The sequence below is a fragment of the Cervus canadensis genome, chromosome 12 (genome assembly GCF_019320065.1).
Source record: "Cervus canadensis isolate Bull #8, Minnesota chromosome 12, ASM1932006v1, whole genome shotgun sequence".
Lineage (NCBI taxonomy): Eukaryota > Metazoa > Chordata > Mammalia > Artiodactyla > Cervidae > Cervus > Cervus canadensis.
Genome location: NC_057397.1, coordinates 46,282,677 through 46,859,392, shown reverse-complemented (window position 1 = coordinate 46,859,392; position 576,716 = coordinate 46,282,677). Strand labels below are relative to the sequence as shown.

The 576,716-nt window shown below is 37.3% G+C and overlaps 1 protein-coding gene and 1 pseudogene across 11 annotated transcripts; one reads left to right on the top strand and one right to left on the bottom strand.

Annotated features, from left to right (window-relative positions):
* Positions 1-109,693: 109,693 nt before the first annotated feature.
* On the top strand, positions 109,694-110,470 carry LOC122450904 (annotated as a pseudogene).
* Positions 110,471-269,383: 158,913 nt separating this feature from the next.
* Positions 269,384-540,933, bottom strand: TRPS1 (transcriptional repressor GATA binding 1). 11 transcript variants are annotated; one of them, XM_043483068.1, is made up of 8 exons: positions 539,698-539,807; positions 538,794-538,920; positions 490,228-490,386; positions 485,971-486,899; positions 471,405-472,531; positions 453,491-454,094; positions 280,105-280,227; positions 269,384-275,920 (listed from the first exon to the last, which is right to left on the bottom strand). In XM_043483068.1, exons 3-8 carry the CDS (start codon positions 490,262-490,264, stop codon positions 274,859-274,861), a joined length of 3,882 nt encoding a protein of 1,293 aa, XP_043339003.1. In that variant the 5' UTR covers positions 490,265-490,386; positions 538,794-538,920; positions 539,698-539,807; the 3' UTR covers positions 269,384-274,858. The 11 variants fall into 11 exon arrangements, with proteins under 11 accessions (XP_043339003.1, XP_043339009.1, XP_043339002.1 ...); XM_043483074.1 differs by lacking the exons at positions 538,794-538,920; positions 539,698-539,807 and adding an exon at positions 540,348-540,933 and having other exon boundaries at positions 490,242-490,386; XM_043483067.1 differs by lacking the exons at positions 538,794-538,920; positions 539,698-539,807 and adding an exon at positions 540,348-540,932.
* Positions 540,934-576,716: the final 35,783 nt, after the last annotated feature.

Genomic DNA, 576,716 nt, shown 5'->3' with positions numbered 1-576,716 from the left:
TATATGTATAGTATTCTTATTTGGCAGATTTTTTTTCTTTCAGCACTTCAAATACATCATTTACTCCCTCCTGGGCCACAAGGTTGCTGCTGAGAGATCTGCTGATAGCCTTACAGGGACGCCCTTGTATGTGATGAGTCTTCCTTCTTTTACTGTTTTCAAAATTTATTCTTAGAGTTTTACTTTTGTCAATTATTTTATAATGTTTCTTGGCATAGACTTACTTAGATTTATTCTCTTTGATGTAATTTATACTTCAGGAATCTGAATGTTTATTTCATTCCCCCAATTTGGAAAGTTGGTACCATTATTTCCTTAAATAAACTTTCAGGTAACAGTGTTATCCACAGTGGTATCAAACAGATTCCTATGAGATGCAAAACTGATCTCATCACCCCTGTAATTATAATTACACATGCCTTAAGAATGACCTATCATTCTTAAAGCTCTGGGTCCAGCCCACCTTTTCAACCTCCTCTCTTACCAACACTTCTGTTTCTACCTTTTGAAGCGTAAACACGGGTCATCCTGGAAAACATAAAAGATTTAAAATATTCTCAACTTCCTAAAAAATGCTTACAGTGGCTTTGCTCCACTGACCAACTGATACATTAACAGATGCCCTCTTCCCAAGGAATCTCTGTATGCTACTATGGCACCAGAATTTCTCTCTATCAATTATCACAGTTTATTCGCCTGGCAATATCGAATGCCTAGTATAAGCAAACATTATCCTAGTTGATATAGATATTATTCCTATCCTTTGAAACTTCAATATCTAATACAATGTCAGAAATGTCAGCCTATTTACTTCCCACCTCCCTGTCTTCTCTATGACTGGGATTCAGAAACAGCTTCTCATTATATAAGCACAATTTAAAAGAAATAAAGATTAAGAGTTTTATAATTCTTAATTGTACAAAGTGATCATTTTCTTAGTTTGCTTTAGAAAGCACTCAACTCCTCTCTAAGCATAGAGTTAACTAATAGAAATATGATTTCTGAATGAATAATGAAATTGATGGTCTCCAAACACCCCCTTGGACCTGAGTTGTCCTTTTTTAATTTTTCTCTTGTTTTGGTAGTCTATCCTTGTTAATAAAGAGGCATTTTCAAGGAGTCATTGCCTTTCTAAAATTTTAAAGCTTCAGGTGCAATTATGTAGTACAATAAGATATCTGTGTATCACACATTAAATTAACATACCAGAGACCTTCTTCTATCAGAGATACATATATATTCCTCAAAGACTCTGCTCTTCCAGGAAATAATGCTGGATCTGTTTTTCTTAAAGGCTACCTGCTTCTTAACAATTTTCTTTCTCTTGTTATCTTGTTTTTTGGCAGGAAAAAAAAAAAAACTATTGTGTACTTACAAAGTAAAATATCTAAAGATAATGACCAAAAAATCTCTTTAAAAAGCAATTCTGAGGATCATCAACAAAACCAGTCTTTCTATTAAATTGCTGATATCCCATAACAGATTCCTAGCAAGCATAATATTTTGGCCGCTTATGTACAAACAAATCTAGAAAAAGGGAAAATGCATAGAAAAATATTTCCTTTATCTTACCAGCTACAGTCTTTGAATGCATTGATTTGCAACATACTGATTTAACATTAACCTCACACTAGACTCTTTATGAAGCAGAAAACAAGACAAATTCTGCGATCTCACATGTGACATCCTCTAAAAATCCTAGAGCAATGGGAGAGATCTCAAAGTAGAAACCCAAAAAATGAAACCATATGCAAACTGCATCATCTCTATGCAGGTCATCTATCGTCCAGTGTTTTTTATGTCTTCTTTGTTACCAGTTTTATTTAGGTTGCAGAAGCCACTGGGCAGAGGCCACATCTATCTCTGTGTTGTGGAGAGTTCTTCACACCTTATAAATACTTGGGGAACATTTTCCAATGGTGATGATAACAAGAAGACAAATCATGATACAATTATTTATCAGTTCTTTCCAAAATATAAATTATTGTTTTGCAAACTACTTATTGACTGCATATTCCTAGCCAAGAAGCAATTTCACACCATTTTAAAATACTCTGTGCCACCTACTTCGGTACAATTAAGTGCCCCATGGGTTTTTACTTTAACTCTTGTTGATATTTTCTCAAAGTTTAATAAATGTCTGTCTCAGGTATGATCTTTCTTCTTGAGAGTCTTTTTTAGGTCCTCTTTGGGTTTTGCAGTTTGCATCAGAAATCATTTCTATTTAACATATGCTATATTCTGAAACTTGTGAATAACGCAATTTTATAGACTTTTTAAAGGAAGCTCAGGTTTCATTGCCTGCCTGACAAAGCTTTATGGAAATTGTGGCTTAGACGTCTGTAGTCACTTTTACCAGAAGCTTGATACTGATATCTTGGCTTGGCCTCTTCATACGGTTCATAAAACTTTAGTTCCTACATAATATTCTGACATTTCTGAGTCAGTTTGTGTCCCTTGGCATTCTTAAATCAATTAAATAGAATTTTTGAACAAAAGCATTATTATATTATTTAGAGTTGATGAATATAACGAAATTATGCAATCACTCAAGAAATAATTGAATTGATAAATAATGTACTTAGCTTTTTAAATGTTGTCCCTCTTTGTCAGATTCTAGAATATGTTAAGTAAATGGAATGGAAGACTCCATAAAGGGGGCAACTTTTAATATGATTTCTGAAAGTTATGTAGTACAAATGCGAAGTTGATGGAGGAGACAAGTATAAGTGTGTGAGTTTAGGGCTGACATAATAGGGTGGTAAGATATTTCAATATGAGCAAATTTTTCAAATAAAGATAGCACAGAAAATATTCAAATAAAAAAGGAAAGCACAGAATACATGGGGCAGACCACAGGAGACAGAAAGGTAGGTTTAGATCAAAACCTGACGGTACTTAAGAGGTTATGGAGAAAGACAAATAAATGTGTCCAGTGAATAAATCTTGAGGCTCAGACTATCTTGTAATGGACTGACAGAGACCAATCACTTCCCAATTTTGCTAGCAAGGAGTGCGCCCAACTCAACTTCCTATGAGCCCAAGTTCACTCCCTTCCCCAAGCAGCTAGCATTTTTCAGCCAGCTCTCTGAAGAGCTGGGATGGATATTCGCATTGAACATTTACGCTCACCTCTCCCAAAGGTATTCTCTCCCATGCATGGAAAAGAGGTAGTCTAGCAGAAGGACAATTACCCACACCTGGAACACAAACCCATGTTGTATCCAGAAGCATTCTGTCCTCAAAGAATCTCTCTAGGGGGTAATGAGACATCAATGGATGACTTTCTTCTCTTGCCTCACTTTTGCTATACCTTTCCCTATTAAAGTCTATTCTTTATACTAAGACCCTCATGGCATATGAAACTCTCTCTAATATACTTCCCTATGGTTGCTGTATATTTTATACATCTGTTCATTTGAGCAGTGAAATTTTATTACAGAGGCATCCACTATCCTGAAAAAGTATACATGAGAAAGAAGCAACTATACTAACAGAGATAAGTCAGACTGGATAAGATGAAAAGATCTTAGAAGCCCTAAAGTTTGAACATTTTATGGTATTACCTCCCTTAACTGTGGATCAAAATTAAATTGATGCTTAACTGTTAAGAACGAAATGTGTAGCAAAGCTTCAATATATTTTTCTAGGTTTTCTGATAGAAAAACTCTGGAAAAGTTCACCAAAACTGAACTTTATGATATGCTTCTTGTGTAATGCTCCAAGACTATGCTTGACTACCTATTGGGTAATCCACTCTAGGTTTGGGGCTGGTGCTTTCGAGATGAAAAGTAATAGAAATATTAAACATGTGAGTGGCAGAGAGAACTAAAGGGTGTGGGAATGAAATTGACCTTAGAAGGAAATTAATGGGAAAAGTAAAAAGGCAAGGAAGACAATGAATCATGACTCTGTTTTTGAATGTGGATGCCTGTGAATCAATAACAGAACTCTAATGGCATTATTAAGGGAGCAACGGATATAAGGAGGAAGAAGGAACAGAGGAGGAGGAAGAGGAGTAGAAACAGAAGGAAAAGAATAACAATAATATTATTACTGCAGTTAACATTTATTGAGCACTTACAAAGTGCCAAAAACACTTCTGAGCACTTTATTTGCATTTCTTCAAAGGTCTTGGCATGTGATTACTCACAGGAGGACTGGACTGCTTTACATGAACATATTTATGGCTGAACATATGTTCTTCACATCTCACTGGTACATATATGGAATTTTCACAGCAATGTACAGCTATATTTCTCTCCTCTACATAGTGACATTTAATCTCTTTAGGAGCCAGAGTCAATTGCTCTGGCCATGTGAAATATAATTCTTATCCCGGAAGAGTTTCTATTATATGAGCTAAAGTGGAAGATTCTGTAAACCACTGCTATGACCAGCAGAAATCTGTCCTCAATTTCTGGCTTCAAAGGAGTGAATATTAGGTAGTATCTGTGTAAAATAAGTGCATTCATCTATGAGCCTGGAGATAGACCTCCTGGGCCACTATATGTATATAATTCCTGCTCATGATTTTATCAGTTGACATGAACACAACTTATTCAACAACCACTGTAAAGGACGTCCAATGGTTTCTGATGGTTTTAATTTTTTTTGCTAAGAAATTGCCTACTTGGCTTCTCTACCTCTGTGTGAAAAAACCAGACAACTAACATATCCAAAACAAACTCAGTATCTTCCATCCACTTGCACACATTATTCTGTGGTCACCAACAGAGCAATTCCTTCTCTCTTGATTCTTCCACTATGGAAACTGGAAAACCTGAATACAAGCATTTCCCAGTTAATATCAGTAATTCATTTCTGAAAAATCTGATATTCTGAGTAAGAAATCCCAAGCAGGAGCTTATTTCCCATTATTTAAAAAGGGAAAATTATATTGCATGTGAACACTAAAGCTCTAATCAATTTCCTGAAAAGTATGTAAACATACATACATATAACACCCACCTATATACAACTATCATGTTATAAAATATTACTTACTAGTCTCTAAACAAATATGATGTTATTAAGAAACATGTGCAGAAATGTGACACTTATAATACAGCATGACAAACATAAAATAATAAATTGGTTGAAAAAATGTACCAACGTGTTCAGTAAAAAGCTTGCAACTTCTTATGCCATATTTCTCATCAAGTCAAGTGGAGACTTAAAGAAACTTGAGAAGATGGGAGGAGGGAGAAAGTGGAAACATCACTATTTTCCCTGAGTTGTGGAAGATGATGGTTCTAATAAATGAGTTAGAAGTTCCAGTAATTTTTGCTTTGTAACAAACTTAGTGGTTTAAACCCCCAATTCTCTCTACCTATATCTACCTGTCTAACAAGGAGAAATTCAGTCTGCAAGTTTTGAAGATTCTTTAATTTATATTGTAAAGATTATAGGAATGCAGTCTATTTTGACTACACTGGTCTACTGCCATACTCCTTGCTCATTCTCACAGGGCCTTTTAAGAAAGACAGTGGCACCACCTCACATGATAAGCTGATGTTCCCAAGGCTATTGCCTCACTGATCAGGAATAATCAAGGCAGACTGACACTCATGAGCCCTGACAGCAGAGATCCATGATCTCCCAGGAGGTTCTTTGCCAGGACCCACGCCAGTCTCAGGACTGGCAAACTCTCATCCCCTCACCACCACCATTGAGAACTCTCCAATCTTCTCCTGGGTATGACTCTGTCCACCTTCCATGAAGTTCATAGCCCCCTTTTCTTCCTTTTACCTAATACCATGCATGCCCTCATCTTTACATGACCCAAAAAATATAATAAGGTTTCTTTTACCTGCAGCTGACAGCAGAGTCAATAAGGGCTGTTTTCCCCTGGTTTGGTTCTTTCTAACTCATTTAGGGCCATGTGATCTCTTGTTTATATTATGGACACACACATTTTAAAATTGTACATAATGTCATCCTCTTAATCTTAAAAGTTTAGAGACTTTCCATTAGAATCAAGACCAAATTATTCACAGGCCTGGAGAATCTGCCCTCAAACTTCCCCTTCCCCTTTCTTTCTTAGCTCCAGCCACGCTGGCTGGCTTCCTGGTCTATGCAGCACCAAGGTTTGGCAGGTGATATGCTGTCCACCTCTCTCCACCCATCATTGCCTTCTCCCTGCCAATGTGGGGCCTACTTAATGCCTATGCATCCTTCAGATCTCAACTTAAATGGCACTTTTTTAGTAAAATTCACTATGCTCCCATCCTGCAGGCTTTATCTCATCAATTTGTAAAACTCTAATCATTCCCTCTCCCTTGTACTTTTTCTTCATAACAGTTAAGATACTTTGTGGTTATACATGAAGATTCCCTGTCATGGTAAAGTCTGACTTTGCCTTCCTGATCCTTCACTTTCCCCTCTGGTCTGAGTTCTTCATTTCTTGGTTCAGGGTCCATCGTACCAAGATATGGACTTTTCTTACATAAACCCCAGTGAAGGAATTTTGAAAACCAAACCTTTATTTGTTAGTCCCACAAATGTGCATGTAACTCATTGTTGCATTGTTATGAATTGAGTATTTTTGTGCCTATCATCTCTCTCCCTGTCTGCCTCTGGGGGAAAATGCCATTTTCTGCTCCAGTGATGTGCTGTCTCCACTTCTAAGTGTGAAAGGGATTCTAAAGGCTCTCTGGTGAGAACAGTCCATTCCTGCCTGGAGACTGAAGGAGGCACAGATTCTCCATTTGGGCAATAACCATGATACTTACTGCATAGCATCATTAAAACTTCCCAAGGCAACGGTAGCTGGGAGACTTTCTGTTTAATCACTTTATACCCAATAAAGTGTGGATTACATAATATTTTCATAATGCCATGGTAACCTAATGAGTCATCCTCCATTATAGGCAAGTGTACTTGTGTCTATGATCAGGGCAGAGTGTCACCAAAGCCAGGACGGAGGCATACTGACAGATTCTTAACAACTTTCCTTTTTTAAACATTGTGATAACCACCCAAAACCTCTGCCAGAGTCCCTGAAGCAGCAAGCTTAATCCTTGCAAAATACCTTCATTATGTATTTCATATTTTGAAATTCGTGTCTCTGATGATATTGTGAAAGTTCTTAATCTTATTGATAAAATATTTCCAATTTCTGCTGAAAAACAGTGACTTCTGGGTAATTTTCCTGCCCGTGGTGATTGGATTAGCTGAGATCCCAGCTAAGATGCCCTTTTCTGACATGATTTCCTATTGACTTCCTGATCTGTTTGTTGTCAGTCATTTCTTGTTCTGCAGTGTGGCATTTTCCACAAATTAATATTTTCATTCCCTACTTTACTGACAGAAGTAAAAAAGCAGGTTTTTTTTTCACCTTACTCAGCAGATCTGTTAGAATAGATTAATGTTTTTGATATTCTAATCCACTCAGTCTCTGGTTAATTTGTTCCCTACCATGCATTAACATCTTGATTTACTGTCTGTCTGTCTGACTGTTTGGTAGAAATGCTAAAGAAGATATAATAATTTACTTTAAGATGTCAAAATATAAGTGAGGATGAGCAAATAACACATGACAAGGTAATACATAATTTAGCACTCAATTTGGTAGAACAACAGAGAGTAGTGGAGAAAATCAGAGACAGGGAAGCTCAGTGAAATTTGAAGACAGAGAAGATTTGGGGGAGGAATAAATGAGTTTTCACTGAACTTAAAAGCGGATACAGAGTATAAGATTTACCTAAGGAGTGAAGGGAAGAGCAGTGAGCAATCCAGCTGAAATAAATCACATGACTACAAGAACACAGGCACAAAGAGAAAAGTGTGATCGTGGACAATGAATGGGTATAAGTGGAACCAGTGACAATTGCTTTAGGGATAGAATTTATAAATACAGAATTTGGCTGCATTTTACTAAAAGGCAGAACATTAAATGCCAATTCCATTAACATTTTCTGAGTGTTAGCCTGGGGAAAATGGAGTAAAGCAAGCCAGAAAAATCTGGTGTTAAGTCCCAGATCTGCTATATCCTAGCTGTGAAACGTTAGGTAATTATTTAACTACTCTCAACATCAGTTTTCTTATCTGTAAAATGGGAGGAGGAGGGTTGTCTCATGGGTTTATTGTAATTATTATACAAGAAAATGCATGTAAAGGATTCTTATTTGTCAGCTGCTCTTATTATATCCTACTGAAGAATTTCCAGCACCAAGAATAGTGGCTAGCATATTAATAAGTCCTCAATATATTTTCATTAATTGAGTGAATTATTATTTTTTAAAATATCCCAAATCTCTCATCTTAGACATTAAGACTCATGTAGTTGTCACTGTTGTTGTTTAAAAACAAGAGAAAGAGTCAAGATGGTTACAGTCTTAGCTAGTAACAGAGTAAATCAAACACAAATTCAAAGAATGTTAGTTAATAGTGTCACCTTCATGTATGAGCCACACATGTTGAACCAAGTAGTAATAATCTGAGTAAATAACAATCAGCTATGAAATAAGAATTTCTGATGATATATGTTATTAGAAGGCAATTGTACCTGCTGAGCTCTTTGTAATTTCCATAGAGCTGAGAACAAAAGAATATATCTCCATAATACACCCCCAGACACACAAATCAAGAGTTTCATAAATAGTTAAATATTAAGTATACATTTCCAAATGGTTCTTCAGTTCCTATGATTAGTGTATATTTTTAATAAGACTAAGTTAATTCTTGCTAAATAGTAAACTAAAACTATATTTTTGCAATATTTTGCAGTTAGGATTCAAAATATTCAAAGAAAGACAAAAATAAAATATAGAATGCATATTGCCCTGCTTTCACTTACATTACCTAGAAATGGTAAAAAATGTATTCTATAAATACATGACAAATTGATGAAGAAATCTGGTTACTAAATCAGCTTCCTGCATTTCAAATATCAGTGCAAAGAGGGCCAGATGGTGAATTTAAAATGTGCATGAGTATTGACTTCTAATGAAAACACTTACATGCTCTTCATGGCCACAATTAGTATAGCTTCTCTGCTCTCCTCCCTTGATGCTAGGACCTTGTTACACTGACCTCTTATGTCAATAAAACCAGCTTGAAGTTCCCATGCAAGCACATTCATAGTAAGTAACCTCCCCAGTTAGTTATGAAGGTTAATCACGGTAAAGCCCTTGGTAGAGGCAGGATATTTATTTCTAAATTGAAAAGTCCTCTTGATATTAAAGTTTGGAGGGGAAAAAATATTTGCTAACCCTATAAAATTGAATTACCATCAGGCAAGGAAAGTGGTTCTGCATATTTCATACATGAAAAGAAAATATTTGGTATCCCTTCAATTTTTTGCTCCTAAGTCCTGTCTTAGAGACTTTGCACTCATGAATGGAGAAAAAGCACAAAATGAGTGCCATACTGTTCCAGCAGTTTGCCTCACTTTCTTCCTGAAGCCCATTTTCTTTTACTGCTGTGAAAAAAAATAAGAATATACAGGACAGAGAATAGCAGTGCTCAGACTTTACGCTTCATGAAAACCTCATCTGAACAGCTGGTATTCAGAGCTGTTGGAGAAAGATGGACATCTGCTGTACAGATATCTTGCTTTAGCCAATATTAGTTTTTGAAAATGGTAAGTAATATGGATTGGGATTTCCATCTGTCCGTGTTCTTGTTGTGAATACGAGCATTGTAGATTTCAAACTTTTCTTCCTCAATATTACTTTCAAGAAAGCTAAAAAGAGAAAGAACTGAGAAGCCAGTAACAGTTCTAGTCACCAAGGAGAAGATCTGGGAAATCTACATTTAATGTGAAAGACAGTATTTCACTGGTGATGGTGCTGACATCCATCAGTTCTTCTCACATTTAGGGCATGAGGGATAATATGAATCTTAACTATCTATGGTATAGTCCTGTTCCTAGCAGGAATTTTCATAAGTATTGCATGTGTCTTTTGAAATCTGCCCTTTCTGGAAATTTACTTTCTTTTTAAAAAAAAATACTTTTATTTATTTATTTACTTTTGGCTATGCTGGGTCTTCATTGTTGACTGTGCTTTCTCTAGCTGTGGAAAGTGGGAACTACTCTCCTGTTGCAGTGGGTGGGCTTCTTATTGCGGTGGTTTCTCTTATTGTGGAGCATGGGCTCTAGGGCACGTGGGCTTCTGTAGTTGCTGCATATGGACTCAGTAGTTGTGGCTCCTGGTCTCTAGAGCACAGACTCAATCTCTGTGGTTCATGGGCTTAGTTGCTCCAGGGTATGTAGAATCTTCCCCGACCAGGGATCAAACCCACGCCTCTTGCATTGGCAGGTGAATTCTTCACCACTAAGCCACTAAGGAAACCCTGGAAATTTACTTTCTTGTACGCATTTTTTTTGTTCCAACATCTACATCACTGCAGTCAAAGCTCACAATCTTCTGAGTATTTGACATAGAGGGCTAAACAACCCTAACCAGTGCCACCTAAGAAGCTCAAAAATGAGTTCAAGAACGTGTGAATGAATGATAGTTACTGGAGTGGATGGCCATTCCCTTCTCCAGGGAATCCTCCTGACCCAAGGATGGAACTGGGATCTCCGGGTATTGCAGGCAGATTCTTTACCATCTGAGCCGCCAGAGAAGCCCTCATAGGAGCGATAAACAAATTCAGACTGAGTAGAGGAGGTAAGGGTTGTACTTGGGAGAATCCCTCAAAAACCTGGATGGTCTTGTTTCAGGTTCTTATGTTTCTATTTAGACTCTGTGAAACCAGAGAGGACTTAGGGTCAATCATGGGGTAGTTAAAAGTCCTCTCCACATGAACAGACCTGCATTTGCATTCTAGTTTCAGTCCTTACCTGTGCTTGATCTTAGAAATCTGTTCAAGTTTCAGCTTCTTCAATGGTCAAATCAAGAAAATATTAGAGTTGATCTAAAAGTTGTTGTTAGTCACTCAGTCATCTCTGACTCTTTGCAACCCCACAGATTGCAGCATGCCTAAAAGAGCTGTTGCAAGTGTTAAAGATAGTACAGGGATAGTTTTTTAACCACAATAACTGAAACATAGTATTTAGTAAATAATGATTTGATTCTTATCTTTTTATCATTCTTCCTTTTCTTCCTGAGAGGAGCATTTATAGTATAAATAAATACTTATTTGATGTGTATGTGGGGTTGCAGATGGGGTGGGATTTAGAATATTGGCCTCCAGGCAGAAAGCTTCATTTAACCAGACTTGAAATAATGAAGTTGAGAACACTGATGCAATCAGAGAAAAGAAAAGAACAGAAGAGATAAAAGATAAGTTCAAGGACGAATCAATTAATCACTTGAATCTGCCTGAATAACTACGGAGAGTAAAGACCAACAGGTCTGTGGATTCCAATTAGCAGCAAAATAAGACAGCGCTAACTCAATTACTAGTCAATAATGACTGCAAATATCTGGAAGATCTCTATACTAACTGGTAAAGAGTTTTCCCATACCCCACTTCAGCTGATTTTCATAGCACTTTTATAATAAGAATTTTATTATGTTCTTTTTCTTAATTTTATTGGAAAGGGTAACAAATATTCCCAGAAAGAAAGGAAATACTCCCAAGATACCATAACCAGTAAGTGGTAAACTCAAAACTCCCATGTTGGTTTCTACTTTGAAATTCCATGGTCTTTCCATTATATTATTGCCTTTCTGGAAATTAGGTTGTCTCTAAGGCCTTTTCTGTGTAAATCAATTATGATGAAACAGTTGATGGGTTTTCCAATATTGAAAATTGAATTTGACCAATTGACTTTTTTAGTCATTGCTGACTCTGATTCAGTAAGAGTGTAAATTCCTTGGAGTCAGTCTGGGTTTACTCAAGAAAAGCTGAACCCAGAAATTGTCTATAGGCGTTGTTTTGGAATCAAAGAGAGTGCAAGTTTGCTTGGTTGCTTATTTCTAACTGCCACAATTTGGCTGATCTTGATCTCGTCCTGAATTAGATGAGAAGTAGGCATGATGAGATTGTTGTCTAGCTGAGTGTTTCTAAAAGTATGGTCCCCAGACCAGCAGTAACGGCATCCCCTGCTAGTATGTTTCACGTGGAAATCTTCAAATCCTCCCAGACTGAATGAATCAAAAACACTTGGGGTAAGATCCCCAAGATGAAAACAAACAGGAGGGAAAATCCTTGGATTCTTTTTCTAGGGATGTAATACATACAAATGAAATGCCTCAGAGGTGTGGGGAAAAAAACACAGTCATCTGTGTTTTAATAAGTCTTCCAGTGATTCTGCTGCACATTAAAGTTAAGAACAACTGATATAGAAGAACACCTTACAAAAGCATTAATTTCATGGCAGAATCCATGTTGCATATAGTTTGAGATTCAGATTTTCCAGAATATTATAGATGTCTAATTAATGTTCAAAAAAGCAACAAAAGGGAATCAAGCAGTAGCATTATCTGCAGCTTTAAAATTCATATATGTCTTTATTTTCATGTCTGCAGATTATAGAATTTTCTTTCCATGTCTTAACAAAATTTTTGAACTGTTTATTACATGGTTTGTTGATGTATTGTCACTGGAAATCAATAACTGGCACATTTATGTACTGAGAGTGATCAAGGAGAGAAAAGGCTATCTTGACATGGTGCCTTGGAAATGATAAAAATTAATAAAATATCAAAATAAGATTTCACATGAAATATATAAGAAAAATAATAAGAAAATTATAAGGAAAAGAAATTTACAGTCTTCTGTATTTTTCCACTTGTATACTATTACTGACCTATAATGACTTAATACACTTCATGGAGGGCCCTGAAAGTGACTAACACAGCAAAAACAGGTTACCTAAACAAATTGAGAAATTTCCCCAATGAACCGCATTCCCTGCAATTTTGTCATTTTGTATATGCTTCGCATAGGGAATTTTGTCTGACCTTGAATAAATAATAGAATAGCTTGGCTTCTAAAGCTAGGTCACAAGCTTCTACCTTGGTTTCTTAAAACATTCTGGGGAGAATCAGCCACTACATATACAGTCCAGTTCCCTCCAGGCAGCCATTTTATGAGGAAGTCAAAGTAGCCATGTGGAGAGGTCATTCAGAGAGACTGTGCTGCCCAGGAACCTTTCGGGTGCTTGAACCAGCCTATCTGAGGCACCAGCCATGTGTATAAAACATCTGTCTTAGATATCCAGCTCAGCTGAGCCCTCAAATAACTCACCTCAGCCACCAGGTAACAGCAATTTCATGATAGACTCTTAGTGAGAAGAGTCTAGTTGACCCTGAACAGTACACAGAGCTATGAGAACAGTAAACTATTGTTATAGGAAGCTAAGTTTCGAGGTGGCCCTCTTTACATCAAAAGATAACAGAAATACCAATGTTCATTTCCAACAACCTCTTTTTAAAAGATTTTTTTTTTTTTGATGTGGACCATTTTTATAGTCTTTATTGAATTTGTTACAGTATTGCTTCTAGTTTATGTTTTGGTTTTTTGGCCATGAAGCAAGTGGGATCTTAGTTCCCCGACCAGGAATCAAACCCGACCCCTTGCACCAGAATGCAGAGTCTTAACCACTGGACCACCAGGGAAGTCCCTCAAACAATTTTTATGGTAACAATCACAGTGACAAAATATACATGCGTGATAGTAGTCTCATCTTGTTATTGTTATTATGTCTATCATTTCCTTTTAAAGCTATATGAATGTAGATTTAGTACTCAAATGTGCTAGAAATATCCACGAAATTCTTTCCATTTCTGCCTATGCATTTGATCAAACAAAATTTGGAGAAAGCTGAATTTCAAAGCAGAGAATTGGTGCAGCTTTGTGTACACAATATTACTCATCAAATTACTCTCCATTGAGCTCTGAGCCATAAGAGAAGGGTAAAAATAAGAACAGCACAGCAGGTAACAAAGCTTAGGCTATAAATGAAAATGGTTCAAAGACAACTCTAAGCAATATGCCTGAGGAAGTTAATATGCTTAATAAGATGTAAGCACATTTATATTTTTATTCATAATGCTTCTTTTCATGTTTTGAAAAATCATGGACAAAGAGAAGCTACTCCTCTTATCATCTGCTATAAAAGATATACAGCCACTGCGTTTGTTAACTTTACATTGTTGTTAGAGAGAAAATGTGCAGCCAAAAGGAGATAATGTATAATTAATGTATAGTCTTCCCAGTGGCACAGTGGTAAAGAATTGACCTACAATGCAGGAGACATGGGTTTGATCCCTGGTTTGGGAAAATCCCTTGGAGAAGGAAATGACAATCCACTTCTGTGTTCTTGCCTGGGAAATCTCATGGACAGTAGAGCCTGGCAGGCTACAGACCATAGCGTGACAGACCATGACTTAGCAACTAAACAACTGCAACAACAACTTGTTTTATACATTAGAATATAAATCACCGCCGGGAAACAGATTGCTGCTAAAATAGTATTAGCATGGTTCATCCAGTTCACATAAATTGATCTATCCACCATGTGCAGGTGAATTCCAAGAAACAAGCTTCATGTAGTAAGCTGTAAGTGTTAGCCACTCAGTCATGTCCGGTTCTTTGCAACCCCACAGACTATAGCCTGCCAGGCTCCTCTGTCCATGGAATTCTCCAGGCAAGAATACTGGAATCGGTTGCCACTCCCTTCTCCAGGGGATCTTCCTGATCCCTCACATAACAGTGTCCAACTGATAATTGACTGAAGTATGTGAAATTTGCTACTGAGAAACTGCTTGACTTACCATCTTCTAATATTTTAGTTAAGAGAAGACACTGATCCTGGCTCAAAGAAAACTTTTTTCTGGACCAGTGTGTATCTGTTTTACCTTTAAGTCATCCATCAGCTTCATTCCAGGGAGGCCATGTGGTATAATTGAATGAACTGTGAGCTAAGAGTTGAGAAGCTTTCATTCATTCAGTGTCATTCAACTGGACCTTGTAGAGTTCTCACAAATGGCAGGCACCCCATGTTAGATGTTGGGGAGTACAACTCCTGTCTCTGTGGGTTTCTTAATTTATGTATTTGTTTTTTGTTGCAGTGGATCTTTGTTGCTACATGTGGTCTTCCTCTGTGGTGAGTGGGGGCTACTCTAGTTTCGGTGCATGGGCTTCTCAGCTGTGATGGCTTCTTTTGTTGCAGAGCATGGGATCTACGTGCACAGGCTTCAGTGGCTCCAGTTCATGGGTTTAGGTGCCCCATTGTGAGATCTTCCCAGATCAGGGATCGAACCCATGTCCCCTGCATTGACAGGTAGATTCTTAACCACTGGACCACCAGAGAAGTCCTCCTTGTGAGTTTTAATACTTCCACATTTAGTTCTGATTCTGTCGTAAAATATCTATATGAACAAGAAATCTTAAACACATCAGTTAAAGGGGTTGTCACCTTTGAAATGAGATTGATTAAGTAACTACCAGTTTATCATGATTCTAATGCCTTGACGGAAACTTCTTCCTTAAGTTTTGAACATACCATATTTTCATCAGAATATGATGCTTCATGATTCAACACAAGAAAAATAACAATATTTCTCTTTTTATCTGAATGATGAAGTTTATTAAATTTTAAATCCTACTTCACTATTTACCACATTTGACATTTCTTATCCTTTTAAAATCAAATGGTAGTGCAAAAGCTTTTAAGTTTCATTAGGTCCCATTTGTTTAGTTTTGCTTTTATTTCCAATATTCTGGGAGGTGGGTCATAGAGGATCTTGCTGTGATTTATATCGGAGAGTGTTTTGCCTATGTTCTCCTCTAGGAGTTTTATAGTTTCTGGTCTTACATTTAGATCTTTAATCCATTTTGAGTTTATTTTTGTGTATGGTGTTAGAAAGTGTTCTAGTTTCATTCTTTTACAAGTGGTTGACCAGTTTTCCCAGCACCACTTGTTAAAGAGGTTGTCTTTTTTCCATTGTATATCCTTGCCTCCTTTGTCAAAGATAAGGTGTCCCCGGGCCTGGTGCACTGGGAAGACCCAGAGGAATCGGGTGGAGAGGGAGGTGGGAGGGGGGATCGGGATGGGGAATACGTGTAAATCTATGGCTGATTCATATCAATGTATGACAAAACCCACTGAAATGTTGTAAAGTAATTAGCCTCCAACTAATAAAAAAAAAAAATCAAATGGTCTAATTTAGCTTCCTGGATGCTCCACTAGTTTATTTCATTAAAAGTCTCTGTACTGGGGACTTCCCTGGTGGTCCAGTGGCTAAGGCCCCATGCTCCCAATGCAGGGGCCCCGGGGTTCGATCCCTGGTCAGGGAAGTAGATCCCACATGCTGCAACTAAGACCCAACACAGTCGAAGAAATAAAAAAAAAAAAGTCTCTGCACTGAGTTCCCACCTTGAAAAATGAACAAGAACAGCCATATGCTGCAAGGGCTCAGAACTATCTGTGGGAGACAGTCACAGAGTGACAATTTTTTACAAATATGGAATAGTATGATAAATATATGTAAAAGCTACTATGGAAACACTGAATAGGAACACTTAATGTGGCCTATGGGAATCAGAGAAGACTAGAGATTTCTCTCATATTAAGAATAAAGCTGGGACTTCCCTGGTGCTCCAGTGGTTAAGAATCTGCTTTGCAATGCAGGGTACACAGGCTTGATCCCTGGTCAGAGAACTAAGATCCCACATGCAGCAGAGTGACTAAGCTCACGTGCCACAACTACTGCGCCTCCGTGCCACAACTAGGGAGTCTCTGCTCTGTAGATTCTGCGTGTCACAAGTAAGAACTAATGCGGCCAAAGTAAATAAATACTTAAAAAAATAATAATAAGGCTAACTGGTCCTCTACAAAGCACTGTTGGTACCCTGGGTGAGAATGGTCTTCATTGTGTAGCACGATACCTGGGACAGCAGTCATTTAGTGCCCCCGGCCAATGCTCAATAAATGGCTGTGGAAATCCCCAGACGTGTGATAAAATCATTCTCAAATATTTCCCAATGTTCCCAGGGAGAGAGGCATTTACCACCAGTTTAAAAGATTCCATTATCTCCTGTCTGCTGAGACGATTTAGTCATGTTCAGAGAAGGAATCTGTTTACCTGAGAATAACAGGGGAGAACATGAAATGAACGGATTCAGGAGGCTTCATGTTGTTCATTTGCTCTGTGGGAATAAGATGAACTTTTGTCTTAAATTCCAGTTGTTGACAATATTTTTTAATCGTTTAAAAATGTAGCTAACTATTCCTAAAAGATGAGAAAACCTGTATTCTTTAAAATCCAAAAGGAGACACTGTGGCCAATGAAATCAGATAGGAGAAATACAGAATGCACTCTCCACGTTAACATTGTCTTCTGACTGAGAGAGAAAAAGAAAAATTTAAACTCATGTCATGGTTTATGATCCTTTTTATTGACTAGGAAAGTTCAAGTGAGGGAAGAAATAGAGGATATAATATCTTAGCTAGCAATATTATCTTTAAGACTTGTTTTCTTTAAGGTCTCTACCTAATAAATTTGAGAGCCCAGAGCATTTAATAATCTAATATAGTCCAACCCCCCCCCCAAAAAAAAGAAAAAACAGAATAACTATAACTCTTTTTAACAGGTTACTGTTGGTTATAATTTTCTTTGCACATAACATGCAATACTACTAATTATTCACCGACAGAGAGGCAATTAAAGTTTATCCCCACCATGAAACTACTTGTAGGCAATAAGGCTTTCCCTTACGCTGACCTGCTTAGAAAGATTTAAATTGTGTCTAGTTTAAATGTTAAGAAGTCAATGAAAATTATGTATGGGGGCAGCACTGCACTAGAGATTGCAAGTTATGCTGCGTTAAATTGCCATGAAATATCAATAAAGCCTCTTGTGCATACACATTCCAGCCTAAAAAGTGTTGGTTTTATCCCAGCAATGTAGGCTCAATTTCTCACACAGGGATTTTCATTAAGGGACATTAGGACATGTGTCCCTATATGGGACACATTTTCACCAGCTCCAAATAGTGCTTCACAGAAAATACTGAACCATATTTAGATACTGTCAGCTCCCTGTGTGCAAGCCAGCTCAGTATTCAGAATAATGGCATTGCTATATGAAAAATAGATTTTTTTCTTTTAAAAAAATTTTACTGGAGTACAGTTGATTTATAATGTTGTATTGGTTTTGGGTATACAGCAAAGTAAGTCAATTATACATATACATATATCCACTACTTTTTAGATTCTTTTCCTGTATAGGTCATTACAGTGTATTGAGTAGAGTTTTCTGTGTTATATGGTAGGTCCTTATTAGTTATCTAATCTGATTGCAATGCAGGAGATGCAGGGAATTTAGGTTTGATCCCTGGGTCAGGAAGATCCCCTTGGGAAGGAAATGGCAACCCATTCCATTATTCTTGCCTGGAGAATCCCATGGACAGAGGAGCCCAGTGGGCAACAATCCACAGGGTCGCAAAGAATCAGACATAACTAAGTGACTGAGCACACATGGTTTTATATATATATATACACACACACATATATATATATACATACACATATGGCAAATAGATGGGGAAACAAGGGAAAGAGTGAAAGACTTTACTTTTTTGGGCTCCAAAATCACTGCAGATGGTGACTGCAGCCATGAAATTAAAAGACGCTTACTCCTTGGAAGAAAAGTTATGACCAACCTAGTCAGCATATTAAAGAGCAGAGACATCACTTTGCCATAAAAGGTCCATCTCATCAAAGCTATGATTTTTTCAGTAGTCATGTATGGATGTGAGAGTTGGACTATAAAAAAAGCTAAATGCTGAAGAATTGATGCTTTTGAACTGTGGTGTTGGAGAAGACTCTTGAGAGTCCTTTGGACAGCAAGGAGATCCAACCAGTCCATCCTAAAGGAGATCAGTGCTGGGTGTTCATTGGAAGGACTGGATACTGAAGCTGAAACTCCAATACTTCGGCCACCTGATGTTAAGAACTGACTCATTTGAAAAGATCCTGATGCTGGGAAAGATTGAAGGCTGGAGGACGACAGAGGATGAGACGTTTGGATGGCATCACCGACTCAATGCACATGCATTTGAGTAAGCTCTGGGAGTTGGTGATGGACAGGAAAGCCTGGCGTGCTGCAGTCCATGTGGTCGCAAAGAGTCGGACATGACTGAGCAGCTGCACTGAAGTAATATATACATATATATATACATGTGCATACATGTGTGTGTATATATATATATAATATATAGAGTGTACATATATCAACCCCAATCTCCTTTTCCTTTACTATTACCCTATTATTTATTGCCTTCATTTTCCCTGAATTGCTTACAATTTCATTTCACAACCATAGGCTTATTTGCCAGTGAAAACACATACCGCCACACACACATTTTGTCTCATGAATTATGTGAAAAATACCAAGAATATCTAATCAAGGCATAAATTATTAAAGAAGATCTTAGAAATTTTTCCTCATTAAAATTTAATAGTGTTGATTTAATCACACACATTGAATTGCCATAATAATGATGTGTATGCACTTAAAGGAAATTGCAGGATAAGCACAAAAATGAAAGACTAGCCTCTGGTACTATCTTAGCAATTATACAATAAAAGCAGAGAAAAATAAAGCTGAATACAAAAATAATACGAAGCCTAAGGTAAATCCATAAAACTAAGGAAACGTTTAAGACAGGCCTGCATGGCTAGAGAAGTATTCCAATAGTATAGCCACTGATGTTTTCAGTAATCTAGTTTGCAATTGTCTTTAATGACAAAGTCTGTATTTCTGCCCCCAGGAGATTATATCAATCCAATCAGTAGTATCAAAAGATTTTCACTAAATATCCTATCTGACTTTCCTGGCATTGGGCAATAATGTTTTGCTTATTATTGCTTATAGCTCTCATATATTTGTGACTAATTAATTGCTATTCCTCTGATGTAATCCAGCCAAAGAAAAAAGTATACACACACATATATATATACATATATATATATGAACATATGCATATATTATATAATGCCTGTCAACACACACTCACACATACACACCTACACCTACTCACACATATATAGAAAACTTTATAGAAAACAAACCTAAAAGAAAGAAATCAGTTTTACTTAGTTGCCAACCAGAGCAAATTTTAATCAGTTAAGCTTGCAACATTATTCATGTGAGAATATGCAGGGGAATATACTTTTTTCTCTCAAGAATATTTCCAATTAAGATGCACACTTAAGATAATCATAGACTCCACCTGTGGAAAACAGAAAGCAAAGGAGGTGGCGCATTTTCACTTCTGTTTCCAGCGCCAGTATTCTTGCCTACTCAGGATGGAGGGGAAAAGATTTTAAACACCATAACTAAAACAAATTAAAACAATCTGTTTGCTGCAACTTCTATGTAACTACGTTTGTTGTTGCTTTTTAGTTGCTCATTTGTGTCTTACTCTCACAACTCTATGGACTACATTTACCCAAATCAAAATTACATTAAAAAGCAATTAGACTTCATAGATTTTGTTGGCTACACCAGGTTTGATCTAATTTTTAAGCACAAGTATGGGTTAATTTTTCTGGAAAGAAAAAAGGTTTTGGCAGGCATAATCAGCTTATTAAGCAGTGTTCTGAAAATAAGAGAGTTGAGCTTTGTGTTCATGTCACCTACTCACCAAGATAATCCTTTAACAAGGTACTTACAGCTCCCTTTCTGGTGACTTAACACCATGTTCTTTCCTCTTTCAATTGTTCCAGTGTTGCTGAGATTTAATTAATAAATAGATTTTCGAGACTCCCTCTGCTGAATGATCCAGGAAATATCCAGTAGGATACAAGAGACTCAGTACTTAGGACACATCTGAAGTATATACAAGGGTGCCCACTTCTGGGACAAGGGCAAATGCTGGGAAAACAAGATCAAACTAAATGTCTGGGAGTCACAAGTACCAAACTCACTCTTCTGGGAGACTTGTCCATTGAACAATTCAATAGAAATTGACTGAACACCTACTACGTGCTGAGTGCTAAGAACGTAGCAGTGGACAAACAGGACAGGCATCTGTCTTACAGAGCTAACATCCTCTACAAACCTGTCACCCCCACCCTTGTCGGCTTATTTCAAAATGCCAGGAAGCTGACTAGAGAACTCCAAATAGGATCCACTTTTTACCTGAGGGCATTTCTGTGGAATAACAACCACCTCAACCTGCTGTGGCAGCTCTGTTCATACGAATGCAGGAAGCTAGCCAGAGTAAAATGGGAGCGTGGGAGCATTTTGCAGTCCCTTCAATTCCCGAGTTCAGCTCTTAGACTTTCAAATACTCTGTGCCTTGAAAATGGTCATGGATTCCCTATTATTTCTTTCTCAAACAGGTCTCCTCTCTTCCAGCCTTGAACCTGCATCTCTGGTTACTTTGATTAATACACAGTTCCACTTTTTGGTTTCTGAATGACTCAAAGTCACAGGTGGTACCACTTGCTGGCCCCCCAATCTGTCACCCCCGCCCCGCAAAGCACACGTAGCACCAAAAATGACTCAATTAAAAAATCATTAAACAAGAGGGTGGGAAGTATTTATTTCCTTTTTCCTCTTGTCTTTCCTCTCTTTTTTTCCCGTTTCTGCTTCTCTTTTTCCTCTTCTTCTCTCCCCTTTCCTCCCCTGCCCCCTCCCTCTCCTCTCCTGCTGCTTCTTCCTCTTTTTCATCTTCTGTTGCTAATCTTTTTGTCTCCTTCATTCTTCTATCCTTTATCTTCTTTCTGCATTGCCTTCTATTTCTTTTTGTTTCCATATTTCTTCCCTTATTTGAAAGATGCTCCCCACCCCACCCCTTGCATCCTCTAATGAACGCTCTTTCCAGTCCTAGCACCACATTTCTACCTCATTATTTTATGTCAGTGCTTCTGTCTTATTTCAGAAACAAGACTAAGGACATCACATAAGGAGAAAATTGTTTCACTTTCTATCTACTTTCTTAAACTGTTTCAAGCAAAAGATTAATGGGCAAAAAAAAAAGAAGAAGAAGAACTGAATAAAAAAACTCCAGAGAAAGCCTAAGTCATGACTAGATGTCAACTCTGTTTAACCAAATGAGAGGAAGAAAGCTGCAGTATTAACATAATTTTTGTCTACCTGGGCAACCCAGAGGCTTGTTCACTATTTACAAGCTGGAACATCCAAGGAATAAACTGCAGGTATGTTCCAGTGCCAAAGTCCTCAGTGGAGCTGTGTTCTTTAAACCCTTTTTTGCTAAACTGAGAAAAACAGAAACATATCATAAGATCATATTTAATCCATGCAAGAATGTACCTATTACCAAGGCTTACTCAGCCACAGGGAGGAATTCTAATATTTCTTTTTTTTTTTTTTTTAATAGTACCAGGACCCTTTTCCGAATGCTCACCACTCTGAAACAAATCTGCAAAGTATTTTCAGTTGTGTAGCAAGGCAAAGTGATAGCATCTAAACCTCTGGGGTTTTCACATCCTGTCTCTCAGAAATTCTTGCTGCCATAGGAATACCTTTCGGTTTTTTCAATCTCATATCAGCAGTGACACCCAGCGGATGAAAGCATCTTGAACAAGCCGGCTCTCAGCTCGCTCACTGTCCCCCTCCCCCGCCTGCTCTCTCCGGGGAAAGAGTTTTCTAAGTGCTTTGTTTCTCTGACCTTCTTACAGCTCTCCACAGGAAAAGAATTTATCAGATTGCCTAATGCCAGCCAGCTTGTCTTTAAAATTTACTCAAATTAGAAAGCCTCAGACATTTCCTTTGCACTGAAGACATTTAAACCTATCAAAATATGTTCAACTAATCTGATATTCGGTTTCTAAAAATAAAACCAGATATACAACTGTAGGGATGAAAGAGGAGAGAGGTGATCAATTAATTTCCTACATTTTGCACTTAAAAACTTGTAATTGCCAGCAGAAATCACGGTTTATTATTTATTCATAGCAAGTCATTCAGATCTTATTAAACTAAATTGTGAGGAAAAAAATAATGTAAACTGTGGACAAAAATCAACTTCATTTCATATGATGGCTATCAGTAAAAATATGTCTACTCTTTCTAATGCAACTATATATTAAGAGTAACTAGGTCAGCTGGTCTGAATGAAATAAATGGCCTCTGATTTGACAGAAAGTAACAGGTGGCTCAGTGGTAAAGAATCTGGTTACAAACGCAGGAGACCCAGGAGATGCAGGTTCAATCCCTAGGTCAGGAAGATCTCCTGGAGGAGGAAATGGCAACCCACTCCAGTATTCTTGCCTGAAAAACTCAATGGACAAAGGAGCCTGGTGGGCTACAGTCCATGGGGTCACAAAGAATCAGGCATGACTGAGTGACTGAGCACATCAAGATATAATTCTGTAAAAAGTTTCTCATTATAGCTTCTTTATTCCAAATACTCATTTGTGCAATCTTTTTAAAATAAAATGCCTTTAAAAGCAAAGACAGAATTTTGTTTTATTTTCTTTAAAAAACTATTTTCCTCTGTATATTTAGGGCCAAAGGAGATATTGTGCACCTTTAAGTAGATCATTTTCCAGAATCAAACACTAACACCAGCTCTCAATTAGGAGTCTGGTGGGCTACAGACCATGGGATCTCAAAGAGTCAGATATAACTGAGGGACTGAGCACATCAAGTCAAGGAAGCACCTACTGGCAAAGATTGGTGATGGACGTGGGGCTAACAGAGTATTTTCTGACTTTATCAAAACCACTATGAGTTATCTGATTTTCCAGGTGGAATTTAGCATGGAAGTGGATCCAACTGCATAGAGAACTGAGGGAATTTGGCAAGCAAAAGAACTAATACTCAGCCTATTTATTAGTGATTATCACCAAAGTTAGGAAAAATCAACAAGTTCCTTGAAATAAAATTATCTTGAGGAGAGTGGAGGTTGTGCTGGTAACCTAGGCTAAGAAAAGTTGTATTTGGTGAGAGATGGTTGATTCGGTTTGGCATAGTTTACACACATTGTTGAAAGCTCATATACATTTCAGTTCAGTTCAGTTCAGTAGCTCAGTCGTGATCGACTCTTTGCGACCCCATGAATCGCAGCACGCCAGGCCTCCCTGCCCATCACATTTAGGTACCATGAGATTGACTGAGCATGAAAGAATGAACTAACATTCTCTCACATGTTGCCTGAAAAAAAATTGTAGCCTTTCAGTCATATCTAACTCTTTGCAACCCCATGGACTGTATCCCACCAGGCTCCTCTAACCATGGAGTTCTCCAGGCAAGAATACTGGAGTGGGTAGCCATTCCTTTCTCCAGGGGATCTTCTTGACCCAGGGATTGAACCCTGATCTTCTGCATTGCAGGCAGTTTCTTCACTGTCTGAGCCTCCAGGGAAGCCCTAGTATAATGTCATATTCCCAGCAGGAGTGGGTCCATTGGATGTGCAGGACAGTTACTCGATAGTGCCACCATATGGTAGAAAGGAGAAACAGAATTTATGAGCTGACTCCTTTTCTGGGGCATTCAAAAAATCTAGACACTTTCTATCTCTTGAGTGATGGAGTAAAATGCAGGCCTCCCAGCTGATGCTGGAGCAGGAGTGAGGCAACCCCAGAATAATACATCTGAATCCACATGGTCATGAACACTTATTTGGAGGAACACAATCTTGCACTTACTGGACAAGCTGTTCTTTGCCCTTGCTCTGTTTCAGCGTTGCCTGAGGTTACCTCTGTCACCTGTCTCAGCTTCTGCACATCCAATTCCACCTGCTCGCTGACTTCCATCCTGCTTTGATGTGACAGGATTCTTTACTTGAGGGGGCATATATGTGTGCACAGAGCCTGTGTGGCTCTAAAAAGCTCTCCTGATCCAGGCTTTTCAGATTGTGCAATAATACATTCAATACTTCAAACAAATTTCATTTTCACTTGAGGAAGGAATGCTTTGTCTAATGCTCACAAAAGGCATCACCGAGGTTAATTATAGTCTCAGTCAGTTCAGTCGCTCAGTCTTGTCTGACTCTTTGCGACCCCATGAATCGCAGCACGCCAGGCCTCCCTGTCCATCACCAATGCCCAGAGTTTACTCAAACTCATGTCCATCAAGTCGGTGATGCCATCCAGCCATCTCATCCTCTGTCGTCCCCTTCTCCTCCTGCCCCCAATCACTCCCAGCATCAGGGTCTTTTCCAATGAGTCAACTCTTCACATCAGGTGGTCAAAGTATTGGAGTTTCAGCTTCAGCATTAGTCCTTTCAGTGAACACCCAGGACTGATCTCCTTCAGGATGGACTGGTTGGATCTCCTTGCAGTCCAAGGGACTCTCAGGAGTCTTCTCCAACACCACAGTTCAAAAGCATCAATTCTTCAGCACTCAGCTTTCTTCACAGTCCAACTCTCACATCCATACATGACCACTGGAAAAACCATAGCCTTGACGAGATGGACCTTTGTTGACAAAGTAATGTCTCTGCTTCTTAATATGCTATGTAGGTTGGTCATAACTTTCCTTCCAAGGAGTAAGCGTCTTTTAATTTCATGGCTGCAATCACCATCTGCAGTGATTTTGGAGCCCCAAAAAATAAAGTCTGACACTGTTTCCACTGGTTCCCCACCTATTTCCCACAAAGTGAAGGGATCAGATTATAACGCTCTGGATTACGTCTTCTGCTATTTAGAGGTAAAGAAAGCTGAAGGCTAGAAGGAAAGGTCCACTAATGTAAGTACTAGGTATGTTTAGTATTTTTTAATACCTAGTTAAATATCTATTTTTTTAATTAAAAACTTGAGCAGATGATACAAAGATTTCCTCCCTACACCCTGCTCTCATGCATGCGTAGTCTCTCCTGTTACCAACATCCCCCAGCAGCGCAGTACATTTGTTACAACTGAGGAACTTACATGGACACATCATTATCATCCAAAGGCCATCGTTTCCATTAGGGTTCACTCTTGATGTTGTACATCTGTGGATTTGGGCAAGTATTCTTGCCTGGAGAATCCCCATGGACAGAGGAGACTGGCGGGCTACAGTCCATGGGGTCTCAAAGAGTCAGACACTTAGTCACTGAGTGACTAAGCACAGCATAGCACATAGGCACGTGTGGGTTTCCCGGGTGGCTTCGTGTGAAGAATCTGCCTGCAATGCACAAGACACAGGCTCCATCCCTGGGTCAGGAGCGTCCATTGGAGAAGGAAGTGGCAACCCACTCCTATGTTCTTGCTTGAGAAATCCCATGGACAGAGGAGTCTGGTGGGCTACAGTTCATGGGGTCTCAAAAGAGTCAGAAAAGACTTTGTGACTAAACAAAAACAACAACATAAGGACTTGTCTCTACCACTAGCAAAGCAGGTTTCCATCATAGAAAGAAGGTTTGTAGATCTTGACGTATAAGGGCATAATAGAGGCATCAAAAAGGCACTGAGAAATAAGTTGAGAAAAATGGCAAAGGGAATAGAGGAGGGAAGGAAACAAGAAAGGGAGAAGAAAAAAGAAAAAGTGACTACAAACTAACTTTGCCAGCTTTAATTACTGCCAAGAATGACCCAGATAATTTGATTAATCCTGGGAAAATGTGTTGTGGTTTTGACCCAGGAAGCTCTTTTACTGACCTGAATGGCAAGCATCACATGGAAACCACTGATGTAGGCAAACATTCTGTAGGCCTTGTGAAAAGAAACTAAAAGAAAAAAGAATTCATATGAAAATGGAACACAAGAAGGTGAACGTTATATTAGAACCAAAATAATGCAGAGATAGACTTAAATGGTTTTCTTGTTTTCAGTTTTTTGTTGTTTTGGTTTGGTTTGGTCTGCAGTCACAATACACTATATGCAGGATCTTAATTCCTTGACCAGGGATCAAACCCATGCCCCTGCAGTTAAATTTCGGAATCTGAACAACTGAACCACCAGGGAATTCCTTGATTTAGGTTTTTCAGTTTTGGTTTATTTTCTGAACTTCTTATTAAACTGTAAGATATTATTTACACACACATAAATAACAAGTGTACATGCATGCATGTGTGCTCAGTCACTTCAGTTGTGTCTGACTCTATTTTGCAAACCTATGGACCATAGCCCACCAGGCTCCTCTGTCCATGGGATTTTTCAGGCAAGAATACTGGAGTGGGTTGTCATGCCCTCCTCCAGGTGATCTTCCTGACCCAGGGATCGAGCCCATGTCTCTTATGTCTTCTGCACTGGCAGGTGGGTTATTTATTACTATTGCCAAGTGCATAGCTTGACGATTTATGTAAAGTGAACATACCCAGATCAAGAACAAGAACATTATCAGTCCCTAAAAGCCAATCCAAAGCCCCGTCTATGTTACTTTTCTACAAGAAAACATAACTTGCCTTCCAACATCATAGATTAGATTTAAACTGCATGTAAGTGACTTATTTTGCCAGTGTTGGTCTGGGAGATCCATCCATACCATTGCAGGGAGGAAAATTTTATTCATTCTCAGTATCATATAGTATTTCATTGAATAAACATACCATAGATACTCAAACATTCTGCTAATGATCAAAGCTTTTATTTTTAAAACATCTGCTATTACTTGTAGCAAAAAAAGAAATGTGCTTTTTATTTTTCCATCAGTTTATATTTAAAGTGGATTTATATGAGCAAGGAAGAGTCATATACATATTGGTTCTTAATTAGTTATTAAAAGGCAATTTACAGGATAGAAAGTTGAGAAAAAGTCTTCTTGTCCCACCACACACACACACACACAGAGGTTGAGTGAAAGAAAAGAAGGCAGATTGGATCTGTATATTGAATGAACAGTATGAGAAGAAAGGTATGGTTGCCAGATTATCCTTGAAACCAACTGAATTTAGCCCACATTGGAAAAAAGGTTTATGACTTACACCACTTTCCTCAAAACACAAATGTATACAGGTCGGTAATGACCCTTGTGAAACTCATGGGCTTATTATAAATAGAATAATTTTATTTATGAACAATAAGAATTCCTTATTCTCAGATCAGGTAAGCTGCTTAAACCTATAGACAAAAAAAATTTACAAAAGTTGACTGAGGTTGGTTTGTTTTATTAATATATTTATGCTCATTTTTATGCTTGCTTACAGACACATTAACACACGTGCTATACACAGGCTGTAAAATAAGTTGTTTATAAAATCTACCCATAGAAATTCCACTGAGGAATGAGTGAGTTAATGACTCCTTTTCTCTATTAAATAGATAAAAAAAAGGATTTTTTCACAAAATACCTGTAACATGCCAGTTAATCCATAAGAAGTATGAGTTTATATAGGTTGCCTATATAAAAGTGTGCATTGTACTAACCTAAAACAGAGCTCTGACCTGCCTCTTGAAAAACCTATATGCAGGTCAGGAAGTAACAGTTAGAACTGGACATGGACCAACAGACTGGTTCCAAATAGGAAAAGGAGTACGTCAAGGCTGTATATTGCCATCCTGTTTATTTAACTTATATGCAGAGTACACCATTAGAAATGCTGGGCTATAGGAAGCACAAGCTGGAATCAAGATTGTCGGGAGAAATATCAATAACTTCAAATATGCAGATGACACCATCCTTATGACAGAAAGTGAAGAACTAAAGGGCCTCTTGATGAAAGTGAAAGAGGAGAGTGAAAAAGTTATCTTAAAGCTCAACATTCAGAAAACTAAGATCATGGTATCCAGTCCCATCACTTCATGGCAAATAGATGGGGAAACAGTGGAAATGGTGGCTGACTTTATTTTTCTGGGCTCCAAAATCACTGCAGATGATGATTGCAGCCATGAAATTAGAAGACGCTTACTCCTTGAAAGGAAAATTATGACCAACCTAGATAGCATATTAAAAAGCAGAGACATTACTTTGTCAACAAAGGTCCATCTATTCAAGGCCATGGTTTTTGCAGTGGTCATGTATGGATGTGAGAGTTGAACTATAAAGAAAGTTGAGCACTGAGGAATTGACACTTTTGAACTGTGGTGTTGGAGAAGACTCTTGAGAGTCCCTTGGACTGCAAGGAGATCCAACCAGTCCATCCTAAAGGAGGTCAGTCCTGGGTGTTCATTGGAAGGACTGATGCTAAAGCTGAAACTCCAATACTTTGACCACCTGATGCAAAGAGCTGGCTTATTTGAAAAGACCCTGATGCTGGGAAAGACTGAGGGCAGGAGGAGAAGGGGATGACAGAGGATGAGATGGTTGGATGGCATCACTGATTCAATGGAAATGGGTTTGGGTGGACTCCGGGAGTGGTGATGGCCAGGGAGGCCTGGCGTGCTGCGGTTCATGGGGTCACAAAGAGTCGGACACGACTCAGTGACTGAACTGAACTGAAAACAGAGCTCTGATTTCAGTTTTAACCTGATGATGGGTTTTCTCCATCCCTCTACTATCAAAGCAATGAAGTCTTTGCTTGATGACTAAATACCTCAGTAGACTGGCCCTTTTCCATTCCACTACACTCTGCTGCTGCTTCTAAGTCACGTCAGTCATGTCCGACTCTGTGCAACCCCAGAGATAGCAGCCCACCAGGCTCCTGCCATCCCTGGGATTCTCCAGGCAAGAACAATGGAGTGGGTTGCCATTTCCTTTTCCAGTGCATGAAAGTGAAAAGTATAAGTGAAGTCACTGAGTCGTGTCTGACTCTTCATGACCCCACAGACTGCAGCCTACCATACTCCTCCATCCATGGGATTTTCCAGGCAAGAGTACAGGAGTGTGTTGCCATTGTCTTCTCCACCACTACACTCAGAAGCCACTAAAGTTCTAGGTGAACCTGGTACATATAATCTTCTAGTAAAGCTAAAGGGACTTAGCTGTCCAAAGTAAAGTTGAATAGTTGCTTACCGCCCACTTTGTTACAATGAATATAGGTTTAGTGTGATTCCTAGAGTTGTCAAATTTAGCTGTCTACACAGCCTGAGATGAACAAAGTTGACTAATTCTCCACCTCCTTTTTTGGCTTTGTGTATGTATATGTGTGCGTGTATGAGTGTGTGTGACTTAACACAAAAGTTATCATTATAGAAGCAGACGTTACTGAGTTTAAGAGTAAAATCAAGGGAATTCCCTGGCAGTCCATTCGTTAAAACTCTATGTTTTCACCAAGTATTGAACCCTTGCCTCCTGCATTGGCAGGCAGATTCTTTACCACTGAGCCATTGGGGAAGCCCCTTACTCTGCCTTACCAAAGATACATAGTTGGAATGAAAATGAGAAATATTTTATTGGAAGAGTGAATAAATTTTATACTTCGTGGAGGGAAGACACTGCCAATGTATATGCCTCCTGGCATGTTTTTACTAAACAATTTCTTCTGAATAAAAGGAAAAGGACTCTACTCTTTTTAAAATAATGTATGTACACTCTTAAGTTTCTTTGGGCCATAGTGATTTTTCTGTCCTCTGGGGGAGAAGTAAATTGGAAGTAAGTTTATGAATCAATTCACTTCTGAATGTTTACCCTTTTTTAGCCTAAGTGTTTCCTAAATTCTTTAATTACTTTGACATGTATTAATAGTGCTAAAGAAACTAGTGAGATGCTAGTTTCCAGGACTGAGTTGGTAAAGAAAGGAGCTGAATATGAACATAGATTTTTCTGCTCTCTTTAGATCATTAAGATGAGAGGAGAAACCACTATTCTTTCCAATAACACAAATTAAATGATGTCACTTCCAGCTGAGCTGGTCAACATCAGGGTATTGGTCACAGAGTCCGGAAGGCAAATTGATTATTGTGGAATGATCATGGAGTTAGTCTCTGGGGGCCACATGCTTTTATGCATTTTACTAATCCCTATGTCAAACCTCATATAAGAACTGACTAGTATTATTTGCTAACAAATGAGGACTTTGCCATTTCCTCTTTGCTAATTCAGACCTTTCTGTAGATGTCATATGATGATCAGATGATACATGCAAAATGAAGTAGCATTTAAACTGATATCAAGATAATCAAACTGTATAAAATCTTTGCCTGATACTTCTGGGTCATGGAAGCTACGCTTTATTTAAAATATTCCTTCAATCATGTGAATTGCTTCCTCTCGCCTCCATTTCACTTGTGCATTGTTGGTGTATCTGTGGGGAAGGCAGGATTAGCACCTCAGCTTCTGCAAACTCAGCTGGTGTTCTTTGCTAACATCATCCAAGAGGAAGCCTGCCAAAGAGTTGGGAAGTCTATTTGGGTTTATAAGTCTGAAGGCTGCGGTCACTGGAAAAATATTCCAGTCACCCATTGTTCCAGTTCCTATTGCTGCATCATGAAATTAACCCAAGGCTGAGTGGCTCAAATCAATCATTCCATTATTCACACAGAGTCTGTAGGACAAGAATTTAGACAGGAAACCGCAGAAATGGCTTGTCTCTGGTACACAGTATCCAGGGCCTCCCTGGAAAAACTTAGAGGTTGAGGATGACTTGCAGGCTGGAAGCCAGAGTCATGTGGAGATTTGTTCACTTGCATGTACGGCCCCTTGGCGGGAAGACTTATGCGGCTGCCTGGCGCACCTACAGGTATATATGGTTTCTCCATGTGATTTGGGGTCTTCACAGCATGGTGGCTTTCAGGGTAGTTGGAATTTTTGCATGGCAACTGAGGTTATCATTTGCAAGTATTTAAATGAATAAGGAAAAAACAGCATTATCTTTATGATTCTATCTCATAAGTCACATGGTGTCACTTCACCCATGCTCTATTGGCTGAGGTAGTCATAAGCTCAATCAGAATTCTTAAAAACTGCCAATCATGTAAAGATGGTAGCAGATATCAAAGGCATTTCTCCATGTATTTACACTAATATAACAAGCTGTCTGATAATATTTCCTGTAGAAATGGCTACACGTGTCTTTTCAAGGCAACAAGAGAAGCTAGACTAAATCTAGTTTTCAGGTTACATTAACTTATAGAAAAATGCTATTTGAACACTTAAAATTTTTACTCTGCGCCGAAAGAGAGTCTGGTCTACCTATTTGGACTGGACAGCAAGTGGTTGACTGAGTTATTACCCAAGGTCCACTGATTTATTTTCTACTTTGACAGCTGAGCAGAAGTTGGCTTTCTTTTTTCAATCTGTAGTTTTCATCTAGCTTGAAACTTATTTCTCTTCTGAAACCAAAGAGGATTATCTAGGTTTATAGTCTAACATTATTGAAAATCCCCAAGACTATGTAGTTATTACTCAACATATTTTTCTACTTGAACATTTCCAGCAAGATTAGTTAGCTACTCAAAAAAAAAGAGAGAGAGAGAGACAAAAATAAAAGCCTTCATATTAAAATATCTATTTATGTTAATACTTAGTTTATATACACATGATAATGAGAAAATTATATATATGAGAAAATCATAGTGAGCTTTTAGTTCCTGCTTTGCTGGATCTACTAGGAGATAACATTCCAATTTTAATGGCTATTTCTTAGGGGTCTGTGTAACCTCATGCCATAGAATGATTAGGTTTCAGAGACTTTTTTTCCCCCCCCAGAAATGCCAAGCTGATAACATCTGAAATTTCTACACAGCTGTTCTGAGTGATTTCCTCATGGCTATAATCACATCAAAAATCAAAATTGGAGTAGAATATTTGGAACACACTTTCTCTCCTATTTAATAGCCTGTTTGAGTGTTTGTGGTGAGGAGATGGATGCAAGGGAGGTGGGAAAAGAGTTGCCCTTTTCGTGATTGTCACTATGTGTTCAGTGTTTAAATGGGAGGTTTTCCGATATTTGCCTTGAATGTTCACTGGGTCTGATGGTTGATGTCTTTTCACAGAGCCTAGAAGAGAATTCATTTTGAAATTCAAACTAGCATTACCTAGTCAAGGAGAGCAGAGAGTGAAGAAACCATTCAGGTTATCCAGGCTCCAAATCACTTTCGCCTCCATTTTTACATGTTTTTGGCATTTACCAAATAATGGATGTGATCATTTCTGAAACTTTCTCTATCTGTAGAACAGCAATAAAACTAATGTCTCCTTCATACGAATTAAATGACAGATTCTTTAAGAACACACTTTGTAAATAGGAACAGGCTATGCAACGAAAATGAATTCAAGGTCCAAAGCCTAAAAATGGCCTCTATACATTAGATATGAGTTTGTCAATAAAGGGCAACTGTGGGTCATCTGCAAAAAGGAGACATGTGATAGCAATGAAGTATGTCCTTATGCATTTCATTAATTCATTCAGTACGCCAAGGGAATGAGTAAAAAGGATGGATTCAGATTGGATTGGGGAGTGAGCTAAGATTTGAAGAAGAAATGATTGTTAACACTCAAGAAATAGAGAAAAGCAGGTGAGAATATTCTGAGCCTCATTAGAGCTTGGTGTGTATTTAATGGACTCTAAGCAGCCGTGACTTCCTGCATACGCCTGTTTCTCCAATCTTGGGTCAGCAGTCTGACCTATGTCCCCTCTCCCTTCCAGATCCAAGAAGAGTTCCTGATTCTTCAATCTATTCCACTTTGTACTTGTCAGGATGGAGTGGCAGCTTTTAAGCTCCTCAAAATAAGGAAAGTTCCTTACTTTTCCATTTCTTCTCATTCTTCACCCCAAATCATTTCCACCAACAATATCCACTGTGGTCTGTACAGCCACATTGCTCCTCCCTTGTGCTTCTCTCAGATCCCAGAGTTCCAACCATTCTAATTTCCCTGATGATGCAGAAACAACTCAGAAGAACTGCTAACTGATCCAAGCCTATCTTCAGTTCATGGATTCATCCTCTACTATCACAGAGGTGTTTTCTGTTTGTTTGCTTTTACGATTCTTTCTAGAGTGCTTTATGAGATGATTAAAATTTCAGCCTCTCTTTTGTAACCTACTTTTGTTGCAAGTGAAATAAAATGGTCTGTCCATAGTCCAGAGACTTGACGGTCATGTGACATGCCAAAAGCAGAGCCAGAAACTCACTAGTTCAGATCCAGGCTTAAGTGCACTTTGAAATGGGTTGCTTCTGGGGACTTCTACAGTGTGGAGGAAAAGGGGGAATCAAGCATGAGGTTAGTTAACTCTCCACTGGTCCAAGAAATCCAAAACCTTTGACACTGATAGGTGTGAGTGGAGTGGGAAGCCAGAGATTACCAGAGAGAATGAGCACTTTGTTATAAAAGTAACTTCCTGAGCAGTGATCATAAGCATATTTGGGAAAAGCGCGTTTCCTCTACAGAGTGCTATAAAGGTGACCCGTACAACTATTGTGCCTACTGGTTGGTTAATGATAAATCCAAAGAAAGATATTACTGTAACTTTTACCAAACCATGAACTCCTTCAAGCAAAGAGGGTGAGTCTTCCTCATTACACTATTTCTTGCACCCAACATTGGGCAGTGCAAGGCAGGACATCTAGATAACTCTTAAATGTTTGTGGAATTAAGGAACCTTCCTTATTCTTGACAGTTAACAGTCAGGAATGTTAAAAGTCAGGAGAAACTTGACTTTACTGCTTTTTTATGTTAAATTGGATTGTATTGTGTTGTTTTGAGTTGTAGTGTGGTGTAGTGTGATATCCTTTTTTTCATAGCCTCATGGCTTTTGTTTTCTTTTTACGTCTTTATTGAATTTGTTACAGTATTTCTTCTGTTTTATGTTTTGGTTTTTTGGTGGTGAGACATACGTGATCTTTGCTCCCCGACCAGGGATCAAGCCCTCACCATCTACGCTGAAAGGCGAAGTCTTAACCACTGGGCTACCAAGAGAAGTCCCACCTCATAGTTTTTGAATATCCACTGTAATGTAGAAATCACAGAAGATAATTTGTGTGTGTGTGCACATGCACGCGCTTAAGGTTAATCTACAGAGCTGGAGAGCACGAGAGAGATTTTCCTTCAAATGAATACTAAGTGACGTTTTTCTGCAAATGAAAGTGAGAATCAGGGCTAAGAAGGGCTATCACAAGGACTGATCACAGGGTTTGTACAAAAGGAAGGTATTTTTCATCAGAATTCTAGGGCAGGTGGGTTAGTGAGTGAATGGGGGGATGATTGCTGGCTAAGAAAGACATTAAAGCTTTAATAAGGAAGGCTCCATGAAAATAGCTTCTGGAGCTGCTTCTGGCCTTTTTCCAGGTGGTTTTATGCTGCAGGTGGGATTTATATTGTCTCCAAAAAGTGGAAACAGAGATGAAGTCAAATAGAAAAGTAGTAGCTCCCATTTCTTTTGGACCTGCTGCACATAAACCCCTATATAGTCTCAGTGAAGTAACTCAAACAAACTTCTGCCTGTTGTGATTACACTTCTTTAAACGGCCATCAATTGGCAGTGTTTTGTACCCAAGAAGACAAATATAAAAGAAGTTGATCGAAAGGTTGTAACTTTGTAAGAATCACAGGAGGACATACATGTAATAAATTGAGAAACTGAGTTTAAACTAGGTTTGTCTGATCATGAAAAGCAGGAAAATCCTCCATAATATCTGGGTAACATATAGTCAACATCTCCCCTGTTTTAGCTATGTCATATTCAATCAATTTGACCCCAATATCCTAAATAATATTAAACAATGAATGTGATTTGCAGATTCATGATCAAGATAAGCTCTTAGGTGTATTTTTAAGTCCTTTGCTTATTAGAAATCCATATGCAGGCCCATAGTCTTATGATATAGAAAATTCTGAAAATATTTTTTATGGACAATCTGACATGGTCCCCATTCTTCTTTTATTCATGGACTTTAACCAGAATACCCACTCTTCTGATAAAAAAAAAATGTCTGGAGAAAAACATAATAAAGATACATGCACCCCAATGTTCATTGCAGCATTGTTTACAATTGCCAGGACATAGAAGCAACCTAAATATCCATCAACAGAGGAATGGATAAAGAAGATGTGATACATATAAACAATAGAATATTACTTAATCATTAAAAAGAACAAAATAATATCATTTGCAGCAACTTGGATGGACCTCAAGGTTGTCATACTGAGTGAAATAAGTCAGACAAAGACAAATTTTATAGCTATCACTTGTATGTGGAATCTTTAAAAAAAAAGATTGAAATAAACATCTACAAATAAGTAGATAAGTACTTATAAACTTATCTACAAATAAATTTATCTATAAAACACAAGTAGAGTTACAGATATAAAAAACAAACCAGGAGATGAGGGAGAGAAGGGATGAATTGAAAGATGAGTGCTTTCTAATTCATCACTGTTTGGAAGGCTTAATTTTAAGTATGATTGTTGGGAAATGCTTTAACAAGTGGACACCCTGAAAATACTTTACTCATCAAGTTAATAACTTTCACTTTGTTTTCTTACACAAATTATGGAACAGCATGAAGAGAAATAGGCATTAGAAAGAAACAAGATTTCAGTTTTAGCTCTTGAAAATAATTTCAAGAACACCCTACCCTGGATGCCAATTGTTGTTGTTTAGTTACTAAGTTGTGTCTGACTTTTTTGTGACTCCATAGACTGTAACTCACCACATTCCTCTATTCGTGGAATTTCCCAGGCAAAAATACTGGAGTTGGTTGCCATTTCTTTCTCCAGGGGATCTACCAGATCCAGGGATTGAGTCCATGTCTCCTGCATTGACAGGGGGATTCTTTACCACTGAGGCACTAGGGAAGCCCACCTGGATGACAATGGAATACAGTAGTAAAAGAAATATTACTTCTTTAACCCCCGATGGATATATAATTGTATCCTGATGGTTGTAGAAATTTACCTACAGTTTGAAAACGTCAGTACCCAGCACTGCATACTTGTTTTGTAGCCCTTAGACTTTGTCTTAGCTTTTTTGATGAAGTTTCAAAGATATATCTTTCTACTCATTAAAGTTTAAGGGGAACAGTTTGCTTCTTCATGAAGTAAGGTCTTTGGGAGAAGTTACAATAAAATGGAAAGAGCACTATACCAAGAATGAAAAAGTCCACATTGTCCTTGTTCTTCTAGTGGTATACTTAATGATCTTGGACAATATATTCTGCTTCTTTTCAATCTTTTTTTTTCTCTTTACTTTTTTATGCCTTCAGCTTTTATAGCATTATATTTGAACAAAATATTCTGGAGCTTGAAAGCAAAAACAAACTAGAAGGAGAAGGAGGATGGGGAAAATCATGGATTAGACAACTGCTAAATGTTTCTTCTATGTTATAGATGATAGCAAGCTATGGTATTAATAACAAGCAAAGTCGATAATGTGAAAAGTGATGTCATCTAAAGCACTTATGAAAGTAACATAAATAGTACTATTTTACAATGTAATAATACAAGCCACTATTTACATTGGAGATTTATTTCCTCCAATGTAACAGAAGATAAGAGAAGGCAGATGAAAATATAGGTGGATTTTTACATTTGGTGTTCAGAACATGTTGGTTCTTGTTAAGTTGCTCATTCCTGTCTGACTCTGCGACCCCATGGACTGCAGCATGTCAGGCTTCCCTGTCCTTTACCATCTCCTGCAGCTTGCTTAAACTCATGTCCATTGAGTCAGTTATGCCATCCAACCATCTCGTCCTCTGTCATCCACTTCTCCTCCTGCCTTCAATTGTTCCCAGCTTCAGGGTCTTTTCTAATGAGTCGGCTCTTTGAATCAGGTGGCCAAAATATTGGAGTTTCAGCTTCAGCCCTTCCAATGAATATTCAGAGTTTGATCTTCTTGAAGTCCAAGGGACTCTCAAGAGTCTTTTCCAACACCACAGTTCCAAAGCGTCAATTCTTCAACATTCAGCTTTCTTTATAGTCCAACTCTCACATCCATACATGACTACTAGAAAAACCATAGCTTTGATGAGATGGACCTTTTTTGGCAAAGTAATGTCTGGCTAATAGCTTCTATTTCCTTCCCTGGTTTCCAGGCAAATGATTGTGAACAACAGACTTCTCTGAGTTTCAGCTTCCCCTTGTATTGACAGGATAATATGAGAAAATGCATCTGAAAGAGGCTTATACTGGTTGCAAGTACTCAGTAACGCTGCGTTTCTCTGGGAGAAGAAAGGAAGAACCATGTTCAGTTGGGGCTGGCATGGCAGCAGAATAAAGAGTTGTCCTGAGACTTCTAGTAGCAGAGTCAAATATTTGAAGGTGAAGAGAGTTGTAAAAAAGATGAGGCAAGGATCTTCAGACACAGAAGCATGAGAACATCACAATACATATGGGTGTGGGAAAATGTTTGCTATGTCTGGATGGTGTGTTGGAAGGAGTGGCAGCAAGAGTCATGTTCCATAATCCATAGTACATAGAGTTTCAATTTTATCTTATTAACATGAACTTTCCAATATTGTGGCCCCAGAGCTTTTGAAAGGTGGCTAGGGCAACTGAGAAATTAAATTGTTGATATGCCACTTTAATTAATGGAGATGTCAGATTTGAAGCAATGCAAATGTTGTGTTGTTACTATTAAACATGATGATTTAGAAACAAGACTTCATTTCACTTTAAATGCTAAAAGTTTAGCATCCTACTTTAAATGTGAAAAGTGTGAAACACATACCAGATTTTGAAGACTTGATACCAAAAAGTGAAGTATTGAAAATTTCGAAAGTAAATGCATATTGACATATTAATACATTTAATAAGTTGGGTCAAATAAAATATATATTTGTATTAATTTCACCTTATCTTTGAAAATCTTTTTAATATACTAGATATATGAAAATGTGTCTCTCGTGAGTAAAATATCTTCCTATTATCTAAAGCAGTACTCTCCAAGAAAAATACAATGCAAGATACCTGTGCAATTTTAAATTTCAATAAAATGGAAACAACAGAGTCTATAGAAGGCAGCTCTAATTGCTCTGTTAGGTTTTCTTGTTATTTCTTTCCTAAACTATTGCAATCTTTCTTCATTACTTTCTCAGTCTTCAGTTTTCAACTCCTAAGAAATGCACAGATGGGTTTCAGTCAATTCATTCCTAAATTATCTGCAAAAAGTTTTGTGGATATGGATGTATGTGCAATTCAGTACATTTTTCTAGGAAAAAGTGCCATAGCTTTTACTATATTCTACATGGAGGTAATAATCACCAACTCCCCCAAAAAAAGACTAAATGTTACTGCTCTAAGATCCATGTTATTTAAGAAATGCTAGTTAAAGACAAATAAGAAATTATTACACAGTCTTCCACATTTATATGAAAGAGAAATAAAGTAGAACAAAACTCACTACCTGTGCTCTCCCAACCCCAGATGCACTGGAAAAACAGTTGGCAGTCTTTCATCAGTTTTAACATGCATTTGTAAAAACGTGAAATGAGTGTTTGCTGGCTGGAATACCTCATTGTTTGCGTGCATGGTTCTCATAAAAATATTTTTTAGATCATGCTCTTTCTTGAATGTCTAAGATGCAGTATCTTCTAAGGTATCTGTATCTGGAAGTAAAATCTCCATTTTTAAATACCATTTCCTGCCCCGAAGCTGGGAAGTGTCTGGCTGGAACATCTGTGAGATAATCAGCTGCTACTCGCCAGCTATCTTGATGGCCTGGCGTCCTGGAGCTGGTCATTTCAAAACAATGGGGAGACTTGAGTTGTACCCCCATGGGCAGCTGAGAATTTAAATGGATTTCAGGTGCAGAGGTAGTATCACTTACAACTGAAGACTTATAACTAGAACAAGCTTCAGACCTGGGAAAATTCAAAGTAAACATAACAGATGTAATCATGACAAGCCAAACCATTGCCTTGTAACAGCAGCCCCAGCAAGCTGCATACATCAGTTTGGATGGACAGAATGCACTCATCATAATATGCTCATTAATAATTAGTCTGGATCCCCAAAAAGGCAATACAGTTTTATCCAATACAACTTTTCCCAGCACGCTTGCTCAAGCTTATGAATCCATAGGGGCTGTCTGTCGTGTGGGCTTATAACAGATTTTTGCTGTGGTGTAGACTGTCTGGCAGTTTATGTTAGAAGGAGTACAGGTTTGTGAATGGGAAGAAGGGGTTGAAGTCAGGAGACTTTGGTCTGGGAGCCTGTTCTGTGATCATCAGGCATGAACTCCTCTCAGAACTTTACCCTCCATCTTTCCACTGAGGAAAGATCTACTGAAAGACACTGGTTTTCCTCTCTTTTCATGACTTCCAATGATTTGCTATCAGGGCACCCTTAATAACAGAAAAAAAACATGACATTGTGTGTGACTTCTATCCTCGCTTAGCTAGCTTAAAGGTGAGCACTATTTCTTAATATTAGTTCCAGTTCAGGGAATATAGATAATTAAATATTCTGTGTTTAATCATTAGCCCAATCCAGTTATTTTTACTCCAAATGGTGCCCAAAATTGATTTTCTCATCACTTAGGCTAATCATAGCAAGGGAAAAAAATAAACAAATGAATGCAGGTTTTCTTTAAATGCTTCAGTGTCAAGTAACCATAAAATTTTAGTAAAAAATTTTGTTTCCACATGTTTATATTTTACTTTCAACTAAATGTATAGATACATATTTTAATTTATATAATATATATGTAATTTACATAACTCCTATGCTTATAGAGTGACTTTATTCAAAATGCAAATTTTGAACAAATTAACTTGTTTAATCTAAGTTATAATATACAAAGTGCTGAGAGTAGTAACCACTTCTATGTCATTAGGACCCACAGATGTGAAAGTCGCTGTGCTAAGGACATTACAGATATTCTCTTTCATCCTCACAGCTAGTAGATTTCACTTCCCTGATCTAATGTGAGAACACTGAAAGATTAAAGAAGTAGTCTGGCATTAAGTAGCAGATAAATTGCATAACCTGGATTTGAACAAAAATCTGTCTGCCTCTCACCCCCACAACCCCCCCTTTTTTTTTTGCAACTCCTCCTCTGCTGCTTTATAGACAATATTTTTCCCTTTCATTTCTACAAGCAACTGAACATTGCGTATAACCTGAGCCTTGTCTCTAGAGGTAAGAGCTCTCTTCATGGTCTTTGAATAAAACCTTTACTGAATTACATAAGTATTGAGTTTTGTGGGGAAAAAAAGTTTATTTCTACCAGCATTTGAAATTTCCGTATTTTTACATACTTAAGAAAGAATTTGGAAAGAAAACTGGAGGATTTGAAGTGGCCAGTGATTTCATTTTTCTATAATGATGACAAAAAAACATTCAACTTCTGCTTGAATCCTTTCAATGACAAGAGATCAATATATTAAAGGCATTTCATTCCAGTAAAGTGAATTTCTAGAGTTTTATAAACTAATACCTAAGGAATAAATAATGTGTATACATTTATGACAAAGCCTGAATTTTAGTTTAGTGTTCTCACTTAATCTTCAGAACTATGTATCCAGGTATCAACTAATCCCTCTATATTTAGAAGCAATTAAAACTCAGTATGTTTCAAAGTAAACCTTCTCTCTCCTGCTCCGTTATCTGTTCTTCTTCCACTGTTTCTTACCTCTGTAAATAATACCTTCACCCACCCAGTTTCTCAAGACAGAAGTGCTGAAGTTATCTTTCACTTTTACCCAGTATTCACAAGAAAATGCCAAATTTTGTTGATTCTACCAATAAAAAAAGTCCTTGGTTCTGTTTTCCATTCTTACTCATATCATCATCTCATTGCTTCTTTTCTCAACTTTCTCTTGGTAAATTCCTTTCAGACTTTTGAAAAACTGATGAAGGTATAAATTTGAACCAAATAGATCGAAACTTGAAACCAGAGGTCACTGTGTCCAAGCCAGGACCTAGATCAACTATAGACTCATTCTGTGAGTATGCAAGCAACTTCCACAAGATTACCAGTTAACATGCTATGCAAAAAGAACAAATACTTAGAACTGATAAACTGATCAGATCTTCCAGAATTAAGACCAAGTCACTTGGTAGAGTGAGACCTAGAGACTTTGGGTCAATCAGGGAAGGAGCAGAAGTTCTCGAGAGAAGAAATTATTTTTTAAAAAGATAATGAAGTCTTGATTATGTAAATGATAACAATAATAGTAATAATAATAATAAATGTTATACAGCAATTGTTGTGTCCAGTGAATCAGGGCAAATCACTTAAACTTAAATTTGAATGATTTTCATTATGTTTGGGTAGCTAAATTCCCACATTTACCACAACAGCTCACTTTCAGGTTACTTATAGTGTGATCATTTCCAGCACTGATGGTGGGTTCTTTACCACTGAGCTACCTGGGAAGTCCAAACAATAAACCACTGTGTTTTAAAGCTTCATAGTAGAGTTATCTGTTCTTTGTAGGCAACCCAGCTGCTATCTGGCATACCTACATCGGTGCCTTTATTTTTCTCCAATGTGAAGTTCCTTTCCTCTTATCCAAGGTTATTTTATTTCACTAAATGTAAACTCACAACTGCCAATTTTCCAAAGCCTTACTATTATTTAGTTTACCATAATTTAAATATGACATCACAGCAATCATATCTTATTGCATTCTTAAAATGTTTAAATATTAACTTCTGAGCCTAAGAAAATAAAATAACCAGAAAAATATATAAATAAATCAAAACAATAAAGAGAGAGTATATGTAGTCAACTCCTTGGGAATTTTTCAAAATAAAATAAGTAATAAAGCAATCTACTTTGTATATGGTTATTAAATGAGAGAAATAAACAGTATTCCTAGTCTATATATGTTAAACTTCCTGTCCTATATTCACCCTGTATCAGGTGACCAATTAGTGAGTAATCTAATGATTAATTATTTTGAAGTTAGTATTTACTAAACACATTTAAGCAAATTCATATGAGAGACCCTTCCATTTGATCTGCAAAGAACAAAACATAAACAACAATCTAAGACAAAATTCTATCAAATACAATTATTGTTGAATTACACTTTTCCTCCCAAGGAAAGCATATTCTTCCATCCATCTTTTTTGTACTCTCTTTTGTTTTGTCTTTTTTTCCTTTGTTTTGTATGATTATAAATTAACTTTTTCTCTTTTGTTTGTTTGTTCTCATTTTGTTCTTTTGTTTTTTTGTACCTATCTCTTTTTAATGGGATTAATCACATATTGCTACAGGATTTTCACAGCTGTATTTTTTAAAAGCCTATTAATTTTAACTGAAATCACAATAACTACAAGTCAATCCATTTTCACCAGGTCCATTATCCTTATCCCCACTCCTCCCAGAATAAGTCTTTAAAAAGGGAGATGGTAGAAATAATTTTGCCTCAAATATTTATAAACTTATAATAAAGCTGTTGCTGAAAATTGATTATCTCCAAGCCCTCTGCATTACACAACCCCAGAGGGTACCCTTCTTAGAAAATAACCCAGCTTGGATTTTAAGCAACTACTTTTTCCTGTAATATCTTTTCTGCTAATCTGTTAGGGAGAATTCCACAACTGATGTTCTGAATCAATCATACATCAATGTCTTCAGTGGCAGAAGTCATGTGTTTATCTTTGTATCACTGTCTAGTACACTGGTTGGTACAGAGGCCATGAACAAAAATTGCTCCTTTGAACTGAATCAAACTGTCTGCTTTTCACAGTATCAATCAGGGATAGTTTGGAGATTCTACCTAACTTTAATATCCTTTGCCCCATAAACTTGACTGTGACTTAATGTATCACCTTAGCAGGTAAACACATGTGGTTTGGATAAAGAAAGGAAATAGTTGCCAAACCTGCTATGACATGAAATTAACCCTGGGAACTGATGAAATGCATGTAACTTGAGCTGAATCTCTTCTATGTCCATAACCAGTCACTTGCCATTCTAGTCAACCTTCTCTAAAACACCTAGCTCTCACCTCAAATTTGCACATAAATTTACCATATAGTTTTAATTTTTCAGTTTCAATTCTGTCATTTTTTTTTCAGACTTAGTTGCCAGTTCATCAGCCAAATTGCCCTTCATCCACTTAAGACAACCTGTCTATTCCTGCATCACTAAAACTCAATTGCCAGTGCTTGTCCAGCATCTTGTGGTGAAAAGCATTACTATACGCTCCATACAGTAATTTGGGGAAGGAAAATTGTCGCTCTAATTTTTGACTTATTTCTCAAAAGGCACTGGGGTTAAAATGGGGAGAATTGTTTTATTAAAACATTTACCTTTACTACCGTAAATAATTTCATAGATTAACTCTTTCCTTTCTCCCCATCACAACTGAAAAAAACACTCATCCTTTTTTTTCCCTCCAAATGTAGTTAGCAGAGACAACCAAAAAACACATTTGGATAGATGTTGTTTTTCATCTAGGCCTAAGGGGACAAGAAGGACTCCTCTTGAATTCACATCTAAGGACATACGTTTTGAGATTCTAACTATAGAACTAGGATGCTAAAACAGAGAGAGACTGAGATGTATTTGTGGCAGCTGAGTTTGGACTGCGAGAGAGAATGAATGGGAGTTTCTTGTCTTTAGGAACAGCGTCAACGCAGAATTTCTGTCATCAGGATCAGAAGGGATGTTCCTTTGAACTGGTCCAGAAGTAAGTCATGGAAGACTGAAGAGGACCCTGGAAAATCTGTACCGTGTGACAACGCCCAGGGTTCAAGTGATGTATGCGGGGGTTAGATTGCCAAATGATCTCTTTCCACATAGGAAGAACAGTTTGGGAGCAACTTCGCCAGCTGAGAAAATATTCCTTGGAGTTACAGGGGACAGTTGGTCATTGGCTATTCTCTTCACAGGTGGACATAATTATTCTCTGGTATTTGACAAGGCTGATGTCTATGGCTGCTTATTGGATTGTCAAGAGAAGTCAAACCATGGCCTTCATCAACGCTCCCAAGACTCTTTCAGCTGCCAGATAGAAGTGTAGAAAGGTAATATATTCATTCATTCTGAACTGGGTATATGTTGCACTAGTGAGATTGAAAAAGAATGAGGTGGGGATGTTTAGTTATGTAAACAATAGTGAACTAATGACCCATGCATTTAGACTGAAAAGGAGTCAAAGAAAGGACAGGGAGGCCGAACTTCAGTAGAAGAGCAAAAGCTACAATTCTTCATGAGAAAGGAAAACAGGAATAACAAAATAAAAGAAATGTTAGTGCACTTTGACCCTTACGTTCTTTGTAAATTTAAATTTAATATCAGAAAATAGACAATCTATTCTACCATAAATTCATTCCTAAATGCGTCATTACAGAATATCATCTTGATACAGTTTTTTAAAATAATTTTGTTTGCTTATTCATTTATTTATTTATTTGGCTGTGCTTGGTCTTCATCACTACGTGTGGGCTCTCTAGTTGCGGAGAGCCGGTTCTACTCTTCATTGTGATGCACGGCCTTCTCATCGCTGTGACTTCTCTTGTTGTGGAGGACAGGCTCCAGGCGCACAGGCTTCAGTAGTTGCAGCTTGCAGGCTCTAGAGTACGGGCTTAGTAGTTGAGGTGCATTGGCTTAGCAGAATCTTCCCAGACCAGGGATTGAAACTGTGTCCCCTGGCAGGCGGATTCTTATCCACTGCCCCACCAGAGAAGTCTCCATCTTCATTTTTACTTCTATATTGTAAATTCTGAAAGATTTTGGATTCAGCTTTATACCACAAAGAATAACAGATTATTTTAAAATGCATGACTGATGCACATGCAGAGTGGAAGAAAATATTTACCAGTCATCATTCACCTTGGGCACTATATTTCATGTATCTTCTAGGTCTAAAGTCACACTGACAGGTATGCATTGGCCCAGATTTCACCCAAGCCCAGTGAACATACATATTACACAGCTGAAAGCCTAACAAGGGCTAGTACTAGCACTGAGAAACACAAATTATCCAATTAACTTATTTGGCTCCTGTTTACACCTGTTATAGAGACATTATTTCATTTTACATTAGATATTTTCCTTTAAAATTTAATGATGCCAGTAAAATCATCACTGAAGATGAATTTATTTTGTAATCAAGAAATTTAGGGACTTCCTTGGTGGTCCATTGGTTGACTGTGCCCTTCCAACGCAGGAGGCACAGGTTCAGTCCCTGGTCGGCAAGCTAAGGTCCCATATGCTGTGTGGCCTGGCCAAAAAAGAATATTTTTTTTAATTTAAAAAAAATTAGAATTTTCCTGATAGCAGAGATTGAGTATAATTCAACCTATATCTTCAGTACCTATTGTATCTGATATTTTGTGGGTACATAATAAGTGCATAGTAAATGCTTGATGAATAAATAAATAAATGTCTGTTTGATTTAGAGTTACTGTATCTATCAAAACCGTCACCTATTGTCAAGGTAAATTATATTTCTGAATAGAATAGAGTAATATTTTGATGCCAATATTTCCTGACCTTTAGCCTATATAGCAAGACTTGAATTAACCAGGGTAGTTGCAATATTTGATATTTCTAATATTTGAAGATAATGCTACAGCTGAGAATCTTCTCACTTTCAGTAAAATAACAAAAACATTAAAATATTGAATAAATAAATACAATCAAAAGGAACTCAGTGGTACAAACTGAAACATAACAGTTAACTTCCTAATATTTTTTCCTTTATAATGAAGAGAAGCTTAATACCTGCCTTTTACTAATATACAGAAATGTTATTTAAATGCGAAAATAGGTGTGAAGCATTTTGAAAAAGGTGATATGTAACTACAAAGTGTCATTATAATGTTCAAGCTGGTTATTTTGATTTTTGTGTCTTTAGAAATTCTGTTTCTCTTGCAACAAATCCTTTAATATCTTTCAGAAGATTGCTGCACACGTCATTCTTATGTATCAGATCTAATAGCCCATATGCTACTTAGGAAGCATTAACACCTTCCTACAGAAATACTAACACATGATGCAAAGTTCTGTAGCATTAGTTTTGCAGGTGGAAAATATGTTATAATATAAAGACATCTGAGCTCCAGTTTTTAAAGCATTTTAAGTTGATTTTTTAAAATTTTAATCATTTCAAAAATTACTTTTTTCTTGTGGGAGGATAAAACCCCCTTGCATACTTTTGAGCAAACATTGCACAAAAATTTAATCTTACTTCCCCTTAGAACTCAAAAAGAACTTGAGAACATTAATTCCCAAACACAAGAAATAATTTTAGTTCCCCTATTACTATTCTCAGAATAATAGGCTGCATTTGTAACTTTCCCTGCAATCTTCTGGAAAATTAAACCCACTGGAAGTAGGACATTTAACTCAGGGACACTGAAACCAGCAAATGCCATGCTAACAATAATAATGGAAAGAGAAGCTGCAAGAACTTTCTCTGGAATTTTCCTAAGAACTTTTCATGCATAGCCTCATTTAATCCTCAAGGCAGCCCTATGGAGTGAATGCTTCTATTCTTTCCATGTTACAGCCAAGCAAACTAAACTGGAGAAAGGTAATTAGAACTCAACCAAATTCATATGACTAGTACTAGGAAGATCAAGCAGATCTTCCTAAACAGAAAGTACTAGTCCTAGGTGATTGAAAGCCACCAGGGTAGACAGACTCTGGACCCTGTCATGCTGGAGGTCTGCCTGCCAGCATTTAAAACAAAAACCGCTGATTTCTTCAACATGTAGGGTAAAAAGTATAAATAGGGGAGAAAATGTTTCTAAGTGATTATCAGTTCAGTTCAGTTCAGTCGCTCAGTCATGTCCGACTCTTTGCAACCCCATGAACCGCAGCACGCCAGGCCCGCCTGTCCATCACCAACTCCCAGAGTTTACTCAAACTCATGCCCATTGAGTTGGTGATGCCATCCAGCCATCTCATCCTCTGTCGTCCCCTTCTCCTCCTGCTGCCAGTCCCTCCCAGCATCAGGGTCTTTTCCAATGAGTCAACTCTTCGCATGAGGTGGCCAAAGTACTGGAGTTTCAGCTTCAGCATCAGTCTTTCCAATGAACACCCAGGACTGATCTCCTTTAGGATGGACTGGTTGGATCTCCTTGCAGTCCAAGGGACTCTCAAGAGTCTTCTCCAACACCACAGTTCAAAAGCATCAATTTTTTGGCGCTCAGCTTTCTTCACAGTCCAACTCTCACATCCATACATGACCACTGGAAAAATCATAGCCTTGACGAGATGGACCTTTGTTGGCAAAGTAATGTCTCTGCTTTTTAATATGCTATCTAGGTTGGTCATAACTTTCCTTCCAAGGAGTAAGCGTCTTTTAATTTCATGGCTTCAATCACCATCTGCAGTGATTTTGGAGCCCAAAAAAATGAAGTCTGACACTGTTTCCGCTGTCTCCCCATCTATTTCCCATGAGGTGATGGGACCAGATGCCATGATCTTAGTTTTCTGAATGTTGAGCTTTAAGCGAACTTTTTCACTCTCCTCTTTCAATGTCATCAAGAGGTTTTTAGTTCCTCTTCACTCTCTGCCATAAAGGTGGTGTCATCTGCATATCTGAGGTATTTGATATGTCTCCCGGCAATCTTGATTCCAGCTTGTGCTTCTTCCAGCCCAGCATTTCTCATGACGTACTCTGCATATAAGTTAAATAAGCAGGGTGACAATATACAGCCTTGACATACTCCTTTTCCTATTTGGAACCAGTCTGTTGTTCCATGTCCAGTTCTAACTGTTGCTTCCTGACCTGCATACAGGTTTCTCAAGAGGCAGGTCAGGTGGTCTGGTATTCCCATCTCTTTCAGAAATTTCCACAGTTTATTGTGATCCACACAGTCAAAGGCTTTGGCATAGTCAATAAAGCAGAAATAGATGTTTTTCTGGAACTCTCTTCCTTTTTCAATGATCCAGCTGATGTTGACAATTTGATCTCTGGTTCCTCTGCCTTTTCTAAAACCAGCTTGAACATCTGGAAGTTCACAGTTCACATATTGCTGAAGCTTGGCTTGGAGAATTTTGAGCATTACTTTACTAGCGTGTGAGGTGAGTGCAATTCTGCAGTAGTTTGAGCATTCTTTGGGATTGCCTTTCTTAGGGATTGGAATGAAAACGGACCTTTTCCAGTCCTGTGGCCACTGCTGAGTTTTCCAAATTTGTTGGCATATTGAGTGCAGCACTTTAACAGCATCATCTTTCAGGATTTGAAATAGCTCAACTGGAATTCCATCACATCCACTAGCTTTGTTCCTAGTGATGCTTCCTAAGGCCCACTTGACTTCACATTCCAGGATGTCTGGCTCTAGGTCAGTGATCACACCATTGTTGATTATCTGGGTCATGAAGATTTTTTTGTACAGTTCTTCTGTGTATTCTTGCCACCTCTTCTTAATATCTTCTGCTTCTGTTAGGTCCATACCATTTCTGTCCTTTATCGAACCCATCTTTGCCTGAAATGTTCCCTTGATATCTCTAATTTTCTTGAAGAGATCTCTAGTCTTTCCCATTCTGTTGTTTTCCTCTATTTCTTTGCATTGATCTCTGAGGAAGGCTTTCTTATCTCTCCTGGCTATTCTTTGGAACTGTGCATTTAAATGGGAATATCTTTCCTTTTCTCCTTTGCTTTTTGCTTCTTTTCTTTTCACAGCTATTTGTAAGGCCTCTTCAGACAACCATTTTGCTTTTTTGCATTTCTTTTCTTTGGGGATGGTCTTGATCCCTGTCTCCTGTACAATGTCACGAACCTCCGTCCATATTTCATCAGGCTCTCTGTCTATCAGATCTGGTCCCTTAAATCTATTTCTCACGTCCACTGTATAATCATAAGGGATTTGATTTAGGTCATACCTGAATGGTCTAGTGGTTTTCCCTACTTTCTTCAGTTTAAGTCTGAATTTGGCAATAAGGAATTCATGATCTGTGCCACAGTCAGCTCCTGGTCTTGTTTTTGCTGACTGTGTAGAGCTTCTCCATCGTTGGCTGCAAAGAATATAATATTTTTGTTATATTAAACAAATTTCACTCCTGGGAAGAAATTACTATAATTAACAGGACCTGAATCAGTGTTATAATCCACAATTTGCAAGATCAGTGCCTTTAATGTGATGTCAGCAATTATCATGACTTAGAACCCAGGTATCGAAGGGTTAAGTCAGTTTGTGTTTATGGTTCAACATCAAGATTTCTATGACTTAGAGTCTGCACTGAGAGTACATATGAGTCCTCTCTTCTCCAGCTGATCATCGTCTATGCAGAAATCAAGGCCAGATAGCTAAGAAGCTGATTTACAAAGGAAGCTATAGTAGGTAGATGTTGGAGAGTTTTGCTTTGGCTGATTGTTAATCAATGAAAAACCTGTGTTCAATTCAGGAAGTAAGAATACATATATAATTATCCATTTGTCAAGTATTTATTGAGAACTCCCCATGTATGAGACATTATCAGTGGTTATTGAGCAGATGAAGTTCCCACTTCCATGGAGCTAACTATTCTACTTGTCTAATTAGTAGCATGCAATTCTATAGAGACACAGAGGTAGAGAATGGACTTGTGGACCTGGGGGCCCAGGAGGGGGTGGGAGGAACTGGGAGCTTAGGACTGACGTATATACACTACCACGTGTAAAGTACAGAGATAACGAGAACCTGCTATGAAGCACAAGGAGCTTAGCTCAGAGCTCTGAGGTGATCTAGATGGGTGGGGTGGGGTAGGGGGTGGGAGGTCCAGAAGGGAGGGGATATATGTATACATATAGCTGATTCACTTCATTGTACAGCGGAAATGAACACAACATCGCAAAGCAATTATATTCTAATAAAAATGTATGCAATTCTAATTTTTAAATATGTAATTGTAAAGAGCAATAGGCAATAAACAAATCAGGAAATATTCTGTCAAATAGTGGTAAGTGCAAAAAGTAGATGCATGGTAATATAGATACTATTTATCACTGAGGGATAAGAAAGTTCTCTCAGATAAAGTGATGGGTACCTGGAAGAAGACAAGGAAGTGCCCAGGTTTTGTAGGGTAAAGACTATCCCAGGCAGGAGAAATAGCAAGTGCCCAAGCCCTGAAGTGTGAGCAGGAGTTTGGTGCGGCTGGACTGCAGCTAGTAGGCTTGAAGGAAATGGTGGGGGAAGAGAGAATTGATAGATTACATCGTGGGAATAGCGATGAGGGGGTGGGAGGTCAGACCTCAGGGCTGTGAGGATCACCACAGTGAACCAGAAAGCCATTGGCAAATTTTGAGTGGAGGACAGATTTGATCTAATGAACTTTAAAAGAATCACCCTGGAAGCTAGGTCACAAAGAGTCTGTAAAGCAACCAAGATGGATACAAGGGAAAGAGTTACAAAGGAATTGCAAGGATCCTGTCAAGAAATGTGGGACTTACCCTTCGCCATTCACCTGAAACTACCACTACATTGTTCATCAGCTATTGGGCTTCCCTGGGGACTCAAACACTAAACCCCAATACAAAATAGAAAGTTTAAAGCTTGAAAAAATATTTTAAAAAATAAAAGAAATGTGGGGCTTAGGTGAGGGAAACAGTGATGAAAGGTGAGAAGTGCCTTGATAGTGGATATAGCTGAAGACAGAAATGACATGAGATGATGACAGATTGGGTGTGAGGTGTGGCATAGAGAAAGCAATCTAAGGTTTTTGACATGAGGATTTGCCATATCCTGTAATGGGACAGATGAGGGGAAGAGCAAGTAGGGGCTAAAGGAATTCAGTTTGGTTGTGAACCTGTTAATTTGTGATGCTCATTAGATATTCAAGTGGGATAAATATACAAGTTCAAAGGTGAGCACTTGATTCTAGAGATTGAAAATGTAGAGCCATGAGCTTCATATAGTGAAAGGCCTTGGCTGTGAGCAAGACCACCTTCAAAATGAATATAGATAAATTTCAAAAACTGAGCCCTGAGGAATCCGATAACTAGAGATCATAGAGCTGAGAAACAGAACCTAGTGAGGTACAGGAGAGCCAAGAAAATGGAGACAATGTGAAGAAAGGATTTGAAGGACAAAGTGATAAACTACCAAATGCATCTGGTGGGTCTATTCTCATGTCTGAGAAATGGCCTTTGGATATGACATTATAGAGACAGTAGTGATCAATGCAGGGCAGTTTACTCCAGGGGTGGGGAAGAATTTGGATAAGAACAAACACAGGAGAGATTTGAAGAAGATAAGCTGGCAACAGCGTGTATAGTCACCAGCCTGGGGATTATATTTACCTAACAAAATTTCAAGATATATGGTTTCATATATCATGTGTTAGGAGTCAGGACATTCAAATTTAAAACTGTTCCAACAAGTCCAATATCTATGCTGTTACATTACAATGCAAGTACATTTACACAGATTGCCATTTATAGAACAAACCCAGTGGAACTTTATCTTCACAAATCCTTGCCTCCTAAAGACAGCTTGTCACAGCAGGCATCCTACCATAGATTGATAAATGTCTATCAAATGCTTTAGTCATCGTATGATTTAGTAGGATGTTTCCTGAAGCATAAGGTGAAATACTATTTCTAAATTTAAAATACCCTACATACGATGTTTATGCTAGTGTGCATACTACCACATTTTCTCCCCATGAATAATGCATGCCCTATGCAACTTGAATCCAAAATAAAAAATGCCAAGCATCTAATAATCTACATTAAATACAGGAATAAAACTGTTCTGCCTGATAACATAAGCCATGAAATAAAAGCAGTTACTGGGTTATTTCTATACAGAAAAAAAATGAGGTCAAATAATTGTCTCTATTTCTCTCGTTATATTTTTTCCTGCCATTCATTCACATTGTTGTTCAAATAAATGAATGTAGCTTTAAAACCATAAGGCAAAGTGTTTATTTTTTGAACACCAGCTAATGAAGGGTCATTACAGACTGATGTTAAAAAATGGCAGAGGCAGTTGGAAGTGTACACAGCTGGAATCGAGAGATGTAAATTCTGTTATTGCACATGTCACTAATACTTCTTTACTTCAAATAAGTCAAGCAACCTCAGTCTGGTCTAGGTTATAAGAAAATTATCTCCTTATCAATTTAGATTCTAAAGGAAACACAGTTTTGACTATGGAGCTTCAGGATTATTGTGGCTAATTATTTTAATAGATTTATTAATTTGTCAGCTAGAGGTCAATCATGTATGCTAGCTACTGATTAACAGTCCTGGTTCCCACTACCTCTAGGGGAATAAGCTCTGAATTCAACTGTCAGGAGACTAAGGATTGAGTTTTAGCTCTCAGACTTATCAGGTAAGGGCTTCCCAGGTGGCGCTAGTTGTAAAAATGAAAAAAAAAAAAAAACCCACCATCCAATGCAGGAGACTTTAGAAATGCAGGTTTGATCTCTGGTTTGGGAAGACCCCCTGGAGGAGGGCATGAAAAATCACTCCAGTACTTGTGCCTGGAGAATCCCACATACAGAGGAGCTTGGCGGACCACAGTCCATAGAGTCACAAAGAGTTGGACACAACCAAAGCAACTTAGCAGGCTCGCTCCTATATGAGGTAAGTGACATTTTGTGGGTAATGCAGCCTTACATCTTAGTATACTATCCACGAACTAATAACTTCATGGTGATTATTATCAAGTGTGTGTGTTATAGACAGAGAGACAAAGACTCCAGTGGCTCTCTGATCAGTTCCTTATTGTGTCCTCAGACTCTTCACTTCCCAATTATTTCCTTCCTTTGTCTTCAGTTTCTTTCTCCTGCTCAGATTACAGGTACATTAATTTCTCTTTTACCCACACATCCTCTTCCGTCTTTCATTTCTTTCTTCACGTTTAGAGCCAATTTTTAAAAGAACCATTCCCATACTCCTGTTCTCTTCCTCCTCCTCTCTCTGCCCTCATTTTTCACACAACCCTTTACTATAAATCTTACTTATCTGTGCAACAGCTACCTACAAACCAATCAATCTCCATCAACAGAAATGTATTATTATTAACACAACACTTATTTTTTCCTCTTATATTCCTATTTCCCAGGAAAGAGTTTGTACAACAGGAAACAAGCCTTGCTTGCTCAAGCCTTAAAATTGGAAAACAATCTCAACATCTCCCTTTCCCCAAGCCACTGAATTAACACATCACCAAATGTTACTGATTCTACCTCTGTGCAGCTGATTTACTCCCCTCTAGCATGGGGTCACAGAGTCGGACACAACTGAGCAACTGAACTGAACTGAGCATCGTAGTTATAATGAGCTACATCCTCAATCATCTATGGTCCACATTCTGCCAATAGCCTCATAACCGGGCTCCTTGCAAGCAGCTTTACCCCTGCCCATATGTTATATGTGGAAATATTTCTAAATGCAATCTGATCATGTTTTCCTTCTTCAGAGACTTTTCAGTGGATCCCCATGTCTTCCTTCTCTATTTCCTTGGGATACAATCGAAATTTCCTGAGATTAAGTTTGATTTTAAAAGCCAATTTTGATCTACATGGTAATTAATCTCTTTGCTCTCATCCCTTGCCAATTCCCTCCTATAAGCTCTATACCAGCGATTTGGGGTTATTTTCCCTCTCCTATCTTTTTTTGTGTGTACTTGGTTTCCCATCTCTAGATTTTTATACTTATCTTCCCAGGTAGAATTTTGTTACTCCAGATTTGGAACAAGTGCCCACATTGTAAAATCTTCTCACAGTCAGTTACGTCTCCCAGTGTGGCTCTTTTCACATTATATGATTTTGACCTTCACACTCTGAGATTCATATCAATATATCTGTTGGATTTAAGTTGGATACCTTAGAATCTTCAGAGTGATTCTCATTTAGCAACCAGTCAATGCAAGCATCTGGGAAAGAACTGTATAAATCCTTAAGTATTATATAGTTGAAAGTTACAGTATACCTGATTGAAATTTTTGTAAAAAAAAAAAAAAAGGTATAGAAAATTTAAATTTTATTGTACCTATTTCCCAGATGACAATTTACTATCTACCTTCACATTTGAAGAGGTGCAACTCTTTACTTAATTTACAAACAACTGTAACCCAAAGAACTTCTTTTCTGAATTTGTCTGTTGAAACAATAATTATACATATGTAACATAAATATATATGTTACAACTACTTATTCACATTTTGTAAGATATGTAGTTGTGTGCTCTTTTTAGATCAGTATGAAAATAGAGATATATATATTGTTTTTTTAAATGAATGATGTAATGGAGGAGAACTTCTATTAAGTTTAGTATCAGTTCAACAGAAGATCATATAAACAAATGAAGGAATTACAGTTTGAAGGAATCCTGAGGCAAATTCTTTTACAAAGGGAATAATATGTCAACAAATAATCAAGCTCAATTTCAGTTTATTGAAAAAAAATTTTCTAGTTTATTCTCCCAAAGAAATTCTTATCTATATCACCAAGAAAAGAAAGAAAATCATTAGTGACTTGATTCATGATAGAGATTAAGCACAAATATAATTAACTGTTACATAAGTTTAAAATATATGACAAAATGCATCATTTAATAAATTGCTGAAAGCTACTGAAAGCTCCCTTAGAAACCTTTAAATGTTAGAGTTCTTCATAAAATCCTTTCTTCTTAGGAAGCTATTTAGATGTGCTCATATAACTTCCATTAAAAACTACCCATTTGGATTTTGGAAGGCACTGTAACTCAACAGTAGATATTTAATTTAACCATTGCCACATTAAATATATTTTTCTTCTGAAGCTATTGAAAAAAATAGCTATAGATAGATATTATAAATAAATAAACGGTAGAATTTCTATTGTCTGTTATTGAATAACAAGTCATCTCAAAAGCTGTGGTTTCAAACAATAATAATTAATTATTTCTCATGTTTCTGAGAGTTAACTGGGATCAGCTGAATGGTTCTTTTGTAATTAAAGTCATTCAAAAGACTATAGTCAACTGGGAGCTCAGCTATGGCCAGAATATCCAAGATGACCTTATCCTCTATCATCTCTTTTTATGCAGTCCTCTCATCATTTGACAGACCAGTGCCAGCTTCTTTACAACACGGCACATGGTCCAAGAAACAAACACTTTATCACGTGCTCTGCTGTATCACGCTTGCCTATGTCCCATTGGCCAAAGCAAGCCATATGGCCACGCCCAAAGCTGATATGAGAAATAACTACTCAAAATCTTAAAACTATAAGGCATGGCCTTTAGGAGACACCAGTGGAAGTCTACCATAGACAGTTTAAGTTTGCATACTTATGCTGTTTGATCATTTATTAAAAGTCAAATCTAAACTCTCTATCAGCTTCTGTATCCACATAATTTAATCGACAATCTTAAAATACAACACTTTCTTCCTATAGTCTTATTCTACAACTTAAGTATTAAAAATTTTAAAGTCTACTTTTTATAAGTGATTGATTTGTATTCACTTACTTTTTTTATTGTAGTGTAAATGTAGCTTTACAATGTTCTGTTAGTTTCTGCTGTACAATGGAGTGAATCAGTTATATGTAAACATATATTCCCTTCCTCTTCAACCTCCCTCCGTCCCCACCCCCATCCCACCCCTCTAGGTCACTGCAGAACACGGAGCCGAGTTCCCTGTGCTTTATGGCACATTTCCACTCGCTACCTATTTCACACGTGGTAGTGTATGGACGGACCTAGAGCGTGTCATGCAGAGGAAGTGAGTCAGAAAGAGAAGAATACCATATGCTGTCCACTGTGCTGAGTTGCTTCAGCCGTGTCTGACTCTCTGTGACCCCATGCACTGTAGCCCACCAGGCTCCTCTGTCCACGGGGTTCCCCAGGCAAGAATATTGGGAGAGGGTTGCCACTTCCTTCTCCAGGGAATCTTTCCAACCCAGGGATTGAACCTGTGTCTCCTGCATTGGCAAGTGGATTCTTTACCACTAAGCCACCTGGGAAGGAACTTTCTATTTCCCGAGTCCTGCCCTTATGATGCAACATTTTCTTATCTTACTAGATTGAGGTTTTGTCAGAACACTTCCCATTCATTCAGCAGTCCTATCTTCAAGTTCAAAGTTGGAAGAAAAGAGAAAATACTGGCTGAGTTCATTGTCTTCTGTGATTTATAATAAACTGTATTGTGAAAGATACTAATTTATCCTTAGTTGTTGCAAAAAGAAGCTTGCAACAAAGAAATAGAAACAACACAGTTAGAATTGGTGATATTCCTCAGAGGACCTTCATAGTGTAGGAGAAAAATTAAGGGAGGCTAAAACAGACTCAAAGTTTGGTCCAGGAAATTGGCCAGAATAGGAGAAATCCAGACGTGTAATACTGCCTAGAAGTATGGTCTTGAATACTTAACCTGCCTGTTAAAAAGCAGATATCCTCCATCAATACCAGCGATTTTTCTGCTATTTTTCCACCTCTAATAAAATGTGAATGATATTTAAAATTCCCAATCTTTTCTTTGCTTAGACATCAAAAATAATATTGTATTTAACTCAGAACTATACGTCTGAATCTACAATAGAATATTTTAGTAGTAAAAGAGTGCATGGCAACCTACCCCAATATTCTTGCCTGGAGAATTCCATGGACAGAGGAGCCTGGTGGGCTATAGTCCATAGGGTTGCAAAGAGTCAGACTCGATTGAAGTGATTTAGCACACATGCATGTACTCTCTCATTTGAGCTTTGAATATATCCAACCCTGATAAACTTCATTGTGATTCAGCAGGGTTGCTGTGAGCCTCTTCTGGGACAGAAAATCACCTAAGGATCCCAACTTTATTTGCAGCCTTTTATCAAGCTACTCACTAGAGCCTGCTGTTTTGATTCTGACCTAGCAATGGGAGTACAATGGAGGCCTTTTCTCTGAATCTGTGAGGTGACCACATAAAACCAGGCTGCAGAAAATGTGGCCAGCATGTGAGACCTGATGAGGTGTGTCCACGGGTGGGCCTGCCAGGGCACGTCAGGTGGCATGAAGGCTCTCACTATATCTGTTCTCTACCACAAGGGCACAATTTGGCCCAGTACTGCTACATAAAGGCAGCCAAGGGAGGCATTTGAGAGTGATATATGAAAAGGGGAATTATAAGGTTTGTGTGTTGATATTTTCAGAGAAATTCTAAACTTCAGCAGGTGATGACACTCCATCAATATTGTTCAGTAAAAGACATATAGATACTAATGAATAAATATGCACTGGAGTAAAGGCTTTCAATATCCACCAGCTACAGTCATTAATTTAGGAAAAGCACGCCATCTGAAGGGAATGAAAAAACATATAATTTTTTCAGGAACAAATACAATTACAAACACTTTTTTTTTTTCTTCTTGCTTAGCTCTGAGAAAAATTCATTCTTTTAGGAAAGCATGGCTGACATAAACTCAGGTAGGCAGGCAATGTATTTTTTGAGGAAGAAAACCTAATGATGGGTGACTACTGAGGGTACTGACATATTTAAGTGAGCAAAGCACAGAGTTGACTGCTTGGCACCTCAAGGTTTTGTTGTTGCTGAATATAGTTTTAAGGATTTTTAAATGTAGGTGTGCTGCAATTGCTACCCTTGGTTTTCTCACATGTGTAAGTATAAGTCAAAATCTCCCTACTTTCTGTCTTCATTGTTTTCTTTCACTCCCTAAATCATGACAGAGATTGTTCCATGTGATCATTTGGAAGTAGAAATATTGGTAACTGGTAACTATATGCAGAAGTCCCACTTTTAGCCCTACCATGCTCCACCTTGACTGTCTTCCTTTCTTTAGAAAGAAAAAAAATAAAAAGTTTTAATGCTATTTCCTACTTAAACTGTCATATCTACCCAACTCATATTGTAAAAATCTCATTTCATGGGGATGTAGCTATGAAATGAGACAGTGTCTACAAAATGCTCATTTGCTAAAACTTTTAAAGAAATTTTCACTGAATCCAATTCATGGCATTAAGTTTTTAACTTATCAAGTCTTTTACATAGTTTTCAACCTCTGTGAGAAGCATGTTGAGTCACTCACTGTCATCAGCTCACTGAGAGGTGGCTTTAATATTCACACAAAAAGTGGGCAGGACTGCCTACTTGGAAGTGATTGGGCAATTTTCTCAATGCCAAGTTCTTGATTGGAGGCAGCATTCCTTCTAATGAATCTCCAAATAATCTAACAACCACCAAGTTGCCAAGAACAAACTTTCTAATTTAGAGTATTTTTATTTTTTAAAAATATCTCCAATCTGTAATGCATAGGCATATGTATAGCCCTCTGCTCACAACTCCATGACTGTCTTGCCGTCAGTTTAGAGATATTGGTCACAGAAACATTTAATCCAATGATGACGCCTACTAAGAACTTAAGTCTCAGGATCAGTTGGCAGCAACAATCACCAGGATGTGATTAGTTAGCTCACAAATCATACTCAGGTGAAAAATGCCACTGGTCATCAGAGTGAAATAGATGTCAGGCACAAGAAGCGTGAAGGATTTCAGATCAAAAATAGAATTTTAAACACTGCTAAGAGAATTAAAATATATAAATGGATACAGTAAAAGTAAGTTTTTAAATTGGCCATTTTAGAGGGAAACAAAAAAACTTTAAAGTCTTTAAGTAATTTGAGTAAGCCTGCACTGAAAAAAATTAGGGTATTCATTTAGGTGTGCAAAATTGTTGCTTTTTTTTTTAACAAAAGAAAGCTATTATTCATTTCAGTGTTATAGAAATGTATTTTTCTGATAACTGCATAGTTCATGTGTGAATATGGGAAAATTGCTTAATTTCTGGGCACCTCAGTTTCCTCATCTATGAATTAAAGTTATAATACTATCCACATCAGAAAATTGCTATAAAGACCTATGGAGTTAATATATGTAGAACAGCCTCCAGTACATAGTAAGCTTTAGAAGTATTTATTGATATTGATAATATTATTATTCAATACATTACAATGTAGTCAAGCATTCAATTAATGCTGAGAATTCAGTGGTTAGCAAGATAAAGTTCCTACTTTCATATAGCTAACGTTGTATGGTGAGGACAAGTTTCCATTCTGAATCTACATAGAAGCCATTCTACCTATGAATAGAGAGTCTGCTTTCTAACAAAGCAACTACTTAGAAAAAGCTTTATGTGTGCAATGAGTGAACACAGGGAATGTGTGCAGCAAGAAAATATTATAGGACTCTTCACATCGAAGTTTAAAATCCTGCTCTTCAAGGAGCAACAGCAACAAAAAAAGAGTCTGGTTTGTAGTATTGTCAATTTCCATGGTGTAAATACTCTCCCCCTGGCTGATTTCAAGTCATCAGTGTGATATGATTGACTGGTGAAGGTGGGAAGGAATACCCTATATGCATACCATTGCACCATCCAGATTTCCAGAACAGAGATATGATACATAAAAACACTCTAGAGAAATAGTACAATATAGTAAAATAGTTAGAAAGTGATATATTTTGAGTCTTTATGACTTTTGATTTTATTAACTATACACATATAACTTCATTTTTATTATGGCAATTCTTAACAACCAGCTTACAAAATTTCTGATTGTTTAACAATTAGCTCTCCTGAACCGGGATAGCCACTTCCAGCACATGACTGCTCCTAAGCTCGTGCGTGCTAAATCACTTCAGTGGTGTCCCCTCTCCACTAGTGCCACCTGGGAAGCCCCGCTACCCAGCACAATCCTACCTGAATGAGAGTTCCCCACTTCTGTTCTTATATTTTATCATGTAACCAAGCAAAGTAAAGTAGAAAGATCAACATTTAGAGAGTCTTCACTGTTGATGAATCTAAATTCTGAAAAAGTACAAAAACTGACTTAGAAATAGATCGCCTTAACATTGATTTCTACATTCAAACAGAAAGGTTTTACAAGTGTTTCCAGTTCACTGATTTCTCTCATGCTGTACTACGCATTGACAACTTGTCTTATTAAAAGAAATCAGGTAGCCACACCATCTAAGGACTTGAACAGATATCATTTGGGAGCACAATGAAGAAAGGTTCTTAGAAGAGGATGTGTTTTAGTCTAGGCATCGGTATGCATTCAGAGAGATAGCTTCCAGCCTAAAACCTTACCCCATGTGCCTACAGCAAGCAATCAAGGGAGCTCTAATAAAATGAGCGCACATTTTTTATGATCCAGCAGCCTTTAGCGTGGACCCTAAGGGAATGTCCTGTTAAAAGAGTTGGAAAGAATTAAATTTAGAATCTGGACAGGAGACACTGAATGAAATGAAGCAGCCTTTATGTTTTTAGAACTCCCACCTAAAGATAATAGATTAGATTTGTTGAACTTAATCAGGAGATTGCAAAGTCTTTAAATTTGAAAAACTCTCTCTTCTGGAATCTGAGGAATGTGCTCATAGTGGCTCACCACAAAGATTAAATTCTGCCTTTTGAAGAAAAAAAAAAAAGTTGCTGTTTTGATCACAGAACAAACAGATCCCCAGGAAAGAGGACCACCCGCTCAGAAAGACCCCTACAAGGAAGGCAGCTTGAGAAGTAAATCTGCCTGTAATTTTTGTTAATAAGACAAACCCAATGACATAAATTGACAGAAATCTAAAGCCACATGATAGTGTTTTTTCCTATATTAAAGTGATAAATTAGTTAAACAATGTGGGTTTTATTGCTTTTAAGTGTTAACTGCCTAGGGTTTGTATATTTCTGTACAGTTTAAAAGTATATTAACATTCACTATATCAAAATGATTCTCAGAAAAACTATGATAGTTTTCTTTTTTTTCTATAAACTCACAATTTATAGATAGGAAAACAGCTTCAGACCTTAAATGACTCACCCAAGATTTGGCATTTAGGAAGGCAGAAGAGCCAAAACTCACATACAGATTTTCTTGTACAAGCAGGGTTTAGAAAACTCTTTTGTGAATGACCAGACAGTAAGGATTCTCAGCATCGTAGGCTGTAGGTCTCTGTGACAACTGAACTCTGCAGTCAAAGTGAAGAAGTAGTCATGGACATGGCTGTGTTCCCGTAAAACTTTATTTTCAAAACCAAGAAGCGGGCCAGAGTGACCCTTGTGTCAGACCACAGTTCACTCACACTTGATTTAAAGGAAGGAGCTTAGATTGACACTGAACACTTGTGTGATAAAGTGCGTTTACTCAACCTCATTTTGTCTCCTCTTCCTCATCCATAAAATAAAGATAATTATACCTACTTCATCAAGATATTCTAAGACTTAAATCAGGTAACACATACTAAGCACTTAATGCCATGCCTGGCCCAATATGTAAGTACATATCAACAGTCCCCTCATTTTCTTCCCATCTCATATTTTATTTTTCTTGAAAAGTATCTAAGAAATATCCCCCATACTATAATTAACTGGAATATCCTTGATTCAGTTTCTCTTCTCAGTTTTTCTTTTCCTCTTTTCCTCTCTTATTTCATATTTTTCAAATGTTCATATTATATTCATTTTATGAGACTGCAGTAACAAATTACCACAGTCTAGGTAGCTGAAAACAAAAGAAATTTATTGTCTTACAGTTCCTGAGTCTAGAAGTCTGCAATCTGTGTCAACAGGCTCACACTGTCTCTGAGACCATGAGTATAATCCTTCCTTGCTGCTTCTAGCTTCTACCGGTCACCATAATCCTTGGCATTCCTTGGCTTCCAGTTGAATGGCTTGTCTCTTGTCCTGTCATCACACGACACTCTCCTCCTCTTGTAAGGACACCAGTTTTATTGGACTAGAGCTCACCCTAATGACCTCATCTGAACTTGATGACATCTGTAGAGACCCAGTGTCCAAAAAAGATCACATTCACAGGTAGAAAGAGTTAAAACTTCAACATAATTTTTTAGAGGGACACAATTTAACTCATAACACATTACCAGAGCCATCATCTTCCTTGTATAGACTCCCTTGATAAGCACAGAAAAAAGCAAGAGGAATAGATGTAATTCACATTGATCTTTACAGCAAAACATAAGGGCTCCATGTAATTTTCTAATTAACTGATTTCTCATACACAATATTCAAAATTATCAACAAATGATTATGTTTTCGTACTTAACTCTAAATCAAAAATTGTCTGCATGCCAAATAAAACAGCAGTCTGCCACTGTCTAACACACTATAGAAATCCTCAGATATTACTTTAAGCAGTGCCAAAATTAGATACTTATTTATTTTGAATCATTCATAAAAAGAATTATTTGCTAGTTTTATCAGTTAGGATATGTTTTATTCCTGGTAATAAAAACAGAATTTAAACTGCTTTAAACAATTAGCAAAATCTATCGTTTCTCTTAATGCCGACAGTATAAAATGTCAAGGCTGACTAGATTCTACAGCTTTAAAAAATAAAATAGTCTGACTCTCCACTCTGTTTTCCATGTGTCATGTTCATCCATAGATTGCCTTCTCCTTTATTTCCAACACCAATAATTTCTTAGGGCTCCATTTTCCCATGTTGACTTTAAAGCCAAGAAGAGAAAGTTGTTTCCTAAAATTTATCTCAGTGTTGACGGATATTATCTTTTTGAGAAACATGAATTAAATCTCTTTTATACTACAGTGGCTAAAATTAAGTCTTATGGTTGTTCTGGAATCAGTAACTGGCAGGAGGATGACATGTTGTACACTCAATTGCTAAAGTGAAAATAATAGTCTTAAAGCACATGGGCAGCTCCAGGTAAAGTAGATAGGGGGTTTCCTTGGTGACTCAGTGGTTAAGAATCCACCTTACACTGCAAGAGACATGGGTTCAATCCCTTGTCAGGGAACTAAGTTGCCACATGCTGCAGAGCAACTAAGCCCCCACCTCTGAGCCTGGGTGCTGCAACTAAAGAGTCTGTGCGCCTTAGGCAGAGGATCCCACATGACGCAATGAAGATCTCAAGTGCTGCAGTTAACACAAGATGCAACCAAATAAATAAACATATTTTTTTAAGTAGAGACTTCCCTGGTGGCTCAGAGAGTAAAGCGTCTGCCTACAATGTGGGAGACCCAGGTTCAATCCCTTAGCCGGGAAGATCTCCTGGGGAAGGAAATGGCAACCCATTCCAGTATTCTTGCCTGGAAAGATCCCATGGACAGAGGAGCCTGGTAGGCTACAGTACATGTGTTCACAAAGAGTCGGACACGACTGAGCGACTTCACTTCACTTCACTTTAAAGGAGATAGTTGAGAGAAAACTGAGGGAATTACTGAACTACTAGAATGGACATTGTGAAACATTGCTGTATATATTAGCATTCAATCAGTAGGAGGTGTGTGTGTGTGTGCGTAGAGAGAGAGATGTAAGAAAAGAGATATTGATGTATTACAAGGAATTGGCTTTTGTGTTTGTGGGCACCAACTTAGCAAGTTGAAAGTCTGCAGAAAAAGTCAGTAAAAGATTATGAGTCCTCTAGAACCACATAAACAAAAGTCATTAATAATCTTAAAACTCAGAGAAAGCTTAAATCCTCTTTTAAGGGTTCACCTGAATAGGTCAATCCTATTCAGGATAATGTTCTTTTTTTTAACCATAAAGTTCCTGATTAGGGACTGTAATTGTATCTGTGCAATTTCTTCATGGGAGCTCCTCTATTGGTATTTGATTGAAAGACTTATTGTAGTTCAGCCTAACCAAGTTCATACAATGAAAAGTCATCACAGTGGCTGAGACTTGGTTCTCTATTTCAATTTTAAAAATTGTTATTTTTAGCTGGACAAATTGCCACCTAGATAAAATAACACATTCCCAGTTTCCCTGGTACCTACGTGTAGCTCTTTAACTAGCTTCTGGCCAATATGATGTAAGTGGAAATGCTTTATGGGATTTTTGAATACCACTTTAAAGAAGCAAAGTAAACTTTTCTGATGACTTTTGTTTTTGCTGATGCCTGGAATTTTGATGTAATGGGCAGAATTCAAGCAGCCTCTTGGGCAATGTGTGTGTGTGTGCTTAGTCGCTCAGTCACATCCAACTCTTTGCTGCCCATGGACTGCAGCCCGCCTGGCTCCCCCATCCATGAAATTTTCCAGACAAGAATTCTGAGAGGACTGCCATTTCCTTCTCCAGGGGATCTTCCCAACCCAGGGATCAAACCTGCAACTCCTACGTCTCCGGCTTTGGCAGGCGGATTCTTTACCACTGAGCACCTTGGGCAATATAGTTAAACACTAAATCTTCTGTAATAACATCAAGATAGAAACCAGAATTCATGATACCAATGAACTACCAGCCCAATCATGGAGTGCTCTACTTTGGACATCTTTTGCATGAAATAGAAATAAACTTCTATATTGTTTAATCTCTCATTTGGGCATTTATATTACAACCAGCCAAACAAACCCCAACTAACACTGGGGAGAAACCACAATATCCACTAAACTATGATAAAATTGAAACAACTTTTCTATTATGATGCCAAAACAATATTACATTACCAATTGAGGAGAAAATTAATACCTCTAAATTTTTTTAAAAAGTTAAGCATTTTTGAATTTTATAGGTTGGACTAAAGTCTAAAAATGCAAGGAGAAAAGAACTCATGTTATTTGTAAAGCTGATATGCTAGACTGCATGTAAAGGCAGGAAGGGCACTAATAAGATTCCTCTAATTTAAAGGGTAGTTAACCCAATTGATGCAGGAAAGTTCAAATTATCCTGAGAGCCAATACCTCTATTGTACTAGAGTCTGTAATATTATTAAGACAAAACCCAGGTCTGTTAACAAAAATTAAGTTGGCTTATTTTACTTCAAACAAAGAAAATATACTTTTAAATTAACATAATTAAGCAAAGATATCAGTTCCTTTCTTAAAATATATACAAATTATTCTTTAAATTTTAAATCTGTGTTTCACTACACAGAAATTGAAAGCATTGAAGACAAGTTATATCACAGGCAAATGAAGAAATATATGTTGAAGAAATGAAGAAAAGGAAAGGAAAAAAGTTTTTTGTTTAGTCTGCTGTATCTCAAGTGTCACCAGCTTTTTCAGGTTTAGGGATAATTTTCTTGTATTCCTGTTTTGTTCTTCTTGAATTTTAAGAAAATTGTGTACGTTAGGTTTCATTAAAATTTAATCATAAGTATATGACTGATTATTTTTTTGAAGTATTGTTTTTGTGTGATTTACATGAAATAAAGTGGTTTACACATTTTTAAACACATTTCTGTGATTTACTGCACCTTTTGGATCATGGTTTAATTTGGTCAATATTCCTCTCCATGAAAAGGAAAATAAAATGACTCATTGTGAAACTGATGAATATTGGAGGTTTCCTGTGGTTTTATATGAAACACAGCATCAGACCAGGAAGAATCATGGGAAACCGTAAGTTTTTCAGGAAGATTTTAGAGTTGCTGGCTTCAATAAGTCAGAGCTCACAGGAGGTTACACCAGAACAAAAGCTGTGGCATTCTATTCCATCAGACTCCTTATACTGGCCAATTATTAACATTATTCAATTGAAAAATCTGTATCCTACTGATGTACAAAGAATCTCCTGCTGTCTACTTTGTTGTCTTAGTGGTTTTTTCCTTAACAAACTGTCTTATTTGAACCTAAAAAACCTTTGTAAGAAGATTGGTGTACAAATGCTTTCTGAAGCATGCTGTCATAGAAAAAATGTGTGCACATCTTTAAAAGGGTTTTTCTGGTCTTCTCTCTAGAGCACAAATTATAAACACACCTCCCACCTCCTCTTTTAAACCACAAGTTACTATTGGCAAAGTCTAGAAAGTATTATAATCACTCAGACTGAAGATGAATCAATCCACAACCTCCTAATATGAAAATATGCATTTTATACAAAATGTTTAGTAAATTGGTTGTTCTATATCCCAGATGGCTCTACAATTTTTGGCTCATAACAAGGTAGTGGTTTTTTAATTGGCCTTAAAGGGAAGCTGAGAGTTTCACTGCATGGGTTGGCCTTCTTAATAGCATCTGCGACTTTACATGGCTCAAAGTCTGAAGATAATTTTTGTTGTTGTTGTTAGAGCAGGCTAATTATTCCTTTCTATGGAAAAGTGAAAATGTGATTTGTCTGATTGGGTTATACTTAAACTGACAATGACTTTATTCTTATAAGACAGAGAGTTTTCCATCATTGTAGATTTCTGGCAGTGCAAAAAGGCTAACTAAAAAATGAACAAATAAATGTACATACACAAACTAACAAAATCAAAATGTCACTTACAGACTTTCAGTTTCAGCTATGATATATGAAGAACTTGGACGTGTTCAGTCTTGTCCTTATAAAAGGAAAAAATCATGACAAACTAAACATTAATAACTGTTCTTGGATTCAGTAGAAAATAGAGGATGCAGGGCATACTGCCATCCTGAAAGCTGCAAGGGTATTTGCATCCAGAGAGATACAAACCCAAGATCTCTTTACCTAGAACAGAAGTTCCTAGAGCCACAAACCAGTAGGAATACCTAAGAGGTAACTACGAGGAACTGCATGAGGCTGAGTGAATCCCAGAATGACAATAAGACATTACTGGGCCTGCAGTCTTACTGGGACCTCCACACATTTGTGGGTTTTCCCTACAGGAATACCAATAGGTCCATAGGGTAAAGATCTGAGAAAAGTGCCCTCAAGTCTCTGGAAGGGAAAAGGGAAGAGTAATCATTTAAAAATACCCAATATTTCTCTATAACATAGGTCTCTGTTCCCAAGGAAAAGATGACCAGGACCATATCCCTACTAGAGGAAGGCATTATACTCAAACTCAAGTCACCTGGGGTGGAGAGTGGAGGATGGGTAGATATAGTCAACAGGGTTCACACCTTCAAGGAAATAGATTAGAAACCCTGTTGTTGGGCTTCCCTGGTAGCTGCGTAGTGAAGAATATGACTGATGATGCAGAAGACACAGTTTGATCCCTGGTCTGGGAAGATCTCACATACCTCAGAGCCACAAGGCCCATGCACAAATGTTGACTCTGTGCTCTAGAGCCTGAGAGCCATAGCTGCTGAGCCCGTGTGCCATGACTGCTGAGGCCTGTGGGCCCTAGAGCCTGTGCCCTGTAAGGGGAGATGCCACCACGAGAAACCTGAACACCCTGACTGGAGAACAGCCCCCGCTCCATTCCCCACTTTGTGGGCCCCAACTAAAAGAAAAGCCCACAAAGCCAAAAACACCTAGCAGAGCCAAAAATAAAGAAATAAGTAAGTAAAAAGAAACCCTGTTGTCAGGAAAAGGAGTAGGCAACAAAGAGGCAGAAATCTATACTATGAGAGAAACATTTGTGGTGATCACAGCCCTGAAACAAGCCTACTAGAAAATGTAAATTTATTCAGAAGATTATAGAATTCTTCCTCTCCTTCACATTTGACCTTCACACCAATGAATTCTGAGATGATAACTGTGAAAGAACTGCAAGACAGGAACTCTCTCTAAGTTGAGAATTACCAAAGAAAGCCAAACACAAGAAGGAATACAAAACAAAAACACTTAGAGGAATTTGAAGCCAATGGTGCCTATAACAATTTAGTTGAAACTCCAAACAAAGCAGAACCCCCTAGCCAGATTAACTAATTCTCAAAATGAAGTCCTATTTGCTTCGTTTCTACTATCTGAAGCAATGTGTTTGATTTTCAACAACAAAAAAAAAATTGCAAGGCATACCAAATGGCAAGGAAAACCACAATCTGAAGAGACACAAAAATCATCAGAGTTAGACTCAGTTATGACAGGGGTGTTGGAATTATCAGAGAAATTAAAATAGTTATGATTAGTATGCTAAGGATTCTAATGGGAAAAGTAAATAATATGAAAGAACAGATGAGCAGTATAAGCAAAGAAATAAGAACTCTAAGGAATAAAATCAAAAGAAAATGTTGAGTAACAGAAAACAATGTAACAGAAATGAAAAATGCCTTCAGGTGGCTTATCAGTAGACTCAACATGACCAAGGAAAGAATTATGCTGGACTTCTAATCAGAAAACATGGAAGAAAGGAAATAGTGTAGTAAAATATTTGAATTATTGAAAGAAAAACCTACTAACCTAGAATTTTATATTCAGCAAAAATATCTTTTAAAAACGAAGGAGGTAAAAAGCCTTCTTAGATAAACTGAAAGAATTTATTTCTAACAAACATCCTCTGCAAAAATAATGTTTAAAATAGTTCTTCAAGCAGAAAGATAATTATAGGTCAGAAACTTTTATCTATGTAAAGAAAAGACCAGGGAAAAATAAATAAAAGTAAAATATAATATTTTATTTATCTTATTATTAGTCCATTAAAACTATAACTGTATATTTAAAACTAATAGTAATGATAAATCAGATGATTATAGCAAATATTATAAGTTAAATGAATCACAGAAATGTGACAAAGAACAGAAGGGAGAAATGCATATATTCTGTTATGAGTTACCTATACGACATGCACAATTATGTTATAATATAATTTGAAAATAAATTTAGATGTTAAAAATGTATATTGTAACTGCTTAAGAAATTTTAGAACATGCAGCAGAAGTTTTGTAAATATTTTAAACCAAAGGAAAATGACAGCACAATTTACTAGCAATTGTGTAATGCAGTATAAGGAGTGCTTAGAGAGAAATTTATAGTGTAGTAATGCATTTATGTTTTAGATGAAAGACATAAAATTAATAACCTAAACTTCCATTTTAGGAAACTAGAGGGTAAAGAGCAACTTAAGTCTAAATAAATAAAGAAAGAATATAATAAAATTTAAAATAGAAATTAATTAAATTGAGAATAGAAAATCAATAGTAAAAGAGTGAAGCAAAAACTAAAAGAATACTGTGAACAGTATGCCCAGAAATATAACTAGGTTAAATGGTTCAATTTCTTAAAAGACATAGACTACCAAAATTTATTCCAGGAGAGATAAATTATGTGAATAACCCCATATCTATTAGAGAAAGTGAATCAATGCTTAATAAATTCCTGAAAAGAAAATTCTAGACCTAGACTGTTTTATTTGTGAATTGTACTCAAAAAAGGAGTGAACACTTCCTAAGATATTTTAAGAAGCCATAATTTCTCTAATACAATTTTTCAAAAAGATGTTACAAGAAATGAAAAATATAAATCAGTATGTCTCACAAATGTAAATTCAAAAGTCCTCAACAAAATACTAGCAAATCAAATCCAAAAACAATGCATAAAGATATTATACATCACAACTAATTGAGATTTATTCCAAGTATGGTTCAATCTAAAGTCATCCATGTAAACCTTCATATTATTCAGCTAAAAAGAAAAGCCATCTGTGTAATGGAGACAATAAAACACTTGACAAAACCCAAAACTTTTCTAGAATGGAAGATAAAATTAAGGATAAATATTTGGGCTACATGTGCTTAAAAAAGAACTAAATCTAAGAGCAAGTTGCCCCATATCACTTAACACTTGGTCTCACTAGGAAGCAATTCTACACAGATATTTTTGGTCAATGATAACCATATAATCAATTAGCTGAGTCAAATTCACTTATTCGAAATATAAATGACAGTTCACATACTTCAAAAATTCCTTCCACTACAAATATCTAGAATTGTTAAATAAATCACAGCAAATGTTATTTTAAATGCATATTTAATAGCATCTCCTAGAATATCCAAGCGCAATGTGAGTGACGTGATCAGAGGAGAGTATAACAGAAAACCAGAGTGATAAGCTGTAAGTAGTTCTGGGGAATTGTCAATGCTAGTAACTTTAGTGCTTTAATGTTTACTTGCATACAAGTGAGAAGGCTCTGGGGTCATATGTATTGAGAAATTGGAATTGAAAATTTGAGATATGTAATGATCATATTCATATACATGCATACACACAGTCAAAGTCAAGACCCTGGAGAACAACTTCGAGAGAAAAAAAATTCTATCCCCTGCAGAGGAAATCAAAACAGCCTTTCTTTGCCTATGCTCTCAATAGAGAAACAAATGTACATTTCTAGGAAATTAAAAAACACATTCTCTTAATCCATATGGTTCTGTGTTTTAGTTAACAATTTTCCCATCATGTGGAAACACATGCCTGAATTTTAACAAGGACTTTTGTAACTAGCCAGTGAGAGCCTGAAGCTCCTGGCAGAAGGACAAAACAAACAAGCAAACAAAATTGGAAGAAAGTTTGTAAACCCAGAACCCAGAAAATACTTTTTCTCTCCTCTCTCTCTCTGTCCTCTCCATCTTTCCCTCTCTTTCTCTTTGTTTCTCTTTTAAAACATGCAATCCCATTCAAGATGAGTTCACAGTCAAAAATTGCAAAATACATAAAGAAACATCCACTAATAGTGAAAGTGAGCATAAAATAACAGCAGAATAATAGCTTCAATTTTGAAATCATAGAACAATCTGAAAAGGAAAACTCATTTATTTAAATTGTTAAAGAAAAAAAAAACTGTAGCAATACAATATTCAAATTTTAAAGAGATACACGAAGCAGAAGTTGAAGTGTATAAAATAGATATTAAAATGCAAAACGAATGGGTAAACAGCAAATTTGACTCATCTAAAATAGACTCAGCAAATTAAAAGATAAAAATGAGGAAACTACACATATGCAACAGGGAGAAGTAAGACACAGCATGTATAAAAAAGAAGTTAAAATATATACAGAATAAAATGAGAAGAGCTGACATACATTTTAAATAGAGAAGAAAAAAACAGAGTAGGACATTTAAATAAAAGATGATGGCTGAAGACTCTCCAGATATTATAAAAATCTTAGATCATCACCATCAAGAGTATCAAGTCTCAAAGATGTGAAATAAAAACAATTCTGTAATTAGACAGCATGATGAAACTACATTAAACTAAAAAAAAAAGAAAAATACTTAAAGGATGAGAAAATATCTTTATAAGCTACTATAAAAACAAAATTTGTCACACCAACAATACTTTCAATCTGTTAAGATAAAATAATTTTGAACTAAAACTTCTATTCCCGTTTAGGTGGTAATTTAAAATTGAGCATAAATAAAAGGCATATCCCAATAAAGATGAAAATTTTTTTATTCAAAAACTCTTTGAGTATTACTCTTTTTAATATTAACTCAATAATTAAAACATTGAAAGATTTACTTGAGGAAAAAGGTAGTCAAATAAAAAATTCAAATAAATAAAATTAAAGATGCAATGAATACTTTTTCAAAATATGCACATGTTAAGAATTACATGTGCATAAAAGAATTACAATAAAAAATAAGCAATTTTAATTTGTTAATAAAGCAAACCAATACAGGAAAGCAATAGCATGTAAAACAAATGCGAGAGTATTGGAGGTTAATGGTCAATTATGATTAGGAATTGGGAAATGAGAACCGATAGTGATGAACTACATAGATAAGAGACAGATTGATTTTAAGAAACTGGCTCAGAAATTTGGAGGCCTGGTGAATCCAAAATCTGCAGGGTAGGCTGGCAAACTAAATACTCAAGGCAGAGATACAGTCCAAGTAAAGGCATTCTGCTGGCTGAATTATGTCTTGCTTGGAAAGGTCAGTCTTTGTCTTATTAAGGCCTTCAAGTGATTGCTTGAGACCCACCCACATTCTGGAAGGTAACTTGCCAATTTAAATGTTATTCTCATTCGGACACACCCTTACGGACACACCTAGAATAATGTTTGACCAAATATGTGGGTGTTGTAGCCAAGTTGACATGTAAAATCAACCAACACAACACATAAATTTTTAGACAAAACAAGCGAGAAACAATATTAATGCAAGAAGAGACAGGAAATGAGAAGAAAACCACGAAATAAGGCAACAGCATTGTTTAAAAATGCACAAATATAAATCCAAAAATAATGTTAAAAATAATATCTATATATCAACTTCATAGTTAAAAACAAATTCAGAAGAATTTTACACCCAACAATACAGTAAAAAAAAATAATCTGAGAGGCACTCTTGCTGCAAACAACTAGATCCTGCAGAAAACAAATTTTTATTGTAACTCTGTGCTTTCAAGAAGAAAAGAAAATCTCTAAGGGCCACCCACACACACTCCTTAAAAAAAAATACAGAACAGAGTTCAAAATATTTAGCAGTAAACACACTCCACTCAAAAGAGAGTTCTCTTAAGGGCAAAAGGCTAAATAGTTACTAAAAGAAGAAGAAGGATCATGGGGTGAGTGGCACTCTAAAGGGGAAAAACATGAGACTTCCATGTTAGGCAAAGACCTTAGTGGGGAAACAAATTGATCACAGGCTGGTAGCATTCCTGTTTTATGTGATGAAGTTTGTCAAAGTGTGAAAGTGTTAGTTCCTCATTTGTGTCTGGCTCACTGTGACCCCATGGTCTATACAGCCCACCAGGCTCCTCTGCCCATGGAATTCTCCAGGCAAGAATACTGGAGAGTGGATAGCCATTCCCTTCTCCAGGAGATCTTCCTGATGGAAAGATTCATAAAATAGCAGTTTTCAAATACTGAACAATTTGTGGAACAAGCCTCAGAATCCTGAGGAGAAAAAACCATATGAGATGAAATTTACTATTGCCCTAATTTTGTCCAGGAGGAACTTTCAGGGTAGGAAATCCCAAATTGAACATGTAGTCTCACTAAATAAAGGATATTGGAATTGAGGATTGGAATTTGACATAGCTGAGAGGACTGGAATTTGTGTGGCAGAAAATCAGAAATGGAGGAGATAGACAAAGCATCAGCCCCAGAATTTGGCATTCCTGTGAATGTGTGCTGAGATCTAAACTGTGGATGCAAAGAATGCAATTTAAAATGTCCAGTAATCACAGATTATTGAGAAACTCCATTTCCGAACAGTGAGAATGAATAATCCTACTTGATATTCAGAGCTTTGAATAAACATTGTACATCTTAAGAGGAGAGCAAAACTAGTCTAGATTAAGACTATTCTAGATCCACTTTAACAGAACATAAACCAAACTCAAAAGGATTGTTAATCCATATTTAATTTAACTGACTGCCAGAATAAATTCAGAAGGAATCCATAAAATCCAGCATCAATGACAAAAAATTCAATGCATCCCTTATGTAATAAAAAAAATTATCTAAACATGTGAAGAAACAGGAAAATGGGAACTATCGCCATGAGGAAATTCAGTAAATTCAATAACTAGAAAGAGAAAAAAATGAGAGAGATGATGGAATTATCAGACAAGAAGTAAGCAAGAGTTCCTATAAATGTGTTCAAGAATATAAGAGAAATATGAATATTATGAGAATGGAACAGAATATTTTTTTAAAGAACCAAATGGAACTACTAGAAAGGAAAAAGAATCAATCTGAAATGAAAATTTCAGTTGATGAGTTTAGCAGCAGATCACACATTGTAGAAGAAAGGAAACAATAAATGTAGGGATACAGCAATGAAAAATTTCCAAACTGAAGCCCAGAGAGTAAAAAGACCAAAAAATAAAACAAACAAACAAAAAAACCTGACAGAAAAACAAGTTCAGGTCAGTTCAGTTCAGTCACTCAGTCGCGTCTGACTGTTTGTGATCCCATGGACTGCATTACTACATGCCTCCCTGTCCATCACCAACTCCTGGAGTTTACTCAAACTCATATTCATTGAGTTTGTGATGCCATCCAACCATCTCATCCTCTGTCATCCCCTTCTCCTCCCACCTTCAATCTTTCCCAGCATCAGGGTCTTTTCAAATGAGTCAGTTCTTCACATCAGGTGGACAAAATATTGGAATTTCAGCTTCAGCAGCAGTCCTTCCAATGAATATTCAGGACTGATTTCCTTTAGGATGGATGGTTGGATCTCCTTGCAGTCCAAGGGATTCTCAAGAGTCTTCTCCACCACCACAGTTCAAAAGCATCAATTCTTCAGAGCTCAGCTTTCTTTATAGTCCAACTCTCACATCCATACATGACTACTGGAAAAACCATAGTTTTGACAAGACGGACCTTTGTTGGCAAAGTAATGTCTCTGCTTTTTAATATGCTGTCTATGTTGGTCATCACTTTCCTTCCAAAGAGCAAGCATCTTTTAATTTCATGGCTGCGGTCACCATCTGCAGTGATTTTGGAGCCCAAAAAAATAAAGTCTGTCACTGGGACCAGATGCCATGATCTTAGTTTTCCGAATGTTGAGCTTTAAGCCAACTTTTTCACTCTCCTCTTTCACTTTCATCGAGAGGCTCTCTAGTTCTTCTTTGCTTTCTGCCATAAAGGTGGTGTCATCTGCATATCTGAGGTTATTGCTATTTCTCCCGGCAATCTTGATTCCAGCTTGTGCTTCATCCAGTCCAGGGTTTCTCATGATGTACTCTGCATATAAGTTAAATAAGTAGGGTGACAATATATAGCCTTGACATACTCCTCTCCCAATTTGGAACCAGTCTGTTGCTCCATGTCCAGTTCTAACTGTTGCTTCCTGACCTGCATACAGATATCTCAAGAGGCAGGTGATGTGATCTGATATTCCCATCTTTTTAAGAATTTTCCACAGTTTGTTGTGATCCACACAGTCAAAGGCTTTGTCACAGTCAATAAAGCAGAAATAGATGTTTTTCTGGAACTCTCTTGCTTTTTCGATGACCCAACAGATGTTGGCAATTTGATCTCTGGTTCCTCTGCCTTTTCTAAACCTAGCTTGAACATCTGGAAGTTCACAGTTCACATACTGATGAAGCCTGGCCTGGAGAATTTTGAGCATTACTTTCCTAGTGTGTGAGGTAAGTGCAATTATGTGGTAGTTTGAGCATTCTTTGGGATTGCCTCTCTTTGGGATTGGAATGAAAATGGACCTTTTCCAGTCCTGTGGCCACTGCTGAGTTTTCCAAATTTTTTGGCATATTGAGTGTAGCACTTTCACAGCATCATCTTTCAGGATTTGAAATAGCTCAACTGGAATTCCATCACCTCCACTAACTTTGTTCATAGTGATGCTTTCTAAGGCCCACCTGACTTCACATTCCAGGATGTCTGGCTCTAGGTGAGGGATCACAGCATCGTGATTATCTGGGTCGTGAAGATCTTTTTTGTACAGTTCTTCTGTGTGTTCTTGCCACCTCTTCTTAATATCTTCTGCTTCTATTATGTCCATACCATTTCTGTCCTTTATCGAGCCCATCTTTGCATGAAATGTTCCCTTGGTATCTCTAATTTTCTTGAAGAGATCTCTATTCTTTCCCATTCTATTGCTTTCCTCTATTTCTTTGCATTGATTGCTGAGGAAGGCTTTCTTATCTCTCCTTGCTATTCTTTGGAACTCTGCATTCAAATGGGAATATCTTTCCTTTTCTCCTTTGCTTTTCACTTCTTTTCTTTTCACAGCTATTTGTAAGGCCTCCTCAGACAGCCATTTTGGTTTTTTTGCATTTCTTTTCCATGAGGATGGTCTTGATCCCTGTCTGCTCTACAGTGTCATGAACCTCCGTCCATATTTCATCAGGCACTCTGTCTATCAGATCTAGTCCCTTAAATCTATTTCTCACGTCCACTGTAGAGTCATAAGGGATTTGATTTAGGTCATACCTGAATGGTCTAGTGGTTTTCCCTACTTTATTCAGTTTAAGTCTGAATTTGGCAATAAGGAGTTCATGATCTGAGCCACAGTCAGCTCCCGGTCTTGTTTTTGCTGACTGTATAGAACTTCTCCATCTTTGGCTGCAAAGAATATAATCAATCTGATTTCAGTGTTGACCATCTGGTGATGTCCATGTGTAGAGTCTTCTCTTGTGTTGTTCGAAGAGGGTGTTTGCTATGACCAGTGCGTTCTTTTGGCAAAACTCTATTAACCTTTGCCCTGCTTCATTCCATACGCCAAGGCCAAATTTGCCTGTTACTCCAGGTGTCTCTTGACTTCCTACTTTTGCATTCCAGTCCCCTATAATGAAAAATACATCTTTTGGGGGTGTTAGTTCTAAAAGGTCTTGTAGGTCTTCATAGAACCATTCAACTTCAGCTTCTTCAGTGTTACTGTTTGGGGCATAGGCTTGGATTACCATGATATTGAATGGTTTGCCTTGGAAATGAACAGAGATCATTCTATCATTTTTGAGATTGCAACCAAGTACTGCATTTCAGACTCTTTTATTTACCATAATGGTGACTCCATTTCTTCTAAGGGATTCCTGCCCACCTGTATCCAGCTAGGGCTGAGCAAATAATTAAATATATTGCAGACAATGCGAGCCAGTTCTCTCAGTCATCTATGTTGGAAAGTGAAAGTGAAAATCATTCAGTCCTGTCTGACTCTTTGCAAGCCCATGGACTATACAGTCCATGGAATTCTCTAGGCCATAATAGTGGGGTGGGTAGCCGTTCCCTTCTCCAAAGGATCCTCCCAACCCAGAAACTGAACCCAGGCCCCCTTCATTGCAGGCGGATTCTTTCTCAGCTGAGCCACAATGTTGGAAAAAGAAATTACAAATAAGAAAAGATATCAGAGGTATTACTATAAATGCATGGTTTTTAATACATATATACGGACAGAAATGGGTGCAAGGGTGTGCCTAAACTCAAGCCCATGTGTGTACATACATATATTTAGTAGCTTTGGTCTCTTAAGAGGCTCTAGAAGCAATGGCATCCCAAAAGCAATGAGCACATCTAACAACCAGATCTTGACTTCTTCATGCCATTCAATAGTAAAAGGAACATGGACTACACGGTATCATTCCAGCACTGGGGCAGAGAAAATATGAGATAATGTGGATTGAAAACCACAAAATATTACTTTTGTGGTATTCTTGCCAAAAATGCATAACCTCAATCTAACAGTGAAAAAACAACAGAAAAATCCAACAGAAAGACATTTTACAGAATAATTGGACAGAGTTCTTCAAAACTGTTAAGGTTATAAACCATGCTGCAGAATTGTCTTATATTGGAGGATAATAAAGCTAACTACAACACATAAGTATAATGTGGACTATTAGATTGCACTCTGAACAAGAAAAAAGGATGTTAGTGGGACAATTGATTATATATGAATAAGGTGTGTAACTAGTTAATATTGCATTAATGTTAGATTGCTGGCTTGAATAATTACACTACAGTTATGTGAGATTTATTTGGAGAAGCTGGGTGCAGGTATATGTAAAATATGCATACTAGTTTTGCAACATTTGTAAATCTAAAATTACTTCAAAATAAAAAGCTTTAAAAAAGATGGATAAATTAACTATAATAAATATAACCATATATTTAGCATAGAAATAATATATAAATATATAATTTTATACTATATATATTCTGATATATAACAAATTAATGAAAAATCTTTTCAGATTAAATTATAAAATCCAATTGCCCAGTATTTAAAAGAAATGGGCCTAAATTACATTGATAGGAGAACTGGAAATAAAGGTATAGAAACAATACACTTGACTATTACTATTAAAACAAAGTTATATATATTTACATGCACTTATAAAAATGAGTTAAATGCAAAAGAAATTATTAGGGATACAGAGGGCCACTACTTAACAGGAAACCTCCATCTGAAAGACATAAAACTTATGAATGTGTGGTGACCTAAGAATTAAGCACACATTTTGAAGGATTTACTCAGTAGAATATTAAGTACCCATTAAAATAACTTTTATAATCAGTATATTAAAATTTTTTAATGTTAACAATCTTACAGTCAAAGAGAAACTACTTCATATTGAATATAAACTGGGATTACATCCATGTAAAAGTAAAGCGTATACTAGAAAAATATTAGAAGGAAGGAGAATTCAACTATGAGTGACCTTTTTCCTTTCTTATTTTCTGTATTTTTCAAATTTCATTTGTCACAGAAAATGACACACAAAAGAGCAATTAGAAATACTGAAAACGCAATCTCTCGTTGAATTAGCATTTGACAAGAAGCATTCCAAAAATTCAAAAAGAGTGATTGGAATACAGTATATTGAAAAGGTGAGAACAGTGATTTGTGAGTCAAAAGGATAGTGACTCTCCAATCAAGTCTGTGTTAATGCATACTATTTGACCAATATTCTGACAAATTATGAGCCCTTGGGGAAAACAACCCTACTAAGGTCTGTGTCTATAGTTCTCATTTTCTCAGGTTAGAAGGGGCTTATTTTGATTCAGCTGAGGAATAAATACTTTTGTGGACTTTTGGGGGTAAATACATAGAATCTTGCAGCATTTTCAAATATTGCTTAACTAAGGCACAATCTGGAAAAGGAAATGACAGCTGACTCTAGTATTCATGCACAGAGGAGCCTGGGGGTTAGTCCACGGGGCCGCAAAGGGGCAGAGATGACGGAGAAATTGAGCATGCATGCACAAGGTACAACCAACCTCTGAGTACCTTCAAATAATAGTAGTGAACTTCCTGCCTGAGTGAAACCTCTGAGTCCAGTAGCTGTTCTGCCCAAAACCTGACAATTGGAAGGTACTTAATAAATATTCACTGAGTAAGTGAATAAACGGAGGCAAAAAAGATCAAATGCACAAAGTTTAGCTTACTATCTAGGGTACTATTAATAAAATCCACGAGAAAAAAAAGAACACAAGGGAAAATTTCTGATGAAAGAGCAAAATGCAAAACAAATGGTCATTTTAAAATAAAAAATTCTAATCTTGACTTTATTAAAATTTAACCCTTCCTTTAAATTTAACAGAAGTCAATATGTTAACTCACAGTTATTTGAAATCTACACTCTGTTAAAGAAATACTGTTTAAAAATTGGCATATAATTCTAAAATTTGAGAATTTAATTGCTATCATTCCAGAAAATGTGTTATAAAATATTTTTGTGATTTATTACTGAATGGAAAATTATTTTATTTCAATGGATTTATAAAAGTTATTTAACGAATGTAATAAATATTGATATCATCTAGTTCCATAGCCTACCATCAGCCATATCATTCTACATTCAGACAGATGAAAATTTTACCTAGTTTTAAGTAAATTCAGGAACAAAGATGTCTCACATTCTTTAAGAAATTACTTTAAGAGTCAATTTGGAGCTCTTAGATAGCTTTAGGACTTCTTTCAAATTCTCCTTTGCATTAATTTTTAAATGAATTCTATAAAGGTAAAAAACAAGTAGGCTTTATTCTCAATGATTCTACTTGTTGCTATTCTACATATTTGCTCACTTCCCCCTCAACCTATGCAAAACATTTTCAAAATTTAACTAGTGTTTTGCACCTGGAAAATACAGGCATGCATGGAGAGTGGGAGGAGGATTCAGCTGACAGGATTTAAAATAGAGTTCTCAGTTGTGGAAGATTTTGTTGATGGAGAAAGCTGGAATCTTCCTCTTCTGGTCAGCAAAGCAAATTAAAATGGTGTTGAAATTATATCTATCTTGTCATCTCCCTGGCAGGACATCTCTTGATAGGGCCTTCTGTTCCTCCCATTTCTTGGCAGCCTCTGCCTTTGGGATGTCTGGAAATAATGGAACTTTCAAGACTAAATAATGGAGCCTGGCAGAGCTTCTATAGTTCTTACTTAAAGATCTAAATCATATGTTTGCATCAGGTCATTTAAAGTAAACTTGAAGCACTTGAATTGAAGCTTGAAATATAACTGCTCAGCAATAGAATTCAGTTTTGTCAGCTCTCCCTGTGATGGCAATTTCATCTAGAAAACAGGGGATTGCAGGATTTCGTTAAATGTATCCTGTTGCTTTTAGGTATACGACATTTCACACTTTAGGTAAGAAAATATAAAATATCTAGACAGATGATTTGGTACCCATCATTGGAAGCAGATGCATGGTTTTTAAATGTGGCAAGCGATGAAGATCTGCCTGTATCTGGTTTTGCTCCATCCTTCACTGACTTGATCTGAGCAGGAGCTCTTGCTGACTTTAGAAAGAACACTACGTCTTTGACTCCAGAACAAACTCCTGTGTGCAATTCCACAGGGCACGGAGCAAAACAGGAATGTGTTTTGTACTTTTCAGTGTCAGTATGATTCATGTAATATTCCTAAATATGTGTTTTCTGAGTGCTCAGCCACTTGAAAATTTTTTATATATCCCTCGATGAGGTCTAGATTTTATTGCTGCTGTTTTTCAGAGGCAACAGATTTAAGTAATGCCATTTTTGTAAGCACTGGAGGACCTCATTCAAACTTTGCTTTTGTAAGTTCCATTTTAGTCTTGAAAAAATATGACTATATAAACTGAATTCTCAAAAATATGCTGAGTAAAAGAAGTCATACACAAAATAGTACATATGAGTGAGTCCATTTAGATGAAGTTCTAGAAGAAGTTAAACTAATCATTGGCAAAGTAGACAGATCCCTCAGTATCTGCAGGAGATGAGTTCCAGGACTTTTGCAGATACCAAAATCCAGGGATGATCAAATCCTTTATATAAAATGGTGTGGTATTTGCAGGTAACCCCTGCACATCCTCCCATAATCATATCTACTAATGCAATGTAAAATGCTAGGAAATAGTTACATGGACAATTTAATAGTTGCCAGCACATGGTAAACTCGAGTTTTGGGTTTTAGAACTTTCTGGAATTTTATATATATATATTTTTTCAATCCACAAGAAAAATGGTTGAATCTGTGGATTCAGAACCTATGAATATGAAGGGCCAACTGTATTCATAAAGCTTTATGACTGAGAATGAGATGCTTATTTTAATTTACTTCAGATGTCTTCATTTGCAAACTCACCTGAACTAATCACTGATACTCAAAAAGGATGCAGATAAAATTTCTCAGCTAAGAGATAATGAGCAAAGCAACTTTTAATTTAAAAATATTTTAACATTTTTATCGTAATAAAATACATATAACATAAAAGTTACCATTGTAATCATTTCAGTGTATATAATTTAAGAGCATTAAGTATCAAAACAATTATCACAGTGAATATCACAATGTTGAGCAAACATCACCAGCATCTAGTTGTAGAACTTTTTCAGTAGCCCAAAGGGAAATCTTGTACCCCATGAAGCAGTTACTCTCCATGTTAATACTTTTAAATGCATCTTTTTTCTTACTCATTTATTTATTAAATGACCATTTTCAAGTGCCTCCTATATCCTGGCACTCAGTCAGGTGGGCAGATACACCGTCCCAGAGGGGCCCACAGGTCCCTCCTTTGGAACAGCTCCCTCTCGACCCTGCCCCAAGCGTGCGTGCTCTGTACACGTCCGACTCTTGGACTGTAGCCTGCCAGGCTCCTCTGTCCATGAGATTCTCCAAGGGATACTGGAGTGGCTTGCCATTCCTTTCTCCAGGGGATCTTCCTGACTCAGGAATTGTACCCACGTCTTCTGCATCTGCTGCATTGGCAGACGGATTCTTTACCACTGTGGTATCATGGAAGCCCTGCCCCAAGGGAAGGCAGTAAACAAAAGGGATAGAAAAAGAGAGATAAGAAACTTGTATTTCCAAAGAGTGGCTTTGGAAAACATATAACTGCAATATTTGTTTTCTAGCAACCCTTTTTAAAATATTCTTCCTTTAGAAGGTGAATTTCAGAAACATAGACTTTCATGAAAAGTTTTCCGTTTACTTTGAAAGAAGGACCTTGAAGTGTTTTGACACATTATTTAGTGGCATCAGCAAAGGAAAGGGAATCAGAAACTTTTGATTCTATTCCTGTATACTGGTGGCTTCCTGTGTGGGTTTAGGCAAATCACTTACTGTTTGCTGTGTAACTTAATGGGGGTGTTCTTTCTCAGAATGAGTAAAACAGCTCAGTCTCCTGAATTGGAAGGGATGTACAGAATATACATGGCGGAATTTTATGCAACAAGGGTAATAACCTACTTTCTGAATGACGAAGAGGCTCGGTCTTTCTCAGCGTGACCTTTCTGCCTGGCCTCATCGGCATCCATGCAAATAATGTTAAAAGAGCAGTATTTGACAAGTAGTGATCATAATCACACACCAAAAAAGATTCTACACACATTTTTCACCAGCAAGAGAATGGTCACATTGTCAGGCACGTGCATTCACATGAAAAGGGTAAACATCTATACATGTGCACACACACACATTTTCCTCAGATTTCCCAGTTCAATCCCAACTTCAAATATCATGTCTCTTTGGCAAATTAAGCATCACAAGTGTTTCTTTCTCTGGGCTGTTCATTCTCATACCTTCTCCTTATGCTCTCATATACTCATATTTCTAAATCACCACAGTTTCTTTACCATAAAATTTGGCAACATACCAAGGAATTAAATTTTGAATTAAAATTTCATAGTATCTTCATTCTGAATATCTGATGTTAATATTTATCCTAAAGACAATATTTCATATTACTGCAATAATATACAGTAGAAAATAGATTAACATTTTTATTGCGGCATACTTTAATGGGAAAATAAAAAACAGAAATGGCTAATAACATAATAATCTGTATATATTCAAACAATCTATGATACATCCATATAACTAAAAACCAAACAGGGTAGAGCTTATACTTGCTGATAGAGAATGATCACCATACCATATGGTTTTGTTGCTGTTTTAGTTGCTAAGTCATGTCCACCTCTTCTGCAACCCCATGGATTGTAGCCTGCCAAGCGCCTCTGTCGATAGGATTTTCCAGGCAAGAATACTGGAGTGGTTGCCATTTGGTTCAACCAGGATTGCCAGAATACTGGTTCTCCAGTATTTCCTGGCAATACCGGTTGCCATTTCCTTCTCCAAGGGATCTGCCTGACCCAGGAGTAAACCCGTGTTTCCTGTACTGGTAGGCAGATTCTTTACCACTGAGCCACCAGGGAAGCCCATACCATATGGTTATGAAGGTCATTTATTAAATCATCAAACAATTATTGAGCACTTATGATACCCTAAGTATTTTTATAAGTATTGGGGCTTGGGTAAGCAAACTTCCTCTCCCTAGTCCATTCCAGAATGAAGAGGAAGATCCAAAATATGGGTAAGCAGTGTTAACATATACACAGGCTTAGGGTGCTATTAATAAAGTCCTCTCTGATAAGGTGCATCAGATAAGGGATGTGGAAGCAGTGAATTAGAATTAGCTCTGTGGACTTAAGAGGAAAGAGTATTCTGGGAAGATGAAATGCCAGCACGTAGATTTGAGGGAATTATACCTGGCACATTTCAGAATAGCAAGGAAGCTGGGCTGATTGAGTAAATGTGGGGCATAAATAATAGCAATGGTACTTACTCTAAGAATTTGTCTTTAATGCTGGGTGACATGGGCTAAAACCAAGAGGATGGCAAAATCCATTTTATGTTAAAAGACCATTCTGCCTGTTGTGAGGAGAATAAAGTAGAGTCAGGATGCAAAAGTAGAAGCAAGGAGACAAATTAGAAGGCAATTGCAATAATTCACAAGAGATGATGTGGCTTGGGAAAAAATGATGACACAAGAGGATTAGAAGGATTATAGGATTCTGCCTATATTTTAAAGTACCATACCCAGTGGGGGAAAAGTGAAAAAAAAAAAGATAATAAATATTATATGCAGTAAGATATAATTTGTGTAACAGAGGAGAAAATTTAAAAAAAACAAAACTCTTTTTGAAAAAATATATTTATTCATGTGGCTACACCAGGTCTTACTTTTGGCATGTGGGATCTTTAGTTATAACATGTGAGCTCTTCACTGTGGTATGTGGGATCTAGTTTCCTGAAAGTGAAAGTGAAAATCGCTCAGTCATGTCTGACTCTTTGCGACCCTGTGGAGTATACAGTCCATGGAATTCTCCAGGCCAGAATACTGGAGTGGGTAGCCTATCCCTTCTCCAGGGGATCTTCCTGACCCAGTTATTGAACCGGGGTCTCCCGTATTGCAGGCGGGTTCTTTACCAACTCAGCTATCAGGGAAGCCTCTAGTTCCCTGATCAGGAATCAAACCCAGTCCCCCTGCATTGAGAGCTTGGAGGTTTAGCCACTGGACCAGCAGAGAAGTCCCAGAATAGAAAACTCTTGACCGTCATTACTTCTGGGCTCTGGCTGGCTCTGGGGAAAAGGAGATATTTAATGTTACCTTATATTGTTATACAAAATTTTATTTCTTTGCCATTATCATTAATAACTTTTAATGACCAACAATAAACAAACTAGAAAATGTGGCTTTTGACTATACATACTGCAAAAACAAATGATTTCAAAACTATTTTAAACTATATGATAGAAAACTGAAGGAATATATTCAAATTAGAAGCACACAAATTTTTCAGTGCAAGAAAAGCATGCATTCAGGTGATGAAGAACTGTATCATAAATTATCTAATTTTAGAGCTTCCTTGTGATCCAGTGGTTAAGACACCCCACTTCCAATTCAGAGGGTGTGGGTTCCATCCCTGATCAAGGAGCTAAGATTCCACATGCTGTGAGGCAAGGGCCAAAAAGTTTTAAAAAAAGAAAATCTGAAAAATAACCCTCCCAACAACTCACAACTAGCTTTCCAAAATGTTGTCATTAGAACTTTAATTCATTCATTCGATTATTGGATATTTTATGAGATGCCAGGAATTAACACTGGGGGGAAAATAAGATGGAAGCACAAGACAAATGTAACAAACTCAATGTAAGCATGCATTGTCCAAGGTATCACTGCTTTTAATAAAACGAAAAACAAAAGTTAAATTGAATCACATGAACAGGAGTAAAATTAACAACTCAGAAACAACTGGTCTACTGTATACTGCATTTAAAATCCCTGCTAGACGATTGTGTCCAGTTTGGGGCTCTGAACTACAGACAGATATGAAATCTTGGAGACTTTTCACAGGAGAACCACAAAGACAATTAAAGGATTAGGAAGTAATACTTAAGAGAAAAGGCTACAGAAAATGGATTATTTAGCATGCAAGGAGGATGTGAATGGTGGTTTAATATTGACCTTTAGAGTAGCCAAGTATTTTAAAGATGCTGACTAACTATTCTCTACCTTAACTAGGAAGAGAAAATGAGAAAATGGTTTAAAGCTGCAAAGGCAAGTTTGACAGCAAAGTGAAGGTTGTTAGGTACTGGTATGAAGGCATGGCTTTTCTTCCTTGTGGGGGCTTGGTTTTTAAAATGAGGATCAATTTCCATCTGCCTAAATGACTTCCCAAATCCCCTTCATCCTTCTGATTCTCTCTCTGGAGAAAGAGATTCCTTGACCTGGCTTAACAATCCATTCCTATGCCAAATAGCCTTCAAGGTCAGGAAGCTCTCTAATATAATTCACCTAAATAGATCCGGCTTCAACTTGAATCCATTTCCTCTTGCTCTGGCCTCAGTGGAGAGAAAGAAACATTTGTCATGGAACTCCATTTCAGAACATTTCAAATAACTCAAGACAGCAATTTTGTGCTCTTGCCTTCCTTTCTCCATGCTAAATGATTTCAAACTCGCTTGATATTTCACAAATTTTGCCCACCTTTTAATCTAGTTCATTATGACATCAATCATAGCACCACAATTTACAGCAGTGAATTGAAGAGGAACTCTTCTGGAAACTCTCTGTTCTTCACATCATTTCTATGCAAAGGGACAAGCTTGGATTAAGGATCAGCACCTCTAGTCCCAAATGATATCAAGAGATGCATAAGAGCATCATGTTTTCATGCCTTGAAAGTGGAATGATCTATTCGGCTGAACATTCAACTTCAATAATCCACATCTGTGAGGTCAGATCCTGTATTGGATTGTCTCTTCCACTTCCTAAAACTTAAATGTTTGTGGCTCCTGGGTATATTAGTCAAAAATCTTTCTTGCTGAAGATGCCAAAAACCCAATTTGAACTAGCTTGGAACAAAAAGGGAATTGATGTAACCAAGCCACATAGGCAGGGGTACAGCTGAGCCTCAGCAATTAGGCTACAAAATCAAGCACGATCAAGACTTTTTCCTCTTGGTCTCTTGACTGTGCTTCTTTTTGCAATTCAACTTCAATCTTCCTCCCACTAACCCAATTTAGGAGATTTTAACTCTTTAAGTGTCTGTTAAATTTGCTCCCTCCTCTCTATTCTTAATTCAATAACTACCAATCTGTTTCTAATTATTTCTCACGAAGATTAATGCAGAGTCCTATTAAGAGATTCCCCTATCCTCACCCCCTTCCCTTGTAATCAATTTTAAGTTGCAGTGTGGCAGTTCTGTGGTCATAAAAAACCCCACAGCTCTTATCCTTTGCTTAGAGAATAAAAATCTGAATTTCTACAACTCAAAAGCTTTAATAATAGCCATATTTCTGATCTCTCTAGCTTGAATATATCCTTACAATTGAAGCATTCTGAACTACTTGCATTTTCCTTGCAGAAGCCACACTTCTCTTAAATACCCATACCTATTAGAGATAGCACTTCAGTCTGCATACTCCTCTCTGCTTTGTCTACCAGGTGATATTTTTTTTTCACGTTATCCTTTAAGAATGAACTCAAGTTGGATATCCTGTTTTAATGCCTCTAGTCAGAGTTAATCATTCTTGTGGAAGAGGTTGTGTTGCAGTGGAATAATAAACACTGTTACAGAGTTCACTTTCCAATTGTTTATTATTTAATCATCCCTGCTAAAGTATAAACTTTTTTTAATCCTCAAGCCCCACTTAGTTCTTCACTCTTAAAATGGGATGATAACAGAATCTACTCTATTGGTTTGTTGTGAGAACTACATAATCAACATTTTTATAAAACACGAAATATAAAGTCTGGCATGGGAAACACCTAATGAATGTCAGTTGTCATTGTTATTTGTTATGTTTATTCCATTGTTCCTGGTTCACTGTAATACTCAATAAATGTTGGATGAATAAAGAAATGATTCAATCATTGTAATATGAAACAAGGGAATGAATATATCTGGTGACATCTAAATCTCCAATAACACTACTTCTTAATCTTCATCATTTCCCTGAAGATTTTTAATGCCAGCTGGGACTTGGTCATAACCAGAATTTGTTATTAACAAAGAGATATTGTGCAACATGTGAAAATAGAGATGATGGTGCCACTTGGATGTGCCTTGGCCTGGCACAGAGCCCTTCAATACACCTGCACCAGAAGAGTCCAGATGGCTCATAGCAAGACCCTCCACAGGGTCTTATCTCCCTGAAAAGAATATCTTCTTCTGCTAATATCAGGATACACTGTAAAGGAAAACTGACATTCTTACTACACAGGCTAGGCAACCACACCTCCTCTCTCCCCAAGTTTTCCCCATTCCACATTTTATCAACACTATGGGAAGATTACACCCTGTGATGAAGCATATACCAGTCTCGTGGTATTAAAGCTTCAGGTGGGGCTACATAACTAATAATAATCCCAGGGGATGTCTTATCATTCTCAAATTACAAACCAAGAAACTAAAAAACCAAACTAAGTCCTTTCCACGTTATCATATTACTTCTCCAAAATCTACTTTTAAGAGAACAAAGCAACAAGATAGAAAATACAGATGGGATTCATCTTGTGTGTTTATCCTCTTTTGGAATCAGAGAGATGGACTAAGAAAACATTTAAAATGCCTTTGGAAAGAAGTAAATAAAAGAGAGAGAGAAAGACAGAGACAGAGAATGTAGTTAGTGCTTGCCAAGAAAGAGCAATAAAATGCAGACTTGAGAATAAAGGTGATGTGACTTGGGCTGTTACTGTTCCTACCTAGTTTCCAGACGTTTCTTTCCATCCTCCAGTATAAGCCATAGAATTTGGAGTCAGATAGCTTGGTCTTACCTGTTAATGGCTGTATCAATTTGGGAAATGCATGTGTGCGTGTGTGTGTGTGTGTGTGTGTGTGTGTGTGTAAATGAGAAAGAGAAAGAAATGTGTGTGTATATGTAGTTCCTCCCCATGCTCATAAATTTTCAAGATCTATCTATTTCATCACCAAGAAGAGAGGAAATAGCGATATATATACATTGTAAATCTTGTGGCTTGTGTACTGGAAAATATCTGAAAGATAATCTAGCCTCATGTCCTCATTTTACAGAGTCAAAGTATTTAGAAAACTAATCTTACCAGTAGAAATGTGTCTATGCCTTGTTTTTTTCCACTAAAAGAATTTCAGAAAACTCTGCTTCCCTCCCAAACATGATTAGGAATAAGAGAATTCAGCTGTACATAGCATAATTCTTTAATTTACATATATTCATAGACCTTATGTAAGAGCAAGATATCACAAGTCAAATGGCAAGTGAGACCAAGGTCCGTTCCCATTGCTTTCCTCACTAATAAGGAGAACTACCACAGCTTATAACAGAATCATAGTGGCAGATCAATTTCTGAAAGAATCAAATGCCCGAGGCACAAAATGAGTAACAAGATGAGGCTCTGCTCTCTCCTTTTTCTCCCTTATAATAGTTTTGAACTTAATGCACTATTGCTGGTGGTCTGCTACTTATTGGGCCACCATTTGTCACATGTTAATTACTACAAGGCTTCTAAAGTAGGAAGCTGAAACAAATACTTGCTATCTTTTTATCCTATGAGGCTTTTGCTTCTTTTTACTTTATGAAGTTGATTTCCATAGTTATTGAGGGAAAATAATAACCATGATATAATGGGTTTCTCAACAGAATGCTTAACTTGGTCACAGAAATATAACTTACTTATAGAAACGTCTCCTTGCTCTTAAAATTGCCAATCATTTCCAACAGCCAAACCTCTAAAAGGCTTTCAATAAGAGTGGAAAATTTTGGTGTTTACCCAACACAGCCCTCTAAAAATTCTTTTAAAAATTCAAGAAACTATTTACTTTAGTTCCAACCAAATTAGATAAATATATATGCGTGTATGTGTATCTTATTGTAAGTGGATTTCTTGACTTTTTTTTTTCCTTTCTTCTTTTTTAGTGTCTTGTTAGAAAAAGCACTGGTTTGGAAATGAGGTGATGTGGGTTTGAGTCACAACTGAACCCATAGCTAACTTTGTGCCTTAGGAAAAGCATTTAACCTTTTTGTCTACAAAATAAAGTGCAGTTCAACCAGGAGACGTGTAAAGTCCTTCATAACAGGTATTCCACTTTCAGATTGGAGTATCAATCTTTTCTGAAGACCACATTCTAATTTGATCTTGAGGAATCCTTCAGGACCTATAGTCACTCACCCCACCCCACCCCCAAAATGGTAACACACAAGAGTTGTTAATCATAATTATTCCCTGAACTTCTTTCAAAGTAGTTGCAATCAGTATAATAAAGGCACAGAAGTGAAGCAAAAGAGATTTTAGGTTAACTTCAGAAAAACAGGAGGTGTGATACTCTGTCCTTCATCAAAGGCAAGGATAACATTGTTCTACCGATGAGCCCTACTACGACCCTGTTCTGAGAGAACATGCTGGAAATGTGCCTCTGGCAGCCTCATGGGACACTAAACAATGGCACAACCTCATTAGGTTATATGTCATAATCTGTGCAGTGATATTAGAGAATGCAAAAATAAAATCTTCAGCCCAGGCAGCAGGGTAATACAGCAGCAGCTTCAGCCTTTCTTCCTCTGATGGCCTGCCCGTGTCCACCCATGACCCCCAAGGGGTGCTGCTGAGTCTAAGGCAGAGGCGGACAAGGCCACCTGAACAAAGAGGCCAGAGACAGGACCCAGCAGAGAGGCAGATCTACACCAGGCTGAGGCCTCTCCCAAGCCTGTTCTGTTCTTTGGCTTCATTTTATGTTGTGTTTTTCATTACTTACCACCACAGAAAAGATTTCAGATTTACTGACTTTGCTTCTGACCAATTTATTTTTGCTTTAGAAAATCCACTCTCTTTTCTAAACTTTTATTTTATGGCCCTCTCCTCAGATTCCCTTAATCCTTCAATAATGTCTCACTCTCAACCACATAAACAAAACAGCATTTTATTCTTCATTCTCCCCCTCGTAAACGAGCAGATTCCAACTTAACGTCTGAATAGTAAGTCTTAGCTCTTTACTCTCATGTGAACTGTCTGCTTTGCAAAAGTCTTTCCAAACTCTGATTTTGTTGCTGAAAGCTCAGCCTCTATGCTCCAGTGCTGAATCAAATCTCAAAGCAGAGTTTTTGGTGAAGTAGAAAAGAAGAGCTTTATTGCTTTGCCAGGCAAAGGAAGACACAGCAGGCTCCTGCCCTCAAAAACTATGTGTCCCAACGCAGGGGAGTTTAGTGAGGAGTTTTATGGCAGTGGTTCTAGGGTGGGGTTGCTGAAAAGATCAGGACTGTATAGGGCCTGCCCTCCTTTGATAGTGGCTTAGTCACTAAGTCATGTCTAACTCTTTCAACCCCGTGAACTATAACACAGCAGGCTCATCTGTCCATGAAATTTCCCAGGCAAGAATACTGGAGTGTGTTACCATTTCCATCTCAGGTAATCTTCTTGATGAGCTTTCCTTTAGTCTGGCCCCAGGTGGTATTGGAGAAGACTCTTGAGAGTCCCTTGGACAGGAAGGAGATCAAACCTGTCAATCCTAAAGGAAATAAATCCTAAATATTGATTGGAAGGACTGATGCTGAAACTGAAGCTCCAATACTTTGGCCACTAGATGTCAAGAGCTGACTCATTAGAAAAGACCCTAATGCTGGTAACGATTGAAGGCAGGAGGAGAAGGGGATGACAGAGGACAGAATGGTTGGATGGCATAACTGACTCAATGGACGTGAGTTTGAACAAGCTCCAGGAGATGGTAATGAACAAGGAAACCTGGCATGCAGCAGCCCATGGGGTTGCAAAGAGTCAGACACAACTGGGCAACTGAACAACAACAAGGTGGTCTTCTCCAGCAAGAAGAATACTTCTGTTTGCTGGGTTTTAATTCTATAAAGGGCTTAAAGAAATCACTGTGTATACTCCTTTAGATGGAACTAGGGCCCTGCCCCAGGGTTGTACTAGTGTTTCCTACCTGCCCCTCCCATGTCTTTGCATCTTTTCCCTTTCCCTAATTAGCAACTATTCAAATCTGCCCTTTGGAACTCAGGGAAGATCATGGAGGCTGGAAGGGGACAAAAAGACTTCTGTGCCCAGAAGGCCCACAGAGTCCTGATCTGTTTCTATTTCACAGAATGAGGAAATGCAATCTTGAAATACAGCTTTCACAGAAGATGGTGTTAAATCCATCTTCTGAACCCAACAGTCTTCAGGTCACAAGGAGGAAGTTCAGCCAACTGTCAATCTCTCTGAGTGAAAGACAAATCTCTATTTTAGAGGATTCAATGAGTATTCATTTGATTCAACACAGTTCTTGACACATAATCAAGATTTTTAAAATGGTATTTAGTTTTATGCTCTCACTACTGCTACAAAATGTGAAATTAAATAAACCAATAAATCAGAATTAAATGATGCAAATGATAAGAAGGCACAGTCATTGTCTTCAAAGAATTTGCAATTGTTAGGTAGTTAAAATAGGAAAAAGAAGCCCAGAACAGTGGTGGCTAAAAGAAAAAGAAGAGGAAAAGCCTGGTAAAATAGAACATAGGAAGGTCCGAGGACCTGAGTGAGAACCTCAGGTAAAACAAACAGCCCTCCTGGCTAGCCCAATTTACATAGGGCAGGCTCAGGGAGAGGAGAAAAATCACATAAAAAGAGGAGCTATAACTGGACCTCTGGTTTCTCTTCTCTTCGAGTCTTTTTGGTCGGCCCCCCCTCATACCGCAAGGATGTGTTTTTCTTTGCTTGCCAAATAAAACTGAGCTATAACACTGGTCCATACCTCACTTCAAATTTTTGCTGCAGCAAAGCAGAACCGAGGAAATTGCAAACTCCCCTAATACAATCAGGTAATGATAATATAAGAAAGGAAAAATATTTTTTTCTTGTCATCTGAAATAAAACACAACATGAGAGTTGTGAGTTTCAGTTTTATCTGGGGACTATGGCACTCATCTCACACGCTAGCAAAGTAATGCTCAAAATTCTCCAAGCCAGGCTTCAACAGTACATGAACCATGAACTTCCAGATGTTCAAGCTGGATTTAGAAAAAGCAGAGGAACCAGAGATCAAACTGGCAACATCCGTTGGATCATCGAAAAAGTAAGAGAGTTCCAGAAAAACATCTACTTCTGCTTTATTGACTGTGCCAAAGCCTTTGGCTGTGTGGATCACAACAAACTGGAAAATTCTTAAAGAGATGGGAATATCAGACCACCTGACCTGCCTCTTGAGAAATCTGTATGCAAGTCAAAAAGCAATAGTTAGAATTGAACATGGAACAACAGACTGGTTCCAAATCAGGAAAGGAGTATGTCAGGGTTGTATATTGTCACCCTGCTTATTTGACTTATATGCAGAGTACATGAGAAATGCTGGGCTGGAAGAAGCACAAGCTGGAATCAAGATTGCCAGGAGAAATATTAATAACCTCAGATATGCAGATGACACCACTCTTATGGCAGAAAGTGAAGAACTAAAGAGCCTCCTGATGAAAGTGAAGGAGGAGAGTGAAAAAGTTGGCTTAAAGCTCAACATTCAGAAAACGAAGATCATGGCATCAGGTCCCATCACTTCATGACAAATAGATGGGGAAACAGTGGAAACAGTGACAGACTTTATTTTTTGGGCTCTAAAATCACTGCAGATGGTGATTGCAGCCATGAAATTAAAAGACATTTGCTCCTTGGAAGAAAAGTTACGACCAACCTAGACAGCATATTGAAAAGCAGAGACATTACTTTGCCAACAAAGGTCTGTCTTGTCAAAGCTATGGTTTTTTCCAGTAGTCATGTATGGATGTGAGAGTTGAACTATAAAGAAAGCTGAACACCGAAGAATTGATGCTTTTGAACTGTGGTGTTGGAGAAGACTCTTGAGAGTCCCTTGGACTGCAAGGAGATCCAACCAGTCCATCCTAAAGGAGATCAGTCCTGGGTGTTCATTGGAAGGACTGATGCTGAAGCTGAAACTCCAATACTTTGGCCACCTGATATTAAGAACTGACTCATTTGAAAAGACCCTGTTTCTGGGAAAGATTGAAGGTGGGCGGAGAAGGGGACGACAGAGAACGAAGTGGTTGGATCACATCACCAACTTAATGAACTTGAGTTTGAGTAACCTCCAGGAGTTGGTGATGGACTGGGAAGCCTGGCATACTGAAGTCCTTGAGGTTGCAAAGAGTTGGACATGACTGAGTGACTGAACTGAACTAACTGAGAACTACAGTCCAGGAGACAGCATTTCAGTTATCTCTGAGGAACCTCTCTGAAGAAGTTAGAGGAGAGATCAGTATATATGTGATTTTGGAGAAAGGGGGCTTCCCTGGCGGCTCAGAAGGTAAAGAATCTGCCTGTAATGTGGGACACCCAGGCTCGATACTTGGGTAGGGAAGACTCTCCTGGAGTAGGAAATCACAACCCACTCCAGTATTCTCAGTATTCTCCAGAATCTCATGGACAGAGGAGCCTGGCAGGCTATAGTTCATGGTGTTACAAAGAGTCAGATATGTCTGAGTGCCTAACACACTTGGAGAAAGGGTACATGCAATCAAGCACACCTCTTGGTAAAATGTTGTTGCTAGTCATGAGGAACAGACATCTTAGTTAACAGATTTAGTGTTTTTCAAAGCATGGGAAGATGCAAGAATTGAGGTTCATAAAATTTGCTCCTGAAAAGAGTTACTTGAAAACCTGTTTTCTACTTATCCCACAGCACAGAGTGCTTCATTCCTGATCTCACCCTGAATTCCTTTCAGGGTGTGTTGATGGTCAGCAAGTACAGGGCTAATGGCTGTATCCTTCTAGAACCAGATGGTAAGTGACATTCTTAGTTGGCACTCTCCACCCTTCTAGGTTCTTCCTGAGACCTTTTGATAATAAAAGACAGAATAACAGAAGAAAAATAAACAGAAGTTTAATACCATGTATAGCTCCTGTATGCATGGAAGATACCCATGAAAACTCAGTACTTCTCCCAAATGGCCCAAGTTACCACCTGAAATACCATCTCCAGCTAAAGACAAAAAAAAAAAGTGTTGGGATGTTGGGAGAGAGGATCCAGGAGGGAAGCCAGTTGGGAAGATATCAAGCAAAGCTCAGTAAACAATTATAAATTTGTTAAGCAGATTTAAATCAGTTGTTTTCTCCACTGATAAGAGTTTCTAGAGATTTAGTCATCCTTGTCTTCCTGGTACAGAGAGGGAGACACACTTACAAATGGAGATTTTCCTTTTATAAAAGGAAATGTCTCTTACAAGAAGGTAATTTCTTCATTTTCATAGATTTTCCAATCCATACTGTTTCTTTAAAATAATCAGCCTAAAATAATCCTTGTACCAAAAAGACATATTCTAGGGGCTAAGTCTGCTCCTGTTCAATACAATTGTTAAAAATTAATATTTCTTTACTTGTTTATATTGCAAGAAGGAATTAATTTGAGAAAGATTGTACCATTTTCATAGATTCTAAATAATATCTATCACCAAGAAAAATGTTTACCAATATTAACTGCTCAATAAATATTTGAATAGATAAGTAAGTGTCTCAAGAAACTTCCTCTCTTATTAGAAGAGACTGGAAGATTTCTGCCTTTACTCTCTTTACTTTTGAGCCATCAACCTGGACCAAATCCCAGGAGCCTGACAAAGCTTTCTGATCAGCAGCTCCTTTTCCTACCCTCTATTTATTCCCATGTGCTCCCTGACTGCTGAAAGTGCAACCTTCAAGTAGGGCAACCAATTATCTCCCTGTCTGCTCACTCTGGTCTCTGTCAGGAGATTGGGGTGATTAGATGTCTTTAAAGTGCAGCATCCTGGTCATGAAAAAGGTAATGGTACCTCTATCCTCCAGACAAAATTGCCATATTAGCACTCTCAAGTCCAATCATAGGTTCCCATTTTAAAAGAAGCATTAAAAAAAAAAAAATTGGAGTACTAAGTGCAATGCAGTATTCTAGACTAGGGCCTGGAACAGAAAAGGGACTTGAGCAGAAAATCTGGTGAAATCCCAGGGAAGTCTGAAATTTAGTCAATGATATTGTATCCGTGTTAATTTCCTAGCTTTCTCAAATGGACAGCCATGATATAAGAGGCTAACCTTAGAGGAAGCTGGGTGAAGGGTATATAGTAACCCTCTGTGCAACTTTTCTGTGAGTTGAAAATTGTTGTTAGTTGCTGAGTTGTGTCCAACTCTTTGCAACTTCATGGACTGTAGCCTGCCAGGCTCCTCTGTCCATGGGATTCTCCAGGCAAGAATACTGGAATGGGTTTCCATTTCCTTCTCCAGAGAATCTTCCCAACCCAGGGGTCAAATATGAGTCTCTTTCTTGGCAGGTGGATTCTTTACTACTGAGCCACCTGGGAAGTTCCAAGTTTAAAACTACGCCAAAATAAAATTTTTACTTAAAAATATGAAATAGAGAATCCAAGATATTGGCCAATTGTTTGAGATATGGTGTCAGAGCTATAGTAGAGAGCCATAAAGTTTAGTGACAGGTGAAAAAAGCACAGAGTAGTGGGTGACTCTTATCATAATAACAAACATATGCAGTGCTTGCATATATAGTGATCAAAGTGTTTTAACTGTGTTAAATCTCTTACTCCTCACAATCATTTATGAAGTAGTTACAATTATTATACCCATTTCATAGATAAGAAAACTGAGGCCCGGAAAGCTTGAATTACTTTGCCAAGGTCAACAAACTACAATGACTCAAACCCAGTGTAATGAACATTGAAGGTTTGATTCCCAATCCTGTGCTGTTACCATGAACCATCTAGGAACTAAGGAAATAAGTAGCAAAAAGTAAAAAGAAGTTGAAGGTTCTTTTTATGAAAGATGAATTAAAAATAATAGTAGAAAGTAGAATAACACATATTTTTTTAAAAAGCAAAAATTTGGGAATCTGTTGTGTGTATGAGTGCTTTTTTCTTGTACTGAGTCTTCGTTAGAAAGCAAAGCTCTTAGTTGTGGCGCATGGGCTTTCTCTAGCCGCGGTGTGTGGCTTAGTTGCTCCATAGCATGTGGGATCCTAGTTCTTGGACCAGGGATCAAACCCGTGTTCCTTGCGCTAGCAGATGGATTCTTAACTCCTGGACCACTAGGGGAGTTCCATGACACGGGTTTTGATGTCACCAACCAGTTATGAAAATTCAGCAATTACATGCTTTGAGTTTCAATTTTCTTTCTTTAAAATGATAATAATGATTATAGTACAAGTGACAGATGACAAAACCAAAAGAAAAAAACTTAAAAAGTAGGAAAATACAAACCATCAGCCATTTATGCCAGGATTGATTTGGGAACATTAATATGGGCATTCATTAATTAATTTAGTAATAAAGCTGAGTAATTCAATATTTTAAAAATAGGCTTAACAAAGCCACCTCATATTTCATAGTTTATTAAATATAAAGCAATTGTTAAAATTAAATAGTTAATATAATTTAGTGCCACAATAACTGGCTGAAAAATTTCTTGAACATCTCCATGTGTGGAGCAGAGAGTCAAAGGTGGTGAAACAGAAGTGAATAATATGTATTTTCTGTCCTCAATATTTGGAAAATGTATAGGTAATACAGACTTAAGAGATAATTGCCATAAAAGTTTATACTATGATGTTGGAGAGGCCATCTAATCCTGATAAGAGAAGAAAATGAAGAATAAAAATTTTCTTTTGGTGACAACGAGAAGAAGAATATTAACAGAAAAGTCTGAAAAATGATAAATTCTGAAAAGTTTGTACATCAGTTGTTTGGAAGGAAATTGGGATGAGTGAGGGCAAGGCCATCAATATAAATTGAGTATGATTGGCAAATACCAAGAAAGGGAATAATCTGAGGTCTGTAAGCAGGAAGCCACTTTGATTAGATTTGATTTTGAAGAATGGCATTAACTATACTATTGTGCACTGACCTAATCAGGTCACATCTGGAACATTAGTTCAATTATGTGTCCCATTTCAAGATAAAAAAAAAGTATTAACAAATGGAAACATATGCAGAGAGGCTACTGAGATGGCAAATGAGCTGAAAAACTCTCTTTAATAATTATGAGGGAGCATATTTAACTAATTTCTACTAATGTAGTCGAGACCACCCCTAACCCCTGATGTCAAACCCATCCCCTACACACTTTCACCCAAGTCCAGTGGTAAACTATCTTCATTACTATGTGTGGATGCTTTATTTTATTTTATTGTAAGTGAGAATGCAGAAGGATAGGGTGGGAGCAAGTGTGTGAGAGAGGAAGAGTTAACTGAAGAATGGAGAAGGGGAGGATCTTTCTCCCACCAGTCCTTTGGGTTAGGAGTAAAACCAACTATAGAGAAATAGGAAGAAACTAATAGAACTTCTGAGGGGAGTTGATGACAGAGTGAAAAGCTGATTCTGGCATCTGAAGATAATTTAAGACACAAAGGGGAGGGAGATGCCCCTTCCCTCTTTTTGGCATGGTCCCCAGCACTGCTTTTTGTAAGGTTTGGAAATCTTGGGTTTTTCACTGCAGGCAGTGATAATATATATGGACAAGTGACAGTCAAAGCAAAGCTGAGGCACATGGCGACGTGGCTGAAAGGCTTGAAAACCCCTTTGGGGATCTCCAGACAGAGCCAAGGACAATCTGAGGATAAGAACCCAAGTGCTATGACATCACAGGCGGCAACTATCAACCAATGGACAACTGGCTACCAACCAAATATCATTCACCCTAAAAGAATGTAGACTCAAATAGATGATTAAATCCTATTAGGAGGAATAAAGTTCTAGAGGAATGGGCCAGGAATAACAGGTACAAATGATACAGGTTAGAAACTTTTAATTAGATTAAGTTACTGGGTATTTATAAGTAACATCTCAAGTAGTTTGAGATTTTCATGGGTTTTAAGCAACCTGAAACTAAGCACCAATGTCCCCTAAAAGATGAAAGAAAATGACGGACCTAAATGAGAAAAGTTCCAAGTTCCATTGTGTGTGATTTTTCAGTTAAACTCAGCTAAGGCTGAAAAATGAAGAACTGTCACGGAACAAAAATAGACCATGAGAGTTTAAACTAAAAGTTAATGTAGAAAAGTAACTTTAGGAAGCCACAATGTCTTCAGGTGGTATAGAGAGTTATAAGAGTTTGACAAGTAATCTGTCCTATGGCCAAGAAAATGGTAACTGCAGAAGTAGCAATATACCATTGAACTAATGCTCAATAAAAATAAATAAACACATACACATTTCTCTGGGCTCTAAACACATAGAGACCTTTCATTGCCTAATTTTCCTGATTCCTAGGGCTGCAAAGTGTTACTATCAAAATACATTTGTTCTTTGTAGGACTAAAATTAAGCATAACTCTTCACATGACCTGGCTAACTCAGCTACCAGAAACTCTGAATTTTAGTTTCAAGAGTTAGGCAAACTGATAAGAAGATAAATAGGGATGTGGGCAAAATAGAGTGAAGGGTGTTCCCACCTGGCAAGTAGCCCTGGCCATGGATCCGCAATAGTTTCCTCGAGTCTTAAAGTCGCAGGAGGAAGACACAGGTGCCACTAGCCCCTCAGAATGCTCAGGACTCAACCCCTCACAAAGCATCTAGATTTTTGTTTCTAAACTAATCCAGAGACTAGAGACGATAACTCGGGCTCTTTTGCATATATAGCATGTGAGTTCATCAGTGTCAATCTACACTTTGAATTTTAGTACAGCCTATTTCTCTTATTTCTAACTGAAAAAGTAAAAGCTCCATCCCTCTGGAGCAAAAACAGTCTTTTGAAAACTACTGCTCTCCAAACCTTTTTGATTTCCCACTACATCACTAAAATTAATGTACCAGCATCATTCATACGTTTATTGATTTATGCTTACAGACATGGCATATAAGATCATACCATTAAGTTGGCTATATTATAAAGTATTCACAAACATATTTATATCAAAGAAAAATGAAGTAAATATTAAGTGAATAATATCTGTAAAGATTTTCATTTTGCTTCATTTATCAACGTTACAAATTAATAATGCTCCAAATAATGCTAAAAATTAATAGTAAAATTAGTGCCCTAATAAATATAACTTAATAGTTTTTGATATCTAATTTAAGGTCCATTATAGCATAAAAGGAAATCTTATAAGAGTTTGTACATACCATTTGGAGAAGTACTTTGTTGACAGTTTTTCCTTCTCACCTACAGGTAACAAAAGTTTCAGGTTTTATTAGGGCTAGTCAAATTCCATCTTTTCACATAGTAATGAAAAAGTAGTTCATCTAAATCGTTCTAAAAAACATATTAAGGCAAATACATTACATTTTTCTACTTTTAATAAATTGATTATAAATGCATTGAAACAACTTTGGAAGACTTAAAAATTCTATTTACAAAATTTTAAGCATGCTGTATAAAATATAGGTGATTAACTTGAATACTATTTAGCAAAAAAAGTAATCCAATTTCAAGTATCTTTTTACAAAATGTTCCCTCCATAGCATGTGCATTTTTACAAAATCCTTTCTCATCATCACCTTAAAGAGAAATATTGCATACATATTGATTTTTGTGACTGTTAGTGGAGCTCCTTTCCTAAAGCTGTTAGTCATCACAGCAAACTTACTGTCATTCTCATCTTGTAAAAGAAAATGCATAACTGATCTTTAAGTCTAAACCCCCCTTTAATTATTATGGGATATCAGCTCGTTGTCACCAATTATATCCTCCTCTCTTCTTTACTAAAAGACAGGTACAAGCTGGTAGAGCTGGGGTTTATATTTCTCAGTTCCCCTTTGCAGCTGGGTATGGCCCTGGAAATAACCTCTGGCCAAGGGAAGGGGAAGGAAAACGTGGGACTTCCTGATTGTCCCCTCCTCTTTCTCAGGTCCTTCTCCTTTTATTGTTCACAATGGACATGAGTTTGAGCAATCTCCAGGAGTTGGTGATGGACAGGGAGGCCTGGCGTGTTGCAGTCCACGGGGTTGGAAAGAGTCAGACATGACTGAATGAACTGAACTGAACTGAAGGTGGCCCTGGCACTGAATTGTCTTTATGCAAATGAGAAATGCCTTAGAGGGGTGGAACGAGAAGACAGAATGAATCCAAGTCTTCAACCATCATGAAGCTGCCAATCTAACCCTGGATTGCATGACTTAGATTATTCTACAAGAAAGAGAACAAAACAGAAATGGAAGTTCTAGCATATTCTTTCTGTCCCACAATGGATGCTTTTGAGCAACTTAGAGCTCAACTTTGAACACTTAGAGAGGGACCAGGTGGCTCTGTGGTAAAGAATTCGCCTGCCAATGCAGGAGACGCAGGAGATGTGGGTTCAATTCCTCGGTTGAGAAGATCTTTGGAGGAGGAAATGGCAACTCACTCCAGTTTCTTGCTTGGAAAATTCCACGGACAGAGGAGTCTGGCTGGCTCATGGTATCAAAAAGAGTCAGACACGACTGAGACTGAATACACATGCATGCAGGCAGGCACTTTACAGAACACTGCTTCAGAGGAGAAGAAAAAAAAAAACAGTCCAGAAGGGCTCATTGAAAGGAGTCCTTCCTTATTCTCCTTATGTTCTACTCTTCCTTTTGCTTTTTCTGTTAATTTAACCTTGAAAGTTAATTCCAGACAATTTAACTTGTTCAAACTCGCTTTGCACAGTCATTTAAGAAAACATATACAGCTTCTACCAAAATGCTCCATTGGAAATAATCACATTTAATTATTATTTAAAAAATGATTTACTTAATAGTCTAAAGATTTGTTTAAATATACTCTGGTCATTCACTTTACCTCTCTTTTTCTATTTATCATTCCTTCCTTTGCTCAGTTTTCTCCATTCCTGAGATGGTACCATTTGCTGTCCTTCAATATGTTCACTTTTTCTTCCATTACTGATACTAAGAATGCTGCTGTCAGAATATTGTTCTCCCTAGTGTGTCTTCTTTATAAGCTTTGTGTGATTAGAGTGTCTGACTTTGAGAGAATTTTGAACATCTTATATGAATTTATTATCTAACTCTTGAGAAAGCATTATGAAACTGAATGTCGCTTAGTCGTGTCTGACTCTTTGCAACCCATGGACTATACAGTCCATGGAATTCTCCAGGCTAGAATACTGGAGTGGGTTGCCATTCCCTTCTCCAGGGGATCTTCCCAACCCAGGGATCAAACCCAGGTCTCCTGCATTGCATGCGGATTCCTTACCAGCTAAGCCACCAAGATAGCCCAAGAAGGCCTTATGCCCACCTTTAAATTTAAACTCATGGTGCTGCTCCCCACCATAATTAGTCCTCATATCCAGCTGACCTCCAAATGTGTGCCCATGTGCATAAGACCTTTAGATACCAAGCAGCAGAGCAATATAGATTACATTGCCTGGGTCCAAATCCTTGCTCTATCATTTACTAGCTGCATAAACTTGGGCAAATTACTTAATCTTCTCACGCATCCATTTCCTGGGAAATAAAATGAGAATAATAATACCTGTGCTTAATTATGGGGTTGCTGTGAGAATTAAATCATGTTAAGTGCTTAGAACAGTATCTGGCACATAGCAAGTGCTATCCTTGTTATTATTTCGACCAACCACCTCATTAGATTTATCCCAGCTAGTCAGATATCTTTGACAATCCAGCATTTGCCAGTTAGTACAAAGGTCTAAGTCGCACAGATGTTTTGGAGATTCTATCAAACAAGACATGTCAAAGTGAGAAAGCGAATTTTACCAGTAGACAAAGCCAATTTGTTTTATGCCTAGACTGAGGTTCCCAAATAATGGATTATTGGAACATAACCAATCCCATTCAATTACATATTGTTTATGGCTGTTTTTGCACTATAACAGAATTGTGTCGTCGCATCAGGATTGTATGGCGTGCAAAGCAAAAGAAAAAAGTACTGTCCAGCTCTTTACAGAAAAAGTTTGCCAACTCTGCTCTAAGCCGTTGTTCATAGTTCTTTCTACTCAAAGGCAACAAAGATGGCTGGGACCCTGGTGTGCCTGGAGAGAAGAGCTGTCTCTCAAGTTCACACACACTCAGAACACTTTCTGTTCTCCGGGCTGAAGTTTTCCATCATGGTCCACCTCTCAAGCTGGCTGCTGCTTTCCCGTGAGCTCCAAACTCTGTTGCAGTGGGCACACATGGTCAATGCCTTGGAATTCCTCGACTCCTGCTCACTTGGCCTGGTGGACTGGAAAATGATAAGGAAAGAAGAAGAATCAAGAGAGACAACGTGTGGAGATCAAACGTATGGATACCAAGGAACAAGGGGGTGGGATGAATTGGGAGACTGGGATTGACATATATACCCCCGCTATGTATAAAATAGATAACTAATGAGAGCCTACTCTATAGCACAGGGAACTCGACTCAATACCCTGATGTGACCTAAATGGGAAGGAAATCTGAAAAAGAGAGGATATATATACACACAGAGCTGATTCGCTTTGCTGTACAGTAGAAATGAAAACAACATTGTAAGACAACTATACTCAAATAAAAATTAGGGGGAAGAGAAGGGAGGGAAGGCAATGGGTGTGCAGGCACACTGGTGGGCAGTGGGAGGGTCCCCACTCTTTTTTTTTTTTAATTTTTTTTTTCATTTATTTTTATTAGTTGGAGGCTAATTACTTTACAATATTGTAGTGGGTTTTGTCATACATTGACATGAATCAGCCATGGATTTAAATGTGAGTTCCACTATTCGAAACCCATCCTCAACTGCCAAGGGGCCTCCTCCCTAACTAAGTCACACCACTCCAAAACAGACACATGAAAGAGGAGCTTAGACTAGTGAATTTTTATTTTATTTTATTTTTTTCTGGGATAGAAATGACTCTAGAAAGTCTCTGACACAGTGGTTTTCAAAGTATGATCTGAAGTCCGTGAGGTACCTCCTCAGTGGCTCAATGAGGTTGAAGCTATTTTTATAATAATATGAAGATAGTATTTGACTTAAGTTCTTTCTTTCATAACAAAACACTGAACTTATCCAATGCTGCATGACGTATATCACAGCCTACTGAATATAGAAGTTCATGTAATAATACAGTTGTCTTCTATAAAGTCAGACATCAAAAGTATTTGGAAAAGCTGCTCAATTTCTTTTTTCTGAAACTGTAACTAACTTTTATGAAAAGATTTAGAATAACATATATTGCACCTATTTTTATTTTCAATTTAACAAACATGTTTTAATTTCTCAATTTTAATTTCTTCCCTGATAATTCAGCAACATGCTAATAAATCAGTTCACTTAATTTAAAAAAACCCAATTTGAGAGCACTGGCCAATTTCCCTGATATAAATATCCCCTCCGTGGTTGATTTCAAGCTACTAATGATTTAACCACAAGATTGTAGAAATCTTGACTAGTTAACAATTGGCTTTCACAGCATGGACACTGGATTAACATTCCCCAGGGAAAAGAAACTCTATAAGACCTGAAGCTGTTTGTTGTTGTTTAGTTAGTCATGTCTGACTGTTTGTGGCCCCATGGACTATAGCCCACCAGGCTCCTCTGTCCATGGGATTTTCCAGTCAAAAATACTGGAGTGGGTTGCCATTTCCTTCTCCAAGGGAATCTTCCCAACGCAGGGGTTGAGCCCACATCTGCTTGGCAGGCAGATTGTTTACCACTGAACCACTTGGGAAGCCCAGGACGTGAAATGCTTTTGGAATATAAAGGGGTCCTGAATCTATAATGTTTAACAACTGCTTTTCTAATAAAATTCCTTCTTTCCACAAATAAAGCAGTGAGACTCAGATCCCCATATCTGAGGAAAGTGTCTGGCTCCAGTTTACCAAAGTAATCAAGTAAAAAGACTTTGCCAGAATCCAACCTCTTTGCTCCTATTTCTAGAAGTTGAACTAGAAAGAAAAGGACTATTTTCCAGGCACAGTTTAGGACCTAAACCTGATGGATATGAAAGGTAGGGAAGATACAGGGGTGGGTAAAGAAGATGAAAGGAAGAAAATGAAGAAAGATAATTTTTATTATAAGTCTCAAAGTAGATACATGCATATAAAGCATAAGGAATTTTTTTAAATAAAAGGATCCCAGAGGTAAGCAAAATTAACAGAAAAAGTAGCCTGCTAAGACTAAAGTCTCTTTATTCCTTAAATCTCCCATCCCCAGTGAAAAGAATGTTTTGACAAAGGACATAATCCCTTCAAAAGAAATAAATCATAAGTCAAATAAACACATGGTGTTATGCAGTTACCCTTTAGCTGAAGGATGAAGGCATGACAGTCCACTTTGAAGGAGAGCAATTACAGCTCGATGCCCTTAAGACACACTCCGTGTACCTCCTCGTAAATCAACGTCGATCTCCAAAGGAGAGATACTCAATTCTGTCCATAGAAAGAAGGCCTCCTGCTTGTTCATCACTCCCTAAGGAGAGGGACAGGGAAGCTTGGGTAAAATCTGCCTTATCTGAGCCTATACAGAGTGTTCTCCAAATATATTCAGACATGTGCTTATTATGCCACATTCCTGTAGAATTCTGTAAAGTACAGGACCAAGGTGACCTACTGATAGCATATGAGCAAATCAGTATAAAATTTATAGAAATCTGTGGAACACAATCCCAGGCATCATTGGTAAGTTAGAGTGACTCCCTTGAAATTCCATTTGTTCCTGATCTGACAGGTTTTGTGAACAGGGACAGTATGACAGATTTTCAGAAGCCAGACAAACAGCATCTCAAACCACAGATTAAGACAGCCTTCTGATCACAGCAGCTAGTGTCACTGGGTATTTACAGAAATCACTGTTAACTGCGCAAGTGCATGATATCCAACTCAATCGAAACTGAACAATTAAGAAATTCCAGAAAGGTTTCAAAAGATAAAATGTCCCTCAAGAAATCAACTTTAGACCATCTTTTAGAACTTAAGAATACTCCTAAACAAAAATTCAAGTATATCTACTTCCTTCTCTAAAATCTCCTGTCTATTGTATTTTTGTTCTGTTTTCATTATACTATTGATTATAGTCTGAAACATATCTTCATATTTTCTTGTTAGTTCACTTGTTGTTTTGTTTTTGTGAGTTTTTGTTTTTTTATTTTGATCTCTTCACTCACTCAGAAAAGATGAATTCTGTGAGACTAGGGGCTGTATTTTCAGAATGTCTGCCACATGTAGGATCTTAATAAATATTTTTTTGGATGCACAAATGTATGAACCAGGGTCATTCTCTCCTCTATTCAATCTTTCCTTCTCTTCTGTCTTCCAAATCTCACGTGAATGTCTTTCATTGGCAGACACTAAACTGGAACCATATGGAGAAGGGGAGCTTGGGGAATGCGATTCTGTATTTCTTCTCTGCCTAAGAATGTGTTGGTGGTGAACCTGAATTGAAAATACACCATCTGTCATGGGGGTTTGTACCCTGGGTTTCAACCCCGGCTCCTTTTGTGTTCCTTAACCAAGATAGTTGTAAAAGGTTTTTCTGATATTTCCAAAGCTCCATCAGACATAAATGCAAAAATGTTATTCTCCTACAAGGAAAGACACTGAAAGTTTTCAAGCAACAAAATGGAATAGTGAGAGAGAGCCCCTAGACAAGCATCATAGAGGTAGTGATACTGAATTCCGTATGAACAGAAACGAAGTAAAATACACCAGGACCGAAGAAAGAGGTTGCCGTTGTTGTTGTTGCATTTTAGTCTTTTTCTATTGCTTGATGAGCACTGCTCCTGATGTCAGAACAGGCAGAAAAGGAGGCTGGTGTGAGCTACATGCAGGTGTGTAAGCAGCTAATGGAAATGACAGCTAAGATGACATATAGCCAGGGTGTTGAAAAATGAATTATCCATGTGGTTTAAATGGGCCAAGTGATATATTGGAACACCATGTGGTTTAACACAAAGCGTGGCATTCAAGATGGAAGATCCAACTCCTAACCCTGGCTCTCACACAGGCCACTTTTACGAGACTGAATGAGTCACTTCAACCACACGGTGCTGTGGTTTCCCCCTCAGTCAAATCAGTGTAGCAAAACGTATTGGCCAGTCACAACATAGGATGTTGCGAGGAAACAAGAGAGGTAACAACAAAAGTAATCTATTCTGAACTCTGCAAGGTGCATGTGTTGTGCAAAATAATGACTCTTGCATGTGATTGTCAAGGCAAGACTCCCAAAATTGTTTTGCTTTGCAAACCGAAAAATTCCACTTTTCTAAACTGGTGCGATACATCAGAAATATTAAACTTCATTGCTTTCATTCTGTATTCCTTCCTTTCATATGAATTTACATTACATACCACAAGCATTTAGAATTAGAGAATTCATTTTCGTTATAGCAACTGTTGCCAATACTTTGCAGTGTTTTACCATAGCTAGCAAGATCCCCTTTGGCCAGAAATATGCATCCTTGTCCCTGGATTCACAATCTTATATTTAGTCCTTGCCAACAGGCCGTTTCGGTTGCTCCAAATCAAATAAACTCTGAAGCCCACACAGTAAGTATTAGATCATTACTGAGCAGGCGGTACGTAGGCTGGAGGTGCAAACAAAACTCAGGGCAAAAGGGAATCACCGTGCCTGAAATTAGACACAGAGGTGATTCAATTATGGCCAAGGGGGGAAAACACAAGACAAGGAGTAGAAGAAATAGCCGAAGTTAAACGCCATCTCTGTCACTTATGGTATGACCTTGGTCAATCTCGAGCAGGACTCCGGACCTCAGCTGTAAAAGTGGAATAATAGGTTATGCCAGGTGACAAGGCAAGAGGGCATACACTCCTCAATTCAGCACACGCAGTTTCTGTAAAAGGACAAGCTTTACAGTCCACTGCCTAGGGCTTAATTCTAACTCTTATTCTAACCATGTGACCTTGGGCAAGCTGCTTAACCTCTCCATGTCTTCAGTTTTCTTATGTCTAAAACCAGGACAGTAATAGAGGCTACCTCACACTGAGTTAGCTTCAACCCTATCTTTCTCATCTTGTCAAAAGCCACAATTTTCAAAGCAGTTATCTTCAATCGACCTTGCCATTTCTTCACTTCCCTTTTTCACATTAACTCATTCAAAGCAGCCTTCTCTTCTTCCAACAAGAAGAAGCTCTTCTTGTTGAGATATCCAATGATCTCTACCCATATCTCTAAATCCAACAGACTCCTTCTAATTTTTATTTTGCTTGACCTAGCCATGACATTTGACCTGTTAACCACTTCCTCCTTTAACCACACGCACTTACACACTTTTTAATTCAGTGTCAACACCATACACTTTTCCCACCCACTTTTTTAGCTGTCTTGTCCAGATCTCTTTGTGGTTTGTCATCTGCTACCCATTTTTTAAATGTTGAAATTTACCAGCACTATCACTAACTCCATGCTCATCTCTTTCTGCACCTTCCTAAGTGATCCTGCATATGTCTGTGGCTTCAGTAAATCTCACCTCTAGTCCAGATTGACCTTGTCTAATTTTCAAACCCAAATATGTGGCCCATTTATCTACTCAAGATGCCTCTAAGGCATCTCAAAATCAGTTTTCCAAGACTAGTGATAGCATTTCCATTATCAGCTGTCCAAGCCAGTAGTTGGAGAATAATCCTTTATTCCACCCTCATGGCTCAGAGGGTCAAGAGTCTGCCTGCAATGTGGGAGACCCAGGTTCGATCCCTGGGTTGGGAAGATCCCCTGGAGAAGGGAATGGCAATCCACTTCTGTTGGTCCTTTAATGGACCGGAACCTGGTGGTCCGGAGAGTAAGAGAGAGAAAGAGGCTGACATTCCCTGGTTTACGCGGAAAGCCAATCGAGTCCTGTTCTTCGGGCTCGCGCTGCTGCACGTAGGCACCGGGCGCCCTCTCGAGTGGGTGAAGGCACAGTGCGCCTTCTCGAGAGGGGCTTAGAAGCCCGGGCAAGAAAGTGAGCTCAGTGGGCCTCCGCGCTCCAAGGAATTAGCCAGAAATAGAGAGAGACAGAGAGAGAGAGAGAGAAGAAAGAGAGAAAGAAAGACACGGGAACCAAAGCTCTGATGGAGCAAAGGTGTTTTAATCAACATGGCGTGGGCATATATACTGTCTTACAAGGTGGTTACTCTCAGCAAAGACAAAGATTAAAATTCCAGACTTAAAAAAACATAAGATGATCCCTATCAAAGAGAGAGAGTTGCAAACAATCACCTTTTACCATTTGGCTCATAAAAAGGAAGAGGGTACTTATCACTGTAATGAGAAATGCCTGGATTCCTCAGCCCCGAGAAAGGCGTGCCTCTCCTCTTAATTCCTGAATATTCAGGAATCAATAAGGGCCAGAGGGTTCCTGACAGATCCAAAACAGCACACAGGAAGCCTCTTGTTAAATGCTTCCTGACACACTTCAGTATTCTTGCCTGGAGAATTCCATGGACAGAGGAGCCTGGCAGGCTACAGTCCATGAAGAGGCAGAAAAGATTGAGCAAGTAACACTTCCACCCTTTTATTTCACACATCCAACCCATTATTCAATAATCTCAAATTCATCATTTATCAGCTCAAACATCATTTCCTAAGAGTAGACTTTCTCATATCCAAAGATAAAATTAACTTCCTTCCCTTCCCCTACACTATATTGTCCCATACATGCTTTCTCTCTGTTTTTCAACACTATTACATATAAATCCGAATCACCATTTCCTTCTGATCATGTTTTACACTCCTCCTAGAAGGTATACAGTATCTGTCTTCTCCACTGAGCAGCTTGGGTTTCACAGATAGTTGGTCTCACAAACCTGCTCAGCCCATCTGGATTTCCTTCTGCTGATAATAATGCAGAGTATGAACTACCTATACCCAAAACAGCAGATGAGACACTGAGCGTCAACTAATAGTGCAGTTGTAGTGAACAAATAGGTCTTCGCAATCAATGCCTGTGCAATTTTGCTGTCACGTTGGTCCACTCTCCATCTGCTGCTTGGCAACCAGGTCACCTCCTCCAAAAAGCCACTTCTCATACCTGGGCCACTCGAGCAATTCATCCACTTCTTTGCTGCTCCCAAAGTTCCAACCATAGCTTCACACTTCCAACCAAAATTCAAATACAGCCTTGGGTCCCATTCTCTGATGCTAGGGCAACTTATTCTTACTATCTTTAATTTTTCTTTCATCTAGTAGAGAGATAGATATAAAAGCACTGAATTTACTTATGTGCTTACTAATTCAAACTGAAAAACTGGAAATGAGGCAAACCAGTCATTTGTCTAAAAACTAAAAATACAGGTTTTAGCCTTTTGCTCATGAAGTTGGTAGAAACTTTAAGAAAAAAATATTTTTAATCTCAATAAGAGACCATCATTGGACCCAGTACAATGTCATACATCCTCTGAGGGGGGGAAATAGATACATAATTATTTATTAGAAAATAGGGGAAAGTAATCATTAAAGATCCATGCTTGGGACTTCCCTGGCAGTCCAATGATTAAGAATCAGCACTTCCAGTTCAAGGGATGTGGTTTCCATCCCTGGTTGGGGAACTAAGATTCCCACAAGCCCTGCTCAGCCAATAAATCAATACATTAAATAATAGCTGTATACTTTAAAAAAAAAAAAAAAAAGATTCATACTTGACAGTGAAGATGGCCTCCGTGGTGGGAAGGTTACTGTGGGCATCGCTTGTCCGACATGTGAAAGCCATTCCTTGAGGCATTTCTGCCTATGCAGCCCTTATGTCTGCTGAAGAACGTGCTTGACAAATGCATTGTGGTCTGGTTCTGGTCCAACAAAATTGGCCTCTAGCATCAGTTCCTCACACCATATCCTTGCCATCACCCAGCAAGTGCCCTATATTAAGGGTATAGCCATTGACAATGGAGAGTTCAAAGACAATGACTGAGCGACTAAACTGATAACTTTAAGGGGAAATATTTGGTGCTCTTCTTCTATCCTTTGGATTTCACTTTTGTGAACAGAAATTTCACAATTGCTTTCAGTGACAAAGCCAATGAATCTCATGATGTGAACTGTGAACTTGCTGCAGTGTCAATGGGGTCCCACTTCAGCTCCCTGGCCTAGAGAAACACACAGAGGATGAAGGCTGGTTTGGGCCACATGAACATCAAGCGCTTGTCAGATCTGACTAAACAGCTCCCCCAACACTACAGTGTGCGGTGAGAAGGTTCTGATCCTTCACTGTGTGTTCTTTTCATAATTGACGCCAATGCAGCCAACAAGCATTTGAGGATCAATGACCTCCCAGTGGGCTGAAGCATGGAAGAAACCCTCTGCTTGGTGAAGGCATTTCAGTTTGTGTAAACCAATGGAAAAGTCTGCCCAGCCAATAGGACATCAGCTTCTCCTGCAATTAAGCCCCATCCAACTGCTTCCAAGAAAACTTCAAGGAGGTAAATCAGTAGACAATGTGTACCTACAACTTGCCACACCAGAAAAGAACTGCAGTTGGACCTCATTTTTAGCATTTCAAAGATTATTATTTATAGAAGGCAAAAAACTAATTATGTTTGTATTTGTAAATATTACTCTTAATATTTTGTTTTTGTAATATTTGCCAAGGCTTTTAAAATGTGGTCCATTACTAATGTAAGAAGTTCTTTATTGGCACTGTATGGTTGGATAGCTAATTTCTATAGAATATTTGGTTTACTTATTTCTTGGATCCTGTGTTCAGTGGGAAACGCAAACAACTCTTCTTTCTCAGGCTTTCTTGCACCTTTGTGTACACCTGAGTATTTTGACAGCCACCAAAATCTTCTGATCAAGTGTCCCAAAATTTTCTTCTTGAATTTCTTTGCATTAAACTGAAGTTTCTTTTAAGATCTTAGTTTTAAGATGCTAGCATCAGTGGTGTAAGTTAACACTTGCAATTAATGTGTTTGTGATTGAAGTAAATGTGAATCATGTTTAAAAAAAAAAAAAAAACAGTGGCAAAGTGACTTAACTGATCATGGATATTCCCCATTCCTGAGATTTATATTTCATATAGTTATTTTAATTATTTTGTTAGCTGACTTAGTGTCTATAGACATTTCTAATATTGACTGGGTATAATTATAAAAGATATTTATTGAACCCAGGGATTAATTATATTATGAATTCAAATCATTGCAATTATTTTCTTCCCTAAGGTACTCAATATAAAAATACATAATTAGAAAATAAACAGATTTTTAAAAAACATTTCATGATTACTAGTGTGAAAAAATAAAACTCTGATACTTATTGTTAATATTTTTTTAAATAAACAATATGCCAATTTCCTTAGGCTTTTTCCAAAAGCAAATAATGAGAAGCATTTGAAGACACACAAGAAAATTCAGGAAAAATTTTGTCTTGAAATATATAATATTCATGGCCTGATGATATTAAAAGTTATTTAGCACTGTCTCAACCTAGGAGAAGATCATGGAGTCTTATAGGAGTTGGGCCTAATGATGAGAAGTCACATAAGGAGCATTACCCTCTTCCCCTCTGCCAGCTGTTGGAGAATATTGCTAATTTTGTTGAAGAAACTCATGTTATATTATATTGCTTGAACCCCAAACATGTACAATATTCAGGTTATACTATAATATGTGTTAATACTGGAGAGAAAATTTTGACACAATCTCTTTCAAAAGTTTAAAGTAGAGAAATAAACTCAATATACTTGCTACTATTTGGAAAAAATAACAAGTCAGTGGAGAGAGGGTAATGCTTGGTAAGGATAAATGATTCAGGAGCACTTCATAAGAAAAGTGATGACCCTTGAACAAAGTACTGAGACTTGTTTAAATATTTTATTTGTTATCAAAGTAACACATTTTAACGGTTTAAAAAAATTGGAGAGTACAGACTAACACCTGTAATCTAATGCCACCACCTACAATAAATTTTTAGATGTTTTTTCATTATTTTCTATCCACTTTTGTTTATATCTTTGGGTTAACACTATATCTTATGATGTGTTTTCTGACAGCACATGTACCAAGCATTTAACAATGTACTGAACTTTAAATACTTTCAGTTAACTTTAAGTCTTTTTGTAAACATGACTTCTATACAAGCATCATTTTAAATTATTTGTTCTAATACATCCTCTAGTAGTGTGATTTTGTGTGTGTGTGTGTGATTTTGAGTATCCCTAATACAGTTATTAGAAACACAATTCTAATAAGTAGTTATGTATAAATCTTTCTCCTTTAAAATGAAAATTTGGTATAAAAATGGCAGAGGAATGAATCTGATTTTTTTTTTTAATGAACAAAGTTTTCAGTGAATAATCAGCATTCAAAACACGCCTGATGACATGATAGGCATTTTAGGCCTCTGAAAGAGAACGTACAAAAGCATACAATACTGACACATAGTAGGAGTTTAAAATTCACAAGTACATTGTCTTGTTACTCTGAAAAGATAAGTCAGGTGAGGAGCAATGGGAGATGAACCAGATCATGAATATACTTTTATGCCATGATCAATAACTTCCCTTTTATCCTGAAAGCCATGGAAATTCAATAAATGTTTGCTCAATGTAATTGATTTACTCACTGAGGAAGAGTTTGCTTCCTTATGTAAATAAGGCTAGTAATGGGATATCTAGCAAGGGCCCAGGAGAAAATTACCCTTTCTTCAGGAAACGTGCCTTATCTTCTTAGCCGAAATTAGAGGAAGCCATCTTCTTACTCATTCAGGACTTCCAACGAGTTAATTAATCCAAAAATATGATAGCCACAAATACTTTTTACATGGTACACACATACTGAATGTTAATAAATTTTGAAACATAGACAAATGCTTCGGTTGCAAACTTGTGATGGGGACAAGAGTCTTCTTTGATGAGTGATCCTCAGAGTTCTACCTTCTACTCTTTGCATAAAACACATTCACTATTCATCATATACGATGCCCACTTTTTATTTCTTGAAGATGAAGCAAGATTTTAGGATGTGCAAAGCACTCTAAATGTAGTGAAAACGTTTACACTGGAAAATTTTTATCAGTCTTGCATTTTATGAACTTTTCCTACTTTCAAAATTTCTACTTCTAACTCAACAGCAAACTTTTCTTAGCTCGTATGTCAATGATTTCTTTAAAAACACATTCCACTTAGAGTTCCTTGTAAAAATAAATTTCATTTAAAATTCATATTCATTCGTTTACTTAATATTGAATGCTTTGAGTCATCATATTAGTGGAACTGGCTTAATCAGATTTGGTTTACTTAACAGCGTAATCAGATTTACAATCGACCCTTAATAGGAATTTAACACAGATGGAGGGACCAGAAGGGGAAGAGTGTTAAGAGCAGAGTTGTTAGCTTGCTGTAGATTTCAGTCAGTTTTCCTTACAGTGGGAGTGAAGGGCACTTCGAAAGACCTCTTACTGGAGCTTTGTCAAGGGAATTAAACCACTATGATCTTTCTTTTTTCCAAACTTCTGAAGTCCTTTATCTGAAACTCTCATCACTATATACCCAAATACATAATTACTTAGGTATCTGATTTTTTCCCCTTTGAAAAATACGTTTCTGGTTTTTCTTTGTGTTCAGCCTGTGGGAGCTTTCATTAAATTTTTATCTTGTTGGTAAAGCTAAAAAGGTTGAAGTAATTCTACATGAACTTTAAAAAATATAAACATTGTTTAAATTGATAAAGACTTTATATGCATCCTATTACTATTGTGGGGGATTTTCCCACAAGCACTTTAATCATTTAAACTCATCAATGCAATAAATATTTGTAAACTACAGATTTCTTATGGTCGGGTGATGTAATATAATTTTTTTAATGTAATGATCATGAAAAAGATAAGAGTGAAAGTGTTCTACGACCTTTGAGACCAGACTGTCCTGTGGTAGCAGTTCTATTTTTGTATATCCCTCCCCTGTGTATCCTCCATACTTCCTGTTCTGATCCCTAAGAACTGCTTCAGCCAGTCTGTATGGCTTTGGAGGGGCTTAACCGATAGCAGACACCATCAAATGACCACAAGATCGAAGGAGACAGTGACCAGAAAATGCCGAGCCGCACTCCCACTGTATCTCAGTAGCAAATTTTAGCAGTGGCTGTGTCGCATGACAACTCCTATGAGGAAGTCCCGCTCCCAGGGGCTCCTGGAATACAATATCCTCTTGAAATACCATGTCCAAAAACCACTACAATATTGTAAAGAAATTAGCTTCCAACTAATAAAAATAAATGAAAAAAAAAAAAAGAAATACCATGTCTTCTTCCTTTCCCATCAGACTGAGGTTACAAACACCTTCTTGATCGAACTCCACATCCTTGATTGGTTCTCTTTATCCCACCTGTGCTCAACCATGTCCAACTCTTTGCCACTCGATGGACTATAGCCCTCCAGGCTCCCCTGTCCATGAAATTTTCCCTGGCAAGAATGCTGGGGTGGTTGCTATTTCCTCTTCCAAGGGATCTTCCTGACCTAGGGATGGAACCTGCGTCTCCTGCATTATACGTGAATTCTTTACTGCTGTGCCACTGGGGAAATCCCTGTAGCCACCCACCCTTCTGTAAATAGTCCCTCAACCCATTTTCCTCAAGACTTTGGCTGAGTATGCATTCTGTTTCTCGCCAGGACTCAGGATGATACAATCTCTAAATATTCCCCTAGAAATCCTTACATTGAGTTTTGCTACTCAAAGAAACTTAGACATTTTTGCTTTTTTTTTTTCCCTACTTGATTTATGTTGCATAAATGCTAGGTCTAGCCGAGAGCCTAGAAGTAAAAGCACTCTGGGTATTTAATAAAATGTGGTAAATAATTTGACAGTACTATCAAAAATTCAGCATGATTCTACCCTTTGACCCAGAAATTCACAACTTAGGCTTTATCATTTAGTAATACAACCTAAATGTTTAATGATACATCTCGGGTATCACAAACTTCAGGGCCCATGAGAATCAAGCAGGTACTATAAATGAGGAAAACCAGCCAAGTGCAAGGCAATGGAAAACGCAAGAACAGTAGCAGGAGGAATAGATATGAATTTATAATTACAGCCACCTCTACTTTGTCAAATCTTGTTATTGCAACTGAAGAAATGGACCCAGAAGTTATTGATCTTTAGATTTTTTTTAAGAGAAGAATCCAAAAATCTGGATTTTTCATCTAAATTCACTTGATTTATAAATGTTGACTCATTCTTTTTTTTAATGTTTAAAGCAATTTGAAGGGACTTCCCTAGTGATTCAGTGGCTAAGACTCCACGCTCCCAATGGAGGGGGCCCAGGTTTGATCCCTGGTCAGGAAACTAGACCCACATACCGCAACTAAGACCCAGTACAGCCAAATAAATAAATATTTAAAATAAATTAATTAAAAATAAAAATAAAACAATTTAAAGCCCAAACCAGATGAATCTTCACTTTTAATGTGGCCTTCAAGGGGGCCAGTTATTGAACTTTGTCAGATGTATAAGAATGCTATTGGTGGCATTATTTGAAATAACAAACACTTAGAGACAATTAAATGGCATTCATGAGATAGATTTCATTATACATACCTTTTAAGAACTAGTTTGCCACAATTAGAGCAGGGCAGATCTATACATATGAATCCAAAATGATTATGCCATGTATATTTGAGTTATTTTTCTAAAGCAATCTGGAGAATAATATGGAGGCAATGATCTAATATCTTCAAAGGATCTTTGTTGGGTAATTGTGTGCTCATGAATAACATAAAATGCAGAAAATACACATTGGGCTATTGACAGCTATTGATTTAGCTATGGTCAGTAGGAACTGAGGTGATGGAGGTGTTTTTATCTTTTTATTTTTATTTATACAAATTTTATAATGATATTGTAATATATTTGTATTAAAATTTAAACAAGATTTAGCTAAAAACTAAATGTTTCTGAAGCTTTATTATTTATCAAATAGCTTCAGAGCATTTTAGTCCCTCATGAACCATAGCAAAAAGAAATAGTTGATAATCAATAAATATTGGCTAAAGTTGTGCCAGGCATGTTTCTAATAGATATACATGTGTTAACTCAGTGAAACCTCATAACAATCTTATGAGGTAGGTACTGTTATTTTCCCGTTAACTGCTGGCATGAAAGAGTTTAAGTGACTTATCCAAAGTCACATAGCTAACAATTAGTAGAGCTGAAAATCAAACTATTAGCTTATCTCAAGAACCCACACCATTAACCCAAACAAAACAACAATAAATGCTGCCGTGTGTGCGTGTGTGTGTGTGCTCACTCAGTGGTGTCCGACTCTACGCAACCCCAAAGACTGTAGCCTGCCAAGCTCCTCTGTCTATGGGATTCTCCAGGCAAGAATACTGTAGTGGGTTGCCATTTCCTCCTCCTGGCGATCTTCCCAATACAGAGATTGAACCTGCGTCTCCTATGTCTCATGAATTGCAGGCAGGCTCTTTACCACTGAGCCACTGGGAAAGACCCTAAATGCTGTCCTGAAATGCCAGTAATTCAGGAATGGTTCAATATAAAGTAAGCTAAGGTTTTTCAAGTTGTTAGTCACAAATTATATAAATTGAATTATTTTAAATTCCAGTACCTAGATAGCATATTAAAAAGCAGAGACATTACTTTGCCAACAAAGGTCCGTCTCGTCAAGGCTATGGTTTTTCCAGTGGTCATGTATGGATGTGAGAGTTGGACTGTGAAGAAAACTGAGTGCCAAAAAATTGATGCTTTTGAACTGTGGTGTTGGAGAAGACTCTTGAGAGTCCCTTGGACTGAAGTCCATCCTGAAGGAGATAAGTCCTGGGTGTTCATTGGAAGGACTGATGCTGAAGCTCAAACTCCAATACTTTGGCCACCTCATGTGAAGAACTGACTCATTGGAAAAGACCCTGATGCTGGGAGGGATTGGGGGCAGGAGGAGAAGGGGACAACAGAGGATGAGATGGCTGGATGGCATCACCGACTCGATGGGCATGAGTTTGAGTAAACTGCGGGAGTTGGTGATGGACAGGGAGGCCTGGCGTGCTGCAGTTCATGGGGTCACAAAGAGTCGGACATGACTGAGTGACTGAACTGAAATGAACTGAATGTTTAATTCAAGATAAAATAGCTCTTTTTTATAGGAAGGCATAAAGAATTTTCTGTACCTTTTTTGAGTACATTTTTACTAAGGCTTAAAAATTTATAGATGATCTACCTTATCCAAACTAAAGTATCCAATAACTATCTTAAACATTCAGCCAAGGAAGCAGCACTTCAGTTTCCAAGATGTCTTGTGATAGATGTCAAAGCCACGATTTAAAAAGAATTCAGGGGTCATTCCACTGTGGAGGAGAGAAGAGTTAAGTTGAGCTTATAAACACAGAAAAGAAGGAGAGCAAAACATCTTGAAGATACACTTTGTATTATTAGATGCTTCTCTTCTTAGGGGTAAGCACAATAGGCATGTCTAAGAAGAGCCATTGCTTGAACGTATAGGCTTGATATGCAACCAGCAATATGTGAGAACATGCTAATGTGACATCAGAATTTCCCCTCCATGAGTTTCTGCACTCTGTGCCACTGCATCCGGCATTAGGCAAGGCAGGACTGAGTTTTGACCTGAAGATTTTCGTTGTGCCACTAGTACTTTCCAGGAAACGGCATTTTAAGGCAAAAATCTATCTCCTGCTCTTGGTAAGGTTATGTTAGTACTTAAATTTACTAAGGGATGAAATTTGACATCCCTTCCTTCTCTTCTCACCTGTGCTCAGTTGTTTCAGTCGTGTTAAGCCTTTGAAAGCCTATGGACTGTAGCCCACCAGGCTCTTCTGTCCCTAGGATTCTCCAGGCAAGAATACTGAAGTGGGTTGCATTTCTCTCCTCCAGGAGATCTTCCTGACCCAGGGATCAAACTTGCGTCTTCCTGCATCTCCTACATTGCAGGCGGATTCTTTACCCACTGAGTCACTTGGGAAACGCCTTCTCTTCTCCAGTACTGGTAATTCTTACTCTGATTCACTCAATTAAACATACAGAGCTTATCTGCAAGGTATTTTCAAGGCATTCAAACTAATATTCTCTTTTTTCCTTTACTTTTGCCTTTTTGCTAACTAGGATAACTAGATAGATTGCATAGTTCTTTCATCTGGAAAATTCGTAAAGTTGTAAAAGTTGATTCAAAAAATGCCTTATACATAAGAGCAAAAGAATGAGTAAAAATGTAACACATCACCAGATTATCAGTCTCTATGAGGATATGACAAATAAGGGAAGGAGAATGGTTCTGTGCCAAATTCTGCCAAATAACCTAAATTTACTAAAGAGATAAGATGGAGCAACAAAGTTATAACTCAGAGAGAGAGAGATAGCAACTTAGGAGACTAAGCAGCTTATTTATTTATTCTCCACTCTGCCTTCTCCAAGCCAGGCTTCAGCAATATGTGAACCATGACCTTCCAGATGTTCAAGCTGGTTTTAGAAAAGGCAGAGGAACCAGAGATCAAATTGCCAACATCCGCTGGATCATCGAACAAGCAAGAGAGTTCCAGAAAAGCATCTCTTTCTGCTTTATTGACTACGCCAAAGCCTTCAACTGTGTGGATCACAATAAGCTGTGGCAAATTCTGAAAGAGATGGGAATACCAGACCACCTGACCTGCCTCTTCAGAAACATGTATGCAGGTCAGGAAGCAACAGTTAGAACTGGACATGGAACAACAGACTGGTTCCAAATAGGAAAAGGAGTATGTCAAGGCTGTACATTGTCACCCTGTTTGTTTAACTTTTATGCAGAGTACACCATGAGAAATGCTGGGCTGGAGGAAGCACAAGCTGGAATCAAGATTGCCGGGAGAAATATCAATAACCTCAGATATGCAGATGACACCACCCTTATGGCAAAAAGTGAAGAAGAACTAAAGAGCCTTTTGATGAAAGTGAAAGAAGAGAGTGAAAAAGTTGTCTTACAGCTCAACATTCAGAAAACGAAGATCATGGCATCCGGTCCCATCAGTTCATGGGAAATAGATGGGAAAACAGTAGAAATAGTAGCTGACTTTATTTTTCTGGGCTCCAAAATCTCTGCAGATGGTGATTGCAGCCATGAAATTAAAAGGCGCTTACTCCTTGGAAGGAAAGTTATGATCAACCTAGACAGCATATTGAAAAGCAGAGACATTACTTTGCCAACAAAGGTCTGTCTGGTCAAGGCTATGGTTTTTCCAGTAGTCATGTATGGATGTGAGAGTTGGACTATAAAGAAAGCTGAGCTCTGAAGAATTGATGCTTTTGAACTGTGGTGTTGGAGAAAACTGACAATTCCTTGGACTGCAAGGAGATCCAACCAGTCCATCGTAAAGGAAATCAGTCCTGAATATTCATTGGAAGGACTGATGCTGAAGCTGAAACTCCAATACTTTGGCTACCTCATGCGAAGAGTTGACTCATTGGAAAAGACCCTGATGCTGGGAGGGACTGGGGGCAGGAGGAGAAGGGGATGACAGAGGATGAGATGGTTGGATGGCATCACTGACTCAATGGACATGGGGTTTAGGTGGACTCCAGGAGTTGGTGATGGACAGGGAGGCCTGGCGTGCTGCGGTTCATGGGGTCGCAAAGAGTCGGACATGACTGAGCGACTGAACTAACGGCCTTTTCTTGATGCCATCATCCACATTGGGCCATATACACAAGATCATTTCCCAAAGGTAAGAGTATGGGGCCTAGAAGATAGATATGTAAAATTATCAGTTCTAAGATCAAAACTTTACTTACACCAAGGACCAGAGTTGACAGATTTCCTGAATATATCTGAAGCGAAGGACCAGCTTAAGAAAGAAACAGACCAAGACCAATGAGATGACTTCCTCTCTAGTTAAACCATCTCACCCTTGCAAACCAAGATGAAAGCTACAGATATGCAAGAATGAAATACCTTAAGATATTCTATTCCAAGATTCTACATGCTACATTTCGTCCTTCAAACTCTTTATCCTAAGTTCCTTTATTATCACTTTGTTTAAAAATTCAATAAAGATTTGGGAGTCCCAGAGGTTTCTTCAAGATGAAGATTTCAAGGGATTATTATAATACTGATTTCTTCTCAACAAACACCAAAGGTTCTTAAAATGTTGATGGAGTGGATACCTCTTTAGAATGTTTCTTCTCTCAGGGAAATACAGACAACAGCGTTTAGCTATAATTTCAGGGTAATGGCTGAAGATCATTCATATTGGAAACTGCTGTCCTACGTAGGTGCAAAACAAAAACAAAATCTACATTTATAGTTTTAACTACAATCTAAAGGCAGATGAAACCTAAATTTATGACTGTAACACAGATATTATTCTTAAGGTCTAGAAGTATATTACCAGCTGCTTTTTAGACATTCCAACCAGAATACAGTGAAAGCTAAGTCCAAATTGTGTGAACTATTGAAGAATATGGACTTAACTTACCTGGACTTAAATCACAACTCTCTCATGACCTGATTCCTGCATGGATCTCATTAGACTGTGATGAGGACTAAATGTGTTTGTAAGTATCAAACACTTGTCTCAACATCTGACACAAAGTCAATAGCAAATAAATGTTGTCATCGCCAACATTATTAGCATGATCAGCACAATATACTAATATCCTAATGGTATTGATATCAATATTAATAATGTTAATTTGATGTTTATAACATGTAATTCTTCATCCATAAAACCTGCTTGCCCCCCTGCATTTCCTATCTTTTCCATCAAGTGTAACACAACATTCAATTTCTAAGTCAAAAACCTTTGAAACATCTTCTCAATCACTGCTTTCTGCCTGGTTGTTCCCTACCAACACCAACAGCTCTTTCTTTTATCAAGATCCCATTTACTATTTGTGTCTCATGTAACTACATTTTTTTTTTTTTTTTTTGGGCCACATTGCATAGCATGTGGGATCTTAGTTCCCCAACCAGGGACTGAACCCATGCCCTCTGCATTGGAAGCACAAGTCTTTATCACTGAATCACTAGAAAAGCCCCAAACTACATCTTACCAAAAATATGTCTCTGTTTTTGTAATCCTCTTTCCCACAAACTTTATCGGTTAGTCTTAGTTTCAAAAAAAATGAAAAAAAGTTTGTGTTAAATATCACTACCTTTAGAAATATTTCTGTAATACCCCACCAAATCAGGCAGAATTACTTATCCTCCTCTATGTTTGCTCCTGTGAATGCCCAGGACACACTTGACCTACATCCAATGCAGACATTGTCATAATACATGGTGGCTGTTAGGCTTCTTGTCAACATGAGCAAATCATTAGGGACTGGGTATTGTTTAACTCAGTGGACCCAGGACAAGCACCATGCCTAGTACATGCTAAGTACTTGCAAAGATTTATTAAATACATGTAGATAAAAGCAAGAACACAATTTTCAATAGTAAATAAAGTATAATTTAAAAATCATCCTCTCCACTCATGATAGTAGCTGAGTGGAAAAGTAATTTAAGGAAACTTGCTAGCCATTCCTGGTGATGGAAAAATTATAACTCCATCACCTATGTATTTATTTCAAAAGAAAGCAGTTATGTCCAAAAAAAGGTCAAAGTAACACTGTCCTTCATCCTCTGAGTTATATAGTTATGTAGTTTTGCTTCCAGTTACCAACTGCCTATAAAGCATGAACCACCAATGCCCAGACACTAGAGACTATGATTATAATCACCAGATCTCTTCAATTTCTTAACATCCCTGCTCATCTCAAGATGTGTTTTTACAAAAACAATTCTTACATCTTACTGGATTTTTATAATATAATATAGTATTTCTTTTATGCAAGCATGACTGTTACACTCTACAGAGTCTGAGACAACATACCTGAAAACATATATTTCATTGCCTTTGACTTATAGGCAAAAATGTGAAATATCAAAAAAGAAATGCTTCATAATAGATCTCTAACTTCCTGACATTTGACAAAATTAAGTTACAGAGTTTAACCAAAGGGGGAAATATTTCTAAATTGAATCTATTTGTGATATACTGGTTAAAAATTCAAAACTGCCAACATATTCTGTTTACTCCCTTGGCATCTGTTGCATCTGCCAACTGGTGGCCAAAAATTAGAACAGACTTAACTAATTAGAAGAGTCCCCATCTGGTAGCTGAACTTCTTGTTTATGCTTTCTTTACATTTTAAGTACAGAGATTCGAACCAGAATTTCTGTGGTTTGTAGCAGAAGAGACCCTGTGGCCAGCCTAGTTGCTATTGTCCTGCTGAGCTGAACTTGGCACAGAGGGAAACGTTCTCTCTGTCTTATGGTCTCTCCTCCTGTTTTCCCCTTGGGATGAATCATCTTTACCACAAGAGTTTCCATTGTCTCCCCAAATACTTTCTCATTCATTTTTATCTCTATATGCCTAGATCTAAACTAGGAGTGCTTTATGGACAAATACAATTTCCACATGGAATCCATGATTTGGTAAAGCCAATACTATCTTTCCTAGGGATAAAACTAAAGGAAAGGATTAAAGAAAAAAAATCATAGAGTGTTTATTTCTTTGTGGTTTTTATTTAAGTGTTGTGAATATAGTTCAAAAATAAAGCAAATGCCTGGCAGAATCAGCCAGCAGTTACAATCTCAGGCTTTAAATAAGGACGTCTATTGAAATTTTGGCCCTGCTTGCTATTAGGTTAAACTGATTGAACCTCATTAAACCTCAGTTTTCTCATATGCAAATTTAGAGTAATATTTTAAATACTGTTTCATAGTATAATGAGAATGTAGCAGTACATGGCATATAGAAAACTGGCAGAAGACTTATTAATATTGAAAACAGAGGCCTAAAATATTTTTTTACATAATAGCTAATAATCCTTTTTAATATAATACATGGTGCACCATTTGAGTGTTTTGAAGTTCAGTTATTTTGTGATATTTTTAAAGTTTCTCTTAAAGGCATTTCCCTGTGTATTTTTCAGCCAATATTAGAGGAATGTTAGAAACATGCTGGGTGGCAGAAGAAAGCAAGCACAAAACTAATGTATATGAAGAGAAATAGAATGACTCTATTCACTTTACTACATTTAGCCTATATTCCAATGTTACTTTTTTCCCAAATTGACAAGAAGTGACACAAATTTGAAAACAAACTTACTTGCAGAGATTGAGGAGTTATTCAACATCTGTTAAACACATACTATGTGCCAGCATTGTTCTAAACCCTGGGACTATGAAGATGCTTAAGATGTGTTCTTTGTCTTCAAAGACTTCACAGTGTTTTGAGGGAGCCAGGTATATGAGTAAAGTTTCTGTATAAATAACCCCAAGCTTGTGTTTTAGTGTCTGGGAACACGTTCTAGAAGTGACTTCTGAGATGAATTTTAAAAGATTCATAGAAGTTAGTGAAGCTCCCCTAAGTAGTGAAGATTGAAAAACATTTCAGTTAAAAAGGGCATTGTGAGCCTAATTATGGGAGTGGGTTTGATCAACAGTATGATTTCTTTGGGTAATAAAAAAATGTTTATAATTATGCAACTTTAATGCACATGACAGGGAGCACAGAGGAAGTGATGGGAGAGATGGCAGGGACTAATTGTAGAGGACCTCATGTAGGAATTATTCCTTCAATAGTAATGATAAGCTGTTGAAGGGTTTAATGCAATGAAGTGGCATAGAGAGATTTTCATTTTCAATGACTGTTTTAACAGCATTAAGGACAGGACTAAAGGACTAGTCAATAAATTTTGTGTAATTTGTGTGTGTGTGTGTGTGTGTAAAATTTTAATTCAAGCATTAGCTAAGAAAAGATAGCCTCAACTATGGTGGTAATAGTTTGACTAGAGTAACTAGGCTAGATCTCCAAAAATGATGCGAAATACCAAGGCCTCATTGATGAATAAGATCTGAGCATGTGCCAGCATGATAAGGTAGGAATAGTCTGAAGTTGAGACCACGGATTCACTACACTCAAGAACAGAAGAAGAGAAGCCAGGCTAAGCAGGAAGATGAAGTTGGGTTAAGTTTGGAGAGCCTATTGCACACGGGCCCATGGGGAGGAGCAAGTTCCTAGCAAATTAAAACAATGTGAATATGACATTATTTAGGTGTTTGGAATGAGAAGAGTAGTTCAAGAATGGAAATGAGAGGGAAATAATAAACTTTTAATTCAAAAGAGGAATTAGAGGAAGAAGAGCCCATAAAGACACCACAGAAGGAATGGCCAGAGACAAGAGCCAAGCTAGAAGAGGATCATGAAAGCCAAAACATAAAGCAATAGAGGGAGGTCAAGAGCAACAACTGCCTAATAGAGACCCCATAACATAATAAGAACTGAAATGCATAGCAAGTTAGCCTGGACTCTGAAGTCAGACTTATTGACTGGACTCTGGAGTCAGACTTACTGACAGGGATTTAAGACCCTCTTCCACAACTCACCATTTGTATGATTTTGGACAAGTTTCCCAAACTAGAAAATGATGCACTGTATCTCCCTCTGAGATTTGCTGGACAATGTAAAAATAAATAGAACAATGTAAGCAAAAAACCTAGCACAGAGCTGGGAAAAGATTAACATAATAATCCCTGTGTGCTAAATTGTTTCAATCGTGACTGAGTCTTTGCAACCCCATGGACTATAGCCCACCAGGCTCATCTGTCCATGTGATTCTTCAGGCAAGAATACTGGAGTGGGTTGCCATGCCCTCCTCCAGGGAATCTTCTCACCTTAGAGATCGAACCTGCATCTTTTAAGTCTCCTGCATTGGCAGGTGGGTTCTTTAACATTAACACCACCTGGGAACCCCAGTAATCCCTAGATAGGGCCAATTATTTTGATTATTTTTCCCCTAAAATGTAAATACTATAAAATGATCCCATAGTGCAAATTTTTATAGTTGACAAAATGACAATATGGTCTCTACCTGATTGTTGCACTATGAGAACTGTATGTTAATTGTTCCCCCAAACACCTAGTATATACCTGAGCATATGTATTAATAATGAAGCATAACTAAAATGGCAATTCATGGTCAGTTCTTATAATTACAGGTCTAACATTTCATCAACTTAGGTAATGTCTTTAAATATAGTGGAAATTGCCAAATTGCAGTCGAGCTTTGATTGAGGATTTATCACTTTATATGCAACAAATTGTAGACATTTAGGAGGGTTTGGCTGTAAAATAGAAATAGCTCCCTTGCTTGTCCAAATGGTCTATTCCAATACCCATAAATTTACATGCAAACTACCTGAGACAGTTGCTCTCAGAAAGAAATTAAGTAGAAAAATATGAAACACAATAACCAAAAGGAAGCAAGCATACAATAAAGGTACAAGCACGACTGGAGTGTTACCAAATCAAATGCATTATACAAGCTTCTGTAAGCTCCCCAAAACAGACTGCCTTCAAGAAACATGCCCTCTAGTAGCAGAGACAAGACACTTCAAAGGATAAAGAAATCACATCAGCAAGAGCCCTCAGAGAAAAGCTTCAAAAGGAAGATTTCATCAGAGATGAAATATTAAATAAAGAATGACCTTGAAATAAGTTGAATCATTCAGAAATATGTATCGTCTGTCTGTGTTGGGTACTCATTTCGAGGTTGAGGACTTAATGCCAAATAAGAGTTTATCAGATCCAATGACTTGTTTGTAAAGCATCATCTGAAAAAATTCTAGAGAGAGGCAGAACTTTCCTAGTGATATAATGGTTAAGAATCCATGCTTCCAATACACAAGTCACTGGTATGATCGTTGGTCAGGGAAGTTCCACACTCCCTGTGGAATGACCAAAATGATAATAATAGAGAGAGGGAGTCACCTATGCAAGGGGTCTAAGGCTTTCCACTGAGTTAATAAACAGCAAAGTGAAAGACAAAACTAAATATTTTACTAGGTGGCACTAGTGGTAAAGAATCTGCCTGACAATATAGGAGACATAAGAGATGCAGGTTCAATCCCTGGGTCAGGAAGATCCCCTGGAGGAGGAAATGTCATTCTACTCCAGTATTCTTGCCCTAGAAATCGCATGGACAGAGAAGCCTGGTGGGCTATAATTCATAGGGTTGTGAAGAATCAGACACGACTGAACATCTGAGAACACACACATGATATTTAAAACTATCTTGCAGTAAGAATAACTAAGACTTGACTATTTTGTCTGTAAAATTATTACTTACTTGATAGCGTTACAATTGACACAATTCACATCATTATTATCTCGTGTGGCACCCTTTATATAATTTGTCAAAATAAAATGAGTAGTGGTTAGAACCTAACCACTGTGTGGCTCTGTTATGTTCCTTACATAGTAGCCCAAACCATTCTTAAATCCTATGGGAAATAAACATTGTATAATAAGTTAAAAAATAACAAAGACCTTGACAAAGACAGGTTACTATAGATAGGCACCTCCTATGCTCACTGGAGGTCACGATATCTTAACAATGTGGAGACAACTCTGTGTTTACACCAATGAACTATGTCTAGAAAGACAGTCAATGGTGCTGCCTTTTTGACGTCTTCATGTGTTCTAGATTTTTGGATAGGAGTTTCTATGAATATTTAAAGAAGCAAACCCACAATTATTTAAATGTAGCATAGACATAATTGACTGATCATCAGTGGAGTTAACAAAATTAAGACATTCTGCAATAAGATTCAAAAAACTCTTGCAAAAATATTTCTAGGTGTAGGTGTGCTTTTCATATTTTTTATAATGTAATGTTTCAAAAATTCTAAATAATTACAAATGCATAATTAAATAGTAGGCTGAACAACACAGAACCAATATTTTTATAGATGAAAAGCAATTTCATCTAGTCCAAACTAATATTTAACCTGGAAAATAAAGTAGCTAATAGCAAATATAATATCAAATCCATGTAACCTGCTCCCAAACAAAGAAATAAAACCTTACCAGTTATGGTGGAGCTCCTCACCAAAACTGAATTCCTCCGCCAAATAGATGAACACCCTTACCTGCATGCCCCTTACTGATCTCAATCTCACCTCCCCATCTCCATGGTGATTATCTTAAATATGGTGATCATCCTTATACCTGGGCTTCCCTGGTGGCTCAGATGGTAAAGAAACTGACTATAACGCAGGAGACCTGGGTTCAATCCCTGGGTAGGGAAGTTCCCCTGGAAAAGGAAATGGCAATCCACTCCAGTATTCTTGCCTAGAGAATTCCATGGACAGAGGAACCTGGTGGGTAAAGTCCATGGGATCACAGAGAGTCAGACAGGACTGAGCGACTAACACACACATCCTTCCCTGATGGCTCAGACAGTAAAGAATCTGCCTGCAATGCTGGAGACCCAGGTTTGATCCCTTATAAGCATGCTTTACATTTGATTCAAAAAGTCCCCTCATGGCTGTTCTTACCCAAGTTTCCTGGAGCACATGCACAAGAGTTCCCTTAAGATAATACCAAGGAGGGAAGGTGTTGGTTCCCTGGAAAAGGCTGATGGTTCTACAATGTGGCTCTTATAACTTATATTCTGACCAGTGAGTTAAAAGTTCACATGGCTCCACATGAACCAGCACATCATTCAGTTCAGTTCAGTTCAGTCGCTCAGTCATGTCCAACTCTTTGAGACCCCATGAACCGCAGCACGCCAGGCCTCCCTGTCCATCACCAACTCCTGAAGTCCATCCAAACCCATGTCCATTGAGTCAATGAGGCCATCCAACCATCTCATCCTCTGTCGTCCCCTTCTCCTCCTGCCCTCAATCTTTCCCAGCATCAGGGTCTTTTACAATGAGTCAACTCTTTGCATCAAGTGGCCAAAGTATTGGAGTTTCAGCTTCAACATCAGTCCTTCCAATGAACACCCAGGACTGATCTCCTTTCAGACTTTTTTTTTTTTTAATTTATTTTTTAATTGAAGGGTAATTGCTTTACAGAATTGTGTTGGCTTCTGTTAAACATCAACATGAATCAGCCATAGGTGTACATATCTTATTAACTGCTTCCAGTGTGAAGGGTATAAAATGGTCTGTCACCATGGATTTAATTTGTGTCTTCATGTTCACTAGTAAAATAATTAATTTCTTAGGTACAAATATTGTAGATTCCAAATTTGAGCATAAACTATATATTCATTCCAAGTTTATGAACTATCTTGGCATATCTATGGGGCTAAAGAAGGAGAAGACTTGAAATCTACTTGGATGAGTCCTGGGCATCTCCTGGGAGACAGGGAATTTCTGTGCATGCACCTAGTACAAGGCCATGTGGGTACTGTCTATGGGGAGAAAGATATTGTTGGATCTTGTTTAGGATAGTCATTGGTGTTGCTTTTTTGACCTGTTAATGTTTTCTAATTTTGTGACTCCAGTGATTATCAGTCAATTATGCCTGTGCTATATTTAGGATACAAGCCAGTGGTCCTCACCATCCACTTCCTTGGATCAGCCTCACAGATTCATGAATGAGTCCTAGAAAGAGGGAAAAATAGGTATTAAAAACTCTGCTGTTCAAATCTAGAAGGAGATCAAGGTCACAATACTTTGAAGCTTCATAAGAGGGTGCATCGCAAGTTTCACACACACAGTGTCTGCCATTTTTCTCTGTGTTCCTACTCTGGTCCTGGCCGGGGCTCTGACTGTGACTCCAGTTCTCTATGGACCTGTCTGCAGTTGAACCCTCCAACATCCAGGTCCATACTAAGGCTTCAAATAATATTCTTCCCATAGATCTGCTCCAGATGTGAAACTAGTTCGGCTTCTTCTAGACTCCCCTGTTTTCTGCTTCAACTTCTGCCTTTCCATTGCCTTCCAGCTTTAACAAGAAAATAAACACTCCGCTTACACACATAGCAAAGAATATAAAAACAGAAGGAGAGGGCCCTGGGCATCATGTGCCCATGTGCTTTGTTGTCATTTTTTTTTCTTGGCTTTGGTTTGTTGTCATCTTGAATGAATGTACCCAAATAGGCAAAACAGTAATTATGCTGCCTTTATGATAGACTTCAAGAGATTAAGAGTATGAAAGAGAAAAGGAAAACAAACAAGAGAAAAAATAGTAAAGCTTAACATTTTGCTTCTGTTTGTGGTTATTCATCATACTTTACATCTTAGACACCCACCACCATATAGACTGCAAGCTCTTCCACTGCTGTTAGCACTTCCTGTGTTCTCTGTGTCTTGAGGTCTTACTCATGGCATCATACATCTCCTAGGAGTATTGTGAATACTGTTAATAATCAACACTTTGAAGTCCACATAACTAGGTGGATGCCTTGAAGAATTAACTCTTACCATTTTGGTTTTGCTTAAGATAAACTGATTGCTGTTAAACGAAGGGGTAAGTCAACATATTAAATTACTTTGAGGGGGAGGAGAAAGGATGGGAGAAGGGAAAAGAATGTGACTATTTTTTACTTGTAAAAATAATTGTGAAAACTTCAAACGTTTAAAAATGTTTTGGGGACTTCCCTGGTAGTCTAGTGGTTAAATTGCACTCCCAATGCAGGGGGCCTGGGTTCCATCTTTGGTCAGGGAACTAGATCCCGCTTACCACAACTAAGACCTGGTGTAGCCAAATTAAAAAAAAAAACAAAACTTTGAAATGACAATGATAACTGCCAGTCTGGGACATTATTATGAGCCAAGCACTACTATCTCTGTCTTTCTCTGTCTTGCGCACAAATACACACACACACACACACGCACACACAGAGCCCAGATATTCAGATCTCATCTGCCTGTGAATGCAAAAGCAAAGTCTTTAATTTCCCTTTAGTGATTCTGTCCCTACCTATTAAATCATCCAAGAGTGTAAGCAACTCCCAGGGTTTGCCTCCCAAATATTCTCTGTTTTTTTCACTTGTGGAGTTAGTTACTTAGAATTTCTCTCAGCTCTACACCCATCCTTTTCCTCTCTACTCTCTGACACTGGGACTAGGGTTTGGGAAACTCCATTTCTCAGGCTACCTTCGAACTGGCTTTTCCTGTTTTCATAGAAGGGCCTGGCAGGTTCATAGGCAAGAAGAATGGAGAGGCAGAATGCAGCAGTTTCCCAGAAACCAAGCCTTTACCTCAGTGCCCCTGCTCCACAATCAGCCTGGCAGATTGCCCCAGCCTTAGTTCAAGGTCACCTTTCTTGTTTCTTTCACTAGAGTGGTTGTTTCCTGCCATCATTTACCTCTGGATTACCTCACTTCCTCTTTTGACTTCCTCAGTCCTTTCAACACTGTGTAATCAATTCCCTACATTAAATTCCCTCTGTTTGAAACACTTAAAGTATTTTCTATTTTTTTGACTGGACTTTGGCAGATGCACTTGGCTATTGATCAGTCTCCTCAATATCCTGCGGGATTGCCAACAGTGTGGGGACTGAAAAACATCCCTCTGTATAAGAATCTGCAAATTTTTGGCCTATAAGTATGTATAGTACACACACACACACACACACACACAGGCACACACACACTTTAAGGAGTCTTCTCGGGGAGCGTATCTCAGTATAATTCCTTTTATGTAAAAATGCATTTGTATACACACACAGAGATGTCCATATGCATCGTCACACTAATGATAATCTCATGGTAGAGAATATTACGGATTTTTGCTCTCACCTTTTATATTAAAAACAGGTATCACTTGATAGTTATTTTCATTTTGAAAAAACTTCAAATATTTTAAGAGAACATGAATGTATTATAAAAATTTATATTCATTAATTTGATTATATTAATTGGACAGGATATGTAAGATGAATACTTAGAGGTGAAATATCAGATACAATGTAAAATAATGTGACCACAATGTATTTTTCTAATAGATTTAATAAATGTTTATTAAATTAATATTATTTGATTTTTAAATTTAACTTTATTATATCACTTGACAAACTGTCATGTCTTCTATGAGAGCCAAATTCTCTTAACTTTGATCAATTCTACTCTAAGACATCCTTGCATACATTAGTCTGGTACCAATTGGAGTACACAGTAAATGAACAAAAGGCTTTGAATCAAATGAAAAGAAAGCACCAAATGTAAGATTGGTAATTACCTCTCCTGGGCACCTGTTTTTACTATAACTGAACAGCAGGATACTGCATGATTCCAAACAATGTCTAAGAAGAGGAATAAAGCAATTTCCACAGAACAAGTTAAAGATTGAGGGACTCCATTTTGCTGGTTTGTGTTGCAAACTTAATGCTATTTAAATGCAGTTTTTATAGTGTGTTAATAACAGTAATAAAAGAGGAAAAAAATGACAACATACAGCTATGTTACAACAAGCAGATGGTGACTGGAGATGGGCTGTTCTCCAACTGTTACTATTCTTTTCCAATTCATGATCAGTAAAAGGAATAAATGGTAGCATTCCCCTGCTCTGCCATAATATTCCAATGACAAGACTCAGAACCTCAGTGTTTTACCAGATCAAAATTCTGTACAGTAATTATTTCCCATTCTAAATTCTGAATTGTTAAGTAAGTGATGATTTAGGAAGTTCAAAAGCATCATTCTTTAGGAATTACAGACAAAATTTGTCTTCTGCCTTCATTAGAAAAGCCTAACCAGGGGCAATAATTTACAGGAATAATTTATTAGCAAAGATATATTTTTATTCCCCTGAAAATTTATTTGGTGATAATGTATTTTAGTGAACATCATAATGGAGTAGATCAGTCATAAATATTAGTGTACATGTTTGCAATCTGGTTTATGATGTCTTTTTGCCAACATAAATTGGCACTGATCTTTAAAATCCATTTCGGGACTTATATACATTGGGGATGTATTCAGAAAAACATACACTGTACATCAAACAGATCCACCCAGTCATGGTGAATTTGTGATCTATGCTTAGCAGTTGGTTTTCTACCATGCAAATCAACATCTGCTCTAATTATCTTTACAGTATATTGATTTATTACATTTTTACATCCTATTATATTAAGCCATTGCAAGAGAAATGGTAGCATGGAAGAAGCTGGCCTTTTCCATCTTTATAGCATCATTTCCAGAAATTTACCAGAATTTTATGCACCAATATTTCTCAACTATAGGCTCCTAATGTCCTCACGCTCCTCTCCATTTTCTACACTGTGCATAGAGTGTGAAAAATTCACACTGAAGTGTAAAGGACTGCTATGTATATACACATTATTGTATATATGGATTATAACTGTGAGGCAATTTGTATTTTTGTTGTTGTTGTTTAATCACAAAGTCATATCCAACTTTTTATGGCTCCGTGGACTGTAGCCCACCAGGCTCCTCTGTCCATGGGATTTCCCAGGCAAGAATACTGAAGTGGGTTGTCATTTCTTTCTCTGGGGGAGCTTCCCAACCCAGCAATCAAGCCTGCGTCTCCTGCATTGGCAGGTGGATTCTTTATCTCTGAACCTGAAACTTTAACTCAGTCCTTCCCTCCAATGACTACTGCTACCTGAAGACTTCTCATCTGGTCCCTGATAACAGGCTCCAAACCATCTCCCTTTCTCCACAGCCTGGTGCCCCTACGATCCAAGTCAAACTACACCAGTGTAGTCTTTTTAAAAGGAAGCATTCATCTTGTAACACATCTCTGGCTTAAGATTCTCCACTCAGTATTTAATAAAACTAAATTTTATCTAATTCTGTGACCTTATCTCTTCATACACCACTCTTGCATCTTATTCAACTGCTACCAATTTTCAGAGTGTCATATAGTTAGCTCACACAAATTTCTAAGAAGCCCGGCTGGCTTCTTTCATTTATCAATACACATTCAAAATTTTCCATATCTTGTCATGGCTTAATAGCTCATTTCTTTCCATCACTGAATTCTATTCCATTGTTGTGACTTATCACAGTTGTTTTGTCCATTCACATTTGTTAATAAACATCTTAGTTGCTTCCAAGTTTGGGCAGTTATAAATAAGGTCACCATAAACCATCATGTGAAGGATTTTGTGTGGAATAATTTTTAGCTCAGTTGAATTGTGGATCATATAAGCTTATGTTTAGCCTAGTAAAAACTGTCAGATGTCTTCCAAAGTGGTTGTACATTTTTCATGTCTTAACCATGAGAATTCATGTTGTTTTGATTCTCACCAATATTTGTTTCCTTCAGTTTTTAAGCCAGCTTTAAAGTAATTGCTTCCCTGGTCACTCAGAAAGTAAAGAATCTGCCTGCAATGCAGGAGACCTAAGTTTGATCCCTTGATCTGGAAGACCCCCTGGAAGATTCCCTGGAGAAGGGAATGGCTACCCACTACAGTGTTCTTGCCTGGAGAATTCCATGGACAGAGGAGTCTTGTGGTCTACAGTCCATGCAGTTGCAAAGAGTCTGACACAACGGAACGACTAACGCTTTCACTTTCACAACTCTAACTAACAGAGAAAGCATAAGAACAAAAGTAGGAAAAAATGCATAGGCATAATATAAGGATCCAAGTCCATGGTACACAGATTGGGATTCTAGTTCTTTTATTATCAAATGTGAGATTTTTGACAGGTTAATTAACCTATCTGAACCTCAGGGTTTTTAATGGTATAGAAAACAGAGGAAAAGGTCTTCCCAAGATTGTCATAAACCCTGAACATGACTAACTACTTAACAATCAGGGTACATAAGAAGAGGATTAAGAGTTAGATTAGCACCCTGGAAATTAGAAAAATATAAGTGAAAAGAAATGGAAGTGTATGATTATATCTTCTTTTCTTACAAACTTCAGATCAGTTTATTTTCTTCTTTTTCGTGTTTTGCCTGTACAAAAAAAAAAATTTAGAAGAAAGCTAAGATATAAGTCTCAGAAATCTCTCTTTCAAAATGGCAGATCTGAGCTCTAGGACTTTTTACTTTGACTCTGCCTGATTTGCTTGCCTCTGCCTGATTTACCTCCATGCATTTAATGAACTAAATAATGAAATGCAAAATTACAAGTTAGCTTAGTGTTCCTACATATTGATTATATGAACGGTGGTTTCATCACTTTTTAGTGGAGAAAATATGAAAAAAAATAAGATGAATGCTGAAATTTTTACTAAATGGAGTTCCTTTGTTCAGTAGAGAAATTCACAAGGAGACATTTTACTCTTAACTCAGTATTTTCTGGTCATCTCTTCACATGCCTGTCTAAAAGTTTCCTTTCTCTTCAAAATCTTGTAGAATGTGACAGCATACAAACAACCACACCAATACCATATCAGTCAGTTCTACCCAGGAAACTAAAATTCACATTAAGTACAACAGAAGGAATTTAATGTGGGGAATCCTTAGAGGGGCAATAGGAGAGGTGAGACATGAAAAAAGAACAAGTAGGAAAATGAGAGATTAACAACAGGAAGTCACTCCATCACTGCAAAAACAAAATGGCCAGAATCAGCTAACAGAAATGAACAATGGCCACAGATCATCCAAGTGAGACAGCTGGAGCCATGGAGAAAACAGAGCTCCTATAGAGGAGCAATCTGAGGCAGAGAAAGAGGGAGCAATATCTTGAATTTCTCAATCCTCTCTATTGGGTTTTCAGCCAATGTATTCTATTGGCAAGTTGAGCAAATCTAACATGTATCCAGCTGACGTGACAGTTTGTGACATTTACCTGACAGCAGACAAACTTCCCAGAAGACAGAACAGAATAAGGGAGAGACACAAAATAGTTCAGAGGCCCATTGGGTCTAGAAATGGCACATATACTAGGGTATCAGCCCAAGCAGGGCAGAGAGGAAGCATACAAGAACTGTTCAGTTGTGGCGTGAAAGAGGGAAATGAGCAGTGAATGTCTCATACTAGTATCTCAGAATGGACAAAGCAAGAAGAGAAGAAAGGAAGGAAAAGCGGAAACAAGGAAGGAAAGAAAAAATGATGAAAGGAAGGAAGAGAAGACGGAAAGGAGGGAGGACCAAGGAAAGTAGGAAGGTGGGCTAGAAATAAGTCATTTAATCTTGGGTCTTTTTTTTTTTTTTTTTTTTTTTAAGTGGCATACACATTCTCTGTTTGTGAAGAAGAAATGTTAGCTATTAAGATGTAAATTGACCCCAGAGAGAACATTTATATGAGGATAAGAGTTCAGGGGATGTCACCACCAGAGAAATTGTTCTTTAATTCCTGCCCCAGTGGTCATGTGTGATGATAGAACAATAGAAGTCTAACTCATAAAAGGGAAACTTTAAGATTTACCCTTTAAGTTCCAGGGTACTCCAGGTATGGTGGTGGTGATTCAAGACCTACTAAGGAAACTTTCATTTGACATGTTCAATACAGCATGTAAGCTAAAGCCACAAAAATATCCAAGTGTCAGATCTTTTACAGATCATAATTTATTTCCTGTCCCAAGCCTGGCAAAGATTAAGAAAAGGAAGTATGGGGGGCATGAGTTTTAGGAAAAAAAAAAATAAGTGAAGCACAGCTCCCAAACTTCAGAACCCACATCGGAACAAGAGTGTGAGTCTATTCAGTACAAAGCACAAAAGGCCAGAAGAAAATAAACTGAGAATCAATAACCTCGAATTGTGAAGTCACCTGATAACTTTGAACAATGATATTTACCTTTCCTTTTTAAAGTGAGGCACAGTGGGGTCACAAAGCTGCATGGAAACCACAACCTGGGAAATTTTATCTCACCTGACAACCTCACAAATCTTATGTTGCCTCATGCCCCAGACATTACCAGAGCTGTATGCATCTCTTGATGTAAGAAACTTGCCCCCGGAAAGACTGGAACTAAAAGTTGTAGTGCTCTATAATTCTGTCTGTGTTTTTATTTCATTTATGTGTTTCAATAATTTTTTTTTGGAAAACGTGCCCATTAGAAGGGCAGTTAGAATCAGTACCTTCAACATTCCAAATTTACTGTTTTTCTCTCTTTTTGCCTTCTAGTAGAGAAAAACCTAAACTCTCAAAAGATTCATGTATTCACATCATCAGTAAGCTTACTTTAGGCCACCAGATCTTTAACTAAAAAGAGAAAAACATTCCATGATTTAGTCCCAAAATTTTGGACTTTATTACTCTTCCTTTTGTTCAGTTTGTCTCTCAAAATTAGCCAAAGCTCTAAAGGCTTTTTAATGGTTGGGTGGCGGGGGGGGGGTGGGGGGGGTCAGGATGGGGAATACATATAAATCCATGGCTGATTCATGTCAATGTATGACAAAAACCACTACAATATTGTAAAGTAATTAGCCTCCAACTAATAAAAATAAATGAAAAAAAAAAAGAAAAAAAAAGAAAGCATCTGACTTAGGAAATGGCATACAAATATTATAGCTGCAAATAAGATACTCTTGGACTATCTTTGGATGACTGCGAAAGGTGTCAGGTAGATTCCTGCTTTGAATAGACTCTCAATCTTATCCAGAATTTGTAGAAGAAAAGATCTTTAGGATATTTTAAAAGATGACTATAAACACCTAACTAAAATGGGTGAAACAAGTAAATGTAAGGGAAGCTTTCTCTAAGGATTCTGTTTCTCTGAAATGACTCAGAAGTGAGATTCACTATGGACAAGCTTTTTGCTTCAACAAGACAGCACAGTGTACTTAGCCTGGAGGTTGTCCAGCTGCTACGTTGACTTACCATTCTATCTAATTTACTCTAGTGTCATCCCCATGGTTCAAATTGTTTGCCAGAGTGTCGCTGGAGGCTTAAACAGTGCCAAGAGAAAAGGTTGACAAGCTTTCTCAGAATCCCTTCCTGCAAGGACTCTCATCATTCGAGCTTGTGTTCATTTTCACCCAAAAAACTGACCACTTTTAAAGAGACAGAAGTGGAGACGATGCAGAATTCATAAAGATCATCCAGTTCAGTCCTTCATATTAGTAAATGTCTGAATCATCCAGAACAAATACTTAGTTTCTTGAAGACCTGAGAGAGGGTAAGGATGGGGGGAGAAGAGAAAGATATATTAAGCACCTAACAAATGTCATCTCAACATCTGCAATATCCCTTGATACTGAATTCCATCACCTTCACATTAAAAATTTCTTCCTTCTGCCTAATTCCAATCTTTCTTCCCTTATTTTTACTGCAATTTATTATATTTTTGTTGTCCAGAATTATAGAGAACAACTGTTGAGCAAACCTCCTCAATTTAATGTATGTGTGGATGAAGATCACAAATCAAAACATCCTTTGTGCTCCCCTAAGCCCCCAAACCAACTCCATTAGCCATTCTCCATAATCATTTTCATTCTTTCAAATATCTTGTAATTTTCCATTTTTGTACATCTCTTTAAGTACAGAAAAATAAAATGAAAAGATTACAGCCATTGGTCTGTCATCTGCTTTTCTCTACACTAAATCAGGTAGGCTTATTTTCATAATGGCATCATATTGCTGACTCATTCAGAGTTTACTCAACTAAGCCCCAGGTCCTTTCCTTTTGATTCTCCTGCATAGATAGTTCTTCCTCAAGTTGTATTTATAATGTTTACACTTTTGTCCCTAAGTAACTGAGCAAACATATTGTGGTTATAGCCAGGAGATGTAAGGAATGAAAGACACAGATTTTAGAAAATCACACTGAGAATTACTAGTTCCTTCCAGCACCAAATACTAAGAACAAGTTTCAATAATTTAAGGAATCAATTAGGATGAATATGTCCCAGTTGTTTTTTTAAAGTCTCACTAATAAAAGATAAAATGTTAAGCTGGTTAACAAACTACCTCAGCTGTTCTTAGTTCCTTAGGCAAGAGATGACATATAAAGGGAATTATGCTTTAAGGTAGCAAGAATTTGCTAAAATAAGTGAACAAAGAAAAAGGGTTGATTTATCAGAATATTATGAATATAATCTGAAAATATATAGAAACAAGTATGAATTTAGATATCTGGATGCAAAACAAACAAACAAACAAAACAAAACCAAAAGCAAGAGACAGAAAGCTACTTCCTCTCAGCCTCTAGGTAGTTTCCAATGAAATGTTTCTATCAGTTCAGTTCAGTTAAGTTGCTCAGTCATGCCTGACTTTTTGCAACCCCAAGAACCGCGCATGCCAGGCCTCCCGGTCCATTACCAACTCCTGGAGTTTACTCAAACTCATGTCCATTGTGTCAGAGATGCCATCTAACCATCTTACCCTCTGTCATTCCCTTCTCCTTCCACCTTCAATCTTTCCCAGCATCAGGGTCTTTTCCAATGAGTCGGTTCTTCGCATCAGGTGGCCAAAGTATTGGAGTTTCAGCTTCAGCATCAGTCCTTCCAATGAATATTCAGGACTGATTTCCTTTAGGATGGACTGGTTGGATCTCTTTGAAGTCCAAGGGACTCTCAAGATCTTCTCTAACACTACAGTTCAAAAGCAAGAATTCTTTGGCACTCAGCTTTCTTTACAGTTCAACTCTCACATCCGTACATGACTACTGGAAAACCATAGCTTTGACTAAACAGACCAACTTTTGTTGGTAAAGTAATGTCTCAGCTTTTTAATATGCTATCTAGGTTGGTCATAGCTTTTCTTCAAAGGAGCAAGTGTTTTTTAATTTCATGGCTGCAGTCACCATCTGCAATGATTTTGGAGCCCAGAAAAATAAAGTCTGACACTGTTTCCACTGTTTCCCCATCTATTTGCCATAAAACGACCAGACCAGATGCCATGATCTTAGTTTTCTGAATGTTGAATTTTAAGCCAACTTTTTCACTCTCCTCTTTCACTTTCATCAAGAGGCTCTTTAGTTCTTCACTTTCTGTCATAAGGGTGGTGTCATCTGCGTATCTGAGGTTATTGATATTTCTCCCGGCAATCTTAATTCCAGCTTGTGCTTCTTCCAGCCTGGCATTTCGCATGATGTACTCTGCATATAAGTTAAATAAGCTGTTTCTGTGTCTAGGAACAAATGATAAAATACACAGCTTTAGAGCAAAGCTATAAGGATATTCCTTTGGAAACAGGGACATGTCTCAATAAAATTCACTCTTAACAGGATGTGCACCAATTTAGAAGTAAACCAGCCTTCAGAAAGCCATAATTATATTAGCTATAAGAAATAGATAAAATAATGGCTAAAACCTCAATTAAGAAGAGTTGGCACACTGGAAGGGGGAGCCCTTAGGCCCTGCGAGGATAATAGGGCCCAACAGGAAGGAGGCTATTCTAGCCTGGTAAGGACTCAGCCAATGAAAAACTGTGGATTCTTCCTTTGCTATAAGCTTTCCAACTTCCTTTTCTCTCTATTAAAGGGGGTCTCTCATTTCTTGGAGAGTGGGGACTTGCAGGTGGGTCACAGTAGTTGCAGAGCCCTGAATTGCAATCCTCTGCCAATCACAAATAAACCCATTTTTGCTAGAGAGATCTCTGGCATTCTATATGTTTTACATAACCAAGAGTTGTTCCAACATGCCTACTGAGATATCACTTAAGTTATTCTCATAAAACCTAAGTATATACACTTTTTTTCCAAATTGATTGGAATTGGTGGGTACCTTACTTAGCAAATACAGGAACTCAAATTTACTCTTTCTTGACACCACCACTTATGTGTTCTCCCAAGCTCAAAATTTCAAATATTCTTATCCTTCCTTTATTCCATATGGTTAGCTGTCACCACAAGCTGTCAAAGTTGAACGTGAGTTGGTTCTTTTCTCCCATGACCAATACATGTGCACCTTACTAATTTCAATATTCTGTTGATCAATGTAATAGTTCCCAGGTGATCTTTTGACATTTGTTGATCTTTTTGCTGTTAGAGTGGTTTTTTTTAAATATTCTTTTATAGTTTTAATTTTATTTTACCTCTTTTTGACTTCTATATTGCTTAGGACATTGGATCACAAGTTACAGAAAACTCATTTGTGTAAGAAAACTTAGTCACATGATTACATATAGCCACCTGGGGGACTAGGAGATGTAGTCTCCATTTGGGTAGCCATAGACAAACTAAAACCAGGGTTAAAATCTGTCCATCACTGAAAAGATAGAGAGACGGGTCCTAATATTATTAGTCTTTTTATAGTAACACAAAAAGACTTTGCAGTTGTTCTTTTTTTTTTTTGTAGGATAATTGCTTTACAATATTGTGTTGGCTTCTGCCTTACAGCAACTCAAATGAGCCATGATTATACAGCTATCCCCTCCCTCTTGAGTCTCCCTCCCCACTTCCATCCCACTTCCCCCACTCCAGGTCATCACAGAGCAACAAGCTGGGCTCCTCTGTTATATAACAGTTTCCCACTAGCTATCTATTTTACACATTTTACTGTATATGTTTCGCTTTTAAAGGACTCTTGTAATCATTTTTTTAGGTTGAAGTAGGTATTATGATTAGTCTAGCAATATTTTTTTTTAAAAAACTCTGTTCTGCTAAGGTTTAATATTCTGCCAAGATGCTCCTAGGCTGCCTCTGGAGCAAATAGATAATTGAGCAATAAGAGTTCCGGCCCCTCAATTCTTCAACAAGAATAGCACTATTTTTACCTGAGATATGTATATATATATATATATACACAGAGAGTGAGAGGCTCTATGCCACATGGATTAATCATAGACATTTTCTCATCCTGGGATAGATAAGTATTCTTCTTAACAAGCCCATCTCCATTACTTGAAAAATTATCTTTTTCAAAGTCCAATTGTATTGAAAGTAAAAGATTGAAATTTGTCTCAGATTTTACCATATAATAGAGAAGAAAACTGGAAGAAAATAGTCTGGTATGTATGTGAGAAAATTTTTCTACTTGGAATGTGAAAAGAGAATATTCCAATTTGGAATATAGAGAAAATGATTTATAGATAGGTACACTCAAAGGAAAGAATAACTTTGGTCTGAAATGAATGTTAGATTCCAGTATTTTTACCTTCCTGTTGGGTACTTACAACTTCCTATCAAGTCTTACAGTGACTGGTGTGGGTACAAGAAATGGTATTCTTTGAATTCCCCAAGTCTTTTCCACACCCATCCACTTAATTTTTTTTTCTGCTACATGTTTCTTGGTATTTCGAATCTTATAGCATTTTCAATAGGCAAAAAGCTGACCTTCGACGTCTAACACACAATTATAATTTCAATTCCAAGTGAACACCCACTCAATCCCTTTGACAATAATCTGCGCCAAAGCTTTAATACATAGGGTGAAAATTCTAAGCCTAGAACTTTTTCTTGGCAGAGGAACATCAAGGGGATGGAAAATGCTTTGAAAGAAGAAGGACCTAAGTTCTGTTTTGTTGTTTTAATTTTTATACATTAAAACTTAATCTTTGCCAAGTGCACTTCTTGAAGGTTTAGCCTGCAATGTCTTACAGATAGAAAGTATATATTCTTATGAGACTTTGCTACAATGGAATTTGTTAAAGGACTTCATGTGGTTTACATCTTCAGCGATAACTGAAAGGTCTTGGCACTCATATTCCCAACCTGGCTCCAGTGACCTTCATATTCTTTCACTTCCTTTCTCAGAATTTAAATGTGGAATTCACATCACTGTAATACTTTTACTCATTTTTTTCCTCTCAATTTTGCTTCCTCATTTCTGATTATGCTGTTTTTCCATTTTCAAAATTCCTATTATTTCTAATTTTATGTCCTTTGCATTTTATCAAAGTACCCATTACATTCTGGATACATGAAGAAAAATTGAAAATAAACCATCCATTTCTTTGACTTGTGTTGATCTACTCTATTAATCTTGTGTGAGGTCTTTCCTCTGGTCAAATCCAGGACTTACTTTTCTATTCTAACCTTCATTTTCTTTGTTCTCTTAATTCTCATTGGGGGCTTTTATGATAATAATTTATTATCCTTCTCCATGTAGTTTCCCAGCACTCATTCCTTAACCTTTTGTTCAAATATCTGTAACTGGGTAGTCTTTTTAATAAAAAATCTGAGTGAATGTATAATACGTGTTGTGACTGATGCAAGACATATACTCAATTTATTTGCCCCTCTCCATAGAGAAATATTTTATTTTAGTAAATTGTCTATATTTGTTAATGTTTCTACTCTCCTCAAGTAATACAGAGACAAAACAATAGCTCTTTAAGACAATAAGTCTCAGGAATCTGAAAAATTTTGTGAAGGGTAAGCACATCTAGGTGATCAGTGTCAAAGACAGAGGAATGTTGGTTTCAAAAATCTTAGTCTTCAGTAACCCTACATCTTCCTTTTCTGAAACCTAACCCCTCAACTCCCTCACATGGCTTGAGGACATAAGGATTTAAACTGTTCAAAACCACTTAATTTCTGAAAACTAATTAAATACCCAAATACCATTTCAAAGAGTAAAGATCAAAGATATGGAACTACAATCACTGGAAAATATTTTTCTTTTTAGAATAAGGCATGTGTATTATGTAAAGTAAAATTGAAGCATCTGCCACTGTTGTAAATAGAAATTGCCAAGCAAATTAAAATTTTTATTGTCAAGTTTGCCATGTGAAACAAAATGGAAAATACTGGACGCTTTGTTTAAGATGGTAACATTAGGGTGATTACGTTTATTGTTCAACTTAGGACGCTTATAAAAGTGAAGGCAAGCATGATTAATAATTAGGCTGGGACAGTTTCTAAACAAATTGAGACAAATGATCATTCTAAAAACAAGTCACTGATAACCTTTATACACTTAGATATAAAAACAGCCCATAATTTCATAACTTTTTTTTTAATAAAAATGTTGGAAGTTTCCCCAGATACACTAAACAAGTTAGAAAGAAAAAAATACAGATAAACTACACAGGGACAAGTTTCTATAAAAGAAAGATGGTTAAATAGCATCCCCAATTCAATGGACATGAATTTGAGCAAACTCTGGGAGGTGGTGGAGGACAGAGAAGCCTGGTGGGCTGCAGTCCATGGGGTAGCAAAGAGACAAGACTGAAGAACTGAACAACCAAGTTTCTATAGAAAGCATCAAAAAGCAGCCAGAAGAACTATCACTATGGATAAGCAATGAGGTCCTAATGTATACCACAGGGAGTTGTATTCAATATCCTGTGATAAACTATAATGAACAAGAATGTAAAAACAGAAAATAATGTGTATATATATATCTGAGTCACTGTGCTATACTGCAGATTGGCACAACGTTGTGCCATACTATGCCAACTATACTCAATTAAAAAAAAAAACAAGACTACCACTACTATAGTGTCCTAGAATAGAAAAGACAGATGGATACTTGGGATAAAAGAAGTGTCCTGATTTCTCCCTCAATTCAAAATAAAATTGAGTAATCAAGTGGAGATAACTTTAAAAAAAAAAAAACTCTAATCCAAGTCAATATGGTAAAATTAAGCAGAAGTATGAGTTGATCATCTAAAAGTGTTGGTTATGTATCTGATAATTTAGTCATTAGTAGTAATCAAAATTTCTATGGCATGATATACTCAGCTGTCTCTTTGTTAACAGTTTGTTCTGGGATATGAGCACAGGGATAATTTATCAATAGGATTAAAGAATTTTTCCTATTAACTAAAAGAGAGCTAAAATTGCATAAAGAAGGGAAAGTGCTTCTTATAAATATGCATTGTTGTTGTTCAGTCGCTAAGTCATGTCTGACAATTTGCAACCCCATAGACTGCAGCACACCAGGCTTCCCTGTCCTTCACTAGCTCCTGGAGTTTGCTCAGATTCATGTCCCTTGAGTCAGTGATGCCATCCAAGCATCTCTTCCTCTGTCACCCTTTCTCCTCCTGCCCCCAATCTTTGTCAGCATTAGGGTCTTTTCCAATGAGTTGGCTCTTCGCATCAGGTGTCCAAAGTACTGGAGCTTCAGCATCAGTCCTTCCAATGAATATTCAGGACTGATTTTCTTTAGTATTGACTGGTTTGACCTCTTTGCAGTCCAAGGGACTCTTAAGACTTTGCTCCAGCACCACAGTTCAAAAGCATCAATTCTTTGGCACTCAGTTCTCTTTATGGCCCAACTCTAACATCCATACATGACCACTGGAAAAACCATAGCTTTGACTATGCAGACCTTTGTTGGCAAAGCAATGTCTCTGCTGTGTAATATGCTGTCTAATTTTGTCATATCTTATCTTCCAAGGAGCAAGCATCTTTTAATTTCATGGTTGCAGTCACTGTCTGCAATAATTTTGAAGCCCAAGAAAGCAAAATCTGTCACTGATTCCACTTTTCCCCCATCTATTTGCCATGAAGTGATGGGACCAGATGCCATGATCTTAATTTTTTGAATGTTGAGTTTTAAACCAGCTTTTTCACCCTTCTCTTTCACTTTCATCGAGCAGCTCTTTAGTTCCTCTTCACTTTCTGCCATAAAGGTGGTGTCATCTGCATATCTGAAGTTATTGATATTTCTCCTGTCAATCTTGATTCCAGCTTGTGCCTCATCCAGCCCAGCATTTCACATTATGTAATCTCATATAAGTTAAATAAGAAGGGTGACAATATACAGCCTTGATGTACTCCTTTCCCAATTTTGAACCATTTTGTTGTTCTATGCCCAATTCTATTGCTTCTTGACCTGCATACAGGTTTCTCAGGAGACAGGAAAGTTGATCTGGTGTTCCCATCTCTTGAACAAATTTCCACAGTTTGTTGTGATCCACACAGTCAAAGACTTTAGCATATAATAAATCCATCATTAAGAAAACATTCAACTTAAGCAATATTGAAATGTATTTGGATCATTAATAATAACAAAACATTTTCTAATTTCATATGCTATCATAATATCAACTCTTTGCAACCCTGTGGACTGTAACCCTCCAGGCTACTCTATCCATAGAATTCTCAAGGCAGGAATACTGGAGTGAGTAGCCATTCTCTTCTCCAGGGGACCTTTCTGATCCAGGGATCAAATCTACATCTCCTGCACTGCAGGCAGATTCTTTATTGTCTGAAGCAGCAGGGAAACACCAGCTGTAGTGAGAAAACAAAGCTACAATATCCATTTTATTATCACTGGAACAGAAATCAAACTTTTAAAATGCCGCTCTCACAGGTTATTTCTGTTTGCAAGACTCTGTCCTTGTTTATATATCTCACCTATGTTTAGCAAACTGTAGCCCAATATTTCATTCTATAACAAATAAATTCAAATTTAAGAAAAAGATATTTAAAAACTTGCTCAGATTACCTGTATCTTCTAACTCAATTTTTAAAAGGAAGCAAAGCTAAAGTGTCTTTCTCTTTTTATTTTTTACTGCAAATGCTTTTCAGCAAATCTAATGTCAGAATTTCTCATATAAAATCACAAATTTTTTTTTTTCCGTACAGAAGCAAACAGAGCTTTCCATTTTTCATTGATATGAGGAAACAAAATATGTTCTATCTTATCTAGCATATCAATATCACTAAGTTATTACTTCCTTCACCAGGGGAAAAAAAAAAACTACAACCCAATTCTCACAGAAAGCAGTGTAGCAATAGTGAGCTGGGAGTTTTTCTTAAAGATCAGTTCACTTACTATAACATCTGAATGCAAATTTTTTTCATCTGAAACTCTATGGCTTTGCGATCAAATAGGTTTAATGTTAGTAAGCTTGCCAAGATATTTTTGTTTTTACACAAATAATTAGCTATAGGGTCTTATGAAATGAAAATCTTTTTCTTCTTTTAATATGATTTGCTTTGTTTCAACTTTCAAATTTACCTTTACTTTGTGTTTCCCTAGTACTGTGACTCCTGGAAATGATAAGCCACCCCCCTCACCCTTGTTTTTGGCCAGTTTGAAGCCTCGCTATGTCGGTACCACCAACAGGACTGTGGGAGAGCAGGCACGGTTTGGTGGGACCATTAATCCGTTTGAGGCTATAATTTTTGTTCCAGTAACTAACACTTCATTAAGTTGAAATAGTTTCATTATGAAAGGAAATATTCACAGAGAATTTAACCAAAAATGGAAAATTACTAAGTTTCCAACCAGTTTGATTCAGACTATATATAAAGCTTATTAATAAAATGGTTCACGTTTTGAATTTTTTAAAATTTTTAATCATAGGAGAATGAAGGCAGGAGGTATTTGTAAGCTTTCAAGTTTACCACAGTGAAGCAAAAATGGCATGTAAAAATACACAATTACTCTTTAAAAATGTGTCAGCCTATTTCATTGAAATTGAATGCAGGCATATGCTTTGTTTTCTTTAAAAATATATATTATTTGCTCAGATTCATGCTTTTATTTAAGCACAGAAATTTAGTCTTGTTTTATTTAATTCATCCATTCACCACTAACTGAGCACCCACTTTGGTCAAAGCATTGAACTAGAACACCAAGGCAAATAAAGCTGTCATCTGCCCTCCCTTGGGGAACCAACATTACAGGCAGTGATACTGAAATTACACAACCAAAGTCAAGATTATTTCATTACAACCATGATAAGCAATGTGAAGATGAAGTCCAAGTTACTAAGAATGTTTCTCTGAAGAAAGATCACTTAAATTAATATCTGAATGTGCAGATCAGTTTAGGAGAGGAAGGAAAATAGGAAAGATAATTAATTTAATAAGAATAGACATCCTGAGAGGGGAAAATAGCCTAGTTCATTTGAGGAAAAATAAAATAATAAAATAGGCTACTGAAACTGGAACACAAAGTACCAAGTAGAAGAGTGCTGACTCTGGGCTCAGATGCTTTGGATTCTGATCCTAGATCCACTGTGACTTCCATGCTATTCATCTTAGAGAAACTTCAGTTTCCTTATCTATATGATGAAGATAATAATAGTATCGACTATAGTTGTTATAAAGATTAAATAGCTAATTATTTCATCTTAACTGTTTATGGTGGTGCTGAAACCATGTAACTCAGATTTGGAATTGAACCCATGGGCTTTTAACTGAGATCACACACCTGGTTTCAGGACTTCATGAAGTTCAGTTTCTTGATGTCCCACTGCAGGGAGAATTCAGTGAGAGACAAAGAGGTGAATTTATTTACAGAGAAATGTACTCCACAGACAGAGTGTAGTCCATCTCAGAAGGTAAAAGTTAGTCCTGAAATATGGTGTGGTTATTTTTTATGAGCTGGGTAATTTCATAGGCTGATGAGTGGGAGGATTATTCCAACTATTTAGGGAAAGGGGCGGGGATTTCCAGGAACTGAGCTACCACCCACTTTTTGGCCTTTGATGGTTAACCTCAGAACTGTCATGGCAGTGGTGGGAGTGTCATTTAGCTTGCTAATGAATTACAATAAGCATATACTGAGGCTCAAGAGAGTCAGCTCGTCTGCCATCTTGAATATATTTGGTTCTAATCAGTTTATGTCATGTCCTTGTGCTCTGTCATTCTTTTAAGTTTTGTGTCCTTCCCCCGTGTTTCAGCGCCAGGCACACAGGAAATGCTGCAGAAATATTAGTTCTTTTCACTTTTTTGTCCCAATTAGACCCTAAATATGTATGATATTTCCTATAGTTTCCTTCACTGAACTATATCTTCAGTTATACAGTGGGATGAGAACGAGAATTCTTTGTATTCCCACAGTAGCAGTTGTACAATGTAAAGCAGATGGACATTATAGATGAAACACCAGAATTCTTTTCCAAAATACCATTTGCAAAGATCTCTTAAGCTCCAGTCACAGGAAATTCAGATTTTTCTTGTTGTAGTAGTCATTATTATCATTATTATTTGGTTTAGTTTTGCTTTAACTAAACCAAGTCTTTAACTAATTGAAGTCTTTAACACTTGGGAACGTTGTTTTCTCTATCTATTTCTTAAGTCTAGAATTAAGTTTCATTATTATGGCCAGCTTCTTATAGTAAAAATTAATTTAGGTCTTTTTCAATGCAATTGTGGTGCAAAAGTAGGATCCATAATAGAGAATAATGTAATATAAACATAAGTATGTGTCTTTGGACCAAATTATAAGCTTTAAGCTTTAGTGTTGATTTGTAGTTTTGCTCTTTTCCTTCCTTCTTTGCTATTTAATATCATACTATTTTTACATATTTTATATTATGTACTTAACACAAGCTATAATTTTTATTATGAGTCTTGACACCTCATTTAGGTACTACTTATTTTGTTGGTCAATTCTTTTCCCTTTACTGTATTTCTTCGAAGACTGTATATTTAGGGGCTTCCCACTGTAGAAGGAATAGCAAAGCCAGTTATTTTAATGGCATTCGTTACATAACCAGGAGATGATTCCAGCCCTGTTCTCTTATCTAAGGTCATAAAGTTCTCACAAATAGCTTATAAATGCAGAATTTACTATAGAGACCAACAAACCCACTGATACTAATGCTCTTAGTCCAAGTACTTATCTGACATTCCTAGGGCAACAGAAATTCAGACTCTGGATAAATCCCTCTGCTCTCTTGGAAAGGTTCCCAGTTTTACTGATGTTCACTCAGGAAGAGATTCAGGATTTTTCTAAATTTATCTGAAAATGAAACTACTCAGGGGAGTGACTACAATCCATTTATAGTCTGGCTCTGCATGAACATCTATCCTAAAATCTGCCTACAATTGTCAAAGACTAAAAGTATTCACTCCTGAAGACCAAATTAATACTTGCCTTATTTGGTTTCCAAATGCTGTGTTAGGGCTTTCAAATGTTCATTAAAAGATTCCAAGACCCATATGGTTTCCCAGTTATCCTAATTTTAAAACATGCAATGCTTTTTTTCATTATAGGCACTATTATGAGCTACCTCATTCTTAATTGTTTTCAGTTCTACATTTTTCCCAATTATAAATTAATAATTAAATCATTATAACAAATTAAGAAAGCAGCATCACAACTCACTTCCCCAAGAAGATTCCTTGTATTATATTTCAGCATATTTTCCTTCTAAATCTCTAATACTATTTAAACAAATGAGTTTTTTCTCATGTATTTAAACTCCAGAGAAAAATAGCATTTTCCTATTCAAATGAAATCCCTAAGGGTCTGTATCCACCTATCCTTCACCTAAAAGAACACATTAAGTTTTCTTGCATCTTTGTAGCATATTAAAATATAAACAGAAGCATATTTTACAATTGTCACCATTTCCAGGGTAATAGTTTTCCAGTTTAAAGAAGTGCAATGAGAAAGCTGTATATGAGAATCAATGACCTTCTTTAGATGGTAGGAGAGAAAGAAGTGCCTTAAGTTGAACAAAGATACAAGCTAATATTCTTTCTAGATGTTTGCATTTTGAGAAGAAAAATAAATAAATAAAATGAAAGGACTAAGCTCCCCTTTACTTCTTTCCTTGCCAAAAAAACTTGTCATCCTAGTTAAAGCATATTTCATGATTCTGGGTTTTTTAAAGTAAAATCACACACCAATTGTGGTTGGAGGTGGATCCATCCATTCAGGGCTTTATGTAAACACTATTCTAATATATAATATAAATATACACATCAAAATACTGACACACCATATTAAAATAATAAAAGTCCACTCCTGTATATTTAACAATGCAATGTCTGTTAAAAAAAAAAAGGCAGCGAAAGAGAACTGATGAGTAAGCTTAAGAAAGATGATTCAATCTTTATATGATCTCAGAAGAACAGAAGTCAGTGCTCAAAGTGCAACAATTTGTTCACTTTTCCAAATTTTGCCCAAGCTTCTATCTAATTACATTCTCCTTAATTCCAGCATATCACAGAAGCATTAATACTCCAGTCTACTCTATTTGTCAGCAAGAGTAACAAAACTTATTTCCTACTTCTCTGCGATATAAATTGTTCTTTTCTCATATTTTACTTTCCTTTTTTGGACTTTGAGAAAAACTACTTCATACAGCTATTTGATTCATTCAACCCATATTTCCATAGAACTTAAATATATTGCTTAATCTATTTTAATCTTATGCAATCTAAGAAAAGTTTCCAATTAGTTTTCCAAATATTTTTTTGATCTGCTGTCAGTAATCTAAATGATTCTTAAAGAAAGGGTGGTAGATCTTGCTTTTCTTTTGTTGTTCTTCAGACTGACTAATATTATGTTCTGTATATAGTAAGGACTTGATAAAGAAATTTGGTTATGTAATGACAAAACAGTAAACTTCAGTAAGGAATGCCATTAGTATCTAACATAACCAAATAAAGTTAATTAGCACAGATAAAATTATTCTATGGGTCAAATAATGAACACGCAGTATCAGTATCGTTGCTACCAGATTAAACTTTTATAATCAAAATTTTATAGATATAATATATAGCCACTTGCCCTTTTAATAAGAGATTCAATGATATAAGTTTGGCTTTGTGTAATACCACTAAAAATACTGAACGTCCAAATGACCAAGATGGTGAGGCATCTTACTTACATTTGAATTACTATTTCACATATCTATTTTCTAAGACCTGATAATTGACCTCTTTAGCATGCTCAAGAAGAGTATAGCTATGGAAATATTGATATCTGAAAGAAATTTTCCCTAGGGATCTGACAACATTTGAATGCAGTAAAAATCTCAAGATTATCTCTATAATAAATACAATAAAAGTTTTTACGCCATTTCCTATAAAGTCTTTCAACACAGATCAATAGTCTAAGTAAAAATAACTCTACAAACATGAAATGTACCCTAAGTACACAGTTCTCTGATAATCTGGTTTAATTTAAAGACCAATTTTGAGTTCTGGATAAAGAGAAAAATCCATCTGCTTTGCAATTTATTCCAAATAAATTTGAGGAAAGTATTGGCTGACTGAGAGATGACTGAAGATATAGTACTGTCTGACAGCTACATAAGAGGATAATAATCTTCTATGTCCAGTAGCCAAGTACAAAGTAGGTTTCCTTGGCTCTTGAGAAAGTTGACAAACTTTAAAAGATTCAATGCATATGCAAAAAACTACTTCATTTCGGCCCAGATTTGATCCAAAGGAAGATCCATGGATAAGGCAAAGAATACCAGACAATGATTGTGATCCAACTCCAATACAAATGGACTAGAAGTCTTGAAATTCTACATCTTGAAAAGACAGATTTTAACATAAAAGAAAAATTCAAACAACTATTACACAGTTTCAACTGACCATCAAAAAAAAAAAAAACAAAACAAAGTGTCCCATGTTAAAATATTTGCAAAATAAGCTTTTCTTTGAATTGCTTTGCCATTAAAATTATAAGATATAGAACAATTAAAAGATGGAGAATCTCTGTTAAATTGTACCAGATAGTTTGGGCAGAGTTAAACTGTTCTTTCTACCCATTACTTGTTACTAGAACTCTTTCTAAGAGCTCTCCTTGTTTGGGAAAAGAAAGCCACATCACCTGTATATGAACATATCAGCAAATATAAATGATGTAGTAAACAAGTAAATTGTTATTTATAGACTATTAAGTTCTTATCAAAATAAACAGGAAAGCACAAGTTTGACTTTACTATTTCACTTTGACTTAATAATAAAAGCTAAGTTAGCCTGTATAGACTGTCTACTAAATACCTGGCATTGTGCTAAATACTTTTCAAAAAAAAAACTCTTTTAAACTTTCTCGTTTTAATGAAAAGAACCCATTGAGAGGTGATGATACTGAGTCTCAGAGATTTAATATAAATTACACTAGGTTACAATTAATAAATGGAGAAGGCAGTACCTAAACTCATAATGACAGTCCCTAGTGCTGGGGCTTTTAAGCAAAGCACTGTGAAGTCTCCACTATGGAGTGACTATGAATGTCTTCATAGCTATTAAATAAAGCTAAGAAAGTGAGGTAAAAATCCAAAAGCTAGCTACATAAAACAGCAGTTCAAGGAATGAGAAAGTTATATGTCATAATCTAAACATAAAAGAAATCAAGATAAAAATTTAAGTCAGATTTAGAGGTAGTAATGATGGAATAATGCCACCAGAAGAGCCATGATTATGATGATTTTTTAGTTCTAACATTGTCATCTTGTCAGAGGGATGGACAAAAGAATCCATTTGGGGAACAAAGAAGAAAATAAGTAGAAAGAGGGCCAGAGACTTCTCAGAGGAATTGATCTTTGAAGTCAAGAGAAGGAACATACCAGGGAAAGAAAAAAACAAAGGCAAATTCAGGGCTTGATGGAGAAAATAACCCAGGAGCTTGAGGGAATGGGTACTGGGGAGGGCAAGAGAGGGAGGAATTTCTGGAGAAAAGAGTATCATACTGGAGGCTAGTTGAGCTGTTGAAAATAATGTTTCCACATTTGTAAATTAATCTCTAGATATCCATTTGTATACCTAACTCTAGAATTAGAGGAGAAAAAGTATAAAATGCATCTAAAATGGCCAGAGAACTCTAAGAACGTGCAAAACTTGTTAACTTTGGACTGGTTGTGGGAGAGCTTAAAATTGATTCATTTGATTGAAATGGCAGAGATAAAAGAAGACCAGAAAAGGCAGAATAGAAATTGGATAAGAGAAAAAAATAAGAAATGATATGAGAAGGCCTATCACTTTTTGGCCTAAAGGAGAACAGCATGATTAAAAGACCAGAGTTAAGAGTTAAGAAACATTTGTTTTCATTTTTTATTTTTACAGGATCTGGATAGAACTAGATGATTCCATCTGAAGACAGATTTTTTAAATCATGAATTGTGGTCAGTGTTTCCTAACCTGAAATCTCCAAGTCTTTTCAAATTCATCATTAATTGTTTACTATAATTCATCCAGTAGTTAATTAACTACGGCTTTGAAAATGTCATGACCTAGGGTACCCAACACACAAGAAACTGGAACTTCAATGTTGTGGTCTGATTGAGAAGAACAAATAACCAGGACTAGAAAAGTGCTTGCCAACACAGAAGAGTTTTGCTCATTGAAGGATAGCTTCATATGCTGAAATCTGGTTTCATTTGGGCTAACATTAATATTCAAAGCTTTCAATCTATTGCTGGGAGTATAGTAGGAAGACTTCCAGTTTATTCTACTAACCAAGAGCAGCTACATGGACTGAAGCATCTTGATTTGATTGGCAGAAGGGGAGAATTTGTCATCCTGGGAAGACTAGCAACTGTACCTATATTAGTGCTGACATTTCCAAGCATAGGGTTTCCCTGGTTGCTCAGTGGTAAAGAATCCGCCTGCCAATGCAGGAGACACAGGCTTGATCCCTGGTCTGGAAAGATCCCCTGGAAAAGGAAATGGCAACCTACTCCAGTATTCTTGCCTGGAGAACCCCATGGACAGAGGAGTCTGGTGTGCTACATTCCGTGGGGTCACAAAGAGTTGAATGTGACTTAGGGACTTAGGACCAAACAACAACAATTCCAATCATATCAACTGATATTCGTCCCCTATCTGAAGAGATAGGTGAGGCTGAGCATGCATGGGACTAAAGTGCTCTGAACACAGTGAAAGCAGTACCTATGAAGTTACTTCTTATTTTCCCCCTCTTGTTATTTTTTACTTCATTACTATCTATTTGAATGTCTCTTGCTAATTTCTGAAGCTAGATGGTAAATTTTTAAGAAAGAAGACCAGGACTCAAAGTTATCATATTCATTCCATCACAGCAAACCCTTGAATAATACTCAACATAAGTTGATCAACTGGTATAAACATAAAGCCTCTACAAAGATTAAAAAGCGATATCGCTATATAGCAGAAGAAGAAGTCCAAGACCCTCCTTTTCCACAGTTATTCAACAAAAATATGTAGAGTGATTCTCTTTATGAGAAATCTTAGGAAAGAGCTCAAAGGCCCCTGTACCCTAGATGAGCATAAAACCAACTTCATCAAAGCCAGTAGGAATATGGTTGGAGTCTTGTCATCATAAGCCCTCTCACATAATCAGAATAAAACTCCCAGCTTCTGGCCTCTTCACAGAGAGGCAAACAGAAGACTGAAGAGAGTACATTCAAGTTTCTGATCTTGGGAGGCAAGGGCTGCCCAAGGGATTGGTTTCCATCTTGCTTATCTCAGAGCACTGACAGGACTCAGCATAATCAACATGCCTAGGGGCCACTGAGAACAACAACAAGCATAAAAGCTGAGCGTCATTCTGCTTCTCCAGAGGACCCACAGTACAGCAGACTCAGACTGACATAGTTCATCATCTACATCTTCAAGGGGAAAGAGAACAGTGGAGCATGCCTTCAACATTCCAGGTTTCCAGGGGCTGCTTGAGGGTACAGTTCTGTCTGTTTCAACTTGGAGACGTGATATGACCTTACGTAATCTAAATGCCTACAGGATGTTGAGACCAAAAAATAGTTGGTACCATGTCTCTACTTTAAAGGACCTGTGGCATAGAAGACAGACACCAGAGGGGGCAAGAGATTACAAGTTCCTTTTTGAAAAAAGAAAGAATTTTTAAAAAGGAACAGTGTATCCCTTTAATTAGCAATCTACACAAAAGACTTGTTTGTGTAGATTTATAGCTAGAGACACATTCATAGGAAAAATTTGAAAGGCCCTTAGAATATCTATTAAGCCTGATGGGTAAAAGTCTTTCCCTATACTGATCTAGTCCATAAAGATTGGGAAAGGATACTGCTTTCTTATTAACACAGGTACCAACACAAAGTTACAAAGAACACGAAGAAAAAGAAGGAAATGGCGCAACCCAATGAAAAAGATAAATCTCCAGAAAGGAACATGAAAGAAATAAGGTATATGAATTACCTGACAAAAGTCCAAACTAACTCATAAGATGGTCAAGCTAAAGAAAATAACACATTAAAAAATATATAACAAATTCAAACATGAAAATAGAAGAAAACAGCAATTCAGCAAAGAGGAAATATAAACAAGAGCCAATGAAGTTTTGGAGCTAAAGGATTCAATAACTAAACTGAAAATTGTATTCAGTGGAATTAAATATATTCCAAGTGCTGAGTGAAAAAACTGCCAACCAAGAATACTATATCCAACATACCTGTCCTTCAAAAATAAAAGAGAGATAAAGACTTCCCCAGGTAAACAAAAGCTGATGGATTTTTTCACTAGACCACTAGACCTACCTTACAAGAAATGCTAAAGGGAGTCCTTTAAGATAAAATGAAAAGATGCTAAAAGGCAATACAAAAGCATATGGAGCATAAAGCTTGCTGTTAAAGATAAATATAGACAAATGCAGAATATTCTAATTCTGTAATAGTAGTTGATAAATCACTTTAACGCTGGTATAAAAGGCAAAGTATAAAAATATGATAGCTATAAAAATATACTAATGGATACACAATATATAAAAGATACAATTATTGAGTTGAATAACAAAGTTAAGGTTAGAGATGGTAAACTGTAGAATTTTTATATGTGATTGAAGTTAAGTTGTCAACATCAACAACAAAAAAACTGCTGTAACAAAAAGACATTTTTTGGTAAGCCTGATGGTAAACACAAAATATCCATAGAAATGAAACAAAAGAAAAAGAGAAAGAAAGCAAACCATGTCACTAAAGGAAAAAAAAAAAAAAGAAGAAAAAGTAAAACAGCAAGAGAGAAAAAAGTGGACAAAAGAACTACAAGACAGGGGGAAAAAATGGCAATAGTAAGTTGTAAGTCACTTCAGTCATGTCCAACTCTTTGCAACCCTCTGGGCTGTAGCCCAGCAGGTTCCTCTGTCCATGGGATTCTCCAGGCAAGAATTCTGGAGTGAGTTGCCATTTCCTTCTCTAGGGAATCTTCTGACCCAGGGATCCAATCTGCATCTCTTACCTCTCCTACAGGAAAGGAGACAGGGGCACTACATTGCAGGTGGATTCTTTACCACTGAGCCACCATTTTTCCTTTAAGTGTAAATAGATTGACTTCCCCAATCAAAAGACATAGAGTGGCTGAATATATTTAAAAAACAACAAAACAAAAAAGCAATAGAATGCACATTCTTCTCAAGTACACTTGGAACAGTTTCCAGGATAGAGTATATGTTAGGCCACAAAGTCTTCATAAATTTTACAGGATTGAAATCATATCAAGCATTTTATCCAAGTACAAAGATAGCAAGATTAAAATTATATGAAGAAACTTAGGAACTTTACGAATACGTGGAGTTTAAACAACTGACCAATCAATGGGCCAAAGAAAAAAACAAAAGAGAAGTTTTAAAACATCTTGAGACAAACAAAAATGGAAATATATCAAAATTCATGGAAAGTTTATAGTTATAAGAAACAAGAAAAGTCTTGTTTCTACCCCAAGAAACAAAGTCTCAAGTAAAAAGCCTAATTTACTTACATCTCAAAGAACTAGAAAAAGTACAAGAGAAGACCAAAGTTAGTAGAAAAGAGGAAAAAAAGATTGCAGAAGAAGTAAATGAAATAAAAAATAAAAAGACAGTAGAGACTATCAATGAAACCAAGAACTGATTCTTTGAAAAGATTTTTTTTTTTTTAATGACAAGACTTTAGCTAGATTCACCAAAATAGAAAAAGCAAAAAAGAGAGATGGGGGTACTCAAGTAAAATCAGAAATAAAGAGATGTTACAACTGATACCTCAGAAATATAAAGGATCATAAGAAAATACTATGAAAAATTATACTCCAACAAATTGGACAGCCTAAAAGAAATAGATACATTTCTAGAAACATACAACGTACCCAAACTAAATCGTGACAAAATAGAAAATCTGAACAGACTGATTACAAGTCAGGAGAATGAATCAGTAATCAAAAACCTCCCAACAAACAAATGTTCAGGAAGGACCAGATGGCCTCACTGGTAAGTTCTATCAAATATTCAAAGAAGAATTAATACCAACCCCTTCTCAAACTCTTCCAAAAAATAAAAGAGGAGAGAACTCTTCCAAATTCTTCCTTTTATTTAATGAAGCCAGCTTTATCCTGATTGTAAAACTAAACAAGGATGCCAAAGGAAAGAAAATTCCAGGCCAATATCGCTGATGAACATAAATACAAAAATCTTCAACAAAATATTGTAAATCAAATTCAAAAATACTTTAAAAGTATTATACACCACAATCAAGTGGAATTTATTCCAGGGATGCAGTGAATCAGTCACTGTGATATATCTCATTAATGAAATAAAGGGGGAAAATCATATAATTATCTCAATAGATAGAGCAAAAGCATATGACAGAACTCAACATCCATTTATGATAAAGACACAGCAAAGAAAATATAGACAAAGTATACCTCAACAAAATAAAAACATATGACAAACCTTCAGTTATCATACTCAACAGTGAAAAACTAAAAGCTTCTGCTTTTTTTTAACACAATTTAAAAAAAGGATTTAAAAACTCATAATGGAAATTAAGAAGATGAATATAAATTTACTGCCACCATTTTGGAACTGTAAAAAGAAGGGACTCTTCTAAAACTTTGAAACAACAAAATTAAAGTAAATAGTAAACTGTATAAACCATTGAATTATGCTCAGAAAGTGGTTATCTGAAAATGTAGTTCAGATGAAAAATATAAATAATTTCAAGAATTATTTGATAAAATTAGCAGAAAATAACCTCAAATGAAAGTTAGTTGAAATTATAAAATTTTCTCTATTTGAAGTTGAGATCACAGACAGTGATGTGATCTCTTAGAAAAATAAAATAAATTCCCTGATGAACTTGACCTCCACGTAGTTCAGTGATTTTTATCATAAGGTCACTTAGCCAAGCTAAAGAAAAAGGCTGGGAGAATGACACTGACACTAACAGAGACAAAGTAAGGAAGGAAACTTTCCAGCACTTGAAAATTTTATGCACAAAAATGCTGATGACACAGCAAGAATTAAGCCTTTATCCCTGAAGCTAGGTCTGGTTAATATTTCATGGAGTCACCTCTCTTCAGAAGTAACTGTATTAATTCAGTGGCTACATTGAGATCTGAGAGCACACGGCTTCCTCACATACACACTTTACAGAGGCCCCAGCCTCCTGTGAAAGCTACTGGAATTCTCTCAACATTAGGGAGTCACTCAGTGGAAGAGCCTGCAATACCATGCTGGCAGCAAACAGAAGGAGGGAACATACTTTGTAGAACAGCCCCAGCAAAGCGAACGCAACCAATACACTTCAGAAATCTGTCAATCATCAAATTTCCAGTTCATTTATTTACTTATTTCCAGAAGATCCCCCTTTCCAAATGAAGTTCTACTTGGAAATCCAATATATAAAACAGAAGAAAGTAAGTATAATCTGCTTGAAATGGGATGAGGAAAACAGAGGTCTGCTTATCCTCCTTGGTTCACCTGTCCCCATAGTGTCTCCCACATTTTGGGGGAACTCCAGGGCTTTTCAGAACATAGTTTGAAAAAGAACAGATATAAGCCATTTCTATAAAGAGGTCAATTTTCTTTTTTTTTACTTTAGAATAAAGATTGCTAAATATTTTCATATAAATGAAATTAGCATAATATTCACAAAAAAAATTTTAAGACATCATTCCTGGCTGTCAACAGATTTGTTAGGTAGCTGATCCAGGGAAACCCTGGAATATAATACATTAAAAAATTATTTAGCTATTTAAATTTATTCAGGAAATATTTAATGATATTCTTGATCTACCAGGCATGGACGGGTCCTGGATATGGAGAGAGAGCTTGTAAGGTTGAAAGTTTAAAAGCTTTTGTGTATAAAATTGGGTCACATTGATTTAATATCACTTCACAGATCTCAACATTTTGGAACCCATGATTGGGTGCCAAACACGATTGGCAGGAGCCAGCTCTTTTGGGGGGAACTTCTCCCAAATATTTCTGGAAATTCCTTGAGGTGCTTTGCTGTGTCTACAGAGCATACTGGTCATTTCTTCCTGCCAGTGGGGTGGGAATGCAAATATACTTCTTCAGGCTCTAAGTCATAAAAGGGCAACCTCAATGATCCTCTGAAAATGCTGCTCCTATTAACTTACCCCCTTCTCGCACATGCCTGTTTACCTCAAGCACAACCTCCAATGTGGCCAGGGGAAAGAAAAACCTTTGATTGTTGGATTCACCAAAGTATACTGAGCATCTATAGGCTTAATCCTCTACAGTTCATAGGGATGTGCCTTCTCTCACTGGCCTGGTACAACGCAGTCTCATTACAACAGATATAATGGATCCAGAGCATGAAAGGGGAACTACGCCCAGCCTTTGTTTTGCACTCAATCAGAGGATCCAGCCTGTAGGTTAGGTGAAATGGAGACACTCTCACTCTCTACCTCCTTCCGGGTTTAGGCTCCATCTGCGCCTGTGTTAAGCACATCAGAAGCTGTTTCACGTGAGAGGATGGTGAAGAAAGAGGAAGCAAGAGGAGATAAATGGAACAGGAATTACAAGGAAAAACTGAGAAAAGGAAAGCATTTAGTATATTTTATAGTAATTAAATTTAGTATATTTTACAGTAATTAAAATGAGAAATGATGAAGATCTAACTCATTCTTGTGGTAGAGGTATGAGGAAGAGGCTAAGAGCTGAGTAAAATCTTGAGATAATGCAGTTGAATTGACAAGAGTATAGTTCATAGTCAATACTTGTTAGTGTGATTATATATATTATGATAAATGATAATGACAGTTAAAGTGATTTTTTTTTTTCAGAGAGAAAAACAAAATTTCTTCCTGCTCACCAGGAAGAAGTCTCTTTCTGGAAAAGGATTATGTTTCTGGAAAAGGATTATTTACAGACCTACAATGGCTATAGGGCTATAAAACCAACTCTTGGTTTCCTTGAAAGTGAGTGTTCATCACTCAGTTATGTCCTACTCTTTGCGACTCTTTGCTAGTGAATGTAGCCCACCAGGCTCCTCTGCCCGAAGGATACTCCTGGCAAGATTACTGGAGTGGGTTGCCATTTCCTTCTCCAGGGTATATTTCTGACCCAGAGATTGAACCCAGCTGTCCCACATTGCAGGCAGATTCTTTACCATCTGAGCCACCATGGAAGCCCTTGGAGCTTAGCTACTTGAAGCTTGGTTTGTAAACAAGTAGCATTTGGGAACTTGTTATTAAATGCTGAATCCTTAGCCCCACCACACCCCTTCTGGACTGGGTAATTCATTTGCACCTTGTAGTTTGAGAAACACCACCACAGAGGAAGGCATGATTACTGTAAAACACAAGAGGTCCTTACAGAAATATGCAACAAATATCACAAAGAGGAAGCTTAGGTTAGTGTAACCCACAGGGAAACCTAGCTCAGAAAAACAATCATATCTGCAAAATGTAGCACATAAAATCTTCCTAACTGGACAGATTTCTATCATATTCAGCACTAAAATACAATTTAACAAAACTTTAAATGCAAAATGTGAGCAATTGATGTCCAATGAGATAAATGACAAAGTATATTAGCAAGGGCAGCATTAAGCTGGGCAAAATGATTTGAAGGAAACATTAGTAGCCATTATAGCCACAAAACTTACACAAGACAATATTTACTATCAAGGGGGAAAAAAAAAAAACCTCAAAAATATGGATAAAAGAACCAGGGTTAGGATGTTACCTTTGTCACTCATCATTGGGTTATTCATTCCTAATGAAAATAGCTCTTGATTCAAAATTAGCATGGCATCTGTGTAATAAATGATGTAATTAGGTATGTGCTCATTGTGCTTAGTCGTGTCCGACTCCTTGCAACTCCATGGACTATAGCCTACGAGGCTCTTCTGTCCATAGGATTCTCCAGGCAAGAATACCAGAATGGGTTGCCATTTCCTCCCCCAGGGGATCTTCCTGACTCAGTGATTGAACCTGCATCTTCTGAGTCTCCTGCATTGCAGGCAGATTCTTTACCTGTTAAGCCAGATACATGTAAATAAACTGCTAAATAAATCCATATTTCGTTTACCTTCTGGAGTTCCTTTAAGTTAATTTCTTTTCTTTCCAATGGTAAAACCCAATTCATGTGTAGAATTTTGCCAAGTCCCATATTTATTGCTCCTATAGCAGTGTTTCTTAACCCACGGTCCCTGGACAGATCACCTGCAGAATCACATGAGAGCGCTTTGTAAAAATCAGTCTCCTAGATTCAACTCCAGACAATGATTCATAATCTTTGGGGATGGAGTCTAATAATAGATATATTTAATAAAATGCTTAGGTGATCTTCCTTTATTCATTTAAATATTGTACAACGTCTGGCATTGTGCAATGAACAAGAAAAATACATAATAATTGCAATGTAGGAAACAAAAAAAACAGCCGTTCCTACATAGTGATCAGGAACACCACTTTCAGGAGATGACTTGGATGGTTGAGACACTTAGCACAGATTCAGAGGGAACCAAATTCTAGTAGTAGCATCAAGCCAGTCCTAAATGTACAGGTATTGTGTTTGTGGAGTGCAAGAAGCTGGACTGGTGTGTTCAGTGTTACAGGAGTTCAGTTCAGTCTCTCAGTCGTGTCCAACTCTTTGAGACCCCATGGACTGCAGCACGCCAGGCCTCCCTGTACATCCCAACTCCCGGAGTTTACTCAAACTCATGTCCATTGAGTCAGTGATGCTATCCAACCGTCTCATCCTCTGTTGTCCCCTTCTCCTCCCACCTTCAATCTTTCCCTGTATCAGGGTCTTTTCAAATGAGTCACTTCTTTGCATCAGGTGGTCAAATTATTGGAGTTTCAACTTCAAAATCAGTCCTTACAATGAACATTCAGGACTGATCTCCTTCAGGATGGACTGGTTGGATCTCCTTGCAGTCCAAGGGACTCTCAAGAGTCTTCTCCAACACCACAGTTCAAAAGCATCAATTTTTTGGCGCTCAGCTTTCTTTATAGTTCAACTCTCACATCCACACATGACTACTGGAAAAACCATAGCCTTAACTAAACAGGCCGTTGTTGGCAAAGTAATGTCTCTGCTTTTTAATATGCTATCTAGGTTAGTCATAACTTTTCTTCCAAGGAGTAAGCGTCTTTTAATTTCATGGCTGCAGTCACCATCTGCAGTGATTTTGGAGCCCAGAAAAATAGTCAGCCACTATTTCCACTGTTTCCCCATCTATTTGTCATGAAGCAATGGGACCAGATGCCGTGATCTTAGTTTTCTGAATGTTGAACTTTAAGAGAACTTTTTCACTCTCCTCTTTCACTTTCATCAAGAGGCTTTTTAGTTCTTCTTCACTTTCTGCCATACGGGTGATGTCATCTGCATATCTGAGGTTATTGATATTTCTCCCAGCAATCTTGATTCCAGCTTGTGCTTCCTCCAGCCCAGCATTTCTCATGATGGACTCTGCATATAAGTTAAATAAGCAGGGTGACAATATACAGCCTTGATGTACTCCTTCCTTGATTTGGAATGAGTCTATTGTTCCATGCCCAGTTCTAACCATTGCTTCCTGACCTGCATACAGATTTCTCAAGAGGCAGGTCAAGTGGTCTGGTATTCTCATCTCTTTAAGAATTTTCCACAGTTTATTGTGATCCACACAGTCAAAGTGTGATCCACACAGTCAAAGATTTGTCATAGTCAATAAAGCAGAAATAGATGAGGAGTTAGAGGAGTTAGTTCTGGACATTTTCAATGTTAAAAATCATCATCATAACCATCTGGAACAAGGAAGGATGAAAGAGCAGAAGTTAGAATGCATCCAAAATAGCCCTCCATCAAGCACATAGGATTCCCCATTAGGATCCTTAGAACTATTTCAGGGAAATGCACAACTGATGGATCTTTAGAGCAGGTAGGAAAAGAACAAGAGAAATGTGATTGGTGACTTTATTTGTTACTATTCTTCCCATCCATTCACTTTCCAAAATTGCCTCTCTGTCCCCTTTCTTCACCCAGTATATCCTCAGGATTATGAATTTAACTTGATTTACAAGGACCCTTGAAAATGTCTTCTTAAGGACCTTGTAATTTGAGAGTAGGAGCAAGTTTTCAGAACACCCCATCAAAATACCTGGCATCATGTTTATAGACTATACAGAAGCATATTAGTCATAGAATATTAGCCTTCCCTTACTAGCATATGGGAAGAAAACCATATGGAAGATTTTTCAGTGAAGTTTTATCTCCAGACTAACTAGAAAAGATACTCATGATGACACGTTGGGAATTTCCAATACTTCTTTCAGGGTAGGCAGATACTGTTTACAGATTCATACACAACCCTAGAACTACCTGAAAAGTGTCAAAATGTCTACCCCAGCCCTCCAAAATCACTTTATACTCAAAAAAGTGAAGGCTTATTCAATTCATACATTTATTTCAGTTTTCTTCCTTTCTATGAAAGGAGTCAATTGGTCAATGTATTCTTGAATGGAGCCATATATTCAGAATTGGAGCATAGGAAAACTATATGAGTCAAGCACCTAGCCCCCAAAGCTAGAGATTTCATGAAAGTGGAGAATATGAATTCTTCTATCCAGAGAGTAAAAGCAGAAGCAAACTTACATAGTCAATTAGTTATATCTCCTTGGTACTATAATTTGAATAAGGGTGAGTCAGGGTGAATGGCAGCTGCAGTTGTAGAGGTAGATTGAATTTGTCAGAAAAAAACCAAGAGGAAAGAAGAAGGAAAAAGAGTTCAGTGATGGCTTAAATGACTATAAAGTAGGATCAAGAGGCTTAGAATAGTGTTCTAAGTGGAAAGGGCCTGAAAAAGAGGAAGCATTGCATTATTACTAAATGTGTAAGAAACAAACAATAATTCTGTGTAGTAGGCTAAAGAACTATTTGAAATGATGTTCAACAGAAAAAGGAGAGGATTTAAGACTGCAGATAGTTTAATTGGATACTAATCTTATATTTGACTGTGAAGAGATTTAGAAAATAATCCCAAAAATGAGTGAGAAAGATTATTTCCACCTTACACTGACATAGAAGCAAAATTATATTGTGATATTCTACTAAATAAAAGGTAATTCTATTTGTCAACTTAGAAAGAAAACTATAAAAGAACTGAAACTTTAATAAAATTTAAAGATATTAAATTTAAGGCTGTTTTAAAAGTATGTTGGGCTTCAGAGAAATAATATGGAAAAGACTATAGTGGTAGAGATGTTCATTTTAATGACCAAAGGGGCCAGGAGTTAAATAAATAAATTTTAACATTATGAAACAAATGGCTGAAAAGTGAATAAAATCAGAGAATTTAACTTTTTTAATTATTTAATTTGAAAATAATTAAATTTCAACTATATAAGATTTAGGTCCTTAAAATGACCAAAAATAAATAAATAACATATGAACCTATTTAGCTGTTATTTAGAACCAAAGTCTAGATATTTTTTCTTTTACAGACTTGTAAATACAGAATTTTCTATACATAACTGATGTGTTTTAAAATATTTATCAAGTTGAATTCTTGACTAAATAGCAGTGAAATTTCATGAATTAATAAAATACAATGAGCAAAACATTCAAATACACAGAAGTGAGATTTTATTTCTACAAAGCCTCAGATTTGGTACAAACTAGAACTTTTTCCAAACGCATTTTTTTTTTAAGCATTCTAAGATCATTTAGGGTAAAGAAATAATACAGATACCATAATTAAATGAATTCAAAACACTCTTGGGGTACAGTTTATACAGTCATTCCTCAGCATCCATGGAAGATTGGTTCCATATTCTAAATATGTACCTTTTGTGCAAAAAGAAGTACCATTAGTCAAAAATCTCAGGAGTGAAAGAGCAGGAAGGATTATCAACAATATTATCAGTTTCCCCCATTCTTTAAAACCCTTGAAGTTGCCTTTAATTTCACCACTAAGTTCTTGGATACTACCACTTCACATTGGGTCACTAGGAATGTACCAACTCCCACTTTCATCTCCATCAACCGGAGCTAATTTTTCCCTGAGTAAATCTAGTATGCCCCTACCCAGTCCAGTTGAACAGTCTCTGGAGAAGACCCAGCATTTCATTTTTAAAATTTGCCCCACATATACACCGAGGAAACTAGATCTGAAAGAGACACGTGCACCCCAATGTTCATCGCAGCACTGTTTATAATAGCCAGGACATGGAAGCAACCTAGATGCCCATCAGCAGACGAATGGATAAGGAAGCTGTGGTACATATACACCATGGAATATTACTCAGACATTAAAAAGAATTCATTTGAATCAGTTCTAATGAGATGGATGAAACTGGAGCCCATTATACAGAATGAAGTAAGCCAGAGAGATAAAGACCAATACAGTATACTAACGCATATATATGGAATTTAAAAAGATGGTAACAATAACCCAATATGCAAAACAGAAAAAGAGACACAGATGTACAGAACAGACTTCGGGACTCTGTGAGAGAAGGCGAGGGTGGAATGTTCTGAGAGAATAGCACTGAAACAAGTATACTATCAAGGGTGAAACAGATCACCAGCCCAGGTTGGATGCATGAGACAAGTGCTCAGGGCTGCTGCGCTGGGAAGACCCAGAGGGATGGGATGGGGAGGGAGGCGGGAGGGGGGATCGGGATGGGGAACACATGTAAATCCATGGCTGATTCATTTCAATGTATGGCATAAACCACTACAATATTGTAAAGTAATTAGCCTCCAACGAATAAAAATAAATGAAAAAAATAAATAAATAAAATAAAATTTGCCCCAGTGATTACCTTGTGCATCCAGGGTTGGAAACTAATGCTTCATTTAATCAGGGCTTCTAAACTTGATTGTGCATGTGAATCACCAGGAATCTTGTTCAACTACAATTGCTGACCAGGTAGTTCTGAGTTAAGGACTTCCCCCTTACTGTGGTCTACAGAGGTTAAGTGACCAGTTTAGCAATCTTTTTTTTTTCTTTCTCTCTTTTTTATCTTATTATCCTCCCAAACCTTCTTCTTTTCTTTTGTGTATTGAGATCCTTTTGTCTGGTGATACTTTTTGTCTTGGAATCTGACTGTTGGAAAAATAGCTTTCACTTGTATGAGGGGAGGAAGTGGTTAATATTCAAACCTTCCTAAATATAAGAGGAAATATTTTATCTGCAGTAAATGTATGGAATGAAATGAAGACAGTTGTTTCCATTTTACAGCAATGGAAAAGCACCTAGTCAGCCACAGTTTGTTCATTTGCAGGTCTCATCCAACATCCTATGAGATATAATCATAAAAAGAACTTGCTGCTGGAGAAAGAGAGAGAGCAAGTTTATAATAGTGAATAAAGTATTTTTTAAAGAAAAATATACCCTCTTTCAGTAAAACATTCTTCTCCCTTGATCTCTCCATCTCTCTCGTATCACAATCATTTTTTAAAGTATCTTGATGATAGTGCTTCTCAACTCAGGGTAAAAACACCTAAGAAGCTTTTAAAAGTAGTAAAGCCAAGACCTCATCTGGAACAATTTATTCAGTCTCTTGAGACAGAGTCTGAGCATCTGTGATTCTTCCAATTCCCCACACAAACACACAGATTGAGTTACGAATCCCTGATAAAGATAGGAAGGATATGCCATGGGCTTTTGGGCCCCCTACACTTCCAGGCCTCCAAAAAGAATGGGCAATAGAAATTAATGGATTAAAAAACCTCAAGATATTTTTGAAACTGCATTTGATAAAATTCAATAGTAATCATGAATTTAAAAAAAAATAATAAGCAAAAAATGAAACACAGTATTTTTGTTCTGTTCTGAATATTTAATCTGATTGTTGTTGTTATTTAGTTGCTAAATTGTGCCCGACTCTTTTGTGGCCCTAGAGATGGTAGACCAGCAGGCTCCTCTGTCCATGCGATTTCCCAAGCAAGAATACTGGAGTGGGTTGCCATTTCTTTCTTCAGGGGTTCTTCTTGACCCAGGCATTGAACCCAAGTTTCCTGCATTTACAGATAGATTCCTTACCTCTGAGCCACCAGGGGCGCCTTAACCTGATTAAGTGTTCTATCAAAAACATCAAATTATTAAACTGGTGAAGTGTTACCTTCAAAATAAAGTATAATTTAAGGACAACTTTATTGCTGCTGTTATTTACCTTTGTGCTAAAGGTCTTAACTAAGGAGCAAAGCAAGAAATAAGGTATGATAATTATTAATAGAAAAAATACAAAATGCTATTATTAGGTGTAGGGGATATAAATATCCTCATGGAGAGTATAGAGAGAGATTTTTAGATCTAATAGACTTTCGAAGGCTTTCTGGATACAAGGAAAACTTTTTTTTAAATTAATAACGTTCCTATTCAACAGCACTAACAGTATTATAAACCTGCAAAAAATTTTTAAATTACTGTTAATAAAAATATGGATAAATTTTAGTACTATATAATGGAATAGAGTTCAGCACTATAAACAATAAATTAATACTTTTGTCATCAAGGATAAATCACAAAAAAATATGATTTTGAAAAGTTTCATAATAAAGCATTCCCAATGATACCATTTATTAATATTTATAAGTGAATAAATTTATAATATATGTTAAAAATTAAAAAATAATATATGTATATATAATTGGAGTTTCTTCAGTGGCCCTAGCAGTAAAGAACCCACCTGCCAATGCAGGAGACATAAGAGACCTGGGCTAGATCCCTGGGTTGGGAAGATTCCCCAGGAGGAGTGTATGGCAACCCATTCCAGTATTCTTGCCAGGAGAATCCCATGGACAGAGGAGTTTGGCGGGGTGCAGTCCATGGGATCGCAGAAAATTGGACCTGATTGAAGCAACTTAGCATACCCACATATATTTTTATATATATATTTATTAATATTCATGTAGTTAAAGTATGTGCAGGTGAATAAGAGCTGTGTTGAACTGAAACAGCAACTTTAAGATAACTATTGCCTCAAGTAAGAGAGAGCAATGAAATAGAATAAGGGTAAGAAAGAGTTTTAACTAGTGTTTGTAATATTTCGTTTCTTAAAAAAAAAAATTCAAAGCAAATAGGAAACCAAAATGTTGCCTTTATCATGAATATTTGTGATATGATTCCCTATGCTTTTTTATATGCATGAGACATATTACAATCAAGATTGTTTTTAAAACAGCAATGAGAGATGTATGAGGGTAACTATGGTCATGGGGAATCACAGAACGTGAAGAAGGAGGTGTTTTCAGCAAGAAGATATTTTATCCTTTTGAGCTGCTACAACAAAATACTATAGGCTTATAAACCACTGAAATTTCTTTCTCACTGTTTTGGAGGCTGGGAAGTCCAAGGTGAAAGCACTAGCTCATTTGGTGAATAGTGAGGACCATCTAGCTATAACATCACATGGTGGAAGGCACCAGGAGTCTCTAGGGCCTCTTTTATAAGGGCATTAATCCCATTCACAAGGTTCCACCCTCATGTCCTAGCCATCTCCCAAAGGCCCCACTTCCTAATGACATCACCTTGGGGATTAGGATTTTAGCATACATATTTGCAGGGTGGGAGGCGGGGTATAGGGGTGGACAATCATAAATATCCAGTCCATAGCAGAAGGGGCACACTTGATTGGGTTGTTAAAAGCTCAATGAATCATTCATTGACATATCAGTAGAGTGGACAAAACTTTGGAAACATGTATCAGATGGATATGCATTTGAATTTCTATTTGGTCACATATTAGCTGTATGGACATGGTCAGTCTTAACCTCATTAAGCTTCCATCTTTTAATTTGTAAATGTTCATAATCATCATTCCTACTCTGGGGATTATTTTGAAGATCACAAGATAATGTATAGAAAGAATTTATTATGCATGTTGGTGACCTAGTCATTTGCATTACCTCCCTCAAGCCTGAGAGAGTTGATTTAGTGAGATAACCTTCCAAGTGTAATAAATTCAATCCAATTGGGATCCATCTGTGCTTCCAAAGAATTTACAATATCATTAGGGATGTGGAGTGTGGGAGAAAGATTTGGAGTCAGATAAATGGGGCTTCATGTCCAGGCTCCTCCACCTAAGTGACTTAAATCTCTCTGTTTTCTTTCCAAGACTAAAACAATGGAGATAAAAAAACATTTTTCACAAATTTGTCCCAAGTACTGAATGAGATAAACTATGCAAGAATCCCTACCATAAACCATAAAAGACTTGTTTAATCAATGTTCATTGTCTTTGGAAAGACAAGAATAATAAGAAAAGTGAGGATAGATCACCAGAATGGGCAATCAAATGCCAAAGTGGGTGGTATAGATAAGTACTCCAGGAAGCATGAGGGTAATAAGCATGAAAATGTAAGATGCACTACAGTTTTATTCTGGTAGGATTATTCCAAAGGTGCACTCCTTCTCAAGTCTAGGCAAAGTTGCGTGTTTAAGGAAGAAACAAAATAAAACTCTTCCTTCATCTCTCAAAGAAGCTATTGAATTTTTGGCTCATTACCTTGAGAATTTTCTTCATCAATCTTCTGAAATAGGATCCCTTGAGGCTTCATTCTCATATCTTATCTAGTTCAACAAACCAGTTGTCTTATCTTTTCCTGTTTTAATCTGGAGGTTTCCAGGCATATTTGCCTAAATTTTCATGCCTCATTTGCAAGGCAGAAAATTGTCACTAAATAAGCCTTGGCAGCAGACTGCATGGGTGCACGATTAGCCTGGAATCCTCTGAAAGAGCCGAGATAACCCCTGCAAGAGAGGCTTATCTGGCTTGTTTTTACAAATCGAAAACAAGTTGCTGAACATGGGTTTATCTCAACCAGGAGAGCTACTTCAACAATTCAGATAACTTCCTCTTTGCCAACCAACTTTCTGTTATCAGGAAATACTACACCAAGAGGCTGACTGTGTAAAATATGTGGAAATTTTCATCACACATTTATATTCTGACTAGAAGATGATGTTGTTTAAAGAACAGGCAAGTGTTGAAATGCCACTGAACGTGTACAAAGTCCCTGATAGTCAAAAGAGCTGCCCCAGATAGGCTCGTATGTCAACAGCACTGTGACTTTTTGTTTTGCCTTTATCACGACTTGATGTACAATGAGCCATTTACCTGGCAGGGACCAGGGCAATTGTCATCTCACTCTTTCGTTTGTAAAGGTGTATTTCGGAGTCGTATGACTGATTGATGCTCTGTACTCAAGAGATTTTTATTTCTGGTGTTCTCAGAAATCTCCAAGAAATTCAGAAGATACATTTAGAACTTCTCAAAATCAAAAGCTTCCGTAAAAATTGAGGGGGGCTGAGAGAGACAGGAATTCCGAAGGCTTCAAAGGAAAGGAAAAAACATGCTAATTTTCAGCCATGGAATTGATTACCAAAAAAAATAAAAATAAAAATAAGTGGTTTATCCCGCCAACAAGGAAAGGTGAGTGGCAGATGCGGCGTCCACAGTTTGGCAAGCGGAATCCTGGGTTGCCAGGGAAATACCACAAAAGGGAGAGGAAAATATCATATGGGAAAACAGTAAGAAGGACAGAGTCTGAGAGTGGGAAGAAGCAGATGCACTCCAGTGACTGCTCTGCAGGAACTTTAATAAAGTTGACTCAGCCCTGGCAACTGCTAAATAGCCAGTCTAATCGAGCGTTTAATCAAGCCTTCTAACAGTCACAGGAACAAAAAATTGGAGGAAATGCTGAAAAGTAAAAATAAACAGTAATGATTCTTTTGTATGTGGCAAACTGCAGAGAGACCAACTAACTCTACTTCTTCTGGAGGATTTTCATTGTGTGAAGGGAATCAGTTCCACGTGAAACAAGACACTGTTTAAATCAGCTGCCAGTAATTGGGTAATAAAGAAGACAAGCCTCTCAACTGAAATACATTTATGAAATAAGAGTGACAAAAGGGAAAAACAGGTGTAAAGAATCAAAGTATAAAATAGCTAAACATTTACCAACAGAAAGCTTGGGAGAAAAAAAAATATGAAATTTTTAAAGAAATCCAAACTTATACTTAGGGATTGTAAAACTCAAAATATCTATGAAAGATTTTTTTTTTTTAATCTGTGAAAAATCATTCTAAGCCTCTTATGTGAAATACAAATTCTTAGCTGGAGTTCACTCTAGAATTCATGCGTGGCTTAAAAAACAAGAGTGCGAACTAGGAGGAGAGAAAGTGTAACATTAAACAGCTTACTTCACGATCTGAGATTCAGTTTTGCTCTCCCTGTAAAATGGAATGATATTGATCTCTTGACCTTAATGTGATAATTAAACAAGAACATTTATAAATACTTCCACACTTTCTTGGCATATAGTAGATGCTCAACCATTGAAGTCAGTCATTATTATCATCATCACAGACACTAGGGTCTCAACTTACTATGCCATAAAGACCTAAGACACAAGGAACTTTGCCTGAGTTCTAAGGGGAGGACCTGTAATTAAACAGAGATTAAAATCAACAAATAACAAATTTTCTAAGGAATTTTTTTCTAAAGAAAAACAGTTTAGGGAGAGCAAGCAGTGTTGAAGGTAGTAATACTTACATGCTAGTAGGGTTCACTGTTATAAAGTGGGAACCAAGTCAGGGTTAGGAGATCATGACATCATAGAGATTGCAGGAAGTATCCAAAAATGGCATTAAATATCTTTGACTTCCTTGCCGAAAGAGTTTTCTCTTTTTAAGTTCCGTTAGTTCCTAATTAACTCAAAGGGAAAGTACCAGTAGGTTCTAAACCCTCTGCCTTTTTAACATCTCTCTAACACTTAGCAATCCCCCTTTTAACAAAGAGAAGGAGCTTCCCTGGTGGCTTAGACAATAAAGAATATGCCTGCAATGCAGGAGACCTGGGTTTGATCCTTGGGTAGAGAAGATCCCCTGGAAAAGGGAGCAAACCTCAGATCCAGAGTTCTTACAGGTAAACATGTCTACCTAAAACTTATTAATGTGATTTATTTTCACAGTCTTTATTCTCTGACTGCCTTTTGTTGATAACAATATATTGCTTTTCCAATTAAAGTTAGTGATAAAGAACTTGCCTTCAAAATACACCTATCTGCATAGAAATGAGTAGGTACAAAGAAAAATATTAACCAAACCATTGCTCAGCTTGTCATTAGTTAAATGTCCTTGGTAAAATTGTTTCAACTTTCTATGCCCTAGTTTCTTACTTATAATATAGGGTAATAATTATACTTGCCTCATAGGGTTTTAAAAGGATTAATCAAATCATGTATATGATGTGTTTAACAGAATGCCTAGTGTATAGCAATAGGCTCAAAAAAAAACTTGCTATCATTTTAGAAATCAGTTCTTGAGTCCAAAGCATCATTCTATGTAATCAATCTTCTTATTTAACTGTCTGGTTATCCAAATTATCTCCTACCTAAAAGGGATACCCTGGAGGATCAGTGGGTAAAGAATTTGCCTGCAATGCAGGAGACACAGGAGATGCGGGTTCAATCCCTAGGTTGTGAGCATCTCCTGGAGAAGAACGCGGCAACCCACTCCAGTATTCTTGCCTGAAGAATTCCATAGACAGAGTAGCCTAGGTGGGCTATTGCCCATGGAGTCACAAAGAGTCAGACACGACTGATCGACTAACACTTTCACTTTCAATAGGAATAAGTTAATATTATTATTAAAAAAAAATAGTACAAAATATGTACTATAGCTATACACATAGCTATAAAAAGGTGCCAATTATTTCACTCCCAGTAGTTTTGTTCAGGAATAGTTTCCAACTTTGCAACCCCATGGACTCTAGCCTGCCAGGCTCCTCTGCCCATGGGATTTTTCAGGCAAGAATACTGGAACGGGTTGCCACTTCCTATTCCAGGGGATCTTCCCAACCCAGGGATCAAACTTGAGTCTCTTGCATGTCCTGTTTGATAGGTGGATACTTTACCTCTAGCACCACCTTGAATAGACTTTAAAAAATTAGGCAAGGTCATCCAGTATATCAGAAAAGAGGTTCACATAGCTATATGTGATTGAATGATAACCAAACTTACACCAAGTATCCCAAAAACCATACAATAAATGCTTCTGATGTTCTCAAAGGTTAAAGAAAGCAAGGAGAAAAATGTAAAAAAAAAAAATAAAGGAAAGTGAGGAATGAAGGGCCCTAGTAAAGACTGCCTTTTAGAGTATTTTAACCACAATTCAAATTCCCATCACTGCACAAATCTCTGTTGAATAGAAAGACCAACTCTTCTACTCCCTCAGATGACATGGAGTGGAGACAGAGAGCAAGTCATCCTACGTGTTTTCCATGACAGTAAAGGAAGAAGTACATGTATCTCTAGTGCTTGTAAAGGGGCCTACACACCTTAGGCTTAATTTTCTGAAGTTAAAAATAAAGCCAACAAGCTGATAAACAAAAAGTATTCAGTTTTACTAACTTCTTACCAACTCAAAGAACTGACTCAAATTTAGACTTGCTGGATTCTGTGAAGTTCCACCCCAAAACATGAAGGTGCTGATAGATTCAACTTCCCCCAATTTTTCCCCTATTTCCTATCACCTGTACTCCAACCCTAACTGTGAAAATTCTCACAGACACATGTGTTGTTAAGGACTAAATATTTGCACCCCTCCCTTTAACTTCATATGTTGAAACCCTAAACTCCCAGTGTGGATGGTAACGATAACCCTATATGCAAAACAGAAAAAGAGACACAGAAATACAGAACAGACTTTTGAACTCTGTGGGAGAAGGTGAGGGTGGGATGTTTCAAAAGAACAGCATGTATACTATCTATGGTGAAACAGATCACCAGCCCAGGTGGGATGCATGAGACAAGTGCTCCGGCCTGGTGCACTGGGAAGACCCAGAGGAATCGGGTGGAGAGGGAGGTGGGAGGGGGGATCGGGATGGGGAATAAGTGTAAATCTATGGCTGATTCATATCAATGTATGACAAAACCCACTGAAATGTTGTGAAGTAATTAGCCTCCAACTAATAAAAAAATTAAAAAAAAAAAAAAAAGTAAATGAAGTCGTAAGGTAGGGAGGGCCCTGATCCCATAGGATTAGTGTCCTTATAAGAAGAGCTATCTCTCTGCCTCTGTCTCTCTCCACCTCTCCCACATGCATGCATGTACACGCACACAGACACACACACGGACACACGCATTGAGGAAAGGCCATATGAAGACATAGGGAGAAACTAGCCATTTATAAGCCAGGAAGAGAGTTCTTTTATTTTTGGCCACACTGCACAGCATGTGGGATTTTGGTTCCCTGACCAGAGATCAAACCCATGCCCCCTGCTGTGGAAGCATGGAGTCTTAACCACTGGATCAGGGAAGTTTCAAATTGGTCGGAACTTAGTTCTTAGACTTCTAGCCTCTAGAACTGTAAGGAAATAAATTTCTTTTGGTTAAGCTACCAAATCTATGGTATTTGGCTTTGGCAGCCCAAGCTGACGAAGGCATGTATAAACAGCCTGCGCTGCACATCCAAGCCCTGCCCACATTCCCTGCAAATAGCAACCCTTTGGTCACCCTGTACCTGAGGATGTGTACAGTGATTACACAGGATGCTGTCAAGAGGAGAGCCCTGGGCAGAGGCCCATGCATGCCCTGGAAGCCCATTCAGAACTGTTTGTCAAGGGAATTTAGAAATTATGAGGACACAGAGTGTGATCTGAAAGAGGGGGCACCAGCTCTGGTGGAGTATGCATGTTTGACTCTAAGGAATTCTCACCCTACAGAGAGGAGTATGAATAAAGGAGGCTCAGATGGTCCTCTCAATGATGTGGGCCTAATGCTCAGGGTGCACATCTAAAGACTCATCTACAAGTCTGAGGTGTCTCAGAGAATTGGACCTTCTCTTTTCAGAATCTCTGATGATTCTGGTGAGCATGGCCCATTGGAAAACACTGTTCTAAAAAGGGAGTATTGTGTAGTGGCTAAATGCGTGGCTAAATGTGGTTAAAGACATTATTCAAAGTATCCAGTTTTGAATACTTCCCCTATCATACTATCCATGGAACACCGCACAAATTATTTATTTACACCTGATTTCCTCACTGTCAAATGGGATAAATATAGTATCTAATTGATATAGTTGATATGAGAATGAGATGAGTGAACATATATAAAACACTGATTCATGTGTCTGACTCACAGTTAAAAAAAAAAAAACCAAGAAAATAAGTAAACATTCACTCCTATTTGATATAGCCACAGGATCAATCTGCATGGGGAAAAAAGTATTTGTCAAGTTGATTAATAAGCCGCAAGCCCTGTACAGGTAAAGATATTTAAACCAATGTCTAATGTAAGGTTTTCAACAGATGAGAAATTTTAAATCTTCCATGTGTTCTTCCTATATTCATTATCTTTCTCTTTCATTAACTCTCATAATTGAAAGTTGGTTTGAAATATGAGACACAATTGGGCTGCCAAGGGGATAAAATTGTTGTCTCTGCATAGTGTGAAAGTCATTCTGTCTCTGGTACATAAATTCCCATTAGTAAAAGTGCAAAGTCCATGTCCACCTAGAAGTTCCCATTTCCAGGATTACCAAATCGTCTTATGATAGAATACTTCTCTGCTTGTTTGCAGCATACTGAATTCCTAATGACTTTCCCCCGTGGAAAAGACATGGTTAGACTTACAGACGAAGCAAATGCTTTTTCAGAACACAGATCTAAAAAAGCATGCAGGCTAATGAAATAATATTTCAGATCTCACATTTCCATGTGGCAGAACAGGAATAGAAAGAAATCCTACTAAAGCTGGTACTGACATTCCCAGATGTGCAGCCATTAACACATGCTAAAACTGGCTTTTTAAAGAGTCTATGCATTTTTCTCCAAAGGAATATAAAATATCGTTCTCCAAAGCAGCCCCATAATGCTCTGTCTTCCTTAACTTAGGAGTTATCAAAGCAGCAAGAGATGTCTGGAACATTGCCACTGTTGTGAATGCCATGAGTAGGGGAAAAGGAAGGTGATATAAATCAGTGTGGTATTTATATTCCTTTTTGGTTCTTTTGACTTCTTACAGAACCATACAATATTGATTTAGGGTGGGATTAGCCCAAAGTCATCTATGCATCACTGAAAGTTTTAGTTGAGGGCCTGTTTATCCTTTATTGTTTACTGCCGTCCAACATATCTTCTGGTGATAAAGATGGGGTTCTGTCAAAGTGCTCAGTGAGAGTAAGCAGTATAAATCCACTCTCCAGCAGTACTGGTAAACTATTAAACACAGCCTCTGCTTGGACCAGGGGTGCACGCTGTGTTGAAATGACTCCTTTGGGGAATATTGAAGAATTTTATGTCATCCAACCTTTCAAAATGTATTAAAACGCAGCCCAGACATTATCATAATAATTTATATGACCTACAGTCAGAAGCTATTGATTACTCACCAGAGAATGAAGCCACAAGAATCATCCCATAAAGCCTTAGGACCTTACTATATTTACCACGGTTCTCATAAATGCCAAGTCCAAACTTGGGTTGGGTTTTGATGCCAACTTTGTTTTATCAAAAATCACTGATGGTATTAAATATAGTTTTTAAAACTTCCTTGACAAGATTTCTGAGCTCAGTATCCTCTCTTCAGGACTGAATTGAGGACACATTTATTTATTTATTTACTTTAAATAGAACACAGCAACAACATATTAAAAAAAATCATACATCATGATCAAGTGGGCTTTATCCCAGGAATGCAAGGACTCTTTAATATCCACAAATCAATCAATGTAATACACCACATTAACAAATTGAAAGATAAAAACCATATGATTATCTCAATAGATGCAGAAAAAGCCTTTGACAAAATTCAACATCCATTTGATTTAAAACTCTCCAGAAAAGCAGGAATTAGAAGGAACATACCTCAACATAATAAAAAAGCTATACTATGACAAACAACAGCAAGCATACCCTCCAAATGGGTTGAAAAATTGAAAGCAATTTCCCCTTAAAATCAGGAACAAGACAAGGGTGCCCTTCACCACTACTATTCAACATAGTTTTGGGAAGTGTTGGCCACAGCAATCAGAGCAGAAAAAGAAGTAAAAGAAATCCAGATAGGAAAAGAAGAAGTGAAACTCTCGCTGTTTGCAGATGACATGATCCTCTACATAGAAAACCCTAAAGACTCTACCAGAAAATTATTAGAGCTAATCAATGAATATAGTAAAGTTGCAGGATATAAAATTAACACACAAAAATCCCTTGCATTCCTATATACTAACAATGGAAAAACAGAAAGAGAAATTAAGGAAACAATACCATTCACCATTGCAACAAAAAAGAATAAAATACTTAGGAGTATATCTACCTAAAGAAACAAAAGACCTATACATAGAAAACTATAAAACCCTGATGAAAGAAATCAAAGAGGACACAAATAGATGGAGAAATATACCTGTTCATGGATTGGAAGACATCCAATATTGTCAAAATGACTATATTACCCAAAGCAATCTATAGATTTCAATGCAATCCCTATTTCAAGCTACCAACAGTTATTTTCACAAAACTAGAACCAAATAATTTCACAATTTGTTTGTGAAATACCAAAAAACTCGAATAGCCAAAGTAATCTTGAGAAAGAAGAATGGAACTGGAGGAATCAAACTGCCTGACTTCAGGCTCTATTACAAAGCCACAGTCATCAAGACAGTATGGTACTGGCACAAAGACAGAAATATAGATCAATGGAACAGAATAGAAAGCCCAGAGATAAATCCACGAACCTATGGACACCTTATCTTTGAGAAAGGAGGCAAGAATATACAATGGAAAAAGGACAACCTCTTTAACAAGTGTGCTGGGAAAACTGGTCAACCACTTGTAAAAGAATGAAACTAGAACACTTTCTAACACCATACACAAAAATAAACTCAAAATGGATTAAAGATCTAAATGTAAGACCAGAAACTATAAAACTCCTAGAGGAGAACATAGGCAAAACACTCTCCTACATGAATCACAGCAGGATCCTCTATGACCCACCTCCCAGAATATTGGAAATAAAAACAAAAATAAACAAATGGTACCTAATTAAACTTAAAAGCTTTTGCACAACAATGGAAACTATAAGCAAGGTGAAAAGACAGCCCTCAAAATGGGAGAAAATAATAGCAAACAAAGCAAAAGACAAAGGATTAATCTCCAAAATATACAAGCAACTCCTGCCAGCTCAATTTCCAGAAAATAAATGACCCAATCAAAAATGGCAAAGAACTAAACAGGACATTTCTCCAAAGAAGACATACAGATGGCTAACAAACACATGAAAAGATGCTCAACATCACTCATTATTAGAGAAATGCAAATCAAAACCACAATGAGGTACCATTACACGCCAGTCAGGATGGCTGCTATCCAAAAGTCTACAAGCAATAAATGCTGGAGAGGGTGTGGAGAAAAGGGAACCCTCTTACACTGTTGGTGGGAATGCAAACTCGTACAGCCACTATGGAAAACAGTGTGGAGATTTCTTAAAAAACTGGAAATAGAACTGCCATATGACCCAGCAATACCACTTCTGGGCATACACACTGAGGAAACCAAATCTGAAAGAGACATGTGCACCCCAATGCTCATTGCAGCACTGTTTATAATAGCCAGGGTATGGAAGCAACCTAGATGCCCATCAGCAGACGAATGGATAAGAAAGCTGTGGTACATATACACCACGGAATATTACTCAGACATTAAAAAGAATTCATTTGAATCAGTTCTAATGAGATGGATGAAACTGGAGCCCGTTATACAGAGTGAAGTAAGCCAGAAAGATAAAGACCAATATAGTATACTAACAAATATATATGGAATTCAGAAAGATGGTAATGATAACCCTATATGCAAAACAGAAAAAGAGACACAGATGTACCGAACAGACTTTTGGACTCTGTGGGAGAAGGCGAGGGTGGGATGTTTCGAGAGAACAGCATCGAAACATGTATATTATCTAGGGTGAAACAGATCACCAGCCCACGTTGGATGCATGCGACAAGTGCTCGGGCCTGGTGCACTGGGAAGACCCAGAGGAATCGGGTGGAGAGGGAGGTGGGAGAGGGGAACGGGATGGGAACACATGTAAATCCATGGCTGATTCATGTCAATGTATGATAAAAACCCCTACAATATTGTAAAGTAATTAGCCTCCAACTAATAAAAATAAATGGAAAAAAAAAAGAAAGAAAGAAAGAAAGAATGCAAAATATCTCATAATATTTTTACATTGATTACTTGGTGAATGATAATATTTAGATATATTGGATTAAATAAAATGTAATATTAAAAATAATAATAAATAGAACACAGGTTTACCTTTTTAATATTTATTTTTATTTATTTATTTGGCTGTGCCAGGTCTTAGTTGCAGCAATGCAGTTCTTTGTTGCAGCAATGCAACTCTTAGTTGCAGCACATGGGACCTAACTTTCCTACCAGGAATCAAACCCAGTCCCCTGAACTGGGAGCATAGAATCTTAGCCATTGGAACACCAGGGAGGTCCTGAGTACACAGTTGTGTGTGAAAATGCTCATGTTGAAATTTGCCAACAAGTTTACACTAAGCATAAGAATATGTCTTAATTGTCACTGTATTCCAACTCCTTAATATCATAATTAACTCATAATGGGCTCTTAATTAAATATCAAAATAAAAACATAAGAATTTCTATTCAATAGTAAAAAGGCCATCATCTTTAGTGGTTCTTGCCACTAATTTTATTTTCATCAAAACACTTTTACTACCAGCCCTTTCAACAGATTCTTCAAATGGCAAGTTACAAGGAGGAGGGGTGTGGTAGAACAATTACATTAATGCCCCCATCCCCAACTCACCCCTTTCTGTGTCCCAGACTTTTGTCATATAAACTTATAATCTTCCCAGCTCTGACACAGGTCCTGATTATGTGACAGCGTTAGTCGCTCAGTCTTGTCTGACTCTTTGCGACCCCATGGACAGATTCCTCTTCCCAGGTAAGAATAATGGAGTGGGTTGTCATGGCCTTCTCCCGGGCATCTTCCCAACCCAAGGATTGAACCCAGGTTTCCTTCACTGTAGGCAGATTCTTTACTGTTTGACTTGATTATGTGACACACTTTAGATAAATAAATGTTTCATTTATTTAGCTCAAGAGTTGTGAGTGTTTGTTATGTAGCCTTAGCTAACTGATTCAGGGAGCTAACTTAGTGCTTCTGTATTTGATTTTTGTGCTAAGCCTTCTGGAAGAGAACATTCCTCTTTCTGCTCAAAGGTAAGAAAAGTAGAAATTTTCTCATCTCCTCCACCTATGTAATTTTTAGCATACACCTTTTTGATAAAGTTTTACATAATATGCATTATAATCAATCACTTTTCCACTTGCATACTTAGTGCAATATTACTTTTTTTTAAACTTTTCTGTTTGATTTGTTCTGCCAAACACAATGAAAACTTTAGTCTAACTGTATAGAAAATAGAATTTGAAAGCAGGGTATACCATTTTTTCCCCTCAAAATACCTACATTGCTGCTAAAGTAAAATACATATAAGCATGTAGGAAGACAATACGTATGAAGCAAGACATGTAGGCTTTCTTTTCAATTGTGGAACAGAATTTTTCTCTAAGAATAAGATGGAGCCAAGAGAGCCAATGCTTCCTTCTCACAATAAATACCATGCTTAGGGTTCAATTATGTGAAAACTCACAATGCAGCTTTGGTGGTCCCACCAGAGTAGGACATCACAATTCTCTTTAGGAGTTATACTGATCATGAACTTCTATAAGAAATTTTTTTCCGTACACCAAGCAAAGACTCTTTGGCATGTCACCAAATAGTACAGAAATGCCTTTTGCTTGGTGCTAATGATTCTAACAGACTCTGAGCTTCTTGAAAGTATAAGTTGGGTTTTATTTGTCTGCTTATCCCAAGTATTGAGAAGGTATGTGGTAGAAGCTACTTAATATTTGCCAAGTGGATGGCAGATGATTAAACACACATTCATCTCTGAAGGCACTTCTGAAATTGCCTGGTGAACTGTCATGGAAAAGGTAAAATTAAAAAGAGCAGAGAATTGAAACTAGACCCATCTATGAAGATCAGGCATTTTGCCAAAGTATGTTGCTCCAGGCCCTTGAATTTCAACAAGAATCAATACTGTCACAACTTGTCTTGTCAATCTGCATTTAGACAGGTGAGTATAATACTGTATGTACTGTTCTTTGTTAATTTTTACTACAACTCTAGTCTTTATCAGGAATCACAATTGTTCCCGCCTATATAACCAGACCAGACTGATTCATTTATTCCTCTATTAATACATTGAACCCCATTTGTATGTTCCACATGTTCTCCATGAATGGTCAGTCAATCAGAGTGTGAAATCTTTAAACAAATAATTTTAAAATAAAATAGTAAGTGCAGTTCCAGATGATGGTGGAAAGTATTTTACTATTCTTTAATTTCTCTTCAGTTAGCAACATCAGGAACTTCTTATAGAGGAGGTAACATTTCTGCTGAAACATAAAGAATGAATAGGAGTTAGTTTAATTCTACATTGGATACATACTGTATGCCGAAATATGTGAATATCACAGTGAATAAAAAAGATAAGTTTGCTTCCCTCATGTGACTCATATCTAATGATGGAGAATCCTTTCTTATTCTGCTTTCTTCCAACGAACTGATATAGTTCCTGGTATATGGTTCAAACAACAAAATCTTATTAAATGGATAAATGGAGATCACAAAATCTGTGTTACAAGGTCCAGATATTCACTGACCTACATAGGCTATGATCAGCTTGTTGTTGTTTAGTTGCTAAGTTGAGTCCTACTTTTTGCGACCACATGTACTGCAGCACACCAGCTAACTCAGCTTTAAAATGGCCCCACTCACATGAATTTGAAGCAATACAACTGTTAAGAGAATTTTCCCTAGATATTAAGCATGCATAATGCAACCAAAAAAATTTAAAAACTCAATAAAATATTCTGTCCTTCTCTCTGAATGTATATGGGGATTAAAAAGAAGAAATGCAAAATGATTACAATAGCTCAGCAGAAAACAGAAGTCATTCCAGGTAGTTAAAGAAGAGAGACATTAATACAGAAGGCGGAATATATTGGTAATTGAAGAGCTGAACAGCTAAGTGGGGGATTCTGAGGCCACCCAGATGTTGAACAACCGCAAGAAACTTCTACCCCTTACTTCTAAGAATGGAGGGAACAAAGGAGCAAGAGCCTTCTACTAGAGGGTGGAAATAATTCGGCATCCCTGGTGGGAAACAGGACCTCACTGGGAAGTTCTCAACCCAGAGCTGGAGGCACAGAGGAGAATCATCTTCACTAGAGACAGTACCTGTACAGAGGGACAGAGAGGGGGAGAAATCCTCTGGTTCAGTGTGCTGATCATCAGGTTTTCCCTCTGCAAAATAAATCCCCAATTTGTAGTGTTTGCCAATTTCCATTTTGTAAATAATTCCAATGTCACTGATTTCAAAATGCCAAGAATGAACAACCTACTGGAAAAGTTAATGAGGATTTCAATGTTCTTGCAGCTAGTATGAGGTGGTTTCAGCACACTGCTGGTGCTTCTTCCTGCCCTTCTACCAAAGTTTCCTTCCCTGAAACCAGGGGAGGAGGCAGCCTGAGAAATGCATAAAACATTCACAGAACCTGGACGCAGCAGTCACAGAGATTACTATGCTATGATCTAAGGAGTGCCATTCACACTTTATTCTTTGTGAATGTTGCCCTTGGAACTCACCTTTCTGCTCTACATTGCTCAACACAAAACACTTCTGTGTTTTCTGGCTGCAGGATCCATTGAAAACATACAACTAAAAGTAACCATTAGAGAAAAGCTTTGCATGAGAATTATATCAGTAAGGATTCATCAAGGTTCAGAGAATGTATGAAGCAGTGATTTTTTTTTTTTTTCTGACCACTGTAACTGCTAAAGTGGAATTCCACTTTTATGCCCTGAGGAAAATACTTAGATTTTATAGCTACAGAGGCTGTTTAATGGTGTTACATATGGACTGTCAGGATGCCCATGATTTATGCACTGTAGGAAAGGCTTTTCAAATTTAACTCAATTTCTAGTTATTTTTTCCACTGAAAGCAAGGATATAAAACCATCCTGTGACTGTCACAGCCTGGTGAAAAAAATTACATTGAATTAGTTGAGGCATGATTCATCCCATCTTCATTTTTTTAAAAGGTAAAAGCTTGTCTTTGATTGCTATTTATGCTTATACCAAACATTCATTCTGGATTTTTCTTTACACTCAATGTGTGTGTGTGCATGCTCAGTCATGCCTGACTTTTTGTGACCCCATGAACTGTAGCCCATCTGGCTCCTCTGTCCATGGGATTTTCCAGGCAAGAATATTGGAGTGGGTTGCCATTTCCTTCCCTGGGGGATTTTCCCCACCCCAGGGATTGAACCAGCATCTCCTGCATTAGCAGGTGGATTCTTTACTACCATGCCACCTGAGAAGCCCCAAACTTTCAATAGTCAATGCCATGCATATTTAACCTCCCGGGAAGTCTCAAAATATGTGTCAGTGAGATTGTCCCTGATCTTCACTTAACTCTAAGAAACAAAGAAAATTTGTCTGAAATTAAAGTACTAATGGATTCTGTTTGGAGAAGGTTTTATCTTTAAATAGCTGGGATCTGAAAACAAGTATGACCATTGATTTTGTTTTTAATAGCCATCATTTTCCCCAAACTTCCCCCTGGGTAAGGATTTGAAAGGGGTTGAGATTTTCCACTTATTTTAGAGCAAGAAGCTCACTTCAGCTATTTTTATGTCTTGGAGCTGTCTGGGGGATTACTTTTATGCTATCCTAAAATGTTCACTATTAACATAATGGGAGAGTTTTTTACACTATCACTGGCATACTATGTTCAATAAATATTTATTAGTATTCCTATCTTAGAGAAATCCCAATGTCTAAAAGAAATAAGTATATAAAGATTTTTCTGAAGTATTACACTGATGGAAGTGTATTGCTCTGGGATCTGAATGTCCCTTGTATGGCTAACAATGAAGTACTCACAAGGCCATAGGAGACATTGGAAAATAAGCAAGAAGAACCTTCTGGAAATATAGGAGCTGGAGGTAGATAATATTTTTTTAGATGGAAAAATTGTGCATATATTAATAGTTTAAAATAATCAAAAGATATGAAAATGCTAATGTTTGCTATAGATTCCTAAAAGCCAATCATTTGAGAATAAAGTTTGGAAGAAGACTTAAACATTTATATATTCTTGTAGGGGAACAAAATTTAGCAACCCAAAATTTATCTCTTTGGCATGAGCATTAATTTAGGTTGTTTATTTTTAAGAAATAATAGACTCAAACAGTCTTTCATTTTACCTACCTTAACTGCCTAAAAAATTTTTAAGTAAGGGGCCTTTTCCCAGAATAAATCTACCACCAGTGATATCTACAAAAATAATGGGACAGATGTGATAGGGAGAAACTATCACAAGGCCTAGGGGTCAGAGACCACTCTAAGTCCTACTGTCTCTGCATGGCTCAGAAAATATTCGTTTATCATTCATTTGCTTGTCCATCTCCATGGTGATTGCCTTCCATCTGTTTGAACTCCCAAACTCCTATCCCAACATCCTCTTTTATCTCTAGTTGAAGATGATATTTAAGGTGAGGGCTTTGGTCATTTTGGTGAGTTGCTCAGTTTTCCTGGGTCGCTTAGTCACTCAGTCCTGTCTGTCTCTTTGGCACCCCAAGGAGTCTGGCCCACCAGGCTCCTCTGTTCATGGTGATTCCTCAGGCAAGAATATTGGAGTGGGTTGCCATGCCCTGCTCCAGGGGATCTTCCCAACCCAGCAATCAAACCAGTGTCTCCTGTATTGCAGGCAGACCCTTTACCATCTGAGCCACCAAAGAAAACCAAGAATACTGGAATGGGTAGCCTTACCCTTCTCCAGGAGATCCTTCCATTCCAGGAAGGGAACCGGGGTCTTCTGAATTGCAGGCAGATTCTTTACCTCCTGAGCTACTGAGAAAGCTCTAATCTGTCTCAGGTCAATGTATTATTATACAAGACAAAAGAACCTAAAAGGATAAAGGAAACTTACTTTTTTCCCTACCATTCTGATATAAGATCGACTCACAATATTTGCACCTCTGTTTTCTGTTTTGAATAAGTTTTTTTTTTTTTTCCCCTAACTAATGAACCACTATCTGGAGGAGGAAATGAAAATTCATTCCAGTATCCTTGCCTGGAGAATCCAGTGGACAGAGAGTCTGGCTGTTATAGTCCATAGGGTCTCAAGGAGTAGGACATGACTGAAGTGACAGCACACATGCACAAACCGCTTCAGTTCCTAAATTGTACATCAAGTGCCCAGAAGAGAACTTTGCTGGGGAGAAGTGTGTGTGTGTACACGCCCTTGCACATATCCATTTGTTAGGTAATGTGCATGACCATACTCATTTGCTTTTTTCCCTTCTAGGAATTCTTTAGATGTTCTGAGGTAAGCCTGTCAGCAATTTTCTATGAAACCTTGAACAATTAACTGTGTATTTACATTTTTGTTAACTTATTTACAAAAGGGAAAAATAGTATTGACATAAATAATAATTTTACTTACAGAAATTTTAAAATTATTTTGCAATGATTTGAGAAAAGCAAATTAGATTAGTGTCCATTCAGAGTTTTTCCAGAGTTTCAGATCATACACTCTCCAGAATAACTAAGTTTTGACTTAGGAAACTGATAAAGTTAAAGTAACTTTAAAACAATTTATTCCCATAGTTTATGTAGCTTACATACTGAAAGCATTGGACCAATCATCAAATAGATAAATTATTATTGTTAAGAGTATGTTATGGAGAATATGTATGTTTATTATGAAATACAATGAATACAGCTATTGAAAAAATTCTATACCCATCAATGATATTATGTTTTCAAACAAATTATGTACATTTCCATTGCTGTCCTTGTATTTTTTCTACTGGTATTGCATTTTCCCCCAGAAAGAATCATATTTTTATGCAGTTGCAATTGTTATAGGAGTTATCCTGAAATTTAATTCTAAATATGTGCAGATAATATTATAACCATCATTTACTGAATTAAAACAGCTTTTCTGATGTATGCATGCGTATCTCATGCTTAGTCACTTCAGTCCTGTCGACTCTTTGCAACCCTATGGACTATAACCTGCCAGGCTCCTCTGTCCAAGGGATTCTCCATGCAATACTGGAGTGGTTCACCATGCCCTCCTCCTGGGGATCTTCCCAACCCAGGGATCAAACCCAAGTCTCTTATGTCTCCTGCATTTGCAGGTAGGTTCTTTACCACTAGCACCAGTGGTAAACAAAAGGGAAGTCTTTTCTGATCTATAATATCTCACAAATCTCCATTGCAAAGAAATTCCCACTTGTGCGACAAGGTCAAATTCAAGTAAAATGTTACTTTTCTTTCAGATCAACAGCTCTATGATTATTCTCTTTGTATATCTCTCTTTTAGGTAGAGATTTTTAATACACCTAATCATATATTTATATTTTTCTTAGGTTTTCCTTTTTTTGATTTTGTATGTATCCTCTTCCAAGGAACTGTTCACAAATTCAAACAGTTAGTAAACTTCAGATTATTATGTGAACAAATAAGTTTGGGAATTATTTTCCAAATACTGGTGAAGGAGTTTCCCTGCAGTTTTTGATCTATTATTTGCTATTAATGAATAAGTAGTGCAACAAAATCATGAAAAACATAAAATTGACATATATTGACATAAGTTGCATTTTAAAAAGTCAAAATCTCCCTTTGTAAAAGGCTAACTTCTAATTTGTATAGAAATCTGTAAAATCCTAGAGGCTATGTGAAAATCCCCACTGTGCTTTCTGAGACAGAGAGACTTGAGCATGGCAATTATTGCATTGTTTGTGGTTACAGCACAGTTAACTTCTCTCTGATGTGTCCTTAGGAACAGAAGGAAAATTGACATAACCAAGATTTTAATGTTTTTCTTCCTCTCTTACCTAACATCTTGACATTGATGACTTTATAGTATAGTAATTATAGCTTTTTTTTCTTAACAGCAGGGAAAATGGATAATATTAAGCATATTTAACAACCCATTGATATGAAGTGAAGTGAAAGTCACTCAGTCATGTCCGACTCTTTGCGACTCAATGGACTATACAGTTCATGGAATTCTCCAGGCCAGAATACTGGAGTGGGTAGCTTTTCCCTTCTCCAGGGGATCTTCCCAACCCAGGTCTCCTGCATTGCAGGCAGATTCTTTACCAACTGAGCTATCGGGGAAGCCCATTGAATATGGATAATGCTTAATCATGATAATGCCAAATGATAGTAGCAACCAATGAGAATGGATCCTGTCTGTAAACAACTCATGCAAATCAGCCAAATAGTAGTCTTGACACAAGTTCATTGTGACAAAGAAATTTCCAGAAACACAAAAAAGTTCCTGTTCCCTACTCCTTGTCATGGTCTGTAAGTATATTCCTAATCTCTGCTGTTTAAATAGCTAGATAAAATACATATAGATACAAACATAGTCAGCAATATATTTTTTAAAGTAGCAACTCGGTAAAAAATTACTAGGCTCAAATGGAAGGGCAATTGAGGACTAAGAAAGAAAGCTGCTTTGAAATCTGCTTCCGTCCCAAGAGGATTTGATGATCCAGGAAAATTATAATATTTTTGTCAGCTTCATAAAGAAGCAGGGACAGAAATCAAAGCATTGCACGTATAAGGTGGGAAGCTGAACAGGAAACCCAGCTGAATAGACTATATACTTAAGGTGAGGATGAATCAGAAATAGTATATCCCACATGGATTTATACTCATATTTTAATCTCCCATGTTGTTCAGGGATGTTTCAAACCTTAAAAACATGTTAAAGTAGTACTGGAGGCTGTGTCCATGGTCTCCTAGCAGAAACAAATACCAATTTTCTTTGGATAAAAGTATTTTCGTTATAGATTTTATTTTGTTTCTAAAAAGATTTTTATCAAATGAATTGTGCAATACGCAGTTAGTGATGATGATTCACACAAGGAAAGTAAACATTGTAAGCAGGAACTAGCAAAAAAACAAGAGGAACAAATCTGCATAGAAATTGGATATGGGAAATTTTCAGCCCAGACTATACAGTAATTATATGTCTACATTTTAAAAACTAAGACACTGACTATAAAACTATAAGCTATAAGATGCGTGATAAAAGATTTGAAAACCTCTTTTGTCGAAGATAAGGTGTCCATAGGTACGTGGATGGGGAGGGAGGTGGGTGGGGGGTTCAGGATGGGGAACACATGTAAATCCATGGCTGATTCATGTCAATGTATGGCAAAAACCACTACAATATTGTAAAGTAATTAGCCTCCAACTAATAAAAATAATTGGGGAAAAAAAGATTTGAAAACAAAATATAGTTTCTAGAATAAAAATATTGAAATAAATAACTCATTAGACAAGTTGTAATGGGAAACTAGATATAGGTAAGAAGAGAATTACTGAATTAAAAAATAAGTTAGAAGAAAATATTCTGAGACAAAAATACAGATAGAGGGTAAAAGAGAGACTAGTGTGAGGAAGTCAAACATAGGTTTAATAAAAATCCAGAAGAAGAAGAGAATGAGGATCAAATAATGGCATTATTTAAAGAGAAAATAGTTGAAATTTTTAGAAACTAATTAAAGACATCACTATATATTCTAAGAGCTCCAAGAAATCCCAAGCAGATTAAGCAAATTAAACAGTAGATTTAAATTCTAATATATAATGATATATTAAAGATAAATGTACTACATAGTCTAGTTGTCACAGATTGCCAAACTGGATTATGAAAAAGATAGATATAAAACATAAGAAAACAGAAAAGTTAAAAGTTAAAGTGTAGAAAATGAGATGCCATGAAAAACCCAAATTTAAAAAAAAGCTGGAATGGTGTCAGACAAGACAGATTTTTAAGGAGAAATATTGATATTAAATTAAAAGCCACATCATAATGATGAACAAGTTTCAATCAACAAGGAAGATACCTCAGTTTTAGCTTCTCACGCAGTAATAGCTTGCTGTGCGTTGTGTTAGTCACTCAGTCTTGTCTGACTCTTTGTGACCCCACAGGCTGTAGCTGACTCCTCTGTCCATGGGGATTCTCCAGGCAAGAATACTAGAGTGGGTTGCCATGCCCTGCACCAGGGGATCTTCCCAACCCAGGGATCGAACCCAGGTCTCCCACATTGCGGGAGGATTCTTTACCACCTGAGCCACCATGGAAGCCCAGGAATAGCCTAGCTGCCCTATGTGTCAATCAAAATTGATAGTAGACAAATCTACCATTGTATGGATGACTTTTTACACCTCTTTGATAATTGATAGGAAAATCAAACAAAAAGGCAATGAAATATAGAGAAAAATTCAAACAGCATAATTAGCAATGTGTACCTTAAGAATATTGCTAAAAATTGGTCAGGTACCAGATCCTAAAACAATCAGGAACAACGTCAAAGTATTGAAAATTACACTGGGTATATTCTAAACTAGGAGACAGCAGAAAATTCTGATAAATTTAGAAATTAAAAAGACACCAATCAAGGCAATTAACACTGGAAAACCCATAACTACCAAGCACTTAACAAATTTTTGTTAAATAGCAGAAAATCCAGCAAAGTTCAGAAAATTTAAAATGCACTTTTAAATAACCCAGTGGATAAAAAAAGAAATTACAATGGAAATTAGAAAACATTTTAAACTAAAATAATAATAATAATAATAATAAATACAATAGGCTTTGACCCAGTATTTTTTTTATTAGGCACAATGACATTCATTTTTTTTTTTTAAGATGTCTCACTTTCTCTGATGTTTCAATATCTCCTTGTCTCCAAGTAATGGAGGGTACATTTTTGTAAATGACACATTCTGTATTGCTTTCTTCCCACATCTAAAATAATCTTTAAATTTTGTCTTTCTTTTAAGTGATCTTTACATCTGCCCACTCCTCTTCATCCTCACTGCCATTTTGCTAACTCAGGCCACCATCACCACTTCTTTCTTGGTTTACTGCCACGTCCTCCTACATGATCTCTCTAATCCTCTGTTGTCCATTGCTCATCAGAGTGATGTTTCTAAAATTAAACCCAATCATGTCACTTCCCTGCTTTTCAAAGAAAAGAAGAGAAGAGAAACCAAAAAACAGGTTGGCTTTCCATTTCCCATGGGATATAAAACATTTTTAATCTGTTTTGAAAGATTTAGGAAAGTCCCTCAATCCATTTACCTCTTCACCTTCATCTCTCATAATTATTCTCCTTAAGCTCTAAGCTTTAACAATCAAGATATTTAAATTTATTTTATTATACCATGTCTCTGAGCACTTGTATTTTTTGCACTTACTGATAGCAACTCTTCTCCTGTGCATCCCTTTTCACTTAACTAATAGATAATCATCGTTTAAATCTTGGTTTACAATCCACTGCCTTTGAGCACCATCTTTACTTACTGAGCCTGGGTTAGATGATGTCTTTCCTACGTTAACATAATCTAAACTATCCTATCATAGCACTTCATAGACAGTGTGTTGAAAATATCTCCTTACCGGTCTGTATTTGCCCACTTGATTGTAATTATTAAAGGTCAAAATTAGGTCTAGTTAATATTATAATCATAGTACCTAGAAGTACATCAAAAGATTGGATGAAAAGTAACACCTAGCTATATTATATATGAAAGTAAATTTTCAAATTTTTCAATAAAAGGCAAAAACACCCAGATTGGACTTTATAACTATACAGTTTGTATTGACCTGAATCCAATTCACTGACACTTTGTTCTGTTGTCTCAAATCTATCATTTGCCCTCTAGTGAATGACTGAACATGATTTAGCAAATTATCAATAAAACAATGAATTATGACCAAGTTCATTTAATTTCAGTTATGAAAGGGCATTTCCCTCTGTCTCCCTCTCTCCTCCCACTAAAATGTAAGCTCTTTTAGCTCAATGATTTTTGTTTTATAGACTGACACACCTACGATTGTAGAGTAGGTCTGCCACAACTGAGGAATTCAATAAATATTTTTGAGTTAATGAAAGAGTAAGTGAATACTGTGTATAATCGCGAGTCAACAAAAGATAAATTAAGAAAATATACTGGCAATGCCGATGACAATCAAGTAAACTTTTATCTATGTTGTTTGACCCTATATGTGATAAATACATGTTTTTATTGAATATATTTTTTTAGCTATACTTTTTTTTGTTATTGCTGATCTGCATGGCTTACATGATTTTAACTCCCAACCAGGGATTGAACCGAGGTCCTTGGCAGTCCTAAATCATTGAGTCCTAACCACTATACTGCCAAGGAATTCCCACATTTAGCTATATCTTTTGAGAGAGAGAAAAAAGGAGGGAAAAAACCAGCATGATGCCATGTGATTATTATTTCTGTTATGTTTATTTCTCTTTTAATATTTGTCTTAAATTATCATAGAATTTTTTTAATCAAGGGAATATAAAGATTAACACTCACCTCCACTAGCAACACCTATCTGCTCACTCATTCTGATGAATATTCTCATTTGCTCCAACCCCCAGATATTTCTCCATACCTCCAGATATTTAAACCACAACTGTGGGTTCTTTGGCCTAGACTCGCAGGCTGTTAGCTCTGAGGAAAAGGGTCTGGCCTTGCTTTTTGTGTCCCCAGTATTCTATGCAGGACTTCATTCCCTAAGCAAGCCTCTGTATCTTGATAATGTGCTTTCATTTCTCCAGCAGGTGAGCCCGTGCACTTTTAGAGCTTTCTTTTATTTTCTAAACATTTTGCTGCATGCCATATCCTCAGTTGCATCTGACTCTTTGTGACCCCACAGCCTATGTCTCACCAGACTCCTCTGTCCATGAGATTCTCCAGGCAAGAATTCTGGAGTGGGTTGCCATTTCCTCCTGTGGGGGATCTTCCTGACTGAGGGATCCAACTAACATCTCCTGTGTCTCCTGCATTATAGGCAGATTCTTTACCTACTGAGCCAACCAGGAAAATAAATATATCTATATATCTGTCTGTATTTATATCTATTTATTTGGATATGGGTGTTCAGTTGCCCAGTCATGTCTGACTCCTTGTGACCCCATGGACTGTAGCCTACCAGGCTCCTCTGTCCATGGAATTTTCCAGGCAAGAATATTGGAGTGGGGGGTTGCCATTTCTTACTCCAGGGGTTCTTTCCAACCCAGGAATCCAACTCGTATTTCTTATATCACCTCCATTGGCAGGCGGATTCTTTATCCTGGAGAAGAGAATGGTTACCCACTCCAGGATTCTTGCCTGGAGAATCCCATGGACAGAGAAACCTGGTGGATTACAGTCCATTGGGTTGCAAAGAGTCGGACATGACTGAGCAACTAAACATTTTACTGCATCACGTAACAAATAAATATTTGTTTTTGTATACCTGAATTCTGGTCCTTGTGTTACTCATGAAATTCCACATTTTTAGATCTTCCCATTATGGCATCCATTAGCTGATATGGATATTTTTGTCTTGCTCAAATAAATTTCTTATTATAATAATTTGAATTTTATAACAAAAGCAATAAATATTCATTGCAAGGAAAAAAGCAAATGTGTTCCTCTTTGAAAAGAAAAATCATAGTTAATATATGGTCCTCCACATTTTTCCTGTCATAGAATTAGATGGATATTGATTCTTAGTCACTTATTGCAAAGTTAGAATCATAAACTTGATTTTCCTATCAACAATATTTAATAGTAAATTTTCCCATGGCAATTAATACATTTTTATTTATCATTTTAATGGCTCTATAGTATTCCATATTATGTTAACCATTAATATTTTGTCTGTTTTTACTCTTCTAAACAATGTAGTTTTGTATATACTTGCATATATATATGTTATAATTTTTTCCTTAGAATAAATTCCTAGAAATGAAGTTATTGATTACAATGGGCAAAGAGGTATCTTTTTCATAATGAACAGCTTGATCATTAAAAGTATTGCATTCTTTGACCTATGCCCTCATTTTCAGCATTGGTAGAGGTTACTTTTAAACACCTTTGTGAGCTAATTGATGAGACATAAAAATTTTGGATATTTAGATTTTCTTTACAATAAACAATATTAAGTTATCTTTTAAATTATTCAAAATCTAGTCAGAGCAAGTGAGAAAAACATCATAAATAGTTTCAACAACTAAATGTGGTCTGTTGATAAAGAGGTGACAGGTCTACATGAAGAGCTCTGAAGTAAATCACAATTATATGGAGCTATAAATGTATCCACTCAGTGTAGGAGCACAATTAGGTGCCTAATTATATGGGAAAATGTAATCACATCCAGGGCAGGAGCCTAAGCCACAAAACCTGTTGCTAAAGTTTTCGATGTAGTGTTCTACAACCCTGGGGCTCTGCCGTGGCTTCAGTACTTTCCAAAGATTCAAATTGACCCAATTTTACTTTATATCTCTCTCCTTAAGGGCCAAACTCTCTCATCCTCTCTGTCATATTATCTTCATTAAATTCCCTTTATAAATTTGCTTGGTTTCTTTCAGACAATCTGTCCACCTAAGCTGCCCACAGATTTGCTTAGTCAAACCCTGCCAAAATTCAGTGTTCAAAAATTGACACCCACCCTAAGATATCTTTCTGTTTAAGAAACCAGAAGTGCTTGGCAAAAGAATCCAATTTCTAATCAGCTCCTCCTTCAAAAGACTACACATAAATGAAACTCTTTCCTCTATAACCACAAAGGTGTATCTTTAAACGATTCATGAAAGTACAGAAGACGCAGAGAACACAGAACCATACATTTGTCACTTTCTTTTTGGCCAATATGAAAAGCTATAAAAGTTTTAACTTGGGAAAGGAACGTAGATTTATGGTGCCCGTGGTCACTGGATCCCAGGGATCAATGGATATTATTTCCATATACTGTTTCCTATTAAAGCCCATGAGGGGTTGTTTTGTGGGGGAGGGAGTGATAGAAAAAGAGGATCAAAAACATTTAGTCACTTAAATCTATCTACTAACTCCATATTCATCTACTTTCATTTTAATTTCATATTACAATATTATATTTGAAAGTATTGTATTAATCAACCTTTCATATGTAACAAAACATGCATATGAATAGAAATTCTCTTTTATTTTGACTTCCTGAGATCATGAAGCTCTAAGCTAAAAAAAAATAGAGAAAATGTTATTAATAAGAATCCGGTAAAATCTGGGTTAAACCATATAAAGGGATACTGTGCAGCTTAAAAATCAGCAGTGACTCTCTCTATGTCTCTATAGGCCAAGATTGAGCATCCCTTAAAGTATGTCAAGTGAAAAACAAGGAACAGAATAATGTGTCAAAAGGAAGAGTAAAATAAGAATTTATATTCAGATTTGATTTCTTAAGCAAAAAGAAAAAAATTTTAATATTATTAAGAAAATATGGGGACTTTTCTGACTTCCCTGGTGGTCCAGTGGTTAAGACTCCGTGCTTCCAATGTAAGGGGCATGGATTTAATCCCTTGTTGGAGAACTGAGATCCCACATGCCCTGTGGTGCAGGCAAGGAAATTTTAAAAATAAAAAAGATACATAAATTAAAAAAAAAAAACAAAGTCATCACCTATGATGAGAGTAGAGTCAGGTACTAGGCAGAGGAGGCAAGGGTGATTGGAGGATGCTCACTGAAAAGCAATTAATTCTAGGTTTTGAACTATTGACCATTTGACATAGGTACATTTTTATGTCTGTGTGTGCATGTGAGATTATTACTAATATATTATGTAAAACACCAAAATATTATAAATTTTGATAAACAATTAAAACAACAAGAATCCTTCTATACAATACAAGTAGATGTGAGAAGGGAATTTTGTGTGGCCACTTTACCCTTTACAAAAAAGCTTCTTTCTAAGTTTTATTCCAAAAATCCTATAGTAAGCTATTATAGATATTAATTTTAATTATCTATCAGATAATAACTGATTTAACTCTTTTCACATCTTCAATAAATGTTCTTTAAAACCTTGAAGCTGTAAATTTAGATTATTTAATTTATTTAAACAGCTTGCCATATAATCTAATTGGAAAGGCTAATTTTATTGTCAAATTCATTAACCCCACATAATATACTTTCTGCCAGAAAATGGCTAACTTGTTATTTCTATTCAGATAAGCATATATTTCCTCTTGACAATGACCCACTGCTGATAAACTAATTCTAAAATAGATAAGGCAGAGGCCCTCACCAAGCATTTGTCATTTAGATTATTTGGGTCACATAGCACAGAGTATTTCTTACCAAAGTTTTCTTGTGTTGCCTTTACTGTATTCTCAACCAGGAGCAATGCATTTTCTGACAGTAGTCAAGGAATGGAACAGACCAAGCTTTGAATCAATACAAAATCATCACTCTTACTGTCTCACCCTGTGCTATCTTAATCCAGAACATCCTGATATAGACCAAAGTACATGATTTCTCATATCACTCTTCATCCTTGAAATCTAGGACATCCTGCTATCAGTTTGGTTGTTTTGTATAAAGGAGGTTTTGTTGACATCCAAAGTGTCCATTTGTTTGGAGACCTCTAGTACAACATATACATATATATGTGTAGTATATACATATATGTATTATATATATTATACTAGAGGTACATTATATACTATTGCATGCATATATATATATTTGGCTTTGCCAGGTCTTAGTTGAGGCACTCAGGTTCTTTGGTCTTCGTTGCAGCATGCTGGTTCTTTAGTTAAGGCATGCGGGATCTTTTATTTTTAGTTTTAGCAGGTGAACTCTTAGTTGTGGCATGTGGGATCTAGTTACCTGACTATGCAAACGAGGGATTAAATCCAGGCCCCCTGCATTGGGAGCTCAGAGTCTTAGCCACTGGTCCACCAAGGAAGTCCCTGGAGACCCCTATATCTTTTTACATAAGTGCATGAGTGCTCAGTTGTGTCTGACTCTTTGTGACCTCGTGGACTGTAGTCCACCGGGCACCTCTGTCCTCAGAATTCTCTGGGGAAGAATACAGGGGTGGATTGTCACTGCCTCCTCCAGGGAATCTTCCCAACCCAGTGATCAAACCCACCTCTCCTGCATCTCCCGCATTGGCAGGCAGATTCTTTACCATTGAGCTACCAGGGAAGCCCCTAGACATTTTTACATCCAGGAGCAAATCAGCAAAGTAAGATTCAGGATGCTTTATTTTTGTAAGTGTGGAAAAAAGCAATCATGAAATGAGAGGCAGGAAAGCTATTAATACAACATATCAACTGCAGTTGATAAAGTCCTTTGATAAGTTTTAGCGAAGAATATATATGAAAGATGGGATATTAGACATTGATTTCTTAAAAAACATTTCATTTCATGTCTGCCTCTTGGAGAGTTTTTATGTGCCCTATGTGGTACTCATCTGGGGACCTACATCCAGTTTGCAGCTCACTGCACCAGAGAACAGCAAGAGGCCAGAGAACTCTACTGGAGATCATGATAGCATACAAGCTTACCTTTATGTTGGGGAGAAAAGAAAGGCAAAAGAGGTGAAAACTGAGTATTTACTCAAAATTAACTAAGTTATTTTGGGAGGGATCAAATTCTAAAATGAATGGCAGGACATCCCTGGTGGTTCAGTGGCTAAGACTCCATGCTCCCAATGCAGGGGGCCTGGGTTCCAGCCCTGGACAGGGAACTAGATCCTGTATGCTTCAACTAAGACCGGGCATAGTCAATTAATAAATAAAATAAAGTGAATGACACTGTACTTCCTCAAAGTGACTAAATTGGGTTCTGTTGGAAAGAGTAGAAATAGGTTGTGAGCACAGGAGCAAGTTGAGTCAAGTTTTATCTCTACATATTCCAGTCATTCTGAGTAAAATTATTCCCATTACAGTACAGATCAAAAATGGATTTGGAGATGAATTTCACTCAAGCTGAGTGAAATTCAAGGGTGCCAAATGCTATTGTATTACAGTCTACATACTGAGGGGGAGAAAGGATTTAAATAAACTGCTTTAAATAGCAGAGCTTTTATTTCCCTAAGGGAATAGGACACTCAAGCACACATGAGTGCATGCGTCCTCAGGAGTGTGCAACTCTTTTGGACCCTATGGACTGTAGCCTGCCTGACTCTCCTGTCCATGGAATTTTCCAGGTAAGAATACTGGGCCGGATTGCCATTTTCTGCTCCAGGGGATCTTCCCAACCCGGGATCAAACCCACATCTTTTGCATCTCCTGCATTGGCAGGCAGATTCTTTACCACTGGCGCCACCTGGGAAGCCCCAAGTCACCCTTCCACAGACACACACATAAAGCTATAGAGAGAAAAGTGCTTTGGTTGAAGCATGAGTTGAGGGTCCAGATCCTCACTCACCTGGCTTCCTCTTTGCCCTCCAGATTGCCCTTGAGCTGCTTTCATAGAAACATTAGGTTCTACAAGACACATTTATGAAACATCGGGCTATGATTATCTCTTTATAGACTTTGAGATCAAACTTGCAGTAAAATCAAACCTTACAACAAACCTGAGAACCTCAAAAATGAAAAAAAAAAAAAAAACAACTTTTCTGAAATAATTGGTTCCACACTGACAGAGCCAGGTCAGGCAGCCTGGGTTTGAATTCTAGCTCAGGTATTCATGAGTTATATCAGTAACTTGAATAATAAATTTAGCAAGTATTTAAACCTCCCCACATCTCAATTAGGCCGTCTATGATCATCTACTTTACAAGATTGTTAGAAAAATTAGTGATGATACATGCAAAGAACTTGATACATGGTTTATGTGTGCATGCGTGCTCAGTCGCTTCAGTTGTGTTGGACTCTTTGTGACCCTATTGATTATAGCCCACCAGGGTCCTCTGTCCTTGGGATTCTCCAGACGAGAATACTGGAGTGGATTGCCATGTCCTCCTCAAGGGGATCTTCCCAATCCAGGGAATGAACTTGTCTTTCCTGCATTGTGGGAGGATTCTTTACCCATTGAGCCCCCTGGGAAGAACTGATACACAGTATGTACCTGATATATAGTAGGAACTCAGCAAATGAAAAATCGACAAGACAATAAAACACACTTTTTTTTAATTAAATTGCATTTGACAAAGTTCCCTTTTGCATAGCTCATCAATTCATACTCTCTTAAACAAATCATACCCTCTTCAACAAACTAAACTTCTTAAAACACCAAACTTTTTACTTGATTGTCTTCATCTTTGAGACAAAGGGGGAAAAAACATGTAAGATCAGATTTTTCTGAATGTTCAGATATAGAAAATAATTGATGCCTTTGAACTGTAGTGTTGGAGAAGACTCTTGAGAGTCCCTTGGACTGCTGCAAGGAGATCCAACCAGTCCATCCTAAAGGAAATCAGTCCTGAATATTCATTGGAAGGACTAATGTTGAAGCTGAAATTCCAATACTTAGGCCACCTGATGTGAAGAACTGACTCAATTGAAAAGACCCTGATGCTGGAAAAGATTGAAGGTGGGAGGAGAAGGGGACGACAGAGGATGAGATGATTGGATGGCATCACCGATTCAATGGACATGAGTTTGAGTAAACTCTGGGAGTTGGTGATGGACAGGGAGGCCTGGCGTGCTGCAGTCCATGGGGTCACAACGAGTCAGACACAACTGAGCGACTAAACTGAGGTAAGGTGGAAACCCTAGCAAGAAAAGGGAAGTGGGTTGAGGTGGTCACAGTGCAGCAAAAGTGCATTCAGATAGGCAAGAAAATAAAAGTTATCATAATATATAGCAGAGGGTCATCCTAATGTTTCAAATCACCAACAAATGATTATGTTATCTTCTATATTTTGTATTTATGAAATAAAGTAAATCACCATAGAAATGCCACAATCAAAATTACATTTTATTTAAAAAAAATCACTTCAGCACTTAAACTTTTTTGTTTCCTTTCTCCAAAAGATCCATATTAGGCCCTACACATTTACTCAAAAGTGATAGAATGTATTGTAATGGGCATGGAAAAGTTCACGACCTGTGAGCATACCACCTGATTTCACATTCAATCAGAATAGCTGAGTTCAAATTCTACCTATACTAATCCTTAAGTATGTAACATTAGGCAAATTACTTTTACTCCTGCCTAGGTTTCTTTAACCAATCTGCACAATGGCTTTAATAATGTTAAATATCCACAGGCTTGTTGTGAGAAATGAAGAAGAATTTACTGGAATATCATAAAACTCAGCAAATACAGGATCCTAGTATTCAGTTCAGTTCAATCACTCAGTCATGTCTGACTCTTTGCGACCCCATGAATCGCAGCACACTAGGCCTCCCTGTCCATCACCAACTCCCAGAGTTTACTCAAACTCATGCCCATCGAGTCGGCAATGTCATCCAGCCATCTCATCCTCTGTCGTCCCTTTCTCCTCCTGCCCCCAGTCCCTCCCAGCATCAGGGTCTTTTCCAATGAGTCAACTCTTTGCATGAGGTGGCCAAAGTATTGGAGTTTCAGCTTCAACATCAGTCCTTCCAATGAACATCCAGGATGGATCTCCTTTAGGATGGACTGGTTGGATCTTCTTGCAGTCCAAAGGAATCTCAAGAGTCTTCTCCAACACCACAGTTCAATAGCACCAATTTTTCGGCACTCAGCTTTCTCACAGTCCAACTCTCACATCCATACATGACCACTGAAAAAACCATAGCCTTGTCTAGACGGACCTTTGATGGCAAAGTAATGCCTCTGCTTTTTAATATGCTATCTAGGTTGGTCATAACTTCCCTTCCAAGGAGTAAGCGTCTATTAATTTCATGGCTGCAGTCACCATCCGCAGTGATTTTGGAGCCCAGAGAAATAAAGTCAGCCACTGTTTCCACTGTTTCCCCATCTATTTCCCATGAGGTGATGGGACCAGATGCCATGACCTTAGTTTTCTGAATGTTGAGCTTTAAGCCAACTTTTTCACTCTCCTCTTTCACTTTCATCAAGAGGCTTTTTAGTCCCTCTTCACTTTCTGCCATAATGGTGGTATCATCTGCATATCTGAGGTTATTGACATTTCTCCCGGCAATCTTGATTCCATCTTGTGCTTCCTCCAGCCCAGCGTTTCTCACGATGTACTCTGCATATAAGTTAAATAAGTAGGGTGACAATATACAGCCTTGACGTACTCCTTTTCCTATTTGGAACCAGTCTGTTGGTCCATGTCCAGTTCTAACTCTTGCTTCCTGACCTGCATATAGGTTTCTCAAAAGGCAGGTGAGGTGGTCTGGTATTCCCATATCTTTCAGAAATTTCCACAGTTTATTGTGATCCACACAGTCAAAGGCTTTGGCATAGTCAGTAAAGCAGACATAGATGTTTTCTGGAACTCTCTTGCTTTTTCGATGATCCAGTGGATGTTGGCAATTTGATCTCTGGTTCCTCTGCCTTTTCTAAAACCAGCTTGAACATCTGGAAGTTCACGGTTCATGTATTTCTGCAGCCTGGCTTGGAGAATCTTAGTATTACTACTATTGCTATCGCTACCATATTATAGTGGTTGTGGCAGAAACAGTATTAGTGCTTGTCCTAGTATAACTAGCATTGCTGGTGTTAGAGTCTATGCTCACCACATGTGGTTGTTGTTCCCTCACTCGAGTCTAACTCTTTGATGCCCCATGGATTGCATCACACCAGGCTTCCCTGTCCTTCACCATCTCCTCGCGCTAGCTCAAACTCATGTCCATTGAGTTGGTGAAGCCATTCAGCCATCTCATCCTCTGTCATCCCCTTCTCCTCCTGCCTTCAATCTTTCCCACCATCGGGGTCTTTTCTAATGAGTTGGCTCTTCGCATCACGTAGCCAAAGTATTCAATAGGAACTTCAGCTTCAGCATCAGTCCTTCCTTGAATATTCAGGATTGATCTCCTTTAGGATTGACTGGTTTGATCTTCTGGCAATCCAAGGGACTCTCAAGAGTCTTCTCCAATATCACATTTCAAAAGTATCAATTCTTCTGTGCTCAGCTTCCTTTATGGTCAAACTCTCACATCCATATATGACCACTGGAAAACTATAGCTTTGACTATACAGACCTTTGTTGGCAAAGCAATGTCTCTGCTTTTTAATATGCTGTCTAATTTTGTCATAGCTTTTCTTCCAAGGAGCAAGGAGCTTGCTCATGACAGGCCAATAAATTGAAAGATGATTTGGAGTAAGGAATAGTGACTTTACTCAGGAAATCAGCAGACAGAAAGAAGGTGGACTCGTGTCTCAAAGATCATTTACCTGAGCTAGGATTCTGGCTTCTTTTATACTGAAAAGGTAGGAGATGTGACTGATTGTGGCAAACTTCTTGGTGCCAGAATCCTTTGTTTTTGCATCTGTCAACATAGGTCTGGTCACCACATTCTTATAAACCTCCACCAGACAAATCTTATTCTCTGTTCTGCAACTTTTTAGCTTTAAGTGAATGGAAAAGTCTTGTACCTTTAAAGATCAGAGCCTTGAGAATGAGCTATCCTGTACATTTCAGACTGTAGGCAACATTCTTTTACAAAAGTGAAGAGTCAGAAGGACTAAGCACAAGCAATAGAGCACAAAGGCTAGAGCCAAAGGAATAGATTCAATATGGAGTTGGGTTTGTATTTCTTTGTTACACTAATAATAGTGGGTCTCCCGCATTGCAGGCAGATTTTTTTTACCATCTGAGCCACCAGGGAAGCCCCAGTATTATTGATACATGTAGGTATTTTAATTTCAAACATTTCAGATATTTTACTATTGGTTCCCCATTTACGTTACAATGTTATTCATAATAAGCTCCATTTATCCCTTTTTAAAAATCTAGCCATCATTCCCAGCACAGTTCTGGACTTGTAGTAGGTACCTAGTAAATATTTCATGATTAGTTGAATGCAAATTCATTTGCATTTCAACTCAACTTAAAATAACCCGGCTTCACATTTGATATCTTCGTTTACTCAACTCTACTTTGCAAACAGCTAATTAGTGATGATATGGCACTGTTTGAGTTTTGGCAGACTGTAATATGTGGATTTTAATACAACCAACTGCCTAATTTATCTACATTGGTCTACATGCCAGGAAAATATATTCAAATTGAAGAGTATTATTTGGTTAAAGAAAATCAGAGGAACGGACTTGCCTAATTACAACTTTTGGAGTCAAAAATTTAGTTTAGCAAAATGATTTCATTGATGCTTTCATTTATACTGAGCTTTGTTTATGTCATAAGTACTAAAAAAAACAGTATTTTGCCCCCAGGGATATTCACAGGTATAGCATTAGCCAAGTAAACATGTCATTAGTTGTGGTAACATGTTCAACATTTTTCAATGTAAAATGGAATAAAAACATTTCAGTTATAAATAAATTTGAATTCTGACATCCATGCAAATACCATTTTTTAATACACAAATTTTCAACTGATATGTATTTTTGTGGAAAAATTCAGAGGAGATAATCAATGTATGTTTCCTTAACTTTTTTTTTTACTTCATTTCTACTCAATACAATTGAAATTAGATAGGTCTCTAATTTTAACAAAATGGGACATCATAAAATAATACATCTCATTTCACAGCTTACAGAAAACCAAGGTGTACAGTTTTGTCTTATTTGGGGACTGATCAGATGTAACTAGTAGAGTTAAACCCACGTGAACCATCTCTCAAAATCTCTTGGAGGGAGCTTCCCTGCTGGTCTAATGGTTGAGACTCTGCACTGCCAATGCAGGGGACACAAGTTAGGTCCTTGGTTAAGGAACTAAGATCCCACATGCTGCATGGCATAATCAAAATTTTTCTAAACATTTAAAAAAATATATCTTGGAGAATTCAACTGCACCAAGCAACATTACACTCTAAAATTATGCAAACTGAATTGATGGCATAGATGATAGATAAATAGATAGATACATAGGCAGATAGAACAATTAACAGATTGATAGAGGCATAGAGACAGACAGACTTCAATCATTATAATTATTTGTAATAATCCACTTGCTCAGGTCTTCTCTTCTCTATCCCATGTATCTTTATTTTTTAATCCTTCTTAAGATACTGCAATACAATAAATCATCAGATATATAAATGCAGCTTTTTTAATGTTGATTTTATGACGGAGAAAATAGCCCCAGGAAAACTAAAAAAAAAAAAATTTAAGTAAAGTACAAAGAGTAGAAAAGAAATTGATAAAGAAATCGCAAAGAAAGTGTGAAAAGAGCTAGAATTTGTTCCTGACAAGCTAGAATGGATGATTCAGTATAGTGGCAGACATTATTTATCGCCATTCTAATATCTATTCTACTCTACCCTAACCAGTTCTGTGTTTGTCAATAATATTCCTTGCCTCCCTCCTGGAAAACAACTAAATCTCACAACCTTTCTTTTATAGGAAAAGCAAGGTCCTGGTCAGTGAGATGTCAGTGGGAGTGGGGAGCTAAAGCAGGGGAAAACTTCTGGGAAGGAGACATGGCAAATGAAGAGATTTCAATTGATATGTCCCTTTTGCTGGTTAGCCTTATTCTTCCTGCCTAGAATGACTCTGGAGGTATCATATTGGAGACACAATAGGCACCTCATCACCACAAAGTAGTGAGCATTAAGATGAAAGCCACATGATAAGGCAGGATACTGCTGCTGCTGCTGCTAAGTCGTTTCAGTCATGTCCAACTCTGTGCGACCCCATAGACGGCAGCCCACCAGGCTCCCCCGTCCCTGGGATTCTCCAGGCAAGAACACTGGAGTGGGTTGCCATTTCTTCCTCCAATGAATGAAAGTGAAAAGTGAAAGTGAAGTCGCTCAGTCGTGTCCGACTCTTAGCGACCCCATGGACTGCAGCCTACCAGGCTCCTCCGTCCATGGGATTTTCCAGGCAAGAGTGGGTTGCCATTTCCTTCTCCAGGGAATCTTCCCAACCCAGTAATCAAACCCAGGTCTCTTGCATTACAGGCAGATTCTTTGGGTTAACTCATGGTCATTTTTAAATAAGGATGTTTGTGACTTCCTCAAGGAAACATTTCTGCCACCTTAATTCAGATCCACCATTACACATTCTAATTTTTGCATGTCATTTTTTTCTATAACATTTATTGCAAATTTTAAATTTAGTTTATCATGTTTTTCTGATTGTCACCCTGTTCTCCAACATTTATATGGAGGGAGAAACCTTGTCCAGTGCATTCTGGTGCCTGAAGGGCTTCCCAGGTGGTGCTAGTGGTAAAAAACCCACCTGCTAATGCAGGAGACATAAGAGACCTAGGTTCAATCCCTGGGTCAGGAAGATCCCCTGAAGAAGCGTGTGGCAACCCACTCCAAATCCTTGCCTAGAAAATCCCGTGGACAGGGGAGCCTGGCGGGCTATGGCTCATAGGGTGGCAAAGAGTTGGACACAGCTGAAGCAACTTAGCGCAGCAGCACAATATAACATCTGATGTATAATCGGAACACACATATGCACTGTGAGGACACACTCTTTCTGTCTTTGTTTTGGCTGATATTATTAATGTTGAGAACAGGTTGCAAGTCAGCCCGTTTGAGACCCTTTACCAATAGCTCCCACGAAAAACCCCAAAGTGATACTGAAGCAAAGAGTCCTTCTCTCTCACTCTTAACCTATAGGAAGAGATCCAAGAACAACACCGGAATGATCAGTATGTGGTCCTTGGAGTTTGCCACACACAAGACTGTTGTTCGAAACACACCAGTAAAATGGCATTGTAAGAGGCTACAGCTATCTGCCTCCACAGTGTTAACAATGTGGAAGAATAGTTATCTCTTGGCAGGCTAGAATTGTTTTACATTCTTTGTAAGAGGACTTCCTGAAATTACTATGTGACCTTAATAAAAAGGGTCGAGCAAGGTAAGATGCCCAAACAGAGGAGATGAATAATCCATATCATGAGAGATTAGGCTGAAAGAACATTCCCAGTGAGCCTACAGAAGCAATGAAAAGTGTTTCATGAGAGAATAATTTCAGCAGGGCTATTCCTATCTCTCACATCACCTTCCTATGCTAGCCTGATCTCTATTCCTAGAGAAAGAGAGAGCCTTGTGGTGAGAGGGTGGAAGAGGAAAAAGGAAAATTTACTATAGGAGACTTCCCCTTCCCTCTACAATTTACAGCCTGATGCAGATTATAGCTGAGGAAACAATAATTTTCTATTAAGTTCAGAAATTCTAATTTCGCATTGGAATGAAAACAATAGTTACAAAATGAGATTTCTTTATTTTTTTTGGTGACTGAAAATGCCAAGAGGATTTTTATTATGTGAAAATGACTAAAAAAGTAGAGATCTGTCTCAAAATTTTACTCAAGTTGTGAGTAAGAATAAGCCCAACAGAGTGAGTTTGATCAGATTGTTGTAATAGGGGTGGAGGAAGAAAAAAAGTTATTTTCTAAGGAGTTTTATGAAGTTACACTCTATAAAGATGTAGTCTTTCAACATAAGGCTTATTTTTTAATGAATGAAAAAGATGTACATAAACAGTCTTATTGTCAATGTTCATTTTAACAATTTATTGATGAATAGAAGTACAACCTAGAATTTTAAGTGGCAATCAGCTTTTCTTTTGTGCTTTAAAATTGTGTATAAAAATTAGCTAAATTGATTCTTTTTCTTATGTTATAAAATATAATAGATTGCTATGTTTACTGCATTAATGACATTGAAACTTTGCAAGGCATTAAAATGTATGCTTTTAAGCAGAATTAATAACTTTTTTGTCTAGTTTATTATCCATGGTGTACTACATAGATCAAGAAAACTATTCCTGCCTTCATTATTAAAGTTTTAAATAGTTATGAAATAGCAATACCCACCACATGGTTTAAATATTTTATGCAACATCTTTAATCACCTCTTTATAATTTACAGTATAGATTGTAAAATCATTACACATGTGGATTAATAATTAATATGTAATATTATCTTCTTATAAATATATGTCATAGATACATTTAAATCCTTTGCTTGCACAGTGAATAATACAGTTTTTTTTTACAGCTATTACACACATTATAATTTTATTTTAAACTTCTGTTTCATGCTTAGATTTTCAGGCCAGGTTATTGTCACCTCTTAACCATCCTGATAACTATCCTTTGGATTGTGCAGATAATTTGTGGTATTTATTACGGCTATTCACAAACATTCAAATTTTCCTTCCAGATATGTGACAGGAATTTTTTTTTTTTTTTTTTAGTTGGAGGCTAATTACTTCACAACATTTCAGTGGGTTTTGTCATACATTGATATGAATCAGCCATAGATTTACACGTATTCCCCATCCCGATCCCCCCTCCCACCTCCCTCTCCACCCGATTCCTCTGGGTCTTCCCAGTGCACCAGGCCCGAGCACTTGTCTCATGCATCCCACCTGGGCTGGTGATCTGTTTCACCATAGATAGTATACATGCTGTTCTTTTGAAACATCCCACCCTCACCTTCTCCCACAGAGTTCAAAAGTCTGTTCTGTATTTCTGTGTCTCTTTTTCTGTTTTGCATATAGGGTTATCGTTACCATCTTTCTGAATTCCATATATATGTGTTAGTATGCTGTAATGTTCTTTATCTTTCTGGCTTACTTCACTCTGTATAAGGGGCTCCAGTTTCATCCATCTCATTAGGACTGGTTCAAATGAATTCTTTTTAACGGCTGAGTAATATTCCATGGTGTATATGTACCACAGCTTCCTTATCCATTCATCTGCTGATGGGCATCTAGGTTGCTTCCATGTCCTGGCTACTATAAACAGTGCTGCGATGAACATTGAGGTGCACATGTCTCTTTCAGATCTGGTTTCCTCAGTGTGTATGCCCAGATTTTCCCATTCCTTTTGAGAATAAGCATGATTCTCTGACTTGCTTTGGCTGAGGAAGTACAAGTGGAATTGATGTGCCACTTCCAGATGGAAATTTTAAGCGCCCCCGTGTAATACCCCTGCTCTTAGAAGCATGTATCAAGATGCAACATTTTTTGTGTAAGGATAAGGGATTAGGCAGTTGTTTGTTTTTTGGCTGCACCGCCTGGACTGTGAAATCTTAGATCTTCCCACCAGGGATCAAACCCACGCTCCCTGCATTGAAAGCATAGTCTTAGCCACTGGACTGCCAGGGAAGACCCTCAAGAAGCAATTTTTGTCAGCCTGAGACCCTGTCTTGGCACATATGTCTACTACCCATGTTAGTCATGTAAAGTGAATGAGAAATAAATGTTCTTTTGCTCAAACCCAACAACTTACTTATTCCTACAGCATAGCCTATATCAAGAAATGACCACCTTTGTCCATAAAGGTCTAGATAATAAATACTCTAGGCTTTGCAGGCCATAATATCTTTGTTACAGCTATTCAATTTCACTATTGTAAAAATTTTTTTAATAATTTTAAAAGCACCCATGGGGAAAAAAGATAAAGGTATAGTTGTGACTGTGTTCCAATAAAAGTTTATGTACAAAAACATTTGGTATTGGTGAATCAAGGTTGGTCTGTGGGTCCCTAGTTTGCCAGTCCCTGGTCTACCCTATCCTGACTGATAGACAGTTGTCTTTTTTTTTTTTTTGACAGTTGGTTTTTTGTATCTGTGAATTCTGCATCCATGGATTCAGCCAACTACAGATCGAATATATATATATTTTTAAATCCAGGAAGTTCCAAAAAGCAAAACTTGAATCTACCTCACAACCAGCAACTAATTAAACAGCATTAACTTTATATTAGATATTATAAGTCATCTAGGGCTTCCCAGGTGGCGGTGGTAAAGAATCTGCCTGCCAATGTAGAAGCCGCAGAAGATGTGGGTCCAATCCCGCGTGGGGAAGATCCCCTGGAGAAGGAAATGGCAACCCACTCCAGTATTCTTGCCTGGAAAACTCCATGGACCAAGGAGCCTGGAGGGCTACAGTCCATGGGGTTGCAAAGATTCAGACACAACACGACTGATCGAGAGCAACACACTTCAAAGAGATGACAAAGTATATGGGAGGATGTGCTAGGTCATATGCAGATAACCAAACCATTTTGTTATAGGGGACTTGAGTATCTGTCCTTTATAATAAAAGGCCAGATTCTTTACCTTCTGAGCCATATACTTGTATCTGGCTTTCCTGGTGGCTCAGAAAGTAAAGAATCTGCCTGCAATGCAGAAGACCCAGGTTAGATACCTGGGTTGGGAAGATCCCCTGGTGAAGGAAATGGCAACCCACTCCAGTATTCTTGCCTTGAGAATCAGATGGACAGAGGAGCTTAGCGGACTACAGTCCATGGGGTCACAGAGTGTTAGACACAGCTGAGCAACTAACACACAGAAGAGTATCCATGGATTTTGTTATCCTCTAAGTTCCTGTAACCAATCCTCTGCAGATACTAAGGGGTGATTGTAGTCTCCTAATGGGGTAATGAATACTTGGAGGTGAACTTAAAAGTCATGCATTTTGATTGATCAACCCGTCTTTTAAAAAATATCTTGGAATTTAATACTTCCAAAGAAATTTTCAGATTTTTTGTGGTTTTCATTTTCCATGTATTTTCTAAATAGTATTAGGATTATGTTAAGTTAAACAAAAAATAAACATGTTTCTACACCCTTGAATTGAAATATTTAAATATTTTTTCCTTTTTCTTGGGCTACACATAAATATCTTGGCAAGATTTGGGAGACATTGCTTTACATTTCAATTATTCAATTATAGGAAAGTAAATCATTCCAATATGTCAGACTTTATATTGGATAGAGACACAAGTACAAATTTGCCTGAATGCAATTAGCCAAAAAAAAAAAAAAATATCAATCCAACAGGCAGTCTTTTTCCTAAAACTTAATGGTATTATATTGGTGGGAATATGACTAAAATGCCAACATATGTATTAAAAAATATGCATTCCTACTCATATACATTATTCACACACAAACAGATATCTACAGTGAAAATGGTTAGAAAGGAAAATATTTGAGAAAGCATCAATTCTCTCCAAAAGAATTATATACTCTGTTTCAATTAATCAATAAAATCTAGATTTCTTTTATTCCTTGTGACTTACATTGATTTTTATTTTAATAAAATGTAATCATATTCCTCATTTTTTCTCAGACTAACTTCTTCATCAACATTTAAAATAAATGAAGTGAAAATGTTAAAATGTATGTGAAGTATTTGAGTATTAGTGTAATAAGTAACTGCATATTTCAATGAACACACTACTTTTTGACTATTAGATCTGTAAAGAAGTCATTATGCTTCATTCCACACAATTCAATGAATGGATTTTTTGACAAGGCAAATTGTAATAATTCCTTTGGATCCATTACTATTTTTTTTTATGTAAAATCCTTTCAGCCTTTGGATTATTAGTGTAGTAGATTTTTATGCTTCTAAAAGTGTTGATGAATTGGCTGGCCTACAAGAATATTCACTTAATTAAAATTTTTTCTATTCATAAATTATTTAAAAAATTAGGTCAAATTATAGATTAAGTGTTTCCCAAAGTCTTTAATGTTCATTCTGGTACTTGTGAGCAAAGATTAACAAAAGGAACTAAAGCACTGAACTTTATTTCTTTTTTGTGTATATGCAAAAAATACACACTTTGTGTATATGCGTTTGCATGTGTGTGTGTATAAATAAAAACCATCTAAGCATGTAAAATATGCATTTGCTCTGATTTTCTAGATTTATCCTAAAAGAAATATTTAGAATCCGGTATTAAACCAGTCAACACTGTGGGTTTTAACAGAAATGTTGCCCAGTCTTTCATGTACTACTCTAAATAATTAAATATTTTAAAACTCCTGGTTTGGTTTTAACCATGTAGATACATTTATTCCACTCATTAGTGGAACATCGTATAACATAACCCAAATTAACAAAATGCAAAGAATGTCATCCCAGCAGGAACCTTGGAACATGAAATGAATCTCTATCGCTGGAATTTTTGTTAGAGCTCATTTGGATACACTCAATATGCTGTAGCAGTTACTTTTAGGCGCCCTGTTCTCTGGCTTAATCTTACAATTTTTTTCTCCATAAAAGGGTACAAAGATCTTATAAATAAGCAACGTGTGTGGACGATTATTGTTTTGTTTTCTTTTGATATTTTTCCCCCTACGGGCTTGATTTATAATTAAAATAAGCTTACTTACATGGAGGTCTTGAAACTTCCCCCCATTCTTTTTTATATTTTAGAAAAATTCCTTTGTTTTTGAATGGTTGAAAAAATTATTACTTGGGTTTAGGTAAATGTGTTACACAAAAATTGTGCTCACCTCTTGGTGAGTGTCAAGACCAAAAACATAGCCAAGGCAAAGAGTGGGAGAAGGGAGGATTTCTTACCTTAACAGCAACTAAGGAGAACACCAAGGATCTTTCCCAAAGCAGTGTCTCCCTGAACAGAAAGATTTGGGAAGTTTTAAGTTAGGGGTACATGCATATTCATGAAGAGACTTTGGGCAATAGATAGAGTCCAAGCATTAGTCGATTGAAGTCATGAGCGTCAGAAAAGGTCAACATCATCATCTCTTAGATTCCGGTTGATATGGTGGTTGAGTGCCTGAAGGGGGCTTTTAATTCTTAGAATGCATGGTAAGTTGCTTCAATCATGTCCAACTCTGCAGCGCTATGGACCATATTCCACCTGGCTCCTCTGTCCATAGGATTCTCCAGACAAGAATACTGAAGTGGTTTGCCATGCCCTCCTCCAGGGGACCTTCCTGACCCAGGAATAAAACCCATGTCTCATTTGTCTCCGGCATTGGCAGTAGGGTTCTTTACCACTAGCGCCACCTGAGACTTTATTGGAAAGACTTTATTGGAAAGAGTGCCTGGGCAGAGAGCATTGGGGGAAGGAAATGCAGGAGAACTGCCTTGCCTCCTGACTCACAGTCTTCAGTTTCATGGTAAGGAGTATTAGTTTCTCGGCTGTTTCTGGCCAGTCACCTCTCTTGGCCCATATTTGGTCTGACTCAGGGTCCTTCCTGGTGGTATGTGTATTTCTCAGCCAAAACAAATTCTAACACAAAGGATTCTGGGAGGTTGGGGAGCTTCCCTGGTCTTCCAGTGGTTAGGGACTCTTCATTTTCACTGCAGGACTACAAGGGGCATGGGTTTGATCCCTGGTTGGGAAACTAAGATCCCACAAGCTGAGGCACAGCCAAAAAAAGGATTCTGGGAAGTTGGTAAGACAATATCATGGGCTTGTATCTCCACCCTTCATTTGGTCCCTCCTGAATTTTCTGTTAGTTTTCAGCAGCACCAAGTTTCTTATCAGTCAGGACCTCCTCTTGTGAGACAACTCAAGCAAGTGGTGATAATTGTTCCTGCCGAGGTGGAATGTTTCAATGAATCATCAATAGTTACTGACATCAGTTCAAGTATAAGCACTCTGCCCAGGCTTAGCTCACAAAATGGCTTAGGCCAAAAATGGCTTCTCTTATGTCAAGAAAGCGATGCCTGGTTCTCTTTCTCTGGGGCCCCCCTACCCTATTTGCTTACAAATAAATCTGCTTTGTAAAACAATTACTTTCTTTAAAACATAGCCTTCTGGATTTAAAAAAATGCTATAAAAAGAAAACTATGAGGTACATTATTAATTTTTAAACTACATTTTCCAAAGGGGGGCTAGAATCTGTCAGCTCCAAATATGTAGGTCTTTCAGAGAGAGTGTGTTAAGTTGCTTCAGTTGTGTCTGACTCTTTGAAACCCCATGGGCAGTAGCCCACCAGGCTCCTCTGTCAAGGAAATTCTCCAGGCAAGAATACTGGAGTGGGTTGCCATTTCCTTCTCCTAGGAATCTTCCCCACCCAGAGAAATACAAATGAATTGAGAGGGCAGGAAAAGCAAATGGGTGATACCAGCGCTACACAGACACCTTAACTAGAGGAAAACACTCACATCTCTAGGGCTGGAGAAGCAAATGGAAGAAAACAGGGTTACCCAGAGCCCATCAGCGCGCTGCCACTGAGATTACTGGGGTGACACTAGTGTCACTGCTATGATCAGAGGTTCCACCGCTAAAGCTAATTTGGTCACAGCATTTGCCCAAAACAATATTCTTGCAAACAACTTTATTGCAGGAGGCCCAGTCATCCACAAAATAGCCCTTGCCAAAACAGAAATAATAGAAGAGTAAGTGGCTTCTCCTTTCCTCTTGCCTTTTCATCTCTCTTCTGTCAGTACCTCTTAATGGAAGATCCTCACTAGAATCCACTAACAAGGGAAACTGTGAAGTAGAAATTACAGTTTTCCAGCCCTTGAAGTACAGGAAAAAGTATATACAAAGACAAAGTGTGAGTGAGGTCCAGAAGACAAAACCAGCATATGTTGTTGTTGTTGTTGTTTAGTCACTAAGGCATGTCTGATTTTTTTGTGACCCCATGGACTATAGCCCGCCAAGCTCGTCTGTCCATGGATTTCTCAAGCAAGAAGACTGGGTTGCCATTTCCTTCTTCAGGGGAACTTCCCAACCCAAGGATCGAACTCGAGTCTCTTGTTTGGCAAGCAGATTCTTTATCACTCAGCCACCGGAGAAGCCCTAGCACATTTGGTATCCATGCATAACTCTGGTGCTTTCCCTTTCCAATTTTTGCTTACATTTCAATGAACACCATGTGAGGTGAAGCAAGAATGTATGAACAGGTGTACACTATAGCTCTGATCCAAGATTTCAGATTTTTCCTTTTGAACATTTTCTCACTCAAACTAGCCTTTCTTTTTCTCTTATGTCTCCCTTCTGGTTCTTTTTTCCTGCCAAAGAGGTTACTGCATCTCAATTAGAAACACTCAAGTTATAAGCGCTTTTTGTTGAAATGTGGTGATAATTGCCCCTCTCTCCCTTCTCTACTTTCTTTCTGCTTAAAGACTGTCTTTGTAGGTGGGAGGGGGGATCGGGATGGGGAATACATGTAAATCCATGGCTGATTCATGTCAACGTATGACAAAAACCACTACAATATTGTAAAGTAGTTAGCCTCCAACTAATAAAAATAAATGGAAAAAAAAAAGACTGTCTTTGTGGCAAAGAAAACTAGTGCTCACCAAATAGCCACATCCTCCACCACATCCCCAGTCTCCTTGCAGATACAGTGGAAGACATGCAGCTCTTTACAATGACTACATTGTGAGCAGAAGTAATATGTGTCATTTCCTAGAAGGACCTATTCCAGATGGCAAAGATAAAAGTGAAAAAGAGTTGTCCAACCTGCATCAAACTTTACACAAGCAAAAAATTAAGCCATTGGCAGTTGTGGGTTTTCCAATGATAATTACCTTAACTAGTCAGAGACAAGAGAAATAGCATCACTGGTCTTCATCACATCCTTTTCCCCCCATCTCCATCACTTTTTCCAGTCTCTGAATTCCAACTAGGTTTTACAGGAATAGTTTTCACTTATCTTATGGGTCATCCACATTCCTGGATTTCATTATTTTAATGGATACTTCCTTATGTAGATATTTTTGGCAGACAGTTTTAGAAAAATGAGTTTAACAAAGTTGTTCAGGTGAAATGATGGAAATAAAACCCAAATCATAGTGAGTGGGAGTGAGAGTGAAAATTGAGAAAAACATGAACACAAGTAAGAATAATTATTGGCTGAAAAGTGGTAGAGAGGTATAACGGGAAAGTAGGTGTGAGGTCCTATGTGGTTGATTTGTTAAAACCGAAGATCCTCTATCATGTTTAACAGTGAGAAGGATTCTCTTTAGAAAGAGAGGGTGAACACATACAAAACAGAAAGCAAGAGTGAAATGTGCATTTCTGAAAAGGCAGTAGGTAATTGGATTCAAAGCTCCAACCCTGGAGAAGGAATTATCATTAAAAAGAAGTAAAAAGGTCTTAGTTTTCTCAGAGTGGAGGAGGAAATGATCAAAGCAAATGTGGGCAAGTATCTAGTTTGGCAGTGGCGAATGGAAGGATTTTCTGTAGGAGGCTGTATTATCGGCTGAGAACAAGGAGGAGATAGTGCTTAGGATGTTTAAGGAGGATGGAAAATGTAAAAAATGGCCATAGAAAAGAGCAGATTAGATATGTCACCAGAAAAAAATGTAAGGAATGGTCATGCAGTATTCAAACCCCATTTGAACACAATGGTTCCAAATTAATAATGGAAACAATGTGCTCTCTGGTGTGACCTTCTCCGGTAATACTCAGATATTCTCAGTGGTACCTGTGCTGGCAATCAGATGTTTTGAAAAATGGGTTTTGCTAGGAGGTGTGACAAAAGAAAAAAACACATTTTTTTTATAATGGCAGAGAGTTATTGAAATGACAACATATAAAAGTCTGAGCTGAAAGATAGGAAAAATAATTTATTTTAAAATTAGAGAGATTGACATACTACCATTTTTGAAGAAGTGGATATGGCTAAAGTTGTAGATTAATTCATCCCTGACTTTCTTAATTAAGCAGAAGGCTTGATTTTCTATAAAGAATAAGTTTGGATATATATTATAGCTTGAACCATCTTTGTAAGGTACAGGTCATTCCTTTTACTACATGAAATGTTTGTGTGAAAGTCAAATTCACAATTTCACACTAAAATTTGTGTTTGTTTTTGTAAGGAGTAGGCGTTAACAAATTGTTTTTAAAATTCACTGAAATGCATATTCTCAAACGCACATTTCTTAAGTGAAAACAGATAGCTATTTACTGAAGTTTTTTTTCTGGCTCAAGTTGGGTGGCCTTAAGCTTTTCATCTAAAAGTTCCAACCAGCTCTGATTCTGTACATCAAATAACATTCAGCATGGGTATATACAACACATATATGGATAACTAATTAACATTATATATGAAACCACAATAGTACGCATTCCTGTATAATGAAAGGCACAATTCACTGTTTTAAAGAAGAACAAAAATAAACAAACACAATAAAGACATATACCCCCAAGTTTAACTTCTTTGTATACTTTGACTAAGGTCCAAGGTTATTTTTTTGTTCCTAAATGCCCGTGAGCTTCTTGAATAAAGTTAATAGTAGTTTTTCAAAAAGTGATTAAAGTTCTTCAAGGATAATATATGATGCAAAAAATATCAATAGAGGCTGCAAGAAATATTCTCTTTTTATGAACAGATAATGAAAATAAATCAAACTAACAGTTTAATAAACTGAATACTTAAAAAATATCTAAGGTTCAGTCTAAACTGAAGAAGTGAACTTGGCTGAGAAGAAGAACTCGGATAAGATAATAAGAAAAATAGTAATTTCTATATATGTCATAAGACAAATTTAGTTCTTATCTTTGTCTATCAGATTCTTCCTACTCAAGTAAACTTCTGCAAGGCCGCTTAGAGAATGCAACCATAAACTGCTTTGTCTTCTATCAATAGAATATCTTTATCCATGAATTCCTGAATTGATTTCTATAACCCTGGAGTTTGCCAAGGTAGCAATACATAAAGTAAATAATTGAAATCTAGGATACACATAAAAATACTTGCTGGATCAGTTAGTTTTTCAATAACTTGTTAATATCTCACAAAGTTCAGCAAATAGATTATGCTTCTGTTCCATGAACTGGTCTCCATTCAGTGATTTGTTTTTTGTCTTTTTTTTTTTTAATGGAAGTCTATTGTTCTTCCCAGGAAATGTAATGTATCAAAATAATCTTTGTTGAGTCTAGCAAAGCACTGACCTTCACTGGACATTAGCCAGTTAAGAGTAATGCATGCAACAGGAGAAAATGGATACATCACATACATCCTCAGTCCATTAGAGCTGGAAAGAACCTTAGTGATTCTCGGGTTTAACACCCTCATTTAATGTACAGGAAATTGAAATCTAGGAGAAGTGACCTGCCAAAGTTTGCTCAAGTACTTATAATCTGGACCAAGACCAGAACTCAAATCTCAGACTCCACATCCAATAATCTTTCCTCCAGCTGATGAATATAACCACAAAAATACCATTTTTGCAACATATTAGCTCCATATAATCTCTCTGAGATTAGGATAGAGATAGTTTTGTAGCCCCTTCAACATATTGGAGAACTAAACTTGGTTATGAAAATTAGCACTATGAAAAGACTTATTTTCACATCCTAAAAATATGATAGATATCATAAATAAAGAATATAAATTTGTAAACTTATAATTCAAACTTGTAAATATCACTTAGTCCCCAGACACTTCATGGCACCATGTCTACTGAGATTATAAATCAACACAGTAGGAAGCAAAAATGTGATTGTTTAAATGGCTTCCAACTACTTCTTTACAAACTTATCATAAATTTTCACTTGTTCTGGCTTGAACAGTAGAGAATATAATATATATTTCATTAATGCCACTATACCCATAAGGTATTCAGATGAAATGAGAATGTTCCATATATTCTATTAATAGAATAAACATGATATTTTAACATTACAATCTCTTGATATATGTATATAGATGGTGAACTTCACAGGGAACTGTATGAAACATTAATGACTATAACCTATATGGGGCTTCCCAGATGGCCCTAGTGGTAAAGAACCTGCCAGCCAATGCAGGAGATGTAAGAGGCATGGATTCCACCTCTGGGTTGGGAAGATCCCCTGGAGGAGGGCACAGCAATACACGCTACTACTCCTGCCTGGAGAATCCCGTGGACAGATGAGCCTGGTGGCCTGTGGTCCACAGAGTCACAGAGTCGGACACGGCTGAAGGAACTTAGCTCACAGGGATACATAAACTATATAACCTATTTCTTCAATTTGGATATAAAGTGAGTCTCACTTTTACATAATGAGGCAACTAAAAGGGCTAAGATACCATCCTAGATAAATTTTGGTTGTTCCTAGTGTTTTCTGTGATTTATTCAACAATTCCCTGGGAGTGCTTACTAAGTCCTGGTCACTGTCAGTATGCAGAGGAAAAAAAAAAATATATAATCTATCCACCAGAGGGATCCATATGTGGTTACAATCTTTAATGTGACTACACATGGCATAACTGTTGAAATCAGGAGCTACTATAGTCCCAGATATTTTGCTTAGGACTAGCAACATCCAGGTACACTACAATGAAATATATCACTGAGGCAATTTAGTACATTCTTTGTCCTCTACTAAAAATTTTCATGTCAGTTGAGCATAATTTAGAACCAAAGCCAAAGTCCAGTAAAATTTCTTTCAGTATAAAAATAGTAATTGGTGACTGAGGAACATACCATGCAGTCTATGACAGTATAGTCCTAGTGTCCAGTTTTCAGGATATTGGCAGCAGAGCCTCTTACTCCAGGGCTGTATATAATTTGATTTCTTCCATCAACTTATAGGCCTGAACTGCTAATAGTGGGCTTCCCCAGTGGCTTCGCAGTAAAGAATCTGCCTGCAATGCAGGAGCTGCAGGAGAATCAGGTTTGATCCCTGGGTCAGGAAGATCCCCAGGAGCAAGGGATAGCAACCCTCTCCATTATTCTTGCCTGGAGAACCCCATGGACAGAGGAGCCTGGCAAGCTACAGTCCATGGGGTCACGAAGAGTCAGACACAACTCAGCATGCTAATAGTAGGACAATTTACCAAGATCTTTCAGTTTACCCAAGTCCTGACTACAAGGCTGGAATATGCAGCATCTTAATTTTAAGTTCACGATATGCCTTAAGTAGCATTTCCTCACAAATTAGGCTTTGAGGTTAAACACAGACCATCCATCCAGGTGGCTCAATCCTGTATTCCCTAAAGGCAAACCTCTATAATTATTCATTATTTTTCAGTCTTGTGCTTCTCCTGTCTCCTCCTCATACCATTTTCTTTTCTTTTCTCTCATACTGAATCATTTCCAATATTTTGCAAATGTAATATTTCAATTCATTTTTTCTCTTGACCCAATTTCCCTCTCCATTCATATATCAAGTTGTTGGTTCTCTTTTAAGGCAAAAAGAATTATGGATTCTCAGTGTCTGCAAGAAAAGTCTTCTCTAAGGTGGCTTTCTTTTCTTGGGCTCCAAAATCACTCTGGACAATGACTGCAGTCATGAAATTAAAAGACACTTGCTCCTTGGAAAAAAGCTATGACAAGAAGAAATGATGCTTTCAAACTGTGGTTCTAGAGAAGACTCTTGAGAGTCCTGAGGACAGCAAGGAGATCAAACAAGTCAATCCTAAAGGAAATCAACCCTGAATATTCATTGGAAGGACTGATGCTGAAGCTCTAATGCTTTGGCCACCTATTGAAAAGAGCCGACTCGTTGGAAAAGATCCTGATGCTGGGAAAGATGGAAGGCAAGAGGAAAGGGGGATGGCAGAGGATGAGATAGTTGGATGGCATCACTGACTCAATGGACATGAGTCTGAGCAAACTCTGGGATAATAAATAATAAAAAAACAAGAAATTCTAGCTCTAAATAAAAGAACCTATGTATTTGATCTTACAGTGTCCTCGAGAGTACAATAATAAAGACATAGTCTCAGCCCTGTAAGTCTCAAAGCTTAAACAATTAGATATGCAAATAGCATGTACAACTAGTAAGGCATTTACAAAGTCTTACAGAAGCAGAGAGCTGATATTTGCAGAAGAATAGACATTGACCAGGAGAGGTGGTAGAGAAAGGGATATTTCAAGAGGAATGAACAGCATTTGCAAACACAAGCAAAAGGGCAGAGCTGGACACCAAATATAGGTTGTTTCCCATTTTCAGATTATAAAGCTTGAAGAAGGAATGGCCAGGTAATATTGAACAGAAAACTATAGACTACATCTTGACAGCCTTCTGTAAAATGGAAAGTTTTATTTTATCCTTTATGTCAGTCATTCACAAATGGACAAAGGCTCTGGGGAAAAAATAGGGGAGTCACTTGGGAACCCTTTTCTAAATACACATGGTTACCATATGTGTTTTGAAAAATGTCTCAGATGATTGATACAGCATCCCCTCCTTTCCACCTAATTTGAAAAATCTCTGCTGTGGATTATGGACAGCCATTGATGGATTCTGAGCAAAGAAGTGAATAAAGAGATTTGCCTCCTTTCCGGATGTATGGGTCCTTCATGGCCATTGGATATCACTTCTTACCCAATTCCTATATTTAGCACTTGACCAATTTCCAGGATAGATCCAACTCCACACTTTAAACAGAAGTACAAATATTTTGTAGAAAATTTAATAGGGAAGTGCAGAAAATAGCTTGTTTTATACAATAGTAATAGTAAAAATTTCACTTAAGTATTTCTATTCCCCTCTACTGCCATTTTTTCATTCTTCCTCTTTCCTTTCTCCAGTTTTCTAACAAAATCCCCTAAATCATTCTAAGCATTTTCACGTCTACCTTCAACTTGTGTACTCTATTCAAGAAAACAATCGCCCTGCAAGTATTTTTTTTAATCATTATTTTTTTTCAATCATTTCCCCTGTTAGTTTCACCTCTTTATTCCAAGTAGTTTATCAAATTATTCATTCCTTTTTTATTATTTAATTTTGTATTTAGATTTATCATATTATTCATTTCTTTTTATTTTATTAAAAAAAAATTGTTTTGGCTTTGCCAGGTCTTAGTTGTGGCATGCAGATCTTCAATCTTCCTTGCAGCTGGTGGGATCTTTTTTGTTTAAGCTGCAGTGTGTGGGACCTAGCTTCTGCACCAGGGATCAAACCTGGGCCCCCTGAATTGAGAGTGCAGAGTCCTAGCCACTGGACCACCAGGGAAGTCCCTCAATCCTTTTTAAAAGGAGAGTTTGTAAATAATGAAAATGTTTTCTCTATTTTTACATATATTAGAAAAGTCAGCATGATCATTCATTTATTCATTTTTATCAACATGTCTCAAGTGTCTACTGTATGCCAGCCCATCTCAATTTATAGCTGCTACCTAGTTGTATGTCTTATCATCACTACCTTCCCAAGTCATATGAATGTTCTTAGAACAGTGTAAAGGCAATCATAAAATACCTTTTCATGTATTAACTTTATTTTTCAATTATAGAAGCACTGTTGTGAGCTTCTGAAAAAGATTTATCAAAGAATAGTCTAGGATCTTGCATTTTTTTTTAGTGAAAATTTAGAAACTTTCACTAGAGGTAGAGAAATAAAATGGGTATTCTTATTCTGTCATACAAATAACAGATTTCCCCGTTAACTATACCAACTAGCCATCAATTTAAAAATAATATAATTCTTTTCTACATATAGGAAATTTATCCAAAAAACAATAACAGGCTCTATTTTTATAATTCTTGTAATATTTCATATTATAAAACAATAATAAATTAATAAACACAGTGAACAAAGGCATCTATCTAGTTGTAAAGATCTTCTAAACCAAGGATAGGGGGTTGAAATTCTCTTCATGCCCTATTTTCAAAATGTTGCACTTCCATTTTTGAAACTAATTTGGTGAGACTCCATGTAGGACATAGGGAGAAATTGCATTTACTCTAAACTGTTTCCTAGCAAAATTGTTTAGCCCTGGCAAAATTGTTACAGGGGGACATTGAATTACTCCCTATCCAAATCTAAAGTTTCAGTTGGGGATGTTTTCCTAAGAAATGTATTAATTTGAAGAATTCCATGTTCATATCTTTTATTTATCTAAGTCAAATATTTGAATAATACATCAAAACTATCCTTAATACAAAGCATACTTTTTTAAAAACTCCCTTCAGACACATAATACTTATCTATTTTTTTGCATGTGATCCAATTCTGTTTGAAGAAAGCTGCTTTGAATAACAGACAGTCGATTTCAGGAAAAGAGATTATTTAAAACTAGATTGTTATGTCAGATTTTCATTGTTGTTTTTGTTAAAATGTTATATAATTGAAGTTATTTTAAAGAATATTCACATCCATCAAACAAAGAAAGGCGTTAGCAAAGAGAAGCTACACATTTTTACTAAAAGTCCTTAAAATTCATGGTGGACTTCCCCCCCTCAATTAGTAAGCGCATGTCTGAGGTGGGGGATGGGATATTAAAAGAAGTTATTAAAGTTCATTTTGAATTAAAAAAAAAACTGGGCATGTGAATTGCTTTATTAAATACTACATACTCTTATATCTGTGAAATATGCACAGAGGCTATTTAAGCTTGTCTGATTAAGCAAATAAAGATACAGGATTTCCAGTTAAATTTTAATTTCAGATAAACAAGAGAACTTTTAGTGTAAGTATACACCATGAAACATTTGATACATACTTATTTAAAAAATATTTGTGGCAGCCTGTATTCTTTCTGGGAAATCTAAGTACATGAATAAAGCATTGAGACTTTAAAGAAAAATAATTGGACAAGATGCAAACCTTATGTGGCTTTGATGTTTGCTGAATCACTGGGAAATTGAGGTCTATCCCACTCACATCCTGGCATAAGGTGTTTGTGATTAATTTTTAAAGTTTGGACTTAGAGATCTGTCAGTGTCAAGGGTCACAGAATTTGAGCAACAAGGAGACCATAAGCTTCTGTATCTGTACTGACATCAACACGTTGACTAACTAGGAAAATCTGCTAGGTCTAATCTCATGGTCTTAACTCTCTGCTATAATTATTTATTACCACATTCCCTTTGAGTCACACTGGAGACAATTCAGTTTAAATAGCAGTGTTGAATTAATTTATCTAATTTTCGAAATCACCCAGCCACTTCACACATTTTCTTCTACACATCTGAATACTCTTTGTTCTCTACTTTAGAACTGCCCTTTCTGTTTCTGGGCTCCTGTCATATCTTCCACTTGCCTATATGCCTCAGCAAAATCTGCCCCATCACTTCTTTAAACCATGATTTCACCTCTTCTGAGTTCTTCCAGCACCTTCTCATATTATCAGATATTAATAAAAATCAAGCACTGGTGAAGGTAAAAATCCATGTGCATGCACAGACAGGCAGACACAAATTGACATACAGTGCTAAAAATGGTCCAATACTCCTTTTAATTTTTCTCCCACTGGAGTGGTTTGAGGAAAGAGCATCTATAAAGTATCTATGCACTTCGAAAATATCAGGAAGGAAAGGAAAAGAGGATATTATAACATGTGGTGGATTATATATGAGTCTTCTTTGAGCTTCTCTCAGAAATACATGTAAAAGATTTAAGTTATTTTTGGCTATACTATTAGGTTTTTCTTTTTAATTGTAGCACTGCTCTAAGATTGTAACAAATAGGGGTTCACATCTATGAGATTACATTCAGTTACCATTCTAATAATCACTAACAGATAAACAGACTTAAATGTATCTTATGCACAAAGTACTGCCCTTAGGCAGTCTACATGTTCAATCTCATTTAACAGCCAAGATAGTTGGATAAAGTTGTTTCAATCTCCATTTTAATAATCAGGAAAATGACATTCAGTGAGGTTTCATAATTTCTGCATGCTCACATAGCACTTCAGATTAATGCAGGTAAATTACTGTATTAAGGTGAATTTACTATAATTCGGGTACTGGGTTAGATCTGAGGTGTCAAAACCAAAGAAGGGAAAGAGAAGAAAAAGAAGGAGGGAAAAGGAAGGACAACAGATGGGGGAGGAAGAAGAGGAGGAGGAAGAGGAAGAATATTTGGCCTCCTACATCTTATAGTCTATTAGGGACAATATATATGCAAAAATGAATCTAATAGTATATTAGATTGTATTGTATAAAGATAATAATCAAGATAAAAACAACTGGTTTTATGGCAGATGAGGAGGAAAAGCTCGGTGAAAGTCACTCAGTCGTGTCTGAATCTTCGTGACCCCCATGGACTCTACAGTCCATGGAATTCTCCAGGCCAGAATACTAGAGTGGGTAGCCTTTCCCTTCTCCAGAGGATCTTCCCAACTCAGGGATTGAACCCAGGTCTCCAGCATTGCAGGCAGATTCTTTACCAGCTGAGTCACAAGGGAAGCCTGGGGGAAGAGCAGGAGCAATGAAATATTCACAGAGGCATTACAAACAAGACTTTGAATAAGAATCCATTAATTTTCAAGGTGGTAAGCACATGTGCATAAGAAAAGGCTTGTAATTATGAAACCATTGATGTCCTGATGCCTCTATAGATAAGATAAAACTGGAAAAATCCTGAAAGACCTTATATGCATATAAAGGACCTTGAGTTTCAGCCCGGATGGGATGGGGAATATAATACCTCATTCAAAAATAAGTCCATATGCCTCCACATAAAATCCACACTCTGAAGTCTGATAGTCAAACCTTTGAAGAAACTAGCCCATACTGACTTTTAAAACTTCATCCTCACTTACTCCTACAAATATTTCTTTCCAACCATATTAGTCTACTCATTCTTCCCTAAAATATGCCATGTGTACTTCTTTTTGCTTTTGGCTGTCATTTTTTTACATACTTAAAACACATACACACATATACACATGGTTTCTCTATTAAATTCAACTTAAATCCCTTCTTCTCTACTTCTTTATTATTCAATTACTAATGAGTAGCCTCTTAAAAGCGCTAGTGGGAAAGAATCTGCCTCCCAATGCAGGAGACTCAAGAAACACAGGTTCATCCCCTGGAGGAGGAAATGGCAAATCATTCTAGTATTCTTGCCCAGAAAATTCCAAGGACAGAGGATCCTGCCAGACTACAGTCCATGGGGTTGCAAAAGAGTCTAACATGACTGATCGTGCATACCCCCCAGCCTCTTAATGCATGATTTTGATAACTAACATGAGAATATTTTTAGGAAAGGAATTATTTACTTAAAGAAAACACCTCAATAAGCTGTTTGGCAATGGTAGATTAAACTCTTAAGAGCATAGATTGAAGGAGATAGCAAGAGACAAAAAATCTTACTTGCTTCTCAGATTCTACTTCCTTTAGAAACTTTTAGTGTTCTCTTCCCCAGTTTTGCCATGTATTCTTCTCATGTGTTCCAGAGTACTCTAGATCAGCTTTCATCATGACAGTCAGCAAGTGTATAGTAGTGACCAGTTGACTGTACAACCAAACTTCCCACTGGACATTTGAACAAGGATTCTTGGAGGACAGAAACTACATAATCATTCCTAATGTTCCTGTAATGCCTGGCACATTGCAGGTGCTTAAAAGCTGCTCTGTGAATGAATGAACAAAACAACCTCACCAGGACAGAGAACAAGTTCATGATTATATATGCTAGAAAAGGGAAGGATTAATAATTCCTCGATGACAATATAGTAACTTGCAAACAAGAATAGGAAATTAGCTAACAGACTTCCTCAGGACAGTTCATATGTCAGAAGAATATCGCATTACCAACCCAAGCCATGTCACAAAGGAGAGTTAATGACCTCAGTTGACATAAATAGGTCATGAAGGCAAATTAACTTTAAATCACTGTAGTCATTAGTGATTGAACTGGGACTGTCTTAAAATGGTACCTGGGGCAATAAGGTGCTAAAGATGCCATCACATTGGCCTTTAGGTAGCAGAGGGATAATCAGATGGAGAATGTGTTCTGAACTTTAAGTGACATAGGAGATCCACCGAGATTAGTAATAGTTAGGCAGAAAGTCAAAACTACTGAGATAAATATTCCCTTATCTCTTTAAGATTTTCACCAAAACAACCAGAGTCCCAGTCCTTCTAGATGCATGTGATGATTATTTCTGATGGACTTTAAATAACAAAAGCACTCAATTTTTTTTTTTTAATTTTAGATTAAGACTATTAACTCAGTGGATTTTAGACGTTTATTCCTTTCATTGGGAGCTGGCCGTGGCGCTAGTGGTAAAGAGCACTACTGCTAATGCAAGAGATGTAAAAGACATGGGTTCAATCCCTGGGTCCGGAAGATCCCCTGGAGAAGGGCATGGCAACCTACTCCAGCAGTCTTGCCTGGAGAATCCCATGGGCAGAGGAGCCTGGCAGGCTACAGTCCATAGGGTCGGCAAAGAGTCGGACACTCCTGAAGTGACTTAGTACCGCACATCACTTTCGTTTATAAAAGCATTCATTCAAGTATTTATTTATCCAGTGTGCATTGAGCAAAGGTTTCCCAAGTGGCACTAATGATAAAGAACCCTCCTGCCAATGCAGGAAATGTAAGAGACTCGGGTTTGATCCCTACTCAGGAAGATCCCCTGGAGGAGGGCATGGCAGCTCACGCCAGGACTCTTGCTTGGAGAATCCCGTGGACAGAGGAGCCTGGCAGGCTATAGTCCATAGGATCAAAAAGAGTTGGACACGACTGGAGCAACTTAGCACACACACGTGTACTGAGTAACTACTATGCACCAGGCACTAAGTGCTGGGAATATAATAATGAACAAGCACATTCTTGGTTTCTACCAAGCTTATAATCTAGCAGAAAAGACACACTGAGCAAGTATGAAAAATTCTGAAGTAGCATAGTTGGCTTGGGGAATGTAGGTAATGTGATCTAACATAACACTTACTAACAGTTTCTGAGGGATAGATAGAATGGGCTGGAATACCACTGGGAACTCAGTTGACACACCTGAGATAAGTTTAGAGGAAGTTAGGCTAAATATATGTTATTTTGCTGTTCTAGACTTTAAAAGGTAAAAGCAAAACAAAGTAAATACAGTTCTCGTCCTCATATAGATAATTTGGTCCCAGGATGTTTAGGAGAAAAGGGACAAGTGGATTATTAAAGCCCCAACTCATCTTTTTCAAAAGTTTTAAAAAAATTTGTATTTGACTATAGTTGCTTTACAATGTATATTATTTTCTGCTGTTTGGTAAAGTGAATCAGCTATACATGTCCTCTTTTTTTTTTTTTAATTTCCTTCCCATTTATGTGCTAACTGGTAGATTCTCATTAATTATTTGTTTTATACATAGTAGTGAATATATGTCAATGTCAATGTCAATGTCTCAATTCATCCCACCCCACCTTTCCCTCCTTAATGTCCACTCATTTGTTCTTTACACCCATGTATCTAATTCTGTTTTGTAAATAGGTTAATCAGTACCATTTTTCTGGATTCCACATATATGCATGAATATATGATATTTATTTTTCTCTTTTTTATTTACTTCACACTGTATGACTCCTTATTTAATAGCTGAAAAGAATTAAAACCCTATGTGGTCATATGGTGGGCTCCAGGATTACATGGCTCATAAATAGCAGAGCTAAACCAAGTGTTAAGGCCCTTGAAAGAATGCTCCCTGTACAGATGGCTAACAAACACATGAAAAGATGCTCAACATCACTCTAGAGAAATGCAAATTAAAACCACAGTGAGGTACCATCTCACTGCTGGTCAGAATGGCTGCTATCCAAAAGTCTACAAACAATACACCCTGGAGAGGGTGTGGAGAAAAGGGAACCCTCTTACACTGTTGGCAGGAATGGAAACTAGTACGGCCGCTATGGAAAACAGTGTGGAGATTCCTTAAAAAACCGGAAATAGAACTGCCATATGATCCAGCAATCCCACTTCTGTGCATACACACCGAGGAAACCAGAATTGAAAGAGACACGTGCACCCCGTTGTTCATTGCAGCAGTGTTTAGAATAGCTAGGACATGGAAGCAACCTACATGTCTATTGGCAGACAAATGGATAAAAAATTTGTGGTACATATACATGATGCAATATTACTCAGCTATCAAAAAGAACACATTTGAGTCAGTTCTAATAAGGTGGATGAAACTGGAGCCTATTATACAGAGTGAAGTAAGTCCGAAAGAGAAACACCAGTACAGTATATTAACACATATATATGGAATTTGGAAAGATGGTAATGACGACCCTATATATAAGACAGCAAAAGAGACACAGATATAAAGAATAGATTTTTGGACTCTGTGGGAGAAGGCAAAGGTGGGATGATTTGAGAGAATAGCATTGAAACATGTCTATTATTGTATGTGAAACAGACGACCAGTCCAAGTTCAATTCATGAAACAGGGCACTCAAAGCCAGTGCACTGTGACAACCCAGAGGGATGGGATGGGGAGGGAGGTGGGAGGGGGGATCGGGACTGCGAGACACATGTACACCCCTCGCTGGTTCATGTTAACGTATGGCAAAAACCACCACACTATTATAAAGTAATTAGCAATCACTATTAAATAAAATAAATAAATTAATTAAAATAAATAATTTATTTATTTATTAAAATAAAATAATTATAATTAAATGAATTAATTAAAAAATAATACATAGAAAGTAAAATGTTAAATATAATAGAAGAGTTAAGTCCTATTACATCATTTTAAACACTGCACCATGGCACAACAGTGGCTATGTAGTAAGATGTAATCAGCTTTTTCCTGTAAGAGAAAGGAAATGTAGAATGAAAAAAGAAAAAATGAGTCTTCAAAGTTCTTGTACACATTTAGCACTGTGAATCATTATTTACTGTATTAATGTAGGCAACTAAATGGATAATAAAGGTAATTTCATATTAGCAATAATAATAAAAAGAATGCTCCCTGTATATACACCACTGAGAGGAAAGGCAAGTTAATCCCCTAATACTCCCTTGGTTTAGCTCTCACCCTAATATTTTAGGGCTTCCCATGTGGCGCTAGAGGTAAAACACCCGCCTGCTAATGCAGGAGACATAAGAGACACAAGTTCGATCCCTGGGTTGGGAAGATCCCCTGGAGAAGGGCACGGCAACCCACTCCAGTATTCTTGCCAGGAGAATCCCATGCACAGAGGAGCCTGGCGGGCTACAGTCCATAGGGTCATAAAGAGTCGGACATGACTGAAGTGACTGAGCACATATTATTTTAAGAATTATCTTGGTAGGGGAGCCGTCACGGTCATAGGCTTTCAGAATTTGAGGAATGGAGGTTATGATAGAGAAGTTCCAAGAAAAGGGACTCTAAAAAGGAAAAAAAAAAAAGGAAGCCAAGATATAAAAATGAACTGCTAGAGAGAAATAATGCTACTCCAGGCAGGGACATAAAGACGTGCCTCTTTCCTTTGTCAGTTCTCTGAGCAGAGGTGGCATGGGGGTAGAGGTTGACAGGGAGGGGCATTAGCAGAGTTTAAGCTGTCTCATAATTTCTACAAGCTTTTTCAGTAATCTGTACTAGCAACAAGTGAGTTTCTCAGTCATATCAAGTGTGAGTAAAAATATATGTAGAATGATTTACTCTTTTAAAAAATCTATAACAGAAAATCGAAATAGAAACTTAGTCTTTTTACTTACAAGCATTTTCCAAGACTCGTCTCTGGCATGCTTGCCTTCCTGCGCTGCACACTTCCAACTCCACTGCTTTTTCAGGACACTGCTATTTGGAAATTCTGGAACCCTTCAGCCTGCACCAGCAAAGAGAGCCGGTTCACTGGACGACTGTGTCACCATTTTCTCGTATTTTGCACCCGAGCAGCCTTTCTTGGATTGACCCACACAGTCCCTGACAGCTTACCACTTCACTCTGTGCGCTGTGCTATCTCACTTCAGTCCTGTCCCACTCTTTGTGACCCTACGAGCTACAGCCCGCCCGGCTCCTCTGTCCGTAGGATTCTCCAGGCAAGAATACTGAAGTGGGCTGCTGTGCCCTCTTCCAGGGGATCTTCCCAACCTAAGGATTGAACCTGCGTTTTTCATGTCTCCTGCATGGCTGGCGGGCTCTTTACCACTAGCACCACCTGGGAAGCCCTCTTCTTCATCCTAGATGACCCCTGTTTATGACCCAGACTGTATTTCCTGGCAACAAAAGGAAACAAATGGTTACCACTTTAAAGAGTTTAGCTTTGACCTACTTAATACGAGAGGTGGAGATCAGGGCACGTGCAGCCGGGACTTTTGGGGTCTTTTGTTCCGTGGTTTAATGTTTGACCTTTCCTTGATATCTCTTCCTTTAACCGGCTTGGACCTTTCCGTTTGATCTCTTCTCTTCCTTTGTGGAGGACAGGAGCCAACTTCTGCCCACCCCCACCACTCACCACCCCTTTCAGCAGCTTTCACTTCGGTTTTCACAGCAGTTCCTAAGGTATTGGCGCCTCTTCCGCCAGGCCCTCCCCCTAGACCGCCACCATCAGACTTGTCACCTTCCTGATTAACACCTCCACCATTCATCCCCATTTCTAAGTACTTGTGAGAGCTTTGTTCCAAGAAGAGAGTTATGCTTTTTGTGAAATTTCTCCCCAAAGCGTACTTTACTGACCATCTTTCACCACATTTCCCTTAACAGCAAGCGTTATTCATCCAATAGAAAATCAGATGAGAAAATCATATGAAACCTCCACTTCGGGCACATTGAGGAACTAGCTAAACTATTTCAGACCATAAAGCATTACCTGGTACACTGAAGTGAAAGTGTTTAAAAGTCGGACCTTCATTGACCACTACTTGTTTTTTAGCACAAAGTGTTTTCACAGACATTATTTTATACCCCTGTGAGGTAAGCAGGCCAGAAAAAAGAAGGAAACCAAGGCTCGGAACAGTTGAGAGACTTGGCAAGGCTTAGTCTGATATCCCTTCATTCATCGTTCAACAACCAAATTTGTCGTGCCAACTTGTACACAGCGGCTGCCTTGAGACCCTGAGTGTCACCCCACCTACAGCTCCAGCCCCTCCCAGGACCTTCCGTTCTTTCTACAATGCTTGACAGTATGGAGTGGATGTACTGTGTTATGATCAACAGTTAGTTCTGATTGTCAACACCGCATATATAAAAAAACACAAAAAATCCACCCAGTATGTTCCTGCTGTTACATGTGCAATATTGGGCTTCCCAGGTGGCTCAGTGGTAAAGAATCCACCTGCAATGCAGGAGATGCAGATTTGATCCCTGGATCCAGATGATCCCCTGGAGGAGGAAATGACAATCCACTCCAGTATTCTTGCCTGGGAAATCCCAAAGACAGAGGAGTATGGAGGGCTACAGTCCATGGGGTCACAAACAGTTGGACACAATTGAGCACGCACATGCACGCAAGCAGGTAATATCAACCTAGGACTACATCAAGCTAAATTTTCAGCCTTTTTGGCAGGAAAGAGAGTAGTTCAGGAATTGGGGAACGGTCCCAAAAGCAGTGTAAATTTCAGCTGCAAATCTTTGTGAATGCCACGTTGTGGTTAGGAATCTTCAAAGATCTCTTTTTTCCTGCTCCCACCAAGAGTCAACATTGGCAGAGACAAGCATGCCTGGCCTTCTACATAAGAGTTTTTGTCTTTAAAAATATGCCATCCTTTGGTGTCTAAATTTTATTCAAGATTTGCCTTGATCTATCACACTCCAACCTGGGCCCTCAGCCTCGTCTGCTGTCCTCTGCTAACATGTGTCTGTTACAACTCGCTCTAGACCAGAGATCAGAGCTACTCACAGGCAAATGCCAAACCTAGCACTTGCTTACACATCTGGACTTAAACATTTCTGGGCACTGATTATTTCCTTTATTTTACTGCTCGTTCAGCCAGGCTTTTAATAAGATTTCATATTTAATCCAGCAATTTTTTTTTTAGGTGTTTGATACGGACAGGGCGTTCTCTGACTAGCTGGTCCTCCCTAACGCCAGAAGCAGAAGTCTTTGACCCATAATTTGTTATTTTGTCCTTTATTGGCTGCCAGACATGCCATATACAAATCTTGAGAAAAAATGAACATGCAAAATTGGCATAGAAAAGTGGAGTTACATTTCACGATAGTGCATGGAAATGGACCCCATGGGGTACATGGATACATGGGAGGCTGTGAAGTCACTGAAATTGCTATCATCTGGAAAAGATGATGTGATCATCAGCCGGACACATGGGTTTAAGAAAAAGAAAGTTTACACATTTATTAACTAAGGTTTTCTTTAGACAGAGAGAGGACTTACAGAAAAAAAAGAAAAGAAAAGAGCAGCAGCTGCCATGGGAATTCTAGTAAAAGTACATTACAGGAAGCGGGGACGGGGGTGGGCCTCAAGCCAAAACAGATTGGGAACCACTAGTATAGGGGAAAAATGCACTCATGTCCATTTGGAAGAATGAGAAACTTTGATTTTCCCCTTTGTGCCAGGGAATACACATTCCCTCGAGGGCCGAAAGAGAGATGTTCTCTCCAGCTCTGGCCACAGTCACCTTTTCAGGCAGATTTATTCTCAGCCAAAGGGAAAGATCCAGCTCCAGATGCAAGGTATTCTCTTTGCCTGCCTGCTAACAGATTTGCTTATTAAAGCAGAATTTCTTGCTCTCTATGACTGGAAAAATCTTCTATGGAATGGAGTAAAGCAACAGTACATAGAAACCATCTCAAGCCATAGGTATATATGAAAGACAAACACCACATATTAGTCGCAGGACAATGACAGCAAAAAAACTCTGATGTCAAGCAAATACTGCATTTGAATACCTTTGCAAGCTAAGATTCCTCTAAGCACAAAGGGGGGAAAAAAGCCTTTAAAGGTCAATTAGAGGAAGAATTCTAGCACATGAGAAGAGATAAACTCATGGAAATTCATTTACCCCACCAAAAAATTTACTGAACTCCTGCTATGTGCCAGGCAATGTTCTAACAAATTCATCAGTGACCAAAACTTGATCACTATAGCAGGTGGTATATTTTAACGCAGGTCTGTGTAGATTTCTGATCATTTTCCTACCCCTAGACTACAGTACCATCCCTTCTTGAATTTCCCAAAGCTTTGCCCTCCTCTGTTCTGTGTACATGCCTGCCCTTGTGGATTGTCCAAGAATAGTTTCAGCAGATTCTCAATCTACATGTAACTAATGGAAGAGGAAAGCCTCTATCCAGCTCGCATGGATTGGCCTTTGTGCCTGTGAGCTTGCGTTCTCCCAAAAAAGATGATTCAGGATAACGATTCTGGCACATTATCTCATTAGGCCTCCTGATACTAAATGAAGAAGGCAGTTGAAAAATAACACTCCATTTCACAAGAGAGAAATCTGGGGCAGGGAGAGGTTAAATAACTTCTCTAAATCAAACAGCCAGCAATTGGGCCTGGGACAAGGACAGAGATCTTAAAATTCACATCACATTTTCCATCCCTTCCGTTGCACTGACTTTAGATGAAGTTTAAAGAATTCTGGCAATAATCAAAGATATAGGAAGAGGAAAATATAAATTTAAAGCAAGTTGCTAGTTCAGAATATTGCTAAAATTTGGATATTGTCAACACTGATCCAAGATACAGAAAAATTAATCATCCACATGGAAATCCATTTTTTAATGAATTAGTATTTTCCTTAATTAGATAAAGCTGTAAGATTATATTAAGTAAATGTTTATGTTCCAGATGCCTCTTTTTTTCTAATACTGATAATACAGCAACAAACAAACCTCCCAGAAAGTATTTCACAATATTATGCTGCTATCTGAGCTTTTAAAATTCAAACTTGGAAAATAAAATGCATAAAGGAAAAAAGCAGAGGGAAACACATTTGTAAATAACCTGGAAACATGAAGAAAAGAGATCAAGCTGAAACTGAATATCCAGCTGTGTAAACACATTTAGATACTTTAAAAAAATCTCAAATTGATGGTATTCATAAGGCATTCCTAGTGCCAAATCATATACTTCACATTAATTCTTCTGTGATTCCACATCCTTTCCACACTGCATCAGTCTCAACTGTCTGCCTCAGATGGAGCCACTCGAATTCCATGAATGTTTTTGTTTAATCAAGTGAACACTGTAAACTGTTGTTCTTGGTCATACACTCTACTCTTAAATAAAAATAAGATTTTTGAAGATGAAAGATTGAGGTGCAGGTGCTAAATATTTGCAAATACATCCCTTACTCTTAGAGATCTGAAGTACAAGTAGAGAGGTGGAGACTTTGTTAGTTTCAGTTCAAAAAAGAGTGCTAGGTTCTATTTAGAGGCAGAATGGTTTTCTATACAAAAATAAGAGAAAAACTAAAACAAAATGACTAGATTAGAGACTTCCCAGACAACTCCTTTACTGCACTGTAAGTCAGTAACAGACCTAGCCACATGCTGAAATTCCTCTTCCAATTAAATGAAATGGATGGTAAGAAGAACGCACATAGTATGTGGTGTTGCAACATGGGCTAATTTAATCCTTCATTTGTAATCTTCATAATAATGTTGAAAACACCTACTTGAAGAAATTGATTATAAGGCAAATTCACATCTGAGTTCTAACAGATGTAACTATCTTCAAGAATCCAACACACACACAAAAAAAGAATCCATCATGCCAGCACCCTACTGTGGTCAGTGGGGTAGTGTCCAATGGATGCCAGCCAATCGAATTTGAGGGGGGAAAAATCTTATTTGTAAATTGTAAAAAGTTTATTTTTGGATTTAATTAGTTGGCTTAGACTACACTATTGAAGACGAATATAGTTGAAGTCACAATATTTATTTACTACAAATGCTATGACTATCAAGCTTTATTTTACCTGTTTAGGGTGGAAGACTACCCATCTAATGATTCATTAAATCCATGCTGGCGTATAATATAATGTTACTCAATAAGAGTAATATATTTTTTTTAATCATACAAAGGTTAGATGATAAGATCTAACAAATAAAAGTTCATAGTTAAATTTGAACATACCATGTAGTATTTGGGACATATCTATACTAAAAATATTATTCATTTGTTTTTTGGAAATTCTAATTTAAGCATTAAATGGGCTTCCCTGATGGCTCAGTGGTAAAGAATTCACCTGCCAATGCAGCAGATGCAGGATTTGATCCCTGGGTTGGGAAGATCCCCTGGAGAAGGAAATGGCAACCCATTCCAGCATTCTTGCCAGGAAATCCCATGCACAGAGAAGCCTGGTGGGCAACAGTCCATGGGGTCACAAAAGAGTTGGACATGACTTAGCCACTAAACAACAACTGTATTTAAATGACAGCCCTGCTCAAAAGCATCACAATAACCAATACTTCTTATGGCTGTAGAGAATGTGAGATTTGGGGCTGAGACTATTCATCCCAGAGTTGTACTTTCTTAAATTGATCAAAATTCAACTCCCTCCCTTGTCACTTTTTGATTTGCAATCAAAGAGGAGTATGTGATTAAGTGAATGAACATCTGAACAAGTTTAGTGAATACCTTCTTAAAATTCAACTTTAAAATTAAAGATGAAACTATATTTCTTCTAAACAGTTAAGCCCTTTAAAATACAACTTTAAAGCTAATTTTAAGACTATTATTTCACAAAAAGAATAGTGTTAATGAAATCTATTCATCTTCTGAAAGACATAAAAACTATTAAAATTTTTGAAGGAAAAGAGGGCAAGAATCACAATGTGGTAGTATTGATCAAATAAAATGTAAAAGTTTATGCCAGCTCTAAGGGACAGAGGGTTATTGAAAATAAGATTAATTAGATTTGTTTATCTACATAAAAGATTTTATCATATAACACATATTTACACATAAAAGTATTAAATTTCCCCGCAGATACTAACATTTGGAATATTCATTATTTTTTTTAATATATCATGTTGAGATACTTGGATCCATGTTTTTTAAACTTCTCTTCTTAGGAAATAGCTTTATAAATTAAAAAATGAAATTCTTTACATTAAACACATCCAAGAATAGTTATTAAAATAATTAAACAGACCCCAAAAAATCAAAATACAAAGCCCATCAAACATAAAACCTAAAGACAGCCCTCAGATTGGGAGAAAATAATAGCAAATGAAGAAACAGACAAAGGATTAATCTCAAAAATATACAAGCAACTCCTGCAGCTCAAGTCCAGAAAAATAAATGACCCAATCAAAACATGGGCCAAAGAACTAAACAGACATTTCTCCAAAGAAGACATACAAAAGGCTAACAAACACATGAAAAGATGCTCAACATCACTCATTATAAGGGAAATGCAAATCAAAACCACAATGAGGTACCATTACATGCCAGTCAGGATGGCTGCTATCCAAAAGTCTACAAGCAATAAATGCTGGAGAGGGTGTGGAGAAAAGGGAACCCTCTTACACTGTTGGTGGGAATGCAAACTCGTACAGCCACTATGGAAAACAGTGTGGAGATTTCTTAAAAAACTGGAAATAGAACTGCCATATGACCCAGCAATCCCACTTCTGGGCATACACACTGAGGAAACCAGATCTGAAAGAGACACATGCACCCCAATGTTCATCGCAGCACTGTTTATAATAGCCAGGACATGAAAGCAACCTAGATGCTCATCAGCAGACAAATGGATAAGGAAGCTGTGGTACATATACACCATGGAATATTACTCAGCCATTAAAAAGAATTCATTTGAATCAGTTCTAATGAGATGGATGAAACTGGAGCCCATTATACAGAGTGAAGTAAGCCAGAAAGATAAAGAACATTACAGCATACTAACACATATATATGGAATTTAGAAAGATGGTAACGATAACCCTATATGCAAAACAGAAAAAGAGACACAGAAATACAGAACAGACTTTTGAACTCTGTGGGAGAAGGTGAGGGTGGGATGTTTCAAAAGAATAGCATGTATATTATCTATGGTGAAACAGATCACCAGCCCACGTTGGATGCATGAGACAAGTGCTCGGGCCTGGTGCACTGGGAAGACCCAGAGGAACCGGGTGGAGAGGGAGGTGGGAGGGGGGATCAGGATGGGGAATACGTGTAAATCTATGGCTGATTCATATCAATGTATGACAAAACCCACTGAAATGTTGTGAAGTAATTAGCCTCCAACCAATTAAAAAAAATTAAAAAAAAACAAAAAAAAACACATAAAACCTAAGCCCCAAAAAGTGTTCTGTCTTAATAACCAGTTCAAGTGTTTGTTACCAAGTGGGTCACCAGTGCTTAATCTCAAGGTACCCTAACTAGGACCTTATAAAACACATTTGAGCATTGTCCCCTTAGGGAATGGAAGGGGAAACCCAACGTGAAAACTCAACAGTTCTCATGCCTCCATGGCCAAGGGTGGTCATACAGGTGTCAATTCCACTACACCATATAAGTTGCTCAACCATGGACACAAGTTGATTTTAAAGCCAAGTCCCAGGCTTTAAGACACATATTTACCTATACTTCAAATTAAGGTGATTTTTGTCTAGTAATATGAGTTAGAGTCATAAGTAGACGATTATTTAAAGACCTTCAGTGGGGGAAGAAGAGGGTGGGACAAATTGAGAGAGTAGCATTGAAACATATACATTACCATATGTAAAATAGACAGCTAGTGAAAAGTTGCTATATAATGCAGGGAGATCAGCCTGGTGCTCTGTGATGACCTAGCGGGTGGGATGGGGATGGGGTGGGAGGGAGGCTCAAGAGAGAGGAGATATGTATATACTTATGGCTGATTCACATTGTTGTATGACAGAAACCAACACAACATTGTAAGACAATTATCCTCCAATTACAAATGAATTTTTAAAAACTTTAATAAAATAAATGTATAAATACTGAACTTAATCAGTGCAATAAAGAATATTTTAGTTTGATGTTTTCCCCCATTTACAAAACAATGAGCAAATTGATTTAATAAATTTGAACTCAAGAAGATGTCACCAAGATGGCAGTGTAAGAGGCTTCAAACTCCATGCCCCTAACAAAGATCAACAATTAGACAGCTATCCGTTAACAGAAACAGCTCTGGGAGAACTGAAGAATCCAGTTAAGAAACTTCAACCAGACAGCAGAATAAAACCATAAAAAACAGGAAGAACAGCGTCATCTTGCCTGCATAATCCCTTGAGACAGCTTAGCACCAAGTGGCAACTTCCCAGCTAGAAAGCATTTCCCTCCCTAGGAAAGGGAGAGTGGGTTAACGTCCAGCTTCCGAAGTCTTTCAGGCACTACACAGATGTCCTGCTTTGGTTTCACCCACCCAGAGACCAGTAAAACTGAGATGCATACCAGCTACACAGTGGGAGTGACTGAGGTTCGCAATCACCAGCTCCACCAAGAACCCCAGTAGCTTCACCGCTGAAGAAACGCACAGCCGGTACAGCGGCCAAAGACCCTCTGCAGACTTCACTCATTTTCACCCCACAGATTTTCATGTTCTCAGACCCAGCCTGACTCCCTCCCAGCACCTTCCCTCCGGCCATGCACCTGGACCCCACCACCCTGAATCCTGTCACCAGCCCCACTGCCATGCGCATGCCCTTGGTGAGACCCTGTGACCACAGGAGCGCCCCCTGACGGCCAGGGCTGCCATAGCTGCTCGCGCAACCGCAGTCGGCCCTGGATCTCACCACTTCGCCTGCAGCTGCCCCTGGCCCCTTCCACTACACAGGCATCTATCTGCAGGTGGCCCCGCAGACGAGTGTGTGCACAGCACTGGCTCTAGCCCGTGATCAAATGGGATTTATCTCCAAAAGGCAGTGCTAGTTTAATCTGATATGCAATTCAATAAATATGAAACACCACATTAAGATAATGAAAGATAAAAATCATATGATTATTTTAATAGATGCAGAAAAACCATTTGACCAAATTTAGAATCTTTTATGATAAAAACTCAACAAAATTGGGTATAAAAGGAGCATGCTGTGCTTTGCTTAGTCCTGTCTGACTCTTTGCGCCCCCATGGACTGTAGCCTGCCAGGCTCCTCTGTCCATGGGGATTCTCCAGGTAAGAATACAGGAATGGTTAGCCATACCCTCCTCCAGAGGATCTTCCCAACCCAGGGATTAAACCCAGGTCTCCCGCATTGCAAGTGGATTCTTTACCATCTGAGTCACCAGGGAAGCCCATGAATACTGGAGTGGGTAACCTGTCCCTTCTCCTGAAGGGATCTTCCTGGCCCAGGAAACCAGCCAGGGTCTCTTGCATTGCTCGCAGATTCTCTACCAGCTGAGCTACCAGGGAAGCACAAAAGGAGCATGTCTCAACATAATAAAGGCTTTATATATGACAAATCCACAGAGAGATCATACTCAATGGTAAAGGTATTAGAAATGTCTCACTCCAAAAGCTCTAGTAAATTTAGTAACTACAGAACTATTATGCTTCCTTAACAGTAATATATTGATCTCTACTACCTCCTGTATAATAATTCTCTATGAATTCTGATATGAAATGTACCTTGATTTTTCTAATAAAATAATACAAAATTCTAGTTAGGGCTATATGCCTGCCTGTTCAGTCCCTACGTCATGTCTGACTTTTTGCAACCCCATGGACTGTAGCCTGCCAGGCTTCTCTGTTCATAGGACTTTCCAGCAAAGAGTATTGGAGTTGGTTGCCATTTCCTTCTCCAGAGCCATACTCTTCCCCAGTTTCCTGGCTTTTTGTGATCTGTTTGTATCTGTAAGCCTACTCCTGTTTGTATACTAGAGGAAGATCTAGCTTAAGGAACTGAGAACTATACTACTGGATAGCATGATTTGATTTAGTCGCTAAGTCGTGTCCGACTCTTGGGACACCATGGACTGTAGCCCATCATGCTCCTCTGTCCATGGGATTTTCCAGGCAAGAACACTGGAGTGGATTGCCATTTCCTTCTCCAGGGGATATTCTGGACCCAGGAATAGCATATTTTTACAGTATTACCATTATGATTATACTTTACATCTCATTATTATGATGCTATTATCTATCATTACTATAGATAACATGTGTCAGGCTCTTTTTATATCAGGTACTATGCTAAACAATCTGCAAGCATTTTGTCACTTAATTTTTAAAAGAATCTTAGGGGATCGGTATATTTTTAGTTATTCACTGGATTTCAAAATCTTTTTTAAAAATGCTTTTATTTATTAATTTATTTATTTAGGCCATGCAGCATGTAGGATCTTTTTACCTAATTAGGGGCCGAAACTATGTCTCTTGCAGTGGAAGCACAGAGTCAACCACTAGACTGCCAGTGAAGTCTCAATCAATATTAATAGTACTATTTATGAATAAGAAAACAAAAGCCCAGAGTGGTGAAGTAGTTTGCCCATAGTTACCAAGCAGATGCCGTATTCCAATCTAGGCATGTCAATGGCAGACTGCAATTAACCAGTATCATCTACATACGCACATTTAACCATCTTTAAGATTCAAAAGTTTTAATAAATCATTATATATTGATTAATATATATATTATATATATATTTTAATAAATCATTATATTTTGATATAAAATACAAAAGTACTATGTTTTGTTTTGCCTTAATAACATACAAGAGAGATCATACACAGACTGGATAGACTTGAGATGTCATAAAAAGAATGTCTCAGTAAATTGAAAAACAAGCTTACATATAGCTTTTGTGAGAAAATCCAAAAAGCTAAACTTAACCACATGGGTAAAATGTAAAAAGTTAAAAACAGACAGTCATAATTCAGGTTGTCAGCTTTCAAAAAATCCATCTTTACTGGGTATTGTAAACTATCCTATGATGACTTGCAAGAACATAAAAAAAGTTTTGATGGCCGGGAAAAAGCGAAGTAAATTGAGTATAGTCAGCAGAATAAGGAAAACTGGGATCAGGGGGGGAAAAAAAAAGTGGAGGGGGAGGAGGAGAAGTTTATCTAGAAGCTTTTAAGTTCAGGAAGGCCTGGGGAAAGTGGTCATGGAAACATTGTTAATAGTGACAAATTGACATCATTGATTATGAAATTAATGGAAATAGGAATAGCCTGTCTCTGAGCTTTTATCCAAAGATTTCATATGTTTTAAAAGAGTCCCATGGTCAATTCTTTCCAAAGAGACTGATAAATTGAACATAATAAAAGCACAGATCAAGACCCTGTCAGCCAGCATTCTGGGATCATTACGTCCTCCCCAAAGGATGACCCCTCTCCCATGCTAGGAGCCTGAGGCTGACAGCCACGAAATATTACACTGCCGCTAATGATCCTGAAGATAGTGGGACACAGCTTCCAACCTGCCTTCTCAGGGATTTCCCGTGCGAAGAGAAAGCTAGCTTGGCAATAAATAACCTGTGTGCCCATCGTCAGGGAGGACTACTTGACAACCAAATGAATAGAGACTCTTTTAAAAATAGAGGAAAAATTACCCTTCACCAGGAAAAGACTGATAAATGAGATGCTTACCCTCGTCTCAGTTAACCATTTAAAAAGTAGGAACAGCCTGGATAGATCAGTTGGTGGTTAGACATAATCTCCAAACCATCTGAAGTGTCAGGCTCTGAAAAATCCACAAGGCGCAGCCAAGCAAATGTAGGAAAGGATGTACGTGGCGCAGCAGAGGAGCTGTTAGCCGTTCCTGGACTCAGTTTGGTGTATTGGGGTGGTTTGATTTCTCTTGGGTTTTCATTCCAGCATCAAATGATAACTCAATAAATATAATCCAAAGAGCAAGGTATCTATATTTCAATCCAAGTTAAATCTCAGTTACAGGGGATAAAGAGAGCAGTGCAGAACTTGAACTCAGGTTAATCCACTGTTGCTGCTGCTGCTGCTAAGTCGCTTCAGTCGTGTCCAACTCTGGGCGACCCCATAGACGGCAGCCCACCAGGCTCCTCTGTACCTGGGATTCTCCAGGCAAGAACACCGGAGTGGGTTGCCATTTCCTTCTCCAATGCATGAAAGTGAGAAGTGAAAGTGAAGTTGCTCAGTCGTGTCCGACTCTTCGCGACCCCATGGACTGCAGCCTACCAGGCTCATCTGTCCATGGGATTTTCCAGGCAAGAGTACTGGAGTGGGTTGCCATTGCCTTCTCCGATTGCCTAATCCACTGTGGCTCTTGATTAAATCCTGTCTTGAGAGATGGTCCTTAAGCCACACAGCCGGGAGGAGTAAGTTGGTTTGGGAAATACCGGTTGTGAGGGACTCTTCTGAGGAAGGAGACAACCCAGTTTAGAAGCCCGGAAGCCTGTGGCTGCTTCCCAGGTGGGTCAGTAGTAAAGAACTCACCTGCCAATGCAGAAGATGCAGATTCAATTTCTGGGTCAGGAAGAGTCTCTGAAGAAGGAAATGGCAACCCACTCCAGTATTCTTACCTGGCAGGCTACAGTCAACGGAGGTAACAAAGTGTTAGACACGACTTAGCAGCTAAACAACAAAAATAACAAAGCCTATGGCTAGTAAACTTAGACAAGAGCATTTGGCAATTAAAAGTCAGTTTAGTAAAGTTCCAGTTCATCCCTCTGTTTTGGAACCAGAGAGAATTTTTATCATTCTTTCTGCATGTCAGTAGAGATTTCCAACACCTGAGATTAATCTGTCCCTTACCTATTAGACATTGAAATAGGTTCGGCTTCACTGGAACGCTATGTATGAAGATATGTCTCAAAGACTTGACCTTCTGACATGGAAGAGAAATATATTTTATTGGACAGTATGCCAGCCACACACTCCATGTGAAAACCTCCATAATGCTCTTGAAGAGACATAAAATATTAAAGTAGGTATTGAATTAAGGCCATAATGATGCCCACTATAGCAAAAGGTTTTGTAATGAGGCACTGTGGATAATATAGCAATTTTTAACAAAGATGATGATGAGAAACATTTGTTTACAAATAATGCAAGGCAAGAAAATGAAGATTGTTTAAACTCTTCCCTCCTTGCCCCATTCAACCATAACACTCACATACATGCCTCCCAAATCCATGATGCAAGGTAACTGTAAAGAAAAATCTGAGCTGTTGGGCAAAAGGAAAAGAGAGAAAATGTTAAAGGAAGAAAATTATCTAACTCTTACATAATACTGATGAGAATATAAATTGGAATACACTTTGTGGAGGGAAATTTGGCAGTATTTGTGAAAATTTAAAGTGTGCTTACTCCTTGACCCAATAATTCTTCTAGGATTCTAATCTAGAGAAATACATTTGCAGATGTGCATAAAGGCATGGAAGCTGTTCATTATGTATTGTTTACTAGGCAGAAAAAATGGAATCAAACTAAATAACTATTAATAGATAAACAGCTAAATTGTGATTAAATTCTCAGAATATGTGCGAAGATTTAAGTGAACAAGGAAGTGTGTGTTTTAAAATATGACTCTCTCCAAGTCATATTATTAATTAGAGCAGGAGTAGAAAAGGAAATGGAGAAGGCAATGGCGCCCCACTCCAGTACTCTTGCTGGGAAAATCCCATGGACGGAGGAGCCTGGTAGGCTGCAGTCCGTGGGGTCACTAAGAGTCGGACATGACTGGGCGACTTTACTTTCACTTTTCACTTTCATGCATTGGAGAAGGAACTAGTAACCCACTCCAGTGTTCTTGCCTGGAGAATCCCAGGGATGGGGAAGCCTGATGGGCTGCCGTCTATGGGGTCACACAGAGTCGGACACGACTGAAGTGACATAGCAGTAGCAGCAGCAGAAAAGGAAAAGACAGTGATAATAGATCACAAATAGGTATTATAGTGTGATTAAACTCTGATTTTACATTTACATGTATGTTAGATATACACAAATACATTGACAAAAGTCTGTGAAAGAATGTTATCAGTGGTCACCTGTGGAGAGAAACATGGGTTTCTGGGGGAGAGTTAAAGAGAAATTTTTATTAAGCTTTTTATTTTATAAATGCCTATATTATTTAAATATTTTAAAAGTACATGAAGATTTAAAAGGGAAATGTTTTTAAAAATTAAATATTACTGAAAAATTCAACAGGATCTGCTGAAGATTTGTTAGTTAGCTCAGTTGTGTCTGACTCTGCAATCCCATGGACTGTAGCCTGCCAGGCTCCTCTGTCCATGGGATTTCCCAGGCAAGAATACTGGAGTGGGTTGCCATTCCCTTCTCGAGGGGATCTTCCCAACCCAGGGATTGAACCCAGGTCTTCCTCATTGCAGGCAGATTCTCTACCACCTGAGTCACCAGGGAAGTAGTTAGACAGTGATATTATTCAATACCCAAATCCTGGGGCGGGGTTGGGGGGAGCGGGATATCTCATATCTTTTACAATCCAGCAGAGATGCTGCTTTACCTGGTCTTTACTCTGAGACCCAGACTGACCACTGGAAGTCACGTGGTGGTGCCCACCTTCTCTCTTCCTTCTCCTTTTGCTCTCACTTATTCTCCAGTTAGTGCCAGAAATGTAAAAAATAATTTAAATACCTTTCTCTACTGAAAGGTTTTTCCAGTAGTTATGCATGGATGTGAGAGCTGAACTATAAGGAAGGCTGAGCACCTAAGAATTGATGTTTTCGAATTGTGATGCTGGAGAAGACCCTTGAGAGTCCCTTGGACAGCAAGGAGATCCAACCAGTCAATCCTAGAGGAAATCAACCCTGATATTCATTGGAAGGACTGTTGATGAAGCTGAAGCTCCAATACTTTGGCCACCTGTTGTGAAGAGCCGACTTATTAGAAAAGACCCTGATGCTGGGAAAGATTGAAGGCAAAAGGAGAAGAGGGTAGCAGAGGATGAAATGGTTATATAGCATCACTGATTCAATGGGAACTTGAGCAAATTCTGGGAGATAGTGGGGGACAGGGAAGCTTGGTGTGCTGCAGATCCATGGGGTTGCAAAGAGTCGGACAACAACAACAACTCTACTGAAATCCCTTGTTCACCCCAGCTGGAACTATTTAACCTCAACATTCTCTCACTGATTTCCCACGTTCACTTCACCCTCAGGGCACTGCCTTCACATCCCCAAACATGGTCACATCGTTGCTTCCCTAAAACATGCAAGTGTCTCCAACTGCACTGTCCGCATGCATTTCTCTACCTACAAAATGTTCTACTTTACCTCTGGAGTTTACCTTTCTGGAACATTAATCTGATCATCAGTTATCTTAAAATTCTTTGAGTCAGACTTTCACCTGAGGAGACATCATGAAGGTGTTAAGCTGTTTATGATTTGACTCATCCTGCTTGACTTCCTTCTCTCTGGTGGTTCTTGAATAAAGACTTCCCACTGTAGGGCTTCCCTGGTGGCTCAGTGGTATAGAATCTGCTTGCCAATGCAGGAGACACGGGTTCCATCTGATCCCACATGCCATGGAGCAACTAATCCTGTGTGCCACAACTATTGAGCCCGTGTTCTAGAGCCCAGAAACTGTAACTACGGAGCCTGCAAAAGTTACTAAAGCACGTGCTTGAGATTCCATGCTCCACAACAAGAGAAGCCACTACAGTGGGAAACCTACACACTGCAACTAGAGAATAGCCCCCACTCGTTGCAACTAGAGAAAAGCCCAGGCAGCAAGGAAGACCCAGCACAGCCAAAAATAAATAAATAGAATTATATTTTTTAAAAAAGGTTTCATGCTGCAGGAACAGCAAACTCCCCAGCATCATCCAGTGTTCTAGGCTATGTTGGTTTTGCAAATGTTTCATCCCCTGCTTTAAGCTCTGGTGCCCTCCTCAGGAACTCCTACTTGTTCTAAAAGAATCAGTGCAAAGCTCTCATTTTTCAATCCCTGATATGCTCATGCTGTTTATAGAGGTACCCTAAAAACCTAGGGCTTCTCACTGCCTCTGCATTCATTACAAAAATTGAAATTGTTCATTTATTTGTCTGCTTTTCCCATAAAGCACGTCTCAACACTGTATTCTTGTGTCCAACTCAGCACCTATAAGATTTAAGAAATGTGAGTTAAACAAACATCTCAGCACAACTAAGGTGAGAAGGATATAGGTCATTCTTCCATTTGGCCCTGGCAAAGCACACCATTTTTTTTTTTTTTTTTTTAAGAATGCAAGGAACACTTTTTAAAACCACACGCTCACCCTTGATAAGGAACTGGAGTCTTAAACAGGATCAAACAAAGCTACATCATAAAGTGCTCATCAGACCTCAGTCCCTTTGTCTAGGGCTCTGATCTCTTCACTTTCTCCAACATTAAGTTGCAACCCAAATGCACCTCCCTGGATGTCTTGCTGATCCTGTTCACAGTGCCGATTGTCTCACTGTGACTCACCGAGCGAGCGCACTCTTCACTGAACCCACGGTAGGCAAGGCACAAGCTAAGAGGCTGCAAGAAAATTCAAGGAGCCATAGGAACTGCAGATATATTCTCCTGGCCGGTGCAGCAGCCGTAGCAGCAGACATAACACAACATAAATGCACACAGCCCTGCAGGGCTTTTCCAGGTGAAGCCTATATACACTCACAGGACAAAAGTAGCTGTGGCCAAGCGAGTACCTCGTAATGCTCATGCTCGGTGCCATAACTGATCTCAGCTGTTACACAACCATGCAAAGTCATTGTTTGCAGAACATGGGGTGACAGGCCATGAGAGCATGGGGCAGGAGAGGCTGGCTGGTGCCATCTTGTTAATTTCCTCACACTGAATCACCTTGCCTTCAAGAATGGCTATCACATAGAAACGCTGGCATTGAACCTCTGTTCCCTTGGAACACCAGTGACAATATAAACCATCCTGTTGGCATTATAGCAACTTAGTTATTTTAGAGTTCCTATTTTCCCTAGGCTTCTAAGATTGAGGCTTTTACATGGTATCAAGGCATTTGGTAGGGCTTCCCTGATACCTTTACCTCAGTTGGTAAAGAATTCACCTGCAGTGCAGGAGACCCTTGTTCGATTCCTGGGTCAGAAAGATCCACTGGAGAAGGGGTAAGCTACCCACCCCAGTATTCTTGGGCTTCCCTTGTGGCTCAGCGGGTAAAGAATCCACCTGCAATGTGGGAGACCTGGGTTCGATCCCTGGATTGGGAAGATCAGCTGGAGAAGGGAAAGATTACCCACTCCAGTATTCTGGCCTGGAGAATTACATGGACTGTATAGTCCATGGGGTCGCAGAGTCAGACAGGACTGAGTGACTTTCACTTTCACAAGGCATTTGATTGGGATCAGCCTCAAACTCCTAGGATCTATAAATCATCAGTCCTTCAACACATGACTTGATGGCAATGAAATAATCCCACTACCTTCTAACCTTACTAGAACATAAAAATACCTGAGAAGCTATCTGAACAACTCTTTATCTAGACATACTACACCTTTCTGAGGTCTTAGTGCTGCCCTGGACTTTCCTGGGCTCCCAAGTTTAGGGTTCCTTCCTCCAGGTTCTTCTTATGTCCTGCTTCTCATTAAGTCTGCCCCATCTCTTTTCATCCACGGCACAAAAATTTATCCCTCTGTTTGCTTCAAAGGCATCAAGTAAAACCTCCTTAGTGGACTGACATGTTTGGAAATCAAAAGCCCTGAAGATACCACTTTTTTCTACTTTCTGACATGCTGCTTTCTTTCTCTAAGGTAATGGGCTCACTATCTACTTGAAAGGATAAAGTGAAAAGGAGAAGTATAAGAGAAAAAGAAAACTTCCACAGGTAAAAAATTTTATCCTACTTTAAGAGTAAACAGTGATGTTTCAAATAAAATCCTTTTCTACATGATTTTGATTGTGAAGTGCTTTGTAGCACTGCTTCTGCATCTAGATATGGTTCACCCACGCTGTAACTCCTAAGAAACATGTTTTAATCATGTACTTATGTTGGTGCAAAGGTAATTGCAGTTTTGCATTTTTGAAATTTGCCATTTGATTTTGGAATACATTCTTAAATAAAGGTGATTAGGTTTTACATAATTTTAATGTGTATTTATTGTTTTATGTTTTTTGCTAATGAATTATCCCTTGCTATTTATTTTATATGTATTTTAGACTATGGAAATGCTAGACAAATAGCAAATTCAGGTGATTTTTTTATTTGATTTCAAAATGGGTCATAAAGCAGTGGAGACAACTCACACCATCAACAATGCCTTTGGCCCATGAACTGCTAATAAATGTACGGTGCAGTGCTGGTTGAAGGGGTTTTTCAAAGGAGATGAGAGCCTTCAAGATCAGGAGTGTTGTGGCCGGCCATCAAAAGTTAACAACTAACTGAGAACCATTACTAAAGTTGATCCTCTTACAACAACATGAGAAATTGCTGAAGAACTCAACATTGACCATTCTATGGTCATTTATTTAAAAATTAAAAAAAATCATCATTTTGAAATGTCATCTCTTATTCTATGCAACAACAACAAACCATTTCTCATACAGATGTGTGAGGACAAGTGGATTTTATATGACAACCAGTGATGACCAGCTCAGTGGATGGACCTAGAAGAAACTTCAAAATACTTCCCAAAGTCAAATTTGCACCAAAAATAGGGTCATGGTCACTGTTTGGTGGTCTGCTGCCAGTATGATCCACTATGGCTTTCTGAATCCTGGTGAAACCATTCCTTCTGAGATGTATGCTCAGCCAATCGATGAGATGCACCAAAAACTGCAATGCCTGCAACCAGCATTGATCAACAAAAAGGGCCCAATTCTTCTCTGAGGCAATGCCCAACCACACATTGCATAACCACTGCTTCAAAAGTTGAACAAATTGGGCTATGAAGTTTTGCCTCATCTGCCATATCCACCTAACCTCTTGCCAACTGACTACCACTTTTTCAAGCATCTCAACAACTTTTTGCAGGGAAAATGCTTCACAACTAGCAAGATGCAGAAAATGCATTCCAAAAGTTCATTGAATCCTGAAGGATGGATTTTTATGCTACAAGAATAAATAAACTTATTTCTTATTGGCAAAAATGTGTTGGTTGTAATGGTTCCTATTTTCATTAATAAAGATGTGCTTGAGCCTAGTTATAATGATTTGAAATTCAGGGTCCAAACCACAATTACTTTGGCACCAACCTAAATATTTCATTACCTGTATTGACTCCCATTTGAACCTGTTATAAGTATTTTATAAAAGTTTATTGAAATGGAATGTAAAATAAAATGTCATGTACTCTAAACCCAAAAAGCAAAGAAGAGAGGATGTTAGCAAGGCTGAAAAATCCAAGTGTGATAACAGATGGATAAGCTGTGTAAAATTATTCATAATTCTCAATTATTCAGTAAACTATTTATATTATTCAACTGGGAATTAAAATAATCAGGGAAATGGTAAAATTTCCATACTGATAAAAACTCTTGGGCAGAGAAGCAAACATCCACTAAGACTTAGCAAAGATGCGTCAGTTTTCCTAAATGGTTCTGTACAGAGATGGTGGGTGTGTAGAGAAATAGGGATTCTATAGTAAAACACATTTAAGAAGTGCTATGCATCACACCTGGGAAATTTTATGCACCTTAACATACAAAAAACCTCTGAGGAGTTGTGTAAAAAAGGAAGCTGTTTCACTGTGCTTAAATTAGTATTTTTTAAACTTATTTGAGCATACTTTCTTTCTCTCTGTCTACGCATACCCCACATGCTAGTATTCCTATTATCATCTAATGAAGCAAAAACATTCTGCTAAAAAAACAACTTTTAGGATTATTCAATTTTAAACTCATATTTTTTACCTGACTTCCATTTCTTTTCTTAACTGTTCTTTGGTAACTTATCTTTTGCCACAGAATGAACCCTCATTCATTCTATTAAGAAACTGGTGAGTGAAAGTTGCTCACTTGTGTCCAACTCTTTGTGACCCCAAAGACTATCTATTACAGTCCATGGAATTCTCCAGGCCAGAATACTGGAGTGGGTAGTCATTCCCTTCTCCAAAGGATCTTCCCAACCCAGGGCTGAGTATTTGATGAAGGAATGATGTGCAAAAATTGGTTTAAAATGCTCGTCTTTAAACGTTTATGTATATGTTTGTTTATCCAGGCTATTATCTTCTGTCTCCTGATTTCTCTCTATGTACTTAGAATGAATACACTTTTTCTTTTCTTTTTTTGTAAAATTGAAACTTATTGGCATAAGAAGTGCCTTTACACTAAACTTCGAAGACTTTGCAGCATTAAATCTTTTTTTTAGATATTTGAGAAGAAATGACAAGAAAACAGCTCTGCATTGTTTCATTTTAAAAGGAATATTGTGTTATCAACTAAAAAAAGATCCTGCATCTTTCAGAACCCTGGTAAAAGTGGCCAGAAAGCAAAGGCAAATTAACACAATAGTGGAGTCTTAAGTCATTCACATTTTACTGATGGACAGGTGCTTGAATGGACCTTATGTTCAGATAAACAGTCAACTTCTTCCCAGTTAGAATAATTATTCTCTTCTCAGCTTCCCACTTTGGCCTCTGGAAAAATGAGCCCCTCTTCACTTCTCTTCCATCAAGTGAAGAGAATTCACCTGAATGGTGAAAGCCTGAAAGACACTGGTCAGATCCTAGATGTGTGTAACTTTTCCTTAAACACAGGAAGCAGGACTGACTTTCTATCCCAGGGACCATGTGAGTCTTGCATTTCCATTCTCCATACGTAGACCAGTGTCTCTCAAACTTTAATAAACACCAGACTCATTTGGAAGACTTGATGAAAGCAATGGTGGGCCTCACTCCCAGAATTTCTGATTCATTAGTTAGGGGTCAGGGCTTCCCAGGTTGCTCAGTGGTTAAGAATCTGCCTGCCAATGCAGGAGATGGAGGAGACATGGATTCAATCCCTGGAGGAGGAAATTGCAACCCACTCCAGTATTCTTGCCTGGAGAACCACATGGACGGAGGAGCCTGGAGGGCTACAGTTCTTGGGGTCACAAAGGGTCGGTAGAAGCACACATGCATGCAGTTTGAAGTTAGGGTCCAAGAATTTGCATTTCGAACAGCTTCATGGGTGATGCTGATACTGTGGTCCTAAGACTGCACTTTGAAGACTTCTGTGCTAGACAGAACAGAAATGGCCTTTTTTTCACCAATTACCCAGATTTCCATTATCTCTGTTCCAGCATCTCCTTCTCTGCCTGGGCAGGTAACTTAGGTAAGTCTTACTTGTACTACTTGTGCAGGAGACTTTTAATTCAAACAGAAGCTAATTGGCTCATTTTCCTTTTAAGTCTAAGCCATTATCCTCCCACACAGGATGAATGGTGAACTTTGTACTTTGGAGGATAAAACTGAAGGCTAACCAATATTTGACTTATAGTATCTTTTTTTGCATCTGGTTAAAACTCATGAGAGGTGGAGGAAGTGATTAGACAGTCTTTTGGATCTTCTGGTCTCACCTATTCCTCTTCCATCCTCACACAACAGAGATTTTCTCCTGCTCAGCTACTCAGAGGTGGGTATGTGTGATCTTTCTGCATCTATAATTTGTAAGAATTCACACTTTTTCTAGTAGGAGATCCTTGTATCAAGATAAGATATGTCAATGTCTGTCTTCCTGTAGATAGAGCTTTATGGAGCCTTTTACACATGAAGAAGTCTTTTTATATCCTTATGTCATTTATAGTTCACTGCCACCAAACCATGACACCAGAATGCACATTTAACATAGAATTTAATATAAGAAATTTTTGACCAGTTTCCTAATGTTCAACATAATAATCACTTTTTCTACTGTGCTTAAAAATAATGAGAGAAATTCAACAAATGAAAAGGCAAAGCCTGTGTTTTTCCTTTTTTAAGTTGAGCTATAATTGACACAAACACTGTATCGGTTTTAGGTGTAAACATAAAAGTTTGATATACGCACATATTGAACATGATTACTGGAGTAAATTTAGGTTATTAGTTACTCAGTCGTGTCTGACTCTTTGCAACCCCATGGACTGTAGCCTGCCAGGTTCCTCTGTCTGTGGAATTCTCCAGGCAAGAATATAGAGTGGGTTACCATTCCCTTCTCCAGGGTATCTTCTGGACCCAGGGATTGAACCCTTGCCTCCTGCATCTCCTGCATTGCAGGTGGATTCTTTACCACTGAGCCACTGGGGAAGTCTGGAAAAAAGTACAGATGAACCTATTTGCAAAGCAGAAATAGAGACACAGATATAGAGAACAAATGTATGGATACCGGTGGGGGGAAAGAGGGGTGAGAGGAATTAGGAGTTTGAGATTGACATATATACACTATTATCTATAAAACAAATAACCAACGAGAACCTGCCATATAGCACAGGGAACTCTACTCAATGCTCTGTGGTAACAAAGAGGAGATATAGGTATACGTGTGGTTGATTATCTTTGCTGTACAGAAGAAACTAATAAAACATTGTAAAGCAATTAAATTTGAATTAAAAAGTCTCCTTAGAGACAGTAAAAAGATGAGTGGTTGTCAGGAGTTTGCAGAGAGGAATGTACAGAGTACAGAAGTTTTCATGAGCAGTGAAAGTACTCTGAGCGACATTACAGTGATGGATATATGTGGTCATACTTTTGTCCAAACCCATAGAATATGCAACACTTCTCTGCTCATTAAAGTGAACCCTAAGGTCAACTGGGGATGTTTTGATTATGTGTCAATGCAGTCATTCTTGGTATCAAAAGAAAAAAAGAAGAGGTACCATTCTGTTGATCATGGCTGTTCATGTGAGGGGAGGGAGAATATGGGGAATTTCTGTACGTTCCTGTCAAGTTTTATTGTAAACCTAAAACTGCTTTAAAAAAAGAAAAAGATCTCCAAAAAATAACACTCAGGGTAGACATTTTTGGCAAAACTTGTTTCACTTTTATGTATGTATACATATTATATATGTGTGTGTGTTTGTTGGGTTGTGATATAAAATGTATTTTTTTTAGATCAAAGAAGACTGCAGGCCATTGTGGTTAATTATACTGGCAAATAAAAGCACAAATTAACCTCAAAAAAATAAAAAAAAGTCTCCTTAGAATATAAGTAATAAAAAAAAGGATATGAATCACTGCTTTAAGATCTTGCCTCCATGATAAACTATAGTTTATTATTCACTCCCAAGACTTTTGTGGCTCTTGTTTGTATAGTGTTTACTGAGGACATCATATTATGAATCTGTGATATCCATATTATTATTCTGCTTATTTGTAGATGAGGTATGGAGGATTTTTTAGAAGAATTTTAAGTCACAAGCCTAGTATGTAGCAAAGGCAGTGTTTAAGGTCAGGCCGACTGACTCCACACACAGGTTCTAAGCAAGATGTGTGCATGTGTGCTAAGCCACTTCAGTCATGTCCAACTCTGCAACTCTATGAACTGTAGTCCACCAGGTGCCTCTCTCCATGGGATTCTCCAGGCAAGAAAACTATAGTGGGTTGCCATGCCCAGCTCCAGAGAATCTTCCTAAACCAGGGATCAAACCCCCATCTCTTGTCTCTTGCATTGGCAGACCGGTTCTTTACCACTAGCGCCACCTGGGAAGCCCCCTAAACATGATGCTCTTATACAATTCAAAGACTTTTTTTTGTTTTGCTTTGTTTAGTCATGTCTGACTCTTTGCAACCCCATGGACCATAGACCACCAGGTTCCTCGGTCTGTGGAATTTTTCCAGGCAAGAATATTGGAGTGGGTTGCCATTTCCTTCTTGACCCAGGGATGGAACCCGTGTCTCTTGCATCTCCTGCATTGGCAGGTAAATTCTTTACCACTAGCGCCACCTAGAAAGCCCAAATCAAAGAATATCAGAACACAAATAACTGTAAATCTAGTCCTTAATCTTGGGTTACAGACCCTTATATCTAATGGGCTACCTGTTGTACTGTTCTAATCTAAATCTGATATACTTGAATATCTCATTGGCAACTCAATCTTTTTCTGTTTATTTAACTGACTTACTGAGCCATAACTGACATGCAATAAACTGCACATAGTAAAGGTGTACAATTTGTTAAGTGTTGTCAAATAATACTCTCTTGAATCCATTCCCCATAATAAAGACAATGAACATATCCATCATTCTCCAAATTTCCTCAAATTTCATTGTAATATCTCTTTCCAACTTTTCCCTGGGACCCATCCCAACCATAACAACTAATGATCTGTTGTCTCTTACATTCTTACTATTCCCAGTTTTGTTCATGGCTTCTGTAAATCCAGCTTTCCTTCTGTTATCATCTCCTTCCACCTGGTGGATTCCTTGTAACATTTCTTGTAGAATAGTCTGAAGCAATTCTTTTATCTATTTTATGTCTGAAAAAGTTTTCATTTCACTTTTGTTTTGAAAGGTATTTTCACCAAGAGTAAAATTCTAGGTGACAATTTTTTCTTTCATTATTGTAAAGATACTGTTCCACTGTCTTCTGCTTTTATTGTTTCCAAGAAATCTGCTGTCATTCTCATCTTTGCAATTATATATAATATTTCTTTTATCCATGGGCATTCTTAAAATTTTTCTAAGTGTTTTTAAGTCATTTTATTTTCTTTGTATAGTTTTCTTCATTTATGTGTGTGTGTTTAAAATTCATTAAGCTTCTTTAATTTGTAGGTTTATAGTCTTCATCAAATTTAAAAATATTTCAGATGTTATTCCTTTAATACTTTGCATCTCTCATTTCCCCCCCCAGTTTACATATATTAGGCTTCTTGAAGATGTTTCACAGCTCATTGATAACTCTGTTCCTTTTTATCTATATTTTATTTTTTTGGTCTTCTGTCTAAGAACCATTGCATAATTCAAGATTGTAAAGATTAATACCTAAATTTCCTTCTGATAATTTTATAGTTTTTGCTTTTATACTTAGGTCTTTGATAGATTTTGAGTTAATTTTTGTATATGGTGTGAGGCAATAGCTCAGCTTCTTTATTTTGCATATATATATATCCAATTATTCCCAAATCATTTGCTGACAAGACTGTATTTTCCCCCATTTAACTGTATTGGCACCTTTGTTGAAAATCAATTAGTCATAAATGTGAGGGTTTATTTCTTGACTCTCAATTCTATTGCATTTATCCATGTGGCTATTCTCATGACAGTATCTCACTGTCTTGATTTCTGTAGTTGTATATTGAGTTTTAAATTTGGAAAGTTTAAATCTTTGTTCTTCATTTTCATTAGTCTTTTGTTTTTTTTGAAGATTTCAAGGTTTTTTTTTTAATTTATTTTTATTAGTTGGAGGCTAATTACTTTACAATATTGTAGTGGGTTTTGTCATACATTGACATGAATCAGCCATGGATTTACATGTATTCCCCATCCCAATCCCCCTCCCACCTCCCTCTCTACCCGATCCCTCTGGGTCTTCCCAGTGCACCAGGCCCGAGCACTTGTCTCATGCATCCCACCTGGGCTGGTGATCTGTTTCACCATAGATAGTATACACGTTTCGATGCTGTTCTCTCGGAACATCCCACCCTCGCCTTCTCCCACAGAGTCTGTGGGAGAACAAAAGTCTGTTCTGTACATCTGTGTCTCTTTTTCTGTTTTGCATATAGGGTTATCATTACCATCTTTCTAAATTCCATATATATGTGTTAGTATACTGTAATGGTCTTTATCTTTCTGGCTTACTTCACTCTGTATAATGGCCTCCAGTTTCATCCATCTCATTAGAACTGATTCAAATGAATTCTTTTTAATGTCTGAGTAATATTCCATGGTGTATATATACCACAGCTTCCTTATCCATTTGTCTGCTGATGGGCACCTAGGTTGCTTCCATGTCCTGGCTATTATAAACAGTGCTGCGATGAACATTGGGGTGCACGTGTCTCTTTCAGATCTTCATTAGTCTTACTATTCTAGGCCTTTTGAGTTTCCATATGAATTTTAGAATCAGCTCATATAATTTTTGTACAGAAGACAACTGGATTTGTATAGGAAACAAATTGAGTCCCTGGAATTTGGGAATACTGCAATCTTAACTATAATAAGACTTTCAATCCAAGATTATGGGCCATCTTTCAATTTATTTAGATCTTTAGTTTCTTCTGGAAATTTGTAGTTTTTTGAACATAAATTCTACTCTTTTTCGGTTTAATTTAGACCTAAGTATTTTATTCTGTTATTACAACATGCATGACCTTGTAAATAAAAGTTTTCTTAATTGTTGGTTGGTAGCTTATTTTTGGAGAAGGCAATGGCACCCCACTCCAGTGCTCTTGCCTGGAGAATCCCATGGACAGAGGAGCCTGGTGGGCTGCAGTCCATGGGGTCGCTAAGAGTCGGACATGACTAAGCGACTTCACTTTCACTTTTCACTTTCACGCATTGGAGAAGGAACTGGCAACCCACTCCAGTGTTCTTGCCCAGAGAATCCCAGGGACAGGGGAGCCTGGTGGGCTGCCGTCTATAGGGTCACATAGAGTCAGACAGGACTGAAGTGACTTAGCAGCAGCAGTAGCAGCAGCTTACTGTTATATTGTTATTGTATATTGTATAATATTGTTACTATTGTATAATTGATTGTGTATATGTTGTGCTACAATTTTACTGAGCTTATTTATTAGTTTTAATCTTTTGTAGTGGATTCTTTAGGATTCTATATATAACATCATATCATCTGGTAATAGAACAGTTTCACTTCTTTTTTTCCCCAATCTGGATGTTTCTTATTTTATTTTCCTGCATGATCAATGTGGTTTAAACCTCCAGTACAATGTTGAATAGAGGTAGCAAGAGTGGGCACCCTCCTCTTGTTTCTGGTGATCAGGATAAGGCATTCAATCTTCTTTCACCGTTAAGTGGGATGCTGGGGCTCAGTCCCTCAGTCGTGTCCAACTCTTTGCAACCCCATGAACTACAGCCTGCCAGGCACTTCTGTTCATGGGATTGTCGTGGCAAGAATACTAGAGTGGGTTGCCTTTTCCATCTCCAGAGCATCTTCCCAATCCAGGGATCGAACCCGCATCGCCTGTGGTTCCTGCATTGCAAGTGGATTCTTTACCGCTGAGCTACCAGGAAAGCCAAAGAATGATGCTAGCTGTAGGTTTTTAGGTTTATTTTTTTATTAGATTGATGAATTTCCCTTCCCTTCCAAGTGTGTTGTGTGTTTTTATTATGAAGAGGTATTGAGTACTGTCAGATGATTTTCTACATAGATTGAGATGATTGTATGATTTTTCCCTTTTATTTTATTAATGTAATAAAGTCGCATTAATTTTTTTGTTTGTTTATGTTAACTCACCCTTGCATTCTTGAAATAAATCCCACTGAGTCATGGCTGCAAAAACCTCTTAACTGGTCTGTCTTTCCCTATCTCAACCTCCCATCAAATCATCCTACTAATAGATATGTCTTTGTAAAATAGAAATCTGATTTAGTTATTAACTTTTAATTTCTCTTTACAACCTTTGGTGTAAAACTCAAACTGAACATTGCATTAGACACTCCTTGACCTCGCCTAGTGGGATCTCCAGGCTGACTGCATATTATTTCCTCTTCATAAGCACCATGAACTGCTTGTAATTCCCCTTATATACAATATTCACCTCTACGTTCATGCCTCTTCACATGCTTCACCTGAAATGGTTTTCTATTTTTTTTTTTCATTTATTTTTATTAGTTGGAGGCTAATTACTTTACAATGTTGTAGTGGTTTTTGTCATACATTGACATGAATCAGCCGTGGATTTACATGGTTTTCATCATCTTTGTCTAGTTAGCTCCTGATGATATATCAAACCTGATTTCAAGTGCATACTCCTCCCTGAGGCTGTTCTCAAGTTCACTCTCCCAATAGGATATAGTTTCCTGTTTCAGGTAGTCCCTCAGTTTATCTCAATCATGGTATTTAGTATGTCGTATCAAGATGATTTCTTTATGTGAAAGGTCCTGAGGGAGGACCTTCACATTATTAAGATCATGCCTTAATAATATCTATTTCTGGTGGCTAGTACAGGTCCAGGCCATACGATTTGTTGATGTTCAGTATCTACATGTATGTATGACAAAGGAGTTACTATATAGTAGGAAATCAAACTAGTCCATCCTAAAGGAAATCAATGAACATTCATTGGAAGGACCAATGCCGAAGCTGAAGCCCCAATACATTGGCCATCTGATGCAGAGAAGCTAACTCATTGGAAAAGATCCTGATGCTGGGAAAGATTGAAGGCTGGAGAAGGAGACGACAGAGGATGAGATGGTTGGATAGCATCACCAACTCAATGGACATGAGTTTGAGCAAATTCTGGGAGATAGTGAAGGACAGAGAAGCCTAGTGTGCTGCAGTTCATGGGGGGTCTCAAAGAGTCAGACACAACTTAGTGACTGAACAACAACAACAATACTTTAAAGAACTGCAAAATTCCCAAATACTTATCATTGATTCTATTACCTATATGGAAATTCTCTGGAGCATTTATCATAACCCTGAGTGACTGTTTGCCTGTGATATATTTAATATCAGATCTCCCCTGAAGGCAGACACCATTTCTATTTTGTTCACCTTTGTGTCCCCAGCACTTAACACAGTGCTTGTATGTATTTGTAGGATGTAGAAATGAGTGAATAATTGCCCCTTCTTTTGCATGAGGAGTTATAAATCAGCCTATTCTTTTAAAGTAGATCATACTTGGTGGAAGTAAACTTTCACTTTCTGGATAACTTTTCAACTTTTCCCCTCAGGTTAGTTGGTTTCAGCAGACCTGGAGTCCTAAAATCATTTAGTTTGACATGAAATTGAAATCATCTAATTTCACACTTCATGCATTTACTCTTGTGTTAGTTTATAAAAATAACTAACTTCAGGTCCCTGCTCCAAGCAATTTGTGTGAAATAACTCTTAGGACACAGATAGGTATAATTACTGTGGTAAGCATTAGAGCCTTGCCATTGGATATTTTGGCCTCCTTCTTGTGCACGTGGTAGGATTGCGCTATCGGCCTTGGAGCTGCCTCTGGCCAGTGATTTATGAGGGGAAGTGATGCTGGTCGCGTCTAGGAGACTGTTCTTTCTGCAGACACCCTTCCCGCGCTCTTTCTCCTCTGCAATGTGACTGGCAATATTCCCGAAAGTGATTGCAGTTTCTACTGGGTGTCCTTGAGTAAGCGTGATATGGGACACAGCCCCCAGCTGATCTGAAAGTGTCGTGTTAGCAAGAAGTATCATCTGTTGCTTTATAAAATTCAGATGTGAGGGTTTTTACTGTAGCCCAGTCCAGATCAGCATGACAGGTCAAACTATCATCCTCATTTGCAGATGAAGGAACTCAGGTAGAGAGTGGGCAACTGAATGATTTTCATCACTGCCACCACACGACATAGGCCTGTGGGATTCCACTCAAACCTTCTCCCCACAGACCCAGTCCTTTTCACCCTCTGCTTCACTGCTTTGCCTTAACGTTACCCATCTTCTGGTTGTGACACTCTTTCTCACGCACCCAGGAACACACAGCTGTCTATTTTCAAAAGGAGAAGTGGATAATAATACAAAAAACCTGTTTAATAGGGCTGAACCTTGGAGAACCATTTTTCTGCTCTGATTGAGTATTTTGTCATTTTAATAGGACAATCATAGTTTCACAAATCATTTAGTTAGGACAATTTCTGAGATAATTACCTTGTCAGTTAAATTTTAAAATATTGAAATTAAGGTTGAAGTTTGAAAATTATTCACAGCTTTTGCTTTCTCCTTGTTGTATAAAGCCACCAATAATGTCCAGAAAGACACGAATACTCTGATACTGTAAACCCGAGATCAAATGAAGTGTAATCAATTTTTCATAGTGGTTTATAAGGTCCATGGAGTAAAGCATAATTCAGCTGACTACAGAGGCAGGGGGATATTATTCTTATATAAAATGACTTTAATATATTTGCTAAAGTAAATTATTCAAAAAATTAGTAAAATGATTTTTTTAAATGACCCTTTTTAATGCTTATAAAGTTAATACCCATAAAGTGCTAATAATTAATTCCTGAGGTTTTTACTTAGAAACAAAAGGCAAGAAGGGACATTAAGCTTCTGGTGTTATTTTCACTCTGGTAAAGCAGCCCTGAGCTTCCCCGGTGGCTCAGTAGTAAAGAATCTACCTGCAGTGTAGGAGACGTGGATTGATCCCTGGGTCAGGGATATATCCTGGAGAAGGAAATGGCATCCACTCTGGTGTTCTTGCCTGGGAAATCCCATGGACAGAGGAGCCTGGTGGGTTACAGTCCATGGGCTGCAAAAGAGTTGGACACGACAGAGCAATTAAAAAAACAGCAATAAAAGCAGCGCTATTTGAATAGTCTAGGGCTTCACTCCCTTGTACAACAACAACCAGCCACATGTGGTTATTTAATTTCAGTAAAATGAAAAAAAATAATCGGTTGCTCAGTCATACTGGCCACATTTCAAGTGTGGCTCTTGGTGGGGATGACTCTCAGTATGATGTGAGCGAAGGAAGAGGTGTGTGCCAGGAAATCCAGAGGAGGGGAATTTTCGGTACTGTGTTCAGAGAAGTCATGCTTGAGATTGTTCCTGATCTGAGTCTTGACAGTTCAGTAATGAGGAAGACAGGCAAATAAATCCGGGAAGGACGCTCCTGTCAGAGGCAGCATCAGAAGTCATGGTATAGATTCCAGGAGTCGCCACTGTGCTTGTGAAATGAGCACCAGTATCTTTCCACTAAGGAGCAGTATGTGATGAGCTGTCAAGATCTATGGGGGCCAGGCATCCGAAGGTTTTACAATGCAAATAGACTTGTGTTTTATCCTGTAAAATAAGCAGGAAGTGCGAAGCTTTTCAATACCTGAATAACAAGGTCAGCTATGCGTTTTTATGGAGTTTACTTCACAGCTGCATGGAGTATAAGCAGAGTTGTATCATTTCCTGTTTGGTCGCTAAGTCCTGTCCAACTCTTTGCAACGCCATGGACTACAGCTCCTAGGCTCCTCTGTCCATAGGATTTCCCAGGCAAAATATTGGAGTGGGTTGCCCTTTCCTTCTCTAGGGGGATCCTTCTGACTCATGGATCAAACCTGCATCTCCTGCACTGGCAGACAGATTCTTTACCACTGAGCGACCAAGGTACAGCCTTTAAAATTCTGAATCACCATATTGTACACCTGGGGCATGTAATATTGTACATCAAATACATTTCAGTTAGAAAATAGAAAAGAAAGAAATCGAGAACAAACGGGCTTGGCAATTTCTCATGTGTTTATTTTTGTGATTGAGATTGTTCCCCTCCATTCAAAGTCCTTGCTTAAATACCCTCAATCCTTAACCCTTCATGATTTAATCAATAAGTGTTTTATTCATTGACTATTATGTTTAAAATAGTTTCAGTAGGTACTAAATTGAAAAGAGGAAAGCAATTCTAAAGACTTATAATCCCTAAATAGTCCCCAAATGTTACTCTTTTTTGTTAAAAACCTCTTCTGGAAGACATTTTTAGAGCCATTAACCAGTGGTTCCATTTTATCTAAAAAAAAATGCTTACTGAATGCTCACTATTACTAGATGCAATTCTAGAAGCTAAGAACAAAGAAGAAATGAGCTCTGACTTATCTGATTAACCAGCAAAGTTGTTCTAGTATAGTTTTACCTCCTCTTCCCTTCCCTGCCCTCTTCTGGTAGATATAGAAAAGTTTTCTGAAATAGACCAAAGTCAAGTAGTTGGAGGAGAAATTGCCTGTAATTAGCATCTGTGGCATTAGTCCCTTATTTAAAAAATAATGGCTAGAATAGCAGAAATAGGAATAAATAATAGTGGGTGTGAGAATTATTTTGTTGTAATTTCCTAAGAGAAATATTGTAAATATCCTTTGTCCGAAGGAGAATTTTTTGTACATTTCTTGTGCCTGGGAAAAGAAGGAAGCTATAGTGATTTAGAAAATATACAGTGAGAGAAGGTAAGTTTTCTTGAATTTCAGTCTTCTGTGACATTTCCACGAGACATCACTTACTCAAAACATAAAAATTACCTGTTTATGTTTCCCCGTAAATATACTTCAAATATGCTAGGTTTTTTCTTTATAATATTTTTTTCCATTTGTGATTTTTTAAACAACTGATCACAGAAATCTTGAGTAATCTCAGACTTAAATTATGAAATTTAATTTCAATTATAATTCTGGAAAATTCTCCATGTTGTTTGATATAACTGTAATTCATAACAACTCACAGGGAGAAGAAACTTTTATTTTTAGAAAGTATATATTGTGGAAAGATAAAAATGTTTTCAGTTTTTTCAGGTTTTTCTATATTTTGTTAAGAAAAAAATAACTAAATTTGGAAATGGGGCAAAAGTAACTGATTGAACTTTCAAGGCATGATCTAAATAAAAGGTTTATTACCTACTCTCCAAGATAGTATAACTGTTATTGCTATTTTGAAGTGACTTAGCAGTAGCAGCAACATTACCTTATAGAAAAATGATCAGTCATAAATATGTTTTTGTCCAGAAGAAAGGCCAATGATTTTTATCCAGTAATGAAGAAAACCCAAAAGGTTATAATCATTATTGCCAAATAGAATATGAAATATTTGCATCTAATTTAGCAATCTTATTTCATCATTTGTCTCCCCCCAAGTCTTTCATATCCTTTTTTGAACCAGCTTTGTCATATTGCTGGTTCCTTCTTTAATGAGTTCGTTAAATCTTTTGCTTGTATTCACTCTGCTTCTGAGAATGTTTTTGTTGTTTGTTACATTTTGAAGTTATGTTTTGACTATCTGAAAATTAAATAATAATCTAGTTATTTTATTCACCACTAAATCCATTATGATGAACACATACCTGAGGATCCCATCTGTAGAGATGGTGCCCATAACCAACAGAATTTCTAGAAATATTTGTAGATAAGGCCAGGTTGATTTAGTTATCTAGGAAATAGAAAATGGTCCTAGAAGCTGCAGAGCTCAATTCTTCGAAAGAATATAGAAGCCCTGAAGAACCTGTCAGCCTTGGCTCTTTAAGTTTATAGTGAGATAGACTGTCTCGGTTGTCTGCTTTTGTAAACTTCACATGTTTGGTGAGTGGTAAATGAGTGATTATATGTAAACTGATTCACCAAACTGCAAAGTATCAGCATGTATTTATTTATATTAATAAACATAGTCAATAAACAAACATACCCCTAGGGGAAAAACGGAAAAACACAGTTTTAAAAAGAAAAATAAAGAATCTCTTGATGGCTGATTGGATCCTAAACATTCATTATCAGTACCTTGAGTTTTTGATATTATGGGAACTGTTTATAACATTTCCCCAAGAATTCCATGAAAATTGTGCCCAGAAAAGAAATCATCAAGTGAAAACTTTTAAGGTGAAGCTTTTTGTTGTTTTATCTTTCATGTCTTCCTTTCAAATCAAAGAAATTTAAAACATGACTGAATGTATTAATGCTTATAAAATGCTGATTTATATTTCCATAGTCCATCTTAAAGAGATCAGTTATCAAAAACCATCAGGGACAATGGTGTGTGTCTATAGGCAGTACTATTTACTCTGTTGTTTATACCTTTAAGAAATATTAAAAATATATTTCTATGTATCAACAGAGTTGCTCATTGGTGTTTGTCTTGAAAAGAACAATTCTTGTTAATTTAAAAGCATTTTAGAGTTTGTTTTTGAGGTTAAAGTGGTTGGGGGCAGGAAGGTTAAAAAGAGGAAGTTTTGGCAGCCTCAGTACTTGAGTGCATGTGAGTATAGTCTGGCAAAAAGACATTCAGGAGTGGGCCTTGTTAAAATGAAGCATTTATTTTAAAACTTAATTGAAATGAAAATATGTCTACTTAGAGTCTGTTAAGTTCAGCTCATTGATTTCAATCAAAGAAAATGCTCCTGAAAAGTTGTGTTTGTACCAAACTTTAGTTTCATGACATAAGGCTTAAAACGGCAAAGAAAACTATGCATTATCCAGAATCCAATGTCTTCAAAAGTAAATGATGTTTCATTTCCTTCTGGATGTTAAGATGCTAGTAAGGTGGTGTTGTAGAAGAGGAGACTAGATGGCTGAGGACACAAAGGCATCAAGTGAGAAACGTTTCCCCATGCTTTTGCTGTAGACAGCTTCAACCAAACATGTCAAGGAAAGCTTAACTGTGGTCTTAAAATATGAGATTGTCTGGGAAATCAGAGCCAGCTGGCATCAATTCAGAAAAAGAAGTTTTTCCACTGCATTTGAGAGTACTGAAATTGCCATCATTGGTCAGTCATATAAGGGCATCAGGCAACCTACTCTAATCCTGCTTTCCAATGATGGTAAAGATCTGCCATTGCCTATGGAGACACTTCCTGTAGCTTCATGTTTGCATGCACGCAGAAGTATGATTGCTGGATTACAGAGCAAGGACAGCTGCTGTTGGCAAGGAAAACTCATTGATAAAATTGCATCAGCTGATTGCAGGATTACAAGTTAAAGAGCAATACACTGTAGGAGAAACAAAACCAATTTCATCGTATAATACCCTGTGGGCCATCTATGTTCACTTACTCTCTGTTTTCAAGTTTTGGCTTTTACTCTATTAGCTTGTGTGCATGCTAAATCTCTTCAGTCCTGTCCGATTTTCTGTGGCCCTATGGACTGGAGCCTGCCAGACTCTTCTGTCCATGGGATTCTCCAGGCAAGATTATTGGAGTGGATTGCCATGCCCACCTCCAGGGGATCTTCCTGACCCAGGGATCAAACCCCTGCCTCTTAACCCCTGTCTCTTATGTCTCCTGTATTGGCAGGCAGGTTCTTACCACTAGCGCCACCCAGGAAGCCCTTTACTTTATTAGACGCCTTCAGTAAGGTATCATTCCTGAAGTGCTTTCTTAGAAGCTACCCTGTTAATTAAGAAGTTACTTAAAAGTTGTACTGTTATCAAATACTAAAGGCTTTCCCCAAATATATTATCTTCATTTTTAAAAGTCATAGGGGAATAAAAGATGAGTTTCTCTTAAAATCTCAATAAAATTTTATTAATGGGAAGACTTTTTGTCAAGAGTATTAAAATAAACAATGAAATGAAATGCAGCAACTAAAGTACAGAAAATACACCCAAATGAGAAAAGATTTATAACCAAGCAACATGAAAATGTAATCACTGTACAGGAATATCTCTTTTTATTACCCTTTGCTTTATTGTGCTTGGCAGATACTGTTTTCTACAAATTGAAGGTTTATGGCAACCCTGCCACAAACAACTCTATTGGCACCATTTTTCCAACCACATTTTCTTGCTTTGTGTCTCTGTGGCTCGTTTTGGTAATTCTTGCAATATTTTAAGCTTTTTCATTATGATTTGTATTTGTTAAGGTGATCTATGATGATGTTATATTGCAAAAAGATTATGACTCGCTGAAGACTGATGATGGTTAGCATTTTTTAAGCCATAAAGTATTAATTAAAGCACGTACCTTGTTTTTTAGACACAATGTTATCATACACTTAGGCTACAGTATAATGCACACATAAATTTTATGTGCACTGGGAAACAAAAAATTCATATGACTCACTTTATGCAATATTCACTTTATTGTGGTGGTGTGGAACCAAAACTACAGTATCTCTGAGGCATGCCTGTGACAGTTGTGTCAAAATCTAGAAATATGCACTGATCTTAAACCCCTTTTATTTCTTTTATCGGTCTTGCACAGTTCTGAGTCCAGAATCAATACTAAACAAACATGAACTCATTCACTCAAAAAATCAATCACAACCACAATGAAAATTTAGTAAAAACCTGCATTTTACTGGGGGTGTCTTAGGAATTTATAAGATGGGATGAAGAAAAACTAAGAATGCTATCCTTCCTGTGGTGTTCATAATTAGCATAACTGTGTGCTATCTTTTGAAAAGCAGAATTAAAATCAGAAATAATATTTTGAGCTAATTAAACAAAATCAATATGTTGGGGGAAATTTTTATGTGGGCAGTTTTTAAAAGTTAGATTCAAATACCGTCTTCAGGTTGGGAAGATCCCCTGGAGAAGGGAATGACTACCCACTCTAATACTCTCTCCTGAAGAATTCCATGGACAGAGGAGCCTGGAGGGCTATAGTCCATAGGGTCACAAAGATCAGATACACTGAGAAACTAACACATTTACTTTCAGTCAGGTGACAGTTTTTTGACTTAATCTAAATATCTGAACACCACTGAGATATAGGAAAAACGTATTGGCTTGTTCAATGTATAAAGTTGCCTTGTTTCTGAATGGAATGCTTTAGAGTTCTGGCTAGAGTAATGAGCAGAACAAGCAGCCACACGAAAAACATTGACCTCTGTGTCTACACTGTCTCCTTTGCCAAATGTGACCATGAAGGTGAACAACTCCCTCCTTTTCTAAAGCCATGGCATACGTTTCTGCCTTCTTTCACCTACTCACCTATTAGAGAACTATTTTTTCCTCTCTCTGCTGCAGATGAATAAACCCTCCCACACACTTAGCTAAGAAACATATTCTTATTTCTCCCATCTTAAAACAAAAAACTTTCTACCGATTTCAGTATCTCTTGTCAGTAATCACCATTTTTTTTTTTTTTTGGTCTGTTCCTTTTTACACCAAATCTCCCCAAATTATTTCTACACTTAGGTCTCCCCTTAAATTTCTTCCATCAGGCTGACACACTCACCTCTCCAGATGAAGTACCAAAGTCCATGTCACCAATGACTGGGGCCAGCTTCACGGGGCACATAACCTGTGCAGCTGGCCCAAGGCCTGGAGCATCACTGAGTGCTCTGATGTCACCAGCCTGAAATCCTCAGTTTTTAGACAAGGGGGCCCCACATGTTCAGTCTGCTCCGGGCCTCACACATGATACGGCCTAACCCGCTGGTGCTCTTCACGTTGCTAAAACTAGTGGCCAATCCTCTGTATTTATCCTACTTGACCTATTAATGGTATCACCCGGGTCAATCGCTCCTCCCTTAGTGATACACTCTTATTTTCCTTGGTTTCCAAGACACCTCAATTCTTTTCATCTCACAGGCTCCTTCAGCTTTGTCACTTGTGTCTCCTTCCCCTGACTACAAATATTGGGCATATTTTCTTCTTTAATGGTTCTCTCTATACATTATCTCAGCGAGTCCCATGATTTTAAATACTGTCTACATGTTAATGCCTCTCCAACTACCAACTCTAGACTCATAGACCTAACAGTCTGCTCGACCTTTCCATTTGGATCTGAAATGTAGCTTGTCCTAAATTTAACTCTTTTCCTTACACCCTCCAAACCTGATCCATCAAATCTGTTCTGGTGGCTCAGATAAAAAAATCTCAGCATAATTCTTGACTCTTTCTCTCATACTCTACATCCAGGCAAACTAGTTTTGTTCTGCTTCCCAAAATGGTCTCTGGAATTTTAAGTGCTGTTCTGTTCCTCACATCTCTTGCAGAAATGACTAAACTAGCTTCCAACCTGTCTCCTGGCTTCTCCTCTATTATGATTTATTCCACAAATAACTTCCATGATTTATTCCAATCACAGGAGAGTCCCATTAAAACAATCCTCTTCTAAAAACACAAAACTACGTCTGCGCTTTGCATAAAGTCATAGTCCTCGTGGTGGCTTACCATGTCCTAAATGATCTGATTTCCTCCCACCTCAATGTTTTTCTCTCTGAGTGAATTTCTAAGTTCTCTCCCCCTACCTTACTCTTCCCCAGCTACATGGCTTCCTTGCTCTTTCTCAAAATTCCCAGGAAGACTCTCTTACCCTAGGGCCTTTGTATCAGCTGTTCACTCTATCCGTCCTTTCTTTAAGTCTTGGCTCAAGGGAGGGCTGAAGTGTTTAGCCTGTTGAATATGACATCCATCCACTCATCTCCCTTTAACCTGTATTACTTCTTTTTCTCTAGAGCAAGGGTCCCCAACTTCTGGGATCTAATGCCTGATGATCTGAGGTGGAGCTCACATGATAATAATAGAAATAACATGCACAATAAATGTAATGCACTTAAATCATCCAGAAACCATTCCCCCCTCCTCCCCGCCTCCGGTCCGTGGAAAAATTTTCTTCAAATAAACCAGTCCCTGCTGCCAAAATGGTTGGAGACCACTGAGCTAGAGCATTTACTACCGCCTAACATGTTACTTATAGTTTGTTTATTGTGCCTGTATGTTTTATATCTCTCTCCCTCCCGTAGAAACAGGAATTTTGGTTTGTGTTCTTTCATTGAGATAGTCCAAATGTCTGAATAATCCCTGGTATGTAGGAAAGGCTCAATTACTATTTGTTGAATAAATGAATGAAACCTGGGTTTATACTGCATGTCATCACCAACAAACAACAAAACAATGACAATGATAACTTCATTAGAGAAAAAAAATAATCAAGGCAATTATAAAAGGTAAAATTATAGAAAACAAACCATCATAAGGATATCAAATTGAGCTTTGTAAACTCACTTGTGTATGTATGCTTTTTAGGATACATCAATTCATTCGTTGGGTAATATATGCTGTGTAGAAAGAAAATATCTAAGGAAATAAAAGTTCTGAAAAAAATACACCAACTCTATGACATCCATTCACTCATCTCCCTTTAATCTGCATTACTTTTCTCTAGAGTAGGGGTCCCCAGTCTCTGGTATCTAATGCCTAATGATCTGAGGTGGAGCTCACATGATAATAATAGAAATAACATGCACAAGAAATGTAATGCATTCAAATTATCCAGAAACCATTCCCTCTCCTCCCTGTCTCTGGTTCAAGCTTAAAGTTTACAGCAACTCTAAAAACTGACTGATGAGGACTTCCCTGGAGGTCCAGTGGTTAAGATGCCACACCTCTACTGCAGGGGACACAGGTTCGACCCCTCATTGGTGAGAGAACTAAGATCCTGCATGCTATGTGGCACCCCCTTCCCCCCAAAAACAGAAAAGCTGACTGATACATAGACAAGATGAGGGGGGGCAGACATTGCTTTCACGTAAGAGATGGTGCATGATCTGAGAAAATGTCTGTTATTTATTGTTGGTTTTTGAGTTCATGAATACTCCTGGAAAATTGCTTACAGTTGAGTGCTTATGCAATTTTAACTTGGAAATGCACCTTCTATTTATGGAAATTAATATAAAGAATTTCTATTATACTTTCTAAGAACCCTTGCTCTCCTGGTCTCTATTCCTTACCTGAAGAAAAAAGTTAATGATATTTGTTAATTATTGAACAGGATGTTGGTTGAATGGGTTATTACCTCACATAAAATATTTAATGTAAGTACAATTGACCCTCGAACAGCTGGGTTTTAGGGGCGCTGACTCTCCATGCAGTTGGGTTTTAGGGGCGCTGACTCTCCATGCAGTTGAAAATACACACGTAATTTATAGTTGGCCCAACGTATCTGTGATCCCTTTATATCTGAGGTTCTTCCTATGTATATTCAACTAACCATGGATCATGTAGTACTTTGGATATTTACTATTAAAAACAAAAAAACCCACATATAAGAGGACCTATGCAGCTCGAATGCATGTTGTTCAAGGGTCTGTATTGCAACTGTACTGTACTACAACATTTATGAAAAATGAATTTCAGAACTGATATCCTGAATATATTGGAGAACAGTATTATAAACCTAACAATAAGATCACATATACAAATCACCTATTTTTACTTGAAGAAATTCTTTATTCATTAAAAGGATCAACTCTACGTATCATGAAAAAGCCCCTCCCTTCCCACATACTGTTTTCCTTTCCTTTCCTAGCCCTGTTATTTTCACTCTAAAATCTGACCTGGAGAGGGAAATAAGGACATCTTGGGCATTATTGGACGTGAACTTTAGCAACTTCGAATGGTTTTGGAGATTTGTTTCTACCAGTGTGTTTTTTAAAAAAAGAAAAATTGTAGTTGGGGTTATGAAGATGGAGAACAGAAGTACAAAGTAATTAGCAGTATGATAAAAAAAAAATAGGGCTTTTTTCTCCCCTGTGCAAATGTTTTTCACCTAAAGCAAATTTGGCTGCGGAAGAGTCAGGCAGGTGCTGCAGCCACAGTGCTTTCGGGTTTCCTGGCAGGGATGCACTGGGACCCGAGACAACACCCAGAGGAACCACAGCTAACCTCAGCCCTTTGCCCAATTTCTTCCCTGCCAGTTACCAGAGTTCACTATTGTTCATGCTCCAGGGGTCACACACACTCTGCCTGTCTAGGGGTGAAATTTATTCTCACCAAGTGTTTTGTTTGGCTTGCAGTATTAAAAAAAAAAAAAAGTCTGTCACTGACATTCAAAATTAGATTTCATAGAAAATTTCCTTTGTCCAGTTTTTCTTGAAAACTTCAAATCTGGGAAAGCAAGTCAGCTTGGCAATATTTGTAGAGCTGAGAAAAGGCTACCTTAATACAGCCCTGTGGGCTTTCCTGGTGGCTCAGTCGTAAAGAATCTGCCAGCCAATGCAAGAGATGTGGATTTGATCCTTGGGTCGGGAAGATCTCTTGGAGAAGGAAATGGCAATCCACTCCAATTTTATTGCCTGGAAAATCCCAGAGGAGCCTGGCAGTTACACTCCATGAGGTTGCAAAAGAGTCGGACATGACTTAGTGACTAAACAACAATATATTTAGTTGCTAAGTCAGGTCCAACTCCATAGGGTCGTAAAGATTCAGGCATGACCAAAAAGACTTAGCACACACATAACATATAGCCCTGTGGTTCCTGAAGTATCCTCCAGCTGGTTTTGCCCTCACAGGCCATTTAACTGCTCCTTTTGTGCCCCATTTTTCTGATGTGACCAGCCCCACTGTCTGAGAGATGGAAGACCAAAAGGGAAGGAAGGGCTGTCCACGCTGACTCATTCTTCTTCCCTCCCCTCAAACAAGGGTAAAGAGCTGATGGGCACATAGTTCTGCTTGAGTGGGATTCTGACCGTCCTGGGTGAGAACAGAGTGTATTTAACTTTATCTGCACAGTTCTCCCCAGAGAAGCATCAAATTCTATATAAGGAAAAGAAATCACATTAAGTGTTTTTACTACACTTATCTACAGAATGTTGCCTCCAGCTGTGAAACAAGTTTATTACCATTATGATCAGAGCCTCAAAGACTTTATTCTGCTGTTTTCAAAACAGGGGAGAAGAGAGAGAGCTAGAAAAAAAATAAAGGATTTGTTAATTTGGATTCACAAAAAAATGAGACGTGAAGATTTGTGCTAGGAGGGTAGACAGTAATTAACTTGAAATTTTCAAAACAAATCTTCTGAAGCAAGGAGTTCTTTATATATTTCACGTCTTGTCCTCTTTGCTTTTTTCCTTCTGGTCATAAACATTTGGGTGAGTCTTCTTTGCCTACCTGGCTTTCTTCTGCCTCTTGCTCTTTCAAAATCCACCTTCAGGAAATCTCTCTGATTAATTTCATCTTAAGCCAACACATAAGGCATATAATACATTAATATAAATTTCACAAGATGATTTATCAGGATCTTTATATCATATTTATGGGTATACTAAATTGTATTCAAAGTTAAGACTTCACAAGCAGGATTTTTTACATATTATAACATTATCATTATCCAGTACTCAACACTCAATACGTGATACTCAATAAATGTTTTTGAAATAAACATGATTTTTATTGTTAATCTTCCTAAAGAAACTTGTATAATTTTTTTACACAAAATCTATCAATAAGAGATTGATAGGTTAAAAGAAAAAAAAAAAAGCAAAGCAGAACAAAACAAGTTGAGAGAATCCAGGTTTTTTCAATCTTATTCATATTTTTTTAAAATGGTGACTTGAATTCACCATCTCAATTCATCAGAGCCTTGTCTATATGTTACAACAGTCTGAATTTCCCATTGCTACATGGATGAAAGTGAATCCATATAAACCATACCAACACCATCATGTATAACTGGTGGTAAAACTTTATTATTCAAGTTTAGATGTAACAGACATCTTTGCTGCCTGAAGATTGTTTGCATAAGAAATACACCAAGAACATGTTTGTGAGTAGAAATGAACATGCACTATGAAAACAAAATTAAATAAAACAAAAAAAATTCCATGTGTTGTAAGAACAGAACTATTATAGCCAACATTCTAATATTCAAATCAGGACTACAAATTGAATTTTTTCTTAGCAACATGAAATCATTCCGTATGAAAGACATTTTCTGCTGGTGAATATTGCTATAAGTGAATTTTACATTGGCATTATTGAGATGCTTCCCATCCCCATCCCACCCCCACCCCCCCAGTTATTCACGTTGTCACCTTAAAGAATTTGGCATTTCTTATTGTGATATTTGCCTTGTTGGTAGCCATTAAGAAACTATGGTTTTATCAGCCTTGTAACAGTTTTGCCTCTTCATAGTCAACACAATAGGCTGCCTGATTATGATATTTACAGCTCATCTTTAAAAAAATGACCCCAACCTTTCTTGGCTCTTGGGAACTGAGAGTTTAAATAAGCTCCTTGGCCATATAATAATACTTGGCACTATCATGGTGCCTTTCAATCAAGGGTCTCAAAGTGCTTTACAAACAAGTACTACATTACCATTATTATTATTATTATTAATATTATTATTATTAATATATTTTTTCCACTTTACAGGTGAGGAACCTGAGGCACAAAAAGAAAAAAGTGATTTGCTGCAGGTCATATCATGAACAAAAATCCAGGCGTAAAAATCAGGATCCAGTTTTGGGACTCATGGGTCTTGAAGGACCATTTTCTCTGATGAAGGATGGAGTGAAGTTTTTAGCTCTACTTTTCCCTTCAAGAGAACAACACGTTAGGATACATTATCCAGTTTCCATGTGTGGACCAATTTGAATTTCACATTTTCTTTATCCCTGACTTGACACACTTCAACCCTAGCATCTTCCAGAGGTCCTAATTACTGCAGATAACTGTGGATACTTTCTAAACCATGGACGGTTAGCAGGAACACGTGTGTCCAATGGCGGTGAAATGCTAACGGAAAACCCACAGGAAGTGCTCTGCAATGAAGCCATGGCTTCTGCCCTTGGCCAAGTCTTTCTTTGGGAAAATAACACAGCCCTTCAAAGTCCTGGTACATGTCTCTCTATCCTCTTCTCATTTATAGTGGCCTGCTGACAGAATTCCACTTAGTACCTACCTTTGGTTAGCATCTTTAGTCTCATATTTGGATTTGATTTCATTCTTCCGTTTTCTCCTGTGATCTAGGACAGTCAGCAAGCTTTCACTTACTTGATCACAAAAGATGCCTTGCTTTTATTTTTTTGCCATGGTTCTCAACCCAAAGACAGAAAGCTGTGAGCTCAAAGTAAACTTTAAGCAAAAAGCTGGCATACAGCTCAGAAGCTGACAGTCAGCTTCTTTACCACCACGGGATGTTTGATCTTCCCCCTCTAGAATGAAGTTCATGTTCACGAACTAAACAGGCAGGCGGTTCAGAGGTCTTAAGACAGGTCACCTTTGATGTTTCACAGCCACACAGCAGGAGGCTAATCATTACTTTAGTAGCAGTATTGATACTCTTCAATTAATTAAGAAAAATGTATACCCTCAGGCATTTAAAAACATATACATTTAATATTTTTGGAGCTGTATTTGCATTGGATCATCATAGATTATGTGCACATGTGCAATCATAAACATAATGTGCTACCACAGGCTTCAACAAAGAGCTGTTAAAGATAATCACTTTTTCTCTTCTTCTCATTAATATTACCTTAGAAAAAAAAACCCCATGCTTGTTTTCTAAAACCTACCTTTACTAAAAGAGAACAGTTTAGAAGAAAACATCATTATCTTAAAAGTTGATTTTTTAAAAGAACATCTCAATATGTCATGTAGAAAGAATGGGAATACTCTTTTCCTTTGAACTACAGAGTTAACACATTAACCACGAGAGCTCCATCCTTTTTCATGGACTCAGTGTAGCGTCTCTCAATCCACAATCTTCTGAGGTGGGCTGGCTCTTTAAGATTCTTCTATCCCAAACAACAATATGAATATATGGGTGAGAGATGAAGAGAGAAAGAGTGAGAAAAAGGAGAATGAGAATGCATGAGCTGGTCCTGGCTTAAAGTTTGATCCAAAGCCCAATTCAGAATCTGGACATACACTTTAAAAAGACATATGTTTTTAAAATGACATACAATTTTACCTAGCGTATAGTTTTTTATCATAGGGAAAGCCTTTTCCAAGAAGGGAAATTCCTAAGTCATCTTGAGAATCCTTAAAAAAAAGGTTTTAGGTATCTAAATAGCTCATTTAAAATCACAATTTAAGACAAAATAGTTCAGAAATCCTAAACCCAAATAAAAATAAAGATACCAATCAATCAATTTTGTAAAAATGTATTTTGAGAGCTAGGACAAAGGCTTTCAAAAGTAAAAAAAAAAAGGGGGTCTTTTAGTGTTTTGATAAATTTTCATTGTTTTTCATAGCCCAACCTCTTCTCCATCAAAATATGAAAAAGAAATAAATGAAAATAAAATAATCAATAATAAAAAGAATACAGAATAAGATCTATTGACAATGCTATCTAAGAATATTCTACCTACAGTAGACTGACCATAAATATTCCAAGAATAGTGATATGTATTTCCAATGCTAACCATTACTACTTGTGTGTCTGAGGAAAAAAAAAATGATGAAATAAAGAGACATATATGCCAAGAAAGAACAACATACTTGTGTCTGATACACTGGAGAAACTGCTTAAATAGTAGTTTTGCCCAAAAAGCCATACCTGTACTATTGCCCAAGTAACCAAACTTCGAATATTTCCTAATTTGAGCAGTTCACACATCATGGTGCTTGAGGACCGCCACAGTGCACTTTGTTTCTAGTCCTTTCACTGAGAAAATTAAATACTGTTTTGTTGTTTGGGAAATCTCCTCTTTAGATCTTTAATTGCCACCTCTCCAATCTGCCTGTACATTTTGAGATGCATTCATCAAAATTCCAAAGGAAGATAAATGACATCACATAATTTGAATGTCAAAGCCCCTCATTTCACCTCTTTATCTCAGTTCATGTGAATTATATTAGAGCTACTTGACAGGTGAGATCAGAAAACAACCCTTTAAAAATGAAACTGAAGCAAAAGGCTTAGTCCTGATTTCTTTCTCTCTTTCTCTCTTTTTTTTTTTTTACATGAAAACAAAAATGCAAGAATGGAAATGACAACACAGCATCAGAAAGACAGTTTGAACTTCATTCACTGCAACAGTCACAAACTGGTTGAACTCTACCTGCCATCCAACTTGAAGAAACGAAGACCTGGCACTGGGAAAAAGAAACAAAACCCAAACAAAACAATACAAAGCAACTGCGAATTAATGTAAAAATGGAGTGCAAATGCGACTACAGAATGCAATAAAAACATCAGTGCTGCAGATTCCAGCAGCACTTATCAAAATAATTTCTGAAATGTTTCATCTGAAACATAGACAAAGCAATAAAAAGAGGATATATGTTTATCATTTTAAGCATAACAATGTGAGTTAAGAACTTAAAAATTAAAAAAAAAAAAGTACTTGGAATGAATAGTGCTACCCTTTTTTCCTAAGTAGGCATAAAAATATTTTCATTTCCTTCTGGTTTTCCATACCATTATATCAAGAACTTTCATTTGTTTCATGTTACCGTTTACAATTTTAATGCACACACACACACACACACACAAGATATCTACCGCAATAGAAATAGTTGCTTCATTACCTTGTTTGCTACATTTGCAAATGTAAACAGCTAGGCAGAGTCAGAACTGACTCTAATGCATGATGGAATATCTTTGTTGCATACGTACACTGTAGAAAATAATTATTCAATATGTCAGGCACCATTATTTGAAATGTAATACATTAATATTTACTAGAAAAATAAGGTTTTTTTTTTTCCTATTTGTTCTCCCAACTTCTTTAATGAAATAAGTTAATCTGACAGTGCATCCAGTAGCTTGTAATATCTTCTACATCTCCGTGGCAAAAAATAAACTACTGGTTGGGACAATATAATGCAAATTATTAAAGTCAGTCCTTGTACATACATCCGTGTAGCAAGCATTGGAGGCTCGACTAACAGCACCTTTAACCAATTATTTAATGTTCAGTTATTTAGCCCTATTTCCCTGAGCAGTTATGCTGAGGCTTTCCCTTCATGGATAGTTTTACAAAGCCTTAAGTATTAAAAGTACTATGAAGAACATACTTCTAAGAATCCTATTTAATGCTACTTAACTAAACCTGTATAAATCTAATGGAGGAATTGACTGGTACATATACCAACTGTCAGCCTGTGGTAACGTAACCTTAGACGCTGCCTGACCACAAAGTTTGGAAATTATACTTAAACCAAAAGAAAATAAATAAATACAGCAGGTTACCTTGTGGAGAAATACCGTGTGTTCTGAATCAATGAATGCCATGGTCTGAACTTCTGTATCCATCTAGTCTTTTGAACTGAGGGGATCCCTTTAGTTAGAACATGCCAAATGAGATTAGTGACCCAAAGGAAGCTTAGAAAACAAACCCAAACTGGTTCATCACATACAAGAAAGAATGATCTGGCTAAAATAAAGTTACTACGTAGCACTGAGGACACTGTTTTTTAAAAATGCATATGTATTTGGACAAAATGAACCTAAATCGCAAACAAGAGGACTAGTTTTGAAAGGAGTATGTGAACATCTAAAGGACAAAAATATCAGAGAGGGTGTGCATGTGTATGTACAGGCAGGGCTGGCCAAAATCACCGTGCCACCATCTGTCACTCTTCCCGCTGCTCTCTCCCCAAGCCTAACCACAGCTCGCATTTCTAGGTCTAAATTTGAAACGTGATCTATGAGAGGATTCTCGTCTAAGAGGGCGCCATTTTCCTTTCACTGCCCTGGAGATTAAATTTCTCCTCATCTGCCTAGGATTTCATGATACTTCGAAACTGAGGCAATAATTTATGGGTTTTTGAACAAATGGGCCAATGGCCAGCCCAATACTGCTTTAGGATCATAATATGTAAACCCTTCCAAATTCTAAACAGCTTTGATCTCTTTCTATACAAATATCATAATTATAGTCTGGTGATACTTCTTATGGATAGTTTCCACAGTACACATTCACCAAGATGGTTTTGACTTACTAGGTTCTAAAGCAGGACGATTAACCATCTTCCTTTCTTTTTTTTCTCACTGAACATTTGTCTCACTTTTTAATCTTGGTAACCTACTCATCAAAAGAAAGAATAATAAAAGAAGGGAATTTCATGTTGGATAAGGCAGGCTCTATTAAGTATTTTTTTTAATAGGTCTTCATAAGACATTACAAGCTATTGAATTCCCATCAAGAAAACCTATTTCTATTTAATTGTGCTAAGTGCTAAGGTTTTACTCTTTAGGTTTTCCATTTTTTTCCACTTGTGCATTGTTCCTATGCAGGCCCCTCTGGATATGAGTTGTGAAGTCATATTTGTCCGTGCAAAGATGCTGGCATATGCTGCACTGGAAAGGTCCACTGTCACCATGGCAACTCATATGCAAAGCATACATCACTTCATCCAGAAAGACAATGCCACAGTGCACACATTTTGTTGAAAGTTCATCTTGAGTACTTCTATCAACTTTCTCTGTTTTTACTACATTCAAGGGACCTTCATTTTTTACATTTGACGGTGCCTTCGTTTTCTCCTTGGAGGCACCATTCGCAGTTGGCCCAGGTCTGGAATGCTTGATCGCCAAATCTAGAGGAATGTCATTGTCTGATCCAACAGCTGAAAAATGAGGAGGCAGATTGAAGGTGGGATAAGGCACATAGTTTTGGCAAGGATTTGGTAGGCCAGGCACATGACTCAAGTAGTGCGGATTCCCAGGAACAGAGAGCTTATATTTACTCCAGAACCGCAGCCAATCAGCTTCACTCTGGAAGTCATTATGTACAAAGGGAAGTCCGAAAAGGGGGTACTGGTACTTTTCAATAGGGCTGCCTGGTGGTGAATAATTTGGGTGCTTCGCGGGTCTCATGTACTTTTCTATGGGACTGCCTCTCTCAGAACTTCCTTTCCCTTCAGACACGGATGAACTGTTTCCTGGGTCTCCAGTACTTTCCTGAGGACTTTTTATCTGAATGTGCAAAGGTTGCATTCTTTTGTGAATATCCAGAGTTTGGCTGACCAGGACTGGCTGCTGAGCAGAATGGCTTTTAGTCAATGAACCCTGGGCTTCGTATTTACTCAGGCTGGGGAGTGGAATTTCTCTCTGGTGACCTTCAGTTAAGTGATCTTCCGACCGCCTCTCTAAGGGGCTGCCGTTGACCTGCTCCTCACTGCCGGCCCTCTGCTGTTTGTTGAGCTGCTCGGCCTGAAGTGCCTCTGGGTTAAGGCGCTTTCTTGTTCTTCTCCTAATAATCTGCTCACCGTTGTTTTGTTTAATGATGTTTAAAGGCCTGGGAGTCTGCAGGGAACACACACACAATACATAAAAGGAAAACATTAAAAAATACATTAAAATGCATTAACAATTCCTCACAAATATAAACCATGTTCAAGTTCAAAGCAAAGATAGGCTTTATGTTATAGATTTACTAAATCTCCTCCTTTTGCCCTAAGCAGGATCAGAGGACAGAACCAAAGCACACTCTTTTACCCTAATTAAATCATGCCCATCTTTACAGAGAGAGCTGAAAAACTTTAATCTACTTGAAAACAGCCTTTCCAAACTCAACAGACTTTGGAACTGCATTATTTTGTGATAAAACGATGTAGAAAGTTAGTCAAAGAAATGTGATTTCTCTGAAAGATTTCTCAACTTTTGAGTCATGCAGCAAGAAGACGTCAACAGTAACATAGGAGATCGGTTTTGATGACAACTGTGGAAAAATAATACAAGGCTGTAGACTGAACTATGTCTTCCTCCCCATCCCCCAGATACTCCCTTCCAATTCATAGACTGAATCTCTAACCACGCAGTGTGACTGTATCTGAAGATAAGGTCTTTAGGAGGTAAATAAGGTTAAGTGAGGGCTTTCCTGGTAGCTCAGATAGTAAAGAATCTGTCTGCAATGTTGGAGACCTCGGTTCAATCCCTGAGTTGGGAAGATCCCCTGGAGAAGGGAATGGCTATCCACTCCAGTATTCTTGGAGAATCCCATGGACAGAGGAACCTGGCAGAATCTACAGTCCATGGGGTCGTAAAGAGTCGTACACAACTGAGTGATTAACACACAAGATTAAATGAGGACATAGAGTAAAGGCAGCCTTCTACAAGCCAGGAAGAGAGCTCTCACCAGAACCCAACCACAGTGGCACCCAGATCTCAGACTGCCGGCCTCTAGAACTGTGAAAATAAATGTCTGTTCTTTAAGCCATCCAGTTTATGGTAGTTTGTTATGTCAGGCCCAGATGACTAATACACACATTCTCTTAAATAACTGCAAGTGTGGATATACAATATTAAACATCAGAATATAAACAATCAAAGGCAAACTGACAGAACTCTAAGGAAGCATATCAAGTGAAGTGAAAGTGAAATTGTTAGTTGCTCAGCCATATCCGAATCTTTCTGATCCCATGGACTGTAGTCTGCCAGGCTCCTCTGTCCATGGGATTCTCTAGGCAAGAATACTGCAGTGGGTAGGCCATTTCCTTCTCTGGAGGATCTTCCCAACCCAGGGATTGAACATGGTTCTCCTGCATTGCAGGCAGATTCTTTTCAATCAGGGCCACCAGGGAAGCCCAACAGTTGCTCAGCTGTGTCTGACTCTTTGTGACTCCACGGACTGTAGCCTGCCAGGCTCCTCTGACCATGGAATTCTTCAGGATCAAAGCCATAGCCAGTGAGAGATTGTCTTTTCTTCTTCTTTTTTTTTTTTTTTTTTAATAAATCTCCTACTTTCATTTCTTTTCCTCTAATTATATAAGTACTTACTATTAAGCAAGATTTTACCTGTTAACAGGTGAAGCATTTGTTTTCTGTTGAAAATCTAAATTTATTTGTAGGCTTGCTTCAAATATCCTATCTGTCATTCTACTCTGTACTTAAATAGAATGCAGACTTTCACCCAGCTTAAGTGTGATATGACTGGTATTTATGTACATGTTCAACAGGTGTTTATATTACATGACTAAAATCCATAGATAAGACTATAATAAAAACTTTACTTGCAGTAGGAGCTTTAACTTTCATTTATAAATTCAAGAGAATATGTTTAATAAGTGAATGCATATTTACAAATTAAAAATTTAAAGAATCTTTAGGCTAAAATCTGATTTTTTCTAAAAGATTACTGAAATCAGGAAATAATCTCTACATAAAATATGAACATGAACAATATGTAATTTGTGAATTATATCTGGAAATGATGTACCTTAATGCAAGAGAGTATCTTTTAAGTGTTAAACAAAATACAAATCCTTTTGGAGTGTTTTTATTGTCACAAAGATATTTTAAAGAAAAAAGGAGAATGCACTTGTTATTGAACATCAAATTACTGGTTTTAGAATGAAAATATCAGGTCCCCTGGATAGTCCTTGTTCATTTACTTTGTTCAGAATTTCAGATTTATAAAGATCTCATATTTCAAACATACATATTTAATCTCTATCCTTCTTTTTGAATATAAGCATTTAATGCTGAAAATATTCCTCTAAGCACTGCTTTAGGTAATTTCACAAATTTTGAAATATTTTAAAACTTGTATTTAATTATAATATTTAAATTCAATTCAATATTTTAACACATAGTATATTTTAAAACAGCTACATGATAACTTTCTAAGATAAACATGCTATTTTATATTTTGATTAACATGAGACTATTAAAACTCACTGAACACTATATATCAGATCTGTGCATTGCATTGTACATAAAGGTTATATTTATAAAAAATGTAAATATATGGAGTTGATGGGAAAATGCAAGGGAATGAAGAGTTTTATCCTGTAGAATAAAGAGTGGAAGAAATATAGTGTCTGTTTTAGAATCCTAAAGAAGACCAATATTTAAGTGACAGGTAAAGGAATTACAGCCCATAAAAGAGACATCAGAGAATTATTATGCACAAATGTATAAGAACTAAGAGCATGTAGGGCCATGGAATTCATGGAGTAGAAGTATAGGAAATTTATGATTTTAAAAAAACCTTCAAAATCAAAAACATCTCTGGAGAGATGAATATTAAAATAATTGTTAAAATTTTTTTCATTTATATTGCAGTTGTTAAATTACCATAACCTGGAAGAGCAGTAGTTTAATTAATATTTGGCCTTTGATTGGACAGCATTCAATTAAAATCATTAATGTCAGTACTCATTAAATGGAAGCTTATTGCTTGCTTAAATGGTGAAGGCTTAAAAAAAGTAAGGTGATGGTGGTAGGTGGAGATTCCTTCTACTAGCTACATGCTAATAACTAAGGTTTTTACAGTTTACTACCAATTAGTCTTGTTGGCAGTATGCATTTTTAAAAAGAGTGCTTCCAGTGGTCCATTTAGGAGGACATTTTGTCTAAAATTGTATTCCCCGTAGCTGCATTCTATTCACTGGCTGGTGCTAAGAGCTGTGGTAAAAGGCCAAACAAAATGCAAAAGGCAGAAGGAAACAGATTTTTGCTTACTAGATGGGGCATTCCTATTTTTAAAGGCAGCTTTGGTCAGCAGATAAACTTTCTTTTTTTTAAAGATTTTTTTTTTTTTTTTTGGATGTGGACCATTTTTAAAGACTTTATTGAATTTGTTACAACATTGTTTCTGTTTTATGTTTTGGTTTTTTGGCTGCTGAAAGGTAGTGGGATCTTAGTTCCCTGACCAGGGAATGAACCTGCACCCCTGGCATTGGAAGGCAAAGTCTTAACCACTGGCCCACCAGGGAAGTCCCTAAACTTTCTAAACCAAAAAGGAAAAAAAAAAAAATCAAAAAAATCTTTCAGGAAGTCAAATGCATATAAAGATGGGAGATTTGTAAGTTTAAATATTATAAGATTCTACATAAAATTTGATTAGAAATAACTGACGTAGCTCAGAGAGTCATAGAATCTAGCCAGCCAGAGATCTTAAGACACAGAGCATTTCTGCACCTTCCTCTGTTCTGCTGTGTGCTCCTTAAGCCCTCAGATACCACTGGAAGCCCTGGAGAGAGTCACCTGGCATCTTGGTCCCAGTAAGAACCACTCTTCTGAACTTGTCCTACTTCCAGCCTAGATGACACTTGCAAATTCCAAAAGTAGACTGTAAAAGAAGCATTTTTTCCCTTGCCCTATATTTTATACTGAACAATGAAGAGTCTTCTTGCCTTTTTTTTTTTTAATTTATGTACTTTTGAGCTTTAAAAGTTTCTCCTTTCTACCTAAATTAATGTCACTGAATTCTGATACCCACTCATTCACATATCGGTTATGTGAAGTTCCCAGAAATCAATCATTTTCCTCTTTTATATCAAAAGAAACATAATGCATTAGTAATGATCTCACATGAATCTCCCCATAACATCTAAGGCCGGTCCACCATAAATCACAAGTGCGCTCAAAGCAACTGGATTAAACTCTGCAGGGGCAGGCACCGCAAGCCAGGGAATGGTACTTATCACACCACAGACCAGGCTGTTTTATAAAGCTTTTCCTGAAACAGTCTAACAAGTTCTTACCGAGTGAAGCTTCTGGTAGAGACCACACGCATTGCATACATATCCGCCATTTGCATTCTTTCGCCAGAGAGAGGTCTTTGTGGTCAAGCAATTGGCACAAAAAACACCCGAGCCTCTGCGCCTCTGAAATGGGGAAAAAAAAATACAAGGTCAGAGGTGAGTCACATGATCAGTGGAGTTGGACCAAATCAACCCAGGAGTTTTGTCTTTAGACTAGCAACAATGACAGTATAAAACCACACTGCCCATAATGAGGTCAGGTTCAATTGTGTTTAATAGGCACCACTGATTTTCATTATAATTAACCCTACAGTGATGGATGAGGTGTGTGCAACACCAAAGGCTTTTCACAGAAACAGCTTTAACTTTTTGAACTTTGGGTTTTGTGCCCTTAATGATGGCTCCTAAATGCTGAACCCTAAAATATACCTTTTAAAAGTGTCAAAAGTCAAAAGACAGAGCATGGCAATATGTTTAATATATTTTGGAAAAAGAGGAGCCCAGGCTACCTGAGCTTCAAAATATAGTCAAACTTGGAATAAGTGCAGCATGTAAACCAGTTACAATTAAACCTGATGCATGTCTTTCTGGATGTCATTCATGTAACATACGTATTAAGACACTAATAAGACACTTAGTTCTAATTTTTCATTTGCAACTGTAAAATCTGAAAGAGACACCCTCTATCTCCCAAATCTGAGAGGAACAGAAGAAACTCCTGCCAACTAGAAGTACAGTATTACTAATGAGAATCCTTATGAGGGGTGTGCTTAAGACAGACAACATAGTCCCATCAATGGCTATTTATTTATTTTATTTGACTCAGACTTGGAAATCACAAGCGTTTTCTGAACACAAGTGGATTTTAGTGGACTGAATTCTCTAATCACCAGATTGAAAAATAACCCAAGAATATTTAAAAGTAGATCATTAGCATTGCTTGTCCCATTCTTGCTATCAAGTAATGATTCCATTAAACTTCTCATTGAAACAAAAGTCAGGCTGTGTTCATAGGCACAAATACTAACAGGCAGGAAATGGAACTCTGGCTGAAGAAGAAGAAGAAAAAAAAAAAAAAAGACAGCCTGAATTGCAACTCTGCTCTCTCTTTTCTCTAGGAAGCAAAGCCTTTAATGATAAAATATGCATGTTAGATAAGGAGTGGAAAAAGTCTTGCTGGAACCCAATTTTGTGATAAATTTAAAATTACAAACACTATAAGTCAAAATTTCAGGGATTCATAAAATTTAGGCAATTTATTTAACTCGAGTCCATACTGTAGACGAGGGGTATCCCTGCCAAGAAAATACAATGGTTATAATTGTACTCTGATACATTTCAAATGGAAAGCTTTCTGCAGACATAATTTTGGCTTCAAGACTGGAACACTTTCTTGGCATTGAAAGGGCATTTGATTCATCGGGTGTTTCACAATGTATCACTAAAAAGACCTGGTGAGCAGCCAGTTCCCTATAGGGTAATTTTTCCATCCAGATGCAAGTGCTATCAGAGGCCCTCGTCAGCTAAACTAATTATGATCTTGCAATTGCTGATGCCTGCTCACTCTAACATTCGCCATCCTCCATTAATCATCAATACAAGGAAAATGAATGAAACGTAAAGAAATGAGGACTGGTAAGTTGCATAGCTATAAAAATCTGAAATGAGAGCAATAATTTAACAAGATTGGGGGAATGTTTTTAGTGAGCACAAAGTCAGGCTAACAATTGCCCTTTTCAACCAAGAACACAATTTCATTAGTGTAGCAGGTTGTGCTACTTCAGGTGATGTAATAAAAGCTAGATTTTTCACAAAGATAATCTCTGGCTCCCCTTTTCTCCTTACTCCCCCGACCCCCCAAATCAGGACCAGGAGTGTATAATAAATTTCTCAGTCTCAGAACAAAATGCTGGCTACTGGTCCTCAAAGTCCCAATAGGGACCTACTGCAAAAGGACAAACTGCTATTTCCCTCAAATCAGTGAAGTATCAGAGCTTGTGTTTATCAAACACTCTGGGGCCCCCTTTATTCGAGGTAAGCTGGGGAGCCTAGTTAGGTTATAATTGTGAAACTTCCCTGGGGCCATGCTGTCTTTTCCCCGAGATCTAAATAACACGTTTGGCAAATAAACACCAATTTGATCCACATAAAGGCAATGTAAATGTCCATTTGGAAACTAACCCACATATATGGCTGCAGCTCAAACCTGAATGTATAACCATTCACTGCAGCCTGCTTTTCTTTCCTTACGTCCTGGCTGCTTGACGCGGCATGCCAAAGTGGGTGTAATCCTGGTTTCAGAGGACACTTCAACCTTGCACAATTTTGCACTTAATTCTCTTGCAAAGAAAATGCCCTTCATTAGTTTGAGGGAAAATCCTGAAATTACAGTGCTGGTTTACACAGGCACATCTTGCTTTAAGCAGCATTTAGGCTCCAATAGAGGCTGGTATATTTTAGGTAAACCATATCTTATTTTAAATACATCAAGAGTAATTTGGATTCACTTATTTGGAGTCGGTATGGCATGGGGGTTAATAGATTTAGGAGACAGACAGCGTGCATTCAAAACATGCCTCTGTCTTGAGTTGCTGAGTACAACTTTGAGTGAATTACTTAACCTAGCAGTACTTAAATGCCCCCCTCTTTAAAGTGTGAGCTGCTCTGAGTATTAATGTGGACAAATGGACGTATAATTAAAACAATGTCAGGGGTGTAGTAAGCTCTCAAGTTATTGACCCATCATCGATCCATTAAGGATTAAGCTGTATTTCTTTTGTTAAGAGAAAAATACTTGGTTTCGTTCTTATCACCTTAATCTACTTCTTTTACATTTTAGATATGCTTAAAGCATACGGTTGAGTATTAGAACATGCATTTCATTTGTGTTATTCTTATCAAATATGAGAATGGAAAGTTGAGTCAGAGTGAAATATCTAGGTGTTCACACCTAGAATTCAATAGGAGCCGTACTTGTGTGGGGGCGGCGAGTAGGAGGTGGCGAGAAATATTTCATACGTTTAGTTACCTCCCATCTAACAAATGTATCACTTTGGTAAGCACTGTAGAAGCCTATGTTTGATGCACTTGGAAATTTCGGAAGCAGCAGAGTACGTGGGAGAAGTGGGTAGTGTCCTTCACTGTGTGACTACAGAACCGTGGACCATGACGCATCTCTCTAAACCACATCACAGATGACAGCCTGACCCCAGCGAAAGCCACACCATGCATAATGTCACCTAGTTGGACCGAGTATGGCATTTTTTTCCACGTCACCAACATCCTTAACCCAATCAAGTGCTGAGAAAAAGTCTGTTGCCAAAGGAAGCAAAATAGAAGTCTCCCTTGCCTCACTTTTTAAAAACAAGCTTGTTAAAGAGAAAGAAAGGCATTAAAGACCTTATTTCATTCACAGTTTATCAGGCACACAGAGTTTTAAAACAGTTTGCCATTCTCCTTTATACTGTGTTAAAGACAGAAAACATGTCCCCTAACAGTCATCAAATAGTCTAAGTAATAAGTACCTAGGACGGTGCTGTCTGTCTTGAGTGGCTAAATATTAATAAAGTTGAAAAGCATCTCTCTTGCTATAATTTTTATCACTAGTCATTACTCCTGTTTTTGAAAATAAAGTTTTAAAAAAATATTCCCTAGAAATGTCTACCATTTGGATTGACAAATTCATCTTCAGTTGGGCAGAGATGGTTAATTACGATGGAGACAAGAAAATCAAGAGAGTTAATTTTTCCAATTCTACGTTCCAGGCTTTTTTTTTTTTTCTCTTTGAGAAACAGCTGAAGCCAGGTACCTGCTAAGTCCTGAAGATAAAAGGCAGGTAGAATGAAGCTCTACCTCTCTCCTGTATACACATCATTAGAGTCATGCATTGCTGATGGTATATGTGTATGTTTTACATAATAAAATGGTTTCTCCTTTTCCTACAAGCTGCTTTTAAGAGTTAATAATAGGGGATTCCCTGGTGATCCAGTGGTGAGGACTCTGTACTTTCACTGCTGAGGGTGGGGGTTCAATCCCTGGCCACGGAACCAAGATCCTGGAAACTGAGGCCCCGCCTCCCTCAAAAAGGAGTTAATAATAATTTGAACCTCCATGACTTTGTGCAGGAGACAGAATTGAGAGATATGGATAAGGACACTTCTGGGAGAGGAAATGATAGGAATATAAGCAGTTAGTGGATAACACGAAGGTGTACCTGAAAGGCCCTCTTTCAGGCTGAAGGAAAGCTGTCCTCTTATTTATCCAAAGCTATGCATGGTCACAGCATGCTCTGCCCCTGGCCTTCTTTAAGTGCACCTTCTATTTATATGTGGTTTCAACGGAGGGCAAGAGTGAAGGATGGTCAGCAGAAAACCCAAATCTACATGAAAGTCACCTCAATGGAAAATGTCTAAAGAGGAAATTCTGGAACCAACAAGGAACTGACTGCATTTAACTTCAAGTTTAAACAGTTTGCCCACGAACTTTTAGGTCGAATCTGTATGGCCTGTATGTTATTTCTGCTGGCTGGTAATTTCCTGTGTGAAAAAGGAAGGGTGGTGATAGGAATAGTTCATTGCAAGGAATTCTGAGGCCAGCCCCCATGATCGGCATCTCCAAGGCTTTTCAATTACTGAGAATTCTTTGGATCACTTCTTTCCTTCCCACGTTTCAAATGTATTAAAAACCACCATACTGATTTTCACAACAGCAAGTTAGGTGATGAATCTGGACAATCATCCATGCCAGGATTTGAAACAGAAAATGACATACCATCTTTTAATAAAAGTACATTTTAAATCCAATATAATTTTTTTTTTCTTTTCCCTGCTGGAGAGTGCACCAAGCAGAGTAATGAGTAAATAACTAACAGAAGAAACCTCTAGTCTTTAGGCTCACAGCTAACTACTGTAAGGCATCATGATCACTACATTTTTCTCAAAGTTTCAGATTCAAATTTTTGCTTTTAGGGGGCTTAAATTCTCAGTCAATTACAGATCCCTCTGTGTTAAGCGCTGACACATATTTTGGTAAACCCAGATGAATCTTCAGAAAAGAACGAGAATGGGAACAAAAGTTTTAAATTGGTTCAGCTATTTTTATAGCTTATCTTACTATTTGAAGATCAGCCAAAAGCAAACATTTTAAGGCTTTCAAATTTCATTATTAACAGAACTTATTTCATTTGATCAATAAAAAGTAAATTTGATTGAATTATTCATTCAAGTGGTTTAACATTTAGAGACATGGATATTCATCTCCAAGATACTAAAAGTCCCCTTTGGAGAAGTTTATCTGTGCAGAAATGATCCTTTATAATAGTTTTCTATGAATAAAAACCATACTGAAACCATGTAATTACATAACAAGCCTTGATAGGCAGAGTATTTACTCACATTTTTTATGGTTTTATATCTTGGCCATTTTAAATCAAATCAACTTGAAATTTGATATACGTGCTGTTAGTCTGGATGCACCTCAAATATTTTTAACTCTTTAAACAATTCTATGTGTATTTGATTATATCAAGAATCCTTTCAGAACTTCATTTTAGGGAAATGTACAGATGGCTATGATAGAATCTTCTGGTACAACTTTGTAGTAATAAGACTTCAGTGGTAAGTGTAATTGAATTCAGTTTTGGGACTAATTATTAAATGTCCACCATGTGCCTGGCACTGTGCTAGAAGCCAGAGTTACAGTGAAGTATGTGGCAGGCGTGGTCTGTAATCTCTCTGTTCACAGCAGAATCTTCTAAAAACATAGGATATATACAGCTAACATGATAAAAACTGAGACTGTTGATGAATAGTGACAGTTTAATTCATGCAAATTATATGAAAACATTTCTGAAGAAACCGAAGCATCTCCCACAAATACATCTCACTTAAAGGCTGAAAGTTATCTAATCATCAGAGGGCTTACTCTCTGTGTTCCTTTATAAAAATGGATAATAGTCTAGTCGTTTCAGAAACAAGAACCTTGCTTATTGTCCCATCAGTAATAATGTCCTATCAACCACCAAAAGAGCTGATACAAACTAAATAATGAGTTCAGGACTGTCATTATAAAATTGAAGTTCAATAAACTATTGAATAGATGATAAATAATATTTTAGCCATTACCACTCTTATTGACCACCAAGAGACATAGAAGGTCACTCTCTCCCACTTACCCCCATTAAGGAATTAATTGACTATGACTACCCACCAGCAGAGCCTACAGAATATAAAGAATGCTACACCTAACACCACTTAAAACAGACAGTGGCTTGCAATGAACACCTAAATAAATTCACAGCCAGAATTTTATCAGAAGCACAGGCTGGCCAGTATTTTAGCAAGAACAGGGAGAGAGCTTTGCCAACAGAAAGCAATAGATATCAATACCTTGGCTGACTTTTGCTCCAAATAAAATTGCAAAGAATCAGTTGAAATGGGCTGTATAGCAAGTCTATGCCTGCTTTAAAACAGCCCTCTATGCCCTCAGATTTCTTGCCAGAAAACTGAAGAGACTCTACAAGGTTCAGCCAAGCATCCATCTTATAATCACCTATCTCAGAGTTTGGAAACAAAACCTGTTTACCCTGCTTATTAAATTCACTTCCTCAACACATCAGCAATGCTAATGGAGACCAATGTAAACTAAACTGACATCTTTGGCTAGAAGCAATGGAACAACTTCTGTTCCAGGACATGAGGCAATTCATATTCTAGCAATCATACATTGTACCCAGGTATGAATGTGCCCAAGCCTTTTCCACTGACACGTCACCATGCTGGAGTTGCCCAGTATATCAGGACATGTTAAAACACATTAGCTCCATTTCTTCTGAGATGCAATTGGTGACTCGTGGAGCAGGATTGCAGAAAATAAGAGTTCCCCGGGGAAATCCCACATTTTAAATTATTCGTATGGATTCTTCAAATCTTCTGATTTTAGAAATTTATCATATAGATAATATAATCTACCACATAGAAGTGAAGGACCCCCATCTCCATACTTAACTTACTCCATATTTGGAAAATGAGCAAAGCAAACATGTGATGTCATAAACAAATTATTTAACAGACTAGGACTAGAAAAGTCCAGATCTTTGGAGTTCTAACCCATGCTGCTTCTGTAACAATGTCCTGCCTATACAGCAATATGTATTTGGACAGCTGAAAATATAGTTGAAGATTTATATCTACACTGTCTTTTTTCATTCCACATGAAAGTCACTATTGTCAAAAGAACTGCTCAAGCCTCTTTTTGCTTCTATATCTGCCACCACAGATCCATTTTCACCTTTCCTTCAGTGACAACAATGGTCAATAGTATTTCAACAGGGACTTTCTTCTATGTCAGTGCCAAAATCTGACACTGAAAACGGAAAAAAAGGGGGGCTTTTTGGAGGCACAGTTCAACAACTCTAGTACTTCTTAAGTAAATTTCAGCATGACAATATGAGAATCAATTCTGTTTTAATAAAGTTATTGCAAATTTTATTTAAACAATATATTTGGCAAATATTTATTGTGGGAATTCTTCACAGTATAGAAAATAAGCACCTTGGTGATAGGGACTTTTCTAGAAAAAACCTAAAGTTCAAAAGGTTCAGCTTCAAAACACTTAATTTAAGAAACAAACAGAGGTATTTTATGTATTACCTAAGTAGGACTGGTTTTATGATAGATAATAATGATGACGTGGTCATTTTGAAAGAAAAGGAAAATAACAGATAATAATCAGTAATTCTTTTCATATTAGCTAACATAATAACTGGTCAATGAAGTGTTACCATCCTCAAGGCATTTACATCTATATCAATGGTTTCTAACATTCTTGGGAGTCATAAACTCTTTTGATAAAATTTATAACACTCTCCCCAGATAATAAAAAAGATATGTAAAATATCTTGCAAATAACTTCAGGCTGTTCAAAAGAATGTCCTTCAGAAAATGCATCCAAAGATTTCACATGGATCTGAGTACCCAACAGATTCTGAGGTTAAGAACTCCTGACATATAATTATATCAGTTTGGACTGAAAATGAATTACTAGGGATTATTATTCTCTCATTTTACTGATGAGGTAAAAGACTGTGAATGATTCTTTGAATTAACTAGTGTCAAAAATACATCACAGTCTCTTAAGTCCAGGCAAAAACACAAGACTTTTTCTAAAAATCATTTTTGGGACTTGCTTGGTGGTCTGATGGTTACAAATCCGCCTGCCCATGCAGAAGGACACTGGTTCAATCCCTGGTCTAGGAGGATTCCACATGCTGCAGGGCAACTAAGCCCCTCGACCACAACTACCGCAGCAAGAGAAGCCACCACAATAAGAAGCCTGTGCACCACAACTAGAGAAAGGCCACACAGCAACAAAGACTGAGTGCAGTCATAAATAAATACCATTTTTGCATCAGCTATCTGGTAGACTCACTTGACTACCTCTTGACCCTTTCTGAATAATCACCATCACACATCTAATATTTACCAATTATTTATTTTGTGTAGAATGATACACTACAGACTTAGTTTCTTTACCTGACATCTTCTAAACAAACCTAAGACACAGGAATTATTATTACCATTATTATTATCATTATTGTTATTATATCCACTTTACAGGTGAGAAAACTAAGCCTTAGAAGCATTTTTCATATACTAAATAGTAAGATCTCTTACTTCAGAGCCACAGTTCTTAACCATGTTTCAGGTCCTATTACTAAAGAAGTGATTGGGGAATTTTTACCAAAAATATTTCACCATAGCTTAGCTTTGAAGAATCCTTATCTCTTCAAACCACCCTATAACAGCTGATTAAATTATGCAAGTTTTGAGGTACCAGAAAGAAATGACTCATTCTTGATCAGATATGGCAACGATCTGTGTTGAGGTTGAAAGAGACAGTCGAAGCCAGAGGAATGCAGCATTTGGGGGATGGAGGGGTGGTGTGGGGAAGGCAGATGGGTGCAGTGCATGAGTTTTGATACTGTTGTCTCAAAAAATAAAAATAAACAATATATGTGAACAAAGCCTCTGTTGAAAAGCAAAAATGAGTGCACTGACTTAGTGCCTAGAAATGCCATCATGGAAAGGCAGCTGTGAACCAGGAACTCATTGTATTCGCCATGGCTAGAGATGGGGCAGGAAACGCGGTACTGGGTTTTGAGAAGTGCTGCACACACACATGTTTCAGGTAACAGTGTACTAGACTTATTTTATACATAGGCATGTTCCTTGGCAGAGACCTTTTGCAATGTGTGGAATCCTCATTATTCAAGATAAAATACTGCCAATTCTGAAAAATGAGGTCATTTTACCAAATTCCTCAGATTTGAATAATATGAAAGTATTTTTAATTATTTTCCCTTAAACATTTCCCCCATTACTAGATATAAAAGTACATGTTCTTCAGTGACCTGTGCAGTTGACTCTGATACTTTTCATGTGTGATACAGTTTCCATTTCATTATATATATAAGATCAAAGCCTAAAATATTCTTAACTCTATAACCATGTTTTACTGGGTATTGAATTGAGATCAGACATTAAATAGCATACAGTTTGCTCAGCAGAAAGATGGTAATTGCCACTTATTTTCACTTAACAATAGCAATAAAACGTATAGAAATACAGTTAAATATCCTGAAGTTTGAAACAGTTAAGAACTATGTTAAAAATCTGAAAATGGATCAATAAGAGACCCTGATACCAAATATGCAATTTGAACTAAATAACTAAAAACTTTACTAGACCATATTGTAATACTTCTTACACCATTTCATTCTCTGTGATTTTTAAATACACGGAGGTGGCGGGGTGGGTGGACCTAAGGGCAATAAACCTAAACTTCATTTAACTTCTGAATCTATAAATAATTCTTTAAAAATACTATCTCATTTTTTATTCAACTTTGTATTTCTTCATGACCCCAAACCAGGTATTTAAATACACTTTTCCAAGATTTAAAATAAGTGTCTAGTACATTTTGCCGTTGTTCAAATGAAAGATTTGTCTTTAAATGAGAATGCTGTGACTGTTACAGGTAAAACCCAACTCCGGCAGATAATTTCATTATAGAGGCTTTGGGCAGACAGAGACGTCTAAGCTGATTTTTAAAGTTTTAATGACATTATTTTAAAAAGACAACTTGGAATTATGCATTTCCTTAACAGTAATGATGTAATTTTGTAATAAGTGAAATCTTTCATGGGAAAACTGCTTCTTCCATAACTCACACGGTCAATTACACAGGAAAGTAGTGTAATCGGGCTGTCCTTCTGTCGCCCCCCACCCCCCACCCCCATGGCCAAAAAGCTCACGTACACGACTTCCTTTTCCATTACCAACTTGTCTGCAGTACCATCTGTAAAAATGAACACATACCTTGGGCTGCTCGTTTCTGCTTTTGCACGTCCATTAGTGGGACTGGCTGCAGCTGCTCAAGAAGAAAGCAAGGATTGTCTTTGCTTTTATATAGATGTATATATTCCCCCTCCAGTCCTGCCATATCAGCGTGAGGCAATACATCGTCTTGGGTAGGGAACTGTACTTAATAACCTGTGCTCCGACCCGCTTCTCCGTGCAATCTGGAGTTTGTTAATCACACTGTATCACGTACCAAAGCAAGAACTACCTCATCACATCACGAACTCTCTCTCGAGACAACCCTCAGTCATTCCTTCCAAAAGGAACAGCTAAAATCATTTCAGACTTTGACATTTCATGCAGCAAGCAGAATACCAGGAAACCAGCACTGAGGCCTGGCTGGACATCCTGAGACACAAATCTCCTAATGAGTGAGACTTTATTTCATGAGAGGGACTCTGATAGTGCAATACAGCAATGAACTTGTGTGGTTTTTTTGCTTTATATATTTTAAAAAATTTATTTATTTTTTATTGAAGAATAATTGCTTTACAGAATTTTGCTGTTTTCTGTCAAACCTCACCATGAATCAGCCATAGAGATACATATATCCCCTCCCTTTTGAAACTCCCTCCCATCTCCCTCCCCATCCCAGCCCTCTAGGTTGGTACAGAGCCCCTGTTTGACTTTCTTATACCTTCCCTCTGGTTTATACATATATTTTTCTGTTGGCATCATTTTTTCCCTAGATTAAGGTTATTAAACTGTCCACAACCTCTGCAGAAGATGCAAATAAATTAAAGCAAGGAAGGACCCCAAATTAATTTTTTAAAGTCATTTGCCTACAAGAAATAACACTTCTCTTTGTTGTGGAATAATAATAAAAAAGAAAACACCATCAATTACTAAGCTCTTAAAAATGTTTGGAAAAAAAAGATTCACAGAGAAGCTGAAATTTAAAACATATAAAATAAAACAAGAGAGATCCCCCAAATGGTAATTGTTTTCCACATTTATAAGTTTACCCCAAATAAATCAAAACTACTTTTCTTCGTAAGAAGTAATCCGTCGTCTCTGTGTAAGCTTAGCTTTTGGAACTCAGAATGCCAATTCCACCTTAGATTTTTCACATACTAAATTGTCTTAAATCATCAAACAGCCCTGCTTTCCCAGAGTTTAGGTACAGGAGAAAGAATGCTGGATTCCAGTTATTTACAAATGCATGTCACTCCTAAGGGACTGGGGACTTTTTAAGGGCTTTATTTTTTTTCCCTTTAATCTTTTGTATTATCAGTGCATTGCACATAGTTGGTGTTTTATCATTGACAGTTTTACTGAATTGACCTCTATCAGAGAGGATACTGCTAATTTTAATAAACAGTCTGTTAAAATGTGGGCATATGTGTACATATACATACATGCTGTGATCAAAATGTTATCACTTTAAATGCAGCCATATTTATGAAATATAAATGGCGGTCATTATCACAGAAAATAGGACTCAAACTGAAAACAGTTTCAGCTTCTGAGACATAATAGAAAATTAATAAATTCTGTACCATATTTAAACAATGTATTATGTGACAGGAGAGAAGAGGAATGAGCTTTGTTTCCATGAGCTTCTGATCAATTTTCAGAACTCAGAGACGTGGCATATGTTTGTGTGTGTATTTGTGTATACATGTATATATACACACACAGATATATACATACATGTACATATGTGTATATATACACACATACACAACTGAATCCATTAAAACATTTTCAGCACTAACACATGGTAAAATGTCACTAGTTACTTTTATTTTCATTAAAGCAATATAATATTTTATAAGTGAAACTAAAGTACCAATGATGTTATTAGACTAAAGAAAAAAAATTCCATGAGTTTTCTGGAGAGTTGATAATAAATATAATTCACTACTTGTACATCAGATTGTAGGAAAAAAGGTAGTAATAGTACCTAAGAGAGTGTTTTCAATGTCAGCCTAATAAATATTGATTTTATTAGGTGGGAAATAAGACATCAAAATTTGTGATTTACTTTTATTACTATGTTAGAGTTCTCTGAATTCACATATTCACTCAATTGACATAAATATAATTATATGAGAGAATACATGCATCACTCGGTGAGCATTAAATTCCTTTCTTTCTTAATTTCAGAATATAATAAGTATAAATAGGTATTAGATTTCAGAAGATGTTGAGTAACTGAGTAACCTTTGGACATGTAAAGTTCAACCTTTGTAGCTACATATTTATGAAAATGTGAGGAAAAAATATACAAAGTACCTCATATTTATGTTACTTTTAAGTATGAATAGTGATCCTAAAACTCTCACATAAAGATGACTGTCCTAAAAAAAGTATATAACATTAATTATACATTAAAAAAATAGAAATATCTCTCTTGCCTCTGTCTTCTGACTTCTCTCTCTCCTTTCTTTTTCGACTGTGTTCCAAAATACCTTAAAGGATTCATTACATAAAGCAGTGTGTGATGACTTAGTCACTTACATAAGTTGCACAAGTCTGTCAAAGATATATATTTCTCATCATAGAGCTAAACAGAAATGTGAAGAAGGAATAGGTGGCCTTGGGAATTTTCTAGAACATGAAGAAATGCACTGTTGGTTAAGGTCAAGTTCCCTTATATATATAACTCATTCTAGCTGCATGTAATTTTCTTCCTTTCATGTGGTGTGATCACCTAGATTATATATATTATCACAAAATATGACAGTGGACATTTAATTCATAGATTACACAAAGTGATTTGCTTAAATTCGTATAGATCACAACAGAAAACTTTGTACAAGAAATTATTTTGGATATTTATGTCCATAAATAATCATTTGGAATTTGACTTCCTCTATTTCAGCAATACATGAACTGTGAACTTCCAGATGTTCAAGCTGGTTTTAGAAAAAGCAGAGGAACCAGAGATCAAATTGCCAACATCCGCTGGATCATCGAAAAAGCAAGAGAGTTCCAGAAGACATCTATTTCTGCTTTATTGACTATGCCAAAGCCTTTGACTGTGTGGATCACAATAAACTGTGGAAATTTCTGAAAGATATGGGAATACCAGACCATCTGACCTGCCTCTTGAGAAACAGATATGCAGCTCAGGAAGCAACAGTTAGAACTGGACATGGAACAACAGACTGGTTCCAAATAGGAAAAGGAGTACTTCAAGGCTGTATGTTGTCACCCTGTTTATTTAACTTATATGCAGAGTCCATCATGAGAGATGCTGGGCTGGAAGAAGCACAAGCTGGAATCAAGATTGCCAGGAGAAATATCAATAACCTGAGATATGCAGATGACACCACCCTTATGGCAGAAAGTGAAGAGGAACTAAAAAGCCTCTTGATGAAAGTGAAAGAGGAGAGTGAAAAAGTTGGCTTAAAGCTCAACATTCAGAAAACTAAGATCATGGCATCCAGTCCCATCACTTCACGGGAAATAGATGGTGAAACAGGGGAAACAGTGTCAGACTTTATTTTTTTGGGCTCCAAAATCACTGCAGATGGTGACTGCAGCCATGAAATTAAAAGATGCTTACTCTTTGGAAGGAAAGTTATGACCAACCTAGATAGCATATTAAAAAGTGGAGACATTACTTTGCCAATAAAGGTCTGTCTAATCAAGACTATGGTTTTTCCAGGGGTCATGTATGGATGTGAGAGCTGGACTGTGAAGAAGGCTAAGCACCGAAGAATTAATGCTTTTGAACTGTGGTGTTGGAGAAGACTCTTGAGAGTCCCTTGGACTGCAAGGAGATCCAACCAGTCCATCCTGAAGGAGATCTGTCCTGGGTGTTCATTGGAAGGACTGATGCTGAAGCTGAAACTCCAATACTTTGGCTAACTCATGTGAAGAATTGACTCACTGGAAAAGACCCTGATGCTGGGAGGGATTGGGGGCAGGAGGAGAAGGGGACGACAGAGGATGAGATGGCTGGATGGCATCACCGACTTGATGGACATGAGTTTGGGTAGACTCTAGGAGTTGGTGATGGACAGGGAGGCCTGGCGCACTGCGATTCATGGGGTCGCAAAGAGTCGGACACGACTGAGCGACTGAACTGAACTGAACTGATTTCATATGTGATTAGTCGCTTCAGTCGTGTCCAACTCTTCGTGACCCCATGGACTATTTTATATATGTATATGTAAAATACATATATAATGTATTCATACATGTAAGTATAAACATACATGTAAATAAAATACACAGAAAGAATACATTCACATGCACACAAACATATATTTAAAATACGTATCTGTGTGAATACATGCACACAGTTCTTTAAAATGAAGTGGTTTCAAGGTCATCCAGTTTAATAACTTAAAAAATTTAGGGACTGGTGGTCTTACATTTTTAAATGTCTGCTTTTAAAACTCACAAACTTACACTTCTTTCCCAGGTTAAAAAGTTTATAACAGCCAACAAGTTAAAATATTTTAAGTGAAAAAGTGTAGTGGCAGAAATAATGAATCAATGAACGTAAGAAACCAACAGGTAGATTTCATGAAGAATTAATCATATATGTATGCTTGAAGGAATTCATTGGATTCTCAGGTGGCGCTAGTGGTAAAGAACCTGCCTGTCAATGCAGGAGCTGTAAGAGATGTGGGTTCATTCCTTCGGTCGGGAAGATCCCCTGGAGGAGGGCATGGCAACCCACTCCAGTATTCTTGCCTGGAGAATCCCATGGACAGAGGAGCCTGGTGGGCTACAGTACATAGGGTCTCAAAGAGTCAGACATGACTGAGATGACTTAGCATGCATGCAAAGGAATTTGTAGATATTATATGCTTCAAAAGGTTATGTACTTGCCAGAGGAAAATTTAGGTGGCTAGATCTGACTTTGGTCATCCCTCTTTTTCTACCTATTTTCTAAGATTTTATTATTTTATTAATTTAATATATATATTATACATACATGTACACATAGAATTCTACATATATGTATACTTTGTTGCCCATGTGTATATTTCTTTGACAAAATAAGAATGGAAATAATCATATTCTTTTAAATTCATCCCAAATGAAGGCAATAATTTAAAAATAAACACAATGGACTAACTAGTACCAGACTAAAATTCAAAGCAATTCACATTTACCAAAAAGAAAAAAATAAAGGTAAAGAAAAGTGTGCCTTAAACATAAAAGTCCTAATTTTTAAGGAAGAAAATCACCATTAGCAGAGGTTTAGCTAATTAGTCAATCTAATGCAGGGCTTTTATGTTTGTAAGTTTACAAATTTCAGAAAATGACTAAATTATTCCACTTATATCATTAACTTGACCCCTTCCACGATTTGACCTTCCTAATAGATTTGTTTTATAAGACATGACATCTCAAACAGCTGTGCTATTCTTTCTTGAACTTGACTTTTTTTTTTTTTTTTTTTTTAAGAAAGCATGAAAAGAGACTGATTTACCAAGGCACAAATATTGATGGTAGGGGAAGAAAGGGATCAAAACTGGAAAAATAATATGATTTCCTATCTGAGGGAGTTATTTTGAAACTTAGAGAACATGAAAGTAACATTTGTGGCCTATCAAGGAAGTGATGCAGAAAGCATTTGAAAATATCACAGTGAACTGAGTTCATTAATATAAGCAGGTATGGTTTTTAAAATGGAGAAACAATTCCTTTGAATGTTCTGATTTTCAAAGCTCCCACCAATAAGTGTATCCCATTATACACTCATTGTAAATGGGAATATGTTTAAAGTTGTTACGAGGGTTCTCTGCAGGTTTTTACTTTTTAAAACTAAATATAAATCAGGATTAAGTTAGACAACCAAAGGGAAATTTTTTTCTAAACTTTTTACCAGGCAAATAATTTGCAAGCACATTGGGAATTTTAATCTATGCTAAAAATACCTCTAGACAGATAGATTTCATATAGCAAGGACATAGTTTGACTTAACTGATACTGGTCTGACTCAGAATTCTCTTAATGATAAAAAGCAACACTAGATTTGTGGAAGAAATATAAAGGGACAAAACATATGTTTAATGATCATGGTTTCTACCCCTACTCAATTCTGTATCAAGTTTCATCTTGTAGAGATAGTTATGTTGTAGAATTATTTTCTACCTTGGCTCCACATGGCATTGTGACTTAAAATTCAAGAAAGCACCTCAGACAAATAATAAATTGTTGCACAGTACTAGAAGCACATATGAAAGCTATTTTTAATTTCAATTACACCTTTAATACATTAATTATCTGCTTATCTGAGTGCTGCTTCTGATAGGTTTACCACCGCCTGGTTCACTCTGGGCACAGTGTTCTTTTTACAAGAGGCAGAGGCATTTGAGAAAAAAAAAAAAAAATCAGACAACTCTGTTTCCAGTGTCTCAGGGATAATTGTTACCTTTCTCTTTTTCAATTTTCAAAGAAAGCAGTGTCTATTTTGCTCAGGGCAGCTGTTTAGGCTCCTGCTGTCAGAATCTTTTCAACTTGAGTAGATTTAGGATTATTTAAAAATGATTATTATATCACACCAAGCTTTCTATTGCTGTTAATAATTGAGCATGCATAATTAATGGCCACATACAGCACAATAAATAACTCAGAATACATATATTCATACTCACTTTTGTGTGTATGTATACACATATACATATATTCTACGTGGGTGATTCTAAAAGGTTTATGCTGAGTTAGGAAAAAAAAAATTTAGACAAATCTGTAAGGGGAATGTAATATTGAAAGTCTAGGATATAATAGGGGATTCCTGGGTGGTGCAGTGGTCAAGAGTCCACTTGCCAAAGCAAGAGACGCAGGAGACAAGGGTTCAATCCCTTGATTGAGGAGATCCCCTAGAGGAAGAAATGGCAACTCACTCCAGTATTCTTGCCTGGAAAATCCCACAGACAGAGGAGCCTAGCAGGGCTACAGTCCATGGGGTCGCAAATAGTGACTGAGCATGCACACATGCAAGACATAATAAAATTATTTAAAGTTTTATCTTCTATCTGTAGTTCTGAAATTCATATTTCAAAACAAATTCTGAAAGCAATATTCACTTCTAACAGAGGGGCTTTTGGAAGCTGATCCATTCTTTTACTTTATTTACTATGCAATATTCTATTGAAATGTGATTCCTGAATATTAGCAGAGAGGTTTTGCTTTAATAGTCTAACAAAGCAGTTTACACCAGATTATTATAACAGACATTATATTTCATAAAAATTGTCTTTATCACAAAATTATTATTCAAGTACATTTTTCAGCTTAAATAAAGTTTTAGTTTAAATGGCTGGACATGCTTTATTATTAGATAAATATCTAATTTTTAACTTGGTGATACTGGTGTAACTTTCCATTGGAACTCTAAATAAAATTTATTTTGGTTCAAGCCATAAGCATTGGTTTCCTTTACCTTCCTTCTAAGTCGATTTAGATTTTCCTTAACAACCAACACACAGCCTTCTCCACCCTTTTATTTCTTTGAATGTTTATTACCTGTTGAAATCTTCTTGGCGTGGAGAAGTCACAGACAGGAAAGGAAAAAACTCACAACCTAAATGCCTGATAGTTAATCAATAAAAGGATTTTCTCCTTTAGGAATTCACTTCTCTATAAACTCGGCCTCCTTTTTCCTTTTAGGAAAAGAAAGGAAAACTCTTTGCTTCGCATGAAATCAAAACTCTCAAGTCACAACAACACAGTGAGGAGCAAGAGAAACATGTTCTTATTGACTAGTTCATTATAGATTATTCATCTCTTATTTGTGAATACTATTGCTAGTCATTTTCTATTATACAAAGATGACAAGGCCTCTGAATCTAAACTCATAATTCTACTTTCTAAGTTGCTCAGAGATAATATGAGCTTCTCAGCTGGCTCAGTGGTAAAGAATCTCCTTGCCAATGCAGAAGCTGCAGAAGATGTGGGTTCAGTCTCTGGGTTGGGGAGATGTCCTGGAGGAGGAAATGGCAACCCACTCCAATATTCTTGCCTGGGAAATCCCACGGACAGAGGAGCCTAGTGGGCTACATTCCATGGGGTTGCAAAGAGTCAGACACGACTGAGCAACTGAATGCATGCACACAGAGGTCATAAACATTCATTAAACCAGTTCTCTCTGCAGTAGAAAAATCTCCTTTTCTGGACTCAATTTCATTTCTTGAATAAGGCAAAATTTTCTCAGAGGAAAGTTGATGAATAAGATGGCAGAATGGGCCCTGGGCTGACACTAGTCCATCACGATTAACACGTTCTGACTCGGCTGAACGTCGATCCCAGAAGTGTCACTTTAGTAAAAATCAGACGCAACTAGCAACACACTGGTGTGATCTCATGGCTCAAAAACTGGTGGTGATCATTATTCTAAAGACTCACAACAATGTTTTCTCCAAAGTCAGCAAAACCTGAATAAATTGGCAGCTTCCTCAGGTGGTGGTTTTGAAAGCCTACACTCACTTGGTATAAGTTCTAGTATGTTTATTTATAAACGTCTTATTACTTTAAATTATCACCTCATGTAACAAAAGTTCAGTGCCTTTGAAATGTTTATAATTTTGAGGGGAGGTAAGGTAAATATACATGAAGCAATTAAGGGGATGGTGCAAGAAAGGAGACACGTCTCAATCTCAAGACTTTTATGATTCCTTTGCTTCAAAGTGCTGCAACCAATGTGAACTGTGAAAAACACTCACACACAAACTCTCTCTCTCTCTCTGAGCTTAGGAGCTCATGCAAGTAGGTGGTGGACTTGAGCAAGCTTTTAATTATTACTCATCACTGTATCTTTTAGTTTTTTTCAGTTGCTTGTGGCAGAAACTACAACCCAAACCAGATCAATATGAAGATAAATCTGACTCACGCAACTGAAAAAACTGGGAAAAACCCTGACTTTAGGCATAGTTTAACCAGGATTCAAATACTATCATGAGAGCAGAATTTGTCTCCCTCTTTGAAATATGTTTCCTCCTTGTTGACTATAGTCTTACTCATATAGACCTTGTCCTAGGATGGTGACATCGCTGTTGCACATTGAAAACCATATGCTCAACTGAACATGTGAAGGGAAACAAGGATTACACTTTCCTGTTGACTCAACTCAGTGTCCAGAAAAGGCACTGGCGACCCACTCCAGTACTCTTGCCTGGAAAATCCCATGTGCGGAGGAGCCTGGTAGGCTGCAGTCCATGGGGTCACTAAGAGTTGGACACGACTGATGCGACTTAGCAGCAGCAGCAGCAGCAACTTAGAATCCCCAAACAGGGAGCCTTGTTGGCCAAACTCAGGTCATGTCCCTGTCCCACTATGGCCAGGTAGAATGTATGATGGAATGCCTCGTTGTTTAGTCACTTCAGTCGTGTCCAACACTTTTGCATCCCCATGGACTGTAGACCGCCAATCTCCTCTGTCCATGGAATTCTCCAACCAAGAATACTGGAGTGGGTTGCCAAATCCTTCTCCAGGGGAACTTCCTGACCCAGAGATCGAACTGGGGTCTCCTGCATTGGCAGGGAGATTCTTTTACCATTGAACCACTAGGGAAGTCCACAAATGCCTAGATTAGTTTATTAGGTCTAGGGCAGTTTCTTTAATCTGAGTTACAAATCACTTGTCTTACCAAAATGCAAATTTTTATTTAGTAGATCTGAAACAGGACCTGAGATTTGGCATTTTCAATCAACTTCCTGTCTGAGTAACAACAGATCTAAGCACAAACGTAAATAAGCCCTCAATCTAGGGCAAAAACAGCTTCATCTAAACTAGATGAAGTAAAAATGAGGGAAGTGTGGATTCTCAAAAGAAAATCAAATACTGTTCCCAGAAGTGACACATTAAAAATAAGTTAAAATTAAAAAAAGAAAATGTTTGTTCTATAACACACACACACTCGTCTGTATGCTATCAGTAGAGAAATTTTTTAGTAAGCAGAGCATTTCTACTTAAGCAGAGACAATCTTGATCTCATTTTAGGAGTCCATACGTACCATTTAGTATTTTCTTTGGTGAGAATAATCCTTGAAAGGGTTCATCATTATCTACACTTCTCATGTAGCTTTTTTGATAAAATCAATCCTTGCCATTTTCTATTTTTTCTACAAAAGCCACACTATGAGAAAAGAGTATAATGATCACTACACCACCAAAGAGTCTGTTTAGAAGAACTTGGAAAAACGTTGTTGGCATGAAAAGCAAGGATATCCAGATGACAGATGCCACGATTAATGATTTGAGATTCAATCTATGCCATTTCCTTAGTACACAATGAATATACAGGATATGTGTGGACAGTTCACAATAGAAGTCCTTGTGGACAGCTCACCTGAGAACTCTCCTGAAGGTTTATCTGTACTTGAAAGACCGAAAGACCTTTTCAGGTGTCACAATGATGACAAAGGTAGCATCAGATTGTTTTCTGAATGCGTGTATTTACTATTCTGTGTCAAGTATCAAAAAGTATTTAATGGGTCAATAACTGATCCCATTGGCCCATATGTCAAAAAAAAACTGACAAAAGTGTTGTCCTTTATCTTTTAGGGAGACTGAATAATTACACGGACAAGAAGAAAGACTTACCTTCTTTCATGTGAGATACCCAAATGAACTGGGAAAAAAAATATACCTCTTCTGATCATCACTCATATTTACATTGTAAATATTAGATTAGCTATGGCGCTAGTGGTAAAGAATTTGCCTGCCAATGCAGGAGATGTAACAGATGTGGGTTCGATCCCTGGGTCAGGAAGATCCCCTGGAGGAGGGCATGACAACCCACTCCAGTATTCTTCTCGGGAGAATCCCATGGACAGAGGAGCCCAGGGGGCTATAGTCCATGGGGTTGCACAGAGTTGGACACAACTGAAGTGACTTACCATGCATTATCAGTTTCAACTTTTGGTCTCTTCATATCCTGAAGGAGTTGGTATACTCTTCTGTTTGAATTCTGCATCACTAGATATGTCTCTAGTTTGTCTGGGTTGTAATTCAGAGTTAAAGAGACCATGAGACTACTTTCTATATTCTTTCTAAGTTAAAGAATAGCTATGAGTTCCATTTTCCTCTATGAACTGAAAGCATCTTATAATCTAGCAAGTTTATTTTACAAGTGAAACATGAGGGTATTAAGGCTAAAACATTAAAATGTTGCATATTTTTTTTCTACATCTAAATGAAAGCAAACTGATACCACCCAAAAGATACTCAAAGGTCTAAAGAGCATAAAGAACGTAAGGCTCACTTACTGCTAAAAGCATGCAAACCTAGCAGCGAGAAGTCTTCCATGCACAGGATTGCATAAGCACCAAGGCCATAAAACATACAAAATGGGAAAATCAGGGGATATTTATCTGTAGTTCATTTTCTCATTCATTAATATTTGATACCATTCATAGAGTATGTACCCTGTGCCTAGCACCTTGCTGATACTATGGACACACAGCTGTAAAAGACATGACCCATCATCTCAAGGTACTCACCATCTATCAGGGAAATCATATAAGCAAAGATCCCATAAGTGCTCTATCTAACAGAACTACGAGAGAGCTTCTCAATAGGTTCTGACTCAGAAAAAAAACAGTAAAAGCTCCCCAATTTTAAGGGCTTCCCTAGTGGCTCAGTGGTAAAGAATCCGCCTGCCAACACAGAAGTGGGTTCAATCTCTAGATTGGGAAGATACCCTGGAAAAGAAAATGGCAACCCACTCCAGTATTCCTGCCAGGGAAAGCCAGTGGACAGAGAAGCCTGGTGGACTGTAGTCCATGGGGTTGCAAAGAAAAGGACAGGACTTAGAGCCTAAACAACAAACCTTTCTGAAGGATCATGAATAAAATGCACGTAGAACACCTTGTATTATTCCAGTCGCATAAAAGGTGTTTAATAAATTAGTCCCCTTCTTCTCTCTTTATATATTTATATAAAAGGGAGTGCAGATAGTGTAAATAACAAATGATCTCCAAGGTCCCTTCCAGTTCCAGTAATTCATGAATAGTTCATTCTTTTCCTAGACGATCAGGAGTGACCTCATCAGCTCTGAGACTCACATTTCCTCCCTCCTTTCCCTCTCCCTGTCTTCTTTCCCCTCTCTCTCCCTTCTCCCAACCTCCTCCCTTCTTGTTTCTTTGTTTTATTCATTTGTCATTTTTCAGACTACTCAAGTTCCAGGCATTATACACTGGTGATCCTACATAAAACTTTATTTCCCAATAAAAGAAACACTCCAAGATCATCTTATGGCAGTTCTTAAAAACATGATATGATGACTGGTGTCTGATCTGTCCTAATGTAAGACATATTCATAGTAGGATGAACTCATGTTGATTTCACTCCCTTAACAGATATTTGTTGAGTACTCAGTAAAATGCACTTCCAGGTTTGTCTTTTGTTGAAGGGAGGGATCCCAATGGTCTTAACTGCCTGTGGAGATAGCATTAGATGTGTTTCTTTTGCTAACATTAGACAGTCAACAAAGTGCCTGAGCTGGAGTGTAGGTGACGAGTTCCTTACTGGCTTCAGTCGTCCTTTCTATAAACTAGGAATGGAACTCATCACCCAGGGGGCCTGGGGGAGTGGAAGTGAGCCTTTCAGGATGGTAAGTGTTATGATTTCCATTTTCTGGCACAGCGTACTGACAAGCACAGGAACCTAGGAATCTAAAGACCCACATTGTAGCCTGGTTCTACTTGGGATGATTTTTCGACTGGAACAAATTATTATTCTCTTACAAAATTTTCGCTTTTTTTTTAAAAATTAAAAAAAGAAGGTATGACACCCCCATTGCCATTTTCAGGGACACTAACAAGATAAGAAAAATGAGGACACAGGAAATGGACGTGAAAGGAAAAGTCACAGCACAATGTCAGGGCATTTTAAAGGCTATCAAACGGACAGAAACTGAACTTGTTAAAACGGCAAACAGAGCAAGGACATGATGGAGTCATTAGTTTTTCAACTGGCCTGTAAGTTATTTTCCGTGCTATCATCTAGGACACAGTTGGTTAACCATGTCATGTCCTTCAGGTCTTCACCAAGTTTGTTTTTAAAGCAAACCGCTGGTAAAACTGAAATTTATTTTCGTAATGAAAACGTTAGATTTAAAGAGCAGAGCTTTTACTCATTAGCTACAGGGGACATTCTGTCCCTGTTTACATTGTTATTAGCACTTTGCAGCTAACAAGCAACTTTTAAACACTCCTCTGCAACAGCTGGAAAACTAAACCTTCCAGCCGTTGGTCTCTTCTGCTGAATGTCCAGAAATGCAGTGTTATGACATGTAAGAACATCCACCCTAACTTCCTTTAAACTAAGAGAGCTCAAGACGGTAGGAAAGGACGGGAACCAACCAGAGTCCTCTCCTGACTATATACAGTGTCTCACCCTCTGATTAGAGCCCAGGGCACCCTGGCCCAGGGAGCAACAGCTGTTTTCTGTCTTTTCATTCCCTTCTCCCATTAATGTTATTTCGATTGTGTTATGGGCTGCACTTCAGATCTAAAAGGAAACATTGAGTTTTATTTGAATGTTTAAATGATTAATGACCCTCTAGTGTAGTTGTCTTCTCATAATTGCCACAGAGTAAGCTGCAATTTACTTTGAAAATCCAGACCTCTGTGTATTATGGAGAGCAAATGAGAGCTGGGGCATTGACCACTATGTGGAAAACCCATTTTATTTTATTTTTTTTTAAAGATCCATCCATTCCCCAGTATTCCATACAGATAAGTTCTTAAATTTTATGTTAAGTAAAAGCCCAAAATGTTTATTCTGGAAAAATCAAGTTATAGCCTCACTGTTCATGGGTGCAAGGCTGTGTGTACATAGGAAGAAGACAGAAGGGGAGACAGAGGCTCAAGTCCCGAGGAAGGGCTATGTACATGAGGCAAGACTCTGAGTTCTTCAAAAGGAGGATAAGCTTGGTTTCATCTGAGAGCCGTGCACAGCTGTCTGCCTAAGAGGAAGGAAGTAGTTACGTGCTCCTATCATGTAATCAGAAAAAGGTGCCTGCAAGTTGTTACAGACCACGTGGGTCTTACACTCCTCTATTTTATACAGAGAAAACCCCTACATCCCAGGAGAGTCAGAACAGCAGTCTACATGACACACATAACTCCTAAAAATATAGATGTTTACATTTATATAATGGAAAGAGACACCATGTTTGCTTTCCAGGGTTTCAGCCCTAAGTCTTATGATAAGTTTGCATTGGTCTCCCAGCTTTCTTTTCTGTTTGGGAAAATACAAAGTACATTAAAGAATCAATTCTGAGGTTCGGTATGGCATATGAGGATGATGGGTAAATGGTTTCAAAACTGACATGATCAAACCACAGTGCCTGAGTTACCTACACAGTGCTGTCAGCTTTTTGCGTTTTTCTTTTTAAGTCTTCTGGCTAAAATGTTTTCTGACTTTTGTCTTGGCCAATTTTGGGCCACACTGAATGTTAAATAAACTATTATTTAATCAAATACAGGCATATTAGTCTCACTCCTGCTGACAACTTCAATTAGAATATTTTTGCTTTGTTAAAAAAAAAAAAACACAAAAAACCCCCCCAAAACCCTCATGATCTTTAAACTGTTAAGACCTCGGCACAACATCTGGTAACAATTTTTGATATATCCAACCATCAAACTTCTATCTCCGTGAAGTGGTTTATCCAAGATTTGTTTTAATTAGGCCGCCTTTCTAACTTCACATGGCTTTCAAAAGGCAGAATCACTCAGATGTTTTAAGCTGTAAACTTACTGAAAGGTTCAGAGGCTGTAATTAGAGCTTCGCCAAGGTGGACTCTTTCTGTTTATTAGTTAGATAGCTAGGTTCATTCAGCTGCCTCTTAACAAGGACAGTAAATGATTTCTAATTTTAGCGCATGGGTTTTTAATTTTATCAAAGCTTAGTACTGATCTTCAACACCTTCCCTGACTTGCTGGTGTTCATATCAAAAGCAGTTTGGGTCCAACCTTCTTCCATAGGAACCCACGTTCCCAAAGTATATTTCACCGGGCAGCCCAGTTCAGTTTTAAAGTCTTCCACTTAGACCAAGTCCAAGTTAGAAAGCCATGTCACTATGAAGATATGACTGGGTAGTACAGCCTCTACTTGAACAATGCATCTAAAAACAAACCTACTTACAGATGCATTTTAATAAAGCGACTTCCCTCTGTCAACCAGAGCTTCCTGTAAACTCCTGTTTTGAGTAAGAAGTTACACTCACCTTGGATGCTTTTTAACATATTTGCCTCTGTATAAACCTTTGGGAGTATAAAACTCCCCACTCATTTATTTGCATCAGAGGCACAGATTAAAGGCAGAAGTAATGTGGAAACTTAAACTATTTATTTTATGAGGTAACTATTTTAAAATCCACTGGGAAAATAATGAAAAATGGTCTCATTATCCCTCTTCTTTGGTGAACCAGGCTTCATTCTACCAAAATAGTTCTCCCAACCAACTGTGTGTGTGTGTGTGTGTTTTGAGGTTGATGGTAGCCTGTGGCTTTTCTCCACAAGTTTTTGATGTTATTCCCTTTGAAGCACTAACACAACTTTATAGCTTTTTATTATTATTAAACTTCTTCATAAATGCACAGGTTTCTTACCATGGTTCACAACGCCAAAGAATGGACCCACAGGATCACTAATATTTTAACTTTTCTGGGTAAAATTGTATATAAATAACTGGAGTGAAGTTCATTATTGAGTCTACAAGATGCAAGGCATGTCGATATTTGAAAACTTGGAGGACTGACTTCAAATGTCAGATTTAGATTCACCAGAATTATATAAACAATCGAATTCTCTGAGTGGATGACACAGTATGGGCAGCAACAAAACATTTTCACCCATTGATTTTCTCTAGGAAGAACATACATCTGATATTTTGTTTTTGCTTGAAGAAATGTGGGAGACAAGTCAGTAGGAATTTTCCTCTAAAATTGCAAACTGTAGTGAGTTCTATATTTGAAAACTCTCTAACTTTTGTCCATGACAAGAAAGAGGGGGCTTCCCGAATATATATATAATGTATGTAAAGATTTCAAAGGGCTTATTGTCAATTAGAGTTCTCTTTCTGATGAGCAGACAGCTCAATCTGAGCAGTGTAGCCTCTGTTGTTTGTTTGTTGATGTGTTTGCGGGAGGATGGTAGATCACACAAAGTCTTAAAATAGGAAAACTTCAACTAGCTATCACTATTTAAAAATTGGGTGATCTCACATAAATCCATTTTTCCCCCTAGGTTTTATTGAAACTTGTAAAGTCCAATGTTGCTAGTTTCAGTCTCTCTCATGGCAAGACACAGTGGAGGTGGCTATGACTGCCTCTTTTAGAAACTGTATTTGGCACCTCCCCACAGGACCTCTAAGCCTTGGCATTTAGACAACCTGCTTAGCTCCCATAAGCACTTAATTTTGCCATGATAACTTTCAAGTCCTTTGATATTAGTTATCCCAGGCCTTTTCTGTCTGAGTTGTCTTCATAATCTAGAGTTACTGGAGCCTGCCAGCCTGCATTCACATCCTGTATCTGACCCTAGTTAGCTGTGTGACCTTAGGTGAGTTGCTTAAATTCACTTTGATCCATTACTTCATCTGTAAAAAGGGTATGATAATGGTACCTGTCAGGTTGTTCCACAGAATAAAAGAGTTAATTCGGTGCTTAGATAATGGTAAGTACTCAATGAATGACAGTCATTATAACTATGATTTCAGACTTCAGTCTTTTTCTTTACTCCAAGTTAGAAAGCTCATGTCTCCTGTGACTGATGATCATCTGAAATGCAAACTCTCTGTAAATAAGTATTGTAAATTAGATTATCTCTGACCAGTCTATCTCTACAATATCTTCAAAATCTAAAATACAGATCCCCCCCATCTCCCCAAACATTCAAAGTTCTCCATCATTCAGTGAACAATGTGACTGAGTACCTGCCTCGTTTCCCCAAATATTTGTTCTAGCTGATCTTTACCATCTAATCTTCTACAAACTCCCTCCATCCTCACTCCTTAGCTCCATCCACTTGGGATCACATGTCATTCACTCAGACTCTGTACTTGCCAGTCTTTATTTTCTCTGATGGAGACTGTGCTTTTTTTTTTTTTTTTTACCACCCTGTTTAGTGTCCAACACAGTACCTGCAATAGAGCAGATGCTCTACAAAGTTCTGTTAAATGCATGAATGAATGAAGAATGAAGCCAACTTAAGTTCTTCTTATCCATCTTTCTAGGTCCAGCACAAAACACTTCTATCTCCTCTTTTCAAGAAGAAAGATCTGTCTTTCCTACATTCTCTCATTTCATTTTCCTGGTAGTTCTAACATTTTCAAAGTATAAGTTTTCTGTAGTGTTGGTGAATATGGCTACTTCCATGAAACCATGTGCTAATAAAGGCCAGAGGACACACTCTTGGCGGGTCATTTAAAAATGTTTTGCAAATCATTAGTGCTTATTATTCAATTAAATCATGCTTTTAAAAAACCATCGCAAAACCCAATAACTGTTCAAAGAAAATCTTTGTTTATCAACAACTGGTTCCTCCTCTTCCTCATTATTTGTGTGGCTCTATTACTCTCCTATCCACTAAGAGTACCATTTCTAGATTAATTATCTGAAGACACAATCTTAACATTTATCACTTCTTTGTTCATAACTTTCATCTTTTCACAAGTCAGTCAATAAGTTCCAAAATTATTTGTTCCACATTCTTAAGGGTCTTCACAATCTAGATTTTTCAATTAGCTTCCCCCACACTTCCTTGAGAGGCTTCCCCTAAGGCCCAGTGGTAAAGAATCCGTCTGCAATGCCCAGAGACATGGGTTTGATCCCTGGGTTGGGAAGATCCCCTGGAGGAGGGCAAGGCAACCCATTCTAGTATTCTTGCATGCAATCCCACGGACAGAGGAGCCTGGCGGGCTACAGTCCATGGGGTCACAAAGAGTCGGACACAAGTGAAATGACTGAGCACGCACACACGCAGGCAGCCTACCTTGAACCCTCCAAGTAAACCAGTTTACTCCAAGCTTCTCACACAGATGCTGTACATTCCCAGCTCAGTGCATTTTCATATACTGTTTTCTCCCCTCCTCTCAACCTTCCAAAACCTGCTGTAACCTTCAAAGTCCAGATTTCAACAAGCATTCAGAGCTAAAAAGTGGCTTCCAGCACTTCTTCTAAGCCAGGTAACTTGCTTTATTGCCCCTATGCTCTCATAACCAACCTCACCAGCTAAATGAACATTTTATTTTCTCTTTCTACTTATCCTTTTCTCCATCATCTCCCAAATTTCCCTTCAACAGGGAGTCCTGTTGAAACCCTCTCTACTCTCTAATCATGCACCTGAAATCATATTCCTCTGTAAGGTGGTCCAGAGATGTTGGAATTAAATCGCATCAAAATCCCTTTTTCACTTAAGGGAACAAAAACAGCCAATGAAAAATGGAGTTATTTTTATGTATTAGGTTGTGAATTCTAGGAGGTGGGAAACTGACTTTTAATTAAATGAAGCAAAATTTTGTTCAGCGAAGAACTGAGAAGAATTAAAAGCTCAATTTCTAAACTCAAGAAAAGGAGGTCACTGATTTAACTTACAGATAATCTTTCTTTCAAAACATGGCTGTTTCAAAAGACTAAATTTATGTAAAGAGAGATGGAATCACCAGAGAGAAATCACTAAAATAATACATTACTGCTACACTGCCACTACAGACTTAAGAGATTTACCTATAAATGTCAATGCATAAAGCTTTTCATATAAAATGCAGCAAGTCATTAACCTCAATTTCACTCATGGATTAACTTATAAAGGATGAATATAGGATGCATATATTTATCATGATGGTTTTCCCATTAAGTAAATACTATTCTTTGTTGCAATAATTTTTCTTTTCAAACACTACTTTAAAATTTTGAATTTGGATGAAAGTGCCGCAAAATGACCACTGGGCTTGCACACATGTGGATGTTGTGATGTTGGGTGTAGGTATGAGTTGCAGTTTATTTCAACTTTGCCAAGTATTCCTTTATAGAGTTCGTTAAAAATTTAGGGATGTGTATAGTGAGGATATTTAAAACACTCAGGTAAGTGTTTCAAGCTATTGTAGAAATACCATTTATATAAAAAGCAGTGTGCTATGTATACATTACTAGTATATGTTTATTACTCGTTCCCCCTATAAGAAAAAGACTTTGTTTACTATCAAACCAAAATAAGAAAAAAGAAAAAAAAAAGATTGCTTCCCCTAATCCCATGTTTTTCACCTGCACCAGCTGCTTCCAATTACCTGCTCCCACCTGCAAGATTCCCATGGAGTTGTATTGAGTTTGGTTCCTGTTTCAAAAACAACCAGGAAAGTGACCTGGGCCTGAGGCAGAAGGCTGCTTCAGTTCGGAGAAAGAATCTTGCATCAATTTAGTTTCCTTGCTTTTTCTCCTCTAAAATTCTTGGTTCCCTGCTTGTGGCATGGTTTCTAATCACTTACATTTTTCAGTCCCTGATGTGAACACCCTCCCAATTTCGTTCTTTCTCTGCATTCTCTCTATCCATGCCTATTCGAGACTCCCCAAACGCTAGAACTAGTCTACAGATTACAATCATGAACCAGTTATGGGGATGATAAAATCTCATTCTGACAAAGTAGAATTATAGATTGGACCTTATGTAATTCCACTTTATTTTTATACTTCGACCCTTTTTAGGGCTTCCTTGGTGGCTCAACAGTAAAGAATCTGCCTGCAATGCATGAGACTCAGGTTTGACTTCTGGGTTGGGAAGATCCCCTGGAGGAGGGCATGGCAACCCACTCCAGCATTCTTACCTGGAGAATTCCATGGACAGTGTAGCCTGGCAGGCTCCATGGGGTTGCAAAGAGTAGGACACAACTGAAGCAACTGAGTACGCATGCAAATGCTTTAACCTAGTAGAATGCAGTTTATGAGGTTGCAGATTTAGTCCTCCTTTCTGCTTTCCTGCAATGTCTTCCTGTGCTTCAGGTTCAGTTTTCCTCCTGATTTTCACCCCTTAGCCTTGCCCTGCTATTCGGGATGGTAAATCTCTTGAGCTAGATTCTCAAAGTGTGGTCCACCATAGCACCAGCATCAAAATGACCCAGGATTACTTGTTGAAAAATATGGTGTCTTTTACCCCATCCAAGGCCCACTGAATCAGAATCACTAGTTATAAAGTCTACAATTCTGTCTGGAATCTGTATTTTTAATTAGGTCCCCTGGTGATTGTCATACGTGTTCAAGTTTGAGTCATTTCTAAGTCCTTCAGTTTTGGTCGGACTTTGATGAATTCCAAGTCCAAGTTCTGCTACAAGTTCTTTATCAAACCTACTTAGCTACACCTTTGTCCCATACCTGCTCCCTTGTGATCATTGAAATATGAGATAAAATGGAGTTTTTCTGATTTGCTATTGAATTACTTGAAGGGATTGGAATTTCATATGTAGGAAAGTTGTTTAGCAATTTGGATTATCTGCCTATATGTTGTTCTTGGTTTATTAGATTTTCCATTAATTCTCCAAAACAGAAACAACTCTATCCCAAATTCTTCCTTTATGTCTATAAGAAGCTTACAGGCTGATGAACTTTTGTATGAAAGAGAGAAGTAATGAAAATTATCATAAAATATGCTAAGAGTAATTTAATGTATGCCCAAGACCCAAGATGCAATGTGGGCATAAACAATTCCCAGTCAAACCCAGTTTGGGGTTTTATTGGATTAAGCCAACCCTTGTTTTTCTCAGAGCCAATCCCCCTCCCCCAATTTTATTGAGAAGTAACTGACGTACATCACTGTGTAAGTTTAAGGCACACAGCATGATGGGGTGGTTTACATATACTGTGAAATGATTACCACAAAAGGTTCCTCTAACTAGCCATCATTTCATATGGATTCAATAAAAACAAAAACAGAAAAAAGAAAAGAAAAATCTCCTGTGATGAAAACTCTCACTGACTCTCAACAATTTTCCTACCCATACACCAGGCAGCAGTGTTAACTATAAGCGTCCCGTTGTAATGTAAGCATCCCTAGTTCTTACTTATCTTATAATTGGCAGTTTGTATCTTTGGACCACCCTCCTGCAACTCTCCCTTTCTTGCCTCTGGTAAACCCAAGTCTCATCTCTTTTCTATGAGTTTTTAAACTTTTAAACATTTAGCATAATCTCCAATAACTCTAGGTTTCTTCTTTTGAGGCGAGGGGGTTAAAATTAGTTACACTTCAGAACTAATGTGATGCTCTTAGAAGGCCATATTTTATACATCTCAGAAATGTCAATAGCACTATTCAGAAATAATTCAGCAGTTTTTTTTTTTTTAAGACAAGTGTTTTAACTGCTAACTTCTGTGATTAAATACTTAGAACAAATGAAACGTATGTTCAATGTCATCTGCTATGAAATCACTGTGTAGAGATCTGAGTCCAATGGTTTACTTTCATAATTGTTGTCAAAGTTAAAATGTATTAAACCTTTGAAAACAGAGACTAAAATGTTTCAACTTTCTAAATCACATAAAAGAGAATACATTTTATGCTTGCTTTGCAAGCCTCTGATGTCTTTTCCTTTCAAGTACACTAAATTACTAACTTGCCATGATGATGAACATAAAAGGACCAAGCAAAATACTGTTCACTTACCAAGGAAGATATATAGACTCATAATAATAAAGCGCAATTAATTTTCATTTCTGTAAACTAAAGAACAACACTACTAGCAAGAACTATCTTAGCTATGCTCCAAATCTTTATTTTGGAAGAGTCCAAATAGAAAGCAGGTTCACAGAATTTCATTAGTATATTTAATTCTTTTCTACCAACCATACTGATCATATTGCTTTGGACACTTTCATTATTCTTGTGATGTTTGAGAAATGACAAAATTAGAGAAGAGGGATCTGATAAAGATAAAGCATGGCACAAAAGCTAGATGGATAATTGCCTTCACAAATCTAGCTGGGCTCTCGTCTCTCCTAATTAGCCTCATTACCATACTTTAAGACAGACTAGCAGTCACTCAAGACCTTGTTCCTTTTTTGTCAGAACAAGCGCTGACAGCCAAATGGACAACATATGGAAAACTACCCTCTTTCCGGTTATTCTTCCATGCATAAGGCCTCTGGAAGAAAATGTAGGCCAGAGAAAGTTTCTAAAATCCATGCTCAAATGGGTGTCTTTAAATACCTCTCTTCATCACCAACATATCACAAATTTGAGTGTTTAGGTCCTACAGTGTGTTTTCTATAGGACTGTTGATCATTTTCTGAAAGAACATAAAGTATAAAAGCACCCTAGCTCTGCCAGATAGCTTCATTTTTAGGATCTCTCCACAGTTAAACAATTATAATAAAACCTTTAGACCTCCAATGTTAGTTTGCCCTCGACACACGGCGATAGCTCCTGAAATTCTTTCTTAAAGACCAAATGAAATGTGATCACCCTTTGAAAGTGATTTTTAAATATCGATTTAAAAAATATCAAGTAATCCTTGAGTACACATTGTTGCTGTTTTGTTACTGTTGTTTAATCATTAAGTCATATCCGACTCTTTGCAACTCCATAGCCCGCCAGGCTTCTCTGTCCGTGGGATTTCCCAGGCAAGAATACTGGAGTGGGTTGCCATTTCCTTCTCCAGGGGATCTTCCTAACCCAGGGACTGAACCTGCATCTCCTGCATTGGCAGGTGGATTCTTTACTACTGAGCCACCTAGGTAGTCTAATTAGAGTACAAATAATTGCCAATATTGTCTCATTTGCTGGAGGAAAACCTGCCAAAGAATAGAATTTATATATAAAAGAAGAAAACATCTGGTGATAGGTTGAGGTTCACATACATTCAATCATGGTTATTTCTGATTAATTTACTTTTTATAAAATAAATTTTGGTAAGCTTTTAAAAGTATGTTCAATATACCATAATATCAAAAAAGGTTACTGATTACATTAGTCATAATACTTATGATATTATTCATTTCCCCATTCTAAAAAAACCAAAATGTTCCAGCTACTTTATTTTGAATTATTTAATTATGAAATACTTCTATAGATCCTTTCGAGGCCCATTTGTTTATATAATCGCAGGTATTATACTTTTTCCTGATCGCTTTTCCAGTGCTCTGAAGATTTTTTGCTAGATTTAATTTTGCTTTTGTACGGCAAAACTTATGATGCAATCTCAGTGGCAAAAAAATCGGGAAAATGGATTTTCTTCACTTTGCAGTTTGGGGAAACTAACAGTCCATTCAGCGTGACTGCAAAATACCCTGAAGGCCAATATTTACTAAGCATGGCACACACACAGGAGCCTTGTTAAAAATCCACAACAAATCTCTCATTGCAAACAAATCCAAAGGCTTCAGAGCTTCTGCAACTGTCTGAGTAATGTTGATTCTGACAGCAGAAAGCTGCGTTCTTAACCAATTCAGCAGCCAGCTCCAGGTCTGCTGGCCCCCTACCAAGATTTCATGATCTCTCATCTGTATTCTTTACTACATATCCCTTTTATAACAGGCTACCAGAGATTAAGAACATCAATATTAAGGTGAGCTTTTCTTATCTGCCTACTTAATATTCAAAGGAGACCGGTAAACATCAGCAAGTTGTTTCACTTGATCATTTCAATAAAGGCATACATAATTAATGCTGCGTTCCCATCAGACTTTTGGAAGAAAAATAACGGTCAAAGCAGCAGTCCCAAATAACAGGAAATACTTTGAACTTCACACATAATACTATAAAATGCATGTTGTCTTCACTTGGAGATGCCAAAGTAATATGTGATTTTAAAAAAAATACACACACACACACAATACTTGGAAGAGGAAAAAAGAGAGGAAATTTCTTGTGTGAAAAAAACAAGTCTATGGGAATGTGATGAACTATTATCGACAAGCATATCTGAGCCACTAGCCTGTGTGTAATGGAGAATTCTGAGAAGTACGGGGCCAAAGTTTTCTTACCAAAATCTGATTGTACATTGAGTGAGTTATTTCTGAAATTCATTTCTTGCACCCACCTATGCAGCCTGGGAGACATCTGTTCTGATCATGCTGTGGAGCCAGAAACTGAATTCCAAACCCGATGTGATTAGATGATTGGTATTTAGAATCCTTCTAGGTCTGCAGGAGCTGCTGTGAATGGCACAGGCCTTGCTGACCATCTTAAATGCTTTGAACATGCTTTTCATTCTTCACGCTATTTAACTTTCAAATGCCTTACATTCCATGTCCAAAAATTAGATAATACAATTAAGCGCCAATGATTTTGTGAGGACCGAGTCCACAGAAATCACTAGCTAATGCTCTCTTTCGAAAACAACTTTTAACCTTGAACTTGAAAGTCACAGTACGCATGTTGCTTTCTACCTTTCCGTTTTATAAGTTTAGAATCTGGCTGCCTGGAAAATCTGTGTCAGGAACGTTTTTTCTGCTCTGGAGTTATGAACTGTAACTCGTATGTCACCCATGCATCCTCAACACCCATTACACATGAAAAAAACAGAGGAGGGAAAAGTGGTTCTGCTCACATGTGTCTCCTTCTTGCCTCCCCCTCAAGAAAAACAAATTAACAGCAGAGCCTTGGGACAGTTTTTTAGTATTCACACCTTACAAAAATTTCATGGATCCATAACATATCCTTTGGGGAACACAGTAAGTTATATATGTTCAACACCATTATGGAAACCCATCAAACAACAGAGATTGTAATCAGAACTTGGATGGCACATTGCAGATGAAATTTGTCCTACTACCCTCGAAAGTGTGGTGTGTTTGAACATAGAGGATGTCCAGCATCCAGCAAATTCCTCCTCTAGCCTATTCTTTTTCATATATTTACTTTTAATTTTATTTATTAGGATCACATGATGTAACACAATTATGGAAGGAAGTTAAAAACTGCATATTGATGTTAACTGATACATTTATATGTGCAGAGCTCTATTCAGGTCAGTGATGCTCTCCAGGTAAATGTCTGGCATGCCATTAACTCACAGAGGGATCCGAGCCACTTCTGAAGAGCATCAAAGCTAAATCCAGTTGCATGCACACTTAAATGTATTCCTGCTTCTCTATTCATCTCTCATTCATTCAAAATTCATTCCTTCTTTAAAATCACTGTCTTCTGTGTACCAGACATTGTACTAAGTGCGTCGTTTTGCATTTTAAGTGATAAAAGGAGATAAAAGGGGATAAAAGGAGAAAAAAAACTACCTATCTCATGCACGGATACCACACGTCAAACAAGAATGGGACTGATGAACACATGAAAGGAATAGACAGCAAAAATGCAACCACTTTGGCCAATAAACACTGGGTCGCTTAAGGGAAGCCCCTCCAGAGTTACTGCTTCCTGATTGATGTAATCCTAACCACAGCCTGTGGTCCAAAAATTGCCAATCAATCATGTATACATTGCAGGGAAAATCGGGTTAACATGTCTTCATGCTGTTGCTTCGGTGACGTTCTGTTCCACCCTGGCAGAAGACACCCTGTGCAGAAAATCAGCCGGGTGGTTGTACCATTCGTTTGTTTTCACCTCACCATTTTGTTATGATGTATATAGGCAACGAGCCTCATGCGGCCTTCCTAACCTGAAAATGAGCCAAGAGAAAGAACGTGCTCAGAAGTGTTGAAAGAAAGACCCATTCTGTGCCCAGGGAACTGCATCTAATACAGGAAATGAACACAAGTTTGCTGTAAGCTGTCCAGCTTCTGAATCAGCTGTTCCTCGCTCAGCATCCCTTCCCCACCCCCACCTTGAAAACCCAGAGCTAAAAGCCAATATTAAAGTCTTGAAAAATGTGTGTCGTCCCCCCCCTCCCGACTTCTCCCGTGTTCTCTCAAAGCTGTGTAAATCTAACTTGAATAGTAAGCGGCTTTATTTTAACAAGTGTGAGTTATCGGAGTTCGCATATCAAATTAAACCCAATGAATTCTGGACTTGTTTTAAATTTCAAGCCAGAGGCCCTAACTCCCTGCATTTCACTTGGCGGCGGGCCAGACTCAGTAATAAAGTGCTAAGCAGAAGACAGGAAATACTAGAGAAGTCGAACAATGTTATGACAATGTTTATAACTTTTACAGTCAGGCCTGGGCGCACATCTGCGCAGCATCAGACTCTGGTCAGACCCGCAGAGAGGAAACCATTCCTTAGCTGGCAGCGTTTCTCTCCAGCCAGATGTTATCACTTTACTGGTATCTTTTCACCAAACACACAAAATATATATTATATATTTACATTTCTGAGAAGGAAATAGGGGAGAGGGGTTGTCTCTTGTTTGGAAGAAATGGTACCTCAAATGAATTCAGTCCTATAATTGATTTATTCTGACAGATCTAAGACAGTTCACAGACAATGGCATCTTTCCTTTGATGTGATAACATTCAAACTGCTTTTCTGTATGGGGCGGAGGTGGAGGGGGAAGCTATGTTTGATGCCATAGACTGAAATACAAAGAAACTTCCAAGTCTCGTGGCCTTGGCAAGCTTGGAGAAGGCTCAGATGCTTAGAAAATTAGGCAGTCACCTGACAAGTATTTATATAAATGAGACGATATTAGTGGCATTTCCTTGAGCACAGATGTAATGTAAGAATTTATCATTTTGGTTGAAACAGAGGAAACTAATGTCTCTTTTACCTAAATCATTTCAAGAGCCTGACATATAAAATGTCATATCACCATTAATAACGCTCTAGATATATCAGTACGGAAACAGAGTTTTAACAAACCTAGGCTAACGGAAAACAAAACAAACAAAACCAAAAAATCTCAGTGGGTGTTTGGAAAAGAGTGTTAGCCATCATAAGAGTTTTACATGTCCTTCATCCCTCATTTCTAAACCTGAAGTTGGATGCAGTCATATCAATTCAGTGTTCACTGGCAAAACATAAAAACAAAATCAAATAAAAACCCTCTCCATGATTTTGGATCCGTTTCTCAATTTTGCTAATAAGAATATCAGTGTGTGTGTGTGTGTATGTGTGCGTGCGCACGCACCCCCCACCCATGTAGATATCTCCGTGAACCTGTTCCACACCTGCCTTCAGACAATTCATCACGTGTCATCACGCATCTTAGATAAAGTTGAAAGCTAGTTCAAGACGTGAAACCATTTGTGAGCATGGCACCCTGGGAAAGCCACATCAACTCCATCAACAGAAACGACTAAAGACGCAAATGAACTTGGTTTTCAGAACACCTGCGCAGAGTCGTGTACGAGCCGTGTACCTACTGTGTCAGCTATAAGAGCCTGCCAACCCCTAAAGCACCCAAACGACAAACAGGCAATTGACTTGGATAGATTTGACTACATAATACCTGTGAATTGCTGTTTGCACTGAGATAATTTTTACTGCAGTGTATACATTTGGCCCTTTACCCAAGTTAATTCTTTTTCTGAGCAAGAGAAATCTCTACTTGCAAGGGAATTTACTCACTTGGTCATCCAATCTGAGTTAAGCTGACATAGGGTGTCTAGTCTGGTCATTCCCAAACTCCTCTATTTATCAGTATCACCTTGGTTACTATTAAAATGCGAATAAATCCCGAGGCTTCAGCCTAGGACGGGACTTCTAAGATGGTACTCTGCAATCTTTGGATATTGGGGTCTACTGAATTTCTCTTTTTTAATTAAAAAGATTTATTTTAAAATAAAGTTTAGAAGTAATGTTAGAATATAAAATAGTCAAATACATAAATGTATAAAGTTGAAAGCCTCATGGAATCCACACTGTTCATAAAAGCCATTAACAGACTTTTCTATGCATTATGAAGCCTCTCCACTCTGTACTATTTTGCAGTGTGTGTGCACTTACCCTGGACAAGGATGTACCACACAGTCTGTCTGTATGACTGATTGGGTGTCTGCTATATTGTCTACTCAATATTTGAATATCACCGTGGATACGGTAATTCAAATTGGCTGGCCTAAAAACATTCAAATAGTCTTCTAGTAATGTTTTAAATTATTCTACTCATACTACTGTACTTCCATGCTATGACTGTTTGTCTTTTAAGTTTTTCAAGGTTTTTGGCTTTTATGCAAAGTAAGCTCCACTGTGTATAAGTTGTTTTGACATATTTAATTCCACAAGAGGATTCTAACCACCAGTTCTTTCATCAGCATTCACACTACTGCAGTGATAGACTGCTCTATTACTTAATATTTTTTCCAGAGCCCAAGACACTGATGCTTGATTAATCTCAATCTGATGTAGTCAACAGTGATATTATTATCACTGTGCTTTGATGGATTGAATTATTTGTAAATCCTGTAGCACTCCTCATTAATTAACTCTATGAGGTGGAAGCTGGCTGAGTTCAATTCTATTGTGTCATTCTCATGAAATTCACAGAATTATCTTCAAATATAGAATGTTTTCAAAGAAAAGAATTCTATACAACAGAATGAAAGAACATTAGAAGGTTCTTCTTTCCAAAAATTGTTATAAGCATGAAATGTAAATCTTTTGTAATACCAACATTATACCTTAAACTCTATATACTTTAAAAATGTATTCCCATTTCCTAAACTTTTCATAATAGTCCATTATTAGATTAGTTAGCAGAGAAGTAAGTGAGGTCTCTATAAGCTTTTGACTTCCAGAGAGTATATGGATTTATTTTTAAGAATGGTTATAGTATCTTGGTCAACTTAAACACCATCATTTGTTCTAAGTTTTTTTGTGTTTTTAAAGGTCTTGAGAATTCATTCCTGGCTTTGAATGACGCCAAAGGTCTGTTGGTATTTTTGCGTTACTTTTCTTGTACTTTACAGCACAAAATTGTCTTTATAGTTGTTCTCTCTGCCGAGTTCCACACTGACCTATTTTAATGGCACCAATTTCAACAAAGGCAAAAAAAAAATTAAGCGAGTGTAAAACCTCAGGTTGTAGCAATACCTGCATCAGAGTTTAATCCCACATAAGATATATGCCTCTGTAAGACATTTTGTCCACATGACCCAAGAGGTTACAATTTATTAATAGGAGGTTCATGTATTCAATGTTGAATAGGCTTAGCATGTACTACCAAATCATGGAAGCTATAATTTGAGTGCATGATCATTTATGGCTTATATACATTATTTCTGTGGTATTGAAACATTTTTTATATCAGTGAAAACATTTTTTTAAACCTTGCAAGGATGTTCAATCTGTATAATTATGTATAAGTGAAGCTGTGAAGACAGAAGGCTGGATAAAATTCTTAGGGCTTCACTGGACTTGCACAATTAAGATAGTTTGGGGAATCCTGACTGAACACCAGAGCAAATTTAGACAGGTGAAACTAAACTCATTTTCCAGATTTTGAAACATGGCTGAGAGACCATACAATCATCTAATAAGCTTCAAATCTGAGTTTTTTCTCCCCAAAGCTGAAATTATTATTTTTTTTTCTATACTGTATGGCTTCATCTTGAAAGAGGAAAATACTTTCTCTCACAGTTTATATAACATGGTATTATATTTCTATAAGTAATTGAAAATTTTTCTAGATTAAAAATTAGACAATCTATGATGAACCTCTGCAGACATCCTATTTTATTCTAGCTGACCTTGAATTATATGCTTTAACTTCTCAGGGTGTCCTTCCAGAACTTTGAAATTTTTAGTCCCCTTCTTTATTGATGATTCAGAATTGATATTGTTTTCCTTTCCTAAATTCTTATTCTGGTATGGGACTTGAATTATATCCTGAATATCTAATTAACCTATAAGATATTGTTAACTTTTAAGATGTGTTTTCTACCTTTTATTTTACAATATTCAAATGAATAACAGTTGGGGATTAAGAAAAAATTCAAAATATTTTAGAAATCTTGTCCAAACTACTCACTTTGGCAATGGTCATCTTAAAGTTTATATGTTGGAAGATCATCTGGAATATTTCTCAGTAAATTACTTGGGAAGATTGTCTAGAATATTTCCTAGTATATCTTTAAGCAAATCATAAAGAGATAATAAGAAAAATATGTATCTCCTCTATTATATTCCCCAAGAAAATTCAAAGAAACATGCATGAACACATTTCTTTCTTCTTTCTTAGATATAATAAAATTCTCACCATTTAAGATCATTTGTATCTAAATTTATAAAGAAATTTGCTAAGACAATGACTTAGGAAAATCTTAATAAAGCACACGGAAACACATTTTTTCAAGAGGTGTTCTATTCAAACTAATGCAGTGCAGCATCTAGGAATGAGCATACTTATTTGCTCATCTAAGAAGTGTTCGGGCTTCTCAGGTGGTGCTAGTGGTAAACACATGGGTTCAATCCCTGGGTCGAGAAGATCCCCTGGAGAAGGAAATGGCAACCCAGGCTAGTATTCTTGCCTGGAGAACCCCACGGTCAGTGAAGTCTAGTGGGCTACAGTCCATGGGGTTGCAAAGAGTCAAATACCATTGAAGCGACTCAGCACGCATGCAAAAAGTGCTCATTAACAGTCTACAGGTTATCCTGTATGTAATCTGGGGACAGAACACACACACAAAAATTAGATAAAATTTCTTGCTTTCATTCTAGTGGGGAAGAAAATGCACTATTCAAATGCTCTGGAGAGAACAGAAATGCTAAAACACTGTCGTCCTTAAAAAAAAAAAAAAAACCATGAAGAGAGAAAGTACAGTAGGCACCCGAAACAGTATTGATGCAAAGAAGAGGAAGTGGTTCATTGAGACTGATTAGATAAAGTATAATAGCTTTACCTTAAAAGGTAAACAATTTAGGTTAGTTTAGATTGATTAAAATATTGGTAGGTTCACTTTAAAGGTTAAGAAAAAGCAAAAACAAAAATGCCATCAAGGCTGGCTCAGATTCAACATTTATAACGACGGGAATGGTGAGCAGTGCTACAGACTGCCTAACAGAAGGTTAGTGACTGTCAAAGCAGGAAGGGCAGTGGGTTAGTACCTACGGGAGAAGGGAATGGAATCGCTCAGTAAAAGAGTTGGTGGTGACTACTTAAAACAAGGAGGACAATTAAGGGGTTTTGAGCTGGATATAATATAATCTGTTTGTGTGTTAGGCATATACATTTGTGGGAAGTATGGGATATGAATTGGAGAAGTAAAAATTGCAGTCCGTTTAGGAAGTCCGTGAGGTTCTGATGACTAAGCAGCAGCAACCCGAAGAAGGGTTAAATACAAGACAAATTCCAGCTCTGCCTGAAGTCACATGACTTTTAAGTTCCTTTTCGACCCTGATGTTCAATCACTGGATGTGAGGAAATGGAAGGGGGGCAGTCAAAGAGGGGGTTCCCTAGGGATATGATCTGGTAGCTTACAGAATGGCTCACAGGAGGCCGGGCTCTTAGACTGTTTACAGGGCTCCAAAAATAGAAGCACTACTGAGTTGCTCAGAAAATTTTGTTTTGTAAATGGTGTATGGCACATGTGAATCTAGAGGGCTCTTAAATGAGTAGTTAGTCTAATTCAAAAGAGCCACCATAGTGTAGTCTTCTTAACATACATACATCTATCTAATCATAGCACCAATGGCAATTTGAAGTGACCAGCTGAGCCAATGGGCAAAATCAAAGCCCAGTAGGCAGTTGCTGTTGGTTAATCACTACACGTCTGTGGGTCTCATCTGTAAACAGAAACGGCTGGATACACTATACAGATAGGCCTTTCATTCCCATTGGCTATGATTCTAGGAAATAATGTTGCCAAATTTCAATTCAAATTTTAACAATACATTTGTAGAAAATTAATCAGATGAAACTTAAAATACAAGTAATTATGTATTTAATGAGGCAGTATTAACCGAGGCAGTACCTGGTACTGGTATATCCGGGTATATCCAGCACTAGGGAAAACACAGAAGAACACAGAATTTAGCACCTAGAGAATTCGTTTTGAAAGAGCAGAGTATCGCTTGATTATGATAGACATCAGTAATTCTATTTTAAATTAAAATCATTTATGGAGAAATGAAAACTATTTGCCATTAAAAAGAAAATAAATCCTTCCAAAACTATGTTTAAATTCTAGTTTTAAAATATAATAAAAGACAAAACTATTAAACTAGTTGTGAAGGCCAACTGTTAATGCAGGTTTGTGCTTTTCCAATGCATATTACTGACTTAAGCTAACTGTTGAGATATAAAGTCAAGTGTTGGTGTTAACCAATGAGTAGATGAAGTTAACATAATTTATAGTAAACAGACAAATGGTTAATAGTCTAGGATCCTTAAAAAATCTTAAATAGCCATTTATTGCCTCATTTACATTTTACCTTATTTAACATTTTTTCTTCATGGTAGAAAATAAAACTTCAGAGCAGTGTAAGGTAAAATACCAGCATATGTAATTCTGAAAACAGAGTAGAACTTAAAACACTAAGAGTTAACAGAGTTCATGAAAAACTAAAATGTAAGAGTCACTATGAATGAAAGCAATTAATTAATTGGTTGCTATTGGTTTTTCCAAATGGATTTCAAGTCACTGTAATGTCACAGGCCAAAATAAGTGTTTTTTACCCATTAAAGATTCACAGTTTGTTCACAAGTCTTGGAAGTTTTAAAGTTTATCTTTTTTTTAACCAATTTATATTTGAGGGCAGACAGCAGTTCACTATATTTCCCAAAGTTCCAGTTGGTGATATTTCTAACATAGTCCCCAATTTATTTAGTTTTTGAGTCTTACTTCAAACAGCATCAAAATCTCCAGAATCATAACTGGGGTGAAAGAATTGTGTAATTTTCTTACCAGTAATAATGGGTTTGTATAATGACAAAGTTAAATGAGAATGCATGTGAGATGATAAAACTATGACCTCCAAAGGCTTTTAGACTGCTGATTTAGTGATTTTTTAAGTGGAACTGCCTGCCTGAATTTTTGAATCCTGAACAGGTGTTTAGGTGTGCAGAGTTCTCATTGATTTTACTGGAGTTACACTATGAAATCCCCATACACTACTTTGATTGTTCCCCTTATGGAGAGCATAATCAAATTCAGACCACTGAAGTTATCCACATGTCTCTGAAGTTAGGATTTTGTCAGTATAGAGTTATAATAAATGGATATCCCTGTCTTTTCTGAACACCAGTTAAGTAAAAATAGTGCCAAAATGTGGCCAATCATGTATAGATATTATAAAAGTTGAAACTATGTAATATGGGTTTCCCTGATGGCTCAGTCAGTAAAGAGACTGCCCACAATGCAGGAGACCTGGGTTCGATCCCTGGGTTAGGAAGATCCCCTGGAAAAGGAAATGGCAACTCCTTCCAGTATTCTTGCCTGGAAAATTCCATGGACAGAGGAGTCTGGTGGGCTACAATCCCTGGGGTCGCAAAGAGTTGGATGTGATTTAGCAACAAAGGCCAAATGTGGAATTATGGGCAACATACATATATAATATGTACTTTAATAACACACTAGTGAGTTCTTGTCACATAAGTTAGTTACATGTTAGGAATTCAGTTTTTTAAAATATCAGAAAGGTATTGAGCAGAGAGGGACCTTTGTCTCTTTTGTTTATGTGAGTGCCTAAAATAGTGGCCTACACATAGTAAGTGTTCAATAAATAATTGATACGTGAAGGAACTGCAAATCCTTAAATACAATCATCTTCTCAGTCAAATTTATTATCAGACTGCAGATTAAAAAATAATTTTCCTTTTCTAAATATTACCTTCTTATTTTACACAGTAAAGCGCACCCCCCCTCCCGCCACACACACACACACCATAGCAGGTTCAAAATATTGTGCAGCATGTGGGATCTTACTTTCCCACCTGGGAACTAAGTAACTAATCCTTACTCTGTGCAATGGACGTGCAGAATTCTAATCGCTGGGCTGTCAGGCAAGTCCCACGAACATTATTTTAGAGCAGAATTTTGCTAGTAGACTGCAGGGACATCACACGGTGGCAAAATAATAAAAGGAATCAGTCATGTGATCTAGAAATGAGTTAAGAGCTAAGCCTTTGTAACCAAGTCAAGCCTTACGATCAACACCGTGATATCCTCATTGTGGAAGCTTCAAAATTGCTTTTATCCAAAGAAAGGTCTAAGAAGCAGTTTGGACAACTAATCTCTCTACCATCTCCACCCCCTGCCCTCACTATGCACCTGGCTGAACCCTTGTGAGATGCATTAATTCAACCAACCAACAGCCATTGATTGCCTACTGTATTTTAAGCCCTGAGCATACACATGTAAGTAAGAGCCAGTGCCTGATATACATGAGTCTTTCTTGCAGCTGAGGCCAAATTACATAACAAATAATTCAATGATGGCCAAATAAGTATATACACAGGAGTATTTATAAGGCCCTGCAGTAGCCAAGCAGTTCACAATTTTGCCGGAGTGCTTTAAGTAAGGTTTCGTAGTTTCACAAACAGAAGGGGTGAACAAGCAGTCCTGGCAGAATTCTCTCTAAACGCTATAAAACACCGTGAAAAATCTGGGAATCATAGGTAGTAAGATCAACAAATACTATTTATTAAGAGCTCTTTATGTGCCAGGTACTCTGCTAAATGCTTTACATGTATGAAGGATAAATAGATACAGAGACAGATAAATACTTATATACATACACAGGTAGATACATATGAGTCAAGACAGATAAATAGTCACATACATCCATAGGTAGATACACAGGTGATTCGTAGAGACAGACCATCAATGCCATCTTTATTTAAGGCAATAGTTCATATCATAATTATTTGTTTACTCAGTCAGATGCCTTCCCTCTACAGACCATGAATCCCTAGTGGACACTGTCTTATTCATCTATGTGCCTCCAGCAACACTTAAGGTTTTTTTCCCCATGGCAGGCATTCCATAAAAGTTTCTCGAACTAATGAACACCTGAACCAACTATCTTTGTGGTATCTCTCAAGTCAATTAATATTTCTATGCTTCAGATTTTTTTCAATCTAGTTGGTCTCTAAGGACTTTCTGAGGTAAAAAAAAAAAAAAAAAAAAAAAACATTATGAAGTTTTCCTTCTAAGTAACTTATCTCTATAAGTCTCAGTTAGATGGATAAAAAAGAGAATATGATTGTTCCAGGCTACGAATAAAAACTGCCTGCACAAACTTTATTCTTGAACCCATCAGCGCCGAGTTCAAGATGTTTAGCGACTGTCTGTAGGTCCAGATTTATGTTCCTTCATTTTTTTAAATCAGGAATGAATTTGAACACATATAAAAATAACACTATGAAAGTATACTCTAACAGATTCTCACCTTAAAGCAAACAAACATTATACACAAGTAAACAAAGCAAACCTACCATCAATGGAGTAGACACCTCCTGTTTGCCTGTTTCCAATACTTTGCTTCCTTTTCTTATACAAGGGATAACAATGATCCTAATTGGGTGTGTATCCTTTTTGTTCCCAAAGAGCAAAGGTCACAGCCAGAAGGACACAAAGTTCATCACGAGGGTACCTTGAAGAAATATTTCAGTTTCAACAATGCCCTGGGTCATCACAACTGGCCCCCAAGGAACAAGGCTGTTCCCAAGCAACTCCAGTACTCAGCACAAAAAAAAAAAAATCTCTGCAAACCATCTAGCAGCTGCCCAAGTAGAAGAATCATTGTGACCAGCCACAGCTCCTTCATATGAGGACTTAAATCAATACAGAAGTACATAAGATAGCAAGGGGCGGTATACTGCCGCGGTCACAGCTGGAGCTTGGGACCACTGCTCTTGTCTTGCGACTTTGGGCAAGTTATTCAACCTCCACTGCACATCAGTGATCTCCTTTTATGAAACAGAGATGACCATGGTGTCTACTTCATAGAGCTGTTCAGCTTAAGTGATGTGCTGCACATAAAATGCTTACAAAAGTATCTGACACATGTTCACTGTTATTGTATCTTAGGTTCACAAACAAATTACAAAAGGAAGAGTTACTTCCTTTTCACCATCTCCAGAAATCTCTCAGAGACACGCATGCCCCTCCCCAAAAAAGAACACACACGTCTGGAGCCTAGAGGTCTACACCCACAGTGGAAGACGACAGTCAGGCTCCTGCTTCTAGTCTTCGTTTATTCATCCGATGCCCATATTGAGCACGTATGAAATATCATTCCATAAGGGAGGCATGAGGGATTCAGCGTGATGAACCAGACGGGACACTGCCTGCAAGTCATACACTATCACACAATTACACCCTCATTTGACTAAATGTAGGATCCTTCATTTGCTAACCCAACATGTCGACCCATTTTGAGCCTCAATTTCTCATCCATAAAATAAAGGCATTATTTATTTTACACCTGCTCTCTCTTCTTCATCTTGCTGTTAGCTGAAATAAAGTCATTTCTATAACCAAACTTTGAGCAAGCTGAAACACCATCCGAATCAGAGTTCATGATATCAACTTTGGCTTGGATTCAGATATGTTCCCTCAGAGCTATTCACGGGTCTATCCAGGCAGGGCATGGATCGTGGAAGCCACGTGCCACAAACCTTAGCTAGAAACCTACCCGACAACCACAATTTCCCTCACGTGGACTGAACATAAGATCCTAAAAAACAACAGCTGGATATAAAAATGAAATTTAGTATAACCAACTCAAACACCGAGGAAAAGACATGTTCACTGTTTCCTAAGAAACGTTAATTATTTTATCTTCAGGGGATAGTGAAATGAAAAGTAATGTATTTTGCCACACTCCTCATAAATTCTGTCTCTCTAAATTCCTAGACACAACAATGACAGAATTCACATAAATACTCCTAACCTTAGGGTCAGACTGGGGACCCCACGGAGTGGTGCAAGGGAGCCTGGCCAGCTGCTGACCACACTCCGTGTATGAAACCAAATACCTATCCCTGGCCTGGCCAACCTGGAAACCCTCATTATAGAACTCCCAGCTTTGCTAAAGGAACAGGCTAAAGTGTTGCATTGATTTTTAGGCTATCAATTATTCAAAACAATGTAATTTTAAAACAATTTTAAATTTTACAACAACTTCCTAAATTAACATTGTAAAAAGGGAACAGTCCCCAGCATGAATATTAAACTTCAGTTTTCCTTATTTCAAAAGAAGTAGCTTTCCTCCATAGATATGGGCTGTTAATGATAGCTTACAAAGTACATGCTGCAGCTCTGGTTCCAAAGCTAATATTTTACTAAAATATATAACAAAATATAACATTCAAATAAATTATATCCATCTTTCTCTAAATTAGTTCATAGCTTGATTTTTTAAGTACCCCTCTCCCCAGTTTGGCATTTTAAATAGGAAATTGTTTGTACATGCTCAGTACTTTGCCCCTTTACTGCTATGTAGTTAGAGCCTGACAGCTGTTTATTATGAAAAGCGCAATAGCCAAATAGATGTCCTGATGTATTTCTGTACTTCAGAGTCTGCTAAGTTATTAATTTTCAAATAAAAGAAAAAGAGTAAAAAGGCCTAGTAATAGAGCATGTAATTTCCTACTTTTAAGTAAACTTCTTGCTTTTTATTTTCATTACATCACCAGATTATATTATCCAAATACTTTGTCCATTCCGGCAATCAGTTTAACTATAGTGATGTTATTTCCTGGTTTTGACCCTGTATAAAAGGCTACAATATTGGGTCAAATGTTCTGTAACCTGCTTATTATCGGTTATTCCTACATGGAATTTAGTAGAAAAATTCAAAAATTATAATGAAGGATTTACATCAGAGCTGCTATATAATTGTACACAAACTATTAGGAACCCATTTGAACTCTGATGGAGTTAGTTCATTATTTGTGCTTGTCTGACAAAGGTACAATAATATCAGTAATATTTTATATGATATAAAAGGTTAGGTTTGAAAAATTAGCATTACAAATGTCACATTGACTTCCAGCAGGAAATGTGCAACAATATGTGACAATACTGAATAAAATGTTGAAACATGTTTTCCTTTTGTTTTACTTTACTCATTTTTGTAATACAACACTGGTTACTGGAAAATGCCTTACAGCTTTATTCAAAACACATGTTCAAAGATTTGAATGAAAAAACTTTGACTCTCTCTGGAACATCTAACCGATATATCATTTGTGTGCTTTAAATTTTTTCTTACTGTCAGGAACACTTTTATGTCTTTAAGATTTATTTAAACTAGTTTATTATATAATGAAGCTTGTCAGATCATAGGGACAAAGTCAAACAAGATGTGCTATATCAAAGTATAACGTTTAACATATAGATTCCAGTATACATATCAAGTACAATGCAATCAAGCAAAGTTTAATCTGAAAATGCAAATGTTTCAGATTATTAAAGCCACATCTGTCCTTTGAAGCACAATTTAGAGTGTTTATCAAAAAGCTATGTGTAATTATTCTCCCCTACCCTAGACTCTGTAACAACAGCTTTCTTTTCTTAAGAACTTTCCAATTTCACTCGAATGTAGAGGTTTAAAGACTTAACCACCAAAGAATATAAGATCACAAATGGAAAATTAAAAATCTTTACAATGTGTCCTATTATAATTGCTATGTTTTGTTGGTAAATCAGGGTAATATTTCAAAAGGCATTTCTCCAGGGTTTAAGAAAAATTCTAAATGCTTTTGGAAACCAATTCAACACAGTCCCAGACATCAAAAATGCGTGCTTAAACTCATTATTAAGAGTTTTCATTATAAATTTTTATAATACATTTGGCTTTCTCCGCCTCGGCCAACAGAAACCATCAAAGGCAGCAGCTTAGCTAGTTAGAATTCTAGTTAGTCTGAAGGACGAAGGAAGTAGGATAGAGTTTTAAGTTCCTGAAATTCTCAAATATTAAATTGATCCAAAAATTAATCTTTGTGTATTCTCTTATATACATCTATTCAATATATATAAAAATACACTTTATATATTATATATATTTTTAATATTACATATAAAATATCGATGACATATATATATAATAGAAAAGATACATAAACTATCATTAGTGATATTCTTAAGCTTGAACTTGTGGGAGTAAATTGAGTTGTTGTAACGTTATTCTTGAGCATATCTACTTTCTGTGCAAAGATATGATTCTATTATTACGCACATAAGAACTGACTATGACATGGAAGCTTTGGGCTCACATTTATAAAATCTAAAGATGAGGGTTCATTTCACTTTAGATTATAAAAGTTAACATATACTATAGTTGTTATAAAAAAACAGTAATTGACAAAATTAATTGGAGTCTCTGAAACTTATAGTGGAATTAAAAAATTAAATATGTATTTTAAATCTGAAAAAAATCATGGAGACATTTACTGCACTCAAGGGTGGAGATATAGAGCTTGAGACTTTAGATCATTAAGGCTACCTCTATAGAAGCAGGTACTTACAATCACATAGCACCAACTCTGCTTATGCATTCAAATTCAATCCAGAACTCACAAGCTGTTACACCCATAAACTTTCCATACATTAATTTGGAGATAAAACGAAAACTCAATATTTTAGTTTTAACTTATAAATTATAATCTGGCTTCGGTCATTAGAAAGTAGTAGCTACAGGCACTTCTGCTTGACTTTTTAAACTTTTAAAAAATGAAATGACTAATACCTGTGTGACGCCACAGACAAAGCAAACACAAACACCAGATCGTGCTGATTTTTTTTTTTTTTAAGCAACTGGCGTCAGGAGTTTGATGAAAAGATTAAAGGGAAATATTACTCTGTAATATCATAAAGTCTGTCCTAATATATTTGGCAAAGGAAACTACTGACAAATATACTATAGGCAAATGCTTTTTTCCCTTGCTCTACAGGTTTGAGAGTCTGAGAATTTTTCTGAAACCTTAACGCAAACTCTTCAACAAAGTGATGAAGGGTTTCTAATGAAACACAATCTAGTTTCAACATGAGAAACAATCAGTATGCCGAAGAGCTTACACCCTGGGAAACATATGAAATCACAAAACTCTTTTGAACAGATGCTGGCTGGGCTCTTGCCTCATGCAGACAGAACGGTCAGGGTAAGGCAGGCTCAGGACGAAAGCAAGGAGGAGGGGCCGAGGGCTGAAGCTACAGCATGTTGGTAGAACTGCTCTTTTCCTTTCCCTCCCATTTCACAAATGCCCAGAGGCACTTCTGCAGTGGAACATCTTTGCAAATTCTAAAAATAAAGTAATAAAATTTGATTTCTCATCTTTCACAATATTTGGACACATTCTTCCAACTTTAATTTCCTTTTCGTAACGGTAGTATGATTTGCATTATGTTACATTGCTTCATTTTACCATAAAAAAATTCATCTCTAGAGAACTACTCTGAAACTATGCACCACTTTAATAGACCTCCCCTCAGAACTGGATAAAAATAATTTTCTCATTGTAATCGTATAGTGTAACGGTTAGTAAGATCTCACCATAGACCTGTATTTGAAGCCAGGTTTGAATTTTCTTAAATGTTGAATCATATTCTCATATTAGGTTCTTATTTCACTCCAAAGTCATCTACATATACAAAATGACCAGAATGAACATATTAAAAATTTGCAGAAGTTACAACATAAAAAATCACGTTTGACATTACTCGATTCCCTCATTTAGAGTGGTAGTGTCCTTTTTTTTTTTTGCTTTAAAAAGAAAAAGAAAAAGCAGTCTGGTATGTGGAAGGAAAAGTGACAAACAAAACAGGGAGGATAAAATCTGCTGTGTGACCAAACCTGGTCCAGAAACACTGCCTTGCTAGGAAGTCAGTAGTACAGAGGTGTGAATGGAGGAATCTCTTGATAAAAAAGGAATTTGGCCTTTAGTTTAAATATATATGTAAATATATAAATATTATATATTTATATATTATATATTAAATATATATATATATTAAAGTTAGCTCTTTAAATATTTTTTGATGTAGGCCATTTTTAAGCTCTTTATTGAATTTGTTACAATATTGTTTCTGCTTTATGTTTCAGTTTTTTTGACTGGGAGGCACCTGAGATCTTAGCTCTGAGACCAGGGATTGAACCTGCACCCCCTGCATTGGAAGGGGAAGTCTTTTAACCACTGGACTTCCAGGGAAGTCCTCCTAATTTGCTCTTTAAACACAAATAAACCCTACTTATTTTAAACTCTTTTTCTAAAGGATCCGAATTGATATATGTTATCTCAGACCCTAGACAGAGAGTGCATGCGTGCATACTAAGTTGCTTCAGTTTTGTCTGACTCTTTGGGACTCCACGGACTGTAGCCTGCTAGGCTTCTCTGTCCATGCGATTCTCCAGACAAGAATACTAGAGTGGGTTGCCAGGGGACTCCTCCAGGGGGTCTTGTCAACTTAGGGATCAAACCCACATTTCTTATGTCTCCTGCATTGGTAATGTGGGTTCTTTACTACTAGCAACACCTGGGAAGCCCAGACAGAGAGTAAGAAGACATGAAAAAAATGAGGAGGGATAACACTAAAAATGATGTGGATAGCTATGAAAGAGGATGGAATGGAATGTGATTGCTGGCACATTATAAAGTCACTCTGGGAAATGAGAGCGACATTCAACAGGATAAGACACCCGCCTTACACAACAAACTCCTTATTGATACACTTACCTTGCCACGTAAATTAACTCCATACTTGGAACACACTGAAACCCTCTCGGCTACCTAAGCAAGGGATATCATCATGTTCCTCCAGACCAATCATAAATGAACTTCTTGTGACTGAAGAAAAACCTTTGTAAACTTGGATGTAAAAGAAACGGTATCCAAGCAAGGTCCCACTATACCAGAGATGAGAATAACCCTGCCTTCCCCTTTCATGGCTGACACTCTAGAGTTTTCTCACCTACAGAAATTGCCCATGAAGATTCTACTACTATCTGCTGCAGAATGCTTTACTGATGAGAAGTGACACACGAGACCTCTGTTTTTGTTTTCAAGTTTTACTTCTCAAAATATTCAGGCCACAGTAATTTAGGTAACTGGAACTCATCAAGATCCATCTCTATATATTTTCAGTTCATGTTTTTAAATAGTCAACTTTCCATTATCTTCAAAGGATCAGATGCCCTGCAGTTTATTTCTGACAAATCATCCGTTTTATTGTTTCTGACATTGTTACCCACTCTGCTTAATTAAACGTTTATTTACATACACGGGATATTTGCTTAATTTAATCCAGGATTTTAGGAGAGAGAAATGTTCCAGGAATAAAAATAATTTCCCTTGAACATATGAACCAGCAAATAGTACATCTGGACGAATGTCACTCCCAGAATAAAGTGGCAGAAGCAGTAAAAGGGATTTTGAAGGACAGGGTGGAAAAAGTAGGCAGTGTTTCCAGGCTTCCATGAGCCACATATGAACTGTGTGGTTACAGTGTTTGAGTTACGGAGAATTTTCAGATTAGAGAGATTCTCCACTGAACAATAAAAAAAAAAAATCCCATGTCAAAGCGAAATGGAAATGTCTTTGTAAAAAGCTTCTTACTCCTCAATAGCACACACAAAAAACTGAACTTCAGCAGAACAGAATGGCTACCTTGCTGGCCTATCATTTTGAAAAGCAGAAGTAAAGTGTATGTATACTGATGTTTCCTTCTTCCAAAGGATCCATGCACAAATGGAGCAATTAGAAATTAAAGAACTCATGATACATTTTGAAAAGGGGATCTGCAGAGTCCATTACTTGTTTGCTTAAAAGTCATTAGACTTTATTTAACACACACACATATGCACAACCAAACAAAACTCCCAATTGGCAAGATGAAATAGTGTGAAGTGGCCCAAGATTCTTATTCACAGTTGCATAACAGGCTCCTTGATCTGCAATGTGCTTGGCAGCAATTGCCAGAATAGATATTGTGCAAGTTACAAATTAACTAGAACGTCATTAACTGGTGGTAAGAAGACAGTTCCTGGTGTTGTCTTCAGTAAATTGGCTATTTGAGGAAAAAAATTTTTCTAGCTATGTCTTTGCCCATAATGCCCAAATGGATATAGCCATAATTATATTATCATTTCTCTTCCAAAGACTATCTATGGGTTATATATTGTTGTTGTTGTTTAGTCGCTAAGTTGTGTCCAACTCTTTTGCAACACTGTGGACTCCAGGTTGCTCTGTCCATGGGATTTTCCAGGCAAGAATACTGGAGTGGGTTGCCATTTCCTTCTGTGGGGGATCTTTCTGACCTAGGGATCAAACCTGCACCTCCAGCTTTAGCAGGCAGGTTCTTTATCACTGGGCCACCAAGAAGCCCATGAATTATATATATTCAGGATTTAAAAAAAAAAAAAAAATTAACCACTACACCACATCAGTGCTACCCACTGGTTATAGCCCTAGTCCAGTTTCCTTTGAAAACTTTTTGCAATATAAACCTGGAGATTTATTTCATAAAAGGTTATTACTGAAACCAGACTGAGTATATCCATGTCCAGCCTTGTACATGCTTTGGTCATTGACAGCTTAACTCTCTCTATGATTGGGTGATAAGGACAGGATTTTATAAGGATGATGTCTCTTTTTACTCTTTGCTTGCCTAGTTGATAACTGTAAGAACTTTTACTTTTTATTCTTTTTTTTTTTTTAGCAGTATTATTAGGGCTTCTACTCAGACAGTGGAACATTCTATGGATCAGCAATCTTGAATCACACTTCCCTAAACTTAATGTCCTTTCCAGTACTGGGCTAAAACACTGAAATGAGAAATAATACCATGCAACAATTAAAATAATTCTATGCAAGATCAAATCACTATCTAAATTGGAAAATGCAGAATTCTGTTTACTTTGTTTTGCACTTATATAAACATTTTAATGCATGCTTTTACATATCAAAAATATAATTATACATGTTGGCAGACAATTCCACAAAAGACTGTTGTCCAACTATAGGCTTATCTATGGATGTTATGTATACAATATGGACAGAATAACAAGTACTTGTGTTATTATAATCAGGCATTAGTTTGGTTGAAAAAAAGTGCCTTTGTTTTGTCTGGTGAATGTTATTTTACCAAAGACCAGATATTTAAGATATTTTAACATTAGCCACGGAAATGAAAGAATCTTTCTGTTAAACATAATGACAGCAGTATATACCATTTAAGAAAGACAAAAAGCAAACAAATGTAACCAAATGGGTAACAGGCAGCTACTAAATTAAAGTTAAAAACTAACATATCTACCGCTCATAATCTCTATGCCAAATATGTGAAAACGTACTAGGTTTTATTAGTCTGCATTCTGGTGAAGTTCCTTTCACTTTGTATTACAGATGATCTCATAGATAGTAAGCATTCCATTAGATGGAGCCGATCTTGAGCCAGCTCCTCACTTTTATTTCCGGGAATAGAATCTTGACTTTAAGTGTGGGCAGCAGTAGTCTCCATGACATAATGCAACACTTCTTCTATTAATGCAAAAATCCCAGAAAGATATGACTGACTTGTGCCAGGGTCAGAAAGCACTAATGTGATTTGTTTGCAGAGAATGATGCAATTTCATGGGGAGTCAGATCAACCAAAAGTTTTAACATATATGTATCCATCCTCAGATGCCTAGGATAAGGACCACACATCGTTTACTTTTAGTTACAGTGGATCTTTCCTTCCATGTTTCTTTGCATATTTAAAAGGTGGGGGGGGGGGGTAGCAAAGCCTCCTTAATTAAAGCATTCTAGATGATACCTGACCTTCCACTTGTGTTGACCAAATGGTTTATGCCTATTTCAATCACTGCCATCTATCATCCTTAATTAGCATCTACCCAATAAAACAGCTCACTTCTGAAGTGTATTAATTACTGTTTTACGACTTTGGTTCCTATTATCCTGGCTGTTCAGCAACGGCTATAAAAAATGTGGCATTTCCAGCACAAAGGAGCAGTATATGTTATGTGTGATTCATGTTAAGTTACATTAATATTTAGAGAAGTGGTCTGGAATAAGCTATGTTTTCTGACTCTGGGCTCTAAGGAATTGTTGTGATTTTCAGCACCAGAAATATATCTTTCTGAGAGAGACGAGGAAGCAAAACTTTCTGCTACAAAAATTTCAAAATCATTCAAGTTATGAGTGGCAAAATCACCAATAAAGGAAGATGCCAGGTTTTGATGAAATATTTTGTTCTATAAACTGTATAACCATAGTATGCTGGGGAGAGTCTCTTTTGTGATACTTGTCCATAATTCAGAGATTTGAGAATTATTACACTGTGAGCTCTTAAATAAATAATTTTGAATTATTTTCATGATTTAGCCATTTGGAGTCCTGTAACAGAATTTTCTGTGATATTTACTGAAAATTGTTCACTATGGATTGCCAAGAGTTTAGCATTACAAGATCTTACTAAACTAATATAACAATTCCAGTAGCCATGGGGAAATAAATATATCCTGCTCCTCCCAAAAAAGAAAGAAAAAATCAGGTGAAAAATTTTAAGTTACTGAAAATTCTTAAAAGCAGTTCGCAAAATATACAGCTTATTTTCATCACTGTCACGATAGAAAGAAGCTCAAAATGTCTTTTTTAAAAACTTTATTTAGGATCATAAATAAATCCACGGAGTCATGACAACATATTATAGAATGGAAGGATGGGAGGAAAAGATGAGAGGGATAAGGGGGAGAATTCACATATCTTTGCAAAGCTTCCTTTAGCAATTGATACTATTCTAGAACTGGCTTGTGCATTTCTGTTACACTTTCCCCCATTCCACTATTAGTGAGAAGAGAGAACAGTTCTTTACTCTCCTCTTAGAAGAGTGAAAAGTTTTATTTCAAAGTGACTCATTAGTAAGCAGAAACAATATAATGTACAATGGTATTGCCAACTAAGCAGACTGTAAATTTCATTTATCAAACTACGAAGGGAGTTAAAGTATTTCTGTAATTTGTATATGTAAAGTCAAGGCAAATTTTCAGTTTCAAGCAAAGGGAATTTAAAGAAGTGAAAAAAAAACAACTTTGGGGAAAGGGAGTTTTTAAAAGTTGTGCATGTGGATTTAGTACTCTACTTAAAAGACTAGAGATAAAAATTCTCTTTGCCCACAGGTTATAAAAATAGCACACCATAATGGTGCAGGCCTCTCTGGTCACTAAGAAAAAAAAGTAATGGCTTCCCAGATTCAAAAGAAAATTAAAATCAAGAGGAGAATGAACCTGCTTTCTTCCTGAACTAAAATATGGAAAGCTAAAGACAATAACTTTTTACTGCAGTACTTTTTAAACTCTAAGTGCATAAAGCAGAGGATTAAGTGAAAAATTGGGTTCATAAAAAATGCATAAATGGTATTTAAAAGACTACCATAACAAAAGCATTACTTTATGAACTTTTCTTATCATAAAACACATATTGAGTCATGTACTATTTATAAATTTAGCATGAATTTGAATAGCTTCTGGGGATGATGGCAAGTAATTTTAGATTTTTATTATTTCTGTTCATTTTAAAGAAAACACACAGATACACACACACACACACACACACACACAGTTCCTACTTCCTTCACCTTTTCTTTCTTTATGAAACCTGGATCACTCGATTTTTGCAAATAGTTGGTACCAATCTGAAATTCTCCTTGGAAACCATCATAACTGCATAAGCACCTTTAAGGTACTACACACAGAACAAAAGCCTGATAAGGATCAGGAAATTTGAAAAGAAACCAGTTTAGTCTTAAAAAAATGACATGTTAATGGAATGACCATGTATTTTTAAAAAATTATCCCAAGATTCTGCTATTCCCAGTTTATATTTTGCCTGTCATACACTTTAACAGTGCTACCTCAATAGTTATCATTTAAACCCAGGACTGTGCCTCATGAAGAAACACAATAAACATACTCCAGGAACGCTTTGCTGTCAATTACCGTTTAACGCCGTCACCTGCCTCACTATATGAGAGGAGTTTCAGCATACTGCCTTTCCCACATTTATTGTGTATCATGTGCTCTAGTTCCACAGCCTGATAGACTTGAAGCAGGGAAGGTTTAAAAAAAGAAAAAAACCCCACAAAGTTGTAGATCTTTACTGATAATATACACTTGACCACAAATGGATGTTCAGAAAATCCATTTTTGTTTAGGCACAAGGAAATATGCACAATTCGTAATGCAGCTGATTCAAAAACAGCTCTAAAACAATTGTTGGCAATACTGAACTCAAGTTGGGACTAGTAATTAGCACAACAAACTTTCACAGAAGGAATTATTTCCCTAGGAAGCATGGCAGGCTCCCACTACTGAAGTTTGGCCAACTAATCAACCTTCTATTGAACATATAGCCTGTGGTTCCTCTTTTGCTTCAGAGCATCTATTTCTGAAGAAAGTCATATTGTAACAAACAAGTAATTCTAATTAAAAATGTGAGGAAGAGCTTGGGCGGAAATTTCATTTTTGCCTAACAAGCAAGCAGCAGATCTTGGTTTATATAGATTTTGCAAATCTAGGTTCTCAATATTTGCACAAAATTATAAATTTTCATAAATGTTTGAGCTTCAGAGGACCAACAGGATCAAGCAAAACAGAGAACCATACAATATTGGGAGCTGCAGCTGACATGATGCCCTTGATTTCTATCCAAAGTCTTAACAGTGAATAAAGAATATTACTATTTCTGAAAATACACTCAAAATAAGACTCGAAGACTGCTTACCACACTTCCATGCTTACTTTTCCTCTACCTAACAAATATATTGTAAATAACATAGTTCCTTAACATGTGTGCATTTTTCACAAATTAATAATAAACCATTGATAATTAATAATAAGTGATACTCTGATGATATAAAAAAATCACATCACAAAATAACCTTACATTTTATAGACACTATTACAGAAACACAGTAATATGCTAAAGCTAGTCAGAATAATTTCCTTACTATCCACACCTTTCCTACATGTTAAGTGCTAAGTCGCTTCAGTGGTGTCCCACTCTTTGTGAACGGTAATTCGCCAGGCTCCTCTGTCCGTGGGATTCCCAAGGCAAGAAGACAAGAGTGGGTTTCCATTTCCTCCTCCAGGGGATCTTTCCAACCCAAGGACCAAACCCCGCATCTCTTGTGTCTCCTGCATGGGCAGGCACGTTCTTTACCACTAGTGCCACCTGGAAAACCCTACACCTTTCCTACTAGGTTAAAAAACGGAAATAATACCCTGAATAGATTGAGAGAAATGTGTCACAGAAATACCAGGACACTATTTATCACTCCTAGATATGGATTTAGAAAATAAATACTGATATGGAAGAAACCATAAAACTTGGAAGATTAATGAATTTATAATAAACTAATGTGTTACAGAAAGAAAGTTAACAAGAGCACTAAGGAACATATTTAATGAGCATAAAATAGAGATATGCCAGTGGGTATCAATATCCCACTGTGCTGTTCCAACGGCTTATACATCATTAGCTCTGGACTAGTTGGCTTGCTTCACATCTTACAGAGGTCTTGAAGGGCCTAAAACTGCTTCTGTATCATCATCTTATAAGGGAAGGTTTTTAGGTATCTCTCAACTGCCATTCCAATGACTTCCTCCCAGCTATTAGAAATTCTAACTAAATACTGATCTGGAAGCTCTACCATAGAGATAAATTGATAACCAATGAACTCCAATATGTTTTAGTATTATAGATACACTGATGCTTCTCCAGCTCAGACCCACAATTTTGGAACCAAGTCATATCTTTTGAGCATAAAATATCCACCGTCAGCTCCCCAGGCTCAGTTACATAGTAGGAAGTTCCATTAGAACACAGTGTCTTGTCTCCATTCCTGTATCCCAGTATCACATAGCATATACTCAAAGGGCAATAAGATTTTACTAAAAAGCTTGTTTCTTCAACCTATACTTTTTTTTTCTCATTTAACATCATTCATATCAATAAATACAGAGCAATCGACACTGTCCTTTTACATGTATACATAAGGATCCATTCCATAGCATCAGCGGTGTTATGTAGCAAAGTCCAGGCGATAAATTGCTTCCAATCCTCTTCCCTTCCCCCTTTTTTTTCTCTAACGGAAACAATACGATGAGATTCCACATGTTTAGTATTTCTTTTGACTAAATCACTAGAAGTAGATGAGCAGGATTTCTAGCAAGGTATGTAGATTTAAAATTCTGTTATGTATTGTCAATTAGATCTCCAAAAGGATACACCAATTTACATAATCAAAGTACTCACTAGCTCTTACCTATGCAACATAGGTAGAAAAATAGAATTTCATCCTTATTTAAATGTATATTCCTTTTGTCAATAATGAGAATAAAACTCACTTAATAGCCTTAATTGGTCAACTGTATTGACTTCTTTTTTTTGAATTCTACTGGCTCAGTTTTAGTGCCATATACCCATTTCCACCCCCTCCCCCAAAAAGCTATAAATTGAACGTTTTCAAAAAAAATTTTATTTATTTATTTGACTGCATCGGGTCTTGGTTGTGGCATGCAAACTTTTAGTTGTAGCTTAACATATCTGGTTCCCCGACCAGGGATCAAAATAGGGACCCCTGCATTGGGATGGTGGAGTCTTAGCCACTGGACCACCAGGGAAGTCCCTGTAAATTGAATCTTTAGAAACATTACTAGCTCTTTCACAATGTTTACTTTCTATGTGCTTGCAGGTAAAGCAAAAGATTTTCTACATGGGCACAGAAGATGTGTTAGGAAATTCTACTTTGAAAATGGAATTCAGCTAACTTTCAACTAATAGGTTTTGAACATATACTATGGGCAAGGCCCTAGAGTTATAAAGATAAAATAACACACCAGGCAGAATCTCCTGATTTGAGTTTATCTTTGCAAGTTAGGTAAGAAGACAGTTTTAAAAAATTAAGTATGTTGGCACTAGTGGTAAAGAACCTGAATGCCAACACATAAGAAACACGGGTTTGATCCCTGGGTCAGGAAGATCCCTGGAGGAGGGCATGGCAACCTACTCCAGTATTCACGCCTGGAGAATACTGTGGGCAGAGGAGCCTGGTGGGGCATGGTCCATAGTGTCGCATAGAGTTGAACACGACTGAAGTGGCTTAGCAAGCACGCACGCACAGAATTAAGAGACTTATTATTTAAAATAATAAATACCCATTGAGTCAACAAACACTAATTGAGCACTCACCCAAGATTATGGGTGAGTCAAATGTTGATCTTACATAACTTGCAGTCTAGTGTAAGAGGCACAAGCGGACAGATATCATTATTCAGGTGAGAAAGTATTGAGTTAAAGATTCCTTTGACTTGGAAAAGATTTTGGGAGTAAAGAGTACCTGGCCTGGAGCTGCTTGATATAGGAAAAAATACAGAGATCCGTATGAAGAAGAAAGTAAAATCAAGGGAAAATATCTCCTTTCCCTGTGAAATGTTTCTGATCTAGAAATGTTGATGATCAGTATTAAAAAAAGAAAAACACACACACACACACAAAATATGACCTCTGTGAATTTCTTGAAGAATTTGATCTTTTCTAAAATCTTATGCCTAATATCAGAGTAGGAAATGGCAACCCACTCCAGTATTCTTGCCTGGAAAATTCCATGGACAGAAGAGCCTGGTCGGCTGCAGTCCATGGGGTCACAATGAATTGGACATGACTGAACAACTGAGTATACATACCTGATATACCCCTTTTTATGTGTATTTCTCTATATTTAATGGCATCATAAACCACTGACAGCTAAGATACCTATTTATCTATCTACATATTATAGGAATAAATGGGTAGCAAAGAAAAAGCTTTTTATTAATAGAAGCAGTAAACTTGTCACAGATCTCGCATTTAATAAATAATTGAAGCCAGAAAAATAAGCAATGAAAACATGACATAAAGTCCAAATGTATTTCTTAGAAGATTCCTCCCCAAAGCATCTGATCATGACATCAGAAAGTCCTTACAATAGTGCTGTGGGCAGAAAGGACTAGACAACTTTCCAGTGCTCAGACCCTGTGATGATTTTCAACTCTCCAAAGAAGAAGAGGCTAGAAACTGTTGAGAGGTGGAAGAGGGATATGGTTTTATTCATATTTATACATTTAAATGCCATAGCATTTACTTCCATTTGCTTTATATAGATGAAGAAGTTTAAACATGTTCAGGGATTTTCTTTTGCTCAAACTGAAGATGAACATGTAAGTCAGACCACCAGTAACACAAATCTTAATTCCATTTAGAAGTATGTGATCTTAGGAAATTCATGTTTCCTTTCTGAGCTGCTCCACCTAATCTATAGCTTTTAAAAGGAAGATTAAATGAAATACTATACAAACCACTTAGCAGAGTGCTGAGCATAAAGGAAGTGTTCAATAAGTGGCAGCTATTATTATTAAGATGTTTATACATAAGAACTCAACATGAAATTGGCTATCCAAGTGTCCAAATTCATTTATAGAGTTTAGAGGGGAAAATGTCAGTTTACAGATTATAGTCTATGTCTGGCTAATTTCAATACAAAGGATCAATATTATAAGGCATGGGAAACCTGATGGCTTCTAGGCATGCTGAGTTTTTAATCTGGTAAGAGATTCATTTTATTTCTTCCTTTTAATTCATTTGTTTTTCCTTTATTCTACTTAATGCTTCCAAAGATCAAAAATCTGGAACATTTCATCAAATTGGGAAATTATCTTAATTCATAACCTCTCATTATAAGATGAATGCATGTTAAGGGTGCACATAAAACCCTCAGAAACAATTTCTACATATGTATATATCTATTTTTTAAAATTCCTTTCATTAACAAGTTTTAAATAGAAGCCTTCTTTGAAAAGATTCCTTTCTATAAATGATAATATTCGTATGTGATGAACCTTTTCTGAAGAGCCAATTAGCTAGTTGACAGAACTTACTATTGTGTAATTTTTTCATGCTAATGATTTGATTCAATAAGTACACTAAATTTATGTGCATTTCAACCATTAAGATAAGTAGACAGATTTATTAACATTGGTTAGGAAAAAGGTTGACTACAAAATATTTTTAAGCATTTTAGACTAAAATAAAATATCAAATGCTATGCTTCCTTTTCACCACCACAAAAAGAAATATTAGGTGTGATTTATTATTTGAAATGTGTTGATATTTGCCTTTTCTTATTTGCTGTTGATATTTTTCTAAGTACCGTTCCTTTCCCCCAAGAATCAAGGGAAAAGACAGATTCAGAGAAAGGTAACTATTTGGTAAATAAGATATAGACAGGTTTGACTTGTTTGCCCATTTTTAGATCAAAAATTTCAGGTTTACAAATAACTCTTCAAAAGGCTGGTTGCTGCTGAGATTTAATGAAACAAATTAAGAAGCAAAGTATGACCCTAGCCAAGTGTTAATACTATTCATCCAATAACACGGAGTTTAAATTTCAATTTGTCTTAAAACTTTTCTGGTGCTAGGAAATGGAGCTCACAGAGTTGCTTACCAATCCCTCATTTTATCCCAAACAGTCCTCTGATCTTAAGCAATCTCAACCATTCTCCCACAAAAATTCCAATACTAATTATATTACTTATTTGTCCTTAACAATCACAAGGGTGGGAGAATATGCTGGAAATGAAACAAGATTGCTTCATAACTTAAGCATTAGAGCACCTCATCTAACTGAACTGGATCATCTGAAAACTAGGGCATAAAAACTGTGATGAGAACTCGATTCATGCCAAAGTATGAGCAACTACTTTCACTGTGTGAAGAGGCTCCTGTCGGCTCATCACAAATAAAGAGGATTACTATTTGCAGAACAGAAATTGACTATGTTTAGGATGGCTTTCAGGAACATAGTGGAAACCTGAATATGTACATCTGCTGAGAAAGTGACTTTTTTTCCTTCCTCTGAGTTTTTCTAAAATGCTTCAGTATAGCTCAAATATCAAACTTTTCCCTTAAGGGTCTGATGAACAAATATTCTCCTGAGTACTGCTTCAGATGAGATGCTATGAACGGAGCTATGACGAATACAAAGATGAAAGACAGTTCTTGGGAAATTTCAATATGATCAGGAAGAAAGTATAATGCTACAAATAAACAGGATATAGGGCAGGATAGGATAGTGCTTTTCATATATTTCAGAAAATGCTAAGGAAGACAGAGGAGATAAAGAATCCTTTGGCTAAAGATTCAGCATAACTAAGGGGCTCAGTGAGGACACCAAACTGCTATATTTCACTGGGACATTCCCCCAATCAGGTCATTAACCTTGCTGTTTGACTATCAGTTTTAAATGAAAACTAACTATTCAATAGGGATGCATGATTAAAAATGAGGGTAACCATATATATATTTGGACATTTAGAGTCCTAGCTTGACACATTTTGGTTTTGCGTAAGATGAAACTCAAGCCTCCATATGAAAACTGATTCCACTAAACCATAATTTAATGTACAGGTCAATTCTGACGCAAAATCTCATGGTAATAAAGAATTAATTTTGCAGTTTACAAAGCAGTTTTCCTCGCTCCAATTACCAAGAATATCTAAAATCCTTAAGGCAAGAAACAATGCATTAAATCATGAGTAATGGCTACATCTTCTCTTGCAAACAGCACGTTACTAGGAGAGCACACTCCCCTACCAACTTTCAAGTCAAAACGGCATAAACGTGGGCCTTTTAGTGTTTTTCAAACCCCAGCAAAGTTGGAAGACATCAATTTAATAGAAGGAAGTCCCTAAGGCAAGGTAACTCCTTTGAATTCTTTTCGGATCCTTTCATCAAACATCAAATCTAGAGAATATGAAAACAGCTTCAGTTGACCATCAACACAGTTCCAGCAGCAAAGGAAATAAGAATATAACCTAAATAGCCAGGATCCATATCCTGTGGGCATTTCAGATGAAAGAACCCCACCCTAACTGCAACCAAAATGAATGGAAAGCCATGGCAAAACCCAGAAAGAAGACTAAAGTAATTATTTCCATGTGAACAATGTAACTTGTAATACAATTTACTATCTTCTGTAATAAGCAGTTGCAATTTGACATTTTCATGAGGATTATTTAACTGTCTTGAATTTCTTGCATAGAAACTGGTCTAGTCCTCTTTGTAGGCAGAGGCCAAGTCTTATGTAACCCCATGTAGATCTCAACACAGAATAAACAGTAACTGTTTGTTAATAAATAAAGAGTTTGTTACCAAAATAGACGTATGATGATGACTTATAAAAGATAGGAGGTGGTGGGAAATGATAAAGTATTTGTCATTAGAATGTCCTGGACATCATGCTAGGTACCTAAACTTTCATATTTCATTCTAAGTATCCCATGATAAAGAAATAACTATCACCATTTTACAGATGTGATTTACACTCAGAGACAAGAAACTAGCCTTAGTTCACTCAGCTAGTGAGCAGCAAAGTCAATATTCAAATTCTGGTCTGTCTGGTTCCCAAAGCTTTGTAGATACACACTGCAGGTATATGTGGAAAGGGACTACCCAGATTTTTTTTTTTTTTTTAATTGTAAGCTAGTTTTAGGTACGCATATATACCAGGCTGCAAATTTCATACATACAGTGTAACATAGCAAAGAAACCACACTATAATTGGTTCCCGGTAGCCTCTAAAATGAGTGATGGTTTGAAAGGGATGTAAGTAACAAGAACTGGCTTTCCTCCAGACCAAAAAAACAGCTGAGAACAAGGGAGGCTATTTCCCAGTTTCAAATATTCTCACATGGAGAAGTGTGTTTGACTCATAGTTGCTTTATAAAATATGTCTTCCCCTCTTTAATCATTATAATCCTGTAATTCTGGAGAGAAGATAACAATTTTATTTTTGCTATAGAATGGGATGAGGTCGTCAAAAGTCAAATCTTTTATACACAGAAAGCATCTTTTTTCATTCAAATAAACCAACATCTGTGTATCTCAAAACAAGGGAGACTACTTCCCAGCCAGAAAATCTAAGCATTCTTCATCTTCAACATAACGAGTAATGGCTTGTGAGTTTTTTTAGCTTAAGCCTAAAATAAGGTTCTGACAAAGAAAACATAGGTAAACATACTATCACAATATGTGTATATTCATTTTAAATATCTAATATTCAATATTTAAAGATTCAATAAAAGTGAGAATAGTCAATATTTCATATAGATTTGCAACTTTTAGTCTTATAATACTAACCTGGGAGAAGCAAGTCAATACAACAGAAGAAATATCTATAGCATCAAGATATTACAAACATTTCAAATATTACCCACAAGAAGAAAACAGAGACTAAAGGTCAGGTTTCCTAAATCCTTGTCCTGTTTCCTTTCAGCTGTTTAGAGTGTTGCTTCCATGTTATTTGTTTTGAAACATATCATAAAAGTATTCCTCTTGGGAATACTTCAGTGATTCAGCTTCAATTAAATTAACATCATAAATATATTACTTCTGTAAAATAACACTGTCTACAATACGATCTTCAAAATTTGGTATTTGAGGGAAGATGTTATATTAGTTAGGGCTTCCCCAGTAATTCAACAGTAAAGAATCTGCCTGTCAATGCAGGAGATGCAAGTTAGAACCCTGCGTCAGGAAGATCACTTGGAGAAGGAAATGGCAACCCACTCCAGTATTCCTGCCTGGGAAATTCTATGGACAGAGAAGCCTGAGTGTCTACAGTCCATGGGGTCGCAAAGAGCTGGACATGACCAAGCAACTAAACAACAGTAACAAAAATCATTTAATTATTGCTAGACTGAGCAACTGAGCACACACACACTCTATATTAGTTTCCCAATTTTATCTCATTGAAAGAGACTTCAAAAACTCCTAGAATAGTGCTTGATGTATTTAAGAGAAATTCCAGAAATACTGTTGAATGAAAGAAGTCTTGAAGAACCCGTTATCCCGAGAACTACACTTCTTTGTGAGACAATGGAATTTGGAACTCTTTGGAATATGCAGAGCCCTAAAATGGGCCCCTAGGACTCCTGGCTGCCCTGATTGACACACATCTTCTCCGGCCACTCAGTAACACTGATTGTGGTATTGCTGTGAAGGGTTTTTGCAGATGTAAGTAAAGTCCCAAATCAGTTGACCTTATGATGGGGAGATTATCCAGGTAGTCTGAGCTAATCCCATCAGTCCTATAAAAACAAAGAGCTTTCTCTGGCTGGATTCAGAAGAAAAATTCAGAGAGATGTAGCCCACCTTGCCTAGAAGAAAGAAACATTCACGGAGGCCACAGGGCAAGGAACTGCCAGTTAAGAGCTGAGAGTGGTCCCCGGTCAACAGCTAAGAATAGAAGGAAAATGGTACCTCAGTACCACAGTTGCAGAGAGATGAACTGTCGACAGCCAGTGAGCTCACAGGAGGTCTCCGAGTCCAGGTGAAAACCACAGCTGTAGATAACACCTCAGTGTCAGCTCCCTTAGACCCTGAGCAGAGTATCCACTCTCCTGACCTATAGAAACTGCGAGGGGATAGACTTATGTTATCTTAAACTGCTAAACTTGTCATTTGTTACACAGCAGTAGGAAAGTAATATGATTCTTTAGTTTTCACTTATAGTAGTAGTAGTTAAATCGCTAAGTCGTGTCCGACTCTTGTGACCCCACGGACTGTAGCCTGCCAGGCTCCTCTGTCCATTCAATTCTCCAGGCAAGAACACTGGAGTGGGTTGCCATTCCCTTCTCCAGGGGATCTTCCCGACCCAGGTATCGAATCCGGGTCTCCTGCACTGCAGGCAGATTCTTTACCGACTGAGCTATAAGGGAAGCCCTTTCACTTATAATTGTCTCCTTTTTTATAACTGGGGTATAATTGCTTTACAATGTTGTGTTAGTTTCTGCCATAACAAAGTGAATCAGCTATATATATACATATATCTGGGCTTCCCAGGTGGTGCGAATGGTAAAGAACCTGCCTGCTAATGCAGAAGACACAAGAAACATGGGTTCAGTCCCTGGGTGAGGAAAATCCCCTGGAGGAGGGCATGGCAATCCGCTCCAGTGTTCTTGCCTGGAGCATTCCATGGGGTCCATGGGGTCGCAAAGAGTCGGACACGACTGAAGCAACTTAGCAGGCACCCAGGCATAAATATATCCCCTTCCTCTTGAGCCCCCCCTCCATCACCACCCCCATCCCACCCCTCTAGGTCATCACAGAGCATCGAGTTGAGCTCCTCCTGTGCTATCCCTGGGCTATACCGCTTCTTTAGCTTTTTATGTATCCCATGCTTCCTGAATAGATACAGAAATACATTGTTGTCAACTGATATAATCAATATGGTGTATGGCCACTCTGAAGGAAAATGGTAAAGAATTTTGCCAATAATACTTGCCAGATTTTACTGTGGAGTTGAGGGAACAAGGCATGGACATAGGAAATACAGCTCAATGACAATCTACGTCACAGCCTGAGTCATCAGCAGGGTTTGAGCTAGAACATGATATGATTTGGGAAGGTTATCTGGCAGAAATTGCTGGGAGGACAGGAGAGAATAAAGAGATCAGGAAGGCCAGGTAATAGACCACAGGCACTGCATAAAAGAGAAGGAAAGGAACTTCCCTGGCATTCTAGGAGTTAGGACTCCATGCTTCCCACTGCAGGGGTGTGGGTTCAATCCTTGGCCAGGGAACTAAGATCTCACATGCCATGTGACAAGGCCAAATGGATGGGGGGCGAGAGAGAAGGAAAGAGGCCTATGGTCAGCAGAGGAACGAAAGAGGAAGAATTCACTGTGACATACTTGAAAGACTAGATTCCACTGTCCTTTTCATCACACTGTGAGACGTTCATTTCTGCCTTAGAGGGCAGTGGAATCTTTGCAGTCCATTCATTTCTTCATCGGGTACACCCTGTGTGCCAGGCACATCGCTAGTAACAGATAGACAGCAGACAAACACCACGCCTTGAAGGAGCTCTACTTCTGAGAGAAAGCAGAAAGTAAAAAAGCAAAAAAAATCATGTAAGACAGCGCCAAGTTTGCTGTCGCAAAGCCTAACACTGTTGAATAAGCAAGAAAGATGACAGATGCGAGATGAAGGAGAAGAAAAGAGTGAGAGTCCAGCGCAATTTGAATTGTTGTGCAAGAAAGACTTGAAGAAAAGGTAATACCCAAGAAAGAAACAAAGTCAGAATACAGACCTGAAACAAACTTCTCCGTAGCTGTTTCCTCACGGATAAAACGAGTCTAGTAATGAGACTTGCCTCACAGGGTTCTCAGGAAGCAAAAAGCTAATGTATGTACAGTGCTGTATGGAGCACAATAGAGAGTGAACACGATGTGAGAATAAGCCACTATTTTTATTATTCACTCTTTAAAAAAAAAAAATCAATAGTGACTACTATTGATACCACACTGTTATTGTTAAAGGTATTCTATAGAGGAAACACTATTTCTCTTATACAAACAAAGGTAGCAGATTGGAAGATGTTACTGTAAATCTGAAGTCTAGGATAACGGATTATTTTTTAAAATTCTTAATGGATTGTTTGTGTTTTCTGGTATTTATTAAACATCAGGAATAGTGGTTCTTGATTGGAACATGGATAGAGAGTCAAGTAAGGGAACAGATGAGGGTTTTCATATTCATCCAAAAGAAAAGGGCATGGACTAAAAAGATTGAGAAATATTGCCCTTCCACATATGGAGACATCTTTATAACCCAATTACAGCCATGGCTTTGACATGAATGACGTTAAAAAATGAGTCTGACAATTAATTCTTTCAGATAAATCCAATAAAGAATTAACCTGCTTGCATAAAGTGAAATTTGCAAATTGTACATCTCACTTCCAGTTTTAATAAAAATGTGTGCTACCGTCCTCAGCTTCCACAGCTTCCTCATTACTCATACGCTGAGAAAACCTGGTTCACCATCATAAATTTGCTAATAAAATATGATGTGGTAAAAATGACATACACAATAAAGGAGACTATTCCTAATGCCTCATTTCAGCTCCTAGTAATATTAGTAGCAAAGGGCACAGTTTAGCCCTTTCATGACACAATAAGGTGTGGCTGACTACGCTCCCAGAAGCAATCTACCTAAACCTTATAGGCTATGATGTGATGCCCTGCCTCATGTGACGGGTCAAGTGATTATCAATTAATGACATGCTTTTTTCTCATAAAAAATAATAAAAGTTGTAATAGCCTAGATCATTTAATATTTAAGTGAAAAAGTAAAACTGAAACGAATGAAAGAACTATTTACATATGTGAATAGTAATAGCATAAGTGTCAGCAGGGAATCTAAAGCCATATCTAAAAGTCAAAATGTAGCCTGTTTCCCACTTCGAGGACTAGGAACAAGGCACAAAGCTAAAGTAACTTCCTCAGGGCCATCCAGAAAGAGGATGAGAAAGCATGTTTCTCTTGACTTTTAAAACAATTGTTATTTTTCTTTTCTAATTGTCATTGTGTATGTATTGGGGGAGCGTCACAGTGATCCATCAATTTAGTTTAGTTTTAGTATAAGTGAGACAACCACTGAGCAACTGGCTATATTTTATTTCTTAAAGTTTTTTTTAAGAAAACTTTATAAAGTCTTTATTGATTTTTGTTACAATATTGCTTCAGTTTTGTTTTTCATTTTTGGCTGCGAGGCATGTGGGATCTTAGTTCCCCGATCAGGGATCAAACCCACAACCCCTTCAATGGAAAGGGAAGTCTTAACCACTGGTCTGCCAGGGAGGTCCCTGGACAGTTTTTAAAAGAGTCCCTCTTGAATCTTTCAGAGACCAAATCCTTCCTTTTCATTCAAGATGGCTTTGGAGAATTTATACCCAAGGGCAGAAAACAAGATGTTTGATGATACAGACTGGATAATTCAGAATTAAAATAATCAGCTCATAAGTCATCGAGGCTTACTAAAATTGAGGTAGGGCTTCTCCGGTGGCGCAGTGGTAAAGAATCCGCCTGTCAATGGAAGAGACACAAGAGACGTGGGTTTGATCCCTGGGTCAGAAAGGTCCCTTGGAGTTAGAACTGGCAACCCACTCCTGTGTTCTTGGCCTGGAAAATTCCATGGATGGAGGAGCCGGGTGACCTACTGTCCATAGGGTTGCAAAGAGTTGGACATAACAGCACACACACACACACACAGTTGAGGTTAAGGTATGCATGTTTCAATACTTAAAAAATGTTCCCATAAAAATAACTACATACTCTTTTTGGTACGTCACAACTACTTCTACTTTTTTTTTTTTTAAATAGTGACAGCATTCCTATTCTCTAAGAGTACAATTCTGATGATTTTTACTCTGCATCATAAGGACACCCTTTGTCTACAGGATAACAATCTATATGACTTAGTTTAGTCTTCATATCCATATCCAGCTCCCAATGTGTTTAAACTTGGATACATACCTAGTCTCAAGTGAATTACGTGGTACATACATTTTCATTTAGAAACGGATGAGATATATGGGATGCTATTAAAATGCTAGCATTTTTCATCACAGCATGTGGGGACATATTTTCTCATTTCATTTTTGTGCAGCCACATTGCCCAGTTATTCCCAACATACAAAACCAAAACTAAAACTCTGGTTGAATCCTGGTCTTAAAAAGCAACAAGTTTTTAAGGAAAAGCAAAGCTTCTCCCCATTCTGCTTTTTAGAAAAGAAGCAGAATTCGTCCTGTAGCATTCAATCTTTTCTAATTAAAAAGTTTACAGCCTATGACAGAATTCAGTTCGGCATTCAAATATTTCTTGGTTTACTAACAGAGTGAGATTTTTAAACATTAATTAAAGAGCATGCATTTTGTTTTCATTTACTTGGATCAAAAGATCATGAATTATGATGCTCTGAGGACACATTATGTTCTAATTTCAAAGCCAAGTGTGGCTTTAAGCAGGAAGAAAAAAGTGTGCCTGTGACATTTTGAATACGACAATAAATGCTATCAGAAATATACTTTTGTTAGAATCCCTAGAAGTATGAATTCAACCTTTTAAGAGTTTCTTTAAAGTTACAGCTTTCTGAATCATTTAAACTGTTTTCTAAAAACATTCAAAAGCAAGTGCATGGTATTTTGCCATTTTTATATCTCTAGCAGTATGTTTCTTATTTCCTTATATTAATTCCTTATAAGAAAGTAATGTTTCTCGATTCATCTTAAGCTTAATTTTTTTTTAAGTCGTTTCCTATGCTATACACAAAGATGCATTGCATTGTTTTGTGTCCCTCTATCCTCTGCTAGGGAAAAGTCACTGATCATCTAATGTCCCATTTTTACCTAACAAATTGCAAAGAGGAAGAAAGAATGTGTCTATGGAATTTGTCTGATGGCTATCTCTACATTTTGCTGTACACCTGTATTTTTACATAGTTATCAGTGGAAAGCACATATAGAGGTTCTGTCAAACAAACATTTTATCTTACTAAACAAAACAAGGGCATTTTTCTGGGATATCACCAAGTTTTATAGGGAATTCTTAAACGTTTCAATTCTCATAAAGTCCAGAAATTATAATAAGCAAGTAGTAAGTCTGTAAAATAACTCTTTGCATTACAATTTTTCCTTAAAAGGTGAGGAAAATTTAAAACATCTTTATTGTGAGGATAACTAAGCATAGCTGATTATGCCATTGCATTTATTCATAATCTTTCAATTATAATTTGCATCCTAAAATCCATAAAAAACATACTCTATACATGCATCTGTATGAAATGTGTGTTTATGTAAAGAAAGATAACTCTTTTCCTAATACGGACAATAAATAAAAGTCCAACAATTTGGAATCCCAGAGTATATATTCATACTTCCACTAAAAGAGGCTGCACATTTAGTACAGTAATCAGCATTTTTTAGTCTTTTATTTTATATCTTTCCTTGAGTCAAAGGACCTTTTTTGCTCCTAAAACTTGTGTTTATCTTTTATTGCTGCTGCCAACAGTCGCAGGTTGATCTGCCCATATAATTCCATTCTCCCAGACCACAGAATTAATCTCATGGAATTCGAAACTGTGATTATCTTCTAATGAATCTTTCCTTTAAATTACTATCAAAGACTAAAAAAAAAAAAAAAAAAAAAACACTATTCTTCCAGAATTCTGTAACCTGGAAATCAATCATTCCTCCATCCAGATCAAATCGAGGGTAGACTGACAGCTCTCTGACTACAAACCTGGCAGATCCTTTGTACTCAATAATCCAATTCCATCATTATCTCAACATGGCATAATGAAACAACAACAAAATACTGGAACAAATATTCTCAATTTTAATTTTTCAGAACAATTTTTCAATGTATCATTTAGAATGTCAGTTATGGTTAACAACTCTCTTTTCTTCTGAAGTGCTAACTGGAAGATAAAGGAAGTAGACATCTGTACTTCCACTGTTTAATAATTAGACTTTGCCGAAGTTGGTTCCAGCTCCTTTTTGTGCAGCTTTGTTCCTCACTGTCCTCTTTCATGAGACCTTTGTGTCTGTCTTTTTCATGTCACAGGTAGCTGCATTCGCCAGATTTTACCTCCAAATAAAGGAGTTAACCGAATGCATCTTAGATTCTAAGATATTCCACTGGGGAGAGAGTATGTACAGTCCAGTAACAGATCCTATTGTTACTCAACTCATTTTGAAGTACTACTGGTCTGCTTTTGTCCTTTTGCTTTGGCTTGGCTGCGGTCTCTCCCCTCACAGTGCCAACAGAGAGCACTCATGGAAAGCTTGGTAATGCTGCCTTCCCTACTGACGAGAACCCGGCAGCAACGAGGCCATTAGAATCAGTTACTGTCTAATGATACATATCCAGAGGACAAGTTAACCCAACCTATAACAGGTTAGGCAACGAAGAATAAAGCCAAGCACAAAGTGGTTAATTCAAATGTTTAAAATAAATGAAATTTGTGGAAAGCTAATATCCTTGGAATATACTTCCTTTTTGTGATGTTTCTTTCATAAATGAAATATTCCAAGGAGGGCCTGATAATGATGAAGAGCTAAGAGTCTTTTAACTTCAAACAAGTTCTCACTGGGCTTCTAATATATATATTTAAATTTTTGAAAAAAAAAACCTGAGAAATAAATTTAAAAAATTGGGGGAAGGAGGCTGGATTAGTCAGAAATACTTCAGAGACTGTGGATCTTAAAGAAACTATTGACCTTGGGTAGAAAAAAAGGGAGGTGGGGGGCAAGGGCACTCCTAAAAAGGGACTTTGCTAAGCAAAGATTCAGAGGAGAGAATGCTCATGAAATACACTTGGGAGGTAATCGGGACAATATCTAGCTACATTTTCACAAGTAACTGGAGAGGCAATAAACTAGCAGGAATAGCCCAAGTTTCATTGCTAGAATATCTAAGCATCTTGTGAGAAATAGGAACCACTGAACTTTTAAGGAAATAATTGCATTTACTGAATTGCATGCACCAGGCATCACTAAATTTATCATTTTTATTTAATTTAATCCATGAATCTCTATGGGGGTGGGTGCTCTTGCCATCCTATTTTATAGATGAGGAAACTAAGACTTAGACCATTAATTGACCCAAAGTCACATTGAAGAGTAAGTGGCAGAAACATGATTGGGACCTACATCTTTCGCTAAAGTAAATGAATGAAACAGTATTATAAAGGTGAAAAAAATGGAACAAAAGTGGTTTTGATGGATAGGAGGGGTAAGATATAAAAAAGGGAAGCCTAGTTAAGACCACAAGCTCTCTTTGAAGTGTAGAACATTATGCTTGGCATTTAGCCTGCACTTAAATATCTGTTGACTGCACTATTAGAAGTCTGGGACTGATAACATTTTGTCACTTTCTCTTTGAACTTCACAAGTTTTCCCCCACATCATCATAGTAAGCCACTAGTCTTTAACTTTCACAAATTTTTTTCCAGTTTTAAAAATTGAAATCTACTGTATGTCACACCATGGTCTACAGCCCACCTTTAAAACATATTGGTGGCTTTGATCTCCATGCTTCTATAAGACATTTTTAAAAGATATACCTCATGTATAATGCCATCATTATTTATACTGCTAGCATACTGGTATAGATCTTCTAATTATTTGAACATTTGCATTTTAATGTAATTTTTATATGTTTGACCAAAACATAATTTTCAAAGACATGCTCTAAATGGTTATGTATTACAAAGGTAATTAAAGATTTAAAGAGATGCAGGTATTAGTTGCCATGAAGTGCTAAAGCAGGGAATTATTTTAGTGGAGAACACTGAATGATGAACGAAACAAAAAATTTTTCTGTAGTCAAAATGTATTTCATGTATCTTTCACAAGATTCTGTCACAGCTCCGAAAAAATATATTCGATCATTTCATTAACAAAGCTTGAACTCACGCTGGGGCGTCTCATTCTCAAGCACTGGATTTAACAATGGGACTGTGAACGCCAGTGTCCATGGCAACAGTAGCTAATTCTTCTTTCCAATCATGGTGGCAATTCTCTCCCATGGCTTGAATCAGTTACAAAACAAAATACTCTCAAAGACCTTTCTGAGCCAATAGCCTTGCAGCTAATCTGCTAATAGGAAATAATCTGCAGTAATACATACATTCCAGGGCAGCAGTGTGTTTTCTTAATACTTTGTTTCGTGGGCCTCTTTCCAAAGAAAGCACGGTAAAGAATAGAAAACAGACATTCATTAAAAATAGTATTATGCTACCTGGCCACTATTAATGCCTAAAACTTGCTGCAACTTGCAGAGTCTGTTAAATAGCAAGTCGAGAGGAGGCAACGCAGCAACAAAGAGAATGAGAGCAAACTGCTCCTGCCAAGAGGCTAAGGGCTGAGTGAAGAGAAAACATACTTAAAACAATGATTTTCAGCAAGTTTTATATTTAACATGCTTATTATTATTTTTTTTTTAGTCGTTACTATTTGTAGAATCTGTCATTGCATGCATTCTGCAGCAACAAATATCTCAATGGCCTTGTAAAGCTTTTTTTTTTTTTTTTTTTGGTCCCTACTGTGGAATAATGGAAATGGTTTAGCATTGAAATTAGTTTTTCACCTCAAGGGTCAAAGTTTAACCTCTTGAACAAGTCTAATTACCGAAATCATTCTAATTACAGAGCAAAAATGGTCTTCCCCAAAGCCTGATCAAGTTGATGAATCAGCTCCCGAAGCCCGATACTGCTTTTTTGTCAGAGGAAGATTGGGATGTTTTTGCTTGAAAGAAAAGTCATGAATAATCATAAAGAAAGATGAAATACCTTTTCAACCCACTTTGAGTTGAGACTTCCTCTTGCTTGGGGTTGGGATGGCTTGACACAGCAGATTATCTGATTCCGTGTTCCAGACCCTGCATCCTACCTGGCTCAAAGAAAATGTGATGACTGAGGCCTTTATGCTGCAACTCTTCACTTGGGAAGAAGTATGGGTGGGTTCCCATTATTCCCTCTAGCCACAGTTACCCTTCTACATTTTACAAAAAAAAAAGAAGCAAAATGAAATCAACAGAAGTAGAGGAATGAAACCTTTAAAGTTAAAGGAATGACAACACCAAAGGGTATCTCTTCATCCTCTTTAAATCCGTTTTATAATTCTGGTTGCTATGACAACATAAGGCAACTCTGTATTACCATGACAATCTGACACAACTTTCAAAAAACAGTAAGTACTGTTTTATTCTGTTGTTCAATTGCTCCCAAGGAAACATGCTGTTATTTACTTCTGTGATGAAACCTGTACTATAGTCTAAGAGATCTTACGTCAGAAAAATAAAAGCTAAATTATGGCGGAAACTGCAGGAAAAAAAAAAATAAGGGTCTGAGTTAATCACCTTTTGAATGGGATCTTATTGAAACTTTTTCCTATTCCTAAAGAACTTGAAATAAAGTGTTTTTCATTTGAAGAACAGAAACAACTTACAAGAGGGCGACTGCTTATACAAAATAATACTGATTTACCTTCTCAGTTACGAAACCTGTTTCGCCATTACCTGTGCAACATGAAATAAAAATCTATGAAAGGGCTACAGGAAAATCAGATGACCAGGTTTAACCTGAGTGATGGCTTATTTTGACTTCACCATACAGTCCAAACAAAATTCTATAGAGTCCAAATTTTCAGGTGACTTAAGCATACATGTGCGCCTGCTAAGTCGCTCCAGTTGTGTCTGACTCTTCGTGACACATCGTACTGTAGCCTCTCAGGCTCTTCTGTCCATGAGATTCTCCAGCCAAGAAAACTGGAGTGGGTTGTCATGCCATCCTGCAAGGGATCCTTCCAACTCAGGGACCAAACTTGCATCTCCTGTGTTTCCTGCATTGGCAGGAGGATTCTTTACCACTAGCGCTACCTAGGAAGCCCAAATTAAGCATGGTGTTTCTTGAATTTGGAGGTACCTTCAAAAAGGGAGTAGTTGGAGTCTCTTAGTTCCCTTCCTGGATGATTAGCTCCAATCATCACTTTAAAGTCAATGATTCAACACCTGAGGAGTCCTCTTCCCATTACCACCACCCCATCAACTTCCCCCATTGTTTCTCACATCTCATATAATAAATTAAGAACTGTATCTGTTGAGCAACTACAACATGTCAAAACCTGCATCTGAAAAAAAAAAAACCCTACAATAATTATTCACAAATAGGTGCTATTTCTACTAGGTGGAAAATAAAATTGCAACTTAGAAAGTCTAATGAACTAAGGAACTCGCAACAAGACTCCGGCACTGACTAGCAGAACACAATCTGAATCCACCTCTTTTCTTCCAAAACTCAAGTTCTTTCCAATCAATGGATTGCCTTGGAAATAAGAGCATTTTCTAGACCTTGTATTATGACAATAAGCAATCAAGTCTTTAAAATATAACAAGCAATTTTTAAATATAAAAAACACAGCCTACATCTGGACAAGATTTCTTTCTGTTCCAAATGGGTAACTATTTTGCCACATATCAACATTACTGTTAAAAGACAGAATGAATCATTTAGGCAGAAAAGAAGATAAAGACTTTAAATGTGATTAATATCCTATAACAAGTTTGTCTTAAAAAGTATGCAAGTACTTGGTTTTTTAATTCTGAAATATAATGGCTATCATTTACTACTACATAACCAAGGGAGGGAAAAAAATATAGTCAACTTTGCTGTCAGCATTTTTTCTGGTCAAGTCTTACAGAAAAATGAGGTAGAGTGAATTTCTTAACATTGTGAAGAAAGGATAATGCCAGCTTCATAACTAAAACAAGCAACATCAATAAACCCACTGAATTATGAATTTTCAAACAGTACACACAGCAAAGTTGCAATAGATATGTGTTATATCATCAAATCCCTACATTTGTGTATCAATTTTAAATCAAACTTTTTAATATATTTTATGTGCTTCTAAAAATGTATTTTTATATTTATATATCCCTCCCACACCAACTTTGCTGCTTACAAAGTTTCAATGCTAAATCATCAAATGTCAATCTCTAAAAATACCTTTCGTCTCAAGAAATGTTCTCTTGGGTCCAAAGCAAGGGTAAAAACTAATGATACAACTTTAGAAAATTAAGGTAAAAAATGTAGATATCAAATATTATCTTCACTTTGCTCAGGGATTATTTGCTCTAAGTGAACACAGAATTTGGAGAAGGAAATGGTAACCCACTCCAGAATTTTTACATAGAAGAGCCTGGCAGACTACAGTCCATGGGGTCACAAAGAGTCAGAAATGATGAGGCAATTTAGCATGCGTGCACAAACACAGTATTCATCTAATTCAGTGCTTGTTTTATGCCATAGAAAACATTCGTTCCCTCCTTCCCTTACTTATGATAGTTGTAGCGTATATCATGTCTAGAGATTGTGGGCTCAAGGGTCCTCAAGTTTTAATTCTTCTGAAAAGCAGGGGAAATTGTACACAAGCAAGCTAGAAAAAGTGATTAAACGGGAAGGGATATTTCTACCAGTTCTATCTTGGGCATAACCATGGGACCTAAGCAAATAATTCTCCCATTTCATGTTGTTCAGTTTCAAAGAAGACAAGCCATCTCTTTGCTCAATTTTTGACAATATGTATGACACAAAAATATCAGAGGTTAAAAGTACGATACATGAATAAGCCTCTGTAGAAGGCATCTATTGTAAGCTGAGGTTTTGATGGTGGGTATATGCCAACAAGATGCATCCTTGTGATATTAAAATATCACAGGAATACATATAAAGTCAGTATCTATTGAGTGTTTATAGACGTCATAGACACCAAAAAAAAAAAAAAGAAGAAGAAGACATTCTCAATGCTGTTAAGGAATTAGGAGCTTGGATGAGCTTTATCAATATCTGAGCTTATTCCATATACAAAACCCTATAGGAAATAGGGGAATACTTAAAAGAGATGGACCTTGAATACAAGGAGTTTAGAATATAGGAAGTTGAAGATTTATAAAATTTTGTTTATAATAAATATAAGAGTTGCCAAGAGAATTTTGAGAGACACGAATATTCCTAGAGTACAGATAAGAGAGGGGAAAAGATTTCACCAAGAATAGCATTTATTATTGTTTTATCTTTTTCAGTTAACTTCATGATCTTAATCTGAGCAGGAACAAAGACATTAAAAAAAAAAAAAGGAGCTTATATTATTGGTGATGTCTTAGCATTTAAAAGAGCTCCATGAAATTGAGGATTTTTTGTTCACTGTATCCCCAGTGTCTTCCTAGAACAATGTCAGATTAGTAACAAGTGTTAAATATCTTACAGTGGAATTAAGAATTCATGACCCTAGGCATGCCTCCACCCCCTGAGTCTATACTATACTAAGATACTTGAAGCCAGTGTTTAAGAGCTACAGACAAAGGTTGACAAATTATTATTGAAAATCAGCAAGTGAATGTGCTTCACCTAAGATTTCTTTTCTCTTTTGAACACGAAATCTTACTGTTTGAGAAGACAATCAATTCCAAGATGGAATGTTATGTTGGTTCTTTTGCCCTATTCTCTGTAGGAATAATCTTGAAGTTCAAAAACCAAGGATGAAATAAATTCTTGTCTCCAAAATTAAGATAAACATGCAAAAGATAAAATCTTCTCAGTCAAGACAAATGGAAGGAAACATGAAGATCATGCTTTTATTAAAAATAAAATTGATGGGATCAATAAAATTGTATTTATTGATCAATTGATCAGATTCTCTTTTCTCTTTACAGTTTGAAGTCTTAGCAGACTGGAGACATCAAAAGAGAAAGGCATAGGTGTAGGGTAAGGGAGGTCATCTAACATCACTAGCAAGGCAGAAATATTAGTCATATGTCGAATAAAAAGACAAAAGCAAAAAACATATAAAGTGCAGTGTGGAAAACAACCGGTGCTGCTTGCTACCTTATGATACTAAAAATCAATAAAGATACAAAAGATATCACAGTTGTTTCATTGACTTCAACTAGGTAGTTTCCCAAACACTTTAGGGATACTTCACCTCAAAACTTTTTTTTTCCAGTTTTAATCTTGGGGAATAATTTCAGAATTTGGAGAATTCACTTAGTAGGACTTGACAAGCCAGAAAAACAGGTAGTAGAAGCCATGAATATATACTTGAATCTTGTAGTGTGGAGTTTAATGTATTTGAAACAAAAGGTTCGTGTTACACAAAGTAACGAAAATCAAACCAAAAGGAACTTCATGTCATGTAGTTCTTTGAGGAAATGCCAGGAGGGCTGATGGAACTATGATTCATCACAAATATACTTCTTGTCACTAAAAGAAAACACATATAACTCCAGACAGAAATGAGCCAGTCTTGGTTGTTTATTGAAGTTGTAATAAAGTAACCTGTTTCTATCACAAGTATTTACCACCTGGCAAGTGTGGTAGACCTCAGAATAAATTCCATAAACTAGAAATGTTTACTCATCCTTTTAGCCTACTTATTACAATATTAAAATTTTTTGAAACATGAAGTACCTTTATATCCAAAAATGATAAAGCCCTCAGAAACCACATTATATTTTTTGCACTTAACAATATTCTTATGTCTCAAGCAGAATCTGTGATATAATTATTATTATTCCCATTTTTACTTAATAGAGGAATAAATTCAAGAATGGATGAAGACCTACTTTGTCACTAAGTATTATGCAGGTTCAGAGATAACACACTTCTTGGTTATTTCCTAAATGCTGAAATTATATTGATAAATAACAAAGTGCAATTGACCCAAATTTATTACATTTTATCTCCCAATAAAATTGTGCTCACTTTTTTATAATGCATTTGATGATTACTGAACAAAAATTTTCAGCAAGTGGAAGGTGCTCTATGCTAGTGACATGTATGTACTATGATGAATCAGTATGTCCTGCTTCTTTGGAAAACAAAAATTTTTGTTTTTTTTAATAATAATACACAAAAATAAGATTAACCAGGGCCAACAGCTTTCCTGGGTTTTAGTACTAGGTATCTTTTTCTTTCCTTCATTTTTCTGTTTGTGTGCTCTTTACCCTCAAGAGAATATTTGCTGTTTTTTGTAGGCAAAATTTTCTAGGTTTTAAAAGTCTAAGATTTTCAAATTGAGATCTTTTATAGATCAGGTTTTACAACAAACAACAGAAAAGTTAAAAGCAATAAGAATGCAAGAAGAACCTTTAATCAAAACCATAAGTTAGGGGTGTCTCCCGAAATAGTTTTCTTTAGTAATGGAGTCGGTCTGTCTGACATGTTTCCATACCATTTCCTGGGGGCAGAAGAAATGCTGCTTCGTTATTCTTGTAGGTTAAACAAAATTTAATGAACACAGATTAAAATAAATTATTGAGTTTGTTTTCTAAGTCTGAGCAACATAACTGATTATTCAGTATAAAGATATTTTCATACAGTTGGGCTGAATATAGGGAGCTGGGATGCTGTGTGGCGGTATTTGTGACACTGGGTTAAACATGAAGAGCTTTGGGAAAATGCTGGATTTATTCCTTAAGTTACTAAACAAGTTCAATGCCATCCCTCTGTCATTACCAAACAGGGCAAACATTACCAAACAGGGTTCTGTCTAATCAGATTTGTCTCAGCTAGCCACCTCCTCTAGTGCGACAGCAACTAACTTACTCAACATACTATTATTAACACCTCCTTACTGAATTCTGCAAGAATCTTCATGCTAAATGTTTGTACCTTCAAATAATTTCTGTAGAAATAAAAACCGTACTTTTAAAAAACATTTCTGCCACATGATCATTCGATGTGGGAGAAACATAGAAAGAGGTCATCGGTATTCAGCTAACTTGAATATAAACACATGATGAACTTGGTTTTAATGCCAATATAGTTCAGTCATGGCATGCGTTCCTGACAGTGACAGAGAATCCCAAACTTCAAGCATGTGAGCCAAACAGCCCCCCAGTGTGCGTAAAGATCTAGCTATGGGGTGATTTCTTCCATTGCTCTTTTCCACAGAGTCAGGGGTACACCATGTAAGGAGCCTTGTGACCTGGAACACTGAATTCTTAACTCCTCCCTTGGCGGTAGCTATAGCCACCAGTCTCTCCCAGGTGTCATCAATATCATGGGATTACTCTTCAGAATTCGTTCTATGATTCCTAACCATATTCTTCTCAGAGTCCCTCCTTACTTTATGCTTCCTGGGTTAACTCATATATTCATTTATTTATTCATTAACTAAATACATAATTGAATACCTGCCCGTGTTCCAGGTACTATATTAGGTGGTTAGAGACGTTAAAAGGAAGAAAGATGATTCTGGCCTCAAGGTGTTTACAGCTAGTGGGGAGATTAATATGCAAATAAAAAAGATGATATAGTGTAACTGCTATAACCTAGGTATCCACAAACTCCAGTTGAAGCTTTAAACACAAATGAGAAGTCTCATTTACGCCTGTGATTTCAACGAAATCTTAAATACCCCTAATTTCCAAATCTGTATAGTCAAAACAAGAATCTCTACTGGAGCCACTTTCTCATCCGCTTACACTTCTAAGGAGTGGACCCAAACATGTGAAACTCAAAGACAAACAAACAATATCATTATCACTAAGATGATTCCCACCCACCCACACATCAAAAAAAAAAAAAAGTCTTGGTTCTCTTATCTTTGTAATAGTATATTTTTTTTCACACAGTCAGCCAGGGGAAAATAGGAGGTCATTTTTTCACAGGATGTACCTAATCTTCACCAACTCTAGGTAACTTAATCTCTTAAATTTCTCAGAAACACTATCCTTCTCTAAATCTATTCCATTGTCTTAATTCAGGGCTTCCATTGCTTTCTAATTGGTATCTTCTTATCTGGACACCATCACTGCCAGCAGAATCCTAAAATGCAGATTCAATCTTGTCCCTCCCCTGGTTAAATTTTCAGTGATTCACTATCAAGCTGTGCTTAGTCACTCTAGCCCACCGGGCTCCTCTGTCCATGGGGATTCTCCAGGCAAGAATACTGGAGTGGGTTGCCATGCCCTTCTCCAAGTGATCTTCCCAACCCAGGGATGCAACCTAGGTCTCCCACATCGCAGGCTGATTCTTAACCATCTGAGCCACCTTTCAAATCTACCTTCCTGGCATTATAGAGCCAACACATACTTAACTATATGGGAAATAAATTCTCCTATGTGGACTACAAATGAGTTAAGAATGGAATCATCTAAAGCAGGGGTCCCCAACCTCTGGGATTTAATACCTGATGATCTGAGGTGGAACTGAGGTAATAATAATAATAGAAATAAATCGCATAATCAGTGTAATGCCCTTGAATCATCCCCAAACCATCCCCCACACCACCCATCTGTGGAAAAACTGCCTTCCAGGAAACTGATCCCTGGTGCCAAAAACGTTGAGGACCGCTCATCTAGAAGAATAAAGTCACCCACTTAGGATACGCTACAAATCTGAGCCCATTTTTTTCTTGATAGAGCAAAATACAGTCAGAAGATCAGGGCAGGGTCAGGTACGTCACCACAGTCTCCTCCAAGCTATGATTTTAGTTTCCTAAAGCACAATGATCAAAACGAGAAAGTCCACAGAGGACAGACTCCAGCGGCTGAAAGCAGATGAGAATACCTTGGAGGCCTGGGCACTAATCAGCCTTAACTTCAGAAACTAGATTAACGAAAGGCTTACTACCTCCGGTCATTGGCTCCCTCCCGCTTATCTATTTGATGGAGGATTCAGGCAAAACACAAGAGAAAGTTAAACAGAGGCCACAGAACAGAAACGGGGACATTCATAAGGTCTGAGGTGTCCAAGCACCTGAAGGTTCTCTGATATTCCAGTTTATATGGTATCCAGGTGCACAGCAAAGTCCAGAGTGGAAATAAAATATCTAGAAACAATATACTGTGTCTGGCCCACAAGAGATGCTCAAAAAACTGTAGTGCATTCGAGTGTTAAACAACTAGATACAATAATGAAACTGTTAAAAACAATAAGTCAACTAATCATGCTTAGAATTTTAAAAGTACACATATATGTACATGTACACACATTTTTTAAAATGGCATCTCATTTATTTAAAATTTTATTTTTTGTTGTTGTTCAGTCATCAAGCCCTGTCCAATTCTTCGTGACCCCATGGACTGCAGCACACATGTCCCTCACCATCTCCTGGAGTTTGCCCAAATTTGCAGGATGCAGAGTCATCATTATTCATAGTGAAGATTTTTTTTTTAATATAATTTATTTTCATAAGTCTTCAATGTAAATGCCCAGAAATACTCTGGCTCCCTTGATCCATAATGTAATGCTAAAACCCTACTGGATGGTGTTTCTCTTTGTGTTCAAAATATTCTAAGATTGACACTTAAGATATTGGTGAATTACTATACAACTCAACCAAAGTTCAGTGCTGCCTGTCAAAAAAGCTGCACTCAAATAATATTTTTTTTAAAAAGACAACAGTCAAAAGAAATAGTTCAAATCTAATCACAGATTTGGATAAAACCCTCTTATTTTCTACATTTTAAGAAAAAGCCTCCTTCAAAATTACTAGAAATAATTTTAATAATATTTAATATTATTTACAAATATTTCATAAGTAAATCATAATGGAATAAATTTAAATATCCTGAAATAGAGAAAATATAGTATAAAAAATATATATAGGGTATCTTCAAACTAAAATACAGGACAGAATTCAGTTTTATTTAAAATTAGATGGCTTGGTCAAGCTTCTTCAAATTGCCACAGCTCTAGAAAAATTGTAATTCTGGATGACAAAATGAAAAAGTTAAAAATAACTTTGAAAGAGGCAAAACATACTCATTTATTAGCAAGGATGCAAATATACAAACAATTGCATTTTGTCCCCATCTTGATTGATTCTGGAGTTATTTCTGTGTTAACAGAAAAGAACAAACATTCCTTTCTTAACATGGTAATGTAATTTGTACCACCAACTTACTATTGCAATGAAAACCATGTTTTCCCTTATTTGGTATTATCATGACGGTGCATTAAATTTATGTACCCTTACCATTATAGATGACAACTTACATATTTTTCCAAGAGCTTTTTTAAAATTATACAACTTGCTTATTGGTCCCACGCTTTCCATCTCAGGGAGGGTAACCTCCTCGCATCCTTTCTGTATGTGTGTTCAGTCACTCAGTTGTGTCCAACTCTTTGTGATCCCATGGACTGTAGCCTCCCAGGCTTTTCTATCCATGGAATTTTCTAGGCAAGAATACTGGAGCAGATTGCCATTTCCTACTCCAGGGGATCTTCCTGACCCAAGGATTGAACCGTGTCCACTGAGCCACTTGGGAAGCCCTACATCCTTTTCATTGTCCCTCAAACCGTTCTCATAGCTAATCAGTCACCAAAACTTGTGGGTCAACTCCACTACAGTGCTTCTACTTTCAGAAAATTGGTAGGTCTCACTTAGACTGTGTATCAAAAATACACATACATAGATACATATATAAACATTTAGTCTGTTTTAGTCTGTCCTAATCCTAGGACAAAAGGAATGGAAACAAGGCACCATCTGTTGAGAAATTCTGGAATGCTTGAGGACCACTATAAAAGCAACCATTTCCATACTTTTTTGTTTCTTTTTTGTTTTAAGCTACTGAATGATATAGGGGTGGAACAGGACCATAAGCAAATGACTTGTACCACCTAAAACATGAAGTCCAGATGATTTCAGAGCATTCAAGATCCCCTCCATCATCAGAATGTAAACTTTTGTCCTTATCACTCACTGCTCTCATGCACAAAACTCAAAGCTTTCAATTGGAGAATTGGTTCTTTCCCAATCTTTAAATACATTTTTTTTAAAAAACAAAAACAAGTGGTAGAATAGGCAGCTTCAAAAATCTTGTTAAGGGAAATAATTTTCTTAACATAGGTCAGCCCATGTGGTTATGAGTGATACTGATAGTGCTGAGTCATTTTCCATGAAATTATTATCTGCTAGGCATATTTATTTCTGAAATCCCCCAAAGATTGTTGCTTTTGAAATGCATGAACACCTACCTCAAGAATTCATTCACAGCTAGCTCATAAATATTCAAGTAACACTTTAAAATAAAATTGAAATACAGTAAAAAAGGAGAACTTATTCAGGTATAAGAAAATCATTCACTGTAAAAATCACCATTAGATAGTGTTTTCTTCAAAGATACAGCAACTGTGTGGGGGACTTTGGTTGACATTTTTGTAAGGCACAAGATACATGCCATCAGATCCAAGTTGAGAGCCGTATCATCTGTTATTCTAGCAAAAAAAAAATATGTCTTACCAAGTTCAGCAAGCCTCTGTAAATAAATGTGAAATAAAAGACAGTCCTTCTCAGGGTATCTGGTAGAACGCTCCAAAGGTTATTGTCATTATCAATTACCATTTATGGATGCTTTCAAGGAAAGAATTATGCCAAATCAACCAATGTACCAAAAAAGACAAGAAAGAAGTGTCTTATGAAATATAAAGCTGTCCACACCGTGTTTGAAATATAACGAAAACCACGTTTAAGCACGGCTGCTGTTAGCATGGTTTCACTTACAGTGTAGACAGGACGGTAAATTATCACACATTCCCCTAACAGGACTTGGCCTCACTTTGAAATCACGGTGGTAATATTTTTAATATGTAAGAACTCTTACCTGAGCCTAGACGTAAGAGGCGGGAAAATGCATGTGTGCCAAAACTGTTTTAATGTGTGACACAACCACACATTCCTCCTTTTTCTAAAATGTCAACTGCATGGGATGTCTTGATAGCGTTATCTTCTATAAGTGTTACGTGTGATGTGTTAGTTAATGGCCTGAAATTACAAAATCCTTTGGCATGCCCATTTCTACCTATGTGAAAAGTGAAAGTGAAGTGAAAAGTCACTCAGTCGTGTCCGACTCTTTGCCACCCCATGGACTGTAGCCCACCAGGCTCCTCCATCCATGGAATTTTCTAGGCAAGAGTACTGGAGTGGGTTGCCATTTCTACCTATACATACAAGCATTTCTTAAAACTTTCTCTTAATCCTTTTAACAAATAACAAATAATCTAACTACTTACCAGAGGTATGCATTTGTTCAAAAATCTTTATACATCATTCTTGCAATGTGATCTTGTAAAGCATTGGCAAAAACTTAAAAGACACCTTTGTTTACCAAAGTTAGGTCTTAAGCCTTATGGAGCAATCTGAAAGATTTTGAAAAATGATGACTTACAAGCTGAATGCTTGTTTAGACTTAAAAGGTTCCTGATTTAAATGTGTGTGTGTGTGTGTGTGTGTGTGTGTGTCTGCAAATGCTTTCCTCCCAAAGTTTTATTTATTTGTACCTTTCTAAGCAAGTGGAAAGGAGAGTATTTCAAAACTATAATGAAAATCTGAAGATCTATCAACATTAATCCACAACTTAATTTTACAAAATAAAACATTTGATTAATATGTGATTATTTTTTGAGTCAAAACAATTTTGGCTTCTCAGTGAGAGCAGTCTACCTTGTTAACCAACTACAAAGATTTATATGATGTCACACAGCTTTCTAAAATGCTGTTAATAAATTATTCAAAAGAAAATGTAAGGGAAAGAATGCCATATATGATTTAATAACTAGGAGATAAAATCAGAAGATCATAACTTTTCTCTAAAGAAACACATTTTAAATTATAATTTACAAATTTGTATGGGAAAAAAAAATTAAAAGAGGGATTCGACTTTTCACATACTGGAGGATCAAGGGGCCCAGGAAATGAAGTTCTGAGATAACAAAAGAGAATATACTTTAGAAATAAATTGTCAGAGATAATTAAGAATTGAGAATTATCCCTAGAGTTGATTTCATAAATCAAATCTCTCTAAGCAGAAATCAAATAGTCTTAATGGAGCTCTTATCTTACAACATTATAAAAAGACATTTATAGAAGTGTCATGTTATTGTTACAATTGCATTGTCTGGTCCATTATATATAAAGCATTTAGAGAGGCTTTGTTCAAATAACTCTTATTCAATTGCAGGAAAACATTAAATATTGGTTTAGCATGTGTGCATGCATAAGTTTTGTCGAACTCTTTGTGACCCTGTAGACTGTAGCCCACCAGCCTCCTCTGTCTGTGGGATTCCTGGGCAAGAATGCTAAAATGGGTTGCCATTTCCTTCTCCACAGGATCTTCCAGACTCAGGGATCAAACTCGTATCTCCTGTGTCTCCTGCATTAGCAGGCAGATTCCTTACCACAGTGCGGCCTGGGAAGCCCATTGGTTTAGATACTTACCTAAATAAGAAGACCTAAATTCAAAGTAAAGAGTCTGTATCTTTAAAACTGTTGGGCAAGAACAATCAATTTTTAAAATTATATTTGGACAATTATAGCTATATCTTTTCTTCAAATATCTACTATTAATACAGCACAAGTAGTTCCCTCTATATTCAGAAATTAAGAAGTCCTATTTGTAAAATGTTTACAGCTAATGTCTGTCCTGTTTTAAAACTTACAATTTTTTTTCTTCACAATTGTGCGAAGTACAAACATGAAATGATATCTGGTCTTTCTCTGGGTTCGATCTCCAAAAGGTGAGGAGAAAACGGGAAGGTCGAGTCTAATTTGGTTTTCAAAAATACATTTAAAAAAAGAATGGTTCAGGTTAAAAATAAAGACGGCTCAGTTTTATCTCTCTTACAGTGAGTAGCCGAAATGCGAGCTGAAAACCCATGGAAGCTGTACTCATTTCTGCTCACAAAGAACTGTTCTACTGTCTGTCTGCAAATAAATCTCCTCAGTAAATAGCTCCAAGGTTGAGCTAAAGAATATTGTATGGATCAAAGAATTCATGTCTTCCTGTGTAAAGTGAACAGGCCGCAAGCTCACTTGTTTGTCTAAAACAATTAGAGCGAGTATGAAACGGAGGGGGTTGGTACAAATAAGTTACAGCTGATTTTACTCTGCAAAATATTTAAGGGGGGTTTCAAATTAATAACCACCCAGGCCCCCAAACAGCCTAATCTTTGTCAATTGGTGCCAAATTATGCAAGGTGCTGCCAATTCTGGTTGTCTAACAAATCAAGGCCAGTGTATGTTACTCCTCGGCTGAAGTCTGATTGATTCTGGTCATTATATGGGCTGATCTCATTTTCACACATGGAATCAATATGGGAGCCAGATGTTCATTTACAGAGAAGCATTGAAACGACTCATCTACACCAACTTTATCCCGGACTACAGAGCCTCACAGACCCATCGCCTCTCCTCACCCATACAAAGCTTCACACAGTACAAAACCTATAAAACATTCTACTAATATTACTGTCAGCTGAATGACTTTTACAGGACTATATAAAGTTGACAGATAATACATGCCAGTCCTAATTTGAGATAGACCTTTTCTTTGGGGACCTCAACCATTGAACAAGCAAACAGATTGAGAAGTAACATTTATTACAACACATAAATCATTTTCTTACAACTACGATAGGTCTGGCCCGAGGGTGAAGCCTCTGTATAGGCTGTGAATCCTAATGACTGCTTAAGTTACTAAATTGTCTTGCCATTCCAAGGCTGGTGTACAGGAAAGAGTTGGTCTAGCTTTTCAAAAGGAGGCTCTGATCACAATAATTTTTGTACTCTCTTCCTTGCAAAAAAAGACTAATAACTTGCCTTTCTGAAATAAACAAGTAAAACATCAGTTTCTCTTGAATAGTAATGACCACCTTACCATAATTATTTAAATTAGATAGGTGCCCTACTTCAATTCATGCAAAAATTACTGCATGGTTCAACACAAGGACTAAATCCAAGTTTACTATAAATATACACAAGGAATTTGTCATTTTAAAAACAAAAAGTGTCATATATCACTAGTATAATAGAATCAATGTTTATGGCATGAACTTTCTTTGGAGAAAAATAATGTCATAATAAAGAAGGAAGGGGATAGAATATGAAGAAAGGATGATAAGCAAGCTTGAAGGATTCCTCCGTTCTTTGAGGAGCTGACTGAAAGCAAAATTCTCCAAACCTCCTGAAAATACTGACTTCATACTACACTAAGTTGACAAATCTAATGTGCTCTTCACAACATAGTCAGTTGCTCTAATGATTTTCCTATAATACTATTTTGAAAACGCATGGGTTACCTAAATACAGTGAGACCATATTTCACATGCAATAGTTTTTCTGTGATTCCTCAACCATCTTGGCCACAGTGGAGTCTTCTAATTGCATTTAGTCCTGATCAGTACTTCATGAAGATAATCCAAAGGATGTCTGTTTTTCATCAGGTAACGACCATTAAATTTGGCTGTATTTCCTTCTAAATCTTATTGAATGGCATAAGAAAGAGAAGCTAGAAAACCTTTTCTTGTAACTCTGCTATTGTTTCTGAACCTAGACCTTTCTAGAATTTTAGCTCCCTACTGCAGAACTCAGAGGCCAGTGCCATTTGGAAGTGAATCCAAAATACTCTCCATCTCCTGATCGACTTTCCTGGAGGATTTATGTCTAATGCATCGTTCAGCATATCCTGGAAAGACGGGTCACTTCTTTTTTTTTTTTTTTCAGACGGGTCACTTCTAAGACAAGTTTTATATAGTGCAGCATTTGGGGCTTGTCTTTCTTTCTCTTGAACTAAATAAAAAGTGTCCCAGTACATATTCTCCTTTATGATTTAAAATTCCTCTCAGTGACTCCTTATGCTGAATTAAAATTCTAGCAAGCTAAGGACTAAGTAATGAATGTTTCAAGATATGACTAAATAGGCTTCCATGGCGGCTCAGTGGTAAAGAATCCGCCTGCCAAAGCAGCGGATGCGGATTCAATCCCTGGGTCAGGAAGATCCCCTGGAGAAGGAAATGGCAACTCACTCCAGTATTCTTGTCTGGGAAACCCATGGACGTGGTTCCCATTCCTTTCTCCAGGGGATCTTTCTGACCCAGGGATTGAACCTACATCTTCCTCATTGGCAAGCAGATTCTTTACTACTGAGCCACCAGGGAATTTCATCAGTGGCTTTACTCTTAACCAAAGTTCGATTCTTTTAGCATGATACTCAAGGTTTCTAATTCTGTGTCTTCAAGTCTAATTCCTTAAAGTAAAGGTCTCCTAGATCCAAAAGAATGCAGGCTCAACCATGTCTGACTTTTTGACCCTATGGCCTATAGCCCCCCAGGCTCCACTCTCCATGGGATATCCCAGGCAAGAATACATAGCGGGTTGCCATTTCCTTCTCCAGGGGATCTTCCTGACCCAGGGACAGAACCCATGTCTCTTGTGTCTCCTGCATCAGCAGGTGGATTCTTTACCACTGAGCCATATAATTTGCATCTTCTGCTAGTATCCACACTATACCCAATCCATCCCACTTATCTTAGTCTCCCCAATCCTTCAAAGCCCAGTTCAATCACATCTTCTCATACACCTCTGGAAATACACATCCAAGTGCCATTTCCCCATGGTTCTCCTCTTTAAAGAAACACTGGAAGTATAAAGCCATATAAACACATATACAACACTTGACTTGTAACAGATTTATCCTCTATGATTTTTTTTTCCCCAATGGCCAACAAGGAACCTTTAAGGGTTCTTAAAATGCTAGAGTTGCAGACACCGAACTCACTGATCACTCACACCAGAGCTCAGGTCAGCCCTCTATAATTCAGGCTTTCCTCCAAAAACTATTAATCTGTTCTTCCCAAGCCATAAATTTTAAAGTAGCTATTATTACAACTCAGTTCTCTGGGACTTTGTCTCTTAGGCTCTGAAAAGAATGTTAAACTTCTGACAATGACACTGTTCCTCAACTGTCAATTTCTTATTGAAAGATTTTCATTAAGATTGAAAATCTTTTGCAGGGAGTCCTGTTTTGGCTTTGACCTTGGCTTTTCCCAATGCATTTCACATCTTGAAAATAAGTCCTTCTTTTACCTCTTACACAGCTCAACAAGTCGATTCAGAATTCAGCACAGATGTCACATTGCTTTATTTATCAATATTAGATAATTCCTCCTGCCATATTGAAGCATTTTGAGGAAAGCTATCTATCCTTTATCTCCATTTTGAATGTCAAGGTTATCAGAATTAGTTCCAGATACAGATGTTAGAAAGTCTCATTCAATTGAAGAAATAAATGTAAAGGATTTTAAGGACGTAGTCAAGCAATATTGGATCACTAATTCATGCACCTGTTTCAAGGACTAAATATTAGTCTTAGAGTAGTTTGTTTTACTTTTTTTTTCCCCTTTAAAGTTGTCCTTCATCAAATTGTTTGGCCTTCTTTTAGGGGCACTTGTGCCAAAGGCTATGCATGTCAAGAGTTTAAAAAGCATAGCTCCTGCCAAATCTGAAATTATTGCCTTTCCGGTGGAGGAAAAAAGCCACAGACATGTATCAGGGAAAAGAAGGATTTTTGTCTCTTTCAATCTGAATTATGTGCTGCAACAAAACTTATCTGTAAATTTTCTACATGACTAACATTATGCTCTATCAGATTATCTTTAAAATAAATATATATATAGCTGCTTAGAAACCATTTTTTGTTGTTTTTTTTCCAAGAGACAACCAAAGGAGTGTGCATGCATTTGACTGGTCTTTGTTTGGCAGTATGTCTTCAATTTTGTTTGGGTCCAGACAAAAATGACCAGCTCTCTCTGTTGGGTATCTGCCTCTCAGAACATGTTCCCTGTGCCCAAAGTTTCAATCACTCTTTTCCTTTCTGCTTGCCGATCTAAAATTGATCCCTACTTGCAGTAAAGTACCACATACTATCTATCACTCTGGAAGTGAGACTTTGGGTTCCAATGTCATAAAATTCCCACAACAGATTTGGGATGCAATAAAGACCTAACATATTCTGGGTTTTCCCAAAGGACAACGGACTCTTTGGTTTATATGATAAAAAGGAGAGAACAAGGACTTTTATAGGGGATCTTTTATACTGTCAAAGATATTCAGACATAATCAATTCAACCATGACAAATTCAACTTCCACAGTGAATCTAAACCATATTTAGCAGCTAAAACACAAGCTATATTTAATTAAGAAGTTAAACTATATGTGACATACACAAAATGGACAAGACAAAGGCTTTACCACATAACTACACTTAGTTGAAGACAAATGTGTTCTAAAATTTTTAAATGTTTATCCCATGCAAAATTTAACATATTAAATTTACAGCTAAACAAAATTTTGTCTTTAGAAAAAAACTATGATGACAAGCCATTGCCACCATCTTTAAACAATGAAAAGCTACCTTCATTCTCAAAAGGTGGCAAGATTTCTGGCCCTTACTAAGAATGTGTAAGGATTTCCACTTAAAATTTTCTATTTTCAGGGGTTTATAAAAGCTATAAAAATTCTCTCCAAGCTGAAACTTGGCAAACAAGAACTCAGCATGAGGACATTTTTTTTTAAGCCTAAATTTAAAAACAGTATGTTCAAGTACTTTTTTAAGCACCAGAAGACAAAAAGGAGAGAATTTTTGAGGTTTTAGTTGCCTTTTTTAAAAAAAAATCTGCATTCCTCAGGAACTACTTTGCTTTTAAAAATGGAAATCTGCAGACTATAAATTCAAAGTTTGGCCCCCTTTCTTCATGAATTTGATATAATTTAAAATGGAGCTGATCATGAAGGGAAGAAACTCATTGTTCTCAGAAGACTGTTTCCAGAAATAACTATACAGTCCTCTCCTCCAATACAGATTTGAAAGATAAATGCATCACTTCTTTTTTTTCCCCTGAGCTAAAGAAGCTATTTTCATGAGTGAAAAAGTTCAATGAATCACCATCATATTTTTGGTCAGAGAATACTATATATTCTATCTCTGCCTCCACCAAAACATATATATATGTGCATACATATATGCACATATATATAAAACATATGCTTATATATAATAAATAATTTTATTTATTTGTCATTATCTACCACAGCCCTGGAGAAGAGAATGGCAACCACTTCAGTATTCTTGCCTGGGAAATCCCATGAACAGAGGAGCATGATGGGTTACAGTCCATGGGGTCACAAAGAGTCGGACACAACAACAGATCACCATACACACACCAAAGTCTTAGATTTTAGTCACAATTTAGTTCCCTTGAATTTTGTGTGCATATGTTAAATTCCATAAATCAGTTCAGTTCAGTCACTCAGTCATGTTCGAATCTTTGTGACCTTATGGACTGCAGCACACCAGGCTTCCCTGTCCATCACCAACTCCCGGAGCTCGCTCAAACCCATGTTCATAGAGTCAGTGATGCCATCCAACCATCTCATCCTCTGTCATCCCCTTCTCCTCCTGCCTTCAGTCTTTTCCAGAATCAGGGTCTTTTCTAATGAGTCAGTTCTTCACATCAGGTGGCCAAAGTATTGGAGCTTCAGTTTAAGCATCAGTCATTCCAATGAATATTCAGGACTGATTTACTTTAGAATTGACTGGTTTGATCTCCGTGCAGTCCAAGGGACTCTCAAGAGACTTCTCCAACACATGGAAAAGTAAGGTCATTGTGTGCATGCATGCATGTGTACAAAGTCACTTCACTTCAGTCATGTCTGACTCTGTGACACCATCAACCACAGCCCACCAGGCTCCTCTGTCCATGGGGATTCTCTAGGCAAGAATACTGAAGTGAGTTGCCATGCCCTCCTCCAGGGGATCTTTCCAAACCAGGGAGTGAACCCCAAGTCTCTTATGTCTCCTGCATTGGCAGGTGAGTTCTTTACCTCTAGCGCCACCTGGGAACCCCAGGTGACTGTATACATGCCTCTAAAAATATACCTTACATATATGTCCTTACATATATGAATAAGGCTGGTCTAGTATTGCATCAAACACATCTCAACATATATTAGAATTTTAACTATTATTTCACCTCTCAAAATATCTAACTACTCTGTCCCAAATGCTGTTATGAAGAGCGGGAATGCCACACAAAAAGTAATGAATAAGGCCTGGTTCCTGTTTCTAAGATGTCCATAATCCTATTTATGGGACCGGACATAAGAAATGATAATACTTATATCCATACTCTCTTTGTGTAACATACACACACACCATAATCTTAGGTTTTAGTCACAATTTAGTTCCCTTGAATTTTGTGTGCATATATTAAATTCCATAAATCAGTTCAGTTCAGTCGCTCAGTCATGTCCAACTCTTTGCAACCTCATGGATTGCAGATTCCCTATAAAATTTTTTTTCAAAAAAAGGTGGCCTCCATAGGCTTATTATCTTTCTTCCATCCTTAAATTTTTAGAACACTTATATAGTTAAGTAACCTTTTCATCACAGTCTGGTTTTTATTTTTTCTGGCTGTGCCATGTAGCATGTGGGATATCGGGCTAGAGATCGAACTCTAGCCCCCTGCATTGGAAGCACAGAGTTTTAACCACTGGACCAACAGGGAAGTTCCCACCATCTGAGTTTAGAACACTTTCTATCATTGCAAATCTTTACCTCACACCCATAGTGATCCTCTGTCCGAAGCAAATCAATCCTGCTCACACAGAGGCCAACTCTCCCTTGCTCTTCCCAGAATTCACTCTACTTCCCTTTCGGAAGTGTCATTTCTGCCTCTGGGACTTCGTTATCAGAGTTTGGGACTCTAAAACCTAAAATCCATTTTTTTCCTGTGATTTTTCTAATTTCTTCGTTTCCGAGGGCTCTGTCGCATGCCACTCCGCCGTCTGATATCCGCTTCTATAGTCTGACCCACAAAGGGCCAGCCCGCGTCTCCAGCCTGCTGCCCCAGAGGCTGGCTTGGTTTTGCTAAGTCATCCAAGCTCCAGAGTGTCTACAAAAATACAAGGCTGAACCTGACTCAGTACTTTCTCTGTAGAACTTTCTCAATTAATTCCAACTACCACTTACCGCCTACTTACACTAGAAACTAGATGAAAATAAATAGTATCAAGAATTAAACTGAATGGACAGATCAATATCTAAAGAACCTCAAAGCAAGAGAAGGAAGTGAACATGTTAAATCCAAAACAAAAATACTATTTTGATGTAAAAATCAAATACAAAATCAGAGTGAAAATATCTTGACCACTTCAAGGATCTTCACTGAAAATACAGCAGTAGGTGTTATGAATGTTTAAAATTTGTTTTTATTAGATAAAGCTTATGTTTAAAAGGAACCTCCCTTTCCCTTCTTTCTTATCCCCTGGTCAACTCTCAAGCTATTATGATTTTTAATAATTTCATATATAAATTATTTTAAAAATATCTTTAAATTATTATGATCATCATTATTTATACAATGATTTAAGTTTGCCATACTGATGTTACTTCTCATTTGTACACATTATAGTTTAATTTTGCAGTGAACTATTACACACCATAATTCTAAAGACATTTCACCTGAGCCTTTCAAATAAACAGCAGAGACACAAAAAACCAGCTGAATGGGAAAAAATAATTCCCAGGCAAGGATAGGAAATGACTGTGGTACCATTAATATTTTCATGTTCAAATGCATGACGTCTACCATCACAAGATCTTTACACTGTAATGTGTCAATTCCAATATAAGAAAATCAGGATATATTTTGGTGTTTTTTTTTTTTTAATATGGTTCTTGTATGACAAAGAATAGTAGAGCAAAAGGCCAAAAGGAATCTCCAGAGATGACATACAAGTACATATTTGATATAATTAAGCTGGTACATAAGGGAAATTTGTTGCGGACTTAAGAAAAATGAAGTAACTTTTCCAGGGCCATTGAGTAAGTTGAAGGGAGTCAAGCTGGAATACAAAGACACAGCCTCATTTTCCAAACTCTTTACTTTTTTATGTAGCATAAATGACACAAAGATCCTGGTGGTGTCACCCCTGCGGCACCATCTTGCAGAAGTCAAGGAAATCTGACATTCTCAAAGACTAAACTCCTCTTTGACAATTATGATCCAAACAGATCCAGAAACTTAATGAAGTGACAATAACAAGTTTAGTTTAAAAGTTAGAATTAGTTCACAATTTTATGCAGAAAGAATTTAATACTCTGCAGAATACTCAAATCTATACATTTTGCCATGAAGTATAAATTAAATTAAATGCCAGACACCCTTTTCCTATGACTTTAAATGTAACTAGTTTGGTATGTAGCATTAATGTAAACATACAGATCAATCTCTCTCTTTTTTTTAATGTAACTGACCTAAAGTTTTAGTGGCTCAGTCATGTGCAATTCTTTGTGACCCCATGTACTATAGCTCACCAGGCTCCTGTGTCCATGAAATTCTCCAGGCAAGAATACTGAAGTGGGTAGCCATTTCCTTCTCCAGGGCATCTTCCTGACCCAGGGATTGAACCTGGCTCTCTTGCACTGCAGGCAGAGTCTTCAGCATCTGAGCCTCCAGGGAAGCCCTCAAGATATTAATGATGACTCTTTTAATAAGCCTTAAGTATTTCACCTGAATATTCATTGGAGGGGCTGATGCTGAAGCTGAAGCTCCAATACTCTGGCCACTTGATGTGAACTAACTCACTGGAAAAGACCCTGATGCTGGGGAAGCTTGAAGGCAAGAGAAGAAGGGGACCTAAGAAGATGAAATGGTAGGATGGCATCACTGACTCAATGGACATGAGTTTGTGCACACTCCGGGAGCTGGTGATGGACAGGGAGGCCTGGCGTGCTGCAGTCCATGGGGTCACAAAGAGTCGGACATGACTGAGCAACTGAACTGAACTGACTGAAGTGTTTCACATTCACAGTGTATGGAGAAGGAAATGGCGAACTGCTCCATTCAAATGGGAAAATGAATCTAAAATATTTAATACTGGAACTTAAATATATTTTTTTACTTGTCTCCAAATTTTATATTTCCTGTTGACCTCTAGTCAGTATTCCTAAGAAATTTAAGAAACGGATATTTGACATTTTTATGTAAAGTAAGTTAAAATCTTTGAAAAGACTTAAAAAAGATGAGCTGCCACAAAATTAACACTGGTTTGACTACAGATGATTTATATAAAAAAATAAGAAAAGTTATAATATCTAGAGGATAAAAGGGAGCAAAATATACCACTCCAAAACAAGGTTCTAAAACATGGCTCCAAAACATGGTTCTTTGGTACAGATCACTTTGCACTGGTTATTAAAAAAACGAACAAACAAACAAAAATAGTAAACACAGCAGAAGCTGAAAATTGAGGAGATACCCTTTTATAAAAGATATTTACATTTATAAGAGATATCTCTTGGTGGTTCAGATGGTAAAGAATTTGCCTGCAATGCAGGAGGCCCGTGTTCAGTCCCTCAGTGGAGAAGATCTCCTGGAGAAGGGAATGGCAACCCACTCCAGTATTCTTGCCTGGAGAATCCCATAGACAGAGAAACCTGGTGGGTTACAGTCAATGTGGTTGCAAAGAGTCAGACACGATCGAGTGACTAATACTTCTCTCCATTTATAGAAGTGTCTCCTGAAGGAAGAGAAGAATGACTCTAAACCTCTGGAAACTCTTTTATCAAAGGAAAAACCAAGGACTTGAATCTGCATGACAACTTTAGCCTGGTTTACCATGCTTTTTCTGGTTTCTCTCAAAACTGGCTCCAAGCCTCCCCCCACGCCACCACCACCAACTCTCTCCCTAAACATCATCTTCTGTCTTTAGCTGGAGGTGGTATTTAAATTGGTGCTTTGGGCCCATTTGTAAAGTCATCCAGTTGTTCTGGGTATCTCCCATGTATACAAGAAGTCTACATGTTATTAAACGTCTGTTTGTTTTTCTCCTATTAGTTAGTCTGTCTTTATTACAGGGAGGTTTCAGCCAAACACCTAGAGGGTAGAGGAAAAAATGTTTTTCTTCTCCTACAACTTCTACTCTGAAATTATTTCACAACTGCCTTTCTGTTTTTATCCAATTGTTAAAAATTAGATCTCCAAAACTGGAAAAAACACGTAAAAGGGTTGGTTTAGGAAAAAAAGAGGAGGTAAGACTACGGTCAGTAGTGTTGACTCAAGAGAAAACCTCGATGTCATGTTCTGCTTGTTTCAGTTGCAATAACAGATGCTTCCTTTAACTCACCCACTCTTTCTTTTTTGATTGTTCAATAACCAACTGACCTAAGACCTTCCACTTTACCGTAACCCAGTGGCTCTCAGCCTGGGGTGATTTTGCCATAAAAGGACGTTCGGCAAAGACTAGAGCCATTTTTCAGTGTCACACTGGACAGGGAGGATGCTGCTGGCCTCTAGTGAGTGGAGGTCGGGGTGCTGCTGCTACAACGCATAGGATAGCACCTGTCAACAAAGAGCCGTCTGGCCTAGAATGTCAGTAACGCTGCTGTTGAGAACTTTAGTCTGACAACAAAGAATATGATCAATGATATACATCATGTAGAACAGGATTTAAAAATTTGTGCATGTGTGCTCAATGGTATCGACTCTTGGCAACCCCTTTGACTGTAGCCTGCCAGGCTTCTCTGTCCATGGAATTTTCCAGGCAAGAATACTGGAGCAGGTTACCATTTCCTTCTTCAGGGGATCTCCCTAACCCAGGGATTAAACGTGTGTCTGAGTCTTCTGCAAGAGGATCATTTTACTACTGAGCCACCAGAGAAGCCCATTTGGAAGTTTTACCATTGTGTAATATTGTTAATATCTTTAAATAACAACAACCAATGTAGGGATGACAACAATGATAGCAATTTGATTTTCATTTTCACACACATTTTATCATTGGATCCTCACAAAGAACTTAGAAGTAAGCAAGGTATATATAATTAGTCCCATTTCCCAGGACAGAGCACTGAGGTCCATCAAGGAGAAACAGCATGAACAAGATCATTTGAGGTCCAGACTAAAATACTGATATTCTTTTTTAAAAACTGTTACTGGAGTATAGTTGCTTTACAATGTCAAGTTCTACTCTACAGCAAAGTGAGTCACTGGAAAAGATCCTGGTGCTGGGGAAGAGTGAAGGCAAAAGGAGAAGGGGGCGGCAGTGGTTGAGATGGTTAGATAGCATCACTGACTCAATGGCCATGAACTTGAGCAAACTCTATGAGATAGTAGGGGACAGAGGAGCCTGGTGTGCTGCAGTCCATGGGGTTGCAAAGAGTCCCACGAGCTTGAGCAACTGAACAACAACAGTTAAAAAAGCAGACAGTGAGGAAGAACATTCTATTTCATTTTATCACTGCAGGAGAAAGGTAGTGGTAAAAAATAATCATTTTCCATAGTCTTTGATATGTACATTCCTAAAGCAAGAAAGTCATCTGAGACTTTTACGCTTTTAAATAAATATACCATACTTCATCTAAATCTAGAACAATCACCTTGTTTGTCAAAAACAGGAAAGATTTCTGTTTTGATATTTCTAACAACTTGTTTTAAAATATGAAGTTTATGTCTTTCTATAAGCTTCAAAGTGTCAGTCTGTACTCAATAAATTCTTATTATCATTTAGATGGATATTCTAATTACTTTCTTATTTAAATCATGCAAAAGCTTCGCTTTTTGAAAGTTGGTGCATAAACACACATCTTCCCTGGAAGATATTTGCTTTTTCTGCTCACAGGAGGAAAGAAGATCAAGGGCCTCAAGTTGAGGACCTTTTTCTCCCATAATTCTGATAGAGTCACTATTAATATGAGGCAGAGTAACAAGCTGAAGGACTTCACATGGGTTCTGAAGACCTAATTACCAAGGACAGCATTAACATGATAACAGGAGTATAGGGAGAAGCTTCCAGGATTCTATATATATGGGAAAAAAGTCAGATAAATGGTTTGAATTAATGTAATGATATATTAAATATTATATCTTTCTGCATGAAAGAAAACAACTTTAAACATGCCTGGTGATCTAACTATACTCAAGTTTAACCCTCCAAATTCTGATTTCCAGACCACTTTGGAGAGAAGAACTCAAAGCCCTGACAATCCTTCATCAGTTTCAAACTGGGGTTAACTGACTCTAGACTCTGCTCTTCACCATGGCCTCTATGGCTTCCTTAGTTGTTGAATGACTTACCGTTTATTTCTGCAATTGTTTTGGACCCATATTTGTGTTAATTATGATTATTATTTGACTATTTAGTATGACTCCAAGACAGCATAATAAGAATGAATCTAGTAGAAGATAAAGGAAACAAAAGATCTTTCATATAAGACAAATTTTGATTATCCAGGCTAAAGCAAAAAGTTATTCTCTCTCTTGAAAATGTTACAAAATTCTTGTCATGTGATAAGATGTTCAAAGTTCAGGACAGACAAGAATGTGAGAGAAAGGGATTAGAGAGATGGTCAGGAAGATAATCAACAAAATATACTATTCTTCTAGATTTTCATGATAGTTATGGGACTTGTCAACTTTTAAAATTCTGTCATGTGCTGTGATTTATTTTCTCATTCTAAATATATACTCATTTTTAGCCTAATTGCATATCCATTATTATGAAATATTCTTCTTAAAGGAAGGCCTCTAAATTTTGTAAGCTTTAATTGAGGCGCCACAAAATCTAGATTCACCCTGTAGATACTAATCAAAATAGAGAAAATTATTAGGGACAGGAATATACTTGTCATTAAGTTAAAGAAACAGTATGACCATCTGAAAAAAATTAAAAATTAGTAGACTGGAAGAGTGATGATGACTATCCATCACTGTTGTAGCACTATCTGCACTTCAAAGTAAATAATCAGATAGAAACATAAACTTCTTCTCTCATAACATCAATAAACACAAATACTGTTCACACACAGATATAATGTGTAAAGATATGTCATAAATACTGTTGGCCTTCTGTGATTATCAAGGTCATGGATGTTATGTGCCACTATGTAGCATCTTCCTAAAAGGCAGGAACCATCTCAAAGTACATACATACTCGTGTCCATTTTAACGATGAAAAAAACATTAATATTTCATCTTAATCTTAATGTATTATTTTTGCAATAATATATTTCAACTTTCTCTGCTTTTTATTCTTGTTGTTGTTATTAACTTAAGAGTAGTATCTTATGGACAGTGAACTTGACAGGAGAAAACCCCGAAACCAAATGTGTCATGGAAACTAAGTCAAATTTCAGTCATTAAGGCACATGCTGTATAAACTACATAGAAACACATTCTTCAGATGAATATAATTTCTTAACAATATTCCTAGGGAGGATTTACTCTCATAAATGCTCATTAGAGTAATCTTTTGAACTTAAATTTTTAATTAACTTTGAAACCCACAATGTAAATTTGAAATATGTTGTCTTTAGAAATCTGTTCCAGTTAGGGGCTTGGAATAAATTATAATCTAATAAAAAAGGTTCTCTTTCAACATAATTTATTTAGTGACTCTAAGTCCATTTCAATAGATGATCATTGGTTTAAATAAAAACCTCAAGAGCTGCAATTTAAAAGTATGTGCATTTTGCTCTTTCCAATGTATTTAAATATACAATAGATGTGAAGCCAACAAAAAATACTAAATTATTTAGTCATGAAATCCAGTACACATAAAAATGTTTTCTATATTACAACTTTAAATTTAAAAAGCTTTGGCTAACATTGTAAAAACAACAATTATGATAATAGAAAAAGAATTAAAAAAAAAAAAAACCAAAACCAAAGGATGTTACTTGAATTATATATTTATTAAAAACACAGATGAAGGAGTAAGGTTTTGACATTTCAAAAGAAAAGGGTCAATTATAATGGATATAAGGTTTTTCCAAAACTCAAAAATACTAATTATTAAACACAGAAACCTAGAATACTCTTTTCAAGAAATACCTCTTATAAAATTCCTAACTTTATTTTGGCAGCAGTTCATGGCATTTCTAGTTTCCACTTGATTCCATCTAAACTATTCAATTCAGCAAAGCGGGGTGGGAGACACTCACATCTAGATTCCAGACACTGATTCATATACATACCTCTTCAATGTCAATGTAATCATGATTGTTCTGCTAATTTATCAAAACAGAAAAGGTGGAAATACTTCAAAAAAGCAGCATTAATATATGCCCTGATTGTGATTGGCAGTGTTAATTATAAAAGGTTTTGATCCTGTCAGCAGTTTCAAAACGATTATCCTTAGGTTTAAATTCCAGGAATGGTCTGTATATATGCACAGAAATATACTTTGTGCACCAGGAGACCGAAAGAAACAGACTAAGGAGCAGGAAGAGTTAACACAGAAAGAACCCAGAACTGGGTGTTATCCTGGTTCATCTTAGATCATGCATCTTCCAAGTCTACTTCCCATAACTAACTACAGATTCTTGATGCTTGGTCAAGCCACTTAACATTTTGTATAAATGAACTAGACGGTGCGTGTGCATGCGTGCTAAGTCGATTCAGTCGTTTCCGACTCTGTGTGACCCTATGGACTACAGCCTGTCAGGCTCCTCTGTCCATGGGATTCTCCAGGTAAGAATACTAGAGTGGGTTGCCATGCCCTCTTCCAGGGGATCTTCCCAACCCAGGGATCGAACTCACACCTCATGTCCTCTGCATTGGCAGGAAGATTCTTTACCACAAGTACCACCTGGGAAGCCCGAAATAGATAGTAAGGACAGTCTATTCAGTAGTTAAATTTATTGTTCATGGACGCCTTAAAAAAACTGAAGACCTAATTTTAACAAGCACATTTTTAAGCTGACATTAAAAATTTTTCTCAGCCCTATTATGAAAAATTATCCAAAACTTGGGAATAAGGTCAAATAAGGAGTAAGTAGCATATTCTTTCAATTATACACTGGGGGATTATTTAAAGGCTCAATAAGAATTACTGAATTATCTAGGGGGATGTACCTGTTTGACTTTGCTACTTACTGTTAAAGACTCAGATTCTGTGAAGTTACATGTTAATTTTCTTTCCAAAAGAAATGATAACCCCAAAGGCTCAGTTCCCATTCTCCTACTGGACACTAGGTCTGGTCCCTGAGTCAGACTGTTATTCCTGAGGGACTTATATAACTCATGTTCCTCTAATTTTCCTTCAAACCAGCTTTGTCATCTTCCTGGTTCTCCTATTAATCAGTTTTTTAAAAATCTTTAAAATGTGCTTATATTTGTGCAAGTACACTGTTTTAAACTTTCCTAAAATTATTCTTGGACAATTTTGGAGATTCCACTGAGATACCTGAGTGGACTGATCTTCCAGAAGTAGTTAAGCAAAGGCACTCTGTTTTTGGTTCCAGAAGTGAATCCCAAACAACAATAAAACTTTTGTTTGAACAGTTCTTTGTTTCTCTTCCTGGTTTTGTTTTTGGTCCTTGGCTAGCTTATTTGGTTCTGGTTCTGATGTGCACATAAGTAAATAAGCTATCCCCTTTAGAGATAACCAACTACAGGGAATCCTACTGTTGACCATTGGGTGATCTCCCCCAGGTGGCTCAGTGGTAAATACAGTGCCTGGTAAATACACTAGCTCAGTGCCTGCCAATACGGAAGACATGGGTTCGATCCCTGGAGGAGCCTGGAGGGCTACAGTCCATGGGGTCGCAAAGAGTCCGACACGATTCAGTGACTAAGCACATACTTGATGCACATTTTTAGATTACCACAATCGCTGTGACCATTTTGGTTTGAATACTACATATCTTTCCCCTAATTTTATTGATGGTAAGTATAATTCAAGGTTACATTTCATTTTTAATAAAATTTAGTTTTGTGTCCTCATAAAGTGAAAGTTGCTCAGTCATGTCCGACCCTTTGTGACCCCCACAGACTATACAGTCCATGGAATTCTCCAGGCCAGAATACTGGAGTGGGTAGCCTTTCCCTTCTTCAGGGAATCTTCCCAACCCAGGGATCGAACCCAGGTCTCCTGCATTGAAGGTGGATTCTTTACAACAGCTTTACCAGCTGAGCCACCAGGGAAGGTCATCATAAAGAAACCAGTTAACCTGAAATTCCTAAACTATTTTTCATTTTGAAAAATTAAAAATATTGCTTTTATTTTTAATGATTCTAGTTTCATTGCTGTCTTAAATTTAAATGCTAACATTTTTCCAACATAATGTCTAGGACTGAGAAAAATGTAAATAATAATAATATTATGTATCAATAATAATTACATTCTATAGTTTGTCAGGCTAAACATAATTGAGTTAATGAATCTTTAGATAACTAGTAAATATCTAAGTAAGATGAGGTATTTCTAAACTTATCATCAATTTGTCAAAATTTCAGCATCACTATATCTGTGAGTCATTTTAATATAAGTATTCATTTTTCCACTTAACAAAAGTATAAAATCAATGAATGTGAATGCACAAGATCATGTGACAGCATTTGTGAGCTTTGCAAATCTGATAAAATGGTTGTGAATAATAGTCATATCTCAAATCTACCTCTTAGCACTCTCTGTGAAACAGAAATTACTTAATTTGGTTAAATGTTATAGGTAATATGGTGATTAAGATTTCATATAAACAATAGTGGCAGAAAAGTCTAACTGAAGCAAGTTATAGAATATGTTCTTTGTCTACCAAGGAGAATTTAAAAAAAAAAAAGTTTCCAAAGTGAAGTGTCTGGTCACTCTGAAATATGACCAAGTATAATAAAAGATAAAACTTGAGTGTCAGCAATAAGTTTTGTAAGAGTTGAGGGAAGGAAACATTATTTGCATCAGTTTAATAATATCAGAAAGTAACAAGCCTGAAAAAGTAATAAAATGTGTTAATTTTGGCAACTTGATAGACTTACTCATAAAACAATGCAAAATAAAAAGTCTGTGAATCCTCTCTCACCATAAATTAATGCAAAATCAGATCTATTTTTAATCTCTGCTAAATGATAAACTGGTCTTAGAGCATTTAGTCTGTTCTGAGTAAAGGTTAGTAAAAGGTTATTTTTTAACTTTCTGTTCACCAGAGTAAGTCTCTATGCTTACTGGTATGCCCTTGATTCTAAAAGATCTCTGGTTCCTTATGGTTATGTTACTTCTATGTTAATTTAGGGCTTCCCTGTGGCTCAGCTGGTAAAGAATCCACCTGCATTGTGGGAGACCTGGGTTAAATCCCTGGGTTGGAAAGATCCCCTGGAGAAGGGAAAGGCTACCCACTCCAGTACTCTGGCTGGAGAATTCCATGAACTATATAGTCCATGGGGTTGCAAAGAGTTGGACATGACTGAGTGACTTTCACTTCACATGTTAATTTAGAAATTTGTACTGTCATTTTGATTAATGGATAGCCATGCTATTGTTTTTCAGGCAGCTTGGTCCTATCTTAGTCACCCAAAGCTTCTCCTTGATACCCTTTCCATTTTACTTTTCAGAAATCAGATCTTAAATTCAGAGAGAAAAGAGTCTCTACTCAGAATATTACAACACAGCCCCAAATATGTAAGCTTTACAGGCCAAAAATATGTAAGAAATGTAAAAGACAGGGCAAGGCAGGAAGCATAAAAGTTTAAGGTGCTTTGCTAAACAGAAGCATCCAAGAAGACTAGCCTTGGACTTACTCCAATGTTTGATGCCCAGGAGATTGTCCTAACCTTCAGAGAGATAACATGCTAAGACTGTGGATATGTGATGGCTATGTCTTTTCTAAAGTGATCATAAAATCATACACACTATCCAGAAGCCAGGTTCCTTGCATCTATCCATGAAAACCACATGGAAAGTTGTCCCATGTGGACATGGAAAGTAGATCACTGTCCCATGTGGACATGGAAAGTAGATCACTGATCTACTTGTAAAATTCCAATCTGAATATCAGGATGTTTTTCTAGAGACTAGGACTTTACTCGGAGAAGGCAATGGCACCCCACTCCAGTACTCTTGTCTGGAAAATCCCATGAAAGGAGGAGCCTGGTGGGCTGCAGTCCAAGGGATCGCTACGAGTCGCACACGACTGAGCGACTTCACTTTCACTTTTCACTTTCACACATTAGAGAGGAAATGGCAACCCACTCCAGTGTTCTTGCCTTGAGAATCCCAGGGACAGGGAAGCCTGGTGGGCTGCCGTCTATGGGGTCGCACAGAGTCGGACACGACTGAAGTGACTTAGCAGCAGCAGCAGCAGTAGGACTTTACTACTGATAAGCCAATCTAAACAAAATCACTGCCTGAAAGAGTATTATAATAATGCTGTCTGTTTATACGTGGGTTAAGTCTCCAGTTAAGGTTCAGCTGGTAAATAAGGGGGCTTCATTTCTAACTTATAAATGAACTACTAAAAACGGTATTCAAATCAGTTACGAATTGTAATGAATTGTTGGCACTGGATGGTTAAGAAGGTTATTTTCAAATTCAAAATACACAAAAGAGCTTTAACCAAAAACACACTGGGTCCAGAAAGTTCCTTTTATTCTAACTTCCTAAAAAACTATACGAATTGAATTTATTTTTGAATCATGACTATGATTAGGTTATTAAAATAGTCACGGAAGTGGGTGAGATTTATTTTATCTGCCTATATAGATGTTAAGTATACACATTAAGCAAGGATTTGGCATTAAGTGGGCCATTTTATTTTGTATTCTTCAGCAATAACTGGCACGTGTTGACAGACTACTGAATTGTTTCATACCACAAAGTTCACATAATCCTAACATTTGTTTTGGTTGCATTTTCTTCATATTTCTAAGAATAAGATTCAGAGGACATGCCATTTGTATTAGTATCAACTCGTCCTCTCAAATATAAATCTGTAGTAAATACACAATGAATAGAAAGTTCTCAAATAATACAGAGACGGTATTAAAACGTTGGTGACATTTTTCAAACTGGTGTACAAATGCAATTACATTAACTAGTACTGAATAACTATCTTAATGTCATCAACAAAAATTTACTAGCTCAGACCAGTGATCAAAGTCAACTGGCTTTAAACAACTTTAGGATAGTGGTTATAATCCCATTCTAGAATTCAGAATTTCTCTAACTTTTATATAGATCTTAGTATGACTTCTAATGAAGGAGCCTAAGTTCAAACAACTCTGTCCTTTAAAGGTTTTTTGGGTTTTTTTTTTTTGGCTAATATATAGAAGCTCATCGATTAAAGATAAAAAAATGTATCAAACTTTTCTGAAAGCATCTGATGCATTTTATCTGAGCATTAAATCTTAACACTGTACCATAAACGAAGTATTAAGGACAAGCTTCTGGTTAGGTATTTTGGTGTACTCTGATTTCAATGAAATCAGACTTACTCTTCTCCCTACATACACAGGGCTCTGTATACAGTTGAAAACATTCCCAACACAGAAAGCCTATGTGAGAAAATGCTATTAACTTAGTGCCCTACAAATTAAATTTTACTTCTAAACCCAGATACAATGAGGATTTGCCTGCATTTTTAAGAAACCAGGAAAGCAGACTCTGTATTTCAAAAGGTTCACACAGTGATCCCCATCCTTCTGCAAAGATTATGCTCATAAGCACACTTTTAAACCACAGGGAAGACACTTCTTCAGAAAAATGGTGGAGGTGGGATGGAAAATAGCAACAGAAACACATTTTAGGGGGGTTATGAGTATAATAGTAATAACCACTCAGCCTGACTATGTGATAAGATTCCTGAAAACCATAGCCTTCATTTTTGTTAACACCTTAGTAACATGAGTAAGTGGGTAGAATCAAAGTTTTCTAAGCAAGAAATATGATGTAACAGCAATAATTATTCCTTTTATTTGTCCTTACATTTATTTTCAACACTCTGATGCAAAACACAAGTGCTATGTATTTTGACCTATCTTGTCAAATTTTGACCAATCATGCATTGCTCAAGATTAAAATGATAGAACTGAATAAACAGAGTAATAATTTTAAAAATCCAATATTATTTTCATAAATATATGAGAAATTTTGAGAGTTGACAATCATAAATTGCAATTTACTTCATTTGTATTTCATAAATTAATACCAACCATAACATCAGTGAAAGTCACTCATTTATTTGACAAATATGAGATACTACTCTTTGTCATGTTTTACAATTTGTTCTTTAGACAATTTCAGTTTATTATAATACAACAGTCCATTTTTCTTTAGTTTCTTATCTATGGTTCAAATTTAAGAATAAATTTTTTTCATTTTTATGTATGAAGAATGAAATTCAGAAATGTTAAGTTTGAAGTTGACTTTGAAGCCATGTCTTTATACCACACTAGGTTAGAGAGTATTGGGAGGCAATAACATTTGTTTCTTCATTCACAAAATGAAACTGTGCAGGCTCAGTTGGTAAAGAATCTTCCTGCAAAGCAGGACACCTGCGTTCCATCCCTGGGAGGAGATGATGCCCTGGAGAAGGCAATGGAACCCACTCCAGTATTCCTGCCTGGAAAATTCCATGGACAGAGGAGCCTGGCCCGCAACAGTCCATGGGGTCCCACAGTATAAGACAGGACTGAGTGACTAACACTTTCACTTTCCTGCAATACTCAGGCACTGAACTAAGCCCCGGGGCCATAACACACCCAACAAGGTCCCTGTCCTCAGGGAGTTTATAATCTCCTCTAAATAACAGGGTCTTGTTAAGGTATTACTGGAGACATTTTATGCTAATAGGTATGTAAGTTAAGTTAAAGTTAAGTTGCTCAGTTGTGTCCAACTCTTTGCGACCCTGTGGACTGTAGCCCACCAGGCTCCTCCATCCATGGGATTCGTCAGGCAAGAATACTGGAGAGGGTTGCCATTTCCTTCTCCAGGGGATCTTCCCAACCCAGGGATCGAACCCAGGTCTCCTGCATTGCAGGCAGACACTAACCTCTGAGCCACCAGGGAAGCCCTAAATAGGTATGTAAGAAGGTAGAAAATAAAGATACAATAAAGGAAGATAATTGATGAAGCAAGGTCTCAGAGAAGGTATGAAAAGAAAGAGTCAATGACATAATGAGAAGGAAGAACCTTCAGTTTTTTAATTACATTTAGCAACACAACATAAATGTCACAGGTGTTACACAGACCATAAGTTCTTTGTTTCTAAAATACAGCTAAAAGATATGAAATGTGTGTTAGGCTGAGACTAATTGAAATTAGCTCTTATAAACCTATCATACTGTTTTAATTTTAAGAACAAAGTATTTTATGAATTTAATAGCATGGACATATACTAGAACAGTGGTAATAATAAAGAATGATTTTCTAGAGCTGAAATCTTTAGTATGGTAGCCACTAGCCATATGTGGCTGCTTAAATTTAAAATAATTAAAACTAAACATAGGAAACTTTTTTGGTGGTCCAGTGGTTAAGACCTCACGTTTCAATGCAGGGGATACAGATTAGATCCCTGATCAGGGAGCTAACATTTCATGTGCCTTGTGACCAAAAAAATCCCCCAAAAACACAAAATAAAACAATATTGTAACAAATTCAATAAAGACTTTAAAAATAAATAAAATTAAATATAATTAAAAATTCTGTTGGGTGCAATAGAGACATGAGCCTATTTGGACAGTACAGATTACAGAAAATTTCCAACATTACAGAAAATTCTATTGGAGAGTAGAGACAGGAAGAGTCTAAATAGACTGAAATTTAGAGGGGTTTGTAGGAGTGGAAATCAAAATAGGGCTTCCTTTGTTTGGTATGACTAACAAAACTTAAAAAACAAGAACAATGACAATTGCCTATTAAGCAAATCTTTCACTTAAAATAGTTATGGTGAGACTGGCAGTAAACAGAAATAATGGAGAGCAGGAAACTAATTGGAAAGATTTTACAATATCAGATTAAATCAAGCTAAAATGGAAACATGTAAAATACTCAAGAAATTTCTGGGTCATTTATTTATACTGATAACACTGTAATGGATTGCTTTGGGGTCTATTAGCAGGGAAAGGGGCACAACTTTTGAAAGAATGACACAGCCCAAGGACACAACATAAACCAATCATAATCAGATGGAACCAAGATGGCAGACAAGATTAGACCTTGATTTTCAATCAGCAAGTGAAATGACACACCCAGAGGTGCCATGACAGTTCCAAGGCTCTGTCAAAAGACCAAGGAGTGGGCGGTGGCCCAAATCCTGGAAATCTCCATCCCTTCTCCCAAAATAGTTGGAATAACCCTCCCACTCATTAGCATATGAAATTACCCAGCCTATAAAAACTAACCATGACATTTCATGGCCACACTCACCCTCTGCCATGGCCCACACTCTGTCTCATAAGTGTGCTTCTCTCTGAATCTAAATAAATCCATTTCTTACTTATCACTTTGTCTCTCACTGAATTCTTTCTGCGATGAGACACCAAGAACCTGAACTTCCCTAGGTCCTGAAACCAAGTATTGTGTGCTTCGGCTAGATTCAAGTCCCAAACAGGCTTTTGGCTGGGTTTGAGTCCCAGCCACGTGGGTTCAAGCCCCAAGCAGGGTTTTGGTTGGGTTCAAGTCCTAGCCATGTGGATTCGAGGCCCAGCACATGAGTTAAAGTCCCGTCCCCAATCTGAGTTAAATGGTTTCATATTTTTCTATAATCTGAAGATTTTTGAACTAATAGATAACACAGAAATAAAACACTAGTGTTATTATTATTTTTCAGCAGCCTGAATTTCTTTGTGCTGTCTTCCAACAAAACACAACTTCTATAATTTGGACAAAGACAAAAAGGTTAAAAGGAGGTTAACAGAATTAACTTTGAGAGAGTGAAGAGAGAGGTGAGAGAACAGGCTAAGAACTAGAAATGAAAAAAATAATGAAATTACAATTAAAAATCACAAACTCATGCTTCACTTAAGAGAAGGCCATAAACTATGTTCTAAAGACAAAACATTAGTTCTAGTACATTAGAAAAGGAATCCCCAGCTTGCCCTGCCTTAAATTATGTGGCAAAGAACCAGACTATTTGTTTCTACTAGCAATAAATTAGCTAGTCACATAAGGATTAATTGCAAAACTGACCCTTGAAACACTGCCCAGTAGCCCAATTTTGAACAATAATTCAAATTTGGTCTCCTACCAGAAATTTTTAGTAAAGAGAATCTGAATGGTTTAATTCATAGGAGAGAGATATTGGTGTGAGGTTTCCTCTTACAAATTTTTTTTCCAGCTACCTACTTACTCTCCAAAGTGTGTATATTAATGTATTTCTCCTAAGGGTCCAGCACCCTTTGGGAACGTATAAAGACTGTACATTTCATATCCATGTATTCCAGGGGATATCAAGTTCATAATAAATTTGAATTTTCATTATTTGTAGATTCAAGAGTTTAATAAGAAGGTGTTGACTATATAAGTGATGTAAATAGAGATTTCAACCCTCAGCCATTTTTTTCATTGTGACTTTAGCTTTTTCTTAGTTTTTAGCAGTCACTTACATCTTTATCCTCTAATTTCCAGTCTCCTAAGGCAATGTGTGCTCTGCCTAAGAATGATATCATTTAGGTAAGTATATCAGCATATATTTTTCAGATATGCAAAATTATATATTTCATGCAGAAGGTGAAATAATTTAACCCAAAATGTGTGAGGCTTTGTTCACTACTGAAATCAGAAGAATGAATGTTTAAGGATCATACTTTTTCTGACAATCTAACCAGTAATGCATTCAATCTCCCCACATCTTTCATGCTGAGTTCCTATATTTAAAAAAAAAAAAAGGAAGGAAAGAAAGAAAAATTCAGTGGTAGGCTTGGAACAAAGAGAACAAAAGAACAGTTATAACTGTACTCCTTTACTTTATTTCTAATACACTAATGGGCAATTAATAATAAAGCTGAAACTATATGAGGTAAAGGCTCCTTTCACTAGCCAATTATACCTTCACTTGAAAATGGTCCTGAGGAGAAAAGTCAACTTAAAAAAATGCAGTTAATAGATGAGGAGATATTTACCTCTACAAACACTCGAGATAATTGAGCGTTAATAAAAAGAAGCTATTCTGGTTTTCTATTTCAGCTGACATTACCTCCTTTGAGCTAAGAGAGTTGAGATAAACTGTTCTGTCCACGTAAAAATCAAATGGTCACTGTTATCCATTCTCAAAGTGTCAGAATCTAAGACACCCCAAGTTAGAACCTTCCTATTTCTTTATCAAAGAAATAAGGACAATTTTATTACCAGGCATCTTAGATTTCAATGGATAGGCAAAACTGGAAAAAAAATCAAAGCATAAGTAATTACTTGTTGGTAGAGCCCCAAAACAATAGTTGGAAATTTGCCTGCTCCTCTTTTTAGTTGTCTTCTCTCTAATTTAGCATTAAGAAGCAATTACTGAAGGAAAAGAAGTAAATAACCTAAATAGATAACATAAAAGATACACCCTTTAACAAGAATGTAAAACTCAAAACTAACCTTTTACTAAGTGTGGTAACTTGTAAACTGGGAAATTCAAGTGACAAAAGTTGTTAAATTAATCTTTTGTTAAGTAACTCTAAGCCCAATGCACATCTCTTTATAATAGGGCATTGATTACAATAATAACTAACACGCACTGAACACTTAATCTCAGCAGATATTACATTGAATTGAGTTATATATACATATTCTTTCAACTCACAATACTCAGAGAGTAAAGCCTTCCTATAGCCAGGAAGGAAGGGTGTCCGGATTATAACCAAGAGAATCTGATTTCATAATGATACAAAAGCAAAACTGACTTTCAGTTTTAAGTGATGATAAAGATTCAAACACTCCTGATTTCACTTTTATATTTGGATAATACATTCACATGATACTTGCAACCTCACTGACAATTATTACTCCAGCTACTATCCTCAGAATGGTGCTAAAATCCTAAGGGGGATAAACAACAGATAAAAAAAACAAAGTTCAAAACTAACTCAGTAGATAAACAAAGGTCTAGCTAATATGTATGTCTTCAACCACTAATCACTTTAACCCTCATAAAAGAAAACAAGAGCTTTAGATCTAATACTATTCAGATTAAAGATGATGCAACATGCAGGATATAAAGGTGAGGTAATAAAGTATTTATTTATAATTCTTATACAGGCTATTTCAAAATAGAAATTGAATGAAATCAGAATCAAATCACATAACATAGAGCAGTTAAATATTATGAGCACAAATCAACATATCGAATAGTGACAGTTAAAGACACTATGCAAAGAAGTGGAATTAAGAACAGTATCACTGGAGACTGTGGTTATAACATTGAGGAAGTGATACTAAGAAAGAGATGATGAAGAACCAAGTTGGTGTGGTGACACTGGGAATAAGAGGAAATGGATAGGAAAACTGGCAGAAAGAAGACATACTGGCCAACTGGCTTTAAGGAAAGAATGAGTATGAAGAAGAACTAAAGAGCCTCCTGATGAATGTGAAAGAGGAGTTGAAAAAGTTGGCTTAAAGCTTAACATTCATAAAACTAAGATCAATGGCATCTGGTTCCATCACTTCATGGCAAATAGATGGGGAAACAGTGGAAACAGTAACAGGCTTTATTTTTTTGGTGTCCAAAATCACTGCAGATGGTGACTGCAGCCATGAAATTAAAAGATACTTGCCCCTTGGAAGAAAAGTTATGACCAACCTAGACAGCCTATTAAAAAGCAGAGATATTACTTTGCCAACAAAGGTCCATCTAGTCAAGGCTATGGTTTTTCTAGTAGTCATGTATGGATGTGAGAGATGGACTATAAAGAAAGCTGGGCACCAAAGAATTGATGCTTTTGAACAGTCATGTTGGAGAAGATTCTTCAGAGTCCCTCGGACAGCAAGGAGATCCAACCAGTCCATCCTGGAATAAATCAGTCCTGAATACTCACTGGAGGGCCTGATGCTGAAGATGAAACTCCAATACTTTGGCCACCTGGTGCGAAGAACTGACTCATTTGAAAAGACCATGATGCTGGGAGAGATTGAAGGCAAGAGGAGAAGGGGACAACAGAGGATGAGATGGTTGGATGGAATCACCAACTCAATGGACATGAGTTTGAGTAAACTCTGGGAGTTGGTGATGGACAGGGAGGCCTGGTGTGCTGCAGTCCATGGGGTCACAAAGAGTCAGACACGACTGAGTGACTGAACTGAACTGAACTTTCTAGCAGGGAAGGCATGGAAATGGTGTACCTAAGAGTGGTAAGGTAGGCAAATATGTGAAATCTAAGATACAAAGAGCTGACTCATTGGAAAAGACCCTGATGCTGGGAAAGATTGAGGGCAGGAAGAGGAGGGGACGACAGAGGATGAGATGGTTGGATGGCATCACCAACTCAATGGACATGGGTTTGGGTGGACTCCAGGAGTTGGTGATGGACAGGGAGGCCTGGAGTGCTGCAGTTCATGGGGTCGCAAAGAGTCGGACATGACTGAGCGACTGGATTGAACTGAACTGGACTGAACTGAAGAGGACACTTTCAAACACCTATGCAAAGTTTTACTGTGGTTTTAAATAATCTGATCTCAGTAAAATTTTTAAAGTAACAACTGTATATACAACATATAGATTGAAAATTACACATATATATTTTCATTATTAAAACCATCCCCATATCTTTATAGTTTTTAAAAGACACAATCTGGAAATTGGTGGAAAAGAGCTGTCTTTAGCATTTACAGAACTTATAAAGAAAATAAGTGCCTTAATAGGACACCTTCAGGCAGTCAACATCTATAACTAACTCTCCGAAATAAGAATAGAAGGCTATCCTGCAGAAAGATTCCACACCAACTTTGCATACCATTCATGTAGGAGTGGTAACATCCACAAGTTGTTCCCACAGCACTAAATCTGTAGTACCTCACAGGAAGTCTTTGGTGCATTTACTTTTGTGCAAACAATACCCATGATGTTGAGAGATCAACACCAGGTAGTTACTTGATAACACTAGTGTTTAGCATCTGGTAAACCAGCACTTGGAAAGCACAGTTCCTCAAAATGCACAGGATACAAAGTTCACAGAAACAGATAACTAACAACAAGTGGCAGGGATATATATAGATGCTTTGTGTTTAGAAAATCTCTGCAAAATTAAAGCAGCATAGGTACTGAAACCAGAGTATTCAAATCTATGAGGGCTGGGGTAAAGAAAGAAAAATAAAAGGAAAAGCTGAGACTGCTTACCTGCTTCCTATATTTTCCCCCTAATCTGGAAATATATTTCCCCCCTAATCTGGAAATATCAATGGTTAAAAAAAAAAAATCCCTCACGTTATTAGTTTCTGAAGCCTTCTTTTTTGAACACATTTCATAATCCAAGCATTTTCTGTCATTATTCTCTGAAAACCTGACTTTAATTCCATTATAATATTCCATCACAAAGAATATATCAATATGTATCTTACGTGACTTTTAGATATTTTCTTTAAAAAAAAATTATGTGGCTGCATTGGGTCTTAGTCGCTACATGCAGGCCCTAGAGTGTATGGGTCCAGTAGTTGCCACTTGCGGGCTTAGTTGCCCCACAGCACGTGGATCTTAGCTCCCTGACTAGGAATCAAACCCTCATGCCCTATATTGAAAGGCTTATTCTTAATCTTACTAGACCACCAGGGAAGTCCCTAGGTTTTTTTTTAAAGATGCTGACATATATCACCACATGTCAACTCCACATCTAGTACTGTGCTGAATATTTTAGAGGCTGCTCTTAGCCTCTCAGTTGTGTCTTACTCTTTGTGACACCACGGACTGTAGCCCACCAGGCTCTTCTATCTACGGAATTTTCTAGACAAGAATGACAAGAGTGGGGTGCCACTTCCTACTCCAGGGGATCTTCCCAATGCAAGGATTGAACCCGCGTCTCCTGTGTCTTCTGCACTGGCAGGCAGATTCGTTACCACTAGTGCCATTTTAGAGGAGATAAGATGAATTAAAGATAAAGTCCAGCCATGGTAGAACATGCAGTCTGCTTGAGGAAAATCAGGCATGAATAACCCAGGGAGCTGGTTTAGAAAGAACATTTAACCAGTATGAGGAAACGAGCCAGCTGTGTGGTCTTGGGTAAGAAGGAAGAGAAGTGGAGTGATCATACTTATCAAACTTGGAAACATGTGCATATCAATGTGAAAACATGAAGTAATATCAAGATAAAGGTAGTAACTACATTAGAAACATAACCACGTTCTTAAGCATGCCAATTGCCCTAAAAGAATATGTAAATAATTTTCATATCAAAACATATAAGGTGCTTAAAGAACTTCTGGTGGAGTGGTTTTATGAATTAGCAAATGATAGGCACTAAAAAGAAAGGCAGAGAAAACAATCATGTAGACTGAAACAGTTAGAAGTTTCCTGAGGACAGCAGACTGCCTAGTTCCTAACTAACTACCAATACTAAACTAATACCAAAGTATCCTTGTAAGGAATGAGTCTGGTAAGTAGGGCTACCTGACAGAACTATCATCAAGTAACATGTTGATGCCACAGGCATTGCTGAATGTATTAGCTGTGATACTAAACTTTCAGCTCCAGACATCTCTCAAAATTGGGAGGCTGGGAACTGAAGGGAAAAAACAAAAAACCTAAATAATGTCATAGTCAAATGTTAATAAAATAGGGGATAACTTAATATAGTTTATGCAGATGTGAACGGATTGGCAGAAAGGAAGACCGAAAAGGAAAGACTGATGAAAAAGTCAGGAGAACAGATCAGAGGAATAAAAAGACTAAGCTAGAAAGAAGTGGGAGAGCTCCTCTTCCTATTCGGAAGCTCCAGAAGCTCTTGCAGTAAAACATAAACAATTATTTACCAAAAAAAAAAGAGAGAGAGTTTAGAATGGTAACCAAGAAGAGTAGAAGCAAGAGAAGACCCTCATTGGTGAAGGAGATCATAGGTAATCAAATAAAGATCTGTGCAAGGATTGTAAACATCCGTGGAGGGACAGCAGGGGAGAAAGAGCATACAAACATCTGATGATGCATAGACTGGGCATCCTTTCAGAAAGATGGAGAAAACTGATAAGGTCAAAAAAGAATGGGAAGATGTGGCCAAAGACTGAGGTTTCTGAGTTCTCTGTTTTAAGGGGATGTCTTTGTACAAAGTGATGAAATCTGAAATACTGCACATCCTCAAAAAGCTGAAGAAAAAGGAGTGTAAAGGTTACTGACACTGAGGAGGTTGAGATTTTCTTAGGGAAAAAAAAATACTGGAGGAGTCACAAATTTACAAAATAATCCTCAGATTAGATAATCAGACACTGGACAGTACATGTCTGAACCATGACTTTCTAGTAAAGTTAGCTACAATTGGCCCAATATTTCTGAAACAAGTCTACATGGTCTAGGAAGGAAGTGGAATTGAAATTGGAGTGTAATTCTTATATATTTCTGGCAACAATACACCAGATATTTTTACTGATTAAAAACTATAAATCAGAGAATAGATGAATAATGTACAATTCAAAGACAGGCTTTTCAAGGATTTTCCAGTGCAATAAATTCTACAAACACTGAACGACTACTTTAGTCAGGCACAAAGCTTGGCATCAGAATACATGGATAGGACATACCCTCTGTCTTAAAAGCTCAGAGTCTAGAAGGGTAATAGAGCCATAAACAACTAATGACACTATGGTGCAATTTTAGAACTACAGTAAGGTCCACAGACAGAGTTATTATCTAACAGTAGGACCAGTCAGAGAAAGCTTCTACATGGACATGAGTATCTGGGCTGAGTTCTGAAGCATGAATATGATCATAACCACCACCCTTCAGAACACAGGCACAGTGTGTCAATTACTTTAGTATCCCTGGCTGCACAAAAAGGGCTTAAAATTTTTGATTAGTAAATGAGTTCATCTCACTGGACAGCGAAATATGAAAGGGGGATGTCAGGAGATGAGCTGTATGAGAGTGGCCAGCCCATGAAGAGATCTGTATGCCTCTTGATAAGGCAGTGATGGGCTTTCAGCAAGAGCGAAACAGGATCATGATCAGATTTCATAAAGATGACTCTGCTGGCAGAGTGGACGACGGATTACAGACAGCAAACCCAAAGGCAAGAGAAGTTCACCAGTTGTGAAAGTTTAGAAGAGAAAACAAGGACCAAACCAAAGAAGTAGATGAGAAGACAAATGAATGATCAAACAGATGTGAGATATGAGTAGAGATAAAGAAAACCAAGGTGAAATGTTCTAATTTCTGCACTCTAATTTTACCGGAGGTCCAAATTTTTATATTGCAGCGACAATGGTGAATGCTGGGAATTTGAGAGTAAATTCTAGCTTGATAAAACTTTCAGCAATTTGTTAAGGGCTCCAAGATGGAAGATTCACAGCCTTAAGTTGTGAGGTTATCTGTTAGGTTGTCCACAATACTCTATACCTCCCCTGTACCTTCTCACTACATTGTAAATGGAAATCAGTGGAAAATGAGCTCAGTATCTGAAATCTTGCCAATGATTAAAATCCATCTACAGCGTCTTACGTGGAGGAGCTATATGAAAGCTCCGACACCAAACAGGGCCAAATTATTAAACTTTTTATTTTGTATTGGAGTATAGCCTGATTAACAAACAATGCTGTTGATAGTTTCAGTTGAACAGCGAAGGGACTCAGCCACACATATATATGTATCTATGAGAACATGCTAAGTCACCTCAGTAGTGTCCAACTCACTGCAACCCTATGGACTGTGGCCTGCCAGGCTCCCCTGTCCATAGGATTCTCCAGGTAAGAATACTGGAGTGGGTTGCTATGCCCTCCTCCAGAGAATCTTCTCAACCCAGGGATTGAACCCATGTCTCTTATGTCTCCTGCATTGGCAGGCATGTTCTTTACCACTAGCACCACCTGTGAAGCCCTTATATGTATCCATTCTCCCTCAAACTACCCCCCAACCAGGCTGTGAACAGTGCCAAATTTGAAGGACCCCATTTCCTACATGTAACTTGTCTTTTGGAAAACAGGCTTCCAAAAGACAGTGATTAAGTTAAAATAAAATATTTTAAGTGTCCAATTGTTAAGAGAATATAATGCTTACATAATTAGAATAAAAAACATAAGTTTTCTACCAACTACATATGTATTTTTTCTTTTCCTGACTAGCAAAAATAGTTACATTATTTGTTAACTTAAAATTTTCATTTTAAACTCCCTCTGAACATGGTATCTTAGTCATCTCAAGCTGCCATTAAAAATGCAATAGACTGGATGGCTTAAACAACAGAAACTTATTTTCTCACCTCTCTGGTGGCTGGAAAGTCCAAAATCACAGATTCAACAGAGTTCAGTTTCTGGTAAAGACTCTCCAGCTTATAGACAGCTGCCTTCTTGCTTCTGTGTTCACATGACCTCTCCTTTGTAGGCACCCATGTAGAGCAATAGCAAGCTCTCTGGGTCTCTTCTTTAAAGAGCACTAATCCCTTTAGACCAGGGTCCCACCCTCATGTGCTTGCAACCAGGAGACCGGGCTCCATCCCTGGGTCAGGAAGATCCTCTGGAGAAGGGAATGGCAACCCACTCCAGTATTTTTGCCTGGAGAATCCCATGGACAGAGGAGCCTGGTAGGCTATAGTCTATGGGGGTTGCAAAGAGTCAGGACTGAAGGACTAAACACTTTCATTTTCACTTTCCACCCTTGCGACCACCTCTAACCTTAATTACTTCCCAAAAGCTCTATCTCCAAACACCATCACATGATTGGGGTGAGGGGAGGGTTACAGCTTAAACATATGAATTTACATGGGACACAAACATTCAGTCTATAACATACAGCAAAAAACTTCTGAAGATAAAAACATTTTTCCATATATACTTGGTATTATGTAAAAGGAAAAATGATAATGCCTCAAAAGTCAATCGCTTTCTTGCCTCTTTTCTACAGACCAAGATATCGCAAGGAAATCAACAGCAAAGATTTCAAAAACTGTTAGACAGGATACTAACTGACGGGAACTGAATCTGAAGGAGTGAAATGTGGAGAAATAAACTGCATAATATATTCTTTTTCAATTACCATTTCTAAAATTTATTGAAGGAAGACAGAAATGCTCTCTATAAAATTAAAAATTCACTAGGAACTTCCCGTTGCCTCCCCAAAAATCAATGTCTTCGGTTTTAGGAGGTGAAAAGAAATTTTTTTAAAATAATATCTAGAGTAAAAACTTATCATGTCAGAGCCAAGACTTTTGATTTGCCTGCTTTGAATATAAGAGAAAGTTAGTACTTCAGCTCATCTTAAATCTTGTTTCTTAAATAAGAAACTGTAGCATATGAGTGTGAGTAGTATTTCAAACCCCAAAATTTCACATTTCACTTTGAGGGATTACATTACCCACTATTACACAAATAGATACATACAGTCAAGAAATCTATCATTTCCTGTCATAACAGAATTTCTTAAAATTAAATTCTAAAGAGAGCCTGACGGGCTACAGACCATGAGGTCGCAACAGTTTGGACATGACTGAGTGACAAACACACACAAAAGAGTAAAATCAGATAATTCTTATTCAAAATATGAAATCACTGAGGTAACTAAAGGTAAAGTACTAAGGCATTTGTTACCAAAACCACTCAAATGCATACAGGAACATGACGCAGGAAAAGGCAAGTATTTATATAATGCAGTTCATTGAACCTTGAACTTATAAAGCATATTTAAAAAGTTAACCTAAGTTACCATAAAATAGCACTTCACAGGATTGTAAAATATCATTTACATAGTTTCAAACTACTCCACATTTTCACCAATGTACTTTTGTGTGTGTTCTTTTATTTCCTTATTTTAATCAATATAAAAGTCAGTGTTAATTTAAGTGATTCTAGTTTTCCAATCAATCTGGTCATGAATATAATCCAAATTGATACTTAATACAATGATGCTGAAGCTGAAGTTCCAATACTTTGGCCACCTGATTCAAAGAGCCGACTCATTAGTAAAGACCCTGATGCAGGGAAAGATTGACGGCAGGAGAAGGGGGTGACAGTGGATGAGATGGCTGGATGGCATCACCGACTCAATGGATATGAGTCTGAACAAACTCCAGGAGACTGTGAAAGACAGGGAAGCCTGGCGTGATACAGTCCAAGGGGAAGCAAAGAGTCGGACATGACTTAGTGACTGAACAACAATAAAGGCTGCATTTTATTGTAATGTCTGGAAGTTAAGTGAGTGCTTACAAAACACAGTTGAAGTTTCTCTCCTTTTCACTGTTAAGAAATAGATGTGTTTTCTTAATATTTCATAATTTTAAAAATATTAACACATATTCAAAGGTCTGCATTTTATATTGTGAAGGTCTTTCCTTTAAAATCTATTCAAATAAAATTATAAATTGCCTTTGGAGAAAAGTCAATTTGGTTTGACACGTTAGCAAAAAAGTTTCCACATCACATCATATATCGTGAATAAAATGTTATTACAGAACTACAGAGGGAGCTCACACATATCTGATTTTCTTCTATCTCCTCTCATTAGATAAATGAAAGCTGTTTTAAATTTTCTATTAGATGACTTCTTTTAAAAAATCTATAATTTCAAACAACTGGGAAGCTAACTTCAAACACCTAAGTTCTTCTACTCATAAGTCTTTTACATGTAGCTTAGTTTTTCTTTTTATAAAAACTTATCCAACAAATGCCTTTGGAAATGTTCATAGTTATGATTCATTTTGTTTACTATATTGTGTTAAATAAAATGTGTTCTCAGAATTATACATGTAAATGTTTGAGAATGGAAATCAAATCTTGTTAAACACAAGCAGTCAAAAATTTCAAAATCAACTCTGCTTACAGAGCGCTATACAGAAATCCCATTAACAATCACAAAAATTCAATAAAGCTAAGAAACTCAATCATATATAAAAAGCCATCAGGGAATAACAACATTTGCCTTCCAAACTCTGGAATAAGTCTAAGTAGGTTAACTATGGGGCTTTCCTGGTGGCTCAGACAGTTAAGAATCTGCCTGCAATGCAGGAGACCTGGGTTCAATCCCTGGGTCAGGAAGATCCCCTGGAGACGGGAATGGCTACCCACCCACTCCAGTATTCTTGCCTAGAGAATTCTATGGACAGAGGAGCCTGACAGGCTCTGACAGCCTGTCAGCCCATGGGTCACAAAGAGCTAGACACAAATGAGTGACTAACACTTTCACTTTTCAGGTCAACTATGCAAAATCTATTTAAAATCCATACTTATTTCTTATAAAAAATATTCTCTGATCTTCATGCTTTGGGACTTCTCTATAAAATAAACACATCTCATGACTTCAAAAAGGTTTTTTTAATATAGATGAAAATGTGTCTGTAAGATATTAAGCTACAATCTAGAAAATCCAGCTATTTAAAATTTTATTTATTCATTGTTTAAACAAAAGGTCCAGGTTTTGTTGACACCTAAAGTAACAGGTAACTGAGCTGGCTGGACTTCAGGTAACTTAAACACTGGACTGCTGATCATCCTTGCTTCTAATTTGCTCCTGGTTTAATCTTAGTCACATTTTACAAAGCTAACACTTATCCTCCAGTGTTCTACTAATTGCTTGGTGCTATGTTGACTACTGGGAATGAACCACAAGATACATCACTGTAAACTGCAGGGAGTGCTTCGATGATCAGGAGGTTAAATACTCTCCATCAGCAGAAAGGGAGAATTCTTTACTAACTCAGTGGTACAAATTATTTCCAGGTGGTGATAATTATCACTTGTGGTGTTTGATATTCCGGACTTTGCATTTAAATTTATACTTGACAAGTTAAACTTTTCATCGTGTGCATTTTCCTGTAATCTCTCAAAGGCCAAAGACAAGGATAGATGGATTAGTGATGGGTGAAACCAATTCCACCCGAAATGGCAACACTTAATTACAAGCCTTGTTGTTTATAATTAACTGTGTAAATCACTAACTTGAAAGTTTCTTTTCAAAGTTATTTAAAACCAACTCTTTTCCCAGGGGGATTTAATACTGTATATTATTATATTGTTAAGTATTATTTTGTTTGTTCTATGAACCGGATACACAAATGACACATTTTATAGACTGTCTTGACAGCAAATTTGGGAAATGTTCATGAATTGCAACAGTATTGCCATTTTGTACTTCTTAGAATTTCAGGCCTTTTCTTTGCCATATACATGTATGGATGTGTGTGTGTGTGTGTGTGTGTATAATTGTATTATCTTCCTTATGATTTCATAAGGAAGTTGCTTATACACACACACACACACATACATGAAATCAAAAGAAAGATAATACAATTACGTAAATGACCATGAGAAAGTAATGTTGAAGAGTGGAATCGTGTCAAATTCTCCACAATTTCAGAAAATAAAAAAGTGAGCTTCCAAATATTCCTTCTGAGATGTATTCATTTTTCTGCAAGCAATATTTAGAATCAGAAAACATTTACAGAGAACATACTATGTGCCAGATACCATATGCCTTGTAATATTCTATTTTAATCATTTCTATTTGTTAAGTATTAAAAAATACTGAAAGGCAGGAATAGTAACTCATATTTTACAGATGATTGATCCAAAGTAACCTATTTGTGGCCACTGAGCTAGTAAGAGGCAGAAGATCTAGAGTTTGGACTCTGTAAGCTTTTGTTTTTTCAACCAGTCTTGCCAATACAACATCAAAAAAGTAAAGCATTCACATACCATGAGGATCTACATCAAAGCAAACCACAAGGGAAAGAAAAAACAAATGCATATACAGTGAATTATAGATGCCTATAAATATCACATCATGTTAAAACTGAGTCAACCTAAAAGTAAGTATGTTAAAACAGTTCTCTAGATTCTGACTTGTTGCATTCAGGTGAAATTTACTGCTGACCTATACTGTGTCAGATACTGGAAACAGAAGGAAAGGAAATCAGAGAGTCCTTCCTCAGTCCGCTGCAGACAAAGCATCAGCAGAAAGCTGTCTGTAACACAGCACAAGAGGTTCACTGGCAAAGCATCAACAAGCGTTACCAGGAAAGGTGATGGCATCAGGATCAAGCTCACTCTAGTTCCTAATGGAAAGCTAAAACAAAAACAAAAAAAACCTCTGGAATCCAATTCAATCTTTTTAGCTTCAATTAATCCATTTTCACCACCATTTCCAAATCCTTAGGTCCAACCCCAGCCTCTCCCAATTTCTCATTTTCCTGGACAATTCATCCCGTCTCAAGTGCCTATCATGAAGCATTTGAAGACCTGCCCCCAGGAATCATGTTTCTTTCACTCCTCAAAGTCTGTGTCGATCATTCTTCTGTTTAAAGAGAATTGGGTACTATTTGGCAAATTCCATACACAATTTCTTTCTCGACTGCAATAGTGTTTGCTAAGTTCCTGAGCCTGCCAATCTCGCTTCATCTCTCAAAATTTAGAATTTATCGTCTGGTTGTATGTCTCCTGGATTATGAACTCCATCAGGAAAGAAATATTAACATCTTTTCATACAAAATAGCGAAACTACATAACAGACACACTAATCAATACCAATATTTTAACCAGCATTTATACACAAATGCTATAATCACAACAGAATACTACCAGGCAAGTACAAAATTTGTGAGAAAATGTAGAAAATATCAAAGGCTATTTAAAAATCAGTAATAATATAAAGCTGTTGCTGCTGCTACTGCTGCTAAGTCACTTCAGTCGTGTCCGACTCTGTGAGACCCCATAGACGGCAGCCCACCAGGCTCCCCCGTCCCTGGGATTCTCCAGGCAAGAACACTGGAGTGGGTTGCCATTTCCTTCTCCAATGCATGAAAGTGAAAAGCGAAAGTGAAGTCACTCAGTCGTGTCCCACTCTCAGCGACCCCGTGACTGCAACTAAGTACACTCAAAACAACCAACTGAAGACTTGATTTTACCTGCATGAATAAGACCAATAAGTAACATTTCTTGATCTTCATCACTGTAGAAGTCACCTCACCAGCTGACTGATCAGTAGAGTTTAAAAAACTCAGTTAACGTGAGGAATCATTATAAGTGCCATATATATAGTATTATTTTGTATCTTAATTGGTTTTCACAGTATTCAATTAAATTGTTTGTCATACGCTACTGCTGCTGCTGCTGCTAAGTCACTCAGCTGTGTCCGACTCTGTGCGACCCCATAGATGGCCCACCAGGCTCCTCCGTCCCTGGGATTCTCCAGGCAAGAATACTGGAGTGGGTTGCCATTTCCTTCTCCAATGCATGCATGTATGTTAAGTCGCTCAGTCATGTCCAACTCTGCGTGACCCCATGAACAGCAACCCACCAGACTCCTCTGTCCACAGGATTCTCCATACGCTAGAACACATAAAATATATTTTGCACCAATCTTTGTATTAAATACCAAGTTATCTTTCTTACATAAATCCATGCACATAATAGGTCCACTAAGATTTCCAAATGCTTATGATTTGCTACTTAATCTTCCTTTTAAAATTGTACCACCCATACAATTTGAATCTTCAAGAATATACTTTATTAAATCTTTCTAAAGTATTCACTGTTGCAGTCATGGAAGAACTTTCTTCTCATTCTTAAATGTCATAACTTCATATACTATTTAATTTATCTATGTAAATATGATAATAAATGCCAAAGCCCTAACAGGTTTGAACTATCCCCACTGACTCTTGGTGGACACACAAGTCAGCTAGCAGTACCGGAAGTGTATGTAGATTACATTAGAGAATATAGTCTACTATCTGGAGGTACTCAGCATGTGGTGTGGCCACCAGGTCTAGGGAGCACTGGCTAAAGGTAGATGGATTTAGAGGGTTTCTACTGTATCAGCTTAATATGCATCTTTCTTTATCATCATAATGCAAACTTTTCTACTCCGCTTTCATTCAATATACCTTAATGCTTTCACTATGAACCATTAAAAACAAGTTATGATAATCTTTATTCTAGCACAGCCAATTTTCATGGGTGATGCCAAGGCAGTAGAAACATTTCATATTGCCCAGCAAAAGTGTAACTTCTATATGTAGATACACTTCCAAAGTTACATGCACAAATTATTTGGGTTTTAAGATGACAAGTTCACAATTAGAAAAATTAAATAGGTCCAGAGGTCAAGTAATCCACTTGGAAACACTACACTGTTGAGCTCTGACAGTTACATAGGTGGCCTCATATCCAAAAATTAGTCTTTACTAAAGAGCATTCAACTTCAGGTTCTTCACTTGTAAAATGAGAGACTGGACTAAGAATCCACTCATCCTTGACACAGTTTATCACTCTGATATGGATTTTTTTAAGGACCATATTCCATTTTAAGATACATTTGACACATTATAGCCAAAATTCTGGACTGTAACACAGTATTTATTAAGTGAGCTGTCAGCCATAAACTGTGCCAGAACCTCTTATATGCACACCCAGCAGGGCCCAACGTGAGTAGCACTGTACTGAATGACACCAATATGAAAAGTTAGAGGTCAGAGGAGCCACCCAGAGCCCTGCAAAAGCCAACAATGCGACTTAATGTCCTTTCCACGTCCAGAACAATCCTCCGTGTGGCTTCTGCAAAAGAGATTAATGGTGATAGGAGCAGAGAGTGGAGGAGAAATGCACGATATGGAAGCCCAGCCAATATTCCATTTGTAATTTGTCACATCTCAGCACAATAAGACTACTGCAATTTACAATCTACAATGTTGGCAATTTACAATTCAAATGAGTGCCTTGATTTTTCAAAGAATGGACTGTGTACACATCAGTCAGGATGACACAAAAATGCCTGGTCAGGTTCATTTTAAATGCACGTTTTATTTGATACTGTTAACTAATCACTATCATTACTTTTACTGTTTACAGATGCAATATTTATTAGACAAAATGTAATTTGGAATCCTTTCTTGCACCCAAACCTAATTCATTTCCTGACTTTCCGAAATATTTATATCCTGATTAGACATATTAGGTCTTTAAAGCTGTTATACTAAGATGATTTATTTATTTCTGGGGCAGTGTTAAAAAAACTACTCTCAAAAAGGAAGGTTGAAAAGGAAAACATCACACTGAGTCCTTTCCAGGACTGAAAAAAAAAAAAAAAGATGAGAAGATGGGGAGGAAGAGGGAGGAGGCTTAATTCAGGGCTAAGGAAGAGGATTTAGGTGTCAGCTACTCCTGCGTTTGCATCCTGGTTTTAAATTCTGACTTCCCAGAATGGCTTATGGCAAGACCCTTAACTTGGTTGCATCAATTTTCACATCCGTCAAATGGGGATGATGATAACCACCCTCACAGGCATGTTGTGAGAATTAATTAGTGCTTAGGAAATGCTTTGAAGATGAAACAGGCTATATAAATACTAACTATTATTATTACGAGAGAACTGTCAAATGCTATAATTAAACAATTTTCAGTCTCACAATATGACCTCCTCCAAAACAATCATAGGTCCACCAGGAAAAGCACCAGCTCAGGTTACTACTCTTTTCAATTTACTGAACAAAATCCTAGAACAAAACCTCTGCTTTCTATTTATTACCTGCAAAAATCAGAGAATCCATACTCTCCGAAAGTTTGAAGCTTGACACAAACAATTTCCTGAGGTCATTACAGCAGTTTTTGAAGCAGGTTGACATCCTAAGGGATGTGGAGGCCCAAAGAAGAGAGAGGGAAAAAAAAAATAAAAGATTCGGGATATTTTCAACAGCAGTTGAAGCGTATGGGGAAAATGAGCAAGTTGTACAACTGTTACTATTTCCACCGTCATCTCCCATGGAGGCAGAATTGGTTTTATAGAAAAAGATACAGTTTCAAAGATGTTAAGATACAACACTGGTGATAAGGATTAAATTAAATTTTAGTTTATGTGAGTTCTGTTGCTTTTGTTGTTGGTTATGTATTTTGTTGTTTTAGTTGATAAGTCACGTCCAACTCTTTTGCGAAGTCAGGACTGTAGCTTGTCAGGCTCCTCAGTGCATGAGATTTCTCAGGCAAGAATACTGGAGTGGGTTGCCATTTCCTTTTCCAGGGGATCTTCCAGACCCAAGGATCGAACCCCTATCTGCTTCGTTGGCAGATGGATTCATTACTGCTGAGCCACTGGAGAAGCCTTGGATTACGAACACCCACATTTAATATCAAGTTTTTGTAAATTTTGTTTCATTGAAGATAAGGGATAACTCTGCCAAGTCATTAACTTTTCAAACACTGCTTAAAATTTCATTTTTTTAATTGTTTAGTCATCTATGATTTTTCCTCTACAAGAACTGAGTATTGATTTTTTTAAATACTATGTCTTTGATTTTAGTTTATGCAAAGAAGTATCAAAAATATTTTATACTGTAAAGATTTTAAAAGTTGACGCTCTTTATCAAATTGAAAAATGGTGAACCTATTTTTTCCTTCATCAAGATGCATTTTAGTAACTTGTCTGAGGCACAAGTCTTTTTCCATGCATCATCAGAAGGTCAAATTAAAATGAAGCAAAAATGAAATGATGCTTCAAGACAATGAGTCTAATTTGTTTTTGGATTTTTAAGTGGCCCTCTCATCAGTGCGTTGATCATTTACTCATCTTATAAAATCCTCAGGTTTTTCTCTGACAACAATTGGAAGAATGATCTCCCTGAACCTGCTCCAACAGCATGTTCCAGATGCTCCTGTCTGTCCAACATGGGCTTCCCTGATGGCTCAGTGGTAAAGAATCTGCTTGCAATGCAGGAGACATAGATGATGAGATTAGATCCCTGGCTCGGGAAGATCCCCTGGAGGAGAAAATGGCAACCCACTCCAGTATTCTTGCTTGGAAACTTCCATGGACAGAGGTGCCCGGGGGGCTACAGTCCATGCAGTAGCGAAGAGTCATTTTTGACTGAGCAACCATGCATGTCTGTTCAACATGGTACTGACAGCAGCCTTTAACAATAAAACATGAAAATGCAAATATCCTCAACAGGAAGGCCATGATTTTTTTTTTTCCCTCAAATCATTACTTACAATTTATCAAAGCAAAATGAACTAAAAATGTACTTTAAATATGAAATAAAATCCTCTTAAGTTATCAGATGATTTAAAGGAAATTTCAGGCCAATAGAGGAATATCTCTTAATCCCTGAAGCATCAGTTTGGAGGCTGTAACAATGGGAAGGAACCACAAGAAACTGGTGCTTAAGAGGAAAGATCTGGTACCCAATCTCAAATTCAAATTCCAGCCCATAACCAAGTAGTCCCTTGCCTTCTCCAGACCTCATTTCCTTCATCTGTAAGATGGGGTAGTAGTATCTAAGTCATGGGATTGCTGTGAAGATTTGATGAATTAACTTTAATATATAAAATGCTTTCCCATTTGGTCCTCGGGAACTCTGTAATCATGACCTAGATGATGTTGGATTGCACACATGTGGGAATGTTAGGAAGGCACTGAATTCTCGTTCCTGTGTCTCCCCAGCATCAGTTGAGATGCCAGTTAGTGCTGTAGCTAACATTGTAGTGTGGGAAGAATTTCTTCTAATTATACCTGAAAAGAGTAGCTAAAATTTGTACTGTATTATTTTACTCAATAAAATTAACAGGCATCCAGCAACCTCAGAAAATCCACTAAATGGACAATACCTACACTAACATGCAGGAATTTATACCAACATGAACCTAACCATTTTTAAACCATTTTTTAGCCATTTTTGCCTGACAGAGTCACTAAAGTCCACTAATGCTTTAACATCTGTATTAGTTCAAATGACTCATTTTATTACATTCAGTCACTTCATTCTCCAGGAAAGTGTAACTTCTGTGGGATTCTTGGTTTTTGCTTTTTGTGAACCACAAAAAGACTTCAGAACTTAGGAGTAAGTGAACCTAACTGGAGGAGCAGGAGAAGGGTAACAGTGTAGAGAAGGAGAAAAGTTCCTACCATTAAATACACTCCTTTTAAAATATAAAGAATACATAATATCCAAATGCTTATGTATTGTCCCTTAAGGTGAGCGAATTTTAACAATTGTTTTTTATGAGAATTCTCCAAACAAAATCCTCTTTATCAATCTCGTCACTTGCAGTTCTTATACATAATTTCTGAAGTGGATGCTTATGCATAATTTGAGAAAGTATTTCCTTACAATGCTTTCACTTTGCTTCTCACTCCATCAGAAATTACTTCTTTCACATGCAGTCCAACATAAGGAATAAAATTTTGATGAACAAGGATACTAAAACTAAGAAACCTAAGATACTGCTGTCTGTGGATCCAATATTAAAGTTCCTTCTACTGATGTCAGTGTGGTAACCTGTGTGATTAAACCACATGAATTACACTTTTCTATCCTCTATTCAGTAGTACTTTGTGTGGATGGTCAAGGAATTCAAAACTATTCAATGGTTAACACTGTGTTTTTTTAAATGTGTTTCTAATTCTTAGCTACATAATCCATATCTCTTCTTTACTATATCTAAGGGCCTTCAACATGAGACACTATCGAACAATCTTAAAGAACAGGCAGTTATTAAAATGTCATAAAACATTCAGTGATGTCAGTTATTTCACTCTTGAAACTATTTGAAACTAAAGCCAAAATAAAAACAACTGAACAGATCTATGGAATATTCTATACTTACTAAAAATGATTATATTAAAACTCAGTAGTCATTTCATTATGCATATTGCAGGTGTTTCAGTTAGGATTTATGAAAATAACCCAAATAACCAATGATCTCTCAACAATCAACCTCAAAGTGTATTTTAATTACACGTTATAAATCCATTATTCAAAGTTAGTTTTAGGACAAATGGCTTCACTATTTCATTTCAAGAACAGGTTCTAAGAAGTGAAAGTGAATATGAAGTTGTATAAGTGAAATGCACATATTACAACTCACTTCACCAACTTTGATTATTTTATCTCTAGATATCACATAATACATACAATAAACCTGAAAACAATACAAGACGTTTTCAAATCTGAAAATATATATATACAACAATCACACGATAATACCTTTATTATTTATTACCATCCCTCCCTCAAGGAAAAACAAAAAAGCCTTTTCAAAGAGTCCAAACTGTAAACTTGACCTGATATTACTGATATGCCAGAACCTATTTAAAAAATGCCCAAAAAAGAAAACGCCAAGAGTAGGCAAAAGTAACTTTCAAAAGGAAAAAAAGTCTCAAATTGAAATATATATATATATATAAGTAATATATAATTAAACCATTTCATGTAATACACACGTATCTATGTATAAACGCATACAGATATAAATATTTGAAAGTCATTTGCAATATGTTTTGAACAAGAATCACTGCTACCTACAAAAAGTGCAATGCAAACAAACAAAAAAACATAAAAACCTTATACCAATCTGTGACTTTCCTCTAGCAATCAAATCAGCATTCAATATCTGTAAGTAACAGCTGGGATGCTATTTAATTTCAGAAATATAACAGCTCTTACATAATAGTATTTGTTCTATAAGTCATTCTGAATTTGACATGTTTTATCCTTAGTTTTTCAAGGAAAGAAAATACTGTATGACCATTGGATAAAGTAGGAAAGAAGTATAAATGTAATAATCTTGGCATGTAAAAATATGGCTAACCTGCACAGAACTTTTAATGTTTAGCTAAATTAGTATTTCCATAAATTGACTTTAAATTTTTTCAAAATTACCTACAATTATAATTATTTAATACAGACAGACATGATAAACTTGGGCAAAGCAGTTAAATGCATACCATGACTGTGAGATGAATAAACAACTTCTACCTTGACTGAAATTGGCTAACTTTTAAACATGAAGAGGTTCATTCTAGATCTAGATCTAGAATGGTGAAAAGAAGACAGATGTCCACAAGTACAGGCAAGAGGCAGTTATTAAATAATTCTGAGCAAAAAAAAAATCTGAATCCCGTGTTAATGCTCCCCACAAAGGCCTACTTCAAATGTTTAACTAATAAAACTGTCAGTACAGTTGTCAACTACATTTGAAGTTTATCAGTGACTTTGTAATTTCCAAGAAATTAGGGTTTTAACCTAGCATCCAAATTACAGGAAGTTTACTTAATTTTACTTTTTAATTATTTATATCAAACCATATAATTCATGTCTGATAAAATCATGAAAATGCCATATCAAATAGCAAACAATCAAAAGATGTTTTTATTACCCATAGTCTGTTAAAATGACTATCATTACTTTTTGTTTTAAATCGAGGCAGGAAGCTTCTTTCTTACCCCTTCTCTCTATTTTATTTTTTTAAGATTTATTTATTGATTGGTTGTGGTGGGTCTTTGGGCCGCACAGGAGCTTTCTCGAGTTGCAGCGAGCGGGGGCTACTTTTTGTTGTGGTGCGTGGGCTTCTCATGTGGTGGGTTCCTTGTGGAGCATGGGCTCTAGGCACACAGGCTTCGGTAGTTGTGGCCTGTGGGCTCTAGGGCACAGACTCAGCAGTTATGGCACACAGGCTCTGTTACCCCATGGCATGTGGGATCTTCCCAGACCAGGGATCAAATGGGTGTCCCTTGCATTGTAAGGTGGATGCTTAACCAAAGGACCACCACTGAAGCCCCTCCCCTTATTTTGTCATTCTCTGTGCTAGACTGAAATCATCCAGTGAGTCTCTCTAGCTTTCAACTGGGCCAGTGAAGCTTGGGGTTTAAGTTCATGGGCTGTGCTGCAGAGTGACTTTGGTGGGAACTCTTAACATTCGCTCCGGAATCTTAAGCAAGTGACTTGGTCTTCTGGTCATTAAAAGCATCACACATTATTCAGTGGTCAAGATGGGAAGCAACCATCACAATTAGCTTTGGGAAAATCAGACCTTTTTGGCTCCCTCTTCTCTCCCTGCTTTCTCCTATCAGATGCCCTGTAAAGAGATCTGGACCTGCTATCATACGAGAAAAGGCTTCACCCCTGAATAGTGGTAGCCTTCACGATCGCTGTCTCTCCATCATTCTGGGCCTATTGTACTTACCTGGATTTTTCTTTTGGATCTTATTCTCTGCTTTGAACAGCTAAATAATCACCTAAAAATTAAATTGTACTAGGGTAAAAATGATAGAAAGAAATTAACATGTGGCTCCTCAAAGAATCCAGAGAAGGCAATGGCACCCCACTCCGGTACTCTTGCCTGGAAAATCCCATGGATGGAGGAACCTGGTGGGCTGCAGTCCATGGGGTCGTGAAGAGTCGGACACGACTGAGTGACTTCACTTTCACTTTTCACTTTCATGCACTGGAGAAGGAAATGGCAACCCACTCCTGTGTTCTTGCCTGGAGAATCCCAGGGACAGAGGAGCCTGGCGGGCTGCTGTCTATGGGGTCGCACAGAGTCGGACACGACTGAAGTGACTTAGCAGCAGCAGCAGCCTCAAAGAATCACTTCTATTTTCACAGAAAACACTTACTCATAACAAGCTGAAACCTAGAGAAATCAAAGCTTAAAGTAGGACTATTATAAACCCAATCAGTAAGATTCAGTTGGAGGATTGAGGAAGTTGAACATATGTTTTATAAACCTACAAACCAAGACATAAGGGGGAAGAAGGCAGGTTGAAATCACATTTGAAAACCCTGAACATCAAATTCTTTTATCTTTCTAACAGGCGTATTACTTTCCAGTGGATCTATAATTAAAGTTTCAAGATATTGGTAAATAAGACTATATTCAAATTCACAAAAGAATTAGTAAGGGATGAAAAATATTGCCAGCAAAATCTCTGATGTATCTTGTTCAGAATGCCAATCTTAATCACATAGGCTTCTGATTGCTAACAATTAAAATCCTGATCTCCTTTTTTTTCCCCCCTAATAGATGAAAGCCTTTGTGAAGAAGATGTAAAATTTGCCCTGTCATATTACTGACAAGTGGCACTGAGCTGGTAAAGTAGTGTATTAATACTGATTACACTGATTAACAGTACCGTAAAAATTGGTTCAATGGCGCTTTAACATTTTTTAAAGGAACAGATGAGAGACATACTGGGCAGAATATATAATTGGTTTATCTCATTCTACAGCAAAGAGAAATCTTTGAAATTTATGAGTTGGGTGGAAGCTGAACTGTTTCTAGTTTTAATCAATAAATTCACTTAAAAATGAAAATGTTTAATTAAACATCTTTCCATCCTGCCCACCTATCCTAACTACCCCACTATGAGGAAGCTTTAAGAGAAACTGCTCAAGGCTTAGGACAGAGCCTTTTAAATTCAAGCGCTGTTGATCTTCTTCATGAAAATGAGTGTGTACTCACCATTGCACTACTGCCGCAAGAGGCACTATTTATTGATTATGTTTCCAATATGACAGGTTATAGGAAATATCATACTGTATAAAGTGAGAGCATCAATACCATAAACACCTCTAAGGAAGAGCAAGAAGTTTCAATATATGCAATGATAAAAAGTGTTCTCATATACAGGTCACTTTATAATATCAACCCTAGAAGATTCAAAGAAAAAGGATTCGCCCACCCTCCTTTGACAGCTAAAGGATTATACTTCCGCTGTGTGGCTCACCCAAGTTTTTCCAACGAGTTAAGACAGATTTAGGAATCTCGGTCAAGCAGACTTTTCACTACACTACCTTGGTAAACGCAGTCCTTCAGAGTAAGATGTAAGATACATGAAAGAGTAAATGTAAAATTGAGCGTAACTGGAGAAGCTCAAGGAAGCCACTTGTTTGGGGTGTCACAAACTATGGGGTGCCACATGTCACAACTATGTGGCAACAATCTGATGGGCGATGTTGACCTCAGAAGCTTGAACGGATAACAAATGTGGCAAAAGCCTCTCGTTGTTTAAAAAAAAAAAAAGAATCAAGAAAAATTTCTAGTGGTAACAAATAATTTGTGGAGTCTTAACTATCTCTAACAGTGGACTTTTAGAAAGAAGTCATCAAAAATAGCTTTGTAACAATACCAGAGAGAGGCAGTCATGGTGTAGGTTTAACAGCCAAGCATTCCAGCTCTTAAGTCAGACACATGTGGACTCCCCCCCACCGCCCCCCTCCCCCGGCAAGCCAGCTCAACCAGGAAGTAGCTGTGGGACTTTGGGGAAGTCACTTGACCTCTCTGAAGTTCAGCATCTTTATCTTTAAAAGGAAGGTGATAATGATCTGTGCCTCACTCATGTAAATGAAAATTCATGTACAGTACAGTCCTTTTAACTGTCATGTGTTATCATTATCAACTGGAGTTGCCCAATCAAGAAACAGCTGCTTTGCAAAGTAGTAATCTTCCTAACACAAGAAATCTTCTATCAAGCCTGGCAAGGATCTATTAAAGAACATCATGTAAGGAATTCTTGGCACTGGGGAGGAGGTTGTTCTACTTGACTTCTAAAGCCCTTGGTATTCTTGGAAATCTGTAACTATTCCTGAAGGTCTCTTTTGCACCTTGACTAAGTTTAACCAACTTGTACTGTGCTTCAACCACTGTTAATGCAAAAAAACATTAACAAGAATCCGTCCCTGCTCCTCAACTGGAGGAGAGAGAAACACAGACAATTTCATTCTAAGGTGGTTTTTCAGTGATACAAGCTCCACGAACTTCAGGTTCACAAAGAGCCCCCTCAAGATTGAATCCTAAGGATACATAATACAGGTGACCTCTGTGCTAAGGGGACTCCAGCCTTAATTCTGAAGACTTGTAAAAAGACAGGTACATCCCTCCAGCTGAAGTATGAAGGATAGATTTCATAGACACAACACCGGAAACAAAAAGGCTAGTTCACCAATCTAAGACATTTTTGTTTTCAAAACCCAATTACAGAAGAAAAAAAAAATATGGTCAACAAATTATCTGTCCTAATTTTCCAAAATATGCAAGGATTCCATGATTCCAAGATGGGGCTGCAAAAACTGAGCTTATCTAAGGCAAGTTTCAAAAGAAGAGGAACAAAAACTTTTCATGGCTTCACAATTCAAGTTCCCATACAATTCCAGTGCTGGAAAATATGAGTTGTTCCAGGAAAACATATAGCTTCACTCAAGTTGTGATTAAGTTTAAAATCTACACCTACTATATTTATTGTCTTTTCTTCTAGGCTTCTCTGGAGCCAAAGCTCACGTACATGTGCTTTGGTTCACGTTAAATGTACATTAAATATGTTCATTTCTGCAAAGTAAATGTGACAAATGTATGCTGCTAAAGCCTTTATCGTCAAAGCTGGATAACTCACATGCTTTATATGCAGGGTATTGAGAGTTCAAAGAAGCAAAGCAGATTTTGATTATTATGATGCTTCCAGTAAAATGAATGAAATGATTACTCGCATAAAATTTTTTCAAAGTGCTTTTGAATAGACTTGTATCTATTTTCTAAAATATCGTATATAGCATTAAAAACATAATTGAGCAGAATGTGATTACAAGGAACAAAATTATGTTCAAAGGCAGAAGTAAATGCATTCTAAAATCGAAGTTGAGGAGAATACATTTGCAACACTTAATTTAGTGCCTCCCTTTTAGAGCTGGGTCGCTAACACAGCAGAAAAGCAAGCCAGTTTGTCTGCGCTCACCTCCATGCAACGCCTGCCTTTTGCAGGTGTGCCTCAAGGACTTCTCCCTCTTACTCTTTGAATCATCTTGCAGACACTAATGAGCATCGCTCTTCAGCTTTAATTATTGGCCCCTGACAAGTCAACATAATAGGAATCAGCTTAACCAAGCATACTCCCTAGTGACATGTTCAATTACTCAGGTTGTACTTCTCCGGGAGAGGTCTGAGGGGTTGCTAATTTAACACTGTCAAAAAAATAAACATAGGTATCACTTACAGTTTATCTTTTGACCTTTATGTCACCAAATCTAACAGGATATGCTTCTACCCTTCCTCCCCCCGGAAAGGATCGGCAGATTAAGTGTGCTACAAGGCCTTTCCAAAAAAATTAAAGAATGTCCTGACATCCACACTAGTGTATGAAGTTACATAATGTGCTTTATAATCTGAAAATGCTGGAATTTCTTGAGAGAGTTACTTCATTTCTCTTTTAAAAAAGAGACACATAGGATATACTCTGATCTGGTGTTCTGCTACTGTCCTTTTATTGGTCCATATCAGAAGAAAATAGCAATTCTGCTCAGTTATCATTGAGTATAAAATAAATGCATATTAAACTAAGAATTTTAAGGATAATTTTTCAACAGAAATTTCTAAGCATATTACACAATGAGTGACAGTGGTTTACAGTAATATATCCCTTTCTTAGGGTACAGAAATAAATTAGCATTTTAAATTCAAAACTACAGCACAGTAACTTTTAGCCAATTAACTAAAAATAACTCAAAACTGCACTGTCATTGAGCTATACCATTAACACTTCTTTTAATTTCTGTAAAAATTTTGTTGTTATAAAAAGTGTTCCAATTTAATTCTTGTAAAGCTTACAATCTCCCTTTTACACAAGTGATTGAAGACACACTATCTGTCAGCACTTACTTTTTTCTTCAAAGCACTCTCACCTTCAAACTTTAATCCTGGCAAAATCCAGTAGAGAAGGTCCATCCAAGAAATGACTAATCAAATTTGACCTAGTACAATGGTCACAGGCTACACCCCCTCCACACTGGTTTCAGAATGCTGAAGTGTAAAAAGGCATCACTATCTAACAGGGAAATGAGGTGTTCCAGAGTGGCTCAGTAGTAAAGAAGTCACCTGCCAATGCAGGAGACGCAGATTCGGGAAAATCCCTGGGAGAAAGAAATGGCAACTCACTCCAGTATTCTTGCCTGGAAAATCCCATGGATAGAGGAGCCTGGAGGGCTACAGTCCTTTGGATCAAAAAAGAGTCAGATAGAACTTAGCAACTAAACGACAACAAGAGAAGAGAAGCATCTTTACAAATGTGTTGCAACAGCAAAAGGAACTCAAAGCATGTATCCTAATGATAATGGGACAGTTGTAACTTTACATAAAAATTATTTTTAAAAATTTTAATTTTTAATTAATTTTTACATAAAAATTATTTTTCAAATAACATCAAAATTGTATATTTTCTATTACATTATTATAACTAACACTCTTTCAAAAAATAATGCCTTTTACAAAGATTATTGTGATGTGACCTTTATAAGGGTCAGGGTCTTTGTATATTTGTATATATCAATTTGTAATTGTAATGCCCAGATCAGTGTCTGGCTCATTTAGAGTAAATGCTCTAAAACCTATTTATTAAAATAAAAAAGGAATGAGTGAATAAAGCCTTGCTATATTCCTAATGTTTAACTCACTCGAAAGACAGATGTATGTCAATTTTTCAAAAAGTAGTTCATGTTTCTTCCTTTCTTAGCATACAAATACATAACATACTAATACTTTCTAGAATAGAAAAGCATTATTGTTGTTATTAATAATAAATGTTACTTTGCAATATTCTACTTTCCTCCTTTATAAGTGGAGGTAACTTTTATAAGTAAATAGCAATAAAAAAACAAGTAAACAGACAAACTAGGAAAGTGTAAACATCATGACATATATTAAGGGGATTAATTTTCAATCCATTTATTTTTCTAGGTTAAAATACAATGATGACAGGCATTACTGATATTCAGAAACTTTGAATGTTTTTCCTCTTTTTCACAGCAGCAGAGAAGTAAGTAAATTAATATAAGAATTATTGAATCCTTTAACAAATAAGAGCTGGCCTTTGGAAGAAAATATCTAAATTTCTGATCTGATTATAAACAGGGAATATTTGAAGCTCATGATCTTCCTTGTACAATTATTCCTCTAATAAATGTATTATCAGACTCTGATAACTAAATATTTGCTAAACTCAATTTCTAAATATATAGACAATTAAGAATTTATTATTTTTTCCTAAAATCCTCCACATTTCTTTGTCTACTGCTTTTAGGAAAACATTTTTAACTTTACAGAAATAACGCTAATATTGTGGAACATTCAACAGTATGGAATACTAATACAGATTTCCATGTGAGTATTAATATATTATTTCGCATTCACCAAACTAGTGCTTCAAAAGCATTCTTACGTTTAATGCAAAATAAACAAACAAAGGAAAATCTGTAAAACTGGATCAGCATTCCTAGGCATTAATGAATAAAAGGAGAGGCTTCTTCTTCCTCTCAAGCCCTCAGAGTAGACTTAAGGGTGATGCCCCACCTGCCCACCTGTCTTAAAAGGAAACCTTTTAAAATGACAGGACAGTCAGACCTCCCAGCTCCACCCAGAGCCCCACTCCAAACCCAAGGCAACCATCGAAGGGTATTTCTATGGCCTTGAATTCAATCACCACGCCTTTCTCGGAACCAATCTTACTCCAAAAACATGATAAAACACCATGCTACATAAAATAATTGATCTAAGCTGACAAAGCTGAACTGTACTTCATTTTTAAATCTTAAACTGAGATACCCGTGCAATCATTATGTGCAAAAACAGCCACACATCCCAGCAAATGAGGGTGGTAAGTAACACTGTCTTGAATTAAAGATTCACCTCAGTTCAACAGCACACCCTTCAGTGTCTGGTTAAAGGTGTGAGTTATCAATGTAATAATAGAAGCAGAAATAAATTAACAGAGCGGAGGCCAAACCAAGAGATAAGTCTTCCAAAGAGATGAGAGAAAGAGGCAAGTCAATGGAGCTGAGAGGTAAAGGGGCGGGCGCTCCAGGTGGCACAGGTTCAGAGAAGGCCCTCTGAGAGGTATGATGATGTAACACGGGAGACAAGAGGCCTGGGGTAGGTGAGAAGAGGGACAAAGGAAGGACCAGGGAGACGGAGACCAGCTGGATAATGAGCATGAATGAAACAGGGCCAAGAGGTGAACATAAACAATTCCACCTCAAACACTGAGCCATTTTTCCACTTGGTGGTTACAGACACCTCCTTATCACTTCCCCAAATATCTTCAGGAATCACATTCCCTAAACACCTGAACCCTAGACGCTATTAACTGCCAACGGCAAACACAGCACAACAGGCACTGAGCTTTCACAGGTCAAGCTCTTCCGAGCGGATGATTCCAAACTAACGATTTATTAACAGTGAAAATGAGTTTTTGTTCCCCCTCCCCTCTCTGTTAACCTTGCTGTTATAACTTTCAGGAAAATACCAAGTAGAATTTCAATTAAGAGTTTTTATTGCCAGGTCACACGTTCCAAACGTAGGAGCATCCAGGGTAAAGAAAACAGACCATTTCGACATCTGTGTCTCTCACTTCGACACCGAGAGTTCTTTTGTAATGATTAAAAATGAGAAAGGAAAATTCACAGTCATTCATAACGTTTCCGATGTGTTATCAAGCACTTGTGACCTTTTCCATGAATTTTTAAAAATCAGGTTCCTTTGACAAGTAATTATCTACGCCCCATCCCAGTGAATCCATCCTCTTCAGACAACACCATGGAAAGCAGAAGGCTGAGGGGCCAGGATACTGACACATAACATCAGCATATGGGCAGGTGGGCGGACCTTATACCAGTCAATTTCCAATACGCAAGCCAGCAGCCAGCACATGACACCTTCTGCTAATAAGACGAGGCTTATACCCCTTACAGAACTTTAAAGGGTAAGTGTGATTTCAGTATATTCCAACAACTCTGTGTGCTGATCTCAAATAGAGACAGTAAAAGATTAACCATTCAGTATTTTTAAAACTAATGTTTACAACATTAGGGGAAAAAAAAGATTAACCTAGTATACTGGCAACCTGAAGATATCAAGGTTCACGTTGGCTACTGTGGCTTCCCCCCAAAAGTTTTGAATTTGTCTTTGGAAAAATGAGGTCTTTTTAAGAACTATAATGGAGAAACTGATCACGGGGTATACATTTTTTTGAATGGTTACTTTGACAAACCTTGATATTCTAAATCCCCAACTTCTTTTTCTTTACTGACACAAAAGTAACCTACTTATACTGGCTACTACTAGTCCTGGCGCTTTCCTGGTGGCTCAGATGGTAAAGAATCTGCCTGCGATGCAAGAGACCCGAGTTTCATCCCTGGATCAGGAAGATCCCCTGGAGAAGGGAAAGGTAACCCACTTCAGTATTCTGGCCTGGAGAATTCCATGGACAGATGAGCCTGGTGGGTTACAGTCCATGAGGTCGCAAAGAGTTGGACATGATTTGGCAACTAACACTTCACTACTTCTGCAAAGCCTCCATACCTAGTTAGTAGGACTGACTCTGGCTCCAATCCCAGCATTTATTGTACAGGTCTTGAAAATCAATGTCCTTTATTCTCTGTCCTTTCCACGTTCATCCGGCACACTGATACCATATCTGTTAAAAGGGAGGGCCACTGTCATTCCTATGCCAATCCACAGGCCTAAGTTCTTCCTTCCAAAACAGACTGCATGCTTCTTAAGCCAAGAAGCATATCCTATTGTTATATATTCCTGATACTTTTTGCTCTTTCATACACAAACATCCATTTGGTAAATCTGGTGATCTGATTAATTTGGGAAATCATCTACCTAGGATCTCAACCATGTCTAGTGGCATTTTATGATGCTAAGTACACCGACATGCCATATTTTCAAGATGCTTACAATCATAGCCTTGGCAACTCTGACCCCAGTAATTAATATGTCAACCCATGCAAAGGACAGGTTCAGTGCTGACGTTTACTGTTTACTTAAGACACTATTTCCCATTCTCACCATTTCCAAATTCACAGGAGGATGAATGAAACCACATTGAAACTTTCTCCTCTTCCCCATCAAATATAAAAAGCCTACACTAGACCCATGAAGATAAGCAAACATGACCCTTAAACTGAAAATGCTATGACTATGCCCACTCCTAAAATCACAGCACGCTACAATCATCGTAACTATTGTCTGTCTTTCATCTCAAGAGTTGGGAAGACTATTTCTAAGAAACGTGTGCTTGTCAGTGACACTGTGTGTTTGTGCATGCTAAGTCACGTCCAACTCTTTGTGACCCCTTGGACTGTAGCCCACCAGGCTCCTCTGTCCATGGAATTTTCCAAGCAATAATACTGGAGCAGGTTGCCATTTCTTCCTCTAGGAGATCTTCCTGACCCAGGGAGCGAACCCGTGTCTCTTGCTTTGCAGGCGGATTCTTTACCCACTGAACCATCGGGAAGCCCCACATGTCAGTGACACGGACATACAAAAGCACTACTGCTAAATCTTAATGTAACGTTAGTAATTATGATAGACATAAGTTGTGTTGACCAAGAAAATCTAACACTGGGACTCAAGGAACCAGATTCCTAACCACAAGGGCAATCCTAAACTGAATCTGTTTTGTGAATTCAGTTTAGGATTGCCCTTCTTATTGACACAAATGAAAGATTAAGCATTATACACTTAAAATCTCTGGGATAGTCTATAAACTATGGCCTATGACCAGGGATAAATGGGCACATGATGGTAAACAATATTTGAGTAAATTAACTTACAGTATTGATAAAGACAGCAATCATTCATTGTTAACATTGAGAAAGGCTGATAAAATAAAATCTGCTATTGGCTTCTCATGAAAGCTCTTGAATTTTTAGATTATTATAAAGGGAAATCAGTAAACAAGGAGACCAAACCAGTCAATCCTAAAGGAAATCAGTCCTGAATATTCACTGGAGGGACTGACGCTGAAGCTGAAGCTCCAAAACTTTGGCCACCTGATACAAAGAACTGACTCATTTGAAAAGACCCTGATGCTGGGAATGATTGAAGGCGGGAGGAGAAGGGGATGACAGAGGATGAGATGGCTGGATGGCATCACCGACTCAATGGACATGAGTTTGAGTAAGCTCTGGGAGCTGGTGATGGACAGGGAAGCTGCAAGCCTGGTGTGCTGCAGTCCTTGGGGTCTCGAAAAGTCAGACACAACTGAGCAGCTGAAATGAACCAAAAACAAGGAGAGGAAACAATGGCAGCTCAATGTTTAAATCCAGCTATTCCAACTCTTCCCTGGTGGCTCAGACTGTAAAGAATCTGCCTGCAAACTGGGGGAGATCTGGGTTCAAACCCTGGGTCAGGAAGATTCCCCTGGAGAAGGAACTGGCAACCCACTCCAGTATTCTTGCCTGGAGAATCCCATGGACAGAGGAACCTGGCGGGCTGCAGTCCATGGGATTGCAAAGAGTTAGACACAACTGAGTGACTAACACACACACATACATACAGAAAACCAGACCCTAGAGCAGGGACCAGATCCACTTAGGTACCCGGGCACTAGACTGATGTGGAATCCAAAGTTAAAGTCTGGCACAGAAAGCCTTGTTCCTCACTATTTCTCACTGCTGCAAAGCATTTTAGCAATTAAGTATGAGAAAATACTGGTGACAGCATAAGATTCACTCCATGGATTTCAACTCCTCCATTACTGGCCTATACTTAGTCATTGTTGTTTTTATGTATTTATTTTTCTTACCATCTAGTCAGTGGGGTTCTGTGCAAATCTGTAAAAAAATAAATTTCTGTAACATTTTATTTTTATGATGGATTGCATGTGCTTTTAGGGTTATCCAATTTTCTAGAATCAAACCTGCCAGATACATGAAAGCACCTTGCTAATGTAAAAACAAATGCCGGTACTAGAAAACATCAAGAATCTTTGGAATGCTAATTTTTTTTTTTTTAAGAAAAAGACAGGGAGATGAGATTTTAAAAACAACTATTTTTTTCACAGACATTCTACCTAAAGATTTAATTTGAAAGGGTAACATTCCTGCTAGAATACCTGTGGTCTTTAGTTGCCCTTACAGGAGCTTGAGCTTTATTTGAATTATACTCATGTCTTAAAATCTACTAAACACTATAAAAATCTCAAGATTAAGCTTGCTTTTACTCCTTCATGTTAATGCTTCAGCACTGCAAAATGTATTAATATTTATGGATGACAAAACCCATTTTGAAATCCTATGAAGATGTTAGAGCCATTTATTTTACACAAGTTTATTAATATGAATAAAAATATCATATTTATTATCATCCTTGCTTGGTATCTGCATATCAATATGTTATCCAGCAGCACTCAGAGTACTGATATACAAGTGAGAGGATGTTATCCACTGGTCTTCTAAAACCAAGCTTTAGCATTTTAAATCTCGACATTCATCTTCATATTGAATGATTCTTTGGAGAACACTCAATTCATACAGTGTCAATTTTAGGGCAATAATAAGACTTAAGTAGGTGTGAGCTTATTCTGACTTATTACTAAGCCTCACGCACCACAAATATTTTATGTTTATTAGCCTTAAATGTTCAGATATACAAAAACAAAGTAACTACCTAAAGAGCAGGGCTATTTCTACCTGGTCTACTCCCAACTAGCCAGTACCCAGCCTAAAGTCTTGCTCTTAGTAAGTACTGATGTGTTTACTGAATGTGTGCAAAAATGCAGCATCAACCTATTTGAGCCATCGGAGGACATCATTTTTAGGGTAATGCCATATTTATAAATGAAATTTGGCATCAATTTCCAAACACTCAAAAAAATTTCAAATTCTTGTAAAGTTCAAATTCCTTACAGTTGTGTTTTAAGTGCAATACCCACCCCCCCACCATGTATATCCTTAATATAAAACTGAATCATCAAACTGTTGTTTTTATATTAACAGCCCATTTTGGATAAGCAGCCTTTTAAGTCTCTTTATACGATTCTTTAAGTAATAGCTTATACACATACAAATCATTTCCCAAAGATAGAAAAAGGATTACTGTGGGCATTCAAAATCTACCAAGGCTACTTCCCACAACTATAAAACAGGTCAGAAAACGATGAGCGCTAAAATCAGTGATCAATATCTGGTCTGTCCCAAAAGCAGTCCAGGGAGAAAAATTTTATTTAGAGTCCTTACAACATTAATGAAGCAGAGGAATCTTTGCTGACTAAAGCCAGGAGTTAGCAGAGAAAAGAAACAAAGACTGTTTTCATAAAATCATAACAACCACGTTGCTAAGGTGTAAAGAGGCCGTTTAAATATCTAGGTTACTCTGTGCCTTGAACTATTTTGAACATTCCAGGGAATTGCTGCTGAATCCATTTTAGGGAAGTCCCAAATGCAAAATTACATGCACTGTGAGAAAAGTTAAAAGAAACGTTGACAACTGTGAGTGGGTAAAATAATTTGTAAACTGGTGTAAACTGCCTGTTAAGTTATAAACTTTACTTTTATCAGCTCTGGGCAGAACTTAGGGGTCTTTTAGAAACTAGACTGGACAAATGCCCCAAAGTGATATGCATATTTGTGTTTTCACAATGCTACCTGGCAGACAGCTTGGTGAGCAAACAAGTAATTATTTTCCCTCCCCTTTTGACTGGAGAAATATTAAGAACCATCAGCTTAGCAGACAGAAAAGTCCCTGCTGAGTTGGCAACACCAAAAAAAAGAAAGCCTCAGCCCAAATGCAGAAAGCTTGCTTTAGGAGGTAAAGAAAAAGGATATAACTGATTTCACTTTGCTGGACACCTGAAATGAACTACATCATAAGTCAATGACACTCCAATAAAATTTTTTTAAAAAAGACAGAATCTAAACTTCCTTACCATTTGACATTGACATTCCCTTTCGTCATCACCTCTAACACATCTACTAAAACTCAGGGTACAAAAGGCACTGTTTTATTTTCATAAAGACGAAAGTAACATTAACATTAATCAATGCTATGATTACTTTGTAGTAACACAACTTTTTCCTATCTGAATGTTTCAAAACATTTTATAAACAGAACTCCAAATGGTATAAAGTGAGATAAGTGTGAATATTAGATTTATTTTTGAAATGCTTATTATTCACTTTTGACACTTACTAAATATTAACCTGTATTCTAGTCATTTGCATGATGGCTAATCTTCCCTATTAGACTAAAACCATGAAGGCAGGGGCTTATCTTGGCTATCTGTATATAAAGCCTGTGGTGCCTGGCACACACACGCACACACGCACGCACGCGCGCGCACACACACACACACAGCACTTGCTACTTGTACAAAGCCATATGGTTCAACTTTAGGAAGCCTGTCTGAATAATAATACAGGACAAGCCACATTCTTCTATATCAGCTGTATCAGAGGAAAGGGGATATTTTGTTCTCAACTTCATGTTGTTTTTATTTTTTCCTCAATTACTGCAGAACCCCAGTAGCAAAATGGGGCGCAATTTTGAAGGCATATAAAAAACCAAAGTAAGTAATGAAAATAAAATTTTATCCTTGGTGACCATGCAAGTAAAATGGATTAAATGAAACTTCCTACAGGTGACAAGGATAACATGAATAATGTCTCAAGATCCAACCACACCCAATATACATCTCTAAGTTACTGGCTCAAATCACGCACAGCTACTGAAGGAAGAAAGCAAGAAATACAAGGAAAAGTACGTAACCTGTTCTGACCACCCTAAACAATACTCCCAGGCACATCCTGAAGTACTGAAAGTATATATACCATCTAAAAAGGTCTCCAATTGCTAGCAAGAAAAAAAAAAAATAGCTGGTGGTTATCAACCTCAACCAAACTTGCTGAGGGAAAGGAAGCCAAATGCCTTACCCACCTGCAGATCTTGAACAACAAATCCTAAAATATTTTTCAAAACGTAATGACCAAAAAGGATTTAAATGCTTTTAGTGCTCGTGTAAGCGTTCCCCGAGTAACAAAAGCTACGACAATACATCAAGACTCTAGCAATGTGGACCACAACGGAAAAAAAAAACAGCTGATAGAATAATAAAGGGATCAAAGAAGGTAATTATGAGAGGTACTTTTTTTGCAGACAGGTAAAATTCATGCTCCTAACAAACATTATGATTTTTTAAGTAACTCAATGATATTAAAAATGAAAATCCTAACTCAGCAGGGTGTTTTTAAAGTATTTATGTGAAACAAAGAGATCATTCCCTGTATTTTTGAGCTCTCAATATCCCTTTGACTGTTCTGATGGAGAAAGAACATGGCTATTTATCAATACTCTTGTCATAGTTCTTTGGTGGGATATTTTTTTATATTTTTTTTTTAAGTTTCTTAGACTAAAAAATCATTTTTTTTTAGTGTTGGTGCTTAATAGAAATCTGTAATTGGACTTAGCAAAGCATTATTCTCTCTTCTCTTTCTCCAAAAAGAGCTGAGACTCAAATCGGTCGGTCAGTGTGACTGCCAAAAAAAATGCTTCACCAAAGCCGTACTGCAGTTTATAGAAGGGGAAAAGTATTTTTCGGTTGGATTTTAGAACATGGTTTATTTAAAACAACTTTCAGGCTAACTGGAAATAGACCCTATTCAGGACTAAACAAAATTTTGAATGTTTTTAAAAGTTTCTAAGTACAAGGCAGCGCACTGATAAGAAAATATACTTCTCTTCCTAGAAAACAGAATGTACTTCCTTTAACAAAAATTAAAAGAGAAGAAGAGCAGCTGTTTCAAAGGTGGGGAGGAGATATATAATTTATCTATGCTCTAGGACAACACAGACATAAACAATGAAGGCATGCCCACGGTGCCTGTGTGTGTGCTTATGCATTTTTTTCCCTCTCTTTCCATTAGTTTTATTAGATTGGCTAGGATTTACATTAAAGGTTGCTGATCACCTAAGGCAAATAGCACGATCAAATGGATTAAAGGAAAGCAACCAGCCTCAACAAGCACCGCACAAAAACGCGGGTACTGTGAATGAAACTCGTGTCTGCTGCACTGACACTGTACCCACTAGCAATGACTGGATAATTTTTGAAAAAGAAAAAGAAAAAATAACCACCCAACACATACTTATCATGAAACTGGACTAGGAGTCCTCCAAAGGTGGACAATAAACCTTTTGGAAGTGGAAGGTAAGGGTGTGCTTTGGCAGATTTCCCCCCCCTCCCCACTTTCCTGTTGCTTCTTAGTCACCCCTCAGGAAAGGCAACTTGACACTGCTCTCTGTAACCGACCTGGTCCAGCAAGATTTCTCACACACCCAGCACAAACGGCTAACCCCTTACAAAGTACTTATTTCAGATTTACGTCAAGGTTGAGTGAATTGCAGCCAGAGAACTGAGCTCAAAACATAATATAAAAGTCTCCTCTGATAATCACTAAACCAGTGGTTTAGCTGAAGGGGGGTGGGCAGAATTAAAACTTTGTACTGTTTCATTTCCTCTTATGCAAATGCAAAAGAGAGAGAAGAAAACTCATAGAAACTGAAGGAGAATGATATACTCTTTGTTCATTAATTTCCTTGGAAAATCTAAGACTTCCAAGTGACCATAGGCGTTTACTGTAGCAATTTAAATCTTCTATGGGAGCCAACCACGTGATTTTTAAACTTGTATTCACAGGCCCTCCCAAGTCTTTACTGTACTCACTGTAGTCCCCTAACTGTCATAACGCTTAAACTCCAGCTGAGGTATTAGGTGTTATGATAACTCATGCAATGATAATGGGTATTTCTGGAGTACATCTCTCCTAGGGGAACCAATGCAATCTTGGGTCTATTTAACATTGCCAGAGGTAAAACATACTCAGGAACCAGAGAATCAATCGGTTACCAAGAAATCTGCTTTTACCACCACTGGAAAAAAAAATAAGTGCACTTTCCTCTTCGGTTACACACCCTCTAATGCCCCCACAGAATTCTCTAGAGAACCAGAAGCATCCTACACATTCTCGCAGAGAGAAGTGCTCGTAGCTCTCTCCTATCTTCCCCAGTTACGAATGAAGCCTGCCAACATTGCTAAAAGGCCCAGGAACTTATGTCAAATCACACCTTACACTGTGAAGAAGAAAACAGGAAAATATCACTGATTAAGGTAGACCCTATGAGACACTTACTTGGATTTACAATGAAAATGTACGATGCTTTTCTTAACTATACACTTGAGAAAAGAAACGATACTGTCATTTTTACAAGGTGTTTTTTAATCCCACATCTATGTCTTTAACACTTTCTTTTTAATGGTGTGGCCATCTAGCTACACCTGCTTTTTTTTCTCCTTTTTCAAACATGCAAAAATTGTGTAATAAATGACTGCTAGGGGAAACAACAGCAGAAACAAATAAACAATAGACCCTGATGATGGAAAGTCTATTTACACAAAAGTTTGAAGCAGAAATCAATTAGGACCATATCAGTTTATACAGAGAGAAATGACAATTTATTTCATGTGACTGGACAATATGGTGACAGATGGGTTTGGAAAGCTTGAAAATAACTGGTGTATGTTTAAACAGCTGATAATACCCATTACACACATACCGTATGGGCCATCAATTATCTCTTTCCAGTTTTGGGTGCCAAAATGCTGGATTCAACCAACTCCCTCACAGTGTTGGGACCCCAAGATTTCTGTCCATTCCTGCAGCAGGCTTGGATAAGAGAAACACGATTTGCTTCAGCAGGAGGTCACATACACGAACTGATGAGATAGGTCTGTCCTTTTGAAGGATATTTCTCTGACTACTGTCTACATCCATCGTAGGTTTTGAACATTAACCCCAATGGATGTAACTTTTACAGATTTCTAAATAATGGCACATACCCTTGAATGTTAACAACAGGGTCATACCAAAGACAGTCAAATGTTTCTACACACTCTATAATACATAAATAGGGATTTTTAATAAACGTCCAGGTTTCTAGAATATGGCTGAGTGACAGGAAGATTCTTATGGAAAAATAATGTTTAACACGGTATTGCCACATGGGTATATGAGACTCCTGGGTATACACAGAACTGCAAAATTGGCTTGGCAAAAAAAAAAAAAAAATCCTCATCTTCATTCACTGTTGAAATTCAAGTTAGAGACTTTGGGGTTTTATTCTGACTTCTGACCTGACAACCCTCAGGTGTGAAACAAAGACTCCTGCTGACAGAGAGGGAGCAGTTAAATGACACATAACAATGTGAACTGTTGGCTGGATTGGAGGCAGAGCCGCTGACAGCACAGGTGTTTTCCTTTTCAAGTTCAGAAGGCGCTCACAAGTGGTTCTTCCAACACCATCTTTTAGCAAGCTGGCCTACAACAAGAGGCAAAGTCTATTTTCAAAATCCCAACTGTGTACTCTGCTGGTCAACTCTGACAGCATACACACCCGTCAAAAGAAGTGGATGAAGATGAAGGACGGTTTACGCCACAGAGACACTAATTAGATAAATGTTAATATCAGCGGCCTCTTTTGATTTAACTGCATTGGAAAAAATGATAATGCGTTTTTTCTCTTGTTTTCTTTATTACAAAACATACTAGAGTTTCCTGTTTTGATTTTATTTTCCATTTCATGAGCCTGTGCTTTCATACATATGTCAGTGAGCTCGCCAAAGTACGACAAAGCAAAGTAGCACAGAGTAAATCAAGACAAAAAGAAAAAATTCCACCCAATTGTCTCGGCTTCTGTAATTCGGTGGAAACTGCAGAAGGTGTCTTTCCAAGGTGAGCTGGCTGAGAAAATGATCCTATGAGCAAAAGCTATTGAGGTAATTCACAGTACCATTTGATACACATATTCAGTACAGTAAAAAAAAAAAAAAAAAAAGGCTCCAAAAAATGAAAAGCATCATATGCTCCATAATTTCAATTTCACCAAAGGGCAACAATTTTTTATCACACCAAATTAAAAGAAATGAAAAAAATTAACTTGAAACTTCAAAGGGAAGGAATTTCTAAGTTCATGTATGAGTAACACTACCTCGCAATTTTATTTTCCCTTGAGGTATACCTCCACAATAACACACAGGTAGACAAGTGCATAGTCAAACGCTATCCTAAAGCCAAATGGACACACTGCATTATGCCCATTCATATCTAACCATACAATCATTTACACAAGCTTGTGTGTGCCTATTTATGTGCGTATGTGTCTATCTGTTTATGTGTTATGCAGCCCCTTCGTTTGAGGTCTTAGGAGATGACCAGAAAAGCTATATGGAAGCAATCTAGACAGGCTGGCTTCGTTAAATAAAGTCTCCAACAAGACTTCTCCAAAGCAGGGAGGTTAGAACTATGGAGAGAAGCTACACTCCTGCTTCTCCAAGCCTGGAGTAAAGAGGAGAACAGTCAATCTATCGCCCAAGGCCAGTTGGCAGAATAGAAAATGGCCAGGGCCAGGTGCGCAGAGTATCAAAACAGCAGAAACAGCTTGGCCAGCGAGCTCCCGGCTACTGGGCACTCAGGCAGAGCTGCATCCAGGTTCCCTAAGCCACGGTTTCTGGGTTCTTGTTGTTGTTTTTGCATTTCTTTCTTTCCTCTTCTTTTTGCAAATAGCCAGCTGGCATTCTTAGGGCCAGAGGAAATGTGGAGAATGGCAGTGCTCCAGAAATCAGAAAACAGTGAGAAGAAACAGAATGTCATCACTTTTGCCACTCATTCTTCCAAATAGGGATGATGAGTCTTCACCAAGTCACCACAACGTGGTCCTCTGACTATCTGTAAAAATGTAAGACAGCTACGGAAGTGATAATAAAATCGAGGCTAGTTATACATTTTCAATGTACCCAGGTTCAGTTAAAAATCAAAACTTTTCCAAAAGATAAGTAGCTAAAAATGGCTAGTACCTCTAAATCCATCACACTGTTCTGTGAAAGAAAAGAAATACGATGAAAAACAGAAGGAAAAATTGAGAAACTAAGACAATGCCATTGCTTTGACATCTGATAAGATAACTGATAATCTTTCCATGACTTAAGTGTATTTGCAGCATTTACGTTTCCACTTTTTACCTTAAATCACTCTGCACATCTTACTCATCTGAAAAAATTTACATTTTTTGTTCTTAAATATTCTTAACAACTGTAGCAGTTTGCACCTTTGAAAGAAAAGGCTGGTTGATACTCTCAAGTCATATGCTATCAGTCAAACCCAAAATATACTCGTTCTAAAGACAGAGAGATCAAGGGATAAAATGATTCACCACATGATGAAAATAAGCGGCTCTGATAAACGGCATCAAGGGACTAAAATATCAGCACAACTGAAAAAGTGAGTACAAGAATTCTTACTTGCATACATTTTTTCCACCCATTGATTCTTCATTCCTATCTTCAATGCCATTCTGATCTAGCAAAATTCTGAACAGACACAACCATCTGCTGATATCAGAAACAAGAAACTAATCCAGCATTACCTGCCCACGTGTTCATGTGCATATCCTCTGACACAAAAATTACACTTCCAGGAATGGAGCCTGGAAGAATCTGTAAACAAGGTATCTTTGAAAATACTCTCTATAACAGTGATGGAAGTTGCTCAGTTAAAAAAAAAAATTAAAACTCTCTATCCAAGACAAGGGCTTCCCAGGTGGCACCGGTGGAAAAGAACCTGACTGCCAATACAGGAGACACAAGAGACGCGAGTCTGATCTATGGGTCGGGAAGGTACCCTGGAGAAGGGAATGGCAACATGCTCCGGTATTCTTGCCTGGGAAATCCCATGGACAGAGGTGCCTGGTGGGCTATAATCCAGGGGGTCACAAAGAGTCAGACACAACTGAGTATGCAGACACACACACACTCCCCCAAGACAAAGTCTTCTTATATATTCAGAAACATAGTCAAGGCAAATACAAGAAAGAGAATTTGGAACACTGGTACAGTGACTTAGAGTTCTAACTGCCTTGATAACATCTCTTCCAAATCCCTAAGACAAGTAGCCTGGCTAAGAAAGGTACCACCCACCAGGTCACACCTATATAATATGGGCAGAAGAGGAGATTGCGTGCCAGAAACCTCTCACTACCAAGGTGAACTTCTCATGTGAACTGGCTCCATTTCTGTTTCCACTGTAGAATCCACAAAGTGGACATGATTCCCTGTACTTCCTGCAACTCTCTCAGGATGATTGGAGAGCAGAGTGAAATAACTCCCTTTCCAAGTGCTCATGATGCCGTAGAGATGAGAAGACTGGGATCAATGATCTCCTAGTTGTAAGAGGCTAGGCTTTATTTCCTCTCTGATGCCGGATTTCAAATCATTCCTTTGCAAAGAGAGTTTCTGGGCAGTTATAGAATTATACTCAAGATAATAGCTAAAAGAAGAGAATGAAAGGAAGGATGGGGATGGGAAAGAAAGAAAGGGAAAATGGGAAAAGTGTTTACTGAGTGTGGACCATCTGCTATCACCAACATTCAAATACTGACATGGCAATTTGGTATATAAAAAAGACTTAACTCATCAGTAATTCTGGGTTAGTCTGTAATAAATCAATGACACTATTGTGCTGCTAACCCTAACTGTGGTCTTTCTAAGAGTGGACAGTTACAAAAATAAATATAACAACTGCTTTTGTGAAACACTTTCTGTGTCTGAGGCCCAAACCTGGCTGTGGAACTTCACAAAGTCAACTGAATGGGGTTCACTCAGTACGAAGCTGCATCCTGTAATTTAAGGAAGGAAAGCTTCTTGGTAGAATCTGAAGTGCTGACCTATATTTTTCCAACCCCCGTAAGATCTGGGTTTTACTAACTGTTTGAGATTTCTCAATTAGATCCTTATGTGTCCTTAGTAAAGAAAATTAATGTACTAAATTTCCATGTAATAGATTTCTTTTGTGTGTGTTAGTCACTCAGTCATGTCTGACTCTTTGCGACCTCATAGACTGCAACCTGCCAGTCTCCTCTGTCCATGGAATTCTCCAAGCAAGAATACTGGAGTAGGTTGCCATTCCCTTCTCCAGGGGATCTTCCTGATCCAGGGATCAAATCCTGGTCTGCTGCACCGCAGGCAGATTCTTTACCATCTGAGCTGCCGGTGGGTGCCAGGCAGGGGCAGGGGTGGCAGTTGGTACCAAACAAAGTAAAACAGAAATTTCTGAGGTTCCACATCTTGAAAAATATATACTTTTGCAAAAAAAAAAAAAGTTTAGAAAACATTTAAGTTCAAAAGAGCAATTATTTCAGAGTAGAAAATAGTCTTAAATATCTTAAAAACCATAAACCTACCTGCAAGAAACTGGATGTGAAGTTTCTAAATTAAAAAAAAAAAAACAGTTCTAAGAAATGATGCATTATATATAAGATTTCAGGACCTCACTCATATTTTCCTGTGGAGATAAATTGGTGAGGTGCCCAAAACTTTCTTTAAAAAGACCAGTGTACCCAAAATCTGTCAATTTAATAACTCAAACATACCAACAAAACAGTATCAACAGAAGTAACACTTTACAAAAATGCTAAAGTTTCCAAGCCACTTAAACCATCTCTTTTTTGTTAAATCTGTGAGTCAAATTAAATGAATCAAAGCAAAATTATTAAGCATATCTATTGGAGTAAATATATTTTAAATACTGATATTTCAAAGTGTAATTAATATAACATTGTATAATATGATAATTTTAATATTGATCTTTTTCACATCCAGTCTTAGGAATCTGGTGTGCATATTTCATTTCAAATAAGTGGCACTTCAGGTGCTCCATAAAATGTGTGGCAAGTTGCTACTAGACTTTACAGTGCCGCTTTAGATAAACCACTCAGACTGAAGTTCAGGACTCCCACACCAGGCTCCTGCTGTGATTCCCTGGCCTCTTGTTCCATCTTATTCATCAAACCAAAATTCAGTTCAGGCATCATCTCCAGTGTGTCTTTGTCTTGTCTCAGACCAAAATAACTGCCTGCACACAGTACCACCTTCTCTGTGGCTACACTTTTTCCTTTGCATTAAAAATCAGTTTGGGACTTCCCTGGTAGTCTAGTGGTTAAGACTCCATATTCCCAAACAATGAAGGTGGCACCGGTTTGATCCCTGGTCAGGGAACTAAAATTCTGCATGATGCAGCCAGAAAAGATAACATCATCCCATTATGCTTCCGTCATCTCACAGACTTTGTTCAAGGTCAAGGACTTTTATTCATCTTGTCCTGAGCACTGAGTCCAAAGCACAAAGGACAAACCTTCCAAACTTAACTAGCTGTGTTATTTTGGGACAACTTACTCAACTTCTCTGTACCTTTGCGCCTTCTTGTAAATGGAGTTGCAACTGTTTGGCATTACGGTGTTGTTCAGAGAATTAACTGAGACGATGCCTATGAAGGCGCTTGGCATAATTCCTGGACATAGTGAAGTACCCTTTTACCGTACTTCCTCTCAGGAGGCAGAAACCATGTACAAACTCAACCAAAAGTGATTTTCCAAACACATGTTTTATAAAAGAATAACAGATTAACTTGAGAAACAAAAATGAATATGGTGTAAGAGTTAATCAAGATTATAAACATATGTAATAGATACACACACATATACGTTTATGCACGTGCTTATACATGATTCAAACTATACTGTATTTCATAGAATTCTTAATGCCTAGATGACTTCACATTCTCAAAAATTTACCCTGAAACATACGTACGTGCATGTGCGTGCATGCTAAGTTGCTTTGGTCATGTCTAACTCTTTGCAACCCTATGGACCAGCCTCCTCTGTATGTCTGTGGAGTCCACCAGGCTCCTCTTCTCCAGGCAAAAATACTGGAGTGGGTTGCCATGCCCTCCTTCAGGGGATCTTTCCGACCAAGTGATCAAACCTGCATCTCTTATACATTTGGCATAATTACAGATTTCTCAGCATTATATATCAGCATTTTATCATTGTAAAACAGGTATTCTGTTTTCTTCTTCTTCTAATATCCCCAAGGTTAAACTGGGCTTATAAAAATGCAGTTTGCAATAAAATATTCAACAAATAAACATGTATTAAAAGAACAAATTGTTGTTTAATATCTAATTAATTTACCTGAAAAGCTGATGTGTTAAGTTCTGATTTCTGGTATGACATATACAATGTACCATTGCTCTCAAAAAATAAATCAGAAAGGTTTTCCCACAAATGACTGTTTTAGGGGGGAAATGGCTACAATTAATGGGATCAAAATTTTGCACTGCCCTACATCTCTAAATAAATTTAATGATTATCTAAGTTGGGCCATACCAGCAAATATACTCCTTTTACTAACACACATCAATATAATCCCAATTAAAATACTCTGTAAGATTGCCTACAGTATTTCAGATCGAAATAGCTTCTACTGAAATAGACTTTCCTGCCACTCTGATTTAGCATCTCACTTTCCCTTATCAGCAGATGGTAAGCCAAGTACTATTTAAATCCATATGTCTTCCATAGGCATAGTTCAGATACTGAATAAAAAGATGAACAAATGTTTTAGAGCTAATCACATTAGCCTTTGAGTGAAAAAAAGTAACCAAGTACAGTTTCACTTCCTGCAAATGACTTTTACTACATCACATTTAGATGATTGAAGGAGTTATATCTCTGTAAACCACCCAGACAAAAATAACTGACTGTACAGAGCAAGACTGCAGCAAAAGTGTTTCTTGATTTTGACTACTTCTTCATGAATCCTTCCTATTTGCAGGATGCCAACCCTGAAAGGCAGTGAATCTGGTACCAGAGGAATACTATAGTTAGGCAAAATTCAACACCATCAGGGCTAAGAACAGAGTAAATCACCAGCTTTCTCTTGCATTACAGTTATACCCCTCCTCACTCTTCTCCCTAGATTACAAGGGTCAAGAAAATAAACAAGAACTCCATTTGAAGAACAAAGCTCTCTGACTTTATAGATTTCAACACAGACACAACTCATACTTTTATTCATTTCTTCTAAGCAAGGAAATTGAGATGATGAGATTAAGTTTGTAGTACAAACTACACATGTATTCCTGAGTTCACAAAAGCTTTCAAATGCTCCTTTCCAGGTTTTGTCTCTAGCAAATGGGGTGCTGCATGTTCAAGGAATAACATCTATGAATATCCTTCTCTTCCTCACATCACATTTTCTAGTCTTATAAACCTCTGATCCCCTGACTTGATCATAAAATTACTGAAATAAAGGGTCCCATTGCCCATCCCCTCTTATTTTGAACCCAGTATGCAATGTTTCCATTCTTTACAGGGGACAGTAGAGAATAGTGAAACTTTCTTCAGTGTTCAGCCTCATGCTCCATAAAACCATTAGCTGTGCACAAGACTGATGATTTCAACCAAAATGGAATTTAGGGTTATTATTTAAAAAAAGAATTTACACAAAGTAAATACATTTTGGATAAGTGAATTAAAAATAAAGATAAACAGGTTTTACTGGAACTCTTAAGCCTAGAAACACATTGGCAGATTGCTTCTGTAGATTCCTATATCAAAAAAGTCTGTCAACCCTGAGAAATCTCTATTTCAACAGATAAATCAGAAAACTGTTCATATTTTAAATGGTCTGAGAAAGCTCAATTTTTAATGTAAACCCCAAACTGGTATATTTTTATGATTTTTTTGACTCAGAGTAAACAACTCACCAAATACTTAAAGGCTATTGTGAAAAAAATATATAAGTAATAACTAATCCTTTAGTCCTAAAAAGGATACTTAAATATTAATGTCTGTAATTATAAACTTAATGGTAGGAAATTATACAAGCAGTATTGCAGTCTCACACAGAAATTAAAAAGGTGGTTAAGTATTCTTGCCTGGAAAATCCCATGGATGGAGGCGCCTGGTAGGCTACAGTCCATGTGGTCGCAAAGAATCGGACACGACTGAGCGACTTCACTTTCACTTTCTTTTTTCAAATTTTAAAAAAGTACATATATCCTCATAGAATTCTACTCAATTAAATATGTATTGATTCTAGACCTTCTATGAGATGAGCAATATGTCAGGGCTGATGAGAAACAGAAATATAAAAATGGCATAGCCCTTCTCTCTCAGGAGCCCACAATCTGTTAAGTGAGAAAAATTCACAAAGGGATAAATTATAAGATGTGGTATTTGCTGTTTCTGTCATATCACTGCTCTACTGTGTTCCAAACTTGTCCAAATACCCCTTGGCTTTCAGAAGAAAAACCTCAGAAACACACACACACACAAGTACTTCAGTGGATCTCAATTTCAGGTCCAGAGAATATCACAAAAATCTCAACACTGCAATGAAATTTATACATTAAAATCATAAGGACTGGAAACTACAGAGATGCAAACTCAATTGCACATGAATCCCAACTCAAAGGCATGTTTCAAACTCATCTGATTCATTAAATACAGAACAGTTAAGACATCTGACTGAACCTGAATATCACAGTCAGGGTCTAGTCACAAAACGGGAGAACTAGTTTGGTCTGGTCACAAAGATGAATAACTTATGAATCTAAGCTCGTGGGTCCAAGTGTAGAACTCCCTATGACTTTACCTATTTCAGAGCTTTTACCCACCTATGGTTTGGGGTTAGCAATTATGAACCAAGTGAGATTGAGTAAGTCATAGTCGAGTTCACAGTCCTGTGAGTATAGAAAGAATCTCTTAGAAACAGTCTAGATATAAAACTTAAAAGGCTTATCTTTAATAAAGGAATATCTGTACATTGAAGACAATTTGTTTACTTTTAAAAGATGATGATCTAGCTACAGAGAATTTTTTTTATAACTGTCATAAATTCTGTGATCATCACACAATGGATGGTGGTTGATTTAAAATGCATTTTAATTTATACTTATTACAACAAAAATTTTAACTTATGATTTTTATTACCATTAAATCAGTAAATAGATGAGTAAAAAGACATAAACCTATCTCTCAGATCCAAGTTGTTTACAAAAACTGAAAGCCTTGAAGCTTAGGAGATTTGAATTAAGACTTCCATTAACCCCCTACCAGTATCCCGGGAACTGTAAGAAATTTAAACAAAAGGAAAAGCAATGCTTTTAAAATGACTTAATGTAATACAGTATTAAGATATGTAACAGTTTGAGCCATTAAACAACAGGTGACATATCACAGACAAGAATTTCTTTTTTCTCAATTACTGAATACATTGAATAGGACATGAAAATGAGCCAAGGGATTAAAACTAAGAGAAATGATTAGTGAATTAATCAGAACACCAAAAAATAAAACTAAAATACAATAGTTCTTATATCTAATGAATCAACCAAACTAGTATAGTGCATATGGCATATGCTTTAAACAGGTTTTCAAGATTTTTTTTTTCATTTATATTTCTTTTGAATAGATGGAGGGTATGGCCCTATGAAGAATTATTTTTAATTTATATTTGAATAAAAGTAATTTACATATATGCTATATGCACTATACACTAATTAAAGAATTTATTAAATTCTTACTTCAGACTGATTTAAATAACCCAACTCTGCCCTAAAATTTATTCATTCCTCTGAGTTTACTGCGCAAATAATAAGATCACTGAGGTATGAATGTTTCTGCAAATTTCTGAATCCTATCAATCAACAAAAAATTTGGCCATACAGAGGATCTTAAAGTTTAATCTCATAAATGTCAAAATAGTAACTGTCACTTTAGAGCAGGGCTCACCTACTATGCTATATTTTAAGCCAGAGTTATAAAGCTCACCTTTGAGTTGTTTTAACTTTTGCACTTTGATTGCTCCTCAAGTTCTCCAAACACCAAAGCACTTGTTTGTTGGTTTACTGCATACTTGCACCCCAGTAATCCCTTGCCCATCTATTGAAACCCCAACCATTCTTGAACCAACCAATAAGAAACCTCTTCCAGGAGACTTTTCTTGCTGGCTCAATTAAGAAAAGAGAATTTTCTTCTCTAAAAAAAATTAAATTTGGGATTAACATATGCATACCACTATATATATACATATGTGAGTGTGTGTGTGTACACTATGTGCTTTGCTTAGTCACTCAGTGGTGTCTGACTCTTTGTGACCCCATGGACTGCAGCCCACCAGGCTCCTCTGTCCATGGGGATTCTCCAGGAAAGAATACTGGAGTGGGTTGCCATGCCCTCCTCCAGGGAATCTTCCCAACCCAGGGATCAAACCCAGGTCTCCCTCAATGCAGGCAGATTGTTTACTATCTGAGTCACCAGGGAAGCCCCATGTATACTATATATATAAAATAGATAAAATAGATAATCAATAAGGACCTACTGTATAACACTATACTACAACTATATTCAATACTTAGTAATAAACTATAAGGGAAAAGAATCTGAAAAAGGGTGTGTATCTATATATATTCAGTTTTACATATATACATATGAATCACTTTATAGGTGAATCATGTTTTAGGCAAATCACTATACACCTCACTGTTTCCATTGTTTCCCCATCTATTAGCCATGAAGTGACTGGATCGGATGCCAAGATCTTAGTTTTCTGAATGCTGAGTTTTAAGATTTTTGGGGGTAAGGGGACTCCAAAATCACTGCAGATGATGACTGCAACCATGAAATTAAAAGACGCTTGCTCCTTGGAAGGAAAGCTATGATCAACCTACTGCTACTGCTAAGTCGCTTCAGTCGTGTCCGACTCTGTGTGACCCCATGGACAACAGCCCACCAAGGCTCCGCTGTCCCTGGGATTCTCCAAGCAAGAACACCGGAATGGGGTGCCATTGCCTTCTCCGATGATCAACCTAGACAGCATATTAAAAAGCAGAGACATTACCTTGCCAACAAAAGTCTGTCTAGTCAGGCTATGGTTTTTCCAGTAGTCATGTACGGATGTGAGAGTTGGACTATAAGGAAAGCTGAACGCAGAAGAATTGATGCTTTTGAACTGTGGTGTTGCAGAAGACTCTTGAGAGTTCCTTGGAGTGCAAGGAGATTCAACCTGTCTATTCTAAAGGAAATCAGTCCTAAATATTCATTGGAAGGACTGAAGCTGAGGCTGAAGCTCCAATACTTTGGTTACCTGATGCGAAGAACTGACTCAGTAGAAAAGACCCTGATGCTGTGAAAGATTGAAGGTGGGAGGAGAAGGGGACAACAGAGGATGAGACAGTTGGATGGCATTACTGACTCAATGGACCTGAGTTTGAGTAAGCTCCAGGAGTTGGTGATGGACAGGAAGCCTGGCATGCTGCCGTCCATGGGGTCACAAAGAGTCAGATATGACTGAGGGACTGAACTGAATGGACTATACACCTAAAACTAACACAACATTGTAAATCAACTATACTTCAATAAAAAATGCTAAAAATTAAAGTAAATACTACAATTTGCTCCACTCCATGGCACTTGGCACTCCTTTCCTTTTGTTGTTGTTGTTTAGTCACTAACCCAGGTCTCCTGCATTGGCAGGCAGATCCTTTATCATTGAGCCACCAGGGAAGCCTTTCCTTAAACCCTAATCATATTTCTGAACATTATCTCCCAAACTGGTTTACAAATGATTCAAAGAATCAGTATCCATAGCTTGTCCATGATGATATCACTCCTAGAATATTTTGTACAAACTAGGCTTTCAACATGAAAATTCAACTATTAAAGAAATGTTGGTTAATTTAGAAGTCATTCCATCTCCTCCGTTCCCCATGAGAGAAGGCATTTCTTGCTAGCCATTAGATATTTTCATCTGAACGCCTTACGAACTCTGTAGGTGTAAGACTAGCTTCATTATTTAACACTCACAAAATAGCTCACACTAGAGTTCTGCTAACAGCACTACCATTCATTGAAAAGCACTTTAGTAAACAATATGGACTTTGAAGCCAAGTCTTTATGACCATTGGCTAGCATGACTCAGTCACTTACTAGCTGGGTGACTTCAGGAGGCAAGTGACTTAAAATCTCTGAGGCCCTATTCCCTCTATAAAATGGAGTTAACGATATCTTCTATGTCATGGATTACTATGAAGATTAAATGAGATACTACAAACAGAAGGGAGAACCTGGCCCATAGTTGGTGATTATCAAATGCTAACTATTATTAGTTCCCTCTTCCAATCATCCAAACTCTAAGCCTCATTCATCACAACTTTCCTGCTCTTGGTCACCTGTATGTGTCAACTTTGCCAACTCTTGAATATTCTACATCTAGCATATCTACAAAACTAACCGCATTTTCACTACCCTAAAGTAGACTAGGATCTACTAGCATCTAGTAGAGCAGACTCTAATCAGTCTACAGTTCTGCCCACCTATCCACCCCATTCCCAGCCATTCTATATAAAATGTGATAGATGTTAATCACGTTAAAGGTCTGTCTAAATATATTTGATCTAAATCCTATAATGATTCCTGATTTCCTTCTAAAATAAAAATTTCAGAGCTTATCATGTACACGTAATTGTGTATTCCCTGAAGGTAAGAACCCTGATTTACTCAGGATCTTTCATTGTTCCTGAAACAACGTAGGTGCTAAATCATTATTTATGGGACAAGCAAAGTTAAAAACCAGTATATCAGGGAATTATTCTATAAAGTTACCATTTACTTTGGATTTCGAGTTCTTTCAAGCCTGAGTCTAGGTTAGTTTGGTTTAACACATGTTGCTTATGCTCAGTTACTCAGCTGTGTCTGACTCTTTGCAACCTATGGACTGTAGCCCACCAGGTTCCTCTGTCCATGGAATTTTCCAGGCAAGAATCCTGGAGCAGGTTGTCATTTCCTTCCGCAGGGGATCTTCCTGACCCAGGGATTGAACCCACATCTCTTACATCTGCATTGGCAGGCAGATCCTTTACCACTGTGCCACTTGAGAATCCCAAAACATGTTGGTTCCTTGAAAATATATCCTTAACTTAAATGAGTATTAATGTATTTAAATTCACATACAACCAGTTATGCATTCAAAAACCCCAAACAAAAGAGTATATTGCTAAAATTTCACAAACTATAAATACAAATAGTCTCTAGTCTTTGAAAGAACTTTGCAGTGAGATGATTGAAAAAGAAAATGAAAATGGGATTTAGAATAAAGTGATTTTCTACACTTCCTTTTAACACCAGAGTTTCATTCTTACCTTACCTTAAACTATGTAAATAACTCTGAGAAAAATAAAATAAATTCAAATAATTTAAAACAGAGTCTGCGTGTGTGCCAAGTACCTTACTGAGTAGTTGCTGGCATCAACTCTATGTGATCGCCAAAACAAATTAACTTTAAGAATCTTTTTGGAGACAGTAAAATCCCTTTAAATATTAAATATATACATGTATATTTTAAATATATGTATATGTATAATATAATGTATGTATACTATATATATATTTACCTTGTAAGACTCACTACAGTACATTATCCTATTTAAATATTCTTTGAGTGTCAAGATGACTAAGGAATCTTTCAATTGTAAAAGTGAAATAGCTCACTAAATCTTTGTTGGTGCTTCAGAAATGTACCTTATTCAAACTCTCATATTAACTTTTCCCCCATAATAATGTTTACAGGAAATGTTGGGGTTTGTTATTTCCTACTTACCACTCTGAGGCAGTTCTCACCAGTAAAACCTTTTCCCATTTCCGAACAGTATATGTATACATAGGGCTTGTAAAGTAACCTATACTCACCATTAACCCCACTACTATGTCACCCCATAGAGGAAGCTGATTTTAAGGAAGCTAGTTTGAACAATTTAAAATTGTAAGCAAGATACAATCATGTAGTCACAATATATTCAACGCAGCACTATCTACCATAGCAAAAATCGGAAGTAACTTAAAAGTCTGACAACAAGGGATCAATAATCATCTTTTCTGGTACAACCAGTACAGTAGTACATAATGAAGTACTATGAAGTCAGTAAATCTGATGTAGCAGAATATACACTAATATGAGGAAATGTTGATAATTTATTATAAAGTGAAAATGAAGGCTACTTAAAAATAAACCATACAAATCTATGTTTGCATGTATATGTTTTTGTGTGTGTGGGATACATTAAAGTGTTGAATAGTCATTTGCTTCCTTTTGCTTATTTATATTTTCCAAAATGTCTAATGAACATATATATTTTAATGGGAAAGAAAATGCCAACAAACACTAATTTGATATCCTTTTCTCTTTCATAGACCTTTCCTAATTTCTTTGTCATTTTCACCACCAGCCCCACCCTAGAGGCCACCTCCTCTCCTGGAACCCACAGGGACTGAGTACAAATATGGTCTTTTTCCTCGTGACCACTAATACTGCAAATAACTCATACATGAATGTGGTGGTGGTTGAGTTGCTAGGTTGTGTCTGACTTTTGCAACCCCATGGACGTTGCTCCTCTGTCCGGGATTCTCCAGGTAAGAATGCTGGAGATATTAACTCTGAAGGAGCATAAAGAATCTGAGATAGGTTTACAGTTTAAAGATTTCAGTGAGACAAAACTGAATTATTCACATCCATTAAATAGAGTTTGAATGATTCACAGCCAATTTTATTTTTATAATTGTAATGAAACAGCTGGGATTAGAGTCTATTCATGGACTCATAAGAAATTTGCACCCCACCTACTAAAATTAGTTTCTGCATCCAAAATTCTGATTTGAACATCTGACTGTGAACAAAACAGGCATCATCACTCAATGCCAGAAACTGAGGAAATAGACTTTAAACATGTTCATATTCTCACCAGAATTATTTTATTTCTCATTGTGCAGACTTCTCTTTATTGGCATTCATAAGTGGCCCCTTAATAACATGATTCTTTGAATCAAAGTTATTGTCAAAGAATGAGCTTTCTTGTATAAGATAAGCCCCCATAATACAACTGTTGAAGATTTTAGAATGTGTTGTTTACAACTTATGGGTTGTCAGCCATTAGAGGGGAATTAGACTTAGAAACTTGTATATCAAATAATACATGGTGTCTCTTTGGACACCAGAATTACCAAGATATTTGTCTTAAAGTTGACTCAGGTATCACAGATCCAAATATTTAAGGTTTTATAGAAAATTTGCTTGGTCCCAGAGTTTGCAATCTTAAAGAGATGTGAGCAATTGTATGCTTCTAACTCTATAATTTTCCAAAGAAGGAAACAGGGCATTAAGATTGAGTGACTCACCCAGGGTCACACAGTTAGTCACAAACTGAGTCTAGAACACAAAGCCTCTTTTTCCTCCAATCCAGTACTCTTTCCACTACATCACAAGGGAAGAGTAAAAAAGAAAATATAAAGTATAATTTTACTGGAAAATAAAGTCCTTTCAAGCCTCAATCAGAACCAGAGACACTCCATTAAAGGTGGAACACACCCACTTCCAAACTCAACCGTAACTTGAGAGGGCTCAGGCACATTACTAAAGAATGATTTGGATATATTTTAGAGTCTTAAAAATACTTAAACTGTTTGTGAATTTAGGTAAGCTCTAAATTTTCATTTTTTAAAAAATTCTGTGTGAGATACATTACTACAGCACAGTTTTGAGAGGCATAGTAACTGGATATTTAATTTATAGATTACAGACTGCCCATCTGGACAAGTCACATTTTATACACCTCTAACTTTCCTTGAATCAGTTATATGATTCAGGCAAAGTAGATATATTTTCTTGAATTATCAAAAAAATTTTAGGTTGTAAATTCCTGACTTTTTAAGAGGAATTAAATTAGCCAAATGTGTATCTCCTAAAATACGGCCAACATTGCTTCAATTGTAGCATGTTTTGCAAAACAGATAAGACTTCTAAAAAGTTGTAAGTAAATAACACTTTCATTTTTTAAGGTTTCAGGGAAGAAACATTGAAAGTCCTACACTGAGGTTTTATTTTTAAAGCAAATGATTATTTTCAAGTAGGGGGAATAGTTCTCTCAAATGTTTCACTTGTAAATTTTTAGATTTCCATATATAAGTCTGACTTAACTCCTGTTTGTTAATGACAACAGACATCTCTTCATAAATGTCATTAATTGGTTAAGAAAGGCCTGAGCTTCTGTATTTTTAGGCTATAACAACCACACTCAATGTTAATCAAGAAAGTGGGTTTTTTTTTTCCCTTGTCATTTTAATACTTGATTAAAAAGTAGTAAAGAAAGACTATTCTATCTGACATTCTGAAAATCCTACAAAAGAAAAATACTTTCTAATGGAATCAATGTAAATATTTCAGCAACAAATAAGAATAAAGATCATTAAATTTCATATTTTAAAGAGGAAGAATTAAGTTATTCTCTCTTATATTCCCTCAAAGCCCACACTATTATTCACCACATCCAACACACCTCCAGGAACATAAAAACTAGGTCGAGAAACTGTAAAAGGTAGTGAAAACATCATCCATGGAGGCAAAATGAAAACAAGCAAAATAAAGAGATTTTTCCCCTACAAAAGGTAAGTCTATCTGAGTTAACTGCTTTCACTAAGACACATGACTCAACTCTGCTTAAGAACATAAATAGTACTTAGAAATAAATTCTCTAAAAAATAAACTGTACTGCACATGTAATATAAGGGAAGCATATCATATCATTGTCTGGCTATTGGATATTTGTCATTTTTCATACACATAAGAAATAGCTATTAATGAGTATCATTTGCTGTTTCCTTAATTATCTGCATTCATCATCAGTTAATTTAGTTTAACAGTTAATTGTTAGTTAGATATTTCTAGGATATTATTTTCCAAGCAATATTTATTTGTTGTGTCTCTTAACAATGACCTGTTTAGATGACAGTTAACTTGAACATGGGACAACACTTGCTATCAGTCATGTATTTTCTTATTTAAACATTATAAACTGTATTTTGCCTTTTAGAAGTATAGGTGCATATCCTTAGTTTTGCTGGTTAATCGTGATCCTACAGACAGGTAAATTTCCAGGTATGAAACAACTCACCCTTTTCATAATTAATATGCCCAAATTAAATCTTGGAAGGTGAGAAACATTTTTAAAAGGCAGGTTAACATGTAAAATTATGTGTGAGAGCTATCTGATCATCCTAACATGGGAGATGATATCTCCCAACTTACAAATAGCAAATGTCCTGTCCTTACAAAAATAAGACGAAAGTTAAGATTCCCTTGCCTTATTTCTAATCACTGATAACAGGATAAAAATATACCACAAGATGAATATTATGGATTTTTTCCAAATAAGGTCATCATCCAGATTCTATTCTACTTGTAAATTATAGCTAAACATAAACAACTATAAGGGCTTCCCTTGTAGCTCAGCTGGTAAAGAGTCTGCCTGCAATACAGGAGACCTGGGTTTGATTCCTGGGTTGGGAAGATCCCCTGGAGAAGGAAATGGCAACCCACTCCAGTATTCTGGCCTGGAGAATTCTGTGGACTCTACAGTCCATGGGGTTGCAAAGAGTCGGACACGACTGAGCTACTTTCACTTTCACTTTTATAAACATCTATGAATGAGAGCCTGGCAGGCTACAGTCCATGGAATCACAAAGAGTCGGACACCACTGAAGGACTAACACAACACAACACAAATGTAAATGTTGCTTCACCAAAATAAAGGAAGCAGGTTTCTGGAAGTTCACTGAAACTATCTGAATCTCCTTGAACTAGTAACACAACCACACCAGGTCCTGTTTGCCAAGTTTCCTTGAGTTTATTCGTAGACCATCCCAGTAATCAACATGCTTGTCTACAAACACTTAATGAAAGTTCACTAACAGAATCAAAGGAAAAGGAGAGTAAAAGAATATAACAATGGAAACAATATTTTCTTTTTTTGGTGGAAGCAAATAAGAAAACACACAGAAATACAAGGTAGAAAATTTCCCCGGATTTTAGGTAATCAACACTTCTATGAAATCCATCCATCCATCAGACTGGACTTTGCCAGAACAACATTAAGATTCACTCCAAGGCTGTGTGTAGCTCATGGCTGACACACTTTTGAATCATTCTGTATCTGTGCTCTTGAAACTTGGGCCACTTTCTGAATACTGTTCACTTCCAACATCTAAGAACATTCAACAATAGGGTCCTTTTTGGGCCCTGTTATCTTCTGACTCATGCCGTCTGTGAAAAAAAAAAAAGGAAGCCAAGCAAAAGATAGTTATACAGGAAATAATTAACAGATAACTGTGCTGAAGGATACCATTTCACAGCGACTACAAACTTACAGACCAATTCACTAAAAGATACATCTGCTTCCCCTGCCTTAGAAACCTGGGCCAACAGAACTATGCCAGACTTCACAAAAAGCCTAGGTTACAAAAAAGAGGAAAAAAATGCACTTTTAAAAAATACTTGAGCCAGGGGAGCCAACTTAAAAGAAAGAAAGTAGAATAACAGAAAATCCCATTGGTCAAACATATACATATCAAGTTGATTTTAGTAGTGATCTATTGTCAAATACGGTATATTAAATGCATAAGATAAATAGTCAATAAAGGAAAAAAAGCTACCTAGATTTTCTTTAATAAATACAAAGTGATTTGTTCACTATTAAACAAAAACTAAGTGGATGAATGATTGCTATTTTTAAAATAAACCTATTATATTCTTGAATTTAAATCATACTGTTTTAAATCATAATCTAACAATGTACAAGGATTATTCATCTCTGGATAGAGTCAATGGTTTTTAATATTTTCTTCTTGGTCAAAACAAAATCAACAGTTACCTCAAAAGAAACTTTACCAACATGGCTTATAAACTACTATTTCATAGGTAATGATCAGGGAAGTACATACTCCCCATTTGTCCTGGTTTAGACCTTCTGTACGGTATTTGACATATCCAAGTACAAAATTCAAATGAAGTCAGGAAAATATTTACGTACCTAAACACTATGTTAAGACAACAGTACTTAAATGATAGCTGCTTCTATTTTCATTAAACATGAAGCAAAACAATAAATATCAGACTTCTCACTAAAGATCATCTTTAGTTTAAAAGAAGTTCCTGCGATCTTCTGTCAATGGTTGTAGAGGCATTCAACAATGTCGCTTGTTTAAACGTCTGTTTGGCTGCCAATGGACTGTCCCCAAAAGAACATTTTTGCATCTCAATGGACTGTCCGGTATCAACAATCTTTAAACTATAAATTTAACGCCGCTGAAGAAAGGGGGAAATAACACCTGCTTTGTACTGTCTTGGTATCACATTTACAAAATGAACAAATCATCATGCTCCTTTGCACTTATCTAGAACCCAGCATCTGACAATCTCAAATGGCCTGACAAACATTAATTAACTAAGTTGCGCAGTACTCCTGGGAGGATGGCTGGCATCGTGCTCCTCTCTGGGAGACAGATGAACGGGATCCTGGGAGGCCCTTTCTTTGAGCCAATGGTTCAACTTGGATCTCAACACCCAGAACTTGAAACTCAACTCCACAGCCCTGGCCAGACATTTCTGTCAAAATCAAGCAGTGCAAAATGTACATGCTAAAACGGACAAACTTCCCTAAATAAATGCACACTGCAAACCAAAATCAATCACAAAGAGATTTATTTTTCGCCTCGGTGCAAGAGCAAAGTGGACTGATAACTAGGGCGTTGCACTGATGGAAGAATTAGAGACTATCAGTTATCTGACTGTGACATTCTGTTCTGACATGACATGAAGAAGTTTACGACAGAAAGTAAAGATCTGCCAACCAAATGTTTATATGTCTGCATTTTATTTAAAAAAAAAATTTTTTTTTAATGTATTTGACTTTGGCAAAATCTTTGTGAAATTTAAGGACAGGTGTTTGGTTCCTTTTAATGTGGTTATCAGCTAAAAGACAAAGCTTTCTGTGTTATACAGTCCAATCTAAAATGTTAATTACAAGAATGAAACCTAGAATTTCTCAACCAGGAAATAATAAAATGCATACAGTTACATCTGCATAAGAAAGCTACCAAATAAATAGCACTCTTGTGAAAATAAAATTTCTACAAGATGCTGATCAGAAAAGAGCACCTGACTACACTGAGTTATGACTATACTAAGTTGTTTAGTTTAAAATGAGAAGGGAACCTCTATTTGAATACAAAACCAATTAATCTTGCTTTCAGCAAGACAGTATTAAATATGTTAACCTCTTCACGGAGCTAAACTTCAATGTTGCATATTCAAAACATTTTTAGGAGCTTATTCATGTTTTATAAGATCTAGAAGTTTTAAAAGAGGAACAGTTAAAGTTTACCTATAAACTTGGACTATTTCTAGCAAAGCATCTACAGGGTTTAGTATTTCTAATCTTAAAGAAAAAATGATTTATAGAAATACTGTTAATCCACAGAAAAACCCTATTTTCATAAAACAATTTACAAGATGAAGCTTATGTTAATGTGTTCCCTGACATATTCAAAGCACAGTGATAAACACAGGTCACATACACCATTTAGACATTTTTATAACAAGATGATTTTCATACTAGTAACAAGGGAAATCTAAAGACATACACCAAATGAAAATATACATATATGAGCTGCCACTGAGTACAAAATTAAAAGTCAAACACTGATCTATGAAAAAAGGAAAGAGAAAAAAGAAGTGAAGAAAACTAATGAATATTTTGAAACTTGAGCTCTTCTCTGTGATTCTTTTATTTCCTTCCTCACTTGGAGTACAGCAAAATTTCATAACTACAACCAGTTAAAAACAAGTATCAGAAAAACCAGTACTCTGCAAGCAACATTATAATTACATGCTTTGTGACCTAAGCCTATCTCCAGTCAGCTTACTCTTAACACATTATTGACGGGAGACATATTAATGCCACAGGCATTAGTTTCTGCAAAAATCCCCCAGTTAATAATGTGTTAAAAAATGTTTCCATTATTTACCAGCACAGTGTTAAACTATTTTAAATTAATATTTTCCACATTTAATTCTCGATACCACTCTGCACAATAGTCAAAGATGATGGTCAAGTTTTTATTTTAGTATTAGAAACTACATGAATAAATGTATTTATAAATATATTTGTTCTATTAATGATATATCAGATGTACTACTTAATTTAATAAATCACTTTAAAAGCTATTTTCGATTTCTTAACTCTCTACTATTTTGAAACATGCCAAACAGCAAGTTAATTTCAAGTTCCATTCTACGATTTAAATTCAAGTATGAATAATATTCTGTAGATATATATTTACAAAGACCACTGTATTTTCATTTAAAACATTTAAATTGTGCTTGCATATTTCAATTGTGTATTTATAAATTTTTATGGACCTCTAAAATCACACAATTAAAGTACTTTGTTTTGGCCTTCATAAATATGATGGCGATATTCTTTTAGGTTTCCTCTGACTAATGGCAGAAAAAGAACTGAGAAGTATGTATTTGCCATGGTAACTCAGTGACACTAATTTTTACCACCAAAGTAAAATTCTAGTCAAATTCACAATCAGAATGGGCTATGCTTCTTAATTCTCACAAGTATCTTAAAAGGTTAATCATCAATTTATGTGCACATTAAAACTTTTAAATTTAGTTAATACACTAAATATTTCACAATAAATGAAATCAGCTAACACTTCCTGTCCCAAACGTCCAATAAAACGGATGACTTTCAAAACCACGAGTCAAGTCCAAAGAAAATATAAATTTTAAAGATTCAAATTTTACTGAAATTACAGAAGAATGATCCAAGACACTTTAATATATATATATATATATATATAATATGTGTGTACATATATATGTATATATGCGTGTATATATATTTCTGGGGGTCAGCTCTCAAAATTTACTAGATGATGGCCTTTAAGTATCACAAACCCAACAGTGAGGAATCTGTTAGTCATTATAAAACATAGATAGCCTCTCGCTGAAGATTTTCTACTTCAGCAGCTAATGCAGAGGAACTGAAAAGACAGTTGAAATGATGCAACAGAAAGTTGAAATCAGGGAATTAAGGAAGTAGAGGAATTGAGAAAAACAATTTTTTTTTTTAAGAAAAGTATTATCACCCTCAGGCTGCTTAAAGAATAGAACTATCCTGCTCAGATTTTAGGCTGCACCACTTCATAAATTACTGCTCACTCCAAATTCTTAAGTGTATATAAAAAGAGGCAGAAAAGGTAACATTCCAGAAACAGTCTAAAAGAGTCACATAATTTGATACCAAATGAAGATGTCATGGATGAAAAAACACTGTTAAGTTGGGAGGGGGGGAAGCATGGGTGCTCTAGTGATACATATGTAAGGCCATCAATTCCACCATACTGTCAAGATGCAACCTAAAATTTAAAAATCCTAGGGCATGTCCTTCCTACGTTATAGCCACTTGAGATCAGAAGAGTCCTGACTCCCTAAGAAAATGACGAGCATGTACTATGATAAAATGCATATTATAAGAAAGAAGCTCCCTAAATCGAGTACCCACTTAAAAAGCACAGGAACTATTTCTCTTTTTTCCAGTTACTTAGGATCAGCTTGCTCCTTCCCAGTAGGCAGGAAGGATTCTTTGTCTCTCAGTGCACAAGGAGGCATCTCCTCTTCTGCATTCAAGCCCTTCCTTAGCTTCAGGGCATGACTGCAAACAGGAAAGGTAACAGCTTTTACAATTAACTGTGCTCCTCTAAGGGGCATTTCTCAGTGCTACTAGAGAAAACTCAGAGAAGCACAGACAGGCTTTAGAGACTCTGTAGGAAATGAGGGCAGAGTAGCCAAGCCATCATGGAAAGAGTAATTTTTCTCCCCAGAACACATCCAAAGAGAACCCAGTGGTCTCAAACTTCCAGGTCAAAGCACTGGGCTGGCTGAACTGTATTTCCTAACCAGCTCTTCTGTAAAGGTTATCTGGTTTCTGATCCTACCTTCGACGCAGGAACAAAGCTTTGAAAACAGCCTGAAAGCTCAGAACTTCCTCAGAGTCAAGGTGAGATGCTGAAGTGGTGGGCTTAGGCAAAAAGCAAGCATCACTCAACTGGGAGCTCACGAATTTTCAAAATCTAAAATATTCCTTGATAAGTCACAGTCTACACAGCATGAAGAGAGTGCTCAAGGATCTTAGAGAGCTTTTGTTTTGTTTTGTTTTCCAGGTGGGACTTTGTCTTTCTCCCTACAAGAGCCCAATAATATATAATTCATGGTTCTCTGTGAATACTTTTCACAGCATTCACACTTAGGTCTATCTCATTTTTTCCCCTCCTTTTGGCAATAACATAACTAGCATGTGTATCTAACTATGCTGTGAGTTTTAAAAATACCACATTTCTGTATTCATATCTCATCAAGGGCTTTGCATTCTCAGTGATTTACATCTCTGCTACATTCCTTATTAACCATCAACTGTGTCACACCACTTCAAACTTCAAAGCCGTTTTGTCATTTTAAGGTAACAGATGTGTATCCTGCTGCGATTCCGAGCCTCCCTTTTCCAAAAGCACCCTCGCTGCGTCGCAGAACGACCGGTAATGATTAACAAACATTCAATCAGCGCTGAACGCAGTGACAAACAAGTGACTTCTACCCCCACACGACCAAGCGTGTGTCGCGTACACACAAACGCCCGGCAGCTGCTTCCTCCCGCTTCGGCCGGATTACCTATAAACCCCTAGACTGACACGCATCATTTAGCTGCACTTGGTTAAAGGCATGATACTAACTCTGGAGAATGTGGGCTCCCCCAGCTCCCAGCTTCCCCTTTAAGATAAAAAGGATTACTTAAAAAAATGAAACCTTCCTACCCGTAACAGGGACTGGGATTCATCCTTGGCCTTGCTCTCTCCAGACGCGGGATACTGCTGGGGGAGGGCGCCGGGCTTCTCTCCGCCCGCGGGCGCCCCCTGCAGGAAGCCCTTGGTGTCCACAGCCAGGCCGTAGATGGGGCGCCCCAGGTGCGCCGCCTCGACGTTGGGGCTATCCCTCAGGGTCTTCGCCTGCTCCTGGGGGCCGGCCACGGGGGTCAGGAGCCCCAGGCCGGCTTGGGCATAAGACGGACTGCCCCGTAGGATGTCCGCCCCTCTCCAAGTCACGCTGCGCAGCTCATCGCTTGAGCTCTCAGCCCAAGCCTTTTCCTTCAGCCCATCCTTGTCTTCGAGCTTCTCCCTCTTCACCACACTCTCAGCAACTGGCTCTCCCATTTTAGAGTCTGGGTTGAGCAGACTGTAGACCTTGAGGTCCATCTTGGGCTCCTCCTTGATGGTGGAGACGGCATGGCCGTCCTCCTCGCCGTTGGCTGTAGTGCTGTCTTGCTCCTGGCAGTGAACAGTGTTGAAGTGCTCCAGTAGTGACTGAGTCTCGGCAGCGGTGAAACTGCACTGACGGCATTTGTAGCAGCTGTGTGCTCTCCTGCAGGAGAAGAAAACCGTCACTCCGAATCTAGCACACACAGAGCTTAAAAGAATCGTCTTCAAGCACCTGGATTTTATCCCCTGCGATGTAACAGGCAGAACGAAATACAGTCGTCTCAGCACCCAGAAACCGGCATATACTAAACTGGCCTCTTAGTTCGAGGTAAGGCATGAGATATTCCCGTTTGTTATATTAGCAATAGCAGGGATATGAACACACAGACACACTTCTGTGTACACACACCAGCCAAGCAAGCCACAGTTAAAACTGGTTGATGTGCTTTATTATTGAAGGACCTGCTCTGTTCATTTTCCCGTGACTGCATAATCATCAGTTCTATATTATTTAAAAGAAATTCATACATTTTTACACCTGATTTCATCAACGGACTTTTCTGTTTCTGCTTTTTTAAACTACACTGAGATATTTTTCACTCTAAATATACATACATTTCTAGTGCTGAAGTATTCAATATAGCCTTTATATAAATTAAAATAAATTATACCAAATCGATTAAAATGTTCTTTTCTATCATAAATTCAAACCCACTGAATCAACCAAATGAAGCTGACTACCCTAGAGCTTCCAAGGAGGCTCAGTGGTAAAGAATCCAACTGCCAATGCAGGAGATGCAGGTTCGATCCCTAGGTCAGGAAGATCCTCTGGAGGAGAAAATGGCAACCCACTCCAGTATTCTTGCCTGGAAAAATCCCATGGACAGAGGAGCCTGGTGGGCTACTGTCCAGGATACAAAAAGTCAGACACAACTAAGCAACTGAGCATGCACCTTATATAATCTAGTAAGTAAGATACACCAGAAGCTCAAAAAAATTTTAAGACAAAGTTTTTTTAACTGTAAGGACTTATGAACATTTGACCAAGTGAGTATCTCTTGGGTGCCAAGCAGCATGATAGGTGCTGTGCAGATATATTCATTTAAGGAGGGTGTGTGAACGTGGGTTTATGTATGTGTTTTCTTTTTAAAAGGCATAAAACAAGGAGACCTTATTGTTGGCTTCTGTAGCATCTCCTGCTGCTAGACAGAACAGTAACTGTTAACTGAAGACAAACAGTTTGTTTAATAAAGAACAGAGACAATGTATCCCAAAGCATACTGGAAAGGTGCGCAAACAACTCAGAATAGAATGAAGCATACATTCTTTAATTGTAAAAACCCTGTATGGCTCTCTAATTAAACAACCATGTGAAACACTTGCTACTCCACTGATATAACATGTTAGGAGCTACAACTTGAAATAAAGTAACAAAATAAGTTTTGAGAGCTATTGCTCAATGCTCAGGCAACATAGGTACTCCTCTATGTAATCTGTAGATAACCATCACAGTATTACTCTGCTAGGCACTGGGTACACGCCGGGGAACACAAGGCACATAGTCTTTGTCCACCTGGTGTTTAGAGTCTAGTCAGGAATGACAAGCTTCACATTAGACTATAAATAAATATGTGAGGACAAAGAGTGATAAACACTAAGAATGAAATGGATGGGGTGATAGTGGGGTGGAAGGGCTCCTCAAGGATGCCAGGAAAGCCTTTCTGAGGGAAGCATATCAAAGAAATGATAGAAAAGAGCTATCCTGGGAGGAGAAGGAGGGAGGGGGAAGGGCAGTACATTCTAGCAAGTCTGAGATACTAAAAGAGGCCACTGATGTTTGAGAGGAATAAGTAAGGGAAAGCTAATAATCAACAAGCTTGAGGATCATCTAGAGTTTTGTGGACCATGACAAGGAGGTAGGTCTCTTCAGAGAGAAAAGGAAGCAAATGTAAGGCTATAAGCAGAGAGGTAGCTTAGTCAGTCCTGGGTGTTCATTGGAAGGACTGATGCTGAAGCTGAAACTCCAATACTTTGGCCACCTCATGCAAAGAGTTGACTCATTGGAAAAGACCCTGATGCTGGGAGGGATTGGGGGCAGGAGGAGAAGGGGACGACAGAGGATGAGATGGCTGGATGGCATCACTGACTCAATGGACATGAGTTTGGGTAGACTCTAGGAGTTGGTGATGGACAGGCAGGCCTGGCGTGCTGTGATTCATGGGGTCGTAAAGAGTCGGACACGACTGAGCTACTGAACTGAACTGAACTGAGCTTAGTTAAATATGTGCTCTAATAGCTTTGGGACTTTAATAGTTTCCGTATTGGATGACTTCATTCCGAGACCTGTTTGATGACTGAGAATCCAAAACAACATTCTCATTTTAAGGAAGCAAAACTCAAAGGTATAAGACATGTAACAAAATCTCAGCCAATATTTGTTGAGAGCAATTAACTCAGTACATGATTATCTTCTTATCATTAAGAGCTTACATTTGGTTGAATAAATAAGGATAAAGTTTTGCTTTTTAAGGAGGCTGTTTTCAATCTTTTTTTCTTTTATTTTTCTTCATTAAGTAGCAAAAGTAAAACAGGAGGATATACAATAAATGATAAATAATTTGATCATGAATTGACCATAAAAATATAATAGTAAGATAAATTATTCTCAAGTGAAAAAAGCCAGCTCTTAAGGAGAAAATATACAGATGAATCTTGCCACCAAAATCAAAGCCAGAAAACTTGAAACAGAATTAAGATCACAAATGACAATAGGCAAGACTCAAAATCTAGGACTTAGAACATCTGGGAACCTCATTCAGAGAACCTTCCTAGCACTAACTATATCTGATTATCATCCAATGGAATATAAACTCCTAAACTCAAACTGTATCCCCAAATTGTTAGCTTAGCTTTACAGAGCTTGATCAGACAGATAAAAATGAATTATCAGAATGGTCAAAGGTCTAAATATACCCAGGAAATACTCTACTGAAGATATACCACATTATCTAGTCAATCCGGAAAATTAAACATAAACAAAACCCACCATCAGGAAGCACATTCACAAGCTCTGACTGACCTACATCCCAAGACAGTTTTAATGAGCTCACTACCTACTTTGGCAAGTATGCTGATGGTTTCCCTGACATGGTGGAGTCTCTGCTTAAAGTCTGTGATGAAATCTGTGCCTATAAATTAAGACTATAAATGGCCACTGCTACTTCTACCAAAGGAACAAAAAATTCCAAAGGACAAATGTTCTCAAGAATTACAGTGATGTTATTTCAAGAAACAAAGACAATTCACTTTAGGGCAACAAGGAGAAAGATTCAACAAACAGGAGAGGAAATAAAAGATTCTTGAGTAGGACATGACAAAATTATTTTAAAACAGCAGACTCACAGTTCTTACTAGAGGAGCAATTTAGTCCACTTAAGAGATGCTAGGACCAGAATGCCTAAATTTCGGTCTTGGCTCTGTATTTTACTCTATATGCAACTTTGGATATTTACTGAACCAGCCTCAATCTCCTCACCTGCAAAATGAAAATAATAATGCCTCTGGAATGAGTTAATCAATATAAATCCTAAAATTAAATAAAGGGAGCTTATATGTGAATTTGCATTCCATACTCCGTTCAAAGGAGCTGAAACTTTGGTTTGGTTATTGTACCAAATGGTAATTTGGTATCATTCTTTTCTATTCTCCTATGTACCTTAACCATGATAGACATCACTCTTAAAACTATGTTTATTTCCTAGAAGATTCTTTGTTTTAAGACATTACCAGGTAGAATGAATTTTATGCCTTTTCAGCTTCAATGCCTTTTCAAAGCCTTCAGCTTCAAAGCCTTCAGCTTCAATTCAATGCCTCAAAGATGAGGCAGTTTAGCAGTTTACTTAATTGTCAAGTCTTACTCTTTTTTCAATAATAGTATGAGTACTATTATCCATAATCTTAAAATTCTGAATAACAAAGATAGAAAGGGCATTACCTGTGTTTTATTAACAATCTTCAGAGGTGGGGATGCATTGTGAGTGTATTCAGTAAAGTGGTTTAAAACCATACTATATCTAGTAATATATCTCAGTAACTATGTGCCATCAATATCTACTTTACACTGCAATCTAGAAATGTCCTTGAACCAACCTATTCCTTCACCAAATAAAGATGAATACACCTAACTTTATCCAGTATTTGACTGACATGTCCTCCTAAGTATACAAGGAGTTCTGGGTGTGTCTCGCCTAGGCAATGAATTCATCACAAATATCACACTGAAACAAGATGTCTGGGACTTCTAGGTTTTCTAGTTCCAAGTTCCTGCCCCAACAGACAACTCTCTGACTTCTTATAGGTCTCAGCAAGACCTGTTCTGATATGCCCACAGAGGAGTTCCTATTCTGAATGATCAAGGTAAAACCAAGACAGGGACTGGAGGACTGTCCGAATGCAACTGTTTAATAAAGCAGGAAGAAGACAGAAACTGCAGAGATAAGTGCTCAGTGAAAACCGGGTTTTACGTTGAAAAGAAAAACACATATTAACAGGAAGGATATTAAAGCAAGGTGGCAATAACAAGCTTAACGCACACACCTTTCTTTTGAAGACTTCAAAGCACTCACCCATATGTGATCTCACATTCCACTGATGTATAAAGCCTATTTTTACAGATAAGTAAAATGGAGAAACAGTGTCTTGTCCATTTCGTCTACATCAACTCAAGAATACAGGGTGACTACCTTCCAGTACTCTTGCCTGGAAAATCCCATAGATGGAGGAGCCTGGTAGGCTACAGTTCATGGGGTGGCAAAGAGTTGGACACGACTGAGCGACTTCACTGCCACCTTCCAGACACATGTTCTATTTTTCTATCCTCAGTTGCCTAAATTTTTAACTTTATATAAAAATTAATGAAATCACTGGCAATATTGACAATGAAAACATGGGGGATAAAAAATGAAAATATGAGGGGAAGGGAAAGTTCTTCTAATGGACAGAAGTGAGACCAACTACAGCAATGTTTTGCAAAATGGGATGCATGCAGTGCTGCAACTGAAGAAGTTTCTCAGCTATACAGATTCCAGAGCCTCTGTGCTCTATGCTCAGGCATATCTGACTCTCTGCAACCCGACTGACTACAGCCCACCAGGCTCCTCTGTCCATGGCAGTTTCCAGGCAAGAATGCAAGGGTGGGTTGCCGTTTTCCTCCTCCAGGGGATCATACCCACCCAGGGGCTGAATCCACGTCTCCAGCATCTCACAGATGCCTAACTGAAGACCTCTGGGCATAACCTGAAAATCTGAATTTTTAGCAGTCTTCAGGGGACACCCATACAGAGCTAGTCACAAACTACATTAGTAGATATATCCTGGTTCTAAACAACTGAATGAACAGACTCAAGCCATCCTCTGACTCTAATAAAGCACAGGTAATGCCTTTACTCTCTATGTTATTTAGAATCATAAGATTCTGAGTGTGACTACTATTAATGAAAAGAGACCAAAGCTTGACAATTAAGCAGTAACTGCTAAAGCACTTCATCTTTCAGGCCATTGAACACCACTAGGTGAAGCAGAAAAGGCATTTGCTGCATAATACTCTAGAGAACTGAAGAACTTCTTTCTCTGTATAATATTCATCAAACAAATGATAGGAAATATAGTGAAAAAAAACATTATTTTCAAAAGTTGCTACATGAACTTTTCAATCACCTATGTTAACATCTGAGCAGTTATTCTTAAGCCCAGTATTCTTTAGTGCTTAAACATTCAGAAAAATCACCTGGGAATCTCATTATAATTCAGGTTTTGATTTCGGGAGCCTGGGATGGAACCCAATAGTCTCTGTTTCTTACAAAATCCCAGATGATGCTGACGCTTTTGGTTCCCAGACCACACCTTACATAGAAGGAGTCATGAAACCATGGTCAGAAATAAGTCAAGATGAGTCTTAGTTAGACTAGAATGTATACATACTCAGTATTTGAGTATACTCGCAGTATACATACTCAGTATTTGATAGAAGAACATTCCCAAATGAATTCTTTATGATGAGCAACATCATTTTCCCTCTTAAAGCACATACTCCCACCTCTGAGAGCCAACCCTAACAGCTTTATAAGCTCAAACTATAAACATGACATTGTCAAGCATAATCCCCAAAGAGTAATTCATCTTCTTTATTTCACTGTTTGGGGATCATCTTTCAGTATTCTTTAGTGCTGGGCCATTTATATATATTATCCGACAACAATCACACAAACTATCTATTTCCATCCCTACTTCATAAAATAAGAATGTGAAGTACAGACAAGCCAATTCATAAAAGAATATGGAGGGCATGATACAGCGTTTTAGCTTATGTCCACAGTTACTCTTGTATGTACGTGGTAGACGGTAGAGGCAATGTTACTAGCTTATTCAGGAACTAGTTCCTGAAAGATCTGGGCATATTCTCTGACTTGTGTCACTCTCTCAACAATAACTGAAAAGACCTTCAGTATATTGCTGTGTCCCCCCCAAAATAAAAAGGGTTTTTTAATCCCTAGTATAAAAAACATTACTGAAGAGTAAAAGTTTAGTCATTGACAAACTATATTAGTTTGGAGTCCACTCTAACCTCCTACATGCACTTCATTTTATCAGCGTTAATATAAAAACCTCTAAAGGGTTCAGAGAATTTTCCCTTCAGTTCTCAAGATCCACCTTAACTACCTTCTCATCCATAAAAACTTCCCAAATGACTCAACCCAAGAGTAAACCTAACATCTTCTGAGCTACAATGAAACTTTGTCATCCTCTGAAGATTTTTTTCACATTGCTTTTTATTAAAATGGCCTTTGATTTAAGTGATGGCATAAAAAGATTTATTTCATCACTTAAAAAGCTCCCATTTAAAAAATAACCATGTGGGTCTTACTTTACAGTTATATTGTAATTGCCTGAAAATCAAGATCAAAGCCCACACATCCTTCCACCCTACCCAGAACATCCAGAGAGTCAATAAATATCTTATTTAATAACCAAAGGAATGAACAACCACAGCCCAGGGGACACTAGACTTAATACATAGAGTCATAACACAGCAGAGAAGTACATAGACATTTTGCAGATGGCATATTTTGAGTGGCCCACTGAATAAAGTCTTAATTATTTTAGAACTTCTAGAACGTCTATCAATAGCTACATTAAGCAAAACTAATTTAAAAGACACTGCAAATATATTTGCATTCATTTAAATTCTATACTCTGCTGCCATCTGGATAGCAAACATTCTCTTCATGCTACCTGAAGAAAAAAGATGTCATTCTGTAGATCGCCCTGCCATGGCTGTCAGATAAAACACAGGATGCCCAGTTAAATGTGAATTTCAGAAAATATGCAAATATTTTAGTGTAAGTATGTCTCATGCAATGTTTTCCATATACTTTCATAAAATCTCAATTTGTCCAATGCAAAGACAATGAGACAATCAACTTTGATAAAAGAGATAATCATCTTTTGCCTCCAGAGAAACTGGATCAAGCTGGATAAAAAAATCAAATCGTACTTGATTCAAGTGACTTAAATTTCTTTGAGAAAAAAATGATTTTTCCTTATCCTACTTGACAGAGTTTTCATGTGTTATAAAAAGCATTTATTTCAGATCCATTCATATTTCAGTGCCTTTTATTCTAGTAGAAGCGTTTCATTCATTAGTAGAGATTAAAAATTATTTTCATAATTCATAAAGAACTGAGGTTTTCTAAATTCTAGAAAAATCAGCTAAGAGGCTACTCTTTTGCTCTACTCTGATAATATCTGTATATTTCAATTTTCATAACGAACAGCTCACAGTATTTGTGGAGTCAGCTCTAAGCAGCACTTTGTTTTTCTCCTTTCTCCTTTATTTTTGCCATCACTTAAAAAGTTCTCCTTTACCCAGTAACCTATATTTCACTTTCAGTAGTTTTAAGCACAGTTTTTCTGCCTCAATGACTAAGTGAACATCAAAGTAAATGAATAAAGTATAAATACTAATCCATTAAGACTTCAAGGTATTTTTTGGTAATTAGGTAAACAAATACCAACAAATAAGTTGTCACAAAAGCAGAGTAAATGAAGTAATTTAATTGAAATTAGTTCAGTAGATGTGACAACTAGTAAGTCATATTTTGTGTCATAAGTCTACAGGTGTGGCACTTGAGGTAACCAGCACTGCTGAATGTTGGAATGAAAAGCTTGTGAAGAGAGTATTTGAGGGACAAAAAGAAAAGGAATTACAGATGTGTAGGTGGATAACCAGTTCAATCAACTTTTAAATGTTGAAAATTGAATATTCAGCTTTAGTCAAGTGCAAAGGGCCATACACAATATATAATCTATTGAAAACTGAAATTCTGAATGAGGAAGATTCCATTCAACCTGCTCATCCTGTATTTCTTAATTGAAATGATCTGATGAGTATTTGCTCATTTGGAGTAATTGGACCTTTTTTTAGAAGAGTGTGGGGTGATTTCACCTTCACATGGTAGGAGAAAACACAACTAATGTCATATCTGAAAGAAAAAAATCTCAATTTATGATTCACTTTCAAAAATAAGATGTCCCTATCAAATGTTCGAAATAGAAAGATAAATCTTTCCATGAAATAGACAGTAAACAAGATGTGAGAAATAAATTATATAATATATATAACAACACAATATGAAATGGAAATCATGATTAACACTTATCTTATCCAAAACTCAATAATTGTTCTTGTATAAAGTCTTCAGGACTATCAAATTTGAAATTTCTAATAAATTATGTGTCCAAATAAAGGTAATACAATTGTGGGTTATTTCCTTAATGAACTATGGGTAGCTTTTTGTGCCACAATGGGAATTTTCAACTTGAATTATATTTCAAAGTTTTACAGGCAACTGATTTATTACATACTGTTCAAAAGAACATGACACATAAAAGACACAAATGTAGATGATACTATTATGGTACTCACCCTTTTAGAAACTGTACTAATGCACTTTGTACTTAGCTTTTTCAGATATGTTGATAATTATGTGCTTATCATAAAATCTATTCTTCAGAACTAGCAGGGCACACAGTTCATGCTCCTTCTCAGAGCTCTTTTAAGATAGAAATTGTACAGTAGCTACATTAATTTAATCAGTTACTGCATCTAATGCTACTTCCTTCAGCCTGAGATATATATGTGTAAAATATTCACTGTTTAAAAAACTTTGACTCTGAACAGATAAATGCTTGTCATCACATACACTACCAAAAAATATGTACATTCTTCCACGTTCTAGTTAAGTAGATAGGTAATGACAATATCATTGACTTTCAAGTAGTTCCTTAATGATAAGGGAAGTTAAATATTTACTCAATTGTTTGTTGTATATGTGTATGATGAGAATTGATGCCTCATTTTTATTTTAAAATGTTACTGTATAATGTTAGTCACACATGTGTACACACACATTATATACACATTTATAAAGAGATTTGGCAAAAAGTGAAAACTGGAACATAATCATAGAATCATAAAATATGATTTATATATATATATATATTCTTCACATATAGAGAGATTCAGAGTGACACAGAGTCTATGTACACATATATATACAAAAACAAGAAAAATAATATTTATGGAGGAAAAATAATATTTACGGTGCAGTTCAATGTATGTATATAAATGTAATGAACAATACAGTGTAAATATAAGTAAATATATGTGAATATATGTATATATATTCAATAAATATATATATATTACAATAAATTATTGGATATATTCAATATTAAATATATTGAATATATATGTTCAATATATATATTCAATAAATATTCAATAAATATATATATATGTATATAGTTTTATTTTGATGTTTTTTGAACTTTGTAATGGTGTGAAGCTACAAATAGTTGCCTTTGGTTTGTTTTTATTCAGTCAAAATTATAAAGACATCCACGTTGTACTCAGTTGTCATTTATGCAAATTCACTGTTGCATAATATTCCATGTATGAAAAATCTGCAAGTCATGTAACTAATCTCTTACAAATTATAAGGTCTTTTCTTGTTTGTTTTGGTTTTTTATTTTTGTTTTGGTTGTTCTGCTCTTTAAAAAATACTACTTTGAACTTTTTTTTCACTTGTTTACTAGTGGTCCCAAACAAGAAGTTTCCTTCTGAGGGTTGAAATGATGTGATCTTTGGGAATATGAGCATCTGATATTGCCAGAATTTGATAAATTCACTTTATAAAGTCATCAGTTCAGTTCAGTCGCTCAGATGTATCTGACTCGTTGTGACCCCATAGATTGCAGCATGCCAGGCTTCCCTATCCATTATCAATTCTCAGAGCTTGCTCAAACTCATGTCCATTGAGTCAGTGATGCCATCCAATCACCTCATCCTCTATTGTCCCCTTCTCCTCCTTCAATCTTTCCCAGCATCAGGGTCTTTTCCAATGAGTCAGTTCTTTGCATCAGGTGGCCAAAGTATTGGAGCTTCAGCTTCAGCACCAGTCCTTCCAATGAATATTCAGGACTGATTTCCTTTAGGATCGACTGGTTGGATCTCCTTGCAGTTCAAAAGCATCAATTCTTCGGCACTCAGCTTTCTTTATGGTCCAACTCTCACATCCATACATGACTACTGGAAAAATCATAGCTTTGACTAGACAGACCTTTGTTGGCAAACTAATGTCTCTGCTTTTTAATATGCTCTAGGTTAGTCACAGCTTTTCTTGCAAGGAGCAAGCATCTTTTATTTTCATGGCTACAGTCACCATCCACAGTGATTTTCAGACTAAGAAAATTAAGTCTCTCACTGTTTCCATTGTTTCTCCATCTTTATTCTTCCCCATCTTCCCCAATTGTTTCTCCACTTCATTGCCATGAAGTGATGGGACCAGATGCCATGATTTTAGTTTTATGAATCTTGAGTTTCAAGTCAGCTTTTTCACTCTCCTCTTTCACTTTCATCAAGAGGCTCTTCAGTTCCTCTTCGCTTTCTGTCATAAGGGTGGTGTCCTCTGCATATCTGAGGTTATTGATATTTCTCCCAGCAATCTTGATTCCAGCCTGTGCTTCATAAGTACTGGCAAATTTTATCCACTTTATCCATTTTTTTACCTGTTACATATTTTTTGTCTTAATATCTACATTTTCTGGAATAAATAAAATGACCTCATTTTTTTACTTTGGTTAATACCTACCTTGTGTGATGTCATCTATCCTTATCTTCCTGCTATGAAGGTCTAATTTAATTACACTGAATAGAAGGGTATGTTCTATATATTATTTTTTTGAAATCTGATTTATTTTTGGCTTAGTATATGACATGTTTTATAAGCATTTTATATCTTCTTGAAAAGCACAGGCATTCTCTAATTGCTGGGTGTAGAAATTACATATTTTAAGTAATTCAAGTTTAAAAAATAAAAAATAGGGAGTTCCCTGGTAGCCTAGTGGTTAGGATTCTGGGCTTTCACTACCATGGCCCAGGTTCAACCCTGGTCAGGGAACTGAGATCCCAGAAGCCTCAGAGTGTGGCCAAAATAAATAAATACATAAATAAAGTTTCTTAATTTGTTGCTCAAATATTTTACATTTTGAAAAATTTTTTTCTGTCCACCTTTAATAAGGGAGGTTTCCTAAAATGTGCTACTGTGATTATGGTTTGTCATATTTTCTCTGTAGTTCTTGATTAATTTTTGATTTACATATATATTTTATATTCATGTTTTATATATCAGTAACTAATATATCTTGCTGATGAACTGAACCTCTTCTCATTGATAATGACTTGTCCCACATACACTTTTTAAGAGTCTAAACTGTATGAGACTAATAAAGCTACCTCAAGTTTTATTTGGTTTGTATTTGCTCCTATAACTTAGTATATTTTGTTCTTTCAAACTCTCAGCCTTATGCTTTAAGTGTGTAACCTATACAGAGCTTTAGTTAAATATTCTTTTTTAATATGTCTGATAATATTTTTAAGTGGAAAGTTCAATCCCACAGGTTCAAGATTTTTGATATATGGACTTTTTTTTTACCGTCTTTTTAAAAAAATTCTATTTGTCCACTTTTCCCCATGTATCCTCTTTTGCCATTAAAAAAAAGATTGAATTTGATGGGTGTTCTCTATTTTGTTGTCCGTTTTCCCCCTCTAGAGCTTTGCAAGTCGTGTTCTCATCTCCTACTCTTTCCTTTGTTGCTGTTATTTAGTTAAGTCCTGTCCAACTATTTTATGACCCCATGAACTGTAGCCCACCGGGCTCCTCTGTCCATGGAATTCTCCAGGCAAGAATATTTGAGCAGGTTGCCACTTCCTTCTCCAAAGGATCTTCCCTACCCAAGGATCAAACCCACATAGCCTGCATTGGGAGGCAGATTCTCTACCTCTGAGCCACCAGGAAAGCCCACTCTTTCCTTAGTTATCCCTAAAACTATTAAAGTATGCATAACAAAATTCTAACTCCAGACAATTCAAGCACCTTAAAACACCCTACTTCTGATCAATCTCCCTGCAAATTAACATAATAGTGTTGCCCAATATCTCAGTCCATCCCTTTATAACTGCATAAATTACGCATGCTATGGTTGTTAAATACAATTATTCACACTTCCCTGGTCTTTGTTTATGTGAAAATGTCTTTTCTCTTAGTTTTGGAAGATAGTTTTGACAAGTAGACAACACTAGGTAGACTTTTTTTTTCCCCCTTCAAAACTGTGAACAGTATTCTTCTCTCTTCTGGTTTTCAGTATTGCTGATAAAAATCTGCTATTAACCAAAAACTGTTTCCTGAATAGTTGAGCTGTTGTTTCTCTTTAACTGCTCTAAGGAATCTCTCTGCCTTGGCATTATAATTTTTACTACAACAGTTTATGACTGAATTTATTTGCATACAGATTGTCCTCCACTTACAATGACTTGACTTACAATCTTTCAACCTTTTAGGATGGTGCAAAAGCCATAAGCATTCAGTACAAACTGTACTTTGCATTTTTAATTTGGATCTTTTCCTGGGGTGATGATACACAGGATATGTGATACAATGGTGCTGGGCTCAGCCGGGTGCCCCAGCTTCCAGTCATCCATGTGACCATGAGAAGAAACAGCCAATAAAGTTACACCCATTCTGTACCCAACCATTCTGTTTTTCACTTTCAATACAATAGTCAATGAATTACATAAAATATTCATCATTTCATTACAAAACAGGCTTTATACTGGGCTTCCCAGGTGGTTCAGTGGTAAAGAATCCACCTGCCAATATAGGAAAAACAGGTTCAAACCCTGGGTTTGGAAGATCCCCAGGAGAAGGAAATGGCAACCCACTCCAGTATTCTTTCATGGGAAATCCCATGCGCACAGGAGCCTGGTGGGCTAGAGTCCATGGGGTTGCAAAGTGTCAGACACAATTTAGTGACTGAACAACAACAAAACCCATCAAAAGTCAAATCTAAGTATCTACTTAGTATATGGTATCCTACTTTGTATCTGTATTTATGTTTTTCATCAGTGTTAAAAACTCTTCTGCCATTATCTCCACAAATATTGATTGCCTATCTTCCATTTGATATTATTTTCCTCTGGGACTCTAATTAGACTCATGTTAGAACATCTTGTATTTTCATATCTTAATAAACACTATTGATATTTTCCATCCCTTTCCCCTCCCTTAAAGTATTCTAGCTAATACCTCCAGATTTAACTTTTGATTAACTCATTTGCTGTCATTCATTTGCCGATCTGTTACTTCTCCTATCCATATGATTTAAACTTCAGTAATTACTGTTCACTCAAAAATGCCTTTGTTTCTTTTTTTAATATCCCTGGCTATTTATAGCTTCATGTAGCTTGATCAGTTTATAAGTGTAATTTTCATTTATTTAAACATTCATTAATTATTATTTTCTCAACGAAAAACTGTTGATCAGAAGTTCCTGGGTATCTAAATCTATTATTTGCATTTTCTACAGATTTCACATGTAGCAATTTAAAGCCTTGCCTGTATAGTGAACGGTTATAATGGAGAGCTCATATGAGGTTTATCTTAGGCTCTCCAAAACATGGAGGTGAAAACTGGAGTATCTTGCTAGAGACAAATTTGTGTTTACCTCTGACAGGACTCAAGAAGAAGGCAGTAATATAGAATCACGTTAGTCACCTTCATGATGCCAGCTTACAGTGAGACCCTTGAATTCAACACCCTCACTCTGCCAGTGATCACAGGCTTAGTCTCAATACGACTGCAATGTCAGTGTCAGTGTTTGCCCTCTGTACAAGCTTGCACTGCCGGTTTGCTCTCCCCAGACTGGGTTTAGCTCCCTTTTGGTAAAGGAGAGAAAAGAAAAATTTCAGAAACTTCTCCTAATTCATGGAAGTCTAACATGTCACTAAGAAGTATGTTTTATCTGGTATAGTTGTTTTGTGAGGATATATTCCTCCTGTAACACCAGAAGCATTAAATTGTAACACTGAAAATTTGGAAGAAAATAAGTCAGTTAGAGAATGGGCAGGCTGGTAAATGAAATAATACATAATAAAAGAAATAGAGTATGAGAAACAAATTCAAAGAGTGGAACATAACAACTTTGTCAGGATGTGAAGTATGGGAGATCATAAGTAAATGTAAAACATAAAGAAAGGAGAATTGGTCAAATTTCACTTACTAACTGGATAATGTTGGCAATTCAACTCAGGTTAAACCTGGTTCTTTGGGAAAAGGCCCGTGGGATGAAATCCTCACTGAGGTTTTTCTCTGATAGCTTTATATCAACTCTCTTGCTTCTCAGCTATAGTTATTTCATAGCTACATCATTTCACACATTGTATAGCTTTCCATTTATACTATCTTTTTACTACATTGTAAGTCTTTATATATAAAGTACTCAAAAGTTTAAAATATTCCACAGTAATAACAGAACTATGGTAAGTTTCCCAACATGAATAATATGAATAAATATAAATTTAACTAGAAACTGTTGTAATGTGGTAAATTTGTCTCCTCTTAGTATCTTCAAAATTGGCATTTTGAGAAAGTGCTTTGATAGCAGATAACGTTTTCAACATTCATTTGACTACTTCCTTTTATATCCCTGGAGCCTCCAATGTCCAACTTCCAGTAGAGTTTCTTTATACTTCTTTTTGTTTGTTTCTTTTTCTCTCTTTATACTTCTTACTGAGCTGTGACTCCTGAAACTGTAAGTCTCCACATTTAGATTATTTCTGTAAGAACTCTGATTAGAGATAAACTACTCAGCACCCTAAAGGACCTAGGACCACACAAACTACACTAGGTTTTAAAAATAAGTGCATGAGTATTGTAATGTTTTAGAGACAAGGGGTGCTAATTTTGTTTTAATCTAATAAAATGCTGAGAGGTTGATTTACATTCAAAATAGAGTATCATTTTGTGAGTCCTCAGAAGGGTTCCAAGACCATTCAATAATCAAAGGTTAAACTAAAACTCACTATGGAGATTTTCACTTATTCATAACTACTGTGAAGGCAAAATCTCACTGGGATTTCACCTATTTAAATACTCAGTGAGTACCTATCACTCCTCCAGGCACTACGCGAAATCGTGCAGAGACAACAGTGAACAAAACAGAGACTAGTCTCTGGAGCTCACCTTCATTACTGAATATTCACTAAACTCAGATTATTCAATAATATTTTTATGCATATTTTAGTTCTTAGGAGATTTTTGTCTATTTAACCAAAACATGGAATCACTATTTTTCCAGCCCAGTTTTCAAGCAGTGGCCTCACCTTCCTCAAAAAAGGTCACTCATTCAAGGGATCAAGTATCTACATATATCTGTGTGTGTGTTTGTGTGTATATTAGCTAATATCTTCATGATTTAAAAAAGCCTCCTCCTTCAAAAAAAAAAAAGAGTTATCTAATTTTTGTATCACTTAAGAAATGTATATGCACAGTATGTATACTAACAGCTGGAAAGAAAGCTAACGTCTGCCTGCCCCAGAAATAAATTAGCATGCAGCTAACATCAAAAGAGCCAAAAACACTCACTGCAAGTGTGAACACATATTTGATTGCAGGACTGTGTCTTTCCCAGGGCTGACCTTATAAATTAAACAGTGTAAATCTCAAGGAAGTGTTTTCTGAACATTTAGATTCACTGTGAACATTAGGATGCCCTTCAAATTAACATCTAACATTATTAGCCTATTGTTGGACATAAACTGCTTCATTACTGGTGACTGAGAAAACATATACACACCAGTACGAACACAAAACTTATAAAAGAATGGGAGGAACTATTCAAAATCTCAGGATGTGAACATTTAAATAACAATTTTTTAACTAGGATATTGAATCTGCATATGGAAAAGCTCTTGCAAATAGTAAATAAAGCTCTTTACTTTGATGCTTAGAAGCACAACAACAAGAAAATACCCAATACTTGGGAAGTAATATCTGAATGCACTATACTACAAAGATTTTGTGGAACTAATTCCTACTTATAACCCAGTCTCAGTTTAAATGCCCCTTCCTAGAGGAGACATTTCCTCCTTTATCATACTGGGCTATATTGTCACTATATCCAAATGCAGTGGTCTCCACTTCATCTTTTTCTGAAACTCTTCACTCTTACAATGAGCTGCTAAGATCTTCCCTACTAAACCATAAGTTCCATAAGGGCACCATCTATGTTTATCTTCTTTTCCCTTTTATAACTAATGCCTTGGCAATATGTATATTTTTGGAGTAAGCTAGTTAAGGAATGGATACATAAATAAAGACATGAATTCTAAATCATCTCTAAAAAGTATGAAAGATTAATTGGAAAAGTTAATGTCTACAATAAGAACAGGATGAAAGGAGAAGGGAAACATTAATACACCCTACATCTATTTAAGAATCCGAAACACTTAAGCAGCTTTACTCATTCAGAATGTAGAGAAACCCAATTCTCACCTTCAGACTACCGTCTGTATGCAAAACAAGGATGTTGCTTAGTTTTTTTTTAAGCTAGAAGAATGTCTGATTTCATTTGAAAAGCAAAACAAGCAATATGTTCTCAAGTGAATTGTTTCCCACTGGAATAGAGAATAGAACCTATTACGGTGGCGTCTTTCATTTGGAAGCTGCTCCATGAAAAATCATGGGATATGGGGTCACACTCAGCAAGGGCAAATAAACAAATTGTGGTAAACCCATCAGCATTATCAGCATCATTGTGAATTTTAAAATATATTCAGTAGCTGGTATAAAACAGGTATGAAACATAAATCTAAACAGTCTGAAATAAGTGACTCAATTAAAATCTATGGTTATCTTGTCTAGCAATATGAAATCTGCAGTTCTATGATCTTATAGAACATAATCTTGTTCCGTAACTTCCCCAGGTCACCACAATCACTCCCTACAATTCTTGAGTCAGCTCTCTGGATAATTTCTATCACTTTCTCCTATGTCGTCCCCCCCCACCCATGGCTTACCTGTAGTGTCGGGAAATCTCTTCTTCCACCTGGGTAATGAAATCACATTTGGTACATGAGTGTTCTTTGCTTTCCTTGACAGCCGGCTGCCCGTCTGACCCTTGCAGGTGATTGCCTTCTTGCTTGACGTCCGAGGCCGGGGATTCGTGCATGCTCTCGTAATGAAAGAGGAGCACGTCCACGTCGGGGGTGGCGAACGGGCACTGATGGCACTGGTGTTTGACTCTCGAGCTTCCGGCCGCCCCAGGAGACAAGTGCAGAAGCAGGAGCGCACAGTGGGAACAATTACTTTTCCTACAAGCGAATGGATAAGTAATTTCTCCAAGGTGCTTTTCTGGGCTGCAAAGGCCTCTGGGACAGAAGGGACAGTGTTTAATGGTACACTTGTGAATGTTATGGAGCTGCTGATAATGACGAAGAAGTGGCCCCACCACAATGACGTCGGGGCCATGGCTCTTGGAGTATCGAAAGTCACAGAACTGACAGTTGTAGCTGGTGACCATGTTATCCTCTGCCCCCTTGCTGGAGAAGTCCTTCTTCTTCACCCCACTAGAGCCCTTGTCTGCCTTGGTCATTGGCTCCCCGTCTGCACTTTTGGGTAGATCATTCTGATTAATGACAGAGCCCCTGGAAAGCTTATCATTCAATTCTGGATTAAGGCCGCCTGACTGCGCTCCGCCATGCTGCTTGCCGTAATGTTCTAGCAGTTTCAGTGAGCTCGAGGACTCACAGCTGAAGCTACAAAACTTACACCAGTAGTAACTGGTGGCCTCTGTACCATTTTGTCTCGAGTCAAGGGGCTTGATGGGCACTGAGTAACCAACGGGTGTGTCATCTCCCGCCTTGACTGTGATCTTGTCCTGCCATTTGCCCAGGTCTCCAGCATCACCAGGCCGGACGGCTGGGATGCATTTGTTAGAGTTTTTCTCTGAAGGTTTTGCACCCTCAGAGGAGGGGAGAGAAGCTTTTATTTTGTTCGGGTGAGTCTGAAGAAAATGTTGTTCTAGTTCTGTTGATGAGTTGCCCATGTAAGTGAAATTGCAGAATTTACAGCGGAAATACTTGGTGTTTCCTTGGCAATCTGGTGTCTTCCGGCCAATGCCAATGAATGTTCCACCTGAAGTGACCTGGCAGAGAAGACATGGATGTTACTTTAAAGGTATCATTAATTAATGTTCTCTGTAGGCAGGCGGAGGCGACACTGCCGAGTATTCTACATCAAAAAATACAATAGTGCTTCTGCTTATTATGAAATCACTTGAATAATTAGAGCCAAAGAAATTCGCTCTTCATTACTCAATAGCCACTCTCTGAGAGGCTCATTATGCTAAACATTTTTGGCCAAAGTATCAGATGAAGGTAAGTAATAAAAGTACTATAACAAATTCAAAGGATTTAATAATATACACTTTTAAACAAAAGACTAAGAAGATGACTTTCAATTAGAGGTTTTACGACTGCCTCCTTCAAATCCTGCAGAAGCATCCAAATCACTGGGGATTTCTTGTCACAAAGCTAAGGGTTGCTGTCAAAACCAGAGGCAATTGCTCAGAGATTACTCAATGCAGGCGCCCTCCAAGGAAATCCTCTGTTCAGTTCCTACGGCAATGAGGCTGCAAAGATGAAGTCTATCTTTCGGGTAAAATAAAAGTGCTAAATGACCACACAAAATGGTTCATGGTTAAAGCCCAAGTACGCAGTTAGACTGAAAGTAAAATGAAATCTCTGGGCTTGAAATCTTAGTGAAGGAGGACTAAGGTAAGGAATTTAATAAAATGTTTCCCAATCTAGAACAAATAAAATGAAGAAAAGCTTCATGAGCCTTATTTGATGAAGGCTCTGTCTCATAGCAAAGACTCAGCTGCTCTGATGAGCTGGTCATGGGGATAGTCAAGGACTAAAATAAAATAATTCCACCATAATAATCACAACAGCTTGGTCTCCCATCCAAAATTTGAAAATTGTATATAGTGTTAGGGCAACCACAGCCTTCAAAGGGCATTTTATATAAAATTCTTCTCTGGGTACACCACACCAGGTGGCTCAACTGAGTGCAAGCACCCAGCAGTCAAAATTCATGGTTTGAAAGAGTTTTGACAGAACTGGTCCAAAGGGGGAGAAATTTCCTTTTTTAACAATCAGGGGAATTTTTAAAAATTTTCCAGCAACCAGATGTAACAGATTAAGCACGTGGCATAATTGTGTTCTTCCTTCTTTCACAGCTGCTCAAAAATGACATGTGTGATCACTGCTCATATCCAATTCACTCCATGAGAAAAAGTCTCAAGCATCTCAAAATCATTTAAAAGATTCTACTTAACATGCAAATAATATTCCTTTAGCGCACTCAGAGACATGGCTGTACACTACTGTACTGGGCCAAGACAGAAGTCCATCTGCCACTTAAAGAGGGGTGTGACCTGGATAGAATGACTTAACCTCTCTGGCAACAGCTTCCTCCCTGGGGGCAACCTTTAAACTTACTTCCAATATTACAGTTTGAGAAAATGTGCATGAACACACCAACAGCTCAACATTTACTGTACATTACGATAATAAATTACAAAGGACTCCCACAGTCCTTAATCGAAGATGACAATGTTTCACTTTAGACAATGTCTAAATTTACCATGGCAAACCCCCAGATCACAGTCTGTTGACAGCAGAGCATCATCTAATCAGAAGGGCAAGACTGGGGGCACCCTCCCCGGCAGCAACCTGACAATTAATCATTGGTGTAAAAGATGTCAAGGCCAGACCACACAAGAAAAGTCTAATCACCACTCGAACCTCGCATCTTAGAAACCAAAGCAAATAAAACTTGCAGTGAAATGTAATGTGTAACACTGTAAAATTCCTCCATTTTCTAATTCCCTAGAAATGAGAAGAACCTTGCTTTCAAAATCAAAATGAAAGCTTTCAATGGCATGGCACCTACTCAGATACTTGGTTCAGGAACTTCAACTTGAATCGAAAGGCAGAAATTCATAATTATTCCCATCTTCTCTAATGTAGGCAAAGAAAGCCAGTGTACAAGCTCTAAAGACGGAAATATGCTTCTCTGGGCTACCATGTTTCTTCAGAGTTGTCGAGTTTCCCTAACAGAAAATGTTTTGAACTATTGCTTGTAGAACAAGGATTCCTGAGAAACCACGACACATCATCACTATTTCTTTGATTTTGCAATTTTCAAGCCTCATGTGTCAAGTCCACACTGCAAGGGCTGAGCAAAGAGCTCATCCAGTGTTAAGAAAGCCCTAAACTTAAGATTTTGAAATGAATTAAAATGACTATGAAGCATCACAATATCTCTTTCAGTATCTGACATCAACTTTAACAGTCATAAAATCCATGCTAAGAAAGACTACTATCCAGTGAACGGGACATTTCATACCAAAAACTGCCAGTTAAACCTTTTGGTCTGGAATTAATTAAACTACTGTGAAAACTGTATTAAATTTTTTGAGTTGGTAGTGTCCATGTGTCTAAATAGTGTGCAGGTATGCGCGGTTGCTCCAGTCGGGTCAGACTCTGCAACCCTATGGACTATAGCCCGCCAGGCTCCTCTGTCCATGGGATTCTCCAGGCAAGAATACTGGAATGGGTTGCCACGCCCTACTCCAGGGGATTGTCCCAACCCAGGGATCAAACCTGTGTCCCCTGCATGGCAGGGGGATTCTATATGCACTGAGCTACTGAGCGAACTCCATTATTTAGGATGCTTTTAATGGTTATATATTTTATGCTAAAAACTGCCTTCATATTATTCACTGTCCTTCAAACAACCAATAACACAAGGATCTCATTTAATGAAAAGAACAATACTGACATATATAGATTATCTATTTGCCTTCCTGGTAAACAGCAGTTAATCACATTAGTATTACATAGTATTAAAAGTTAATACACTATTAGAATTACATATCCTATACATTATAAAAGTCAACTTTAGTAAACATAATTACTCAGTGTTCTATTTCCTTTCTCTTTCAAAAAGAAGGTTTTAAGGCTACATTTGTGGCCATCTTTATACATTATAAGAGATGTGGCAAAATATGATTGATGCATATCATTTAACTGTCATTCGGAAATAAAATATAATTTCTTACTTTAGGACACCATACTTAAGACTATTGACCATGTCCATTTAATTTCATGACTCACAAATGTTGACTTAAAACAATTCTTTTCTAGATTAAACCCAAATACACAGCAAGAACAGTTAATGCAAAATCAATGTTTTGCAGCAAAAGTTTATTTAATCTTATTGCCAGGAAACAGCACCTACACTTTTAGAGAATTATTTCCAACTTTCCAAACGGTTGAACCCAGCCATTGGGATAGAAAAAAACTTATTCCCTAGCTATGACTATACTAAGAAGAGATCACAGCAGAATAAAGAGTATAAACTTCAATGCTGCTTCTTTTGCTAACCAGAGCGCTACTAAAAATCCATTAATCCAGCAATGCCATAGATACAGATATCCACATTTTAAAATTCCTTTTAAACTGCAAATTCTGTTTGGGCCAAAACTGACACCTAATCTCTGTAGTAGAGATCAGGTTACAGAAGTAAACAAACTAGACCACACTTCTGTTTTTAGATTACCTATATTGGGGGCTTCCCTGGAGGCACAGTGGAAAAGAATCTGCTGGCTAACGCAGGAGACACAGGTGTGATCCCTGATCTGCGAAGCTCCCACATACCTTGGCACAACCAAGCCTGGGCACCACTGCTGAAGCCTGCGTGCCCTAGAGACCCCGCTCAGAAACAAGCAACGTCACTGCCATGAGAAGCGTGAGCAGCACAGCTAGAGAGGACCCCTGCTCACTCAACTAGAGAAAAGCCAGTGCAGAAACAAAGGGTCAGCGTAGCCAAAACGAATTAATTCTTTAAAAGCTCTTTTAAAAAAATACTTATATTTTATAATAAAAATTTGAAGGGAAAATATTTTATTCATTTGTGTTTATCTTTACTTGCATTTGTTTGCTCTCAAGGGAAGTCTCAAGTCAAATTCTGTGAAAAGACACATTATTTAACCTTCTGGAATCTCAGTTTCCTCATCTTTATGGATATAAAGATTACTGTATGCCTTGCCACTTTTTAGGATTATTATGAGGATCAAGTGATAGAATGCACTTGAAAGTTATTTGCAAAGTCTTGATCAGTCTAGAATTCTTTGAGCTGATGGGAATGTTCTGTAGTTGTCTATCCTGATGAACATGGCAGGCACTAGCCACATGTGGTTATTAAACACTTAAAACAGAGCTAGTGCAAATGAAGAACTGATTTTTTTAAAATTTATGTTGTTTTAATGACTTTTTCATAAATTTAATTAACTGAAATTTAAATAGCCACATGTAGTTGGTGAATACCATGTCAGACAGCACACTCTACAGTACTATTCACATGAATGAAACTATTATTTAATAAAATGAACTATCTCTTGAATTTCTCCAGACACTTGAAGAGACTAAACAGAAGGGGAAGTACTAAAGTCAAACTCAAATACTTGTCACTGCTAGTATTCTTAACTGTAAACAGAAAAGCTCAATTCTGTTGTTACTACCTTAATGCTTTCATTTACATTTCTTTTTGGACTGGACCGAATGAATGGTATCTCATTCATCTTTGGAAGTAAGCAGGAGCACCATACGCTTTGGTTGAATGAATGAACTAGTTACTGGAGATATGAAATCTCCCACCTACTTGGGATATGGGGGCTATAGTAATTCACAGCCTTATTGTGCAATGTGACAAATGGGCTTCTTCAAACAATGAGACAAATTGCATCTTTCACCCCAAAACAAACGGATTATGGAGTCATTCACTTGTGAATCAGAGTTATACAGAAACAGCCAAGATATGTGTTAAGGCATGAAAAAGAACAGATTTTATTATAAGTTGTTTTTTACTGATGGAGGACTATGACGTCTTTTTATTCTATTTTAACCTCAGTTCTAAAAACTCTTCCTTCCATGTAGTTTGTTCCACATCTTTCATTTATAATTTATCTACATATGGCTTTTCACAAAAATGTTTCACTACAGAAGTCAAAAATATAAAAGGTTGGCTTTTTTCAAGGTCTTAAACCTCAATTTAGCTCTTTCCTTCTAATAATATGGAACAAAAACTAGTAAGAACCATATCTAAAAGAATATGTCAAAGGGAAGGATCTTTTAAAGCCTCAGAACTCTTAAAATGACACTTTAGTAAATGTACTTATTTTCAATGGAACAAAAAGAGTTGTTTGAACTAAATACAAACTCTTCCTCAGATGTGGTTCATTTTCAAGTACTGTAATTGATGGCAACAGAAACAATTAGGAGGGTACTAATTTAAAAGGACTTGAGGTTACTGGTTGATCATCAAAAAAAGTAAATTCTTGACAATAAAAAGTTAAGTTGTTAAAAATCACAGTTCAAATACTAAAGTCACAAATAATGTGAAGAAATCTGTCAGGGCCCATCGTGGCTGAAAATAACTAAATTCAAGATCAAAGTGCTAATCTATATTGGGGCTGTTTCTGCGTTGTACAGTGCTTCAAAAAAACACTGCAGAATATAGAGTGTGCTTCAGTGATGTATCTTTGATGGAAATTAAATATTTAAAATTTCAATAACAAACCTAATTAAATGGCAATCAGCTCAGTCTCACGCTATCATATATCACATATATATACATATATATATATATATATATAGCCAGAATAAATCCCATAAACAACCTTGTCATTTGGATTTACAAAAGCCAACTATTTGGGCGGGGAGGGGGGAGGGGCGGGAGTGGATCCATAACTTAAATTGGTAGAAGGGGCAAATATAAGGGTAAAATACTGCCCATTCTTAATTATCTACATTTTTATAATAAACTTTTTGGATTACAGTAATAAACAGTCTATCTTAAACTGGTTTTCTCATTTTACTCAGCATAATATCAATCTAATTTTCTATGGTTATTTGGTATTTGGAGAGATAGAAAACCAGTAAACCTTAAAGTCAGTCTCACTAATTTAGAAGATAATCTCTTGGGAGAAAACATGCAAAAGAAAACTGAAAATGCAGAGTAAGTAGATGATAAGGCTGAGTCCATTATCCATAACCCTCCTCTCCTGCATCTGATTTGCCATCACTGCTGGCTCAGAATGGAGATTAATATTAATTGCGTGTTTGTTCTAAAGAGGGTCTTAATGGGAAATGAGAGCTGAATCACTGTGGAACATCCTTCCTTCAGGGAATGGTGATTTGTGGCATGCCTACTACATGCCAAGTGCTGAAAAGACTCAAAGAAATGACAAAATCCCAAACCCCCAACATGTCTGCATTTCAGTGCAGAAAGTTCCAGCTAAATAAATGACAACAGTGGAATATGTACTTTCTGCTCAGAGATGTACCAAGTTCCGTGATCACACAGAGGAAAAGCACCTAACTAACCCTGACTGGTCTGCAAAGGTTTCTGAAAGGAGGTGACAACTGAGCTGTGGACAGATGAGCTGGCATTTGGGGCGAGACTCAAAGGTGGTGATCTCAGAAAGGCTTTTCAGATGCAGGAAACAAAATGAGTAAAACATAAACGAGGATGATACAGTGCAGGCTGCTCTCAGGAAACATGGAGGAATTTTGGGGGTGAGAGAGAATTTGGAAAAGTGATGTCTTGATGGAGAGTTTACATTGAATTATACGAGTATACTTAAAATAATGTTTAATAAAAAGTTATAGAAAATTTAATTATGCAAGTGTAATTTAAATAATCTAGTTTTTTAGACTCTACAAAACACAGGAAGACTGACAAGTGGAATTTTTAAAGATTAAAGAAAGGAAGGAAGGGAGGGAGGGGAGAAGGAAGGGTATGAGAAGAGATGGAGGAAAGGAAGGACAGAGAAAGAGGAAGGAAAGAGGAAAAAGAACAGAAAGAAACAGGAAAAGGAGAGGAGAGAAGGAGGTAGGAGTTGAGAAGGGAAAAGAACAGAAGGAAACAGAATGAGAAAGAAAATAAGCAAAGAAACCATTAAGAATATGCTAAGAAAACATTAAGGGTGGAGCTGGGGAAGGAATAAAGAAGAAAGACAGGACAAATCGTTCCATTGTTTGGAGAGATACAAATCAGGAAGACATCCAAGGCAACTGACATTTCCAGCCTGACTGACTTGAAAATAGGAACCTAGAAAAAAAGAGGAACACAAAGTTGTTTCAGGGAAGGAGCTAACAACTTTACTTCTACATGTGTTGACTTTGAGATGCCAGATGGAATACTGAGGTGGAGCTACCTGCCCATCGGCTGGAAAAACAGGTCTTAGAATAAGCTACTGTTTATTGTAAGATTCCCAATATGTTACTGGACCCATGAAAGAATGCATGTGCTCTTTGATATCAACAGGTCATCTAACTATTAAAGGAGCAATGCTGGACAAGTAGAATTCCTAAGTTCCTCATGGTAGCCCCAACTTACTTTGCTTTTAGGATCCAGACACTTCACACAGCTCTGAGCACGTGATGGGGAATGACACAAATTAGACATGCTAAGGGCACTCTGAGCGTCTCTGCCTCCACACCCATTCCTATACTTACTTGTAGGCAAAGAATAAAATCTAATTACACAACTTTAAAAACATATGGAAACTAGGTGCATCTGCTTAACACTGAATCTTCATAGAAAAACCAACCTAAATTGTGCCTCATAACCAGAAGAGGGGAATACAACTCTGAGATCATCTATTAACTCATAAATTCCTAAAAAAAAGTCCTTCAAACAAGGGGAATATGAAGTAAATCAAATACATGGACAAAGTGTCCCTAAATATGGGGATAAAAGACTGAATCCTTAATTGATGAAATCAAAATTTGGCCCTTATGCACTCTATCAGAAGTATCTTCTGTAGCCAAAGTACCAGTGAAAATGAATCACCGTAATTGAAAAAAAGACATATCCGCAAAACTCATTATCTTTTCAATGATTTCAACTATAAGCTAGTAGGTTCAAATAAAGCAGCATCACACTACAGAGACTGGATAAAAGACCATCACAAAGTCCCCAAATTCAAAGGCCCGCAAAATCGCTGAAGTCCCCAAACTCAATGTGACTCAGAGAATATGCATCAAACAGACCTGGTGTACCATCTTATATCTCCTCCCTTGGCCTATTTGCTTTTCTAGTTGGAGTAAACTCAGTCTTACAATTGAGAAGGCCTTATATCATAGTGGTTGTGAAGACAGTTTTTTGTAGCCTATTTACCCTGGTTTACATCCCACTGACCCACTTCCACAACTCTGTGAACTTGGGCGGGTTACTTTCCTCTATGCTTACTCCCTCCTTTTCTAAAATGGATATAATGGTAGTGTCAACTTCAAGGCTTTTTATGAAGATGAGTTAATTAATACATGTACAGAGCTTAGGTCTCTATGCACATACGAGAAACCCTTAATAAATGCTAGCTATTATTAGGACTGAATCCAAAATTGGGGTAAAAAACAGGACATACACGTAATTTTGATTATATAAGCAAAAAAAATAAAAGAAGGATTGGTCAAATTTAAAGTAATACAGAAAAATTTTACATTTGATTTTCAATTAAAATTAAACAAGGTCTTCTTTGATATTCTGAACATGCTTAACATTGACTTTAAGCTTTAGAATCCCATCATGAAGAATTCAAGAGGTCTACGGGCTAATGGTTCTCAGAAACAGACTCCATAAAGGAAATCAGAAAATGAAAGAGAACCGCTCTCCTTCTCCCAACTTTCCTGGGGTTAGTACACTCCATATGTATCTGTGTCTCCAACAGCTGTGTGTATGCTGTAATTACAATGACCCAAGAAACAAAAACATTGAATAATCTGCTGACTTGATATGGCTAGCAGAACATGCCATTTGGGGATAAAATTTTTATTAAGAGTTGAATAATGCTAAATTTGATTGAACGCACAGATAGCCATGATTCCTTCTTCTAAACATTCTGCCTAGAGAGAAATACAGATATTCAAGAAAGTGATACATGTTCTCCAAACGATAGCAGATAAACTGAAAATCCAAGAAGGATTGACATTTATCAGGCTGACCCTCCTGTAACAAAGCCCAATGGAGATTTAACCATCATGCAGGTAAAAAGATTAGTGAAAATAGTCAAACTATTCTATTCCACCCAGTGGCTACATTATCCAGCTCAGTTATCTTCATGATGAAAATAACCTGGTAAATGCCAGAACTTTGCTTTCCTTTTACAGCCTTAGGCTGAGCATATGTTTTATTTTGCACACTTTATTACTTGTTAAAGAGACACAGTCCTGAAAAATAAGTATGGCTTCACAGACCAAACACTCTGTACTCTAGAGAGAGTCTGAAGTGACTCAAGTCTCATTCACCAGTTTTTTTAAAATGCAATTGTCCTCAACTCAGAGAAACAAAGCAAGAGAACCTCCTAAGCGCCACAACTTCCCTCTTGCTCCAAATCAAAGGAAACAGAAGGCAAATAAATAAATATTTGGAGGTTAAAATTCAAGAAAAGTCAAAATCGACCAAAATGAGACGAATGTTCTCTGGATTTTTCTCTTTTTTCCCAGACCAAACTGTAATCCCCTGTTCAAAGGAGAGTATGGGAACATGTTAAGAATCTATAAAGCTCATAGAGTTAAATACGTTGAAAATACAAATACAAAAGATGACTTCCTAGCTTGAAAATCTGTTCTTCTTGCTTCTAACATGACATATTATGCAACTCTGCTAAATATGTATTTATAAAACAGAAACATAGTGCTCCTAGCTCAAACACAAGACAGTCACTGAGATACTTCCGCTAACCTTAAAAATTTCATTCAGGGCTAAAATGAATTTAATAGCTGCGCATCCTGTAGCTCCCTTCTTAGAGGCCTAAATAATGCAGAATAACAGGGAAGGTTTCCTAACATGCAAAGGCAACATACACATCATGAGCATTTATAAACTTGAGCTAGCTTAAACACTTTCCCGTGGGAAGCACAACTTGACAAGACTCCGACTTTTATAACCTGATCTGAGGGCTAAGAGCTCCCCCATAAAGATGACGCAAACACCCTAATGCACCGCACATTAAGCCCCAATGAAACAGCAACGTCCGTGTTTAACAACGCAGGTCTCCACTCAGCAATGGTTTAAATATAAGCATAATAAAGAAGATTAAAAAGAAAGAGGCTGTAATTACTTTTAGAAGAACTCAATCTCTTCTCCTATTATTGGTGAGCCTCAAAGGCTGAACACAGGTAGCAAAAATTACATGAAGGGTTTACCCACCAAGTTGCATCCATTATTTGTAAAAACTTAAGCATAATAATCGATATAACATGCAGGGGAAATTTAAAAATTGAGAAAATAACATCCTGGTCAAGTCCATGAGTCTTAACCTAGCCATTATATCTTTCCTTGTTTCTTCTTGGAAAAGATCAATATTTTTCTTCTGATTTCAGGGCTGGGTATGCTACCTCACGGTGTGGGAGGGGAGGGGGGCAGGAGGGATCTGAATTCAACAGACTCAAAAATGCCTGTCCTGATTTTATGATGAACCTTTGAAACTCCATTATCTGGCTGGAGATTTTTCGATTAAGAAGGAGAAAAAGACACTGTTATTTGGCATTTTTTTTTTTAAACAAATCTGTAATTCTTTGACTTCATGATGTATAATAAAATTTACACAGAAGTGGATACGGTCAGTTACAAACAAGTCCAAACTTCAATTATTAAAGCCAAATAAATGTCAAATAATCTGAACTTGAAACTAAAATCTTCAAATTTGTTTCAATTATGTCTTTTTCCCCCAACCCTATATATCATGCTTGCACTCAGGTCAGTTCAAATTATTTAAAACCATCCATGTCAAACCAAAATATAGATCAAAGCCACAGAGTTCTTAAGTCCTCTATTTCTGACTTCTGTTCCTTTTTTCTTGGCCTAAAATGTCATAAATCTCTCATTAACCACCAACTGCCCTGAATGTTAAAAAAAAAAGAAAAAGCTAATTGAAAAAGATGAATGAATCGCACATCTATTACTTCAACTGGCTTAAATTACAGATTGACGTTAATAATTCCTGGAATGAAATGACTATTTGTCTGTAATCCTTGTATTTACCAACATCTTTCTATCAGAATACACACAAGCCATTAATTTGCTATCAATTTCTGACAAAACTGCATTAAAGAAATTCTACAGTCAGCATTTTACTTCCTACAGCTTTTAGTTTCCATACAGTTCACGTGTCAAGGAAAGAACCTCTCAAATGGCATTTCAGCGACACAAAAGTATGTGGATGAAAAGGGGGGGGGGGGTTCAGATGTGCTTTTATTCAATTTGTGCATATAGGGAAGCTATCTGATATTTATTCAGCATAAAAATATTAATAAGTTATTTATCTTCAGACATGTTCTGCATCAACATCTGGTGTGTGTATGAAGTATTCAAGATTAGCATTTGGCCTGAAGTACATTCAGTGGCCTTTTCCCAAACTGAAGAAAGTTAACTCTCTTTAGGCTGGTTTCTCTCTCCAACCATTTCTTTCAAAGGATCATCCACTTTTTCCATAGATCGCTGTTTCCTATTTTTAACTGTATTATTTCTCTTTGGGAGAAAAAAAAAAATGATTTTAACAAGATTATCTCCTTGCATGTGATCTCCTACCATTTCTGTCTTCTTTACTGGGCGCTGCTGCAAGGATTTAGGAGACAGCAGAGTCTAGGATCAGCTGTTTTATTTCTAGTTCTATTAGTTCAAACTCAGATAGCTCCCACATCTGTTTTATTTCTAAAATCACTGCCCAGGAAAAGTGTCCAGCTCATTCTACCCAAACATAAACTTTACTATAAATAACTAGGAACCTAACAAATAACTGTTTGGGGGAAATGGAAGTGTGTTTAAAAATCTGAATTCTTCCAAACTATAGGCCCTTAGTAATCTTGGTTTCAGAGCCTTCCTGACAGCCAGGATCAGCTTTCCTTAGAAGTTGTCCCCAGAGTGAACAAACTGAAACTCTGACCGGAAATCCAGGTATTAACATCATATTCCTCGCTAATTGTAAAACACCATTTCACATACTAACATTATTCACTTCTAACCCTTTTATCTAAGACACGTATTTGCTTTCCAATCACAGTTTGACAGCAGAGTGTATCTGACATAAGACAGTGAAATGATCTTTAATAAGACAGCAGTTCAAAGCATGTAGCTTTCATGCATAATAACTATGTTGGCTTAATTTGCTGCGCCACAGAAATCATTCTATTTGTGGAAATTCACAAAGTAAGATGGAATTTTTAAGAGAGCTTTCCAAAGATGAAACTGGATTTTTTATATCTTCTTTATATCTCCCTTAAAGTGATAAGACTGCCATTCTGACATTTTTAAAGGACGTGGAAATTTCTCTTCTGATCCCTCTTACGAGGATTGCAAAATATGTTCACTACCTGTTATATAACCCCTTTGCCTGCCTTTCTTAATTGGCACTAGGTCAAAAGACAGGTCTAGAACAAATGTGTTTTAACTACTGAGTTGATAAAAATAACTGATATTTTCAGGGATTGAGGAGGTCAAATAAAGTGTGATGTGATTTCATTAGTTCTCCAGTACTACTTCTAATCATTCCTGAAGAAGGTTAATATTAAACCTAATATGTTTTGAAATCCCTGGCCTAATAATACAATAAAAATCTACAGACTGTAACAGAAACTAATACACTTTCTCAAGCTGATCGTCAGTGTCAACTATACTAAAATTGCTAAAATGAAATGAATACATTACTTAAGAGTCCGTTCTGCATTTCATTCTATTTCAAATGGTGGATTTTTTTTTTTCATCTCACATATGCCATAAACTAAGAGAGAGGGCAGATCAAAAAGGTATGCCATTTTTAATAAAAGTAGAAATCTAAATTACTACTAAATGCTTTCATAAATTGCCATTTTCCTTAAATACAAAAAGGAATGCTTTACTGGTCTACACCAAGGTCATTCTGGTGTCCCTAGTAGTTACAATCACATTGACTTCTTTCTGAATCAATGTAAAATTTTATTTCCAAAGTTTCATTTGCAATATGTTGCTTTTCAGTAGTACACCTCTGCACCCACCAGTGTGACCCAATTCTGGGCCAGTTCAGTGTAATATCAAATCCTCATCCAAGACACAGGAAAAACTCTCCCTGAAGGAAAGACTCTTCCTGAAGGAAAGACTATAGCCAATTTTTATAATCTAAAACTAGAACAAAGCATGAATTACTATCATGTCGAACCATAAAGATTAGTGCCATTTTTGGAAGATTCTGAAAACATCAAATTACCATGAAATATGTCCAGAAATATGAAGCCTAGCTAATTCCATGAAAAGACTTTTCCCAGCCTAATAGAAACGTTGGGATTAGTTTCCATGATGAGAGGCTAAAGATAACTCTTGAATACACATTTGGATCAAACAAATGTGTCTGTCTCTTCTGCTTCATCAAGCAGGCTACCCCTTTGGTATTGGGAGCTTGAGTTTAACACCCATGTAGGATTTCACATTTCATTACTGACAACTTTTCCTTACAAAGAGATCACAATACAAAGCACAAACCTGTACATCATAGGTCCCGTTTAGTAAAACAGGCCTTGAGGAACTGATATCCTGCAACACACCAGAAAGCACAGATCGGTTGACTTTCTGGAAGTCTTTGGAATGGCTGAACTGCACCATGTTATGAAGGGCCAAGATTTTGCTGTCCAGCTCAGCATCCTGCCTGGTGCGGTTATGCAGTCCTAAGTGATACTTTCGGAAGTGCTTAATCAGATCTGTGGGGTCGTTGCCATAGTAACCGTATCCACAGATATTGCATTTAAAGTCCTGAAGCTCTGGAGACAGAGGTGCCGGGTCTGGGTTGTCATTAACCAGTACATCGGTTTTCGATTTATTCAGTCTGACACCCCCATCTGAAGGCACTTGTGGGTTTTTTGAGGCCGCTGAAACTGGGCTTGAGCCTTGGCAATTGGCTTGACCACTCTGCGCTGGCCCTGTTTCCTCCGTAGCCTTCGGTGACATCTTCTGGTCTTCCTTCATCTCCAGTGAGTCCCCTGACGGGGCGCAGGCCATATCTTGAGGGTCATCTGCCTCTGCTCTTTGAGGAGACTTCAAGGGCTCACAGACTCCCCCAGCAGCTGGAGATGAGAAAGCCAACATATTTCTCTCTGTCACCTCATCATGTGAATAGGAGGAAAGGTTTCCTCCCTTACTGGGGCTTTCATAATTAAAGCCAGCCTTCTCACTCAGGACTGAGCTTTTCAAGTCCTTCTTGCTGCTAGAAGATGGATCCTGGACATGCGAGCTATGTTCCTCCTTATTATTGAGTTCTGCAGCATCACTCTGATCCGTATTTTCTGACATCTGATCTGCAGAAAATTCTTTGTTCTTTCCAGGTCCCTTGCTTTCTGTACCGACAGGCTCCAGGGTCTGACCCTCGCCTTCACTAGCAATGTTTCTCAGAGGGGGGTTCTTTTTCCGGACCATATCTGTAAAAACAGAAGAGAAAGGAAGATACAGGGTTATTTGAAATTTGCAGGCATGTAATCTAATCGAGAACAATTTCCTTACTCTATTCAAGGCTTTTTAAGGCACAGAACAAAAAATTGTCTCTAGGAAAAAAAATCAGTTTTAAAAATAGCAAAAAAATGAAACTGAAGCCAACAATTTACATTTAGAATTATTTTTGTCACAAAGGGTGGCTCATTTATTACTTTAAAATGGTTTCATGAGTATCAAGGTATTAACTATTATTACTAGCTCTATCCTTCCTATAAGTTCATCTTGCCTGCCAATTACACTCTTTGCTCAGTTTCTTTCTTCAGTTAGAGTTGACAGATAAATGTGTCTATATTTATCCATGTTATATACTATGTGTAATATGTACACATGTTATGTTTATAGAGTATATATAGTTGTTTATGTTTACAGAATATATGTTTTGTGTTTATTTATATGATATGTATATGTGTATATAAACAACTATAAAGTGAAACTCAATACTGTTACACACTGCGCAACCAAGATATAAATATAGTTTTAACCAAAATATCGTCAGAGTCAAAAGACAGAAAGAGCATGTTATAAACAAAGTGAAAAATGCCTCTTTACTTTTAGGAATGGAGGATAACAAACATTTCGTCTCTACCCTACCGATAAATTATGTTAAGCCCCCTTTTGAGGGGGCTTGCCTGAAAGAAGGGGAACCTGGTACACATCAAAGTGACCAGGCTGGGCCTTGCCAGTACTCCATCCTGCGTGATGGAGACCCACTTAAGCCTAGGTCTCCAGACACAGTGTAGTGGAAACAATACCAACCCCACCGTTAGGAACACAAGGAAATTGACTAAAGGAAATATTCAGTTGAACCATGTGACACTGTCATTCTGGCAAACTGTTAGCAGTTGCCTATGGTACACCTTCACATGCTACCCCAACTGTGCCTTTAGGGTCCACAGAATAAAACTGTGGGGAGTCCAATGAATCAGAAATCTAAGGGAGGGAGTTACCTCTAAGGAGATAAGAAACAAATTGTATCCTGCCAATAAAAGAGTGCAGTAACAACGGCTTGTGGAGAACTGATGTTCATGGCCTGTGTTCCTTAATTCTCCAACCAAACAACTGAAAGAATTCTGTATGCCATCACCCCAACTGTCTCTCAGAAAAATCCACCTGTAGACTGACCAATAAACCAAGCCTTCTTTACTAGCTGACATTACCACAAGGGCAGATTTAAGAGAGAGAGTTACATGATTATCCAAAATGTCCTCTACTGGAGAATCCACATCAACGGCACACTTCAGTTGTTCTCATGTATAATTTCTCACAAGTGCTGAGAAACCACACTGGCTTCGGACATGTGGGTAAATCTTTGCTTGTGAAAAGCTGCTTATGCAAAATTTTTATAAAATGAATCACTGAACCAAGACAACGCACCAGATAGAATAAGGAATTGGTTAGAAGGTAACAATTCACTTTCTTGAATAATGTCACAAATAGTATAACAGTACTTAAGAGAATACACTGCTCTTCTTTGATGCCAGAAACATCAGTCATCTAACATTCATAGACTCTCTCACTTAGAACAATAAACCAAAAAGAAAACAACTACTTACAGGATGAAAGGCTGCAGTTTCAAGGGAAGGTGATAGTCATGAACCATGTAAGCCAGTCTGGCAAGGGGATAGGGGATGGAGTGTGGTCTGTACCTTGCTGTCACTACCATTAGCTCCTAAAGTTAACTAAGCCATGTAACCATCGTTTAAAAATAAATGGAACACTGGTTAAATAATTTATAACATTTGCATTTTAATGTCTCATTTGTTGATGTTGACATTTTAGGAGACTTCTATTTTTCTGTCAGAAGAGACAGCACTTGGGAACTTGTACCAATGAATGGAAGACTGGAAGGCAGTTTCACTGGTAGTCAACAAAGGGAAAACTAAGAAGGAAAGAAAAAAAGAGAATAAAAGGGAAGCTTGAGAAATAAGCTATGGCCTAAAATATAAGAGTTTGAGTAAAAAATATACTGTTTTAACTTGACCTACAGAAAAGGAAATCCTAATTTACAGAGTATCAGCCATTCCTACATACAAAAATGTGATGATTGCATATGCCTTTCCCGCCAGAATTTCCTGTTTGTTTTTCCACTGGATTTAACATTGCTTCCATCATATAAATAAAATCCAACAGTGATGCACCAAAATGACATAAATACCACTACATAGAAAAGATAAAAATCTATATGAAAGTCAGGATTCATGAAGAAAAGAGGATGAAATAATCCAACTCATTAAGATTATCCTTCTATTAAAATGAAAAGAAAATGGTTTATTTTGTTGCTGTTGTTTAATCACTAAATCATGTCCAACTCTTTTGCAACCCCATGGACTGTGGTTCACCAGGCTCCTCTGGCCAAGGGATTTCCCAGGCAAGAATGCTGGAGTGGCTTGCCATTTCCTTCTCCAGAGGATCTTCCAGACCCAAGGATCGAGCCCATGGTTCCTACATTGCAGGCAGATACTTTACCACTGAGCCACCAAGGAAGCCCCAAAATGGTTTATGCCCACATATCAAGGTCAAGGAGATGAGAAAAACAGCGAGGTCTTACATAGCAATGGAACTAAGATAAAACATTTATTAGAGATGAACAGAGAGTAATGTGTTAATAATTGAAAAAATTAATATATTTTCCAAAAAAATACATGGATCTTGCTGAGTTATTATCATCATGAAGAAAAGTAATTGGTTATAGTTGAAAAACTATTCAACAAGCATTTATCTTGATTGAGAGAAAATATGATTTGCTTAAATTATCATCCTTCCAAATTTCAGTGCCTTCTTCCACCCAAAAACAGAGCTTTACAACTCATATGAGTCACTGAATAAGGCCCTTAATAATATACATTGCAAAGAATGTTAAACTGCTAAAACTTCAAAGAAGCATCAGAAAGGTCACTTAGTTTTGTTTTTTTTTTTTTTTGCTGTGGAGGGAAGAGGCATGTTCTTTTTAGTTGCTTTTAAAAAAATGGTGGTTAATTTACTTGACTACACTTTGAAGTAGTTAGAGAAAAAATAATTTTTTACTGGAATGATATCGCCATAATTTTTCAGAATGACATATTATGTAAATATAAGCACATTTGCAATACTTTTAAGTGGAAGAAACTCCCCTAGCAACTCATAAGTTAGATACCGTAAGACTAGACCCACCCTCAAGTTATTATCTCTAAGACAAATAACAGATTGCATGACGTTGTACTGTGTGCCAAGAATTTTTCCAGTTAACATTTTCACTTGAAAAAATAGATCACATACTTGTAAAATCATACCCAGCATTGACTTCATAAGGCATGTGGCTTTAGAGTGCTTTTTACAATTATTAATTCTATTAGTCAACTAGCAGGAGGGCTAATGCAATTGTCTTAGAAGATGCTCAGAAGACACAGAAGACATTTTGAGAGCTGATCTGTACATCTGCAAAACAAAACAAAAAAAAATATTTTCCTTCCTAAATGATGTAAACATATTTGAACGGATCACACCTAAAATACATTAATATGCCAGCACCGCAGGCTGCTTGAAAGATACCTGATAAAAGCAGGAGCAAAGCTTGGGCAAGATTTTCTCCCTCCCCTGGGTTTTAATAAAGCAGCAGGAGAAGGAGGAACACGATACAAAAGATTACGGAAGTCATTCTCACAGCTGACTGTGATGTTGGCAAAATTAGTTAAGCTCGAACTCCCCCTGAAACCTAAGAACCACAATACTTACCTATACTGGAGTGGGGATAAAACATCTTAATTAATAATTATAGAGGGGATCTGCTTCTGGAAAAGATACATAGCCCACCTGCCAATGCTGCACAGTCAGAGCCTAAGACAGGGAGTGGGACCCATGACCAGTTTCCTACAGATTCACAGTACCAGCGCACGTATGCCATGAGGCTGAGAAGAGAACTATTTCAGTGTCATAAGGAATTCTGTATCAGACCTAGGTACACCTTACCAAGAGTTACAGAAACGTTACACGTTATGTGTCACCTTTTTATCCATTTTGTAAGTGTTATATTTTCATTTTGATAAATAAGGTTGTAAAGCTATGACTCAACCAGCATTTAACCATCCTTATATCATCATTTTTATTGTCTGAATGAAAGTATTGAGGTAGGGTCATAACATAATTGAACAGATGTAGTGTGTGTGTGTGTGTGTGTGTGTGTGTGTGAATGCTAAGTCACTTTAGTCTGTATTAGACTCTGCAACCCTATGGATTAGAGCCCAACAGGCTCCTCTGCCCATGGAATTCTCTAGGTAAGAATATTGGAGTGGGTTGCCATGCCCTCCTCCAGGGGACCTTCCCGACCTTAGAACTGACTCTGTGTCTCCTGAGTCTTCTGCACTGGCAAGTGATTCTTTACCACTGGTGCCACCTAGGAAGCCATATATATATATATGTATAATCACATCAGTGTACCTTAGTCATCAGTTTTGGCAACTCTTAAACTTTTTCATTCTATTATACAGCAATATTCCTCACACTGACTCCCACGAAATTTCAAAATGACAATCAAAGTAGGTCCACTATAGACAGTCATTTAGACAACAGGGCAATATATGAATAAAAAGTGAATGGACAAAGAAGCTGAAGAATCTGAATGAGCACTACAAAGCTCAAAAGTGACAATTTCAGTACTCTATTTAATTATGAGATAAAAACTGACCAGGGAACTGGCTAGGAGTGTGGAGGGTGATAGTGAGCATTCCCACATTTACATCATTTTCCACCTATACTAACACATGAATACTATTATGTGCCACGACAGTTCAATTTAGTTTAGGTCAGTCGCTCAGTCGTGTCCGACTCTTTGCGACCCCATGAACTGCAGCACGCCAGGCCTCCCTGTCCATCACCAAGTTCCAGAATCTACCCAAACCCATGTCCATTGAGTCGGTGATGCCATCCAGCCATCTCATCCTCTGTCGCCCCCTTCTCCTCCTGCCCCCAATCCCTCCCAGCATTAGGGTCTTTTCCAATGAGTCAACTCTTCGCATGAGGTGGCCAAAGTATTGGAGTTTCAGCTTCAACATCAGTCCTTCCAATGAACATCCAGGACTGATCTCCTTTAGGATGGACTGGATGGATCTTCTTGCAGTCCAGTTAAGCAGGTTCAAAATAAACTTAGCTCCCTAAAAATGCTCTCTCTGTATTAACTTTTATTACTGAGCTATGACATTCCATTTGCAAAAAATCTCAATTTCTATTATTTCCTCCTACCTTAAAACTTAAATCTAAAAGTTTTCTTTGCATTTTTAGTGAAAGAGTTTACTATAAAAAGGCAATAGGGTACCACACTATTTCTGTGTTGCAGTATTACTTGGACAGGTTTATGCAGTGGAAATAATCAGCATTAGAGCTTAAAATAGAATTCTGGATAGAATACTTTATCTCACTGATTAAAATGCTTAAATATAAAAGGAAAAAAATATTTTTCTATAAATGACTGCGACTTATGTTCTCAAAATGGCACCTTTAGAACCAAAGGAATATGTTTTCTATTACCCAGATGTTCTGAACTGCCCATTATTTAGTTTTATTCCATCTATATGAATATCTAAACATATACACACATGCATGCATACATGCGTGCATGCTAAGTCACTTCAGTCATGTCCAACTCTTTGGACCCTATGGACTGTAGTCCACCAGGGTCCTCTGTCCATGGGATTCTCCAGGCAAGAATACTGGAGTAGGTTGCCATACCCCCCAGGGGATCTTCCTGACCCAGGAATTGAACCCATGTCTCTTATGTCTCCTGCATTGGCAGGCAGGTTCTTTAACACTGAGCCACCAGGAAAGCCCATATACACACATATTTATGGAATACACTTGCTCAAAATAACCCTGTCATAGATAATCAAAATAATTATTCTATCACAGGAATAAACTATCACAGTAATTTAAAAAGAGAGCTGAGATCACACAACCATCCAACTCAGATGAGAGTGAAGTTTTATTTCCATTAGAAAAGAAACTCCTTGAAGGTAAGAGATAACTCCTCTATGCTCTTTGTGGCAACTTGATCCTAAACACAGTAAAGAATCAAAACCTCTTTAAGAAGGTGGAAGGGTACAGAGATCACACAGCCAGTTTCTGAACCTGATTCAAATCACCTGCTGATGTAATTAAGGACAAGCCCCTTTCTTTCTCAGAACCTCTGCTGCTGCTGCTAAGTCACTTCAGTCATGTCCGACTCTGTGCCACCCCACAGACAGCAGCCCACCAGGCTCCACCGTCCCTGGGATTCTCCAGGCAAGAATACTGGAGTGGGTTGCCATTTCCTTCTCCAGTGCATGAAAGTGAAAAGTGAAAGTGAAGTCACTCAGTCGTGTCTAACTCTTAGCGACCCCAGGGACTGCAGCCTACCAGGCTCCTCCGTCCATGGGATTTTCCAGGCAAGAGTACTGGAGTGGGGTGCCATTGCCTTCTCTGCAGAACCTCTCTACTTATGTATATAATGAGGGAATTATAATAAATTATTTCTAACCTGCTCTCTGCCTCTGAGACTCTATGATGATGCTGGCTAATGGCTTAAGCACTTTAGTTTTCCCTTTACTCAACTTCCTTGAAAGACTACAAAACATTAAGCCATCAACAACGAAGGGTGGCATAAAGGCTGACACCCACCACTCACTGTTCTCTATTTCCTCCACTCTCATTCATTCATTCAACAACTGTCCATCCAGCATCACCTATGTGCTGAACACACAAAGCAAGAGGACTTCACTTTTAATATTTGTCATCAATTTAAGAGAGGAAGGATGTTCTTCAAAAAGTAAGGAAAAAATTATATGGAACTTCTCTTGCTCAAAACAAAACCTAAAATGAGTACCTACCTCCCAAGTAAGGCACAAATATTATGAGAAATCAGCAAATGCATACAGGCAATGAAAGGGAATTAAAAGTAACTTCGGAGTGTCACTCTCCAAGTTCCAAGTATGTATTTTTTTAATTTTTTAAATACTTTTATTACAATTATTGTGGTTATTTTTGCCATACGTCAACATGAATCAGTCATGGGTGCACATGTGTCCCCCATCCTGAACTCCACTCCCACCTCCCTCCCCATCCCATCTCTCTGGGTTGTCCCAGAGCACCAATTTTGAGTGCCCTGCTTCATGCATCAAGTTCCAAGTATGTATTTTTAAAAGTTCATTTAAGTTAAAAAATAGTGTTGATGAATATACTTCACACTATATAATGAACACACACTAATGATATGAAATTTGGTTTACATATATATGTATATATAGTATATGTGTATAATATATATAAAATCTGAACAAAACTGAAAATTAAAGAAGATGATGTAATCTCACCTCAATCCCTAATCCTGCTGAGTATGATTTGCATTATAAGTAGCAGTTCTTATCATCATAATATATAATACCAGATGACATCTTGTTTTTCCAGATCATAAAACTCTCAAGGATTTAAAATCAAAGCTTAATACAAAAAGAAAAGATATGATAGTCTTCTCCTTAATATATATTTCTTCCAGGCTTGTTTGTATCAACAGCCCAAGAGTATTGAGTTATTAACTACACATTTCTTGTAGCTTTCATTAAAGAAAAAAATTAAAAGGAAAGAAGAAAAAAGAAAAACACACTGTTTCTTTTGATCAAAAGTCCCCCACAAAGAATTTAAAGAATTAAGCAAATGATAGCAAAATAAAAGGAAGGTCGAATCTTGGGCTCATGGCAAACTAGATAGCTTCCATATGAACAACATATAAAGTTCAGTTTTTAAAGAACATATGTGTTTGCTCATTGGTTTAGAGGAAAAAAACTTGAATCCTGTCTACTCCGTATATACAGATCAAAATCAGATCGCTTAAGTGAACTATAAAACGCAAGAGGACATTGTTTATCCAATCGCAAACCCAAGAATTGCTCGAGTTTAAATGTTTTCTGTTTCTACTTCAATGGTAGGTCACTTTTTTTGTAAACTGCTTCAAACTTCATAAACCCAATGTCAAATCCTGTTCTTTGCTATCCATGTCTATTTAATTTGCTCTCTCTGAATTGATTATTCCTGAATCTTTAAAGGTATTTTTGGACATCTTAAATCCTGTTGAGATTTAAATGTCATCACCTTCAAACAACTCCCATCAAATAAATCTCTTATTAATTCACATCAAATTAATCCATAATGATCGCTTCTATTAACATATGCTTCAGAGCACAAAGCCCATTAATAGTCATCTGGACACTAGAACTAACCAGAGCCTTAGTGAGATAAAATGCACACTATTTAGATATCCTATTTCAAAGAGTTCTGATGCTGGCCCAAATACATTTTATTAGGGTTTTATTTCATCATGCTATGTGCTCTATATTTTAAATATCTCATTTCAAATGTACTAGTCTAGGTAAAAGGAGATAGTCAACTAAATAAGTAATAATGTCATATTTGCCAAAATGAGTATCCATGTATCCATATACATCTTAGAGAAAGAATTTCAGTAAGTACTTACTCCTATTAAACAATTACCAAAAAAAAAAAAAATTGGGGGGGTGGAGTTTGACTTTAAAGACTTTTAGACATTTAAAAGTCTAAATGAAACTGTAGGATATACCTGAAAAAAATGAAGCATGCGCCTACTTCATTAATGGGAAAACTGAAACAGAGTAAGTGTACACTAAGGAAAATCAAAGAGAAAGGATCATTATTTTCCCTTCATAACAGGTGAGAGGCAAATGTATTAAAAACTCTGATTTGAATAAGATCACAATTTCACTAAGCAAATTAAGAAACATTACTATTCATTGCCCATACATATGTCATTCTTCCTTTTGTTTTCCTCTCCAAGAAAAAAAAAAAAAAACAATTAAAAAAAATCTACAATGACAACTGTTGATTCAAACAGGCCAATCTGACTTTGCATGTTTGCCTGAGCCAGGCTCAACTTTATCCTTTCTTCTTTGTTAAACTGAGACTGTTCCAACTGGTCCAAGGGCAAAGACCCAAACATAGCACTTCAGTTCAAAAAGAAGAGTTCTTGGAAAAGTATGCATGCATCTCTTTATCTAGATGGTTATGAGAGAAATTGACATTTCATTTGTATGTAAATTGGATTTCTACTGGTAACAAAAATAATGAGTGCTCTGCTCTGTAGGAATGTCTTTGACTTCCTTCCTAGCATTTGCCAAAATACATCTTTGTATATTAAAGGTAGTTTACTTTTAATATATCAATGTTGCTTTGTCTGTTTTCCAATCTGTTATTCAATTGAAAAGAAAGTCTCAATTACCTCAATCCACCTCTGTAACTGGTGAACAGCTGTCTCATCCTCCCATAAGAAATCTGTGTCAGTCACTGCAAATCCATTTGGTAAATTAACATGCGTGTAAAATACGGTGAGTCTAACGGCTGCATGCCATGACAATTCAATAAGAACGCTCACCATCTTCACATAACTGCTTAACCAAGTGTATTAGGCAAAGTTTTGGCTCATTTTTTAAAATTCATTTGTTTTTGGCTTTGCTGGGTCTTCATTGCTACGCACGGGGTTTTCTTTAGTTGAGGAGAGCCAGGGCTGCTCTTCATTGTGATTTTCTTCATGTTTTTAAGAGTACAAAACTAGACACAAGATTAAAACAATTGCCATGAAGGATATTGAGAGCTAATACTGGTTTTATATATATGAAAGCAAAAGTCGCTCAGTGCTGTCTGACTCTTTGTGACCCCGTGGACTATACAGTTCATGGAATTCTCCAGGCCAGAATACTGGAGTAGGTAGCCTTGCCCTTCTCCAGAGGATCTTCCCAACCCAGGGATCAAACCCAGGTCACCCGCATTGCAGGCGGATTCTTTACCAGCTCAGCCACCAGGGAAGTCCTTTGTGTACACGACACACACACACACACACACACACACACACACACAGGCTTCCCAGGTGGCTCAGTGGTAAAGAATTCGCCAAGGCAAGAGAAATGGGTTCAATCCCTGCGTAAGGAAGATCCCCTGGAGAAGAAATGGTAACCCACTCCAGCATTCTTGCCTGGTGGGCTACAGTCCATGGGGTCACAAAAAGTCAAACATGACTGAGCAACTGAGCACACACACATACACACACACACACATACACACACACACACACATATACACACACACACATACACACATATTTTAAAATATTAATTTATATCATATGTAGTTCTGTGTTAACCTTCACTTTCTGTGTTAAATATATTTTTCATAACATGAAATCTAACAAATGTCATATGTAACTCATAACAATGTGTGTGTATATATATATATATACAAATGTGTGTGCATATATACAAATGTGTGTGTGTGTGTATATATATATATATATGTATATATGTGTATATGTATATGTATATATATATATAAAAGAGCCAGTGATGGGGAACATAAATTTATGCCATCATATTCAACAGTTCATGCTTACAACATTATTATTAACATAGCAACAGCAAGTTACTGGTAAGTAGCTCACAAACCCCTACTTGCTCATCCCTAAGGCACCAAAGGAAGAAGCTTAACAATTCTCACCCATTAGATACTAACAGTTCAATAAATAATCTGCCAGGTAAGGCACAAATATTATGAGGTATCAGCAAATGCATACAGGCAATAAAAGAGGATTAAAAGTTCAGAGTGTCTGCTGCTCTGTAAGTTCCAAGAGGCCAGGGATCTTTGTTTAGTATGTATTTTTAAAAGCTCATTTAAGTTAATAAACAGTACTGATGGATATCTTTTACACTGTGTAATGAAGAACAGTGTGTGTTAGTTGCTCAGTCATGTCTGACACTTTGCAACCCCATGGACTGAGGCCACTCTGTCCATGGAATTCTATAGACAAGAATATTGGAGTGAGTAGCCATTCCAGTCTCCAAGAGGATCTTCCTCACCCAGGGATTGAACATGGTCACCTGCATTGCAGGCAGATTCTTTACAGTCTCAGTTCAGTTCAGTTCAGTTCAGTCGCTCAGTCGTGCCTGACTCTTTGAGACCCCATGAATCACAGCACGCCAGGCCTCCCTGTTCATCACCAACTCCCAGAGCTTACTCAAACTCATGCCCATCGAGTCGGTGATGCCATCCAGCCATCTCATCCTCTGTTGTCCCCTCCTCCTCCTGCCCCCAATCCCTCCCAGCATCAAGGTCTTTTCCAATGAGTCAACTCTTCGCATGAGGTGGCCAAAGTATTGGAGTTTCAGCTTCAGCATCAGCCCTTCCAATGAATATTCAGGACTGATCTCCTTTAGGATGGACTGGTTGGATCTCCTTGCAATCCAAGGGACTCTCAAGAGTCCTCTCCAACACCATATTTCAAAAGCATTAATTTTTCGGTGCTCAGCTTTCTTCACAGTCCAACTCTCACATCCATACATGACCACTGGAAAAACCATAGCCTTGACCAGACGGACCTTTGTTGGCAAAGGAATGTCTCTGCTTTTTAATATGCTATCTAAGTTGGTCATAACTTTCCTTCCAAGGAGTAAGTGTCTTTTAATTTCATGGCTGCAGTCACCATCTGCAGTGATTTTGGAGCCCCCCAAAATAAAGTCTGACACTGTTTCTACTGTTTCCCCATCTATTTCCCATGAAGTGATGGGACCGGATGCCATGATCTTAGTTTTCTGAATGTTGAGGTTTAAGCCAACTTTTTCACTCTCCTCTTTCACTTTCATCAAGAGGCTTTTTAGTCCCTCTTCACTTTCTGCCATAAGGGTGAGTCTGAACCACCAGAAAAGCCCAAAGAACACACTAATGATGTGATATCTGGTTTATAGACCACCCTGTGCACTGTGCTTAATCAGTCATGTCCAACCTTTTGCCACCACATAGGCTGTACCCTGCCAGGCTCCTCTGTCCGTGGGGAATTCTCCAGGCAAAAATGCTGGAGTGGGTTGCCATGCCCTCCTCCAGGGGATCTTCCCAACCCAGGTATTGAACCCAGGTCTCCCAGACTGTAGGCAGATTCTTTACCATCTGAGCCACCAGGGAAGCCCAAGAATACTGGAGTGGGTATCCTATCCCTTCTCCATGGTATCTCTTCCCAGCCTGTCCTCTTCTTCCTGAACCAGGAATTGAACCAGGATCTCCAGGATTGAAGGCAGATTCTTTACCAGCTGAGTACTACTGGGGAAGCCCATTATACCCTAGTTATTGCTAAATGCTTAATGTATGCAACTCAGCATCATTTTCTTCTGACGAAAAGAAAAAATCTTTACAGACACAGGATGGAATCATTCATCTTTTTTTCTTTTTAAGTACATTGAAATTTTGCAAAGAAAACTGGTCCTGTTTTAAACAGAAAGTATTTTAAAACTGGTAAGCAACTTATTATAGTAAAATAGGTTAAATCACTTTGTTCTGACTCCTAGGATGACAAAAACTCTATGTATGAAGGGAAAGAAAAGTACACACAGAATTCCTTCATAATTTGTAAGACCTTTTTTTGAATAAACCATTATTTCAGGACAGTCTTCCCATGCTCACCCCAAATTTAGCTAGGCTCTACCTGGAATTTTACTGATAACTTCTTAAGCACAGCTGACAAGAAGAAATTCAAAAATTTTCTCTATGTTCTTTCAATGATACTAGTATTGTAAAAAAAAAAAAAATGTAAGGAAGTTCTTTGTTCAAAGTAAGTTTAATGGAAACTGTATACTTTATACCTGCCTCTTCATAGATGCACAGTGTACATTAGCTACTAGAGCTCTGAAAAGTCCTGGGAGTTAATACAGCGGGGGAGTCTGTTCTATCTGGATTGGAATTTCCCAGTCGCATTTGGCTTTAAGTCACCTACTGCCATCCACCAACAGCACTCATGTTCTGCCGAGCACAGTGCCGGGTGCTGCTCTGTACAGTAACTGTCTTCCTGTCTTACACATATGTAAAATTTCTAAAATATTACATAAAATAACATGTGATGTTTTAAAACAAAATAAGTATCCCTTCATTAATCGGCACGAAAACTGAGATGTTTTGATATAAAGTAGACCATTTTGAAGGGTTTTGTATTTTTTTTCCAGCCTGGTTATAAACATTAAAAGAAGATCAGGATCTATTATCATGAAAGATTTAGATTCAGTATTTTAACAGAATGTGTAATGGTAGAGATCACAGTCATGCTGGAACGCCAAGGGAAAAAAATGCAGGAGATAAACATCAATGCACATTACAATCTCTGATGTCCAAATCATATATGCATAAGCATGTATGGATAAAAGCCCAGTGTTGTCTCTGAGCTTAACAGTTTACACAGATATAACTGCATAAAGAATTTTTTTTAATGGGATTTTTTTTTTCAGTGATTCTTTCAAAGGTTGTCCACCACAGTTCATCAGTTTAAGGCACTATCACCTTGGATACTAAATCTGTCTCATTCTTTTATAATAACTTAAAATTTATCTGATTAAAATTAGGAACAAAAATATGGCAAAGAGTTTAGGGAGCTACAGTGTGTGGATAAAGGCTAGAGAATGACCCAGAATTGTACTGAGGGACTCTACAGTAGCATCAGTGGTTCTCTATTGCTTGAAAATACTGGACAGAATAGATCTAACCCACATGCAAATCCCATTCCCAGCTCAGTCTCTGCTTCCAGATTCATCTCTACTCGTAATAAAAGATAGAACTAATGCCTGGACCATTGTCAGGAAACATGTGTCTTAGGACTGAGTATGTGACTGCATCCTTTCCTAGAAAGCTTAATAGAATCTGGTTTGTGTTTCTGGGTGATATAGAAGAGAAACGATCTATATGGAGGGTAGACTCCCTACATCACCCTTGCAAATCAAAGGCTCTAGCTTCTTGAGCTCTTGGATTGTTACTCTATTGTTACTGCTTCCCCATTATCCCCAAAGATGAAAACAAAAGATTAAAAATAAATTTAAAAATAGAAATAGCTGGGTAGATGCCAAAGTAAATGTGAAACAGGGAATTAATTTGAAGTTAATTTTAAACTCAAAGCCAGCATAAGAGTGAGGTCACAGTGAGGGCCAAATGTGAGAGGAGCAGCACGTATTCAGGTTACTCTTGGACCCCAGAGTGCCTCCTTCACCATTCACCAATCGAGAAAGAAAGGTGATGTGATGCATATGAGTGGGGCTGCAGAATTAATAAGAGCAGAAACAGGCTCACTCATTAAATACTTTATACAGCTAACCTATTCAATATTCACATTCAAGTTCAATATAAACTTAAGAATCTATCTAAACACACAGAGACATACACATACATCTTTGGAAGAGATTTTCACCACCTGCACCCCAATTAGTAATTTCTTTTCTCTGTCAATCTTGTCGTGGACACCTGTCACAACAAGAGTAAAGGAAATATATATATATTTATATAATTCCAGATGCAGGTGTTTTACAAATAATTCCTTCAAAATCTAATAAAATTTTGAAAGAAAACAAAATTCAGAACTACACTTTTTTAGGCTCACAATTGTGAATGTTAATGTATATCATAACCTAAATTTTCAGTTAATACAAAAAATTTCCTATGGTGTTACCATGAGCTGGGCACTATGCCAAGAATGTATTATCTCCTTTGATTTTCATTTTCAACAATTCTTCAAGTAAGATACTATTATTGTTCACATTTTACAGCCAAAGTAACTAAGATTTAGAAAAGTTAAATCAACTTGCTGAGGTCAGAGGCTTAGGACATAGAAGCGTTAAGTCTGAAGGAGTCTAAAACCAAAATTGGTTTACCACTGCACTTCTCACAAACCCCCTAACATTTTTATGAACCATAATTAAGCAAGGAATTCATAGATATAAAACTGATAGAAACTACCTGATGGCATTTTACAAAGATGACCATCAAATGCACTTAATGTACTTGATCGGTTCTATCCTCGTGGCAAGCAAACATACAACTTTCTCAATATTCTCATGGACTACAGTGTTATCCTAACTTTTGAACTGTCCTCCTAAGACCTAGCACATTACTAAAGTTACCAAGTTATTCAAATCTCTAGCTGGATTCACTTCTACAAAGTCTTCACAATTTTCTCGGGCAAAAGTTGAGTCTTTTCCACTATCATCTGTCGCAATGTATGCATGTCTCCATTTAAAGTACTTGCCACAACACAACGTAATTATTTGTTTATGGTTTAGGCTACCTCAGTAAGGGCTTCCCCGGTGGCTCAGATGGTAAAGAATCTGCCTGCAATGCGGAAGACCTGGATTTGATCTCTGGGTTGGGAAGATCCCCTGGAGGAGGGCATGGCTACCCACTGCAGTATTCTTGCCTGGAGAATCCCCATGGATAGAGAAGCCTGGTGGACTACAGTTCTTGGGGTCACAAAGAGTCGGACACGACTGAGCGACTAAGCACACATATACCTCACGAGGCTATGAAGTCTCCCAGACCAGAAAATACCATTATTAAAATTATTCATGTCAATTAAAGTATTAATAGACCCATTCATGTATTATTGTTATTCAGTTGCTAAGTCGTGTCTGACCCTTTGAGACCCCATAAACACCAGGCTTCCCTGTCCTTCACTACCTCCCAGAGTTTGCTCAAACTCATGTCCTTCAAGTCAGTGACTATGTTAATAAAAATTGATAAAAATTAATTCATATATTTAAGTATTATACATTATCAATGATTAGCAGAGGCTATGAGACACACTCTCATTATGAACAATTAAATTATTATTGTATCAGCACACTCTGGTAATGACTATTAGAGGGAAATAGCATAGCACGTTTGGTCAAGGGACATACAAGTTTCTTACAAGTTCAGTGATACTAACATAGCCCTCCCCACTGAGACTAGCCTACCAACCAGAATGCTGCTGCTAAGTCACTTCAGTCGTGTCCGACTTTGTACGACCCCATAGACACTCACAGAAGTTCTTATTGGATAGATGGGAATTAGCACACTTAGAAAGTTCTACCTAGTGTTTATCTCTTTGAGGAAGGCCTGAATCTCTGGACATTAGTCTCACAAGAATAAAAGCTAGGATAATGTTATCAGTTCAGTTCAGTCACTCAGTCGTGTCTGACTCTTTGCGACCCCATAAATCACAGCACGCCAGGTCTCCCTGTCCATCATTAACTCCCGGAGTTTACCCAAACTCATGTCCATCGAGTCGGTTATGCCATCCAGCCATCTCATTCTCTGTCATCCCTTTCTCCTCCTGCCTCCAATCCCTCCCAGCATCAGGATAATGTTATAGTGGTCTTATTAATGCATTGTTGTTGTTTAGTCACTAAGTCATGTTGGACTCTTTGAGACCTCATGGACTGTAGCCTGCCAGGCTCCTCTGTCCATGGAATTTCCCAGACAAGAATACTGCTGTGGATTGCCTTTCCCTTCTCCAAGAGATCTTCCCAATCCAGGCATTAAACCCATGTCTCCTGTATTGGCAGGCGGATTCTTTACCATTGAGCCCACCTGGGATGCCCCATCATTAACATTTCTACTGCTAAGTCACTTCAGTCGTGTCCGACTCTGAGCGACCCCATAGACGGCAGCCCACCAGGCGCCCCCGTCCCTGGGATTCTCCAGGCAAGAACACTGGAGTGGGTTGCCATTTCCTTCTCCAATGCATGAAAGTGAAAAGTGAAAATGAAGTCGCTCAGTTGCGTCCAACTCTGTGCGACCTCATGAACTGCAGCCCACCAGGCTCCTCCGTCCATGGGATTTTCCAGGCAAGAGTACTGGAGTGGGGTGGCATTGCCTTCAACTAGTAACAAACAAAATCAAGACACACAGGGACTCAAAGTACTAATTTTGACATTTAAGCCTTAACAAAGAATCAGATATCATAATTCTCGATCTATGGTCACAGAGCAATAAACGCACAAGTATTAAGAAGCAAGAACTATTTAGTTTTTGAAACTGTGAATCACGCAACTATGCTGGGTTGACTTGAGTTCTATATTTATATGTATGTCTATATAAATTTACATACTGAAAATATTTGTGAACTGAATCACTTAATTAGAGGAAGGGTCATTAAAAACTAAGTACATTCTGTATAGTAATAATTCTGCAATAATGCCTGAAATCAGTAAAATGAATTTTACAAGTTCATATATCTGCATGATTATTTCTCCTATATGTGAATATCATATGGTACTTAATGTATTTATGATATATTAATATACTAATATTTACCACAACTACATGCATTTATACATGCATATTTTGTTCACAATATATTACCACATATCCTCTAATATTCCAAAATCTAAAATAGTCTCTATTAATAGCATAGTGTATAAAAATAGATAAATATTTGACTTTTAAAGGAATAAGCTGGAACAAAAAAGAATACAGTAAAGTCTCAAACATCTGAATCAGACTCCTAGCAACTTAAAGCATCTGGAATGACATAAAACCAAAAGTTCAATTTTAAAATATGAGGATGCACACACGTGGGCACACACACACATTCGCAGGAATACTCACATCATTATCTGAATTGTCAACACTGGAACCAGCTCAGGTGTACATCAATAGAACAGGTTCAAAAATTCCAACATACAGTGGAATGTATGGTCACACAAGTGGATATTATACCGCAATAAAAATAAATAAACTACATACAACAACATGGATGAATTTCACTAATGGGAATGTTGAGGATAAGAAGTCAGACATAAAAGGATGCATATACTTTTAATGCATTATGAATGCTGGGAGTTAATGCATGCAATGTCTCAAAACATGCAAAATCAATCTAAAGTGTGAGCAGTCAGGAGAGTGATGAACTTCTGGGGAAAGGACAAGAACAGAACAGGAGGGGGCCTGGAGGGCATCAGCAGTGTCTCTCTGTTGACATGAGAGACCATTATACAGGTGTATTTTATTTTGCAATAGCTCACTGAAGTATAGAATTTTGATTAATGCATTTTCCAGATAAAAAGTTATTGCGTATGTGCGTGCATGTGCATGTGTGTGTGTGTGTGTGTGTGACTTTTCAGAGAGTCAGAAGTTGCTCTGCCAGGACCACAGGACACTTAACGTAGCGAGAGGAATCCTTTCAGGTGCTATTCTCTGAGGGCAAACCAAGCCATCCAACGGAGTAGAATGTTGTCGTTGGCCACTCTGGCCGAGCCGGGATGTGCCAAGATGGTAGCAAGATGGTATCAATAGAAGAAAGAAGAAAAGAGAAATGAAGGGAGAAGAAAATAAGAGTTCTGGACAAAAGAGATTTGAAAGGGCAAAAGGATTAAATAGAGGTCAGAGACAAAAACAGAAGCAAAAAGCAACAGAGGCCCAAAGACAGCAGAATGTGACATACAGGAGAGCAATCTCTGTTTTGGACTCTGGTGCGGGGGTGGGGTCAGAAAGGGGCAAAACAAAGACACGTCTGCAGTTACTAAGTGTATCACTAGGACACGGCGATGCGTGAGACCACAGAGACAGGCTGAGTGAAGGAGGAAGAGCACGGATACTTGCTGAGTATCTTATGGACCAGTCGTCTCTTTCTTGGCTCACACAATTTTCTCATTTAGCCCTCACTGAAACTGTGAGGAATCTATTCGCCCTATATTAACAAATAGGGAAACTGGAATTGAAAAGGGGTTAAAGGAACCCGCTTACCTGCGAAGACTGAATGGAAGAGATGAGAAACAGTCACTCAAACAATCTGTGGCTTTTTCAGAGAATCCACACATCGAAATTGAGTATTTTTATAAGGCAGAACAATGCCCTGTTGAAATGAAGAGTGGCAGAGTCTACCCTGACCTAAGGTAATTGCTCTCCTTAATATGTAATAAGGTATTCCATCTCACACATTGAAGAATGATAGGTGTTTCTCATCTTGCACCAAAAAGATAAGTTAATAGGTAAAATTCTATCAGTTTTAAACTTTCCACATGGTTAATATTTTCTTAAGACTTTGGCTTCTATTATCACGTGGCTTCTAAAAAAAAATGAACAAGCAGCCCACAAATGTTAACAGAAAAACTCAAAAGTAGTGTGTGTTAATGTATTTCATGGGACATTTACTATTTGTTTTTTAGGTACAAGCAGACATAATCAGATTTTATCTGATGGAAATCACTCCAGGTTTGTGTGAAACGATAATTTAGCACTATTTCCCCAAGAGAACCACGAAGTCCAAGATTATAGTCACCTAAATGAGTTTAAGAACCTTGAGTTTAAGCAGGATAAGAACTAGGTGGCTGACCCCTCTTCTTACGCTTCCTGGACATCAAAGCACAAATGTTCTAGACATTTACCTGCTGACTCCAGGAAACAACTAGAGGCATATATGGGACAGACCGAGAAAGGAGCAGCACAATGCCTAGAGAACAGCAGACCTCTGTTGTTTTATCTAAAATTAACTGCTTCCATGATTCTTTCAAGGCTGCCCAGATGGCTCAGGGTAAGCATCTGCCTGTAACGCAGAAGACACAGGAGATGATCCCTGGGTCAGGAAGATCCCCTGGAGCAGGAAATGGCAACTTGCTGTAGTATTCTTGCCTGGGAAAGTCCATGGACAGAGGAGCCTAGGAGTCCACAATCCACCAGGTTGCAGAGTCAGACACAACTTAGCAACTGAGCAGACAGCACACATTTCTTTTGAACTTGTGGTGACATGACACTTCACAGTGACAGTTTTACCCAGTTATTTCAAAATCAGATGACGATAGAGTTCACCTAAACAAACAATACTGGGATCTAGTAAGATTATCTTCACACCTGCAAATGACGACTTGGTTATTTAGGTGACAAATCAGGTTTGATTCAGAAAATAAAACGCTATTACCAAAATGACTTCAGGAAAAAGTTAATATATCATGTGACATCCAGTCCTATTAATCTTGTTAAAATATTAAGAATGCCCTGTTTTAAGGTTGAAATAGAACAAATTACATTAAAAGTGAGTCATGATAGAATTCTCTAAGAAAATTGTAGCCCACTAAGTAGGCTGCCATATTCTGGAGGGAAAAAAACAAAACAAAACAGGTTGTAGGTTCCCAAATATCCTGCCCTGGTTTATGAAAATAAAAATGGAATTCTCCTTCACAAAGTATCATCAATATGGTCCAAATGAGCTAAAAGAGTAGGTGAACTATAGAATGTAAGGGCCATAGTCCACAGTAGGAATACTGAAAAAAATTTATGAAATACTCTGATAATACTAACAAGTTAAAAGATACCATTACTCAAGAATACTTATTGATGACCAGGAATATTGCTTGAAAGAGAACCGTTTTAGTCTGATTCAGTAACTTTGAATAAAGTTAGTCTTGTCAAAATGTCCTATAACTTATTCCCTTGTGCATTCTTAACTCTCATGAGAAAACTCCAAATGTTTACCCAAACAAGCTATTACCTGAATGTTTTTCCCAGCATCCTTGGTCAAGTATAAGTGCAGGCATCAATGTCCATCTAGCACTGAACCTTATTTTTTTGTGCAACCAAGACAAAAATGACCATATGCTATGATGACTGATGCTTATACTCAAGAATAAATTAACATCACATATATTCACTGAACATGTATTTTTGTGGGCGTTGAGTTAGGTGCTGAGAATTAACTGGGAGGGAGGCAGACAGGAAGCCCGTCCTCAGAGAGCTCCCAGTCTAGCCACAGAAAAGAAAGCCAGGAAAGGGAGGTGCCTGATCCAGAACTGGTATAAAAGAAAGGGTTCTAGGGGTAAAACTGTGTGCAAACCAAAAACGTAGAAGCAGTTCAGGCACAAGCAGAGGGTGCAGGGAGCCAGGCAGGAGAAAGAACAAGTGGAAAAGGCCATCCTGTCTTAAGAGAGAATGTGACTTCTTAATGGAACCGAAGGAGGCTTTGAGGTGTTAGTCATTTCAGTGGTGTTTTGGTTAAAATTTCCAATTCTGTAAAATAAAGGATAATGCATAAATGCTGTGGGAAATTTCTATTTTTCTGGAAGGAGTACACAGCTCATTTATCATCCATGTTCACAAAACTTTAGATAAGCTCTTCCATCCAAAGTGTTTATTATTGGAACATGGATAAAACTTCTATATGTTATGGAAAAAGCATTACTGTGATAAAAATAGCTTAATATCAAAAATACTGTCTCTGATTTCGGTGCAATTTTTTACCAACTGATAAGATAGTGCCAACCATCCTAAAGTTTCTTATCATAAGCAATTAGGTATAACCCTGGAAATAGGGTCATTATGTTCTGAATTAATGTTCATTAATATATTAATCTATTAATGGTTAAGTGCATATAATTTATTGAAAACTGATCTCTTCCCAAAAGCTTGATATTCTGGCTATGAAGCCAAAGTTGACACATTTAATTCTCAATAAAGTTCCTGTTTACTCTGCCATGAATGCAGAATAATAATGGTTTAAAAAACCATTCTGGTTCATCAGATTGGAGCATAAAGTACCACAACAAGCGCTGAATATCATGGATACATTCTGCTTATGGACAAGGACATTTCATACTAAAATTTCTAATCAATTAATTCACTCATATCATCTAAACTTATTGAGCACATAGTATATTTGAAACAATGCTGCTAATGACCAAAAGGGAAAGGAACTTTAAGAGAAAATGATTGCTTTCTAAGAAACAAGCTTCCTGTATCAAAGAAAGTTCACAGTAAGCATCTCAATAACAATACAGGATGACATAGGATTATGCATCAAAATCAGCAAACAATAAATTCCTTTGGAGACAAACAGTTAATTCCTAAATGTCCATTAATATTTTTATGAATGTTATTATTATCTCCACTATTAATTTCACTCATAATAAAAGAATGTAATGTGGTCAAGGGCAGTAGAAACATTTAAGGTAGATGAGAGTGAAGATGATCCCTAGGAAGAAGTAAGAAATGCACAATTCTAGGGAAGAGAACACAGCACCGCAGCAAACAGGACGTAAGAAAAACAAAGGGTCACCCTCTGATACAAGCACGTCAAGGGAAGAGTCTGCATCACCGAAACATGTGGTTATAGAGGTTTGTGAGACAGAGTCTCTCATCCCAGCTGATGAGACTCCAGCACTTGTAGAAAACAGGAACCCACTTGAAGTTTCCAAATAGAAGAGACTAAGAAAACCAAACCAGACATTGTATAAAGTGTCCATTGAAGAAAAGTGAAAAATGAAGACTCTCACGTATGTGAAAGAAAGTCAAATGTATTTCAACTCTGATCCTGAAAGAATTTTTTTTTAAAAACTCAGAAATATCTTATCAGTACAGAAAAAAGGGTGAGGTTATTGACATACATTTGTGAAACATTGATGATACTGGATTACCTAGGCGTTTCTGTGTTACTCTGTATTTCTACAGCTCAAATTGAGAGTTATTACTATCAATACAATATTTTATGTATCTGCTCCAAAATTTAAGTTCCTTCCTAGACAGTGTTTTCCTTGGTCATTCGTATTGATAGTCTAGTGATCAACTGTATGAGCCATAAACGAGTAGGTACTACTTAGTAAATATTTGTGGAGTGGACTTATTGATGTTATTTAATTTAGTGAATACGCTTCTGCAGCTTATTGAAATGATACAAATATCAATCAGCGCACTAACCTAGCTACTTGACACCTATTTGTTTCTGAACTGCGGGCCCATACTCAGTATTTTATCTTAGCCTTATTTCTCCTGAATCCATTCTAACTCTTAAGTTCTGGGACCAGCAGCCTTTTAAAAAGTTTTCCAAAGTAACTTAAAAGCAAGCCTTCCAAAATTATCCCAGATCTTCATAGTTCCACTGGGAACTCACTCAGAACCCGGTCAGAAACTCCATAATGATCTAACTAGTATATTCTGACCCACAGAATTCAGCAGTTAAAATAATGGCCAAAAAGACACAATTATTGAAAAACGCCATTATACACAACACATCTTGAAATAAAGATTTCAAACCAGATCAATATAGCAAGAAGACTCATCGGACCTCAGATTTAAGTACAAAGATCCATCTAAATTTTCGCTTTACAACACTACTTCCTGGTTACCACTCAAGTGTCCCAGCTGTTCTACATCCAGATGGAATTTGTTTTTAAAGTAGGAACACTCCAAAATCAGGTTACATTTAGACAGAGAACAGCCTTCTTTGCGCCCATTCAGAATAATTCCTCCAAGACCAGAGCAGCAAACCTGAAGAGTGAACAAAGAGAGTGACCCAAAGTTACCGGAGAATCTGTGTTAAGGCCAGGAAGGTGCCCTTAGGCACACCACACTGCATTTTTAGCCAGAAAATTTCACACTGTTCTCAAATTTGAAGTAATAGGCCTTGCAAAATGTTGTAGGCAGAGATCTCCTTGTTCTTCCAAAAACAACCCCTGACATACCGTCTCATTTTTCTGATACTGAATAGGGTTAAGAGAGTAACGTACACACGTAAACACACACAGTTACACACACACATAAAGGATTACAGAAGCATATAAACCATAAACAAGAATGGTTCTAGCCAGGCTTTTTATCCTCTTTGAGTTTACCTGTATTGTCTTTACTCCTATAAAACATGTATAACATGTCTATCTTACAGGTATTTTTTAAAGGGAATAAAAAGAGAAGTGGACACAAATTAAATGCATAAAACAAGAGACTGTAAAGGGCAATGCGCTGTAACTGTTGGTCTACATCCCACTCTCCCCTGCGAGGCTACAGGCCCCTAGTGGACAGCACACACTGACATCAAGATACCCTTGTCTTTCTGACTTCATTCTGTATGGGCTTCCCTGGTGGCTCAGCTGGTGAAGAATCCATCTGCAATGCGGGAGACCTGGCTTTGATCCCTGGGTTGGGAAGATGCCCTGGAGAAGGGAACACAGCCCATTCCAGTATCCTGGCCTAGAGAATTCCATGGACTATAGTCCGTGGAGTCCGAAAAGAGTCAGACACAGTTGAGCGACTTTCACCTTGACTCACTCTGTGTGACAGTCTTGAGTCCATCCTTGTCTCTACAAATGACCCCATTTCGTTCCTTTTTATGGCTGAGTAAATATTAACATATATATGTGGAATCTAGACATACGGTACAGATGAACTTACTTGCAGGACAGGAACAGAGCCACAGATGGAGAGAATGACCATTGGACATGGGGCAGGGGGAAGAAGAGGGTGGGATAAATTGGGAGAGTAGCACTGACATATATATATACACTATCATGTGGAAACTAGCCAGTGTGAAGCGGCTATATAGTGCAGGGAACTCAGCCCAGTGCTCTGTGGTGACCTAGAGGGCTGGGATGGGGGTGGGGGGAAGCCTGAGAGGGAGGATATATGTACACATATGTGTGTGTGTGTGTGTGTTTATATATATCTACACATATATACACATACGTGGGCTTCGCAGGTGGTTCAGCTGGTAAAGAATCCACCTGCAATGCAAGAGACCCTGATTCAATTCCTGGGTTGGGAAGACCCACTGGAGAAGGGATAGGCTACCCACCGCAGTATGCTTGGACTTAACTGGTGGCTCAGACAGGAAAGAATCTGCCTGCAGCGTGGGAGACCTAGGTTCAATCCCTGAGTTGGGAAGATTCCCTGGAGAAGGGCATGGCAACCCACTTCGGTATTCTTCCCTAGAGAATCCCCATGGACAGAGAAGCATGTCGGGCTACAGTCTACGGGGTCACAAAGAGTCAAACATGACTGAGTGACTAAGCACATATATATACATATAGCTAAGTCAACTGTACAGCAGAAACTAACATAACATTGTAAAGCAACTATACTCAATAAAATTTATTTTTAAAGTGCCAGTTTCTGAGCTGCACTCAATATGCCAGCAAATTTGGAAACCTGAGCAGTAGCCATAGGACTGGAAAAGGTCAGTTTTCTTTCCAATCCCAAAGAAATGCAATGCCAAAGAATGTTCAAACTACTGCACAATTGCACTCATCTCACACACTAGCAAAGTGATGCTCAAAATTCTCCAAGCCAGGTTTCAATTGTACATGAACCGTGAACTTCCAGATGCTCAAGCTGGATTTAGAAAAGGCAGAGGAACCAGAGATCAAATTGCCAATATCTGTTGGATCATCGAAAAAGCAAGAGAGTTCCAGAAAAACATCTACTTCTGCTTTATTGACTGTGCCAAAGCCTTCAACTGTGTGGATCATAACAAACTGAGGAAAATTCTTAAAGAGATTGGGAATATCAAATCACCTGACCGGCCTCCTGAGAAATCCGTATGCAGGTTAAGAAGCAATAGTTAGAACTGGACATGGAACAACAGACTGGTTCCAAATTGGGAAAGGAGTACGTCAAGGCTGTATATTGTCATCCTGCTTATTTAACTTATATGCAGAGTACATCATGAGAAACACTGGACTGGATGAAGCACAAGCTGGAATCAAGATTGCCAGGAAAAATATCAATAACCTCAGATATGCAGATGACACCACCCTTATGGCAGAAAGTGAAGAACTAAAGAGCCTCTTGATGAAAGTGAAAGAGGAGAGTGAAAGAATTGGCTTGAAACTCAACATTCATAAAACTAAGATCATAGCATCCGGTCCCATCACTTCACGGCAAATAGATGGGGAAACAGTGGCAGACTATTTTTAGAGGGGTCCAAAATCACTGCAGATGGTGACTGCAGCCATGACATTAAAGACGCTTGCTCCCTGAAAGAAAAGTTATGACCAACCTATGCTATCTAGCATATTAAAAAGCAGAGACATTACTCTGACAACAAAGGTCCTTCTAGTCAAAGCTATGGTTTTTCCAGTAGTCATGCATGGATGTGACAGCTGGACAATAAAGAAGGCTGAGCAACAAAGAATTGATGCTTTTGAACTGTGATATTGGAGAAGACTCTTGAGAGTCCCTTGGACTGCAAGGAGATCCAACCAGTCCATCCTGAAGGAGATCAGTCCTGGGTGTTCATTGGAAGGACTGATGCTGAAGCTGAAACTCCAGTACTTTGGCCACCTGATTCGAAGAACTGACTCTGAAAGACCCTGATGCTGGAAAAGATTGAAGGCGAGAGGAGAAGGAGACAACAGAAGATGAGACGGCTGGATGGCATCACCAACTCGATGGACATGAGTCTGAGTAAACTCCAGGAGTCGGTGCTGGACAGGGAGGCCTGGCGCGCTGCAGTCCATGGGGTCGCAAAGAGTCGGACACGACTGAGCGACTGGACTGAACTGCATGAGAGCCAAGAATTCACAGTTATTATATGATTTTTTAAAAAGGAGGCAGATGAATATTTTGGGGTAGAAAAAGAGCAGATTTTTCTATATTTCACTTGTTTCCACTTTTTTCAAGTGTCAGTGCATTTTTTACTTTTAAGTCAGCATCTCTCTCAAACAGTTTGTATAGTAGAAGTACAGGGGGTAGCAGAATGTCTGCTGCCTTTGTCAGTCACTTCATGAGGTAACCACTGCAAATTAAAAACTTTGTCTCCTTTAACAAACTAGGAGGCCTTAATATCTTAAAGAAGTTAATATCCAGCAGTAGTAGACTATGGTTATAGTGTCAGAATGCCTTAATTCCACAGTCTATCACCAGGGAAGGTCTTAAGCAATAGGAAGATTGGAAAATATTATTTAAATATAATTGTATTTGCATTTCATTTAATTATCAAGTTTATAATTGCTTTCAAAGAAATGAAATCCTTTATAAAAGGCATTTTGTAAAAATTCTTCATGATAAGATTGTTAATTTTACACAGCTCCCTCTCCTAACATCCAACAATATATGCTAATTGGAAAAAGAAACAGGCTCATTACTGAGGTGATAAAACAATGCTCTCTTTTGAAAAAGGTACTTTTTCCATGATGGAGAGTGCACTTTTTTCTAAATCACTGAAAGAAATCAGACCCTCTCCCCACTTCCCCACCTTTAAGAATCTTTGCAACCGCAAAATGATGGATGAGTTCTAAGCTCTAGAAGGGACACAGTCAAGCCTACAATTCAAAATTAAACCCACCCATTTGTTAGAGCTCACAGCAAAGAAATCATAGTGCCAATATGAAAATACATACGAGGCCAAGTCTCTGGGAAAGACCTTGCAAATGAATTGTTGATAACAAATCGATCAAATCAAAGACTGCCCACAGAATATATTCCAAAGGGTTGAAAGCAATACAATTTCACTTCATTGTCTCCATTTCTAAGGTGTTCATCAATGTGGAAGAAGACAGTCTATGTTCAAATGGGGCAAAGCTCTCAGGAAGAGATAAACTGATGTACTGAAAACCAACTCTTAGACACTCAGGGTTCAGAGAGTAAGGCTCTCATTTATATCCAGTCTCCACTACGCTGCAGGCATGCCTCTCAGGATCAAAGTCTGACAATGAAACTTACTTATGTATCCAGGTACTTAAGATCAAGCAGTCCTGAGCAATTAGCTTAACTAAACTCAATGCTACTGCCTAAACTGGGGGTGGGTTGTGGTGGGGAACAGTCTGGATTCATTTGTAGCAAGTTTTCTGTAGAACTTAAATATTTCTGAAGAAATATGGTAAAGTGATTATCCTTCTGGAACTAGATCCACTGACACTGTCACATTAACTCACAGCTTGTTAAATACGGTGCAATCTTTCTATAACATTCTTTGTTGGAGACTAGAATTAGCATATGGGAATTGCTCTTTTCCTGTTAAACTGAAGTCATTACTAACTACTCATCTGTGACATGTACTCTTTCTTGTAACCAGGGATTTTAGCTTCACAAAATTTAGAAACTGCCACATTGTTTCTTGGCATCGCTTTCCAATGTGACATCATTTAAATTTTGAAAACTCCGTTTAAGCAAAAACACTACTGGGTGCCAGGTTAAAGATGGCCCAAAAGCGGCAGCAGGGTCTCTCCAGGGACCAACTATGGTTCATTTTTTCAGTCTATACTTTAACGTGCCTTTCATCAGAATCACACGGAATTACAACGAGCTTAACAAAAGCATTTCAAAATGGGTTATCAAATTACTGGAATACAGAAACGGCTTCCAGTTACTAAAGATCTGTACAGTATAGGAAAAAAAACAGATGTGGAGAGGAAAAAGCCCATTTTCAGTTTCCTTAATTTCCAAAATCTAAGGGACAATATTTTTCAATAGGTACATAGTTATTAACAAACACTATATATATATACATATATATACACATAATAACCATAAACACAATACAAAACACAAATATAGACATGAACCTACTGAGTCTTGTATTGCAGAACACAAAATAAATAGGGAACTGTATCAAAATGATAAAGAAGTTTGCAGAGACTCAGTATCATTCAGAGCCTCAGAAAGTCTCATTTGGGAAATTCTTGAATGATTTCTAAAACTTCCTCCATTATCTGAAAACTTGCATAGCAAAAAGAGAAATCCGAGTCATCTCATCAATACAATCTGCAAGTCCGTAGTCAGAACTTGTGAATTTCTCACTCCAAATATAATTTGACAGCGGCACTTGCCAACGAAAATTTAGAATTAGTGCTCTCAGTAGGGCTCTCTTTTCTATCAAATAAAAAACAGTTCCAATGGTTCACTGTAATTTCCGCTAGAAACTCTAAGTGGCATCTTATGTGTTACTATTAAGACAATTCTTTGGGCTTCTAACCTTAAAAAAAAACAATTTTATTAATTTATTGTATATATAAATTACAATATATGTAATATAATATATGTATATAAATAATATATGTAAATAAATATGTAGATAATGTAAATATGTAAATATATGTAAATAATATATGTATGTAATGAATTATAATTTAATTATATAATTGTTTTATTAATTTTAATCATTTTGTTATTTTTAAAAGACATTTTATAAATAAGTAAGGTCTTTATCTCTGATGTTAAAATCAGGCTTACTTCTTGAGAAAATAAAAGAGAACACACACACACACACACTTAGCTTGAAAACTTAGGACACGTGGTTGTAAATGATGCCTCAGAACCACTATACCATAGAATATAACCTACAGCGGCTATGAAATCATATGACTATCTATTATTCTCCTGTGGAAAAACTGGGTGACCTCAGTAGCAACAAATCATTTTTATTCACAAAGTGTACATTGATCATGTAGCACTTATCCCGTATATGGAAAAATAAAAATGGTAAATTCTGAAATGTCCAGAGAGAATCACAAAATATTATCTGTGAGAAACTACTCCTCAGGAAAGGGTCTGATCATTCTAACCAAGTCACCACAACCTACTGACAAGTAAGACAGTGATTAATTCTGAAGGGGAATTCTGCGAGACTCATTTTGGAGAAGAGGAAGAAATGTCATAAAATTGATACGAAAACTAAGCTATGAGAGGAAATCTCTGGCTTTCAAAAAAGTCATGTATTAAAAAAAGAAAAGTCCTGTATGAAATTTAAGTACCAGTACAAATGCAATTTAAAATAAAAATGAGGGCATAGGTCATGAATGACCCAAAGAATAAAGCACAGATGAGACAATGTGAAAAAATAACCCCAAAACATTTCTTTACAACAACTTTTACAACTCCGAGTGACCTCAAATACGAAAATTTATACAACAGAAAATTCAAACATAAGAACTGATGAATTAAGGCCTGTATTTTTCTAAGGGAACAACGCCGGCTAGTCTTTTGGAATAAACTGATTCCCTTCTTCCCTATAATACCTGACAGCTAGAATTCCAGTCTATATATATCCTAAATATAATTCTTTAAGTTAAAAGTTAAAACAAGGCCTTGGGAATACCATTTTCGAACAGTTTAGTGAGTACTCCCATAGTTAATAATATATGAAAATTATACGGATTAGAAACAGAACAATGATTATACTTACTATTATAATAATAGATAGTCACACAGGCTTTTGGCATTCACCTAAACTGTTCTACATATATTATTTAAGTTGACTCTTTCCCTTGCCCTACAACCTGAGCCCAAGTAATATAACTCACAGCCTATAGACGGGGACGCTGTAAACTAGAGATCTTAGAGACTCTCATCTGATTTTATTCCATCAAAGCTACTCCATGAATAGGATGGATCTTCTAAACACAGCTGGACATAAACCTAATCTAGATGATCGCATGTCCCTGAGATGGCTGAAACCTCTTCATTTTAATTTGTGTTCTACCTAGCTGGTGAACAAATAAGCTTGAAAAGAGGCCAAAGTCTTCAGATAATTGAAAAAGAAAAAAAATAAAAAAGCAGAACCAAGAAGGCTTAAAAAAATATTGTGATGCACATTTATGACCACTGAAATAATAAATTTTGTTTCCTAAACTCCAGGAGTGGGGGTCCCAACAATAAGTAAAATGCATGGTGGACTCAGGCCTTCCCTGGCGGCTCAGCGGTAAAGAATCTGCTTAGAAAGCAGGAGACGCAGGAGAAGTGTGTTCGATCCCTGGATGGGAAAGATACCCTGGGGGAGGGCATGGCAACCCACTCCAGTATTCTTGCCTGGAAAGTCCCACCATGGACAAAGTAGCCTGGCAGGCTACAGCCCATCTGGTTGCAAAGAGTCCGAGGCAACTAAGCAGGCACGCGTGGCAGACTCAGTATTATCTGTATATGAGAACCAGTGCTCCTGGTGCTGAAACTTCAGTACTTTGTTTTCACAGGGTAATTATTTAGTTTAGAATGTTGAGGACAGAACAGCACCTACTAATAACTGGTTTAGTATGTGTTGACGTTTATCGTAAGACTATCATTTTTTTTTTTTTTGCAACATTTTATTTTTAAAAGATGTGTTATACTACATCACTTCACATACTTAATGGGTCAGCTTTTTTTCAACCAATCCTCTTGAGTTCCATACTGTCTTATGAAATCAACTTACGATATCAATTTATATACTCTCCATATGGAACTCAGTGTCAGCCTTACTCTGTGCTCAGTCGTGTCCAACTCTTTGTAACCCGCTGGACTGTAGCCTGCCGGGCTCCCCTGTCCATGGGATTTCCCAGGCAAGAAGACTGGATTGGGTTGCCATTTCCTCTTCCAGGGGGTCTTCCTGACTCAGGGACTGAACCCCTGTCTCTTAAGTCTCCTGCAAAGGAGACTTTATCACTGAGCCACTAGGGAAATGGAACTCAATACTAGAAATTAATCTGTTACAAGTTAAAAAGGAGGATCTAAGCTTCTTCTTTTTTTTTTTTTCAAATTTTAAAATCAACCAAGGCTTCAATATATAAATCCTATCATCTAGAAGTTAAAATGTCCCCCTCAGATTTAGTCACATATCAACTATTTTCTTTACATCAGGCATACTGGAGTCATCAAGGCAAAAAGGAAGCAAATGGATATAAATTATATGAATCAATAAAGCTCAATCTTTACTAAATATCTCTTGTAGTAGTAGGGAATTGAAGGTCTACTAAAAGCAGGTCTACTAAAAGTACTGCTGTTTCATGATACGGCCTTAATAACATGGGCTTCCAGAAAAGGAAGTTAACTGAGAGGATATAAAAAGCATGACCCTAAAAAGAATTAATTTAAAAATAAACTTGATAATGTAGAGAGGGATAAAACTTGATAGGGATCCATGTTCAGCAACTGTCTCCAAATTTGTAATTTAAGAAAAAAATGAAGGTCTCAATTCCCAGAACACCAGAAACAAAATTAGAAGCCTCAGGCACTCCAGAAGGCTTCACCTGCTTATGAAGACTACTATATTATGATCGAAATTGTGATCTGGTGCATATGACTTTCTTATGTCTATTTATTTCTTATTTTTATTTTTCAGCTTTCTTTTTTTTTTCAAGTCTACCCGTTTATTGTTACCAACCCATCTCCCTCCACCCACACGCGTGCTCAGTCATGTAACCCCATGGGCTGCAGCCCGCCAGGCTCCTGTCCATGGACTTTTCCAGGCAAGAAGACTGGAGTGGGTTGCCATTTCCTTCATATTTTACTCACAGCTTTCTGACTGAGACTACAGGAGATCCTACTCCTCTGTCTACTGAAGAAGGTTTTGTGTTTAAGTACACATACTTCAAAATATCAGAAACAGAGGTTTAAGCAGCTCCCTGAAAACTCAGTATGAGAAAGTGTGTAACACTGAAAGACTCATAAAACTTTTTTTTTTTAATTCATGAAAAAACGAGAACTTCAGTTCTCATCACTGGCGACTCTCTCCGTGTTAATTGCGCTGGCACCCAGATCACAGGTGAATCAGAAGATTTAACCGGGAGTGGGGGTTTGAAAATCCATCCTGGAACCGGGCAGGCAGGAGGAAATGAAATGTGAGCGTCAGATCCAAGAAGGGCACGCCGAAGAGGAAGCAGGGGAGAAGCCAAGACGGGAGAAAGAGAGTGAGTGGAGAGAGGAAACCGAGTTGGGGAGTGGGGAGAAGGGCAGAGAGGCGGGCGATGCTGACGGGCGGAGGGACGGGAGGCCGGGCCGGCGGGCGGGACGCGGGTGCCGGGCGGGGAGCGCGGCGCACCCGGCGGCGGGCCGAGGAAGCCCGGCGGCGAGCGCGGCCGCTTCCGCAGGACTTCCCGCGCCAGCACGCCCCCAGCCCGGTGCGGAGCACGCGTGGCTGCCGCGGCCCCGGGGCGCAGGCGACAGCCAGCGCCACCCAGTCACACACAAAGCTCGGCTCGGTCGCTGCAGCTTCAAAGGCAGGGGCCCCCGAGAGCAAGCCGCCTCCTTCCCAGACAGCCGACAACTCCGACCGGCGCTCTCTGAGAAGCCCTTCACAAGAAAATGGAATCCTGGTCCTGTGACTGACCTGCTGTTCGGATTTTTTAGTTCTCCTTCGAAATGAAAACGCAGTTTTACTCTTGGCGTTTAGTTCCGGGACCGTTACCTAACCACCAAAACACACTGGGGCTTTAAAGTTCATTCATAAAATAGAAATTTCTTTTTTTTTTTTAATTAATCCAGCAGAGACAAATCAGCTAATATTTAGATGACAAAAGGTTTTGTTTGTTTATCTGTATGTCTCACTCAATCCAACCTTTGATTTTTCTGTGTTTGTAACAAACAGAAGCCGAGTCAGAAAGCCAGGCTGTCAAGACCCCATTTGGAGCTGGGGCAGTTACCCAGGAGTGCAAATAATTTAAGAAACACAAAGCCCAGAGGATTACCAGGACAGCACTGCAGCCCCATGTCATTCAACAACTTCCCCTTACCAGAGTTTGCTGATCACAGCCTTTTTACTGTAATGGAGCCAAGAAGAGGCAGTCACTTAGACTAATATAGACTTTTTTAACAGGAGATTACAGTCCCGCTATAGAAAAAATACAAACTGAACATGAATTATGACGAAAGCTAGACTTAAAATGTCTTATATATACAGGCGATGGTTTTCTCTCTCCAACAATGAATAAAGGTAGATTAGAGCTTAAGAAGAAAGCCGAATGGAACAGTTTTAAGAGGACAGTCACCCAGGGTTTCTCAAATCCCTTCTCCCCCTCGATGAGAAATAAAGTAGAACTGACCAAGCCTGAGTGCTTCAGCCAGACTGCCTGGGTTCAAATCCTGATACTCGACTGCTCCTTGTTTGTGGGTTAAGCAACTGATTAAATTTCCCTGGGAAACGGGGATGACAGCAGTTCCCGTCTCAAGTGGAGACAAGCCACTCCAGCCGAGTGCTCCACAACTGTGAACCATTATCATCATTTGCAGGTGGCCCCTCATGGAACACTAACCTCTTAGGATGCAGCCTTTCCCAGGCAAAAGTTAGCTCACCTCTGGCCGGGAGTGGCTCTCATTTATTTTTTTAGTGATCAGTGCTCACCAGGCATCCACCAAATCAGTTGTGGCTCCAGGTCGCTCATTTCTATGCAAACTGTGGCCAGCCTCTGGGCAAAGTTTGCATGCCCTCTGCACCCTGATTTTCACAAGTGAAAACACTACGACCCATTTAATAATGTGCTCCTTCCCATCACTGAAGGGCAGACACAGCTTTAGCAGACAGGAAACTCGCCCCGTGCACATGCTATCCAGCTGGCAAATAGATGCATCTTCAACAAAGTCTACTCCTCCTACATAGAGTCTGATAAGCTCCATTTTAATGGAGCCAAAACATACATTTCCTTCCTCTATTTCTGTATTTAGCAGACACGAGAGCTGGACAGTCATGTCAGGGATTATGAAACTACAATAAAGAGATTTCTAAGCCATCAAGACTACCAGAACAGCAGGACTAAATTTCGCCTACTCACTTCCAACCAAAAATATGCACCCCTTCAGTTGTGGAAAAGTACAGAAGATTTAAAAGTCCCTACTCATTAACTAGAATGTACTCTTTCTAGTTAAGAAATGCTCTCTCCTGTCACTTAACTACTTGTAAATTTCAGACAGATAAACTCCAACTATCTCCTTCAAAAGATTTTTAAAGTTGCTGATAGACACAAGGTGACATCAGAAAACTATGTTTGAAAGATGCAATTAGCTAAGGTCTCTAGGGAGCTTCGGCATGTTTTGTTATGAAGGAAGAAATAGACATATACCAGTCCTACAAGTAATGAGCTGTCCTAGAAGTAAAGAAATTCATTACATAGATCCTCTCCTTGATTTCTCCTTCATGGTTCTGTGTCCATACAGATTTGGGAATACACAACAATAGCAAGCCTTAATAATTTCCCAGAGTTGTTTAAAATAATATTTAAGTGCTTAACAGATTCACATATGAAATCAAAGGGACTTCCCAATTCTCAGATAAAAGAAAGATTTTTAGTTAAAAAAAAAAAAAAACTACAGAGAGAAGGCCAAGGATATGATCTTAAAAAAAAAAAAAAAGCTTCAAAAATTGTTCCTTGGCTTTTAAGATGAAGTTAAAGTGATTAGTAAAAATGAAGTATTCAAAGAAGTCTCAGACATTCTTGTTTCAACACAAGAAACGTCTCAGCAGCTATTATTCAGTTACCACTTTATTGGCCATCTCTCAAGGAGGCATGGATATGAAAAAGAGCAAAGAAGGGTCTAATATCCTCTCATTGCCATAAACCTGAGCTGCCCCAGGCAGCATTACTTATGGTTCTGCTCAGCTCCTGACAAACCCTATTCATCAATATCCTTATTAGACCTTCCTAAGGTTTAAATCATTCTTCCTCCCTTAACATCCAAACATCAACCACTTACAGGTAACTTTCACCATGAAGCCAGTACATAAACCACAAACATCAGAACACAATATTTGGGCAGACAAATATTCAACATATGGAAGTTAAAACAATATATTTCTGACTAACGACCTTGAAGCCTAATGTTCTCTCTCACACTGGGTTTTTTCCCCCTTAGATATATTTTTCATTTCTTCTTTTATCATTTTTTAATTAAGTTTTTTGGAGTATAGTTGCTCTACAAGTTGTGTTAGCTTCTACTGCACAGCAAAATGAATCAGCCATCCATATAATGTATGTCCTCCCTTTTGGATTTCCCTCCATTTAGGACACCCCAGAGCACTAAGGGGAGCTCCCTGTGCTATACAGGAGTTCCCTTCAATTATCTACTTTATACACAGTATCAACAGTGTATATGTATCAATCCCAATCTCCCAGTTCCTCCCAGGGCAACCCTTTCCCCCTTGGCATCCATACATTTGTTCTCTGTGTCTCTATTTCTGCTTTGCAAATAAGGTCATCTGTATCATTTTTCTAGTTAAAACATATATGCATTACAGGCACATCATTTATCACCTTGCCTCTCTGACTACTTCATAGCACTTCAACTGCAATGTCAATAAAACACAAGAAGGTGCTCTGGGTTTTCATTTTTCTATAGTTCGCAAAATGCACGTGGGCCTCCCTTCATCTCAGCTTCACTGACGCCATCACACTTGGCTCAAGGACATTAATCAGCAAAAGGCAGAACTTGAAAGCACATTGCAAGATACAACGTAAGTTGTAACCGGTCGTATGACATTTTTAAGAACAATACAAAAAAAAAAAAAAAGAACAATACATTAGGGCAGACTTCAAAAAATGTTTATTACTTATGCAACATCAGATAATCCTCCTCTCTGAAACCTGACAACCCAATTTCACAATTTTTTCAACATCTAAAAGTCTTATGCTCTTCTGGCCAAAGTATTCTCCTCCCAAGTGCCAATTTAATGCAACACTTTTGAGAAACCACTGTATCCAAGACACTGTATAAAGAATAGAAATGAGCTGGGTGTGCTTTTACTCTCCTCACATTTGCAATGGCCAAGTGGATTCTGGTATGGGCTCTACTAAAGCCATAATAAGTGAAATCACAGGGCCAGGGTGTTTAAATCTCAGTGAGGAGAAATGGAAAGGCTTCAGGAAACAGAAATACAGACGTCATCATTTGAAGAATAAGTAGAATTCCTACAAGTAAGACTGGATGAAACAAAGGCATTTCAGAGAGGGGAGACCATGAAGGAAGGTAGGTTGGAGAAAGTTCTGGAACTCAATACGACTTTAAGGATAGAACCCATGGTACTGTAAAGATAGAACTGGTGAGCTGGGAGCAGAGTGTAGGGTCCCCATACCAAGCTGAGGATGACAAACGGATTCATAAGCAAGGACCTATGCACCTGAAGGCCAGCAGTGTGGCTTAGGGAAGGAATCCGTCTGCCAGCGCAGGAGACACAGCTTCAATCCCTGGGTCGGGAAGATCCCCCGATAAGGAAATGGCAACACGCTCCAGTGTTCTTGCCTGGGAAATTCCATGGACAGAGTAGCCTGGCGGACTGCAGTCCGTGGGGTCACAAAGAGTCAGAAGCGACTGAGCGACTAAACAACAACAATAATTCTGTAATCAGAAACCAACTCAGTTCCAGAGATGAAACCCTGGAGTGATTTCATTCAGATCAAAAGGTGCAAGCATACAATCCTCAAGGAAAATTGCAGCACTTATGAGGAAAGTCAAGGACAGACTAGAACAAGCGCGATAGGGATGCAGTGCACCGTAAGCCCAGCCAAGAGAGATACTCAAGAGAATGGCTGGCAGTATCCGATTCATTTAGGAGGTGCAGTCAGATGCAAAGACCATTGGACCTGGCTGCCACAAGGCCACTGCTGTCCTCAATTCAGCGGTGTCCACAAATGGCGGCATCTTGGCAGAGCTCACTTAGTCAAGAAATGGAGATGTACATGAAAAAAGCCTCAGATTTAGGCTTTCGATACTTTCCCCACTCGAAAGTTATTTTTACATCTGAGTAGGTTTACCTTTTATCTGAAAAAGGGAGACTGGATTCCATATCTGGCTTAGAAACATTCTAATTAATAAATCTCAAAGAGCAACATTTTGACTTTATGCCATGCCAAGTACAAGATGAAATCCATCTGGAAATAAATGAAAAGTAGCCTTTTGTTTCATTTTACCTTGTTTTTTTCCAAAACTATCAAGGGAACTATACTATTTGCCAACTTTTCCCTAAAATCAATCCACTGCTTAAACCATAACCTATCTCTCAGCTTCAGTAACCATATATTAGCTACACAATTGCAAATGACCTTTTCTGAGATTTTAAGAACACTCTAAACAACTGCAGTTGGATTATAATCCAAATGAGCACAAAATAAATGCCATGTAACAACCTTCTATAAAACATCCAGGATACTTTTTGTTTGCAGTATGTCCTATGAGAACAAGCATAAAAATGTTTTAACATTATTTGAGAAGGCATTTACCAAAAGGAAGCTGAATATATTCAGGGAGAATAATTTTGATTCAGGGAGAATCAAATAAAATTAATTGTATACTGTTTTATCAGGAAAGCAAATCCCTTAATAAGTGGAAAGAAAAGAATGAAATAAAAAAACTCATCTCATTTAAATCTTATCTGGATTTGATATGTTTTAAAAGCCAACAAAAAAGTACTTTCTGATAAACAAAGCTCAGAGTAAGAGCCACTTTAAATTTATTTTGATCAGCAATGCCAAGAGCACAGGGATAAAGTTCCAATCTCCTAAAGTCAAAGGAGTAAAATAGATACTTAGACTATAGGGAGAGAATCAAGTAGAAAAATAAATTCCAAAAATAACATCAAGAAAATCATTAAGAAAGGCTAGGGCAAGATAGGTATTGATAGCGTTTCCTATGGCTTGATTAGGTATACACTGGATATTTAACAGTCAGGCCAAAAAAAGAAAAAAAAAAGAAATTATATAGAGAGCTAAGAGCCAGAGGAAGAGAAGGAGAAAAATCCTAGATATTTATGTAATAATAATGGAAGTTTTCAGCCTTTCTCTGTATTGTATGCTCACTATACCAAGGAAGAGATTTCATGTAGGATGATCAGTGTAATAGTTTAAATGGTTCCTTAATCCATTTTAGAAGAATTGCTTTTTAATGTTAAAAGATCATTCCATTACTCTCTGACTTAATTATTTCTAGCTGATTGATATAATTTTCCATAAGCAAACGATACCCTTTTAAAGGAATAACTGCACAGCCATTTATATAGGATTTTCACCTGAAAGAAACATTAAAGAAACAAAACAACCATATTTTAAGGGGAAAAAAAATAAAAAATAAATCTGCCCTCTGGCTAAGAAACAAACGGAGGAAAATCCAGACAAACGAAAGCCAGACCAACAGGTATCTTCACATTGCAGCTCAACACTCAGGTACAAATACAGACCCTGGACCAAACCAGCCCATTTCCAGGGGCAGACACACCTCCTTCTGCCTTCTGAAGCCACTCTGAAAGAGTCTGGGAATGTGTTGGGTCCAATACTTGTCTGCAAGGCATTCACCACAATTCTTTAAAACAGAAATGGAAATGATGGCATGGCGGGAGGTATAAATCACAAATTTCACTCATGAGGGAGTTGCATTAACACTTTAAATTATAAATATAACTATTAGGATTGAAAGATAAAAAGAAACAAGGAATTACATAAAATACTTCAGATGTCTAAAAAAGACAGGTTTTTTTCCTGTTTTTTCCAATGCAGCAGATTAAATGATTAAAATTAGCTTAACTATAATCAGTAAACAAATATTAACTGCATCCATATTGAGTGGGGTCATAGATTAAAATGGAATGTTAAAAAATGCCTAAAAATATAAATTAAATTTATATTTTAAAATATTTCACTTTCCCTACATGTAGGCTGAAATTTATCATTCAAAAGACAGGATTAATAAGAAAAGCATTTAAAATAAATGAGATTCCTTCATTATTCTTTTGTTAATTTGTTTTCATAAATGCTGAGAAGTTTATGTAAAATGCCACAAATTGTTTCTCAACCACGTTTTAATAACTAATTGCACATTTCAGGCCTAATCTCACAGATGTTTCTGTAGTTTTCAAGCTGCCAAGGGGTTTGTGGGTGTTACAAATAAAGAAATGTCCAGTCTCCCAGTTTCTTAGAAGATAAAAAAAATCCTTAATTCCAATGGGTTGCTTTTTTAAAAAACGGTCTCAAAACAGATAAATGTTGGAGGTATTTTAAGTTAAGGGGAGAATAATAATACAAAGTATGTTCTTGTTAATGATCAATTCATAACCAATCCTTCAGTACCAACTGGGTTTTTTATACATGAACACAAAGAAACATCTCTTGTCAGGAGTTTGAAAGAAACATTAAGCCTAGATTTTCTGCAGTAACATTTTAACCTTTCACAGTAACTTCTAGACTAAATATTTGATTCTCATATCTTCATAGATATTAATAGAGAAATGATATAGAATATGTTGCTGTCATTCACTCGCTGTCATGTCGGACTCTTTTGCAACTCCCATGGTCTACAGCCCACCAGGGTCCTCTATCCATGGAATATCCCAGACAAGAATACTAAAAGGGGTTACCACTTCCTTCTCCAGGGGATCTTCCAGACCCATGGATCAAATCTGTGTCTCCTGCACCAGAAGGTGGATTCTTTACCACTGAGCCACTAAGGAAGCGTCAATATGGAATATACTGATTTATTATATGATCATCAATTTCCCGATGCACATTAATGTGATATTCTATTCTCCCACCCATCACAAAAGGAAAAATAAAGATGAATGCGTAGCAAATATTAGGCAGGTTTCCTCAACAAATATCAAAATTGTCTAGTGTGCTAGGTATAAATGAGGATGGTAATCAGATGCCAATTCTAGTTTAGTCTTTTATTTAACTAGCCATGTAACCATGGAAAATCCACTTGATTGTCAGTTTTCTCAATTGTAAAATGAGTATGTTAGAATGGATAAATCCCATGTCCCTTCTATCACTCAAAACAGGACCAAATGGTCACTCTGACCAATACCTGAATTAAAGAAAAAGCAACAAAATTTAAACTTGAGCATTAGATATAAGACAGACCATTCAAGGAAAATCCAGCCATTAAAGAAAGAAATGTTTCATTGGCCAGGGTCCACTTTTCCTCAACCAAAAATTTTAAAAGACTCTCAAGAGTAGATCCACCAGTGCACATGTATGCAACATCATACACTCGTGCACATGATGAAATGTATCCACCAGTCAAGGAGACAGGGGCACCGACCTAAGAAAATTCTCTGACTAAGCACTACACTCTACATCTAACCTCAGATAGGAGATGAAATTTATTCTCCTCTTAGTTTCCTTGTGTACATGGTTTTATCAATGGAACATAATAAACAAAAATGCACACATACTGTCGGGCTCACAAAGTTTGCTCCAATTTTATACAATCATCTTTTGTCAAAATAAAGTTGACCAGCTATTTCTATAAAAGTGTTTATGCAAAAAAAAAAAAAAAAGCCCCATTTTCTCCTACATTAGGAAAAGAAGAAGTATTGTGGAATTTTGTCCTTGATCTATAGCTCAAGGCTTTGAATTAAATCTAAAAACACTGTCCAGGATCTTTCACCATACTCCAAATAGGTAATTTTTTTTAAGTATCTTTTTCAAAATAACACATTAAACATGATCTGAAATCATCATATTAGCCTAATTTCACAACAGGTTTTGATTACACCAGACCAAAAGTTTTGGAAAAACGTTTGCCTGACATCACGGGAACCAAAACAAGAAGGTGGTTAGTTGAACCGTCCACATTTCTACCAGTGGAGACACCAAAATACTGTTAACACAGGGGACCAGAATGGAAATAATGTTACTTTCTGAGAGTCAATTCCACATTCAGGGAATAGTCGGATGATGTGTTCTGGTTACTAGTTTGCAATTTGGTATTTATTTCTTAGGGCTTGATGCACTTGCTCCAAATGAAAGTATTTCAAAATAGTCTTTAAGATGAATGTGCAAAGCCGCTGCTTCTTTAGGGTAGCAGCCTTATTTGGTTTACACAAAACTATAATTTAAGGATGCCAATCATTTTAAGCAAAGCAGTCTGCAAAAATAAATAAATAAACAAAATACAGGCAACACCAGAGACATTTTTCTTTATACTAAAACATTTTTACAGTAAAATACATCAGGTTAAAGTCTTCACTGTATACACAGTTGAATTTTAAATCTGTGCATTTGAAAATATTTCACATTCTCTTACGAATTTTGGAAAATTCTGTAGGACTACCTTAACGCTATTTCAAAGTTGTTTAAATATTTTTTTTTCTTTCTCCTTCAACCAAAATTTTTGATACAAATTGCCTAAAGATACATCTGAGAAACAACTAAATATCATGTTATTTTACACGGTTCATAATTTTGACAACTAACCTCAAAGAATAAATATATGATTTTCGGATACCACTCCTGTTTGAAGTAAAAATATATGCGTGCAAATGACATAAGAAAGGATTTCTGCATAGCGACTCCTTAGAAATGACCAAAATATCTTATCACAGGAAGGTGTGGCAGGGAAGCTCTATTTCTGATGCCCTCAGAATAAGTTTCTGAAAAGATAACACACACATACAAGAATAAAAAATGAATGCAAATTTAATTTGCACTTTATGGGAGATAAAAAGGGTTCTATAAGTAGAAAACTCTAAAAGATAAAGTATTTCCTCTCCTTTCTGGTTAAAAAAACAAAACTCAATATTTCAAACTTACAAGCAATCCAAGAGAATTTGGAAAATATTTCTCTAAAAACCAATCCAGAATGCAGGATGTCAATTTGAAAATAATGGAAGCATATTTCGTTTTAAAATTTGAAAACTGTTTGAAGACAAAAAAAAATCAAGTTAACATCTCAGTGATTAACTCAGGGGCTGCATAGCCAAGAACAACTTTCAGCACTTAAAACATAAAACTGTCAGTTTCCTCTGCTTGGAGACAAAACATACAGAAAGCAAATATTCACTGCTCTATTTTCCTAGACATGAAAGACAGAACTAACTTTATAAAAGGTGATCACTGAATATTTCTACCTATTATTATATTTATGCCATGGTTCCTAAAAATCAATTACAAATTCCAAATCTCAGAACCATTTTTAGTAGATGGCTACTAACACTTCATTACTCCCCAAACCCTGATGGAAATACAGTCATTTATTGAACTTCACTACAGCTCAAGGCACAAATATGTTAAACAGTCTATGCATGATGTTATTGAATATAAGCTACCATAAACAAGTAAAACAAACTCTTTACTAAAGATCTCAAAGGGCTGAAAGCATGATGCTTGGCATTCTGTTTCTTGCAAATCTAAAGCATATTGATGGTGAGCATAATTTAAGTACTCTCTTCCCTGAATCAAGATACCTTCATTTCAAGCATCATCCATGATCAAACGATCAAATTCATATTTATAAACTTGGAATACAGAGTTGGGTGGAAGCACTGAGTAACTAAAATTGCCTTATTTTTTTTTTTTTTTTTGCCAGAAATATGTCACAGTTGGTGCTTACAATTGTTGAAAAATTACACCAAAACTTTATTTAATTTCATTGGATGTATTTCCTCATAGAAATGGAATGGCAAAGGCCTGCTCAAGAGCAAACAAGAAAATCAAATTATTAGTTTACAGTATATAAGCTTCTCTTTTTTATGCAGCTCCCTCCCCAAAATATAAATATTATAAAGAATGGAAGCAAAAACCCTAGAATTGGCTCATTTTTTCACTGAAAGGAGAAATCTTTATTCCTCCAAAACCTGAAATATTTGATCCCAAAGAGGAAAAAAACAAACAACAACAACAAAAAAAAAAAAAATGGTAATAAACCACAGCAGAAAAATTCAGAGGAAGCATGCTTGCTCTCAGCATAATTTTCTTTAGCAACCTGAGATGAACAACATCACGCTGCCCGTGATCTCTGCTTACTCCTCTGAAAACCATCCAGAGGATTTTCAAAAAGGAAAAATTTCTAGTTCTGCTTTCAAATGCCAAATTAACTTACTGGGCCTCCACTCCTGAAGGGAAGCAGCACAGTAGCACAGCAGAAGCTAGAGGATGCTTTATGTCAGGAAAGCCGGAACTGATGAGTGGGACCCCAGTGGGCTTGATCTAACTTTCCCAAGTACCACAGGCAACGAGGTCAGAGTTTTCCATGTCAAAAACATATAAATAAGTAAAGCCATACACAGCAACAGTTCCTTATGTTATAATGGTCTTGTGCAGTATCCAAGTCCCCCTTCTGTTCAGATATACATACTTACAAATCGTTCTAAATAGGAACCGAAAATGGGAAAAACAAAAAGAAGGGACATCTGCTTACACCAGTATCTACCACTCTGCTTTCCATTTCTAATCATCGTTGGTCTCACTTCTTAATTTTTATCACTGCCAGTGGAATTATTCAGGGAGTGAGACGAGCATGTACCCACCTAAGTAAACGTTAATGATGATATACTGAACTATGCTATCGGAGTAACAAGTACAGGACAGGTGTGTCGGGGTGTACACAAATATGTGGAACGGTAAAGAGTTAAATGCCTGACAAAGTGAACATGCAAGATCATGCACAAACATTTACACATAAAATGTGTACTTTATGATTTTTACTACTGACTTGAAATCTTGAGTGACAGCTTTCTTACTTAAAGCTTATCAAAGTACAAAGAAAAAGTAAAATGTAAATAATGAGGGCACTCTTTCAACAACATAAATTGTCTTTAAGAACGGGACATTTCAAAGTAGAATAAACACTGATGGGACAGAGAGTAAAATAAACAGTTTATTGTAATTGAGGTTTAGATGACATCAAGTTTCTTAATTTACTACATCTTGCATCCAATGAATGTAAAGCAAATTCGTTCTAAACGCAAAAGAGAAACATCTCCTTACTATCTGCTTATAAATTACAGAAAATGAGGTTTCATATTAACCCATAATTACTTAAATGTGTAATTGCTTACGCTGGCCACTTATACCTAAAGTTAGCTTCTAAAACATACTTAAGTTTGCAAAACTGAGGAGTCAAATTTGCAATAATCTTTTTTAAAAAATACACTGTACTTCCAATAGTAAGTTAAAAACAGTATGAGACATAATCATTTGTGTTTTTCAATTTATAATTTAATTAACATAAAATGTAGCAGCTAAATATATAAAAATACACCATTTTAAACAGTCTCAAGGGTATATCTTTAAACAACTGGTAAATAACTATTAATCGTTCAATAATCAGACTTAAATGTATAGAGAACATTTAGTAACATGAGCCCTGATTAGAAGTTATATATATATGTGTGTGTGTGTGTGTATAAATATCACCAGTCTTAATTTCCATCAGTTGAATGGTATTTTAAAAAATTAAAACAACCTAGATTCTCTTCTCAAAAATATTTCATGGTGTCAAAGTAAAGCAGAAACAAATGCCAAAATCTCTTTTAGGAACGTTTGTATGTTCGGAAATTCTTAGTATTATAATATTGAGAGATAAAACAGGCTGACATGTTTATTTCTACATCTTTCATAGCTAAGGATATGTGAATACTGACATGACAAAGAAGTCACATGTAGAAGTTCGTTTTAATTTGTCTTGCCAATCTTACCCCCAGTTCAAAACCAAAATTTTAATTAAATAAACCCTCAAATAGGTGTTGGGATGCATTAGGTAATTAAAGTGGATATTACAAAGACTAAAGTCATTTCAAAAAATATGTAATATGTTAAAATTCCATTCGGTGCCTGTAATGCAAAAACATTCTATACGAGTGAGAATATAGCTATGTGCATGTGCGTGTGAATGTATGCTCGCACGAAGTGAATGTGAAGTCACAAAATCATACCCTGAACTTGTGCATGGCTTACAGAAAAAAAAAAGCTGAAGTAGATTAGTAATGCTTGGTCCCTTTGCACATGAAGTGTATCATGTAATAGAGAAATTAGATTCCACAAACTAACTTCTGCCGTCTATATTTACACTATTTATAGATGTATCTGATCTCAGATATAATACATGCTTCTATACAGAGAAACAGAATAGAGATTCACAAGATTGACTGAAAGCCATACTGTAGAATCTACTCAAGAAACACACATTATAGTAAAAGTGTTTGCTGGTTTGTAATTTTCATAAATTCTGTCCAAATTCAAGTGAAAAAAACTCTGAAATAAAAATCTTTTTTCATTTCTTTTTTTCTACAGCAAAAATATACTCAATGCCTAAATAGCATTTGTGGTGTATCTATCATCCTATACTGATAATACTCAATTTAATAATAAAATATTAATGCTTTTTTTAAAGCTCAGGACACAAACATGTAATACAAATGTTTATTATTCTACACTACTATCATGAATACAAATAATTAACAGATAAAGCAATTATAAATGTAAATAGGAGAATCATGCTTCTATCAAATAAAGGGGAAAAAAAATCAGAAAATAAAGTATGGACCCTTGCGTATTTCCCTATAATACTATTACAGAAGCCTTAAATAGCTGATGGTCTGAGTCATTTGTTTATTTGCGTTAAATAAAGTGAATATATAAGTCAACTTCTGACTTACTTAAAAGTATTTAGAACATTTTACAGAACTTATTTTGACTGTGTCCATTACCTAGATACCGAAGTTGTTGTATTGTGTTGCTTGATGAAGTAGGACATACAGCAACCCTCAAAACCAGTATTACAAGCCTGGCAAATAGCATCACATTTGGGTGACGCACGGAATCCATCACCCTAGGGAAAAACGCATTGGATCATAGTACGAAGTCTTTACATGTTCCATATTATTTCTACATAACGTTTTAAGATGACAGAATTGTAAACTATAAAGTGCTATTCCATAAAAAGATATATTCAGGAACAGCACTGTCACTTAACTGCTCCTCTCAACAGAAATTTGGGACTTAAAAAAAAAAATTATCTGCAGAACTATTTCTTAAAATACACCGAAAGATGGCATTTTTGTATAAGGGTTTTTTTTTTTTGTCATTTCTTAAATTCCTTAGTAAATTCAGTGTAGGTATAAGTACTGTGATCATGATGGCTTTATTATGTTTAAACCCCACTCAATTTCAAACTTCGAGACTTTATAAAGTAGGTCATGCCTTAAAAGATTCATGGTTTCAAGTGTAGAGTTAATTGTTTAGCAAAGTGGATTCCACCATCAAGGTGTATCTTAGTATTACCCATGCACATATACTACATACACAAAACATACCTCAAGAGCATCCGCACGTATCAGCAGTAATTGAAACTTACCCTGATACTCCAAGCATTTTCAAGTATTCATAGTGCTAGATTTCCTCTCACATTACAGACATACTACTGCTAATAACCAAAGTATTACAAAATTAAAATATGTTACCTTTGTTCAAACAATACTGCAGTTCATTATACAACAGAAAGTGTCATCCTTAATCGCTCAGGACCGAAGATAGTGGTGGATTCTTGGAGAAGTGGTGCGGAATGGTTTGAGGCAAAACCGAAACATATTGTTTAAGTAAAGCTTAAGGGGAGGGGATCATATGCGCAATTGATGTATTTTTTTTTTTTTTTGGTATCATCTTCCACAAAGCCTCTCCAACCCCTCCCCACCACTCAACAGTAAACAAAACTACTGATATTAAAGGACTGCAGCACTAAATACCTCCCTTTGCCTTTTTTTCCCTTCTTGCAAAACTTTATTACTGTTACCTCAGTTTTGCAGTAATAAACCAACGTTCAATCAACAAAACCGTAATGACAGAGATATATTTGAAAACTTTGTAAAAAATAAAACAAATCAAGATTCATGTTAAGATACTTCTGCTCTGCTGATGTGAACAAGCTATAGTTTAAGTTCCTACGGTTTTTCCTGACACATCCTTATGGTAAGGAGTGGTTAGCAGAGAAAGAATGTTTCTGATCTGAACTGAAGTCTATAGTTATAAGAAAAACTGAGAAAAACGTTAAGGTAAATCAAAACCGTCAAATTTTCATGCAGGGAACTCTTTTAACTTCCCTGAATATACGGGATGCTTTTAATGGTAATTACAAATGCCTTAAAAGACATTTTAAGGTATCTGCGAGATAGCTAATTTTCAGTATGCATTATTTCTGAAACACACTCTGTGTAAAAGGGGGAAAATAGAACCTCAGCACAAATTTAGGGTTAAAAGCAAAATCCAAGACAAGTAACTATAAGATTTAAACCAAGACAAGTAACGATTACGATTTGAACCTTACGAACAATCCCTATCAGAAATTTTGATACTTCTGGCCCCCCAAATAGGGCAGAGGGCCTCATTTCTGGGTGCAGTGTCTCTCCAAGGAAGGAAAAACTGGTACAAATCTTTTTGCCCTCTGAAAAGATTCTCCTACTTGCTAGCTTCTGAAGTTGCCCTGATGTCAACCAACATCACCAATATATCTCTAAACTGGAGAAAGTTCTATTTGCCTGTACAAACCAAGAAGAGAGGAAATGACTATTTTATAAGAAAAAAAAAAGAAAAGAAAAGAAACTAAAAACCTGTGTGATAACAGGGTTAAAAATTATCCCCTAAAATTGTGAGAAAAAAAGAGCCGCCCACACAAACTGACCCTTAAAATTAACGCTTTCAATCTAAAAATATATTTTTGTAAAGTTTCATCTATTTTCCTTCCACTGCACATAAAAATGATTAATGTCAGAATGAAACTTCCACATTTCAAACTCTTGCTAACAGGTGTAGCATTCTTTACATAAACATATTCATTGACCTGTCGCCATTGATAATCTTAATTAATTCATCACAAATGAAACAAAAACAAATGTTTTACTCCCCCCCCCCCATAAGAAATAACGCAATACAAATACCCACTCTCCCCCAAACCCAAAAACTGTTTAAGTTACGGTAACCTGAAATGCACCATCCATCACAGAGAGCAATTGGAGAAATCCAACAGGGCTCAGCAGGAAAGATTTTTAATAACAGATTGAAAAACAGAATAAAAATAACTGCATCAACAGAGCCTTTCTTCCTCAGGCCACAAGCCCGTTCTTACTTGAACTTTTTTTTTTTTTTAAATGGCATTTTGGCCACTAAAACCAATCCAGAACATTATTAAAAGTTAAAAGCTACCAATTACTTCTGTCTGTTCTTTTAAAGCAAAGTTTGGCATTACGTCAGTTGGTTTAAAGAAAACAAGAAAGAGAGAGAGAAAGAGTAGGAGAGAAAGTTTCCTGCTTGTATAAACTAAACCACCAGGGAAGGTGTCTAGCCACTTGTAAAGTATTTACTGCAGGTTTTTAAAGAGCTAGAAACATTTTAAAAATTAAAAGTTTTTCTTTCTCATTTTTAATGAAATGTACTTAGCAACGGAAAGCGTTATCTTTCATGTCTTTCTTTGGGGTATTTCGATGCTACTTGCATTTCAATCATAGCTTTGAGTCAGAAAATGATTTCCACTGATGCTTTAAATGTGAAGGACATAGATAATTTTATCTTCATTTTTGCTACCTGGATTTGTGCTCTTAGGGAAAAGAAAAAAAAAGTTTAACGATAAAAAGTAGACATTGCTCCTATAACAGCTACTGCAGCTGCAGTGACCATCTAGGCTTATTCATCTAACTAACTCTTAACAATTCAAATCATTTTCATCCACAGATCCTTTTGCAAATTCAGCAAAGGGGTTTCCTTAAATCCAATGCTCTCTTTCTAACCTAAACCAAGTTCTACATTATTATACCCATCAGAGAACCAAATCAAAGGCCAACGAATTCGGTTTTCAGGAACCTGAGAACCACTGAGTGATGGGACAACTCTAAAGGTGACCATAAAAGCAATATTAAAGGCATTATTTATAAAGGTCATATGTAAGTGACAGAATATCCTATACAAATAAACGGCCTAAAACCTACTAACACCCGAGGATAAATTTTTAAAAGGGCTATTCCCTCTGCAAAACTCTTTGCTACTGTACAGTGTATAAAACACCACTTGGTATTTTAAAATATTTCCTTTAACCTATTGGTTAAAGTTTTTAGGAGATAAATAATTTTGATAAATATAAAAAAAGTCTCCTCGATTTTTTCAACGTAAAAATTGCAAAGTGCATTAGTATTCTTTATCTGTGATGAGAGAATCAGACTAAATTTCTACTTGATAAAGGCTGTAAGAATTTCTTCATATTTTATCTAAGGGGGACCTTCCAGTTCCATAAATCATAACTAGACTAGTAACAAAGAATTCACTTCTTTGTCTATGGTGGGATCAAAAGATGAACACAGTTATCACGTAGATAGACAAAGTAAAACCAAGTCTAGACATGCCGTCATTAATTTCCCCAAATTTCAATCAGCAATAAATAAGGAAGCTAAATGAGTAAACAAGACTCAGAATTAGTTATCAAGACTGTTAGTACTAAAAACCAGCAAAAGAGGGGAAGAGAAAGAAACCTCTGTTACCTGGAAGCTTGACCAAGGATGAACAACAGAAAAGCAAGTCCATAAAACTTGCCTGTTTTTATCAAATTGATTGTAACTTGTGAGCTGCAATATTTGGGACAGGACTGTCTGAGTTTATAGTTTTCTGTGCCTGCCAAAAACAGATGCAAACTACCACACTGACTGTCCTGAGGAAACTAAATTAAGCAAAGGCAAATACCAAGTGGAAAGTTGTCAGCCTGTTGAATGAATAGCTGCATTTTACACACGGAGACTATCTTAATGAGAATATGTTTTAATGTGTACCAGTCATTTTCAGTGCATCACTTATTACAAAAATAATCATTTTCCCTTTAAATCAATTATAAACACCTGCCTCTAACTTTCTTAAAGTCTGGTACACACAATAGCATAGTACTGTTATATTATTGTTATCAAAGGGATACTGAAGGGGAAAAAGTCTTACACATATGTATTATAAGAAACATTCAAAGGGTGGTTATCTATATCTGTGTTAATTTCAAATTCAAAATAAAGTTTCAGCTCAAAAACAATCTGCTGCAAGCCCTCTGAAAACTTTCAGTAATGTTTATTTACTTCAAAAAAGAAGGTAAGACAAGAGTTTATTAAAACTTACCACCCTGTGGTATTTAACACAAATGTACAGATCATAAATTGCAAATTATATTTCTTCTGCATTTCTTCTCCCTGGCTCACTCTCTCCACAAGATACACACACACACACACACACACCAAAAATAATAATAACAACAATAGAAACATCACTGAAATACTAGAATCTTAAAAAGCAGCTTTTCCACAGATGCATTCACTTCCCTGCTTTGAAGCTTTTCCTTATGAATGAAGATTTCCTTGTGTGTAGCGAGACCTACCCTGTGGAAATGAGAGTAAACTCAGGAGTGGTATGTGACTTAAAAGAAAAGTAAAAATAATACTGAAAATACGGTAGGGCCATGTGTAACTCACTTATGACTAGCACTCTCATATGGATTCTAACCTATTTTTAAGCAAGTATGAAGAAGATGTTATAAAACCCTTTAAAATCTTACTCTTCAAAACACTGAGCTCTAAAATCAAGCCAGACTTCCCAGCCACGATGACACTCTTCTTCTTTTAATGTTACCTTTAAGAGACAAAGGACCAAATCTAAAAAGCAGCAAAGACCCTCGCAGCGTCTAAAATTCAAAAGAGTGACTAACTTTTTTGTGAGGAACTTGCTATGTTTCACCGTTTATTGGGAGAGTGTCCGACTTCGTTACTACGTGTGGAAAAGCATTCTGCACACACATATCCTAACATATAACAGATAGATCAGGAAGCCATAAACATCAGCTTGCCGATGGTAAGTAATACTTTGCCAAGAGAGTATTAATAAAGACCAGGAATGCCTCACGTTTAGAGAAATCAAGTCTGAGTGTTGGCACTAAAACTCTCTTTCCCCTTCAGGAGTTTTATTTTCACATTACTAATATCCAGAAATCGTCATCAAACTTTAGCACGCTGGTGGCCCGGTATACAACTGGATCTAGAGATGTTTCCATTCAAGGGTATAGCTTTAAAAGGAAGTTATGAAATCTAAGGACAGAGAAGCTCTAAGGCCCATATGTTTGACTTGTTAAGATTAAGCACGTCATTAATAAACTTTCACTTAAAGGTAAAAAAAAAAAATCCTCCAAATGTTGGTATCATTTCCAGACTGTCCTGTCAGCATCACAACTTACAGGAAACGCTTCATCTTCCCATACAAACCCTGTATTTATTCACAACCCTGGCATACTAAGGGAAAGAAAAAAAGCCCACACCGTTTTAGAGCTAGTTAGCTTTTATACATTAACCGGTGGAATATCTGAGAAAGCGGTCTAAGCAAATGAGGAGCATGTCAGAAACTTGACAACAGTGAGCTCAGGAACTTTCATTCTCATTTTGTCCACGTCAAGAACTGGCCGCCCGCATGACTTTTTCTTCGCTGCCCCTTGCATTTTTAACTCTGGCAGGCTTTTCTAAATGATCAACTTTTCCTAAAACCAGCAGGAAAAGTAACATGATGCCAGCCAAGATCCATAGGTTTTAACCTAAGAGCTGGAAAACTCGAAAAAGTGGTTGGAAGCTTCCTAGTTTATTTTTCCTTTGGACAATCACATTTTCAGCCAACGACCAGGCCTAGAGTAAGCATTTTGGGGTAATTCTGTCTCGGGCCCTATCTGTATTTTCCTTTTGTACTTTGTCGCTCTCAGCCCCTTTCCCGTTCACCTGGTGCGTTTACGAAAAGTTCAATCAATCTCCAAAAGTTCAATGAATCGGCCTAACTGGTCTGCGATTTGAACGTCTCCGCTAAGCATCTCACTTCACTTACCTCACTTAAAACTCTAGCCGTGATTTTCCAAAACAGGATAAGGATGAATACGCTCCTATAATTTTGATATATCATTAAGCTCCATCGCTCTCACTCAAAAAAACTTTCAAAGTCTCAATTCTGAGGCCTAAAAAGATATGAGGAAGTAAAGCGAGACCTAACATCTAATATTACGTCCAGGATTTCCCTCTGAAACCCACCAGTCCCTCTAGCCCTCTAACTTAAATTGCTTTAGAGTCTTAGGGCCATAAAACAGTCACTGACTTCCCTGGGGAAAGGGGGGAAACACCACCAACTCACACAGGTACTAACAAAAAAAAAAAAAAAGCTTTCCCAGCCACAAAAACAGCTTTGCACTTCAAACGGCTCCCACCGCCGCCTCACCCTCAAATTATTCATGGGGTCCCATAATCCTGGAGTTATTTGAAGGGACAGCGGTGTTTGCCTTGGCCTTTCAAAGATGGGTCTCTCTAGAACCCAAACAGGAACTGAACAGAAGGCGAAGCGCCCGGCTGCCTGGATGTCCCACCGCTGTCAGGCATTTCATCACCGGCCAGTGTCCGCTGACCCGCGACCCAGGGCGCATCATCCGCACCGCAGAGGAAGTCTGCCCCTTCCTCGGCCCCTACGGAAGCGCCCGGCGGCGAGGCCTGCCACATGGCCCGGACAGGGCACAGACCCCTCGGCCCGGCTGCCCTGAGCCGCGCAGGGGCGGGGGCGCCGAGGGATGCGACACCCTCCACCTCCAGCCTAGCTGGGCCTTTAAGGGAAAAAAAAGTTTGAAGCCTGGCTTTGCAAACTCTTCAAAGCCAGCGCCAGTCCTGGGCTGTTTTCCCACTTCGGGGGACCACACGAAGGCCCCTCTCCGAGACCCTCCCGACCCTCCCGAGTTCTCCCAACTTACTACTCTGCATGCCGGTGCCTAACCTGCTCCCCGCTTGTCAGGAGCCCCAGAAAACTTGCGGTGGCGGCGGCCCCTCGGGTCCAACCACCCCCAGCTCCTCCGCTGCGCCCGGTAGGAGAGAATTAAAATCAGCCAGAGACAGCGAGGGGGGAGTGGGGCTGCGAGGGGGAGGGGGCACCGGCCTGAAACTTCTTTTTTTGGCAAATGGGGATTTGTTTTTCCTCCTCCCCGGCGGCTGAACTTGACCCTCCTGACTCCAAGAGCTACTGCAGTTTGAAGTCTGTCGTTTCTAAGACTCAGATGCCTCAGACCCACCAAAAGGGGGGGGGGGGGGGGGAGAGCAGAAGGGAAGAAAGAAAGAAAGAAAGAAATCACACGCGCAAAAAAGGAAGAAAGAAAATGCATGTGAAACCCGAGAAGCCTGCTCTTGGCTTTCTGCACACTCTCCCTCTGCTCTTTTTTTTTTTTTTCAAAGAAAGTCACTTTTAATTCCCAGGGCTCCCCGCTCGCGATCGCCCACATTTTGCGCACACACGCGCGGGCGCAGCACTCGCGTCGCGGCTCCGCGGGCCCGGCAGAGGGGCTCCAGCGCCCCCCCGAACCCCCCGCGGCCCCCGGCCCCGCGGCCCGCCCGGGCCTCCCCTCCTTACCTGTTGATTAATCGTCAAGAACACCCTCGGCAGCCCGAAAGATGGTGGCGCGGCGGCCAGAGCCATGAACCGTCTTCGTTGTTTGCAGAGTTGATCTTGGATTATTGGAGGGGGGGGGAAGAAAAGGTCTTTCCTGCCTCCCCCCCTTTCCCTTCCCTCCCCCCCCCCCTTATAAAAAAAAGAGAGAGAGAGAGAAAGAGAAAGGAAATAGAGCAAGGATGTGCCCGGTGCCGGGTGGGAGAGGGGAGGGGGGGGGGTGTTGTTTTTTGTTTAAAAAAAAAAAAAAAATAGGCGAGAGAGCGATGGAGAGGACGCGAGGTCTGGAGACAGGAGCAGCACCAAAAAAGAGGACGCTTGAGATTGCAGTGAGATCGGGTCTTTATCAGAAATGTTATCGCTTGTCAGGACCTCAGTCTCCGCGCATTACGTCAGTTTCAAGACACCAACACTATTAATATCAAAGGAGCCTTCGCGGAGGAAAGCGCCACCCCAGACCAAGCTCCCTTAAAGAGACAGCGCGCGTCCCCGCGCCGCCGCCGCCACCGCCGCCGCCCCGCCCGGCTCCGAGCACCCGCCGCCGCCGCCCGCCCGCCCGGACCGGCCCCGGCCGCGACCAGCCGGCTGCGCGAGAACTTCGCCCGAGTCGGAGCGCGGCGAATGAGAGCTGCGCGGTGCAGGGACCCGGCTACCTTCCCGCCCCGCCTCTCCCCCCTCCTCCTCCCCCACCCCCCGTGTGGGAACGTGCGGGCTGGAAAAGGAGGAAAAATCCGCAAGCTTTAGGGATAATGTGATAAAGACAAGCACCTACCTTGGGGAGTGGCGGGGGTGGGGGGCAGGTGGGGGCCGGTGCAGGGCAGCCCAACCGATGGTCCCCAAACACTCGAAGATGCTCTCCTGAACAATCAAAAGAACTCTAAAAGTGTTTACCTTTTCGGTTGCTACTTTCCCTTCTCGCTCCCAATTAAACAGCGGAGGATCGCGTGTGTGTGTGTGGCCCCTCCCCCGCCCTTTCCCTAGGACGTGCCAGTCTTAGGACACCTAGCCGGTGCTCAGGGTTTCCCCTGCATATGATGGCCAGAGGGCTTGGAGGGGAACAACTTGAACTCTATCCTGAGTTGGAGAAGTGCGGACTGAGGTTGCTATGGTTTTCTGAGCCGGAGAGAAGCTAGCAAGCTCAATGGGTGCTTAAAGGGGGTACGACAAAATAGATAAAATGGGGACATTATTCAAATGCAGCAAGATTAATACCTGCTGCTCTTTGGGGTTTTAGTAGCAGATAAGGGATTCCGAATTAAGCATGACATTCTTTTTACCAATTCACATCTTCAGATACTCTCATTGTTAAATAAAATTCTCTCAACATGAAGTTACTGAATCGAGAGAGGGTTTTTTTTCTTCTTCTTTTTTTCTTTTCTTGAACTTCTAAAGATCAACAATGCATAAAAGAAGACCAAGACAGGATTTGAAGTATAGTAGGTGCTAAAAACTAAATAAACATTTCTTAGCCGTTTGGACTTCATTTTCTTCAGTGGGGTGACTTTGGCGTGTTTTTCCTCTAGTGAAAGTCAGTTTAAGCTAATTTTGTGCTACAAGAAAAAACATCCTTCCTTCTCCAAACTACAAAATGATTAAAATTAGAGTTTTAGAGAGGTACAGCTCATGAATCTGTGAGTTGAAGATGAAGTAATTTCCTCCAAAATATTTTTCACTATATGATTCTCCCATCTTCTCAGAGAAAAGATGAGCATATTTTCGAAACATATTATTATCAGAAGTGAAAAAACCAATCATTTTAAAAAATTACGTGCTCTTAAGAACTTCTTTTTCTGTAAGGTCTTCTTTTCTGCTTAATACAACTAGTCAGACAGATAACATGAATCCATTTTGTAACACTTCTGTTCCACAATTGTGTCCCATACACTCTTTGTGAGCAGATAAACAACAGCACTTTTGCAGTAGAAACTGGTCAGGTAAAAGAATCAAAACACAGTTCTACAGTGAAGTAAACAGTATATCCCTAGAACAGTGAGAAGACAATGAATCTCATATGCATGGAGTTATTCATGTGTTACCATCAATTTAAACGGATTTGGAAAAAGAGATTTATATATGGTCTTGCTTTCAGGGAAAATTCATATCAAACTCTTCAGTAAATCTCATAGTCACCTACTAATGACCACCTGCATATTTCCACACTAGAGTCATTTAATACTGTCCACGACCAATTTCCACAGTAAAAGGTATTCATATATTAAATATAGAATTTTATTTTCTTTTTTAAGCCATAAATTAGCTTACCAACTTTTATGGAAATATGCACTGGCACAGTGAGAAGCATTTTTATTCAGGAAAAAAAAAAAAGGATCTGAGTGAAACATTCTTTAGCCATGACTAACTAAAAATATATCGAATAAATTTTGAAATACGTATCTAAATAGTAAAACCATTTGTATTTGAAGGGTTAATACCACCTAAAACTGCTGAGGCTGGTTTGGAACTGATAAAAACTGAGGCTATAGCATCCTACCAACAAAGTTAAATAGTACAATCTATCACAAGTAATAGTCCCTAATCTCCTTCTGCTCTCCAAGATTTAAATGGTATTTTAAAAGGGGACGTGATCTTCCTCTCTGTCACCCTCAAATCTAAGGCAATCGTCAAGAGTGTAAATTTACTCACATGAAACAATCATTGATTAAATTGGTTAAAAAAAAATAAAATTACACGCTTTTGCAAGCACAAAACCCTTGAGATGGCTGGTGTTTTTCCACCTGTAATAATAAAATATTTGACCATTAAGTGTACCCCAAATTATATATTATATAAAAAGTTAAAGCCGAAGGTCTGAGGGTGAATTATGTCCTTTAATTGAAAGGATAAAGTTACACTTCAGGTACTAAGCCAACAAATTCATGGTCACTTAAAAATGTAATGAATGAAGTTTCACGGACTCAATTTTGTTGAAGTTTGCCTGAGAAATGAAGAATCTCTCCATGTTCTTTTTAGTATTTCGAGTTGGAATATATAGCAGATCAAAATGCTGTCTGTATCAATCCATTTATATTAACCACAAAAGATCTGTAGAGAACTTAATAAAAGCACAAATATTTTTTGTAAACTTTTCAAGCAAATTACTTATTTATTTATGAAATAATTTATGAAGAAAATTTTTACCTCATGGTTTAGATATATTACATATGCTCTTGATTGACACAATATGTTTAAGCTCAAAGGCCCTCAAAGCATTAGCATTTTTTAATTCTAGTAGGAATATTTCAAAACAACCAGCTAATACATGAGGTCATAATTGTTTGACAGTTGTTTTTAATATATAAAATAAGTTATGTATATTGTTTTCCTTCAAATGTTTGTTGATTTGTTTTTATAGTCCTGACATTTGCATGGCACAAACTGAATTAGGGGAAATATTAAAGATTTATTTACATTTATTATCTTCTGCTGTCAAACATATGCAAAGCTCTTAAAACCATTCTCTTCTTTTGCTTTTATATGCAATGCATTTCTGAACAATGGAGCCTGGATGTTAAAATGACAACCTTCCTTTTTGAAGGGTGCATCAGAAAATAAAGAAGAAATTAAGAGAAATTTTAAAAAGCAAACAAAAGGAATAACTTCCAACTAAAATAACTTCTTTATGATCTTCCTTAATTCTTCGAATTCTGGAATTTTCTCTCAAGGCTGGACCACTGATGAAACAATTCCTTGAGCTGTATTACCGCTTATTTATTTATAAAAATCACATAATACACTTTTTTATTTTAAACATTCCTTTCCCACCTTTTCTTGTAGTTTATTCATCAGAGATGCAAGAAGGGATTAGTAGGTACGCACAAGCATACTTGTCTTACATTTTCAACCTTTTAGCACATAACTTACTTACAGTCCCCGTGCCTGTAATCACAATGATTTTACCTGATGGAACACGTATTTCAGAAATGTAATCCAACTGTTTACTCTAACACGTCATAAATTGCAATTCCTTTCAGAAACCTCAAAGATTGACAACCCTTGGTCCTAAATGCCAACTGCTTTACCACATACTATCAAGAAAATATTTATGTATTATTTGCTCTCAAGTCCGTACTATATCATAGGAAATGGAAGACCATTTTGCCTCCCAGCATATCAAAAGCAATTATGGAAGCAGGCAGCCCTCCTTCAGACTGAGACCTGAAGCAACAATGTGTGTATCAAAGGTGAACTTCCTTTTCTTCTTGCAATCACACACCACTCAACCTTTAAAAAAAAAAAACAAAAAACACCCTCTTCTGCGCAAATTATGATCATTTTCCAAACTACCTATTTCTGAACACCTCTGGGTGAATTTATTAAAGATAAATTCAGCTTTAAATAGCCTGTATCTGGTTTTCAAATTCACACTTAGACTTGCCAATCCTCCCCCTGCAATATCAGGCAACTGCCTAGTTAAACAGATGGGCCTTGCAGCCCACCCTAAAAGCCAACAAACATGGGCTTTATTTAATTAAAAGAGGAAACAAATTTCTGAGGTGTGGACACACACACACATACACAGCATGCATACATGCACATGAACACACACACACAGACACACACACACAATCCCTGCCTGGGTGCCTGAGAATAATAATAACATTTCTTCCTTTTTCATTAGTTTTTATGAATGTCCAACTGTATTACTATCCATTGGATTGAAAGTAGAATCATATAGGCTAGCTCAGCACTGTCCATCCAAATCCACCCGTGCGGGAAACAGCTGGACTCACTTCCCTTCTCTCACATCAGAGAGAAGTTTACATCTCAATGAACCCAGATTCACTATCTGACCCTGAAAACTAGGTGTTTTCCAATTTTCTCTGTATTTCTAACTTCTGCTCTCAGAAAAAGTGCTGTAACACTTTTTCATCCCATTCACTCATCCAATTTTGTGCAATTAATATTCTAAGTTGTATATACACAAGCCCAACACCAAATTTTGCCTAAATATCAGATGGTAGTATTCCACTGGACATTCAGACTTGTGAATCTGAATGGTAGGATACATGTCAAATATCACAAATTAGGAAGAGGAGGCTATGAACAAGAGACAATATGGAAGGAGGAAGGAAATAGACAAACCCTATCTCTGTTAAAGGCATGAGTCATCCTGACCAGAAACCTCAGACATTTGACATCTTTGGCAATACCCACCCCACAGGCCCCACATCCAATCAGTTACCCAGTCTTCCCATTGTTCCCTTTCTAAAGGCTTTTGTACCTCTTACTGCCTTTATTTCCATCCACATGGACTCTTCCCTAATTAAAACATCATTATCTCTCCCAAGACATCCCTTGGAGCTTTTCCTCCTTCTCTCTCACCCTCTATTCATTATTATGCAGAGCTAGCAGGTCAGATCACCTCCCTTCAGCATTTTTTATTCCTCATGACAAAAATCCCAGGACTCCCAACTGCCAAAGGAATAATACCAGGGGGCTGAGGGCATTCATGTCCTCCTAATCCAGTCCTGAACACCTTTCTGGCCTCATTCTTCACTCCGTTCTTCCATTCTCTCCTGACCCACTGATCAAGCCCTTCCCCAGATTCATCTGACATTTCAAATGCTTGTTTTATCCTTACTGCCACCTTCTACCCCGAAGGTAGTAGAAGGGATTTTGAGGGACCCTTTCCTGCTAGCTCTCCATGTTGAACACCTTCTCTTCTTCCAAGATCAAACTCAGATCCTGCCTTTTGCTTGAAGCCTTCCCAAATGACAAGCAGCAATGCAGGAAGTAAGCTTCCCTGGGACTTGCTTCTCTCTCTAGGTAGTGATTCATCCCGGTGACTCCTATGATGTTGTTTGTTGACCTAACCACCCCCTAAACTGTAAGATTCTTGAGGGCAGAAGACCGTCAGATCGGAGGTATTCAGTAACATCTGTTAAATTGAATTTGGAGGTTGGAACAGGCTCTTTACATTTTACTTAGAAACACACTATGGAGTGCAAGTTTCAAATGCTCCATGTGGCCTTTTCTTCCTTTCTTTCTGTTCTTTTTTCCCTTAATACATATGGTCTGATGTATTATGTGCCAATTGAAGCTTCAGGGTGGTCTTCATCTCGGCAGCATATTTTTGGCACTATATCAGAGAAGACGTTTGTCCTCTTCTGAAATATTGTCCTCATTATCGTTAACTTTGGATTCATAATTCTATGTTGCTCTAAAAATAGTGAATTAAATTGTCTTTAACTAAATCCTAGGCATTAAAATGTGGGGGTATAGAAAATGAAGTTGAAAGCTGAGAATTCTTTAGATGGGAAGAGATTATTTATAGTTTTAGAAATTATAAGTGTACATTAGGAAAACTATAAAAATGAGGTAGAGATAAACTCTTTAAGCATTAACAGTATTGTTTCCCTTTATTGTATAACATAAAAATATTGAATCATTTTAATATACATCAAATCTACCAATAGCTATTAATTTTGCAGATATTAAATTATCAAACACTTATGTGATACTTCATTGGGGTAAAAGATCCAAACATCCAGGTTCTCACAGAGATCATATTTCACAAGGTTACGTGAATCCCATGGAAGTGTGTGTGAGCATGTGTGCATGTGTGTGTACATGAGCATGTGTCTATGAGTGTGTGAAAGTGAGTGAAAGTCGCTCATTTGTGTCTGACTCTTTACGATCCCATGGACTATACAGTCCATGAAATTCTCCAGGCCAGAATATTGGAGTGGATAACCTTCTCTTCTCCAGACGATCTTCCCAACCCAGGGATCGAACCCAGGTCTTCCGCATTGCAGGCAGATTCTTTACCAGCTAAACCACCAGGGAAGCCCCCATATGGTAAATGAAAACTTCCATGTAGTTAACATTCCATCTTGGTGTTCACACAATTGATTCATCCTTGGTGTATCTAGACAATTTGAAGGGCCTGGTCTATAAACACCCATGTAGACATGGCCAAATGATTCAGTGAGAAGTATCATTTCGACTCCAAACTTTGTTCATCAGAATATGTATGCTGCTCGGAAGACAGAAGATGATCCACTTCTGGAAAGCAGCAACCCTTCACTTTTTCTGTGCTCTATACCATGAGAAGCAGACCACTCCATCCCCCTGGGCTTCCTTGCCATCTGGATTCTGGAGGGATTTGACCAATGACATCATCAACTCAAAGAAATGAGAGCAGAGACAATCAGGGTCCTTATTCTTTCGACTCTCTCCTGCCTGGCAGCCCCTGTACCGTGGATACAGTCCCGTAGGCTTCCGGTAAAAAGCCCTCCCACTCTGACTGCTTGTGATTTTAGGCCCAGGGGTTACTACTTCTGGTGGGTTTTAGGCCCTGAATATTGCATCATCTCTTTTTAGGTCCTTAAACTCTGCCCATGACTTTTAAATGATCGTTCATGAAATACTTTTCAAATTTTTCTTTGAGCGTCCCTCGTGTTATCTTCCTGGATTCTGATTGATAAAATCTTCTTTGTAACTGAGGGTCTAGCAGAGTCCTTTAACTCAGTAAATTATAATTCAAAAAGTTAAACAAATGTATGTCAAGTAACTGTGATATGCCAGACGTTGTGTTAGGTATGAGTGTCCCAGGCGGAAATGAGCTGACATACCCTCAACCACCTTGTGGATTTTATGGTCTAATTAAGTACTTACTAAATTAGCTTGGGTGCTTTTTTAAAAGTACAAATGTATCTTGATGTTGTTGTTGTTTAGTCACGAAGTCATGTTTTCAACCCCACAGACTGTAGCCTGCCAGACTCCTCTGTCTATGAGATTTCTCAAGCAAGAATATTGAATTGGATTGCCATTTCTTTTTCCAGGGGATCTTCCTGACCCAGAGGTTGAACCCACATCTCCTGCATTGGCAGGCAGATTCTTTATCACTGAGTCACCTAGAAAGCCCAGTGGGCCTCACTGATTGAATGGAGGTGGGGCCTGAGAATGCAATTCAAATAAGGACACCATGCAATTCTTGTCTTCACTATAGAATCAGAGAGTGATCTTTTGACTATGACATATATTAAATAATTCACTACAACTGTGAAGATAGACCTTGATAAAGGTTGAACTAATTTGGGGAATAAGGTTGTTCATATATGGTGGGCAAGTTCATTTATCTGCAGAGCTTAGACCCTGAGGCTACTGTGTCTTCATGGGGTGGTCAAAAGTTGGGGGTTATTGCATCTTCATGGGGTGGTCAAAAGTTAGGGATAGATAATATTCTATACAAAACTGTGATAATTGTCTTTGATCATTGTGTTCTATCATAGTAACTCCCACCCTCTCCTTTTCCTCCCTAGCCAGCAACCACAAATCTGCTGCAGCAGCCCCAGCTGCTGCTGGGTTTCCCCAGCAGAGCAGAGCCCTGGGCAATTGTTCCAATTTGCTCTAGTCTAGACTCTGGAGATAGCTCTGTCTGGAAAGAGAAGCATGGACACTCATAGTTCAAAGCTAATTAAGTCAGTAAGATAAACAAGGTAAGACTCCTGGGAATAAGGAGAATTTCTTGAGCCCCAAGAAATCCACAACTTAGAAATTGAGAACACTGGTAATATTTGAAACTTCTAACTATATTATTCATCTCTCCCCAAAATATCCGAGGTCTTTGGATAAGTGAAAAAAGCATTCCTTGCTCAGTCGTGTCTGACTCTACAACACCAAGGACTGTAGTCCTCCAGGCCCCACCGTCCATGGGGTTTCCCAGGCAAGAATACTGGAGGGGGTTGTCATTCCCTTCTCCATGGGATCTTCTCGACCCCTGAGTCTTGGGTCTCCTGCATTGCAGGCAGATTCTTTACCATCTGAGCCACCAGGGAAGGGACATGCCAGTGACTACAGATGACACTATCATGATCATTGTGAGTAGCTTTTTATTAAATGATAATATGAATTATCATTTTACTCCTATTATTCTTAAACCAAGTTTTGAGACAGTACTACCTAATATGCTTTCAATATTCTTTAACTTCTGTTTTTTCAAAGTAGTCCTGGGCGAAATCCTTGAACTATTCATATCCAATTGTTAATTATGATATAATGCAGAATATCATGGTGCAATATATATACATATATTCACATGTATAATGAAGTTTTTAAAAAAGGAAACATAATCAAAGCACATCACCTACTCTTTTTCAAATATAAAGATACATGAAGAACGCAACTATTCCTTCAATTATGCTTAGAGTTTCTAACTGCTGTGTAAGTCAGGAGTCCAGCACAGATTTGAGGTGCCAAATTTTTTATTATTTGAAGAGACATGTAACTTCATATCTTGATCTCATATTAGATGAGTAAAGGCAAGTCTATATTTAGACCACAATATTAAAAATGAACATAAAGTAACAATCCAGAAACAACCCATTCTGTGAGGCACATCTGAACAATTTATCTAGATTAATATATGGAATATGTTCTAAAGATGGTTCAAGTATTGGCTAATGTTAACTTATGCTCTGGGCAACTATGCTGTCTGCACTGCTCAGAAGGACACCGTACTGTGACTTTTAACGTCATCAGTCAACACTTAAAATCTTGCTGGTTTGTCATAGGTAAAATCAGTCATGTCCAACTCTATGCGACACTATGGACTGTGGCCTGCCAGGCTTCTCTGTCCATGGAATTCTCCAGGCAAGAATACTAGAGTGGGTTGCCATGCCCTCCTCCACAGGATCACCCTGACTCAGGGATCGAACCCAGGTCTCCATTCCAGGCAGAGTCCTTACCCCTGAGCCACCAGGGAAGCCCCAATTTCTGCTGAAGTCATGGCAAAATTTAGCCACTTAGTGCTGGACGTTAGGCCTCCTCTTCCTTGGGAAGGACTATTATAATACCCTATTAGAGGGTATGCTTCTGAAAGCACAGATTTAGGGAGCACTGACTTTCCATTTAATGCAGATCTTCCCTCTAATTTTACCAATAAGAAAACAGAGACCTAGGCAGTGAATGCCTGCAATGCTCAAGGACACACAAGTGATAATAATGGCTAACACTCTTGCAGGGTTTGTGATGTGCCAGGCTTTAATATCACACATCTATTGTTTTTTGTTTGTTTTTTCACTTTTCGGCCACACCATGTGGCACGTGGGATCTTAGTTCCCTGACCAGGGATCAAACTCATGCCCCCTGCATTGGAAGCACAGAGTCTTAACCACTGGACCAGTAGGGAAGTCCCTTTCACATCTATTAATTAATTTAATCTGAGTAAATATTCTAAGAGGTAGAATGTTTTCCCATTATTCCCATTTTATAGGTAAGGAAACTGAGAAATATGCAATGACACAGCCAAAGTCACATGTAGTCAGGTGTAGAACTAGATGGATCAAGGGCTTAATGCCCCACTACACTATGTTTTCATTCTGGTGGCAGAATTGTGACTCAAATGAAAACCTATGATTTTGACTTGATACTTAACCTTGCAAATACAAAGTATGTATTGTGTACACACACACAGTGTGTGTGTGTGTGTGTGTTCCTACTTATGGTAAGTCATCTGCTAGTTTTCAGCTACCAACAACCTTTCTCTCTTCCCTAGCAAAGAACACTAGTCTCCCTCTGAAGGAAGAGAAGCCTCCATTTCTAATCCATAAAGGTGGCTCATTGCAAGAAAGCAAGCATCAAACTCTAGCCTTGCTTATCAGGGCTTCACATTCAGGAACCTGACAGAGTGAGGGTCACGGAATCCTCAGAGAACAATTGGAGAGGAAATGTTGATCTTTCCATCACACTCGGTCCTGCAAAGATGTGAGGATGGAGCTCTTGCAGCTGTCTTGCCACCACAGAAGCTTTGAGTAAATACAGAGAAAACAGACGTTAGACATGGAGAGACAGATTCGGGTTCTGCAACATTGCTGAGACCCTTGAATTACACTGCTCCTTAGTCATTTCTCCAGTTTTCTTAAACCAATGTGAATTGACTTCCCAGGTGGTGTTAGCGGTAAAGAACCCTCCTGCTAATGCAGGAGACATAAGAGATTCGGGTTTGATCCCTGGGTTTAGGAGGATTCCCTGGAGGAGGGCATGGCAACCCACTTCAGTATTATTACCTGGAGAATCCCGTTGACAGAGAAGCCTGGTGAGCTACAGTCCATAGGGTTGCAAAAGAGTCAGACACAAGTGAAGCGACTTAGTATGCATAATATGTACGCATCACAGAATTATACTATTATAGAACTTAAAAATTATAATTGCATCTCTATCCAATTATAAGATAGTCAAACAAATAAATTTTCATATTTTACCCAAAATGGTATTGCACAGATTGATGAGCTGTTTTTCTTGCCAGACTTGGCTCTGTGTAATTTTTGACAGGATCCAACATCAAATCCACTCTCACCCTCGAACAGCAAAGACATGAAGATATTAGAAATGTTTTAGAAATGTAATAGACATATCCAAAAACAAATTCCAATAACTGCTGTGAACAATAGCAGAATATTTGAGATATCCTGTACTCTCTCTTAAAAGTGAAAGTGGTAGTTGCGCAGTGGTGTCTGACTGTTTGTGACCCCATGGACTGTGATCCCAGGCTTCTCTGTCCATGGAATTCTCCAGGCAAGAATACTAAAGCGGGTAGCCATTTCCTTCTCCAGGGGATCTTTTTGACCCAGGGATCGAACCAGGGTATCTTGCATTGCAGGCAGTTTCTTTACCGTCTGAGTCTCCAGGAAATCCCCTGTACTGTCTCTAGCTCTGGGATATTTGTGTAAATCATCAGTTGTATTTAACAATTTTAAATTACATGTGTCCTTGACTTCACAAATTACTATTCTTGAGTCAGTAGAAGACATTTTTTTTGTTTGTTTGTTTGTACAATACTCCTGAAAATATGCTGAAGGAAATAAAAGACTAACTAGGCAAAATGTCCATCCTAACACATTGATAATCCTTTGGTATTTGAAAGTCTCCATAAGAAGATGACCAAGGAATTCAAATCCACATGTGGGAATAGAGATTTCATAGAGGTCCTTGGTGGTCAAAGAAAGATGAGGGACAAAATTAAAATCTATTCGGTACATAGGGAACAAAATTACAGTTACCAAAGGGGAAAGGGCAGGGGAAGGGATAAATTAGGAGTTTGAGGTTAGCAGATACAAACTGCTGTATAGAAAATAAATAAGCAAGGTCCTACTATAAAGCACAGGGAGCTAAACTCAATGTCTTATAATAAACTATAGTGGAAAAGAAAAAAGAAAATTTGGTGCACAAAGTTTACCTTTGGTGTTAGCCTGAGTGTTTGAATGATGATTATATACATCACATCTATGAGCTGTCAGCTCTAAAAAGTTATTGTCCTAAACATATCTAGGGATAGACTCAAACCATTTTTCTGTCATCATTTTTTGTTGTTGTTTGTTGCTTAGTCGGTAAGTCACGTGCAACTCATTTTCGACCCAATGGACTCTAACCTGCCAGGGTCCCCTGTCCATGGGATTCTCCAAGAAAGAAGACTAAAATGGGTTGCCATGCTCTCCTCCAGGAGATCTTCCCAACCCAGGGATAGAACCCTCATCTCCTGCATTGCAGATGGATTCTTTACCGCTGAGCCACCAGGGAAGCCCTGTTATCATTTTTAATAGGGATTAAATACTAACCTCTTGTGTTGCATTTCATTATTAGTTACTGAACCTATGAAATATGGCTCTAATGGTGTCTATTTCCTATTTATCTATAAACACAGCACTTATTAAAACAAGGTTATGCTGTGACAATGTGTGAGACACTAAAAGCACAAGAGACCTAGATGTGCTTAGGCCTCAGATGTTATGCCAAATCTAAAAAATCTGTTAAATAAGTAAAACATTTGAATTATTCTGACCTTCAAATATATATTTTCCAATTTATTCATGAAATATTGTTTATAAAAATAAAACTGTGGTGCGAGGCAAGATGTAACATAATCTTACTCTAGTCCACATACAATCATAAAAAGTTAGACGTGAACGCTTCTTTAAAGATTCATTTATCTATTGTTCCATCTTAAATGCAACAACTTTAAGATAAGAAATGATAATAATCACAATAATGATAATAATTATTAATATAGAACATTTACTCCATGTCAAGCAGTGTTACATCCTTTACTCTCCAAACAACTCTTTGCAGGAGTTATGATTATTATTCACATTTTAGAGATAAGGAAATTGAGGCATAGAGAGAAATTACTTGCCCAAGATTACATGGCTGGTGGGGGACAGGGTTAGGATTTAAATGTAAGCAGTCTGGCCTAAGAAGTTCCCCAAAAAAACAATTAAGATATTTTATATTATATTTTATAGTTAGTGATGATATATATTAGTAATTACTAGGCTAAAAATAATCTTTTCTTTCACTAAAAATTAGTCAGTTATATAAATGCTGTGTTTATCAAGTGACTTTTGCTTTTAATTAATTTTTCTAAAATAAGGAATTATAAGTACTGTAAGTGCTCTTGAATATTATTTCATTTTTCTTAACAGGTTTTTCTTTCTTTATTTTTTTTTGCTTAGACCAAAGTATCAGAAAGTCATATAACTAACATACTCTGAAGTATGTAACTATAATGAACATTGTACATTGTGAACGTTCATTGGAAGGATAATGCTGAATCTGAAGCTCCAATACTTTGGCCACCTGATGTAAAGAGCTGACTCATTGGAAAACACCCTGATGCTGGGAAAGATTGAAGGCAGGAGGAGAAAGGGGCAACAGAGGATGCGATCATTGGACGGCATCACTGACTCAATGGACATGAGTCTGAGCAAACTCCGGGAGATGGTGAAGGACGGGGAAGCTTAGCGTGCAGCAGTCCATGGGGTTGCAAAGAGTCAGACACAACTGAGTGAGTGAACAGAAACAAGTTCTGTAATTAAGATAATTTTGAACCTGGTTTTTGTTGGCATCACTCAGCTAATCTTGTAGGCTAATCAGAGTGAGATACTTAAGCCAGATCATATACCACATCTTGATTCAAAGTGTCCTAATAGCTTTCACGTCATTCTGCGTTAAATACAAAGCCTTCACTGTACCTGTGAAAGAATCCCACCACCACTCCCCACTTTACCTCTCAATCTCCTATTACCCTCTCCTTCATTCCCTCCACTCCAGCACTGGCCTCTTTGATACCATTTTATATGAAAATGCATTACTTCCTCAGGGCCTTTGCACCTGCTGTTCCCTCTGCCTGGAATGCTTTCCCCATGAATATCCCCATGGCTCTCTCGCTCACTTCATCTAAGTATTTACTTAAAAATCATATCTTCAGCAAGGTCTTCCTTGGGCACTCAAAATGTTGAATCCCTCTTCACATGTTACGCCCTCTTTCTTGCTTTATTCTTTATCCTCCATGTTTATCAGCATAAGATACACTATGAAATTTTAGAGCTTCCCAGGTGGTGCTAGTGGTGAAGAAGTAAAAGTCGCTCAGTCATGTCCAACCCTCTGCTACCCCATAGACTATACAGTCCATGGAATTCTCCAGGCCAGAATACTGGAGTGGGTAGCCTTTCCCTTCTCCAGGGTATATTCCCAACCCAGAGATCAAACCCAGGTCTCCCGCATTGCGGGTGTATTCTTTACCAGCTGAGCCACAAGGGAAACCCAGTGGTAAAGAACCTGCCTGCCAGTGCAGGAGATGTAAGAGACGCAGTTCAACCCCTGGGTTAGGAAGATCCCCTGGAGAAGGGCATGGCAACCCACTTGGGTATTCTTGCTTGGAAAATCCCATGGACAGAGGAGCCTGGTGGGTTACTGTCCACGGGGTCACAAAGAATCAGACACAACACAACTGAAGCAACTCAGCTTATATGAAGTTTACTTATATACCTGTCTGGGATTTGTCTGTCTCCCTAACTGGGGTGAGTTGTCATTCTCTTCTCCAGGAGATCTTCCCAACCTAGGGATCAAACCTGTCTCCTGCATTGGCAGGTGGTTTCTTTACCACTAGTGCCCCCTGGGAAGCCCCTTCCCTAACTAAGCTGTAAGCTTTGTAGGTGCTGGGATTTTGTCTGTTTGGTTTGCTGCTGAATTCCTACATGGTAACAGTAACTGTCATATAATAGGTGCTCAGTAATTATTTGTCAAATTAATCAATTAATGGTATTTGAATGTATTATATTATTTTAAGAGCAATTTACATTGCAAATTAGATAAACTGCAACATCATTAACAAGAATATACCTCTCAGTCCCCCTACTTTGAATAGTCCTTTTTTATCCTTCAGGTTCTTTAGTTGTCAGCTGTGATAATGGGGATTTTAATTATATTCGTAAAGCATTCGAATTCAATTCATATCACCATCTGCTTTTTCTCAGCTCCCTAGACCAAGTTAATGCTCAACTTGCTGCCAACTGAACTAATCGATTGGTTGATGAATTGATTTTTTTTTCATTAAACAAATATTTACCAAACACCTACTATGTATAAGGCACTGGGCTAAGAGCAAGAAATTCCAGACAAACAAGAATTCTTCTGTCATAAGGCTGATGATCTTACAGGGAAAAGCCACTAAAGCCAAGGGTTGATGCAAGAGTGGTTATAGGGCTATCAGGGTACTTAGTACTTAGATGAAGGTAGTGTCCAAGGAGGCAGAGAAGATAGCAGACTTGAGTTAACTCACATGTAGAATCATAAGGTGTTTCCAATGTACTGAGTATGAGAAATAAGAGAAAAGGAGGATAAAAGTATGGTCTTTAGTGTATCTACCTGAAGAAATAGGGCAATGTGGTGCCATTTATGAGGATGGAGAAGGCTAGGGAAGAAATAGGTTTTAGTGGGGCAAGTGCAACTTTCAAGTGGAGATGTGACATCTAGAACTCATAATAAAGAGATCCAGAAGGAAAGAATATGTATATGTCTAGATTTAAATCTGGATAGGTAGATATAGACATATATCTCATCATCATCATCAGTATGCAAGTGACATTTCAAGCCATTGAAATATATCACATTATTTCTAGAATAATTTTAGGAAAAAATGAGCATTTATTACTGAGACTATAGAGACCAACTAGGGATAAACATTTCTTCTCAACCAGTAAAGGAGATTGGGGGGGAAATCCTTGTAAAAGATAAACAATGTGAAAGATAAAAACTTTCCTCTGGATAGTCCAGAGGAAAGCAAATATTGCAAGAAAGGGAAAGGGGAGAGGTTGAGTTACATAAGTCAGATCACATGGCATTCGGGTGTCGGAGACCTTGTCACAGTCTTTTGCCTTGGAATAATGAGAACTGAAACCATAATGGAGAGAGTTGGAGAATGAGTCAGAGGTGAAGAACTGGAAGCAACGTGAATAGATAACCCTTTTACAATGCTTGGCAGTTAAGGAGTCAGAGGCTAGGTTATTTGAAAGTATGGGTGAAGGCAAGACATATTTTTTTCAAGAGGGCAGATCCATCAACATGTCCACATGTTCACAGGGAAAGATTCTGTAAAAAGGGAGAAACTGATAAAGCAGATAAAAAAGGGCATGAAGTGAGAAACCAAGTCCTTAAGATGGTGACAGATGGCATCTGCAGCGTACCCTCTTCCTTGAATAGGGGAAGGCACACATGCTTCCTGATATCAGAGGGAAGATAAAGATACACATTGATTGAAGACTGAAGGCAAAAGGAGAAGAAGGAGGCAGAGGATGAGATGGTTGGATTGCAAAACTGATTCAACAGGCACAAACTCGGGCAAACTCCAAGAGACGGTGAGGGACTGCCCGGCTTGCTGCGGTCCACGGGGTTGCAAAGAGTCAGACGTGACTTAGCGACTGAACAACAGCAACCGTGTGTGTACATTTGATGATGAGATGCAAAGAAGTGGGAGTGTATTAAGCCAGGTTCCTGGTAGCTCAAAGGGTAGCTCAAAGCTCCCAGGGTTCCTGGGAGAGCTTGAAAACCAATCCAGAGCTTAGCTTCCAGAAGTAACATGTGAAACTATCAGAACTAGACTGATAAAGAAATATCTGCTGCCATGACTGGTCCCAAAATGTGACATTTGCACAGCTAGCCCTTTTGCCCCCAGAATCTTGCCCATGCAGCCATCACCACTGTTCCTGCCACCAGGAAAGAAAGAGTATCCTTTCTCACTTCCTCTTCTTGTAGCCCCTTAGTTTTAGTCTGATGCAGGAGTGCCTGATGGTGAAGGATGTGCCTTCTCTCCGAGAATACAATAAAAACAAGTATGTCACATGATTAGCTTCTATAAGTATAGGCTTTTCTTTACTCCTTACAAAGATTCACATGGTAAAGAGTGAGTTCGAATGTTGGACAGGAGAAAGAAGTATGCCACAAGTATTACCAAGGAAAGACAAAACATACTAACAAAAAATCACAACAAAATACACAAAGGTATGTAACATCAGAGATTTCAAGCTAGAAAAAAAGGGAAACCTTTTAGTTACAATAATGTAATACATACTTAAGCACAGTTGCAGACATTGTAATCCCTGATACTGAAGACTTTTCTAAAAGCAAAAAAAGGTATTCTCAGTTTTAATATTTCACAACTTAACTATGATCCAAAAAAAATTTTTTTTTCACCACTGGCCTAGCTGTTACTCTGGTGTTCTGTATTCCTTTTCAGCTCATTAGAAGCCAACATTATTCTTTATTCCTTTTACTATTTTTGAAATATTGATACATACTGATTCTAAGAAATTGTAGGAAAGTTCCAAAAAAGAATTTAAAAATTCTGAAATCCTACCAATTCATTTATATATATATTAAGACTCTTGCTCCTTGGAAGGAAAGCTATAACAAATCTAAACAGTATATTAAAAAGCAGAAGCATTACTTTGCCAACAAAGGTCTGTATAGTCAAAGCTATGGTTTTACCTAGTTATGTACGGATGTGAGAGTTGGTCCATAAAGAAGGCTGAGCACCAAAGAATTGATGCTTTTGAACTGCAGTGCTGGAGAAGACCTTGGACTGCAAGGCGATCAAACCAGTCAATCCTAAAGGAAATCAACCTTTAATAGTCATTGGAAGGAATGATGCTGAAAAGCGCCAATACTTTGCCCACGTGATGCAAAGAGCTGACTCATTGGAAAAGACCCTAATGCTAGCAGAGATTGAGGGTAGGAGGAGAAGGGGATGGGGATGACAGAAGATAGCATCACCGACTCAGTGGACGTGAGTTTGAGCAAACTCAGGGGGATGATGAAGAACGGGGAAGCGTGGCACACTGAAATCCATGGGGTCACAAAGAGTCAACACGACTTAGTGAATAAACAGCAACAACAAATATGTGTGTGTATGTGTGTATACATGTGTATATATACAAAATTTTTCATAAATGGTATATTAGGCATGTAGGTCTTTAATTTCCTCTTTATGCCTGGTAAAATATTCACATTTTCCCATTCTATTTACATTGTATCTTTAATGGCTGTTTAGAGTATTCACCTCTTAAATTTTAAATGTCCCCAATTTTTCACATTATAAACCACACTGTCATGAACATTCTTCAGAACAGAATTTTCCACACATGTATGGTTATCTTCTTAGGCGAAATTCTTAGAAGAGGGATTGCTGGGAGACAGGGTGTGCACATTTTACCTCCTGGTACCTCCTGTCCAAATCAAGTCCAGAAATAAGTCACTGATTATAAGTTTAACAGAATGGCTTGAAAGTGCCCATGGGAACCAAGACTATTTTGAAGACACTTGGAGGAACTGGGCAGGGCTATATAATTTCATACCTTCTAAAGCAGCTAACCTTGATCTTCCAGAGTTGCTGGAGCTCTATAATCAAGTTGATATTTACTATTCCTCTCATATTTTTTCCTTCTGTGAATCAGTGAAGGAATGTAGTAACATAAAAAAAGCAGTCAGCCAGTAGCTCCAAACTTTGTGTTGACAAGATTCAAAATCAAAATTCATGGGTTTCTATTCAGCCTACTTGTTCACCTACACAGATTCCACATGATAAAACCTCATAAAATGTAGTTCCATGAGAGCATCTAGTCTAATCGCTTCCCTTCACAGCTTCTGATTGTTGTTGTTTAGTCACTAAGTTGTATCTGACTCTTTTGCCACCCCCTGGACTCTAGCCCACCAGGCTTCTCTGTCCAGGGGTTTCTCCAAGCAAGAATACTGGAGCGGATTGCTATTTCCTCCTCCAGGTGATCTCCTCAACCCCAAGGATGGAACCCAAGTCTTCTGCATTGGCAAGTGGATTCTTTACTATTGAGCCACCAGGCAAGGTCCCCCTTTACAGCTAAGGACGTGAAAATCCAGAGAAATTTAGTAACATATTCACATAGTCAGTTAGTTAAAAAAATAAATAAATAAATAACAGAACCAAGTTTAGTTCCCAACCTATGATATTTTCTTCCATCCATTTCTAGGTTATATTATGTCATATGAGTTCAAGCCATTCTTAGATACGTCAAGCATTTGGAGAAGTAGGTGATCTCTTTCAGGATTTGACTTTAAGCTCTATGTCGTGTGGCATGGCTCTATACTCATGATTTGAAAGACATCTCTCAAAAGTCAGCAAATTAAAACCAAAACAGGAATTGACACAAATAGCTTTTCCCACAACTCCTCCTAAAATAAATTCTTACGAATAAAACACATTTAAGCATACTATAGGAATGTGTGACTAAGTCTTTGATAAATATTTCTATAACAAAACAATAGTATATGACTAGTAATTTTGATCTTTTTTATCTTGGATGTTCTCACTTGCCATAGTGCCTCATAATAAATTTTTAAAAAGAAGGATTAGCTTCACTGCTCTTCTTGGTGTTTTTAAGCCAATTTCTCATTGACAGTCTTCCCAAATACTATATTTTGGTGCCCAACTTAGCTTATATATTACCCAAAGTGTCACACCCTAGTAAGAAAATGTTCTGTTTTATAAGGCTATATTTTTAGGAGCTGTGTGGTCTGAGGAAGAAAGATGTTATTTTCACATAGTCCATTGAACCATTTCTGGAAAAAAATTATTGAATATTTTCCTTTTCAGTGAAAACATTAATTTGGAGATCTCCAAAGAGCTTCTGCTTCTACATTGTTATCAAAAGCAATGTGTTATCAAAAGTATATGGTCTCAGCCTTTTAGGAGCTGACACATTCAGCCCTTTTAATACATTTTGGTCAAGAAAGTATAATACATTCTCTCTTCACTTATATAATATAGGCCACTAAAAATCACATATTCTTTTTTTCATTGCCATTCAAATATTATCAACAATGACAATGAATTACCTCTATCTTAGATATGTTTTTCTTTTCTTCAACCAAACACTCCTCATGTTCCTTCCACTCCATTTTGGAGTATTACTCACTCAGAATAGACAATCTGCTTGCTCAGTGACCCAGATTCCACAGACCCAGGTTTCAAAAGGTAGATAGGCACATGTAAAGAAAAAGTACATTTTTAAGTTATGAGACAAAACCTCTCAGTCACTCAAATTCAAAACTATGCATTCATTTTTGATTCATTCTCAACCATACCCCGTATGAACAATCAGTCATCAAATCGTATTGATTTTTTCCTTCATCATGTAATTTATTTCTATTGTTTTTTCCTTCATTACAGCCATTTTTCCTTATTAAGACCTCTATCTCATGCTTCATCAGTTTTCTCCATTGTCCTCTTTCTCTAATCTATATTTACATATTTAATTTAAGCCCTTTAGTCCAGTTATTCTTCTTATCAAAACCTTCAGTGACTCCGATATTACTTAACCTACAGATGGGTTAACCCTAGTGTACATGCTACATCCGTATGGCCATTTCATTTAAGTCCTCCTTCATAACTCTCTCTCCAACTGAACCTTGAAAATCCTTCCTAGAGCCAATTCATAATCTTTGTTAACACAAATTTCAGATCATCCTCTACAAATCAGTCTTTTCTATAGATCAATGAATAAATCAGATGTGACACCATGATATTTACACCATATGACACCGTAGGCTTTCAGAATGAAATTTATCTCACTCTAGAATCAACATCTGTCTAAATCTGTCTCCAACTATCTTCTCATTTTTTTTTCCCAGAAACTCTCCATTGGCTCTTTATTTCAACCACACCATTTCATGAAAAACACCTTGTCTTTTCCACATCTATGAGTTGTCTCACAGCATTCCTCTAGCGTAAAATGACATTCTTGCTCCTGTCTTCCTAATGCTACTGATTTCTTTGCTACAACCTTTACTAGTTCCAGTTAATATATTGTGATAAATTCTGTGCATAAATCTCTAGTCCTTTGGGTCTATATGATTCATTTGGTAATTGACCATATGATAGCCTTGACATTACTTGTTATGTAATTGTATATAACTATTTGAGTCTTCATTTCTTTGTGTCTTGAATCATTAAGTGGGTTGTATATTTCTGATTCATATTTTCTTCCATACTCTACAGTAGCAAGGGAGCTCATAAATACTAGCCAATATTCTAAGTAATTTTTTTCATTCTCATGGGAGGAAAAATGATTTTAAAAATAAATAATACAAGGATGATAAAAGAGTGGAAAGAAACAAATGAAAACAAGAAATTAAAAATATAACCAAAGTTAAAAAATAATAATAAAATACAAGCTTATGTGTTGCGACCGAAGAGTGAGGTCACCATGCTAAAGATAATCTGACCTTTTGGAAACAGAAATCCTATCTGGCATTTATAAGCAAGAGCATGATATATACTGCAGCAGAGAGATGAATTACACTAACTCTTCTTTCCCTTGGAGATATATTATCCAACTAACTGCCTGTGCTCTGTTTAGTTTTATAAAGCCAAATGAGATCATCCATATTCAGGCTTGTTCAACTCCACTCTCTCAAGTAGCAATCAAACAGCTGTCTTCAGTTGCAACTTTGTGACTCATAATGCATTCATTCCAAAATGCCCTTGTGCATCTTGTAGACTGTATCATCATCATCATAATAATAGTAACACTTAAGCATTGTGTACAATCTTTTTCATCTTCAAAGCTTGCTTAAATTCTATAATGCAGTGAAAACGTGACAAGTTGAAAAGGTATGGAGGACTTTATTGTTCTAGGAAAAGGATGGTGAACAGCGCAACCCTGATGACAGTGTGCGAGTCCCTGAGATGGGATACAGGTTGGAGTGTGCACCCAAAATGAAGCTTCAGAACTGAAAATGATCAGGTTGAAATGATCTCTCCCTTTAATGTCGATGGAACAGAAGTCTTAGCTACTAGAGGAATAGCAACTGATTATGCAGTTGACTTCAGAAAGTGTAGTACTAAGCTTCATCTTACGAAGAAATGGATATACCATCTATCATTTTAAAAGCCTATATCCAAGCTTAGATGTTTAGATGCTCATCTTTTGGGAAAAGTTCTCCATATAGTCAAGCTAAATTTTAAGTGTTAGTTACAAGGTCATTCTTACCAGTCACCTGAACTGCCTGCCACACTCGTTTTTTTTGTAGGCTCCTCTTTCTGCAGCTTAACTGACACATTCTTTTGCTCCTCCAACATATCCTTGGAGTGTCTTCACTACTTTAGCAGTTTTTGGCTCTCATTCAGAAAAATCAAAATTGCTCCAAATTTCCTTATTTGAATCCCAGAAAGAAAAAAAAAAAAAAAAAAACCACAAAACACGTTGCTTCCTTTTTGGACCTCAATATATTTCTTTGTGAACAAACTCTTTCTGCTCAGTTTCTATCATCTATTACCTTGCTTCTCAATTTTCTCTTAAAGAAGCCATAAATGAGTCATCCTAATGGTTTCATTGGCCAGACTAAAAAAGTTACTAAAAGAATTCCACCTATTTGCTTTTTTGAAATTAATATATAAAAAGGATCATTGCAATAAAACATGGGGGTCATTGGCTTCCCTGAATCCCAGGTAGGCAGTGAGGGTTGTGGATGACAGACAGTGGAGAGAGGAAGGTATTTGTGTGATGTTGATCTCTAAATACTGGTTGCTGGCTCCGATGCTGTGGCCCAGAGAGGGACTTCTCAGCACCCTATTTTTCCTCGCTGCTATTTCCTTTTTCCTTGGGTGGAGGGAAGAGCGGGGAAGGGGCAGAGAGAAAACCAAACTACACCTCCTTCCCCTGTGTCGTTCTGTGTTTATCCAGGAGGTCAGGGAACATATTTTCCCCCTGAGGATCCTTCCTGACCCTTCTGTAGACCCTCAGCACCGTTAATCTGGGTCATGACCCAAGGAAGGGAACCAATGATCTATGACAATTCTTAAGTATCTTTCCGGTTCACCACAGAATAGTACATTTTCAGTGATTTTCCACAGATATTTTGCTTTATATTTGCTTAATTTATATCATTATTTCTGTAACCATCTTCAGTTCTTTAGGAACACTCATCTTTTAACATATTTCTTAGTGTTGACAATTTAATATAGTGTTGGCATTCAACTGCAAACTCCATTAATATAGCTGCCCTTCTTGTCTTTAAGAAGTTAAAGGAAAATATATGTGTAATCTCCTCTAACTGCCTTTATGTAACACAATATACTCTGAGCAGCTTTTTTTTTTCTTTGTATTTTCGGTCTTTTTCTTTCATATATTTTTTTCTTGATGCTTAATTAATTCAGTGAGTGTTATTTAGGAAGGAAAATTAATGCTTTTTTGAAATATAAATATTTCATCTCACTTCACATTCTTCTGAGAAATGCTATGTTTTTCCTAAAACTAATTTGTTCTTATATTTTTATTGTCTTTTTCTAAGGTCCTATACCTTAAGATTTTTGTTTTCTGTTCCTATCTGTTTACTTTAACTATAAAATACAGTAGCTCTTCTCATTTTTTAAATACCATGAAATCATTTACAATGTTTGGATATAGCATTTAGGAGTCATATCTAAAACAAAGGCTAAAGAAATACATCAAGATTCTTCTTTATTTCTTTTTTGTACATAGTTCTTATAGGCTTGGGGGTTGGAATGAGTGAATGCATCGGTTAGTTTGCCTTTTGGCATATATGAGTCCTTGTTACGATGCGATATATTATATATGAGATCTGCTGTACAACATTATTTTTAAAATCCAACTCCGTATTGTAACTTTTGCCAATAGTGTAATTCTTCTATAAGCACTCGTTATGATGATTAAATTACTTCTCTTCAACTTGAGCAAGCATTGAAATTTATATAATGAATATGTAAAGTCATGTTAGCTAAATTGCTTATGTTTTGCATATGTTCAAAAATATTCCTTGATGTTATCAGTCCAAAGTTAAGTCTATGAAATATTTATGATGCAGTGAGCAAGATCTCTAAGACAATAAAACTGCTTTCTCTGATTTTGAAGGAGACCCTTCATATATTTCTAACTGGTAAATCAACTTTTTTCTATATCTTAAAACTTCCCATTCTCTCTGAAATGTGTGCTAAGGTACTAGCATTTTTCAAAAAAGTGTTCCAATTCAGAGACTGTTTCTTTTTTTGCATATGGTTCATTGATTTGAATACATATTTCAAAGATTTTATCTTTAACCCACATGCAAATTTCCTGAGTTAGGAATCCAAAAATTTTATATGTATGCCACTTGTGAAGACATATCTTACTATGTAGGTTGAATTTCAGTAGCTCATGGAAACAGAGTAAACATGATAGTATTTTTCACATTAGCAAATTATTTCCAACCTGTCGTGGGCTGTGGCTACAACTGGTCTTCTTTGGTTGGAAGTCTTTACTTTCTCAGTCGTAAATTTTTAGCACAAAAAGCTCTGAGAATCATCAACCAATTGCTCATTTTGGAGTTTTTGCAATCTACATTTAATTAAATCAGTAAAGAGAAGATGATGTTGAGTTTGTATAAGTATACAACTTAAACATGTTTCTTTTATAACAACCAGTCAGATAAAATAGCAAAATATATATTCATTGTTAAGATGATATAAATGTTGTGCCTATACCAAAGAAGAAAGCTAAAATAAAGCTTTTTCTGGGATATCTTGTATGATGACATCTGAGTGCATTTCTTCATGGTAATAAAACACTACTATATTCACTCAACTTTTTCTAAATATTTAGAGAGTTTAAGATATTTTGTGAACTTCCTGGGAGGCATGGTGGTAAAGAATCCGGCTGCCAATATAGGAGATGCAAGAGACATAGGTTCAATCCCTGGATTGAGAAGCTCCCTTGGAGTAGGAAACGGCAACCCACTCAATATTCTTCCTGGGAAATCCCATGGACAGAGCGGCCTGAAGGGCTAGCAGTCCATGGGGTCGCAAAGAGTCAGACACAACTGAGCACATGCACACACACCATATTTTATCTCTGTCTCTTTCTTTTACTATTTTTTTTCTTGTACCCAGAGAATACTAAGTGGGAGTTAGAAATACTTAGAATCAAATAATCACAGAATTGAAACGAATCTAAAAACTTGACCAATTGCCCAAGCAATGTAGAAATCCCTTTGTTCTATTCAGTCTCTCCCTAAACACTCCCAAAGAGAGACAGGAAAATGATTGCCTCATAAGATAGGCGGATTCAGTTTTTGGTATTTCTAATTGAAAGAAACCTCTTCCCTGATTTCCTGCAACATCCACCAATTGTTCCTGCCTACGGACGCTGGATCTGCTCAAAACAATCTATTCACGCCTGTGTCCTTCTACTTACATCTTTGAAAAGGACTCTCAATCTTTTTAAGTCCCTCAGTGGTTTGCCATTAGGATGGGGGTGCCTTTCATCTACCTTTTCACTCTTGTTTGGACCGGCTTAATTTTGGCAATATCATCCAAATGTTGGTGCCACCAAAACCAGAAACAAAAGTGTCACGATGAGTTCTGACTAGTTGTCAATGCAAAGGTAATACTGTTTTCCTTCAACTAACATTAATAGACTCTGTCACGTTGTCACCATTTTAGCATTGCCGTCTGTCACCCAGTGGCCTAACACAGTATGTTGGCAATTAAAAACCACAAGTACTTTTCAGACAGCTCTTGATATATACATTGTTATCTCTCCTGAAATAGTAAATAATTTTATCAACTAAAACACTATACTGCTTTGGTTTAAATTATGGTTTTTGATAACCATTTTAGTGATTTGTGATGAAATTCAGAAATGAGGTGTCGGGCAATGTTTTATTTTTAGGTTACCCATTAAGACTTCTAGTAATTACTGCATTTTTTCTTACTTACTTATAAGCCATCTATTTGATAACCTGATCTCAAATTTGACTGGGAGCTGACAAGTTTGCCAACATGGTGTTGATGCAATTTGCTTTTGCCCCTATTAGAGCACTGGAATATTTTCATGTCTACAGTCTTTTGGCACCTCTTTTGTTGTCCATGATTTCTTAAATATTACTGACACTGGTTTCATCATCACATCTGCAAGTTCTTTCAGCACCACGGGAGGTTATTCACAAGGAGACTGGAACTCATTTGAAGGGTTAAATACTTTCTACTATCTCCTCATCTATCCTGGAGTTCAATTCCCTCTTAACGATGTTTGTTCTAACTTTTCCAGTTTTCAAGATCATGCTCCTTCATAGAAAAGTTGGGAAAAAAGGATTTGTGTAGTTCTGCTTATTTTTGTTGTTGTTGCTTATTAACATTACAACATCTTTCTTAAGCAATGTGGATAACCCTTCCTTGTTCGTATTCGGAAATGAAACAGTTGCATTAACAAGAACAACAAAAATCTATTTTTATTTTCAGCATTCTGATCACTATTAATTAAAAGTATTAATATTAATCAGTGTACAGAGACTTTCTCAAGTCACGGCAATGGAGACCTCCCTCATACAGAAATAGTATGGGATCGATCCAAGATGAAATCTGAATTCCACAATACTCTTTCTAAGTGATGAGAGGATCATTAAAAACAGTTTCCTCTTATCTTATTTTTTAAGTTAAATAAGTTGTTGTAAAATCAGGAGAAAGGTTTGTTTTCAAATCAAATAATAAAACTTGATTCAAAATCAAGTTTTTGGATTTTTATTAGCAAATATGCTCATCTTTGTGATTTTTACTTTGTATGTTTAAAAGTTTCCTTTTTAAAAGATTCTGCAAGACAGGAAAATTTGTTTTTCTAAACCTTGCAGACTTTACAATGGTTAGTAGAAGTTCTGTGAAGACAACATGGATACAAGGTCCTGTAAAAGATTGGGAATCCGTCTGACAGGTTTAAGGATCCTGGAAGAACCAATGATTTGAGGTCTTTTGAATACTTTGTAAACAGGTTACAAGGCATTTTGGGTTTCCTTTTTTAGTATTTAGGAGATGATATGTATTAACTGTTTAACATATGGCTAAATAGATTTATTTACACAGGTTTGCCTATATGAAATACATGTCAATATGTACACATTTATGTATTACTCTCAGTCTAAGGAAACATTAATTAGCAGCTATGCATACAAATAGGCACCTTCACTACATCACTTTTTAAAACATACATATAAAAACATTTTGAGTTTTGCTCGAAGAGTGCTAATGCTTCAGAGAAATGTGACTTTATTTTTGTATATAAACATCTGCCAAAACAGTGTATTTTCAGGCAAAATAGTTGAAAAACTTCAACTTATTAAAGATAAATTACAAATGCACACAACATGCTAGTATATCAAAAACAGGAGTAATATTAATCTTAATTTCTCAGGTTAAAGAATTACTGATAGCATTTTTAGGTGAAAATCAAGACAAATTAAATGACAATCATTATTACTGTAAAAATGGAAAACATACAGAAATTAAAAAATGGGATTGCTTTGCAAAATTAAGCAAAAGTTCTAAAAAACACTTTAAAATTCATCACTGTGTAACAAAATTAAATAAATAGTAGCACAACCAGTAGGAATAGCTAGATGGTATTTCTAAACATATGTGAAATAAAACTGTCTACATAATAAAGGGGGGCAGATAAGTTATGGAAAGGCTTATATACATGGTGATGAATATCTTCCTGGGATGTATGGAAGGGGTTATCACCAGACACCAGGAAATACAACTAAACATTCAGCAACAGCCCATGGGATTTAAACCCATGGCTTGCAGAGACATTCTTCTGCATCAGGCCCAGTCCAAGTAGGCTGTCAGCGTGACTTATGTCACCCTTGTTCTTTTACCGCCCTTGTGATTCTACCTCTGTGTGGTTTTATTTATTTCTCTTTTTCCTACTCTGCTTGCCTGCATACTTTCTCCCTACTTGGTCAGGTTGCTGATTGCTACAATGGTAGACTATAATCTGTTTTGTTTATCTCAAACAACTGTAGTGGTTAGGAAGAAATTATTCTAGTATCGATTCATCTTTTGCAAACCACGGTCTTTTGGTAACATTTAGTGGAATGGAACTGACTCTACTATAGATCAGTTTAATTCATTCTGGACCATGGCTATTAATATAAACTACAGGTGAACTCCTGGCCAGCCATGTCACAGTTAATGCCATTGAGTGCAAGGAAATAGAAGAGAAGGTGAGCTATGGTCTTGTGAGGGCAAAGCCTGCATCAACTTTGTTTACCAATTCTCAGCACTTAGCACACACTAGGTACACAAAAATATATGCTGAATATTCTCCACATGGACTATTTATGGCAGCCCAGCCCCAAAACTTAATAAAAAATTATATGAACTGTGTGGACAGTTTAATTGCTCACATTCTGATTTATATATACAGTTGTCTATCTCTTGTATTCTATCCATAACTGTAAACTTCAAGTGTCTTAGAGAAGAAAAACACCCTAGATACCACTTTATATACAATAAAATTGAGGTCTACAATAATTTGGATGTACAACAAAAATCTAAAACATTTATATACCTAGGTAAATGCAGATATTTGAGTGTTCTTCCTATATCCTAAGTTATAGCAACGAATTAAAACAACCAAATAAATAGTAACATGGAATTTACTTTCCCTCATGGAATTAACATTTTGTTTTTCCTACCAAAGAACTGAGGTACAATGAGTATGCTACATATATGTTAGAAAAATGACTTGCTCACCCAATTAGTTAGGGACCTGAAATTTCCATGCAGGTCTCTAAATCCTTAATATTTGTAATTTTTCTGATATTACAAATACTCCAATTACAGATACTATACTGGCCCTGTTAATCATCCAAATTATAATTTTCTAAATAACTTCAAGGTGAGATAAGTAACTTTTTAATTATACCTACCTTTTGGTAATAGTCACAAAATAAATGTGATTCTGTAGGGGTGGGAAGGAGGGAATGATCGAGGCTGCCAAACTGCAAGAGTTCTCTCTCTCTCCCTTACATAATTCAATGATTTCATAGGCATTATTCATCCCATTTTCTAGATGGGCAAAATGACACTAGGAAAACAAATATACTAGTAACTGTCATAAATGGGTTTTGACCATAGAGATGCCCAGCTTCAAATCACACAATTGGGATCACACTACCTACAAGTAATCCTGTGCTGCCAAGCTAATCTGCCAGGAAATTAACCTTCAGAGTATGACTCACTCCCCAAGGGATTTTAGGGCTACCGGTGCTCCATTGCACCTGGATCTTCAGGTGTCATCTTAGGGAGTCCCACTGAAACCTGATATATTTTCAATGTCAAAAGGAAAATTAAATACTGCGTAAAACCACCAACATAGTCTGCATTTTTGACTCTGACTCAGTAATGATTTCTATTTCACTTATAAAAGTAATATGAGCTAGCTAGCAGAAGACTGTGAATGTGAGTCTCCTTAAGAAATTAATATTCCAGCTTTCGAACTAAAACGATTGCCAAATCCCAGAGACATAAATCTTCTTGGAACCCTGCTGCAGTGGAATTTGTTGAACACAGTCTCTTGAAATACTTCTTTCCCTGGGCTCCTGGATGTTCTCAGGCATCTTTGACTTCTCTTTCTGAGTTTCTTTCAATCAGGGTTGTACTCAGGAATTCTGCATCCCAACGCTCTTCTAAGTCAATGTAGTCCCCACCCCACCCCCGCTGTGATCACATCCCGCTATCATGATTTTAACAACCAGAAATAGACTGATGACTCCCACATCTTTAGCTCTACCCTGATCTTTCCTCGGATCTACAGATATGTAAATCAAAACTCCTAATGGACATTTCCCTTTGAATTTCCCAGTTAGCTCACATCTTTGGACAAAGATGGACATTGCACAGTGATGAAATAGTCGATTCATCAGAAAGAAACAATAACCTTAATGGAGATATAGAGCTCAGTCTTGCCCGATCCTTTGAGACCCTTTGGACTGTAGCCTGCCAGGCTCCACTGTCCAGGGGATTTTTCAGGCAAGAATCCTGGAGTGGGTTGCCATTTCCTCCTCTAGGGGATCTTCCCAATCCAGGGATTAAACTCACATCTCCTGCATCCTCTGCATTGCAGCAGATTCTTTACTTGCTGAGCCATCAGGGAAGATTTTACTTTGCTAAAATTTAAAAATATCTTCTCCCATATCTTCTTTGTCACCTGTTCTTTACTCTGCATTTGCTTTGTGATGTGTGTTCCTTTCTCCAGCCCTTAAACACAGTCAGATGATGGACTTTCATGTTTACGGTTAATGAATGTGTTAGCCTCTAGCGGAAGGTGTGCAAGATCCCTGCAGTGCCTCTCACTTCTTCAGCTTTAGGCTCCTCCTTCTCAATAGCTCTCAGAGCCAGCACCTCATCCCATCCAGTGTGGATCAGGGCTTCTTAAACTTCAAGGAGCACGTGAATAACCAGGGGATCCAGACCAAACAGATTATGATTCACTGCGGTCTGGGTGGAACCAGAGGAGACTTTGCTCCCAGGTTATACCCACACTGCTGTCTGCAGATCACACTTTAGAATCATCTCCTCACTCAACTTTTTAAAATTTTTACTTCATGTGAGAGCATAGCTGATTTACAATGTTGTGTTAATTTAGGTTTACAGCACTGTGATTCAGTTGTACATTTACATGTTTCTATTCTTTTTCAAATCCTTTCCCATTTAGGTTATTACAGAGTGTCAAGCAGCAAGCCCTGTGCTATACAGTAGGTCCTTGTTGGTTATCTATTTTATATACAGTAATGTGTACATTGCTTCTGTAATTGTCCTCTTACCCCAGCCTCCCTTTACACTGACTCTAGAATGAATTGGAAAACAATCTATGTCTGCTGCTTAAAGCCCTTCTCAGGCATGAGAGAAAATCCATGCTTCTTCCTCTCAAGACCTAGCTCCCACCTGTCAACCTCTCAAGACCACCCCACCACATCTCACAGATTTCAATAGACCAATAATATTGAACTCATCGTAAGTGTTCTTTCCTTCAGGAAGTCTTTTCGGATTTGCAGCATCTTCCCTTTTCACTATGATATTTCCCATATGCTCCTGGATGCTTCTTTCCATGTGTTTATTTCCTGTTATAGCTCCTTAAGGTGTAGGACCATGTCTTGATCACCTTTGTGATCCACGTGCCTAAGATAACACTATCATATTATAGATGTTCAGTCATTTTTCTGAGTTAAACCAAACATACTTAAATTTTCCACTTTCCCCTTTTGAAAGTGCATCAGCCTCTTGAAGGCAAAATATGAATATGCCATCACATTTTTAGTGGAAAACTGTAGCATAAGCTCTGAAACCTTGGACCCTTTTCAGAAACAGTAGTGGAGAATGATTCAACAAATTAATTAGAAACTCATTGCTTCTAAGTCTTGTCTTTCTTTGTAGCACATTTTGTTCATGACCCTTAGATAAATATCCTAATTTTTTATTATCTGGAAATATGGAAACATATATCACATTACCTGCCAGTCATATTGCTTTGATGAACTAATTTGTAATTATAAATGCCAGATATGAAGAGGAAAAACGTCGAAACACAGAAAAAGTACTAGGTAAAGCCATAAAGTTAATGGGACTGAGATGTTTTTTAAAAGAAGGATGAGAAATGAAACTGATAGCAATGTCCAGAATATATAATTGATTTTGTTAATTTATAAACTTATTAACATTATTAATTTTAAACTATGTCTTCTCATTTTTAACATGCAGGAGTCTAATTTGAAGTGAATAATACATTCAGCCAAAACACTCTGATGTCAGCTACAATCACAGATGAGGTAAAAAAACAAAGTTTGGGTTTCCTTCTGGCTGTGTTTAGATGACTTATTAAAATGTGCAGGTACGGGAAACCTCTCCTATTGGTAGACCCACAGCTGCACATTTCACTCCCTGCTTTGGCAACATACCAGGGAAAATTCATGATTGATGACCTGTGGAAAGATTAGAAGAAGGAAAAAAATATGCTACACTTGCTTCTCTGCAAGCAGACCAAATTTCCCTTGTTTTTAAATAACCATTTTTATCCTCAAAACTGTTTGCATGTAGGCAAATTCAGCTGATTTTAAAAGTTTCTCTCTATGAGAAATCATAAAGTTAAATAACTTTAGTTTATGGAAAAATGAACCTTTTAAAATTATTGTGACATCCAGTGTTCCCTTTAAGTTAATGCATCTCAGGACTAGTTCAATTGATTTAACAAATAGGTGATACTCAGGAAAACTAATACACACATTACAAACATAAACCAGTTTCTACTGAATAGTTCACATTACTTTCTGACTTGCTTATTTTTTTGTGATTGAAGAAATACGTTATATAATTTGCTCCTACAATTTAAGGATTTAGTTCCTCTAATTTTCCAGGTGAAACAGTCTTTAATTCTCCACACCTACATTCTTTTGAATGGGTGAGGACTGCCCCGAAAGATCTCTATCTTAAAGGAACAGCTTTTCTCTTTCCTTTTCTTCTGTAGGTGGCATTAAAAAAAAAAAAAAAGACTCTTATTGCATTGCATAATTTACATAAATGTGACTGGCCCATTTGAAACCTTTACAAAGGAAAAACCCCTTCCTCATGACCAGGTAAAGATTAGATTCTCATACAGGACAGGATATTCTGCTTTGGAAGCATACAACTTTATATTTACTCTGAACTCTTTGAAAGTTGAAAACAAGGCTGTTTTCTAGCCAAAGGACATGAAAATCAAGTTATAAATTGAAAAAGTGAAACTGTTAGCCGCTCAGTCATGTCTGACTCTCTGCGACCCCATAGACTGTAGCCTGCCAGACTCCTCTGTCCTTGGGATTCTCTAGGCAAGAATACTGGAGTGGGTAGCCATTCTCTTCTCCAGGGAATCTTCCTGACCCAGGGATCAAACCTGAGTCTCCTGCATTGCAGGCAGATTCTTTATCATCTGAGCAACCAGGGAATATATTGAAAGGGCCTGGCAAAGTTCGACTTCTCAGAAAACGTTCCTGGTGGAGAGCTGAAGTGGGGAATGCATGAGGGGACAGAGTGCATGAACTCATATCATGCACAACTTACTTCTGGAAATGATCTTCTTCCAGGACATGCAAAATAATGAGTGTTCACTCACCTCATTTGGTAGAATGTCATTAAATCATATTTGCATTTACAAAGCACTGTTTATCCAAGAATATTTATGGAGTATTATTATGAGACAAAATAGTCAATAAAAATGAAACAAGGAAGAAGAAAAAGAAAGGATTCTTAGAAAATTATTTGTACTGAGATTAACATCAGGAAACTTTAGTAACCAAAAAACTAACCTAGGTAATAAAATGTTATCTGTAAATTACCACTTCTTAATTACCTAAGGAATATGAAATCAATGTTTTTAAAATGTTGAGTTTGGGGGATTAAAAGGCTCTATTTTTTGGCAGCAGGGTTAAAATTAAGCTCAACTCAAAATTATTTCATTTGTGAAAGAATATAAAAACATAAATTAATTCCTGGAAGTGTGGAATGGTATCAAATGACATGAAAGATAAAATGAAGTTTGCATGTTTTTCAGATGTTGTCTTTCTCTTAAAGTTACCCAACAGAATCAAAATTGAAATGCACAGCTTCAAGAAAATATTGCTAACCTTGGAGTATTTCCTTTCTAAAGAAATAACTTTTCATTGGGCGGGAAATATATGGCAGTTCTAACACAGGCCTCGGAGTACTCAGTTTTGTGTGTACTTGAATTATTAGAGTAGTACAATTGTTGAATGCTCATTGAAAATAGCATCTACAATAAATTGTATTCCTCTACATGTAACGGAAAAATTATAATGAAAATAAGTGTCTTATTTGAGAATAATTCCATTCCCTCCAATCTAAATAGAGACTACTTGCCTATTTCTCCCAATGCAATTATCTTTATCCTCCTTCTTCTCAACCCCTCCCTCACCAATATCTCCTTTTCTGCTGTGCACTGGAAAAAAAACAAGTGTACAAATTTGTTAGGAGTTTTTTTTTTTCCATTAATTCAAATAGGGACATTAAATATGTTGACTGATATTGTTAGGTGAAATCTTCCTATCAGGAACCACCTTCACATTAAACATTGCTGACTGACTTTATGAGATTTTCCTGGAAGTGAGAGCTAAATAAAGAAATGAAATGATGCACTTAATGCACTTAGCACAAGGCATCGCACACAAGTGCTTGGAAAATTTTTGTTATGATATGATGATGATGATGATGATGGTACAATACAGCCACACATGGAGCAAGTGGTAACTACTATGGTGTAGCCCAGTTGCAAGGCATAGTTACTTATATATGTTGTAATGCACAGAAAATTTTAAAAATTTAACTTTAAGATCTAGTGTTCTGGGTTTACAAAAAGATGTAATAGATCTATATTAGTAATGGATATTTTTTTTATCTTTATAAAAATGACACCTTAAATTTACAGAAATTTAGTTTTCACTTTTCAGGTTAAGCATTTAGTTTTGAATTTTAAGGAAGGAAAACCAACATCAATCCACTATTAGTAAATCAAAAGTAATAATCTGTTGGAATAAAAATTTTAAAATTGCATCAAGCAGCTTAGAGAAATGTAGGATTATACTTGACTAGGGGGATATGAGGCTTTTGTTTACTGGAAAAGCTAGTTTCTGAAATGTGGGTCTGATATGTTAACTAGTTCTGCAAAATACTTTTTATAATCTTTACATATAACCTGGCAGGTTAAAAAACACGTCTAGAATCCTCAAGAAATCACAACAGTGAAGACATTTGTGTGCTGGAGGAATTACTGTTTCTCATGACATTTTCTTTAGAAGTTCTCTTGGAATCAAGTTTCCAAATCTTCCTAGGAGCCTTGCTCATGAGGAAAAAAAATAATTGTCAAACTCTAAAAATAATGTTTGGGAATTACTTACTCGTGCTCCTAGCAGAGACCAGTTGTCTCAATAATTTTTTAAAACTCGTGATCCATGAAGCTCAGAAGTAAACACTGTCCTAGCTTCCTATGCTGATTCTTAAATGCGAAATGAGGCATCTCAGATTCTGTGATGTGTCAAATGTTTGTGGTGTTCATTTTATTGATTTAAAATTTAATAAGAAAATAATACTCTGCTAGCTATGTGAAAGAAAAGTAGCCCAGCAGACATCGAGCTGAGAGAAAATTCTGTGTCTCTCTCCTATATTTTAATTATGGTAAAATCGGGTCAAGATTATTCTTCAGTCAAGAATTTTCAGTTTTATCTTCCTCCTGCAATTAATTTTAAAAATTCAAAAGAACAACATGGATGAACAAGGAGAAATGGACCGTTATTTTTTATTCTTTTAGAGAATGAGAGATAATTTGGGAGACCTAAGGAATAGTCAACATTTAAATGTCAGATTAAAAATATGCCAATGCAGTCTTTTTTAAAGAAATACAATCTTTTAAAAAAAAGTCTTATTGGAGAAAACTATTTTTACTTAAACATATCTAGTGTTTGTTTTCTTTGCCAATTCTTTACACATGCCCATAAATAAATAATCTTTTTTCATCTTTAATAAATTCCACATACCTGGTCTCAAATTACTAAATCATACTGGTCAGTATGTTTTGGATAAAGTTACTAAACCAATCCAGAGAAAGGCTTCTTGAGAAACAGCAGGGTGACATGGTCTCCTGGTAGAAAATAACTCAATGATCTCTAACAGAACCATTTTCTAGAAAAAAATGGAGTCATAGCATTGATTTTTGATTAAGTTTAGATCCAGTTAGGATATTTGGATATTCAGAAAATATCAATAATTTCCACTCCACCTCCAAAAGTGCCGATCTCTTTAAAACTTTTGTCACTGCAACGTGACTGCCTTTTAAAAGTTGTCAGCTACTTAGAATGAAGGGGCACTCTTTGTTTGTCAGTCCATTAATTTATTTAAGATGTGTGTATGGTCAGCTTCATGAAGGTAATAAATCTCTTTTGTAGAGACAGATAATTACTTTAACATGGCAAGACACAATAACACAGGACTTAATACAAAGCAAGCTTAGCATATGCATGATAGGAAACAATAGAATGTAAGTATTAATAGAAAATAAAAAACTGTTCTCAATTACATAATCATGGAAGAGAGCACGTTTAGAAGTCGAACATTTGATATTTTCTCCCTCTAACAAGCTTGTCTTATTGCTAGATACTTTCCCACATTAAAATTCCACTAATGCCACCGTATTCAGATCCCTAGGGAACCCT

What these genes read in the sequence shown, in the direction of transcription:
- TRPS1 (XM_043483067.1), bottom strand. Translation starts at nt 490,264, where the DNA reads ATGCCTTATGAAGTCAATGCTGGGTATGATTTTACAA. An exon ending in TGCTGGGTATGATTTTACAA is followed by an intron (nt 486,900 to 490,227) that starts GTATGTGATCTA and finishes CTGTTTTTACAG; the next exon opens with ATATGGTCCGGAAAAAGAAC. An exon ending in AATCCCAGTCCCTGTTACGG is followed by an intron (nt 280,228 to 453,490) that starts GTAGGAAGGTTT and finishes TCCCCATTTCAG; the next exon opens with AGGCGCAGAGGCTCGGGTGT.